Source organism: Poecilia reticulata, chromosome 16, assembly GCF_904066995.2.
Source record: "Poecilia reticulata chromosome 16, P_reticulata-male-v2, whole genome shotgun sequence".
Taxonomy (NCBI): Eukaryota; Metazoa; Chordata; class Actinopteri; order Cyprinodontiformes; family Poeciliidae; genus Poecilia; species Poecilia reticulata.
The window spans coordinates 32,404,387-32,981,102 of NC_088845.1; the positions used below are offsets into that span (position 1 = coordinate 32,404,387).

The 576,716-nt window shown below is 39.4% G+C and overlaps 4 protein-coding genes and 8 long non-coding RNA genes across 33 annotated transcripts; 6 read left to right on the forward strand and 6 right to left on the reverse strand.

Moving 5' to 3' along the window:
* Nucleotides 1–9,656: 9,656 nt before the first annotated feature.
* LOC145547738 (uncharacterized) lies at nt 9,657–12,289 on the reverse strand. Its single transcript, XR_014084041.1, has 2 exons — nt 11,711–12,289; nt 9,657–10,408 (listed from the first exon to the last, which is right to left on the reverse strand). It is a non-coding gene; the product is annotated as an uncharacterized LOC145547738 (long non-coding RNA).
* Nucleotides 12,290–13,093: 804 nt separating this feature from the next.
* Nucleotides 13,094–381,124, forward strand: ascc3 (activating signal cointegrator 1 complex subunit 3). Of its 4 annotated transcripts, XM_008432855.2 has the most exons (42): nt 13,095–13,213; nt 13,822–13,957; nt 25,199–25,349; nt 42,498–43,069; nt 59,022–59,136; nt 75,940–76,141; nt 78,628–78,763; nt 83,321–83,446; nt 121,747–121,950; nt 122,810–122,950; nt 161,191–161,355; nt 214,645–214,821; nt 215,066–215,137; nt 230,346–230,480; nt 254,714–254,905; nt 255,197–255,421; nt 285,476–285,595; nt 286,419–286,583; nt 286,965–287,051; nt 290,776–290,952; nt 292,761–292,986; nt 293,189–293,343; nt 317,748–317,846; nt 317,929–318,097; nt 322,765–322,985; nt 323,274–323,359; nt 323,471–323,637; nt 323,812–323,957; nt 324,981–325,101; nt 325,366–325,508; nt 332,996–333,133; nt 333,542–333,662; nt 335,347–335,479; nt 336,055–336,180; nt 351,747–351,858; nt 351,944–352,078; nt 358,143–358,367; nt 370,243–370,394; nt 371,728–371,878; nt 377,405–377,611; nt 378,113–378,288; nt 380,174–381,124. In XM_008432855.2, the coding sequence occupies exons 2-42, from the start codon at nt 13,868–13,870 to the stop codon at nt 380,304–380,306; spliced, it is 6,594 nt and encodes a 2,197-aa protein (XP_008431077.2). In that variant the 5' UTR covers nt 13,095–13,213; nt 13,822–13,867; the 3' UTR covers nt 380,307–381,124. The 4 variants fall into 4 exon arrangements, with proteins under 4 accessions (XP_008431079.2, XP_008431077.2, XP_081453304.1 ...); XM_081597178.1 differs by lacking the exons at nt 254,714–254,905; nt 255,197–255,421; XM_008432856.3 differs by lacking the exons at nt 13,095–13,213; nt 13,822–13,957; nt 42,498–43,069 and having other exon boundaries at nt 25,215–25,349.
* LOC145547662 (uncharacterized) lies at nt 185,327–186,374 on the reverse strand. The gene is made up of 3 exons (XR_014083959.1): nt 186,173–186,374; nt 186,022–186,074; nt 185,327–185,616 (listed from the first exon to the last, which is right to left on the reverse strand). It is a non-coding gene; the product is annotated as an uncharacterized LOC145547662 (long non-coding RNA).
* LOC145547680 (uncharacterized) lies at nt 186,665–191,107 on the reverse strand. 2 transcript variants are annotated; one of them, XR_014083983.1, is made up of 2 exons: nt 190,154–191,107; nt 186,665–186,970 (listed from the first exon to the last, which is right to left on the reverse strand). It is a non-coding gene; the product is annotated as an uncharacterized LOC145547680 (long non-coding RNA). The 2 variants fall into 2 exon arrangements; XR_014083984.1 differs by lacking the exon at nt 190,154–191,107 and adding an exon at nt 187,614–187,814.
* LOC145547585 (uncharacterized) lies at nt 225,293–227,204 on the reverse strand. Of its 2 annotated transcripts, none has more exons than XR_014083874.1 (6): nt 227,067–227,204; nt 226,793–226,882; nt 226,627–226,703; nt 226,409–226,490; nt 226,257–226,306; nt 225,293–225,851 (listed from the first exon to the last, which is right to left on the reverse strand). It is a non-coding gene; the product is annotated as an uncharacterized LOC145547585 (long non-coding RNA). The 2 variants fall into 2 exon arrangements; XR_014083873.1 differs by having other exon boundaries at nt 226,405–226,490.
* Nucleotides 341,306–343,000, forward strand: LOC145547586 (uncharacterized). Its single transcript, XR_014083875.1, has 3 exons — nt 341,306–341,813; nt 342,309–342,423; nt 342,518–343,000. It is a non-coding gene; the product is annotated as an uncharacterized LOC145547586 (long non-coding RNA).
* Nucleotides 381,125–389,116: 7,992 nt separating the features above from the next.
* sim1a (SIM bHLH transcription factor 1a) lies at nt 389,117–412,775 on the forward strand. 3 transcript variants are annotated; one of them, XM_008432858.3, is made up of 12 exons: nt 389,117–389,643; nt 389,851–390,326; nt 392,659–392,738; nt 394,474–394,563; nt 394,642–394,750; nt 394,844–394,929; nt 397,381–397,580; nt 398,634–398,740; nt 399,124–399,271; nt 407,315–407,483; nt 409,762–410,155; nt 410,328–412,775. In XM_008432858.3, the coding sequence occupies exons 2-12, from the start codon at nt 390,152–390,154 to the stop codon at nt 410,990–410,992; spliced, it is 2,223 nt and encodes a 740-aa protein (XP_008431080.2). In that variant the 5' UTR covers nt 389,117–389,643; nt 389,851–390,151; the 3' UTR covers nt 410,993–412,775. The 3 variants fall into 3 exon arrangements, with proteins under 3 accessions (XP_008431080.2, XP_017164703.1, XP_017164706.1); XM_017309214.2 differs by having other exon boundaries at nt 389,117–390,326; XM_017309217.2 differs by lacking the exons at nt 389,117–389,643; nt 389,851–390,326; nt 392,659–392,738 and having other exon boundaries at nt 394,487–394,563; nt 394,646–394,750.
* A 4,283-nt stretch (nt 412,776–417,058) lies between these two features.
* On the forward strand, nt 417,059–419,627 carry LOC145547653 (uncharacterized). The gene is made up of 2 exons (XR_014083950.1): nt 417,059–418,883; nt 419,000–419,627. It is a non-coding gene; the product is annotated as an uncharacterized LOC145547653 (long non-coding RNA).
* Nucleotides 419,522–423,978, reverse strand: LOC145547652 (uncharacterized). The gene is made up of 3 exons (XR_014083949.1): nt 422,804–423,978; nt 421,895–422,113; nt 419,522–419,843 (listed from the first exon to the last, which is right to left on the reverse strand). It is a non-coding gene; the product is annotated as an uncharacterized LOC145547652 (long non-coding RNA).
* A 53,980-nt stretch (nt 423,979–477,958) lies between these two features.
* Nucleotides 477,959–512,518, forward strand: cyb5r4 (cytochrome b5 reductase 4). 4 transcript variants are annotated; one of them, XM_081597539.1, is made up of 16 exons: nt 477,959–477,977; nt 483,651–483,766; nt 483,966–484,119; nt 487,932–488,032; nt 489,192–489,276; nt 490,423–490,504; nt 490,584–490,641; nt 491,415–491,508; nt 495,159–495,191; nt 495,529–495,651; nt 498,723–498,863; nt 499,099–499,245; nt 499,715–499,865; nt 503,124–503,210; nt 503,482–503,643; nt 512,157–512,518. In XM_081597539.1, exons 2-16 carry the CDS (start codon nt 483,683–483,685, stop codon nt 512,191–512,193), a joined length of 1,539 nt encoding a protein of 512 aa, XP_081453665.1. In that variant the 5' UTR covers nt 477,959–477,977; nt 483,651–483,682; the 3' UTR covers nt 512,194–512,518. The 4 variants fall into 4 exon arrangements, with proteins under 4 accessions (XP_081453665.1, XP_008431081.2, XP_008431082.1 ...); XM_008432859.3 differs by lacking the exon at nt 512,157–512,518 and adding an exon at nt 504,425–505,243; XM_008432860.3 differs by lacking the exons at nt 477,959–477,977; nt 512,157–512,518 and adding exons at nt 483,292–483,586; nt 504,425–505,243.
* On the reverse strand, nt 505,647–563,375 carry cep162 (centrosomal protein 162). Of its 12 annotated transcripts, XM_081597527.1 has the most exons (29): nt 563,244–563,356; nt 547,929–548,032; nt 547,140–547,230; nt 546,012–546,135; nt 536,065–536,310; nt 530,037–530,214; nt 529,657–529,718; nt 529,515–529,585; nt 528,165–528,195; nt 526,729–526,929; nt 525,925–526,000; nt 524,641–524,842; nt 524,366–524,549; nt 524,121–524,281; nt 523,805–523,930; nt 523,265–523,393; nt 520,561–520,673; nt 520,358–520,457; nt 520,145–520,271; nt 519,839–520,005; nt 518,479–518,583; nt 518,153–518,392; nt 517,719–517,928; nt 515,047–515,341; nt 514,123–514,255; nt 508,613–508,754; nt 508,438–508,536; nt 506,741–506,875; nt 505,647–506,519 (listed from the first exon to the last, which is right to left on the reverse strand). In XM_081597527.1, exons 3-29 carry the CDS (start codon nt 547,197–547,199, stop codon nt 506,316–506,318), a joined length of 3,921 nt encoding a protein of 1,306 aa, XP_081453653.1. In that variant the 5' UTR covers nt 547,200–547,230; nt 547,929–548,032; nt 563,244–563,356; the 3' UTR covers nt 505,647–506,315. The 12 variants fall into 12 exon arrangements, with proteins under 12 accessions (XP_081453653.1, XP_081453654.1, XP_081453652.1 ...); XM_081597528.1 differs by lacking the exon at nt 547,929–548,032 and having other exon boundaries at nt 520,145–520,268; nt 563,244–563,374; XM_081597526.1 differs by lacking the exon at nt 547,929–548,032 and having other exon boundaries at nt 563,244–563,374.
* On the forward strand, nt 540,812–541,060 carry LOC145547697 (uncharacterized). Its single transcript, XR_014084000.1, has 2 exons — nt 540,812–540,900; nt 540,969–541,060. It is a non-coding gene; the product is annotated as an uncharacterized LOC145547697 (long non-coding RNA).
* Nucleotides 563,376–576,716: the final 13,341 nt, after the last annotated feature.

The following is a 576,716-nucleotide window of genomic DNA, read 5'->3' on the forward strand; positions in this document are numbered from 1 at the left end:
CCAGCGTACTGTCTGACAGAGAGAATCAGCCAGGTGCAGATAAATAATTACCATAGCAACGGGTCCCAGAGAGAGGCAGTGAGTCTCACAAAAAAGGTGCAGAGAGAGGTCTCACAATGCATTGTGGGAAGAATGCACATTTCCTGTGACTATTCATATTTTGCTTACATAAAATTATTTCTCTGAATTTTTGAGTGTGAATTAAAATCTTTAGTTTGAAGGTTGGAAAATTTCGAGACATAAACAATTACCGACTGTCATTATTTATTTATTTATTTATTTATTTATTTATTTATTTATTGGGGACCGTCAGTAAGAACCACATGTTTGTGGCTTATAGTCGTCAGTCTTAGATTGAACTTCATTGTGCATGGGGTTCAGCAATTGTAGTGATACAGTGAACCAGGTCAGCCATAACATTATAGTGATAGATCTGGCAAGAGCTTGTTTGGCAGAACTTGGCAAGTGCTCATTGCACTTTGTTGAGTACTGCTCTGATGTGCTCCTGGGCAAGTCCAACTGTGCAATAGCACACTTTGGCAGGCCCCGGTTAAATTTCTTCAGGAATTTTCTAGTTTTAATAACTACTTAACTACAGCAAGTGTTCTACCTTCTAAAGCAACAAAATAATCCTAGACCATAACACTACCACCACTATCGCTGAGGGCATGATGTTCTTTTTATGCTTTAGTTTTGTGCCAAATGAAATGGCAGAAAAACTACAGTATTTTTCCAAAAAGTTCTTGGGATTTTAAGTTTTATTTGTTTAAAGAAACCTTTGTATTCCTTTGTGGTCATCAGTTGTTTTGGCCTTAGAACGCTCCCATGGAGGCCATATTTACCCAGTCTTTGATTTATTGTTTCTCTTGCTGAAAATACTAACTTATCTGAATTCTAGTAAGGCATGACATCGTTTCCTGATCTGCTGGATGGGTTTTAGTCTTCTGTGTGACTGTCTAGTCACACAGAAATCATATTTAGGAAGTGTGAGGATGTGGATTTTTATGTGTTTCTAATTAATTTAACTCCTGTGTTGTCTTGTCTACACTCTGAATGTCCCCAGCTGTCTCCTGTTTTCCCTGATTACTCTGTGTGTATTTAACCCCTCCTATGTCACCTGCTCCCCGTTGGATCCTTGTTGTGTCATTTGTCATACATAACATCTTTGTCATCACTATCTCGTTCTGTTTCCAGTGCTACCAGTGTTTGAGTTTTCTTGCTTTATTGCTCACCTGTGCTGCCTGGATTTCTGTGTGATCATTAAACCATCATTTACTCTACAACCTGGGTCTACCGCGACTGTCCTCCACCACCAACAACCACATTTCATGACAGGAGAAAGTTACAAAAATCCCCGATTTAGGAAATAAAATCCTTATTTGAAGATAATATTTTAAATTTCCACTGTCTGTGTTAATTTAACATTAAAATTAACATGTGTATATGTTTGATACTGCTTTTTTCTTAACAATTACCATGTTATAAGCAATATTGTTTTTCATGTTTTCCTATAAAAACACATTTGACATGCAACATGGATTGTGATTGAACCACTGATCTTTTAATTAGTAGATGATCTCTCTGTCACATAGACATAAGAAAGGGGAAGTGCATAGTGATACTTAAAGGGTAATTTTAAAAAGTAATCTTTGAGTGCAAATTTGTCTTGAATTAATAATTTATTTTCAGAGAGACAATCAGGAAATTACTTGAGTTCAATTAATAACTTAATTTACGTAATAAAACTGTTGGAAGAAATGCATTAACTTTCTGACTTTTCTACGAGAAGATTGACAGTTTTTGAGCTGGAGAAAGTGAGTGCCTCTCTGGCTTTAAATCATATTCAAAACACATATGTACTCTCTATTGGACAGACAAAACAAAAATATTTTTTGAAAGCTTTGGATGAATGACGGAGAGTAATCATGAGAATCGCGAGGTTATGAGATCCATTCTTCTCAACCACAGCTGTCAGCATCATGGGTTTTTTGTGTTCTTTAGTTTCCATTTTTACGTCAGTTCCTTCTTAGTAATTCTAGTTATGTTTATTTCTTGTGTCTAGTCCTTTCTTGTTTACTCTAGCTCTATTATGATTATTGTTTAATTATTTTTGTTAGATTAATTTTCTAGGCCCCTAGTGTACTCTCCATTGCTCCCTGTACCACTTTATCTGTCTCTCCTCAGTTTCCCTTTTGCTCTCTCCCCTCACACCTTCAACCCATTAGCTAATCAGCCCAGATCTATTATCCTAGCATTCACTCCCCAGTATCTAGTCACACCTCTCTTGCTCTCGATGAAGGCGGATGCTTTTTTACTCTACTACCTCCCTGCCCATACCTGCCCTGTTTGCTCTTTTTTGTTCTGTCTTTTTCTATATTTTTGGGGCCTTTCTTTGCACATCATCCAAATATACAAATTATGGATCTGGTCAACCAATCTCTCAATGCAATTGATCCAATTTTTGACGAGAAGTCTGGGCACAGGAGAGCCCTCTTGTCCTGCGGGGAAACACACAGCGGGATTCACCCTGGATTTATTCATGAGTTCTGCTGTTTGGAGCTTGTGGATTCCTGGCTTATCGACAAATATGTGACGGACTTGGCCGAACTGGCGAACACTGTCTGTTACTACCCAATAGTAAGTCCCGCCCACTCCTCACAACTCTTTGGACTCACTACGGCCCAGTTCTCTGTCTAACAGGTCCGGAAAACCCCCAGAAACTCGAGTCTTACCCTAGAGATAGTTTGTGGAGAATTATCTGTTTAAACTGGGGTCGGAAAGGACTCGTCTAGCTCTGACTACCTTCGATCCAGAAGTTATGACCCTTTACAGTTGAAGAGCAATCCGCTGAGTAGCCCTGACAGCGGCATAACCCCTACAACCACTCCTGTTAACGGTAGCTCCTCTCCTAAAATAACGGCACTTGTTAACGGCTAGATTAAATTTAGTGACTTAGATTTAAGTCCCAGGGTCATTATTTTAACACTCACCAGAGGAAAACACAAAGCCACCACTTCTCTAGAATCATGTATGTTAACTTTACCACAATTAGGAGAACCAACAATAATTAAGACTGACACAATTAAACTCACTGTTCACACTCATTAGAATTTTAGAATTACAATTTTATTAAGCAAGCTTTAGCAGGGGCATATGACAACAGATTAAACTCCCAAGAATTATAAAAAGCAAAAACCAATATTATAATGAAATCAACTAGGATCAATCACATCCTATCCTTGTTCTCATCCCTAACCTGTTTCACTAAATTCACTGAGCGAGGCTTTTGGGGGAAGCTGGTCAACTCATACCCAGTGGCGCAACTACACATTATTCAGGTGGATGCGAAAACATAGAACGTCAGGGTGAAGGAGCGACGCTCACTTTCTGCGTGTACCTGGACAGATCTCACATACTCATACCAGATTTCTCGACAACACTCAGACTGTTGGTGTGGACAGAGACGAGGACTCTAAAACTCACTAACTGGATGTAATCAATCTTGGAGAAGTTGCTAGTTTCGGCTCAGTGAAACAACCAAACTAATTTGGATGATTGGGAACTGAGATATATCGGAGAGACTTTAGGGAAGACTGAAATGTATAATATTCCCAACCTAAGACATTCTGTTTCTGAATTGGCTTTCCCTGTGTGACCTTGGAAGGGCTGCATATCTCTAATCTCCTTGAAGATATGTAAACATAACGCTCCTTCCCACCTCACCCTCTCCTGTATCCATGGAGTTTCGAAGCTGAACGTTCCCAAGGACATCATGCCTTGATAACAACATCTTATCGGACTCTGCCAGGGCGCTCAGTAACGTTTCTTTGTGGCCCTTTGACGTCACCGCCTTCACTCGTGTCTTTGTTTTTCCCCTTTGTTTTGTCTGAATGTTGCCACCTTCCCTACTGTATCCATTCCTCGTTTTTGTTTTAGAAACAGTGGAGTACTCCCTATTTAACCCAGAAAATGATTATTTTAGGATAATACTAATTTCAAAAATAGTGGAGTACGCACTATTTAGATCAATATCATACAGCCCAGAAATGGAATCAGATTTAGAATTAGAATAACTACAAACTTGGAATCCAGAAATACTTAACAGGAACAGTCACTGCTTAGTTTATATTACTTTTAACCCAGAAAAGGATTTAGAACAAATTTAGAATTGTGGAGTACTCAATTTAACCCAGAAAAGGAATTAGATCAGTCACTCTTTAGCTTATTTTATCAGAAACTGTAGAGTACTCACTATTTAGAAATGGAATTAGATACTTAGCAACCCTGAACAGGAGCACTTAGTTTACATACTTTAGAACAGTGGTGTCAAACTCAATTTCACCGAGGGCCACTTCAACATATTGCAGGGCTTAATGTAAAAAAAAATCCTAAGCCTGAAATTTATAGTGGTGATAGAAATGAACTATACCATTGCTATTACCACAGTTTAATAAAAAGTGTCTTTGAATAGTGCAAAAAATTGCTTCTAACAATACAATTAACAATACAATTATAGCTAAACACTCAAACTTAAATAAGACTTCAGTACATTTCAACTCAAAACAAAATGTAAAATGTTTGCCCTAAAGGTTTGCTTTACAGGCAAAAATCCCTCAACATTAAATAAGAGTCCTTTCAGTCAATGTTTTTGCAAGTAATTTAGAACATGCAACATTACCAACTAAATCAGTTTCTTAACCTTTTTCGGGCCAGCAACCCCATCCCGTATCCAGGTCCCTCAACCCCCCCCCCACCACCCCCCCAGGAATTTGTGGGCTACTTTGCACTGACTATTATTTTTATCATTAATATTACTGTCACTATTGTAAATGTTTTGATTTTTATGCTTGTTTCTGTATTTAACATCAAAATAATTTCCCAGAGACCAAAAAAGCCATGGAAATAGAAATTATTTTCACAGGTGTCTACAAAAAATGCAATGGACATTCAACTTAAAATTGGTAGGCCTAACAGCAGCCAGTCAAAGTGGAAAAAATATTATTATTCTGTGCCATTTTCTAGTTGTTAAATATTCCACAAAATGAGCAGATAAAAAATGTACAACATGACAGTTTAAACTTTGAACTATTTGCAAAACGACTGAGCTCTGCAACATTAAAACATGCATAGAACTGTAACTACATTAATCATAACTCTTCTTCTCTTCAGTGTTTGTCAGTTTGTGGTGGTGCAGCTCTGTGCTGCCTTCAGGAGAATGGGACATCAGAGCATCATCAATACAATTTTACCAACTATTTGTGGCATTTATTGTGCAAACCAGAGCTTTCAGTGGAAAAACAAAAGTTCCAGGTCCTTTTAATGCCATACAAATATGAGACAGAAACATGAAATATATCTTTATATAAACCTGTCTATTGATTTACAGATTAATAGTTTTACTGGACAACAATTACAAAGAACAAATCTGATTCTTAATCAAATCCTAATGAGTCAAATTGAAAGTGTCATGGAGTCATCAGCCTCATGACAATAACACTGACATGAAAAATAATATTGAAGAAATAAATATATCAAATCTAATTAAAAACATAAATAAGTGATAAGTTCTTTACTGTTATGGTCTGTAAGATATATTTATTCTCAGTACTAGATGTGATCTCAACAAACCCATGACACTTCAACAATATTATTTTACCTTTTATCTGGAAATAGTGTGTTTATTCTTGCCTTACAGTCCTCTGTAAAAATTATTGCTCAAAATGTCTTGCCATACAAGTTTATTCCTCTGTATTTAATTTAGTTTCTTAGTTTATTCTTGCATTTTGTTCTCCATTCATTTCCATTTAGTTCTCTTTGATTAGTATTATCCTCTCTTGGTTTATTGCTATGTCCACTTTAGTTTCTTTCCTGTTGCTACATTTATTTTATCGTTTATTGACGCTCAACATCAGTAATCGTCCCTCATCACCTGCTGCGCCACCTAATCGTCATGTGTTGATTTTTCACGGTTCAGCATCGGGTTCTCTGTTTTTATGCCATAATTCACGTCTAGTTCGTCGCTCTGTTTTATGTCCCACTTCTCCTGTTTCAGAGTTTTGCGCAATGTGCGCGTCGTTTTTTTGTTTTGTTTTTTTAACCCCCTATGGTGCGCAGCGGTTGGGAAGCGTATCGATGGGGAAAAGGCAGACTGACATAAACCTTTTAGAACAACAGAAACAATTTCGGTATTCTGATCATTGAAATTTAAAAGTGCTGTGGTACAGTTGTTCTATCACACTCGTTTCATACCGGACCACTTACAGCACCGGTGTTAACACTATAAAATGAACGCTCTCTATCGTGGTAACACCCATGGAGGGATTTCTTTATTTAAATGGGTTCATTTTTCAGAGGGATACAAAGTCAGGGTATCGTGATTTTAGTAATTACATGTTTATAAGAGCGATTTTCTGTTGTGGAAGCGGGCAGCATCCAGACAGAAATAAAACACTTTTTAATATAAGTTGCTGCTTTGACATGATCACAGAACTGCCAAAACTCTGTGGGTAGAGCAGTTGTCTTGTGATCGGAAGGTTGACGGTTCAATTCCAGCTCCCTCCTGCCACATGTCAATATGACCCTTGGGCTCTTAACCCCAACTGATCTGTGCATTAAATAAATGTGTGAATGTGACTCTAGTGTAAAGTGCTTTCAGTGGTCAAAATGACTGGAAAAGTGCTATGTAAGTTTATTTGCCATTTTTGAAGTACACTAAATGATTTGAGTATGACTGACTTAAATCTGTTATCTTAAACATACTTAATACATTTGTTAAAAATAAATTAACAAATTGAGTTGGGTGATTATAATATATTGAATTGGTTCAACTTAATAAATTAATTTGGATAAATTTAATAAATGACTGCCACTTTACGGTGGTGGAGGGGTTTGAGTGTCCCAATGAACCTAGGAGCTATGCTGTCTGGGGCTTTATGCCCCTGGTATACCGAGGTGGTCAAAAAGCTCCTCGGTGGCAGGCCACCGGGGGTGCATGAGATATGCCCGGAGTTTCTTAAGGCTCTGGATGTTGCAGGGTTGTGTTGGCTTACACGACTCTGCAATATCGCATGGACATCGGGGGCAGTTCCCCTGGATTGGCACACTGGGGTGGTGGTCCCCCTGTTTAAAAACGGGGACCGGAGGTTGTAATCCAATTACAGGGGGGGGTCACACTCTTAAGCCACCCTGGTAAGGTCTATTCAGGGGTCCTGGAGATGAGGGTCCGTCGGATAGTCGAACCTCGGATTCAGGAAGAGCAGTGTGGTTTTCGTCCTGGTCGTCCATGGGAGTTCACCCAACCAGTCTACATGTGTTTTGTGGACTTGGAGAAGGCGTTCGACCGTGTCCCTCGGGAGGCCCTGTGGGGGGTACTCCGGGAGTATGGGGTACCAGGCCCTTTGATACGGGCTGTATGACCGGTGTCAGAGTCTGGTCCGCATTACCGGCAGTAAGTCGGGCTCGTTTCCGGTGAGAGTGGGACTCCGCCAAGGCTGCCCTTTGTCACCGATACTGTTCATTACTTTTATGGACAGAATTTCTAGGCGCAGCCGAGGTGTTGAGGGGATCCGTTTTGGTGGCCTTAGGATCGCATTTCTGCTTTTTGCGGTGATGTGGTCCTGTTGGCTTCATCGGAACGTGATCTGCAGCCTCACTGGAGCGGTTTCGCAGCCGAGTGTGAAGCGGCCGGGATGAGGCTCAGTGCCTTCAAATCCGAGGCCATGGTCTTGAGCCGGAAAAGGGTAGAGTGCCTTCTCCGGGTCAGGGGGGTCGTTCTGCCTCAAGTGGAGGAGTTTAAGTATCTGGGGATCTTGTTCACGAATGAGGGAAGAAGGGAGCGGGAGATCGACAGGCGGATTGGGGCAGCATCTACTGTGAAGCGGGCGCTGTACTGGTCCGTCGTGGTGAAGAGAGAGCTGAGCCTAAAAGCGAAGCTCTCGATTTACCGGTCGATCTACATTCCCACCCTCATCTGTGGTCATGAGCTTTGGGTCATGACCGAAAGAACAAGATCACGGGTACAAGCGGCTGAAATGGGTTTCCTCCGCAAGGTGGCTGGGCTCTCCCTTAGAGATAGGGTGAGAAGCTCGGTCATCCGGGAGGGACTCAGAGTAGAGCCGCTGCTCCTCCACGTCGAGAGGAGCCAGTTGAGGCTCAGGCATCTGGTCAGGATGCCTCCTGGACGCCTCCCTGGTGAGGTGTTCCGGGCACGTCCCACCGGGAGGAGGCCTCAGGGAAGACCCAGCACGCTGGAAGGACTGTGTCTCTCGGCTGGCCTGGGAACGCCTTGGAATTCCTCCGGAGGAGCTGGAAGAAGTGGCTGGGGAGAGGGAAGTCTGTGCCTCCCTTCTGAAGCTGCTGCCCCCGCGACCCGACCCCGGATAAGCGGAAGAAAATGGATGGATGGATGGATGGATGGATGGATGGATGGATGGACACTTTAAATGACACAACGTGATTTGGTGCAACGTTTTTAGGCGAGAATGTAAGTGTGAAAGTGTCAAATATCTGCTCAGTTCACCAAAGCATAACCTAATTGCAATATTGCTCTGACATTTTCAGACATGTCTGCTCCCGCTGCGTTAACAGCCAGCTCTCCTCGCCAGCTGTCAGCTGACCGGGCTCTCCAGATTCGGTATACCGAGAGACGACTGTGTCATGTTTGTCCACCTACAGAAACCATATTAAAACAAGAAATATATTTACCACACCCATCTTTTTCAATTTTCAAACACTACAGCAGGTAGGGCAGTGCTAAGTCGCCTGTTGCCGACCCCCGGTCTAAGTGAACCTCCGAACACTTGAGGAGGGAGCTAGAGAACGGCTGGCCGAAATTAGCGTTCATAAATCGGATTAACCTTGAGCTAAACGCTGCTTGCTCCGCGGATATTGTTATATCCAATATCCAACTCGAAACTAACTTCACTGCAGTCGGTTACACAATAAAAACACCGTGATAAAGTTTGTTTTGGTCTGTGGCCTTTAAAGATGGCACCTAGCGACTGCGCGAGACGTAAAAGCCCCACAACGTCTTATGCAGTGACGTTGGTTCCAAGGCTCTATTGGTCAATAGTTGGCCAATAGACTCTGATGAGCAGAGCAGTAAATATGAAGCCTGAAAACCTGATATCTTAACGGACTGAATCTTTTGTGTTTTTAACTAATCTCTGCTGGGTTTGTGGGGCGCAAGCGGTTGCCACGGCAACAGGTTGATTAAATGACATTCAAAAGTTAGGAGACGTTTAGAGTCGATCGCCCTGTTTTACCTTTGTTGTGGGGCATCACAGCTGCTGTAGTTTATGAACGTTCAATAAACGACAAACTTGAACTGACTACCTCGTTCGTCTATGACTATATTTCATCAAGTAACAAACAAATGGCTTCTACCGCGATAATTATGTGAAATTAAATTAATATTTTTTTAAAGAAAAATGTGGCTGTTCTTATACCATTGATATGCATGAACCATCTGTATTTTACCGTTTTGAATAAACAAAATGTTTTATTATGAAATCTGTGTTCCTTCTCATCTGTGAAATTCTAATTTAATCAAATCTCATGTTTTCACGTCCCAGAGACAATAAAATGGATCGTTTGTTTGTGGCTTAAAATAAATGAAACAATCTTAATAGAACAAAGCTACAAAAATAGAATACAGATTGAAAGTTTTGGACCCGTTTTATTTTTTGGTTTCATTAAACTGAAGATTCTTCAACATGAAGCTAAACAGTGAGTGGAGTACCTTGTATGTACGACAACGTAGAAATGAACAAACATGACATTTCTTAATAGTAACCCTAGCAGTTATTTCACACAGCTTGGTTTATTGAATAATGATTGTGTTCATTTACAGACGCTTTCAATTGGAAATCTTCAATCTGAAGTGTCAGTGAAATAGTTTAACCAGTCAGTCCTCAGGTCGTTTGACCTGCATGTTCCAGGTGTTTCCTTCTGTCACACCTGGCCTCAGTAAATGTCTGATGGATGAGGTAATGCTATCGTTTGCATCAGGTGCTCTGGAACAAACACTTTAAAATGTTAATGTCCTGTATAAGAGTGATATAGACAAATGTTTTCATCTCACTGTCATTTCCACTCTATAGCTGAAGTTCATCACATTTCTGGATGTTCTGTGTTTCAGTTAAATTGAAGTTAGCAGGTTTTTAATCAGGGCCACAACACCCTGTGTGTGTTGGGTTTAAGAAAAGAGGCTGCTCTGTTGAGCACCAGCATTCATTTTTCCTCTAATGTTTGGGTGAACTCTTCTCTGTGGAGGTCGGCCGTCTCTCTGGTTCTTTCTGAAGGAGATCCATCAGGAGTTCTGGTGCTGCTCACAGTGCAGACGGTTCTCCTCACTGTCAGCCCTGGTCCCTCTCAGCCAGAATCTCCACAGTCATTCTGTTCCTTCACCCTTGAATAAACATAACAGAAGATGTTCTGGGTGTTATGATTCATTTGTTAATTGAAACAATGTTTAATATCAAGATTAATTTATTTCCTTAACAGTTCCTTCTCCTATTCCCTCAGAAGGGCAGAGTTCAGGAGTGACTAATTACATTTACTCAAACATAGTTGAGTAACTCTTTGAAACTCAAATGAACTTTTAGGAATACTCTTACTATGCTGAACTTTTTACTTTTACTCAAGTCATTTTATTACGAAGCATCAATATTATTTAAATAAATGTTTAATTTTGTCTTTAAAATACCAAAATTTCCACTGAACATAATATTTTGGGCCTTCTAATTGTGTAATTTTTTTAAGATATGAAATAATTGATAATTTGTTACTCAGTACTGATAACTTTTTTACCAAATGCTTCTTTACTCTTGTGTAATTTCTTATTCAGCTACTTTTTACTTTGAGTAAAAACATGTTGAAGTGCTACTGTTATTCCTGGAGTATAAATTGTGGGTCCTCTGTCCACCTCTAAGGAACAGTAACCACATGTTGAGGCACATGTTGACCAAAAACAGGCAAACTAAGGTGGGCAAGTTATACATCCACAAAGAACTACTTAAAATAACAGTCATATTTACTTTATATGCATATGGACCACACTTGGCACACCTCAGGGATGTAACCAAAAGGCAAAGATTGTAGCAGGAGTTCAGCTTTTATCCATTCTGCATTCTATACCCTCACTAAATGTCACTGTATTCAGGTTGTCTGTTTACAAAGGTAAAATAACGGCGATCGACTCTAAACCTCTCCTACCTTATTACTGTCGTTTAATCAACATGTTGCCGTGGCAACCGCTTGCGCCCCACAAACCCAGCATAGATTAACTAAAAACACAACGGATTCAGTCCGTTAAGATATTAGGTTTTCAGGCTTCATATTTATTTCTCGGTTAACAAGCATCTCCTCTCATGAACACAGCGGTGGCTGATTAGCCAATTTAAACTTTGCTCTGCTCATCAGGGTCTTTGAGTCCCTTTTTAATTTTGTAATGGTACCGAAATGCACACAACTTGTTTAAACAATAATTACTGAGGTTATTAATTTTGTTGGGCCATTAATTTGAAGACGTTTTGTTGATTTTATCCTTAATAAGATGTATTGGATCAGAGGACGTGCTGGTCTTAACATCCTGGAGGCGTTCAGTTTGTCACCTACTGCCGAGATCAACTCAAAACCTTCCGCTATCGTAATTGAGCCCTACTGATTAAATATGACTGTAGTTGGAAAACAAACATCAGCGGTAGCTCACCGTGTAACGTCTGGGCAACCAGAGGATCCTGGACGGACAGCAGCGGTGCATGTCTGAAAGATGGCCTCCGACCAGATCTCCAAGGCTTGCCACTCTCATTCTTTCAGCTCGATGCTCCGTAGAGCTGCATCTGGATATTGCAGTTCACTTACGATGTACAGTAAAATCTGCTCCTTATAGTTGGATCACAGCTGGTAGCTACGAAGGTGTCCCGAACCTTCAATCGTAAGCCAACTTCAGCGGCCGCTTAGTTCAAACTATAAAAACTCCCGACGGTGAAGCTCTGAGTCCATGAGAGCCGCCAACTGAAACACGTTCTGTCTGAGCGGCCACACGAAAACTAAAGTCAGGAGTAATAACACTATTTTCTAATGAAGTTAATGAGCTTCAGCTTATTGATAACCCGTTAGTAGGTCGCCATCTTTCTTGAAGCAAAGTATGGGTGTGACGCTAACCAACCAATTGGGGAAGTTGTAGCCTGATGACGTGCCTCTCCTCATTTGCATTTATTTTTTCCAAGTTTTGCGGGGAAATAGAATGTGATAAATAAGAAAATACTAAATGAATAAGGGAAATTGGAAAATGGGAAAATTAATAATTTTTCAAACAATTGTTTGAAAAAAACAATTTTTTCAAATTGTTTCAAATTTATTTATAGTTTAACCAGTTAACCAGTTAATTTACCCATATGGGTAAATAAATTTACCCATAAATAAATACAAATTTATTTATGGGTAAATAAAAAAGGGATATATGAGAAATTGATTAATGAAACTGGGAAATAGAAAATCAGGTTAATGGAAAAAGGAAATTGAAAAATTGTTAAATTAAAAAATAGATTAATGAAAAATGGGTAAATAGATAAAGGGATAAATGAAAAATGGACAAATGAAAAATAGATAAATGAAAAATAGATACATGAAAAAGAGAAATTGAGAAATTGATAATCTGAAAAATAAATAAATGAAAAAATTGGGTTAATGAAAAAGCTAAATTAAAAAATGGTTAAATGAAAAATAGATTAATGAAAAATGGGTAAATGAAAAATAGATGAATGAAAAAAAGGAAATTGAGAAATTGATAATATGAAAAATAAATAAATGAAAAATTGGGTTAATGAAAAAGCTAAATTATTTATTTAACAATTCTTTTATTTATTTCACTCATTTTCTTCATTTTTTGATTTATTTTACTCATTTTTTATTTATTTCACCCATTTATTTATTTATTTAATTTTGGCTGAAATGGATCTCCATACATAACAGGGAGACAGAGGAAAGAAAAAAAAATCCAGTGTAAATATTCAATGCATCCTGGTGAGATGACGCTACAATGTCACTGGTATGGGAAATGTAGTTCTTTAAAGACAATTTCTTATACTTCCGTTACGTTAAACTACAATACCCACCTTTCTGTGCGCACAGCTACTTCTGTTGACTGCAGCCTGTAGGCTACTAATAGACTCGCTGTCTCCGAATTTAGTTTCAAACAGCACTTTAAGAGGTAATGTTACAGAAGTATGTGCTATCACACCCTGTGATCAGAGTTAAAATTCCTTCGACTCCTCGCAGCTTGTTATATGTACGGTGCTTAAGTCAGTTAAAGAAATTGATTAGCCGGAGATGTCGGACAAGGACTAGCTTAGCAGCGGTAACAGCTCACATGCTGCACGATATTCGGGTTGTTACAGAACATACACGGTGACATCTAAACTGAATTATCAGACAATAAAACGCGAAAACAGATGGCTTTAAAGTTGACTGATAAAGTTAGAACGTTTTAGACGTGGAACAAGTAACTTTGACTCCTCATTCTTTAGCAGGATTTTGAATTCAGGAAATTCAGTTTCATCTGGAAGGGTTTTCCTGAACTCTCCTCACTCCACATGTCTGTTTATTTCAACACAGTGTGGGATAGCTGGACATCCTGGTGTCCGGGGAACACTGAGCGAGGACAGTTTCTAATAACCATCCTCACTGTATTAGTTGTCTAATACAACTCTTCCAATGAAGCAGTTATTAGACATTTGTTGCGCTTGTTTAATAGATAAAGTTTGTGCTTTCAAGCATACTACCATGTGAACTTATTTCTGTGTGCATTTTCTGCGTTAGTCTTAGGAAGTACCAGTCCAGCTGCGGTGACGAGACACAGGGACCGATGTCTCCTCCGCGTCTTACAGGTGCTCTTCGTTCTTTCTCTAATGTCAGCAAGAGGGAGGAACCCACGGAGCAGCTGAATGACCTGAAGGTGAGGCCAGAAAAGCAGATTATATCTCTCCCTCATAATAAGTATTCAATCTTGTCTAAAGTACAATTAAATATTACTGAAGAACTTTTAATTCCTCAAACATCGTTTGCTTAGAAAAACCAGATACCCACCTTAACCTTAACTTGACATTTTGTATAATTTCTGGGGAAACCATTTAATAAAATAATTTGGCAAAAGACATGGTATTTGCATTATACTTAAATATCAATTACCATGATTGGACACTAAAATCTATCTTTTATCATTTCTCTTAACTTTTAACCTTTACATAAGTACATCTGTGTCATGTCTCGGGGGGAGGGACCTTGTGAAAATGTTTAATATGAGCTTTCCAACTGATTTTGTAATCTATTACACCAAGAACATTTTTAACCCTTTCTAGAGTTAGACCCGCTGTCTGAACTTGAATTTGAGTTCCCAAAACCCATGATTTTGGTCTTGTCTAAATTTAGTGATGATTTATTATTGTCAAACCATTTCTTTAAATTGCTGATTTTTGAGGTGACTATGGAAAGAAGTTGTAAGTTTTCACCAGAGACTAGAATAAATATCTGTGTTGTCAGCAAATAACGAATTTTTATACACTTTGCTTATGTCGTTTATATACAAATTAAATAAAACTGGTTCCATCACTGACCCTTGAGGTACCCCACATACAATCTCCAGTCAGATTCAAAATCTCCCATTTTCACAAATTGATCACTGCAAAGTAGTGTATGTATTTCTATGAATTTTTCCATTCTCTCAAAAAAGCTTTTCTAGACTTTTAAGAACTTAGAGAGAAGAGAAACAGGCCTATAATTTGTGAAGAGGTGATTATTGCCAGTTTTATACATCGGTATGATCTTTGCTATTTTAATTTTGTTGGGAAATTGTCCTGTTTGTAATGATAAATTAACAAATGTAAGTAAATGGTTTAGAGCAGGGGTTCCCAAACTTTTTCTTGTGAGGGCCACATAACTTTTTCCTTCTCTGGTGGAGGGCCGGAGTCAGTTTGTAACAGAAAAAATGAAACAGAAAAAGACAATTGCAGGAGTGCCTAAATATAAAAAATATATTGTTTTCCAGAAAGCACAATCAAATAATCCTCTCTGGGTTCTTCACAGTAAAAATCCACTATAAGCCACAACCCCAAAGTTTTTTTTTGTTTTTTAAACCAGTAAACATACGCATCTAAGCCTCAGTTATCTCTGCCGCTCCAGGTTTTCCACAACAATGCAGCAGCAGCAGAGGGGGGCGGACACCCAAAATTTGAGTCATAACAGGTCAATTGTATATCACATTTATTAGGGTTGAAAAAGAAAAAGTTGCCAAGATTAGATTTAACAGAACTTATTACGGTAGTTTCCGAACAGTAACTGTAACAATAAAAGTGCTGATCCTTCGTGTTGCTACTAGCATGTGCTGAATCAGTGGTCCCAACCTGTTTATTACCGTGGACCGGTCAAGACTTGGACATTTTGTTGCGGCCCGGGAGAGAAGGAGGGGGAGGTGGGATGAACAGTCAGATAAGGCTTCTGCATGTTGGTGTTCCCACTAAATACTGAATATGCCCCATTTGGGTAATTTTGGCCCTTTTATCGCAGCCTGTGGGGTTTTCCCTGACTGGAAACAAGAATACAACCTGCTGAATGTGACAGGTAGCCAATCAAAAAGCGCAGTGACGGAGGGGAATCCCAAACAGCTGACATATCGCGCAACTGAGAGTCCGGTGGATATCGGAGATCATATGTGGAAATGTTTATTAAATCTAAAAGGTCATTATTATGTTCATTCAGTTAAAAATGTTGACTATGAAAAAACATATTCACCTCCAAATCATAGTGCAGCAAGTAGAGTGGCTGCTCCCGTCGTCTTTCATCCACCGCCTGTTCCGTTTATTACGTCTTTTATCTCTTAAAATGACTCCACAAACTATCACTATTGCTTGTACATCGCCATCCGTGTTTGTTTTTTCTAAATTCCTGCTATGTTGGGGGTTTTACTGAATTATCCTCTGGAATCGGGATGTTCGTGACTGGAATCGGTTCGTGCCGTGTGGCAGAGCACGAACCGATCGAACCTGTACTTTTATCAGCTCTGTGGTCACAGAAGTTTGGAGAATCGGCCGAAGCTCTACTCCTCTCCTCTCGACCACTGCCCAAACGCTCTGACTCTGGTCGCTATGGTAACTTTTATATATCCCATTGAAATAAGATACAGAAGCGCCACAAAAACGAACATTTTACTTTCGTGAAAATTTTAACTCACGATGATGACTAACGGGAGCCCTGAGTTTGTTTCTCTGCAACCAGACGGTCTGATCTGGGGGTGATGAGAGACAATGACACCCGAAGTGTTGCTTATATCCACAGCCTGCTTGGTCTCTACGTGGCGAAGCAGCTTTAAGTTTCATTGCCTCATTAGCAGCCGGTCGCCGCATGTTACGCAGAGCGGCTTGTAATGTGGGACTCACCTACCGGTCCGGGATAAATCCATTCTCCTGTCTCTTCTCTGGGCCTTTTCCCCTTTGCAAAGAAACTTTCCAAAGACATCTGATCTGTTTGTTACTCATTTTGCTGTTTGTGGGCTCAATGTTGGCGTGCAAGTAACCAGACTTCCAATGATTCATTTCCTGCTAAAGAGCCCCCTGGTGGTTGAAGAAAAATCCGCATATAAATGACTTGTAGTCCGGAAAATACGGTATATGAAAAAAAATCTAAATGCTCTCTGGTATTGTTCAGGGGGCTGAACCAAATGTGGAGGCGGGCCGGATCCGGCCCGCGGGCCGTAGTTTGGGGACCACTGGTTTAGAGATACCCTCAATTACCATTTTAATTGTTTTCATGTCTAGATTATCACAGTCAGTGGATGCTTTACTTTTACAGTTATTCAGTGATTTCTTTCTCTTTTATGGGGTTAAGATACATTGAACTTGTAACATAAAGATGAGTTGCTGTTTTTACCACAGGTATTTTTTCTGCTAAGTGAGGTAATATATTCACAAAATAACTATTGAATTTATTTACAACACTCTTCATATTGGTAATATTCTGGTCATTATCTAAACAATACTGTGGATAATTGTTACTGTTAGAAGTTTTCCTGATAACACTATTTAAAATATTCCATGTTGCCTTAGTATTATTTTTATGACTATCCAATAATTTATAATATTCCTTTTTACATGCCTTTATAATGTTAGCTAACTTATTTTTATATTTCTTATATTTGCTTTCTGATTCAGAAGTTCTATGTTTTATAAATTCCCTGAAAAGTTTTTCTTTTTACATGCATTTTGTGTTCCTTTTGTAATCCACTACTCTTTTTTTTTGCCTGCTTTTCATCTTACTTTCCTTAACTGGGCAGTTCTTATTAAATTATTAAATATTTGTAAAAATTCTTCATATTCTGAATTCACATCATTTATTCTATAAATTAATCTCCAATTATATGTCATCAAATCAGCTTTAGTGCCTTCAATGACTTCTGACCTAACCCGTCTGTATTGTGATCTGATGTTTTGATCAGTTTTTTTTGCAGTTACAGTCATAGACTGTGAACACTGGTAAATGATCCATCATGTCATTTATTAATATTCCACTAGTTAAACTATTTTCAAGAAAATTTGTAAAAATATTATCAGTTAATGTTGCACAGTGCGATGTAATGCGACTGGGCCTGGCGATTTTCGGATACAGGCTTAGACTGTTCATGGTATTAATAAATTCTTCTGTCATTTTATGTTTATTTAGATTTAGAAGATCAATGTTGAAATCCCCACAGATAAATGCAACTTTTTGATAAACTTTATAATTTTTTCTTCCACCCAGTTATTGAATATTTCTATATTTGATCCAGGAGCTCTAAATAAAAATCATAGACATTCTTCTTATTAGGGCCTGCTATGCAATGCATGGCAGGAACTTACTGGTCTTCACCCAACAAGCTCTCTCTTTATTATTGGGGCCTGCCCTAGCAATGCATTGGAAGGCAGTGACTGATGCACCTATTGCACCTATTGTTCTACACCCAATAGAATGCCTCTTTATTATTTCTTTCTTTTTTGGGGCATTCCATTAGCATTACATAGGGAAGAGCATGCATTACATGCCTCCCATGTAATGCATGGCAGGCACCTATTGTTCTACACCCAATAGAGCTTTGGAGCTGACATTACAGCGTATGACGTTTACGTCGCTCGGCGCCATCTATGGTGTTCACAGACCAAAACAAACTAGTCAGAACACTGGTGTTTTCTTTGCGTTACTGACCGCAGTGAAGTTGTTTTCAAGTTGGATATTCGCGCTCTGCAGAGTAAGGGGCGCAGAGTTAACTAAAGGTTGATCCGATTTCTGAACGCTAATTTCGGCCAGCTGTTCTCCACCGCTCCCGGCCCGAGCTCCGCGGAGTAACCTGCGTTTAGCTCAAGGTTGAACTGATTTATGAACGCCTAATGTCGGCCAGCCTTTCTTTACACCGCTCCTGGCAAAAGCGCTCGGGGGCGCTGAGAACCACATGTGAGTGTGGTTCTCAACGGTTATAGTCGTTATAGTCGTTAGTCCCGGACAGAATTTCACTGTGTATCAGGTTCAGTCCTTGTACTGTAGCAGTGAAAACATGTCAGCCATAGCATTATGGTGATTGACCTGGCAAATGCTTCAGTCATTGCACTTTGGTGGTGAACCATGTCAAGCATGGCAGTATAACTCCTAATACTGATAGCTAAAATGCTGGGTCTTAAGCAATGGGCACATTTCAGCAGGCCTTATTTAAATTTCTTCAGAATTTTTCTAGTTTTTCCACTAGTATTTCTATAGTCACACTTTCATAAACATTATCCATGACACTTGACATTGTTTTTATCATCTTATAATTAATGTACTTTTACACAAAAAGAGCTACACCACCATCATTTTTGTTTTCTGTTTTTACAAACCATTTCATAACCATCAATTTCAAAGTCCATGCCCTTTTCAATTTTGAGCCATGTTTCTGAAAATGCATTGATACTAAAAGTCAGTGTGAGTTGTTGGAGGTTCTGTTTGATGTTGTAGAAATTTGCGTACCATCTTCTACTGTTAAAGTGAATTATTGAAAGCTTATGTTCAGTTTTAGTGCTGCTGTTGAACTGGTCATCAGTGTAATAGTGAGAACTGTCATTGATACCTGTAAAAAATAAAATCAGGATCAATGTCATTTTCAATATTTTGCTGATGATAGTCGCTGTACCAAAATGTTGTCAGTTCCACATCCTCATAATCAGTGATCTGTAGCAGGTTTTTGCTATGGGGGTAATATTGCCATGTTGCCATGGTAATATTTGTATATTTGGCTAATAATTGGTATCGCTGGGTGCAGAGTACATACCTGGTTGTCCTTTAAACGTCACTGAGTAATTTTGGGGTACTCGAGCAGGGATGGGTGATCAACTTGTCATAATGGTGATAAGCGATGTCCCCTCTTTTACGTGCTGCTTTTAAGTCCTGCATCAATTCCACCCTCCTCTTCCTTACAGCATCTGTGAAGTCTTCGTTAATGTAGATTTTGGATCCCTTAAGTGCACTGCAAATAGTTAATCTGTCCTTGTACCTCAGGAATTTGACGACAATTGGCCTGGGTCTGTCTCCTCTGGGTTTCCCAGTGCGGTGAGCTCTCTCCATCTTGATCTCATGTTGCAGGTTTAATGTTTTAGACAGAACTGTCTTCACTTTCTCCTACGTTTCAGCCCAAGTCAACTGCCAAACGAGTAATTCTGTCAATAACCAGATTGTTTCTCCTAGAGTGACCCTCCAAGTACTCCATCTTATCAGTGATTGCCAACAGGCTATCACAAATTCTAAATATGTCCGACTGCAATGAGTAACCTCGTACGCCAGAAAGCAGGTTTTTACAAAACAGCTTTCTGTTTTGATGTCGTCCACACCTTTCTGTGTAAACTGCAGGCTGGATTTAATGTCCTACACTTCTCGTTTCAACTTGTCCAGTCTGGTGTTTGTAGTATCCATAATGATTTTAGCAAAGCCTTTGAAATTGTCCTATTGCTGTCGAAGCAACTCTATGTACATTTCCTTCTGCTGGCTCAGTAACTCTTTGACTTGCATAAGTGATACAAACTCCTCATCTGGTCTCACCTCGGTCTTGGATCCTTTTGGAGGCATTATTTCACTCAGTTTTTTTTACCTAAAGTTTTCCTCAAAGTGATTATAAAAGTGTTTAATTTTCTCAGCTGAAACGTGATGGTGGGGTTCTTGCTGAGTTGACTCCACTTCCGGTACTGTTTCCTTCCAAAACGTATGTGATAATTAGCTGGTGAATTTACCTATCTCCTCATCTTCCATCTTCTTGTAAAAGACTGTTTTGTCATATAATTGTGACTAGTCAACTAGCTACCTAAAGAGTCATTGCAGAGTAAAAAATCGACGTTTCAACCTATTGGTGTAACCCAGAATTTGTGCATGTAATTCTTCCTGTATTTATAGAACCGTGGGTTTTTTAAAACCAGCTGTCTCTTTCCTAATTTATTTCTCTGAGACTTTGCCTGGCACTTTAAATGGAATTTGGGGCAGTATGCAGACCTTTATTTTACCTGGCTCAGCTCTCATTAAATCTGCTAAGCAGAAAAAGTGCTTCTCCAGGGAAAAGATGGCTGAAGTCACTCAGAGATTATCTCCCAGTTTGTGCTTAGTTTAAAATGCTTAGTTTTAGAAAGTATTCAGATACTGAATGTAGTGGAGTCAGTGTGTTAATGCTTTTCCTGGCCTATGAGCCCTGAACTGTGAGACTTGCTTAGATTTAATACCTTATTACACTAATGACGTACTGTTTAAGAAAACATAAAATGTTAGGCTCATTAACACTGGCTTCTGCAGAACTGCTGTGCATGTGAGTTGTAATTTAAAATGTGAAAATAAAGCCTTTTAGGCTTTTCTTGAATATTTTTAGGTAAACTTTGTTGGAATATTAGCTTTTAAAACAGACTGGTATGAAAAATGATTATTTTTTTTTTACTTTTGTTTTTTCTTCTAAATTTTGTTTTGTTTTTACAGATAAAGACCAGAGACTAACCATTTCCCCACAATTTGATATCAATAGAAATGTGCATACTACATGAGGAAATAGATTCGGGTCTAGAGACCCTCTATAGCGAGCCTTACTCTCTTCTGTAGCTTTGGGTGCATTCACACTGCAGCCTGAAGTGACCCAATTCCGATTTTTTTTTTTTACATAATGCGACCTGTATCTGATCTTTTCATGGCAGTGTGAACAGCACAGGTCGGATTCTATTTCGAATGTGACCCATATCCAATACGTATCCGATTCAAATCCGATCTAACGTCCAGGCCGCATTCATCCGAACTGAACGTCATTGATTCTCAACAAATCTCACTATTCTGCATCCTGATACGCACAAGCGGGAAGAAAAACAACAATCATGACGGAGAATAATGAGGATTAAGTTGTTAATATGCTGCTCTGGCCGGATAGCAACTTCAAATGTGTAAGCTTAGCTCCACCTTTAGCGTCCATGTTTACTTCCGCAAACACTGAGCACTTCTTCTTTTTATGGCGGTTGGCAGAACACTGAGAATGCTGACGCTTTTGCGCCCTCTACTGCGCATGCAGGACACTTTCAGGTCGTTTGCCCGTTCACATTGCAGAACGCATACAGGCATTTACTGGCTGTGAACGGCCCCGGCAAAAAAATCGGAATTGCCAAAAAATCGGAATTGGGTCACTTCAGGCTGCAGTGTGAACGCACCCTTTGATAACTTGAGAGTGATGCTTTATGTCACCATCTACCAGATTTCATCTGGTTTATGCCAAACATGTCCTCTGTTCTGGTGTAAAAAAAAACAACCATTTTTTAGACTAGGGCTGAAACGATGATTCAAGTACCTCGATTATTAAATTCCTTGAGGAAAATTTATCTGCCTCGAAGCAAATTATGTTTTATTATTTAGTGCACAGTATTCTGGCTGGGTCATTATTTGCGTTGCACAGTGCTCTCACTTCCGCCTAAGAGTTTTTGACGAAAGCTAAGCGTTAGCTAAGCGTTAGCTTAGCTTTCGTCAAATTTTAAGGTTTGGTCTGGGAGGATTTTATTTATTGAGGATATCCAGGTTTTTATTGTTTTCGGGGGACCAATAGGCATCCTTAAAATGACTGGTGCGATGCCTGGAGTATGGCAGCTTATCTCCTGCCGAAGCTGGCTGGTGGCCGTGAAGAGTGAACAGCAGGGAAGAGCGCGGCTGGTGTATTTATGCAGGTGAGCGAACAGAGTGAACACTGCGGGAGACTGTGCTTTAGATGCGTAGCTTTATGATCGAACTGGAAAATTTATTTTATATCATCCCGGTCTCAACAAATGGATTGTGGAGCGCATTGTGGTGATACATAGCTGGTAGATAAGCTTCTGTGCGTGAGGAACAAAGGTGTCAAATCTTGTTGCTAAGATGGACACAAAAGCTATAAATGTTTGGGCAAGGGGAGAGTTCATCTATTAAATTGACTGAAGATGAATACATAATCTAAAAGGAGAAAAGCCTGCCTATTCTGACCCTGCCTCTTTATTATTAAAATATATATAACTTAAAATTTTGTATAACTTTTCTTCAGGTTAATTTCAGGTTAGAAAATGAGCTATTATTGTTACAAGTTAGTTTTCTAAAATTCAGAAAAAGTAATTGTTAGGGATGCTCAAATATAAGAAATTGGACTGATGTTGATATCGGATAGTAACACTGCTGTTTTGTTGGATTTACCAATATTTTATTTTCAAATTTTTTTCATACGATTACGTGATCAATTGTAAGAATAATCAATAGAATACTTGAATATTAAAATATGCATTTACAGCAGCCCTGTTTTAAACTTATCTGTCCAAAGAAAATTGGACAGAAAGTACTGGGATTTTCAGAAATCCCCAACCCTCCCAATCTTGGAAAAGTCTAGAAATGTGTCCTCCAAAGAAATCATAGAAGAAACCTTTGCATTTAAACAATATCAACATGAAAAGGTAAAGGAAACATGGAATTCAATAAATCTGCCATTCATCCAAGAAATTTTTTACAATTTTTAGGTTCCCCCTCCAGCTCTTTTTAGAACAATGGTTTGGTTCATTGTGTAGGAGGAGCAACAGCCACTGTAGTGAGAAGTTAGCTGTGGCTCTGCAGCACAAACAAAAACAAAACCCTCCAGTAAGTAAATACTTAAAGCAAAAGACATGTAACACCTTTGATTTACTTTCATTGCTCAAAGTGAAGAAACACATTAACAGTAAAAATCAGTCTGCAGTTTATTATTTCATTACTTTGGCTGAATCATGTTGAACTGCCTCGTTATGCCTTGGAAATCACAACTAGCAAAACTCGCTATATTGCTTTGATAGACTTAAGCTTTTTCTGTCAAAGGTAGCAAATATTTCAGTTATATTTAACTCTAATGAGAAGAGGTTGAAACAGAATGGAGTGCACTGTAGGTAATGGCAGCAACTCCAGTCGCTCCTCAGCAGTATTAACTTTATTTGTCCTTTTTTTTCCGTTCGTTTTAAATATATATGGAAACCGCAAGAGCATACACAAGAGTCAGCTCTCTCTCTTATTCAAGAGAAGAGTTGCTGGCTCTCAAGAAGAGCCCGAATGGATGGAGGCACGCCATTGCAGCGGAGCCGGAATGGCTCTAGGCTGCAAGGCTGGGGCTAAGCTAACTGCTAGGCTTGCCGATAACCAGAGGTGTTTTAACCATCACTTCCCTTCTGTGATCATGGGGAACATCAGCTCACTACCCAATAAGATGGATGAGATGTCCGTATTGGAGAATCAGCAGACTTGTCGTGAGTGCAGCCTGTTCATCCTGATGGAGACATGGCTAACTGACAGCACACCAGACGCTACCATTGCGGATTTGTGCTCTGTGCGGATTTACAGCAGCCAGAACTGATGGGGATCTGAAGGCATGTGGAAAAAGCAGAGGTGGCGGTTTGATCATCTACATTAACAACCACTGGTGTAGTCCTGTCCATGTCACAGTCAAGGCAGAGTTGTGTTGCCCTGATCTGGTTGTTAATGTAGATTAACAACCAGATCAGGTTGTTCTGATCTGGTTGGACAGCCTGTGTCCTGTGTGTAGGGACACAGGCTGTTAGCTTGTGTCCCTACTCTATTCCCCGGGAGTTCAGTCATGTGATCTCCATCTGTTTTTATATCCCTCCGAGGGCAGAGCCACCTGCTGTCTGTCAAAGGATACAACGTGTCACAGCACAACATCAGTTGCAACATCCTGAAGCCCTCTTAATAATATCTGGAGATTTTAATCATGTCACCCTGGATTCCACTCTGGCGGCTTTTCACCATGGTTGTCAATTGTCCCACCAGGACAAATGGGGTAATTGATTTATTGTGCACCAATGTAAAAGAAGCATACTAGACTATATCCCTTCCCCCACTGGGCAAATCAGACCACAACCTGGTGTACATACAGCCAAGTACACCCCAGTAGTCCAAAGGTTCCATCAGAAGATGTACTCCTGAAGCAGAGGAGACCCTGAGAAACTGTTTCAACATCACAAACTGGGGGTGCTCATGATGAAGACCTATAAGGGATGAACCACTTTCACAAATTACCTTAATTTATGTGTAGATGTGGTGGCCCAGAATAACTTTTTCAATAGATTTAGCCGTTATGCTACACCCACCATTATCACTAAGTCTACTCTGCCCCAGTGCTCTCCCCTAGTACATCCTCCTCCTAACCAGCAGATGCAGTCATTCCACTATCATGGCTCCCTCACCTCACCTTTATCCCCGATCAGCCCCCTGACCCAACCTCCTCCTCTAAGGCAGCTTAGTAACCCCACTCCTTTAGTTTTTACACTGCTAGTCTGTAGCTCTTAATTTATTTTTAGCTTAAGTTTATTTATACAACATTGTCATTCTTGTATTTATACTTCTACTTTTTTCCAATATAAAAAAAATCCCCTTAAGTTCAATGATCTGCACTACAACAGTACCATGTCAAATTTTTTGTATGTAAAAATACTAGGCCAATAAATTTGATTCTGATTTTATTTAGATTAGCAAAATACATAGACTTTTGTAGAATATTCATATTTTTGGACTTCATATACTAGACTTTTCCAGCTATATGTTGTAAGTGAAGTGCTGGTTATTTGGGACTCCTGCAGTTCGATGAATTCTGTTCTCTTTATTTGGAGTGTAATTATGTTCTCTTTTGTTCCAGGCCAAGCGTATAAAGAGACAAGAGCTGTTTGCCAGGGAAGGCCTGACATGGCAGAAGATTGTTCATTTTTGTTCTGAGCATCAGGATAAAGCTAAGCAACAAGCTGCCAGTCAGGAACTGAAGATCCTTATTCAGGCAGCCAAAGAGATTGGTAACTAACTTCTTGCTCTCAAATCCATTGTTTGATTTTCTGTTTTTGTTTTTCTCCAGAATTTTGGGTGGTTTCAACTTCTTCTGTTCAACTACTACACTTTTTCACTACCCTGATTATGTGCTAAGTCTGTGCTTACTTACCACCAACCTTTTTTTTGTTGACACTGCTTCAAACAGTCTGGTGAAAGAATTGTGCCATGACAGTAGGGCTGATTGATATAGCGCACATTTGATATTCCAATATCACAATTGCACAGAACTTCCTGAACCATTGTAAGTGTTCACGGCTTCAAGTTTGCGCTGTCTATAATATTCTTGGTGTTATCTGTTTAATGCAGCATAAAAATATTTACAAGGTAAATAGGTGGTGATGTGGCCCAGTTATTAAGCAACTATAGTTAAGTTGTTTTAGTGGCAAAGCAGCTGACGCCAACCAGAGGTGACTGAGACAGTTTACCTCATGCCAACCCATCTGTGATTAATATATTATAACTACATTATAACCAGCTGTCGTTAGTTAAAATAACTAACTACATCACAGTGCCAGTGATGGCATTATTAGCCGCTAATGCTAACGCAGCACTCTTGCAGTTGCCATTACTATGAGTCATTTAGTCATGTCCACAAAACCAGAATGTTCCAATTCGGAATGAGGAGGAATCTGTCACAAAGATGGTTGTAACTCCCTTATTTCTTACCCGATTTCTATAAAATGTGGCTTAAACTAAACCTGAGCAAATTGCTGATATTTTGATATTGACCAATATAAAAGAGAAATTTGCATTGTCCTTTCTTGCATTTTGACAGAAACCAAACTGTTTATAGATTTATATCCAAAGAGAATTCATATTTTTACATATTACATAATTGCTGCTTTTGGTTAAAATTTTGTAAAGCATGACTTCTATACTTTGTGAAATATTTCAACCTAATTGATGATTGTAATGAATATTGTCACGTTCTACAAACAAGGCAATTGGTCAATTTTTGATGTTTATTGAAGATTTAAAAATTACAGCTGCTGTAGTCCACCACAAAACATAGAACGTAAACTGATAAACTGGTGTAAAACAAATTTAAATCACTCATATTGTGCTTTTTCTTGCTTTCTGAGTCAGTTTTACTCTACATGCAGACCCGTTGTCATGGCAACTGGCACATCACCTCCGTTGACCTACAGGCAGAGAGTGACATAGTGACCAGAATGCCCTCCTGCTTTTTTAGCAGTCTCTTCTCCTTTTGCATTCACACTGAATTCACACCGTGTCAGAGTTCACTTCAACGAGTCCCTGGTTTTTAGGTGGATCCAGGGTTTGCTTCTTTGGTCCGCATTAGAGTTTGATTGCGTATCCATACCTCCTTAAAAAAAAACTGACTTTCTAGACAAATGAACAGAGTTCAACTAAAGTGTCTTAAAATACTAACATTTTAAGACACAGATATAGAACTTTAACACGTTTGAGACTGTTAATGGTTTGATTTAATAGTTTCAGCATAAATAAGTTAAAAGATTTCAAATTTAACCCTCCTGTTATGTTGCGGGTCAAATTGACCTGTTTAAAGTTAAAAAATTTTTAAATAATTGAAAGTATTTTTTCTGCATGAAACTTTTTCTATTTGTCCTAATAGGTACATATAAATTGAAAATGGTTCATTTTACACATTTGGACCACCCCGTGCGTCTACAAATAACATACTGTTCAGGCCAATTTGACCTGGCAGTCAAGTTGAAGGGTAAAAAAGGTAAAAACATGTCCAATTCTATTTGTTTCCTTGCAACTGAGACATATTTCACCAAGCACACACACACACACACACACACACACACACACACACACACACACACACACACACACACACACACACACACACACACACACACACACACACACACACACACTTTCTCACTATTCTCTTTACTTCACTAGTAACTTCACTAGAAACTACCAGAAAGCAGGTGTTCATACAACTTTTGACGGGAACTTTTTATGTTCCCATGGGCAAACTCCACCCACACTGAGTGGAAACTCAGCAGAAGTTGGGGGAAAACATAAATACTCTCTGCATGACTCATTTGTCTTGATTTTAATTAGCGAGTGAATTTGTTTTTGACCCAGAACAGTATACAAGTTCAATTATAATGATCATCCCTTAAAAAAAAATAACAATAAAAAAAATTTCAAAATGTAATCTAAATTTTTTTTTACAAAAGATCAATTTCAAGGATAATTATTATTTTTTGTGTCTAGGTTTTTTTCAGTGGACATAAAAAAAGTAAATCCCATTTTTTGTATAAATGTGTTGTCATTACCGTATTTTCCGCACTATAATGCACACACAATAAGGCGCACCTTCAATGAATGGCCTATTTTAAAACTTTTTTCACATATAAAGCGCACCACATTATAAGGCGCATAGAATAGGCGCTTCAGTTTGGGTTGCCAATTTGTTCCGTACTCTATTATTACACATCCACATTTGTAAAGAAATCGTCCCCGAGTACTTTACTAGGCTGCCCCAGTCATTGTTTCACTCACGGTGTTGGTGTTGCGAAATTGTGCCCAACTGCTTTCTGGGTAACACAGACCAACCGACACGCTGTCGCCGCAGTCTCCGTCTATCTTCCCCCACCCCACCCATTTGGCTTTAAATGTGTTATAAAACTTTATTAAGAAACCAGCGTTCTGACAACTATTCCAGCATGCACCGCGCGCTTCTTCTTCTATGGAGAAAATGAAGTTGGCTGCTGCTTACCGTAGTTGCTAGACCTGTTGTGGCTCAATATTGGTCCATATATAAGGTGCACCGGATTATAAGGCGCACTGTCGGCTTTTGAGGAAATTGAAGGTTTTTAGGTGCGCCTTATAGTGTGGAAAATACGATAATCCTTTATTTTATGAGAAATAAAAAAACCGTCATTGCACAAATATTGATTGAAATGGTTATTGGAGTTAATAATCATATACAAAAATGTTTTGGAGGATTTTTTTGGTTTCTGACACTATTGCATGATTAAACACTCCATGGGTCAAATTGACCCAGGAAAAAAAAATCCTGGTACATTATTGCTGTACACCAGAAACGAACATAACAGGAGGGTTACAATTTTAAGGCACTGGCAACCTTATTTAGTGAAAGTGAAGAGAACAATCTTCGTAGTTAGATTGTAGAGATGCTCCGATTCGGTTTTTTGCTTCCGATTCCAATACCAATCGCCCATGAGGCCGATCTCCGCTGATCACAGATCACTGCTGATCTCCTGGAATGGCTGTTAAGTTTTCACTTCAGGAATAAATTATTTAAAACATGTATTTAAGTATTGATGTATTGTTCCCAAAGGGATGAATAAAGTTTTTGTCTGTCTGTCTGTCTGTCTGTCTGTCTGTCTGTCTGTCTGTCTGTCTGTCTGTCTGTCTGTCTGTCTGTCTGTCTGATACTATGTTATCTGACAATAAATTAATCTAATTTAGACATATTTTAATACTCATCTAAAATCTTTTTTTTTTTCTTTTTTTTTAAGTTACATGCTGCAGCTTTAAGCAGACGTTCGGTGTGAGAGTTCACTATATGGTAGAGGTTGAGTGGCGCTCCATCTGTGAAATATTACAACCAGTAGCATGTAGCGGCGGTACAAGAGCGAGAGCAGATCCCAACGTCTTACACTCGGGTTATTTGCTTAGCTTTCTGACCGTGATGCTAATCTGGGTGAGTGTTGGTAGTTGTGCGCTGCTACCTGGCCACTCCGGATGTCCTTTTTTTCCTCCATTGAGCCTTGATATAGCCAAATGCTGTCAAGTGCTTGTTTTTTTTAATGTCATATTAGATACGTTGTGTTGATGCATTTTGATGTGCTTCACCCCCCAAGGTATTTTTCTGCCACAAAACGCTAACTTCCCCATTCACTCAGAGGATTATAGGTCCTCACGACAGGATTTGTTGCTGCGTGCTTGTGCTGTGTGAAGGAAAGAAGAGATCAGCTGCACACGCATGCTGCGAAGTGAGATGAATGTGATTGGTTTTGGTGATCGGCAACAAGAAACAATCACCAGTCATACACTTTTTCACGGAAATCAGCTGATTATGATCGGTGTCCGATCGATCGGCACTCCTCCATTAGATTGTTTTGTTACCATAGCTACGATCTGTTGCCATGTGTTTAATCTGGGAGTTTAAGCTCCGTTTGTTCATAAATATATCTCAGTAAATTACAATTATAACTAATTGCTTTTAAGGTTGGCCAATTAAACTACCTCTCACTCCCTTCCACATTTCACTAAATCCATGTTGAACTTCTGCTAGAGATGCTGATGTTCTTAGCAACAAGAGGGGCCCCTAAACCAAATTCTGCCTCCTACACCATTAGACCGGCCCTGCACAATGAACTAAATCCATTGCACTGCGCATCTCTCTGCTTGGTACAGAGGGTCAAACTGGGAGATTTAACTTATATGGCTTTAGTAGGTTTTCCAGTTCACATTTATTGAGTTTTTAATAAGCACCCTGTGGTACTTGGTTGAATGTGCTTTAAGGAATGAGTTTTTCTGTTCTCTGCGCGGCCGCATGCAGCAATTCTGAATGACTTGAAGCAGACTAAGCATTTGATATGGCTCAGTTTGATGCATTGTGTCACCACAAAAATGGTAAAAAATAAATAAATTAAAGCCACAAGTGGCGTCGAGCAGCCCTCACAGCTCAGCACCGCTCCGGCCTTGTGGCGACGCCGCCTGCCAGCCACAGCAGACGCTCTTGCGCTGTACCCGCACCTGTCCGCCAGATGATGCGCGCAGATGCGTTCGGCAGTGCTCCCTGACGATGCACCAAAAATCTGGTGCAGATCGGCTAATTCAGTGAGGAGATATATTAATGCATTAACCTAGGTGGTGTCGTGGAGTCAAATTACATTGTAATGCTATTGGGCTCTTTAGAGATTCATAAAGGTCATGCATAAAAAGTTAGGTTCAAATCGGATAATGCATGTGTGATGTAGAAACGATCGTATGCGTACATCAAGGGATTGGAATTCACCATTGGGCCACGCTCATATGGTTCAGCCAGCAGGCAGTGTTGACAGACTTCATCATTATGTCATTGTACATGACTTGGCACAGGATGAAACCCATATGAATCATAGAGCTAAAGGTAAGATATTCAGCAGAAAAAACGGGTGACTTTCTGTTGGATGGGGGCGTGGCTAAGGTGATGTCATCAGTTGATCATGTTAATGTGATGAGGACTGCTCTGTAGTGAGACATAGGAAGTCTGATGCAGCTGTGACCTTGTATGTGCACCTTGATGTTTCATGGCGAATAGTAAAAGTTTGACACTTAGCCACGCCCACATGCTTTGGTGTATGAAAAATCCTTCGATATCATTTGACCTTCAATGCCTCAAAAGTGTGCTGAGTGAGTTTGAAGTCTGAATCTCAAAAGCTGTAGGACGAGTTTGATCAGATACAACGTCTATAAAAAAGAGTAAATAGCGGCTTTGATCCAAAATGGCCGACATCCTGTTGGGTTTGGACCATGGTTCCTAGAGACTTTTTTGTAGGTCCTGTCAAGATACACGTGTACCACGTTTCATAATTCTGAGTTAAAGCATGGCTTGGTTAAAGCATTTTAAATGTCATTTAAAATATTCTATAGAAATTAGGCCGTAGAGAAATTAGGCCACACCCACCAAAGATTGTTGTGGGTTCCTGTTGGGGGTGGATAAGGATGCATCCTAGTGACTTTGCTGCAGCTCGGCTCGCAACTGTGGAATTTAGAGCCAAACATATGGCAAAAGCCAAATATTCGCAGACTTGACACGTCCGCCAAGTTTGGTGAGTTTTTCAAAATGATAAAGCCCCCAAAAAGCCAATTCATTTGGGTGGAAGAATCATAAGAAAAAGAAATAGTATGATTACAATAGGCCTTCGCAGCTCTGGCCTAAACTGATACCAACGTGCTGCACGACTAAGAGGCGAGCATGCATGTTGCTCAGCCGCTAATGTGGCTAATCCAAAAAAACAAATATAAACTTTTTCAGCAGACACAGAATCATGCACTGGGCAGTTTGTTGAGATGCAAACACCAGTGATGGCATAGTTACTTTGAAAAAGTAACTTTAATCAGATTACTGATTACTCCTCAAAAAACTAACTTAGTTACGTTTGTTGATTAGTTGAAGTAACTAAGATAGATTACAAGTTACTTTAGTAGCACTACTAAAGTAACTTTAGTAGCACTGCTAAAGTAACTTGTAATAGTCCATTACAAGTTACGTAATGGACTTGTTTACCTGTGTTTACCCATTTACCTTGTTTACCTGTGTTTACCTAATCCGACCACTTTTGTTAGGTAAACACACAGGCCACACATAATTCTTTGTTCACAAAATATAATATTCTCACTGCATGCTCAACGCGGACGTCTGAAAGTGCAACTGTAGGTTTTATTTGCGATTCACATTGAACTGCAAAATCAGTGATAATGTAGTGGCTTTTAAACTCGCACTTTGATGAATAATTCTTCAAAGAAACATGAGTCCTCACATGGGGTTGATGTGAATGCTGAAACAGGTGAGCCTGTGTGCTGTTTGAGATGTGTGTGGTCTCTACTGAGGTAAATTTCAGAGACCCAGATGTGACAAGGTGCTAGGCGGCCAATGCGTAGATGCGCTAGCGGTGCGGTTGATGCATGCTCCCAGACTCGTACCTGTTCAATCCATTATTTATAAACCCATCTTTCAGGAATAGTTCTGCTCTGCCAGTGAAATGCTCAACACAGCAAAGACTCTTTCAGTAGGCTTATGCAAGAAAAACCCCTCAAAGCAAGCAGCTCTTAGCCTGGCAGAGGGCCAGTAAAGCCTGGCGGCCCGCCAGCTAGGACAGCTACAAAGTTCTACAGTACAGCCAACTTTGCCAAAAAAGAAATAATAAAGCATATAATACTCTCCTGTTGTTTATTTCTTTATAGACAATATCCATCCTCCTCTCGTTATGCAGGAAAGCTTCAATGAAATCATAGAGTTGATCTCTTCAATTCAGTTCCATTAACAAGTCATTTTTTATGGCCTATTTTTGATTTATTCTTGGCAAATTCCAGCCATTTAATCTACAATCTGAAGGTAGAGGTTGTATCGCTTGCAACTGAGATGAAATGTCCATGGACCTCATGCATAGAGTATGCGTACGCACAAAAAATGTGCGGCGCCGTATTTTATGCACAAGTCAGCGTGTATAAATATTTTTTTTTCATGGTTTTAATATTTTATTGTTTAAACGTAAACGATGAAACTGAACCGCATTTATCCTAAGACAATAACCTAACACGCACAAAAAATAAAAAAAATACAAGGACGTGAAAACTTCACTTGAATGTAAAAAATAAATTTCCTCAGTTTTTGTCTCATAAAGATACAACGCATTGGTCTGTGCGCTGAAGCACATAAAATATCTATGGCAAATTAACTCCAAACTGGTTTGATTATTTTAAGGTGATCAAGGTGTGTAGACAATCACACGTACATAAGTAGCTGTGCAAAGGGGCACACCTTTGCGCAGCCATAATTGTGGCACACATGTGCTCTGCGCTACAGTTACGGGGCACAATGTAATTGTGGAGAGCTTTGGCTCTGGTGGAGAACATCGCCACTGGAAGGATTCAGAGGGAGCGATTGATCATATTGATCTGCTGGGAAATGTTGATGATGGTTTGCTAGCGTTTAAATTGCCTGGACTGATTATCGTGGAGCTCTGAGCAAAACTTAAAGAAGGAGCTGTGTGGTACCGGTACTGGTGCAATTGCAGTCATCCTTCAGTCGAGCTGCCTGCTTTGTGAATGCGCCTTTATGGAAAGAAAACATCTTTATTCTGTAAATGTACAACTTCTACACATGATTCTACTATTTAGAATAAAGGTCCACATCCCCACTCAAAGGACTCTGACACGCTGTCATTCTTTAAATCCGTGCTGGACACTCTGCTGTTTAAACAGGCATTTGCGCGATCTCTTTATTATAAATTTTTTTTTATTTGGATTTTTTGCCCCTTTTTTTTCTTTAAAATGTATTTTTGTTTTTGTGAGGTGACCTTGTGCCCTGAAAGCAAATTTTACATAAAATCTAAAATTATTATTATTATAAATACTTATACTGCTACGAATAAGGACGTTGCCATGGTTATTGCTTCACGTGGTGGAAGACTTCCGGGTATTCATACTAATTTACATATGTATTTAAGGGAGGCAACAAGGCGGACCAGCAGCTGTGTTCTATTTCCTGCAAATTAAGATTTATAAAGGATAAACACATGCGTGGCTGTGCACCGATTTTTTTTTGTGCGCCAATCTTTTCAAAATTTTTCCGTACGCCAAGTTTTAGTGTGAAAACTGCACTCTTTTATGCGTGAGGCCCCAGATCCTTAAGAAAAACTTTGCCTTGAAAAGAGATTTTTAATTCTTCCTAAGATCAAATCAGTTTCTCAGTCTCTGTCATTTTATGGCAAATAAAAATATCTTCACACATATTAATATGAGCAGCGCAAGCTGCTGAGTTCTGCTTTGCTATCAAAACTTTTAGGTTAGTGATTCGCTCCAACCATCCAATAAGATCACTGTAGGCCTCCAAGCAGGCATTGAGGTGCGAATCTGTGAGCTGATTGTTTAAAGGTATATTTTCATTGGTATACTGTTTTGTTAGCAATTCTTAAAGCCCGGGGAAGAGCTGCCTCTTGTTAAATTAGCGCGGTGGTCCCCAAACTACGACCACCTTTGGTCCGGCCGCCTGAACAATACCAGAGAGCATTAACATTTTTTTTTCATATATTGTATTTTCCGGACCATAAGCCGTTTATATGTGGATTTTTCTTCAACCACCAGGGGGCTTTTTAGGAGGAAGTGAATCATTGGAAGTCAAAATTGGAAATAAAAGAAGAAAGCGCCCATTAAAACGGAATTAGGTTTTAATAGGGAATTGAAATTTGAGAATGTTGTTGATCAGTTAAATGGCATTGAGGGGAAAAGAAGATTTTTCGTGTTTTTTAAATAATACTGGGGTCATTGAGAATTTGAGGTATAGATATTAGGATCCAGTAGAAGGCAGTAGTGCAACAATAATGGATGCAAGCTGCTGTTGAAATCTAAAGAAGAAGAAGAAGAAAGTGCCCATTTTCATTTAGCACATGCTAGTAGCAACACGAAGGACCAGCACTTTTACTGTTACAGTTACAGTTCGGAAACTACCTTAATCAGTTCAGTTAAATCTAATCTTGGCAACTTTTTCCTTTTCAACCGTAATAAATGTGATATTCAACTGACCTGTTATGACTCAAATTTTGGGTGTCCGCCCCCTCTGCTGCTGCTGTATCGTTGTGGAAAACCTAGAGCGGCAGAGATATCTGCGGCTTAAATGTGTATGTTTACTGGTTTCAAAAATAACAAAAAACTTTGGGGCTGTGGTTTACAGTCCGGTGCGGATCATTGTTCAGAAAATACGGACTATAATCTTTCCTGGATTTTTTCTGTGAAGAACCCAGAGAGGGTTATTTGATTGTGCTTTCTGGAAAAAAAAAAAAAAATTTTACATTTAGGCACTCCTACACTCGTACACTCTTTCTGTTACAAACTGACTCCGGCCCCCCCACCAGAGAAGGGAAAAGTTAGGTGGCCCTCACAGGAAAAAGTTTGGAGACCCCTGAATTAGAGGACTAAAATTGTTAAGCTTCTTTGCTAGTTGCTTTCCTCTAGTCTCCCGAATCCAGAGTTCCCCATGTGCACAGTGGAAAACACACAGATAACAACTAGTCGCCATTCAACTTCAGACATATCTAGAGTTTTATTCAGACAATTAAATGCATAGAAAAACAGATCAGCATCACACCCAAATCATCAAGAAGTTCAAACCATAAAACAGACATTAATTACCTGAGAAAAGTTGAAAAATGAACAAAATACAAAAAATAGGAGAAAAAAGCAAAGGTAGGAAAAAAACAAAGGCAGGAGAAAAACAGAAGGTGCCTTTGGGAACTGCTCGTGCGGCCGCAAAACGAAGCAATTCGGCTTGCTGCTGTGAAGTGGAGACTTTTATTTAGAGGTGTATTCCTAATTTTAATATATGCATGGAAGGTGTGTCCTCTCCTTCTAAACCTCTAAGCAGTTTCAAATTACTTGGATAGGATGGGAGACCTATTCAAAATGAAAGAGAGAGCAAAGGTCACTCAAAACAGAATGTTCTCATGCCAGTTACATCTGGAATCTTCTCCCAGTTCCTCCCTTTCTATACATTTGAACAAAGACCCTAGTAGCCAGAAAGAGATTTATTTTTCACCTAGACCTTGCTCGTTTTCCTGCCTGAGCAATTCCATAATATCCCAAATACTAGTTTTGTTTTCTCAAGACTTTAGTGTTTTTCTTACCTCATAGAAAACACCAAAGAATTTGACCTAGTATGTAAACAGACAGAAGTTATCTCTCCCATCCTGTTTTTCCCCATTACTTTTGTTTTTGTGAACTGCCTAGCACAGCACATCTGTTTCCTCTGATAGGAAAAGACATTCTACAGTAAAGGCCCTTTTTCAGAACCGCTTGTGATTTTATGCAAGCTAAGAAAATCAGTCGTTATTTTTAAATTGAACCTACAAATCTACCTACATTAAAATCTTCTCAAAATATTCATGGTCTATCTAATATTTCACATGCACTAAGGTTAACTGTTGCTAAAATTAATATAATTAAACTTATGTCCCCAACTACATATAGTTAAGTTTAAAAACTAGCATATTTTAAATGTATTTTCCTAACAGTCCAGCAACAAATAGATACTGAAATCTGATTGGAAGGAACACAGAATGGGAAACTGGGCAGCCAACAGAGATGTTATAAGAAAGAGAATAGACTAGGGGTAACCAAACTTTTTGAGACCAAGATCTACTTTTTCTGTCACCAGCCACCTAAGATCTACCACATTGACACGAAGATATAAAAATTGTAAATGAAACTCTATTGACTTTGTTCACAGCCCCTCCTTGAAGCATACAAGGCAGCCATATTAGCTTGCTACATTAGCGGTAGCATCTCCTGGAAAATTACGACTTTTACTAAGACTGCTTGTATCAGTCTCACCTAATACGACATACAAACAACCCGGAAAGTCGCCACCCATCAGTTATCTTTAAAGATTCTAGACTTGGCGCAAGTCATATTCCTTTTTTAAATAAAACACAGGAAAACTGGGTGTGGGGCAGCCAAGGGGGACGGGGCTCTAGGAGGTAGCGAGAACTAATATGCCAGCAATACATGGCATAAGATTAACAACGGCCCAAAACCGTGTTTTAAATCAAGCTTTAATATCATGTATCAAAGTTCATGCGCAAAATAAAATATCCTACAGAAATATGAAAGCATAGACTCACCGTTGGGGTTGGGTTCGCCTCCATGGTCGCTAGCCTTGGTGATGCTGGTATTTCTTCAATATGACGCTTGGGTCATGTGATTGGCTGGGTGTTGAAATCTGACAACGATTGCTAATGTCTGTGACCTGAAGTAACCTTGCCATTTTTGTACAGTAAATTTTTAGATGTTGAATTTGAGCAAGTTGAATTTTTAGGACACTGAAAATATTGCATTTGAATTTTTAAAAGTTGAATTTTTTTATATGCTGAATTTTTTTAACACTGAAAAAATATATATTGAAAATGTCATCACTTTGAAATGGGAATGTGAATTTTTTTAACAAATGAAAGTTGCAAAGGTGTACAAATAATGACACTGAATTTTTTTGGGGTCAAAATTGTATTCTGAATTAATTTTGAAATTGAAAAAGTAAGCACAAATATACAACATTCAAGTTCCAGATGCATTTTTTATTCAAATTCTAATGGCACATATTTACTTCCATACTGGTTGCAAACCTGAGGCCAACAGGTATCAGTCAGTTATGGCAGATCTGAAATTTGGTTTGATGACCTCAATATGCCAAATTTCAGATTGATAGAATGAACCACAGAAAGCTGTTAAGATTAAAGCCCATCATCTGAAGTTGGGGTATTTTTCCTCCAACAAGTTCCAGAGGAATCACCTCAAACCAGATGTTGAACTGAAATTTATTTCAATGTCATTTGTGAATGTTAGAGCCTCATTTTCAACAGTGGAGCTATACAGGTTGAAAAAGATTATCACTTTGGAAAAGTATCAACATCAATATTTCCACTAAATAAGGCACAAAAATAAATAGCATGTTTGATAGAGGAAAAGCCTTTCAGACTCTGAGCTCAAAGCAAGTTGCCAGAGAACACCAAACAATTTTTTTTGGTAAATAATAGACAATTAAATTTCACATAGTTATTGTGGTAGAAGTCATTTGATTGCAACTCAGTGAAATATATTTGTCCCCTTTGATGTTTGTCGAGAATCACTATAAACTCACAGACGAACGAGGTAATTAGTCCAAGTTTGTCGTTTATTGAACATTCAGAAACTACAGCGGCTGTAAAGCGCCACAGCAAAGGTAAAATAACCCAAACAGGTGATCAGCTCAAAACCACTCATACCTTTTTGCTCTCTTTCTCTTTGTCGCTTAAGCACATCCGTTGCCGTGGCAACTGCCTGAACTACGCAAGCCAAGCAAAGATTACATTAAAAGCATAACATTCAGTCTGTTGTGATATTAGGTTTTCAGGCTTGATATTTAATTCGTGATTATTAATAAGCGCTCCCCTGAACACAGCGTATTTTGATTAGCTAATTTAAATTCCTGCTCTACTCGTCAGTTGATCTTTGAGTCGCCTTTTTTTTTTTTTTTTGTTAATAAAACCGAAACGCGCTGAATTAAAATGTAACAGAAAAACACCTTGTTGAAACAATAATTACTGAGATCATTAATTTGAACGTGTTTTGTCGATTTTTCTTTCTTTAATAAAGTTACAAACGTTTTGGATCTTTGAATATTTTGATAAGCGCGTCAGAAAAGGACACGCTGGTTTCAGCCTCTTGGCGGTGTTCAGTTTGTCAGCTACTGCCGAGATCGACTCATATTGAGGTCCCCTGGAATAGACTATTGAAAGTAAATCAGCATTTAACTTAACAAAAATTATAAAATAGGTTGTAGATATAGTGAATCTGATAGTGTTTAGGTCTGCTGTGAAGGCCTTAAAGGCCCTGATGATTCACAACTAGGTTCCTTTGCACTTTGTATTGCCTTGTTGCTGAAAATGTGCTACATAAATAAATAATTCCCTTTACCTTTACCTTCAATCTTACACTTTTAGCATGGGTGTAAGTGTGTTTGCAAATATAAAATATATCTGCAAACCACCATCTCTGCCTGCTGACTACCATCTCTGCCTGCGAGCCTCCACTTCTGCCTACTACCTACCACCTTTGCCTGAAAGCCACTACTGTCTCTCCCTGCAAGCTACCATTCTTCTCTGCCTACGAACCACCATCTCAACATGCTAGCTACTACCTCTGCCTGCTAGCCATTGTCTCTGCATGCTAGTTAACATCTCTGCCTGCTAGACAACATCCCAGCTTACTACATTGTCAACACTTTCCTGAATTCCAAGAAAATTGAAGAGAAGGCATGCCTTTTGGTCAGATAAGTAATGAGACTCCTTCTGATATTGTTCTTAGGTGTTTACACCTTTGAAAATGTACCAGTCTTCAGAGGATTTGTATAACAACTTGGCTCACTCCTTCAGGACTTACTGAAGGAGTGAAGTCTGAAGTCTATGACCCTCGAACAAACAATTTTGACTACTTCAGATTTTATTATAAACTGGCACCACTTTAATCAAAAGCCAATAGATAACTTAGTTCATTTAATGTGCTTGTCTGTCTTAAGGAGCTGTTTTGTGTTAAATGAATCTTCTCTTTTACATCTTGCTCAGGCAAGGAAAATTGGATTAGTATCAAATGTAAATGGTCAATTGAAAAAGCCTCATTCTACTTTTACTTTTAGTATCAGGTAATGTGCAACCTAACCCAGGTCCAATTATTAGCAACATTGACACACCGGAAGAATTCAAAACCAGATCAGATCTTGGTATAATACATATCAACACTCGCAGTTTATTGCCTAAGATAGACCTGGTTAAAATCTGGATTGAATCTACTAATACGGACATCTTAGTTTTGACTGAAACATGGTTAAATAATTTCATTACCAATAAAAATATTTCCTTAGAAGGTTATAATATTTTTCGTTGTGATTGCCTTAGGAAAGGTGCCATCTATGTAAAGAACAACTTCCATGTTACACTTATATCTTCTCTATCCATTCCAAAACAATTTGAATTACTAGCTTTGAAAATTGAATTCACTAAGGCTCAGCATATCACAGTTATAAGGTGTTATCGACCACCCTCTGCTGTCTCTGATGCACTCCCTATTTTGTCTAAATATCTAGCCGACCTAAATAAAAATGAATTTGTTTTACTTGGAGATTTAAATCTAGACTGGTTGACAGCATCTCCAGATAGCTTAAAAACTGTGATTCTTTAAATATCACCCAGTTAATTAATTACCCCACTAGACTTAACAACAAATGCCCTCTAAAATCATCACTCCTAGATTTAATTATGATTTAACGCTCCGCATAAGTATACAGGGATAGGAGTTTTTGCAAACAACCTTAGTGACCCTTGTACAGTTAGAAATCTCAAGTTACCAAAACCTAAGCCACGTATCTTGACCAAAAAAGATTTAAAACGCCTAAATGAGCAAGCTTTTGTTCATGACTTGCTACATTTTAACTGGAATAGGGTCTCTCTTTTTGATAATGTTGACCTTGCCTGGCAGTTTTTCCATGAAGAGTTTTTAAGACTAATAAATAAACATGCTCCTGTACGTAAAATTAGGGTAAAGGGGCGAAATAACCCACGGTTTTCCCCAGAAATTGGGGCTCTGCTTAAACAAAGAAATGCAGCTTGGGCTAGGGCAAGGAAAAATAAAACTGAATAGCGCTGGCTTTGTTATAGGAAATTGAGGAATAAGTGTACCTTATTAATTAGGAAAGCAAAGTCAGACTATTTCCTTGCCGAGATGATAAAAAATTTAAATGATCCCAAGAAATGTTGGAAAACAGTGAAATCAGCTACTGAGCAGGCGCCACTGAGTGACTTTCCAAATTTTGTTTGGAATAAAAGTAAAATGGTGTCTGATAAATTAGCAATTTTAAATTATTTTATTGAGCATTTTATTTCTGTTGGCTCTCTATTTGATGATTTAAATTCCTCTGGCCCAAATGTAAATACTGATGAGCAGTTTTTGAATAATGATTGTAACTTCACCATTTTTAATTTTTTCACCTATTTGTACAGCTGAGGTTCTCAGAGAATTGAAAAATATAGACACCAAAAAATCGGCAGGGCCAGATAACCTGGATCCTTTTTTTCTAAAATTAGCTGCAGAGTTTATAGTAGAGCCATTGTCTCATATTTTTAATCTAAGTTTAATCTCTAATAAAATCCCTAGTGTCTGGAAATCAGCATTTGTTTTGCCTCTATTCAAGAGTGGAGAATCGTCACAGGTAAATAATTACAGACCAATTTCTAAACTGTATTCTAGCAAAAAAATTTGAAAAATTAGTTGCAGATCAATTGAAGATTTTTTTAGATTCCAATTGTGTTTTACAAAATGTACAGTCTGGTTTTAGAAAAAAATATAGTACTGTTACTGCCACTTTAAAGGTTATTAATGATCTTATTCAGGTTCTTGATAACAAAAAGCATTGCGTTGCTCTGTTTATTGATTTATCAAAGACATTTGACGCAGTAAATCACACACTTTTAATTGATATTCTACGCAGGATTGGGCTCTCACATCAAGCTACGATGTGGGTAGCTGATTACCTGTCAAACAAAACCCAGAGAGTTCAATTGGCCGGCTTTACTTCCTCTATTCGTACGGTTTTAAATGGTGTCCCACAGGGCTCAGTTCTTGGCCCACTTTTATTCTCTATCTATATAAATAACTTGTGTGAAAATCTGTCATGCTTTTTATCTTTTTTATGCAGATGATTTAGTGATTTACTGCTATTCTTTATCACTTGTACAGGCAATTCAGTATTTGCAGTCTGCTTTTACTGTAGTTTAAACCCTCTTACAAACTCTGAAATTGGTTTTGAATGTGGATAACACAAAAGCAATGTTTTTTTCCCACTCTAGGAAACTATCAGAGATCCCTCCATTGCTTACCACTACTGTAGGGACACAAATTGAGTTTGTCAGTAATTATAAATATCTTGGCTTTATTTTAGATAAAGAGCTTTTAAAAATCACATAGCAAATTTGCTACCAACACTGAAAAGGAAGACTGGGTTTTATTACCGAAATGGTTCTTGTTTTACTCTTAAAGCTAGAAGTAAATTTTTAGCTGCAACATTCCTGCCACTCTTGGATTATGGAGATGTTTTATATATGAATGCTTCAACCAAATGCCTTCAATCATTAAATACTGTTTATCATTGTGCTTTAAGGTTTGTAACTGGTAGCAGACGTCTCGCATATAATTGTGAGTTGTATGCAAAAGCTGAATAGCCTCCTTTAAGCGTACAGAGAAACAATCACCTGATGATCCTGATTTATAAATCTCTACTCGGCTTGGCTCCAGCGTATTTAGACTCTCTTTTACATAGATCTATTAATTCCCATTCTTTACGCTCCAACAACATTTTTCTTTTGCATGTTCCACGTTGCCGAACAGAAAAAGGAAAGCAAGCTTTCAGTGTGATGGCTCCTTCAGCCTGGAATCAGCTCCAGTCTGAACTCAATATGTCAGAATTGGTTTCACTGGACTTATTTCGAGCGATTCTTAAAAACAGGCAACGAGATTCTTTTAAACAGTGTCACTGTTTTTAAATTATTTTATACTGTTTTATACTTATGTGTATGTGTTAATCAATTTTATTTTGTAACCAGGTTGCTCTGTACTACAGACTTATGCCCAGGTCTCTCTTGAAAATGAGATCTGGATCTCAATGGGGTTTACCTGGTTAAATAAAGGAAATAAATAAATATCTAGGAAAATATAAAATGGCAGTGCATGTGTAGGAATGGATAGGAAATTCATAACTTGGTAAAAAGCTAGGTGATCACAAGCTATTTTCAGTGCTGCTGTGACACGAAACTATTATTTTGTAAAAATGTTTTTGTCTTTTTTCTGTTTAACAGTTGGTACTGAACATGGTCAAGATGCCATAGAATGTGCTGCTGTCTTTCTGTTTGAGACCTTCCAAAACAAAGACCATGTTGGAACAGAGGAGACCCGTGCCATTAAGCAAATGTTTGGGCCATTTCCATCGTCTGCAGCTGAAGCTTCTTGTGCTTGTGTGGCTCGGCTGATTACCCCACTTGATGACTCCAAAGTCGAAGATTTCATCAAAACCCAGCGTTCCCGTTACCACTACCAGCGAGGCTCTACCTTTGGGCGCAATGTTAATTTCTCTTATGACTTTTACACGCTTGACCCACTGGAAGACCTCCAAGGTTCTGATCTTGGTGATGAGAAAGTGGACTTTGTCAACTTTCTCAATAATCAGCAAAGTGGATATAAGTCTGCCAGTGAAGATAATGAGCCCCGCAGTGGAACAACTTTAAGCTCTGGAGATGGATCCATCCTTCGAAGAGAAGTGGAAAAATACCTGGAAGGAGGAAATATGATTTCATCTAACCCAGAGGAGCTGTGCACCTCCTTGTTTGAGATGCTAACCTCCCACAGGAGTGATGATGAGCTGCAGAATGAGGTAAGGGATAGAAGTCTAAAAGAATTTCTATGTCTAATAAAGTAGTGTCAGATTTTGACAGAAATATTTTCCTTCATAAAGACTTATAAACTGACTGACAGATGCATATTTCTTTAGCCATGTGCTGGTTTTATTCATATCAGGTATTTTGTTCCCTTAGGTGGCTAGGTCGATCTGTATATGTTTCTTTAGCATTGAGGTGTAGTAAAGATTTTAAGTGGACCATCCCACCACAGTTTAGTCTTCCTATAAACACAGACTGTGGAAGAACCACAGTGCTGGCTCTGTTGGACCTCAATTTAGCATTCAACACTATTGACCATGACATATCGCTGAAATGACCGGAGAATTGGGTAGGACTCTCCAGTCCAGTATTCAACTGGTTCAAATCTTACATAAAGAACATTGATTTCTTTGTTTTAATAGGTAACTTCTCATAAAAGCAGGCAGAAGTCACTTGTGGGGTACCCAAAGGTTCAATCCTGGGATTCCCCTTATAAAATAAGTATAAGCTCCCACGAGCTTGGGTTATAACAAGAAATAAGATTAGCTACCATGACAATGCAGATGATACACAACTCTACATTACGATGTCACCAGATGACTCTAAACCCATCCAAGCACTGAACAGATGAACAGATACAGTTTTAACACAGCCACACAGATAAATGTGTGGCTGTGTTAAAACTTTCTCCAGCTGAGCAGAAACAAAACTGTTGTAATCATCTTTGGACTTGAAGAGGAACGATCTAGACTCAACGCACAGCTTCAGTTACAACAGCTGGAAACTAGCGATCAGCCTCGGAATCTAGGTGTGGTGATGGACTCTGACTTGAACCGTCAGAGCCACATAAAGACGGTTACAAAGTCAGACTTCTATCTCCTGAAGAATATTTCCAGGATTAGAGGACTAATATCTTGGCAAGATCTGGAGCAGCTTTTCTTGATGGGGGCGGTACCGTCCCCCGGGGGACGTTCAGAGGATGGCAGGGGGCGATGGCGGAAATTTTTACAAAAGGGGGACGTTTGCTCGAAGGTAAACTTTACACCTTAAATGCACAACTATACCAGTTTAGACTTTGAGCAGCTTGTTAAAATTGTATTGTGTAACATTAAAACATGCTTCGCTGCAACTGTGTCGATGGTAGCTCTCCTTCTCTTCAGTATTTGAACGGAGCTGCGTCTTGGTGCAGTTCCGTTCTTCTGCTACTGGTAGCTTCACCGCGTCAGTTCAGCGTCATCCTCCACAATTTAATTATTTATTTTTTGTTCAAAGAAATTGAAAAAAAAATCAGGACCCTGTCAATTACAAAATTAATCATATTGTATTTTCAAAGGTTGTTTTTAGCAGTAAAAATGTTATGTTCCCACTCCCAGATCAAAAAACACATCCATATTTGCCCTGAACCTCACTATCTGCGTTAAATGGTTCGTTCCTGCTTGGAGCGCTTCACCATGACGCTGTTCAGCTGCAGACAGTGGAAGACGAGAACAATTGTGGCAGTTACTATGCTTGCTAAGAAAAGTTATAAAATCAGGTTTTCAAAAAAAAATAGAGAGGGAAAAAGGCAAGAGTGTTAATTTATAACCCAGTTTTTCTCCAAGAGAGGTGAGTAGACTGTGTGAGATCAAACATTTAGCATAGTTAGCTTAGCTACAAACTGCTTTTTGCCTCCTTTTCACTAGCATTTAATGAATTAAGGGAAAAAAAATTACCAACATATTCATATATTTAACTTGTCCCTTGTACATGTAACAACAAATGAGTCAAGCAGCAGCAGCTCTAACCCACGTCCCTCCTGACCTGTTCTCTTCTGAGTGAGATTAAAGCTGCAGTATGTCATTTTTTTATAAAAAATGTTTTCACATATGTTTTAAAACTGTCATTATGTTGTGACAGTATGGTATGAGAGGTAATCTGTGAAAAATCTATTTCCTCTGCCTTCTCCCAGTGCTAGAAACAACCAGTCAGTGGCAGGAGAGTTTTAATGCTGTCAATCACAATCTCATGTGGTGCTGCTCATTCGTCCTCCCCCTTGATTTGTGCTGTGCTGCAGTTAGCATAGCACAGAGCTGTGCAGATTCAAACTGAATGCTCAGTTTAGTTAGCATAGCTACTAATGATGACAAATAAACGGTTTCTTGTAATACGTTTTCGCCACCATTATCACATTTAGCAGTGAGTAAATGAGGCTAATTCACAGTGCTAAGAGCGTCCTACTAGTTCTGATTAGTTGTTTTGGTCAGAACGGTGCATTAGTTTAACCAGTAATAGTAATTCAGGAAGGAGATGGAGGAGATTGATTATTTTCACAGATTATCTGTCTCATGACAAACTGCTTTGACATTGTGACAGCTTTAACAAATATGGAGAAAACATGTTTTTTATTAAAGTTATGTAATGCAACTTGAATAAAATGCAAATACAAAGCATTTTTGAGAAGTCTGGATTGCTTTATGTGTAGTTGCACATTGCTTTTGACTGTTGCTCATGGGGAGAGACATTCCAGTAATCTGGAACTAATAGAAAACATTTAAGCAACCTACTTGCATACTGGATGTGGACTGTTGGATGAAGCCTTTAAAATTGTGATGCTTTTTTATGGGTCAAATAGACTCAAAAAAATTGTAACAGCAGCTGCGCAGGGGGGCCCAAGCAATTTTTTGTCAGGGGGCCACAGTTCCTGGCGGCGCCCCTGCAGAGGACGATATGGCAAGAATAAACCAAAACAAAACTATAATCCATATTCCTGTCTCCTATAGAGCTTTGGAGCTGACATCACAGCGTGACGTTTACGTCGCTCGACGCCATGTTTGCAGACCAAAACAAACTAGTCAGAACACCGGTGTTTTCATTGTATTACCGACCGCAGCGAAGTTGTTTTGCGAATTTTATGCTGGATATTGGCCCTTCGTCGAGCAATTGACATTCAGCTCAAGGTTGATCCAATTTATGAACGCTAATTTTGGCCAGCTGTTCTCTACCGATCCCCCCTCAAGTGCTTGGAGGTTCACATAGGGACCGTCAATTTCCGTACACTCCTGTAATTAAATGCTTTGTTTTGTGACCAACTTGTACAAAAAAGTGGTCATTCATGCTATTAAACGAGGCACACTATCTATATAAAAATTTTAAGTCATATTTAATATTTTAAATAATATTAAATGTTTTCTTCAATAGCCTCCAAATGCACACTCATGTTTATTACATTTTAACACTTTTAATATTTTTTTAGCTATTTCTGTAGTCACAATTTTGTATTTTTCTTTAATAGCTTCTAGGTCATGTCACCTATTAACTCAAAATCTGTGTGAAATTATTCTACTAAACTATATAGATTAGGCATATTTTTATTCCGTTTTGACCCCTTTTTTATTTAACCAAATTTACATTTAAAAAAAATATATATTTTTAAAAAGTTCATAAAATTAATTTCCTCAGATGATAATCACATTTGTTGCCTGTAATGTTTAATTTCATAAAATTCTGGGACAGCATCTATTTCATTACATGTTCACTTACCTGAAATATGTTAAATACAAGAAATATTTATTAAAGTGTGATCTATTTCATAAAATTTACTTGTCACCTTTATTGTTTAATTACACGTTAAATATTTAAAGATGGGCTCTTTCATCTGGCTTGTGTCATGATGTGGCGGTGGACACAATGCAGCAGGCAGTAGACGTAATTTATGTGGATATTATTTTAATGAACAAAATAAACTAAATCCAAAATCCAGGGAAAACAAGGAAATCCAAAATACAATGAAAACAGGAGACACAAGGTATAACAAAGGTAACGACTGGCAACGTGGTGAAGATCTAAACAAAGAAATAACCTAACTAGAATTACTAAAGAAAGTCTAACTGAACCTAAAGTGATAAAATAAGAACTAGTAACACTACGAGGGGAGCTAGAACCTAAGAAAAAACCAAACTAGAATTACTAAAGGAAGATATATAATATATATAGACTCGAACATGAAAGAACAACTGAACATAGGGTGATCAAATTAAAAATAAACATTACTAGAAACACTGCAGGGAGGCTGAAATAAGAAATAACTAGAAGGATAAAAGAGAATTAAACTATAGTCATTAAAGAAGGCTTGAGATGGACTCAGACAAACAAGGACAGAACCTAAAGTAACTAAAGAATTAACCTAACTAGAAACACTATAAAGGACTGAAAATAAGGAAAGCAGTAATATAATTCTAATTACACTAAATACCTCAAATAATAGTATCAAAAGGACCATGAAGGGCTAAACTAAAGTGAACTAAAACATGAAGCTAAATAAAATGAAAAACAAAACAAACCCAAAAACCCAGTGTCCTGACGGATGTCTGATTATATAATTGTTTACTTTAATCAAATAAAATGTTTATTTAAAAATATAATCTTCCATTACATGTATGTTTATTACCTGAAATATTTTAAATATCAAATTTTTACTTAAAATGTGGTTAATTTTTTTCACCTGTTTACATGCAACTTGAAGTGCTTGAATCAAACGTTTTATGAATGTTTACCACACAAAATTATTAAATGAGAGAAAACAGCCTCTTCCAACTGCATACATATTTCAACACAAATGGTTTATGTTCCTATTCAGAGTCTGCAGCCTTGCTGAGCTCCTCTCCTGGCGTTTCCTCGTCAGCCTCTCCAACTTACTCCTCTTCTACAGCCTCCACTACTGTGTTTTCATTATTTACCTCTTCTGGGGTAAATATTGAAAACAGTCTCTGTAACTTGATCCCCCACTTGTTGATGGTTTTGCTGTATCGCCTCTTTAATTGACGCGCATGCAGTGGTGGAGAAAGTACTCAAACAATGTACTTAAGTAAAAGTACAAATACACAGACAAAAATTTACTTAAGTAAAAGTCAAAGTACCACATTATTATTTTACTTAAGTAAAAGTAAGAAAGTACAAGCTTTTAAAACTACTTAAGTATTAAAAGTAAAAGTACTTGCCGACTGTATTATCCAACGGCTTATATAATGTCATTAAGTGTAGCTATCATATTTAGTTTTAATAAATTAGTAATGTACCATTTTAATGAGCAATGCTGCAGATAAAGCATGTTTTTATTGTGTTTACCCTGTGACAGTTTAGATTTAGATATGTTATTCTATGCATCAGAATTTCAGGGATGACCTGCAGGGTTAAATATAATTAGGCAAAATGAGAGGAATTATTATACCTTTGAAATGTTTTATTTAATTCAAAATAAACACATTCAAAAGAAACTTGTTTCCCTGAAAAAAGGGACTATAAACTGACCTAACAAACATCAAACGATTTGGAAACATCTAGTCTTCCGTCCTAACAAAACATGAACTTAACTTTTTTGCTATTTTAACAGCTATTTTGAGAGAACTGAAAGGGGCTGAGGACATACAATCAAGGAAGAGGAGTCCAACTTGGAACTGCCACATAAAGTTCTGTAGCCTCTGTATATGGGTGCGCCTGATCTGAATGAAATTGGTCCCCCCACATTCTTCAAATCAGACAATTGGTGTCAAACATTTGTGCCTTTTATGCAGAAATTTTTGTTTGTTTGCATTGCTTTCCTTTGAAGATATTAATGAATGTCTAAAGGTCCAAAGGTCAACCAGTCCCCCGCCCCATTTACGAAGTCAAAATGACCTTTAAATGCCCATTGATATCTTCAAAGACAAAACAGGAGAAACTCAAATTTTGCTGCACAAACATTTGACATTGATTTGAAGAAATTGTGGGGGTCAGTTTCAGTCGGCCTACTCTAACCATAGCACCACATGAACTTATCATTTTAATATCACGGCAAGAATTTCTTGTTCAGCTTAAGCAGAAGTTGGTTCTCAAAGTTTTTAGAGTCCAGCCTGGCTCTTTTGGGTGAGAAAATTTGTCCTGCTATACTGAAGAGTCTTTCGCAGGCTGCTGAGGCGGGCAAAGGTGTGTTTACTTTTAAAGACAAATTAAACACTGCCGGAACTGACTTGAGAATATCCATGGTATCACTTGTGCTGGCCAAATATGCATCTAGCTGTCTGGTAGTCTCTTGAATGTTGCTCTTAATGACTCTGAAGTAGTCCTCCTCATCTGATGAGCTTGAGTTGTTCCGAACGAGCTGCATTGGCTCTTGATCCAGGTTTGTCTTGATGTAGTCCAGTCCTATACAGAACAATCAAAATTAATACCACATAGGAAACATAATTCAGCAAAATTTTATAAATGATACATAAATGTCACCAATGTACTTTTAAAACCACGAAGTAGGTCTTAACAACTACATATATATGACCATAATGGGTAGCACCTACAATTTTGTTCCTCAGTGATATGAGAAACAAATAAGGGAGGTGAAGACTGGATATAATTTATTCAAATCACAAACTGCTATACACTCTGTAATGTATAAAATTTTTGATTTATATGTCATATTTTCTGATGACCAGGAACTGTTCTTTGAATTTGAGAACAATAGAGGATTTTATTTTTATTATTTTTAAATGACCATTTAGGAACAATTTATATGATTTACCCATTTTCAGCATGTCATCATTGGTTGTCCAGGATGTTCGGAACTTTGGAAGAAGAATCGCTGCTGCAATGAGTTCAGGGTCAGCAAGCACGGGTCCAAAGCTCTGCTGTATCCCTCCTTGAAGTGCATCGATCAGTGGCTGGCAGAACTTAGCGGAGATTCGTAGGCGGTCAAGTTTCACACTCAGAAGGCTTATGGTGGGCACCAGCCATCCCATATGGACGTCTGCTTCTGCCTGCATTATATTGAGGGCCTTGGCGAATGGTCTCATGGTTGCAACATATTCAGTCAGGAAAGCAAGCTCAGCAGGATTTAACCTGTTAAACAAAACAATTATACAATTTAATGTAGATTTATATTACATGTTAGTATTAACTATTTCATAAGTTATATATACTAATAACATGATATACTAATAACATGTCTTTTTACAATTCACTAGCAATTGTGCCTGATTAAAAAGAAACAAAAAACATTTGCATAAATCTTAAAAAGTTATATTGCCATCAGACTGTTTCTGTAATTTGACTTTATTCCCAACTAGTTTGTGTAGGGTAAGTTTTCAGCAGTACTGGTATCAGTAATGCTTATTTCAGACTCACTGACAAAAAAGTGCTATTAAGTGTCACTTACAAGGGAACTTTAAGTAAAATGCAAACTGCTCTGATGGCCCCTTCTCCATTGTCTTTGATGATCCTCAGTATACGTTCCACCGCCAGAAACGGGGAGTTCCACCTGGTGTCATTGAGGCAGATGAGTTGGAGCTTACACTCTCTTTCAATTACCTCAGCAGCTATTGTAGATTGAGCACTCTTGTTCCACAGACCCCCACACTTGGCAAATGATGCACGTGAAAGCTTTTTGTAAGTCTCATTTGAGTTTGCTTTGGTGGCATCCACTGCTGAGATCAGATTAAGCACATGACAGGCACAGCGATGATGCTTTGGTAGCTGATATTCTGAACTATCATCTTCTTCATCCAAGAGAGATCCAATCTCAACAGCCTCTACCTCCTACTTCCACTACTTGGTGCCCTTCAGCTAAACTTCCTACACTAGATGTGTCCAGACTGTTGTTTTCAGCAGGGCCATAAACCCTAAAGGCCTTAACAAAATTGGAGCCATTGTCAGTGGTGGTTCTCACAATTTTCTCCCGGATGTTGAACTCAGTATGAATATCGTTGAGACCAGCCAATGCGTCAAATGTGTGGGGACCTTTAAGTCGCCTGCAAGCAAGAGCTACCGATGATCTCTCAAGACTTTCAGGATCTATCCAGTGAGCAGTCACTCCAACAAAGCTTTGCCGGTGTGAAGTCCAGGAATCCGTTGTTGTAGCAATGTATTGATATTTTGCATTGCTTTTCTTACATTTGCCTTCATTTCTGCGGTATTTCTTTCAATCATGGTTCGAACTGTTGAACGAGATATCACAGTAGAATTAGGCTGAAGCTGCAGCACCAGGCTTCTAAATCCTGCCTGTTCTACTATTCCAAAAGGGTGCAAACCCTGGACAATGAAGTTTATCACTGCATGGTCAACACTCTTCTGAGAAACTTTACTGCTTTCCTCAAGTTTTCTCTGCTTGCTGGTTGAAGCACCTTTATTGGAGTCAGATCCTTTCCTTTTGATGACCACTGCAGTCATTGCAAGGTATTGCTGGAGATGACTGCCATGCTTTCTCTGAAAATAAACATATGCTCTTTATAAATCTTAATCCTAATTTATACAAATTAGATAAGAATAATAAAAAACATCAACTGTTAACACACAACACCATCAAACACAAAATCCTGAAAGGATGGGCTCTTTAAAGCAGTGATCTCAAACTGATCCCTCTGAATGTGCTAAGTTCTTTGTGTTTTGTTGCCATGATACTAACACACACGTGAGTAGCTCTACACAGCAGCAGCTGGTCTCCTTCACTGCCCCACATTTGTAAACCCAGCGAGCGTCTTAACACTCGTGCTGCATTTACAGGCGCCTTGAAAAAGCAGGTTACGACATGTTAACAACGGCTTAAACAGTTTCAACTCCTGAAAATAGTGACAAAAAGCACAGATATGGGAAGTGCGGAAGCCTCTACTGTATCAAATTGATATAGCAACAACGGAGAGTTGGCCATTCTAAGGTAAAAACAATAAACGCCTTCCAGGCCAGGGGGGTATGGCTGACTCTGTGGGTGGGAATGTCCGCCAATGTCGCCGGACTTGCGACAATTGAGTCTCATTGGAAACCATATTCCAATTTATTGAATATGACTGTAACTGTTACATGGAGATTATTTTAATGGCGCTAACATTTATTCAATAACCAGGACCTGAAGGAGTTTAGCGTTAACTTAAATGTAACATTCATGGCAGGAGACGTGATCACGACCGCAGTAATCACTGTTACTTGCAAGTTCATGCTAGCTTATAACAATATACAGTAATCATATTTATTTACTGCAGTCGAGTTCAACAAAAAGCTTGCTAAGATTACATAAGACTTCACTAACATAAATTTATTTAACATCAGATAGCGTTTAACAACTTACCTCGATACGTTTTTTCAAATTTGATGGTGAATTTTTGAAAGCTAGAATTTCATGCTTTCGGGGAAGGCAAAGGCGGCATTGGAATCTCCAGGAATCATTTTTTGACCCGGTTATTTCAAAAGAAATCTTTTAAATAAGGCCGTGAGTGGGGCAGGTCTTCTGGAGGATGACTATCCTTGGACTCCATTCTGGGAGTTAATGATTCCGCAGGTCCTGCGTACTGCGTTGCTCTTCTTGAGGGAGGGCCTAATGGTTATTTCCCGCTTTGGATTTGTTTAGTGGATGATTCCGCTCTCGCCATTGGATACTTTCAAACTAACGAACAAATCAAAAAACCGAAATGCGTCTTGGATGTAACGAGTAACGAAACGCTGTATAGGAATGTAGTGAAGTAGAAAGTACAGATATTTACTGTAAAATGTAGTGGAGTAAAAGTAGAAAGTACCCATTATTAAATCTACTTAAGTAAAGTACAGATGCACGAAAATTGTAAATGAAGTACTTGTACTTCGTTACTTCCCACCACTGCGCGCATGTCAGTCCAACATTGTAGCGTTTACCTCGCAGTGACCCATATTCTGCACTGGAGCCCAGTCAGGATTGAGCTAATCCATTTCATACGTCGGTTTGCCTTTAAGAGGACATATCAGAACACACATCACTATTAATACTGTAAATTTAATAACACTTGTAAAATAGTTTACCTCACAATAATGTAATAACCCCGATGTACAGCATGTGGTCACAAAGTAGATGGCATTATGTAGAAAGAACATTTTGTGGAAAGTCATCAGCCAGGAAGTTAAATCTTGGGTGCCACGGGTCCTCCAAATGGACAATGACTTGAAGCATTCTGCCAAACTGCTTACAAAGTCAATGTTTTGGAGTGACCATCACAAAGTCCTGATCAAAGTCCTGAAGCTTGTGGAAGGATATTCAAAATTTTGACCACATGACATGGGTCCAAAATGTTTGACCCACGTCATGTTTGATATATCAGACATGTTCGACATGTTTGAAATCAAAATGTTTGACTTCGCTACTTTTTTTTATGAAGTTTTCATTTTTTTCATTTAATTTTTTATGAAGTGTTTTAAACTTATGCCTTTTATTATCTTCTTTGTTTAAAATAATAAAAATTGCCTTAACATTTTTTTTCCTCACACGTTATACAAGTATTTATCAATCAGAAACAAAATTAGGTAACCCTAATTGACCTAAAACAGAAAAGTTTATTATTTCGCATCATAGAGCGGAAAAGAAAGTGTCTTTTTATATAGTGTATGTAAACGCCTGGTTTCAACTGTGTATGCAGGAGTTGAGTCCTAAGCAATCTAAATAGACTGCTTAGCATTATAACTCTCATAGGAGTTGGAATAAGATACAGCTCATCAAAACAACCTCTTCTCTTATTTGAAATTGGTTTTTATTTAACTGTGAAAGTTTCTTTATCATTAAGCTTTTTTCATCCTGCTTTTCTTTGTATATTCTCCAAGGTATTTATCTTTTCCAACCACGTTGCCAGAATTGTACAACTTAACCTGGTTACTGTTGGTTCCAATGTTCGTCACGTAGTTGACATTTGGGAGTGAACTCTCCCACTGATATCTTTAGATGTAGAATGCAGTGTGTGTGTGAATGTGTGTGTGTGAGAATGAGTGGGAGTACACCTGCAGGCTCTCTGTGCATCTACCTCTGTGTGACTCCAAAGTCAACAGTAAAATTAAAAGGCTTTGCACTTGGTACCATTAAAGATAACAATAAAAGAACTCAGTCCTTATTATTTCTTATTGGTATCCCTGGGAAGCTGACATTTTGTGGTAGTCACAGAGATCAACATGGGAGCAAAAAAGTGGAGAGCCATCAAGCTACATACAACATTTAAAATGAAAATAGCATTTTAAAACGCTGTTTTAAAATAAACTTTAGAATTTAAAATAAATGTTTTTTCCTTCTTCAAAATATTTATTTTTCCTTATTTTGTTTCCACTTAAGAATTATAAGTGGAAACAGCACCTCAGACCTAACTTCTGAGATGGACACATCTGTAGATGTATTTCCACGTAACACCTCTCACTGACTGCTTCTGTGTGTCCAAACTGACCATTTTTTCTAATTTCCTCTTCTACTATTACTCAATTTGTATTATTTGCTGTTATTTCAACTATTTGTCAATTTATTTTCTCTACATGGAAGTTACAACTGATCTGCTCATGCCTTCCTAGAGAGGGGTGTTGACTGAGACAATGCTATCTATGAAATCTGTTTTATTCCCCACATTCCACTTTTTCCATTTTCATTTTTCAGAAGTCCATTGTTCTATTTTAACCATATTTGCTAACCCAAAAAATAACTATGCACGTAATTATGTTGTGAAAAAAAAAAGATTGAACAGATCAACAACTGGAGTCTACAGTTATTCTGGATAAAAAAACCTGGGTTGCTGTGGTTCAACAAAACATTAGTTTTATAGGGTGTTAAAAAGTGCCTCCACCTCATTCTTGGAGAACTCAAACCTTAAGTGAAAAACTAATACCTGTTTTTAATGTAAAAGAAAATCTCTTTTAAAAATGCCTTGAATGTTGAATTTAAAAAAAAAAAAGCACGTTAAAAAAACCTGTAAAAGGTAGTCAGGACCTTTGTTCATTTGTTTTTCTTCAATCTCCACCAAACCAGGCAACAGCAGGTACAGGAGCTGCAGTGGCAAAAACCCACTATTTACTCTATATCCTTCCTTTCTCATCAATGAGTGAATTCTGTGAAATTGAGTGTTTTATTGCGGATTGCATTTTGTTTAATCTGCAATTCCGTTTTCTGCATTTCAGAAATCATAGGGTCCTGGTTAATGGTGCCAACAACTAAGCATTCTTTGTCTCCTATGTTTTACTTTCCATTAACATAGAAAGTACTCCGACATCGGTTCATCTATTATCTTTTTGTGTATCTTCTCTATCTTCCCAAATCTCCAGTCGGTTGATGCAGACGGTTACTTGTCATGAGCCAGGTTCTGCTGGAGGTTTTTTCCTGTTAAGCAGGAGTTTTTCCTCTCCACTATTGCTACATGCATACTCGGTATGATGGGATGCTGTAAAATAAACAAAGTGACTGTCTACTGTCGCTATGTGCTCATTCAGGACTAGTGAATGCTGCAAGTTAATGATCTGATGCCATCTTCTTTTAATAGATAAAATGTTTTAAAACTAATTTAAATGATTAACTGAGCTTAATGCACTGTTTTATAGCTACAATTAATTGGAATGTGTGTGTGTGTGATTGAATCAAAATTATTTTTTTGTAAAGTATCACAAGTTGACATTTAATTGTATAAGTAAACTGAATTGAACTGAACAGAAAAGTAAAAAAAAAGGCTCAGGTCAACAAAGAGGGTTGTTGACCTCCAAAAGTCTAGTTCTTATTTGGGTGCAATTTCCTGATGTCTCAAAGTGTCATTTTTATCTGTTCAAACAATTATATGAAAATGTAAGCAGCGTGGGAATAGGGCTGGACGTTCTGAGGAAAATCGAATATCTCAATATATTTTTGCTGTATCACAATACACGATATACTGTACATCATGATATTTTTAAATGAGCTCCAATGTTATTTTAAACTATCGACCTCGTGCAGCATGATATCACCCATGCAAGTTCCTGCCCCCATTTCCCTGCTGGACTTAAATGTAAGCTCAGTATATGGAAAAAGGGGATGCATGCTTTGCTAAGAATTGTCTACACTATGACTGCAAGGTCAGAAAAAAGTTTTAAGGAAAAATAGCAAGGGAGAGGGAAGTAGGTTAATTCCTTGCTTGACTTTTACAAACTTAACATATAGATGTGCTGTGGACTAAGGTGTGTTTTGGTTCAGCTTAAAAATAAAAAATGGCAACCTACACACAAACTGAGAGATCAGTGAAGCATTAGTTAGCCAAGCTAACTCCAAGCTAACTCAACAACCGCTGAGTTAGCTTGGCTAATAGCAGCGGTGGCTAATATACCACAGAGATCACTTATTAATAATCGCAAAACATCAAGCCTAAAAACATAAAACTGTACCAAACTGAATGTTCTGTTATTTTTTGTGGTAATGTTTGACTGTTTTTGGTGCTGAATCTTGATGCATAAAGTGTGTTGTCAGTTGCTATGGCAATGAGTCTGGATGTAGCTTAAACCCCACAAAGAGCGAGAAAAAAAAGAATCAGTGGTTTTGAGTTATTTTTCCCATTGCATAGCACCAAATGAATCATACCTACATCTCTAGGTTTCACTTTAATGGAATACTTCTGCCGCCACAGTGCAGCTGTGAATGGCATGTAAAAGAATAGTCATATTAGGTGGTGAAATGCATTTGTGGTACAACTTTTTGTAGCAATAGTTTCATAACATGTTTCACAAATTACCTCATTTTGTTCGACATCCTCCATCCTCCTTCAAAAGAAACAGAAAAAGAGATTACCACATGGGCTGACACTGATGTTAGTCATTGTTTGATAAATTGGTATTGGTCCCACTGATAAAACTGTGCTAACCATTTATTTTTATCTGGTTGCCATTTGTGTTTTGTAGGGGAGAGGGCCAGTCATCTTTTAAATGGATTCTAATTGTTCAGTCATTCTAAACCCAATCATGGTACAACACAGAACAATCAGCCTGATTATTATTGGTTATTACTTAGCAAGCAGTGTTATAGTGTGTTGTTTAAGTTAGAGTCCAGCTTGTACCCAGCTCAGATCCAAAGCAGTCGCCCAGGCAGTTAATGGTGGTTCTCAAAGTAATACTTTATGATCCCAGTTATCAAACTTTTCTCTTTCCTTTTAAAGAGATATTGTACATGTAGAAGGTTTAAAATGTATGACTGAACCTGATGAACAAATGATTAATGATGTTCTGATGGTTGCAAATAGCCTGTCTTTCTCAATATTAGCTAACTCAAAATTTTATTTGAAAGTCTAAGCTTTGTATTTGTTGTGGTAATTACTTGGGATGTAAGGTGTATTAAAGTGGATATTGTAGTTTTGAGGTGATCTCAAGGTGCTCCTGCCCTGCCTGTTGGGGATTTTATTCCAATAATGCCTTGGCCTTTTTCATATACCAGCTGAAAAATTGAGAAGGTGAAGCTGAATAGAAATATGGCAGAGGACACTCATATTTCATCTCCTGTTCTGATGGGGAGTTATTGCACAGGTGATGCTTTAGAATTAGACTTGCCTGTAGGATGTCACCTGGCCAGAATCTATCTGAAAGAACTAGTTTGCTTATCTGTCCCTGCGGGATTCTCACCTAATCAGATAACTCCAAGTGGATAATTCATGAGACTTCATAAAGAAGGGAAAAAAATGCCCTGTGAACAGGGGAGGCCACATTACTTATCTCCATGCCACCACAACACGCCTCAGCTTTAAAAATATAGGAAGAGGGCCACATGGATCATGGCAGAAAACATTTGTAGTTGTAAGGAGGTCTGTCTCAGTATCACATTTCTCAATTCTTTTCAATACTGGCACCAATTAATCACAAATTGCGTAAACAGTTTTAAAGCTACTACTTTTATGGTTATAAAAGTCGGGTTAAGTGAACATGGTAGAAAGGGAGTGGAGGGCCACTAGGCCAATCTGAATTAATTCATGCTCAGTAAGTATGCACCAATTTCCTTAATTTTGGGAGATTGGTTGATACATGTATGTGAAGCCCATCTTACCTACATCAGCAAAGGTCTAAAAGTCAACCACTGCCCTATTCTGCTCTGTACTGATAGAGATTTGACTGACAGACCCAACCACCTGGTCACGTCTGCACGTTTGCAGTTAACATTAGTCACCCCCCTGTTGCCAACTCAGCGACTTTGCTATATTTTGCGACATTTCAGACCAAAAATATTGGTATTGGCCAAAATTGGGATTGTTTTCATTACATTTACTCAAACTCAATCTTTTAAATAATCAGCATTTTTATTGATCAAAAATAATTAGGATTATTTATATATATATATATATATATATATATAATAAGACAGTTTAAGTCCAAATAAAAACTAGGATGTGTATCCATATCTAGAATTTTCATATTTAGAATTTTCTGTTGTGCAGATTTAAAAGACTAAAAAACTGTTTTGAAAGTAACCTAAAGAAACATTTCCAGGTATAAACTATACACATTAACTGTCCTTTAAGTAGAATGAACAAAAAGTTTCAGTAACACTTTATTTGAAGGGGTGTGCATAAGACTGACATGACACTGTCAAAAACATGACATAACATCTGTCATGAACATAAAGCCTATATGAATGTTTATGACAGTTGTCATGATGTGTCAGTCGGTAAATAATGACACTTTTAATGCAAAGTTGCTCTAAAAGTTGCATTAAAAGTCCATTAAAAGTGCCAACATTGAATAATTTTGTAAATAATGACACTTTTAATGCAAAGTTGGCACTTTTAATGGACTTTTAATGCAACTTTTAGAGCAACTTTGCATTAAAAGTGTCATTATTTACCAAATGACACTTTATGACAACTGTCATAAACATTCATAAAGACTTCTTTATGTTCATGAGAGGTGTTATGTCATGGTTATTACAGTGTCATGTCAGTCTTATGCACACCCCTTCAAATAAAGTGTTACCAGAGTTTCTTTGCTGAGTATTTAGATTAATGCTGTGGCTCTGTGCAGGATTTGTTGTTGTTTTTCTGTGAGTCTCTAAGTGCCAGGTGGCCATGTTTGTGAGGCTAACCAGCGGAGCAAATTCTGCATCAGATGGATGGTAATCACCAGGTGTTCAGCCTTGGCAGAAGCACTCTGTTGGTTGTTGGTCACCATTGGATGTGTTTACATGTTTTGATGCGTGTGGCTACAGAGTGTAACGCCCCTTCTATCTCTATTTTCCCTCAGCTGTTTGAACTGTTGGGACCAGAGGGCCTAGAGATGATATCCACCCTTCTGCAGAGCAGAACAACTATAGTTGACTCCTTTCTCTCCCCAAATGAAAAGACAGGATATCTACCAGGTGAGACAACATGGCAGTTTTGGGATCTGATCTGTTCTTATGGTTTACAAGAACTTTTTCTCCTATACTGATGCACATGTGGTACTGACACATTTTCTGTCATTTCAGTCATCTTGAGTGAATTTCATTTTTACTTCGAAGCCTGCCTTGTATGGCATTAAATCCACCTACTGCCATCCTAGATATTTATTTTAAGTAGGATAGAGATGATGTTCTATGACCAAATGTGACTGGTTAGACTATAAGTTCAATTTTCATACTCTTCTGTTTTTGCACAATATAGCATGTGTAAGTAATTATTTGTTTTTTATAACAATTAGAGCTGGGCTTGGAGATCTCTTTAAAGTTCACAAAACATTTGGAAAGGGTGTTGCCTTATTTTTTGTTTGTTTTTAAAAAAAAAAAAACTTTTTAAAGTAGTTTCAGTGGAAATTTGGCACAGGCCAGTTGCACTAATTCTCCAAGCTAACTGAATTTTCCCACTAAGGGACAATAAAGGCTATTTCTATTCCGTTCTATTGTGCAACAGGGGTCTAGTTATGTCTGTGAATGACTGTAATTGATTGATTATGGCGTTTAATAATATGCCCTAATATTATAGAATATAGACTAGTATTTTAGACAAAAATGACTAAACTAGGGCACCACTTGAAAATACCCTAATAATAATAGCATAATAGAAATTCATTCTCAGTTACTGAATATAAATTCAGCAACTGAGAATTAATTTATATTATGAATACCTGCCTGATAAGGATTCAGTTTTAAAATAATAGATGAAGTCTAGCACTGACATTATCTGAATGGCATGTATTCCATACATGTGTATGGAATAAATACAGACAACAAGGTTTGGAGGGGATTGAAACTGTAAATAACAGCCTTTTATGTATTTCAGTATAATAAAAAAGCACAGCAGAGCAAAGTTCAAAGTAGCATTAAGTTCCAACTAGCAGGTTACCAATCATTATGCTTCCTCTCTATGCTCTACTTTTGCACTTATGATTAGGCATAGAAAGAGCCATCTGCCACAGGACATTCAGTACCAACCACCAACACGAACCTGTTTCCTAGACAGATTAATCTAGGTTTATAAATGACTCACTGATTACGGTGCAGATTGTATTATCCATCTTAAAAATAACAAACCAGCCAGTGAATCTTAAAACACAATCTAATCCTTGTTACATTTAGAGCCAACCAAAGGCATAAATGAACTAAACAGCTGCCTAAAGCACCCAGGCCTTCAAAGGACCAATATAAATGCTAACATTTTAACACAGCACAGATGTAGAATTTTAACATTTGTTTATTGAGAATGACAATGCTGTTAATTTTTATTTAATTGTTTTAGCATGGAGAAAAGATTTTGAAGCTGGTATTTTTACTTTGTAAAAGTGCAAAGAACAATCTTTATTAGGGATGCTCCGATCAGGTTTTTTGCTGTCGATTCCAATACCGATCACCCATGAGGCCAATCTGTCGATCGCCTGGATTGACTGTTTATTTTTCGCGTTAATTATAAATTATACTATGTGATCTGGCAAAATTAAAAAATTGTAATAAACTCACCTAATTAACATAAACATGCAACATACTTGCAGGCACAATACAGGAGCTACTCAGTCAAAAGAACAACTGTTAAATGTAGCAACCAGTTACACAACATTTAACAGTAAGGTTCTCTGTACCCCAAATTGTACACGAGTCAAATAAGTCTCCATACATCCCCACCTAGTGGTGATTCCACTTCTTGCCTGGAGGAACTCGCTGACGGTTCTCTTTCATCGGCCATTAAGATCGAGCTGCAGATAGCAGCTCGATCTTGTACCCAAAGAAATGAGTGCCATTTCTCTGGGTTGAAATGGCACTCATTTTCAAAACCGAACTCCAATCAGCTCTTATTGAAACCTTGCCGAGTATAAAGGCAGAGCTCCTGGCAGTTAAGTCGGAATTAACTAGCAACATTACAACTGTTCAGCTGGATGTGCGCGCCTTGAAGGACACCGTAGGCGAGTTGAGGACATCATGCTCTACATTCACCGACAATATCACTACCCTACAGGCTAAGGTGGAACAGCTGTCTGCGGATTTGAAAAGATTAGACAATAAATGTGATGACCTGGAGGCCAGATCTTGCTGCAACAATTTGCGGCTGATAGGCATTTCAGAGGATTTTTCCACCTCAACTACAGCCATTTTCACTTTGCTTAAGGAAGCTTTTCAGTTGGAAAAGGAGCCCTTAGTGGACCGTGCCGATCCTACTCTCCAACCGAAGCCAAAACCTGGACAGCGATCTCGTCCTATAGTTGTTCGCCTGCATCATCATTCGGACTGTGTGGACACAGTCGAGCTAGGACCCAGCAGCGGATCATGATTGGAGACACACGCTTTTCTGTTTTTCCTGATCACACGGCGAGGACAACATAGTGTTTTTACAGGAAACCCATATGCGCACCAAAGATCAGGTCAGGCTAAAATGTCCTTGGGTTTCTGATGTATTTCATTCAGATTTCAACTCAAAAGCCAGGGGGTGTGCTATTTTAGTTGGTAAATCAATTCAGTTTTCAGCTTCTAAAATTATATCAGATAAAAATGGCAGATACTTAATTGTCACTGGTACTTTATTTTATGTCCCAATTCTGTTAGTGAATATATATGCCCCCAATTTTGATGACCCAAACTTTATGAATAAGCTATTTGAATGTCTTCCCTCTTTAGATAACAATCTCCTTATAGTAGGCGGTGATATAAATTGTGTCATCGATCCAAATTTAGATTGGTCTGACTCGTGCAGATTGGTACCTTCATTAATGTCTAGATTACTCTCAGATTTCATGTCAAAAAATGGTTGCATTGATCCTTGGATATTTTACAATCCCCAAACCAAGAAATGTTCTTTCTTTTCCCACTTGCATCAGTCTTTCTCTCGTATTGATTACTTTTTTGTCGACACTAAGCTAATTCCTGATGTTCTTGCAGTTAATTATCACCCCATTGTCATTTCTGATCATGCCCCTCCTTCGTTAGATATTAAGTTTGCTTTTCAACATCGATATGTCACACCTTGGAGATTCAACCCTTTACTTCTTTCAGATGAAAGGTTCAACACATTTATTGCAGCTCAAATTGATGATTATTGCACTAAATCAGAATGAGAGCAATCCAATTTTATATTTTTTACTTAGGGAATCACTAAAACCATTCTTACGAGGACAAATTATCTCATATTCCGCCCATTTGAATACGACGTGTAAAGCAAAACTGCTAGAACTTAGTGCTAATATTACTAATCTGGATCAACAAATTATTTCCCCCTCATCAAGTTTACTTAAACAACGGGTTGATTTACAGACTGAATTTGATCTTATCACCAATAATGATGCAGAGCAACTTCTCTTACGATCATGCTCCACTTATTATGAACATGGTGATAAGGCTAGCCGACTTCTAGCTTATCAGCTTCATTGTCGGGCAGCTTCGCTTATGATCACACAGATAATGGACTTGTCAGGCACTTTGCATCAGGAACCCACTACTATTAATTAGAGATGTGCCGATCAGGTTTTTGTTTTTACCGATACCGATCACCCATGAGGGCCAATCACCGATACCGATCACCGATACCGTTCACATAATTTTTTTTGTTTTTTTTATCATAAACATTACCGGTTACATTATGTGGAAAAAGGAACTATGAATTCACCTTAATTTAGACTAAAACTTGTTTTTAATAACTTTTTCCAAGAAGAAAACTAAACAAAACAGGCATTGTGCAAATTATACTGCTATTGATAATACTATCTTTAACAGACTGATAACATATGAAGGCTCTGAAGAAGCTAAATAATGCAACGAGCCAAAATAAAACCTCTCAACATTTCCAAAAAAAATTCAAGTATAAAACTTAACATTCAAAGGCAAATACATGATCCATTAAACAATCCTGAGTTTCTGAATAAAAACTTTCTCATAGCTCGGCGGCTAGCTGATTACTGCTAGTTCTGAGTGGCTCTTTCTGACTGAGCGGAGTAATTATGCAGAACTAGGAGGAGGCCAAGGAGATTGATTTTTTTTTTGTTGAGATTATCTGTCTCATGTTAGGACAGCGAAAGTTTTAATACGTATGTAATATGTATTTTTTTTAAGTTAGATGCTGCAGCTTTAAACAGAGGTTCGGTGTGAGAGTCACTACCAGGTGGAGCAGAAGCGGCGCTCCGTCTGTCAAATATTACTACCTGTAGCGCGTAACAGCGATTCAACAACGAGAACAGAACCACATCGCAGCTCGAAGACTTAAATAATTTTGCAGGTTATTTGTTTAGCTTTCTGACCATCATGCTAATTCGGGTGAGTGTTTGTAGCTGTGCGCTGTTTTACCTGCTATTTGATCCTCCATATGTCTTTTTTACTGCAGTGAGCCTCGATGTAGCCAAACTCCGTCAAGTATGGCATTGTTCTTATGTCGTATTAGCTTCGTTGTGTTGATGCATTTTGACTTGCTTCAATTTTCCACCGCAACACGCAAACTTCCCCATTCACTCAGTGCGTTATAGTTCCACATCGCTTAGGATTTGTTGCTGCGTGTTTGCGCAGTGTGAAGGAAAGAGGAGACCAGCTGCACAGGCAGGCTGCGAAATGAGATGCAGGTGATCAGTTTGTGTGATCGGCAACATGAGACAATGATCGGCGATCACCGATCATACACTTTTTCACGGAAATCGGCCGATTATGATCGGTGGCCGATCGATCGGCACACCTCTAGTATGCACTATTTAGATCAATATTATACAGCCCAGAAATTGAATCAGAATTAGAATTAGAATAATTACGAACTTGGAATCCAGAAATACTTAACAGGAACAGTCACTGCTTAGTTTATATTACTTTTAACGGAGAAAAGGATTTAGAACAAACTTAGAATTGTGGAGTACTCACTTTAACCCAGAAAAGGAATTAGATAAGTCACTCTTTAGCTTATTTTATCAGAAACTGTAGAGTACTCACTATTTAGAAATGGAATTGGATATTTAGCAATCCTGAACAGGAGCACTTAGTTTACATACTTTAGAACAATATTAGATTAGTTTTCTTTCCTCTTTTTTTCTTTCTTTTTCTTTATTTTGTTTGTATTTCCTTTTAACTCATGTAAAGCACTTTAAATTGCCTTGTTGCTGAAAATGTGCTTCATAAATAAAATTACCTTACCATGCATTTATTGTCACTCTTTCCTTAGCTTTTATTAGTGTTGAAACAAAGTGATTAAACACCCCCGCCTCCTCAATATTTGTATCTCAATAGCAAGGACTCATTAAAGACAGTTACTTCTGACTGGTGTCGGCTGTTTGGTAAAATCGTACTTGAACGGCCTGTATTTGTTTTGCACTTTTTGAAGTCCAGAGGACTCCACAGTGCTTCACATTCCACCTAACCGTCTCTTTAACTTGTAAATGTTTTCTGCTGTATTAAATGTGTAAAATGGTTTCTGCAATTGTTAGTCGACAACTTAACTAGCAGAATAATTAGCCTTTTTTTTTTACGTTTCAAACCAAAGAGAACCAGTTGCATTTGTATTTATGCTTTTATGGTACTTTAAAACTCAGCTGATGTTGTTGAAATTTTGAAGAACCCAGATCAGCCTCAGAAATTTCACTTGGCAGACAGCTTTTGAGATTAGTGTTGCCTTGACGACTGAGGGTAAAGTCACGAGGGGTTAAAAATGGCTGATTAAATTTTCTGCTATTTGCATGCCATGAGTAAGAGTGGGATTTAGAAGGAATGCCTGTCTCTTGCTGATTAGCTTTTAAATTGCAGTTCACAGCTTGGCATTCATATGTTTACAAGACAACAGATTCTCTCAGTGGCTCCTTTCCACATTTCACTGGGAGTGGAGACGCATTCTGTCAGAATGGACATTTTAGGAACATCACATCAAGATATCATTTCATTTTCAAATGATCCGATCATTTGAATTTGTATTTGTTATCTGAATAGTTAAGTAGTTAAGTTTCTGAAGCATTTTTGATCATTTCAAGTTGTTGGGGTTTGTTTTTCAGTAGCCTGTTTTAGAGTTAGTTACTCTGAAGAGATGTTAACTCTTGTGAATATTGACTTGTTGGTTACTGGCTTTGTGAATTTAAAGCTGACATTTTACTCAGTAGTCTTGTCACTCCCACTACCTCTACAACTGGAAGTAGATGTTTGTCTTTACAGTTACTTCCAGCAGTCACTTTAGAAGTAAAAATACTTTCTTTCTTCCCCTTCTTCTGTTTCTTTCCTTTTTTATATCCTTTTTTTCTTCCTACTTTCTTTCTTTTCCTTCTTTCTGCCCACCCGGCAATTAACGTGCAGGCTTCTCTAATTTGTGAACATTAAATGTAGTTGGAACGTAATTTCCCTTTGGTTCAGGTGTTTCTCTATGGGGCTAGTCTCCCGTTTTAAAAAAATAATCTCTGAGAACTGCTGCTTAAATGTTAAGCAATTTAAAATCTTTTAATTTATCTATACTGAAACCTTTAAATCAATTTTAACAGCACTGTCAATCTCAATAAACAAATGTTAAATTTCTAGATCTGGGGTCTTTGTTAAAATGTTGACATTTATGGACCCCAATTCAGTGCACTTAACACAAGGATTGTGCAAAGTGCACAATGCTTGTGCTTAGTTGCTTAGTTTATTTTTACTTTGCGTCAGCTCTAAATGTGACCAGCATTACATCATGTTTTAAGACCCACTGGCTGATTACTTAGTTGGGATTTAACAGAAGGGCAAATAAAAATTACATTTATTTTAATTATATATACTTTTTGGTTTGTTGTTTTTATTACTATAGTTATATGTTTAAGCATTGTCAACAATGTCTTTCAGTAACAATGTTTTACATTTCCTGTTAACGTGACAATTTTTAGTACAAAAAATATCCTCTGTTGGTTTTGCATAACACACACATGCTTGTTAGTGGCATGTGTGCAGAAAATGCTTCAGCAGCATCACTCTCCCATATAGCTTCTCCTTGTGCAAAGTGCACTGAATTGTTGAACTATGGAAAGTGACCTAATCTGGAAAGGGACCTGGACATCACACAGACCAGGTCCTTAGAGCTGGTCTGTGTGATGTCTTTGACTGTTCTCTTCATCCTTCTTTGCTGTCTTTCTGATATTTGCTTGGCTTGCCACTTCTGGGCTTAACAACGTACCTGTGATCTTCAATATCCTTGCACTGTTCTTCACAGTGGAAACTGACAGCTGAAATTGTCGAGATAACTTTTTATATAATTCCCCTAACAAAGTTTCAACAATTTTGAACAATTTTTGTTTTCAGGTCATTTGAGAGCTTTTTTAGCCCCCCATGTTGTCAAGTTGTCAGAGAACAGCTTGCAATTGGACACCGCAAATATATTTTCTTATGACGTTCAAGTCTTAATGAGCGTACCAAGCCAATATTTATGTTCCAGTGAATCGGTGTTAAAAAGTTTAAAAAGTCCAAATCTAGGCACCTGTCAAATTTTGTCTTCATTCATATTGCACTTTATATTTTTAATCCAAAAATAACTGTCCATCAGTTATTTGATTATATAAAACTGAAATTGCTGATCCAGACAGCCAAAGATTTGGAAACGAAAGTAATAGAGAATCTTAGGGATGCCCAAACCTTTTCATATGGCTGTAATTACCAAATTGTTGCACAGAGTGGTATAACACTTAAAGGAAATGAGACCTAACAACAACAAAAAAAAATCTTATTGCGAAACAGACTGACAGTGGCCAACACTGTTGGTCCATAAGCTGGAAATGGGGAAAAAACATATTTTCCTGATTAACCAACCTTGACCAGCTGCCCTTCATAAGATTTCTGATAGACAGGTCAAAAGTAGAAAGACTACTCCCAAGGAGTTTCAGGAAGAAAATATCAGGTATAGTTTGTCCCACAAAACCAATAAGTAAGTGGGAGAAAACAGGCTGGTCAGATGAAACCAAACTAATAAATGAACTCTTTGGACATACATAATTGAACTCATAGTTTGGTGTGGAGCTTGGCAGGTGGATTCTTCTTTGCGAAAAGAATTATATAATTTTCAGCACGTCAATGAGAACTGATTTCGGCACTTCGGATGAAATATGTTGGAGTCAATTAAATATGACTCCATTCAGTTATTTAACCCAAGGAGAAGCAGACCCAGTTTTTTTTGTAATTTTAATGTTTTATTGTTTAAACTTAAAAGATGAAACTGAACTACATTTAATCTCATACAGGTTGCACATAATCACACAGAGTTTCTCTTTCTATCTTCACAGAGACTTTACGTTGACTTCCATTCATTTTTCATTTATTTCTGTAGCCTAACCTTGACCTTTACTCAAAACCTAACTTTGATTAGGTTATGCCTAATGCTATACCTAACCTAAACTCAATTCACACCTTAGGCCTAAACCTAATCCAATAGTAGCACATCTTCTTTTGGGATCCAGGCTTTGGGAGCAGCCAATCCTCACAACATAGTATTAGTTGGAAAAATGGTCCTTACTATGTAGGGACCATTACAAGGACAGACACAAAAACAAACACACAAGTATGTAAATAAAATGATAGGAAAACCTCACTCAAATGTAAATATAATTTTTTTGTTACATATTGATGTAATTGCGCATCGGTCTGTGTGCCAAAGTGCCTGAAATGCATTTTATGTGTGGGGCACTTTGATTCTCATTGATGAAGTAAACAGGTTCAGATTAGTAGATTAACTGCAAACAGGTCACAATTGATGATTATTAAGGAGGACAAGGTGCATAGATAATCACACATGTCCATAATTAGCAGCGAAAGGTGTGCATAATGGTGGAACAATGGTGGCTTTGGCACTGCTGGAGGACATGGCCTGTGGAAGGATTTTGGTTTCTGAACTTGATGATGAGTGGTTTATTACAAAGCAAATTCAAAAGTGCTAAATGTTTTGGTGTCAGTAGACTTTGTTCAAAAGCAGAGTTAATTTTATTCCAATATTCACATTCTGTTTATGTAACTGGGGTGTATAATTAGGCCCGAGCAGCTAAGCGTTGCGAAGGCCTCTTGAAATCGTGCTGTTTATTGTTACGATTCTTTCCCCCTCTTTAGGGGGCTTTTTGGGGGCCTTATCATATTCAAAAACTCACCAAACTTGGCAGGCTCATAGAACCCATGTGAAATTGCAGAATTTTAAGATCGTTGGAAAAATCGCAAAAGAAACGGCTCAACGGCGCCACCTAGCGACTTTCAAAAGACCCTTTCCTATTTACTTACTTTATCGTAGAGACATGAAATTTGGTATACTTGTTGAGCTCCCCAGGATGCTCAAAATGTACAGTTAATGTCATAGTGCAAGTATGACAGGAAGTCGGTCATTTTGGATTGAAGTTCCGATTTTGACCCCATTTTGGCCGTTTACAGTCTTCGCATTTGATCGAACTCCCCCTAGAGATTTTGATTAATCGGCTTCAAACTTGGTCAGATTGGGCATGGCCAATTAAAAGTTATCACAGGTTTGCGTTTTCGTGCCTCCTAAAGGGAGTTACCTGGGGTCAAAGTTCACGTATTCGCCATAAAATACAAAACTGTTAACTCCTACACAAAAACTCACAGAGGCACCAAACTTTCAGTGATTGATCATCGGGTGCCCTACAACACTCAATGGTCAAGTGATGATATCACTAAGGCCACGCCCCCTGATATCAGGAAGTGGCATACTTTACTGTGAATGGTCGCTATCTGACCCCTTTGACCTAATCAACATGAAACTGTGTCCAGAGACAGAAGACATGTTCTTGTGTTGTGGATTCAAACCCCGTTTTCGATGGAATAGGTGGGCGTGGCCTCTTGGCGAAGTGACCTGTACCGCCGTCGCCTTACGTTTGGCCGTAAATTCCACAGTTTCAAGCCGAGCTGCACCAAACTCACTAGGATGGATCCTTATTGGCCCCCCTAGAGGAATCCATAAAAATATTTGGAGGGCGTGGCCTAATTTTCTATAGCACCCCCTAGAATATTTTAAATGGTCAGCCCCAAGCCATGCTTTAACCTAGAATTATGAAACTTGATACACATGTGTATCGTGTCAGGACCTACAAAAAAGTCTTGGAGCCATGGTCCAAACCCAACAGAAAGTCAGCCATTTTAGATTGAAGCCACGATTTCCTATTTTTCATAGACGTCGCATCTGATCGAATTCCTCCTTCAGCTCTTGAGATACAGATTTCAAACTCAGTTAGCAGAGTTTTGAGACATTGAAGGTCAAAAGTTATCACAGAAACTTTTGTATGTCAAAGCATGTGGGCATGGCTAAGTGGCAACCTTTGACTATTCGCCATAAAACATAAAAGTGAGAACTTCCACACACAAGGTCACATTCACCTGTTTTTTTATGCTGTATACCTTACCTTTACTCTATTATTAAGAGGAGTTTAATCTTGTGCCAACTGACATAAAATGACATGATGATGAACTCTGTTAATGCTGGCTTAACCGTGTGGGCGTGCCCAAATGGCGAATTGCAGTCCCTCGCCATATGCATACGATTGACTCTAAATCACACATGGAACATGCGATTGGCACCAAACTGGATATTTATGAGCTTTATTCACAGCTAAAGAGCCCAACAGCATTGAATTGTAATTTGACTCCACTGTGCCCCCAAGGTTATCAAATCAGCTATATCTTCTCGCTACATAAGCCGATCGGCACCAGATTTTTGATGCGTCATCAGGGAGCGCTGCCGAACACATCAATGCATACGGCCTGAAGGACGGGTGCTCTAACTGCGCGAGAGTGTCTGCGGTGGCTGACGGGCGGCAGTGCTGGGACCCCCGCGGTGGCAAATAGGCCGGAGCGGCGCTGAGCTGCGAGGGCCGTTCAAGGCTGCTTGCAGCTTTAATATTGGTAGTTAAAATCCAATGTTAAAACAAAGTATTCCTGTATCAAATCTGAAGGTGTTAAAATGGAATCAATAACTCTTGACTTCTTAATTCTGAACTCTTACAGTGGCTATAACACTAAAGGAGTTAATTCACTGACTCCGGATCACAGGTTCCTAGTGAAGCAACAGAAGCCAAGTCATTTCAGAACAATTTGCTTTCTACATGTCTGAGTTGTTCACCACACTTGGTAAGTAATTTTTTTTCTGAGATGGGTGATATTGCTATTATTTTGAGTAGAAACCAACCTGTATGATAGACGTCACGTCACATTCGCCACATTGCTCGGTGTAAGCATATTTAGTTTAGCATGCCAAATGTTTGCGGAGTTTAAGTGTTGGAGAAAAAAATCGAGCAGGTGAACATTCAGTCAAATTCTTGGGTAACTTGAACAAATCTGTATTAATCTGGATCTTTTCATGATGTTGAACTTTTACATGAATATTGGTCAGATTTATCAACCTTTCTGTTCCTGATTTTTGTTTTCTTTAATAAACTGTAAAAGGCTTTTTCATGACAAAAGCATATTCCGCACTAATACCCGGTATAATTTATTCCAGTTTTTGAGCCTTTTTATATGCATTTTACAGCAGTTTAAATCATTTTATTGCCTTTTTTCTAGATATTAAGATAAGTTTGCTTGAGGATGAATCACCAGTTGTCAGCATAAGTCCCTCTCACCCCCTCAGCCCTCCGTCGCTTCTTCCAAGATTTTTGCTCCAAAAATGGTTATGCAAGTGTTAATATCTCTGAAATTCAACATCTCTGTAACTGAGGCTTGTTGTTAGAGTTGTAGTAAGAATGTATTCCTTTGTTCCATTTTTCATTATGTTTTTTGTTTATGATCCAGAGACCAACACTGGCTGTCTTACTTGGAGACTCAAGACTGTCCAATGCAGTACCTAAGAGGAGCACGTTGGTGTCCGCAGCCAAACTTCACGGAAAGCCCAACAACCCGAAGACAATCTGCGTTAGTGAATGGACAGCTCTTTGGAGGAGTGCAGAGAGGCCCTGTCTCTTATTAGATATTCAACAGAAATATGAACTGGGTAAGAAAATAAGGCATTGAATACCAGGTCGGCCTGTTATGTAATATCCAGCAATCTACATGTGTTAAAAGAAAATTTACTATATCATATTACACAAACTTTTATGTATGATATGATGTAGGCTTTACTTTCTCCACCTTGTACTTTGGACAATTTCATGCATATTGTATTGAAGAAAAATGTACTAAGCATACTGTTCTTTGCATTGACCAGCTGAAATATGTTAGACTTTTTGATAAGCAATATGTGAATGAAAGTGAGTTGTATTTCTAATTATGATGCATGTTTTGAAATAAATGCATTTCAGAAAATTGTTGCCGCTTTATTAAATGTTTATTTTTCAAAGAGTTTGAAACAATAAAATACCTATTTAATATTAATTACAAATAACTCTTATGAAGTTAAAAAATACTCTGGGAGAGTTAATATTTAAGATTTAACACTGAGTTAGTGTTGCTTAGTGTTAAATGACTAACCAGCAGATTTGATATTTGACATGTGATTAGAGTCAAGGTCCCAACTCTTCAAAAAGAGTTAAATTAGCACTTCCTGTTGTGGATCCATATGTGCACTTTAAAAATGTTGAAATCAAATCTGACAGAGTTAATTTGGGCCTGCTGGATTTGCTGTGTAGTTGCTTCAGATTATCCTAGCCTGGCCATTGCCTTCCTTCATTTAGAATTGTAATCTAACTGTAGTTTTAGCATAGGCAGCAGAGGAATTGGACAGGACTGTTCAGTCTGTGTTGGCCCCGCTTCCGAATATTAAATTCACATTAACAGTTCAGATCAGCACTTCCCTCTTAGCAGTGGAGGTTGGTTGATTATAGCACAAGCAACTTTAGGTAAGCTTGGTAGTGTCAAACTGGTGCAAATTTCACAGCCAAACTTTTGTAATTATGTAAAATCTAAAGGATGAATACCTCCAGGAAGCATTTGTTTCTCAATAACCGAGAACCCAGACCCTCTTTATGAAGCACATTGTGCAGAACAAAGGACTGCTTTACCTAATTACCAGGGCCATCATTCTGGAGCTCTTTGCAAAAGTTGCCTTCATGTTGCAAATGTAATCAAAGGAACCATGCATTACCAGCTGTAGTTCTCAGAAAGCTGGAATTCCTTGCAAACAGAATTTTTGTGGGAAATTGCTGACGGTTTGGGAATATCAGTCATTATTTAACCAGTCGTATATTGCTCAAATACACATGGTTCCCTCACTCTGCAGCTCCATCCGTCCATCCATTTTCTGTACACCGTGCACTAATATAGCTATCAGGGTACCATCTGGAAACCAATGTGCCTTTATGAATAGAAAGCATTTCCATTCTGTAAATGTGCAACTTATATGTCAATCGGGAATGTCCCTAACACATAGAATAGAATAGTCTTTTAATAATTAAATAAAGCATAGTAACAAAAATAAAACCCATTTAATATAAATGGGTTTTATATTAAACCCATTTATAGTATTGGGTTTAATATAAACCCAGATTGTTGAAGCAATCTGGACTTGCTTCAACATTATTTCTTCATACTGTGGAATAATTGATTTTCTGGCTCAATATAAAGGACTCTCCAGCTGAAAACTCATCAATTGAAATAATAATCTTTGATTTCTAAATTATTTTCTTTGTTTTTTTGTTTATTCTTAGTGTTTTGCTTTTAATTTCATTACTTTTATTTTTTAGTAAAGGTGACCTTTACTAAAAGGCCACCTTTTAGTAAAGGTCACCTAAAAGGTAAAGGTAAACCCTAACCCTTTAATAAGCCAACTTTAAAAAGTTGCCTTATTAAAAGGCAACTTTTCAATAAATGCTGTTGTTATTATCTGTAGTTGGAAACAAACTCAAGCAGAGGCTGTTGCCATGATTATTCAAACAGGTAGTGGGAGCTTACTCGGTATTAATACTAATTTGCCCCCAAGTGCAAATTAGTATTAATAAACATGCATATAAATATGCATTTAGGGGCTGAGAAATATCACACGAGGCTGCATCTAGTTTACCACAAATCCAGATTTCTAAACACAATGTGTGCAGTGACACTTCTACTACAAAACTTCATCATGACAGCTGTACACTCTTTTATATATGAGACCCCAGATGTGCTGTCTTATTGAGACCTGTCCACATATACTCCATGCTGTGACTGCAGCCAAAAAAGTACATTTATTTTATACTAACTTGAATGTGGTGAATATTTATTCAGTCACAAATTTTATGTTACATAGTTTTATTTGCCATTATTTAGTATAAATCAGTTTTCACTTTGACATTAAATGTTTTTCTTGTAATTTTTTTTTATGAAGCAATTTGTTTTTGTTTTATTCGCTTTTCTGCAAAGAAGCTTTACAGTGTATTAGAAAAAAAATGTATAGTTAAGTATATAGTTATGAGAATCTGTCATTTTTTTGTGGTAATTTCTGTCAGAATGATTGATTTGTTAAAGCGTTAAATAGGGTGAAACATCACCGAGTCAAACATTGATATGTTTCACAATCTTAATGTGTTTTTTTTTAAATCAGATGAGGTGTTCAGAGATCTATACACATCATGTCCTATGGGGTTTGCATTGGGCATCAGGTGTTTTGTGTCTGTACAAAGCTTCACTCCATTCCTGTGTAATAATTCATTATTCCCTTGAATTAGTCATGGTACAATATTAGTCATGGTTTTACAATATTTTCCTTTTGTTAATCAACAGCTGCATGCTAACACTGTGAGAAATACACAACATGATAGATGACCAGTGTGCACCACGGCTGTTTTTTTTCTTTCTTTCCAATCATAATCGGTTGTTGCTACATTCTCGTCCAGGAGGTGTGAGTGCTGCAAGTCAATGAGTATGCTGTATTGTTTGATAACTAGGATCAATTGGAATGTATGGATGATTTAACTGAATTGTTTTGTAAAGTTGTCTTTGAGACATTTGTTGTGAATCGGTGCTGTGTAACTTAATGAAATTGGATTGGTCTCTCAGTAAGGACATTCAGAGTTTAGGTCAAAACGAACATTCTCCATTGGTCTACTAAACATAACATTTGCCTTCGATTGACTAGAGTGATTGACAAACTTGAACCATTATACCAGTACAGGGAGGTGGGTTCTGATATGTGGTTTGACAAGCTGCTCAAAACATTTCGTTATGAGAGTTTGCAGTGGGGCTGTAGGCATTCAGGGGGACACAGCAGATGTTTTCCTTCCTGTGTAGGAGTAGAGGTTTTATAGGATTGATACTGTTATGAAAGCAATGTTGATGATCAGTGTCAGTTTTATTTACTTTACAGCAGTTGACAGGAGGTTATATATTGATTTGTAGTGATTTGCAAGTTTTCACTTAGATTCTATTGAGTCTAAAGGCAAGACTTTCCTTTCAGGGAAAATTAATGGTCGGTATTTGACGGTTTATAATTTAATAAGTGAAGTTTATTTATAATGTGCTTTTCGAAGACATAAAATCGCAAGTCGCTTTACTACAAAATATTACAATAAACACAATAAATTCATAGCATAAAATCTTGAGAAAGTAAAACCGTTTTCAGTTGGCTTTTCAAAAACATCCATATAGTCAACAAAACAGAGCTGCAGTCTTAGAACCACTGACTGAAAGGCTCTGTCCCCTTTAGTTTTCAGCCACGTACATGAAACAACCAAGAGATTCATGTGTCTGGAAACGAAGGCCCACCAGCAGCAGAGTATTTAGTTGGAAGATGGAAGCCAGTTTTGGCCAGATTATCGGAGCTGTCATTTGCACTGATGACGTAACATGGTGGTGTTGTCATATTTTAAGAATCAAGATGCTTGGTGAGAAGTTGTCAAGTTGCTTAGCATTCCATATATAGGAGTTTGAAGAAAAGTCTGGTTAAGAGCTTTCTAACCTTCATAGTTTGTAGAACATTTTTATATTCATGATATGATATTTGATCTTGAAAATACCCCATAATTATCTGAAAGACTACAACTTCAAATGTGCTAAAAACACCTTCAAATCAGCTTGTAACCAAACATGAACTGTCCTGGTGGTGCTCTTGACTGCAATTATACCACCATGATCACTTGAGGAAATGAGAATCCTGCACATTTGGAGGCAATCTTTGTGAGAGACACAAAATAAGACACATTAGTACTCAGAGAGAGCAATCGTTTAGGATGGAGAATGGCTTTGACAGAGGAATTGGTGCATAGAGGGTGGCAGAGTTAAAGGGGTTGGGTGTGGAAGAGGTAATGGGAGGGAGGCTAAGAGTGACAGGAAGAGGAGAGCTGTTAGAATGAGTGGAGAGCTGTGCTGTAGGTAGAGCCACTAGACGAGATAAAGAAGAAATCATTCAGTCAATCAGCCCAGGCCCTGGTGCAATCATCAGATCTCATCTGTTTTCAAGAGCAATTCTACCCTTTATTGAGCTGTTGTGTCTAAAACAGGGGAGACTGTAGTGGGGAACATTAACCCATGCATTGCCACCTCCATGTTCACTGGAGCTAGAAATGAGAAATGATAATGAAGAATAGTCAATCTTATTATTTTGGTTTATCTCCTGTGTGATCAGTCGGAATTTTCTTTTGGCTGTTGACGCTTAATTATGCTGAGGTTATTTCTATTGCATGAAGGTCATGTTAAACAGAGTGCCATTTTGTTGTTATATCCAAGCATATAATACAATACTGAAAAACGTGTTTCAGGCTTTGCTGTGTTTTTCTGGCTAATGTTGCAGTCTCTTTTGAACCTTTATTTAAAGTCATACAGCATTAAGTCAAGTGTAGGTAAAGCTTTTTTATAACTTACTATACATTCCACAAATGTCTTTCTGTTTCCCAGATGTCAGCCGAAAGGTCAGTGGTGAAATGGCCAAGCCTGCCTACGGTTGCCAGGTGATCATTCAGTCAGAGAAGGAGAAACAAATGATGAAAATCTACCGGCGAGAAGAAAAGAAGGAGAAAAAGAGAACCAAAGGAAGTGATGATGGTGACTTCTCAGAGGCTGTCTTGACCTTTGACCCAAAAGAGATGAGAGCTCAGCGGTATATCACTTCCAAACTTTCTCTCTCTTGTGTTGTCTTTGTCTTAAATCCGTCCATCTCTGCTTTCGCTCCAAGGACTCGGCAAAAAATAAGACAAGATTATGTATTTTTCATGGCAAAACGTCAGCTTCACAAAAATCCAACTAAGAAAATAAAGCAGTCAAAAAGCAACATTACAGTGACTCTGCAGCTTATCACATATCCTCTCCTGTGGAAGATTATCATGAAAGTTTAATTTCAGTGGATGACAAAAAGGAGCAGTGATCTCTTTAATTACTTAGCCTGGTTAAATTCTGTGCAATGTGAAGGAAGATTAGTGGAGAGGTAAGCCTCAGATGCCTCTCACATGTGTCTTTATATTAATCATCAAATATTGACAGGAGTATTTATTTTTGAATAACGAATGAGGTGGAAGGGTTATATTCAGAAACATAAAGCCATTTTAGCATTTTTTTTGTATCTGTTGAATTAAATATTTTAAAGAGGTTATGTATAATACTTATGAGCTATCAGTATTTTGCAATAAACTTAATTGAGAACTTTCAGACCCCCACAGCTAAATTTTACTCGGATTGGGTGTAAACATTTCCACTAGGATGGGGAGTGATTAAAGTGCTGCAAAGTCTCTGGTTCTGTGGTGTACAAGTACTGTAAAACAAAATTCTATACCAGACACATTTAGTATATCCATCCATTTTCTTCCGCTTCATCTGGGGTCGGGTCGCGGGGGCAGCAGCTTCAGAAGCGAGGCCCAGACTTCCCTCTCCCCAGCCACTTCTTCCAGCTCCTCCAGGGGAACCCTAAGGTGTTCCCAGGCCAACCAAGAGACATAGTCCCTCCAGCGTGTCCTGGGTCTTCCCCGAGGCCTCCTCCCGGTGGGACGTGTCCAGAACATCTCACCAGGGAGGCGTCCAGGAGGCATCCCTACCAGATGCCCGAGCCACCTCAACTGGCTCCTCTCGACGTAGAGGAGCAGCAGCTCTACTCTGAGTCCCTCCCGGATGACCGAGCTTCTCACCCTATCTCTAAGGGAGAGCCCAGACAGCCTGAAGAGGAAACCCATTTCAGATGCTTGTATCCGTGATCTCGTTCTTTTGGTCATGACCCAAAGCTCAGGACCATAGATGAGGGTGGGAACGTAGAGCGACCGGTAAATTGAGAGCTTCGCTTTTTGACTCGGCTCTCTTCACCACGACGGACCGATACAGCGCCCGTTTCACGGCAGACGTTGACCCAAATCCGCCTGTCGTTCTCCCGCCCCCTTCTTCCCTCATTCGTGAACAAGATCCCCACATACTTAAACTCCTCCACTTGAGGCAGGAGGACTGCCCTGACCCGGAGAAGGCACTCTACCCTTTTCCGGCTCAAGACCATGGCCTCGGATTTGGAGGCACTGAGCCTCATCCCGGCTGCTTCACACTCTGCTGCGAACCGCTCCAGTGAGAGCTGCAGATCACGTTCCGATGAAGCCAACAGGACCACATCATCCGCAAAAAGCAGAGATGCGATCCTAAGGCCACCAAAACGGATCCCCTCAACACCTTGGCTGCGCCTAGAAATTCTGTCCATTAAAGTAATGAACAGAATCGGTGACAAAGCGCAGCCTTGGCGGAGTCCAACTCTCACCAGAAACGAGCCCGACTCACGGCCGGCAATGTGGACCAGACTCTGACACTGGTCATACAGGGACCTGACAGCCCGTATCAAAGGGCCCGGTCAAACGCCTTCTCCAAGTCCACAAAACACATGTAGGCTGGTTGGGCGAACTCCCATGCACCCTCCAGGACCCTGCTGAGGGTGTAGAGCTGGTCCAGTGTTCCACGACCAGGACAAAAACCACACTGCTCTTCCTGAATCCGAGGTTCGACTATCCGATGGATTCTCCTCTCCAGGACCCCTGAATAGACCTTACCAGGGTGGCTTAAGAGTGTGAAAGTTGCTTTAAAAGTTCATTGAAAGTGCCAGCTTTGCATGATTTTGTAAATGACAATTTAATGCAATGTTGGCACTTTTAATGGACTTTCAATGCAACTTTTAGAGCAACCTTGCATTAAAAGTGTCATTATTTACCGAATGACACTTCATGAAAACTGTCATAGACATAAAGACTCGTTCATGTTCATGACAGGTGTTATGTCATGTTTATGACAGTGTCATGTCAGTCTTATTCACACCCCGTAAAATAAAGTGTTACCCAGGTTTTTCCCCAAAAACTGTGAAATCTATCGTCCACCTTACATTCTCTCTGCCACCTGCAGACACATCCACACCCTTATGCTGTACCCTATGGACTGAATGAAACTTTATTTACTTATTTATCACTGAAGGTAGTACTCCAATTTCATTATGTTCTAGAAACATAATGACAAATAAAAAATGTCTTATGCCAAGTATCATCAGTCTTAGGTTTTTAGTAGTTCTTTTTGTTGTCCTGTTCCAATGTTTAGTGTAAAATTATAACTTTTTACCCCATCTTTCTCTTACAGAGAGCATGCCCTGCTGAACGCACGTTATGAACCTCTCCTAAACAGGGAAAGAGTTTATGAAAGAATTCGTTATCCAAATGTATATGACAGCTATGCAGAAGCAACAAAAGCACCTGCATTTGTTGGAGGAGCCAGGGTGAGTAATTCATATAACTATTAACTTTTTGAAAAATGAATATATCCTAAAAAAGGCAAATACTAATAAGCTAGTCAGACATCTAGACAATTGTTACGTGACTGTAGCAGTTTAAAACAACATAAAAAAAAATGTTCACAATGCGTTGTTACTTGCACTACTAGGGCATTCCACAAAGGGCCCACTCTGTTTTTGTTTAAAAAAATGTTAGATCAGTAAGACTAGGAAATTACACTCACTGGCCACTTTATTAGGTACACTTTGGGTTGGACCCTCTTTTGCCTTCAGAACTGCCTTAATCCTTCGTGGCATGGATCCAACAAGGTACTGGAAATATTTTTCAGAGAGTCTGGTCCATATTGACATGATAGCGTCAGGAAGTTTCTGCAGATTTGTCGGCTGCACATCCATGATGTGAATCTCCCGTTCCACCACATCCCAAAGGTTCTCTACTGGATTGGGATCTGATGACTGTGGAGGCCATTTGAGTTCAGTGAACTCATTGTCGTGTTCAAGAAACCATCCTGAGATGATTCACGCTTTATGACATGGCATGTTATCCTGCTTAAGGTAGCCATCAGGAGATAAGTACAGTGTGGTCATAAAGACATGGTCAGCAACAATATTCAGGTATAGGGCTGAAATGATTTGAGTACCTCAATTATTAAAATTCTTAAAGGAAAATGTATCTGCCTTGAAGCATATACATTTTCTTTTATTATTTAGCCAGTCGGGTTATTATTTGCGTTGTACAGTGCTCACACATCCGCCTGAGTCGTTGACGAAAGCTAAGTGTTATCAGCATAATGTCCAATTTACTGGGAGGATTTTATTTAACCATCAGACAAGGCTTCTGCATGTTGATGTGCCCAGTAAAGCCTAGTTCATATGGCACGATTTTAAAGGTTTTGCCTCGCTTTTTCCCCATACGACAATCTTCAAACGTTTCTAGTACTAAGATTGTCGCTTGCAATAATCGTAATCGATCAACCTGCCTGTGTAGTGTGTTATGTCCAGACGCTCCAATCGGGCATATTCAACATATTGGTTTGTCTTGGCCTGACTATCGCAGCATGTGGAGTTTTCCCTGACTGGGAGTGAGAATGCAGCCTGTTGAATCAGAAAGCGCAGTGACGGAAGCACGGAGAGGAATCCAAACAGCTGACATCGCGTAACCAAGAGTCCGGTGGACATCGGAAATGATATGTGGAAACAGCATGAATGTTTATTGAGCATTTCGTACAAAGAATTTAAGCAGAAATTATACGGAGAGGAACTGGAGCTAAACTGGTACCGCAGTTGATAAACCGGGTAACTTTTCAGCTATCATTAACCTGACATAACATAGTTATAATGATAAGGCTGTTCATTCAGTCAGGGCTCAACTCTGACATAAGCTCGCTTAAAATGAGTCCACAAACTATCAGTATTGCTTATACATCGTCATCCGTGTTTGTTTACTTTAAATTCACGTATGGTATGTTGAGGTTTTATGGGATTTTCTTCTGGAATCGGGATGTTCATGAGTGAAATCGGTTCACACACGAACAACACAAGAGTGTGTGGTGTGTGGCCCCTGTCATGTGGCTGGACACAAGGCAGCAGCAATACACCACACACGAATCGATCGAACCTGTTGTACTTTTATCAGCTCGTGTGTGGTCACAGAGGTTTGGAAAATCAGCCGACAATTCTTAAATCGTGCCGTGTGAACCAGACTTAAGACTCGAGCTGTATTCCTTTTGTCTCGTCTCGACCACTGCCCTCACAATCTCTTACTCTGGTCGCAATGGTAACGTTTAAACATTCTTTCAAAATAAGATGCAGATGCGCCACAAAAACGAACATTTTACTTTGATGAGAATTTTAACAAATGATAACGACAAATTAATAGGAGCCCTGAGCTTGTTTCTCTGCAACGAGACGGTCCCATCTGGGAGTGATGGGAGACAATGACACCCGAAGTGTGTTGCTTAAGCACAGGGTGCTTGGTCTCTGCGTGGCGAAGCAGTTTGAAGGCTTTATTGCCTCATTATCCAGCTGATCGTTGCATATCATGCAGAGCGAGCTTGGAATGTGGGAGTCACCTACTGGGATAAATCCCTTATGCTGTCTCTTCGCTGGGCCTTTCCCTCTTCGTAAAGAAACTTTCCAAAGACATCTGACCTGTTCCTTACTCATTTTACTGCTTGTGGGCTCAGTGTTGGCATAACCAAGAGAATCTGGTTAAAGGATTTTCAAAATAGAAGATCCTCCAGACTCGGATAATACATAAAACAGAAATATTTAATTATTTCTTGTGTGGCCCGGTACCAATTGGTCTACGGACTGGTACCGGTCCACAGCCCGGGGGTTGGGGACTGACTTAAATCACCTTTCTTCCCCATTTTAATGCTTGGTTTGAACTGCAGCAGATTGTCTTGGCCATCTGCTGAATGCATTGAATTGCTGCCATGTGATTAACTGATTGACATTTGTGTTAATGAGCAGTTGGACAGGTGTACCTAATAAAGTGTATATAGTAATGGAAACCATTCTTTTTTGCTTGCTTTGAAAAAGCAATAAAAAGAGCAACTTCATGTTCAAAAAAGCGCAGCCCATGACTCATTAAATTTGCAAGCGACTTCAGAAAATAAAAAGCCCAAAACTGATTTTAATAATTGGACTGTTCGACAGAAACTCAAAATAGTTCCTGTTTTTCCAGCAACAAAATGTGCATCTCTCTCCTCCCTCCAGTTTACATTTCTTTCATGGTGATCTGCTGCTGCTGTCGTATAGAAACGGTGGTCAATCCCCAAGATGCGTAGAGGAAATAAAATTACATTTAAAAAGAAAATAATAACCCGCAGTAATGCAAAATGATTTGGGTAACTTTAATCCGATTACTGGATTTGAAATTGTAACGCGTTAGATTACTCATTACTGAAAAAAGCAGTCCGACATCAGTAACGCATTACAGAGTAACGTTACTGACATCACTGTTTACAAAGAATACCCTGAATGAAAAAGATCCGTCTTTGATTGATTGGTATGGCTCATTTAGGCCACTAAATTTACTGAGTTGCAAGTGCCAGACACAGAGCCAAGTTTGCCAGAGCATGTATAGAATGTGTGTGAGACGGAAAGACACTTTCCACACATTATTATTTGTTCTCCAAGATACCTATGCTGATATTCTTAAATCATACTTGGGGTTTGCATTTAGCTTGTGCAAGCCAAGCAAGCGGTGTGGCTTTTAAACTAGTTGATACCTAACTTGGTGCAGGATTCTCAGAAAATATGATGAACTGCATATAAATGCAAGCATATGTAGGATAGGAGTGCAGCATTTGCAGTTTTCTTTCACATTGCTGATTACTGATCTCCTTCTGATTCCGATTTTGGCCGATACCAATTTTTCCTGTTTGAAATGTTGGTAAATATAGCAAGAAAGTCACCGAGTTGGCAACAGTGGGGTGAATATTGTTAACTCTAAACATGCAGACATGATCTGGTGGTTGGGTCTATCAATCAAACCAGAAGAAAACAGTGGTGGATTTTTAAAACTTTTACTGAGGTAGGTATCACTGTTACTGGTGTATTAAAACATCTATCTCTCCTTACTACTGCCTTACTTTACTTGTCTCCTCCCTAGCATACACTGAGGAAAACCCTGATTCACAGAATATTTCTTAAAAATTAAATTTTAAGGTTGAATTAAATTTTAAGGTTGGATATGTTAATTTGTGGGAGACCTAAAGTCTACCACACAACACACATGCCTGTTTAAGGCCAAACTGATTTATAGATATTCTTTTATTATTTATTTTCTTTTGTTCTTCAGTTTTTTCGCTCTTAATGCATTCCATAAAAACCAATAGATGTTCTGTGGATCCTGGGCTGTACTCACTTCAGGATATTTTACTTTTCTTCATTCAGACCTTTGGTGAATAAATGTAAACAAAAAAGAAAATTGTCCCTATCTAATATAGCAATATCTTGTATCACAAGATTTTCCACATCCAGAGCTTTGCAAGTGTCAGCTTTAAACCCACTGTAATATTCCCACTATGATCATCTCACTCTGTTGTAATATCTGTGGGTAGTTAAAAATGCAACTGCAGATCAAAACCTCTTTAAGAGGCTAAGAGTAAAATGTCTATTGGAGATGACTTCCACCAAGTCTGAACCTTTTTTCACAACATAACCTAAGATATCACACCTTAGTAATTTGTCATGATGACCATGTATTAAAGTTATAATTTTCTACACAGATGTTTATTTTCAACAAGAACCTGCAGAAAAAAAGCTGCAGATAGCAATGGTCAAGCTCATGTTGGAGTGAAGGAAAACTGATCTATTTTATTTAAAGAAATTGATGTAGCTAGCTGCCTTGACATTAAATTAGAACAAATAAAACACTGATTAAAAATACTTTATCATGAATCACATCATGTTTTGGTCTGAATTATTAGTGAATATGTTGTTGAGTGCTGTTCCAAACTTTTTAAATTATTACTTTGAGTTTCTAGGCCATTCATTGGGTTTTTCACATTTTGTTCTGTCTTTGACATTTAGCTGCTGTTGCCTGAGGGTATCCACAGAGAAAACAACAAGATATATGAAGAGGTGGAGATCCCATACAATGAACCCATGCCTGTTGGCTTTGAGGAGAGACCAGTCTACATCTCTGAGCTGGATGAGGTAAGTTCATCTGTAATGTTAGGGAATCTATTGACATTTTACAAATTTCACAAATCAATTAGAAGGTTTCACAAATGTTTTATTTATTCTGCTGTTAGTACAGAATAATCTAGTTAGGTTTGAAATGTCCAGGTGTTGTAGTTTTTAAAATACAACACATTAAAAAAGCTCAAGATAGTGAAAAATGAAGTGTAATCACCCTTTAGCTATTTTCCGAATTAGATGCTACATTCGGAAGCTAACTTCATCTTCGACTGATAGCTTGGGCACAATATAGACAGATCTATATATGTTTATCTATATCTTTATCTATAAAACATAGATATGTAGATTGCACAATGCACAGATAATCAAAACACTTAACATTTACATAGCACCTTTCTAAGCTTGTCCTTGTTAGCTATGTCAGACATATGAGGCATTATGGTGAATAAAAACGATTTATTAACTTACCTTCAAAGTTATTGTGAAGTTTTGACACATCCATCTTTAATCCTTTGTTGTTGTTGCAGCGTTTAAGGACGTCTGAATAATTCTATAGGCATCATTAATAGTCCTGCAGGACTGAGGAGCCACTTTTAACATACTGTTGCCTGTGCACCGGAAGCATTCTATGTGGCAAAAAAATGCGGAAGTGCTAAAACGGAAGTCCGCATATACCCCATTGGGTATATTCAGGATTTAGCGGGAACACCAACATGCAGAGGCCTTACCTGACGGTTCACGTCCCCTCCCCCCCGGGGCCGCAGCAAAATTTCCAAGTCTTGACCGGTCCGCGGTAATAAAAAGGGGTTGGGGACCACTGCTTTATAGTATTAAAACTTGAACCCTGACTATCTCAGATTCTGTGATAGTGCTATGAAATCAACAAACACAAATAAACCAAGAACAATTACTGTATGTGCCGATAGCTGGTGGGGCAAGAAAGAATCACTGAGCTGATGACCTTACTGGCATATTGTTTTCTTTTAGAGGAGGGAGAATAGACCTTTGAAGGAACAATTTGAAGAGAAATCTGGCTGAGGTTTATAGGAATTTAAGTGACCATTATATTCAATTTTGCAGCATTGGTTTTAAATCTGATATTTTTTAAAACAAGAACGGCTTGGCTGCTGCTTTGCTGCTTCAGCCTATATCTTTTGTTCTGTAAGTCATATTATACTGACCCACTTGGTGCAGTTGACAAAAGAAAGTTTGAGATTGTCACAGGATCATATACTTGAGTTAAAACAGTAGTTTTATCGAGTTGTAGTATTAACATTTTGAAGGGTAAAAGTGTTGAGATAAAATATACCTTTTTGAGCTTTACATCATGTTATAATGGTATTCCCTCATCAAAAACATACATTGATTCTTTAATGCATGCTTCAGAAATTCTTTAATCTCCGTGGCAACCATTCAGTTGTGCAAAACACCTGGGTAGGCAGAGTATTGTCTTCAAGACGCAGCTCTTCCTCAGAACTACAGTTTGTGTAATACAGAGGTGTAAACACAAGTTACTGAGTAAGAGTAAAGTAAAATATTTAGTACTTAGAAAATGCATGTCAAAATCTGAATATTCTTCTGAAAGTATGTAGCTGAAATCAGTTTAAACTACTAGCAGACACAGTACAGGGTATGCCCATTAACGGTACTAAAATTAATACAAAAATGTAGCAAAGAAGAGGTATAGAGGTAATTATAGGAGAACACCATTTTAATTTCATAACATAACACAGCAAAAGGCATATTACATATAATTTGAAATAAAACTAAATACAAGACACATACACAATAATTACCACTAGGGGTGTATGATACAATAATCTCACTATACGATACACGATATTCTGCTCACAATACAATATATACCACGAAATTTGTCGATCGAAATGCTTCAATACACATTTTTGATTTTCTGAAAGGTTTTAGAGGGACAGAGTGAATTTGGTGATGTTTTGAGTTCCATAGACTTGGATTTTATAAGTTTTCAGTTGGAATTAACTGAAAACTGATTAAAAGCATCAACTACACAATACCTGGCTCTGATTGGGATAGGGGGGTAAAATAAAGTCATTTGGACTATGGAGAAAAGACCTTTCTACCTTGGCTCCCGGAGTTAGTCGTAGCTGTAAGCTGTTTACTACTAGCTGTTGGGGGAGTGGCTCTGCCTCACCCCATAGTGATCGAGTCCTGGCAGCTGCGCAGCGCTGCCATTCCCCTGCTTGGATCTCTGAGTAGCTGCCTCTCAGACTGCCAGGATCTCATCGTTCTCTCAGTCTCTGATACTCTTTGTCAGTTACTAATAAGAATGATCGATCTGCCTTCGTCGCCATGGCAATCCTCACTGTGCCCAGTGTGCAGACTGGGCACAGTCTGCACACTGCACACTGGGCAGAAGAGGGGAAACCCGGCTGCGGGTTTGCCCTCTTCGTCTTCCTGCTCAAAACAGAACGTCACTGCCTGCTCCGCGTTGATTCTTCAGGTAATCCTTTATATACAGAACAGAAACCACTAAGCTAAAAACAAATTATGAAGTGGATGCCACCGATTGCTCCAATATCCAAACTTTGGATTAATTTTGCAATCTCACTGCTTTTGCCGCTACTCCGTTCGCGCCGCTACTCCGTTCCGCTTCTCTTTCACCGTAACTTGAGCAACTTTACTACATTTCTTAGCAACAAAATACAGCCCATCATTATTTGTTGAAGATTTGAGATTTCTAAAAACAAAGGAATCTAATATTGCGTTTCATTTTTTACGTTTGGAAGCTCATTCCCTTTCACACCGGAAAATACGGTTTTTGACATTTCTCATGACATTGGAAAAATATGGTTTACTTATTTTAGCATAACTTTTACTTGGCTTATTAACACAATTTAAAAACTGGTGTGTAGTTTATAATCTGCTCTTTAAAGCACAAGTTATTAGTGAGACTGGGGGAGGCGGAGTCTTGCTGCTACGCCAGGTCAGACGTGAAAAAGACGCATATAGCCTATGGACCCTAATGGATCGATACTCGCAGATGAAAAATTTATACCTTCCGAGGGGGAAAAATATCGATTCATATTGTAGAATTGTTTTAATTATACAGCCCTAATTACCACTAAAAAAGACAGAAATTATGTGAATATCCTACTTCGCTCTGTGATCTACCAGGTTATTTTTTCATTTACGTTGCCTGCCCTCATCCACAGCACTGATTATGTGCTTGGTAAATAATCTGTTTGTACAGTCACTTGATGTGTGGTGCAGGTTAACTTGGACCTATGCATTTTAGCTTCAATGCTAGTTAATGCACACACAAAGGCATTACATAACAATTTTTAGCACATTTTCCTCCAGATACATTTGATATTTTCAACTCTTAAAACTTGATAAAAGTGTGTTGGTTAACACATTGTCTTGCATTGTTTGTCTTTAGGCCCTGTCCAGGATGTTCATGTGAGATTTGGAAGCAAAAATTGAGAAGCGCAACCAAAAAAAGATTTTTAAACAATTTCTTTTGTTAAATCATTACAGTTCCAAAAGTTTTGATCACAATTTTATTTTTTTAATTTGAGATTAGGTCTTTTTGATTGAATAATTGTGAAACAACTTTTACTCCATACTAAATGCTGCTTTTCCATGTTTGGTTCTGGTTCTGGGGATGCAAACCTGAACCAGAAGACCTAAAAGGTCTGGAAGGTTGATACAGCAACAGCAGATCTTTAATGTGCTGTGGTGCTAAGCTGTTCAGTCATTTATAAACAAACAACAGTGTTTTAGGGTTAGGGTTAGGGTTAGTCTATTTTCTCCTTGGAAGAACTGTAGAAATGGTGTGATGTCCTCTATCTTCCTGCTTAGTCAAAATGCGAGCAGCAGTGTTCTGTATCAGATGCTGCTGATACAGATGCGTTCTGCAGACCTGTGAAGATACTGTTGCAGTAATCAATGCGACTAAAGATAAACACATTGAGTTTATTTTTGTTCTGATAATGTTATTGTTTTGATTTTTTATATATATGTTTATAGAACAAGCAAAAATTATATAATAGTTCCCAGTTATCCTTTGTCAAGTAACTCAAGCATTCAAATAAAAGGTCTTAAAATTGTTTGAGCAGTGCAACTGAAAGGTTTAGTGGTTTTGAAACTATAACCTTTGAAAACTGTTATGGAATTTTAGAATTTTCAAGATCTGGATAAGGGTAAATAAAATATATGTAGTATGGATAAATATTTGTATCTCTAGGATTTATTCCCTTTTCTTTTATGTAACATTTGTCCTTATTTCCGTTATTTCTTCCTTGTACCTTTCCTGAATGTCTTAGTCCCTTCCTTCTTTTACTTATGTCCTTCCTGACTGTCTGTCTGTATTTTTCTAGGTCTTATTTTTAAAAACAGCCCTCTACAGAAATATCTGTTATAGTTCAACTTCTTAGTGAACTTTATATTTTTAATTGATACAAGTTAAAATATAGCATGTATAAATGACATTTTCCATTAAAAATGTTTGAACTCTTTCATCAGATTAAACATACAACACAATCTGTTTTTCTCTGCGACTGTCAAATCTTACCCCACTATGCCATATTTAAGACTAGATTTTTTTAAAATTCATTATGAGCTTCTGTTTTGTTGTCCTATCAGTCTCAGCCTTGTTTCAGAAACAATGCATAAAAATAGCAGCTATGGAAAAGTTTTAGCAAAATAGAACTTCCTTTATTGATTGTATAGATCAGAAGAAATTTTAACCTCACAGGTTGTTGTAGGGCTGTCCTTTCTAGGCATTTAGTCACAGGCAGTTCAAGCTGTTCCAGCATGTAGTACTGCTTAATCTTTGGAGGAAAAAATCAACAAAAAGGCACACAGAGGTTACATCTGAAATACAAGTAGTTACAGCTTATACCGTTAACAGTTCTCTGGTTTTGTGCAGTTTTAAAAGATATAATAAAAGTACTTCAAGCATTAATACTTAGTTAGCCTTTGTTTCGACTATCATACCACAACCAATTTTCTAATGCAAAACTTCCATTTAAAGATGAAATCAGTGCCATTCACTCCACCTGACACTAATTTTAGTGTTGCAGCTGAATATTGTTAGCTGCTGTTTTCCTTTTTCTCAGTAAAAACCTGGTCTCTCTCAGTAAATGGAGAGACCAGGGATTGCAGTGTCCAGTGAGTGATGTTCTTTCTTAATAGAAGTGTTGTAGCTATCAGCCAGCTGTCAGGTAACACAATGACCTGCCAGTCTGACTGACACCTTGACAGACAAATCCACATGCATAGTGGTACATACATCCTCCCAGCCTACTGGAGAATTACCTGGCATCTCTGTAGATATTATATAGGAGGGGAGAATGCTAAAAAAGCTGCAGCTCAGCTTGCTCTGGTCCTTTGTGGTGGACTCCAGCACAGTCTACACACAACATTGTCTTTTAATGGTTCAGCTCCCACTGTGTCTGCAGAAGTGGGTTTTGTAATCCATCAGTACTACATCACTAGTGAAGATGCAGTTGTACTAAAGGTCAGTCCCTCATCTCTATGTTTGGCCTTTTATTTATGAAGACACTAAAGTACAACGCCTGTGAACCTATAAAAGCATTTTGTTGCACTTCACCCCGTCACTCATCATAATAAGGATTCTGCTTTTTGGTGTGCGTGTGTGTGTATGTGTGTGTGTCTAATAGAGTGTTTTGTGTGTCTGATGCCTTACCAACTTGATAAATGAATGGTTTAATCACATCTGCACCACAGGTAATGAGAGCTACACGCTGACTCAATGCCATAGCAACTGACAACAATGCCACTTCGTTTTAGGATTTAACATAAAAAGACTAGATTAGCTACCGCTTCTACTTTACTGAATTACTTAGACATACAAACTGTAGCCCACAAAACGCATATTTTATTAAAAAACTAAACAAAAACATCTTATTGCTGTCTTACCTTTACTTATCAATGAAATCCATGCACCCCTAATTCTGCACAAAATTACAAAACAATTCTCGAAGCAAAACTTTCAGCTCCGATGTTGGTCTTCCTTTAGTTCAGGGGTGCCCAAACTTTTTGAGACCAAGATCTACTTTTTCTTCACCAGCCGCCTGAGATCGACATCATGACACAAAGACATAAAAATAGCAAATTAAACTCTATTGACTTATTTTATATGCGAATATACATCAGTTATATCAGAAATAATAAAGTGACAGAAAACCTAATCCAGTTTCTTCCTCAGTGAGATTCTGACACTGGGAGCAGCTTACTGGTTTCTCAGTCAGAAGCAGGTTGCAAACTTGATGCCAGCAGGTGTCAATCAGTCATGGTAGATGTGAAATTTGATTTTTCTCAATATGATAAACTACAGACTGATAGGAGGAATCAAAGAGCCCAGTAAGGGTAAAAGCAAATCTTCTGAAGTCGGGATATAATTAATTTAATTTCACATAATTATCGTGGTAGAATTTGTTAAAACTTAGATATATTTGTCCTATTTGATGTTTGTTGTGACGTATAGTCACGAACGAACGAGGTCGTTAGTCCACGTTTGTCATTTATTGAACGTTCAGAAACTACAGCAGGTGTAATGAGCCACAGCAAAGGTAAACAAAGGTAAAACAATCCGAAAAGACGATCAACTCAAAACCTCTTTCTCTCTCTCTCTCTCTCTCTCTCTCTGTCTCTCTCTCTCTCTCTGTCTCTCTTTTTTTTTGTCGTTTAAGCACACCCGTTGCAGTGGCAACCACCTGCGCTTAAGCCGAGCAAAGATTATATTAAAAACACATCATTCAGTCCGTTACATATCAGGTTTCCAGGCTTGATATTTATTTCTCGATTATTAATAAGCCTCTCATGAACACAGCGGTGGTTGAGTAGCTAATTTAAACTCCTGCTTTGCTCGTCAGTCGTCTTTGAGTCGCTTTTTTTTCTTCATTCAGGTTCTTCAAAGTTTTGCGCAATTCAGTGCGTTTCGGAACCGAAACGCACCTTGTTGAAACAATAATTACTGAGATTATTAATTTTAACGTGTTTCGTTGACTTTTTATAATTATTCTTTTTTAATGAAGCTACAAACGTTTAGGATCTTAGTGAATATTTTTGACAAGCCTGCAGAGGAGGAAGTGCTGGACTCAGCGTCCTGGCAGCGTTCAGTTTGTCACCTGCTGCCGAGATCGACTCAAAACCTTTCCGACGTATTGAACACCCCTGCTTTAGTTATTATCTCCTGCTTCAATTGAAAATCCACTTTAGAAAACTGTTTAAGTGTAGAAATGTAGTCTTTCATGTTGACTTCGGAAGAGAGAAGAAAACAAATATATCGCTGTACTTTACTTATTTACTGTGTGGCTAGCTCCAGGGCTAGTTCCCTGTGTCTTACTCTGCAGTTGTGCAGTCACAATATCTGGGATCATGAGCGCCCCCAGCGGTGAGGCAAAAGAGCTGCCTGCCTCACCTCGAGTCTGTTCTCTGCCATTTCTGATTGCTCTTCCGCACACAAAACACGATACACACACACAATTGGTGACAAAAAAAACATTGTACATTATAGACATAAGCTAGATGATGGAAAATCGGTCCATATATTAAATGTTTTTAGCCATTTTATTGGCGGCGTACAGACTGGAGGAACTTGCTCCCATAGAGTGGCAGCCAGCCAGTGCAGTTAGCGAGAGGTTGCGCAATCCCAGGTGAGGCTCAGCTTGCTGCTGCCTCACTGGCTTCGCTTCTGAGCATTTGAATGGGAAAATGCGAAAATCCAGTGATTTTGAAGAAAAAAATAATCAGAATTGGTTCAGCCAAGTAAAAAATAGGTACTTTATAGCAGTGGTCCCCAACCCCCGGTCCGTGGACTAATTGGTACTGGGCCGCGCAAGAAATAGTGAAATATTTCCGTTTTATGTATTATTTGAGTCTGGAGGATCTTTTATTTTGAAAATCCTTTAACCGTATTCTCTCGGTTACTTGCTCGCCAACACTGAGGCCACAAGCAGCAAAATGAGTAAGAAACAGATCAGATGTCTTTGGAAAGTTTCTTTGCTAAGGGGAAAAGGCCCAGAGAAGAGACAGGAGAATGGATTTATCCCAGACCGGTAGGTGAGTTCCACATTACAAACCGCTCTGCGTAACATGCGGCGACCGGCTGCTAATGAGGCAATGAAGCTTCAAGCTGCTTTGCCACATAGAGACCAAGCAGGCTGTGGATATAAGCAACACTTCGGGTGTCATTGTCTCTCATCACCCCCAGATCGGAAGGTCTCGTTGCAGAGAAACAAGCTCAGGGCTCCCGTTAGTCAGTATGAGTTAAAATTTTCACGAAAGTAAAATGTTCGTTTTTGTGGCACATCTGTATCTTATTTCGAAGGAGTATATAAACGTTACCATAGGGACCAGTGTCAGAGCGTTTGGGCTGCGGTCGAGAGGAGATGAGTAGAGCTTGTGAGTCTTAAGTCTGGTTTAGACGGAAAAATTTAAGAATTGTCAGCCGATTCTCCAAACTTCTGTGACCACAGAGCTGATAAAAGCACAACAGGTTCGATCTGTTTGTGTGTCCAGGGCAGGAGCAACACGAACCGATTCCAGTCACGAACATCCTGATTCCAGAGGATAATTCAGTAAAACCCCCAACATAGCGGGAATTTAGAATAACCAAACACAGATGACGATGTAGAAGCAATAGTGATAGTTTGTGGAGTCATTTTAAGAGATAAAAGAAAAGGCGGTGAATAAAAAACGACTGGAGCAGCCGCTATATTTGCTGCACTATGATTTGAAGGTGAATATGTTTTTTCATAGTTAACATTTTTAACTGAATAAACATAATAATAACCTTTAGATTTAATAATAAACATTTCCACACATCTCCGATATCCAGCGGACTCAGTTGCGCGATATGTCAGCTGTTTGGGATTCTCCTCTGTTCTTACGTCACCGCGCTTTTTGATTGGCTACCTGTCACATTCAGCAGGTCGTATTCTCGTTCCCAGACAGGAAAATCCCCACAGGTTGCGATAAAAACTCCAAGACAACCCAAATTGGGTATATTCAGGATTTAGCGGGAACACCAACACCGCCTCCCCCTGCCCCCTGGGCCGCAGCAAAATTTTCCAAGTCTTGACCGGTCCGCGGTAATAAAAAGGTTGGGGACCACTGCTTTATAGTAAAAACCACAGGGTGAAAATAGCAATATAAATGATTTTATTATTATATATTATTTTTCCATGATGACAGGTGGGGCTCTGCCTCACCTGCCTCCCCTGACCGCACGTCACTGATCTAAACTAATGTTAAGGATAAACAAAAAACGATTACCATTTATGTCTGGGTGACATTAGGGTCAGCTGTCACAATCTGTGATACACCTGAGAACTGCAGTCTGAATCTGAAGTGTGAAAAGGAATGGTGCTGCTTTTATTGCTGTGACTCTTCCGTATGTTTTTATTTTTTATTCTGTGCAGTGAGTCTTAATAACTCACTATACCTTATCAATTGCTTGTTTTTTTAAGTATCATTGAAGTTGTTGTGTTGATAACATGTTGGCAAACTTGTCCCCCAAGGACTTTTTCTTGTGTTGCAATATGGAAACTGCAAAGAGTTTTACATGACAGATGTTTGCATAAGATTTTCTGCTGCACGCTCTGCTGCACACCAGGGCAAAAGTGTTAATTTATCTCAATATGGTAAGTAAGTCAGTACAAAAAGTTGAAAGGCTTATCTACAGGTTGAAAGAGCTTGCATGTGAATTAAAGAAAAATCAGCATATGCATCAATGTAAGATTTTTCTGAAATCAGACTAAAGCAAAATCAATGGCTAGTAATGAATTTTTAGTTGTTCCTTTTGTTTCATCTATGAACACACAAATTTACATTTGGATGAATGTTATTTATTCAATGACCAGCAACAATGAGAATTGTGTAAATTCTTTTTCCACAGCATCATTTTTTCAACATAAAGATGAATGCAAACTAGAAGTTCAGATTCACTGAATGAAGATACATTCAGTGAATGTAAAAAATGTCACACTGAACTTATCGGACCACCTCTCTGCTTCACTGCTGATAAAGAAGTCTTGGATGATGTTCTGATTTTTGTTCGTTTAATTCTGCATCATACAACATGTCAATATTTAGGTAAATATAGCTAATAAAGCATTTTCGCTTTCGTTTCTGTGATGTCACCGCGGCAAGTCTATGTTGACTATTATGTTGATGTCGACGTTAAATCAATATGAAGTCACATAACCCCTGCTTTAAACTGCAACAGCTCGGTGACACACGAAAACCAGTTTGATGTGAACACTGTTTCCACTGGGTAGTTTAATGTGCGACACAGAGTAAGTTCCACATAACTCATCAAAACTTGATGCCCCTAAACTGACAACGACATTGGACTGTCAAAATAAGAGCAACACAAACCCTACAAAATAAAAGCCATCACATTTTCTACAGCAGGTAATTGCTATTTCAGGCTTCATATGACTGGATCAACTCAACCACTGTTACACACGGTTAGTGTGGCCTTTTAGAATAGAATAAAATATACAATATTGATCCCCAAGGAGAAATACGGGTAATCCATTAAAAATGACTGAATATAAATAAATAAATAAATATGAAGCATACACATGAAAATATGTTAATCTATAAATTATCTGTAAATGAGTGCAGAGGAATTTAGATTTAAGTTACTCAGACTTGTGCATTGTAAAGTCTAATGACTACAGGCAGAAATGATTTCCTGTGTCGCTCTGTGACACAGTACTTGGCGTGGTGTACTTGGGTAAAATGAGTCTCCAGCTGAAGGTGCTTCTCTATCCAGCTCGCACTTCATGAAGTGGATGAGACTCGTTGTCCAAGATGCATTTCATCTTTGACAGGATCCTTCTCTCCGACACCACTGTTGGATAGTTTAGCTTAGCGTTTCTCAACGTGGGCGGTACCAAAGGGGGGCCTGCGATTCCTTTGGAGGGCATTTGCTCAAAGGTTAACTTTACTTCTTAAATGCACAACAATAAATGTTTAGACTTTGAGCAACTTGCTAAAACTGTATTGTATAAAGTTAAAGCATGCCTGGCTGCAACCTTATCGATGGCAGCTCTTCTTTTCAGTGTTTCTGTAGCTTCTTGGCACAGCTCCGTTCTCCTGCTACTGGTAGCTTCACCACATCAGTTCAGCGTTACACCGGCTGATGACGTTGCTGTGATCCACTTGTCTGGTGATTTTTGTACATATGTTTTGGCAAGAAACTTTTTGATATGTTTCTGTCAAAGCAGAAACTTATATCAACTTTTATCAAAAAGTGTTTTATTGTCCGTCTGGATGCTGCCCGCTTCCATGGAAGGACAACAGAATATCGCTCTTATAAACATGTAATGACTAAAATCACGACACCCTCACTCTGTATCCCTCAGAAAAATGAACTAAATTAAATAAAGAAATCCCTCCATGGGTGATACCACAGAGAGCGTTCATTTTATAGTGTTATAACATTGGTGCTGTAAATGATCCGGTATGAAATGGTATTACCACAGCACTTTTGAATTTTAATCATCAGTGTACTGGAATTGTTTCCGTTGTTTTAAAAGGTTTACATCAGCCTCCTTTTCTCCATCGATACGTTCTCCGACCACTCCGCACCATAAGGGGTAAAAAAAAAAAACAACAGAAAAAGCAATGCGCACGTTGAGAAAAAACTCAGAAACAGGAGAACCAGGACATAGAACGGAGTAACAAACTAGATGTGAATCAGAATCAGAGAATTTGGCACTGAACAGTGGAAAAATCAAGAGCTTATAGGAGCAGATCAAGTGAAACAGAGGAATAAACTGGTATGGCAAGACCTTTTGAGCAGTAATTAATACAGTGGATTATATGGCAAGAACAAACAGACATTGTTTTTAGATAAAAGGTAAGGTAATATTGTTGAACTGTCATGTTGAGACCACATCTAGTACTAAGAAGAAATATATTTTACAGACGATAGCAGTAATAAGGAGCTTATCATTATTTATGTTGATTAGATTTCCAAAAACGTGATTGTCAGGTTGATTGGCCTCTCCAAATTGCCCCTAGCTGTGAATGTGTGTGTGCATGGTTGTTTGTCCTGTGTGTCTTTGTGTTGCCCTGCGACAGACTGACGACCTGTCCAGTGTGAACCCCGCCTCTCGCCCGAAACGTTAGCTAGAGATAGGCACCAGCAACCCTCCTGACCCCACTGAGGGACAAGGGTGTAAAGAAATTGGATGGATGGATGGATGGATGGATGGATATTTATTTCTTCAATATTATTTTTCATGTCAATGTTATTGTCATGAGGCTGATGACTCCATGACACTTTCAATTTGACTCATTAGGATTTGATTAAAAACCAGCTTTGTTCTTTGTAATTTCTGGCCAGTCAAACTATTAATCTATAAATCAGTAGACAGGTCTATATAAAGATATAATCCATGTTCCTGTCTCATATTTGTATGGCATTAAAAAGATCTGGAACTTTTGTTTTTCCACTGAAAGCTCTTATTTACACAGTAAATGCCATGTGGGTGAAATTTTATGAATGACACTCGGATGTCCCATTCTCCTGAAGGCAGCACAGAGCTGCACCACCAGAAACTGACAGAAATGCTGAAGAGTTACGATTAATATACACTGCTCAAAAAAAATAAAGGGAACACTTAAACACTTAAGTGTTTAAGTGTTCACTTAAGTGAACACTTAATAAAGGGAACACTTAAGTGTTCCCTTTATTTTTTGAGCAGTATAGTTGTAGTTCTGTCCATGTTGCAGAGCACAGTGATTTGCACATAGTTCAAAGTTTAAACTGGCATTGTTGTACATCTTTTGTCTGCTCATTTTGTGGAATATTTAACAACTAACATCAGAAAATGTCACAAAACAAGAATATTTTTTTCCACTCTGATTGGCTGTTGTTAGGCCTACCGATTTTAAGTTGAAAGTCCATTTATTGCATTTTTCGTTGACGCCTGTAAAAATGATTTTTATTCCCATGGCTTTTTTGTTCTCTGGGAAATTATTTTTGATGACAAATACAGAAACAACCTTAAAAATCAAAACATCAATAATAGTGATAGTAATATTAATAATAAAATAATGGTCAGTGCAAAGTAGCCTACAAATTCTTTAATGGGGGGGGGGGCGGTGAGGGACCTGGATAATGGATAAGGGGGCGCCGGCCCAAAAAAGGTTGAGAAACTTTGGTCTAGTTCCACTCCAACAATGTTGCTGGCCTTCCGGATCAGTTTGTTCAGTCTGTTGGTGTCCTCTGCCTTCAGCCTGCTGCCCCAGCACACCACAGCATACAGGATGGCACTGGCAACCACAGAGTCATAAAACTTCCTTGAGCAAGGTCTGGCAGATGTTGAAGGACCTCAGCCACCTCAGAAAGTAGAGGTGACTTTGGCCCTTCCTGTACACGGCATCATTGTTCTTGACCCAGTCCAGTTTCTTGTCAATGTGGAGTCCCAGATATTTATAATTAACCATAATCTCCACACTGATCCCCTGAATGGTAATCAGAGGTCACTGGTATTCTGGTCCTGCTCCTCAGATCCACCACCTGTTTCTTGGTCTTTGTCGCATTGAGCTGGTGGTTCAGCCCACACCATGTGACAAAGTTGCCTATAGCAGCCCTGTACTCAGTCTCATTACTCTCTCTGATACGACCAACCACAGCTGAGTCACAGGGGTGAAAGCTCCTGGACCTTTAAGTGAGCAGGATTGCACCAGCGGTTGTTTATTAGAACGGCAAGCCCCCCTCCTTTCCGCTTACTGCTCTCGGTGCAGTCCCTACCAGCCCGAACATTACAATAGCCCTCGATGGAGGCATTGGCATTAGGAATGTTTAGGTGCAGCCATGTCTCCGTAAAGCACATTAAGATGCATTCACTGTACTCCTTCTGGCTCCTGGCCAGCTCAGTTAAATTGTCAGTCTTGCGAGCCATCAAATCTAACATTGCTCATGGTAACAGAGGGAAGAAACGGCTTATAACTACTCAAACAGGACCTGTTTGAGTTTCTTCTCAGTCAGTTGTGTTTGGATGGTCCTGGGAAACTGGTGTAAATTGATATGCAAACTCTTCTGCTGAGCAGTGGAAATTATTTGAAGTCAAGTAGCAACTTCGTTCATTAACTTAAGCCTGCCAACTCTGGGACAAAGTGCTTCACTTCTCTGAAACGGCAGCACACAATGCCTAATAAGTCTTTGGCTTTTATTAGAATGGTTTTGAAGGGCAGTTTGGAAAGTCTGATGTTTTCCCCTCCTTGGTGTTTAGACGGAGTGCTGACTGTCATTTATTGAAAGCTGTAATGGAAAACAGGGTTACACAAGCCTCAGCATACCTTTAATAGGACTGCAAAACATTAAAAGGGGTGAATTTATTAGGGTGCTTTTTAACTAATGAATCATAATGCAGGCATCCTGCTCTTGCCACTGTGGTAAAAGCCTTCCTAATTCATTCAATAGATCTGTTACTGAGTGTGTTGTGAGTGAGAGCAAATGCCATTCTGTAGTGGATCTGATGTATTCTGCATTTGCATCAACTACAAGCTTTACTTACTTTTTGATGACTCAAAAATAGTAACACTGAAAAACAGATGCACACCCTATAGACTGGGCTTCTTATTGAACAGAATCTACTCAGGCTTCTAACTTGCTCTGAGAAATGCCACATGCTCACAGAAATGGTCTGAAGGGGTTGAGGGATTAAGAAATGTAGAAAGCTTTGCTTTTTAGCAGCTACTGGAGAGCCATAATGTGCGTGGGTTAAATGAAAGGCATAAGTAATGAATGACTCTTACCTCCCACTCACACTCAAACGTTTTAGTATTATAGCTCTTTTTGACAGATTTTTATGGATAGTCTATTTTAAACAGAAAATTCATTCATCTGAATTTATTCCCTAAACTGATCTTTGTTCCTGTCTGCCTCTCTCCACCACCAGCAGGCTTGTGTAATTTGTTGAGATCTCTGATCATACTATCAGTCTATCTATTATGCTAAAGAGGTCTTGAAACACAACAGTGTATAAGTAAATTGGTAACACTTTATTTGAAGGGGTGTCAATAAGACTGACTGTCATAAACATGACATAACATCTGTCATGAACTAAAGTCTTCTGAGTATTTATGACTGTTGTCATAAAGTGTCATTCGGTAAATCATGACACGTTTAATACAAAGTTGACATTATTCAAAATGTCTTTGTTATGACAACTTGACAATCTAGACAAAAATGTCTTCGTTATGACAACTTGTCATTAACCTAGACAGAATTGGCTTTATGACAACTTAACATTAACCAAGAAATCATGATCTGACATCTTGCTGATATCTTGCTGTCTATAAGATGCAAGACATCTTGCTAAAGATGCTTCTTCAGCAAGACATCTTGCTGCCTATAAGTGCAGCAAGATGTCTTGCTGCACTTATAGACAGCAAGATATCAGCAAGATGTCAGATCATTATTTCCTTAAACATTATTTAAGGAAATAATGTTTCCTTTAATAATGAAACATTATTTAAGCCTGTTTTAAGTAGTGCAATACACCATCTCTCTACTCTGGGTCCCTCCCAGATGACTGAGCTTCTTACCCTATCTCTAAGGGAGAGCCCAGCCACCCTGCGGAGGAAACCCATTTCGGCCACTTTTATTCGTGATCTTGTTCTTTTGGTCATGACCCAAAGCTCATGACCATAGATGAGGGTGGGAACGTAGATCAACCAGTAAATCGAGAGCTTCGCTTTTTGACTCAGTTCTCTCTTCACCACGACGGACCGGTACAGCGCCCGCTTCACGGCAGACGCTGCCCCAATCCGCCTGTCGATCTCCCGCTCCCTTCTTCCCTCATTCGCAGGGGCGGATCTAGAAAAATATTTATGGGGTGGTAAGAGAGTGGCAGGGACTTTTCCAGGGGTGGCAGTGTATATATATATATATATATAATATTGTTTTTAACTTGCATCGTTTCAAAATGAGCTTCATGTAGCACCAAGGCTTAAATACGATTTCTTAATGTAGTATAGTTAATTATTTTCACATCTTTCGTACTCCTGCTAATTTAAATGCATTACTGATATGCATATCAATTGACATGTATTGTGTCCAGAAAACCATTTTATCCCAATACAGGACAAGGAGAAATCTGTCACAAAAATATTAGTAGTGCCATCATTTGTTATTAGATATACCTATTAAATACGACTTAAAATAAAGATTAGAAAACTGATGTTTGATAAATTCTCCATGATACAAATCTATAAACAGTTTAGTTTCTGTTAGTTCTGTCAAGATACAAGAAAGGACAAATATCTACTTATATTGGTCAATCATTTTATTTTAAATATGCTGTAGGAGCCGTAGTTTGACGACTGTTATAAATATCACCATGTTTTTAGAACACAGGGAATTAGCTCAGTTTTTGTCGCTTGTTTTAGGAATTGCAGTGGCGCCACAATAAAGGTACAATAAAGCTGATAAACAGGTGAAGAACCAAACAGAACCACTTCTGACTGTTCACAAAGCCAAACATCTAATAAAAGTTCCACCAAGTCACTACCAAGGCACTGGGGTCATGATTCTAGACACAGGCAAAACAAGGTTCAATGTCTAAACTTATTGATTGTTCTTGGTGATTTATTTTCCTCTTTCACCAAACAATTACAGACATCAAACCTTCATTTGTTCTCATGCTACCACTCTTAAAAACCATCGGCCCCAAACCCAAATGCCTGCTGGTCCTTCTCCAGGCCCCTGGACTTATAGAAAGTGGACTGACCCACATTACTTCCTGTATAAATTTAGAAAATAAATAAGAAAATAAGAAAACAAAAAAATAAATAAAATCAACTCTGTAAATAATACAAAAAAAAAATTTTAAGAATAAAGTAACAAAATTCAAATGGATAAAGAAATAAAGAAAAGATAGCTCCAACAACTTTTATTCTGCCCTTTCATGCTCTGTGTCGCTTTACGCGGACCCGTTGCCATGGCGACCGACAAACAGCTCACGGAGCAGATAGAGCAGAGATTACCGATCAGGGGAATCAACACCAAAAAACAAACATTTCCCACACAAAAACACTAAAACAGAACATCCAGTCTGTTACATTATGCTGTCAGGCTTAATGTCTATATTATGATTATTAATAAGTTTTCGCCTGAGCACAGCGGTGGTTGATTAGCTGATTTAAACAGCTGCTCTACTGATGACGTGGTGGGTGGGTTGACCTGTTTTAGTGCTAATAGAACCAAAACACACTGAACTGCGCAGCACATGCTAAGGTTATCAAAGTCAGTAGCAGGCTAACAGTTAGGCTAGTATAACTGACCCACTGCTCACTTGTTCAATGTTTTCTCCTAAATTAAAACGTTTTCCTCACCTGTGAAATCTGAAGCCTTATCTATGGTTGAATTAACTGCTAAACATTGTGTCCGTTGTTCTGATTATTTGTGTGATTGTAGTATGTTCCTGACCAACAATATTCCTGACTCAATGGACAGCAATGGCGCATGTGTGACTTACGATAAATCACATAATGTCCAGTCCAGTAACATATACATCTATCAATGCTGCTGCCTCGCGCTCTGTTCTTCTCTCGAACTTCCCGCTACTCAGCAGTGGTTGTCAGCTTACATTGTGTTGCATTCAATGTTGTCGGGGAAAAAAGAGCTTCATGCGCTTAATGTCCAATTTGCCATAACTATTTATTGAATTCATTGTTACTAGCTTGGGTGGCAACAGGAGTGGCGAGGCTCTCGTTTGGGGTGGCAACTGCCACCCCGCTAGAACCGCCTCTGCTCATTCGTGAACAAGATCCCCAGGTACTTAAATTCCTCCACTTGAGGCAGGACGACACCCCTGACCTGGAGAAGGCGCTCTACCCTTTTCCGGCTCAAGACCATGGCCTCGGATTTGGAGGCACTGAGCCTCATCCCGGCCGCGAACCGCTCCAGCGAGAGCTGCAGATCACGATCTGATGAAGCCAACAGGACCACATCATCTGCAAAAAGCAGAGATGCGATCCTAAGGCCACTAAGACGGATCCCTTCAACACCTCGGCTGCGCTTAGAAATTCTGTCCATGAAAGTAATGAACAGAATCGGTGACAAAGGGCAGCCTTGGCGGAGTCCAACTCTCACTGGAAATGAGCCCGACTTACTGCCGGCAATGCGGACCAGACTCTGACACCGGTCTCCCAACATTAAGAAAATCGGCACCGATAAATCAGCTGGCCGATAAGTTGGTGCACCCCAAGTAGATAGTCTAGTTAGACTTTTACTATTTTCCATAGGTATATTTTTCTTTCATATCTGTAGTGAGTTTTGCTGTTTTTATTTTTTATTCCTTTTCATGCTCTTATAATTGCTGCATCTGTAACACAAGAATTTTCCATGGGAATTAATAAAGTGCTGTTATTCTGATTCTAATGTCAAAACAGTTGGATTAAATTATTTTAACTTGTATGAAAAAAACATCTCTCATTTCTGCTGCAGAGTACTGGCTGTATGCTCTCTAGCCACTCCATGTACACACTCACAAAAAAGCAGCAGACATGGATTAGACAATTTGTTTGAATGCTAAAATATTAGGGCTGTTGTAAACAAATATTTTTGTAATCGAGTATTCTTACGATTAATCAAGTAATCGGATACATTTTTAAAAAAAATAAAACATTGGTAAACCCAACAAAACTATCGGATATTTACTATTGGATGTTACTATTGGATATCAATATCAGTCAAATTTTTCATATTTGAGTATCAATAACAATTACTTTTCTGTAGTTTTTCAAATTAACTTGTAACAATAGCAGTTCATTTTCTAGGTTAACCTGAAAAAAAGTTGCACTAAATTCTTAAATTATATTTAACTTAATAATGAATAGGTAGTCTCGCCCGAAACATTCACTGAAGATAGGCACCAGCACCCCTCCTGACCCCACATGGGACAAGTGTCATGATTAGTGCTAGTTGAGTGGTGAGGTAAGACGCAGGGAGGCCAGGATGAAGATGAAGATGATGATTTTAATGACAACAGTATCACAACGAGTATCTGACAAGAGACAAAGACAACAGGTGGGACTAAATACTGTACACTTGGAGGGTAATCAAAGAAACGAGACACAGCTGGGAACAATCAACAGGGAAGACAGACTCACAGGGGAACAGGCTAATAAACACAGAAAAACCTCAAAATAAAAACACAGATCACAACAATACCCCCCCTCAAGGGCAGCTAAAACAAAACAAAACAAAAAAACAGAATCACTGAGTCCAAAAAAAAAAAGCACGGTCAGACTGTCCACCTGCCGTGGACAGTCCGGCGGGCGACGCCGGTGCAGGAAGCGGAGTCTCGAAGGCTCTGGAGGACCGGCAAGACGGCCGGCTGAAGGCTCTGGAGGACCGGCAAGACGGCCGGCTGAAGGCTCGGGTGGCTGCTCACCGGGAGCGCACTCAGGGAGCTTGGGAAGCTGCTCACTGGCAGCAGACTCGGGGAGCTCAGGCGGCTGCTCACCGGCAGCGGACTCGGGGAGCTCGGGCGGCTGAGTCTCAGGTGGCTGAGTCTCAGGTGGAGTTCTGATATTGAGAGAATATCTGGTCTATGCCAGTTATTCAAGTTTAACATCAATTGCTTTTCCATAATTGATAACTATAACTGGCAGAGTGCAGTTATTCTGAGTTTGGCCTCTGTGTTTATTTTGTCTTGTGTCCATAATTCTAATGTTGGTATGATGGAGATAACTGTGCCAGGTAAAGAGCTTCTCACTAGAGCTTTTTAGTGGGAAAAAGCTTTAGTAAGAAGCTCTTTACCCTCAGCTTATGGTTAAAGGTTTGGTTGGCTTCTGCTGTCGTTCAAGTCTGATCTGCCAGCATCCTGTGATTCTCCACACTGTTGACAGCTTGCCCTCTACTGTGATGTGCAAAAGGCAGTGTAATAAGCACTATGCTGCAAAGATGTGGCACAACTTAACATGCCTCTATTTATAATTAATACATCTTGATTGCATTTCCTAATTCAGTTTTGATGTGGCCTCTCCATGGCACACACATGGGGGTGGGTGCTATCTTGGACTTGCTGAACAAAATCACAAATCTGATGTTAAAAGCGTTTGAGATTTTTAGGTCAGTGCGATTTTTAGGTCAATGTGTTGGGTTCTCTCAAATTGTACTAAACATTTTTCTAAGGATTACCACTGTTTCCTCCAGAAAACTTGCTAAACCGGGTGGTCGGGAAGCCAAGGGGGTCTACCGACAGGTCCACCGGTGGTCCACCATGATTTTGTTTAAAAAGATGGTAAGTTGACAGGAAATGTAAAAACATTACTGGGTAATTTATGTTATGGGAAGACATCACCAGTGAAATGCTATTTAAACCCACAACTATAGAGTCTTAAAAACAACAGTCAAACAACATTCAAAAAATAAAATTAAAACATGTGTACCAAATTTCAGATATCTTGAACCTACGGTTTGTCATATCTCACATTAGGGGGCGCTGTAGAGCAGTTTAGCTAAATCCATTTGCGATTCCACTAGAATCCACAAATTTTAGTTGGGAGACATTTTTCGAAAAAATAATAAGAAATTCTGCAATTACAATAGGCCTCCGCAGCGTTTTACTGCTCGGGCCTAATGAATATCAATTATTTGCACTTCTGTTTAATCCAAATTAAGTCAGCAGCTCCAGAAGGCCCTTCAGGGCACCCCATAAATACTAATATTTTAACACAGACCTCGGACATAGAACTTTCACAATTGTTCATTGAGAATATCAGTGCTGCTAAATTTGATTTAATGATTTTAAAGTAAAAGATTTGAAATTGTTTAATATTTAAATTTAAGATTTTAAGGAGCTGGCAAGTTTACTTTGTAAAAGTTCAACGAACAATATTCAAAGTTAGATTGTTTTTTTTTTACCACAGTTAGAATCTGATGATGTGAGTTAAATCTTTGTGTTTGAACTGTGTTTGTTCACAAATATATCTCAGTGAGCTCCAATTATGACTGATTGCTTTTTCAGTTAAACTACCCCTTCTCCCAGAATTTACTAAATACATGTTGAAATGTTGTTAGTGGTGCTGATGTTCTTAGCAGGAAGATGGGCCCCTAAGTCAAATTCTGCTCCAGGCCTCATATAACCTTGAGCTGGCCCTACATGATTCAAATTCAAATTTAAAAATACGTTATTATCCCAAAGGGAAATTAAATGTTGCCGTGACTCATTAATTCTTCAAAGACTTATTGTCTTTGAAGAATAAACATGTAATGAAAGATCTCTTGTAGCCGTCTGTATTACCTTAAAACTGAAGAAGCCTCCGACGCAACATACTTACCAAGACAGTCTCATGAAGAGGATGTTCAGTGTTATCCATAATCATCTTGATCCTATGAAGAATTGTTCTTTGCATAATCATCTCCAGAGGTTCCACAGTCATCCCCAAAACAATATCAGCTTTCTTTATCAGGCTTTTGAGCCTTTTCAAGTCCCTGGCTCAGATGCTGCTGCCCCAGCAGATGACAGAAAAAGAGATGGCGCTCTTAACATCAGACTGATAGAAGATCTGCAGCATCTTGCTGAAAACCTTGAAGGATCTTCGCTTCCTCAAGAAGTACAGTCTGCTCTGTCATTTCTTATAGGTGCTTTACTGTTGCATCTCCAGTCCAGTCTGTTGTCAAGTTGATCTCCGAGGTTTTTAACCACTTCCACTTCTTCTCCCATGATGGGAATAGGATTTGATCTAATCCTGTTCTTCCTGAAATCAACAATCATCTCCTTTTTTTGTTCACATTTAAGATTAGATTATTTTTCCCACACCATGACAAAAAGCAGTTCATTAGATCTCTGTACTCAGCCTCTTGTCCATCTCTGATACAACCGACAACTGCAGAGTCAATCTGAGAATTTCTGCAGATGACAGAAGTCGGACTTATGCTGGAAGTCTGAAGTGTAAAAAGGAACGGTGAGAGTACACAGCCCTGTGGTGCTCCTGTGTTGCTGATCACCTGGTTAGACACAGTCCTTCAGTCTCACAGACTGTGGTCTGTTTCTGAGGTAGTCATAGATCCAGGTGATTGTTGAGAACTTCGCCTGTGTCTTTTGGAATTTCTCACAGAGCAGATCAGGCTGAATTGTGTTAAGTGCGCTGGAGAAATCAAAAAACTTGATCCTCACTGTGCCGCCTGCTGTGATCAGATGATAGTGGGTTTGTTGAAGAAGGTGTATGATGGCATCATCAACTACTGCAGTTTGCTTATTGCTTCACAGTGATAAGCAAACTGCAGGGGGTCCTTAAATGTCATTCTCTGCTAATTCAGGAGGACCAGCATGAGCCTCTCCAGGGCCTTCATGATGTGGGATGTCAGGGCAACAGGTCTATAGTCATTGATGACTGATGGGTGAGTTTTCTTTGGTACCGGAACCAGGCAGGATGTCTTCTGTAACAGTTCGACCTTCTCTTGGGTCAAGCTAATGTTAAAGAGGTGCTGCAGAATCCCACAGAGCTGCTCTGCACAGGACTTCAGTGCTCTGGGGCTGACACCATCCGGACCTGCAGCCTTGTTCCAGTTAAGTCTCTCCAACTAATGTCTAGATACAGAAATATGGGAAGGGGGAGGCAAAGGGAGCAGTAGCATCTCCTGATTTGGTTGAAGACAAACTTGTGGAAGCAGAAGAGTCCATGACTGATGTGAAAGGATGTCTGAGGTGTAACAGGAAAGGAGTGGGTCAGAGGAAGATGGGATGTTTGCATTTTAGAGGACAGGAGAGGATGATGATGAGCTTGTTCCAGAACTGAGCCTGTTGAAAAATGTGTTCAGCTTATTTCCTCTATCTAGGCTTCCATCGATCTGATCCTCCTTTTGCTTGAAGTCTGTGATCTTCTTCACCCCTGACCACATATTTCTGATATTGTTTTTTGTAGTTTATTCTCCTGCTTCTTCCAGTACTTCTCATTAGTCTCTGAGACTAATTCTCATGTACTTCTATGTACTCCTCAATAATACTCTGTCTCGTTCCCTAAAGGCAACGAGCAGCCTTTAGGCTCGTTCCCTAAAGGCTCTTTTTTGCTTGTTTAACAATTCCTTTAGGTCATTGCTGATCTAGGGTTTGTTATTCGGAAAGCATTTCACTGTTCTAGTGGGGATGCTGCAGTCCACATAGAAGTTTGTATAGTCAGTCACACACTCAGTCATGGCACTGATGTTATTTTCATGTGGCTGGCAGAGAGTAGTCCAATCAGTTGCTTCGAACTGAAGCAACTGATTGCCTGGAGGTCCTCTTCTGCTTCTTTTGACCTAACATTCATTTTCCTAACAGGCAGCCTCTTCACCAGGCGTTTGTATTCAGATCAGAGAAAAACAAAATTACGGTCAGATTTCCCCAGAGGAAGTCTTAGTTTGGAGACATATGTATCCTTGACATTAGCATTAAAAAATCCAAAATCTTGTTTTCCCGGATGGAACAGCTGGCAAACTGGTAAAACGTTGGCAGTGTTAAAGAGAGTGAGGCATGATTAAAATCATCAGATATTGCCATAAATGCATTGGGGTGTTGTGTCTATATCTTAGCAACAACAGAACCGATGACATTGCATGCATTATCAGCAACAGCTGAAGGTAGAATGTAAACAGCTGCCAAAATAACATTGGTAAATAATATGGTCTGAAGCTCACTGTCAAGAGTTGAATGTCTGGACTGCAGATACGACACTTCACAGTAACATGTCCTGGATGACATAAACACTGCTAATCCACCTCTCTACTTTTCCTGCTGCTCTTTAAATCTCTGTCTGTCCGTAAAGTTAGGTTGCCGGGCAGACAGATGTTGGAGTAAGGGATACAATCCTGCAGCCATGTCTCCGTAAAAATGATGAGCTAAATCCACTGCATTGTGAATCTCTCTGTTGGGTACAGAGGGATAAATGGAAGATTTAACTTATTTAACTTTAGTAGTTCTTCCATTTAATGGAAGAGCTACTAAACTCTTGGTTATAGAGCCAAGAGCTTTGTAAGGGCCACAGGAACTGTTTTGGTTGTCCAAGCTTTATGGGACCAGATTTTCAGATCTCCACGTGGTTACGCACAGTAACTCTGGCTGACTAAGTGGACAAAGCATTCGATGTTGTTTGATGCATTGTGTAACCAGAACAATAATCATAAAAAATAATATAATAAAATAAAACCAGTGTGATGCAGGCGCGTAAACTCCGTCATAGGTTGATCTGCTTAACCACTAGTGCATCTGCCTACCAGGAACCACATACATAAACTTCATTAGCTCAGACACAGGGTCATGTGCCAGGCAGCACGCCAAATGTAATTCTTTGTTCACAAAGATAAATCATTCTCACTGCTCGCTCAATGCGCACCTCTGAAAGCGTGATTACAGGTCATCATAGAGCTGCACAAGCAGAGTAGTGGGTTTTAAACTTGAATCCTACCTGTATGAAAAGTTCTGCAAATAAACATAGGTTCTCACAGGGGGTTGATGTAAAAAAAGGGTAGAGTGCCTTCTCCGGGTCGGGGGTGTCCTGCCCCAAGTGGAGGAGTTTAAGTATCTGGGGATCTTGTTCACGAATGAGGGAAGAAGGGAGCGGGAGATCGACAGGCGGATTGGTGCAGCATCTGAAGTGAAGCGGGCGCTGTACTTAGTCCATTGTGGTGAAGAGAGAGATGAGCCAGAAAGCGAAGCTCTCAATTTACCGGTCGATCTATGTTCCTACCCTCATCTACGTTCATAAGCTTTGGGTCATGATCGAAAGAACGAGATCACGGATACAAGCGACCAAAATGGGTTTCCTCCGCAGGGTGGCAGGGCTCTCACTTAGAGATAGGATGAGAAGCTCGGTCATCCGGGAGGGACTCAGAGTAGAACTGCTGCTCCTTCACGTCGAGAGGAGCCAATTGAGGTGGCTCGGGCATCTGGTAAGGATGCCTCCTGGACGCCTCCCTGGTGAGGTGTTCCGGGCACGTTCCACCGGGAGGAGGCCCCGGGGAAGACCCAGGACATGCTGGAGGGACTATGTCTCTCGGCTGGCCTGGGAACTCCTTGGGATTCCCCCGGAGGAGCTGGAAGAAGTGGCTGGGAAGAGGGAAGTCTGGGTCTCCCTTCTGAAGCTGCTGCCCCTGCGACCCGACCCCGGATAAGCGGAAGAATTTTAATTAGAATTTAAAGTTCATTGATGTGTGTTCTTCCATTATTGTGCCATTAACATTATATTACTTGAAATGATCTTAAAACAAAAATATTGTTTATTGCAATGGCCTCTGGGGCAAGCAAAATTTGTTATCATGACAGGCCTTACTTTGGGGTAAAATTAAAGTTTAATCTCCTGATTTTCATACAATGATACTTCTACCCATGTTCTTTTCTCATCAAACAGACCCATACAAAGCTCATTGTTCACTTTCATATTTATGCATTTCTCACACTGCACCTATTAGAAGTCATACCTTCACAATAGTATAAGTTCTGCAAATTAGCTGTATCAAAATAATCAATTTCAGCAGGTTACTGTTTTATTGAAAAAACCTGTGCTTTCTAATAGTTGTAAAATTAGTATTCATTAATCTACCAATTTAGAAATAATTTTAAAAGAATTCAAATATGTTATTTCTTTCCAGCCTCCTATCATTCCTTTGCTAAATGCAATGCCTACTTTTTATTATACTTGATTAAAAAAATAAGAATCAAGAGCTAAACTTAAAACACGTATTTGTGAATATATAACTGGCTAAATTGACTTGTTGTCGAGCTGGTTTTTCTTTTACTGCATGTTTTCCTGCATGGCTTTTTTAATACATAAGAAGACAAACCCCCAGTGTTGGCTTTGAAAATCCTAAATTAGCTGGTGAAGTTGATAGCTGTGAGATGGGAGCTTTTTGGTCTGACAAAGCCCTCTGCTATTTCAGCAAGAGCTTGTTGATGAAGTGATAGATTACCTGACTGTTAGCTATCTAACAGCTAACAGTCCCCAACTCTGTGTCTCCCCTTTTTTTGCCCTCTCCTCTTGTTCCTCCTGCTGTTGCTCTGTTGGGAAATGAATGAGCCTTCTGTTTGCTGCATCTGTCAAATTCCACTATGCATCTGCTTCGAATGGTTGTTGTGCTTGCATGTGCACATGGATCTGCAGGCTTGGGATTTTGTTTTGTGTGTGTGCTTGGCAGTGTGTTTGGCCAGGTCATTTAGTACTCTGCATGCAAGCTTGGAACTGGCTGATAAGCTGTCTGCAAAAACTGGCAATTAAAACCTGATCAGGCTGTCAATTCAAATGGAATGAAATGGAACCAGAAAGTAATTAAAAGGATGGCATGAAAAATACAACAATTATATCTCTTAGCTTCCCATTACCAATGTGCAGAGGAATTTAATTAGTTTTGGAGCTAATGGTGATTCTTACTGTAATCACACCACAGCACAAAATAGCTGCCAGTCCACAAGATAAATATCCCTGTTGCCTTCTTTAGGTCCATACTGTACATGCAGTCTGGGCATCTTGGTTACCTGTTTAATTTACACAGAGGAAAGCCAGTAGACCAAACTTGTGTTTAATTATTGCTGTTGAATAATCATTTAAATCTTTGTGGGTCCAATTAGTGTGTTTTAAGTGCCTGGTGGATTGGCAGGATATTCCCAGTACTCCCAGTTTGCCCATATGGCCATAGGCTGTGTATCCACTGTTTAATGAGCATGTTTGTTTTCTTTCAGCATTCACCCAAGTAGGGGTGATGGACACCTTCTTAAGCCAGAGATTTCCTTATTAACTTCATAGTAAAGAAAATTCAATGTCCTCTTTAACTCAGATGAGATTTTGAGACCGCTTCTACCTCAGTATCAAAAATCTGCTCTCATTAAAAAAAAATGTTATTTAATTCTGCTACATAAAGGTAGACCACAGATATCAGTGGTCTAGTTCTAGCCAGCTGGGCTCTGTTTTTTGTAATACAAGTTTTGTCTTCAAATAAGAATTCCTTTCAGCTAGTCTGTAGCATTTATATGCAACAATGTCGTCGACTGAATTTGACAAGGTGATTGCTTTTATATAATTTCTTTGTGAGAATTTTCCTCACTAACACCAGATCCCTTGTTAACAAAATAGACGAACTAAGGCTCCTGACCGTTACGGATCGAACTGTCAGGGACAGCTGCATAGTCATGACTACAGAAACCTGGCTTCATTCAGGAATCCCGGACTCAGCCATTAAGCTAATAGGCTATACAACACGGGGTTTTGATAGGACTGCGGATTCTGGTAAGAGCTGAGGGGGCAGAGTCTGTGTGTGTATCAACAACACCTGGTGTACAGACACTGTGACTGTGGACAGCCAGTGCACCTCTGACTTGGAGTATATGACTCTGAAATGCAGACCTTTCTACCTTCCCAGAGATTTCACTGTAATAATGATCACTGTCGTTTACATTCCACGCTCTGCCAATGCAAATTCGGCCCTCAGAATACTGTATAACAGCGTTAATAACCAACAGAGCCACTATCCAGATGCAATTTTCATTATTGCTGGAGATTTTAATCATGTCATTTAAAAGGTAGTGCTCCCCAAATTCTATCAACATGTAAAGTGCGCTACCAGAGGACTCGACACATTGGATAAGGTCTACTCCAACATCAAATGGGGTTATAGAGCCAAGCAGTTACCTCACCTGATGCAGTCTGACCACATGTCACAGTTTTTGATTCCTGCATATTCCACCCTGAGGAAATCTGAAGGTTCCAGAATGGACCCCCATACCTCTTCATCCATCAACATCAGTACTGGCTCTCCTCAAGGCTGTGTGCTGAGCCCTCTGCTCTTTGCGCTGTACACACACGATTGCTTTTCAGTCCATCAAAATACCACCCTCGTTAAATTTGCAGACGATACAACTGTAGTGGGCCTCATCTCGGGACGATGAGTCTGCCTACAGGAACGAGGTGGAGCGACTGACAGCTTGTTACACTGACAACAACCTCATCCTAAACACAGCCAAGACCAAGGAGATCATTGTGGATTTTAGGAGAAGGAAAAGAGACATTGAATCACTAAACATCTGCGGAGAGCCTGTGGAGAGGGTGTCAAACTTCAGTTTCCTGGGAGTTCACATCATGGATAACCTGGCCTGGGATGTAAATACAGCAGAACTGGTAAAAAAGGCCCAGCAGAGACTCTATTTCCTGAGAGTCCTGAGGAGGAACAATATTTCTCAACAACTGCTGGTGTCCTTCTATCAATGCTCTATTGAAACCATTATCTGCTAATGTCTCTGTGTGTGGTTCCCCAGCTGCACAGCAGCACAGAGGAAGACTCTCTAGAGCAGTGATCCCCAAACTATGCCTCCACATTAGGTCCGGCACCCTGAACAATACCAGAGAGCATTTAGCTTTTTTTTTCATATACCGTATTTTCCGGACTATAAGCCGCTACTTTTTTCCTAAGCTTCAAACCATGCAGCTTATAGCCCGGTGCGGTTTATATGTGGATTTTTCTTCAACCACCAGGGGGCTCTTTAGTAGGAAGTGAATCATTGGAAGTCAAAATTGGAAATAAAAGAAGAAAGCACCCATAAAAACGGAATTAGGTTTTAATAGGGAATTGAAATTTGAGAATGTTGTTGTCATGTTGTGGTTTAATTTTCTAACCCACATGCAGATCCACTCCAGAAACCGAGAATGATTTAAGTGATTTATTGCAACAAGTTGGGAAAGAAACACAGGTAAACGGTCTGAGTGCGTCGGGACTGGAACTTGGGTCAACTGAAGGAGAAAGAGACGGTAAGTTTGAGGTCGTCTGAAATTTGGAGACGGTGCTGGTGGCAAGCTTACCTCCAATCGGGAGGGGAAAGGGCTGGGGGGAAATCCTGGGGAATCCGGAGTTTGTTTGAGGTGCGGAGGACTGCGGGCTGCGGCAGCGTTGGAGGATGGACAGGTAAGTTCGGGAGCTGGAACTGTTGCGCTGGGAGGGAGGCTGCCGATCTGTAGGTCCAGAAGGGTCTTGACAGAATCTGCTTTCTCCAGCACGTCTCAGGACAAACAGCTGTAACAGGTCAGAGACACAAAGGATCAGGATCTAGGAAGGGATCAGAAAGGTTTGACCTGAGGTGAGCCTGTATCATCACTGGCTAACAATCTGGCAGAGAAGTGTCGGCAGCCTCCTCTAGTTATACAGCTCCTGATGGCAGGAGTCCCTGGCTTCATTAATATATTCAAAACCAAAGCAGCACAAACGAAAATTTTAGCTGCACAAACCAGCACAAACATAGCTGAGTTGATTGACACCCATTTTGTCTGATTTGAAGAAGGTGGGGGGGTGGTTGACCTTGGGTGACCTCTAGAAACATTTCTTTATATCTTTAAAATGATAGCGGCACAAACGAAAAATTTTGCTGCACAAACCAGCACAAACGTAGCACAAACGTTTGACACCAATTTTGTCTGATTTGAAGAAGGTGGGGGGGCCAACTTCACTCAGGTTGAGACCAGCACGTCCTCTGGATCACTTAAAGCGATCGTAACTAAAGAACAACAACAACAAAAATCAACAAAACGTGTTCAAATTAATGACCCAACAACAATAATAATCTCAACGATTATTGTTTCAACAAGGTGTTTGTAATTCTGTGCGTTTCGGTTCCATTACCAAAATAACTAGCAGAGCAGGAGTTTAACTAATCAACCACCGCTGTGTTCAGGGAGGCTTATTAATAATCGCAAAATAAATATCAAGCCTGAAAATCTAATATCTTAACGGACTGAATGTTACGTTTTTTAAAGTAATCTCTGCTGGGCTTGAGGTGCGCAGGCGGTTGCCATGGCAACGGGTGTGCTTAAATGACAGAGACGGAAAGTAAAAAGGTGCGAGTGGTTTAGAGTTGATCACCTGTTCAGGTTGTTTTACCTTTGTTTACCTTTCTCATGGCGCTTTTCAGCCGCTGTAATTTCTGAACATTCAATAAACGACAAACTTGGACTAATTACCTCGTTCTTTGTGACTATAAGGCCTTCACAACAAACATGAAACATGGTAAATATGTTTCACGAAGTATTTAACAAACAAATGGCTTCTACCGCGATAATTATGTGAAATTAAATTAATTGTCTAATATTAAAAATAATAGTTTGGTGCTGTCGGGCTTCGAGTCTGAGAGGCTTTTCCTTTATCAAACTATTTTTTGCTTCTTATTTAGTGGAAATATTGATGTTGATTATACATTCTCCAAAATAATAACCTTTTTCAACCTTTATAACTCCACTGTTGAAAATGAGAAGCTAACATTCACAAATGACATTGAAATAAAATCCAGTCCAACATCTGGTTTGAGGTGATTCCTCTGGAACCTTTTGGAGGAAAAATATCCCAACTTCAGAAGATGTGCTTTTAACCTAACAGAGCTCTGTGGTTCCTCCTATCAGTATGAGAGTCGGGGTGAGGAGGCGCCATGTTAGGAAGAGAAGTGGAAGCTGCAGGATCTTCAGAACAAACAGGTCATGATGCTAAGCTACTGATTATCTCTCTGTCTGGACACAGGATCAATAGAACCAGTTTAAAAGCTAAAATGAATGATTATATGCCAGACATGGAAAACTGGGATCCACTCCATGCCATGATGTTCAGGATTTAGGTCTCATAGCATCTCAAGGTGTCAACATTGCAGCCAGTGGGCTGTGAGAAAATACAGCTTTATTTTGTAACAATTCAAGAGCTACCCAGCTTTTATCGCTTCGCAAAAAAAAAACAATCGGCACAGAAACTCCAAAGCACATAAAGAAGCAATGTATATATATATATATAGTTATTGTTGTCATAGTACCTCCAAGAATTCAAAACTACTTTCACCCCTGTGTATAATAGGATACATTTATTGACCAACTGATTTATCGACCAATTGATTTCTGGGTGCCGATTCCCTTAATTTTGGGGGAGAGTTGTTCGGCTGATACTTACATGTGAAGCCCATCTTATCCCCTAATCTTATCTTCGTCAAAGTTTTTATAAATCTGTCCTCTTCTGCTCTACAGTGAGAGGTGTGACTGACAGACCATCCCACCAGGTCAGGTCTGCATGTTTACAGTTAACAATATCATCCCCACTGTTGCAACTCAGTGACTTTCTTGCTATATTTAGTAACATTTCAGACAAAAGAAAAATAATATCAGCCAAAATCAAAATCGGCAGGTCAGGCTTTTTAAAGATCAGGAACCAGGGATCGGCCAGAAAACTGCAGTCGGTGCAGCCCTACACACATATTCATGACATTCTTTGATTAAATTACTTTCTCTTAAGCGTTACTCCAATAGCGAAAAGTGTTATTTATACCAGGTGAGTCTTTCTCCTCTGAGAATGTAGACCAGTACCGGTACTGGACTGATTCTGAGCCTTCAAATGATTTTAACAGAAGTTTCACATAACTTAGAAGTTGATGTAAAAATAATGTTTGTTTTATCCACAAAATGATTATGCTCAGCGGCAAACAACATATCCCCAACTACAACATAGAGCAGTTCATTGATGTAGCAGCTATGTAGCCTGACGTATAAACATTTTGCTAGACAATGTCAAAACATTGAGAAATTATAATTATTGCTATCAAACCTTATCAATCTTTGCGTTTTGAATCCAAAAATATCTCAGAAATATATAGAGCCAACCATGAAAATCAACTCATTTAAAGTTTAAAATCAGTTTCACACAAACATAAAGACCCTAGCATAAATATTTTTCTGTTGAACTGGACAGTTCAAGCTAATTTTCTATTGGCAGCTTTACAAATCTCTTACATTACAAAGACATATTAAGACAGACCTTTATCTTGGCTTTTTTTCTATTCTTCGTCTTTCTTTTCTCCCTCCCTGAAGGATAAGTCCTTTTTTGAGACATTGTTTTGCTTACTTAACTTCTGACCAGAGCTTTGGATGTTTGGATTCTCTGCTCATTGCACTGCAGCTCATGATACCGGCGACGCGTGCGGTACCTACCACGGCCACCAGGGGGCCTCAAGAGCATTTTTTTTTCTTTTCATCCATTTCTACATATATTATCAAATATATATTATTGTAAAAACAAATCACTTTATATTGAAATTGTGTGTTTCTGATATTATAATGACATGGGAATCATTAATAAAAAGAAAAAAAAAAACGTCTCCACTGAGGGGGCTTCTTGGTAGCCCTGGGGCCCTAAGCGGCTGCTTAGTTTGCTTATGCCTTGGGCCATCCCTGGCTCTATGCCATGAACGAGAGGACTCAAGTTTGTCAGTGAGAGCTGTTCTTTGTTTTTTATGACTTTGCTTGCTTACCTTCACATGTAATTTTTTCCACCAAAAATTCCCCTTTGTAAATTGTATGTATTTTTATGATCTTAATTTTATTTTCTTGTATCTTTATCTTCAAATTGTTGTTCCTAAAGAAACATAATAACTTTGGGAAAGTTTATTTGTTTGGGGCAGTATGCCTTTTCATTGAAGGCTTCAAATAGAGGGGACAGTAATTTATCTGGAAATTTCTTGTAAAGTTCAGTTGGTAGACCATTGGGGCTAGGAGCTTTACCAGATTTCATGTGGGTTGCAGCCATTTTAAGTTATTGAATACTCAGCTTTTCATCCAAATTGTTGTTGCTCTTTTCTGACAGGGTTGTAAATTGAAGTTGGTCCAGAAACTGCTTCTGTTTATTTGTGTTGTCTGGAATGCTGGGATGTATGTAAGTTTTCATAATATTTTGGAAAAGCATAATTTATGCTTTTTGTACAATTACTGTCTGCTGCTCAGGACAGTGAGTGGCTGCAGACTACACCACTTCAACCTGCAGTTTTAGTTCAGTGATGTGCAACAGACATAACAATAAATTGTATCTAGCAGGTGTATGATTTTGCTGCAGTAGAGCAAATCAAAAACAAAACCACAACAGTTTCTTACTTCATCTTGGCACAGTGTCAACCTATACAGTCTTAGAGCTAGGAGGAAGGTGAGCCATTTCTTGGGCTGGGTTGACTCTCTAAGGCAATGTTTTTTAACCACTGTTCCGCGGCACACTAGTGTGCCGTGAGTAATCGTCAAGTGTGCCGTGGAAATTATTCAATTTCACCTACGATACAGTATTTTTCTGACTATAAGCTGCTACTTTTTTTCTAAGCTTTTAACCATGCGGATTGTAGCCCGCTGTGGCTTTGCTGTGTATTTTTCTTCAACCACCAGGGGGCTCTCTAGCAGGAAGTGAATCATTAGAAGTCAAAATTGTAAATCAAAAGAAGAACGTGCTAATTTTCAACCTGTTCAGGGGTATTTTTAAGCAGCAGGCACGATGGAGAAATGTTTTCAAACTCATATCATGCAGCTTTTAAGTTGAGGGCTGTCGATCTGGCACTACAGGAGGGAAATAGTGCCGCTGCATTTAAGCTCGGTGTGAACGAAACCATGGTTTGGCTTTGGAGACGGAGTGCTGCGTCCTTAATATATGCAGCAGATTTATTAGGACGCCGCCCTCTGCTGGGTCCTTATGGAAAATTGAGAGCAGCTTCCAGTTTTTTGTTGTTTTTTTTTAATTGAAGGTGCTAGTATGGTTCTCTCTATAGTCCGAAAAATACGGTAATTGATTTTAAAAGATTTTTTGAAAATGAATTATCTGCAAATAATGCCATCTTTGAGTGTCTGCTGTAGCAGTGACTAGCGGTGTAATCATGTTATTTTCTTACCACTAGATGGCAGTAGGTACAGAGCATTTTACATTACAACAAGAGAATTAGTGATGCATGAATGTTACAGGTAGCGGTGAGAGCATTGAATCTAGCAAGACTGACGACAGTGATGGAAAAGACAGTGAAGCTCAGCAGTAGTTGGGTTGGAAAGAACATGGGTCCATTTCCCACAACATGTCTGTGTGAAATGAGCTTCTCAAGCCTGGCTACTATAAAAACTAAAACCAGAAAGAGACTGAGAGCTGTGGAGGAAGAGCTTTGTCTTTCTTCAATTTCTTCAATGTAAAATGTGATAAAAATGCATTTTTTTGTGTTTATTTGATTGCTATTCAAGACACTTTGATAAGGATGACTATATATGTAATATAGGCGGCTACAGAGTATCTTTGTTTCCATTTTTGGTGGGTGGTGTGCCTCGAGATTTTTTCAATTAAAATAACGTACCTTGGGTCAAAAAGGTTGAAAAACACTGCTCTAAGGTATTAAAAAAGCTTCAGTTACACGCACTTTGACATGTCAATTGATGCTAATGCTATGAGCATTTTTTGTTTGCTGTTTTTAAGACTTGTGAACAATATTGCTTTCAATGTTATGGCCGTGTCTGGGTAAACTGCAGTGGTGGACTTTACGTTTAAAATAGGGACAGAACATAATTTCCAGCTATCAGGGGAGCACAATGCTTATCCTCCCTGGGAAATTTGACTCTTGGGCTTTGGACAGGAAGTTCCAACCTTTTGCTGAAACCTTTTGCTGTGCAATGTTATAACATTGTGGCTTCTATATTATGTATGGTTTGGGATGAGCTGCAATGGACTGGCAACCTTTCCAGGGTGTACCCTGCCTCTCGCTTGTTGACAGGTGGAGATAGGCACCAGCAGCCCCCCCGACCCTAACTGGATAAATGTGTAAGAAGATGGACGGACGGACGGACAGTAGGGATGAGGAAGTGCAGCAATTTAGGTTTTGTCTGCACTAATAAAAGTGTTACTGACCTATTCATATATTTAACCTCATGAATGGTCTTAAGATTTCCATCATGACAACAGCACCAGGATTCAGCTAAATGAGCTGCTTCCTGGGTCAGAGCTTAGAGAAAGTATGAAGTACTTTGTCATGTACAGGAAGTGATTTTAGCAGAACTGTTATTTATCTTTATTGAAAGAGGTCACCTGATGTAGAAGCCAGATTCAGAATTTGCTGGAGGGACTGTGCATCTCCTCTAGCTTAAGAATGCCTCGTTATCTCCCATGTAGAGGTAAGGAGTGGCAGTTGGAGAAGAACTTTATTAGAGTGAACTCTAATAAAGTTACTCTTTGATACATTAATAACCTCTTCCTTCCTGCTGGTCTCCAGGACCAACGTCCGAACAGAACACAGCATTTTCTTGCCTGACATAGACTCTTTATTTCTTTCTTTCTGTGAGTGCTGGAATGAAGTGAAGGAAAGAGGAAAGTGATGACATACTTCTAATGAATCCTTGAATAAATAATACTGCTGTCTATGCTTAGGGCATCCTGAATCAGCATTGTTATGGGAAAAGAAGGAACACAGAAGGAAATAACCGTTTTATGAAAAAGGAAAAAAATGTTTAGCAGTTTATTGTCTTTCTGAATCTAGCTGTAATTTGTGTTCAGTCAAAAAAAAGACTAAATATGCTTTTACTTTAATATAAATACATAAACCTTTATTTAACATTTCAAATGAAATATCCATGTTTATTATTACAAAATAAACAATAAGGATATAAACAGTGACGTATAAAATGTTGAGTAATATGCTCAAATTTGCATGAACATTGGCCCATATATTACAGAAATCTAAGGTTTCCAATTTCTGAAGTCTATTTCTTTAAATGCAAAAGCAATCTTCTCAACTAAGAGTAAAATTATTACTCAAGTAAAAGAAAAAAGTACAGTGCAGTAAAATTACTCTTAAGTAAAAAATTTTCACAAAATATTACTCAAGTAAATGCTGGTTACATTATAAAGTGTTCGCTGCAAATCCACAGTTACACCGAGAGCTGCCAGTCAATATGATTGACGAGTGCTATCCATTGCTGCATCTTTCCTCGTTAAAATAAAATGACAAGCTTTGCAAGCACAAACAGACAAGGTTTTGACTCGTCTGTTTGTGCAGCCGACCGGTTACCTTCGTACTGACTAACATATGGTAGTTTGCTATGATAAACACTGCCAATATTGTTGAAGTCAGTTCATCTAGATATGGGATCTGCACTTTCTGACATATTGCGATCACCAATTGGTCAGTCGCTGACAAATGCCCTGGAATGATTGAGGGAGAAATGCTCCACGTCTGCATGGGGGCGGAGCCGGCATCATGTCAATTGTTTCCCAGAAGTGATGATACGCATAGACAAAGTTCAACAATTTTATGGGAAGGAGAAAAAACAGTAATAATAGGGAAAATAATAGAAATATCATCCAGAATGAAAAAAGCCAGAATGAAAGAACAAAAGGATTTGGGAAATAAGATCAAATAATTGGAAAGGGAGCATGCAATTGGAAAGCTCTACCTGCAATGGTAGAGCTTAAAATGGCAAAATATCTTTTGTTTTGTTACCGTAGTAACAATCTGATGCTATGAGTTTAATCTTTGAGTTTGAGCTCTGTTTGTTCACAAATACAAATTACTAAACTGCAAATATAACTGATTGCTTTTTAGGTTGGCCATTTAAACTACTACTCCTCTCCCAGATTTCACTAAATCTACGAAATTATTAGAGGTGCTGATGTTTTGAGCAACAAAAGGGGCCCCAAGTCAAATTCTGCTCAAGGTCTCATATAGCCTTTGACCGGCTCTGCATGACCCGTTGCACTGCGCAACAAACGGGAGATTTAATTAAATGCCACTAATCTGACTTTAGTAGCTCTTCCATTTCGTGTCTGTTGAGTTTTTAATAAGGGCCACAGAAACTGTTGCTCAAGTTTAAGGGACGACTTTCTCAGATCTTCGTGCAGCCGTGCACATTAACTCTGTCTGACTAAATGGACAAAGCATTTGATATGGTTTGATGCATCGTGTAACCGGAAAAATAATATAAAAATATTAATAAAATAATATAAAACCAGTATGAAGCGCGACTACGAGGCGAGCGCGAAAGCTCCTCACCGGACTGAACTTGCATGATGAGGTTAGCGCTGGTTTGTTTGCCACTAAAGCTCCGGCCAACCGGACACGCATACATAAACTTCATCAGCGCAGACAGAGCATGGCGCTGGGTAGCGTGTTGAGACAAATTCTGTCTACAAATATAAATCATTCTCATCGCTCGCTCAACGCACGTCTGACATGCAGAAGTGCCAGCGGTGTAATTGGTCGGGCTTTAAACACATAAACAATAAACCTATCTTCTATAAACATATATTTTAGGACTAAATCTGTTCCGCCAGTGAAACGCTCAGATCAACAGATAAATCCGGCTTAAAAAAAAGAAGCGATTTATTTTTTTTCCCTAAAAACATAAACAAGAAAGGCTTAGCCTTGCGGTGGGGGTAGTAAAGCATGGCGGGCCACCAGGCCTATAACACACTGGAGGAAACCCTTATATCTGTTTGATAGTGCTGAAAGCTTGAACTGTCTCGCATTGGTGAACAACTCCTAAATGGTTTTGTTATCTAAAATTCTATAAAAGTACCAAATATTTATATTGTCATGTGCAACGTGAAGATCTTGTTTTGTTAATCAATGACATCTCATTTGTCTTTATTTATCATATAATATAAAGTATAGTTAGTATTGAAATCTTATAATCTCTTCAGGAAAAGTGTCTGAGTGGTACACGTGTTTTCCATAATGAAATGAAGGAACCTTGTTTGCTTGTGTTTTTACAGTATTGTGTGTGTGTGCGTGTGTGTGTAGGGGTGTGTGTGTGTGTGTGCGTGCGTGTGTGTGTGTGTGTGGCATTCTGTGCTCATCAGAGGCAGGGTAAGATTGAGGGCCATCACCCACACTCTGTTGCCATCGTGAAGCCAAATGGAGGGCAGTTTGAGTGACAGCTGATCCCAACATATACACTTTTCTTCTCTGTGCTTTTTGATGCCCCACTCATTGCACAGTCACCTCAGACACACTTTGGCTCAGACAGTGACACTGTCATAGATCACTTGCCCGCATTTTACTTCAGCAGAATCGCTATGGTAGACTCTACAGGGTGGGTTTATCGCTGAATGGTGGCTGGCTATATGGGCATTTTCACAAAAATGTTGATCCTGGCCCAGATCTAGTTGCCAATGGAAACTAGCTAAACACCACTCAGCTGTGTGAGTGACTACGTCAGTCATTGATCCCTGTATTTTTTTTTTTTTTTTGGGACATTCCCTGCTCATTCCCCGTTTAACATTATATTTGAGATTTAAAAAATTATTTTAGTATTTGAAAGTGGAAGAAATTAATTTACATTTAAATTAAGAAGTTACATTAAACTGATCTGTGGAAACTGCTCAGCAAAGACATGTTTTTCACTTTTAGTGACAGCTGAAGGTTTGATAGGAAAAATAACTATATTGATCTTACTTTTTCCTAATTGAATGTTCCATCATCATGATAGTCGTCATCTTTAAAGTAAATTATTTTTCTTTCTGAGTCACATAACTTCTATTAATCCTTCTGCTAAATTTTCATGCTCAGGTCGGACAGTTGGTGTTCAAGGGAATGGAGCGTCTGAACAGGATCCAGTCTCTAGTATTTGAGACAGCCTACAACACCAATGAAAACCTTTTGATCTGCGCTCCAACTGGTGCTGGCAAGACCAACATCGCCATGCTGACAGTCCTGCATGAGATCCGTCAGCACCTACAGCCTGGTGGCGTTATCAAAAAGGATGAATTTAAGGTCTGACCCTCATATTGCTTACCAAGCAATATCTTGCTTGGTAAAACATCAGCAAGATATTGTTTTAGTTTTTCTCTTAGGATGATTTCTCATTTGGTGTTGTTGTGATTTAGGAGTTGACTGAACTAACTGTTTCAGGTGTAAGATGTCACTACAGTAGGCGGGAATGGTGGGGTCAGAAGTGAACTCTTAATTCCCTAAGTTTCAGAGGAAATTCAGACAAAGTAGAACTAACCCCAAATTTTGGCTAATATCTTTCTATCCAACTAATTTAATACAAACAATCCATTTCAACACAATGGTGAGCATTATGTATTACTTCAGCCCAGCTCAGTCTTATTACATTTAAATCTAATAAAGTACAGCCCAAATAATATTTGATATAGGTGAGGTTTTGTTATTTTCTACAACATAGATTCTTAGTTCAGAAAGCTGCACAATAAATTAACAATTTCCATGTTAGTTGGGTCTGTAACGATAAAGTTAGTGACTATAAAACTTATGTTTTCACAGAAACCCACAGTGTTGGACCTCTAAAATATTTTACCATTTATATTTTTTATTCAAACACATCCAACAGTTTTGTTCTTCATCTTTAGATCTTACACTCTTATTACATAGTCACTTTTCATACATCAATCATTAAACTTTCCTCATGCAAGCAGCTGTTTTAGTATTTCTCCATGAACTGTGATTTGTACCGGTTGCCAGGGAACAAATGATCCTACCTCTCTTTGCTCAATTATCACCACAGTGTCCTTCCAACTTCTACCTCCATTTTCTACCTTGCTCACCTTAGCACTCCTACATGTATCCTATTTATTTCCACACTTCTCTCTCTCCTTTCCTCTCTTTGCAGATAGTATATGTGGCTCCAATGAAGGCCTTGGCAGCTGAGATGACTAATTACTTCAGTAAGCGATTGGAACCCCTGGGCATCATTGTTAAAGAACTCACCGGAGACATGCAGTTAACCAAAGGAGAGATCCTTCGAACACAGGTAAATACACTGTCATAGACCCACATAGGTTCAGACCATGTGTTTGACTTTTTCCTTGGCTGTTATTTAAACAAACCACTACACAGAATAACCAGAAAGAAAAGCCTGCTTCATGAAAGCATGGGCAGCTGAAGTTGCTCTGAAAGCTTGGACACTGTAACACTATATGACTTATCAGGTGGACAATGAATTTATGATTGCTTCTTCGGTAAAGATGTAAAAATATTTTAAAAAATGCATATTAAAATTGTAAAGTGTCAGTGACAATGTTTGAATTATGCATTAATTATAAATTGATCTTATTTCATTCACATAGTTGATTTTTTTAGAAGTCAAATGCTAGTTGAATGCAAATATGTTAATTTTAAGCTTAGCTCTGTGTTGCGCTAACTGGATATCTGGTGGTGTGAACCCTTTACAGGATGTGACGCAATGAACAATATCCAGTCTGCTACCAACTTAAGCAAGCTGTTTGTTTTTCTTCATTATGGCCATTTGCCTCAGTATGCTGTGATAAATGCCAAAACGTCATATAGCTGCTGTAAGGACACTCAGTGGGGACCCAGAAATTCAACCACACACAGGAGTACGCAAAGAAAAAAACAAGTTTAAATTTATTTTCAGATACTGGTTGCTGCTCAGGAAGAGGTTGTCAAACACACACTAAGGAGAGAGGGGAGAAGGCTGGTGATGCACAGCTAAAGGAGGGGCATCATTGAAATGCTCAACTTAGCTGACCTGTAGAGCAGTGGACGGGTGGAGAAGAGGAACTGAGGGTTTGACGACAGGAAACCAATTAGAACAGGCTTCTGTGGAAGCAATGAAGATCTCCACAATGAGATCCAAAACGCAATGCCCAGGGACTTTGTCGATAATCAGGCAGAGGTACACAGGAGGACAGAGAGAGCAAACTTAGCTTGAGGGGCAGGCGATACTCGGTGGTTATGAGGCAGTGCTCGAGTCAGGGTCCAGAAATCCAGAACAGACGGGATCCGTGAAGGGCTTGGCAGGAGGGGTAAATCCGTAGACAGAAAGGGGTCGTAGAAACACTGACGGCTTGGAAGGAAACGCTATATCTCTACTGGCTCATGGCTGTCGATAATCTGGCAAGGAGGCAGCGACTGAGAGGTGTTTAAGTAGGGCAGGGCCCAGGTGGAACACGTAAGCAATCAGGTGTGGCAGGTGAGCTGAATGAGTGCTTAACACAGCATGGACAGGACATGAATCATAACAAGCGGCTGAGTGTCCTAATTACCCAGTAAACACATAAGTCTGTTGTCATTCTCAAAAGATAAAAATCTTCAATAATAATGGACAAAGGAAGTGCAAAGAACAGATGGCCTCCCACTCCACTTCTGTCACACAAAAGTCCTAAAAGTGGTAAGAATATAAAAAAATCATTAACTATGATGATTAAAAATATAGAGGGATTATTTATTTGTAAACACAGCTTATAAATTTGTTAAAACAATGAATTCTTTATGAAGACGCCAAGACATGAAAAGCCATGTAAATCTACATGGTTTTTCTCCCTTTAGTAAAATAAATTTCTCCTCGGGCTGCCACCTGATCATGGTGGAGGGGTTTGAGTGTCCCAATGATCCTAGGAGCTATGCTGTCTGGGGCTTTATGCCCCTGGTAAGGTCACCCAAGGAAGACAGGTCCTAGGTGAGGAACCAGACAAAGTGCAGCCCGAAGACCCCTTATGATGCACAACCTTGGATCTAGCGTTCCCTCGCCCGGACGCGGGTCACTGGGGCCCCACTCTGGAGCCAGGCCTGGCTCCAGAGTGGAGCCAGGCCTCTGGAGCCAGGCCTGGCGAGCGCCTGGTGGCCGGGCTTTTACCGACGGAGCCCGGTCGGGCTCAGCCCGTAGAGGAGACATGTGTCCCCCTTCCAATGGGCTCGCCACCTATCGGAGGGGCCAAAGCAGTCGGGTGCAGTGTGTAACTGGCGGCAGCCGAGGGAGGGGACCCTGGTGGTCTGATCCTCGGCTGCAGAAGCTGGCTCTTGGGACGTGGAATGTCACCTCTCTGGTGGGGAAGGAACCGGTGCTAGTGTGCGAGGCTGAGAGGTTCCGGCTAGAAATAGTCGGCCTCACCTCGACGCATGGCTCTGGTTCTGGAACCAGTCTCCTAGAGAGGGGCTGGACGTACTTCCACTCTGGAGTTGCCCACGGTGAGAGGCGCCGGGCAGGAGTGGGCATTCTTGTTGCCCCCCATCTTGGTGCCTGTACGTTGGGGTTTACCCCGGTGAATGAGAGGGTAGCCTCCCTCTGCCTACAGGTGGAGGGACGGGTTCTGACTGTTGTCTGTGCTTACGGGCCGAACAACAGTTCAGATTACCCACCCTTTTCAGAGTCCTTAGAGGGGCTACTGGAGAGTGCCCCTCCTGTGGACTCCCTTGTTCTACTGGGGGACTTCAACGCTCACGTGGGCAATGACGGTGAGACCTGGAGGGGCGTAGTTGGGAGGAACGGCCCCCCGATCTGAACTCGAGTGGTGTTCTGTTGTTGGACTTCTGTGCTCGTCCCGGATTGTCCATCACCAACACCATGTTCAAGCATAAGGGTGTCCATATGTGCACTTGACACCAGGACACCCTAGGCCGCAATTCGATGATCGATTTTGTCATCATTTCATCGGATCTGCATCCGTATGTCTTGGACACTCGGGTGAAGAGAGGTGCGGAGCTGTCCACTGACCACTACCTGGTGGTGAGTTGGCTCCGGTGGTGGGGGAGGAAGCCGGTCAGACCTGGCAGGCCCAAATGTGTAGTGAGGGTCTGCTGGGAACGTCTGGCGGAGTCCCCTGTGAGAGGGAGCTTTAACTCCCATCTCCGGCAGAACTTCGAACACGTTCCGGGGGAGGTTGGGGATATTGAGTCTGAGTGGACCATGTTCCGTGCCTCCATTGCCGAGGCGGCTTATTGGAGCTGCAGCCGCAAGGTTGTTGATGCCTGTCGCGGCGGCAACCCTCAAACCCGTTGGTGGACACCTTCGGTGAGGGATGCTGTCAAGCTGAAGAAGGAGTCCTATCAGGTTTCTTTAGCCTGTGGGACTCCAGAAGCAGCTGATGGGTACCGGCGGGCGAAGCGGCATGCGGCTCGGGTGGTCGCTGAGGCAAAAACTCGGGTGTTGGAGGAGTTTGGAGAGGCCCTAGAGAAAGACTTCCGCATGGCTTCGAAGCGATTCTGGTCCACCATCTGGCGTCTCAGGAGGAGGAAGCTGTGCATCACCAACACTGTTTATAGTGGGGATGGTGTGCTGCTGACCTCAACTCGGGATGTTGTGGGCCTGTGGGCGGAATACTTCGAAGACCTCCTCAATCCCACCATCATGCCTTCTGTTGAGGAAGCTGAGCCTGGGGACTCTGGGTTGGGCTCGCCAGTCTCTGGGGACGAGGTCACCGAGGTGGTCAAAAAGCTCCTCGGTGGCAGGGCCCCAGGGCTGGATGAGATCCACCCAGAGTTCCTTAAGGCTCAGGATGTTGTAGGGTTGTGTTGGCTCACGTGACTCTGCAATGTTGCATGGACATCGGGGGCAGTTCCCCTGGATTGGCAGACTGGGGTGGTGGTCCCCACCACCCTCTGGTCCCCCTGTTTAAAAAAGGGGACGGGAGGGTGTGCTCCAATTACAGAGGGGTCACACTCGTAAGCCTCCCTGGTAAGGTCTATTCAGGGGTCCTGGAGAGGAGGGTCCATCGGATAGTCGAACCTCGGATTCAGAAAGAGCAGTGTGGTTTTTGTCCTGGTCGTGGAACACTGGACCAGCTCTACACCCTCAGCAGGGTCCTGGAGGGTGAGTGGGAGTTCGCCCAACCAGTCTACATATTTTTTGTGGACTTGGAGAAGGCGTTCGACCGTGTCCCTCGGGGGGCCCTGTGGGGGGTTCTCCGGCAGTATGGGGTACCGGGCCCTTTGATACGGGCTGTCAGGTCCCTGTATGACCGGTGTCAGAGTCTGGTCCACATTGCCGGCAGTAAGTCGGGCTCGTTTTCGGTGAGAGTTGGACTCCGCCAAGGCTGCCCTTTGTTACCGATTCTGTTCATTACTTTCATGAACAGAATTTCTAGGCGCAGCCAAGGTGTTGAGGGCATCCGTTTTGGTAGCTTTAGGATCGCATCTCTGCTTTTTGCGGATGATGTGGTCCTGTTGGCTTCATCAGATCGTGATCTGCAGCTCTCGCTGGAGTGGTTTGCGGCCGAGTGTGAAGCTGCCGGGATGAGGCTCAGTGCCTCCAAATCCAAGGCCATGGTCTTCAGCCGGAAAAGGGTAGAGTGCCTTCTCCGGGTCAGGGGGGTCGTCCTGCCTCAAGTGGAGGAGTTTAAGTATCTGGGGATCTTGTTCACGAATGAGGGAAGAAGGGGGCGGGAGATCGACAGGCGGATTGGGACAGCGTCTTCCGTGAAGCGGGCGCTGTACCGGTCCGTCGTGGTGAAGAGAGAGCTGAGTCAAAAAGCGAAGCTCTCGATCTACATTCCCACCCTCATCTATGGTCATGAGCTTTGGGTCATGACCGAAAGAACGAGATCACGGATACAAGCGGCCAAAATGGGTTTCCTCTGCAGGGTGGCTGGGCTCTCCCTTAGAGATAGGGTGAGAAGCTCGGTCATCCGGGAGGGACTCAGAGTGGAACTGCTGTTCCTCCACGTCGAGAGGAGCCAGTTGAGGTGGCTCGGGCATCTGGTCAGGATGCCACCTGGACACCTCCCTGGTGAGGTGTTCCGGGCACGTCCCACCGGGAGGAGGCCCTGGGGAAGTTTCCTACATTTCATATATTTTCATCTATTGTCATCTGTCTTGCCCTTTTGGTGTTAAACATGTAGCAGGCATCACATTCTAAAATTAACCACTTACACAGTTTAAAAAGGTGATAAAGCTCCAAAAACTCCAACATTATATGTTGGAGGATTGTGCAATAATAAGTTTAATTTGAGAATGGATAACTAAATATATTGCTTAGGGCAATTATTGACACATTTAGTAGTTTAAAACAAAATGACGAAGTTAGGTGCAGGCAGAAATGCCTCTGTGTTGAAATGGTAAAATCTATCACGTTTCAATATTTACTTTATGCTGCTTTGCTCAATTTGTACCCTTCTTTTGTATTACAACCTTCATTTTAGTCCTGAAAAACACCTGAAACTGAAAACTGGATCATTCAACAGCTTCAATGCAGTGATTGGATGGTTTTACAGAATATTATTGCTTATTTTAAACAAAGAATGTGAAAATGGTGAAAATAACTACAAAATACCAAAAAAAAGAAAAAGGAACAATGCAATAAACTGTTGTCATTCAGATATACAATATTGTTTGCTCTCTGCAATCTGTTGTGTGGACAGATCTGCTTCCACACGTGAGAATTTGTAATACTACAGATGACAAAAACGGACATCCATTTTCTTCATTAAACAATAAGTAGTTTAATTCCCATTCAGTGCAAATGAACTACTGAGGCATATCTTTGCACCCACAGTAAGATCTGATTAAAACTCAAGTTTGCATCTGGTCTGCATCAGTGTTGTGGTCAAGACCACCTAACCCGAGACCGAGTCAAGACCAAGACCAGGGGCCCGCGCTACATGATACGATAAAATGTGAAATATGATCAAAATTACTTCTCAAATTGTTCTGAAAGATCCATATTCCCATAAAAACACTTAGATATTAAATATTGAATAAATGTAACCAATATTAAAAGCAGAACAAACTCTTGGTTCTGCTATGCTTCCATCTCTGTGCTACTATCCGCGGTGGTCTTGTTCCATCCTTATAAAGGTAACACCCTGGGTGTTTGTCCATGTTGCTCTGTTCTGTCAGGTAAGCATACGCTGTCAGATCGTCATACGCTTAGCACAAACTCACGGCTGTATATGTCAGACACGTCATTACCATATAATTTTATTTAATTAGCAACATAGAATCATGACGTAGATCATCATATACTTTACAGTTGTATGGCATCCTGACTTAGCGATTAAGTAGGTTAATGAGTTTTACACTGGCGTGTGTTGTAGTTGACTGCAGCTGCAGCCAGACCTTGCTTTAAATACATTTTAAAACCATGACAATGCATTTATATCTATATAGTTATCATTGAAAACAATTTAATTACTTATTTTTGTCATAACTTGTTGCGTATGGTGAACTGACAACTCCTCTGACTGTCGGACTTTTTAATGCGCATGCACAGGTATGCATGCGCATAAAGCATACATACAGCTCACTGTATGTATGCTATTCTGACAGCGTATGGTAATCTCATAGAACGACTCTCAGGACTCCTGTCCTATCTAATAAGTAAAGAAACGAGCAGACGAATCGTACTGTTCCTGAATGTCGCATCACTATATTGCAGACTTTTGGACACAGCGTTGTCCCATACATGCGACAAGTCAGTCAACATCTCCGCACAATAATTCAGCGCAGTGAGTGACTTTTTTCATCACAGATGCTTATGTGTCTCTATACAGCTAGCTTTGCTAACATCACGTCAATGGAGCTTACCTTTCTTTCAGCTACTTTTCTAAGTGATGAAAAAAGTTAGACGTCCCCATCATCTGTGAAAGCGAAGCGCTGCTGAGTTAGCTGTGGCCATCGGATTTCTTATTATTTATGCAGCGCTGTTCTATTACTGACTAGTAGACTTCTGCCGCTCAGAGGAAACCACTGCACATGTCTCAGAGCGCCGCATGCGAGTGAAAGGTGGAGAGCTGAGGGGGGAGAAACAGAAACATGTAATTGGCAAGTCACGTTATTGGTTGGATTTTAATCGGTGCGTTTTGCATCCACTGAAAACAAATATGTTAACAAATAAACTGGTCAGTATGCTGTGCATTTAGTGATATTTTCACAGGTGCGGTCTCAACACGCAACTGAAATAAAATGCCTCAGCGCCCGGGACCCAGACAAGATCGAGACTAAATGCGGTCGAGTCTGAGACGAGACCGAGACCATCAAAAAATGGTCTCGAGACCAAGACCGATCTCGAGTACTACAACACTGGTCTGCATACTGTGGCAGATATCATCATGGAAGTAAAAACGTACTTCAGAGACAGAACGCCAGGAGTGGACTAGATTTCTCCCTGAGATTCTGAAAGCTCTGTTATAGTTGGCATACCTGTGAAGTAGGCCTGTCGCGATAAACGATAAATCAATTAATCGCACGATAAATTAAACCTATCGACCTCATTTTAATTATCGTTTTTATCGTCTCTTCCTGCCTTTTTTTCTTTCTGTTGATGACACTGAATGAAAAAGGGCTCAGCTCCGGTGCTCTCCACTGAACCCCCCCCTTCATATTTCCTTTGTCCAATGTCCAGCGCACACGACATGAGTTGTCGGCCCATTTTCTAAACCTGAGACCACACCTTAGCCGACAGAAATCCCAGGTATAATGGTTCGATCGGGTTCGTCGTGCCTTGTGATGTCCAGCCACATGGGCACAAAATCATGGCTACAAGTCCAGTTAACTAATTTGAAAACCAGGCATTAATCAGTGCTTTACTAGAATCTATCTGTGATGCATGTGGCTAGAGTCAGCATAAAGTCCTGACTGAATGAAAATCATTGTAACCTATTTATGTCACGTTAACTAAGAACAGCTGAAAACTTACCGGGTTTATCGACTGCGGTAGCAATTTGGCTCCAACTCCTCTCCTTGTCATTTCTATATTCTTTGCACAAAATGTTGAATAAACATTAATGTTGTTTCCACATATCTCCAATGTCCACTGGACTTTGTGTTGCACCGTGTCAGCTGTTTGGGATTCCCCTCCGTAATTTCCCCTCGGAAAGCAGGAGGAGATTCCGGCTTTCTGATTGGCTACCTGTCACATTATACCTGTCACATTGGCTACCTGTCACGGTTATAAAATCACCAGCGACAATCTTAGATCGGCCAACGATCTAAGATTGTCATAAGGGGAAAATAGGGGCAAAAATCGTGTAGTATGAACTATTAGGTAGTCTGATGTGCCCATCTTCTCTATTTAAATCTAGTGATTACTGAAGGCCAATAAACAGAATTCATAATCTTTTGGTTGAACTTTTATTTATTTCCACTTTGGCTTTATGTTGTTTAGTTTTTATTCAAGTACGTTTTTTCTTAATACATTACATACATTTGTTAATACTGAGAATCCATTTTATTTTTGTTTTTGGTTGGTTTGTTTGTTTATTTAGTTTATCAGTTCCAGTGTTATGAGTTCTTTTGAAAATAAAGTGCATCTATCTATGGCAGGAAATCACAGGCATTATTACATCATTCCCATTAAATCAGTGTCAAAAGGTCTTAAAACAATATTATCGGTTATCGCAATAATTTTTTAGACAATTAATCGTCCAGCAAAATTTGTTATCGTGACAAGCCTACTGTGAAGTATCACATAGAAACCCATACAACACCTGTGAAGAAGTAGACTGAGGTGGTAGTTCAATTTTTTTTTAAAAGGGTGCTGGAGCACACTCATCATTCTCCCTGTGAAAGCGAAATCTAAGGCTTTCAATTTTGACTCAGTACTGTGACTTTTGTCCTGGCTGTTGAACAGTGGACTAGATCTTTATCTTTCAGAATTGCTGAGGGGGCTATGGGAATTTCATTGTCCAGTCTACATGTGCTATTTGAATTTCAATGAGAACTGCAACCCCACTTTGGGGTCCAGGTACTTATCTTCACATTGCTTAATAATCTTTATATCAGTGTATGAATGCATGCACAGCTGAGACTGCTATTCTGATCAGCTTTATGAAGGATAATACAATCATGTATTTTTAATACATGATTGTATTATCCTTCCCACATTTCAATATTTCACATCATCCACTGAGCAGAAGAAAAGAGCAGTTTGGAGTGCTGTGATATTTTCTCACATTTGTTTAATTGTAAGTGTACTCTCATGGGGATCACACACACAATTCAACAGAACTCATTTAGAAGGGCTCTTATCATGGATGAGTGATTAGTTAACATGCAGCATTCCAGTAACCATCTTTCTCTAACCTTCCCACTCCATCTTTATCCCACATACATTTTCCTCCCACTTTTTCCACTTGCCATGGCTGCTCTAGTTACCATGGAAACAGAAAGGATGCTGGCATATGGATGCAATTATGGATGTGACATCCTGGGATTTCCAAAACCCCTCTTTCCATGCCCATAGAGCAGTCTATGAGCAAACTTTGATCCCTGAACCATTGGTGGTTCGCGGGCGCCCCCTAGTGGTCCGTGAGGTACTGCATGTAAACGATCGTTTATTTGCTCAAAGTGCGACGCTATGGTTAGCTTACCAAAGGATTGTGTTAAAAGTCATAGCTGCTGAGAAGGTTGATGTTTTAGATTTGATGGTGCATAAAATAATTTTTTGTTTCTGCTAAAGGAGCTCAAGTCTATTTTTCTTTAATTGTGCTTCAAAATCACAAATAGACCTAAATGTTATTAATGCATACAACACTTGGTAGTAAAGAACAACTTTTTTTTCCCATGGGTTTGGAATCATTGGAAAACTCACACATTCAGAATCTGTAAATAACTCAAAACAACAATATGTGAGTTAAGAAAACTATGCAGAAGAGCATCTCTGAATGCACAACACGTTGAACCTTGAGGCTTAAGACCACACCGGGTGCTACGTGGCATATATATATATCAGAGGTCGCCCTAAAGTCTAGCGGTCACGCTAGACTTTAGCCCGACGCTAGACAGCATAAAAAAAAATCGGTCATGTTCTATTTTTACCCGTCAGTTATAATCATATTAACATCAGCTATTTAGCCGCATTTTTATGCGGTTTAGTTAATATTCACCCAGTTGAACTGTGAATCCAGATCCCATCACACATAAAGCAGATGAACGCATCTAACTTTTTCTCCGTAGTGACAATAACCCAATAACTTGTAAATAAATGGCTCCACTTAAATTTCGTTCACTTATCTTGCTGGGGTCTGAATGCACAACCTCACAAATTCCTCCTGGTTCGCATCTGCAGAGAAATCTGCACTAGTTTATCAGTCAGTTGGATCTGTCTGATCCAAACCGATCAGTTGAACTCTGCTAGCTTTTTACCCTGTGCCGTCTGGGCGTGCGTTTTTATGAGGATTTTTTGTGCGTGGTTTCGCTTCTCCGAAACGAACTGATGTTACGTCCGCCGCGTTCCTCCTGAGTACCGCTCTCGTTCTGGGCGCGGAAGGTAATGTCTTCCAGCTCCATTTGTTGAAACCGTTGAGTGAGTTAAGTTTAATTCTTTGCAGTGGCAGAGACGCGTTCGCATTGGTTATGCAGCCGCAGCGCACTGCGCATGTTACGGACTCATCAACTTCTGCACCGTCAATTATTTCCTCAAGATAAACTGCCAGCTCCTCTGTTTAGACAATAAATTAATTAACACAACATTGCATTCTGTTGAGTTTTCTCTGGTCTGTAATGGAGACCGGAATTAAAAACCATTTCAACCAAAGGTTTTAAAATGCGCTACCTAACCAGACGCGCTCCAAAGCGTCTGGTCCATAACCCTTCAACACGCTGTTAGCTTCCGTATTTGACCGGTTATTTTTTTTAAACGACGTTAAAATTCAAAGCCCGTCGGTCATTTGACAGGTTATAATTAACACCCTTGACTGGTGACCGTGCACATGGGTGGACATTATAGACTATATGCAAAGATTTCATTCCAGAGGCAACTGAACTCAATCAATAAAAAAATGCTTTCTGAAAATCATCTCCTGGACACTGAACTAAATGCGTCTTTCTGACCGGGAGCTGACAGCGTGTTGAAGCATTATGGTCTGGATGCTTTGGAACGTCTGATTCAAAAGCGCATTCAAAACCTTTGGTAGAAATGGCGCGTTTAATTCAAGTCTCCATTACAGACCAGAGAAAACTAAACAGAATGCAACGTTGTGTTAATCCATCTACAGTCTAAACAGATGAGCCATCTTGAGGAAATAAATAAATGTGCAGAAGTTAATTAGTCTAACATGCGCAGTCCGCTGCACCACCAATGCAGACGCGGCTCTGCCGTTGCGAAAAATTGAACGTGACTCACCCAGCAGTTTTAACAAACAGAACTTTCTGGGCAGGGCCGTGCAGTAGTGATGGGTCCAGCAACACCGACGCGCCGGCGCATGCATCAAGCCCATAGACCAACACCCGTGTCGGTGCGCGTATTGGTTTCAGCAAGTCACATGACCAATACAGGAACTGTTTCGAAATGACACTGGATGCCAAACTGTGTTTATAAGGAAGCGAATCTGTCAAAAGCATTTGCCAAACAAATTCTTGATCTTTTACATTGTCATCTATGGAGCAGCTTCAAAGGAAATGTTTCCGCAGTGTGGGACCATTTTGATCTTATATTGGAAAATAAATTTGTTTCCATTTTTGTCGTTTCATCCAGTTCTTGTCAGTTTCTACTTAATCTATCTGAACCCAAATTCAGCTGAAATTGACTTTTAGTTTACTTTCATATTATGTTCTGCGGGTTAAGTGTTGCATATGTTTAAATAAACTGTCTTATTTAAATAAATCCACTTTTTCAATGCTGAGGCATTATGAGGCCAGGCATGAGAATGAAGTCCCAGATACACCTAGATAAACTCAGATATGCAGCCATTCTACAAATTACTCAGTTGCTTTTTATAAATTATTTCATATACAGTGAACCCTCACTGTAACGCGGTTCACTTTTCACGGTATCGCTGCTTCGCAGATTTTTTTATGCAGTTTTTTTTCCACAGTGTTCTTAGTCCTAATTGACCATATGATTGGTAAAAACAGTCTTCGCGCTTCCTGAGTGCCAATAAAGTTACAGTGTTTAATACAGTTTGGCCACTCAGGAGATGGAAACTGAAACTTTCAATGTCTGCTGGAAAAAAAAAACTGTGGCCAGAGGCAGCAAAACCCGACCGGAGGCTCGTTTGATAAGATCCGTCGCTCTGCCGTAAACACAGCTGTGAATCTCGCGGGGCAGCTTGGAGGAGACGCTTTAATGACATGACTGCGGATCACATTAATAAGGCCCGATTGATGCACACGCACATCCGCTGACCTGAAAACAGGTTTTCTTTGGTTTCAATGTAGAGTATTTATTTATGCTGTGTAATAACTGTAAAACATAAAGGTTACTACTATCACGGGTTATTTTCACATTCTTTATTGACTGTATATCAAATATATTTTAAATGTAACTGAAGATATGACATAATACAACATATAATATTCAATAAAATACAAAGTCTTAAATCTTATTGTATAGACTAGGTCATCAAATCACTACGTTGCCTGTAGGAATTTTTAATGTCCAGCAGGTGTCAGTATTGAGTGACAGTATCAATACAGTATCAATACAGTGTTGCTATGAGTCGAAACGTCTCATGATGCCTCATTTACCCATCACTACTGTGCAGAGACCACTAAAGGGGCAGGTGCTCAAAAAAAAGGGCACATCTAACCGCATTCTAGGACAGAATATTAACAAAGCCACACAGCTTTCAGAGTTTAATAAACAATGATAAATTACAAAATTGTGACATGTACAATTAAAAAGCTAAAGAAAATCTCTATATAAAGCATACAACTATGCATATGTAAGATATTTTATTAGTAATTTATTTCTGCAGGTCTATTTTGTTATAGGAAAGTATTGCAATATTCAAACCAGCAATTTAGCAAGATATGTAAATCAGAGCTAGACCACCAGACATGTTGTTTTCACAGAATTACACTATTAAAAATATAAACAAGGGATGCAATGCAACCTTTTAGTGCACTGTAATCTATAAAAGAAAGAGCTGTCTGTTTGATACACTAGCAGTGGAGATGAAGATGGTCCATTCAGGAAAGCAGAGCTGCATCAAACTTTAACGTGGAACTGCAGAAAAAAAACAAAAAAAACAAAACCAAACATTGAATTGTTAATGCATGTCACCATGAGAAAAGCCTACTGAGTTTTGCTTAAAAAAACTTTTTAAAAAATTAAAATCACAGTTTTGTCTCATGAAGTGATTTTTATTTTTATTTTGTAAAGAGAACTTGTTTGCGCTTGTCATAAATCTTTTTTTGCTATTCTAAGTTTTTGTTTGTGACTCAAAGTTTTGCTTGATATATCCTCATGACGTCGTGGGCAGGGCCCAAAATCGCAGCAAAAGATTTCGGATGTGTGCAAATAAGTTTGTTTGGCAAATAACTTTTTAAGTTCACGAGACAAAAATGAGTTAAGTTAAAAAAAATTTTTTTAACAAAACTTTGTTTAAAAAAAATAAATTACAATTCCAAAAGTTTTGATTACAATTTTTATTTTACTTAAATGAGGTTAGTTTTTTTTTTTCATTGAATAATTGGGGGAAAAATTTAACTGCATACTCTCCGAAACAGACCCTGAACTTAAAGTCTGAGTTGAGTTTTTTCCCCTTCATTAATGACACTTTTGTTACATCGATATCTATTATGGTAAATCAGGGTGAGTTAGTTTTAATTCTAAATTAATATCCTTGTTTAAGTGCTATTCTCCTTCAAGATACATTTACCTAACGCTAGAATAAATGAAACGTACATTATGCAGCAAAGAAAATTAGAACATTGGACATATATCCATTATGGAGATGATCGGTTTTGGACAGGCGATGTTCCCCCTATTGCATAAGCAATACTGAAGAATGACTGCTGTCATTAACGATACAGGGAAGAAGCTTTTTAGTTATCTAGCTTTGCTAGCAAAGTCGTTAGCTAGCAGCTAGCTAATAGCACAACAACAACAGGCTAATGTCTGTATGATAAAAATACTGAATCGACAAGAACAGTTTTTCCTCACCTGGCTGTCTCCTCCAGCTCAGTAGTCCTTTGGAGAAAGGCAGACGCAGAGGCCTGTCAGTGTCTGTTGTATTTCATTACCTCTCTGCTTAAACCGCTACTCTGTGCTGAAGCAGAAACGTTACTTCAACGATTTCCGTCATCTGACAAGTAGCAAGTCTACTCCACTTTATTCACCAAAAACGTTTTTTTTTTATTCACCTAAAGCTGTTCTGTAATCTGGAACGTTCGCTACGTTGAGCATCGCAGTTAGCCGCTTTATCTCACTGTGTGAGAGGCAATTGCGTCATGTGTCAGGGGCAAAAGGTCAAAGGTAACAAGGTGACCGGCTTATTATGTTGTACAACAAAACCCCAACAAAAAAACAAATAATTTTAGTACATGTTATGTGTCAGAAGAGGGCTTAGGAAATAATAACGCCAAAAAAAAACAAATAAATACTTGACCAAAAGGGCACTTGGGAGCAAGGAGCAAAAGGGGCAGGTGCTCAAGCACCATTAGCCCCCCCCCCTCTGCACGTTGCCTGCTTCTGGGTGCACGTTACTCTCCCGCGCCCAGGAGTAGCGTGGCAGACGTAACATCTGTCCGTTTTGGGGAAGCAAATCAACGCAAAAATAAATAAATCATCGTAAAAATGCACGCCCGGACCACGCACAGGGTAATAAAGAAAGTTCAATGTATCGGTTTGGATGAGATCCAACTGACCGATGAACTTGCCCAGATTTCTCTGCAGATACGACCAGGAGGAATTTGTGAGGCTGTGAGTTCAAACCCCAGTGGGTGAAGTGATGTAATTTAAGTGGAGTCGTTTAATTTAATTTATTATAGGTTATTGGGGCTACTGTCAGCAGTTTTTGTCACTAAGAAGAAAAAGTTAGATGCATTTATCTGCTTTATGTGTGATAGGATCTGGATTCACGGTTCAACTAGGTCAGTGTTTCTCAACCTTTTTTGGGCCAGCGTCCCCTTATCCATTACCCAGGTCCCTCATCGCCCCCCATTAAAGAATTTGTGGACTACTTTGCACTGAACATTATTTTATTATTAATATTACTATTGCTATTATTGATGTTTTGATTTTTATGGTTTCTGTATTTGTCATCAAAAATAAGTTCCCAGAGAACATAAAAGCCATGGAATAAAAATAATTTTTACAGGCGTTTACAAAAAATGCAATTAACTGAGCTCTCTCTTCACCACAACAGATTGTTACAGCGCCTGCTTCACTGCAGATGCTGCGCTAATCCGTCTGTCAATCTACCGCTCCATTTTTTCCCCATTCGTGAACAAGATCCTGAGATACTTAAACTCCTCCACTTGGGACAGGATATATCCCCTGACCTGGAGAAGGTACCCTACACTTTTCTGGCTCAAGACCGTAGCCTCGGATTTGGAGGTACTGATCCTCATTTCAGCCGCTTCACACTCTGCTGCGAACCGCTCCAGTGAAACCTGTAGATCACGACCCGATGAAGCCAATAGGACATCATCTACAAAAACCAGAGATGCGATCCTTAGGCCACCAGAGCAGGGGCCAAATGTATAAAAATGCACGGCACCATACTTTACGCACAAGTCGGCATGTATAAAAATTAAGTTTGCGTAAATATATACACAATTTTTCCCTGGCATGAAAATGTGCGGCAGCCACGCAAACTTTTTCTGTGAACAATATCAGACTACAAAGCGTCAAAATTCACCTAAATCCATTGAAACCTGACTACATTTAGTTATTTAGACCAAGAAGCATCAAACCCGATGTTTTTTTTTCAGGATTTTAATATTTTATTGTTTAAACATAAACGATGAAACTGAACCGCATTTATCCTTAGACAATAACATCAAGAAAATAAAAACAAAAGGATGTGAAAACGATTGATCAGAGATCATATTGATCTCCTGGTGAATGTTGATGATTTATTAGTGTTTAGATTATCCAGACTGATCATCCTGGTGCTTGAGTAAAACTTAAAGAAGGAACAGTATGGTACCAGTGCAATTGCCTTCAGTCGAACCAGGCCCGCTTTGTGAATGCGCCTTAATAGACAAAGTATCTTTATTCTGCACTTGATACTATACTTATACTTTTTTCTATACTTTTATTCTATACTTAGAATAAACGTCCATATTCCGACTCAAAGGACACTCTGACATGCTGTCCCGGCTGAACGCGCTATTTTTTTTTTTTTAATTTGGATTTTTTTTCTTCTTTAAAATGTATTATTTTTATTTTTGTGAGGTGATCTTATGTGCCCTAAAAGCACCTTTTAAATAAAATATAATAATAATAATATTATTATTTTATTATAAATACTTGCACTGCTACAAACAAGGACATACCCATGGTTATTGCTTCACGTGGTGGTAGACTTCCGGGTATTTATACTAATTTGCATATGTATTTAAGGGAGGCGACAGGGCGGACCAGCAGCTGCGCTCTATTTCCCGCTAATTGGGATTTATACAGGAAAGGTGTGCAACCACGTGCGTGTGCACGGTTTTATGTATCCGGATTTTTTTGTGCGCAGCACTTTTCTAAATTTTTCCTTACGCCAATTTTTAGTGTGAAAACTGCACACACTTTTATGCATGAGACCATAGATCCCCTCCACAACTTGGCTTGCCTAGAAATTCTTTCCATAAAAGAAATTAACAGAATCCGTGACAAAGCGCAGCCTTGGAGTATTACAAGTCTCACTGGAAACATCTTATATATATAATATATATATACATATACACACACACGGGTGAATGAAAATAGGTGGGTACGGTCGGGTACTGCATACCCCTAAAAGATTTAGTGGGGGTACGCAGTACCTGCAAGAGAGGGGAGCGGCTGTCTACTGGGAAAAATCAGTGGGTTCACTGTGCAGCTGTGAGTGCACCCACTAAACAGCCATGACTGATTAGTTTTTCAAGTACAATCTAAAACACAATCAGTTAATAAATCGCTTTTTCCCATTTCATATTGTTTCTGAACTGTTCGTGCTTTGCTAGAGCAGGGGGGCAATATATCGATCGCGGAAGGTTTTGAGTCGATCTCGGCATTAGGTGACAAACTGAACACAGCCAGGAGGCTGAGACCAGCACGTCCTCCTCTGACTCGCTTATCAAAAAGTTCTTAACTTTATTAAAGAACAACAAAATAAATGAATAAAATCAATAAAATGTGAAATTAAATTAATGACCCAACAAAAAATAATAATCTCAGTAATTATTATTTCAACACAGTGTTGCAAAATTCTGTGTGTTTCGGTTCCATTACCAAAATAACTAGCAGACCAGGAGTTTAAAATTAACTAATCAACCATGGCTGTCTTTGCGGAGCACTTATAATTGCAAAATAAATATAGAACCTGAAAACCTAATATTGTAACGGATTGAATGTTATGTTTTAAAACTAATCTCTGCTCGGCTTGCGGAGTGCAGGCGGTTGCCATGGCAACGGGTGTGCTTAAATGACAAAGAGACAGAGAGAGAGAGAGTAAAAAGGAGCGAGTGGTTTTGAGTTGATCACCTGTTTGGGTTGTTTTTATCTTTGTTTACCTTTGCTGTGGCACTTTACAGCTGCTGAAATTTCTGAACGTTCAATAAACGACAAACTTGGACTTATTATCTCGTTAGTATGTGACTATATGTCATTCACAACAAACATCAAACACAGTAAATATATTTCATTAAGTGTTTAACAGACAAATGGCTTCTACCGTGATAATTATGTGAAATTAAATTGTCTAATATAAAAAAAATAGTTTGGGCATCTCGCTTTGAGCTGAAAGTCAGAGAGGCTTTTCCTCTATCAAACTTTTTTTTTTGCCTCTTGTTTAATGGAAATGTTGATGTTGATGAGACTTTCTCCAAAATAACCTTTTTCAACCTTTATAGCTCCACTGTTGAAAATGAGGCTCTAACATTCACAAGTGACAGTGAAATAAAATCCAGTCCAAGATCTGGTTTGAGGTAATTCCTCTGGAAAATTTTGGAGGAAAAATATCCCAACTTCAGAAGATCTGATTTTAACTTAACAGAGCTCTGTGGTTCCTTCTATCAGTATGAGAGTCAGGGTGAGGAGGCATCATATTAGGAAGACAATGGAAGCTGCAGGATCTTCAGAACAAACAGGTCATGATGCTGGGCTACTGATTATCCCTCTGTGTGGACACAGGATCAATAGAACCAGTTTAAAAGCTAAAATGAATGGTTATATGCCAGATATGGAAAACTAAGTCCATGTCCATGGAGTTACATTAATGTTATTAATGTAACTCCATACCATGATGTTCAGAATTTAGGTCTCGAGGCATCTCAAGGTGTCAACATTGCAGCCAGTGGGTTGTGGGAAATTCAGCTCTATTTTGCAAGAGCTACCCAGCTTTTATCGCTTCGCAAAAATTTAATCAGCACAGAAACTCAAAAGCACAAAAAGTGTGTGTACACACACACTTTTGTCATAGTACCCCCAAGAATTTCAATCTGCTTTCACCCATATATGTATGTATGTATGTATGTGTGTATGTATGTATGTATGTGTGTATGTATGTATGCGTGTGCGTGTGTGTGTGTGTGCGTGTGTGCGTGTGTGTGTGTGTGTGTGTGTGTGTGCGTGTGTGTGTGTGTGTGTGTGTATGTATGTATGTATGTATGTATGTATGTATGTATGTATGTATGTATGTATGTATGTATGTATGTATGTATGAATGTGTGTGCGTGTATATATATATATATATATATATATATATATATATATATATATATATATATAATTTTTATATTCCTTATTTGTACTTAGTAATTAATTAGGAGTACCTAGTCAACAAATACACAACTTATCTCTGGGGATCAATAAAATATATTTTATTCTATTCTAAATAAAATAATGTTATTAATGAGTCTAGATAATCACCAGACCTAAATATCAATATTGTATATGTAACAAAATTCTGAATAAATGCTGCAGGAAATGTCACTGGTGTTTTCCATATGCTGAACATGTCTGGTGTCGAATTAACAATGAGTAAAGATTCATCTATCTACACCTGCCAGAGAATAGCAGTAATGTAAAAAAATGTCTCACATAGCTTGTTCTCCATGTCGGCTACAACAAAATATGGTGATGACAGGCAGTAAATCAAATTCAGCCTGAAGCCAGCAATGTGTTCAAAATACATAAACTTAGAATTAAAAAAAAAAAATCTTTGGAAAATATATTGAGAATGTACTCAGCCGGCTTCTAATTTTTGCTTAAAAAAATTGAGTTCAATAGTACCTGTTTTCTTGATCTATGTTTCTTGTATCTTTCTCTATCAAATTTAAAGTTGCCACAGTAATTTCTCTTGGGATGCTTTACTAACTATGGCCTAATGCAAACATAGCAAAAGGTGTGCCACTATATTTGACATGAAATCAAGCCCGTTTGATAAGCAACTTTGACTCTCCCATTTGACATTCTTCTGCTCTTTCTCCCAAATCACTTGCAAGCTTTCACTATGCTGCTGTGCTTATTTTAGTAATGCCTTAATTTTTTATCAGCTCTTTCAGGTTAACATCGGTATCCCCTCAGGTATGTGAAGCATTTCTGTGATTAAGCTATCACATTTCCTCTGTGCAGCAGTTACTTAAATGTGAATCATGTTCTGCGAAACCTTTAGTATGAGTAGATTTAGTGGATTGATTTCTTTCTTCTTGCCATCAATTGATGAAAGTAAATAACATTAGTCAACTTTGTTCATTCTAGTGTGTATTTAAAAAGCAATTAAAAGAAGCAGTTTGGCTTTAGTGCCTCAAGACAACGAAGATAACCCCTTCGTTTAGATCAACCAATAGCTCCAATTAAGAGCAGGCGCTTCCTTTTCTGTGAGCACGCCAGTCTCTAATGGCTGAATACATTGATTTATATTCAAACTGGAGGGGATTTAATGAACTGTTTTCATAGGGCGATTTTAATAGGATTCACAGATCCACAAACAAGTTGCCAAACAGTTCACACATGATTAATTATGCATTGTAGTATTTTTTTAACAAGAGAATAAAACTGCATCAGAATTATATGCACTTAGCAATTTGCTGAGAGGACGTCAGTTGACTTTTTTTTTATAGGTAAAGTGTTGATCCTGTCGAATATAATTAGTCTGTGAGGTGTGCCAAAACAAAGGAGGCATGCTGACTGTTCATTGCTTCACACAAACACAGAGCATTTTCTGATCACTTTACCATGGGATGAATCATAGGCTGCCACTGTATTGACCTGTTATTGTAAGGTTCTTTGTCTTGTTAGTGTTGTTCTTAATGGTGCTTTGTGTGCTTCTGAGTTGTAGTCATTCTAGCTAAATATGAAGGGTATGAATCCAATTTTTTAGATTGAAGCAATGCTTTTTTCCTACACTGCTACAGTTTCTCACTTTTACTTTGCTTGTATGCATTTTTCCCCCTCCATGGGCTGCCACCTTATCGTGGTGGAGGCGTTTGAGTGTCCCACACTGTAATAAAAACCCCAAAATGTAGATTTTACTGTAAAACGCCGGCAGCTGAGGTTGCCAAAATTCCACAATTGCCAAAATTAGCTGCAGGCAATATTACAATATTTTTCTATGAATTTTACAATTACTTAGATTTTTACAATAGATTTATGGGTTTTCTACATTTCAAAATCACTTGCAATATATGTTTATGGAGTTATTGTAATTCCATGTATATACTTTGGTAATGAAGTGCTTTTCATATTACAGTCAGCATCCGTAACTTTTATCATTTTTTTACTGTAAATTTACAGACTTATTTTGCAGTTTTGACTTACGGTAATTCATGTATTTTCTACGGTAATAAAATGTTTTGGATTTTACTGTCAGAAACTGTTGGTATTTTACAATTTTTTACCGTGAAATTTATGGACTTTTTTTTTTACAGTGCAGTGATACTTATACTGTTAAAAAAGTCACTGTAGAATTTACAGTACTTCCCTGGCAGCAGGGTGTCCAGCCAGTTACTGTAATTTTTTTTAAATAGCACAGTAATTATATAACATGGTTACTGTGATTTCATCACAGTAACCATGGTTTACCATAATAAAATTACAGTAGTCCTGTAGTAGAATTACAAAACGTCATTTTTACCTTTCCGTAGTTCAGTTTTATGAACTACGGAAAGGTAAAAATGACGTTTTGTAAAAAGTTTAAAGATTTTAAAACTTTGCTAGCTTTTAAAAGTTTAAATTGAATTTGCAACTTAATTTACCAAACTACATTTTTTTAAATTTAAAAAAATACATATTTTTAAAAATAGCTTTATTTTATTGTCAATTTAAATCTGACAAACTGAAGCAAAACTAAATATAGAATTTTGCAACAGCAACTTTTGCCTGTTACACAGAAGTCAAAGTATTGCAATCAAAGTGAGAAATACTCTGATCTATAAACATAACTGATACATTTTTTTGGTAATATTACATTGAATACAATGAATTAAATAATCTTTACTAAAACAAATGTGCCCAAACATCAAAGTTTTCAAGCAAACTGCATGTCAAAGTCAAAAACAATGTTTTACCAGCTTTTCATGTAAAACATGCAGTCAAAATTCTAAATGTCTGTTGTTTCCTTCCTTTGAAGGAAGGAAGGGATCCAGCGATGTCAAATATTGAAGTTACATATTTTTCAAAACTTTATTGGAACCCCAACAGTACATCTTAAACATTCGGGCAAGTTTAAGACTTAGTGAACAGCCAAGCAAAACCAACATGGATGAGTTCTGAGTTGGTCTCAGTCCTGAACTTCTCCAGAAATCATCAAGGGTTGCTAAAGATAAAGAAAGAAAAACATGTTTTAATACATGAGTTCATGAGATAAACAGCACATTAAACTGCATTTATGTTTAAAGACTGAAAGAAAGAAAAGAAAAGGAAAGATTTAGTGGACAGACACTTTCTCTGACCTTTTTTCATTATGGCTGTCCTCCTGTCTATTAGAAATGGACAGGACAGATACAGAGAGACGGGCAGAGAAAAAGACAGACAGGGAGAGAGATGGAGTAAGAGAACTGATTGTGTGTAAATGTGTAATTTTACCATTTTAAAAGTTCCACTGGTAGTCCATGAAGGAGGAGAATAGAGATACGGGTTCACTGCTGTCCTAGTGTTTTGCATAAGTCATCCTGTTGGTTCTGATGTCACTTCCGTTTGCAGCTTTTGTTCCGCTTTCTGGGTTGAGTCCTACGAATTGCCTAGAAACAGATGGGAGACTGTTTAAAATTACCATTATGTTTTTTTAAGTACATATTACATTTTTAGATTAGATGCCTGTGAACGACCAAATATGTTTTGTAAAGGCATTACTGAAATAGTTCTCATAGTTCTCACCTATGAAAAAATATTTTAGGTGGCAAAAGGCCCTGGTGAACCCACTTGTGCCCTTGATGCTGTTTCCTGAAAAATAGCAATATTCAGTGATATAAGTTTTAAATTTAGCTTAATACTCAGGTACAGAGAGACACTTCCATAGACAGATACATTCCTCTGTCTCTATCCATATACTGTGTTTGCAGACAGAGACACCTTCTGTCTAGACCAGTGTTTCTCAACCTTTTTTGGGCCAGCGCCCCCCTAGCCTTTATCCAGGTCCCTCACCGCCCCCACCAAAGAATTTGTAGGCTACTTTGCACTATTATTTTATTATTAATATATTTTATTATTAATATTACTATCACTATTGTAGATGTTCTGATTTTTATGCTTGTTTCTCTATTTATCATCAAAAATAATTTCCCAGAGAACAAAAAAGCCATGTGAATAGAAATTATTTTCACAGGTGTCTATGAAAAATGCAATGAATATTCAAGATAAAATTGGTAGGCCTACCAGCAGCCAATCAGAGTGGAAAATATATTCTTGTTCTTTGCCGTTTTCTAGTTAAATATTAAATATTATATTAAATATCTAAATATTCAACAAAATGACCAGATAAAAGATGTACAACAATGGCAGTTTAAACTTTGAACTATTTGCAAAACGACTGAGCTCTGCAACATTAAAACATGGATAGAACTGTAACTACATTAATCATAACTCTTCTTCTCTTCAGTGTTTCTGTGAGTTTGTGGTGGTGCAGCTCTGTGCTGCCTTCAGGAGAATGGGACATCAGAGCATCATCCATAAAATTTCACCCACATGGCATTTATTGTGCAAACTAGAGCTTTCAGGAGGGGCATCACTTATCATTTATTGACGGTCACCATCAGTAATTTTCACTCATCACCTGCTGCGCCGCCTAATTGTCATTTGTTTCACTTCACGTGTTGATTTTCCACAGTTCAGCGTAGGATTCTCTGTTTTTATGCCATAATTCACATCTAGTTTGTCGCTCCGTTTTATGTTCCGCTTCTCCTGTTTCAGAGTTTTGCGCAATGTGCGTGGTTTTTTATTTTTTTTATTTATTTTTTTTTTTAACCCCCTAAGGTGCGCAGCGGTCGGGAAGCGTATCGATGGGGAAAAGGCAGACTGACATAAACCTTTTAAAACAACGGAAACAACTTTGGTATTCTGATTATTGAAATTTAAAAGTGCTGTGGTACCGTTGTTCTATCACACCTGTTTCATACCGGACCACTTACAGCACCGGTGTCAACGTTATAAAATGAACGCTTTCTATCGTGGTATCACCCATGGACGGCTTTCTTTATTTAAATGGGGTCATTTTTCAGAGGGATACAAAGTCAGAGTATCGTGATTTTAGTAATTACATGTTTAAGAGCGATTTTCTGTTGTCCTTCCATGGAAGCGGGCAGCAACCAGATGGACAATAAAACACCATTTAATATAAGTTGCTGCTTTGACATGATCACAGAACTACCAAAACATATGTACAAAAATACCAGACAAAGTGAATCACAGCAACGTCATCAGACGGTGTAACGCTGAACTGCTGCGGAGAAGCTATTAGTAGCAGGAGAATGGAGCTGCGCCAAAAAGTTAACAAATACTGAAGAGAAGGAGAAGAAGGAGAGCTGCCATCCATACAGTTGCAGCCCAGCATGACAGTTTAGACTTTGAGCCAAGTTGCTCAAAGTCTAAACTGGTATTGTGGTGCATTTAAGGTGTAAAGTTTACCTTCGACCAAATGCCCCCCAAAGGCATCCCAGCGCCTTTGGGGGGCGCTGGGCCTGTATCTCACTATGTCTTCCATCCATTAGTCTATGGACAGAAGGATGGAAGTTACAGTGAGACATGACAATTGGAATACAGAGTTTCCCCCAGAAAACTTTCGAAACCCGGTGGTCGGGGCGCTGAGGCGTCCACCGTGTTTTTGTATTAAAAGATGTTAAGTAGACAGGAAATGTAAAAATATTACTGGGTAATTATATGTTACGGGAAAACATCACCAGTGAAACGCTGCTTAAACCCACAGCTAGTCTTAAAAACAAATCAAAAAATACAATTAAAATGAATATCAATTATTTGCACTTCTGTTTAATCCAAATAAAGTCAGCAGCTCCATCAGCCCCCCGCCCCCCAGGGCTTCAGGGGTCTCATAAATGCTAATATTTTATCACAGACCACAGATATATAAATGTAACATTTTTTTATTGAGATGATCAGTGCTGCTAAATTTGATTTAATGGTTTCAGCATACATAAATTAAGATTTTAAATTGTTTAATTATGTAAGATTTTAAGGATCTTGCAAGTTTACTTTGTAAACGTTCAAATAATATTCATTTTGTTTTGTTACCATAGCAACAATCTGATGCTATGAGTTTAATCTTTGGTTTGAGCTCTGTTTGTTCACAAATACAAATTTCTAAACTACAATTATAACTGATTGCTTTTTAGGCTGGCCATTTAAACTACTCCTCCTCTCCCAGATTTCACTCAGCAACATTGTGACAATGGTTAACATATGTAGGTAGGCATACAAGACTCTATGGGGGAGGGTAATTGTCACAATTTGCAAAGAAAGGAGTGTGATATTCGTTTTATTAAAAATAAACAACAAAAAAACGCTAGTTGTATAATAACGTACTAGATTACAAGAAAATTGTAGAGAATAATATTGAGGAGATCTAGTCTTTAGGGCTTTAGACAACTACTAGAAAGTTGTTAATGCACACAGTGCTTGTTCATCAGAGAGAAGGCCACAGGTCTCTGATGCTGGAAGACTTTTGTTCATGTTCCAATCACTGTTTTGGGGTTCTTGTCCCAATAAGTGTGTGTATGTTTCCGTTTTTCATTTTCAGTTGAGGTTTTGTCCTTTGTAGCATCCTTTTCTTTTCAAAGAGGTGTCAGGTACAGAGCAGCTCCAGATATGGTAGTAATATGAGCGGGCTATATATAGTATCTTACAATGTTCATGGTCGGAACCACCCTATTAAACGAAAGAAGATTTTGACTAAACTAAAAAAATCTACAATGCTCAATGGCTTTATTACAGGAGACACACCTAACGGAGAATAAACACAAAAAATTGAAAAGGGAGTGGGTAAGTCGGGCACTTTATGCTTCATTTAGACAAAGGAGGGGGGGTTGTAGCAATTTTAATCAAAAAAGGGATATTGTTTGAAGTTAAAAAAGAGAAAAGATAAAGAAGGAAGATATGTAATGATTGTAGGACGAATTGGAGATATGACAATTTCAGTAATAAATGTATATTTCCCAAATGAGGAAAAGGACAGTTTTCTCAAATAGTCAAAATAATAACTAATGATGCAAATGGAATGATATTGATGAGGGGAGATTTTTATACGGTTCAAAATAATATATTAGATAGATACTCTTCTGATTACGGGCCACAGGCATCAAAATCTTGAATGCTAAATAGTATTACTAAAGACCTTGGTCTTATTGATGCTTGGAGAAATATCAACCCCAAGAAAAGAGATTACACATTTTACTCAAACCCACACAAAAGCTATTCTCGAATAGATTACCTATGCATATCTCAGCCACATATACACAAGGTATTAAAATGTAACATAGAAAATATAACTAAGTGACCATGCACCTATAAGGCTAACTTTAAGTATAAATAAAGAACCATGTTTCAGATATTTTAGAATGAATGTATCAATCATGTCTAATGAAAATATTGTCAAAGAAACCGAGGAGTCACTTGAGGAATACTTTGAAATAAATGATAATGGGGAAGTTTCACCAACAAAAAAAAGCAGTGATAAGAGGGAACAATAATAGAAATATCATCCAGAATGAAAGAACAAAAGGATTTGGAAAATAAGATCAAATAATTGGAAAGGGAGCACAAACTAGGGGATAAAAACATAATGGTAGAGCTTAAAAAGGCAAAAGATAAACTAGAGGAGATACTAACTGTCAAAGCAGAAGGTTCTCTACGCTTTACAAATCAAAGATATGAAATGGGCAACAGGGCGAGTCACCTCTTGGCATTTCAACTTAGGAAAGCCCAAGTGAATAGGCACGTCTCCAAAATAAAACACCCCTCAACTACGCAGACTAAAACACAACCCAAAGAAATAGCTGAAGCATTCGCAGACTATTATAAAAAACTATATGATGACTCGGACAGAAATACTCAGGACGATGAAACATCCTCTTTTCTCAAAAGATTTAACCTCGCAACTTTGTCAGAAGAAGAGTCACTAGAAATGACCTGACCTATAACTTCACAGGATATTCTGAATGTTATTAAAATACTCAAAATCAACAAATTTCCGGGGACAGACGGACTGCCAGGGGAGTTTTACAAAACATTTAGATAAGAACTAACGGCAGTAATATGTAAGTGTTTAACTACGCACTAACAGTGGGGGACCCCCCTAAAGCATTATCTGAAGCCATTATATCTGTAATCTATAAAGAGAGTAAAGACCCAACTATGTGCGAAGGATATAGACCTGTGAGTTTATTATGCAATGACTTAAAAATACTAACAACTATAATGGCAGAAAGAATGCAAAAACATATAGCTATATTGATCAACCCAGACCAAACGGGATTTATTACGGGCAGGCAGGGAGCAAACAACATTAGAAGAACACTAAATGTAATGTCATATACAAAATTTAAATTGCAACCCTCCCTCTTGATTAGTTTGCATGCCCAAAAGGCTTTTAACAGGGTAAAATTTAGTTTTCTATGCCAGACACTACTAAGATTTGGATTTTCACAGCAATTTGTCGAATGGGTGAAAATAATTTATAAAAATCCAAAAAGTTTTTTGATCTCATGAGAGGAGTTAGACAGGGGGACTGTCTAAGTCCTCTACTATTCACGGTTAATATTGAACCAATGAGACAGAGTAAACAAATCCAGTGAATAAAAGATGAAGGAGGGGTGGAACATAAAATATTGTTTGCCGATGATCTATTAGAACTTTTAACAGAACCACTCCGATCAGTGCCACCTCTACTAGAAAGTCTTTAAGAGTACGGGAATATTTCTGGGTATACGACTATTGAAAGTAAGTCGGGGGCAATGATGCTAACAGGTGAATGCCCAACACAACTAAAAGAAAAAGTAAAGTTCAAATGGACCAATAAAGGATTTAGATACTTGGGTATAAATATCACACCTCAAACTTCACAATTATTCAAAGCAAACTATGAGTAGCTGAAGAAGGAAATTATAAAAGACCTAGAAAGATGGGAGATCCTACCACTAACCCTCGGGGGGAGGGTAGAGATAATCAGAATGAATATCTTGCCAATACTATTGTTTGTATTTCAATCACTCCCAGTTTCCATTCAGAACTCATTTTTCAAAGAGATGGATAAAAGAATATCAAGGTCTGTATGGCAAAATAAAAAGGTAAGAATTAAACTTAAAATACTTCAGTCCTCAAAGAGTAATGGAGGGTTAGGTTTACCTGAATTAAAGTACTATTATAGCTCTATGGTTAGCAAAGGATCATGAGACAATATGGCTATATATGGAGCAAAGAGTCTGCCCAAAACTGTCCCTAGATACACTGCCTTTTACCACAAAGGTGGTTCAAAGAAATCTCAAAATTAAAAACTACTCGGTAAAGGAAACAATATTTGGTCAAGAATAAAAAAGAAATGAAATATTCCTGACTCTATAGCAAAAATTGAAATATTAGCTAAAATTCCAGATTTTATCCCAGCTTCTATGGATGCAGGGTTTGAGAGATGGACAAAAGGAGGACTGGTATCTATAGCACAGCTCTTTCAAGGGACAACAATGAAATCTTTTGAACAAATTTGAAGGAAATTGAAACTTCAAAAACAGATTTTTATAGATTTCTGCAACTTTGACATCTCCAGAATCATAGTGATTGGCAGAAAATTTCAGCAGATATGACCAAGACTGAAGAAATTTTATTATCAATAGAATCCAATGTTAACAATAAGGAGAAATGGGAATTGGAGGCTAATATAATAATAGCAGATGAGGATTGGGAAGAAACATTTAGCTCTGGACACAAATTAACTAACAGCCCGACATGGAGGGAGTTTGATTGGAAAGTTAAGATGCGTTTCTATAACTCTCCAATCATCACATCTAAATACGGTAAAACATCACAGCTTTGTTGGAGAAACTGTGGAAAGGTGGGGGATTTTACTCATTTATTTTGGGATTGTCCACAGGTGGTCGAGTTTTGGAAAAATGTCCAAACAAGTATAGAAAGTATTTTGGGCATTCAATTAGGTCTGGATATATCTGTTTATATTCTAGGAATAATACCCTTGGATATGATCGACAAAGACAATAAATACTTGATCAGAATTCTGCTTCTGATTACAAAAAAGTGTATAACGTATGCTTGGTTAAGGCCACAACCTCCCAGTATTATACAGTGCCGAGATAGGATTAAAAAAGTCTATATAATGGGAAAAAACAACATCAAGACTACAACTTAAGATGGAGATCTTTGAAACAAGATGGAGACCTATAACTAAATTCATACTGTAACCTTGACACCTCTATTTATTTATCTCGAATTTATTTTCAAATTTATTCTGTATTATCATTATTACGTACCTTTATTACTTGAGTTTGTATTTTCAGTCTTTCCACTGTATTATATGTTGATATAAAACAGTTATTGAAAATAAAAAGTAAAAAAAAAAAAAGTAAATCTTTCTCACCGCTCCTCAACGCACCTCTGAAAGCTCGACTACAAGTTATTCCTGCTGTTCACGTAGAGCTACGCAACCAGAGCTAATGCACACTTCCTCTCTACTTAACATCTTTTAATTCGAAAACACGGTGGACAGCCTGTGGACTGCTTTGGTGCCCCGACTACCGGGCTTGGCAAGTTTTCTGAGGGAAACCCTGGAAGCCCATATGAAACATGCACATTCTCAAAGAATGTTTTGTAGTCTCAAACAAACCATGTCTGAAGATTCTTAGTTTTCCAGGTTTTATATTCAACTGACTTTATAGAAAGTCCATCCATCCATCCATCCATTTTCTTCCGCTTATCCGGGGTCGGGTCGCAGGGGCAGCAGCTTCAGAAGGGAGGCCCAGACTTCCCTCTCCCCAGCCACTTCTTCCAGCTCCTCTGGAGGAATCCCAAGGCGTTCCCAGGCCAGCCGAGAGACATAGTCCCTCCAGCGTGTCCTGGGTCTTCCCCGAGGCCTCCTCCCGGTGGGACGTGCCCGGAACACCTCACCAGGGAGGTGTCCAGGAGGCATCCTGACCAGATGCCCGAGCCACCTCAACTGGCTCCTCTCGACGTGGAGGAGCAGCGGCTCTACTCTGAGTCCCTCCAGGATGACCGAGCTTCTCACCCTATCTCTAAGGGAGAGCCCAGCCACCTTGCGGAGGAAGCCCATTTCGGCCGCTTGTACCCGTGATCTCGTTCTTTCGGTCATGACCCAAAGCTCATGACCATAGATGAGGGTGGGAACGTAGATCGACCGGTAAATCGAGAGCTTCGCTTTTTGGCTCAGCTCTCTCTTCACCACGACGGACCGGTACAGCGCCCGCTTCACGGCAGACACTGCCCCAATCCCCCTGTCGACCTCCCGCTCACTTCTTCCCCCATTCGTGAACAAGATCCCGAGATACTTAAACTCCTCCACTTGAGGCAGGGCGATCCCCCTGACCCGGAGAAGGCACTCTACCCTTTTCCGGCTGCGCCTAGAAATTCTGTCCATAAAAGTAATGAACAGAATCGGTGACAAAGGGCAGCCTTGGCGGAGTCCAACTCTCAACGGAAACGAGCCCGACTTACTGCCGGCAATGCGGACCAGACTCTGACACCGGTCATACAGGGACCTGACAGCCCGTATCAAAGGGCCCGGTACCCCATACTCCCGGAGTACCCCCCACAAGGCCTCCCGAGGGACACTGTCGAACGCCTTCTCCAAGTCCACAAAACACATGTAGACTGGTTGGGCGAACACCCATGCACCCTCAAGGACCCTGCTGAGGGTGTAGAGCTGGTCCAGTGTTTCACGACCAGGACGAAAACCACACTGCTCTTCCTGAATCCGAGGTTCGACTATCCGACGGACCCTCCTCTCCAGGACTCCTGAATAGACTTTACCAGGGAGGCTTACGAGTGTGACCCCCCTGTAATTGGAGAACACCCTCTGGTCCCCCTTTTTAAACAGGGGGACCACCACCCCAGTCTGCCAATCCAGGGGAACTGCCCCCGATGTCCATGCGATATTGCAGAGTCACGTGAGCCAGCGCAACCCTGCAACATCCAGAGCCTTAAGGAACTCCGGGCGGATCTCATCCACCCCCGGGGCCCTGCCACCGAGGAGCTTTTTGACCACCTCGGCGACCTCGTCCCCAGAGATTGGAGGACCCAACCCAGAGTCCCCATGCTCAGCTTCCTCAACAGAAGGCATGTTGGTGGGATTGAGGAGGTCTTCGAAGTATTCCGCCCACCGGCCCACAACGTCCCGAGTTGAGGTCAGCAGCACACCATCCCCACTATAAACAGTGTTGGTGCTGCACTGCTTCCCCCTCCTGAGACGCCGGATGGTGGACCAGAATCGCCTCGAGGCCGTACGGAAGTCTGTCTCCATGGCCTCTCCAAACTCCTCCCACGCCCGAGTTTTTGCCTCAGCAGCAACCCGAGCCGCATGCTGTTTCGCCCGCCGGTACCCATCAGCTGCTTCTGGAGTCCCAAAAAGGCCCGATAGGACTCCTTCAGCTTGACAGCATCCCTCACCGAAGGTGTCCACCAACGGGTTCGAGGGTTGCCGCACCAACAACCTTGCGGCCGCAGCTCCGATAGGCTGCCTCGGCAATGGAGGTACGGAACATGGTCCACTCAGACTCAATGTCCCCCACCTCCCCCGGGACGTGCTCGAAGTTCTGCCGGAGATGAGAGTTGAAGCTCCGTCTCACAGGGGACTCCGCCAGACGTTCCCAGCAGACCCTCACTACACATTTGGGCCTGCCAGGTCTGACCGGCTTCCTCCCCCACCACCGGAGCCAACTCATCACCAGGTAGTGGTCAGTGGACAGCTCCGCACCTCTCTTCACCCGAGTGTCCAAGACATACGGCCGCAAATCCGATGAGACAATGACAAAGTCAATCATCGAACTGCAGCCTAGGGCGTCCTGGTGCCAAGTGCACATATGGACGCCCTTATGCCTGAACATGGTGTTGGTGATGGACAATCCGTGACGAGCACAGAAGTCCAACAACAGAACTTCTGATTCAAATCGGGGGGGCCGTTCCTCCCAACCACGCCTCTCCAGGTCTTAATGTCATTGCCCACGTGAGCGTTGAAGTCTCCCAGTAGAACAAGGGTGGGGCACTCTCCTGTACTCCCTCTGACTCCAAGAAGGGTGGGTAATCTGAACTGCCGTTTGGCCCGTAAGCACAAACAACAGTCAGAACCCGTCCCCTCACCCGTAGGCAGAGGGAGGTTACCCTCTCGTTCACCGGGGTGAACCCCAACGTAGAGGCGCCCAAATGGGGGGCAACAAGTATGCCCACTCCAGCCCGGCGCCTCTCACCGTGGGCAACTCCAGAGTGGAAGTACGTCCAGCCCCTCTCAAGGAGACTGGTTCCAGAACTAGAGCCATGTGTCAAGGTGAGGCCGACTATTTCTAGCCGGAACCTCTCAGCCTCGCACACTAGCTCCGGTTCCTTCCCCACCAGAGAGGTGACGTTCCACGTCCCAAGAGCCAGCTTCTGCAGCCGAGGATCAGACCGCCAGGGTCCCCTCCCTCGGCTGCCGCCTATAGCACAATGCACCTGACCCCTTTGGCCCCTCGGACAGGTGGTGAGCCCATCGGAAGGGGGACCCACGTCTCCTCTTCGGGCTGAGCCTGGCTGGGCTCCGTGGGTAAAAGCCCGGCCACCAGGCGCTCGCCATCGTGCCCCACTTCCAGGCCTGGCTCCAGAGTAGGGCCCCGGTGACCCGCGTCCGGGCGATGGAAAACCAGGTCCAAAGTTATTCTCCATCATAAGGGGTCTTCAGAAGGGGTCTTTATAGAAAGTCAGTTTGTTTTAAACGTTGGTTTAGAAATGTTCTTCTACCTTCATTTCCTGTGATGACACTCTATTGTCCTCATCCAGCCAGCGAAGACCAGTGTAATTCGTGCACATGAAATTGCGGGCTAGTATACTAGATGTGCACAACGTTGGCAACACCCAATACAAGAAAGTTGAAACTCTTGTTGCCGTCTGGTGTCGCTGAAAATGTATTTCACTGTTCTTAGCTCCCCGGTGTGTAAAATGTTGCTGTGAACTAGATAACCCTCTGCAGGAGAGAGGCTTTGATGTCAAAATAGATGGTTCGATAGGTCTGCTTTATGTAATATTTTAATATTACTGGCGTTAGCCTTAAAATGTTCAGGTTAATCGCCTACGCTAAAGCGTTAACGTTGACAGTCCTATGTGAGAGGAAAAAAAACAGGTGAGGCATCCTACCCTCAAACAACTTCCACAAAAAGACCAGAATATAGCCATCTGCATATTCTAGGTGAACTGAGCTATAGAGCAATTGTGTTGCACATAATGCTAGCTGAGAAATAACTGAAGTTAGCTTAAGCAAACAAGCGAATGTAGCTCAATATAACCACATAAAATATATTTTCTTACACAAACACAAAACTACAATAGTGTTTTTTAAAAAGTACTTACCCGGTGAAAGTCATTTTTGGCCCCGCTCTCTAGCCTGTGAACTTTTGCCTCCAGCCAGTAAATATCCCACAATGCAACTGTACATTAAAAATTTACAGTACAGCTGTAAATTTCCGCACGTGATCCAGCGGTCCAATCACGTCCCATATACTTTCCATCTGCATTTCAGATCACAGAAAAGAGCTGTATTTTCAAAACCCAGCCACCTTACTGGATTTTCATGATGCAGTTGTTACAGTGTAGAAGTTATGCTGTAAGGGTTTCATGTCTCTGGTTGGGTCAATAGACAGGTCCTAGGTGAGGAACCAGACAAAGTCTACCCTAATCTATGGTCATGAGCTCTGGGTCATGTCCGAAAGACTGAGCCATTGACCCAGGTCAATGGCCTCTGGATACAAGCGGCCAAAATGAATTTTCTACGTAGGTTGAATGGGCTCTCCCTTAGAGATGGGGTGAGAAGCTTGGTCATCCGGAAGGTTCAGTGTAGAGCCACTGCTCCTCCATGTCAAGAGGAGCCAGTTGAGGTGGTTTGGGCGTCTGGTCAGGATGCCTCCTGGACGCCTCCCTGGTGAGGTGTTCTGGGCACGTCCCACTGGAAAACCCAGGACACGCTGGAGGGACTATGTTTCTCGGCTGGCCTGGGAACGCCTGGTGATTCTTCCAGAAGAGCTGGAACAAATGGCTGGGAAGAGGGAAGTCTGGGCCTCCATACTTATGCTGCTATCCCTTCGACCCAACTCTTTATAAGCGGAACTGGATGGAGGGAGAGAAGGAGGGCATTTTTATTGACCAACCAACTGCTCCAACTATCCCTGCAAGGACCTCATCTTTACATTTATATTACATGCAATGGTCCAATTTCATTTACTAAGCAGATGTAAATAAGCAGGAATAGCGTCTACAGATTAAGCAAAAGCACATTTATCAGTAAAAACTGCATTCCTGGCTCCTGCTTCATCTTTTAAGATTTATAAAAATACTTCCATTTTTACAACCCCACCAAGATACTGTAATCTTGATAGTGTGGTTTTAGGGCACATTAAAGCTGCTCTACTGAAGCTGCTTACCTATGCTGCTACCTGCAGACTTTGGTGACAATGCAGTGTAGATTTTCCTACCTCATCTCTATTTGATATAGTAGACCATACATTTCTTTAATGTCTGTAAGAATGCTTTATCAGTGGCTTAGCCATTTAGAGGTTGACCTCATCTTCAAATAAGCATTCCAAATAAGTAAGAGGGCCAATCAGTTTTTAACTATATGATCCCACTCCAGGGTTTCCCCCAGAAAACTTGCTAAGCCCGGTGGTCGGGGTGTCGAGGCGGTCCACCATGTTTTTGTATTAAAAGATGTTAAGTTGACAGGAAATGTAAAAGTATTACTGTGTAATTACCGTGTTTCCCCGATAGTAAGACACCCCCGATTGTAAGACGTATCTGGGGTTTCAGGGGGGTAGGCTAATATAAGCCGATGTCTTACTTTCGGGAACACACCTCCCTCTCATCTAGCTGCGCGCCGCCTCCTGCCCGTCCCCCTCTCCATACGTCACCGCGCCATCCCCCTCTCCATACGTCACCGCGCCGTCCCCTGCACTTCCTTTTATAAAACTGTTTTGTGGTGAATACAATACTGTTAAGGTTGTTAATAAATGTTAATTTTGTGGTTAAAACAAAAAATTCGACAATTTTTTTCGAATATAAGACATACCCCGAAAGTAAGACATAGTGGGGCTTTTGGGGATAAAAAGAAAGTAAGACACTGTCTTACTTTCGAGGAAACACGGTATATGTTACAGGAAAACGTCTCCGTGCGGCCGCGCGCATTAACTCTAAGTAGACAACGCATTTTATGCATTGTGTAACCGGAAAAATACTAAAAATAATAATAAAATAATATAAAATCAGCGTGATGCGTGACTCCGAGGAGAGCGCGAAAGCTCCTCACCGGGCTGAACCTGTATGATAAGGTTAGCGCTGCTCGTTATCCACAAACTCTCTGGCCAACCGGGTCCACAGACATAAACTTTACAGGGAAGACGGACACAGAGACACGCTGGGCAGTGTGTTGAGATGTAAACGCCGCATATAATTGTTCGTTTACAAAGATAAATCATTCTCACTACTCCACAATGCGACCTCTGAATTCGATTCCTGCGGTTCACATTGAGCTGCACAACCAGAGGTAACGTGGCAGGTTTTAAACTCTTACCTAGAGTTCTCCAAAGGATCATAATTCCTCACAGTAGGTTTATGTAAATATCCATAAAGGTCAGCCTGTGTCCAATTTGAGTGAAAGGAGACGAGCGCGATCCTGCTGAGGTAAGGCAGCGGCAGCGCGCGAGGCAAAGCGCAGAGGGGCCAGCTGTGTAATTAGTCCGCCCTGTCGTGTTTAAATGTATAAACTATAAACCTATTATAAACCTATCCTTTAGGAATAAATCTGCTCTGCTAGTGAAATGCTAAGAGCAACAGAGATGCTTGCAGTCCGACTTTAAAAAAAAAAAAAAAAAAATATATATATATATATATATATATATATATATATATATGCACTGCTCAAAAAAATAAAGGGAACACTCAAATAACACATCCTAGATCTGAATGAATGAAATATTCTCATTGAATACTTTGTTCTGTACAAAGTTGAATGTGCTGACAACAAAATCACACAAAAATCATCAATGGAAATCAAATTTATTAACCAATGGAGGCCTGGATTTGGAGCCACACACAAAATTAAAGTGAAAAAACATACTACAGGCTGATCCAACTTTAATGGAATGTCCTTAAAACAAGTCAAAATGAGGCTCAGTATTGTGTGTGGCCTCCACGTGCCTGTATGACCTCCCTACAACGCCTGGGCATGCTCCTGATGAGGTGGCGGCTGGTCTCCTGAGGGATCTCCTCACAGACCTGGACTAAAGCATCCGCCAACTCCTGGACAGTCTGTGGTGCAACGTGTTGTTGGTGGATGGAGCGAGACATGATGTCCCAGATGTGCTCAATCGGATTCAGGTCTGGGGAACGGGCGGGCCAGTCCATAGCTTCAATGCCTTCATCTTGCAGGAACTGCTGACACACTCCAGCCACATGAGGTCTAGCATTGTCCTGCATTAGGAGGAACCCAGGGCCAACCGCACCAGCATATGGTCTCACAAGAGGTCTGAGGATCTCATCTCGGTACCTAATGGCAGTCAGGCTACCTCTGGTGAGCACATGGAGGGCTGTGTGGCCCTCCAAAGAAATGCCACCCCACATCATTACTGACCCACTGCTAAACCGGTCATGCTGAAGGATGTTGCAGGCAGCAGACCACTCTCCACGGCGTCTCCAGACTCTGTCACGTCTGTCACATGTACTCAGTGTGAACCTGCTTTCATCTGTGAAGAGCACAAGGCGCCAGTGGCAAATTTGCCAATCCTGGTGTTCTCTGGCAAATGCCTAGCGTCCTGCACGGTGTTGGGCTGTGAGCACAACCCCCATCTGTGGACGTCGGGCCCTCATACCATCCTCATGGAGTCGGTTTCTAACCGTTTGTGCAGACACATGCACATTTGTGGCCTGCTGGAGGTCATTTTGCAGGGCTCTGGCAGTGCTCCTCCTGTTCCTTCTTGCACAAAGGTGGAGGTAGCGGTCCTGCTGCTGGGTTGTTGCCCTCCTACGGCCTCCTCCATGTCTCCTGGTGTACTGGCTTGTCTTCTGGTAGCGCCTCCAGCCTCTGGACACTACGCTGACAGACACAGCAAACCTTCTTGCCACAGCTTGCATTGATGTGCCATCCTGGATGAGCTGCACTACCTGAGCCACTTGTGTGGGTTGTAGAGTCCGTCTCATGCTACCACGAGTGTGAAAGCACCACCAACATTCAAAACTGACCAAAACATCAGCCAGACAGCATAGGTACTGAGAAGTGGTCTGTGGTCCCCACCTGCAGAACCACTCCTTTATTGAGTGTGTCTTGCTAATTGCCAATAATTTCCATCTGTTGTCTATTCCATTTGCACAACAGCAGGGGAAATTGATTGCCAATCAGTGTTGCTTCCTAAGTGGACAGTTTGATTTCACAGAAGTTTGATTTACTTGGAGTTTTATTGTGTTGTTTAAGTGTTCCCTTTATTTTTTTGAGCAGTATATATATATATTTTTAAATTTTTTTTCCCCTAGAAACGTAAACAAGCAACGCTTAGCCTGGTGGCGGGGCTAGTAAAGCATGGCGGCCGCCACTGGGGGAAACCCTGCACTCAGAAGCACCATTAGGATATACAATATTTCATTTCATGTATAAGCCGATGACAACCTATTGTACCTCACTTTAAAATTAACAGATTTCCTTCAACCTCTCCTCTTTTCTTTGATTCACAAAATATCCTGGATGGACAATGCAATTTCTAATCTAAATAGTGGCAATGCTGGGGTTATTATTATTATTATTATTATTTGAAAGCACTTTTCAGGACACTCAAGGATACTGCACAGCTAAAAACCATTGTTATTTTTAAGTCACATCATTGAGCAATACATATAAAGTAGCAAGTGAAATGTGCTGATCTATCCTAATGAATAGATCATATATCATCAAAAGCACGTAAAGGCAATTACTGACCAAATGTATGTTAACTTGTGAATTCATAGAAAACTTCAAAACAATCTCTAAAAAAATTGCTAAGTTTTCTGGCATTCATCCATCCATCCATCCATTTTCATGCTGACTGACCTAAAATAAGAGAAGTTTGATTTAACAGTGGGAAAAAATGTGTCTTTTTATGAAATGTATGCAAATATCTGGTTTCAATTGTATCTGGAATTTGGCAGAACACAAAGGTGACTTAGTCAGGCATTTCTTACTATCTGTCTAAAATTTAGGACGGGATTTAGAAGCCAATACTGGATTTTTTTGGTTGAGTCTATTTGAGTGTGTTTCAAATTATAGTTCCACCATAGACATGAAACCTTGACCCATAGCTTTGTCCTTTGGCAAAGGAAAGCCTAGAAGCCTGTTATGGTAATAGCTATGCCTACCCATTGTCAAAATTCAGTGTTTTAAAGTACTACACTCAGAATATCAATAAAGGCATCAGACTATACTGATCTAACTGGAACACTGGAAAAAAAAGATGATACCTTCACTCTCAGAGCTCCAGCAGCCCTTTACAGCTGGTATCTCTTTACTGTATCGCATTCACTCTGTAACCTTACAGTATTAGGCCTTACAGTTCAAACTGGTTACAGGTTTGTGAATACCTACCATAATATTGGAGACTGAGTTGTACAAAGTTGTCTGAAGTTTACCATCCTCTTGCCTACTGCTATGAATAGATTGCTTTGTTTCCAGTCTTGATTTCTGCCTAAATGTAGTGTTTGAACAGTCACCTATGTGTTCACCCTTGTTTTAGATGCTGGTGACAACTCCAGAGAAGTGGGATGTTGTGACAAGGAAAAGTGTTGGAGACGTCGCTCTCTCTCAAATTGTGCGTCTCCTGATCCTCGATGAAGTTCATCTTCTACATGAAGATCGAGGACCAGTACTAGAGAGCCTGGTGGCAAGAACTATCAGACAGGTCAGTTTCTGCTATGCTGCGTGACTCATGTATCTGATGTATTGCATTCAACGCTGTCACTTTACACATAGGAACTTTCTTTTTGGTTTTTAGAAATACTTGCTATAAGTGCCTTGCGTTTTAATCATAACAATTATTCATGTGTATTTTTTATGAACTATGCTGCCTGCTTTAATTGAAATAAATTTGAAGGAGTTAACATCTACATTTTTTCCCCTTGTTACCTGAAGCCAAAAAACCCAAAAAACATAAGTCGTCATCGTGATGTTCACTCACCGCATTGGACCAGAGCCAAGCAGGTTGAGTTTAGTGTTTTGGTATAACAGTGCATAATTTCTCACAACCAATTGCTCCTCACAACTATCCATCCTACTATGTGGCTGAAAAGTGCCTTCTGGAAGTTGAGTAAATGCGGTTTTCCGCATCAACAAACACTCTCAAAATTTACACAATAGTTTTACATGCAGCATGGGGCAAAACGTTCACCAGGGGGTTGTGACAAGATAGTGTGTGTAGACATAAAGCTGAGAACAAAATTATGTCATTTTCATCAACCAACTTTGAGAATGAGAACCACTTTTGGTACATCGTCCAAATCGTGCTGGACCTTCACATTGTGTGAACAATCTGCTCTTGTGATTATTTATTGCTCTTTTACTAGTATAAACAAAGCTTTACTTTCCACTTCTCAGTGCTATGAATCTGCAGTAATACTGAAGCGCTGCTAATGTTTTGCAGTCGGATTTTTACTGTCTCCCTACTGCTACTAAAAAACCCAGCTCTGCTCGTCTCTCCCACTACAGTTGTCTCACCTGAGTAAAAGCTTACCTGATGAAATGAGAAAAGAGAAGTAATATAGATGCTCTTGAATTGCAATATAACAAATTGCAATTATAGTTGAAAATAGTCAAGGTGATATTTACTTTATTTCTGTCTAGCCCAATCACTTTTACATGGTAATGAGAAACAGAATCATTTGATTGTGTATTTATCAGATTAGTTTTATTATTCGTTTATGTTTTGCTATGAGACTGCCGTGATATATTAGACAGAAAAGTGCCTCAGCGGTCCATGAGACGCTTTTCATCGACAACATTAATCCCAACCTACGCTGGCACCTTGCTTAAAAAAAGTAAAGATTTCTCACAATGATGACTGGCATGTGTTTATGCTGGAGCCAGCCTGGATATTCCACATGTTATAATCATCATGCAAATTTAGCCAGGCTTGTCGGCTGGTGCATGCTGTGAAGTCCAATATCACATCTTGATGAACTGCTGTCACATGTCAGTCTGTGGGTGTAAAGTGATAAATGGAGAAAGGGAAAAGAGCTTGTGATTGATAATTTTGGAATGCATAGACAGTCAAGGATTAAATCATGCATCATGTTCTCAGGGCTTAAAGAGCTCAGACCGGGGGCCCGATTTCCGGCTTTTGACAAAACGGTCCGCCTCAATCAAACTATAGTCTCTCGGACCCTTCTAGACCGGAGGCGACACATCTAAATTTGCAGTACCATAATTCCGCCACACTTAGCGCTATCTGAAAAATTCCAACGGTTTCTGAAAGGGGAGACGTTGCACTTTCCAGCAAATATTGGGTTAATACGACAACTTCACAGCTGCAGCTGCAGAAAGTGTAATTAATCCGGAGGGCACTCGTTTAATAGACAGTAAATTGCGAAAATAACTTGATGGATATTCCGGTTGTTAAGGATACATGGGTAAGTATATCATCTCACAGGACATTTAAAGAACTACTTACAATTAAAATAAGGAAGATTTATTTAGTCAGACGTTTGAAACTTAGGCGTAAAGAGCTCCGTCTGGGGGCCAGACTTTCAAGCAAAGCGAGCATTGGACCAAACGGACCCCCTCTACTAAACTGTAGATAATAGACAAAGATGTCTGCCAATCAGAATTCTAGCTCCCGTGTTCTTGACCAGTGACTGTAAAGCGGTTTGTAGAAAACAAGCGCGTGCGTTCGGTTCGACGATTAAATCAAATGCGATAGGAAAGAAGATGGAGTTTGTCTCATCCGGTAAAGAAACACGTTTACTTGAGAAAGGAATTAAAAACAAGTGGCGCTGGGCATGGCTAGAGGAAGGGGGACAGGACGGAAAGTTGGCGGACATTTTTACAAAAGGGGGGCGCTGGGATGTCTTTGGGGGGCGTTTGGTCGAAGGTAAACTTTACACCTTAAATGCACAACAATACCAGTTTAGACTTTGAGCAACTTGGTAAAACTGTATTGTGTAACATTAAATCATGCCTGGCTGCAACTGTATCGATGGCAGCTCTTATTCTATTCAGTGTTTGTAGCTTTTGGCGCAGCTCCGCTCCTGCTAGTAGCTTCACCATCAGGTCAGCGTTACACCGGCTGATGACGTTGCTGTGATTCACTTTGTCTGGTGTCAGATTTTCTAATATTTTATGTTTTATTGAGGATTTTTGTACATATGTTTTGGCAGTTCTGTGATCATGTCAAAGCAGCAACTTATATTAAAAAGTGTTTTATTGTCCGTCTGGATGCTGCCCACTTCCATGGAAGGACAACAGAAAATCGCTGTCATAAACATGTAATTACTAAAATCACGATACCCTCGCTTTGTATCACTCTGAAAAATGAACCAAGTTAAATAAAGAAATCCCTCCATGGGTGTTACCATGATAGAGAGCGTTCATTTTATAGCATTAACACCGGAGCTGTAAGTGGACCGGTATGAAACGGGAGTGATAGAACAACACAGCACTTTTAAATTTCAATAATCAGAATGCAGAAATTGTTTTCGTTGGTTTAAAAGATTTATGTCAGTCTGCCTTCCCCCTCCCTGCACCTTAGGTTTTGTGGGTAAAAGACGTGCACATTGGCAAAACTCTGAAACAGGAGAAGCGGGACATAAAACGGAGCGACAAACTAGACGTGAATTATGGCATAAAAACAGAGAATCCGACGCTGAACTGTGGAAAATCAACACATGATGTGAATCACATGATGATTAGGAGGCGCAGCAGGTGATGAGTGAAAATTACTGAGTGTCAATAAACGATCAAATAAATTTAGCAACAGGAAAGAAACTAAAGTGGACACAGCAACAAACCAAGAGAGGATAAAACTAATGAAAGGAAACTAAATGGGAAATGAATGAAGAACAAAATGCAAGAATAAACTAAGAAACTAAAGTAAATACAGAGGAATAAACTGGTATGGCAAGACCTTTAGAGCAATAATTAATACAGAGACTGTATGGCAAGAATAAACAGACACTATTTCCAGATAAAAGGTAAAATATTGTTGAAGTGTCATGGGTTTGTTGAGACCACATCTAGTACTGAGAATAAATATATCTTACAGACCATAACAGTAAAGAACTTATCACTTATTTATGTTTTTCATTAGATTTGATATATTTATTTCTTCAATATTATTTTCATGTCAGTGTTAATGTCATGAGGCTGGTGACTCCATGAGACTTTCAATTTGACTCATTAGGATTTGATTAAGAACCAGATTTGTTCTTTGTAATTTCTGTCCAGTAAAACTTAATAGTTTTACTATTAAGTTTTACTATTTTACTAAAGTTATAAATCAATAGACAGGTCTATATAAAGATATAATCCATGTTTCTGTCTCATGTCTGTATGGCATTAAAAGGACCTGGAACTTTTGTTTTTCCACTGAAAGCTCTGGTTTGCACAATAAATGCCATGTGGGTGAAGTTTTATGGATGATACTCTGATGTCCCATTCTCCTGAAGGCAGCACAGAGCTGCACCACCAGAAACCAACAGAAACACTGAAGAGAAGAAGAGTTATGATTAATGTAGTTGCAGAGCTCAGTCGTTTGCAAATAGATCAAAGTTTAAACTGGCATGTTGAACATCTTTTATCTGGTCATTTGTATAAATGACCAGATAAAGAGCAAGAACAAGAATATTTTTTCCACTCTGACTGGCTGCTGTTAGGCCTACCGATTTTAAGTTAAATGTTCATTGCATTTTTCGTAGACGCCTGTGAAAATAATTTCTATTCCCATTACTTTTTTGTTCTCTGGGAAATTATTTTTGATGATAAATACAGAAACAAGCATAAAAATCAAAACATCTACAATAGTGATAGTAATATTAATGATAAAATAATAATCGGTGCAAAGTAACCTACAAATTCTTTGGTGGGGGGCGCTGGGCTGAAATAGGTTGAGAAACACTGATCTAGTTGGTAATGTTGCATGTTCTAAATTACTTGCTAAAACATTGACTGAAAGGACTCTTGTATAATGTTGAGGGACTTTTGCCTGTAAGGCAAACCTTTAGGGCACAGACATTTTACATTTTGTTTTGAGTTGAAATGTACTGAAGTCTTATTTAAGTTTCAGTTTTTAGCTTGTTAATTGTACTGTTAGAAGCAATTGTTGCACTATTCAAAGACACTTCTTATTAAACTGTGGCAATAGCAGTGCTATAGTAAATTGTTATCATAACTATAAGTTTCAGGCTCAGGATTTTTTTTTTCTTTAAGCCCTGTGTTCTTTGAATTACATGTTGACCCTACAATTTCTTCCATGTACAAAGTCCACTATTTCTGTCCCTGACACTGAATGACATGACTCGCCCTGCATCCGGTTTATGAAACCCTTTTGAAAAATTGCACTGAGCACCTGGGAGCTTGTGTAGGTTTGAGATTAGCAAACATATCAAGATGACAGTACAGTCTGTAAGATACATTGTGAAATTTCCAGGGCTATTTCTATAATAAATTTATTAAAATCACAGAAGCTTATAGAACATCATCCAGAGTAAATGACATCACAATGAGAGTTCAAATATGAATATGCATTACTCTCATTTCACTTACTAGTAACTTCAATAAATGATTGTTATTGTCTCCCTCACCTGACCTGTAATCCATGACTGGCAGCTGTATCTCATTACCATAGATTCAGCGGTATTGGTGAAAAACCCTGAAGAGAGGTAAAATCAAGAAGCAAGTAATCATTAATGGAGCTTAAAAGCACAAGGTTGACATGTAGTTCATTAATATAAAGAATTTAACTTTGCTTTGTAGAAGTATAGAACATATTTCTTCCATGTGTCAGGTTTTGAGAAATGTGTGTAGAACAGTTGGACACTGCTGTTAAAGACAGCAGTGTGGAAGAGAATGAAACGGGGGCAGGATGGGCTGAGCAGCTACCAAGACGTTTTTGGTAAGGTTAACGGCAAGGTAATTGAAAACTGGGCTGTACATGTGACCGCTGTTTACTTGGTTCACAGCCCATTTATCAGGTGGTTTAGCTGATATTACTGAAGAAGGGCTGACTGGGCTCTTTATACACCTTAACACCTCTTAAGGCTCTACTGCACTTCAGAAGTTTCAAACATCGGGATTGTTTTTTTGGGGGGCAAGGGGGTGTTTTTTTTTTTTTTTTTTTTTGTGCAAACAGATTGCACATTTTCAGCCTGGATAGTTTTTCATTAAAAAAATAAAAAATCCATACATGTTAACCCTAAACAACAATTTTCAGTCAGCTTGACTGAAGATTTAAAGTCATTTGAAGTCATCTACTGTTTTTATTCTCTCCCACATTATTAAGGGAACCCAAACTAAATAAGTCACTTCATTATCAAGGACAATTGTGTTGCTCTTCCACCAATTTTCACAATGTGACATGTTGAGGATGTGTCCATGCTGAACACAATATTGTGTGTAATCCTTTGCAATGTTATACAGAAGCAAAGTAAAATGTTGTCTGGCCAGACGCCTATCATCGCAGTAGCATGCACATCTTTAAATTATGATGTATTACACATAAATTCAGAATTACAGATTTCTGGTCTTTGTGTACTTTAACAAAACACTGAAACTGCAAAAGAACTTTTTACTGGAATTACAGGGTTTCCCCCAGTAAACTTGCTAAGCCTGGTAGTCGAGCCACCGAGGTGGCCCACCGGGGTTTTGTATTAAAAGATTTTAAGTTGACAAGAAATGTAAAATATCACCTGTTTCTGAAAGACACTGCTGACAATACTTAAACCCACAACTAATTAAAAACAACAAATCAAAAAAATACAATTAAAATAAATATCAATTATTTGCACTTCTGTTGAATCCAAATTAAATTATCAGTTAGTGCAGTGGTTCCCAAACTTTTTCTCCTGGGCCCCCCCGAGTGGTTTCCAAACTATTTCTGGCCCCCCCTCAATGGCTTACAAATAGCTGTCTGGTTGAACGATGTGTGTGACCGAAGGGGGTGGGGAGTGGATTCTTAGAGACTCCCTGTTATACTCAGCCACGACTCCAGACGAGCAATGGGGGGGGGGTCAACTTTTTTGGGGGCAAAATTAATCGTAGCTGAACATAAACAACACCAGTAGCCTACAAGCTACTTGTTAACAAGCTTAAGGTGCTGTATTGATATTAGCTATCTAGTCATCTTTTAGCTATCTTTACCTGCATCCAACAGCTTTACTCAACAGTCTGTTAGTTTGGGGGGAAAACTCTGAAAAGTTCTTTGCGTTTTGCTGGTTTGTTGCCATGATTCTAACACACACCTGTAGCTCTGCACAGCAGCAGCAGGTCTCCTTAACTGCTGTAAGCCCAGCGCGAGTGTCATAGCGCTCATGTTGCGTTTAAAGGCGGCTCGGAAAAACAGGTTACGACATGTTAACAGTGGATTAAACAGTTTTAACTGCTGATAAAAGTGACAGAGGACACAGATATGGGAAGTGCGGGAGTACCTACTGTATCAAATTGACAGTGGAATAACAGAGAGTTGGCCATTTTAAGGTAAAAACCCAGTGCATACAGCGTTCATGTTTAATTTTTTTTATTTTTTAATCCAGAAGCTTCCCGCTCCCCCCCTGCAATGGCTCGGTGCCCCCACTAGGGGGCGCGCCCCACAGTTTGGGAACCTCTGAGTTAGTGGATCGAAAAGCATGACGTAATGCTGATCACATTTAGAACCGGCCCATGGCATAAATAAAATAAGAGAATATCAATGTAGTTAAATTTGATTTAATGGTTTCAGCATCGACAAATTAAACAATTTTAAATAGTTTAACATTTAAATTTACAATTTTAATGAGCTGGCAAGTTTACTTTGTAAAAGTTCAAAGGACAGTCTTCATAGTTAGATTGATTTGTTACCATAGCTACAATCTGAAAGATTCAAAGATTAAACTAAAAGTTTTATCTTTGAGTTTTGGGTGTTTGTTCACAAATACGTCTTAGTAAACTACAATTATAATTGACTGCTCAGCCAATTAAACTAGCCCCCCTCTCTCAGATTTCACTAAATTCATGATTAAATGGATTTAGTAGTGCTCATGTTCTTAGCAGGTAAAGGAGCCCCTAAATCAAATTCTACTCAAGGCCTCCATTATTGGACCTGCCCTGCATGATGAGCTAGATCCGCAGCACTATGGATTTTTGCTGCTGGATGTGGAGGGACAAACTGAAGACTTAATTTATGTGGCTTTAGTGGCTTGTCCATTTCATGTCTATTGAGTTTTTAATAAGCGCCCCCGAGACTGTTTTGGTTGAGGGCGCTTTATGGGACGAGCTGTTCTGATTTCCATGTAGCCACACAGCAACTCCACCTGACTTTAAGAAGACAAAGCATTTCATATGCATTCTGTTGCCGCAAAGAATAAAATAAAAACAAACCAACATGCTACATGACTATGAGGCGAGCGTAAAAGCTCCTCCAAGGGCTGAATCACCGGTCCATAACGCACCGGCTAACCCTTTCACAAGGATGCAGCCCTCTGTCTCTAACACCAAACCATGTATCTGTTCACACTGAGCTTACGTGTAGCAACTCTGTTTCCCTCCTGTACTGCCAGATTGATAGACCTCAACTTAAAAGTGGCATCATATGAACGTCTTCGTGTGGTTTCCATGATGAGGGGGTATGAGTTTGAAGAAATTTCTCCGTTGTGCCTGCTGCTAGCATGTGTTTGTTCTAAATGAAAATTAGCGCTTTCTTCTTTGATTTCCAATTTTGACTTCCAATGATTCACCTCCTACTAAAGAGCCCCGTGGCGGTTGAAGAAAATTCCACAGAAAAACCGCACCGGGCCATTCCCCCCAACCACGCCTTTCCAGGTCTTGCTGTCATTGCCCATGTGAGCATTGAAGTCCCCCAGCAGAACAAGGGAGTCCCCAGGACGGGCACTCTCCAGTACCCCATCATAGAACTCCAGAAAGGGTGGGTAATCTGAACTGCCATTTGGTGCGTAAACACAACAGTCAGTACCCGTCCCACCACCCATAAGCAGAGGGAGGCTACCCTCTCGTTCACCAGGGTAAACCCCAACGTACAGGCACCGAGATGGGGGCAACAAGTATACCCAGTCCTGCCCGGCGCCTCTCACCATGGACAACTCCAGAGCGGAAGTATGTCCAGCTCCTCTCAAGGAGACTGGTTCCAGAACCAGAGCCATGCGTTGAGGTGAGGCCGACTATTTCTGGCTGAAACTTCTCAACCTCACACACTAGCTGCGGCTCCTTCCCCACCAGACAGGTGACATTCCATGTCCCAAGAGCCAGCTTCTGCAACCGAGGGTCGGACCGCCAGGGCCCCCTCCCTCGGCCACCACCCATCCCACACTGCACTCATTTGGCCCCTCTCACAGGTGGTGAGCTCATGAGAAGGAGGACCCATGTCTCCTCTTCAGGCTGAGCCCGGCCGAGCTCCATTGGGAAAAGCCCAGCCACCAGGTGCTCGCCATCGTGCCCCACCTCCAGACCTGACTTTAGGGCGGGGCCCCGGTGACCCGCATCCAGGCGAGGGAACACCAGATCCAAAGGGTCTTCAGGCTGCGCTTTGTCTGGTCCTTCATCTAAAACCTGTCTGCCTTGGGTCACCCTATTAGGGGCACAAAGCCCCAGACAGCATATTGCATATTTCAGTTTTTCTTTGTGTAAAAAAAAAACTTGTCCCTGCTTATCCTCCACTTTCTGAAGAAGAAGCTGAATATGAACAGGACATTTCATAGACCCACCCCCACCTCTTCCATCTTTCTATCCTAACTTTGAAACGCCTCATAGACTCCTATTGATTGTGCTGAGGGAATTACTGAGGCTGCTACCAACCCACAAGTTCACTTCCTCAGACATATTAATATGAAAATCCCTGTAAACTGAATGAAACTTGCTCCCTTGTTATGCAAATGTTTTGGAATGGAGCCAGGTATCACATTGGTGTTCTGCTAAAAGAGCTTTGGTTTGTACCACACTGAAATTGGTGAAATTTAGTCCAACAAATTTTGCTCTGCATTTTAAGATTAATTTCCCTCTATCTCTAACCTTGAATGCTGCTTAGCTGTTGTCTTTCTTTTTCAGTGTCTGATATTTAGCCATTTCTTCATTCTGAAGTTGGTGTGAATTGCAGCAATATTAGCCAGTTAAAACAGACTCCAGCTCACGTCCTGTTTCAACAAGATGTTTAGTCACTGGAACCTTCAAGACGGGTGTGCTTAAATGACAGAGAGAGAAAGTAAAAAGGTAGGAGTGGTTTTGAGTTGATCACCTTTCAGGTAATTTTACCTTTGTTTACCTTTGCTGTGGCGCATTACAGCACTGTAGTTTCTGAATGTTCAATAAACGACAAACTTGGATTATCTCGTTCGTCTGTGACTATACGTCTTTTACAACAAACATCAAACACGGTAAATATGTTTCATTAAGTATTTAACAAACAGATGGCTTCTACCGTGATAATTATGTGAAATTAAATCAATTGTCTAATATTAAAAAAAAATGTTTGGTGCTCTCTGGCATCTTGCTTTGAGCTCAGTGTCTGAGAGGCCTTTCCTCTATCAAACTATTTTTTTGCCTCTTATTTAGTGGAAATATTGATGTTGATGAGATTTTCTCCAAAATGATAACCTTTTTCAATCTTTACAGCTCCACTGTTAAAAATGAGGCTCTAACATTCACAAATGACATTGAAATAAAATCCAGTCCAACATCTGGTTTGAGGTGATTCCTCTGGAAGATTTTGGAGGAAAAATATCCCAACTTCAGAAGATGAGCTTGTAACTTCAGTTATGGTGAGGAGGCGCCATGTTTGGAAGACAAAGTGGAAATAGTTTAACATTTAAATTTACAATTTTAATGAGCCGGCAGGTTTACTTTGTAAAAGTTCAAAGGACAATTAGATTGATTTGTTACCATAGCTACAATCTGAAAGATTCAAAGATTAAACTAAAAGTTTTATCTTTGAGTTTTGGGTGTTTGGGTGCAGGATTTTCAGAACAAGCAGGTCAATATTATGCCTCTGTCTGGACACAGGATCAATATAACCAGTTTAAAAGCTAAAATGAATGGTTATATGCCAGACATGGAAAACTGGGATGCTCTCCATGCCATGACGTTCAGAATTTAGGTCTCATAGCATCTCATGGTGTCAATATTAGAGAAATATAGCTCCATTTTATAGCAATTCAAGAGCTACCCAGCTTTTATTACTTCACAAAAAATTTAATCAGCACAGAAAATCCAAGCACACAAAGAAGCAATTTATGTATACTTTTGTCATAGTTTCCCCAAGAATTTAAAACTGCTTTCACCCCTGCTACAGCATTTACACACCAGAACATTCTCACTTCCTCTCATCAAAAATGTTCGCTTGGTCTGCGTCACATTTTGGGTACCCCCGTCTTGTCATTAATTGACATTCAGGGTTCTCTCATTGAATGCTGTACCACTCCCTAAGCATCAGAAACTGACGATCTATTAATGAAGAGGTTGAGTCCAATATTATATTTTGAAAGGCATAAAAAGTGCTACCATCCATGGACAGTCAATGAAACTGTTTTAAACAATGTTGTTAATTTGACTTCCGCTTTAAAAGATCCTAAAGTCCATTGATGCTGTGATTTTGGCTTCATTTCTGCATATTTTTTAATATGGTAGTACATCATTCTCACTGATGTAATTGTAACATTGCGTTATTCTTGTTTTTACGTAATCCAAAATTAAAACGAATATCATAGGTGTAGGTTACACATGCATGGATAATAGATGACGGTAATAGGCGGAAAATACCAAGGCAGCAAGAATAATGTGCCCACTTGAACCCTGTAATCCAAACACTTCATCCAACTTCTTAATTTAAGTTAATTTTATTTATATTGTGAATCTTCTTTCAAGGCAACAAGTACATAATCAAATATATATGTAAGCATATAGACAGATTCATATTCAGATACATTTCAGGTTGGTCCTTTTGCAATGCAGTCAAATTTGGTTTATAATACCAGTTGGTAAACAGCCAATTGCATTGATGTATTACTAAACACCAAATGAACATCTTCACAGGTCTGCCTTAAAAATCAATCCTCTAGCTGCAGCGGTTCTAGAATACTGCTTCTGGCGTTCTCACTAAAACCAGGAAGATAGAGCACATCACCCAGTTCTAAAGTCTTTCCACTGAGAGAATAGACTTTAAAATACTGTTGTTAGTTTAGAAGTCACTGAACAGCATAGCACCACAATACATTAAAGATCTGTTATTGTATCAACCTTCCAGACATCTCAGGTCTTCTGGTTCTGATCAGCTTTGCATCCACAGAACCATATATGGAGAAGCAGCATTCAGCTTCACCACAAATCTGGAACAAACTTCCAGAATATTGCAAAATAGCTGAACCACTGAGTTTCTTTAAGTGATTGTCCAGCAATGAAGCTGTTTTCTGAGCTTCCTAATTAAAGTAGAATACTTTCTTTAATGAATATGACAATACGGTCAAGAACAATGGACATTTAAATACATGTTGCTGTTCCTTGTTGTTGAATTGTTGAAAATACTATGTAGATATATAGAAAACATTTCAGGAATCCTTTTTTGGAAACAACAAAGGACTTCGAAACATGTTCTGTAAGGTTTTTTTTGTTGGTATTTTTGCTGAAATAAAGATTTCTATAATCATATTAAAAGTATTTCCCAGATTGAGAAGAAATTTGAATGCAAGATAGACCATAAAAGTGAAGGTGTAGAGAAAGCCTAGTCTGCCGGCAGTGATTGGTTAGTTCTTATCTTGATGGGATGCTTTGACAGGTACTGCATCACATTAAAGGCCTTACCAATCTTCCCTGTCACTTCCAGCAGGAGGCTCTTAGATAGGGCAGCCCACCATCTCAACAGACACCCACTCTAGTTCTCATCCACTCACCCATGTTGATACACAATATGCTGAATCTTCCTAATTTTTCTAAGACAAAACTAAGTCAGTGTTGGAGCAAACTTGTTTAGCCTCAGTTGTTAACAAAGGTGAGTAGCAACAGGTTACTCTTTTACATGAACCTAACTACATCATTTGAAGGGTCAAAAAATGTAACTTTGTGCTCAATAGAAAAGAACAGCACCATTGATCAATGGCGAGATAATAAATGATATATTAAATACAGTAATTCTTCTGATCCTTTCACTATATAATTACAAACTGAATACAATCTTATATCAACAAAACAAGCTGAATACCTTATCTCTAAGCTGTGCAGCTATTTGTATGAACTTTGAGAGAAAACTGGCAAGTTGGTACCTCACCAGTTCGGACAGAGTATAGCTAATCAGACTATACTTGAGATCCGAAATAATCTGGGAACAAGATGTAGGGATAACCAAGATATAAATAGCTGGTTTTCAAAATACCATCAGATTTTATACATCACCCCCACAGCTAATTATAGAAAACATCTGAGAGACTTGAGATTCCTTCCTTAGGATAAGATTTAATGACTAGTTTGAAGAAGTCTGTTTCTAATGCTGAAATTGACATGGCCATAAGCATAGGCGTAAATTCCAGGGGGGGCCGCGGGGGTCCGGACACTTCCAATCTTGGAAAAGTCTAGAATTGTCCCCCCACACCAAAGATATCATGAAAGAAAACCTTGTATTTAAACAATATCAATATAAAAAAGGCAATATAAACAAAGAACAAAGTAAATCTGCCATTCATCTAAGAAAAAAAAAATTTAGGTCCCACCCCCCCAATGTTGATAGAACCATGGTTCAGTCCAAAGTGTAGGAGGAGCAACAGCAGCGCTGCTGAATGACACAGGCTCCGTTAGAGCCGGTGTTATGACTATCTGTCGTACCCATAAATCCAGGTTACCTTATGGTAATGTGCATGCGCACATCGATGATACGTCACATACTGCTTACTCAGCAGATTTCTTATAAATCCATCATACCTGTGTTTTATTTCTCAGAAGCAGCTTAATAAAATTTTATTTAATTACCGTATTAACATAAATGACTTTTGCTGTTTCCAATATTGTTACCATACTGTAAACAAGACATTAGTCCCGTTTAACATCACTATTACTACAAATACTGTTTGACTACAAATTTGGTCGCCCACAGGATATTTTGTCCCTATAGCTAATCTACCTTTTTAATATTTTAATACTTCTTTAGAAAACTGCACGGAATATGTCCTAAAAAAAGCAAATGAATAATGCTGACCGAAGCAGAACAACACCTCTTTCTGGACATTGCGTGGAAATAACTAGATTTTTATTTTATTTTTTTTTATTTACCGTAAACTGAGAAATAAAACACACAAAATGAAACTTCTACAGACAGATGACAGATTTATATGACAGATTTAGTATGACAGATTTATAAGAAACGTAACATCGATGTGCGCATGCGCATTACCACAAGGTATGCTGGATTTAAGAGGTATGGCAGATGGTCAGAACACCGGTGAAGTGAGGAGCTATCTGTTGCTGTGGCTTTGCAGCACAAACAAAAAACCCTCCAGTAAGTAAATACTTAAAGCAAAAGACATGTAACACGTTTTATTTACTTTCACTGCTCAATAGGAAGAAACAGATTGACAATAAAAATCAGTCCACAGTTCGTTATTTCATTACTTTGGCTGAATCATGATAAACTGCCACCTTATGCTTTGGAAATCAAAACTAGCTAAACTGCTACATTGCTTTCATAGACTTAGCTCCTTTTTCTGTCGAAGGTAGCCAATATTTCAATTATATTTAGCTCTCTAACTCTTATTTAATAAGAAGAGTTTGAAACGGGATGGAGCGGCTGAGTGTTACCACTAGCCTACTCTGTATGGGAGCTGAGAGCAGAGGAACTATTGCAGCCAACAGGAAAACAAAGTAAAGTATTCCTTTATTTCTTACCATCTTCAATTTAGAGTCTTTAAAACCACAAAATAAAATCTGAATAATTTTCTAGAAAGCTCATAACTTAAACCTTTAAATTTAAGTTATGATACTTCCCAAATATTCAATTCCTACATATTTATAGGTTCTCAGCCAGATGAACCCTCCCCACTCTCCCCGAGCCCCTGCCCCTCCCCCAAAAAAGTTTAAAGCAACTTAAATTTAAATTTAAATAACACATGACTTGCATTGAGAACCACTGCAATAAATCAATATTTATCAGGAATTTTATTAAGTGGAGTTACTTATTTAAACTTTTTTATTTAGAGCCTTAAGTTTTTGTAAAGGTTTAGCAGAGATTAGATCTGTGACACTGAACCAAATTCATATCTAAGCAACATTTGAATCTTAGTTTGACTTCTGTGGGTTTCAACAAGTTTGTTTATTGAGAAAAACATTTTTGTTATTCATTGCTACTTACTAGTCATTTTTGATGGTGCAGCTTGAACACACGCACCCCCCCCCCCCCCCCCCCCCCCCACACACACACACACACACAAAAACAAATTTTACAATACATTTTTTTTTCCATCAATGTTTTTTATTATTAGCATTGTGTTTTTTTTTACAAATATGTCTGCCATAAAACATACAACCAATACAGTCAACAAGACCAACAAAACGCCCTCATAGGTACACACTTGCATAAGTCTTTTAAGCATACCGGAGATAATAGTCCACTGTTGAGGCTCCTTTGTTTACCATTGTGGTCCAACATAAGTCTTGACTTTAGCCGAGTTCTTCTTCTTGAGACAAGTCCACCCCTTCAACAAAATTCAGAAATGGTCTCCAAATGGTTTCAAATAATTCGCTTTTCCCTTTTTGGAGATACGTTTTACGTTCCAGAGGTAAAGTCTTCAGCATGTGTTCGATCCATTGTTTTATACCTGGACCTGTTGTTCTTTTCCAGAATAGTGCTATCAGTCTCTTAGCTTCTAATAGACACATGTCTATCAACAGTTGTTCGCTTTTAGTAAACAAAGAATTTTTTGGATATAGACCTAAAATTAGAAAAACCGGATCTAATTCTACATCTTTTGAGACTAGATGTTCTACAGTTTCTTTTATTGCTCTAAACATTTTGTGCACATGTCTGGTATATTAGAATTGTACCGATTCAATTTGACTGGTGTAATATATATTCGCATTAACCATTTTGGGAGTATATTCATTTGGTAGCTGTTGATCCTGCCAATCAGTAGTAACCTTAATTCTCGCTTAAGGTTACTACCTTAAGCGAGAATTAACTGTTAGTTTCCGAGCCCTTATACAGATAGACTGCCAGTCCTCCTGTGACAAGTTTACTCCCAGGTCTGATTTCCAGGCTTCCAGTTTCAATACTGAGTCTTCTGAAGAATTAAGGACCATAAAGTTGTAGAATTCTGAAATTGCACCTTTTCTTGTGCTGTCTTTGTTAGCAATTTCTTCTAGATGGGACTTTGGTGGTTTGGTTAGTCCTTTGTTTTTTGACCCAATATAGCTCCTAAGCTGAAGGTATTTAAGGAAATACTTTCTATTTATATTCAATTTCTGTCTGAATTCTTCAAAAGACATCATGTAAGCTGAATTTTCTTGGTATAAAGCTTGAATTGTATCTACTCCTTTTGTGACCCATTGTTTAAATACTTGATCTGCTCTTCCTGGAGTAAAGTCTTGGTTTCCCCAAATGGGAGTAAATTGTGATAATAGAACTGGTTCTTTTGCAATTTTTTTACGTCATACCATATTTTGATCATGTTTTTAACTATAGGGTTAATCGTTTTTCCCAACAATTTTGGAACTGAATCAGAAAAAATAAATAAAGGTAAGGGTGGACTTACTGACTCAGATTCCATTTCTGTCCAACGCGGGCCGTCCTTGGCACTAAAATAGTATCTAATAGTCCTAAGTTGGGCTGCCCAGTAAAACCACTTAATGTTCGGACACCCTAGACCTCCCTCATTGTGAGGTAAATGTAAGAGCGACATTCTAATCCTGGGCCGTTTATTTTTCCATAAAAACCCACCAGTCAATTTCCTAAAATTATCAAACCAGTTTGCAGGAGGCGGCAGGGGTACATTCTGAAAAATATACAATACTTTTGGGAGTATATTCATTTGGTAGCTGTTGATCCTGCCAATCAGTGATAGGGGAAGGGACATCCATCTATTGATAGTTTCAGTAATTTAATATCCTGAGTAATTTTGTTAAATGTTCATAGTTCTCTTGGTAATCATATCAAGATTTGGAAATATTTGAATTCCTAAATAAGTGAGTTCACCAACAATCTTAAATTCTGACCTTATTTCTGAGGACATTTCTTTTTCATCCAATAGTAGTAAAGAAGATTTAATTGTATTTATTTTATACCCTGAAATATGCCCAAATTCCTCTATTAACTTAAGTAAACTTGGAATAGATTCTTTTAAGTTTGAAATGAACATAATTATATCATCTGCATATAATGAAAGTTTGTGATTTACTTGTCTAATTGAAATGCCTGTTATGGCTTTATGGGACCTTACAGCTATAGCAAAAGGTTCCAATGCTAAAGTAAATAGTAAAGGGGATAAAGGACATCCTTGCCAACATCCTTGTTTGATGTTGATTGGTTTAGACACATTTTTATTTGTTAAAATTTCCGTAGTAGGATTTAAATATAGTAGATGTATCCATTTTTTAAAATTATTTTCATAACCGAAACGATTTAAAATGTTGAATAGATAGGGCCATTCGACTCGGTCGAACGCTTTCTCAGCATCTAGAGAAAGAAGTGCTTTTCCTGATTTCACCCCTGTATTGTGAATAATGTTTAGAAGCCTCCTCACATTATGCAGACCATGCTGTCCCAGAATAAAGCCATTTTGATCCCTGTGTATCACTGAATGGAGTGACTCTTGTAGACTAATCGCTAATATTTTACAGATTATTTTTAGGTCAGAGTTAAGCAAACTTATTGGCCTCATGTTTTCACATTTATTGCTGGGTTTCCCTGGTTTGGGAAGCATCGAAATTAAAGCACTTGTCAGATTTTGGTAGGCCACCATTACAATATGCCTCTTGAAACATCTCTAACATAGGGCTTATTAAACGCTTTTTAAATTTTTTATAGAAGTCTATAGGGAACCCATCTGGCCCAGCTTTCTTCCCTGCCTTCATGCAGTCTATAGCCTGACCAAGTTCTTCTCCCGTAATTTCAGCTTCCAGCTGTTCTCTATAATTTTCATCTATCGAGGGAATAGTTAACTTGTTTAAAAATGAGTTGTGTTCTTGAATAACAGAGGTGTCTTGAGAATCATACAATTTTTCATAGTATTTCCTAAACTCATTACTTATTTTGATTGGGTCTACTAATGTTTCTCCTTTACTATCAATAATAGAAGTTATATTTTTTTGCACTTCCAACTGTTTTATTTGAAATGGCAAGAGTTTCCCTTGTTTTTCTCCTTGTTCATAGAATGACTGATTTAATCTTAATAAACTGGAGGCCGCTCTGTCTGCAGATTCTTTTTCATATTGTGCCTTTAATAACAGCAATTCCTTCTCAGATTCTGTGTTGCCATTTCTAAAAACCTGTGCTTCTAATGATTTAATTTTAGATTCTAATTGTCTGTTCTTACGCTGCTCTTTAGATTTTGATGCTGTGTAGCTAATTATATAACCCCTTAAGCATGCCTTAAAAGCATCCCATTTTAAACAGGCTGAAGTTTGAGTGGTGTTGATACTGAAATATTCGTCTATCCTTTCTCCAACATAATTAAGAAATTTCTCGTCTTTCAGCCATTTCTGGTGTAAACACCATCTAGGAGGATCTTTCAGGCATTTGCTAGAATATATTAAATTACAGGGAGCGTGGTCTGATAGAAGTATGCTATCATAGGAAGAATCAGTTATATTTGAGAGTAACTGTTGAAATAAAAAAATAATCGATGCGTGAGTATGTTCTAAATGTTCTTGAATGGCATCAGTAGATTGTTTCAGTAGGTTTTAAGTGTCTCCAGATATCTAGCAGATTTAATTCTTTCATACAATTATATATTGTTTCTCTACTTCTCGTGTATGTTTGATCAGTTCCTGAAGTTCTGTCCAGAGTGGGGTCTAGGACACAATTCCAATCAACCCCTATTATATATTTTCCTGGCAACAACGATAAGACAAGAAAGAAATTGGTATAGAAAACATCATCATCAGAGTTGGGACCATACACATTTACTAGATTCAGGGTTTCATGTAAGATAGACCCCTGAATAATCAGATATCTCCCCAATTTATCTTTAATAACATTGGTGACCTGAAAAGGAACAGATTTATGAATTAGTCATTACTCCCCTGGCTCTTGATGTAAACGAAGCTGCATATAAATCCCCCTGCCACCTCCTACATAATTTTATATTTTCTTCCTCCAAGAGATGGGTCTCCTGTAAAAATACTATTTTAGAATTTAGATCTTTCAGTTTGTTCATGACTTGTTTGATTTTTTTTTGTTTTATGTAAGCCTCTACAGTTTCAGGATGTGCATTTAATTTCTGTTCTCTGCATCATGTCACCATAAAAGGTCACTGATGCGGTAACATTGCAACTGTGTCCAAGAGGGTCAAGAAAAATAACTGAACAATTAACGTACTCCCACATACCCTGAACCACTAGAACAAACAAAACCCCATTCCCAACCAAAAAGTTAGGCCCTCCCAATATAATGCTTCCAACAACTGGCATATGTAGATCCTTAAGATCTATTCTCTCGCTTACTATTACTGCCACCAACAAGTAAAAAACAGATGTATATATTGTGCCCGACCGTCTCCTGGGTTTCCAACAGTCTAATTATCCCTATATTTTTAAGGTGGTCCCTAATATATGTACAACAAAGGTAGAATATCCTGAGTACTGAACCTCAAAATATAAGGTAAATACAATAAAGAGTATTGTAAAGAGTGAAACTCCACGCTATACATTGTGAACATAAAGATGGACTAACAGAAATATAAATTGGACAAAGAGACGCACCATTGCTACAATCTAACGGTATTGAATCTTTTCAGTCACTCCGTTACACTTATCTGACTCCTCTGAGTCCGATCAATGAACGCTTGGACCTCAGCTGGTGTGTTGAACCTGAAAGGTTCCCCTTGGTACGTCAGGATCAGTTTAGCCGGAGGGATGATGCCATGTCTCAGCCCGAGCTCGCGGAGGCGTTTGTGGACTCCATCATACTGTTTGGGCTGCTTGTGTATGTCCGCAGAAACATCGTTGTAGAGTCTCACCCGTTGGTTTTTATAGAGGATATCCGTTTTTGCCCTGCTTGCTTTAAGTATTGTGTCCTTTTATTTATAGTTGAGGAACCGCATTATTACGGTTCTTGGAGGTGCCTCTGCGTTTCTATTCGGGCCGACCCGGTGGGCTCTTTCGAGAATCAGCGGGTTTCTCAGGGCACATTGTTCCAACACTTCTGGTAACCAGCTTTCCAAAAATTCACAGGCATCGGAGCCTTCTGCTCCTTCAGGGAGGTTCACCAATCTGAGGTTGTTGAGGCGAGATCTAATTTCCATGTCGACCATTTTTTCCTCCAGTCGCTTCTTCGTTTCTTCCAAGCTCGTAACGTTGTTAATTAGCGGCAATTGCTCGTCCTCCACCGTGGATAAATGTTCCTCTGCCTGTGTCAAACGCTTCGCACATTCTCCCACTGCTTCTATGGCTGTCATAACACCGTCAAATCTTTCAGATAAATCGGACTTTAAGCTTTTAATTGCTCCAAGTATTTCTGCTTTGTCGCAGAGTGAGTTGTTCATTTCGCTGTTGTTAGCCGCTAGCTCTCCATCTACTCCTTTGCTGCTATTTGGCTCCTTGCTAACTTTCTTGCTAGCTTTGTTTGTGCTAGGCTCCGCTTTTAGGGGTCCGTAGTCCGTCAGCTTGAATTGCAAAGTTATTCTTGACTTATCTTTGCTCGGTTTTCTAGGTCCTGGCATAGTTTCATCCAAATCAGTCACAGATACCGTTGCTGTAGCGTTCAGTAGATTTAAAAGGGATTTTTAAGGATTCTTGTCAGGAGCGGTGTCTGACGCGACCTTCTACCTTGCGCTCATACCCTGAAGTCCTTTACAATACGTTTTTACAATATGTAAAAACTTTGCCGACCTCCCTAAAATTGCTCTTAAAAAATGTCCCTTCTTATGGTTCCCCCCAATAATGAGATGATATTTATTTATGCCCTTGGCCATAAGTAGTACACTGTCTGGAATGTCCCCTCACAGCATGCTACCGTCTGGTGACCTTCCGGACAGTAGTATGGAAAGTCACCGGACAGGCTGGAAGTACTCTCAAGGACACCTGTCAGAAATGCTTGCAGTTGTCCTTCTGACTTCTACAACATGTTTCCTACCCAAATAATTCCACTGTTGCAGTCAATATTTGAAAATGTTTTCATTTTTTTCATTCACAGTCTTTGCCTCCAACAATGCATAAAACAATAATTGGACAGTAGCCAGGGGTGAAATTCTTGGAGGTACTATGACAAAAGTGTGTGTGTGTATATATGTGTGCGTGTGCGTGTGTGTGTGTGTGTGTGTGTGTGTGTGTGTGTGTGTGTGCGTGTGCGGTGGTGTGCGTGTGTGTGTGTGTGTATATATATATATATATATATATATATATATATCTGTATATGTATATATAGTGGCTTCTTTTTGTGCTTTGGAGTTTCTGTGCTGATGAAATTTTTGCAAAGCGATAAAAGCTGGGTAGCTCTTGCAAAATAGAGCTGTATTTCCCACAGCCAACTGGCTGCAATGTTGACACCTTGAGATGCCATGAGACCTAAATTCTGAACATCATGGCATGGAGTGGATCCCAGTTTTCCATGTCTGGCATATAACCAGTCATTTTAGCTTTTAAACTGATTCTATTGATCCTGTGTCCACACAGAGGGACAATCAGTAGCCTAGCATCATGACCTGTTTGTACTGAAGATCCTGCAGCTTCCACTTCTCTTCCTAACATGGCGCCTCCTCACCATGACTCTCATACTGATAGGTGGAACCACAGAGCTCTGTTAAGTTAAAAGCACATCTTTTAACTTAACAGTTAAAAGATGTGCTTGAGTAGACACTGTCCCTATCTGGAAACATCCCCCTAGGCTATTACAGATATTCACATGTATTTGATCGTTGATGTTCCCTTTCATTTCATCTTCTGAAGTTGGGATATTTTTCCTTCAAAAGGTTCCAGAGGAATCACCTCAAAGCAGATGTTGGACTAGATTTTATCCAGTCCAACATCACACCATGTCTCTGTGGCCTGATAAGCTTCTGTTTTTCTGAGGAATGGGCCTTAGCATTTAACAGAATAAAAAATCTAACTCTTTACAATGGGCCCTTTGTCTAACAACATGTAACTCTTTCTCGACCTTGGTAAAGCGTCTCAACATTTCCCCTGTTGGGCTCTGAAGAGACCAAAACAAAAGGGGGAGACAAACCCTTGAGTAGACACTGTCCCTATCTGGAAGCATCCCCCTAGGCTATTACAGATATTCACATGTATTTGATCATTGATGTTCTCTTTCATTTCATAATTCATGTTGTCTTTCATTTCATTTCACTTGCATTTGGTGGAGGTAAAAACAGATAGGGCATCCGAGGCGGTGGATCGAAATCACAATGTCCCCCTTACAGTCTAATGAAGAGTATGTAAAGAAATGAAATGTTAATAGATGTTAAAGTGTTAAATAGTTAAATGTTAAAAATAATAAAATATTAAGATAATATGTAAAAGTTAATTAACTATAAAAGAGTAAAATGTTAAAAGAATATTCTAAAGGTTAATACACAATGAAAAGAATAAAATGTTAAGATAATATTTTAAAGTCACTGAAATGTAAAATGAAGAAAATGTCGAAGATATTTAAAAGTTAATAAAATGTAAAATGAATAAAATGTTAAGGTGATATTTTCAAAGTTAATAAAATGTAAAATGAAGAAAATGTCAAGATTGTATTTAAAAGTTAATAAACCAAAAATTAATAAAATGTTAAGATAACTAGAAAATTCCTGCAGAAATTTTACGGGGCCTGCCAAAGTGTGCCCGTCGGCTTTAATATAACATTTTAGCTATAGTTTGCACACTGATATTTAAACCTGAAAATGAATAGGAAGCATAAACATACAACACCAAAAGACTTTACTTTCTTCAACAATGTTCAATGACTGAACACTGGACGAAAAGTGGGATTTTTGACCCTGTATTCTGACGCGAATGCAGCTAGTCAGCAACAGATATCGACAGCAATCAACAGTTGGTGGGGCAGCAGCGCAGTTTCGTCGGCCACAGTCGAATGCTGTCGAATGCGGAATCCTACAAGGGGGGGAGGAGGGGTGGGGAGGTGCGAGGGAAGTACGGGGGGAGGGGGTGTTAACAGCTTAACGACTCTACTTAACATGTGAATAGCAACAGGAGACCCAAGTGAATTTGTCAGTCATTGGATGAAAAAACAATGACATCACAATTCATTACGTACATGTGATTGGTTGGTAGATATCTCCCTATTGGACACACTAGACCAGTGGTCCCCGACCCCCGGTCCGTGGACCAGTACCGGTCCGTGGACCAATTGGTACTGGGCCGCGCAAGAAATAGTGAAATATTTCCGTTTTATGTATTATTTGAGTCTGGAGGATCATTTATTTTGAAAATCCTTTAACCGGATTCTCTCAGTTACTTGCGCGCCAACACTGAGCCCACAAGCAGCAAAATGAGTAAGAAACAGATCAGATGTCTTTGGAAAGTTTCTTTGCAAAGGGGAAAAGGCCCAGAGAAGAGACAGGAGAATGGTGAGTCCCACATTACAAGCCCGCTCTGCGTAACATGCAGCGACCGGCTGCTAATGAGGCAATGAAGCTTCAAGCTGCTTCGCCACGTAGAGACCAAGCAGGCTGTGGATATAAGCAACACTTCGGGTGTCATTGTCTCTCATCACTCCCAGATCAGACCGTCTCGTTGCAGAGAAACAAGCTCAGGGCTCCCGTTAGTCAGTATCGTGAGTTAAAGTTTTCATGAAAGTAAAATGTTCGTTTTTATGGCGCATCTGTATCTTATTTTGAAGAGATATGTAAACGTTATCATAGCGACTAGAGCCAGAGAGGGTTTAGGCAGTGGTCGAGAGGAGATGAGTAGAGCTTGAGTCTTAAGTCTGGTTTAGACGGAAAGATTTAAGAATTGTCGGCCGATTCTCCAAACTTCTGTGACCACAGAGCTGATAAAAGTCCAACAGGGTCGATAGGTTCGCGTGTCCAAGGCAGGAGCAACACGAACCGATTCCAGTCATGAACATCCCGATTCCAGAGGATAATCCTGTAAAACCCCCAACATAGCGGGAATTTAGAATAACCAAACACGGATGACGATGTAGAAGCAATAGTGATAGTTTGTGGAGTCATTTGAAGAGATAAAAGAAAAGGCGGTGAATAAAAGACGACGGGAGCAGCAGCTCTATTTGCTGCACTATGATTTGGAGGTGAATATGTTTTTTCATAGTTAACATTTTTAACTGAATAAACATAATAATGACCTTTAGATTTAATAATAAACATTTCCACATACCATCTCCGATATCCACCGGACTCAGTTGTCAGCTGTCAGCTGTTTGGGATTCCCCTCTGTTCTGACATCACCGCGCTTTTTGATTGGCTACCTGTCACATTCAGCAGGTCGTATTCTCGTTCCCAAACATGGAAAAACCCCACAGGTTGCGATAAAAACTCCAAGACAACCCAAATTGGGTATATTCAGGATTTAACGGGAACACCAAATGCTTGTCTACTTCTGGGCCGTGTGGTGGTGGCTTTCTTTCTGAGCATGATCCAACATACAAACGCTTATGACGCAACATGCTGTATTTAGGGTTCGCTTCAAGTCTCTCTTGTAGTTTGGAGCAGAGGTTGCCGAGCTCCTGGCTGCGGAAACTTGGTGGTCTCACAATCCAGCCCGATACACCCTCAAAGACGCCATCCTCTTCATCAGACATGAGGTCAATGGTGACACCTTCCCAAAAGGAAATCTCCTCTGCTGCCAGGACGCTCTCCCTCGCCTCCAGCAGCTGTTGACACAGAACAGACATTAAGTCATAAAGAATCTTTATGAAAACATATTGTTGAAACTATACTGACATTTAAGTATCTTGGTTTAGAAACAACAAATATGGGGATGTGTAATCCATTTGTCATTGAAAACTATGGTTATGTGGTAAAGTATCAACTCCTGGATATCATGTGAATAAACATGATATTTAACAAAACAAAACATTTGTCATTTGTCATTAACCATTGAGGCTACATTAAAATTATTGCACACCATCTTGTCCCAAAATGTTACAGCTTCTTAAGAAAATTTAATATTATTTTTCTTTTCACTGCTGATTGCATTCATACACACATATATACAAACATGCATGCAAAACTGATGCATTTGATTCAATTGTAACATCTCTAGTAATAAATCTTACCTGCTTCTTTCTTTAGCTACATCTGGATGACTGGCAGTAGGTCCTGGATGCAGCTGGAAAAAATTTTTGCGCATTGTCAATACATAGCACAATTACATTATGTACATAAACAATGTTGAAGCATAAAATAACATTCTAAAATAGTAGATACACACAGTTGCATCTCTGTCCTCATTACGGACATCAGAACGTTCCTTAAGAGTCTGATTGACACAAATGTGACTCATTCTGTGGAGTCTGTGGAAATAAATGTAAAATGAAAAAAATATTGAGGCGAATATATCGCTTTCTCAAAAATACTTAAGTAAATAAGTTAAAATTATTCTCAACCAACCATTATACAGTCGGGAATCGATGCAGTGATTATACATACCGGCTTCATGACTTAAGAGGGTCCATGATAAGAGGGCATAAGAGGGCAAAAAAATACATTCTAAAAGTTATTTTTTCAAAAGTTACGTGATAGTATATTTTATTTTTATTATAATTAATTGCTAAAATGTTTTTAGCAATTAATTATGTTTATTTACTCAATTCTACTTTGCGCTGTCTCCTTTTTAGTTTATACAGAATATGATTCATAATCCGTGTGTAACGAGTATGCAAAATCAGCCAGAACCCAAAACGCAGCCAAGACCAGAGATCAGATCAAAAAGTTTATTACTAAATAAAGGGAAGGGGGTGGGTTCCACAGGGAGTGGTCACACTGGTGAGTGAGGAAGTGGGGGACCAGCGGGGTCGGGGAGCCAGCTTGGAGGGGGTAGGGTGAAAGGGTAGAGGGGGCCGCAGGGAGGAACTAGATGACAGGGACAAAATCCACAAACCAGAGGCTAGTCGTTAACACAGTCCAGGGTCATGCACGGGGGTTTCTCAGGCAAGGTAATCCAATAGACGGCAACCAGGAGGCAGGGTCAGGACCAGGCAGGGTTCAGCAACAGGAGGGCACAATCTTCAGAGCAGAGGGAAAAGGCAAAATCAGTGGTCAAAAACAGGCAGGATCAGAAAACCAGTAGACTACTTGGAACATGGACAAGGCTTGAAAGCTGTGACAGTGGCAACAGACGGTCTCGCACTGAGCTGGTGACGAGCAGCTGTTTAAATAGGGAGCAGCACAGAGCAGGTGAGGGTAATGAGTAATCAGCCCACTGAAGATGGAGCTGAAGGGCTGAAATCATGACATCACCTCCCCCTCAAGGGGCGGCTCTTGACGCCCCTCTGGGCTGGTCCGGATGCTGGCGGTGGAACTTGCGGACAAGGTCCTTGTCCAGGACCAGGCGAGAAGGAACCCAGGACCTCTCCTCAGGACCATAACCTTTCCAGTCCACAAGATATTGGATGCCACGGCCCCAACGTCGGGAACGCAGTAACCGCCTCACAGTAAAGGCAGGGGCCCCATCAATGAGTCGGGGGGGTGGAGGGGGTTTGGCTGGAGGGCACAACCTGGATGACATCAGTGGTTTGATCTTGGAGACATGGAAGGTGGGGTGTACCCGTAATGAAGGCGGTAGCTTGAGACGTACCGCTACTGGGTTAACAATCTTAGTAACAGGAAATGGGCCCACAAAACGGGGTGCCAACTTGCGGTTCTCTACCTTGATGGGCAGATCCTTTGTAGATAACCACACCCTCTGACCGACCAGGTATCTCGGGGCTTGGGATCTGTGGCGATTGGCATTCCTGGCATAAACCGCAGAAGTCTTGCAGAGAGTAGCTCTGGCCCTTCTCCAAACTCTGAGACAGCGACGTGCTGATAAATGGGCAGCAGGGACCTGGGTGGCTCCCTCCTGAACAGAGAGAATGGGTGGCTGATAGCCAAAAACGACATGAAATGGTGACAGACCTGTGGAGCTCGATGGTAATCCATTAATGGCATATTCAACCCAAGGTAAGTTCTGGGACCAGCGACTAGGAGCGTCCATGCAAAGGATGCGCAACTTGGACTCTACTTCCTGATTTATCCTCTCTGTCTGGCCATCCGTCTGAGGGTGAAAACCTGAAGAAAGACTGACCTCAATGCCGAGAAGGGTGCAAAACTCACTCCAAAAACGGGAAATGAATTGTGGTCCTCTATCAGATACAATGTTGCGGGGAATGCCATGAAGTCTGAACACCTCTCGAGCCATCACACTAGCGAGATCAGGTGCTGAAGGTAACTTGTGTAAAGGAATGAGGTGGGTCATCTTGGAGAACCTGTCAACCACAGTGAGGAGTACCGTGTTACCTTGAGAGGGAGGCAGGCCGGTGACAAAATCCATAGAGATGTGGGACCATGGTCGATGAGGAATCGGCAGAGGCCTCAGAAGACCAGCTGGGGGGCGTCTGGAGGGCTTAACTCTGGAACAGGTGACACATGCTAAAACAAACTCTCGTGTGTCCTTTCTCAGAGTGGGCCACCAGAATCCTGACTGGACCACAGCCAGAGTCTTTGTAATACCTGGATGACAGAAAAGTTTAGAGCCATGACAGAATTGAAGGACTTTAGGTACCATCTCTTCAGGAACAAACAGAAGACCCTCAGGACATTGAGCTGGAGGTGGTTGTTTCCGATGACTCCTCCTGAGCAAGGTCTCTATTCTGGTTAGAGCTAACCTGGTCTTGGAGGGAAGGATGTAGTCATGGTCAACAGAATCAGAAGAGCAGACAGAGGACAGATGAAGTCTTGAAAGGGCATCTGGTTTGACGTTCTTGCTGCCAGGTCGGTAGGCCAGAGTGAAGTCAAATCTGCTAAAAAACAGTGCCCATCTAGCCTGTCGTGGGTTCAGTCTCCTGGCTGACTTGAGGTATTCCAAGTTCTTATGGTCTGTCCACACAGTAAAAGGAAGTGCCGACCCCTCCAGCCAGTGCCTCCATTCTTCCAATGCTAGTTTAATAGCTAACAACTCTCTGTCTCCTACGTCGTAGTTTCTCTCGGAGGCAGAGAGCCGGCGAGAAAAGAAGGCACAAGGATGTAGCCTGGCATCATCTGCAAACCGTTGCGACAGGACGGCTCCAACCCCAGTATCTGAAGCATCAACCTCCACAACAAAAGGGTTAGACGGATCAGGAAAACGCAGAATGGGAGCTGAAGTGAAAAGACTTTTCAGCTTACCAAAAACATGTTCTGCCTCTGAAGACCACTGGAACTGAGTCTTGGTGGAAGTGAGTTGATGAAGAGGGGCAGCCACTGAACTATAACCCTTGATAAAACGGCGATAAAAATTGGCAAATCCAAGAAACCGTTGAAGTTCCTTCCGACTGGATGGTTTGGGCCACTCCAAGACGGCTGCCACCTTTGATGGATCCATGGTAATCCTGCCAGGAGCAATGATAAAACCCAAGAAGGATACAGATGGCTGATGAAAAGCACATTTCTCCGCCTTCACGAATAGATTATTCTGGAGGAGCCTAAGAAGAACCTCACGAACATGCTTGATGTGGGTGGGGAGATCCTTGGAAAAAATCAAAATGTCATCGAGGTATACAAAAACAAATCTGTTTAACATATCCCTTAAGACATCGTTAACCAATGCCTGGAAAACGGCTGGGGCATTGGTGAGCCCAAAGGGCATGACCAGATATTCATAGTGCCCTGAAGGGGTGTTAAAAGCCGTCTTCCACTCATCTCCCTCCCTTATACGGACCAGATGGTAGGCATTGCGCAGATCCAGCTTAGTAAATACAGTACTTCCTTGAAGGAGCTCAAAGGCAGAAGTCATGAGAGGTAGAGGGTACCTGTTCTTGACAGTAATTTCGTTAAGACCTCGATAATCGATGCAGGGCCTGAGAGATCCATCCTTCTTGCCCACAAAAAAGAATCCTGCACCTGCTGGAGAGGAAGACTTTCTTATAAGACCTGCTTTGAGGGCATCGGAAAGGTATTTCTCCATAGCCTCTCTTTCAGGACCAGAAATGGAATACAATCTGCCCCTGGGTGGGGTGGTTCCAGGGCGGAGGTCAATGGCACAGTCGTACTCTCTATGGGGAGGCAGAGAAGTGGCCTTTGATTTGTTAAACACCTCACACAGATCATGGTAAACCTTAGGGACTTTAGACAAATCTGGATAGTCATGGTTGACCTCACAGGGGGAAGCCATGATGGGGGCTTCCTTTAAACAAGAAGTGGAGCAAGATGAACCCCAAGACTGAACCTCACCCGTGAGCCAATTGATGACTGGACTGTGCTTGATTAGCCATGGGCGTCCCAGAATCACGGGGATCTCAGGAGACCTGGTCAGCAGAAACGTGATCCTGTCGTGATGATTTCCTGAAATCAGTACAGACACAGGCTTAGTGCAGTGGGTTATTTGATCAATCAGATGCCCATCAATAGCAAAAATCTCACGTGGTTTATCTAGAGGTTCCAACTCCAAGGCGAGCGCATGTGCTAGGCTAACATCAATAAAGTCAGCATCAGCCCCAGAATCAATGAAAACAGGAACCTCCCTGCCTTCAGGAGAGTCAGAAAATCTGATGGTGCACTGGTTGTGTGGAGGGTTCTGAGATCTGAGGATAGGGCTCAGCAAAGACCCCCCGGGCTTTACTGAGCCTGTCCTTTTGACGGACAGCAAAGAGCGCGATGGTTTCTCTCTCCACAGTAGAAACACAGGTGATTTCTGAACCTCCTCTCCCTCTCTTCAGCAGAGAGCCTGGTCCTACCCAACTGCATGGGCTCCTCAGTGCCAGCAGGGGGAGTTGTGGAGACCTGTGGCATGCTGCAGGGACTGACCTGGACAGTTGAAACCCTTCTTTGATAATTAGCTGAAGACCTCTCCCTCTTACGTTCACGAAGACGTTGATCAATCCGTGTGGCAAGCCTTTCTAAGGCCTCAAGGGTCCTCGGAGGGTCACGGGCAGCAATCTCATCCTTAATCTCATCTGACAGGCCCTGGTAAAAAACGTCAAACAGGGCTTCATTATTCCAAAGGCAACTGGACTTCAAGGCATGGAAATTGATTATGTAGTCAGTAACAGGTCGAGAGCCCTGTTTGAGAGAAAACAGTCTCCTGGCAGCCTCCCTCTCAGGACGGACTGGATCAAAAACCCTCTTCATTTCTTCAGAAAAATCAAAAAATGAGTCACAGCTGTCGGCATCATTCTCCCATTCAGAAGTTCCCCACTGCTTTGCCTTACCAGAAAGTAGAGAGATGGTGTAGGCCACCTTGGCCCGCTCAGAAGGGAAGGCAGAGGGCTGGAGTTCAAAAAGCAGAGAACACTGAGTTAAAAAAGGTCGGCACTGTTCGGGATCCCCATCAAAACGCTCTGGGGGGGGGATCTTAGGTTCATTGTTAGCGTTAGCTGAGGGAGTGACAGCTAGAGGACGTGGTGGTGTAATGGAGGGCCTAGCTTGAGTTTGGGAATCTTTTAGAGATGAAAGTCCCTGTAAAAGCTCCTGGACATTTCTTTCTAGGCCAGTAATGGCATTCTCCACACTAGAACACCAAACCGGATTAGGCTGTGGGTTCATACTGGCGAGATCGTACTGTAACGAGTATGCAAAATCAGCCAGAACCCAAAACGCAGCCAAGACCAGAGATCAGATCAAAAAGTTTATTACTAAATAAAGGGAAGGGGGTGGGTTCCACAGGAGTGGTCACACTGGTGAGTGAGGAAGTGGGGGACCAGCGGGGTCGGGGAGCCAGCTTGGAGGGGGTAGGGTGAAAGGGTAGAGGGGGCCGCAGGGAGGAACTAGATGACAGGGACAAAATCCACAAACCAGAGGCTAGTCGTTAACACAGTCCAGGGTCATGCACGGGGGTTTCTCAGGCAAGGTAATCCAATAGACGGCAACCAGGAGGCAGGGTCAGGACCAGGCAGGGTTCAGCAACAGGAGGGCACAATCTTCAGAGCAGAGGGAAAAGGCAAAATCAGTGGTCAAAAACAGGCAGGATCAGAAAACCAGTAGACTACTTGGAACATGGACAAGGCTTGAAAGCTGTGACAGTGGCAACAGACGGTCTCGCACTGAGCTGGTGACGAGCAGCTGTTTAAATAGGGAGCAGCACAGAGCAGGTGAGGGTAATGAGTAATCAGCCCACTGAAGATGGAGCTGAAGGGCTGAAATCATGACACCGTGAGTTATATTTAATGCTTAACTAACAAAACTAAAAAAAGAATACAAATGTTTATACTCTGTCAGAAGGTATCACAAACTTTCAACCATTTTGTTCTTCAATTTAAACTTGAGAGTTAAGCAACTGAATACTGAAAAATCTGTAGTTTCTTAAGTCCTGTATTGTGTTGTGGAATGACCACTACCACTCCAATATAGCATGACTCTGGGTCTTTAAAGCAATCAGTGAACATTAATATTAGTTTGAATATTATTCACAAAAATACTTTATGTACAATGAACCACTCTGGAACATGGTTTTTATTATTATTTTTGATTAAGTTGTGCAATTCCTCCCATCACAAGATAAATCTTTAGATAGGAGGAATGTCAAAGTAAGATCACGTTTCACAAACGTCTATTGTATGTAATCATGCATATTCTTCTTTTATATCATCAATTCAACCAAAACTAAGTTTTTCAGTGCTCCTAAAAGACGTGTAATATATATTTTAATGGATAAGATAGATTGTTTTCTCCAAACATACTTCTTTATGGTGAACAGAAATTAAAAAGGATTAGCTACAAAATGAATAAGAGTCAAAAGGCGGTGCTCAACAGTTGATTTGCATTTGCATGGCACTCAGCAACTTCATTTAAATACGGAAACCTCTGCTAGGCACAAGGGAGGGTGGGGGGGGGGATAGGGGAACACAGACACACAGCGTTTTTGACCATTTTTGGCAATGTTCGACTTTGACCAAGACCTCTTGCCACAAGCCCTCAATCTCCATGCGCACGGCAGAACAAGGTGTCAATAGCTGACGAAAATCCCATTTTTCGTCCTGTGGAAGCTCTTTCCAGATCCATCACCATAGTTCTATGGTTGATCTGGTTCACTGCATCAGTGAACTGGTAGAACCTTAAACTTAATAATCTTCTGTCCGAGTGTGATGGAGACCAGGGGTTCCATCCCATGTTGATTATTGATATTATGTTATTTTCAGTTCAAATGTATTTTGTATCAGTTCTTTATTTCAGTTACTTTGACATTTGGTGAACATTCTTTTTGGGTAGGGAGACTGGCCATCTTTCCTGTTCAGAGAATGTGGGGGGGGGAATGTCAGTTTGTTTTGATTTAGATTAGTCAATTTGAGTTAATTGAGTACTTACCTTTCTGGGTGTGTCTCAGCAAGGTGGAGCAGACAGGGAGACAAATGCTCCTGGAACATACCAGCTTCCATTAAGAGGGGTAACACTCTGAGGATTTATTTTGTTATTGATACTTTTTGATTGACCTTAGAATAGTTTAGTTTTTGTATGCATGTAAATATTTGTTGGAGCATTTATTGTTGGTAGGTTTGTGTAAATAGTGTTTGTTGTTTGTCCTTTTTTTGTGGTCACCCCTTCACCTGGTGTAAGTGGAACTTGCCTCAGGTATAAGTGTAAGCTGCTGTGTTTCACTAAGTGTGGTTGTTGATGAGGATGTTGGTGTAACTTGGAGCTCCGAAATAAAAACACCTCAAAGACATATTGTCGCCTCACTTCCTCCTTACCAAAGCAGAGCCTCCGCCGGTCAAAGTGACAAATGGTGTCAGAAGTGTGGCTTTTGGAGGAACAATGAGACGATGATAAGAGGTGGTAAAAGAAGTAATGAAACTGAGAATCCAGAGAGCACTGCTGCTATGAGTGGAGCTGATGTGGCTACTGGTACTAGCACTGATGACAAACTGGATCAGCTGGCAAGCCTCGTCAAGTCACTGATGCAGTCTCAAACTGCCCGAGACCAGCAGATTGAGAAGGAATCAGCACGCCAAGAAGTAAGATGGAAGAATTTGCAACAACAGTTTCGACAGCTCCAGACTCATGTGGAGGAATTGAAGGAGGAACGACAGCATGAGGGTGACTATTTGGAGGAGGATCCTCACACTCATGATTATGACGGAGACAGCCATGATGATGGACAAAGTCAGATGTCCTACCAGCTACCAGCCACACAGAGGGAGCCGAAGCTGCTTCCACTGGCTTCTGATGATGATGTGGAGCACTTCTTAACAACTTTTGAAAGGATAGCTAAGGTCTGTAATTGGCCTAAAGAAGAGTGGGCGGTCCGACTAGTGCCACTTCTTACTGGGAAAGCACGTAGTGCTTATGTGCTGATGGACATTGCAGATTCTCACATGTATGACAAGGTGAAATATGCCATTCTGACCAAATATGAGATAACTGCCGACACCTACAGAAGGAGGTTTCGATCCCTGGACATTCATGGGTGAGACACCAAAAGAACTTTATGTTCGACTCAAAGACATGTTCTTTAAGTGGGTCAAACCAGAGACTTCTACAGTGAATGACATTTCAGAACTGATGATCATGGAGCAGTTCCTGAGGATGGTGAATCCGGACTTGGAGGTGTGGATCCGGGAACGAGCCCCAAAGTCTGCAGAGGAGGCCGCAAGTTTAGCAGAAGTCTTCTTGTCAGCAAGAACGGGGACCAGAAGAGCCCACTTTGGCCGTGAAAACTTTCCTATGGGAAGAAGTAAGTCTGATGGGGGTGAAAGGGGTGGTGTTATAGGCCAGGCTAGGAGTTATTCAGCTACCAAGTCATTTTCTGTGGCTAAACCTAACCCTGCTAAGAATTACTCTTCCTCAAGACCAGATGTCAGATGTTTTCAGTGCAACAGAATGGGTCATACACAGTACACATGTCCTGCCACTACACGGAGTAAACCCTCCCTTCTTTGTTCGGTACCCAGACCACTCTCCCCATCCCTTGCCCCTGAACCTGCTCACACAGTCCCTGTGTTAGTTAATGGTCAACGTGAAACAGCTTTGCTAGACACAGGAAGTTTCAAGTCTGTGGTTCTGTCTCCGCCAAGGCTGCCCTTTGTCACCGATTCTGTTCATTACTTTTATGGACAGAATTTCTAGGCGCAGCCGAGGTGTTGAGGGGATCCGTTTTGGTGGCCTTAGGATCGCATCTCTGCTTTTTGCGGATGATGTGGTCCTGTTGGCTTCATCGGAACGTGATCTGCAGCTCTCACTGGAGCGGTTCGCAGCCGAGTGTGAAGCGGCCGGGATGAGGCTCAGTGCCTCCAAATCCGAGGCCATGGTCTTGAGCCGGAAAAGGGTAGAGTGCCTTCTCCGGGTCAGGGGGGTCGTCCTGCCTCAAGTGGAGGAGTTTAAGTATCTGGGGATCTTGTTCACGAATGAGGGAAGAAGGGAGCGGGAGATCGACAGGCGGATTGGGGCAGCGTCTACTGTGAAGCGGGCGCTGTACCGGTCCGTCGTGGTGAAGAGAGAGCTGAGCCAAAAAGCGAAGCTCTCGATTTACCGGTCGATCTACGTTCCCACCCTCATTTATGGTCATGAGCTTTGGGTCATGACTGAAAGAACGAGATCACGGGTACAAGCGGCCGAAATGAGTTTCCTCCGCAGGGTGGCTGGGCTCTCCCTTAGAGATAGGGTGAGAAGCTCGGTCATCCGGGAGGGACTCAGAGTAGAGCCGCTGCTCCTCCACGTCGAGAGGAGCCTGTTGAGGTGGCTCGGGCATCTGGTAAGGATGCCTCCTGGACGCCTCCCTGGTGAGGTGTTCCGGGCACGTCCCACCGGGAGGAGGCCTCGGGGAAGACCCAGGACACGCTGGAGGGATTACGTCTCTCGGCTGGCCTGGGAACGCCTTGGGATTCCCCCGGAGGAGCTGGAAGAAGTGGCTGGGGAGAGGGAAGTCTGGGCCTCCCTTCTGAAGCTGCTGCCCCCGCGACCCGACCCCGGATAAGCGGAAGAAAATTAATGGATGGATGGATGGGTTCTGTCTAGCTTAGTGCCAAGAGAACTGTGGAGTGATGCTAAGACAAAAATAAGTTGCATTCACGGTGATGAAATGGAGTATCCTGTAGCTGAGATTTATTTAACTATAGGAGGTCAGACATTTCTATTACCTGTAGCATTAGCATCAAGGCTTCCTTATGCTGTAATTTTGGGCTTAGATGTCCCCACTTTGACTGATTTAGTGTCAAACACAGCAGCTGGACATTTGACTCAAACTGATTGCCATGAGGGAACACAGTTCAAAACTCGGAACACTACACTCTTACAGAAAAATGTCCCCATAGTGACAGGAGCAGAACTTTCTTCTCCAATCTGTAGCTTGGTCACTACTAGAGCCCAGGCAGTACGGAACTCACTTAAAGAATTACCATTCTATGATGTAGAACTGGAGGTGGGCAGTGTAAAACCATCCAAATCCAGAGCTCAAAGAAGGAAGGAGAAGTTTTTAGGTTCAGCCAAAATGGAGGTGGAAGAACAGATGAAACTTTGCCCGTTGTTTGACTTTGATATTCCTGCAAACATTTCTGCCCATCAGAGATCAGACCCAACATTAAAACCATGGTTTGATAAGGTTACAGAAGTTGAGGGAAAGAAGCAGGGTAAAATAAATGCCATGGAAGATGCAACTTATATTGTGAAGAATGATGTCCTTTATCAGGTTAAGGGCAGATCAGAAGCCATTGCTTTACCACAGCAGCTAAGGGGAAAAGTGATGGAACTCGCTCATTCAGTTCCTTGGGCCGGGCACCTGGGATTTCAGAAATCCCTTCATAGAATAGCAAGTCGGTTTGTGTGGCCAGGCATGTACACACAGGTTCAACAGTTCTGCTCTTCCTGTCACACATGTCAGTTGACTACGAACAGAGGTGTTTCTAAAGCTCATCTACAGCCATTACCTATCATAGAAACACCATTTGAAAGGATAGGAATGGATGTGGTAGGTCCCCTGGAGAAAAGCTCCTCTGGTAACCGTTACATTCTGGTTATCTGTGATTACGCTACAAGATACCCTGAAGCTTTTCCTTTGAGATCAGTGAAAGCTAAACAAGTAGCTAACTGTTTGCTTCATCTGTTTTCACGGGTAGGCATTCCTAAAGAGATCCTTATAGACTGCGGGACTAATTTTCTGTCAAACCTTTTGAAGCAGGTCTATCAGTTGTTAGGTATAAAGGGTATAAACACCACCCCATACTACCCCCAGTCAGATGGACTGGTTGAACGATTTAACCAAACACTGAAGAACATGCTGCGCAAGTTTGTTTCAGAGACTGGCAGGGAGTGGGACAAATGGCTGCCCTATATGCTTTTTGCATATCGAGAAGTTCCACAAGCATCAACTGGATTCTCTCCATTCGAGCTGCTGTATGGACGACAAGTGAGGGGGGCCGTTGGATCTTCTTAAAGAACAATGGGAAAGTCCAAGTCCATCGGGTGAGCATGTGGTGTCCTATGTGATAAAAATGAGAGAGAGACTTGAACAAATGGCTGTATTGGCACATCAACACATGAAAACTGCTCAAGCTAAACAAAAAACCTGGTACGATAAAAATGCCAGGGAGAGGAGTTTTCATCCTGGACAGAAAGTGTTGTTGTTGCTCCCCACCAGTGACAATAAGCTTCTCACTAAATGGCAGGGCCCTTATGAGGTCACACGGTGTGTTGGAAAGCTCAATTATGAACTGTATATGCCAGAAAGGAAGAAGAAACATCAGACTTTTCATATTAATCTGTTGAAACAATACCACGACTCACCACAGCAGTTTGCCATGTCGTCTGCTTCTCAGTCTTCTCAGCAGGATCTAGTGCGGAATGAGGAACATGCAGAAACTGTTTTGCCGCAACTCTTTGTGCGTGTGGTGGACGAAGAGGAGGAAAATGAGCTATTTTTTCCAGCCTGTAGCTCTGTACCTGTTTCAATTTCTCTCTCTCATCTTCAGCCATCCCAACAGCAGGACATAAAAGCCCTTTTGGATTCTGAGCTGTTTCAGGAAAAACCTGGGTTCACAAGCCTGATAAAACACAGGGTTCACCTTAGAGACAATGCTGCACCCCGCAGGAAGTTCTACAGGGTTCCAGAACGTCTCGTCCCACAACTCAAGACTGAGATACAGTTCATGTTAGAGCTGGGGATCATTGAGCCCTCTGTAAGTGAATGGTGCAGTCCAGTAGTGCTAGTACCAAAAAAGGATGGCACTTGAAGATTTTGTATTGATTTTAGATACCTCAATAGTGTCTCTAAATTTGACCCTTATCCAATGCCTCGCATTGATGAACTGTTGGAGAGAGTTGGGAGATGCAATTTTATCACCACACTTGACCTCAGCAAGGGCTACTGGCAGCTATCCCACCTTAGAATAGTTTAGTTTTTGTATGCATGTAAATATTTGTTGGAGCATTTATTGTTGGTAGGTTTGTGTAAATAGTGTTTGTTGTTTGTCCTTTTTTTTGTGGTCACCCCTTCACCTGGTGTAAGTGGAACTTGCCTCAGGTATAAGTGTAAGCTGCTGTGTTTCACTAAGTGTGGTTGTTGATGAGGATGCTGGTGTAACTTGGAGCTCCGAAATAAAAACACCTCAAAGACATATTGTCGCCTCACTTCCTCCTTACCAAAGCAGAGCCTCCGCCGGTCAAAGTGACACCGAGACTGATGACTTTAAGCTTCGCACATCTAGTTCTCACTCACGGTACAAAATAATACAAAATTAAGACAGTCGATAATTGTTTATTTCTCTAAATTTTTCAGCCTTCATACTAAGGATTTTAATTCACACTCAAATATTCAGAGAAATAATAATTTCATCTAAATAAAATATGAATAGTCACAGGATATGTGTTTTCTTCCCACAATGCATTGTGAGACCTCTCTCTGCGACTCTTTGTGAGACTACTCACTGCCTCTGTTTGGGACCGGTTGCTATGGTAATTAATTATCTGCACCTGGGCCGGCTCTGGAGACAGAGTTTGTATACTTGGGAGACACCCAGCGTCATTCTCAAGGCCCCTGACAAAAAACCATAAGCCCTTGCAAATTTTTTAAAACATTTTAAGGGAGCAGGCATGTGTATCTATGTCATGACCGACTTTTAGACCAATAGGGCGATATTTGTGCCTGTGAGGGGGAGTTAAAAAGAGTTTTGGAGTCAGAAATCTACAGTCCTGTGTGTGTGTTTCATAGAGAAAGATTACTGATTCTGTGAGACACTCAGCCTCAAATTTTCTCGTTTTTCTTAATTTATGACGTAATTTTAACTCGGAATCCCACTAAAAATAATAGCTCCCTTCTCGGCATCAAACTGAACGTTTTGATACCACTTTTGTGGGGGTGCACGCAGCTGCTCGAGCCGCATTAACGGTAATGGAAGAAAAATAAATAACTAGAAAATTCCTGCAGAAATTTTACAGGGCGTGCCAAAGTGTGCCCGTCGGTTGGAACCCAGCGTTCTGATGCTTAAAATAATCATTAATGATAAGCTCAGCTAAATTGTAGTCAATAACCTGTGGAGAGGCAGAAGTATGTTGACTAAGCTGTACTTGTACCATTCATTATGTTAAAATTAATGCATAAGCTAAAATTAGCCAAAATGCTAATGTTAGCCTAAATGCTGGCAGTAGCATGTGAAGCAACTCGACCATGTTGTTTTAATTTTACTTGCTCCATTCAGTATACTAAACATGTCTAATTAGAAAATTAGTTAATAGCTAACTTTAGGTAAAAGGCTAGTGCTTTTACCTAAAGCACTGCTTTTAAAAGCACTACGCCTTGTGCAGCAAGGCAGTGCACTAGTCAAGGGCAGTGAAATGCTAATGTTTGTGCTAATGTTAATGAACTGCCTTGCACAGCACTAACATTAGCACTATCCTGAGAAAAAAACAACATAAAAAAGGCTAATATTATTGCACCGCCTATGGCGGTGCACTAACGTGAGAGGAATATGCAGAATTTTATTTTGAAACTTTCAGTAAGCTTCATTTTAACTACCTCACTAATTCAATGTGTTACAGTAGTTTGTTTAAACCAGTCACAAAGCCCAAAAGAGCAATTACCATATGTGAAAAATGTGAAGGGTTTTATTTTGAAATTTTCAGTAAGCTTCATTACTGTTACACATTGGATTAATGGCCACATTAGTCCAATGTGTAACAGTCCAGCTATATAATTCCCAAAATAGGAAGTAGTTCTAAATGCCAGCTCAGCCCTAATGTGTGGTATCTAAGAGTTCCGCCATGTTGTAGTTCTGACCTTCAGTCATTGTAGTTCTAAAGAGCAGCTCAACTATCATGTGAGTGAGACACACAGGGACAGATTGAATTCTAACTGTTTGAAGCAGTTAGTTTTTCTGAACAAAGCAGTCCAAACAGCTCCTTTCCTGTTCACGATCCGCAAGAGTGATCCGAAAACCGTTTGAATCATATAAGAGGGCAATTTCTTGTCTCCGATAATACTGCAATTTATATCTGCAGCTCTCTCTGCATTAACCTGAGAGAAAAACATAATAAAGGTCTGAGAAAATATACAGGCTTTTATTTTGAAAATTTCAGTAAGCTTAATTTTAAATGGCTACACTTTAATGTGTAACAGTGGTTGGGTTAAACCAGTCATATAATGCCCAGAAAATTCTGCCTTGTCTGTTGTTATAACATTTTGTTCACCCTCCTTCTGTAGTAATCCAGAGTTCCACCATTATGTAGTTCTTATCTGCCAACTCAGCCCTCCTCTGTAATAATTGAGTGTTCCACCATGTTGTAGTTCTGTCCTTCTTCTAAACATGGTGTTCCGCCATGTTTAGAACTACAGAGACTTTGTAGTCCAAACCAGCAGCTCTGCCTTTCTCCCTATTCTGTTGCTATAGCGATTAAGCCTCTGCCAACTGCTGTGTGTGAGAGAGACTTTATCTAACTTTATGAGACACCCAGTCAGTTTTAATGAAAAAAGCAGTCCGAACGACCCCTTAGCATAAGCTAAAATGTGCTATTATTAGCCTATATGCTGGCAGTAGCATGTGGAGCAACAGGACCATGTTGTTTTAATTTTACTTGCTCCATTCAATATACTAAACATATCTAATTAATGAGAAAATTAGCTAATAGCTAACTTTAGGTAAAAGGCTAGTGCTAATAGTGCACTAGTCAAGAGCAGTGAAATGCTAACATTTGTGCTATGTTAATGAACTGCCTTGCTGTGCAAGGCAGTCCTCTATCCTGAGAAAAAAAAAACATAAAAAAGGCTCATATTATTGCACCGCCTATGGCGGTGCACTAACCTGAGGGGAATATGCAGACTTTTATTTTGAAACTTTAAGTAAGCTTTATTTTAACTACCACACCAATTCAATGTGTAACAGTAGTTTGTTTAAACCAGTCACATAAAGGCCAAAAGAATAATTACCTGATGTGAAAAATGTCAAGGCTTTTATTTTGAAATTTTTAGTATGCTTCATTATTGTTACACATTGGCCACATTACAGTCCAGCTATATAATGCCCAAAACAGCAAGTAGTTCTAAATGCCAGCTCAGCCCTAATGTGTGCTATTTGAGAGTTCCGCCATGTTGTAGTTCTGCTGTAGTAATTAATCCTCAGCCAACTGCTGTGTGTGTGCTGTGCAAGGCAATGCACTAGGGGGCAGTGAAGTGCTACTCTTTGTGCTAATATCCTGAGAAAACAAAGGTAAAAAAGCTACATATTATTGAACCAATAATATGTAGTCTCACTGACGTGAGAGGAATATGCAGGAATATGCATGCTTTTATTATGAAAGTTTCAGTAAGCTTCATTTTAATGACCACACTAATTCAATGCTCTCCCTTTGCATTGCTATGGCATGCCCCAATTAAAAATTAATAAACCATAGAAAGGATGCAATGTTAAGATATTAAATAAAATGTTAAGATAACCTTAGAGCAGGGGTGTCAAACTCCAGTCCTCAAGGGCCACTGTCCTGCAGTTTTTAGATGTGCCACAGGTACAAAACACCTGAATCAAATGGCTTAATTACCTCCTCAGTTCTCCAGAACCTTGCTAATGACCTAATTATTCTATTCAGGTGTGGTGTAGCAGAGGCACTTCTAAAAGTTGCAGGACACCGGCCCTCGAGGACTGGAGTTTGACACCCCTGCCTTAGAGTTTGTAATTTGTAATTTAGTAATTTATTTCAGACAAACCTTTCACCGGCAGTGTAGAACAAACACAAAGTACATAATAAATTTCTTGAAGACACATCACATCGGTGATTATGAGTCTGAAAAGGAGTATGAAGAAGTATAACTTATATCATACCCCTTTTCCAGCTGTAATTTATCATATTATTTTCAGTTTCCAATATCCTTCCTGACAAAATGAAAGAATAATTGTAGTAATATTTCCTCAGCCAAATGAAAGTACTGCATACACACACATACACATTTGTACACATACATATATACATATTCACATATACATACACCTATACACACATACATACATACACCCATATACACACCCATCTGCTTATATACAAAATACACAACTATTTACATACCTTTATACATTTACCCACATCTGCACAGACCTGCACCCACTTGATGAAATCATACTTAGAGTTTTAATTCCCAGCCAGGATTATCCCCCTTGTTCTTCCTTGTACCTTTGAATAATAGCTATTTTGAGACCTTTCTTAAAATATCTCATGCTTGGACTTTGCTTCAGCTCTTTAGAGAGTTTATTCCAGATCTTCACACCAACACCAGAAATGCACATTATTTTCATTGTTGTTCGAGCCTTCAAAAGTTCTGAAATTGAGGTTTTCTCTATAGTCATATCCCCCCACTCTATCAGAAAATAATTTTTGAATATTTTCTGGTAATATTTTGTTTCTGACTTTAAACATAATCTGTGCAGTTTGAAACTCTACCAAGTCAGTGAGTTTCCGTATATAAGAATCTATGAATAGATTGTGGGTATGACAATAAAAATCAGCGTTATGAACTAAACGGATGGCTCTTTTCTGTAATGTACATACTGATTGAAGTGACGTTCTGTAAGTGTTGCCCCAAATTTCCACACAGTAACATAGATATGGTAAGATAAGTGAACAGTACATAATATATAGGGCAGAGGAGTTGAAATATTTTCTAGCATTAGAAAGAACTGCAATACTTCTTACAATTTTAGATTGGACATATTTTATGTGAGGTTTCCAACAGATCTTATTTTGAATCAGTACTCCCAAAAACCGAATTTCAGTCACTCTCTAAACAGTGATATTATCCATTTTTATTTGTAAATCACTCTTCTCTTTACACTTACCGAACAACATAAACTTTGTTTTATCTAAATTTAGCGACAATTTGTTAATTTTAAACCACTCTTTCAGTTTATATAACTCTAGATTCATTTCAAGCAACAACTGTCGTAAATTTTCACCCGTACCAAATATGTTTGTATCATCAGCGAATAGTACAAAGTTAAGTCTCTTGGAGACCTTATATATATTATTTATATACAAAATAAACAATTTTGGCTCCAATACTGATCCCTGGGGAACACCACAAACAATGTCCATGCATGAGGACTGGACATCACCCAACTGCACAAATTGTTGCCTATTGCTGAGATAACTTTTCATCCAATGCAATACTACTCCTCTTAGACCATAACACTCAAGTTTTCTGAGGAGTATGTCATGATCAATTGTATCAAATGCTTTTTTTAAATCAATAAACACCCCAACAGCATGTTTCTTTTTATCTAATGCACTGGTCACCTCTTCTTTAAATGCAGAACTGCCATCGCTGTGGATCTTTGTGGCCTAAATCCATACTGACTTTCAGTCAGTAGATGATGTTTACTAATAAATCTTTCTAATCTAACAACAAATATTTTTTCCACAATTTTGGAAAATTGTGGAAGTAATGAAACAGGCCTGTAATTTGTGAAATCATGTCTATTCCCAGATTTATGTAGTGGGATGACTTTCGCAATTTTCATTTTTTGTGGAAATATTCCTGTTTGAATTGACAGGTTACAGATATATGTTAGTGGTTGAATAATTTCAACAATCACCTTCTTAATTATTAACATATCGATACCGTCATAATCAGTTGACCTTTTATTTTCACATTTATGTACTATATGATCTCATTTTCCTCCACTGCTGTAAGAAACATGGAATCTGGATTTCTAACTAATACATAATTTAGTATTTCATGTCCTGTGGGCTGCGGGATGTCCTCAGCCAATTTAGGGCCCACACTTACAAAGTAGTTATTAAAATTATGAACTATCTCTTCCATGTTATTTAAATGTTTATCTCCATTGTTTGTAAAGTATTGTGGATAACTAACATGTTTGGAGTTTTTTCTAATAACACTGTTTAAAATATTCCAGATACCTTTAATATTTTTTTTATTTCTGTCCAACTGTTTACTATAATAATCTTGTTTTGCTATTCTTAAAACAGCAGTCAATTTGTTCTTATATTTCTTGTATTTATTTTCTGCCCCAGTGGATCTATGCGTTATGAAGTCTCTATATAACTTATTCTTTTTTTACAGGCATTTTGCAATCCCTTTGTGATCCATGGAGTTTCAGAATATTTATTTGCAGAAATAGACTCTACATTCGGACAATTTTTCTCATATAATGATTTAAAAATATTCAGAAAATTATCATATGCTTTATCCATGTCATTTTCTTTTAATACTGACTCCCAGTTTTGTTTAGATAATTCATCTTTAAATACATTTATCGATTAAGAGTTAATGAGTATTTAACGGTATAGAATCCAAAACGAATACAATGATAAAATTTCAAACCAATAGAGTAAATAAGCGTTACATGCAATCCGATAGAAATATAATGAGATTAATAAGATAAAATGACTGAGTATAAAAGGGAGCATAGTTGAAATGTATTGATACTAATAAAATCAAATGAGTAAATAAGCATAAAAATGCAGTAAGATTGACTTCTAATGAGATCATAAAATCAAATCAGATCAGTCTTTGTTATAGCAAGACCAATCAACGTCAAATCAGTTTCTGCGTGTGTCCAGATGTAGAGCCTGCGCAGCCCGATGGGAAACCTCCTCTTAATAATAGTTAAATAAATGCTTAAAGTAAGTAACTGTTATGGTCCGTGTTTCTGTGTATTTATTTTTAGGGTTTTTTGTGTTCAGTTTCCTTCCTGTGTGTCTCTGCGTCTTCCCCGTTGTTTCCCAGGTGTGTCTCGTTTCCTTGATTACCTCCCAGTGTATTTAGTCCCTCCTGTTGTCTGTGTTCCTCATCGGGTCCATGTCTATTGTCTAATGTACGTTTTTGTCAGTGTCAGTCTGTCAGTCCTCACAGTAGAACCGGTTAAGTCCTGTGTCGGCGTCAGATCTCGTGTATGAGTCCTCTATCAGTTGCTACCGGTATTAGCTGTGTGCTAATTCTCTGCCGTGCCACCTGGTTTGACTGTTTGAGCATCTTCATCAATAAATTCACCATTTCATCTACATCCTGGGTCTACCTGCGTCTCTCTTCACCACCAACCACCACACCATTTATGACAGTAGGATCCGACCACACCGGTGAGGATGGCAATTTACATCATGGACCCAGCGGACCGTTGTTACGTCCTGAAGGGAGATCAGGAAATGCGATGACGAAATGGCCAAGCTGTATGCGCGTTCAGCAGGCTCAACGCAGCCACACGTATGGCAATCCTGCTTGACAGGTGGATCCTGCTCCTTCCTCAGCTGGACTTAGTGGATTTTTTCAAAGAGGTTGAGCAGGAGTTGCAGACAGTAAAGGCGGAGCTGGCGGCAAGATCGAAGCCAGCCCCACCGGCTCCAACGTCTGCCACACCTCCACCAGTTCCAGCCCCCATTCCAGTCCCTGTGCTGGGGTTTTGTAGCCCTCGCTGCTACAGTGGAGCAGCCGTCCGAGTTTCCTGCCACTGCAGTGGAGCAGCCCCCCGAGCTTCCAGAGCCCGCTGCCATTGAACAGCCGCCCGAGCTCCCCAAGTCCGCTGCCGGTGAGAAGCCGTCTGAGCTCCCCAGTATTCCGTCCGGTCCTCCAGGGCCTCCAGCCGGCCTCTTAGATCATTTAAATTTATTAAATGATCTAAATGTTCAGGTTAGACCTTTCTGCATGACTTGGTTAAACAATCTATTATTTCGAATTATAGCAAGAGAGATGCAGCAATCAAACAATCCCTTCCATTTTTTAAGAAACTATTTTTTTTTCATCTATTTTACATGTGATATCATTTTAATGTATTCAATTCAGAATGCTCAGTATTATTTTAGAAACTCATCCAAATAGTTAGCCCATGTTAAATGGATACACCTTAAGACATTAGTGAATTTTGATTTCACCTCCTTTTATATTTTGCTGAAAACTAATAGTTAGCTCAAAACTGAACATTTCTTAGTAGATGAGATTAACTCACAATTTGCTTGCTTAGATTAATTCAATGCATCTCCCCCTGTTTCTGTAACAGAGCACTGTATAGTGTTTCGCTACAGAAACTCCCAGTAAACTCCACGCAAATCATTTAGACCAAATTGTCTTTCAGTGCTAACTATAACAGATGGATGTAATTAAAACGGGGTGTTTACAGATGCTGGTACAATCTGCACACCTAAGTGAAAGAACTGAATAGTCATTTGAAAATATGTGCAGTAAACCCAGAATTTTGTGTTATTGGTTCAGTAATGTTCCATAGAATAAATTTTCCTAAGATTTAAAATGGAGTCAAAGTCAACCTAAATCATTACTTGAAATAGAAGTCCTTATACGGTAGCTTTGTGATGTTTATAGCCACAGTAATTTGAGCCAAATGGTATTTAGACTATCCTCCTTTGTAGTTGAAGCGTGGTAGATTGTGCTTGTGTAAATCAGGGAATTACCAATTATTACCATACTTTTATCCTTTTTCAATTCTTGTCTTGCTGGAGGAGAGAAATACATTAGCCAGATGTGGGACAAACGGAGTGATAATCATTCAGGCAAACAAAACATTTCTGTAAACTGCAGAGAGTCCTAACACTCTTCCTGCATCAATCCTTCACTTGTACCATTAACTTATCTTGGGGATCAAAAAGCTTAGGTCAGAATGCAAAGGCAGTAGACTGTGAATGTGCTGTAAATAAACTAAGGTGAGAAAAAGTGGCATCACACAATTTGATAATTAAAGAAAAACCATTAAAAACTACCAAGTTTTGTTGGCGGCCATTTTGTCTCCAACCTGTAGACTGAGGGAAATCCCAGGGGCCCCGGAGCCCAGGCCACATGACCAGAAGCGAAGAACCCATCTCATCACCTCCTCACACGGCCCTGAACCCACAAAACCCCGCGCCCATGGTCCCCGTCAGACCACAGGAAGCAGCACTGCTAGAGTAAAAGAAACACAAAGTAAATTAAGAAAAAAGAAGTGTATGCCACCTTTTGCTCACTTACAGTGGGGAAAATAAGTATTTAGTCAGTCACCAATTGTGCAAGTTCTCCCACTTAAAAAGATGAGAGAGGCCTGTAATTGACATCATAGGTAGACCTCAACTATGAGAGACAAAATGTGAAAAAAAATTTGAGAAAATCATTTTGTCTGAATTTTAAAGAATTTATTTGCAAATAATGGTGGAAAATAAGTATTTGGTCAATAACAAAAGTTCATCTCAATACTTTGTTGTATATCCTTTGTTGGCAATGACAGAGATCAAACGTTTTCTGTAAGTCTTCACAAGGTTGGCACACACTGTTGCTGGTATGTTGGCCCATTCCTCCATGCAGATCTCCTCTAGAGCAGTGATGTTTTGGGGCTGTCGGCGGGCAACACGGACTTTCAACTCCCTCCAAAGGTTTTCGATGGGGTTGAGATCGGGAGACTGGCTAGGCCACTCCAGGACTTTGAAATGTTTCTTACGAAGCCACTCCTTTGTTGCCCTGGCAGTGTGCTTGGGATCATTGTCATGCTGAAAGACCCAGCCACTTTTCATCTTCATTGCCCTTGCTGATGGAAGGAGGTTTGCACCCAAAATCTCACAATACATGGCCCCATTCATTCTTTCATGTACACGGATCAGTCGTCCTGGTCCCTTTGAAGAGAAACAGCCCCAAAGCATGATCTTGCCACCCCCATGCTTCACAGTTGGTATGGTGTTCTTTGGATGCAACTCCGCATTCACTTTCCTCCAAACACGACGAGTTGTGTTTTTACCAAATAGTTCTACTTTGGTTTCATCTGACCATATGACATTCTCCCAATACTCTTCTGGAACATCCAAATGCTCTCTAGCAAACTTCAGACGTGCCTGGATATGGACTGGCATAAGCAGGGGGACACGTCTGGCACTGCAAGATCTGATTCCCTGGCGTCGTAGTGTGTTGCTGATGGTAGCCTTTGTAACATTGGTCCCAGCTCTCTGCAGGTCATTCGCTAGATTCCCCCTTGTGGTTCTGGGATTTTTCCTCACCGTTCTTGTGATCATTCTGACCCCATGGGCTGAGATCTTGCATGGAGCCCCAGATCGAGGGAGATTAGTAGTGGTCTTGTAGGTCTTCCATTTTCTGATTATTGCTCCCACAGTAGATTTCTTCACACCAAGCTGCTTGCCTATTGCAGATTCAGTCTTCCCAGCCTGGTGCAGGTCTACAATTCGGTTTCTGGTGTCCTCCGACTGCTCTTTCGTCTTCACCATAGTGGAGTTTGGAGTGTGACTGTTTGAGGTTGTGGGCAAGTGTCTTTTATACTGTTAACGACTTCAAACTGGTGCCATTAATACAGGTAATGAGTGGGGGAAAGAGGAGCCTCTTAAAAAAGAAGTTACAGGTCTGTGACAGCCAGAAATCTTGCTTGTTTGTAGGTGACCAAATACTTATTTTCCACCATTATTTGCAAATAAATTCTTTAAAATTCAGACAAAATGATTTTCTCATTTTTTTTCACATTTTGTCTCTCATAGTTGAGGTCTACCAATGATGTCAATTACAGGCCTCTCTCATCTTTTTAAGTGGGAGAACTTGCACAATTGGTGACTGACTAAATACTTATTTTCCCCACTGTAATTATAAATTACATTTATTTTCTGTAGCTTGCGATGTATATCAAGAGTTTTCTCTGTTTTTTTTTTTCGTTTCAGCCAGGCTCAGGGTCACTGGAGCGGCTCAGATAAGGTCCACTGCCTCAGTCTCTGAGTTTCAAAGAAAAAGAAAAATAGAAATGCGTTAAGATTCACCCTAAGATGTGTCAGGTTTAACCGATTATGGAATCAACACCTCTAACAAAATTAAACGGTCACCTACAAAAAATCATTCAAAATTTAAACTAAATGTAGTATTTCCAGCTTCAGAAGTTGGTTATTCAAATGCATATGTAAAATATTTAATTGATTTAATAGTGTTCAATTTTACACAAAGCATCCTTGTGATAATGCCATGCTTCAAGACAACCAGTAATATTTTTGTTATAATTTAGCTCAAAAGAAAACAGTAATTAAATATTCTTCATACCATTAATAGTTATTACCATTATCCTGACATTTTTCAAAACTGCTTCTATTGCTTTTATTTATGTTTTTTGTTAAGAATTCAAAAAAAATTTCAAATTTTATCTGAATTTTATAGTACTTTTAACCAAATTTTTCTCAGTGATGACAATTACATCCAACTGTAACTCAGCATAATTTAAAATTTAGAAGTGATGCAGGAAATTTAGAAGTATGCAAATAAACATGGCCTTGATATTGATCTAAGCTATTCAATTTTGAATTATCAATTCTAATTTAGTAAGAGCTTCTATAACACATACACCGTATTTCAGTCATGCAGGAAGGCACTGTAAGAGCTCATTAAATACGTTCACAATACACCAATGTCAAATGAATTAATTCTAAAGTCTTGATTAATGAAAGCATCTCAACAAGTTATAAAGGTTGAAAAAGGTTATTTTGGAGAAAGTCTCTTCAACATCAATATTTCCACTAAATAAGAGGCAAAAACAAGTTTGATAGAGGAAAAGCCTCTCTGACTCTCGGCTCAAAGCAAGATGCCCAAACTTTTTTTTATATATATATTAGACAATTAATTTAATTTCACATAATTATCGCAGAAGCCATTTGTCTGAAACATATTTACCGTGTTTGATGATTGTTGTAAATGATGTATAGTCACAGACAAACGAGATCATTAGTCCAAATTTGTCGTTTATTGAACGTTCTGAAATTTCAGCAGCTGTAAAGTGCCACAGGAAAGGTAAACAAAGGTAAAACAACCCAAACAGGTGATCAACTCAAAACCACTCGCACCTTTTCACTCAGAAATAATATGAAATGGAAAAAAAGTGATTTATTAACTGATTAAGTCGATTTTTTAATTGCTCTTGATAAACTAATCAGGCTGTTTAGTGGGTGCACTCACAGCTGCACAGTGAACCCACTGATTTTTCCCAGTAGACAGCCGCTCGCCTCTCTTGCAGGTACTGCGTACCCCCTCTAAATCTTTTAGGGGTATGCAGTACCCGACCGTACCCGCCTACTTTCACCCCTGGACAGGACAAAGATAATTTGGATGGTTCCTCATACTACCCAATGCCTTCATTAAATACAGAGACTAAAATTATTTCTAATGTATTGACCCATCATTTGGAAAAGCATCTGTCATCCATCAAGGCAATACTTTGGAAACTGTAATCTCCCTCTATGTGGAGAAGGCATTTGATTATGTCAGATGAGTCTTTGTTTTTCATACACTCCAGGTATGTGTTTGATGAGGGAATAACATAACGTTATATAAAGCCTAAAAAAGGTAAGTTGAAACATTCTTAGGTTATTAAGTGCAGTTGACCTGGAAAGATCAACAAAATAAAACACCCCTGATTCAATATAGTTTTACAAGCCAATATGTAGGATAAGACCAGGCCTGTAGCTAGAACAGATGTCTACAAATACTGTATAAGTGCAAGCACTGTCAATGCAAGCACCGACACAGTGCTTGCACTTAGCAATACAGCTGTTAGCACAAATTATGCCTGCATTTTTTTTATTGCATACTGATAATTTTTTTTCAGTAAAAGTTGTATTTCAACAACCCTGCTGAAACATCAATGTTTTTGCAATAGTAACACCAGCATAATTCACACATGGCACATCAAAGGAAGATCATCTTACGCATGACTAAAATAGATGTACTTATCTCAAAAACCATTATAAATCCTGTTTTTGTTCACAATGTTATTCATTGCCTGTCAGTCACTTACTTTTCAGCTCTAGCAGAAACAGAGTCAGTGTTGTGATTTGTAGCTTTGAGGATGCCAGTGTACATGAGCTTAGTAGGCCAGAGTTCCTAAATCGTTTCTAAAATTCTGTTTGGCTAGTCTACATTATGTATCTGAAAAGTTATTCTCATCTCCAGTTTTTTTGTGTCAGATTAAAGCATCAAAAAATGTACATTTATTCCTGTGTTGCTACTGCTTTTCCCAGAGCATGTCTTTCACGACTTTGATGATTTCCCATTATTGATATAAATATGATTTTTTTATTTCTACCAGAAAATCCTAGTAATTTCAGTGTGACAGGAAAGCATAAACAGGGAAAACAGAGTAAACAACAACTGCGTTTTCACAGCAGTAGTGGTAAATGTGCTTGAAGAAATTAAATGAAAACACAATAAAATGTACAATCAATCATTAATATAAACCTACTTTGACAGAAAAAAAGTGGGATTTCTGTAAAAACAGTGTTAAATTTTTTATTGGAGTTATTAAGCCAATTCCGAGGTTTTGTAGCCTTGGAAATGCTTGTAATTTCTAAAGATATAAAGCCCAAACCTCTCTTCAATGAGCCCATGCTTTTGACATAGCTTACACAGAAAGTGCTTTTAGCCTTGTTTTTATTAGCTGTTCATGTCACAGTCATCTGACAGAAGGTAGGCTTCTCTTTTAAACTTCTGAAGCTTTCTACGCGGGCAGGATAATGGCACCCAAAAATGATGTTATTCTGAAGTGTATGGTTAACTCTCAAGTTTATTCTACTGTACATTATTGTGTGTCTGTTTTCTCCAAAACAATAGTGGCTTATTACATGATTGCTTTGGCTGTAGAATTTAAATATTTTACACTTTGTGTTAAACCTTCTTCACTCCTAAGAAGGAGCATGATGTTTTATTTATGTATTTGAATTGAATTCATTGTTCATCATGTGCAGGTGGAGTATACCAAGCTGATTATTTCAGCAGGAAGAAACATGTTAATCAAACGCTCCCTTACTCCAGCTTTTATTCTCACAGGACTGAATGCTGATTGGACCTGTTACAGCTGCAGTTTTTAATGCAGCTTGTGTGTGAAGGAGGTGATGGGGAACTTTCAGAGTGAAGCTTTTGTTCAGTCAGCGATGCACTGCATCACCTTTTTTCACATACATATATGGTTAAGTCCAGAAATGTTAATTCCTCTGTCAGATTTAAATTTAACATGTTTTTTCATTCAATACATTCAATATGCTTGTTGACAGGAAATAAAACGGACATCTCTAAAGACATAGTACAATCATGTGGAACTCCATCCATCCATCCATCCATCCATCCATTTTCTTCCGCTTATCCGGGGTCGGGTCGCAGGGGCAGCAGCTTCAGAAGGGAGGCCCAGACTTCCCTCTCCCCAGCCACTTCTTCCAGCTCCTCCGGGGGAATCCCAAGGCGTTCCCAGGCCAGCCGAGAGACGTAATCCCTCCAGCGTGTCCTGGGTCTTCCCCGAGGCCTCCTCCCGGTGGGACGTGCCCGGAACACCTCACCAGGGAGGCGTCCAGGAGGCATCCTTACCAGATGCCCGAGCCACCTCAACTGGCTCCTCTCGACGTGGAGGAGCAGCGGCTCTACTCTGAGTCCCTCCCGGATGACCGAGCTTCTCACCATATCTCTAAGGGAGAGCCGAGCCACCCTGCGGAGGAAACTCATTTCGGCCACTTGTACCCGTGATCTCGTTCTTTCGGTCATGACCCAAAGCTCATGACCATAGATGAGGGTGGGAACGTAGATCGACCGGTAAATCGAGAGCTTCGCTTTTTGGCTCAGCTCTCTCTTCACCACGACGGACCGGTACAGCGCCCGCTTCACAGTAGACGCTGCCCCAATCCGCCTGTCGATCTCCCGTTCCCTTCTTTCCTCATTCGTGAACAAGATCCCCAGATACTTAAACTCCTCCACTTGAGGCAGGACGACCCCCCTGACCCGGAGAAGGCACTCTACCCTTTTCCGGCTCAAGACCATGGCCTCGGATTTGGAGGCACTGAGCCTCATCCCGGCCGCTTCACACTCGGCTGCGAACCGCTCCAGTGAGAGCTGCAGATCACGTTCCGATGAAGCCAACAGGACCACATCATCCGCAAAAAGCAGAGATGCGATCCTAAGGCCACCAAAACGGATCCCCTCAACACCTCGGCTGCGCCTAGAAATTCTGTCCATAAAAGTAATGAACAGAATCGGTGACAAAGGGCAGCCTTGGCGGAGTCCAACTCTCACCGGAATCGAGCCCGACTTACTGCCGGCAATGCGGACCAGACTCTGACAGCGGTCATACAGGGACCTGACAGCCCGTATCAAAGGGCCCGGTACCCCATACTCCCGGAGAACCTCCCACAGGGCCCCCCGAGGGACACGGTCGAACGCCTTCTCCAAGTCCACAAAACACATGTAGACTGGTTGGGCGAACTCCCATGCACCCTCCAGGACCCTGCTGAGGGTGTAGAGCTGGTCCAGTGTCCCACGACCTGGACGAAAACCACACTGCTCTTCCTGAATCCGAGGTTCGACTATCCGACGGACCCTCCTCTCCAGGACCCCTGAATAGACCTTACCAGGGAGGCTTAAGGGCGTGGGAGGAGTTTGGAGAGGCCATGGAGACAGACTGCTATGTGGAACTCAATTTCTTTAAAATGTTGCCTTTATTTGTAGTTTATTAAAAATGGGCAGTCAAAACTCATATCCTTTTAATATTTATGAAAATCTCAAATATCTACATTGATAAGGCAGCAGTCAAACCCTTTGTATAATTGCTGAACAGCTTTTTTCTAGCTTCTTCTGTCATTTTCTTTATTTATGTTTGGTGATGAGCTCCAACTGTTTGAGGTATGAAGGCCTCTTACCACAGATTCATGTCAGGACTATGGCTGAGCCGCTCAGAAATGTTAATATTTCATCCAGTCTGAAAAGGAAAAACAATTGAACAATTCAAGTTCCACACAAACTTTTAACAGTTGTCCTAAACATGCACACAAAGTCAAGTCACATCATTGCATTGATCTCAAGTCACATCAATGTGAAACACTGTGGATTAAAAATCAATTCTCTCTGGTCAACGCAAAACAGTTCCTTTAGCAACTTTTTATTTGTATGCTATGAGCATATCATCCTCTTGATAAACTCACAATTCACTTAAAGTTATAAAACATGCAAAATTTTCACAACAGTGTGCATGAAATTAAAAGTTAACTTCAAACCTGAATATGCCAAAAATCCTGGGATTAATTGTTTACATACTCATAAAACACAGTGAAAAACATTAGGAACCACAGAATAAAAGTATGTTAGAGGGTTAGCATACTCTAACATATACATAATGCTAGAGGCATTCATAAGAATGCCTCTAGCATTCTTATGAATCCATATTTGTTGTCAGTTTCTACAAGTATACACAAGCACCTTTTTTTTTTTTTTTTTGTCTTTCAAGACTTCCCAGGCCTGATTTAGTTCCGTCCACGTGGATGAATGTAGAGATCTCTGGTCTAGCTTTAACTCTGTACTGTTTGATGGGCAGGTGGAGTCTACCCAGAGTATGATCAGGATCCTGGGACTGTCTGCCACCCTGCCAAACTACCTGGATGTGGCAGCCTTCCTGCACGTCAACCCCTATATCGGCTTGTTCTTCTTTGACAGCCGCTTCAGACCTGTGCCTCTTGGACAAACCTTTGTTGGGATCAAAACCACCAACAAGGTAAATTGTTGGCCATCATGTATGCATGTTTAGAGCCAAGAATACTGGTGTAATGATACAAGGCTTTAGCTGCATTATTATCTCCATGGTCATTATTTTTTTATGTTTGATCATTGGTATTGACAGTAAAGATTAAAAACTGCACAAATGAAACCTCCATGTGCCTAAACTTCACTTTTATGATGAAGATGAAACCTTTTAAAGCAACAGCAGATCAGTCACTATTGTTTTGTGTTCTGCACAGATCCAACAGATTCATGACATGGAAGATGTATGCTACAGCAAGGTTCTGCAGCAGATTAAAGCTGGACATCAGGTGAGTTGTTTTTAATCTAAACTAGCGGTTCTCAACGTGGGCGGTACCGCCCCCCAGGGGGCGTTCAGAGGAAGGCAGCTGGCAGACATTTTTATGAAAGGGGGGCGCTGGGATGCCTTTGGGGGGCGTTTGGTCGAAGGTAAACTTTACACCTTAAATGCACAACAATGCCAGTTTAGACTTTGAGCATCTTGGTAAAACTGTCTTGTATAATATTAAATCATGCTTGGCTGCAACTGTATCGATGGCAGCTCTTCTTCTATTCAGTGTTTGTTAGCTTCTGTTAGCTTCTTGGCGCAGCTCCGTTCTCCTGCTTCTGGTAGCTAAAATCACGACATCCTCACTGTGTATCCCTCTGAAAAATGAACGCTTTTAAATAAAGAACTAAAGAAATCCCTCCATGGTGATTCCACGATAGAGAGCGTTCATTTTATAGCGTTAACACCGGAGCTGTAAGTGATCCAGTATGAAACGAGGGTGATACAACAACACAGCACTTTAAAATTTCAATAATCAGAATGCAGAAATTGTTTCCGTTGTTTTAAAAGTCTGTCTGTCTTTTCCCCTTCGATACGTTTCCCGACCGCCCTGCACCTTAGGGGCTTAAAAAAAAAAACAACGTTCACATTGCGCAAAACTCGAACAGGAGAAGCGGGACATAAAACCAAGCGACGAACTAGATGTGAATTATGGCATAAAACCAGAGAATCCGACACTGAACAGTAAAAAAAATCAACACATGATGTGAAACACATGACGATTAGGCGGCGCAGCAGGTGATGGTGAGGGTCAATAAATGATAAAATAAATGTAGCAACAGGAAAGAAACTAAAGTGGACATAGCAATAAACCAAGAGAAGATAATACTAATCAAATGAAACTAAATGGAAATGAATGAAGAACAAAATGCAAGAACAAACTAAGAAACTAAAGTAAATACAGAGGAATAAACTGGTATGGCAAGACCTTTAGAGCAATAATTAATACATAGGACTGTATGGCAAGAATAAACAGACACTATTTCCACATAAAAGGTAAAATAATATTGTTGAAATGTCATGTGTTTGTTTAGATCACATCTAGTACTGAGAATAAATATATCTTACAGACCATAACAGTAAATAATTTATCACTTATTTATGTTTTTAAATAGATTTGATATATTTATTTCTTCAACATTATTTTTCATGTCAGTGTTATTGTCATGAGGCTGATGACTCCATGACACTTTCAATTTGACTCATTAGGATTTGATTAAGAACCAGATTTGTTCTTTGTAATTTCTGTCCAGTAAAACTATTAATCTATAAATCAATAGACAGGTTTATATAAAGATATAATCCATGTTTCTGTCTCATATTTCTATGGCATTATAAAAGGACCTGGAACTTTAGTTTTTCCACTGAAAGTTCTGGTTTGCACAATAAAATGTAAATGTAAATAATACTTTTCCAAAGTTTTTGACCCATAAAGATGTAACGTATCGGTCTGTGCTCCAAAGCACATGAAATGCATCTATGGGGTAATTTCATTCTCACTAAAAAAGAAAACAGGGTTGGATCAGCAAATTAACTGCAAACAGGTTTGATTATTTTAAGGTCATCAAGGTGTGTAGACAATCACAAATAGCTGCGCAAAGATGAGCCGCATAAATGTGGAGCTTTGGCTCTGATGGAGAACATCGACAGTGAAAGGATTCAGAGGGAGCTTTTAATCAGAGACCATATTGATCTGCTGAAAAAGGATGATGTTACTGTTTATTACTGTTTAGATTAATCCAGACTGATCATCCTGGAGCTCCGAGCAGAACCTAAAGAAGGAGCCATGCGGTACCGGTGCAATTGCAGTCATCCTTCAGTCGAGCCGCCCGCTTTGTGAATGTGCCTTATGGACAGAAAGCATCTTTATTCTGTAAATGTACAACTTATGCACATAATATCTATATTTAGAATAAACATTCACATTCACATTCCCACTCAAAGACTCTCTGTCTTTAAATCCCAGCTGAACGCCATGATGTTCAAACAGGCATTTGCATGATCTCTTCATTTTTATTTATTTATTTTATTTAATTTTTTTAAATGTATTATTTTTGTTAGAAGATGACCTTATGTGTCCTGAAAGCACGTTTTAAATAAAATATATAATTATTATAAATACTTATATTGCTACAAACAAGGATGTTGCCATGGTGACTGAATATTTTGCGTGGCCACCATTATTTACCAAAACTACCTGAACTCTCCTGGGCATGGTGTTTACCAGAGCTTCACAAGTTGACACTGGAATGCTTTTCTACTCCTCCATGATGACATCATAGAGCTGACAGATATTCAAGACTTGGCGCACCTCCACCTCCCACTTGAGGATGTCCCAAAGATATTCTATTGAATTTAGGTCTGGAGACATACTTGGCCAGTCCATCACCTTTACCCTGAGCCTCTTCAATAAAGTAGTGGTCGTCTTAGAGGTGTGTTTTGGGTCATTATCATGCTGGAACACTGTTCTGTGACACAGTTTCCAGAGGGGAGGGGATCATGCTCTGCTTCAGTATTTCACAATACATATTGGAATTTATGAAAGGTAAATCCCCATCACCTGCTGCACTCATGCAGCACCAGACCATGGCATTCCCACCACCATGCTTGACTGTAGGCATCACACACTTATCTTTGTACTCCTCATCTGATTGCTGCCACACATGCTGGAGACCATCGGAACCAAACAAATTAATCTTGGTCTCATCAGACCACAGGACCTGATTCCAGAAATTCATGTCCTTTGTTGACATGACTTCAGCAAACTGTTTGCAGGCTTTCTTGTGTGCAGACTTGAGAAGAGGCTTCCTTCTATGGTGACAGTCATGCAGACTAATTTGATGTAGTGTGCAACTTGTGGTCTGATCATTGACAGGCTGACTTCCCACCTCTTCAATCTCTGCAGCAATGCTGACAGCACTCCTGTGTCTGTCTTTCAAAGACAGCATTTGGATGTGGCGCTGTCGTGGAAAAAAAATTGCTTTAACAAGAGTCTAGATAAGAAGAAATAAGAAATGTATTAAAACCTTGCAAGGTGAGAACAGAAATACAAGGGAGTCAATGGAGTCTGTCGAGTCTGCTCTGACCAACAGTGGATCTGGCTTCCTTTTATAGGTTCTGGTCAGAGAAGAGAGACTTGATTGAACAATAGGTGAACAATAGGTGTTCAATTTCTGATTGTGATGTACCAACAATTCTATGGAACCCAACCCCAATGGCCTGGCCATTTGTCCATTGTTAAGGAAAGGAGGTTGTTACTTAATGTATGAAATGCAGTCTCAATTCTGGGTTGAGGAAGTATCACCCCGATTGCCTCCTGGATCACAGACATTCTCTGCTGTTACGTCACACTGTGGAAGTCTATAGGAAAGCAGCTTGGCCAATCTCATGATAAAATCATGCAGACACAATGATCTCATCAGACACAATCTAAAACACAAGACGGGTGAGGGGCACATGATAAAATTTTCCATTACAGACGCTTTGGACGATCAACACGAGGTCTGGTCTGAGTGGACCCAGCTAAAAATGCTGGATGATCTTGGCCACTGTGCTGCAGATCAGTTCCAAGGTTTTAGCAATCCTTCTGTAACCTTGGCTATCTTCATGTAGCACAACAATTTGTCTTTTAAGATTCTTAGAAAGTTCTTTGCATTGAGGTGCCATGTTGGAACTTTCAGTGACCAATATGAGAGAGTGTGATAGCTATACTACAAAACTGAACGCACCTGCTCCGGCCTAGTAACACTAGTCACATGACATTTTGTGGGGAAAATGACAATGCTCAATTTGGGTGTAGTTACGGGTGTAGTCTTTTAGGGGTGTACTCACTTTTGTTGTAGGTGGTTTAAACCAGTGGTCCCCAACCTTTTTCTTATCGCGGACCGGTCAAGACTTCGAAATTTTGTTGCGGCCTGGTGGGGGGGTATGTTGGTGTTCTCGCTAAAGCCTGAATATGCCCGATTTGGGTTGTCTTGGCCCTTTTATCACAGCCTGTGGGGTTTTCCCTGACTGGGAACTACAATACAACCTGTTGAATGTGACAGGTAGCCAATCAGAAAGCGCGGTGACGTAAGAGAGGGGAATCCCAAACAGCTGACATATGAGCAACTGAGAGTTCAATGGATATCGGAGATGATATGTGGAAATGTTTATTATTATATGTAAAGGTCATTAATATAATGTTTATTCAGTTAAAAATGTTAACTTTGAAAACATATATTTGTCATGATGGGTCTACTGCTGTTTGCCCACATGCAGAAACACTCACAGAGAGATGGATGTAAAAGGATGTTTATTGCAAAAATACAAAATCAAACAAAGAAGCTCGGCTAGAGAGGTCAGCGGGTCAGAGTCCAGGTGCATCTGCATACAATGGAAGAGAGAGGTTAGATGGTTTCACAGGGGGTGAAAAAAGGAGACAACTAATGGCTGGGAGCTCTGTTCTTTCTTGAAAAACGAGTGGTGAATGATGGGTGGAGGTATGTGGTTCCAGGTTGAGGAGAGAGCTGATGTAGGCTGGCTGAAGATGGACCAGACATTGGAGGGTGGGCAGGTCAGATATGTCCCTACAGAGGAGCTGCAGAGCAGACAGCAGAGGCGTCACGGAAAAGGTTTCTTCTGGACTGGTGAACTAGAGGAAACCAATCCCAAGGGCCTCGAAGAATTCCTGAAGGAGATCAAACACACTGAGGAGCTAGAGTACCAAAAACTGGCAAACACTCTGGCAAGGAAGTGTTGGCTGTCTACTGCTCATATATTCCTCCAGACGATGATTCCTCTCAGGTGTGGATAGTTGAGAGCCTGCAGGCACGCCCTCCCCAGCAGAGTGACCCACTGGCTCCACCTGGTGGACTGGTGAAGAACTGAAAAGGAAACACTAATCCCCACCACCTGGAACCCAACAATATTCACCTCCAAATCATAGTGCAGCAAATAGAACGGCTGCTCCCGTTGTCTATTCTAAATTCCCACTATGTTGGGGGTTTTACTGGATTATCCTCTGGAATCGGGATGCTCGTGACTGGAATCGGTTCCTGCCGTGTGGCTGGAGACACAAACCCATCCAACCTGTTGTACTTTTATCAGCTCTGTGGTCACAGAGGTTTGGAGAATCAGCCGACAATTCTTAAATCTTGCCGTCTAAACCAGACTTAAGACTCACAAGCTCTACTCATCTCCTCTCGACCACTGCCCAAACGCTCTGACTCTGGTCGCTATGGTAATGTTTACATATTCCTTCAAAATAAGATAAAGATGCGCAACAAAAACGAACATTTTACTTTCGTGAAAATTTTAACTCACAATAATGACTAACGGGAGCCCGTTAGTCATTATTAATGGGAGCCCTGAGCTTGTTTCTCTGCAACGAGACGGTCCCATCTGGGAGTGATGTGTTGATTGAGCACAGCCTGCTTGGGGGGCGAAGCAGTTTGAAGCTTCATTGCCGTATTAGCAGCCGGTCGCCGCATGTTACTTAGAGCGGGTTTGGTGTGGGACTCGCCTACCGGTCTGGGATAAATCCATTCTCCTGTCTCTTCTCTGGGCCTTTTCCCCTTTGCAAAGAGACTTTCCAAAGACATCTTTTTACTCATTTTGCTACTTGTGGACTCAATGTTGACGCGCAAGTAACCGAGAGAATCCGGTTAAAAGATTTTCGAAATAAAAGATCCTCCAAACTCAAATAATACATAAAACACAAATATTTAATTATTTCTTGCGCGGCCCGGTACCAATTGGTCCACGGACCGGGGGTTGGGGACCACTGGTTTAAACATTAATGGCTTTATATAGGGAAGAAATTTTGAGGGAAGAATAAATTTACACTGTTATATAAGCTGCACACAGACTACTTTTCATTGTGTCAAAGTGTCATTTTGTCAGTGTTGTCCCATGAAAAGATATCATTAAAAATCTGCAGAAATGTGAGGGGTGTGCTCACTTTTGTGATATGTAAGAGGGGTGGGTGTAAAAATAATTTTATACTTCTACCCACTCCTTTGAATGTGGAAATATACTTTAGTACTGTTCTTTTGTTTTGTTTGCTTTTTTTGGCATTTATTTTGTTTGTGTATAACTTTGTTTATTTTTTTATTACACTACATTCAAAATAAAGTCAAACTCAATGGGAAGCCTCTGTAAACATTTCACCACAGATTCTAGTTTGGATTTGATTACAACGTTGGGTCATTCTATGTCGTCAATATGCCTAAATCTAATCCATTCCATTTTTGCTGTGGCAGGTATAGTTGTAGAGTTGTCTTGTATTCTGCTCTGATCTTCCCATCATCTTTGCAGGGTGATGTGTAGTCTTATGCCTCTCCCATGCTACATCCAAAGCTGAACAGTCGAAGCATGCTCTTATGTTAGCAGAACATATATATTTGCATTCCTTTCCTATGCAGAACAGATTCTCTGACGGGACACCATGCCCTTGCTGTATCATCTGTTTTGGTTTAATGAAATGTTCCCAGAGAGAACAGCGCATGGTTCTGCAGACAGCATCCTCCATGAACAAATATGTTGCAGTTTCCATCCTGGAAGGTTTTTTTTTTAGCTATTTGACAGTCTTTGTAGTTATTTAATGAAGAGTTGTACGAATGTACATAATTCCTCACCATGTCTGATAAATGTTCTCAAAAAGTATTCATGTCACCTGCAAGTACAAATACCGGCTAGTGGAAACGGAATAGTTGAAGTGAAATAGCAACATTATTATCTGAGCACAATTCTGCATAAAACACAGCTACAATCTTTTGACCTATCACACAAGACACCGCACACAGCTCTGTGTGACTTAGTTTGACCCAAACTGGTCTTGAGAAGGGGAGGCAGTTGCCAATTTTGGGCCAATTTTGACACTTCATATGAAGTATGAGAGCCTTTACACCACACTGTTCAGTAGGGATGCACCAATTTATATACGCCAATTTCCTTAATTTTGGAAGATCAGTGCTCAGTCGATACTTACATGTGAAGCTGATCTTATCCATCGATCTTATCTACCTCAGCAAAGGTCTAAAAGTCAACCACTGTTCTTTTCCACTCAGCCGTGAGAGAGGTTTCACTGACAGACCAGCCCACTAGTTCCTGCACATTTGCAGTTAACAGTAGACACCCCACTGTTGTCAACTCAACGACTTTCAGCAGATCAAGCTTTCTAAAAATCAGTAGAGATTGGCGATCAGCCAGAAACTGCAATCAGTGCATCTCTACTCTTCAGTTTTGGTCTTATCTAAGCAAAGAAACATTCATGTTTGCAGTGTTCCTAAACGACTCAGAAAACTACAAACAGGATTTTTTTAAAGGCTTTCTTTCTGCTATTACTGCATAAAGGTCAGATTTGTGGAGTTGATGGCTAATAATTGTCCTTTGGAGAGATTCTACCAACTGAGCTGAGAATTTCTTCTCTGAGTTATACTCTCTTATTCCAAACCTATGATTTGGCCAAATAACAGTTGTACTTTCCTCAAAGTAAATGTTCAAACCTTGCATATTGTTTTAGAGCCTAACCCAGCTTTAAACCTCTCCACAACATTCTCCCCAAAACCCCAAATAATTACACTGGACGAAAAGTGGGATTTTTGACCCTGTATTCTGACGCGAATGGAGCTAGTCAGCCACAGATATCGACAGTTGGCAGGGCAGCGCAGTTTCGTCGGCCGAATGCGGAATCCTACGAGGAGGTGAAGGGGAGGGGGGGGGTTGTTAACAGCTTAACGACTCTTCCTAACGTGAATAGCAACAGGAGACCCACGTGAATTGTCAGTCACTGGATGAAAAAACAATGACATCACAATTCATTACTTACATGTGATTGGTTGGTAGATATCTCCTTATTGGACACACTAAACCTTTATAATTACAGGCCTGGTTAAGCTCCTCCCCTAATAAATTATAAAAAATAACCCAGAAATAAAAATACACCAAGCACAAGGCATAAGTTTAAATTTTTTATTTTTGTTGAAAAAGAAATATGTACATACATGCATATAACACATCTACAAATAAAGAAACCACACATATATAAAATGAAACACATCTCCAAGAAACCACATATATATATATATATATATATATATATATATATATAAAACACATCTACAAATAAAGAAACCACACATAAAATAACACATCTATAAATAAAAAAAAAAACTTCAGTTTAAAAAAAATAAATAAATAGATTACAGCACAAAATGCTTGTCTACTTCTGGGCCGTGTGGTGGTGGCTTTCTTTCTGAGCATGATCCAACATACAAACGCTTATGACGCAACATGCTGTATTTAGGGTTCGCTTCAAGTCTCTCTTGTAGTTTGGAGCAGAGGTTGTCGAGCTCCTGGCTGCGGAAACTTGGTGATCTCACAATCCAGCCCGATACACCCTCAAAGACGCCATCCTCTTCATCAGACATGAGGTCAATGGTGACACCTTCCCAAAAGGAAATCTCCTCTGCTGCCAGGATGCTCTCCCTCGCCTCCAGCAGCTGTTGACACAGAACAGACATTAAGTCATAAAGAATCTTTATGAAAACATATTGTTGAAACTATACTGACATTTTAAGTATCTTGGTTTAGAAACAACAAATATGGGGATGTGTAATCCATTTGTCATTGAAAACTATGGCTATGTGGTAAAGTATCAACTCCTGAATATCATGTGAATAAACATGATATTTAACAAAACATTGATAAAAGTACTTAAGTGATTTGTCATTAACCATTGAGGCTACATTAAAATTATTGCACACCATCTTGTCCCAAAATGTTACAGCTTCTTAAGAAAATTACTTTTTTTTTTCACTGCTGATTGCATTCATACACACATATATACAAACATGTGTAGCCGTTGACAAAAGGTTGGAAGAATCACACCGGGGTCAGGAATCAGGATAATTTTATTCCTGTTCAAAACAAGAACATTTTTGTTCCAGCAGCTCCTGGGCTTCAGCTTCCTCACACACACCTCTCCTCAGCGCAGCTTTACGCAAACTGACGCAGAAATACATTAAAAAAAACCAAAATTCTGAGATTCACCAATATTAAAATAAATCTACAGTCATACAAAACAATTAAAATAAAACCTAAACAGAAATAATCTACCCTATAATCACAATAACATAGAAATATACTAAATACATTAATTTAACATCCAAATAAAATTTTAAACAACACACATACCTGTTCAAAACAAGAACATTTTTGTTCCAGCAGCTCCTGGGCTTCAGCTTCCTCACACACACCTTAACCAACCAAAAACCCCCCCACAAAATAATCACTTTGGCAAGGAAAACGTAATGGACGTTACAAACGTGAGAATTAAATGCCCAGTGAGGTGCTGCTCTAAACATAAAACAATTAATAATATATATAAAAACTTATGAGTTTATAACATACTTTTGAACATTTTCAATATTTTAACACGCAACCAGAAAAACGCTTACCTCTCCTCAGCACAGCTTGGCACGAACTGAGGAGGGCAGGGGGAACACACAGGATATAATGCAAAAACAGGAAATAAGAAAATAAAAGCAACACTTCGGGTGTCATTGTCTCTCATCACTCCCAGATCAGACCGTCTCGTTGCAGAGAAACAAGCTCAGGGCTCCCGTTAGTCAGTATCGTGAGTTAAAGTTTTCATGAAAGTAAAATGTTCGTTTTTATGGCACATCTGTATCTTATTTTGAAGAGATATGTAAACGTTATCATAGCGACTAGAGCCAGAGAGGGTTTAGGCAGTGGTCGAGAGGAGATGAGTAGAGCTTGAGTCTTAAGTCTGGTTTAGACGGAAAGATTTAAGAATTGTCGGCCGATTCTCCAAACTTCTGTGACCACAGAGCTGATAAAAGTCCAACAGGGTCGATAGGTTCGCGTGTCCAAGGCAGGAGCAACACGAACCGATTCCAGTCATGAACATCCCGATTCCAGAGGATAATCCTGTAAAACCCCCAACATAGCGGGAATTTAGAATAACCAAACACGGATGACGATGTAGAAGCAATAGTGATAGTTTGTGGAGTCATTTGAAGAGATAAAAGAAAAGGCGGTGAATAAAAGACGACGGAGCAGCAGCTCTATTTGCTGCACTATGATTGGAGTGAATATGTTTTTTCATAGTTAACATTTTTAACTGAATAAACATAATAATGACCTTTAGATTAATAATAAACATTTCCACATACCATCTCCGATATCCACCGGACTCTCAGTTGTCAGCTGTCAGCTGTTTGGGATTCCCCTCTGTTCTGACATCACCGCGCTTTTTGATTGGCTACCTGTCACATTCAGCAGGTCGTATTCTCGTTCCCAAACATGGAAAAACCCCACAGGTTGCGATAAAAACTCCAAGACAACCCAAATTGGGTATATTCAGGATTTAACGGGAACACCAAATGCTTGTCTACTTCTGGGCCGTGTGGTGGTGGCTTTCTTTCTGAGCATGATCCAACATACAAACGCTTATGACGCAACATGCTGTATTTAGGGTTCGCTTCAAGTCTCTCTTGTAGTTTGGAGCAGAGGTTGTCGAGCTCCTGGCTGCGGAAACGTGGTGGTCTCACAATCCAGCCCGATACACCCTCAAAGACGCCATCCTCTTCATCAGACATGAGGTCAATGGTGACACCTTCCCAAAAGGAAATCTCCTCTGCTGCCAGGATGCTCTCCCTCGCCTCCAGCAGCTGTTGACACAGAACAGACATTAAGTCATAAAGACATTTATGAAAACATATTGTTGAAACTATACTGACATTTTAAGTATCTTGGTTTAGAAACAACAAATATGGGGATGTGTAATCCATTTGTCATTGAAAACTATGGCTATGTGGTAAAGTATCAACTCCTGAATATCATGTGAATAAACATGATATTTAACAAAACAAAACATTTGTCATTTGTCATTAACCATTGAGGCTACATTAAAATTATTGCACACCATCTTGTCCCAAAATGTTACAGCTTCTTAAGAAAATTTAATATTATTTTTCTTTTCACTGCTGATTGCATTCATACACACATATATACAAACATGCATGCAAAACTGATGCATTTGATTCAATTGTAACATCTCTAGTAATAAATCTTACCTCCTTTCTTTAGCTACATCTGGATGACTGGCAGTAGGTCCTGGATGCAGCTGGAAAAAATTTTTGCGCATTGTCAATACATAGCATAATTACATTATGTACATAAACAATGTTGAAGCATAAAATAACATTCTAAAATAGTAGATACACACAGTTGCATCTCTGTCCTCATCACGGACATCAGAACGTTCCTGAAGAGTCTGATTGACACAAATGTGACTCATTCTGTGGAGTCTGTGGAAATAAATGTAAAATGAAAAAAATATTGAGGCGAATATATCGCTTTCTCAAAAATACTTAAGTAAATAAGTTAAAATTATTCTCAACCAACCATTATACAGTCGGGAATCAACGCAGTGATTATACATACCGGCTTCATGACTTTGTCCTCAGATCCGTCCGCCATTTTGTAGATCTTTACTGCGTTCCACACTCTGCCTTGCTGTACTGCGTTACAACAAAATAAATAAAATAACGGGAAGATCAGTTTTCCTTACAAGTGTTCACTATTCACTAAATGTGAAATCATAACTTACTGAATTTCTCTTCGTCCTGGTGGACTCCATAAGAGCTCCTCGGCACCGTGGTCTGAGGTCTGGCTGGTTCTGCTTGGCCATTTTTCAGGTCTGAAAAGATCAAAGAAGATGCGAGTATTTTTAAGAGTTCAGAACATCACATGTAATAGAGATTACAATACAACATCTCACCCTACACTTGTTTCGGCATTAAGAAAACAACAAACCGCTTTCTGCAAGAAACAAACAAAGCAACTGGCCTCGCTCCACGTGTTATTTATAAAAGCTTTTTTACAGTGAGTTCGGCCTTGTTGTACCGCCGCGGTGTCATCTGTTGTTTTCCACCGGATCATTGCTTAATATCAAAACCATACTGAAAACGTAACTCCGTGAAATAGGACTTTTTCCACCATTTCACACAACGCACGGGTATTTTCGTTCATGTTGAGTGTAGCAGTTAGCACTCGTTACCACCAGTGCAAATCTTCCTCTGGAGTTTAATGGCGGCTGCTTGACAGACTATGAAAGCTCATTACTGCCACCAACTGGACTGGAGGGTTAAATGAAAGTTGACAGAAAAAAACACATTCTAAAAGTTATTTTTTCAAAAGTTACGTCACAGTATATTTTATTTTTATTATAATTAATTATATGTTTATTTACTCAATTCTACTTTGAGCTGTCTCCTTTTTAGTTTATACAGAATATGATTCATAATCCGTGAGTTATATTTAATGCTTAATTAACAAAACTTTTAAAAAAGAATACAAATGTTTATACTCTGTCAGAAGGTATCACAAACTTTCAACCATTTTGTTCTTCAATTTAAACTTAAGAGTTAAGCAACTGAATACTGAAAAATCTGTAGTTTCTTAAGTCCTGTATTGTGTTGTGGAATGACCACTACCACTCCAATATAGCATGACTCTGGGTCTTTAAAGCAATCAGTGAACATTAGTTTGAATATTATTCACAAAAATACTTTATGTACAATGAACCACTCTGGAACATGTTTTTTTTTATTATTTTTTATTAAGTTGTGCAATTCCTCCCATCACAAGATAAATCTTCAGATAGGAGGAATGTCAAAGTAAGATCACGTTTCACAAAAGTCTATTGTATGTAATCATGCATATTCTTCTTTTATATCATCAATTCAACCAAAACTAAGTTTTTCAGTGCTCCTAACACACATGTAATATATATTTTAATGGATGAGATAGATTGTTTTCTCCAAACATACTTCTTTATGGTGAACAGAAATTAAAAAGGATTAGCTACAAAATGAATAAGAGTCAAAAGGCGGTGCTCAACAGTTGATTTGCATTTCCATGGCACTCAGCAACTTCATTTATAGGGGGATAGGAGAACACAGACACACAGCGTTTTTGACCATTTTTGGCAATGTTCGACTTTGACCAAGACCTCTTGCCACAAGCCCTCAATCTCCATGCGCACGGCAGAACAAGGTGTCAATAGCTGATGAAAATCCCATTTTTTGTCCTGTGTTAGGTTTGTCTAATAGGTCTAATATTTTCTAACAAACTAGGGTATTCACAGAGCAGCTTTGTTGAGGGAAATGGAACTAAAGAGGGAGTATAAAGTATTCTTTTCACATGTTTCAACTTTTTATGAGGGAGGAATTTCTAAAAAGGTAGTTTTTTCATCTTAATACTTATGCATTGCTTTATGTTGATTCATGAAATAACATCCTAATAAGATCTATTGTATTTTGTGGGCGTAATTAGGGGTGCACCGATAATTTTGGAGGATTGGTTGTATCTCAACAGTTCTCTGTTGCTCTGCCATCGAAGAGGTTTGACTGATGGACCCGCCCACCAGGTCATGTTGGCACTTTTGCAGTTAACAATAGTGGCCTACTGCAGCCAAATAAACGACTTTAGTGGCTTTTCAGACAAAAAAAAAAAAAATCATTATCGACCAAAATAGTAATTTTTTAAAGATCGGTGGAGATTTACAATGAGCCAGGAACTGCAATGGTTGAATCACAAAGCAGATGTTTCTGGACTGATAGCAGTCATAGAGGCTCAGTGTTGTAAATTATCTACCACAAACCTTGTTTTTCTTGGAAGCTATCTGAAAATGTCTCAAGGCCTTATTTGCCCCATTGTAGACCTCCTTTTCTTCGTTTCCCCACTCGAGCCCATGCACCACCTTCCTCTCATTCTGCCTCCACTCTGCAGCCGCAGAAGGCCTGTTGGGAACATGAGAACATTGAGACTTTGCCATCTAACTTCCATCTGCTGCTGGAGTTGAACTCCCTACCAAGCACTGTTTTTATCCTGCTGATTTTATCACAAGTACACTCTCACACACACTCACACTTTCCCTTCTCTTAGACAGATCCTTATGATGAAGCATCTTGATCATCCACCACCAGGAAGCTTTTTTTTATTAGCATGTTTAAATACACTGCTCCAGTCCACCTTCCATGTTTTAGCTACTGAGTCCACTGCACAACTGGTAAGACCCCTTCTTCACTCAATATTAAATTGTCAAGAAGTGGCGCTGACATATATTAATTTCATAAGGGTGGATGTGATGGATGGAATTTCCTTTGATTTTCCCAGCATCCTCTTGGTGGGAAGCATGCTCCCAGAACAAAGTTTAATAAGTTGAGAATCTGGCGCTTACGTTTCCACACAGCTCAGTGGTGCTGATAAAACACCTCCAATAAATAACATTTGCTACAGTGTTCCCTCAGGACTGTGTGTGTTGGAACAAGCACATAGCTCACTGCTCCTGCTGCATGTCTCTGCAGTCTGCTACTCTCCTTTGCTCTTCTAGATCTTCATTGGATAAACAAACACAAAAGCTTCTCAAAAGTAAAAAAATTGTAAAAAGTCTTTTCATTTACTGTCATGAAAAATGCAAGTTGTCAGAAGACTTTTGCTTCCTTTTTCTTCTTTCCCATTCTGATATCACTTCATATACTTAGTGAAGGCTAAGCTGTGAGGTTCTAGGGTTGTTTGTCTGGTGGGAGATGGACTGAAGATAAAAACAAATCAGATTTCAAAAAGGGACAAAATTCCAAATTCTAGGAGTACAGTTCACAATGTCTGCACTGAAACTAAAGTATATTTAAACATTAGAATATTTGTTTTCTTTGAGCACCAAAACAAAACTATTTTTGTTTTATACAGTGTCTTTTAAAAAGCATTTACATCCCTTGACCTTTTCCACTTTAGTCCCATTACAGATTAATTGTATTTCCATAGCATTTGTGTGACCAACTATTTTGTACTAAACTGTGAATTAGAAGGAAAATGCTGCATGATTTTTAAAGTTTTGAAAAATAAAAATCTGAAAAATCAGGCGTGCATTTTTATTAGGCCCTCCTTACTCTGATACCCCAAATAAAATCCAGTGCAACCACCTGTAGAAGTTGCCAAATGAATATTGGACACAAAATAAACAAAGTTCACCTGTATGTGACAGCATGTAAGTATGAAAGAACTCTGTTGGGGGCATATATGTTTTCAAACTTTAAATTGTGAATCAGTTGTTTCTTTTTGCATTGCTTTAATTTTTTTTCTGTATGTTTGTTGAACAGGTCATGGTTTTCGTTCATGCTCGAAATGCCACAGTGAGGACAGCTTTTGGGTTGATAGAGATGGCAAAAAACCGAGGAGAAATCCGTTTCTTTCTGCCAGACCAGGGCCCAGTCTATGGCCAGTGTGAGAAACAGGTAAAACAAAAAAAAAAACACATTTTATGAGATTTGAGTCTTTTCCAGGTAAGTTGCGACAGCGTTTATTTTTTTCCCTCCTTGATGTAATATTAACTAATGCTTGAAAATCCTCTTTTGAAAAGTAACTGTAAAAAGTAAAGTACAGGTGCTGGTCTTAAAATCAGAATTTTACGAAAAAGTTGATTAAAATCAGTAATTCCATTCAAAAAGTGAAATGTATTACATTAATTCATTCCATACTGAAATATATATTTCTAATGTTTATTTGATGATTATCACTGACAACTAATGAAAGCTCCAAATTCAATATCTCAGAAAATTGTAATATTATGAAAAAGTTCAATATTCATGACCCTGGTGCCACACACTAATCAGCTAATTAACTTAAAACACCTGCAAAGGTTTTAAATTGTCTCTCGGTCTAGATTAAAGTAAATATTGTACTTGCTTTGGAAATTAAGATCCCAGAATCTGGAGGAAGAAAGGAGTGGCACAGAATCCACTTTCCTTGAGGTTCAAAGTTTCCACAGTCAGTGATGGCTTGGGTGCCATGTCATCTGCTGGTGTTGATCCACTGTTTTTTGAGGTCCAAGGTCAACACAGCCTTGGAAGTTTTTAGAGCACTTCATGCTTCCTGCTGCTCACCAATTGTCTGGAGATGCAGATTTAATTTTCCAACAGGACTTGGCACCTGTACACATTACCAAAGCTGCGAGCACCTGGTTTAAGGACCATGGTATCCCTGTTCTAAATAAGCCAGCAAACTCTCCTGACCTTAACCCCATAGGAAATCTGTGGAGAGGAACATTTGATTTTCCAGACCCAACAATTCAAAAGAACAGAAGGATTCTGAAGGATTCAGAAGAATCTGAACAGAGCAACCTAGGTTCTAGTAACACCTGAGCAGTGCCACAGACTGATCGACTCCATGCCACGACTCCATTGCTGGCTGCAGTAATCTGTGGAAAAGGAACCCCAACTAAGTACTAAGTGTTTAACATGCTCATACTTTTTATGTTCATATTTTTCAGTTGGCCAACATTTCTAAAAGTCCTTTTTAGTATTGGCCTTAAGTAATATTGTAATTTTCTGAGATACTGAATTTGAGGATTGCATTAGTTGTGAGTTATAATCATCAACATTAAAATAAACAATTGAAATATATCAGTCTGTGTGTAACAAATGAATATAATATAAAAGTTTCTCTTTTTGACTGGAATTGATGACATAAATCAACTTTCATGATATTTTAATTTTATGACCAGTAACTGTACTTGTACCTCAAAGTGCTTCACACTACATTTATACACACATTCACACACTGATGGTGGCAAGTTACTGGATAATAACCACAGCTGCATTGGGTAGTCTGATGCACTGATCACCACCAGCAGGCAAGGTGAGTGAAGTGTCTTGTCCAAGTCAGTGTGCATGGTTCTGTTAGCAGACTCTCTGAGTTAATAAGGTAACATTATGATGGGCCTTTATTAGAACTAACCTGTGAAACCTTTTTCAATGTTAAGTTTCTCCATATAGAACAAACTTCAGAGTTGCCTGAGTGAGTACCATGACACAAAGGAATAAAGAAGAAATCTCACACACACCATAGGCCGCGCCTTCAGTCCTACATGGTCCCTTTTTCTAAGTGCAGTGAAAAGAGAAACAACCAGAACTAGCAGTGTGTAGATATAATTATAGTAGCAACGATCCATGCTTTATCACCATGATTTTGGGGGATCAACATGTTAGGTGCTTTTTGTCACAGTTATCTGAAAGTGTCTAGAGTCCCTTTCTTTTTTTTTTTTTTCCTACTCGATTCTTCAGAAGGGCAGAGGTACTTTGATGACATGTTCATCCACTGCTGGTTTTCTAATATGTAAATGTCTCATATTGTGTATAGTAAATGGTAAATTGTCTGTACTTGTATAGTGCTTTATCAAGTCCAGAGGACCCCAAAGTGTTTCACACCGCATGCATTCATGCACGTATTCACATACTCACACACCGATGGTGGCAAGCTACTGGATAGTAGCAATAGCTGCCCTGGGGTAGACTGACAGAGGGCAGCATTTGGCAGGCTAGCAAAATTCAGCTTAGAACCTTCACACACTTAAACTTTCAGCTCTACCTATTCTGGTTTCCAGGTCCTTATTTTTATTTTGTCAGTTGGTTATTCATAGACATATGTAGCAACACAGAACAATATGTGAATATATCTCAAAAACAAACTATTTGTCCGTAAAAGAATGCTTCTGTTTTTATCCTCATTCCACTTGTTTCTAGTATTAAAGACTAACCTACTACAGTTTGGGAGCGCTGGATGTTTTGATGAACAGCCTATAATCACTGTGTGTGAGCCTTTACTCATAGTTTCAGTCGTATATTACATTCTGTGTGGGCATGAAGAGAGTGTGTGTAATTAATGGTCTCTGTGCTGGAAGAGTACACAGAGGTGGAGCTTTATTCTTTCTCAAAGGACAGTCAGTCAGACTCTAACTCCCATCCCCATTTTTAAATCTCCAGCAACAGAAGCCACAGTGATAAATTTAGTAACCTTTTCCCCTACTCCCTGGGGCTGGGCCAAGATTGATGTGCTTCTAATCTCTTCTCTATTTAAATTGGATATGTATACAAATCAGATCACTTTTCATGCTTTGTATAACTGGAAACAGAACAGATTAGTGAACTAAAAATGGTGCATTGTGACCTGGTTAGTCTCTGAAACTGTACTTTTAAAGTACTTCTGCAATACTCTGCAGTTTATGTGCATACATGGTTTTTTTATTTAATAATGTGTATTATCCACTCCATTAGTTTAACTTTGAATGTGATTTTTATTTCTCAGTGCACTGCCAGAGGAAGGGGCATCAGGATGACTCCACTTTAAACCCACACAGAGATAATGCACTGCTTATTTGCTCTCTGGAAATTGCCCTGCATAAATATTTATAGGTGTTTTTTAATCTCCAATATGCATGTGCAGTGAAATAATGCCCCTCTAAGGTCACTCAAATAATTTAGCATTTATTTATCCAGCTTTAGATTATTTATTTTTCTCTCTTCTACCCATGTTATTTAATTGGCTTTATCTCAGGGGTTGGAGAGGCTGTCAGTCAAGCTTAGATATCTGAATATTCCCTCTAGAGCCAGTTATTAAAAGCAGTTTTTCTGTCTGAGCTGTGCAAATAATCCACACTAAGACCAAAATGGCCACATTCAAAAAACATACTGAAATAAAGCTTTTTCCTCATGTTTCTACACTTGATATTTAAATGTTGCACTATGAAAAGAAAAACTGTGGGTGTGTGAAGAAGAAACAGAAAAGTATGATGCCTGTCTTTCCTGCAACATTTACACATTACTTTTCTCTCCACTGATTGCACAGAGCGGCTTTTTAATTTGAATATGCGACATGTGATGTCAGAGTTTGTTTAAAACTGGTCTTGGCATTCTCGCCTTAGTGAATACTTTATACTTACCGTAAATGAATATACAATGACTGCTTTGTTGGTTTGACTCCTGAGAGCTGCTTTGAAAAATTATTATGTTTGTAGTGTACTACAATGAATATAACTAAACTAATTTAAATCTAGATTTAAATCAGATTTGTTTGCAACATTTAAATTACATTTCAGTTTAGTCTTTCACACACTTGTTACAAATCCTTCATCATTAGAATCTCTTTGGCTCTGCAGAAATTGCCCTCTGCTGCTGACTGTTTTTTTTTTTCTTTTTCATCCAGTTTTCATTTCACTTTTGGACAGTGATCTTGTGATCATTGTCACAAAGAAACCACTTCTGTCTCTAAAAACATAAGCAGGCTGAGGTTGTAAAACCAGAACAAGGGTGGACAGAGTAAGACAAAGTTAACCATTTGCTTGAGTATCTACAGTTTGCTTAGTGAAAAGAACTGTTGACTCCAAAGTACATACATGCTTTATGTCACTGCCAAATCTGACCATGAGTGCTTTTTATAATTCAGGATATGCGAAAAACTGAAGAACAGCGTTGCGCTGTAGATGGGCTTTTGTTGGATTTAAATAAAACAATACAATCAAGCCTTCTACTGGTCTTTGGATGTATATTTTTAAATAATATTACAATTGTTAAGGAAGAATTTTTATATTACTGTTAAATTTAGCAAAACTCTGGCTCTGATACTTCCTTTTGATCCCGGCTTCTCTCGCGTGGCCACATACGGGGACAAAAACACAACAATGCGTGTTGACGTCACAGAATTACAGAATTTAATCCAATCAGAAGAAAATATAAAATAGTACAGGAAACTAAAGAAAGACAGATACAAACATTGTTACCTGAGACAAGAAGACAAAGAAATATCAAGGACGTCCTTGGAGAAAGAGCTGGTGCAGAAGTAAAATAAATCAGCTTTTTTCTGAATTGTTTCCCTTGTGCACAAACTTTATACCTGTAGGTGTGTTTTCCTCTTAATGTATTCAAATAAGGCGTATCTCTACTTGACCAATTGGAAGGCATCTCTGGCCCTTTTAAATTTTAGAAAAAGTCCCGCAGTTTGGTCGCAAGATCAAACACCTTTTGTTAAATAAGGTAGAAGCAGACTCTCCGAATTCATGGTGGTTTATGGTTTTCACAGATCAGTGTGAAAGGCTAGAACTTCCTACTGATTGTTTCCCAACAGACAAAGAGCAGATCAGAAGATCTTGGCAAACAATCTGCTTTAACTACAGTAAAATATATCAATAGGTCAGAATATGTTATAAATTTTAAAACTATAATTATGGTATTTCAATCAAGTCATGATAAATTCTAAAACTAACTTATTTTAAATTTATTTTCTTAACAGTATCCGGCCTCCTGTGGCTCTACAGCCATCTGGGCAAAGAGAAACGGATGCAGGAACCTCACAGGTAGCTGTGAAATTCTGGTTTCTCTTCTGCTCTGCCAGGAACAAACCTTTAATACTGTATTTTAATTCAATGAAAAGTTCTCCAAAAACCCAATTTGTTATTCTGCACTCAGCATCTCCAAAGTTTAGTTCTGATATCAAACCAAAAGCAATAGATAATAAACAGAAAATAATGAAGTACAATTCCTGTTTCTAATTAGGAATTAGAAACAAATAAGACTTAAGACATTCATTCACCATAAACCTAAGTATTTTCTAATACTAAACAAAACATTTTCATGTGATTCTAATATAGTCAGAAATAATACAATTTCAAATACATTCATCATTAACTAAATTAATTCTAAAACAAGATAATAGAATTTTTAGTCAAAACATGTTATTAATAACTAAGAAAAATGTCTTACAAATTAAATGTTAGTGATTTAAAACATTTTATGTTATATTCAGTTTTTGCACCATGTCAGATGTTAGTTTGGAAGACTTCTTGTCCTGGTTACGTGAACCGACCAAAGTTCCCTTTCTCACAGTAATTCAAGTGATACTGTCCTCCACCTTCCTGCATATGTTAATTTATGACCTCCTGTCTTTAATGATAAGACCCCAGGGGTCTGAGCTGAAGCTCTCCTGCAGATCCTATAGTTCTTCGGGTTTTAAATCACTAACACAAACCTGTTCAAACTTAAGAAATTCGTTCTAAAAAGGTTTAAACTGTTTTAAACACTCAAAATAATAATTTTTCTCAACACAATCCATTGCTTATAATGTTAGTCTGTCAGTTGCAGAACTTAAGTGCTATGTGTAACAACACATAAGTGCTATGTGTTGTTACACATAGCACTTAAGTTCTGCAACTGACCAGAATGAGGCTTGGTCAGACAGAAATGATTTAAGTAATACCTCACACTTTTTTTTACATGCTGTGAGAGTCTTTCACACACTTGTGTTTCACACCAGCAGGAACAAGGCAGGAACACAAATGTTCCAGCAAACTTCTCTTTCTTTGTCATTTATGTTGCTGGCAACCTACCAACCCACTTTCTGCAGACCCCAGACTGAGGGGATACCTGAAAGGGCTACTGAGGCGAGCTTGTCCGCAACCTGCTTTCCGGCTTGAACATGGCCGTCACGTGTCATCCCAGTGCTACACAAGATGATTATAACCATCACGAGCTCCACTGAACCCACAAAATTTCATGGCACCACAGCCATGGGGGATCAATGAACTTCGGTAGCAATGTCGTTTTGCCTTCCTTGAAGGCCCGGGGAATGATTCCACTGACCAACCACGTTGTGAGTAGCTGCGCCAGTTGCTCACCCTGAGGATCCCAGTTCAGCAAACCCTTTTTGCTGATCCTGTCTGGGGTTGGGGCTGTGCCGTTTTCCATTTTGGTTAGGCTTTCCATCACCTCTGCAGACCGGATGGGTTTGTAGAACTCCCAGTTGTCGGAGACTAACTCCCCGAGCCTGTGGAACTGCCCTCCGACTTCCCATCTCTCATGAAACGCTTCGTAGATCTGGTCCGCCGGCAGGGGGCATTCCTGACTCTCGGCACCATCAAGGATCTGTGTGAATACCAAAACTGGCACTCTCAATACTCACGCCTTTGTTGGGCAAGACGCCTTACCCAACCCTTCACTTGGTTGTGCTCTCAAACGGGAGGACAGGCCCTACCGTTCCGCTCCACTCCCCCACCCACCCTAGAGATGATTTCAGACGCTGAGGATTCGATCAGCAAAGGGTTCTGATCTACGTCCCTAATCAATGCAGCAATTGGTAAGGGACGTAGTGGGGCTGCACAGCTGGAATAACTGCATCACTGTCATCACCACGTCTTCCACTGTAACTTCAGCAGATTGGACAGGCTTCCATTATGTGCAGTAGGGCTCTCATAGCTGCAGTCTCTAGCTCCATGCAGACTAAAAGCTCTCCTTCCACCAATGTTTCCAGAAATATATCTTTGCTTGTGGTTCCTTCTTACTGTTTACCTTGAAGTCGGTACATTATTTGTTTTTACATTCAAAAGAACAGTCCTGCCCCATAATTATTAGTACACTTGTGTCCTTTTATTTACTGATAAAATTGCATTTCCAAAAGTATACTTGGATGTTTAATCATCTTTATTCATTTTATAAATTTATCATGATTTTAAAGAAAATGGCTTTTTTTTCTTCTTTTCTTTTACAAAAGCAATTTAAAAATTGTATCAAAGAGAAAACTGATTTCTTCCAAAAATCATTTAAAATTATATTAAATATGAAATAGGTAAATATTCACCTCCTATAAGTCAATATTTAGTAGATGCACTTCACAGATTGCCATTGGAATGCATTCCACTCCTCCATGATGACATCACAGACCTGGCAGATGCACTTTTGGCTGTTATCACAAAACTTTAGTTACATTATAGCTCTGCTTAAGGAGCAGTGGGAATGCATTAGGATACACCCACTCAAATATATGATGAAATAATAATCAGATGTTATTTATTGAATTAATTTATTTCCTAAGGTGTCCCTCTTGCTTCATCCAAATACTAAAATGATTTTATAGAGTTGTAAGAATAAACTAAATTAACCATGTTGTCTGACTTAAAGGCACTTAAAGTGTGTTTGGAATTGGTTTCAGAATATGACTTGCATTTGGGAAGCATCTGGACAAACTTCTCACAGGCACTCTTTAATTTTGCTTGCTTTGACTTAAACAATCCACCCTCTTCTCCTCAACTATCTCCACACCCTTCAACACAAACTCAAAGAGAGATGGGCAGATTTTCAGTGGATGATAAGAGACACCTTGTGGTCCCATAGGTGTGGTGCACATTGTTTTATAGGTCTGTCTCTGTTTTTAGAGAGCTTTAAAGCTTCACCTCACACCTTCTAAGAGGCTTTAAACAGAGCATGCATGGCATAGCATAGAGTATTTTCTATTAAAAAATCAGTTTTTAGCAGTGATGATATGAAGCTACAGAGATTTAAACTGATGAGAATTTTGCTGTTGTGGACATCATTCTCTTCAATTCTTTGAATCTCTGGTCTTTTTTGAAGAGCAGCTTTCATGTGTTTTTTAAAGATCCACTGATGCCTCTGAGTTGGAAGCCCCCAGGGACTCTGCACATCAACAGACAAGGCTTGTTAATGTCATGGTTTCTTTTCATTTGATGCTATTTTTACAGCTCAAGTCCACTGCCTGTCCTCTTACTGCTTGAGTTTATGACAATATGTCATCTGTCCAAACTCCCTCCTCAAAGCGCTGATCAACCACAAATAAGCCACACCTCAATGGCTGCTTGAAACAGGAGTGACAAACACACCTACTGTACTACAAAACATATTTTCATAATTAGACAAAGGCTTTTTGTAAGATGGTGGGAGAGTGTAAAGAAAATTGTGTGAAGTGTTAAGTACTCCTCCATCCTGCCTGACTGTTCTGGCACGACAGCTCATCTGGAGTCTCATGCCCTCAGGGAGCAGTCTTGCATGTTATCATGTTATTGCAAACAGTTGCACTTCCATTTTCTTCTTTCATTTCCTGCTCATCAGTGTTAAAACATTGAAGTGTGCCACTAACCATGATCTACAACAAAAAACTTGTCTGTCTTCAAGTCAAAAGTAAAAACAGTAGTATTGTCAGTCACAAACACCTCATTTATGTTTGTTGTTAAACTATGAATGCAGAAAGATGCAGACTTTTGCCCCTGATATTCTCAGCTCGACTTTGCCGAATCCTGTTTTCAAGCAGCTCTGGTTTGCATCCTTGCTGCACTTTAATTTGCACAATTGCATTATTTTTTGTTTTCATGTAAGTTGAAGTTAAGCTTATTTCTCCTCTTTTTTAAATTTTGTTTAGCTTTATGTGTAAAACTCAGTTACATCACAGGTCAGTTAGTTTTTTAAAAATGCAATAATTCTACAAAGGAGATTGGAAAATTGCAGACATATTTTTAGGACCCTGCAATGCTAAATCTGGCTGCTAAAACAAAGCAATGCAACATAGCCCAATATATTTGTTTTTATCTTTGATATCAGCAAAATATATTATTTAAAAGCAAAAAAGAACATATTTTTCACAATACCCCCAAGGTAGTTCACAATACTGTGTATCTACATTTATGTTTCCATGTAGAAAAATCTTGTATCTTGTAGGTAATCACTCCAGCATGTTAACACATTTTGATCACCATCTAAGTTAGGATTTTAAGAACAAAACATTTTGTGGAATGATCAGCACAATTCTGATAACCCATTCTAATAACATGGTGGTGGCCTTACCACCACCTCCATGGTCTGCGGTGGTGGGAAGGCCCGGTGGTAGATGAGATTCACCTGAGATTCCTTCAAGTTCTTGATGTCCTGGGGTTGTTTTTTGGCTGACACTACTTTGCAATATTGTGTGGATATTGGAGGTAGTTCCCCTGGATTGGCAGACAGGGCAACTACATGGACATCACACTCCTAGATTTCATCCCAAAAAAGAGAGGATAACTTATTATGCTACCACTGTTGCGTTCCAAAGTGTACAGTTCAATGTGATGCAACTCTACTTGTTTCTTTTCATTCCCTAAAGATGATGAGTTGAGAAAAAAGTGAATTGTCGACATTCAACAGGATCATTTTGTGATTATGAATCACACTGAGGTCTGTAGTTGTCATTTTGTGCCAGCTGAAATAAGGGAGCCATCAAACCCACAAGAATGTTCCTGTTCATTTTGAATGGAGTAATATCCGTCTTCCAATCCCTCGCCCTGGTGTTTAAGAATGGTGACAGAGTCCAGATTCTCCAAAGGATGGACAGGAGGAGGAAATTGAAGTTGTACATCCTGACCTTGACTAGTGCTCGTCCTCTGCAGTGCTAGGTGCATTGGATTTAGCCAGGGGTGAAAGTTGTTTTAAGTTCTTGGAGGTACTATGAGAGTTACACAGCCTTTATTGCTTTGCAAAAATGTAATCATATAAGTGTGTATATATACACACTTGTATGACAAGTGTGTGTGTGTGTGTGTATATACATATATATATATATATATATATATATACACACACACACACTTTTGTCATAGTACCCCCAAGAATTTAAAATTACTTTCACCCTTGTGTGTAGTGCAATCCATTGAATTTCCTTGCCGTATTTCTTTGAGCTTAGCCGAGTTCGTTATTCATTTACATAGCTCCATTCCGTCAGCAGACATAGTGTTATTTGTTGTGGTAGTCACTGTGAAGGCCTCTTTCAACTCACTTTAACTTAAAATTAAGTTGTCTACATAGAGAGATGAGTTGATGGTTTCTACCGCTTCTGGTTCTTTTGACTGGTATTGTCTCAGATGTTTTCTTATAGTAGCTGCTAGTAAGAATGGGCTTGATGAAGCTCCAAACACCACTCTTGTCATTCTGAACATAAGCAAATGTTCATCTGTGTCATCTGAGAACCACGGAAATTTCTCTGATGGCAATATTTGCAGAAATGCCCTTTTAATGTTGGCAATATGATGTAGCCTGAACATTCATCAGGTCTGGGTTTAGATTAGGGCCTGTTATGAGAGAGTCATTCAGGGATGGGCTTCCATCCAGAAGAAGCATCAAACAAAACCCTTAGTGTTGTTGCCTTGTCTTCTCATCACTGCTTGATGTGGCAAATAGTGTGTCACACTGCTTGCAACAATTTCCTCTCTTGGCACCTCCTCAACCATTCCTTCCTTTAAGTAGTTCTCTACTACTTCATGGTATCTGTTGTACAGCACATCTTTCTTTAGTTTTCTTTTCAAACTCATCAGTCTTTTGCAATGTGGTAGTTGTCTTGGAGGGGGGTAGTATGTTTGTTGCCATGGGAACTCCACTTTTTAACGTCCATCCTTAAAAGTGGAAGTTTCCTCAAACCGTTGCAACACTTCCAGATCTTCTGGGCTTTCTGGCTTCTCATTTGTGATTCCCAGGGACTAAAGTTCCCAGGATGCTTGGAGCTGTTTGTCAATCTGGGTGTCTTCATTGAACTGAATGTGCATGCATGTTTTTTCTGCCAAACTGGACATTACTACTAAATCATTACTGATATAAATTTGTTCTAAAAGTATTACCGATTGCACTTTAGGTAACTTTAGTTTAAACAGTAATGATTTCTTAATTAATGTCAAGTTGTCATAACAAAGACATTTTGAATAATGTCAACTTTGTATTAAAAGTGTCATAATTTACCGAATGACACTTTATGACAACAGTCATAAATATTCATGAAGGCTTATTCATGTTCATGACAGGTGTTATGTCATGTTTATGAAAGTGACATGTCAGTCTTATTCACCCCCCTTCAAATAAAATGTTACCAATGTTTCATTCGTAATGTTTCAAAAGAAACTTAAAAACCCAGATTTGTTCCTTTAATCTGGGTTTTTAGTCCAGATTAAAGGAAGTCTGTGTTTTGGCTGTTTTACAATTTTCTGGAAGTTTGTCTCAATCGCTCAACGTGTCAGGGCTGCCCATTGAATCCGTTATATTAACAGTTGAACCCCTCTGCAACAGACTGGCAACCTGTCCAGGGTGTACCCTGCCTCTCGCCCAGAATGTTGGCTCTAGATAGGCACCAGCAACCCTCCCGACCCCACTAAGGGACAAGGGTGTATAGAAAATGGATGGATGGAGTTGAACCCCTCGCAATTGTGCTCAGATCTATTATGGGTATTAACTTTTATGGATTTCTTTTCCTGCTCTTCTTACCACTGTAGATTTGGTCAACTGTCAGGCTATAAGCCAAACTTTAGCAAGAGTGAATTGTTCCTGGTTAATGTTTTAGCTAACAGTTGCCCATTGCACATGTTTTAGGGTCATAAATCAGAGCTTTACCTACTTAGAAATCCAGGTCACACTTGAATACAAGGATCTTTTGGCCAGTCCTCATAATCTTAAAATTAGTGTATTTTTACTTAAAACAAGCCAATTTTACTAATACAAATAGAATATATGAGATTTATTTTCTTAATACATAGAACATTTTTCTTAAAATAAGAAAATTTTACGCTATTTTAAGAAATTCAGTGTCAAGTAACATTTTCTTTACTTGAGATAATTTTTCTTAAAATAAGATAATATATCTTACTCGTATAAGTAAAATTGGCTTGTTTTAAGTAAAAATACACTAATTTTAAGATATTGTAGGTTTATCTTGGTAAGATATTTTTTCTTGTTTTAGAAAATCTTGACAAGATAAATTTTCTTGTTCTGTTGGCAGATAATTTTTCTTATTTTGAGAAAATTATACCCTATTTTTGTACTTTTTTTTCTTGTTTTTGAAAGGGGACTTTTTGCAGTGCAAAGTTTGACATCTCACTGTGAAACTTGGAAATCTTATATCTCCTACATGGAAACTCACTGAGACACAAAACCTTCTGAGATTGATCCCCACCTGATCCCCTATTCATTGGTCAAATTATGAGATCAAAAGCCTTGCCCATTGACAACAGGAAGTATAATGTTTTACTTTGAAAATTCCTTATTTGACCCCTGTGACCTAATCAAAATGACATCATGTTCAGTGACACTTAGCTGCTTCCTGTGACTCAATGGTCAATCAATTTTTCAACAAACTGAAATCAAACCTGGACCATGTAGCTCATTTAGACTCAAAACAGTTTTGGCAACACTATATTTGGAGGGGTGTGAATAAGACTGACATGACACTGTCATAACCATGACATAACACCTCTCATGAACATAAAGAAGTCTTTATGAATGTTTATGACAGTTGTCATAAAGTGTCATTCAGTAAGTAATGGCACTTTTAATGCAAAGTTCCTCTAAAAGTTGCATTGAAAGTCCATTAAAAATGCCAACTTTGCATTAAATTGTCATTATTTACAAAATCATGGTATTTTAGAAAACTACCAATCTTGCTCTGAGCTATAAGGGCCTTTCGATGCTGCTTGCAGCTTTAATTGGTTTTGTCTGACATTTGACTATTTTGAAGAAAAAAAATCTGATTCTGTTAATCTCCTTGTGGATTAATAAAAATATGTAGAATTCAGACTTTCTACAGATACCAATTTTTCTCATGTTCTTTAGCTTATTATATATGTTGAAAATTGACCTGATCATCAGATGAACCATATCACATCTACAGACAGAAGGAACTACATATTGTAAAAACTGATTAAGCAGTTTTGCAGCGCTAATAATGATTTTCTGTGTTTAGCAAATAATTCTCAGTAATGGCACTGCAGTACAATGGCCTATTCAGAGAAAAGGGCTGATTGTAATGAAAATGTAGAGTGGAGTAGGTAGAAGTGGGGACTCATTCTTCCTTCTCACTCCTGCCTTTCCAACTACAACGGCCTACCTTCAGAGCAATAGACATTAGGACCATCAAGAGCCACTAAGTGAGACGAGCAACAAGCTACTGTGGCACAGCTTAACAAGCAGATAGATATTTCTGATGCTCCGAGACTCAGTGTTGATGGCATACAACATTTGCCAGATGTTAGTAGCCTCTGAAAGTTTTTATGCTAGTCATATACTGTTTTTCACAACAATTCTCATTTAGACAGACAGATGGAAACTTTATTAATCCCCTTGGGATTTCGCTCAGGGAAATTGTATTTCCCATCTGACACACAGCCCCCATTCATCAAATACTTAACTTAAATTGTATTTTTTTGTTTTTGTTTTTGTTCTTTTAAATCCATTAACAGCCCTAACCGATAGTTCATCTGTTTCTGTTTCACTCTTGTTCCCATCTTGTTGTTCCAGGCTCCAGCGAGAAATTGAAGAGTTTAATTGCAGAAATTGTTAGAAATGTAAAGCTAGGTGTTATCATAAAGTTTATTTTGCATTAATACTTGAGGAATAATTAATGTAAGCCTAGCTGTTTGTTGATGTTTTATCCAAAGTCAAAGTCATAACAGAATGTGAGTGGAAAGAGCAGCTGGCTTTCTCTGGACCAAGCAAAGTGTGCAGCAGGAGAGACTGCAAGCGGCACCACATAATGAGACCTGATCAGAAGCTTAGGTCGCTGCCATCTCAAATCCAGTCATTGCACTGCAGACATCAGCCTTAACTCACCTCAGATTAGAGGCTGGAAGCATGGCTGTAATTTGCTCTGACACCTCAAAGCAGAACCTCGGTGGTAGCATTTCAATTAGCTATCTTTTCTAGCTCACACATATCTCAGCACTAGTGTGTGCACCCTGGCCCTGAGGGCCCCACCAGGCATGAGTTTGCCCTGCTTTTCAGACATATGCCTTCTGACAGCTTGGCAGGAATATTTTTTGTACTGTTGCATCATTTTTATGGGATTTCCATCCGAATAAGTCAGTGCACCAAGGGATATATAAGAATGCCAACAACATTCACTGCCATCTATATGCATCAGATTTTCAGTTGGTAGAGCTAATATAGGACTTTTGCTAAGAGTAAAGAGTGAAATGACTTATTGCTTTGTTTGTAGCTCACCCTGTGTTGCTCTTTTACCACAACTTTTAAACTCAATCTGTTCTAAATATTCTGATCTGAACCATGCTTAATACAAGTCTTATGCATTCAAAGTGAAGCCATTAATGATGAACTGAATCTGCTTTTAAGCTGTTCTGTCATTATTTGTGCCACAGTGATTCAGCCTCTTATTACTCTGCTTCCATCAGACATGCACCTGCCTTTGCCTTTTTCTGTGAACATGTCAACCAGCCGACCTTGGCTGTTTTGTAACATGAAAGCTGACCCCTGCTTAGCACCAGATTCTTGTGATGAAAATAGAATGCATGGCACCTTATTACACATGGTGTAATAAGGTGCCTAATGGTTTTCAACATATCCATGTTAACTAGCTTAATTATTTTTTTCTCCTGGGACTGTGATCGGTTAATGGGAGCAATATAATCTCTCCTGCTATTTCCTCCTGGACCCATATCTGTTGAAGTTCTAGTCAGCAAAAGGATTTTTTAAAAAAAGCATCTTAATAAGGATTTGCTGTAATCCAATTTAGCGGAGTTGCTGATTTTTTTTTTCCTTCTTCCCTCTTACACATGTCAATATTACTACAGAGGAAACAGGTGTTGGGTCTGAGAAACTGGTTCTGTTAAAATTCTAGGGTTCCATCAATGTAGAAATTTCCATAGGTGACACTATTTCAAATCACTAAATGGTTAGATTGAGTTTCAAATGCTTGTTCAATTGATCAGCCTTCACAGAGAAGCTGTCATCTGAAGATCAATGAAATTGGATGCAGTGATGCATTACACCAGTGTTTTTCAACCCTGGTCCTCAAGGCACACTGTCCTGCATGTTTTAGGTATTTCCCTGCTTTAACACACATGATTTCAATTGATGGTTGATTAACAAGCTTTTTCTTCAGCGATCAGTTTGGTACACTATGTTATGCTCCGGCTTATTCAGGTGAGCTTTTCCACTGCCAGTTGGACTCTAACTGGCAGCCGAGGTAAAACCCTAAACGCCTAATGTGGCGCTATACTAGTGCAATGACAAACGTGAGGCACTATTGTTTCTTTCTGTCCCCTAATCAACAGGGGTTATTTGACACCAGTTGCTCCAACCTAACCCTACTGTACCATTGTTCTATGGACCAACAACCAAAGGGGGCCCAAGGAGGTCAATTGTACAGGCCGCTTTCACAATAGCAACAGACGAAATAGCGATCCACAGTGACCCATGCCATAATGCTCAGTGGAAACAGGGCATAAAAGTTTTATCTGACCTAGGTATATAGTTACAGCTAAAGCCTCAGTAGTGTTGACTAGTGTTGACCTTGTCACATCATATTTATACTCCAGGGGAACAGCAGTGCGTAGAGAGTGACAAATTTCATAAAATAGTTTCAATAAAAATGTTTTGGTTATATGTTTTACAGCTACTGTGAGGGGGGCTAACAACACTTTTGAATTTAAAATTGTTAAAAGCTATTATTTTTATCATGTAATATTTCCTTGCTTTGAGTATATGAACTCTGATTAAAAGTTGGATTTATGAAAATAGCTTTTTTTTGTTTTGTTGAATTGAGATACGTCCTCTTATCAAATGAAGGGGGCTTCATGTGGGTGTTTCAAATTGTTTGTTATGCTCCTTAATCCCTTTGACTTTTAAGTCTGGTTTTGTCAGATAAGCAAGTTAAATATCAATAACGGTTTATCACTCCTTGAAATGAACTTTAAAGGCTTCCTTTCCACCCAATGATATCAGAAAACTGATATCTTGTTTTAAAATTTTATGTCATGGGAAAAAAAACAATTAAGGCAGATTTAATTTCAGTGAAAATATATACATATAATCGGAAGCAGCAATAATGCCAAATAATTAGCAATAATTTTATTAACATATATTATTCTAACTATTTTGTCATATCAAGCAAACCATTCATATTCAAAAAAAGACTTCTTTGTGGGTTACAACTACAGACGTGCTGCACTCTTGGATACTCCTACTTTTGTCCAGGTTTTGCATACAAATGCAGACATTGGCTGCAAGTCAAACACTGCCTCAGTGTGGGTGAGACAGACAGCTGCTGACAATAATGGGCTGTCTGTTTGTAGTGAAGAGGATTGCAGGGCTCCGCACTCCATTTAGGTGCCTGGAGAGAGAGAGTCCTCTGTGATGAGGACTCACCTTAAGCCCAGTGAGGTCACAGGCCTTCTGTCAGTCAAAGCATACATCTCCATCCCCCACACCACATGTGTCTAGTTGTGTGTGGTTTCTGAGTTCTAGGTGCTGTGTGAATCGACAGCTACTCTTCACTGTTGGACTTTTGTTTAAATTATTTTTTATTCTGTTACATTTAACAAAACAGTAACAGCCCAAACATGTCTCTGGCACTAGACCAGTACTTCTCAAATAGTGGTGAAGTTTTCAGGGGGAGTATGACAAGCAGGACTTTATAATTGTCTTTATTCATGCTTAATTGGTAAACAGGCCTTCAGTCACTAGGTGGCAGCAGTGTTCAAACTAATCAACAGGCTGTCTGTTCAAGCCATTAGAAGTATCTACACAGCATTATTGTAAAAGAGCAGAGGGGGAAAAAAACAACAAAAACGTAGCTAAGTATGCAAGCGCGGATGTTTTGAAATATAGCTAAAGTCATAGAGGAGTACGGAGCCCTCTAGAAGACATGGGAAAAAAAATTCTCTTGCGTTACCTCACAATATGCTTACTGCAATATTTGCTGGTCAATTTTTATACAGTCACAAGTGTCAATTTAAAATTTCAAATATATACATATATAAAGAGCCTCAGTGCTTATGCTTAACTCTGGTGCAAAAAACTGATTGAAAATCGATTTATTCACTGCATGTTTATGTCTGTTTGTGTAAGGTTGAGATAGAACTGCACTGTGGGGCGCGCCCCCTACGGGGGGCGTCGTGCCATTGCAGTGGGGGCGCGGAAAGTTTTCTGGATGAAAACAAAAAAACCATGAACGCTGTTTGTGCTGGGTTTTTACCTGAATGGCCAACTCTCTGTTATTCCTATGTCAATTTGATACAGTAGGGGCTTCCACACTTCCCATATCTGTGTCCTCTGTCGCTTTTATCAGCAGTTAAAACTGTGTAATCCGTTAACATATGGTAACCTGTTTTTCCAAGCCGCCTTTAAACGCAACATGAGCGCTACACACTCGTGCTGGGTGTAAACAGGTCTCCTTCACTGACCTGCAGCTGCTGTACAGAGCTACGCAGGTGTGTGTTAGAATCATGGCAGCCAACTAGCAAAACTTATAGAACTTTTCAGTTTCTCCCCCAACCTAACTGACTGAGTTGAGTAATGCAGGTAATGCTAGCTAAAAGATGACTAGTTCATATCAATATATCACCTTAAGCTTAACAAATGGCATGTAGACTACCATGTTCAGCTACGTACAAACACCCCCCACTCCCCAAATGTTATTGAACTGGACAGCTATTTGTAAACTTTAGGGGGGTCCAGAAAAAGTTTGTGAACCACTGCTATAAACCATTCAGACTAACAACACAATAGAAATACAATCAAAACTGTCAGATGACTTATTACCCCGCGATATTAACACAGAAATAGTCCAAATAGTTTGGATGTATTTTTTTTTCTTTCCTACTTATGGAAAGTTTCTGTTTATATCAGGTTTGTGTTGCATTTCTATCCTAAAGAAAAAGATAGAAAACTTCAAATATTTCACAATGAGATATTAACATATATGGAAAACCCTCACAAAAGCCTTCTATTATGGCAGAAAGTACAATTGCCACCATAGGCTTACAGCATTTAATTAATCCGCATTGACTGATCAGTACATCATTGCGATAGAACGCAAAACCTTTTGTGAGGATATGCAAAAGAAAAAAAAAATTCCACATGTCCCCAAGGAGGTTCCATATGAGAGATGGAGAAGTTTGATAGTGAAAAGAAATACGGCAGCAGTGGTCAGTAAAGCAAGTATGACAGATTTTATGGCCAGGCTAAGAGATTTTTATTTTCAAATACAAGAACACAGTCAAAATACTGCGGAGAACAAAGTTGTATTATCAGAATACTTTAAATATGGGCAGAATAAAGACGCAATATTTCCGGAAGAAAGTCATTAAATTAGAAAGCTCTGATAAAATTATTTGTAACGTGACCCGCTCAGCAAATCTGGTTCTTTCTGCTAGATAAAAAGTTGTTTAAACAATCGTTTCAAAGGGCCTGAAAATTTGCCTCTGATGTGCTAAAACTTTTAATATGTACTCATTTGTTAAATCAATACTAACTATAACCTTACAAAACCCTCAGTATTCTAGAATTTAGTGCAGTATGGTGAAAAGTTATCATAAAATTACGACTTTATTCTGATTCACTTAATAAACTGATTTTGGAAATTATTTTGAGACTTAGAACAATAAAACAGCGGTTTTGATAAAAAAGGTCATACAATGCTGGAGCCAGTAGATTGTACAGATGAATTATCAAATATGAACAGATTCGCAATAGTATTTTAATTCTGGGGAGGGAAGGGCACTAGAGAGGCGTGAAAAAAATTATGATCCCTAGAGAGGGCATGACAGAAAATAGTTGAGAAACACTGGACTAGACTCATCCGGGAGGGACTCAGAGTAGAGCCGCTGCTCCTCCACGTTGAGAGGAGCCAGTTGAGGCTCGGGCATCTGGTCTGGACGCCTCCCTGGTGAGGTGTTCCGGGCACGTCCCACTGGGAGTAGGCCTCGGGGAAGACCCAGGACACACTGGAGTGATTATGTCTCTCGGCTGGCCTGGGAACGCCTTGGGATTCCCCCGGAGGAGCTGGAAGAAGTGGCTGGGGAGAGGGAAGTCTGGGCCTCCCTTCTGAAGCTGCTGCCCCCGCGACCCGACCCCGGATAAGCGGAAGAAAATGGATGGATGGATGGATGGATGGATGGATGGATGGATGGATGGACTAGACTCAGAAAACCTCTGCACTTTAGCTTTAGAAAATATCGGTCATGTCAGTTAGGTAAGCAAAGACACAAAATCAGCACGACAAGTAAAGGACTGCTCTTATGTGTTGTTGGCCATGGCTGAGGCCTTGTCTCATGTACATTTTGTTTTCTCTACTTTTAATTTCCTCTGCTTATAAAATACTTGGAGAACATAGTAGGGTCAAATGAGACCAAAATGGAACTATTTGGAGGCCATAATATTCATAACGTTTGGAGGACCAAAAGAACTGCGTATTACCTATATGTGGTTAATTTAACACTATCAGTTATATCATTGGCAGTGGCTCAGGAGGTTTGGGCCAATTCGAACCCTACTCCATCCATCTCAGTCACTTTTTCTTTGGTGTCCTTGATCAAGACACTTTATAAACAGCTTTATCATACAGAAGCACAATAAAATTTGTTTTATACAGCCTATTTGATTTGTAGTGCAAAGTACTTTGGAATCCTCAGACTTGGATCATTGTCATTTCCAAACTATTTCTGCCCCTCTCCCCCCCCATGGCTTACAAATAGCTGTCTGGTTGAACGATGTGTGTGACCGAATGGGGTGGGGAGTGGATTCCTAGAGACTCCCTGTCAAGGGCGTAGGAACGAGTCTGTCATTGGGGGGGACGCATATCGGAAACCTGACAAATCAATAAATATTTTGAGCAGAAATGTCAAACAATTATGCCATCAACACATCAGTAATGCATTACTCTAATCTGACCCTGGTTTCAGTAACAAGTATTCTAACATGTTACTATTTACAATCCAATAATCAAGATTCCAGGATGAACACTTGCCTCATTTGCCTCACAACTAGCAAGCTGTGCTACTATGGTAGCACAGACAGGCTACCAGATTCTGATATATCTTATTGGTCAAAAGACATTTGATTATTGGTCAAAATGCACTAAAATAAATTGACTTGCAATTGAACTGGTTCTACTTCTTTCTAAAACCAAAGTAAAAAACAAATAAAATAGGACTCGGCAGTTTTAAACTCAATGCAGCAGTTTGACCAACAAAAATAAAATCTAAACAGCAAGTTTTGTTCTTGAACAACTCTCTACATCAGTGCAACAATTTGATCTAGAAAATAAATAAAAATGATACTTTTCACATCTAACAGACCTTTAGCTCCTCACTGATAACTCAGTCTCTATTCCAGCTCTGCATTCAGTAACTTACCAAACATGAGCCATAAAAAACACTGAAGCAAAAAGCCTAAATGTTTTTATTCTCCTGTCATTTTTAGCCGCAAACATTTAACTAAAATATCTAGTTATGTGTTTCTGTCTCTGCCTCCTCTGACTCTCTGCAGCCTGATGCTCCTGCAGGGATTCATGGATTTACAACAGACACTACAGTGATGTACAGTAATGTCAGAATGTGAACTAAATATAAAAAGTATGTTTTTATCATACAGAATGAGAATTTAAACGACTTCATTTTCAGATGTATACATTATTATACATCTCAACTCTATTTACTTTGTCGCAAAAATTTTCACCAATTTATTTTTAAACCTCTCCTCAAGCACTTTTCTTATTGTCTCCTGTAATTAATGTAATTTTTTAGATAATTAATATAATTTTTATATCTTCACACTCTGAAACTCCACCTGGCTCTCCTATGCCTGATCTGCTCCTCTCATAATAAAATAATTTAGCTTATTTAAAAATTAAAAGCAGTTCATACATATTTCAATAAACTAAATGAAGACCTCACCAGAGCTTCTTCGCCTTTCTTCAACATCATTCTAGCACTGCTGTTCTCCTAAATAATATAATAGAATAGAATATATAAATACACGTTAAGTGGTCGAGTATGATCAGGTGTTGCGCACTTTAAATAATAAAAAGGCTCATTTCGCTGCTTTTTCAGTCTCATTGTGACTAGACTAGCTAACTTTTAAACAAAGTTAGCAGTAACATTTTGGACATGTGACTATTGCAGAATTAAAACAGCTTAACCAAAAAATTTTAGTTCTATATATGAAAATAAACTGACAAGATGTTATAAACGAGCGATATTCATGGCAAAATTCCTGGCAGATCGTTTACCTCATTCAAACCGAGTTTCTCTGACTCGTCTGCTGCTGCCTTTACTCTGAGCCGTTCAGAGGGGGGAGGGGGAGGAAGCGCTCTGCTGAATGCGCTGTTGTGCGCCTTCAAAATAAAAGCATGCGAGTGGAAGATTTTAAAATTCTTCGCAACTGAGGTGAAATTATTGGGGGGACGAATATGTCCCCCCCAATATTGGGGGGAACATATTATAATATTGTAATATATTACAAAGCCACAGATAAAGCATGTTTTTTATTATGTTTACTCTCTGTAACATAGTTTAGACTTAGATATGTGATTCTATGCATCATAATTTCAGGAATGGAAACATCTTGTCTCCTATCCTAACATGGCATGAACTTCACTTTTTTACCACTAGCGGCATTTACTTTTAAAGAAATCCAACAGAAAGGGATGGAAAGAAGGTGGGTGGGGGAGGACATGGAACTAAGGAGCCACATAGCAGAGTTGTAGTCAAGATCACCTACCCAAGACCTAGTCAAGATCAGCATCCCGCGCTATGGGTCACAAAAAATTAAGTTTTACCTATCAAAATTGCTTCTCAAATTGATCTGAAAGATCCATATTTCCATAAAACACCTAGATATTAAATATTTAGAGCTGAAATAAATTTAATCAGTAAAGATCCGTCCAGAAGAATCGGATCGTTCCTGAATGTCATATTAATGCAAACTTTGGTCACAGCGTTGTCCCATATAACACCTCAGTCAACACCTCCACACAATAAGTCAGCACATGAGTGGCAACTTGTGCAACATGTGTGTCTCGGTCAGTACAGCTAGCTTTGCTAGCATCCCGTCCACAGATCTTACTTTTCTTTAAGCTTTCCTTCTAAGTGACGCTAAAAGTTGGACGAAGTCCCCACCGTCTGAGAAAGCAAAGCGCTGCTGATTTTACATGTCGCCATATGTTATGATTTGTGCAGCTCTACTATATTACTGACGATTAGACAGACATCTTCTCCCGCTCAGAGGAAACCACTGCGCATGTCTAGAACTCAGCATGCAAGTAAAGGTGTAGGCATGGGTGACAACAGACACGTAAGTCACGTTATTGCTTGGATTTTACGGCACCACCTTAAGTCCCTGAACTTCACATTTTAACGGAAAGGAAGCGCAATGCGACTTGGATGTAACGAGTAACGCGACAGTTTTGTAGAAATATAGTGAAGTAGAAAGTACAGATACTTACTGTAAAATGTAGTGGAGTAAAAGTAGAAAGTATCCATTATTAAATCTACTTAAGTAGAGTACAGATACACGAAAATTGTACTTAAGTACAGTAATGAAGTACGTATATTTCGTTACTTCCCACCACTGATAAAAACCGAGCGCATACAGCGTTCATGTTTTTTTTGTTTTTTATTATCCAGACTGCTTCCCGCACCCCCCGTGCAATGGCACGGTGCCCCCCCCCCCCATAGTGCGCCCCACAGTTTGGGAACTTCTGGTTTACACAGTAACGGTACCTACACATCGAAGACGTGCAATGCTCTTGCCACGCCACTAGTTGATGCTAGGTACCTGGAAACGAAGTGCGCATGTGTTTAAAAAAAGTTCTACTTGAAGGCACGTGGATTCGCGTTTCCCCATCAGGTACGGTTCTCCCATAGATTGGGAGAAAACACGCACTGTGTGCGTCTGATTAGGGCGCATGCAGTTGGAAAAAGTGAGAACTTTGCTGAAACATCTTGTTTGAGCTTTCACGGTGTCCTTAGCGGGCCCGGCGGCATGGGCGGGCATGGGGGACATTGCCCGTTCACAGAGTCAGCCGTGCCCCCCCATGGACTGGAAGCTGTTTGTTGTTTTTACCTTAGAATGGCCAACCCTCTGTTATTCCTATATCAATTTGATACAGTAGGGGCTTCCACACTTCCCATATTCGTGTCCTCTGTCACCTTTTTCAGCAGTTAAAACAGTTTAATCCGTTGTTAACATGTGGTAACCTGTTTTTCCGAGCCACCTTCAGACGCAACATGAACGCTGAGACTCTCATCCTGTGCGGGAGCGAAGTAGACCTGCTGCTGCTGCACAGAGCTGCGCAGGTGTGTGTTAGAATCATGGCAGCAAACCAGCAAAACGCAAATGATTTTGCACAGTTTTTTTCCCCCAAACTGACTCATTTGAGTAAAAATGTTGGATAGCTAAGCAATGACTAGCTAATATCAATACAACACCTTAAGCTTGTTAACAAGTAGCCTGTATGCTACTGATGTTGGCTATGTTCAGCTACGTAGACTCATTTTGCCCCCCCCAAAAAAAAAAAAAAGTCAATCCCTCCTCTGCGCTGTTAAACTCGTCTGGAGCTGGTCCTGGTCCATAGTTCTCTAGATAAGAGCGCTGAACAAGCAGCCTGTATTTTGCCACCTGGGCGGTGCGGAGCGGTGAAGAGACGCTGAGGGAACCGTATCTGATGGGGAAACAGTAACACCAGCATTGTGAGTAGTTTCTTCTTCTGTAGGAAGCAGCTATGTTTTGCGTCATAATATGCATGAGCTGGGGATTCTCTGGGGAAAAAAAAAATCAATTTTCTTTGTTTACACAACAACAGACATCGATATGTTTCAGAAACATCGCACTCTGGAACCCGTTTTCAATCTGTGCTGTTGTTAGAGAAAACATTCTCTCGGTGGTTTTGTGTAAATGTACACTACAAACGCAACAAAATTCTTCCGTTTTCACCCAAAATCGTTGTCAGGCCATTTACAGGCCATTTACCAAAACTCTCAGTGTAATAAAGCAGTTTTTCTGCTGTATTTTAAGTTTAGATATAGATTTGTTGACAACCTGATTTCTTTGCGTATTCTCCCTGCTGTTTTTGTTCTGATCTTATTCTGTGATCTTATTATGTGTTCTAGATCCAACACTCCAGAAACAAGCAGATGAAGGAAATGTTCCCAGAAGGCTTTGGGATCCACCATGCTGGCATGCTGCGGTCTGACCGTAGCCTCATGGAGAACTCATTCTCTAAAGGCCACCTGAAAGTTCTGGTCTGCACTGCCACTTTAGCCTGGGGAGTGAACCTGCCAGCCCATGCAGTTATCATTAAGGTTCTTTATTTTTATTTAGTTTTTGTCACTGATCTGTCAAGATAATTATAAGCTGTATACCCTCAGAACTAGCCTGGATGAAACTTTAATTTTAGGCTACCAAATACCCTAAGCTGCTTTTTTTTATTCCTCATGAATTACATTTCTGTACAGAAATAATAAATTTAATTGTACAGTGAGCTAAATAATTAAAGGACTTAAACTAGCTCGATAGATTTAATGTGTAAATCTAGTCTAGTCTCAGATTCATTTATACATTTTAAGACAACTTCACTGCTCCGTGTCCAACAGGGAACTCAAATCTACGATGCAAAGCGCGGTGCCTTTGTGGACCTGGGAATTTTGGACGTCATGCAGATTTTTGGCCGAGCGGGTCGACCTCAATTTGACAAGTACGGAGAGGGCACCATCATCACTACCCACGACAAGCTGAGTCATTACCTCACCCTGCTCACCCAGCAAAATCCCATTGAGAGTCAGTTCCTGGGCAGCCTAGCTGACAACCTGAATGCTGAGGTTAGTCTGCAGACAAATCATCCAGTAAGAGAATCATTGTTAGTATACTTTCAGCAAAGAAAATCAGTAGTTCACAAAACAGACTTTTTCAGAACACCTCTGCTGTTTTCAGCTAAGTTTTAGCAAGGTGTCAGTACGTTTCATCATATTTCTAATGCTGGAGAGACCTCACAGATAAGACACAGATAATACACCTTTATCTGCAATAAAATATCCACTACTCTTTGTCACATTCAGTTCAGATGAAAAGTTTACACACATTCATCAAAAGTATGGATATTTCCTTAATTTTGTGCCTTGAATAATGGGTGAAAAACATTGTGTTTTCAGGGTGGAATTATCATACAACATACATTTTTTTATGAATTTCAAAAACTACTATGTGGTTAATTACCACTTAGCAAGACCAGAGTCAACCAAGATATTTGCTGACTCTTTTAGGTTAAATTGAAAGTTTTCTCAAGTGCTTTCCTGTCAGACTTGCTGTTTCTTCATAGTGAGTAGTCAATTTTTATGGCATTGACATCAAGATAAGTTATTTCAGAAGTCTTATTTGATCAGAAGCAATTTTTGTTGTGTCTGCAATCACTGTTTTGGTGGAGGAACCATCAGTGATAACAAATGCAATGAACTGAAAACTATTGTAACACCAGCATTACTACAAAATGAAGTCAGTTTTACATCAGTGGATTGAGCATATGCCAACCAAGAAGGAAGTGTTTGGGACTTTTGGTGTCATGGCGATTAGTATGGGAGCATAGAAAAGAGGACCTGCATCGCTAGATATAAAAGCACCTTCAAGGTGTTAACACGTTAAAAGTTTATTTTTTTCAAGAAGAATGAGTGGGGATGAAAATAAGAAGGGTCGAGTCCAGTCTCGGAACTCAGAAATGCGACACAAAAGCAAAGCTTGCGGAACACACCCGGTCGAGGAAGGAGAGAAGATGGCGGATGAGACCTTGCCTGCTACAATTAGCTCACTGAGAAAGGTGGTGGGTGAAGTAATGGCAGAGGGCATGTGGGACCTCAAATCAGAAATGAAGAAGGAGTTAGTGGCGTAAGTGAGAATGAGCTTAAAGGAGGAAATTAAAGTCATATTGAGTGAGATGACAAACGAAATAAATCAACAGGTTAGCGCCGCTATCAACAAGACCGAGGAGATGGGTAAGCACCTTGGAGAAATGGAGAAGAGCATGGCAGAGAAAGAGAGATGCTATTGTCCAGCTGTTAAATGACCAGAAATTACTAAGGGAGAAGATTACGGATTTGGAAGGACGCTCACGCCGGAATAATTTGCAGGTATATGGCATCCCTGAAAATGCGGAAGGTACCTTAATGCAGAGGTATGTGGAAAACATGCTTAAAACTGAACTCTGACAGTTTGGACTTGGGCAGTGAGAAGAATCTGGGGATAAAGAAAACCCATAGAGCGCTGGGTGCGCAGCCTCCAGCGGGTGCTCCACCTCGGTCCACAGTGGTACACTTCCTGAAATATAACGTTTAAAGAGCAAATCCTCCGCGGGGTGGAAGAAGCCTATATGCAGGTCCTTCTCAAAAAATGTGCATATTGTGATAAAGTTAATTATTTTCCACATTATAATGATAAAAATTAAACTGTCATATATTTTACATTCATTGCACACCAACTGAAATATTTCAGGTCTTTTATTGTTTTAATACTGATGATTTTGGCAAACAGCTGATGAAAACCCAAAATCCCTGTCTCAAAAAATTAGCATATCATGAAAAGGTTCTCTGAACGAGCAGTGAACCTGATCATCTGAATCAACGAAGTAACTCTAAACACCTGCAAAAGATTCCTGAGGCTTTTAAAAACTTCCAGCCTGGTTCATTACTCAAAACCGCAATCATGGGTAAGACTGCTGACCTGACTGCTGTCCAGAAGGCCATCATTGACACCCTCAAGCAAGAGGGTAAGACACAGAAAGAAACTTTTGAACAAATAGGCTGTTCCCAGAGTGATGTATCAAGGCACCTCTGTGGGAAGGAAAACGTGTGGCATAAAACGTTGCACAACGAGAAGAGGTGACCGGACACTGAGGAAGATTGTGGAGAAGGACCGATTCCAGACCTTGGGGGACCTGCGAAAGCAGTGGACTGAGTCTGGAGTAGAAACATCCAGAGCCACCGTGCACATGCATGTGCAGTAAATGGGCTACAGGTTATGCATTCCCCAGGTCAAAGGTCAAGCCACTTTTGAACCAGAAACAGCAGCAGAAGCGCCTGACCTGGCCTACAGAGAAGCAGCACTGGACTGTTGCTCAGTGGTCCAAAGTACTTTTTTCGGATGAAAGCAAATTTTGCATGTCATTCGGAAATCAAAGTGCCAGAGTCTGGGGAGACAATCAACTATCTTCTGCCAACGGATATAGTGGGATCGTGACGCACTGGGATCGCACCTAGCCTGCGAGAGAGCGCATGGGAAAAGCTAAAGGTGTTCCAGCGCCAGACAGAGAGGACGTCGCTATGGATGAATAATCTTCCTCACTTCCACCGAAGAAACATTTGAGCACCTCACAGAGAGAGCTTCAGGTCAGCTGACTGGTACCATTCAGAGCGTCAAGGGGTGGCCGTCTCTGCACAGGAGTATGGTGAGGACTGTGTCTCCCCTTCATAACGGGAGTGATGAAGCAGGTGACTCTTAAATTAACTTTTTCAGTTTCCTTTCTTTGAGTAGGCAACTAAGCAGGGGCCCACATAGTGGCAGTTTCCCACTACATTAAGAGGAATAAAGGATCCTCTTATTTGGAAGACCTGTTCATTGTTATGTCAAGTTCTGTTATGTATTTCTGTTCTTTGTGTGTTCTGAGGGCTAGGAGTGTTGTTACGCAGGTGAAAAAAAACATCTTTGTGTTTAGAGGATATGCAGTATTATAATATACAGACTTTGAATATGAATGGTATAAAATGTCCCATTAAAAGAAGCAAGATCATTTCAAAGTTTAAACGAGAGCAGGTTGGCATTTGTTTCTTGCAGGAAACACATTTGTCGAATGAAGAACATGAGAAAATAAAAAAATGGGTTATAGAAAAACATATTGTGCTTCTCATAGATCTGGGAAAAAAGAGGGGTAGCCATTCTTATACCAAACAATGTCAGGTTTGATTTTATTGCAGAACATAAAGATAAAGAAGGCAGATATGTGTTGTTAAAGGGGAAGCTGGAACAGGAAGAGGTCACTCTATGTAATATCTATGCCCCCCCCCCCTGGTAGTAGTATAGACTTCTTTATGGAGGTATTTAGTCCTGTGGCCGCAGAAGCAAGTGGCACATGTATATGTGCAGGTGATTTTAATTTACTCCTAAGCCCTAAAATGGATACAACTAGCAGAGAACGAGGAAGAACCCGCTTAGAAAAGCAATTCAAAAAAATCCTGCAAGAATTGGGACTCACAGATATATGGAGATCTTTCCATAAATATGAACATGAATTTACTTTTTACTCAACTAAAAATACATACATACTAGAATTGATTATTTTTTATGTTCAATAAGGACCTTCACAGAGTGAAGGATTGTATAATAGGACAAAAAGACATCGCCGATCACTCTGTTTTAACTATGAAAATTAATTTAGTTAGAAGCCCTAAAAACGCATTATGGAGGCTTAACACAAGCTTATTAAATAGTAAGGCATTCAAAACGGAAGTGGCAGAAGAGCTTAAAAACTTACTTAGAATTTAATGATAATGGAACAAACAGTTAGCCCTACAATTCTGTGGGATGTGGCTAAAGCATATAGGGATAAAATAATTGTAAAATGTGCTAATTTAAAGAAGATCAGAGCGAAAAAACTAATAGACTTGCAGGAAAATGTAAAAGGATTGGAGCAGCTGCATTTGATTAACAAAAGCCCTTCCTTACAGGAACAAATGAGGCCGGTTAAGCAGGAGATTCACAAAATTTTAAATGAGGAAATTGAAAAAAAATCTTAAATATATGAGACAAAGGTATTATGAGGCAGGGCCTAAAGCTTCTAAGGTGCTTTCGTAGGGGCTTAGGAAACAAGTGAAAAACACAATCTATAAAGTTCGGAACCCAAAAACTAACAAGATGACTAATAAACTTGAAGAAATTCAGAGATCATTTGAAGGGTATTATGCAGCTCTGTACACACTGCCGGATGTTGGAAGTAAATGTTAGGTCTAAAACCTTACATTTGTTCACCAATCTGCAATAAAGAGACACAGACAAATATGAGCTGTATACTTGCAAGGAGAGTTGCTCGGAGACTGCTCAGTTTACAATCCTCCAACCCAACTCTGAAGCAGTCTCCGCTCTCCAGGCTTTTTATTTAGTTTAGGAACGCCCTAGTTACATGAGGTTCAGTTACTAAAGGGGGTGGGGGAAACACACCAACTGAAACCTATTCAAGCTTGCTTCATATCGCACAATGAACTCCTAACATAATATTCTATAGGAAACGGTCTGAGGGGTCAGAGGGGAAACGACCCCCTCTGCATTTCTCCTTTTCAGCGCTGTTGCAAATTCACTTGAGGGTGCGATCAATGCTGTCAGTTGTCTCCTCCAGTCACGAGCAGTTTGTTGCTGTCAGTTATCTCCTTAAGTCACGCGCAGTCAGTTTCTGTAAAACAGCATAGTCTACACAAGAAATTCTAAATACACACACACTTATAAAGATGAGATAACATATACATTTATTCCAACATTTCCCTCCTGTTTATCCATCTTTAATGAACAGAATTTTATCAATACCCTATTACTTTTTCCAATTTTCAACAGGGAAATCATATACTGCATCAAAATGTTACACTCAGAGTTTAAAAGCCTGTGTCATTATCATTTGGATCAGGATACTGATTAGGAAAATGGAGCGACAGGTCCTCCTCGTCTCCCTCATCCTCATCGTCTCGGTTGGGGGCCTCATCAGTGGGAAGAAGTGCATAAACCTGTTCCTTCATGGGTGTAATGGCAGTAGTTATCATTCTGTTTAATAGAGCTCGCAGACAAGGAATACAACAACATCCACACAATGTGAGTATAGCTGCGAATACAGCAATAGACAGTAAAACAGAAGTCACCAAGTTTTTTTATTTTCCAAACACATCAGCCCATGCATCCCACATTTCAGTGTTAACTCCAGAATGGTCTTTCATTTTGCCATTTAGGGCCCTTAAGCCGTCCAGCGCTTTAGTGAGACTCCGCCCTTTTCTGCTAGAATCATGTCTATGGCAATTCTGTTCTGGAAAGCCATTAGAGAGGTAGCTGACAGTTGCTCATGCACAGCTCCAAATCCTTCTGCAGTTTTATTACCAAGACTCTGAACATTATAGTGGATGTAGTTGGTTCTGTCTACATTTTTGTTAATTGTACACCACCAGCAAAGTGTTGCTCGAAACCTGCCATTATCTGGTTGACCAGTTTATACTCATCTGGAACTCCCTGTGGTACCCCAATGTTGTCAATATAAGTGGGATCATTAGGATCTTTATTTAAACTGCGTTTCATTTTAGTTTGCCATTTCTCTGGCAAAACACTTTGTGTATTTGCAATTAGTTCTTCAGTAGACATTTTATAAACTGAGACTGGTAAAAGGAGTGTCACTAAGGCACATCTTCCTGTGGTATTAAAACATCTCCCCACTAATTTGTTCTGGTGTTATATGTGGTAGGGTCTAAGCAGTGGTGGAGAAAGTACTCAAAAAATTTACTTAAGTAAAAGTACAAATACACAGTCAAAAATGTACTCAAGTAAAAGTCAAAGTACCACATTAACATTTTACTTAAGTAAAAGTAAAAAAGTACTGGCTTTTAAAAATACTTAAGTATTAAAAGTAAAAGTACTTGCTGAATATACATAACCTAATCGCTAATAGGTTAGCGATTAGTGTGCCGATCGTATTTAATTTTAATACATCAGAAATGTGTCATTGTAATAAACAATGCCACAGATTAAACATGTTCTTATTGTGTTTATTCTCTGTAACAGTTTAGACTTAGATATGCGATTCAATGAATTATAATTTCAGGGATGGAAACATCTCGTCTCCTGTCCTAACATAGCATGAACTTTATTAGTGACATTTATTTAGAAAGAAATCCAACTGAAAGGGGATGTAAAGAAGGTGCAGGCGGGCTGGAGGACATGCAACCAAGGAGCCATGTAGCAGAGTTGTAGTCAAGACCACCGAACCCAAGACCAAGACCAGCGTCCTGCGCTAAATGACACAATAACATTAAGTTTACCAATCAAAATTGGTTCTCAGATTGATCTGAAAGATCCACATTCCCATAAGAACACCAAGATATTAAATAATTAGAGCTGACCAGTATCAATTAAAACTCATTTCATTCCGTTTTGCTTTCATCGCTATGCTACAATCCGCAGAGGTCTCCTGGCATCCCTATAAAAATAACGCCCTGGGCGGTTGCCCATATTGCTCATGCCAGAAACCTCAACTGCCTGTACCATTAAACCATGAAACATAGCAATTAACGGTAAACAACGTTCAACTATGAACACTGTCCAATGGCGCAAGAAGTAACCAAGCAGAAGGAGCACCGTGACTGTTCTCATCCTCCCTCCTGCTGCAACGTTTGCCACCATGACAGGAGACGAAATCAATCAATGAGCATGCTCTGCGTTCATACATTCAACTTTTACTTATTCTGCGAATAAATAAATGTGTGTATGTACACACACACACATACGTGTCGTGTCCTCAGTCTGTTTTCAGTCAACACCTCCACACAATAATTCAGTGCAGAGTGACAACTTTTTTTCATCGCAGATGCAACATGTGTCTCTGTACAGCTAGCTTTGGTAGCATCACGTCCACGGAGCTTACCTTTCTTTAAGCTTTCCTTCCAAGTGACGCTAAAAGTTGGACCAAGTCCCACCGTCTGTGAAAGCGAAGCGCTGCTGATTTTACATGTTGCCATATCTATGATTTATGCAGCGCTATTATATAACTGACGATCAGACAAGACATCTCAGAGGAAACCACTGCGCATGTCTGGAGCTCCGCATGCAAGTAAAGGGGGAGCCGATGGGTGACAACAGACACTAAGTCACGTTATTGCTTGGATTTTACGGCGCCACCTTAAGTTCCTGAACTTCACATTTTAACGGACAAAAAGCTCAACGCGACTTGGATGTAACGAGTAACGCGACAGTTTTGTAGAAATGTAGTGAAGTAGAAAGTACAGATACTTACTGTAAAATGTAGTGGAGTAAAAGTAGAAAGTATCCATTATTAAATCTACTTAAGTAAAGTACAGATACACGAAAACTGTACTTAAGTACAGTAACGAAGTACTTGTACTTCGTTACTTCCCACCACTGGGTCTAAGTAGAAATCTGCATCTTTATAATCGCCTGGATCACGTTTCCAGTATTTATGTCGCAGAGTTGCGAAAGGAATCGTTACTCCTCCCTGGACTCTGGTGGAGTTATAGCACAGATAAATGTCTCTCTCCCAGTCTGCTCGGCTGAATTTGTTTCCACATGGATGGGCTGGTTTTACGTTGTGTGTCACTGTGCCGGTTCCATCTAGACCAGCGTCTTGTGCTAAGCAGGATATTCCTATCCATGCCACTATGATCAGAAATGCTCCTATCACTAGGAGTACTTTATTTAATTTTGTCAACATTTTCAGGATTTGGTTGTTTTCCTAAGGGTCTCTCGGCAGAGTTGTGGACTATCTTCACCGGTTTGAGACAACTGTATACTAAAAATACAGCTCCCTTTGTACCTCGGGCTTCCCTCTGGAGACCAGTGAAAACTTCCAAATTCAACTTGTCAAATAATTTTATCTGTATTCTATTCTGTTTTAACTCGGCTGTCATTAAGAATACAAAAAAGTAAATCACTAACACACAGAGTGCCACTGTAATGCACCAACAAATGATTGCAAAGGTAATTTTACTCATCTTTCATTATTACTAGTTTACAATGTGTTAAATGTATCCAAGTATTCCTTTCAGTTATTTTTAAAGCTGCTCTACAAAAATTTATTTATTTATTTATTTATTTTTTAAATAAGAATTAAATCCATATGTAGTAAAATGGTTATTTACCAATCCTACCATCCCTCCTGTTGAGACATGTGTATTACCATGACTCAGTATTGCTGCCCATTTGTATAAGTTTTTTTGGTAGAATAGGTTTCCCTTCAGGTCAGATATAGGTTCCTTCTTTATTTGTTGCACCTTTTTTCAACCATAAATCTTTTTCTTGTTTTGGAGCTTGCTTTTGCATGTCTCTCAAGGTTTCTGTTGTCAATTGTTCTCCTGTTGCCCATAATATTTCTAGTTCTCCCATTGCTGCTTCTTTTGCTGTTTTATCAGCAAAAGCGTTTCCTAGTGAGATTTTGTCAGTACCTGAAGTGTGTGCAGTACATTTGCATATTGCGAGACGTTTTGGTAATTGTACTGCTTTTATTAATTCTTTTAACAATTCAGCATGTGTTGCTGGTTTTCCTGTTGAGGTAACCATGCCTCTGTTTTTCCAATACTGTGCAAAGGTATGTGGCGTCGCGAATGCATATTGACTGTCAGTGTATGTTGTCACTTCCTGTCCTTTTGTCAGTTTACAGGCTTCAGTTAAAGCCACAAGTTCTGCTGCTTGTGCAGAATAGTTCTGAGGCAATGATGCAGCTTTTAATACTTTTGTGGCTGTTACTACTGCATATCCAGTTCTAGTTTTTCCTAAAGAATCTTTCTTTGATGACCCATCTACATACAACACTATGCCTGTCTCTAGAGGTGTGTCAGTGAGGTCTGGTCTACATTTTGCATTTTCTGTCTTGCTTCTTAGCTTTTCGACGCTGTCGGCATCTCTATTTTTAAATGTGGTTGTGAGAGTAGGGTTGACATGCAGGACAAATGTCTAGCTGGTGACAAAAATGTCATGTTTCTTTGCAATAGCAGAGCGGAAACTGCATGTGGAACTCTCAAAGTTAAATTGTGAAACAACACTATTTCAGCACTGCTTGTTACAGCTAGTGACGCAGCCACCACAGCTCTTATGCAGGGTGGTTGGGCGCACGTTACGGGGTCTAATTTTGTAGAGTAATATGCTATAGGTTTCATTTTATCTCCATGCATCTGTGTCAGCACTGATGTCATAAATTTGTTTTTACAGTCTACCATTTGTATGAAAAGTTTCTTGTAGTCTGGTAGTGCTAACGTTCCACTATTCACTAGTGCTTGTTTCAATGTACAAAAAGCCGCTTCTGCTTCTGGTGTCCATTTTAATTTGTCTGACATTTTTAGTTCCAGAGTGTATATTAATGCACTCAGTGGCGCAGTTATTTCTGCATAATTTGGTACCCAGCTTCTACAGTAATTTCTCAGCCCTAAAAATGACATCATTTGTTTCTTTGTTTGAGGTTTAGGTGCTTGCAGAATAGCTATTTTTCTGTCTTGTACCACTGTTCTTCCTCCCGCGGTAAGTTGATGTCCTAAATATTTTACCGCATCCCTGCAATATTGCAGTTTATTTTTACTGACTTTATGTCCTTCTTGGCATAAGTGTATTAAAAGTGCCTTAGTATCAATTTGACAGCTTTCCTCATCTTTTGCTGCTATTAATATATCGTCCACATACAGCAGTATTTGACTTCCTTTTGGAGGTTCAAAGGTGGACAGACTTGCTGACATCACTTGTGAATATATAGTTGGGCTTTCACAATACCCTTGGGGCAGTCTGGTATATGTGTATCTTTTTCCTTCAAAAGTGAAAGCAAACCAAAACTGACTGTCTTTATGTACAGGTATAGAAAAGAATGCATTACTAATATCCACCACTGTGAAATATTTTGCTTCTGGGTCCATAGAGTTTAGTAAGGTGTGTGGATCCGGTACACAGGGTGCTCTTTGGATCACAGCCTCATTTACAGCTTGTAAATCTTGAACCATTCTCCATCCTATTGAGGGTGGTGCCTTTCTAACTGGAAATATAGGTGTGTTGCAGGGTGAGTCAGGACATTCTATCAATACTCCCGCTTGTAGCAAATCCTGAATTACAGGTCTGATTCCCTCCTGTGCATCTGGTTTCAGGGGGTATTGTCTCATTCTTGGTCTATATTCTGTTTTTGGTCTTATTATGACAGGGTTAGAATTTTTTATTAGTCCCACATCAGATAATCCTTTGGACCATAGTTGTTCAGGTATATTTTGCAGAAGAGTTTCCTCTTCTTCTGTTAACATCAAATGTCAGTCTTGTTCTGGATCTATGTGTGTTCCAGCTTGAACTGTCGTAGTCCAGAACAAGGCTTTCCTTGTTAAATCTGTGGACTGGCTATACCAGGTGTTTACTCCCGTTTCCCTCCAGTCTCTTGCTTTTTCTCCCCTTTCAACCATTTTTCCCAATGATGCCCATGTCTCATCTTTCTTTTTAAATAGGGAGATGTGTGGTGTCCAGATCATTTTATATAATGACTGTAACTCATCTGGCAGAATTACTGCTGCAGCTGATGTGTTTGCCATATTTGAATAGATATATGAGATAGTTATTTTTACTGGGGTTATTTTTCTAAGTTTGTCTGCATAAGATTGATCTGGACCTGGAGCGTTTTTATACCACATGGTTAAATGTAGGTCATCTGAATTTATGCTATCCTGGATTTCTCTGATAGCTTGTTTTCCTTCGTTAAGGAGTGAGGTTCCAACAGAAGTGGGTGGTTTGTTTGGCACATCCAGGGTGTAATAATAATGCACCGGACCTGTGCCCTGTACTACCATTAGATCCTGTAGACTTTCATGTCTTCTCATCACCCTCATTCCCTCGGGCGTTGGAACTAAGGCTAGGCCTAAAGCTACCAAGCCATCTCTGCCCAGTAAATTTACTGGACAGTCAGGTAATACTAACATCCTCATCTGGCATCCTTCTCCCTCAGGATCCATTACCCAGATGGGCTATGTTTCTGGTATATATTTCAGTGCTCCCTGTGCTGCTCTTACTGGCACTAGGTTTGGGCCTGCTTTCATTCCTGGGATTATTTTCTGAATGGTTGTTCTGCATGCTCCTGTGTCACTTAAGAATGTGACTTCTTGTCCTCTGATTATTAAAGTAACTTCTGGTCTATATTTTTCCTGGAAGAATAATTCTTCTAGGTTTAGAATTTCATCTGGTTCTAGTTTTATGTTTGAAGTTTCTTTTTCTAGTCATGCAAAATTTTCTTCTCTAGGTCTCCCTGGCCTGCAATCTTTGGAAATGTGGCCCTCTTTTCCACAGGTCCAACAGACTCTTTGTCCTCCTTGGGACCAGGAATGCCTTCTACAGCTTTCCTTATGTCTTCTTGGGTCCATGTTCTGTAAACCCTGATAATCTGAGGTTGTCTGTTTTGTCCATCACCCTGGCCTGCCAGGGGATTGGATAATTCAATTAGTGGGTATATTTGTACCTCATCACTAGTGCTCTGTAGGACTGGGATAGTGGGTGAACTGGGTGAAAGCAGTCCCCCAACTCCACTCACTAGCCTTTTGGACCAATTTCCTACCGTTCCCTTAGATCGAGTCTGTTTTGGGGTCCCCACTGTGAGACAATACTCTGGTGGCGGCGCAGTGGGCACTCCTCCTCCTACAGCTCCTTCCTCTGGGGCAGGAGGGTTTTGTATTTGTTGCATTAGGGCTGAATAAGGCCCAGAATATTCATTATCTTCCTGTCTGTGAAACATTACTTTTTCTTTTTCCCCTTCCTGTGTCTTTCTTTTTTCTGCTTCCTCTTCTTCCTGCCTTTCTCTCCCTTTCTTTTCTTTTGCTTTCTTTTCACCTTCCTCTCGTTTTCCCGCAATTTGTAGTCAAACTTTTATTTGTTCATAACCTTCTTTTATCATCTTTTTATCATTTCCCTTACATTTTGTCCTTATTTTTTGCTGTAATTCTTTTAAACTCGTGGTACTTAGTTTGTCATTAAAGTCATACTGTTTTATCCAATAACAGAGAGGTTTTAACGCATCCTTATTTATTCTTTCTACTATTTTCCAATCCTTACAAGGGAGATTTTCTAGGATCTTTTGTTTATGTTTGGTTCTCCCCTGTCCCATTTTGAACTAAATTTAGTCCAGTGTGGTTTTAACACCTGGTGTGTTCTAAACACTGGAAAATTTCAACAGGATGGTGATAAATAGATTGTGGTAAAACTCACTTCAACTCAGAGAGCGGAGTTTTCTTGTCTACAAACATCCACAAAATCTCACCATTTGTTTCCCGTTGTTTTGGTATAAAACTGTTTATCTAGTGATAATCAGTTTTCATTTACTCACACACTTTCACACTTTTAAGTAGGACATTCCTGCCCTTCACGGAATTTAACTACCTAGTAGAGGACTCCCGTTGTCCTTTGCGGAATTTAACTAACTATAGAGGACTCCGCCGTCCTTTGCGGAATTTAACTATTTCATAGAGGACTCCGCCGTCCTTTAGCAGGGGACGCCGCCGTCCCACACAGAATTTAACTAACTTAGAGTTAGGGGAGTCTGCCCTCCCGCGGACTTTAACTGCTTTTATTGTACCTGACAGTGCCTAGGATTCTCAGGGTTTAACTTCTTACCAGAGGACGCCGCCGTCCCACACAGAATTTAACTAACTTATAGTTAGAGGAGTCTGCCCTCCCGCGGACTTTAACTGGTTTTATTTTATTTTTATTTTATTTTAATTTTTTATCGTTTTTTATTTTTATTTTTTATTTTCTTTCCCATACATACTGGTTTTTAAATTTGAGTTCTACTCACAGTTTGTCGTGTCTCGGGAATCCGTCAACCCTCGGATCCCAGCCCGCGAGAGACAACCAGTCCCGGAAAGGGTCTTAATGCTGTGGCCACAGACTTATCCTGGATCTCTCTCGCCCGCTGGAATCGTCAGGTATCTTGGACTCCGGCTCGAAGGACCAAGTAAATGTTAGGTCTAAAACCTTACATTTGTTCACCAATCTGCAATAAAGAGACACAGACAAATATGAGCTGTATACTTGCAAGGAGAGTTGCTCGGAGACTGCTCAGTTTACAATCCTCCAACCCAACTCTGAAGCAGTCTCCGCTCTCCAGGCTTTTTATTTAGTTTAGGAACGCCCTAGTTACATGAGGTTCAGTTACTAAAGGGGGTGGGGGAAACACACCAACTGAAACCAATTCAAGCTTGCTTCATATCGCACAATGAACTCCTAACATAATATTCTATAGGAAACGGTCTGAGGGGTCAGAGGGGAAGCGACCCCCTCTGCATTTCTCCTTTTCAGCGCTGTTGCAAATTCACTTGAGGGTGCGATCAATGCTGACAGTTGTCTCCTCCAGTCACGAGCAGTTTGTTGCTGTCAGTTATCTCCTTAAGTCACGCGCAGTCAGTTTCTGTAAAACAGCATAGTCTACACAAGAAATTCTAAATACACACACACTTATAAAGATGAGATAACATATACATTTATTCCAACACCGGACAACATGGATAATCAAACAATTCAGAAATTTCTTAACTCCTTGGATCTTCCATCTATAGGAACAAACCAAAATGACAAGTTAATGGCAGAAATATCAGCTGAGAACGTTGACCTAGGGATATCAAATCTTAAGACCAACAAATCACCAGGCTGTGATGGGGTCCCTCTTGAGTGGTATAAGGCCATGAATGAATCTGTTCTCCCACTACTGAAAGCCTCCTTCAACTACACCCTGGGAGGGGGCGCTCTTCCGCCATCATGGCGAGAGGCGTTTATATCGGTCATACCAAAGGTGGGGAAGGACAAAACGGGTATAGACCAATTAGTGTATTAAATATAGACTACAAACTACATGCTGCAATATTAGCTAAGAGATTAAGTACCCTGATGCCTTTCCTGATAGATGAGGACCAGACAGGTTTCATTGGTAATAGGCAAACGCATGATGGTATAAGAAGGGCCGTTCATGTTATTGATCATATAATTAAAGAAAAATCAAGCACAGTCCTTCTCAGCTTAAATGCCAAGAAGGCAAATGATACTGTAGGGTGGGAGTTTTTGTTTCAAGTAATGAAGAGATTTGGGTTTTGTGATAGATTTATTCAATGTTTAAAAACTATATATTCCTCACCAAAAGTAAGAATTAAAATTAATGGAAACATTACGAGGATGTGGGCAGGGCTGCCCATTAAGCCCACTATTCTTTAATCTTTTTATCGAACCACTGGCTCAGGTTATTAGAGAGGAGGGGGTGACAATAGGGAATGTGACAATAGGGAATGTAGAAAACAATATATGCTTGTGTGCGTATGATGTTTTAGTAGTAATTAAAAACCCTGAATCTGGTATTCCATTGCTTATGAACATCCTGGAAACATATGGCAGACTCTCAGGTTATAAACTCAACATACAAAAAAACCCAAATTTTGACCTTCTATTTTGTTCCGTCAAAACAGTTAATAAATAGTTATCTATTTAATTGGCACCAATTACAAATAGAATATTTGGGTGTTAAACTAACAAAAAATTGGCTCAATTATATGAGGTTAATTACAAACGAATAAATAAGAAAATTTAGCATCTATGATTAAGAACTCAACTGACTATATCAAACAACGATGGGAAAAGGAAGCAAATGTAATAATTTTACTGAGGTCTAGCTGTGGATTTGGAGGAATATTCTATCCACCTCAAATTCTTTAACGTGGCACGATTTCTGCTGGAAGAATCTAATCAGATTTTTTATTACGCCAAACCAGAGATCGAAGCTGGGTGGTTCTCATTTCTCTTGAGGTGTGGTCTCTGCAGACTGCTTTCATATCTTTTGGGACTGTCCACAGTTGAAAACCTTCTCGAAGGATGTTAATCGAGTAATCTATGAAATGCTGGGTATAACTTTAGTCTTTTCATTCCCTGCTATGTACCTTGGAATACTTCCTGAAGGACTCAATAATAAGGACACATACATATGAAGATATTTCTGATTGCAAACAAGAAGGCGATTATTAAATGTTGGCTCCAGCCTAGACCTCCTACTCTGTTGACTTTTACAATACGTCTCCAGAAGGAGAAGGGATAGAGACTTAGGGAAAAATTGGATCATTTTATAACCAAAAGTGTCTAACAGTTGATGTCTGTGATTCTACATCACTCAAACAAACATCTGGGAGTTTTCCTCTGTATTTCTTTTTTGTAACTCCATACAGTGAAATCTCTATAAATTTGTAATGGTCATCAGTATGACTGCCTGCTACCTGCCCTAGCCCTCATGTTCTGATTGTATGTATGTGCACATACATACAATCAGAACTATGTATGTATGTATGTATGTATGTATGTATGTATGTATGTATGTATGTATGTATGTATGTATGTATGTATGTATGTATGTATGTATGTATGTATGTATGTATGTATGTATGTATGTATGTATGTATGTATGTATGTATGTATGTATGTATGTACAGTCATATGAAAAAGTTTGGGCACCCCTATTAATCTTAATCATTTTTATTTGTAAATATTTGGGTGTTTGCAACAGCTGTTTCAGTTTGATACAACACAGTAATATGGACACAGTAATATTTCAGTATTGAAATTAGGTTTATTGGACAAAAAAAAAGTGCAGTACGCATTAACACAAAATTTGACAGGTGCAAAAGTATGGGCACCTCAACAGAAAAGTGACATTAATATTTAGTAGATCCTCGTTTTGCAAAAATAACGGCCTTTAGTCGCTTCCTGTAGCTTTTAATGAGTTCCTGGATCCTGGATGAAGGTATTTTTGAGCATTCCTCTTTACAAAACAATTCCAGTTCAGTTAAGTTTGATGGTCGCCGAGCATGGACAGCCTGCTTCAAATCATCCCAGATGTTCAATGATATTCAGGTCTGGGGACTGGGATGGACATTCCAGAACATTGTAATTGTTCCTCTGCATGAATGCCTGAGTAGATTTGGAGCAGTGTTTTGGATCATTGTCTTGCTAAAATATCCATCCCTGGCTTAACTTCAACTTTGTAACTGATTATTGAACATTATTCTCAGGAATCTGTTGATATTGAGTGGAGTCCATGCGACCTTCAACTTTAACAAGATTCCCAGTGCTGGCACTGCCACACAGCCCCAAAGCATGATGGAACCTCCACCAAATTTTACAGTGGGTAGCAAGTGTTTTTCTTGGAAAGCTGTGTTTTTTTTCCACCATGCATAATGGCATTTTTTTTATGACCAAACAACTCAATCTTTGTTTCATCAGGCCACAGGACCTTATTCCAAAATGAAGCTGGCTTGTCCAAATTTGCTTTTGCATACCTCAAGCGGCTCTGTTTGTGGCGTGCTTGCAGAAACGGCTGCTTTTGCATGACTCTCGCATACAGCTTCTCCTTGTGCAAAGTGCGCTGAATTGTTGAACGATGGACAGTGACACCATCTGCAGCAAGATGATGCTGCAGGTCTTTGGAGGTGGTCTGTGGGTTGTCTTTGACTGTTCACCATTCTTCTTCTCTGCCTCTGATATTTTTCTTGGGCTGCCACTTCTGGGCTTAACAAGAACTGTCCCAGTGGTCTTCCATTTCCTTACTATGTTCCTCACAGTGGAAACTGAGGTTAAATCTCTGAGACAACATTTTGTATCCTTCCCCTAAACAACTATGTTGAACAATCTTTGTTTTCAGATCATTTGAGAGCTGTTTTGAGGGGCCCATGATGCCACTCTTCAGAGGAGATTCAAATAGGAGAACAACTTGGATTTGGCCACATTAAATACCTTTTCTCATGATTGGCTACACCTGGCTATGAAGTTCAAAGCTTAATGAGGTTACCAAACCAATTTTGTGCTTCAGTAAGTCAGTGAAAAGTAGTTAGGAGTATTCAAATCAATAAAATTATAAGGGTACCCAAATTTTGGCACCTGTCAAATTTTGTTTTGATGCATATTGCATATTTTCTGTTAGTACAATAAACCTAATTTCAATACTGAAATATTACTGTGTCCATCAGTTATTAGATATATCAAACTGAAATAGCTGTTGCATCTGGGTTCGATTCCCGGTCCCGGTCTTTCCGCATGGAGTTTGCATGTTCTCCCTGTGCATGCGTGGGTTTTCTCCGGGTACTCCGGTTTCCTCCCACAGTCCAAAATCATGACTGTCAGGTTGATTGGCCTCTCCAAATTGCCCTTGGTGTGAATGTGTGTGTGCATGGTTGTCTGTCCTGTGTGTCTCTGTGTTGCCCTGCAACAGACTGGCGACCTGTCCAGGGTGAACCCCGCCTCTCGCCCGGAACGTTAGCTGGAGATAGGCACTAGCAACCCTCCTGACCCCACTGAGGGACAAGGGTGAAAGAAAATGGATGGATGGATGGATGGATGGATGGATGGATGGATGGATGGATGGATGGATGTTGCAAACACCTAAATATCTAGAAATAAAAATGATTAAAATTAATAGGAGTGCCCAAACTTTTTCATGACTGTACATTGTACATACATACATACAATTGTATGTATGTACAATGTTTGTATGTACAATGTACATACATACAATTGTTAAAATTGTATGTATGTACAATTTTAACAATTGTATGATTTCTTTGAACCTAGTGGTTCCAAGAAATCCATCTTTGTTTGCATGTGTGTTTTTATGCCAAATCTTTATCTAGAAACAATAGGATAATAAATAACACCTTGTATACAGAGAGTGTAAAGAGGTGTGTATGTTTAGCAAAGATGCTTGTGTGAATGGCCTCTGGGGCCAAACGTTTTGAAGCATTTTAAAGGCCTCACTTATCAGTTACAACTGCTGTGTCTCCTCCTTCACTTTGGCAAAGCAAACTCCTGCGTTCTGGCCTATCATTACAAACTTGGATGCAGTTAGGTGTTTTTGCTGGATAATAACAACAAGCATGCGTCCTTCCAGGATTTGAAATGGGCAAATCATGTTAACATCAGGCTTCTAATGGCCCTCACCTGAGCCTCACTGACTCAATCTGTGTTTAAAAATGTAACAGTTTATAAAAGCTCGTATCAATTCTGCCAGGAAAAGTAGAAACATTCACAAAGTGTCTTGGGCTTTATTTTGTTAAGAGACATCTAGTCAAATGTTAGTGCTAGTGTGTTTGAGCTGCTTTTTTCTGGACTGATGTTAACAGCTAGAATGTTTCAAAACAAAAAAACAAACAAAGATATCAAAAATATCAGGCTTCTAAACTTAAGTCCTAAAACCTTTTCTGCCAGATTATATATTTTCTTGACACTTTTTAGTCTATATAAGGAGCAATTGCATTACATTTAAATGCATGAAAGTGTATCATTCGCATTTTTCATTTTCTTTATTTTTTGCAAAAACGGTACTTTCATTATTATTGTTCTTATGAATTTGATGTCAGATATATAGTATCTGTTGTTGTGTGGTGCAATTACAGAGATGCATTTCCTTAAGTTCTTGACAAGGTTTATACACACTGCAGCAGGGATTTTGGACCACTCCTCCATACAGATCTTATCCACATCATTCATGTTTTGGGGCTGTTGCTAGAGTTTTCCCTCTGGAGTTTTCCCTCTCCAAATTCTCTATTGGGTTCAGGTCTGGAGACTGGCTAGGCCATTCCAGGACCTTGAGATGTTTATTACAGAGCCTTTCCTTAGTCGCCCTAGCTGTGTGTTTTGGGTCATTGTTATGCTAGAAGGCTAAGCCAACACCCATCTTCATCTCCTTTACTGGAGAAGGACGGAGGTTGTTTAAGATCACTCGATGCACGGCCCCATCCATCGTTCCCTCAACATGGTGCAGTCATCCTGTTCCTTTTAATAGAAGCATCCCTAAAGAATGATGTGTCCACCTCTATGCTTCATGACTAGGATGGTGTCATTGGAGTTGTACTCATTCTTCTTCCCCTAAAATTGGCAAGTGGAGTTTAAACCAGAAAGCTTTATATTTTTCTTTTCAGACCTTAGGAGACTTCTCTCATTTCTCTTGACCTCATGACCATTGATACCCCATCAGGTGAGATCTTCCAGCTTCTCACCAAGCTGCTTGCCTATTTTTCATCCCTATGGAAGCATATTTCTATCATGGAGGAAAAAGCATTTTCAAGTGCTGTCACGTTATAAAGTGAAAGTTATATTGTACATATGTGATAATTATATTGTATAAACATAACTATATTGTATAAATATGATATAATGTACAAACGTGATAACTATAGTGTCCAAACGTGATACTTACCTCGTATAAATGTGATTATTTCATGTCCAGGAGGTGGCGGTAGTGTGCTTTTCAAGATGGCATAAAGAAGTTTTCCTATGCTTTGTCTAAAACATGGAGAGATACTGATGCTGCTTCGCATTGTGGTAGAAACCATAAATAGAATGCTCACTCTGAGCAGGATCCTAAACAGAATGGGACTGGACAGAAGGAAATGTTAGTCCGATCCTCTAGATGTGGCAGCGTTCCTAACTGACCATCTGGAACGAAGCTGAACTTTGATTCTGATTGCTGCTTCTGATTCGGGAAATGGCTAAAGGGCAATTCCACCTCCTTTTCACTACCTTGAGCGTAGTGAAAATTAACGTAGACACTTCGAACCTGGAATAGATTATGCATATCTGATGTTATTTTGCATGACGGTAATGATCACCTGAAATGTTGTTGGCTGCAGTACCTCAGCTGATCCATTTCTCTAGGAAGCCACAACAGCCAAAAATAATGGCAGACGATCTAGCTACTGTGAAGACAAAAAAAGGAATGACAACGGTTAAAATATTAGCAAATAATGTAAATGTTATAGTTCAGTTCTTATGCGTTCGAGATGCAAAAAGGTTTTTAAACCTCTCATTACTCAAGTTTCATAATTCAAATAAAGGTTTCACAAATCACAAACTAGGTTTGAAATATTCCATGTAGAATAATATAGTGTCCACCTGAAAACAGAATCTGTTCTGTTTTCAACCCTTGTATGTAGAAATGGGGTCCAACCGACCCCACACATGTAAAACTTGTATCATTTGCCACAGTCCTCACACACACAATGTTAAGGCACCAAAGGTAGTGAAAATTAGGTGGGATTTCTGGTGTGACTTCATTGCACTTATTATGTGTTTGGTAATACATTATTCAGTGGTGCTATATCGTGTTCTGAAGAACAAAAAGTGTAGTTTATGAACGCATTGATCTCCCCATGTTTTTTGGCAAAATGTGTAATAAAGTATGTCATGTTCCACTGAGGTTCTGTTGAATCTACACTGAACAAAAATATAAATGCCCCATGTTAAATATTGTTGCCAATGAGCATTTCTTGACATTTTATTGTACAAAAGTAATATTTCTCTTGGTTTGCATATAATTTTTAATCCAAATTGCTTCTCCCCCAAAAAATGAGTAGCTCAGCAAAGCAACCCTGGGAATTTCACCCAAGGAATATTACCTTCTTTTTCAGGCGCACAGGTTCAAATATGCATTTATTTATGACATCTGAGACAGGACTTGGATTCACCAACTAGTTTCGTAAATTCTATTTAAGATACTCTTTTAAAAACACAGTTTTCTATTAAAAAAAGAAAAGAAAAACCACAGTAGCTGAGGTTACATCCCTAAACTTAATAAAATAAAGGAAAATCACTTGTCATGCCCATTGACTAAATTATCACATGAACAATGAGAAGGGCTGCAACATAAAAAAGGGGGTGAAAAACTACTTAAAGGACATAGAAAATACAAGTTTAGGAGGAGACAAAACAGCAGCGATCCAGGGATGGGGGAGATCTATGAAAATTAATTAGTCACCATTTCCATCAAACTGCAATAAACTGGAGCTGACAATGACTTAATTGCTTACCTGCCTATCCACGCAAACGTGCACATACACACTCGCAGGAAGAGGGAGAGGAGAGCAATGCATTAGCATTCACCACCAGATGATCAAAACAACATACACCACACTTTCTGTTGTCAACAATTTTATTGAGGGATCAGACCTGGACAATGAAACATCAGCAATACAAATTTGTCCTTGTTTTTCCTTATGTGAACATAAAACATAAGAAAGACAATACGAAAAACAAAACAGAAATGACATAAGCAAAAACACTCCCGTGACCCACCCCCCTCCCTTTCCCTAGCACTTGTATCTTATCACACCGAGGCTCAGATCAAATCCTCTTCAAATAGAGTTATCAATATATTGCCGAAAGGGTTGCCAAGTTTTATTAAATTGCTTTAAATGATTTGCTAATGAGAACCGTAATCTTTCCAAATGAGAGCCTTGCCAGTTCCTCAAGCCACAACTTAACGGATGGAATCTCTGCTTTTTGTGCCAATATCTTACCCCTCTTCATAGGATTATTTAAACCTTTAACATTCCATGCGACCAAAGTAACTTGTCCCCCCTTCTTTGTGTTACATCAACCTGCATAACTCAGATTAGAATGAGAAAGAGTATAGAATTCCTGACAAGTGTGATAGAAATTATTATGCATGGTATCTAAGTCCCAGCCCACCCTCTCGAACAAAATGCTTACTGTCTTGCCTATACTAAGAAGACCCTGCAAAGTAAGGCGTGACCCCTCTAAGGAAGTTATAAAGAAAAAATAAACGAATTAAATTAAGAGTAACACTCAAACAACCAAGACACATTAACCTACTCAACTAACAACTTCCCTTACTTTTGACTCCTAATTAGAAGTTGAAAAAGGCTCTGCAAAAATATACAGTTCGAGCACCAACCTGACACACGAACAGTTGCAGGGAAACGGTCTGAAAAACATGTCAGGTTATGTAAGCTGCCTATTTGTAGATATCAGACCACCCTAGATTGTCAACAATATTCAAGGCAGCTAATTATTTAAGCAACACGAGAGTTCTAAATATTATATAAACTTAACTGGTTAAACATCACAGAACAGTCTAGGCATCAAGTACCACCAGAACCCAGTCACTCCACGACTGCATCAGGCGTCCGCCGCGGGTCGCCTACATATTTTCCCCGCCGCCAAAGTGGAGCTCTGCGAATCTCTGGACTTCTTTCGCGTGTGAGAACATTGTTTCTGTTCCTCTGAAAGTCACTCTCAGCTTAGCAGGATATAAAAGTCCATACCGAACTCCCGGCTTGTCCCGAAGAAGTGCTCTGACACCGTTAAATTACAATCTGTATATTTTGACGTCGACCTTCCTTCAAGATCTATGTGTTTTTCTGTTAGCTGATTCATTTCTGTGCATAGACGTTTTATCTCTGACTGTAGCGCGGTTCCTTTGTCTGCTAACTGTGTGGCCGCTCGCTCGAGCTCAACAATGGATGCGCCATGTTGGTCGCTGGACGTTTTCAGAACGTGAATGGCATTTTGAGTCTTGGTCTTAAGGTTGAGGAGTTCTCCTCTGAAAGTGGTGGACACTTCTTCGATGCGAGTATCTATTGTCTGGCAAATTTCGAACTTGGTGACTTGTAGTTCTGTGCGAAGAGAGTTCATAGCCTCTAGGATGGTAGCATTAGCCATCAGATAGCTAACTTCAGGCGAGTACGGGGTGGCTGGGCCTGGCTCTCTTGATTTCTTGTCCTTGTTGGCATACCGCCAACAAGGACAAGATTTGCTGTCATCCTGTCCTGATGCAGTTAGTTAAAGTCCGGACTGTTCTCACTCACAGCCTGTTGTAAGACTGCCTAAATGCCAAGCTAGTGATAAATATATTTAGAAATTTGCAGGAGCTCTAGGGAAACGCTGCCTACTTCTCCATCACTCACTAGCCTCTGCACCACACTTTCTGATCTGTCACTGATTTATAGCCAGAACTCATAGGACGTGAGCCACACAGCGGGAGCACGAGGAGGACATGTGTCAGCTTCTCTTACGCCCACTTTGCCCAACCGAAACCTCTTTACCTGGAAACGTTGCATAGAAATGTGTATTTCTATAACACTGCATTCTACACAAAGAAATGTTGGGAGGTGTTAGACAAATGAACATTTTTGATAACGGCACAGAGGACTGGACAACATATGTGGAGCGAGTTGAACAGTACTCTCTGGCTAACAAAGCAGAGGATGAGAGGAAAGTCGCTGTGTTATTGAGCATGATGGGAGTGAAAACTTATAACTTGCTGTGCAGCCTCATCACATTGGCCAAACCAGCAGACAAAAGTTTCAAAGAGACCACAGAGGTTCTCCAAAAACATTTACAACTTTAGAGGGGTCGCGCCTTACTTTGCAGGTTCTTCTTAGTATAGGCAAGACAGTAAGCATTTTGTTCGAGAGGGTGGGCTGGTCATAGCCAAACAATTCAGATTTCATAAGCGAAATCAGTTAAAAACCGAGTCCACATCGGCGTACATCACGGAGCTTCAGTGGCTGTCTGTTCGGGGAGAGGCTGTCAGATGCGCTGAGAGAACGTTTGGTCTGCGGGCTACACAAAGAAAGCATGCAGAAACGACTCCTCACAGAGGATAATCTTACGTTGCATCGTGGGTTAGAAATTGCTATATCTATGGAAACTGGAACAAAAGATGCAGAAGAGCTACAGGGAGAATGTATGGTGCTGTGTTCTGTAAATAAAAGGCGTGCGCAGCTTGATTATAAATTACAAACCTGCTACAGATGCAGCAAAAAGTCACATGATGCTAATTGCTGGTTCAAGAATAAAGAATGTCTCCAAGGCAACAACAAGGGACATATACAGAAAATGTGCAGCTCAAAACAACATAAGAAAAACAAATGTGGAAAAAAGACAGGAAACTACCTGAAGTAAATGAGAAGGACTCAAATTCTTCCCAGGAGAACTTGGCAGGCCTTGAGCTCCACACAATACAAGACAAGGAGAAAGATAAGGATGCAATATTACTCACACCTGAAGTACAAGGGGTTAAGTTAAAGATGGAACTGGATACTGGGTCAGCCCTCTCACTGATTTCGTATGAAGATTATAGAAGTTTCCAAATCTGAAACTACAACACACTTCAGCAAAACTAAAAACATACACAGGTGAAAGAATAACTCCCTTGGGAAAAGTGAAAGTGGAATATGAGAAAAATAATTGCAACCTTGAACTTTGTTCTGAAAAATGGAGGTGTCCCATTATAATGGAGGTGATGTGACTGGTTGAAACTAGGGTTGTTGTAAACGATTATTTTAGTAATCGAGTAATCTATAGATTTTTCTTACGATTAATCGAGTAATCGGATAAAACAATTATGAAATAAAATATTGGTAAATCTTCCATAACACCAGTGTTACTATCGGATATCAACATCAGTCTATTTTTTCAACATTTGAGCTTCCCTACCAGTTACTTTTTTGTAGACCGGGGGAGCAATACGGGATATTTACGGCTCCTCCGTTCAGAAACTGTTCCGCCTCCCGTTTGTTCAGACCGGGATGATATAAGTTTATTGTGCGGTTCGTCCGTAAAGCTGCACTTACCCTGTAAGCATCAACCCTCAGCCGCCCGCCGTGTTCAGTCTCTCCGCTCACCTGTAGAAATCCTCCTCAGCTTCTTCACGCCGTTCAACCAGCAGCTCCGGAGCAGAAAGGCTGCCAAACTCTCGGCATCGCGCCGGTCACTTTAAGGATGTTTATTGGTCCCACAAAAACGATGAAAACCCGGAATTATCAATCAGTAAAATCCCCGCGGGCCGAACTTGAAGGTTGGACGTTATGCCGCTAACACGTAGCTTCCGTCAACAACTCAGAGGTGGAAGTCAGAGCTCCGCTCAATGCAAATAATGTTCCGGCTGAAACACGGTGCGCTAAATGATAAAACATAAATTAACGAAGCTTCGAGGCAGGTCAATTTTCCTCGAGGAATTTTAATAATCGAGGTACTCGAATCACTCGAGGAATCGTTTCAGCCCTAGTTGAAACACATCCGCCTCAACTGGAAAGAAATAAAGTCCATGGGATTGGCACCACACCTGAGTGCAAATTCTGTGAAGGAAAAACTGAAACAGATACTCGAGAAGCATGTCCCGGTGTTCAAAGAAGGAATTGGCACTCTAAAAAATATTAAAGCACAGATCATATTGGAAGACAACGCAAAACCCAGATTTCACAAGGCATTTCCTATACCATGATGTACGGCACAAAGTCGGAAGTAGAGCTACAATGCTTGGAAGAGCAAGGAATACTCACTAAGGTGGAATGGTCAGACTGGGCTACACCAACAGTGTCATTGAGCAAGAAGATAGGTGACAGTGTGAGAGTCGGTGGAGTACTGGGTTCACTGTAAGGTTTCAGTGAACCCAGTACTCCGCATAGGTTAGTATCCACTTCCGCGGGTAGAAGACATATTCACAGCAGTGGCAGGTGGCAAACACGTTTTAAAAATCAACCTTGCCCAAGCTTATCTACAGATGTAAGTAGAAGAGACATCCAAGAAATATCTAGTTATAAATACTCACAAAGGCCTATTCCAGTACAACCGACTGGTATTTGGCATCGCCAGTGCTCCAGCAGTATGGCAACATGCCATGGATCAGATTTTGCAGGGCATTCCAGACACACAATGTTTTCTGGATGACATTATCATCACAGGTGTCGATGAAGAAACCTATTTAGCTAACCTAGCAGCAGTCCTGGCCAGGCTAGAAAAGTATGGTCTGAGAGCAAACAAAAACAAATGTGTTCTTCAAATATGCCATTGAGTATTGTAGACAACAGATTGACAGGCATGGAGTCCGCAAAACCAACGACAAAGTTGATGCAGTCTTGAAGGCACCAGAGCCTAAAAATGTTAGTGAGCTACCCTCCTTCTTGGGCTTAATTAATAACTGTCACAAGTTTCTACCGAACCTGTCAATAATTCTGCACCCACTACACATGCTACTGCAACACAATGTCAAATGGAACTGCACAAAAGTCTGTGAAGACATTTAATAGTGTTAAGCATCTCAATGCATCAGATGAAGTGTTAACACTTTCTCTGCTTTCTCTCTTGCTTAATTCATGTAAAGCACTTTGACTTGCCTTGTTGCTGAAAATGTGCTATATAAATAAAATTACCTTACCATACCATGACCCAAATCTTCCCCTTCGTCTTCCAAGTGTTGCCTCTCCATACGGCATCAGTGCTGTGCTATCTTACAAAATGCCAGATGGAGTGGAATGACCAATCGCTTTTGCCTCAAGGTCCCTAAATGCAGCCATGCATTACCATGTGCAGATAGACAGAAGCACTAAGTCTGGTGTGGGGAGTGAAGAAGTTCAATCAATATTTATATGGAAGACACTTCACCCGGATCACAGACAATGCCGTCCGCTAGTGCCCATCTTTAACCCTCAGAAAGGTGGGTTTAACCTTCCTACCATGGCTGCAGCACAGTTACAGAAATGGGCTTTGTTAAATGGCTCACACACCTACAACATTGAATTTAAAGGGACAAAGCTCAGGGGCACCGTATCCACCTTATTCTTAGCTCCCATGAGGCTTCGCGTGATTTATGGGCGCGACTTCCGGTGCAAACCAGAGCCGCCATTTGTTTACATGTTAGCAACTTGCTAACCGGCTTTCGTCAGATGTTTTAGGCTATAAAATATGTGGGAACACCAGCTGTCTCAGCTTAAATGTGGTAATATTGTTTTACTGCTACCAACAGCTATTGTGGGGAGGAATGGCGACTTGAAGAAATGGCCACAAATAACCCGCACTAGCATTTTTAGCAACTTCACTGACTCAGTTGCTTCAGATGCAGATATGCAGGTATTCTTCCGTTTGCTTTTTGTCCACACAATGAAATGAACACACAAAGCATTTTGGGTTCTCTCTTCAAGTTTAGGATTTTTAGCCAAATTCTTTTTGTTTCCTTATCTGTTGGTAGGTGATGAAAACTACTGCTTTTGTTTTTGGAGCACATTCAAAACACACTTGCTGCAGCCACAAACTAAACTTGGTCTGATTATTATAGTACAGCCACGAACATCACAAAACAGTTACCTGAGCTCTGCAAGGGCATCTTACGACCCTTTCCAGTGGCAAGTTGCTCTCTTTAACAGGTTAATGTGTGATTCGGTTCAGGTTTAGTCCAGTGGGGAGATTATCTGTATTACACTCTAAAGCGCAGCAGCAGAGGTAATTTCTCTGTTGATTTGCAGCAACATTCAGCAATGGAGAAACTTGAGGTTCTGGTTCTGATGGACTATATAAACCCACATATTTTATTTTGTCCTATAAAAAATTATTGCTGGCCCAAACATAATGATCAAGATCATGAACTTTATTATTTCTTAAATTCAAACGAAAAATCAAATTCGCATCCCACCAATATTATGTAGTCCTGTTGTTTTAAACTGTCAGCGCAAAGCTGGTCAGAACTCCGTCGTCTCCTTTTCTCTTCTTTATTACTGTCTGTTCTTCAGTGAAACGAGCTGCTAGCAGCGCTGCTAACTCACGGTCATTCCATTACAAAACTTAACGATCATGTTCCTGTCACTCCCTGTGATTAAACTCGCAATTATGATCCTCTGTACTGAGCAGCTCTCTGATAGCAGTCTGTAAACAAGTTTTACTAAATATTGTATTATAACAAAAAAAAGAGATGTAACTTGTATCATGAATATAGATTAGCAAAAAACCCTATAATTTACAGTAAAATACTGCTACTTCCGGTGAGCGCCGGAAGTAAGACTGATAGGTATTTTTCCACAACCTACGTAAAATGAACCACAGACAACTTGAGTTTTACCAAGCTTTCTTGAAAGGAGAAGACGCAGCAGACCGCTCCAGCGAGCTGCCCACTGCGCATTCTGAAAACCTTCAGTTAGAGCTCGTCTTTTATTTTCAGAGAAGGGAGGGATAGACAGAAGAGACAAGTTATCAACAAGTTCTACACACACAAGGTCATCTCGTCTTTTTCCTCGGGAGCGATTTCTCTCAAGGGCGGGTTATCAGTGTGAGAAAGTCTTCAATACAGCAGTCAAAAGTTTTAACACAGACAGTGAGAGGCCAACACTTCTAAATGAAAATCACAATAATCTATAATAGTCTATAATAATACAAGACTGCTATGGTAAGACCAATAAGCTATACACATGTAAAAATAACAGATATTTCCAACTAAGATCCATAATCGTTTCTACAGTAAACCTCCCAGAAATAAGGTGGATCTGGGTTTCAGATGACATAGCACCAATGTCACCCAATGCAGATGGAGGGCAGGAAGTAAATGCAGCCCATTTATTTCTGTTGACCCAGCATCAAAATGCCTAAAGTCTGTGTCCTGTACGGTTGTTCCAACCGTTCTAATAGAGAGAAAGATTAACTTTATTTTCGTGTATCGAAGGTAGTTGGTCACAAGGGAGTTCATTTTAAAAAAACTTACAGAAAAAAAGAGGAGAAAAGTGGATCAACAATCTACAGCTAAAAACAAGAGGTGCAGAAACTAACAATGCCAGAGTTTGGAGCGCCGACTTTTTAACAGGTAACGATCGCATCGTTTGAACTGTATTTTCAGATATTTTATTGGACAGTTACTTAGAAAGACAGTAACTGTCCAATAAGTTACTGTTAGAGAGTGCTACTAACAACATTAGCACTCTCAGAGTGCTAATGTTGTTAGTAGTTAGCTCAGTGCCGAGTCAGCAACAAAAAATATGTTTATTCAGTGGTACTTTCATGCTAAAAAAAGAAAAAAGCTAAATAAATTTAATATAACCTACGCATCCACAAAGTCACAGTGAGCTGTGACTATTCCTCCACATGGTTCGTGTCTGGACACAAACTATATTTGTGGCCAGACACGAACATGGGGGTTTTTGCAGATTGCTGCCAATGGTTGACCTACATTGGACCTGAATCCAGTGCACTACAACGACTCAACATTAACATACAACTCCAGCATGAATTTGGGTTTACAGAAGCTAAATAAATTATTTACCAGGAGATTCAAGCTCATAAAAATAACATGGGTTAGTTTGTTGTTAGTGATAGCATTGTTATCATAGACTAATTACTTAAAATAGCACAACTCACTACTCACCCGGCAGAAACAAGTCGACAGTCATTTAATGCTTCTTTTGATCCTAAATGCTTGACCCAACCTAAAACTAAATGATTGCATTCTCCAATCCTGATTCCTGGTGGCGCCCCTGATGGCAGTTTAGTAGTCTTATGGGATGAGGGATGAAGCTGTTATGGAATCTGGCTATTCTGGTTTTGAAGCTGCTGAACATTTTCACAGAGGACAGCAGGGAGAACAAACCATGCTGAGGTTGGAAGGGATCTTTTATAATCGCCCGAACCCTGGACAGGCAGCGACTATGAGCGGAGTCAAGGATGGCTGTCCTCACCACTCTCTCCGCACGTTGCCAGTCAGAGGTATTAGATGCTCCAAACCAGACAGAGATACTGCTGGTCAGTATATTCTCTCCTGTCCCTTTATAGAAAGTGGTGAGAATGGGAGCGGGGGTGGGGGGAGGGTGTGCTCTTCTCATCCGACGTAAAAAATGCAAATGTTGCTGAGCTTTCTTCACCAGGCCAGAGGTTTGGAGGTACCAGGTCAAAGTATCCCCAAGAATTTAATGTTCCTGACCTGGTCCATTGCGGCATCGTTGATGAATGAAACGTAAATCAACATTTTGATGTGTAACGACGGCCCTGACAATTGTTGACTGTGTGTTCTACAACTGTGTATTTTTGTGTGTTGTTGAAATGTGCTACACAAATAAACTTGATTGATTAATTTATTGATTGATTCATAAAGAAAAACTTGTAGGGCTGTAAGAGCCGGGATTCTTACTGGTTGATAGCATATTAAATAATAAAATGCAAATTAATTACTAAGGTACTCCCTCAAGATTACCCATAATAATTATTATAGACTTCTAAATACTTTGCAAGTGGAAAAACCTGCAAAATTGTCAGTGTATCAAATACTTGTTCCCCCATGGTGATAAAGTAACAATTTGCCATTTTGTTGTAAAATCTGTTTCTCACACATAGTGCAAATGTTGCATTGTCTGTTGAAACTAACACTGTAACCTCAGATGTTTGCTACTTCTATGGTTGAACTTCAAATGTTCTGTTTAGTTTACATGGAATAAAAATAGAAAGAATTGAATGTTTATGACTGCGTTTTCATTAACCATCCAGATGATGGCGACAGAGACCACTGGTGGGGATGTGAGGCTGTGATTTTCCTTTTTGCTCCTGTCCTGCAGATCGCTCTGGGTACTGTGACCAATGTGGAGGAGGCTGTGAAGTGGCTCAGTTACACATATCTATATGTCCGAATGAGGGCCAACCCACTGGTGTACGGCATCAACCACAAAACCTTTCAGGTTGGTGAAGTCTTTGTTGCTCCTCTTGGCAAAGGCCTCCCAGGATAATTTATTACTTTTAATATATAGAAGATGAAGCTGGCAACAGAAACATGTTTTTGTCAGTTTGAACAGCTCTCTGCTAGAGTTTAGGTCATATCTAAATTATCCAACCCGACCCAACTCAAGCCTGTAGGCATTGTGTCTGAGCCCGATCCAACCCAACTGACTTAAATTTAGGCTTGAGCCTAAAGTAAACTCGACATATGATTGTAATTCCGAATTTACTGATTTTGTTTTTAAGACCACAATTTAACAGTGTAACTCCTGCTGTTTTAAGCTTTTGCTTACCATCTTCCAGCTCCATATTGTCACTTTTTATAACCGCAAGGTGAACCATGTACATATCTTCTGGGATGTGTTATTGATAGGATCCTATCTCCACTGCTGCTTAAGCAGGGCTTCGTATGCATGCAGTGTTATTTCCTCATCCGGTTAAATCCATCTAATTTTTGTTTTTACAAAATAATACATAGATTACAGTAATTTTATATCAAACATTCTCATTTGTTTTTCTCTCTGATATTGCAGGCTTTATTAAACACACCACAGAAGTCCAACCCGGACCTACCATCTAGTTAATTCTGGCTGGGTTGGACTCGGGCCATAAATCAAAACTCTATTCCCTGCTAAGTCAGCTGTAAAGTTGCTCAAAATATAACAGCTGATGAAGATACAATTAATCTCTTAGGATCCCTCTAAATGGTTAAGCATTCACTTAATGTTAGTAATTGAAAATATTTCAGTCCTACATAACCGGACAAGAAATGCATTTGTACCTCAGATGGATCCAGCTTTGGAGCTGCACAGGAAGGAACTTGTGGTGGAGTCTGGCCGGAAGCTGGACAAGGCCAGGATGATCCGTTTTGATGAACGCACCTGCTACTTCGCCTCTACAGACCTGGGCAGGACAGCCAGCCACTTCTATATCAGATATAATACCATTGAGGTAGACCCAGTTTTTAGTAGTTTTTAGTGTCTTTTGGATGTTTAGTCAAGTCAAGTTTATTTGTATAGCACATTTCAGCAGCAAGGCAGTTCAAAGTGCTTTAGATCATAAAAGCATCACATAGTCACCAATTATGAAACAAGCAAAAATCATGGCATTTTGACAAAAAGGGGTAAAAGATCTAAATCATTAAACAACTACACATCAAATATGTTGATTAATGTTCCACTTGCCACTATTCAAAGGTTTAGGTTTACTGTGGAAAGCTGATGCATCAAACTGAAATTACTGCCAGCTTCTTTGACCCTAAATGTAATATACATCCTGAAAGACATGATGTAACTCCTCTAACCTACATTTCCACTTTCTTTATGCATGAAGACATTCAACGAACTTTTTAACTCACAGAAGACTGAAGCAGACATCCTAAGTATTGTGTCCAAGGCAGAGGAGTTTGATCAGTTGAAGGTAGGAGGATTGATGCTGAGCTAACTGTCCATTTTTATGTTATAATTTGGAAATAAGGGGTGTTACTGACTTGACCCAAAAATTGCAAACCAAGATAAGCCAATAATATTTTTATATAACAAGGGTGTAAATCCCATCTCATTATTGGGGGGGACTATTAACAGGAAAATTTCTTAAGAGCAATTTTGGGGGGTCGGCGAAGTTCCATTGAAATGTAACGTAAAATGTGGTTTAAAAAGTTTTTAAACCACATTCAAGCTGCAGGACCAAAGATGAATAGTAATGCACATCAAACATGTTTTATTCTCAGTAAGCAGCCTGCAGAGAAGTAAAACTAAAATTCAAATGTTACTTAGACACGAGTTTTGTTCAGTCTGACTGTTCTAATCTCTGCTCCACCTTTGCAAAAATTTAAGGTTCTAAATGCAAAAGCTTTAATGAGTAACTCCTCTTAATAAAATTCCTCATAAACATTGATTTATTGAAATGGTTCCCAATACAAGTTATGACCTATTTAACTTATAACTTTATTAAGCTGCTTTATTTTTAAGCCTCTTTTAGTTTTGTCATGTCCTGGGTGACTGAGAATAAATAAGTAGATAGAAATGAATATCTGGGGAGTATCATAATTTCAACGTAACACTTAAAGCACGAGAGTTTATGTAGAAAAATATTCTGATTTTATTTTGTGGTTTTAAAGGCCCTGCGTTGAAGACGGTGAGAAATAAAGACAGCTTTCTTTCTGTTTTTCTATCTGTTCTCTCTTCTGTTCTCGGCTCCCACACAGAGCTGGTAAACTTTCTCAGCCCCTCATCCACTTTCAAACTCTTCTAATTAGCTAAAACTTGAAGAGTTGAATATAAATGAGATGTTTGCTACCTTTAACAAAAAAGCTTACGTCTATGAAAGCAGTGTAGCAGTTTTGCTAATACGGCAGCTTATCATGATTCAGTCAAAGTAATGAAATAACAAACTGCAGTCTGATTTTTATTGTTAACGTGTTTCTTCCCACTGAGCAGGGAAAGTAAATAAAATGTTTACATGTCTTTTGCTTTAAGTATTTACTTACTGGAGGAGGTTTTATTTGTGATGCAGAACTACAGCAACAGCAAGCTACTTCAGCGGCTCTGACCAGCCTTTGCCGTTAGCGCCATTGTCATGGATACGTAGACGCCTCATGAAGCATTGAGTTGTACCTAACAGCATCCGCCATCTTCTATGTGGCAGCAGAGCAATCGGAGCTCCTTAAGTCTTGGGCTGTGTGGACTTGTTTCAACCGTTTTACGAAACAAACTGGATTCATTGGCATTACCTTTCACAGGTAAGGATGAAAGATCAGAATTACTTGACTTTGCAGCCAGAAATTCGCTTCTAAACAACTGAAAAATATTTCCTGTGTAGTTAAATTGGCCCGAAGTAACTGCTGATTGTTAGCATAGCAGCTAACGTTTTCATACTGTTTTCTAATGAGAGAGAGCTGATGAAAAACCGCTGTTAGAGGAGAAGTTCATTAAAAACCAGGGGATTTTGTGAGGAAAGATCAGTCAGGATCAGAGCTGGAGCTGCTGGTCTTCAGTCTCTGTTTCACAGCTCAGCTTCACCATGTCGGTATTTAGCTATGTTAAAAAGATGCTACGAGTCAGCCTCAGCATGCTGAAAATGTCTTTTTTCTGAATGTGAAAGAAACATATATGTATTTTCTATTACACTTTTGGATAATTTCTCTTTTATCTTTGGCTTTAGCCTGTGAACCAGGACGTCTCAGAAGTCATTGGAGTTCTCAAAGTGTGACCAGCAGACTGAAGCCCTGCCTGTGGCCAGTGTTCCTAGTATAATAAATAAATGTTTTATTCTTTCACTTTTTGTGTATTTTTAAATATCTCAATCTGAAGTATTAGTGTATTAATACAGCTCATGTAATGAAATAAAAATAATTTACTATGTTAGAATTATTTTTCACTCTTTTTGCTGTCAATAGCAGAGTTGATGTATACTGTAATAAATATTTTTTCTCTGGGAAAAAGTAAAAAAATATGTAGTTTAATGTTTGACAATGACTGATTTATAAATCAAGTCATTTCTCAATAATGTATAAAAAATACAAGAAAATTATTTGTTTGTCTTTAAATGTTAAATGTACATTACATTATGGAATTACGTAAATGTTCTTTAATAAAACACTATAAAAGTGTGTCTGTTCATCAATGTCAATATAAGACTTATCAGAATCATTTCTATCAAATAAAAACATTGTGTTCTTTATTCAGAAATGCCCCAAAACAATTAAATAATCACATCAAAAGTTAGAAACGCTCTCTTTAGTAATTTCTTTGATTTACCAAATATATTAATGTGTGTGAGAAAATGTGTCAATGACAGGTATTAACTTAAAATATTTTGTAGAACGGCAATTTCTGAAGTTTGGTCCATTTACCTGTATTAGCTTACTGGCACATATTCCACATTCAATATGGCAGACACTGTTACATATCGCAGCAACGGCCCGACCCGCTCCATGAGGCTTCTACGTATTCATGTCTATGCTTAGCACTGCTGTTGCTCCTCCTACACTTTGGACTGAACCATTTTTCTAATGATGGTAGGGGGGGACCTAAAAACTTATTCTTATTTTGTTCTGAGATAAATGGCATATTGATTTCATTTTTTGTTTCTTTTGCCTTTTCATATTGATATTATTTAAATGCAAACGTTTTTTCAATTTTTTTTTTTTTTTTGCGCGGGGACAATTCTAGACTTTTCCAAGATTGGGGGGGTCCAGACTCCCCCGTCCAGCCCCGGGATTTATGCCTATGCATGATTACGCTTTATATAAGCCAGTACAAGAGGCAGGGGGAAATCTTGTGCACAGGACATTTACTTATTTATTTTATGGTTTTTGGTGGCTGTTCATGTTCAGGTTTTCTAAAGGTTTAATGTGGTCCAGCAATCCAATATTTAAGTTCAGTTTTGTTTTGTTTTAGTTTGGTTTAATTGCATCAATATTGTGTGGCTACATTAATCTGCCCCAAGCCAACATCTTCTGCCCAGGCAATTTGTGAAGCATGCAGCAGGTAAAATATAATTTGGATCACCTTTTCTGGACTTTATAGATGCTCTCCTGACCCGCAGAGCCTCAAGACATAATGGTGGGCTACCATAAAGTGAAGGTGGTGTGCTGGAATTTTTTGGTAATCCTGCTGCTCAAGATAAAAATGCTGGAGGAAATTTTTTATAATTTTTAATCATATTCTTTAAATGACATGTCATTGCTTATCAAATATTTGATAAGCAATGACATATCATTGTATCTATGCCTCCTGCTCTCCTCAGTGGCCGCAGACATCACTGTGTGACTGCTTACACCTACTTTTCAAAAGCGTTAAATATAAATGCAAAAACAGATCTAGCAGTCTGGTTCAGGTTAAGGAAATCACATTGCAGGTGGTAAGTCTTTCATTTGCATATCCTCTTCCCAGTATTTTGCACTTTCTGATGATCAGCATATGCTTTGCATATCCATGAAAGCAGACACCCTAAGTATAGTGTCCCTTCGATTCCCCCCATGTTGCTATGCAGCCCTGATTGTGCGTTGTTTGTAGATGAAGTTTGCACATACCAAATTTTTACCTGTTTTTATGTATGTAAACCTTTACTATATTAGGCCCTTTGCGACTAACTTCACCCCGTTAGATGTCAGCACCACTAACGCAGTGTCTGTTGGTAGGTCCGTGAAGAGGAGTTGGAGGAGCTGGATCAGTTGCTGCAAAACCATTGCATCCTTTCTGCAGCGGGCGGTGTGGAGAACGGTTATGGCAAAGTTAACATTTTGCTGCAGACTTACATCGGACGGGGAGAAGTTGATAGCTTCTCACTCGTCTCAGACCTGTCATATGTGGCACAGGTAGGGATAAAATCATGACACACTCTGGTTTTTAGTCAACTTGTTCTAATGTGAAATGTTCCAAACAAGTTTTTTTATGTGTTGCCTATGTGTTGCAGGCATATTTGCAAAAAAAAACAAGCCCCATAAAGTTTATCCATTTGAACATTACTTTTTTTTGTAATTCAGTTGAATGTAGGTTGAAAAGGATTTGTAAATCATCATATTTTGTTTCATTTATGTTTTGCACAATGTCCAATTTCATTGGAATTGGGGTTGTACCTCCTTTGATTATTATATTCATATTCTCTCTTCTGTGAAACTTGGTAGATGTGGACTCATGAAGCTTCTCCTGAATCTAATAAATATAAATAAGTTTTGATTATCACATACTTACAGAGCTTTGCTTTGTGTATTGTTCTTGCTGTATTGTTCTACAGCAAGAACAATACAGACTTCAACAGAACCTCCTGTATGAGTGGAGAGTTGAGAGGTTAAGGCAAAGCCTTAGAACAGCAGGAATGTATTTCGTTTGGGGATTTGAATAGATTGTAATCAAACAGACTATAATGTGATTTAAGCAGGATTGATTTAAATGTAAAAGGGTAAACATGGGTGCGGCAGTGGCACAGGGGTGCAAACACTCCTGGCTCCTCTATGCTGCTGTCACAGGTTTGAATCCTGATCTGATGACCATCACTCTCTCACAACATACATTCCTGTCGACTCACTTACAAATAAAGGCCACAAGAGCTAAATAAATCCTTAAAAAAATAATCAAAAATGTTATATGTTTTTATAGCACTTTATCGACTCAGTGGACTTCAAAGTGCTTTACACTTTCATCTATCCATTAATCTACCCATTAATACACACCTTCGCACACTGATATGGTATGCCAAATAATCCACACCACCAGCAGACAAAGACACGATTGATGAATGTATATCAGACTAAAAATATATTCCAATTTTACTGGACTTTTTTTATGTGAGCTGTAACTAAATTAAATCATATAGTGTATTCTGAATTGAACAGCTATTTGTTCTTTGTAAATACCCCAGAGGTATTTTCATGGTGAACAAAACGTACCACAGCTAAACATACTTTCAGCAGCTAAGTTTCAGCTGCTAAAACTTAGCTGAAATGTTTTTTTCCTAATGGATAAGAAACATTTTCATAGAGAAAACATCCAGAATGATCCCAGTAAATCACAGGGACTCAGGATGTGTCTTATGCTGGATTTCACAAAGTCGAAAGTACAGTTCAGTAATATTAGATCTGGGTTTAAAGCTGTAATCTGCAGCATTACTGCTCTGGTTGCCTTGGACACCAGCACATGGCTGAAGATCAGAGTAGTGTAACAAGGATTATCAGGCTGATTTTTAGGACGTGTTAGTTCTGCCTTGACTTCTGGCATCAGCTTTCACTGGTCCTCCTTCACAAGCACATTCACCAGACAATCTGATCACATTGACACCTGACTAGATCAATCATAGCTGACCACAGCTGAGCACTTTATCAGTAAGCTCTACCATCTGACCTCCTCTCTCCAACTTACTCAAGCAATCCATCAGAGTACAGCTGTAGCCACCTGCATATCTGAAACAAGCCAGACCTCCTCCTGATTGCACATGATTACTCATGTGAGTGCAGGATCCTGAACCCTGCAGCAGTTGTCTTTGTCCCACATCAAACATGTAATCCAACTGTTAGCTTTACTGTTAAATCTTTTGCTTCCTTAAAAAAAAAAGAGGAAAAGTGTCCTCAAGTGCATGTAGTTCTGTTGGTTTAGTTTTTTTTACTCCTGATATCATTCCCTTTGTCAGAATGCTGCTCGGATTGTCAGAGCTTTGTTTGAGATCGCTCTGAGGAAGCGCTGGCCTGCCATGACCTACCGACTGCTCAACCTCTGCAAGGTGATCGACAGGCGACTGTGGGGCTTTGCCCACCCTCTTCGCCAGTTCCCCAACCTGAGCCATGTTATACTCAACCGCTTAGAGGAGAAGAGGCTTACAGTGGACAAACTGAAGGAAATGAAGAAGGATGAAATTGGTAAAAACACAACACCATTTTCACAAAATACAACCATCAGACATGGAACTGTTTCTGTAAATGTTTTACTGATAATTGCACTGAAATATTCTTCTGGTAATTTCTAAATGAGCAGTTGTTCACTGAGGCATGGGTATGTTTAAAAACATGTTTTATTGTAAATTGCATGTTAAGTATTGTAAATAAGTTGTGGTTTTCTCAGGTCACATGCTGCACCATGTCAACATTGGATTAACTATCAAGCACTGCGTCCACCAGATTCCTGCCTTCACAATGGAGGCGAGCGTCCAGCCAATAACACGCACAGTTTTACGTGTGCGACTCATCATCACTCCTGATTTCCGCTGGAATGACCAGGTGAATAAATTCAGAAATTTTTATGAAAGCTTTTAGAGGTGACCTACTTGCTTCATTTGATGTGGAAAAACTAGAGCTGCATATAAAGCATCTGCTCAGTAATGTGGTGATGGCTGTATTATGCTGTGGAAATGACTACCTAAGCAGTGAGAGAATAGCAGGTATAATGAAAAGATGGATGGAGTTAAATACTGGGAAGTCCTGAAGGAAAGGCTGCAGAAGACCTTCTGAGGCCAAAGTTCTTTTGGGCTTATTTCATTAGATCACAATTTCTGTCCTGGGCAGCCTATCCCTTTGCAGGGAACTCTAGAGAGATTCTGAGGGTGTGATTGGTTATTGTGGTGGGCCTTAATGTCTTAGTGCCAATTTTTGTTTTTAAAACAATGATTTGCTTGAAAAAGGCTCTGAATATTTTTTGCTGCTAAAACTCCTCCAACTGTGAAAAGCTCAAAGCTTGTTGAGCTTTTCACAGTAATTCTGCCTGATACTACTGTTGTAGTACTCCAGACCAATCTTGGTCTCAAGACCACTTTTTGATGGTCTCGGTCTCGTCTCGGACTCCACCGCATTTGGTCTCGGTCTTGTCTCGGGATTTGGGGACTCTGGATTTTATTTCAAGACTGGTCAAGTCCACAACTGTAAAAATATCACTAAGTTGCCAGCATACTGTCCAGTTTATTTGTTAACATCTTTGTTTTCACTGGATGCAAAACATACCGATTAAAATCAAAGCAATAACATGACCTACAAATTTTGTGTTTCTGTTACCGCTGTCACACGTCGCCTCCCCCTTTCACTTTCACACGGCACTCCAAGACATGCGCAGTGGTTTTCTCTGAGCAGCAGATGTCTACGGTAGAATCCTGCTACATAAATCATGAGATATAGTGACACGTAAATTCAGCAGCAGGGCCTTCCCAAGGCATAAGCAAACCAAGCAGCCGCTTAGGGCCCCTGTTCAGGGGCCCTAAGCGGCTAGGGGCTCCCTAGGTGAAGCTGATTTTTTAATTTTTTAACGTAACGATTTCTATGTCATTATAACAAAAACACACAATTTCATCCATCCATCCATCCATTTTCTGCCGCTTCTCCGGGGTCGGGTCGCGGGGGCAGCAGCTTCAGAAGGGAGGCCCAGACTTCCCTCTCCCCAGCCACTTCTTCCAGCTCCTCCGGGGGAATCCCAAGGCGTTCCCAGGCCAGCCGAGAGACGTAATCCCTCCAGCGTGTCCTGGGTCTTCCCCGAGGCCTCCTCCCGGTGGGACGTGCCCGGAACACCTCACCAGGGAGGCGTCCAGGAGGCATCCTTACCAGATGCCCGAGCCACCTCAACTGGCTCCTCTCGACGTGGAGGATCAGCGGCTCTACTCTGAGTCCCTCCCGGATGACCGAGCTTCTCACCCTATCTCTAAGGGAGAGCCCAGCCACCCTGCGGAGGAAACCCATTTCGGCCGCTTGTACCCGTGATCTCGTTCTTTCGGTCAATTTCATTATGAAGTAATTTGTTTTTACAATAATATATATTTGATAATGTATTTAGAAATCATTATTTTATGGACAAAAAGAAAAAGAAAATTTTTCTTGGGGTCCCCCTGGTGGCTGTGGTAGGTCATGCATGCTTCACCGGTAATATGAGCTGCCGTGCAGTGTGCATCCAAACGTCCAAAGCTCTGGTAGAATCAGTGGCGGCTCCAGAATTTTTTTTTCTGCAAGTGCGGACAATCAGTCATTGTCAAACATTAAACTACATATTTTTTTTACTGAGGGTGCTATGAAGGATCTTTTTTTCAACACACATGCACCCCTCTCTCCTCCCCCTACACACAGGTCAGGTGGACTAAAAAGCTCAGTCACCTATCAAGTGGATAGTGAATAATGTGATCAATAAGATCACTTATTGATCTGGAAATGATTAGATGTTTAGTATTGTTAATTTAATCAGACTGATTTGTGGTAATTTGATGCTTAGACATTAGCATGGAGCCTTGCGCCATTAGCCAGATTACTTCCAGATAATATGTTACATTGTTTATGTTAAAACAGCATTCATAACAAAGGGGATACCTAAGTATTGACCCTTTGCAACTATGTCACTTAATCATTCGAGGCGCCATGATGGACGTCGGAAATGAGGATCGGGAGTGTTGAACTGAGCAACCGAAGTTGTTTTCCCAAGTTGTTTTTGTCAGTTTATTCATGATTTCTTGTTCTAGTAAAGCTAATTTATCTTTGAACGTAACACACCTGATTGGGGCTCATAGACACTGGTATTTATAGAAGCTTGAAACAGCTAGATTACAAACTGACCCGTATCTTCTCCCTCCTGACGTATTGATCTAATTACTGACTTTACCTGAATTCACACCACATGATTTATGTCATTATGTCATAAACAGTGTTTCTCCTTAAACGGGAGCAGCCTTGAAGGAGGCATACAGACGAGACACTGACCAATTTTGTCAGTACATGCTTGGCTAAATGATGGTGTGACATTGTTTCTATGGTTACTGATGGTTAGACGTGAACCTTTGCCATAATGGGATAAAAGATATCTTTCTAATCATACTTACTTATGGAGTATATGAACGTTAATTTTCTTACCTTGTGAAAAGTGTTCGCTGCAAGTTCGCCGTTACACTGAGGGCTAACAGTCATTATGATTGATGGCTGCTATCGATCGCTGCCACATCTTTCCTTGTTACAATTTACAAAATAAATTGACAAGTTTTGTTTTCACCTTGTGCAGCCGACCCATGGTATCCTGTGACCATTTTTGCTGTGAAATCAACTAAATAAAAGCAATATTAGACTGCCACATGTATGTTTTATGACAGGCTTTACAGGAGCACTTAGGTTGTTTTGACGACCATCATGGTGGAGCAGAGGGAGTTTTGAAGAGAGTGACATCACGTGCAAAGGGTCATATTGTCATATTGGTTTTCTTTATTTACTTGTTAGGCCCGAGCAGCTAAGCGCTGCGAAGGCCTATTGTTTTTCAAATGTTTATTATTTTTTTTTTTTTTTTTTTTTTTTTTTTTTTCTCGCCTCAAATGAATTGCCTTTTTGGGGGCTTTAACATATTCAAAAACTCACCAAAATTGGTAGGCCCATAGAGACTGTGAAAAATTTACGTATTTTAAGGTCCGCGCAAAAATCGCAAAAAAAATGGCTCAACGGCGCCCCCTCGAAAATTTCAAAAGACCCTTTCCTATTCAGTTACTTTTTTGTAGAGACCTGAAATTTGGTACACTTGTAGAACTCCCCAAGCCACTCAGAATTTATAATTGTTCTCATAGTGCATGTCCAACAGGAAGTCGGCCATGTTGGATTGAATTTGCAAATTTCACCCCATTTTGGCCGTTCATAGCCTTCGCATTTGATCGAACTCCTCCTAGGGCTTTTGATGGATCGGCTTCAAACTTGGTCAGTTTGTTCATAAGGCATGCCCGATTAAAAGTTATCAAAACGGTGAGTTTTCGTGCATGCTGAAGGGGTGATACTAGGGGTCAAAGTTCACTGACTCACCATAAAATAATTAACAGTTATATCTCCTAAAAAGAAGGTCACAGAGCCACCAAACTTTCTGTGTGTGATCACCTTTGGATGCCCTACAAGACCCAATTGTGAAATTTTGAGATCACATAAGCCACGCCCCCTTAGAACAGGAAGTGTCATGTTTTATTGTGATCGGTCCCTACCTGACCTCTTTAACCTAATCAACATGAAACTGTGTCCACAAACAGAAGACATGTTGGTGTGTTATGGTTTCCAACGCTGTTTGTTTTGGAGGCAGCAGGTGGGCGTGGCGGCGTGGCGAATATACCTGTAACAACTTGTCCATACGTTTGGCTCTGTATTCCACAATTTTGAGTCCAGCTGCACCAAACTCACTGAGATGGATCCTTATCCACCTCCGGACAGTAATCCAGTGCAATATTTGGTGGGCGTGGCCTAATGTCTCAACAGCGCCCCCTAGAAGAGTTTAAATCATCAACCCCAAGCCATGCTTTAACCTAGAATTATGAAACTTGGTACACATGTGTACGTTGTCAGGATGTACAAAAAAGTCTCTTGGAGCCATGGTCCAAACCCAACAGAAAGTCGGCCATTTTGGATCAAAGCCGCCATTTCCGGTTTTTCATAGACGTCGCATCTGATCGAACTCCTCCTACAGCTTTTGAGATACAGACTTCAAACTCGCTCAGCACACACTTAAGACATTGAAGGTGAAAAGTTATCAAAAGAATTCTCGTACATCAAAGCATGTGGGCGTGGCTAAGTGTCAAACTTTGGCTTTGTGCCATGAAATACTAAAATGCAATAACTTCTACAAGAAAAGGGACAACTTCATCAGACTTTCCATTTCTCATTATTGGCCAGCCTTGATCACATTCACAAGGTCATATGATGACATCACCTTAGCCACGCCCCTCTCCAACAGGAAGTCACCTGTTTTTGTCTGCCGGAAGTCCTTCTTTTACTCTGACTCAAATGGGATCAATGCTGTGCAAATTGATATAAAATGACTTGATGATGAACTCTGTGTATGTTGACTGCTAGCTGAAGCATGTGGGCATGCCTTATTAGCAAATAGCAATGCCAGCCATGTCTACGATCATCTCTAAATCAACCAGGCTTCATCCAATTTGCACCAGATTTTCTATGATCGACTGTGGTGATCCTCTAAAGATTGGATTATAACTTGACTTCACATCACTCCCTAGGTTAATCAAACAGCTGTATCTTATCTCTACATTGGCTAATCTGCATGAGATGTTGTGGGCTGCAGCAGGGAGCGCTGCTGTAAACACAATGCAGCTAATGTTAACACAAGTGACTAGATAAAGTATCAATCAAGCTGTTCAGATGCACATACATTCTCCCAAAACTTAAACTGTCATGATTTGTGGTTGTTGGTGATGAGGATGAACACCGAGACCCAGGTGATGATGATGTTTATTATAATTTAATAAAGAGAAGCTCAAACACAATCCAGTACGCGCAACACAGCAGGAAATCTTGCACACATCTAATACAGGTAGCCACTGAAAAAACTGAAGACTGAATGTGACAGCGACATTATAACTTGATTCCACTTAGCCCTGTAGGTTAAGTGGAATCAAACAAAACCAAACCAACTTTATTTACAAAGCCCTTTAAAACAACCACAGCTGATACAAAGTGCTGTACATTAAAACACAACATAGTAAAAAAATTAAAACATACAGCTTAAAAACAAAAACATACAATTTAAAACTAGATCCCGCTGGTGTTGAAAGCCAAGTAAAATTGATGGTGCAGTGGTGTATGCACAGCAGCTATGAGGGTTGCCAGCCTGTTTGGTTCAACCTATCTCTGTGAATCAGTGTTTTCTGACAGGAACTTCATCAAGAACAAACACAGAACATGCCTCACTGATGCACATCTGAAAGATGCACTCACAGTTGCAGTTTCAAGTTACACACCAGATTACAGAGCACTGGTGAACAGCATGCAATTCCAGTCTTCGCACTAATAAGGATTCCAGTCTTCTCACTAATAAGGAAACCAATACCAGATGTCAGTAGCAACATGGCAGTGTCATGGCAAAGTTTAATTAAAATATTGAGGAATTGTGTTCTATTTAAAAGTGTGTTCATGACATATAACAGTTACAATTTTGTTAAAAATGCAGATTTGGTCATGAGTTCAAAATGTGCTAAGATTTATTTAAAAATATGTAAGTTGATTCTTTTTTTGCGGCAACGTTCCATGTCCCCATGTTTTGCTTACAATTATTTTTTGTAAAATGTGCCAAATTTGTACAACAAAGTATTTAATTATACATTTAGATGCTTGCACGCTAGCTGGAGATGTGCACCAGCAAGCTTCCCGACCACACTAAGGGAAAAGGGTGCAGGAAAATGGATGGATGGATTTAGATGTTTACCATTATTCAAATATAAACAAAATGCCTTTTAAATATAATTTTCTTCTTTACACACCTTTTTGTTGATGGATATGTTCAATTTCATGTGTCCCCAGTGCAGCGTAATAGACTTAATCATGACATTTAAACTATAAAATATATTTTTATATTTATGTTTTTCTTCAATAAGTTGATTGACTTGATTTAACCTTATTTTAATATGCAATTTAAACTACTGAAACTATTTTCTCATTTGATATTTTCTTCATATTATACATGTGCCAGTTCTAACTTTCCACCCTGTTAGGATGTTTAAATTCTGCCTTCAAATGTCTAAAATTCCATAAAAACCATTTAATGTAAATGACTTCAATTGGTTCTGATGTGAATTCAACCATGGAAAACAAAGTAAGCTTCAACTGTCACCATCTCTGTACTTTTCTTATTTTAAATATGTTAAACCTGTATATGTAAACTTAAAGTTCCGCCCTGTTAGGAAAGATTTTAAAAAATTTTATTCAGTAGAATTAAAAAAACCTAATATTATAATTAGTCATTAAAGTTTTGTTATTTTGTTGAAGTTTAGCTAGCTAAATGTTGACCACATAAAGAGTTACAGGTAGGTTAGTTAGACATCTACCTATAACTAGAATTCCTGTTTGGAACATACCAGAGTGTTATGTTCCACTCTGTTATGATCCACCCTGATAGGAAAGATTGTGAAAATGTTTAATCAGTAGAAATTAAAAAACATAATGTTAGATTTAGTCACTAAAAGTTTTTTATTCGGTTGAATGTTAGCTAGCTAAATGTTGACCACACAAAGAGAAACAGGTAGATTAGTTAGAAAAGTTCCACCATGTTATTTTCCACCCTGTTATGTTCCACCCTGTTAGGAAAGATTGTGAAAAATAGTTATACAGTAGAATTTAAAAAATATAATGTTAGATTTAGTCACTAAAAGTTTGTTATTCGGTTGAATGTTAGCTAGCTAAATGTTGACCACATAAAGAACTACAGGTAAATTAGTTAGAAAAGTTCCACCCTCTTATGTTCCACCCTGGTATGTTCTTGAACCAAATAAGGTAGAAATTAGGGTGAAAAGAAATAACTTTGTCAATTAAAAAATTTTGAGATGATGGAATAGAGTTGCAGAGTAGTCTGAGGTATTATCAGATGACTTTGCCATTTGTCTGTTTTTATTTAACTAGTTACCCCCATTGACTCTTGTGAGGGGAACAATGAGTACCTGTCATGGAAAAATCCACTACAGGGATATCACATGTTCTTGCCAAATAGAGCCAGGGAAAAATCTCTACATATACTTTGATTTCAAAGAGCAAATCCTGCAACTAATAATGAAAATCATCAGATTTTAGAATCAAAGACTTTGATTTTCCACCCTGTTATTGGAGAATACACCATGTTATATTCCATTCCACAAAAGTTTTTATTAAATATTGTTACAGAAACATTAAGTACTGTGGATTTTTCTGAAGCATGTTGGGAGTTGAAGACCAATAAATGCAAATATTGGTATAAGTTTTTAAAATTACCAATATTTTCAATGCTGTCAGTAATAATGAGTAAAAGAACAGATTTTTCTTTACAATAGTCATAAATGATTCATAACGTCATGATGTGTTAAATTTCAAGAATAAAAGATATTATATAGTAAAAGGGAAAAACTATATTTAAGAAATGTCATTATTTTTCAAAATTTAAATGTTTAACTATGTGTGGTCCATATCTAAATGTTCATAACAGGGTGGAACACATTCAGAGACAATGGTGAAAAAACCCCACATGTAATAATTAATTTATCCAATCCTGAGATTGCCCATTATTAAGTTCTTATTGTTAAACATGTCAGTGTTGTAACAAAATATTCAAAACTTAAAACAATACTTTTTTTTCAAAAATCCTGAGGCTGAAATGTTGCTGCAAAAAAAGAATCACCCAATCACTGAGATTAAAAGAGATAAAGTGCTGAATATTGATATCTGTTTCCCACCTTGTTTTTGTTGCTAATTGTTGTGAGAAATCATTAACGTGAACAGTGCCTTCTCATGGATGAGTATTCTCATGGATCAGTATCATTAATCATTACTGATAATGTATAAGGCAAACTGAGTAAATTTGTTATTTCAGAAGAGCGTGTCAAACTGGTAGCCTTTATATGACTCGGTACCCATGAAGTAGCTCTCAGTTTCAAAAAGGTTGGTGACCCCTGATTTACTCGCTGCAGCAAAACAGCAACATACTTTTGTGCATTGTCTGTGAGCAAAGCCAAACATGACACACTGAGTAAATTCAAGGAGGGTGGGTTCGGCTGCTCCGTCAGAGCATCAGCGGTGGCTGGGGGAAGGCGGTGCTGGGAAGACGCGGTGGCTATAGGCCGAGCGGCGCTTGGCTGCGAGGGCCGCTCGAGGCTCCGCGGAGCTTTAATGTTTATTTGCAGCTTAAGGGTTTGATTTGACCGTCTGAAAAAAAACAAAGCGGGATGTTTACCACAAGTTATCTTCATGCTGACTAGTTCCATGTCCTTCATTCAACTGGATATGAGGTCAACTGTAGGCAATGATCCATTTCTTCCATTATTTCAGACTCCTTTTTGGTTTTGGAAATGTAATAAATTGTACTCCGCCCTCTAAATGTTCTAGGTAACGGCTGTGGGGATTGCACATTCCTCACTGACAGCTTGGAACATAATTAGGCCCGAGCAGCTAAGCGCTGCGAAGGCCTATTGTTTTTCAAATGTTTATTATTTTTTTTTTTTTTTTTTTTTTTTTTTTCTCGCCTCAAATGAATTGCCTTTTTGGGGGCTTTAACATATTCAAAAAGTCACCAAAATTGGTAGGCCCATAGAGACTGTGAAAAATTTACGTATTTTAAGGTCCGCGCAAAAATCCCCAAAAAATTGGCTCAACGGCGCCCCCTAGAAAATTTCAAAAGACCCTTTCCTATTCAGTTACTTTATTGTAGAGACTTGAAATTTGGTACACTTGTAGAACTCCCCACGCCACTCAGAATTTATCATTGTTCTCATAGTGCATCTCAAACAGGAAGTCGGCCATTTTGGATTGAATTTGCAAATTTCACCCCATTTTGGCCGTTTATAGCCTTCGCATTTGATCGAACTCCTCCTAGGGCTTTTGATGGATCGGCTTCAAACTTGGTCAGTTTGTTCAGAAGGCATGCCCGATTAAAAGTTATCAAAACGGTGAGTTTTCGTGCATGCTGAAGGGGTGATACTAGGGGTCAAAGTTCACTGACTCACCATAAAATAATAAACAGTTATATCTCCTACAAAGAAACTCACAGAGCCACCAACCTTTCTGTGTGTGATCACCTTTGGATGCCCTACAAGACCCAATTGTGAAATTTTGAGATCACATAAGCCACGCCCCCTTAGAACAGGAAGTGTCATGTTTTATTGTGATCGGTCCCTATCTGACCTCTTTAACCTAATCAACATGAAACTGTGTCCACAAACAGAAGACATGTTGGTGTGTTATGGTTTCCAACGCTGTTTGTTTTGGATGCAGCAGGTGTGCGTGGCGGCATGGCGAATATACCTGTAACGCCGTGTCCATACGTTTGGCTGTTAATTCCACAATTGTGAGTCCAGCTGCACCAAACTCACTGAGATCGATCCTTATCCGACTCCGGACAGTAATCCAGTGCAATATTTGGTGGGCGTGGCCTAATGTCTCAACAGCGCCCCCTAGAAGAGTTTAAATCATCAGCCCCAAGCCATGCTTTAACCTAGAATTATGAAACTTGGTACACATGTGTATCTTGTAAGGATGTACAAAAAAGTCTCTTGGAGCCATGGTCCAAACCCAACAGGAAGTCGGCCATTTTGGATCAAAGCCGCCATTTCCGGTTTTTCATAGACGTCGCATCTGATCGAACTCCTCCTACAGCTTTTGAGATACAGACTTCAAACTCGCTCAGCACACACTTAAGACATTGAAGATGAAAAGTTATCAAAAGAATTCTCGTACATCAAAGCGTGTGGGCGTGGCTAAGTGTCAAACTTTGGCTTTGTGCCATGAAATACTAAAATGCAATAACTTCTACAGGAAAAGTCACAACTCCATCAGACTTTCCATGTCTCATTATTGGCCAGCCTTGATCACATTCACAAGGTCATATGATGACATCACATTAGCCACGCCCCCCTCCAACAGGAAGTCACCTGTTTTTGTCTGCAGGAAGTCTTTCTTTTACTCTCACTCAAATGGGTTCAGTGCTGTGCAAATTGATATAAAATGACATGATGATGAACTCTGTGTATGTTGACTGCTAGCTGAAGCATGTGGACGTTCCTTATTAGCAAATAGCAATGCTAGCCATGTCTACGATCATCTCTAAATCAACCAGGCTTCATCCAATTTGCACCAGATTTTCTATGATCGACTGTGGTGATCCTCTAAAGATTAGATTATAACTTGACTCCACTTCACTCCATAGGTTAATCAAACAGCTGTATCTTATCTCTACATTGGCTAATCTGCATGAGATGTTGTGGGCTGCAGCAGGGAGCGCTGCTGTAAACACAATGTAGCTAATTTCAACACAAGTGACAAGATAAAGTATCAATCAAGCTGTTCAGATGCACAAACATTCTCCCCAAACTCAAACTGTCATGATTTGTGGTTGATTGTGAGGATGAACACTGAAACCCAGGTGATGATGATGACGATGATGATGTTTATTATAATTTAATAAAGAGAAGCTCAAACACAATCCAGTACGGGCAACACCGGCAGAAATTCTTGCACACAGCTAATACAGGTAGCCACTGAAACAACTGAACAACAAAGTTTTTTAATTATACATTTAGATGTTTGCACGCCAGCTGGAGATGGGCACCAGCAACCCTCCCGACCCCACTAAGGGACAAGGTGCAGGAAAAAGGAAGGATGGATTTAGATGTTTACCATTATTCAAATATAAACAAAATGCCTTGTAAATATTATTTTGATCTTTACACACCTTTTTGTTGCTGGACATGTTCATTTTCATGTGTCCCCAGTGCAGCGTAATAGACTTCCTCATGACATTTAAACTATAAAATATATTTATATTTATTTTTTTCTTCAACAAGCTGATTGACTGGACTACACCTTATTTTAATATGTAATTTAATCTACTGAAACTATTTTCACATTTGATATTTTCTTCATATTATACATATCCCAGTACTAACTTTCCACCCTGTTATGATGTTTCATTTCTGCCTTCAAAAAGTCTAAAATTCCACAAAATCCATTTAATGTATGTGACATCAATTGATTTTGATGTGAATTCAACCATGGAAAGCAAAGTGAGCTTCAACTGTCACCATCTCTGTAGTCTTACATTTACTCTGACTCAAATGGGTTCAATGCTGTGCAAATTGATATAAAATGACATGATGATCAACTCTGTGTAAAACAGTTTTACACAGACTCAGTTTTGAGTCTGTGTTTTACACAAAATTAGTCTGTGTAAAGACTCAGTTTTTTATTGAGTAAAAAACTGAGTAAAAAACTCAGTTTTTTACTCAGTTTTTTACTCAGTAAAAAAAAACCCCATCTCTAATGGTGATGTCACCCCCGTTTCCAACTGCTGATTTCAAGTGTGCTTCAGCTGAAGCGTGCTGAAGCATGTGGCTTCAGCTAGCATTCTTCAGCACATGCTAGCTGAAACATGTGGCTTCAGCTAGCAGCCGAAGCCACATGCTTCGGCTGCTAGCTGAAGCATGTGGGCGTGCCTTATTAGCAAATAGCAATACCAGCCATGTCTACGATCGTCTCTAAATCAACCAGGCTTCATGTGATTTCCACCAGATATTTATGGCTGACTTCAGTGAACCTCTAAAGACCCCAATAGCATTAGATTATAACTTGACTCCACTTCCCCCCTTCGGTTAATCAAATAGCTATATCTCCTCTCTACATTGGCTAATCTGCATGAGATGTTGCAGACTGCAGCAGGGAGCGCTGCTGTAAACAGTGGTGGGAAGTACTGTACTTAAGTAGAGTTTTCGTTTTCTGTACTTTACTTAAGCAGATTTAATAATGGGTTCTTTCTACTTTTACTCCACTACATTTTACAGTAAGTATCTGTACTTTCTACTTCACTACATTTCTACAAAACTGTCTCGTTACTCGTTACATCCAAGTCGCGTTGCTCTTTTCTTCCGTTAAAATGTGAAGTTGAGGGATTTAAGGTGGCGCCGTAAAATCCCAGCAATAACGTGACGTAGTGTCTGTTGTCACCCATCGGCTCCACCTTTACTCGCACGCGGAGCTCCAAGACATGCGCAGTGGTTTCCTCTGAGCGGGTGAAGCTGCCTAATCATCAGTAATATAAAAGCGCTGCATAAATCAAAATAACTGGCGACATGGAAAATCAGCAGCGCTTCGCTTTCACAGACGGTGGGGACTTCGTCCAACTTTTAGCGTCACTTGGAAGGATAGCTTAAAGAAAGGTAAGATCTGTGGACGTGATGCTAGCTAAGCTAGCTGTACAGAGACAAATGTTGCATCTGATTAAAAAAAGTTGTCACTATGCGCTGAATTATACGGTGTTGACTGAGGTGTCGCATATATGGGACAACGCTGTGACCAAAGTCTGCAATATAGTGATATAACATTCAGGAACGATCTGATTCTTCTGGACGGATCTTTACTAAGTCCTAAGGACTGAAGCCTCACTTAGAGCCCTTATTTGTTTATATATATATATCAGATATTAAATAAATGTGTGTGTATATATATATATATATATATATATATATATATATATATATATATATATATATACACACACACATTTTTTTAATCGCTGAATAAGTAAAAGTTGAACGTATGAACACATAGCATACTCATTGCTAATTGATTTCATCTCCTATATAATGGCAAACATTGCAGTGGGAGGGAGGATAAAAACAGTCACGATGCTCCTTCTGCTTGGTTACTTGTTGCGCCGTTGGACAGTGGAAAGATTGTTAGGAAAGATTGTGAAAAATGTTTATTCAGTAAAATTTAAAAAGCATAATGTTAGATTTAGTCATTAAAGGTTTGTTATTTTGTTGAAGGTTAGCTAGCTTGTGTTCAATTTTAAAGTGTGTTCATGACATATAACAGTTACAATTTTATTAAAAATGCAGCAGATTTGGTCATGAGTTCAAAATGTGACAAGATTTTTTTTTAAATATGTAAGTTGATTTTTCTTTAACATTACATAATTGATAACTTTTTGAAGCATGGTGCAACATAGTTCATGATTTGTTGAAAAAATTGTTTGAGTGGCTAGTGAAAATTGGATATTTTTCCTATGAAATGTAGAGATGTAAGTGGTTATCTAAAAATGTTGGGTGATTGTTTTGCGGCAACATTCCATGTCCCCATGTTTTGCTTACTATTAATTTTTGTAAAATGTGCCAAATATTTACAACAAAGTATTTTAATTATACATTTAGATGTTTGTCATTATTCAAATATAAACGAAATGCCTTTCAAATATTTTGTTCTTTACACACCTTTTGTTGACGAACATGTTCAATTTCATGTTTGACCAGTGCAGCGTAATAGACTTCCTCATGACATTTAAACTATAAAATATATTTATATTTATGTTTTTCTTCAATAAGTTGATTGACTGGAGTACACCTTATTTTAATATGCAATTTAATCTACTGAAACCATTTTCTCATTTGATATTTTCTTCATCTTATACATGTGCCAGTACTAACTTTCCACCCTGTTAGGATGTTTCATTTCTGCATTCAAAAAGTCTAAAATTCCTTAAAAACCATTTAATGTAAGTGACATCAATTGGTTTTCATGTGAGTTCAACCATGGAAAACAAAGTGAGCTTCAACAATCACCGTCTCTGTACTTTTTCTTATCTTAAATATGTTAAACCTGTATATGTAAAGCTTAAAGTTCCACCCTGTTAGGAATCCTTCAACTAATAATGAAAATCATCAGATTTTAGAATCAAATACTTTTATTTTCCACCCTGTTATGGGACAATCCACCATGTTATGTTCCATTCCACACATGTTTTTATTAAATATTGTTACAGAAACATTAAGTACTGTGGATTTTTCTGAGCCATGTTGGGAGTTGAAGACCAATAATTGCAAATATTGGTCTAAGTTTTTGAAATTACCAATATATTCTATGATGTCAGTAATAATGAGTAAAAAAAAGTGTTTTCTTTACAATACAGTCATAAATGATTTGTAACTTCATGATGTGTGACAATTTCAATAAAAAAACATATAGTAAAAGGGACACACTCTAAGAAAAATTCATTATTTTTTCAATTTAAATGTTTAACTATTTGTGGTCCATATGTAAATGTTCATAAAAGGGTGGAACACATTCAGAGACAATGGTGGAAAAACCCCACATGTAATAATTAATTTATCCAATCCTGTGCTTGCCCATTATTAATTTCTTATTGTTAAACATGTCAGTGTTGTAACAAAATATTCACAACTTAAAATACTTTTTTTTCAAAAATCCTGAGGCCGAAATTTTGCCGCAAAAAAAGAATCACCCAATTACTGAGATTAAAAGAGATAAAGTGCTGAATATTGATATTTGTTTCCCACCTTGTTTTCATTGCTAATTATTGTGAGATAATTAACGTGATCAGTGCCTTCTCATGGATGAGTATTCTCATGGATAAGTATCATTAATCATTATTGATAATATATAACTAACGGCAAACTGAGTAAATTTGTTATTTCAGAAGAGAGTGGCAAACTGGTTTTTTTTATTTTTATTTTTCTCGCCTCAAATGAATTGCCTTTTTGGGGGCTTTAACATATTCAAAAACTCACCAAAATTGGTGGGCCCATAGAGACTGTGAAGAATTTACGTATTTTAAGGTCTGCGCAAAAATCGCAAAAAAAATGGCTCAACAGCGCCCCCTAGAAAATTTCAAAAGACCCTTTCCTATTCAGTTACTTTATTGTAGAGACTTGAAATTTGGTACACTTGTAGAACTCCCCAAGCCACTCAGAATTTATAATTGTTCTCATAGTGTATGTCAAACAGGAAGTCGGCCATTTTGGATTGAATTTGCAAATTTCACCCCATTTTGGCCGTTTATAGCCTTCGCATTTGATCGAACTCCTCCTAGGGCTTTTGATGGATCGGCTTCAAACTTGGTCAGTTGGTTCAGAAGGCATGCCCAATTAAAAGTTATCAAAACGGTGAGTTTTCGTGCATGCTGAAGGGGTGATACTAGGGGTCAAAGTTCACTGACTCACCATAAAATAATAAACAGTTATATCTCCTACAAAGAAACTCACAGAGCCACCAACCTTTCTGTGTGTGATCACCTTTGGATGCCCTACAAGACCCAATTGTGAAATTTTGAGATCACATAAGCCACGCCCCCTTAGAACAGGAAGTGTCATGTTTTATTGTGATCGGTCCCTATCTGACCTCTTTAACCTAATCAACATGAAACTGTGTCCACAAACAGAAGACATGTTGGTGTGTTATGGTTTCCAACGCTGTTTGTTTTGGATGCAGCAGGTGTGCGTGGTGGCGTGGCGAATATACCTGTAACGCCGTGTCCATACGTTTGGCTGTTAATTCCACAATTGTGAGTCCAGCTGCACCAAACTCACTGAGATCGAACCTTATCCAACTCCGGACAGTAATCCAGTGCAATATTTGGTGGGCGTGGCCTAATGTCTCAACAGCGCCCCCTAGAAGAGTTTAAATCATCAGCCCCAAGCCATGCTTTAACCTAGAATTATGAAACTTGGTACACATGTGTATCGTGTCAGGATGTACAAAAAAGTCTCTTGGAGCCATGGTCCAAACCCAACAGGAAGTCGGCCATTTTGGATCAAAGCCGCCATTTCCGGTTTTTCATAGACGTCGCATCTGATCGAACTGTGTTGTAACAAAATATTCAAAACTTAAAACAATACTTTTTTTTCAAAAATCCTGAGGCCGAAATGTTGCCGAAAAAAAAGAATCACCCAGTCACTGAGATTAAAAGAGATAAAGTGCTGAATATTGATATCTGTTTCCCACCTAGTTTTCATGGGTAATTATTGTTAGAAATCATTAACGTGATCAGTTTCTTCATAGATGAGAATCATTAATCATTAGTGATAATGTATAAGGCAAACTGAGTAAATTTTTTATTTCAGAACAGAGTGTAAAACTGGTAGCCTTTATATGACACAGTACCCATGAAGTAGCTCTCAGTTTCAAAAAGGTTGGTGACCCCTGATCTAATCGCTGCAGCCAAACAGCAACAGATTTTTGTGCATTGTCTGTGAGCAAAGCCAAACATGACACACTGAGTAAATTCAAGGAGGGCGGGTTGGGATGTTCCGTCAGAGCATCGGCGGCGGCTGGGGGAAGGCAGTGCTCAACAGATTTTTGTGCATTGTCTGTGAGCAAAGCCAAACATGACACACTGAGTAAATTCAAGGAGGGCGGGTTCGGCTGTTCCGTCAGAGCATCGGCGGCGGCTGGGGGAAGGCGGTGCTGGGCAAGCGCGGTGGCTATAGGTCGAGCGGCGCTTGGCTGCGAGGGCCGCTCGATGCTCCGCGGAGCTTTAATTATTTATTATTTTCCTCAAATCTCTAACACACAAGAACAGAAGAGCGTGTTTGCTATGATAAATACTGTCAATATTGTGAGTTCATCTTGATAACAGCCATGCACTTTTGGACAAATTGTGACCGCCAATTGGTCAGGAGTTTACAAATGCCCTGGAATGATTGGGGGAGGATTGCGCTATGTGGGCACGGGGGCAGAGCCTTCGTTATGTCAATTGTTTCCTGGAAATGATAATACGCAAAGTTCATATCCTGTTGTATATTTTTTAACTCAATATATAATAATTGTTTTTTTTTATTTTGTGTATTTTAATGAACATGCCACAACAACTACAAATAAGAAATGTTAAATTACATATTAAAAAAATAAATCTAATATTTTCAGAGGGTGCTAAGGGGGTGCTATGACTTTTCCAGGGGGTGCTATAGCACCCCCTAAAGCCCCCCTGGCGCCGCCATTGGGCAGAAGATATGTAACCAAAACGATGTCTCAAGAAACAGCTTATCCTTCAGGGAGAGAGAAAAGAAAGAGGAAGAATAGATAAAAGCCAGGATAAAGGTTTGTTTTAATGTGTCTTGGTAATGTCATGTTTATCAAAAAGATTTAAGCTGCTAATAGAAAGTTAGCTTGATAGTGACCTTCAACGGTCCAGTTCAACAGCCAAACATTTATGCTACAATGCTTGTAGGTTGTGGTTTGTTTCTGAGGTTTTTTTGTTTTCAAAATGGTATTTGATAACATTTGATAACAACAATTAAAACTTCTCAATATTTGACATTGTCTAGCAAAATGTTTTTACATCAGGCTACATGGCTACTACATTAATATATCAATGAGCAGCTGTAGTTGACTATATGCTGATGAGCATGATCATTTATGTGGCTAAAATAAACATTATTTTTACATCAACTTCTAAGTTATGTGAAACTTCTGTTAAAATCATTTGAAGGCTCAGAATCAACTCGGTGTATGTGTGTATGTATTCCATCTTAAGTAGGGCTGCCTCGATTGCAGTTTTCTGGCCAATCCCCTGTTATTGACCTTTAAAAAGCCTGACCTGCCAATTTTGACTTTGGCCGATACCAATTTTTTTTGTCTGAAATGTCGCTAAATATAGCATGAAAGTCACTGAGTTGGCAACAGTGGGGTGAATATTGTTAACTGCAAATGTGCATACATGACCTGCCAGGCCGACCCTGTTCAGCAACGCTTTACTTCCACAGATGGTGGGGACTACGTCTACCTTTTATCACTTAGAAAAGAACCTCAAACAAAGGTAAGCTATGTGGATGTCATGTTAGCAAAGCTATCTGTGCAAGGGCAAATTGCACTTGCTATGAAAAAACGTCACTCACTGCACTGAATTATTGTACGGAGTTTTTAACTGACGTGTCACATGCATGAGACAACTCTGTGACCAAAGTCTGCAATATAGTGATGTGACATTCATGAACGATCCAATTCTTCTGGATTCCTCTTTACTATAAACGATAGGACTGGAGCCTCACTGAGAGACATTCTTTGTTCTTGCAATGCTCTGCGTACACTGCAGTAGCTATTATTATTTTGTTTAATTATATACATTGATATTTATTTAATTAGCAAATAAATAACACACAAGAACAGAAGAGCACACAGAACATGCTTATTGCTCTTTGATTGTTTTCGTCACCTGCAGCACCGTGCTGCCTAGCTTCATGCAGCGGGAGAGAGGGTGAGAACAGTCATGGTGCGCGCCTTGTGCTTGGTTACTTCTTGCTTGTTGCTCCTTGGTCAGTGTTCACAGTTGAGCGTTGTTTACCATTAAAGCATCACCTTAATTGCCATGTTTAATGGGGTAGACAATGGTGATTTCTGACATGGGCAATATGGGCAAATGCCCTGGGCATTATCTTTTTAGGGATGGCATGAGATCTCTGTGAATTGTGGCACAGAAATGGAAGCAAAGCAGAATGAAGAATTTGAATTGATAATTATATTGGTTAAATTTATTTCAGGTCAAAGTTTTAATATCTAGCTGTTTTTATGGGAATGTGGATCTTTCAGATCAAATTAAGAAGCTATTTTGGTCATTTCGCATTTTATTGTGTTATGTAGCTTTGGCACTGGTCTTGGTCTTGTCTCGATCTCGATGCACTGTGGACTTGGTCTTGAATTGGTCATGGGTTAGGTGGTCTTAACTACAACATTACCTGATACATCAGAAACTGACTCAGTCAGTGTGAGAACAGTTCTCCAGTTCAAGAATGCTCAGCAGCACTCTAAAGTGAAGCTATATGCTTTTCCTCATTGCCTCATACAAAAGATTTGAACAAGAAATTAAATAGAGAGCTGTAATTCTTTTTTACCCACTTTGACAACATTTATAAATTTCCCACTGCATGTAACACACCCCTCCTGTTTAAAGCTCTGTCATTTGTGTAGTACTTGGTCATAGAAACTAATTGTTAGCAGATTTCAAAGGATGAATTATGCTGTGAATCCAGGGAGACAACAGCTGCTGCATTTGAGCGTTTCATTTCAGGGTTTTTCCTGAAACACTCCACTCAATATTTACACAACTATTTAATAACCCAAGCAGCACAGCATGGCCACATTCATTCTGCTTCTATCTTTGTTATTTTTTCCGCCCTGGAATCTCCATCTGTGCTTGAGAGCCTGAATGCCTGCAGCCCTCGCCAAGATGTCTCACCTCAGTGGTCAGACTGGCCACTGGTGAATCGGGACAAGCTTGGCGCAAACATTGTAATGAAATCTGAGGGAAACAGGAAGCCTATTGTAGTGGGGCTGAATATGAAGTTGAATGTTTATGTCCGATTAGCAATGCATGCTCTAATCATGGGAGACTGGTAATGGAACACTGTCTGGCTTAGCTGTGATCCAGCTGCAGAGCCAGGACACATGTCCTAACACATGAGCCCTTCTCCCTGAAGGCACCCTGAAAACAGACCACACACAGACACTGTGTGTGACACTGTGTCTCTACACCAGTCTCATTCTTTCTCGTCTGTATCAGTCAAGATGGTAATCATAAGGCCGTCTTGTTTAAAGTGCGTAACACAAATATTCATTCCCATTGATTTGCATTTTGTCACATAAATCTAATATATTTTCTTGTTCCCTTTTTATGTGTTGGATAGTTCAGAAGTAAAAAGAAAATTAAAGTTGCAAGCGGCGTTGGAGGCCCTCGCAGCAAAGCGCCGCTCCGGCCTATAGCCACCGCGTGGTCCCAGCACCACCTCCCACCAGCCACCGCTGACGCTCTGACGGAGCATCCGAACCCGCCCGCCTTGAATAACTGAGTGTGTCATGTTTGGCATTGCTCACAGACGATGCACAAAAATCTGTTGCAGATCGGCTGATGCAGCGAGGATATACAGCTGTTTGATTAACCTAGGGGGCGCAGTGGAGTCATGTTATGGTGCAATGCTATTAGGCTCTTTAGAGGTTCACTATAGTCAAAAAAAGAATGATGGAAATCGCATGAAGCCTGTTTGATTTAGAGACTATCGTAGACTTGGCGGGCATTGCTATTTGTTAATAAGCCACGCCCATAAGCTTTTCAGCTAACAGCCAACATTCACAGAGTTCATCATCATGTAATTTTATATCAATTTGCACAGAATTTAACCCATTTCAATAATAGAGTAAAAGTAAGACATCTAGCAGAAAAAAAAGTGACTTCCCTTTGGAGGGGGATGTGGCTAAGGTGATGTCATCAATTGACCATGTGAATGGGATCAAGGTTGGTTAATAATGAGACATGGAAAGTCTCATGCAGTTGTCACTTTGCCTGTAGAAGTTATTGCATTTTAATATTTCATGGCACAAAGCCAAAGTTTGACACTTAGCCACGCCCACATGCTTTTATGTACGAGAATTCTTTTGATAAGTTTTTATCTTCAATGTCTCAAGAGTGTGCTGAGTGAGTTTGAAGTCCATCTCAAAAACTGTAGTAGGAGTTCGATCAGATGCAACATCTATGAAAATCAGGAAATGGCGGATTTGACCCAACATGCCCGACTTCCTGTTGGGTTTGGACCATGGCTCCAAGAGACTTTTTTGTACATCCTGACAAGCCACACATGTGTACCAAGTTTCATAATTCTAGGTTAAAGCATGGCTTGGGGCTGATTATTTAAAATCTTATAGGGGGCGCTGTTGAGACATTAGGCCACACCCACCAAATATTACACTGGATTCGTGTCTGGAGTTGGATAGGGATCCATTCCAGTGAGTTTGGTGGAGCTGGACTGAAAATTGTGGAATTCAGAGCCAAACGTACGGCACCAGCGTGACAGGTCAATTCGCCACGCCGCCACGCTCACCTGCAGCATCCAAAACAAACGGGGTTGGAAACCATAACACACCAACATGTCTTCTGTGGACACAGTTTCATGTTGATTAGGTCAAAGGGGTCAGATAGCGACCGTTGACAGTAAAACATGACACTTCCTGTTCTCAGGGGGCGTGGCTTTGGTGATCTCAAAATTACACGATTGGGTCTTGTAGGGCACGCAAAGGTGTTCACACACAGAAAGTTTGGCTGTGAGTTTCTTTGTAGGAGATATAACAGTTTCTTATTTCTTGGTGAGTCGGTGAACTTTGACCCCTGGTATCACCCCTTCAGCATGCATGTATTTGGATGGTTTTGATAACTTTGAATCGGGCATGCCTTATGAACCAACTGAACTAGTTTGAAGCCGATCCATTGAAAGCCCCAGGAGGAGTTATCAAATGCGAAGGCTACAAACGGCCAAAATGGGGTTAAATTCGCAACTTCAATCCAAAATAGCCGACTTCCTGTCATTCTTGCGCTATGACAATAATTGTAAATTCTGAGTGTCTTGGGGAGTTCTACAAGTGTACCAAATTTCAAGTCTCTACGATGAAGTAAGTGAATAGGAAAGGGTCTTTTGAAATGTTCTAGGGGGCGCTGTTGAGCTGTTTCTTTAGCGATTTTTGCGTAGACCTTAAAATACGTACATTTTTCACAGTTTCTATGGGCCCACCAATTTTGGTGAGGTTTTTGAATATGTTAAACCCCCAAAAAAGCCAATTCATTTGTCAGGAGAAAAAAAAAAAACATTTGAAAAACAATAGGCCTTTACAGCGCTTAGCTGCTCGGGCCTAATAAACAGTACAATTACAATAGGCCTTCGCAGCGCTTAGCTGCTCGGGCCTAATAAACAGTACAATTACAATAGGTCTTAGCAGCGCTTAGCTGCTCGGGCCTAATAAACATTTGAAAAACAATAGGCCTTCGCCAGCGCTTCGCTGCTCGGGCCTAATTATGTGGACTTTGAATTCCATGACATTTGTCAGTGGCTCCATCATTATGGAGTTGTTTTTACCAGCTTTGTACATCTAGACCAGGCATCTCCAGCCAACCATCAGGGTCTACTGTCTACTTCAGCACATCTGAATCAAATTAATGGCTCGTTATCAGGCCTTTGCCAAATTTTATGGCATGCTGAAGAAGTAACTCAGTGACTCATCTTTGCAATGAAAAATGTTCATCACTTCATATTCCAGGTATTCCTCAAAAAACACTTTACTTGTATCACGCAATTCCAATTTTTAAATTGACCTTTTATACATTTTAAGAAATAGCATGTTTTATATCACTACCTTTTTCTTCCATGAGTGGGTCAAAAATGGCCCGCAGACATTTTCTATTGAATTTAATGGAAATCTTTGTTTCTTACCATCTGTGACTGTCAGGAAAGCATTTTTTGTGAACCGTACACACTGAGTCCTAAGTGTTACCCCTAAGTAATAATAATTACACAGCAAGAATTTTTACAAATAATTATTATCTTTGTTTTTACCTCATAAATGTGTGTGTGCGCGCGTGTGTGCGCGTGGGTGTGTGTGAATACTGACAGTGTTATTGTCACGAATCAACCTTCTTTGAAGGTAGCTAACACTAGTTATCAAACCAGGCTAGCTAACATTACTGCGTGTACTTTATTGCGCATGTGTATTATTTGTGTGTGCGCGTCTGCATGTGTTTCTGTGGAGAAAACCAAAAGAGAGAATGTATTGAATGACATGCAAAACCTGTTGATCAATGTATTCAAAGTTCTTTCTTTTATCTTCTCAATAAATAAACTAAAAATTCATAGCTATATAAATAAATGAATAAATCCAAATGAGCTGGAAAGGAATAGAGTGCCTTCTCCGGGTCAGGAGGGTCGTCCTGCCCCAAGTGGAGGATTTTAAGTATTTCGGGATCTTGTTCACCAATGAGGGAAAAATGGAGTGGGAGGTCGACAGGCGAATTGGTGCAGCGTCTGCAGTGAAGCGGGCGTTGTACCGGTCTGTTGTGGTGAAGAGAGTGCAGAGTCAAAAAGCGAAGCTCTTGATTTACCGGTCGATCTATGTTCCTACCCTCATCTATGGTCATGAGCTTTGGGTCATGTCCGAAAGAACAAGGTCACAGATGCAAGCGGCCGAAATTTATTTTCCCTGAGGGATTTTGGGATTTCCCTTAGAGATAGGGTGAGGTGTTCAGTCATCCGGGAGGGACTCAAAATAAAGCCGCTGCTTCTTCACGTCGAGAGGAGCCAGCTGAGGTGGCTCGGGCAACTGGTTAGAATGCCTCCTGGACGCCTCCCTGGTGAGGTGTTCTGGACCCCCTCTCACCGGGAGGAGGCCCAGAGGCAGACCCAGGACACCCCAGTGTTCCTTCCTGAGCTAGTTAAGCTTGTTAGTGTCATGAAGGCGTCCTCCTGCTCTCTGGACATGTTATCATTGCTTTTTTGAGATCATTGGTTGTAAAGTTCTGAACATAGTAAATGTTTCTTTAAGTTCTGTTTGTTTGAAGAGTGATGTCATCTATCCACTCTTAAAAAAGTTTAATTTAGATTCTTCTTTGTTTAGCCGTTACAGAGCCACCTCTAAACTCAAAGATTCTTGAGAAGGTTGCGGCCAGGCAGTTAACTGCTGCTGTGGATCATCACAGTATTCTGGACCAGTTTTAGTCAGGGCTTCATAAATCACATTCAACTGAAACTGAAACAGCTCTTCTTAGATTCTCCATTGATATGTTGATGCACAGTGATTCAGGAAAATATTCTGTGCTGCTTATGTTAAACCTGACGTCATCTGACCCTAATAGAGAGGCTGAGAGGTTGGGCTGTTATACCAGCTTCTGCTTTAAAATTGTTGTCCTCTTACTTGTCTGATAGATCAACTTTCTTTACATACGTACAGATCCCACTCTCTGTCCTGTTCATTTTGGCAGGACAGAGAGGGCTCTTTTTTGGGACTATTGTTTCTGCTCTATCTGCTCCCTTTTTCGTTCAATGGTTTTATCTTTTTAGCATATTTCCCATCATTTTTATGTTGTATATTTCTTTTCGAGTTCTTTAATGAAGTCTAATAAACTGCACATTTGACTAAACTGTCTGTATTCAATTAAAAAATGGATGACTGAAAGTTTTCTTCTGCTAAATGAAGAGAAAACCAGTGTTTTCCAGCATGGTCCTCAAAGCACACTGCCCTGCATGTTTTAGGTGTTTCCTTGGTGATTTCAATTAACAGGTATTTGCTGAGCTGCAATCAGCTGAATGAGGCACATTGAGAAATCAAAAAACATGCAGGGTAGTTTGCCTTGAGGACCAGGGTTGGGAAACAATACTGTGACCAATACCTGCTGTTTGTCCCTCATACAAAATGAAAAACTAAAGAAGACAGATCCTTCTCTTTGGTGGCACCCAAGACTTTTGAATTCCCTTCCTCTGACTTTCAGATCAGCAGAGTGTAAGTTTAAGGCCAGCAAAAAACGTATCTTTTTTAATCTGCCTTTGCTTCACTTTGGTTTGTGTATTTTGTTTGTTGAAGCATTTTGTGATTCTTATCTTGATAGGTGTTATGTTTTACTTATACTTCAGGTCCACGGGTCTGTGGGTGAGCCATGGTGGTTGTGGGTGGAAGACTCCATCAATGATCACATCTACCACTCTGAGTACTTCCTCCTGCAGAAGAAACAGGTTGGTTTTTGTTTTGGACCTTAGCTAAATTAAGGATGGAGTGTGTAATTTTTAATGACTTGTATGTTGGTTCTTTATGTAGGTGGTAACCAAAGAGCCTCTGCACATAGTATTCACCATTCCCATCTTTGAGCCGTTACCTTCCCAGTACTACATTAAGGCAGTTTCGGACCGCTGGCTTGGAGCCGAGGCTGTGTGCATCATCAACTTCCAGAACCTCATTCTACCTGAGCGACATCCCCCACACACTGGTACACACAAGCAAACACACACACAATGTTCGACCAAATTCAAGAAAGCCACTGGATTTATTATTGCAAGCAGAAAACCTCCCACATGAGAAGTACTCCACTTTTTCTTGTGCCGTAATTTCTGCACTAAGCCATTACTTTATTGACACACTTTGAACACAGTCAGTTAAAGCAGGGGTTTCCTTGCCTTGTCTAGGTCCTTCACCTCTCAGATGCATCCTGGCTCCAAAACAGCTGAATCAAATGACTGAATTGCCTCTTGAATGAGTCATTTATTTGTTCAGCTGTGTTGGAGAAAGGATGCATCTAAAACTAGAGGACAGTAGATCTCGAGGACCAGGGTTGATGATGTAGCTAATATGTGGACTGCCAACGAGTTTCCAAAGGCTGGACTTCTGCATGATGAAGAGGATGGCATAAGCTCAAGAGCGAATTTGCCTCTAGATCAGTGGTTCTTAACCTGGGTTTGATCGAACTCCAGGGGTTCGATGAGTCGGTCTCAGGGGTTCGGCGGAGCCTCTGCCACGGAGGTAAAGACACACTTCTGTAAAGTTGTGATGACGCCCACCACTTTGCCATCACTTGCTGCAGAGGATCACGTTACATTGCTTAGCCAATCAGTGTTGCGGAGGAGCACTGATTGAAGGAGCTCCACTCTCAGCATGGATTTGAACTTGTGTCTTTAATTACTTCAGCAAAGCTCAGTTTTTACCAAATTCTGTAGCTTTCGGTGTACTTCTAAATCTTCTCCTTAGTCGCATCTTTTCTGGGTTGCTACTGCCTCTAGTGGTGTGGAGGTGGTAACACAACTAATATAATTACATTACTAAATCAGAATACCTCAAAGTCTTTATTATTTATTATTAATTTTTCATTCTCTTAAGAATATAGAGCTAATTAAATGATCTAAACAAGACCTTAAAGTGATTCCAGTTTCTCTCGATGGCCAACCTGTTGAAATTGTGGCAAATTTTAAATACCTTGGATTGTTCCGGGACAGTCAGCTCAACTTTGCTGAAAACACTGACTATATTTTGAAGAACTGTTCTCAGAGACTCTACCTTTTAAGAAGACTTAGTGATCTTGGGGTGACCCAACTAGGCTCTAGTTGGGTCACCCCTATGTCTTGAATTTGGGGGGAAAAAAAATATATTTTATTTATCACTACAGAAGGGTTCAGTGAATGTGCATATGAAACTGGTGGTTTCGGTACCCCAAAAAAAGTTAAGAATCACTGTTCTAGACGAAAGTGACATTAAGAGTTACAAGAAACAGACTGAGTAAGTGGGAGACAAAGTAATCTGAGGTTGTTCAGGTCCAACACTGAAGAAGATGATTTTTTTTAGTTTTAGTTCAAGTGGACAGGAAGAAGATGGTTGTCTATAGCTGCGTTTCCATTACAAATGCGCACAAATTGTTGTCTATTTTCTGCCAATGTCGAAAAACACAATTCCAGTGTTCCCACTAAATAAGAAATTAAGTTAAAATAACGTGAATAAGTTAGTTCACACGACACATCATTAAAATATATGGCAGTAAGAAATGTTAACACTTACATGAATATATTCTTAATTCAGCGCCGGCACTTGCGCACATCATCTAGAAGCCATCAGAGGAGACATCAACGTCTTATTCAGGCATTGGCATGACAAGCAGCTATGTATGCAGCACTTTGGGGAAACTGTAGTCACCGATTTTACAGGAGAGTCATGCATTCGGCATGTTGGAATGACGTACAACTTATCAACTGTGTGATGCTGTGAGAGCTTTGGTGGAGCAGCTGCACACTTTCCAAAAAATTTAACAAACTACAAACCATCATCATCCTAACACTTCCTGTTGTCTTCTTCATCATTTTTGCCAGAAGTAACATCCGACTGTTGATGTAAAATGTGAAAAAAGTGTTTTCTTTTTATCAAAAAACATGTTTGTTTTATATATATATATATATATATATATATATATATAAGAGGTGTGCCGATCGATCGGCCACTGATCATAATTGGCCGATTTCCGTGAAAAAGTGTATGATTGGTGATCGCCGATCACGGTCTCTTGTTGCCGATCACACAAACCGATCACCTGCATCTCATTTCGCAGCCTGCCTGTGCAGCTGGTCTCCTCTTTCCTTCACACTGCGCAAACGCGCAGCAACAAATCCTAAGCGATGTGGAACTATAACGCACTGAGTGAATGGGGAAGTTTGCGTGTTGCGGCGGAAAATTGAAGCACGTCAAAATGCATCAACGCAACGAATCTTATATGGCATAAAAACAATGCCATACTTGACGGAGTTTGGCTACATCGAGGCTCACTGCAGTAAAAAAGACATATGGAGGATCAGATAGCAGGCAAAGCAGCGCACAGCTACAAACACTCACCCGGATTAGCATGACGGTCAGAAAGCTAAACAAATAACCCGCAAAATTATTTAAGTCTTCGAGTCTTTGAGCTGCGATCTGTTTCTGTTCTTGCTGTTGAACCGCTGTTACACGCTACAGGTAGTAATATTTGACAGACGGAGCGTCGCTTCTGCTCCACCTGGTAGTGACTCTCACACCGAACCTCTGCTTAAAGCTGCAGCATCTAACTTAAAAAAATACATTTTACATATGTATTAAAACTTTCGCTGTACTAACATGAGACAGATAATCTCTAAAAAAATAATCGATCTCCTCCCAGTTCTGCATAATTACTCCGCTCAGTCAGAAACAGCCAATCAGAACTAGCAGTAATCAGCTAGCCGCCATGCTAACAGGAAGTTTACATTCAGTAACTCAGGATTGTTTATTGTAATGGAACCTGTATTTGCCTTTGAATGTTAAGTTTTATACCGGAATTTTTTTGGCAATGTTGAGAGGTCAGTGATTCTTGAGAATAGGGACAAAACAGGTCCTATGGATAAAGCACACAATTTGAATAAAATATACACAAAATATAATTTTTTTCAAATATCTGACTAAACTAACCTGGGTCATGTGAGCACAACAATGTATATTTTCCTGGTGTTTGCTGAATATTTTTTATTTTAAACATTGTAGTCGGTGGTAAAAGCCCTGGTCCAGGAGCAGAACTCAATATAGTATAATAGCTTAAAACAAATAAAGAAATACTAAAAATATATTTTGTCCCTATTCTCAAGAATCACTGAGTTTTTATTTTTTCTCTTTGCATTATTTAGCCTCTTCGGAGCCTTTATATGTTATCAGTCTGTTAAAGATAGTATTATCAATAGCAGTACAATTTGCACAATGCCTGTTTTGTTTAGTTTTCTTCTTGTAAAAATTTATTTAAAAAAAGTTTTTGTCTAAATTAAGGTGAATTCATGGTTCCTTTTTCCACATAATGTAAACGGTAGTGTTTATGATTTTTAAAAAATTATTATTATGTGATCGGCCCTCATGGGTGATCGGTTTCGGTATCGGCAGGAAAAAACCTGATCGGCACATCTCTAATATATATATATAGGGTAAGGGTTAGGGTTACAAGCAAACAAATAATAATAATTTTTTTTTTTTTTTTTGCTTGTGTCCACAAAGCAAATGTATTCATGTTACACCTGCATTTTATTTACAAGTTTGGTCTATATATGTGCAATTTTGTTTTCTTTTTAAAGTTATTAGGTGTGGCTTTTATTCAGGTGCACTCAATTGTCTAGAAATTAGGGTATTTTCCAAGTAACCAAGTTTTTAAGATAGTGCATTGGAGTTTAAGTGCTTTAAGTAAATAGCAATGCAAGTTTTCTATTGTAAAGTTTTGACATACAGTGCATGCTGTTCTTGGAAAAAATAGATGTTGCTGTGTTTAGAAAGCCCACCTCATTTGCATTGTTTAATAAATGGTTGAAATGTGGCTTAAAATGTGTAACAGTTCATAATAACCTGGATGGTCATATGTGAAGCCTGATGTTTAAAGAATTCATCTAACATTGGACTCTTCTTAGGGGTGGGAGAAGGAAATAGTAGGGTGATTCGGCAAAATATACATTTTATGAGCTGAGAGATTGCTTCCCTGTTTTCACAGGACGTCAACCATCAGCGATCAGTGCTGTGATTATATTAAAGAGACATGTTTGTTTTGAAAGGTTTTGTTGAATGTACTGTGTAATGAATGTGAGCTTTTATATCCTCCACACATCTCTTTAAACCCAGCAGCATTATTGTGGTCAGTTTGTGGTTCCTGTCACAGGTAGACCGTGCAGTTTAGGCTCAGAAGACAGCTGCATTACTGCACATGATGAGGTCAACTTGCTTCTCCCAATGGAAGAGGTCTTGAAGAATCTTGATGTACAGCAGCTCATTTAAAAAAAAAAAAAGGAGTGGATAATTTTGCCACATGAAGTTAAAATTATCTATTGTCCAATTAAATTTCTGTTATTTCCGATTAACTTGATTTGACGATTTGGTTAAGCTAATATAGTTTTAGTTTGTGTACAACTGATGAATTACAAAGTAAATGTAAAGTTGTAGCTGTATTGTTGTATTGTGTGCAGGGTTGATCTCGAATCTTCAGTATAATTCCTGTCTTGGTTAGGATATCTCTACACGCTCTGTTCTGTGACACTCTGTGTCTAGATATATTTGCTGTCATGCATGGCTCTTTGTTGCAACAGTAACCGGGTGGATATGTTGGATTTCATTCTGGTTTTCCTCTTTTATTCTGCTCAGAACTTCTGGACCTGCAGCCATTGCCTGTGACAGCTCTGGGGAACCAAGAGTTTGAGAGTTTATACAAGTTCACTCATTTTAATCCCATCCAGACACAGATCTTCCACACACTGTACCACACTGACACCAATGTGCTGCTGGGGGCACCAACAGGCTCTGGGAAAACCATTGCAGCCGAGCTTGCCATGTTCCGGGTCTTCAGCAAGTATCCCTCCTCTAAGGTTAGACTGACTGAGGCTCTTTTTGCTTTGTGTGTGTTTTTGCATCAGTTCTAATTGAGTTTATTGGATGTCTTCACTGTCACATTGATTCTGGAAACAATGTAGAAGTACTTTGCAAATATTTAGCAATACGGGAAGCTGGGTTTTATTTTCTGTAAACTTTGACTTTCTCACATGTTTTTCTGTATTAATCAAAACAGAAGTTTCGCATACATAAGGTGTAATTTTTTGATGGCTCAGCTTATCAAGTCATTCCTGACCTTTTTTTTCTTAATTGTTGCCATTTAGGTTGTCTACATTGCCCCTTTAAAAGCTTTGGTGAGAGAGAGAATTGAGGACTGGAAGATCAGGATTGAAGAAAAACTGGGGAAAAAGTAAGTGACACTCCTCATAGAAAAGCTCCACCTCTCAGGAGTTGTGATAAGATGGTAAGTTTACCAGTTTTGCAGAGCTGTCATTCTTTTTCCTGTTTCTTGTGTGTGAAGAGTAGTAGAGCTGACTGGTGACGTTACTCCAGATATGAGAGCTATTGCACAAGCTGACCTCATTGTCACCACACCAGAGAAGTGGGATGGAGTGAGCAGAAGTTGGCAGAACAGGAGCTATGTTCAGAAAGTAGCCATTCTCATCATAGATGAGATCCACCTGCTGGGTAGGTGTCACTCTGTGTTATGTGGTTATGAAAAGCAGCATATACATCCAGATGACCTCTCTGAGAGTGTTTATTACCTCTAAAGAGCTATGATGAGGTAGAGATAAATAAACTACATTTTCTGACACATTCTCTGCTGCTGACATGCGTATGTAAATTGAACTGTGTGTCCAGGTGAGGACAGAGGCCCTGTGTTGGAGGTAATTGTGTCCAGGACTAACTTCATCTCCTCTCACACTGCAAAGGCAGTGAGAGTGGTTGGTCTGTCCACAGCTCTGGCCAATGCTCGGGACCTCGCTGACTGGCTGGGAATTCAACAGGTGAACTGTAAAAAACACATGGTCTGTCTGAACTAGTGTTTAAATGAGTAAATATCAGAATGTTGGAGTGCTTGTGAATGCAGCACAATGTCCTATGTGAGTTATTGATTATAACATCATCCCTGACTTGTGGATTTAAGTGGTGCAAGGGGTATCAAACAGCAGCACCATTTAATAATAGTGTTACATGATTAAACAGCTCTGGTTTAACAGATAGGGTGAGAAGCTCGGTCATCCGGGAGGGACTCAGAGTAGAGCAGCTGCTCCTCCACATCGAGAGGAGCCAGTTGAGGTGGCTCGGGCATCTGGTCAGGATGCCTCCTGGACGCCTCCCTGGTGAGGTGTTCCGGGCACGTCCCACCGAGAGGAGGCCTCGGGGAAGACCCAGGACACGCTGGAGGGACTATGTCTCTCGGCTGTCCTGGGAACGCCTTGGGATTCCTCCGGAGGAGCTGGAAGAAGTGGCTGGGGAGAGGGAAGTCTGGGCCTCCCTTCTGAAGCTGCTGCCCCCGCGACCCGACCCCGGATAAGCGGAAAAAAATGGAAAAAATTGATTTTTAATTTGTATCTCAGAAGTATTAGGTTTAGGGCTAAATTAGATTGAAGAACCTAAAGAACTCACTTGTGTTACAGGGCTGGATCCACTATTATTTTTAAAGTCTCTTACTTATTTCTGCAGAGCACAATAAGTGTGTTATCCTCGTGTTTGCTCAGAATCACAGAAAGGTCCAGTTCCAGTAACCCCAGAGGAATGTGTGCCATCCATAAATCTGGCTGCTTCGCTGCTGCTGGGATGGAAGCTGCCCAGCCCACTCCATCGCTCTCATGCATTTCTAGACATTCAGGATAGAACACACCAGAATACCAGATCCAGTTAGTCAGGCACATCACAGGTTAAAGAAAAGGCCACCAGTGTCCTGCTGCTTTCATGCCACAGCCAGAGGGAGCCTCAGTTTTCCAGCTGCTCTCATTCATTTTCTATTTTTTTCCCTTTTGTCCATTTTCCCTGGTGCTGTCTAACAGGTGGGGTTGTTTAACTTCCGTCCATCTGTGCGTCCTGTCCCACTGGAAGTTCACATTCATGGTTTCCCAGGACAACACTACTGTCCCCGAATGGCCAGCATGAACAAACCCACTTTCCAAGGTCCAGCTGCACATTCACATTCATGTCTTCATACAGTCATAAGCAGTCGTCTTCTGTGTCAGATACTGTGAGATCAGGTTCTAAAGGTTTTTAAGCAAAAAGATTTGTCTAACATTTAGCATTACAGAGAAAACAGCTGCTGAGATAGAAAGCATCAACATATGTATGTTTTTATCATAAATTATGTGTTGGATGTGGGACTTGAAAATTCCTATTCAATCCTAAGAAGTATTAGCCAATATATTTCTGAACATTTCTTTGTAGCAATACGCAGTCATTCACCTGCCAAGCCAGTGTTGATTTTTGTGTCATCAAGAAGACAAACCCGTCTGACTGCCCTGGACCTGATTGCCTATCTGGCCACAGAGGACAACCCCAAGCAGTGGCTGCACCAAGATGAGAGAATGGTATGTTGACACCCTGTCCTGTTTCCAAACCGCAGTAATCAGCCTTCATTCAGAGAAAAGATTACAGATTTGTTCCAACTACCAGCATCGTATCTGAAGATCTGATCACACTGGGCCGGCCAGCTAGGCTGATTACTTGAAGGCTTATAACTTTTTTGTAGCTTTAATTTGGCAAACCTTCACAATAAAAACCTTATCAACGTAGTAAAGATAAGTACATGCATCAAAAACACAACAGTCTGACTTCAGGCTGTGGCTTAAACTTGCTGAACAGGGATAACTACAACCTGAGTTTATTGGTGAGTTTGTGATTAAAAATGGCAAATATTATACTGCTGTTGCTAATAAGTATCATTGGTGTTGATATCTAAATGTTCAGAGTAAGCTTTTTTTTAAAGTTGTTTTGTTTGTTTTAAAATGCTCTTTAACAAATTAAATAGTTTTGAATTAGACCAACAGTTTGAAACAGTGTGCTTCGTGTCTTCGGAATGGCATTTGGGACAGTTGGCAAAGGTGTGCCAACTCATGAGAAAATCTTGAGAAATTGTATTTGCCTTTCCTGTTGCATGCTTTTTTTCTGCAAGAGCTACACTTTTATATTTTTATACAATTGGGATTTTTATAATATAGTAGAAATATTTTCTTTATTATCCTTCAGTGGGGAAATTCAGATGTAACAACAGCACTGTGGTAGGTTTACACAGATAAAAAAAATATTAAAATAATAACTAGAATAATGTACTGTACAGTAAGGACAAGATTATGACATAAAAATAATGTGCAGTTATCAGAAATAGTGTACAATTTTCTTTCCTCTAAACTAGCGGTTCTCAACGTGGGCGGTACCGCCCCCCAGGGGGCGTTCAGAGGACTGCAGGGGGCGCTGGCAGACATTTTTACAAAAGGGGGGCGCTGGGATGCCTTTGGGGGGTGTTTGGTCGAAGGTAAACCTTACCCCTTAAATCCACAACAATACCAGTTTAGACTGAGCAACATTGTAAAACTGTATTGTGTAACATTAAACCATGCTTGGCTGCAACTGTATCGATGGCAGCTCTTCTTCTATTCAGTGTTTGTAGCTTCATGGCGCAGCTCCGTATCAGTTCAGCGTTACACCGGCTGATGACGCTGCTGTGATTCACTTTGTCTGGTATTTATGTAGCTACATACGTTTTGGCAGTTCTGTGATCATGTCAAAGCAGCAATTTATATTAAAAAGTGTTTTATTTCCATTTGAAAGCTGCCCCCTTTCATGGAAGGACAACAGAAAATCGCTCTTATAAACATAATTACTAAAATCACGATACCTTCACTTTGTATCCCTCTGAAAAATGAACCCATTTAAATAAATAAATCCCTCCATGGGTGATACCACAGAGAGCGTTCATTTTATAGCGTTAACACCGGAGCTGTAAGTGGTCCGACATGATTGAACAACGGTACCACAGCACTTTTAAATTTCAATAATCAGAATGCAGAAATTGTTTCCGTTGTTTTAAAATGTTTGTGTCAGTCTGCCTTTTCCCCATCGATATGTTTCCCGACCGCCCTGCACCTTAGGGGCTAAAAAAAAAAAAAACGCTGCGCACATTGTGCAAAACTCTGAAACATGAGAAGCGGGCAAAACGGAGCGACGAACTAGACGTGAATTATGGCATAAAAACAGAGAATCCGACGCTGAACAGTGAAAAATAAACACATGATGTGAAACACATTATGATTAGGCGGCGCAGCAGGTGATGAGTGAAAATTACTGATGGTCAATAATCGATAAAATAAATCTAGCAACAGGAAAGAAACTAAAGTGGACACAGCAACAAACCAAGAGAGGATAATACTAATCAAATGAAACTAAATGGAAATGAATGAAGAACTAAATGCAAGAATAAACTAAAACTAAAGTAAATACGGAGGAATAAACTGGTATGGCAAGACCTTTAGAGTAATAATTAATACAGAGACTGTATGGCAAGAATAAACAGACACTATTTCCAGATAAAAGGTAAAATAATATTGTTGAAGTGTCATGGGCAGGGGCGTAACTACACATTATTCAGGTGGATGCGAAAACATAAATCGGCACCCCCCATGAAGGAGCGTAGAAACATACGCTCGCCTCCCCCCAACCCCCCTCCTCCAGACGCCGATAGGTTTTGGGTAAAACTCGCTACATTTACCCCGTTATGTGCGCGAGGTGAAGGAGCGTAAGGCGCGCTGAAGTGTACCGGAAAACATAATCGGTGCGCCGATTCAAAACATCTAAAATAATGATAGTAACATTAATAATAAAATAATTGTCAGTGCAAAGTAGCCTACAATTTTTTGGGGGGCGGTGAGGGACCTGGATAAAGGCTAGGGGGGCGCTGGCCCGAAAAGGGTTGAGAAACACTGAGCTAAAGTAAATATAGAGGAATAAACTGGTATGGCAAGACCTTTCGAGCAATTAATACAGAGGACTGTATGGCAAGAATAAACAGACACTATTTCCAGATAAAAGGTAAAATAATATTGTTGAAGTGTCATGGGTTTGTTGAGACCACATCTAGTACTGAGAATAAATATATCTTACAGACCATAACAGTAAATAACTTATCACTTATTTATGTTTTTAATTAGATTTGATATATTTATTTCAATATTATTTTTCATGTCAGTGTTAATGTCATGAGGCTGATGACTCCATTACACTTTTAATTTGACTCATTAGGATTTGATTAAGAACCAGATTTGTTCTTTGTAATTTCTGTCCAGTAAAACTATTAATCTATAAATCAATAGACAGATCTATATAAAGATTAAAAATATAATCCATGTTTCTGTCTCATATTTGTATGGCATTCAAAGGACCTGAAACCTTAGTTTTTCCACTGAAAGCTCTGGTTTGCACAATAAATGCCATGTGGGTGAAATTTTATGGATGATACTCTGATGTCCCATTCTCCTGAAGGCAGCACAGAGCTGCACCACCAGAAACCGACAGAAACACTGAAGAGAAGAAGAGTTATGATTAATGTAGTTGAAACGTTGAAAGAAATCAACCTGACATCAGTCTGCACCCGTTCTCCTTTCTGGTTTTATTGAAATTAATATAATTTTTATATCTTCACACTCTGAAACTCCACCTGGCTCTCCTATGTCTTCCCTGATCTGCTCCTCTCATAATAAAATAGTTTAGTTTATTTAAAAATTAAAAACAGTTAATACATATTTCAATAAACTAAATGAAGACCTCACCAGAGCTTCTTCACCTTTCTTCAACATCATTCTAGCACTGCTGTTCTCCTATATATCTAAATAATATAATATAATATAATATAATATAATATAATATAATATAATATAATATAAATACATGTTAAGTGGTCGAGTATGATCAGGTGTTGTTGAGTTTAAATAATAAAAAGGCTAATTTTGCTGCTGTTTCTGTCTCATTCAGTCTCATTGTGACTAGACTAGCTAACTTTTAGACAAAGTTAGCAGTACAATTTTGGACATGTGACTATTCCAGAATTAAAACGGCTTAACCAAAAAGATTTAGTTCTATATATGAAAGTAAACTGACAACAAGATGTTATAAACGAGCGATATTCATGGCAACATTCCTGACAGACAGTTTACCTCATTCAAACGGAGTTTCTCTGACTCTTCTGCTGCCTTTACTCTGAGCCGTTCAGAGGGGGGAGGGGGAGGAAGCGCTCTGCTGAATGCGCTGTTATGCGCCTTCAAAATAAAAGCATGCGAGTGGAAGATTTTAAAATTCTTCGCAACTGCGGTGAAATTATTGGGGGGACGAATGTGACTGTCTCTAATATTGGGGTGGACATGTCCCCCCCCATCCACCCCGCTTCCTACGCCTATGAGCACACCCATTGCCGTGGCAACCGCCTGCGCTCCGCAAGCCTACCAGAGATTACTTTAAAAATATAACATTCAGTCCGTTCGATATTAGGTTTTCAGGTTCTATATTTATTTTTCGATTATTAATGAGCGCGGCCGTGGTTGATTAGTTAATTTCAAACTCCTGCTCTGCTAGTTATTTTGGTAATGGAACCGAAACGCATAGAATTGCGCAACACCGTGTTGAAACAATAATTACTGAGATTATTATTTTTTGTTGGGTCAAAATTTTAACACGTTTTATTGATTTTATTCATTTTGTTGTTCTTTAATAAAGTTAATAACTTTTTGATAAGGAGTCAGAGGAGGACGTGCTGGTCTCAGCCTCCTGGCTGTGTTCAGTTTGTCATCTAATGCCGAGATCGACTCAAAACCTTCCGCGATCGATATATTGCGCCCCTGCTCCAACAAAGCACAAACAGTTGAGAAACAATATGAAATGGGGGAAAAGCGATTTATTAACTGATTGTGTTTTAGATTGTACTTGAAAAACTAATCAGTCACGGCTGATTAGTGGGTGCACCCACTGATTTTTTACAGTAGACAGCCGCTCCCCTGTCTGTTACTACCCAATAGTAAGTCCCGCCTACTCCTCCCAACTCATTGGACTCACTACGGCCCAGTTCTCTGTCTAACAGGTCCGGAAAACCCCCAGAAACTTGAGTCTTACCCTAGAGATAGTTTGTGGAGAATTATCTGTTTAAACTGGGGTCGGAAAGGACTCGTCTAGCTCTGACTACCTTCGATCCAGAAGTTATGACCCTTTACAGTTGAAGAGCAATCCGCTGAGTAGCCCTGACAGCGGCATAACCCCTACAACCACTCCTGTTAATGGTAGCTCCTCTCCTAAAATAACGGCACTTGTTAACGGCTAGATTAAGTTTAGTGACTTAGATTCAAGTCCCAGGGTCATTATTTTAACACTCACCAGAGGAAAACACAAAGCCACCCTGTTTCTAGAATCATGCCTGTTAACTTTACCACATTTAGGAGAACCAACAATAATTAAGACTGACACAATTAAACTCACTGTTCACAATTCTCATTAGAATTTTAGAATTACAATTTTATTAAGCAAGCTTTAGCAGGGGCATATGAAAACAGGTTAAATTCCCAAAAGTTATAAAAGAGGCAAAAATATAATGAAATCAACTAGGATCAATCACATCCTATCCTTGTTCTCATCCCTAACCTGTTTCACTAAATTCACTGAGCGAGGCTTTGGGGGAAGCTGGTCAACTCATACCCGATGGTTCTTGGTCTCGGCAGCTGTAATCTTTAGATGTCCTTGGTCAGAGTCTTTGTCCAGCCGGAGCAAAGTCCTCTTTACTGAAGAGAAGCGGAGAGAAGACTCATGCTGTCCTTTAAACGTGCAGACTCTTTGTCTTTAAAAGACCTCCGTCTCTTTTCCAAGTCGGCTGCGGTGATTCTGGAGAGCGTTGGGTAGAGGCAGAGGAGTTGGTCGGATCTGGAACCAGGGTTGGTGGCGGGTGGAGCTCGTCCCTTCCAGGTGGCGTGAAGTCGTGGAGTAAGTTTCCCTCGGTCCCGGGGTGTAGTCCTCTGCTGATCTTTAGCCTGCTTCCTCTGGTGGCTCCTCTTCTGCGCCGCGGACGAAGAACGCTCTTTTTCCCCCGCACATCAGTATTTATGCCTTCCAACCCAGGGCGGTTCGCAAGGCAGGACTGTGTTGTGTTTCCATGGAGCCTGCCCATTGCATTATGTCATTACCTGATGTCATGCAAGGCAAGGTTGCCTGCGGGAAGTACCGAACTCTTCCTCAAGCCTCTGATGACTCATTTCTGCCTCCTTGCTCCATCGAGGCACTTCCCTTATTTTTCGTTGACCATCTGTTTCTAATTCTGCCCCACCCTTGTTTCTCGCTCAGTGAGGAGTGTTTTTCTTTTCAGTCTTCCATAATGTAATAAAATCAACTGATTAAGAGTACAGAGCATACATTATTATAACATTCACTTGATTAAAAGTACAGAATATATGTTCTGATCATACATTACAGACATTTCTTCATTGGTATGTTTGTTATCACTTCATAGTCACTTATCACTTATAATCATTATCAAATCATTATACAGGGTATACTGTTACTCTTCAGGCCTTTATTCCGTTTTCTGCGTGCGCCTGGACAGATATCACATACTCATACCAGATTTCACGACACCCCTCTTTTGCAGGTACTGCGTACCCCCGCTAAATCTTTTAGGGGTACGCAGTACCCGGCCGCAGCCGCCTACTTTCACCCCTGCTCTGGACTGTAGTCATCATAGAAGTAGATCTTATGTCCCTGATAAGACAGTGCGCCCCTCTTGCGGGCTTCGCGGATAATTAGGTCTTTCTCTTTCAATCTATGGAAGCGCAGGATTATAGGGCGAGGACGGGATCCCGGGGCGGGCTTGGCTGCGGTGCGCTCGATCTATCTCAGGATGGGAATGGAGCGTGTCTAATCGAAGACCTCAGTCAAAAGCTGAGAAAAAAATGAGAATGGCCGAGGACCTTCTATATCTTCTAGTAAGCCGACAATGCGAATGCTTTGGCCCCTGCTGCGCCCCCCCAGATCCACCACTTTAGCTCTCAGCGTCTCAGTTTCTTTTTAAAGATTAGCACACACCTTCTCCACCTGCAGCAAGCGCACGTCAGAAGCAGTTGCACTATCTTCCAAAGAGCAAATACGCTGAAGTGATCTGTCATAGTAGAGTTGATGCTGTCCAGTGTGGAGTTCAGAGACTCAAAAGACAACTTGAACTCCGCAGACAGGGCCTCTTTATGACTGCTAAGGAGCGAGCTAATGTCCGCGATTGTTATGCTAGCAGTAGTTGGCGATGCGTCTTTTTCTCGTTCAGAGGATTTTCCTTTGGCCTTGGACATGACAAAGTAAATTTACAAGAAATAATAACTACAAAAAAATAAAATACTTTAATCTTTACAAAAGAGATGGGGTTTCACGGAAGTATATAAAGCACAAATGCAACAGCAGTCCAAGCGTGCGTCTACTCCTCATGCATTCCACCCAGAAGTCCTCGGGCCTCTTTCTCTTTAAGAAGCTCCTGATCTTTGACACTCCGACTTCAGCACCTTATCACAACAACGGTTCTCCATTTAGCCTTCCACTTTGTTCTTAGGAGTGTTGGACTGAGAAGTAGTTCCTAAGATGCTCATTTTCACCAGGTGTTTGCTTGGCTGAGGGATGACGGGGACATTCCCAAACTGTCAGCCAAATCCTGCTAAAATGATCAGCTTGCGATGAATTCCAGGGTAGTGAGAACTTGAACCGTCACTGGTAACTACATCTTCTTAACGTCTGACTACAGATTCCAGGAAAAGACAACGTGTTCATATAGCATTATGGTTAGTGTTAGCATTATTTGCACAAATATATTGCTACAAGCTGTTTATTTCGATGTGTTATCGGAGGGATAATATATAAAATTATTCTGTATAAAAAGTTATACAGAATAACTTTTTTTTTCACACAAGCACTATCATGAAACTAGAGACCAGTCTTAACCCTCGGAAAGTATTCGTCCTCTTTGGTCTGGTGTGTTTCTGACATTTGTTTTGCTCTAATCCGTCTGCAGATAGAGGACGTCATTGCCACGGTGAGAGATTCCAACTTGAAGCTGACCCTAGCCTTTGGGATTGGCATGCACCATGCAGGTCTTCATGAAAGGGACAGAAAGACTGTGGAGGAGCTGTTTGTCAACTGCAAGATCCAGGTATGAGCTGCAACAGCATACTCACTCGTTAATATTTCATTGTTTACAAGTAATCTAAAACTTGGTAAAAAGTATAGAATCATCATTCCTACTAATTTTACTTCATGATTGAAAGAAATTTAGCTAGGTTTGATGTGTTGTCCATTCAGACATGGCATTCATGTCTAAATGACATTTGGGACAAATCATTTCATTCAAATATTTGCAGTCCACTAGTGATTTCCTTTAGCCCTCTGTTGTTTAAAGGATTATTACTGAATGCTGATATTTCTGAGCACCTGTTCTGTTTTGTCTTGTGGATTGTGTCTTGTAGTTGTTATATGAAAGATAGACTTGGTGATGATTTTTATCTTCTAGATTATCATATTTTTTTTGTTACGTTTTCATTTCTGTAAAAAACATTAACAGGTTCTGATCGCCACCAGTACTTTGGCATGGGGAGTAAACTTTCCTGCCCACCTGGTGGTTGTCAAGGGAACAGAATACTACGATGGAAAATCCAGGCGCTATGTGGACTACCCCATTACAGGTACACAGGCTTGGTTATTTTCACTTCTGCATCTGATAAAGTCAGTGTAGTATAGATATGTACCAAATACATTAAATGGCCACTTTGAGCTACACGTGATTAATTGATTGTCAATGCAACTAGCAAAGCAGCCAATCACATGACATGAACTTAATCCCATCAATAAGTGGTGCGGACGAAATACTGAAGTTTAAAACAAACATCAGAACGGACAGATTTGGGATCTAACTTACTTTGAACTTGGACTGGCTGTTTTTGGCAGTCAGGCAAGTCTGAGTATTTCAGAAACTGCTGATTTCAATAGAAACATTTCTCAGCTTTACAGTATTCGAAAAAAGAAAAAGTATTCAGTGGCCGGCAGTAGCATAAACAAAGTGTATGTTGATATCAATGGTCATGGGGGCCGGACTGGTTCGAGGTGGAGGGTTTTTCGAGAAAGAGTGTCATCCATCTATCCATCTATCTATCCATTGTCTTTTGTTTATACAAGATAAGATCACAGGGGCAACAGTTCCAACAAATGCCAACGTCTCTCCTTGTATAAAGTACACAGAACAGTTCCAGTTATAGTTCCAGACATCCCACTCCCTGGCGAAATATTTCAGTGAGCTCTGGGGAATCCCCAGGGTCTACCTCCAGTGATACGGCTCTTAAAAGTAGTTGTGGCATCCAGGAAACATCCTGATCATTTGCCCAACCAATTCAACTTATCCCTTTTAATGAGGAAAGGAAGCGGTTCAGCTTTGAGCTCCTTAACCTGTCATAAAGACCAAGTCTAGCCAGTCTCCAGAGGAAGCTTGTTTTCAGGAGCTGGGTTCTCGTTCTGTCAGTCCTGATCCCTGTCTCAAGACAGTGGGTAATTTTCAGAATGTAAACAGAGAGTTTTGCTTTTTTATTCACCTCTTTCTTCACTATAGTAAACCACAGCAGAACTCAATTTACTGCGTAGCAGTGTCTCCAATAAACGCTTACCACCACCATCATACCAAGGTATGATGAATGCCATTTCTGAATGGACGATACACCAAGCCTTCAAGCAGATTGGCAACAGCAGCAGAAAATCCACCCCAGATGCCACACTTGTCACACAAGAACATAAAAATGAGGCCGCAAGTCTGTCAAAATTAGACGACTACTGACTACGTCCATCCCTGTATGACCTCAGTATAACCATCCCCCCTGATTGCTGCTTCAATATACCATATAACATAGATCAATACTCTCACTTGGTTTCCTGGACATGCCTTCAATGTATTTCATAGTCTCCACAGTCATTAGACTCTAATCCAACAGAGCATAGATGGGATCTGGAACAGAAAATTTACATTATGGATGTTCAGCCAAAACATGTTAATATGGAGTCAAATCTCCAAGGGGTGTTTTCAACAGATTGTTGAGTCTTTCCTACACAGTGTTAAGGCAGTTCTAAATAAAAAAAGTGGCTGGGGAGTGTATTTACACCAAACTGTCCTTTAAAACTCAAAAGTATCTTCTTACTTTGCTTTGTTTTCTGATTCTAACCAGTTTTGTGAACTTGTCTTAGACAAAAAAAAGTTAAAATAATGGAAAAAAAATAACAACAGTTACACTTGAGTAAAATTAGTGTACAGATTGGCCTATTTAAAAGAAGTTGCAACATGGGCTGAAAAAAACAGTCTGTTGTAATATTGCATTATGAATCCAGATGTCCTGCAGATGATGGGGCGAGCTGGTCGTCCACAGTTTGATGACCAGGGCAAAGCAGTTATTCTGGTCCATGACATCAAGAAGGATTTCTACAAGAAGTTTCTCTATGAACCATTCCCTGTTGAGTCCAGGTAACGGGCATCTGTTTGCTGCATTTCCTCTTTTGCGCAACAAATGCCTGCATCTCCTCCTTGTATAAAGTACACAGAGCATTTCCAATTAAAGTTCCAGTAGAGTTTAGTAAACTCCTCTGGCTTCTCTACTTGGTAACTGGCAGAAAAGGTTTTTGCTTGACATAACTCCTAAGATATTTTTGAGTATGTAATTAGCATCCTATGGTTGCTTTGGAGACGTCCGGACCCCAAAATTCCAATTTTTGCTTCCATTGTCTAACAGTGAGCTTTGGAGATTTCTTAGCCTTCTTTACTATTCTGCTTAGTGAGTTTGGGGGTAAGATAAAGTTGGTATTTCTAAACATGAGATTCTTTTCACCTCAGAGTAAATCCATACATATTAAAGATTGAACTTTAAAAAATAAAACTGACAGATTTCAGTGCAAGATAATCTTTCACTTATCCACAACAGTGGCTGGTGCTGTAGGTATTGATTGGGTATAATACAGTGACGTTTTTTTTTTTGTGTGTAGCAGCAAAGGATGTTAGCTCAGCCACTCATCAATATCTCTCTCTGGTCCTTGTGTCCTCAGCCTCCTCAGCGTGCTGTCGGACCATCTGAATGCTGAAATTGCAGCCGGAACCATCTCGTCCAAGCAGGACGCTATGGATTACATCACATGGACATATTTCTTCAGACGGCTGGTGATGAATCCCAGGTTTGTTGTAGAACAGTGTTTCTCAACCTTTTTCGGGCCAGCGCCCCCCTAGCCTTTATCCAGGTCCCTCTCCGCCCTCCACCAAATAATTTGTAGGCTACTTTGCACTGACCATTATTTTATTATTAATACTACTGTCACTATTGTAGATGTTTTGATTTTATGCTTGTTTTATGTATTTTTCATCAAAAATAATTTCCCAGAGAACAAAAAAGCCATGAAAATAGAAATTATTTTCACAGGTGTCTATGAAAAATGCAATGAACATTCAAGTTAAAATCAGTAGGCCTAACAGCAGCCAGAGTGGAAAAAAATTATTATTCTTTGCCATTTTCAAGTTGTTAAACATTCCACAAAATGACCAGATAAAAGATGTGCAACATGCCAGTTTAAACTTTTAACTATTTGCAAAACTTTTAACTATTTGCAAAACGACTGAGCTCTGCAACATTAAAACATAGCTACATTAATGTAGCTATAATTAACTACATTAATCATAACTCTTCGTCTCTTCAGTGTTTCTGTCAGTTTCTGGTGGTGCAGCTCTGTGCTGCCTTCAGGAGAATGGGACATCAGAGCATCATCCATAAAATTTCACCCACATGGCATTTACTGTGCAAACCAGAGCTTTCAGTGGAAAAACAAAAGTTCCAGGTCCTTTTAATGCCATACAAATAGACAGAGACATGGATTACATCTTTATATAGATCTGTCTATTGATTTACAGATTAATAGTTTTACTGGACAGAAATTACAAAGAACAAATCTGGTTCTTAATCAAATCCTAATGAGTCAAATTGAAAGTGTCATGGAGTCATCAGCCTCATGACATTAACACTGACATAAAAAATAATATTGAAGAAATAAATATATACAATCTAATTAAAAACATAAATAAGCGATAAGTTATTTACTGTTATGGTCTGTAATATATATTTATTTTCAGTATTAGATATGGTCTCAACAAACCCATGACATTTCAACAATATTATTTTACCTTTTATCTGGAAATAGTGTCTGTTTATTCTTGCCATACAGTCCTCTGTATTAATTATTGCTAGAAATGTCTTGCCATACCAGTTTATTCCTCTGTATTTACTTTAGTTTCTTAGTTTATTTTTGCATTTTGTTATTCATCCATTTCCATTTAGTTTCCTTTGATTAGTTTTATCCTCTCTTGGTTTATTGCTATGTCCACTTTAGTTTCTTTCCTGTTGCTACATTTATTTGATCGTTTATTGACCATCAGTAATCTTATCACCTGCTGCGCCGCCTAATCGTCATGTTTTTCACATCATGTGTTCATTTTTCACTGTTCAACGTCAGATTCTCTGTTTTTATGCCATAATTCACATCTAGTTCGTTGCTTCGTTTTATGTCCCTCTTCTCCTGTTTCAGAGTTTTTGCGCAATGAGCGCGTCGGTTTTTAAAAAAATTATTATTATTATTATTTTTACCCCCTGTGGTGCGCAGCGGTCGGTAAGCGTATCGATGGGGAAAAGACAGACTGACATAAACCTTTTACAACAACGGAAACAATTTCGGTATTCTGATTATTTAAATATAAAAGTGCTATGGTACCGTTGTTCTATCACGCCCATTTCATACCGGACCACTTACAGCTCCGGTTTTAACGCTATAAAATGAACGCTCTCTATTGTGGTATCACTCATGGAGGGATATCTTTATTTAAATGGGTTCATTTTTCAGAGGGATACAAAGTGAAGGTATCGTGATTCTAATAATTACATGTTTATAAGAGCGATTTTCTGTTGTCCTTCCATGGAAGCGGGAAGCGTTCAAACGGAAATAAAACACTTTTTAATATAAGTTGCTGCTTTGACATGATCAAAGAATTGCCAAAACATATGTACAGAAATACCAGACAAAGTGAATCACAGCACCGTCACTTCTGGAACTGATGCCGTGAGCTACCAGTAGCAGGAGAGGAGCTGCGCCAAGAAGCTAACAGAAGCTAACAAACGCTGAATACAAGAAGAGCTGCCATCGATATCATTGTAGCCAAGCATGATTTAATGTTACACAATACAGTTTTACCAAGTTGCTCAAAGTCTAAACTGGTATTGTTGTGTATTTAAGGTGTAAAGTTTACCTTCGACCAAACGCCCCCCAAAGGAATCCCATCGCCCCCCTTTTGTAAAAATGTCCGCCAGCGCGCCCTGCCGTCCTCTGAACGCCCTCTGGGGGGCGGTACTGCCCACCTTGAGAACCGCTATTGTAGAGGATCACACTGCTCACGATAAGTGGAAGAGGGTTCAGATCAAAACAAACAAAACAAACATATTCCTGAACTACACCTAAAAACAGACCCAGTTAGAGGTGTGCCGTTGTTTTGCAGTTCAACATCTGCTCTTTAGACCTGATATTTCAGAACTTTCCAGCCTGTTGGTATTTCACGGCTGTCAGACCACGTTAAAGGTTGGCTGATGGATTTTAAGGCCTACTGGTCAGGAATCCAAAGCACTGATTATCTTGGAATTCTCGTGGCTCATTATTCATTGTGTATATATTCTAGGAGAACAAAGTAGTAATTGTACATGTTCCCTGTTTTTTCAGAAACTTTCAGGTAGCGTTTCTGTTACTTATCAGGTAAAACCAACATCCAGATTATGAGTTTCTGCAGGAGTTTTCAGATTCATCTTGTTTCTGTTGACTTCACTGTTAGAAATCCTCTAAAATGTGCTGGACTTGTATCTTATTTGTTCCTGTGGCTTGGTGTTGATGAGAATATCAACCCAATATATAGACCCATTCAATAAATTGCAATTTCATTGAAAAGTCCATTTACTTCTGTAAGTTTATCACAAAATTAAACACATTACATACATTAATTACACTCAGGTGGTTGTTTGAAAGACTTTTTTGTTAATTTTGTATCAGCTGTGGTTGTTTTAAAGTGCTTTATAAATTAATTTGGATTGGATTGGATGGGCTCAAACTGGGTCGCCAGGCTCATAAAAAACGTTTATAAAAAAAATGTCAATATTCCAGCGACGGGATTTGACTCTTTCCTTCGTGACATACAGAAAGTCATCTACCAACTACATGCCGCCATGATGAGCACCGCCACCCATTTGTTGCAACCGGAATGATATGAAATCAATTTTCAGTTCCATTCGTAAAGCTACACTTGTGGTAATCATCTAATGCACAGCTGCCCGCAGTGTTCAGTCTATCCGCTCACCTGTATAAATATACCTCCAGCACTCGTGCACGCTGTTCACTCTGAACCGGCCATCAGGCAGCAGCTCCGGGATGAGAAAAGCTCCAGGCATCGCGCCAGTCTTTTTAAGGAGCTTATTGGTCCCTCGAAAACCGACAAAAATCCGGGCATTATCATGAATTAATGAAATCCTTCCAGGCCGAACTTGAAAACTGGACTTTATGCTCAGGGGTGAAAGTAGTTTTAAATTCTTGGGGGTACTATGACAAAAAAGTATATGTGTGTGTGTGTATATATGTATGTATGTATATATATATATATATATATATATAGTTATTACACAGTAATCAGCCACGCCCCTAACACCTCCCAACTCTAACGGACTGACTACTGACCAGCTCTCCAACTAATGGGTCCGAAACGCCTCTAATTCCTGGGTATTACCACGGCTGAATTGTAGAGGACATTTAGTTTAAGCTGGCTGCGAGAGAGACACGTCTAAGCTCTAACTACCTTCAATCCGAACGTTATGACCTGCTTCAGTTCCTGTATCAGACATCGGAGTAGCTCGCCGGTGCCCGTGAACAAAAACCACATTTGTTAATGGTAGCTCTCTCTCTTATTAATAACGTGCACTTGTTACAGCTTAGATAATTTTAGAGACTTGGCGTGAGTCCCAGGGTCATTATTTATCATAACCAAAGAAACGTCTTAAGCCCCCAATTTACTACACTGCAAAAACTGAAATCTTAGTAAGATTAAATATCTTAAATTAAGGAGATTTTTCTTGTTTTCTTTCTGACAAGATAATTTTTCTCACCAAGAGGGATTTATGTAAGAATATTTTTCTTATTTTAAGTGTTTTTGTACTTAATTATCTCAGTAAGATATAAAAGCTTAATGTTAAGAAAATATTACTTATTATGAGTAAATATGTGCTAGAATCTAGAATATCAATATTTACCAATCAAACTTCAAGTCTAGAACTTATTTTATACAAGTAAAAATTTCTTATTTCAAGCACAGAAAGTGAAATCACATACTTAATTAAATGTATTCAGATAATTAAAACAGACTATGTCCAAATGGAATCCTTTGTGTTATTGTCAATGAAAAATTAAAAAAACCCATGAACTTATATTCTTGTATAAGTTGGCAGAGTGTACAGGAAATTGTAATTTAATATTTAAACGATTGACATTTAACACAACAATTTCAGAAACAATATCAGTTTATATATCAAGATAATTCTTGGCATGTTTCCGTCTGCTGTGGACCTTAATCTGATCTTCTTGATGCAAGATGTGGGACCTCTTACTGACATGTCATGAAATTTCTGTTGATGTGTGATTTGAAATGGCTGGTATTCCACACAATGAGATTAGAATCAACAATATTGATTCGCTCAATGTCATGATAAATATTTTAACTTTTGGTTTATATTTCAAATTCTTACTTTATAAGTTACTAATATTAGTTTGAACAATATTTTATTAATCATGTTTGTAACCCCTTTTATGACATCATACAATCCACATGGGAAAGCGCCCAAAATGTCAGTGAGATAGTATTAATGTTCGATACAACAGATTTTCTTTCCGATCCAATACAGAGTAAAATTTAAGGTGGTATTGGCAATACAGATCCCATACTTTGTGCAAAAGACAATTAATTTGTTTCTTAATTAAATAAAAAATAAATGTAATCCATATCTTGGCTTCATAAAAAGAACACAATGTACTCTGATGCACTCATTTTAAACTCAGAAGTACATTGAGAACAATCTCGTTTACTATAAACTATTTTAATTCAGCAGAAATATACAAAACATATGAAAATGGAGTTGCAAACTAAAAAAAAGAAAATTAGTAAAGTAATAACCCTACTAAATACATCCTTGTTTAATTATTAAAACTACTATAAAATGACAGCTGAAATAGCTTCATGTCACTTTTTTTTATAATCTGTCAACATGTTCATTTCTGAGTGAGTGAGCGTCAGCAGCACGCTGCGCTTGGGCATTACGTCCTTACACATTACATACTCACCAGGCGGAAGAAAAAGTAGTTCCCATTAACAACGTTTCATTTCGGCAAGATCTCAATAATTTAGTTACTTTCTAACTTGCTCTTGTTAATCTACATTATCTCAAATTACTAAAGTGTTGAAAGTATTGATCCTTGGATCTGACAATAGATTTTAAAGAATTAAGTTCTGGTATCGGAAGAATCGATATTTCAGTATCAATCCGCACATCACTAACGGCAACGCCAGAGATCATTTAACTGCCCTGATTAACGGTTGATTCAGTTGTAACAGCCTAACTAAGCTTTTATCTACTGTACTTTTATAAGATTTTCTTTTGGCAAATTCTCTAATCTCGGTTGGACATGAATGAAGATGGAGGACTTTTTTACGTGTATAGACCCTACAGCTGCTGTACTGAGAGGTAAGTTTAAAGTTGTCTGTCTTTCTAAGATAAGCTAACTGAAGCTAGTTAGCATGTCGTGATATGCCAATTTTCATCCGCGGTTAAAGAGCCGCTCTTGTGAATATGAGCTTTGAACAGTTATTAACCACAATAGCTGTGGCTTAAAAATAATATCGACACGGGTTCATGGTAGCTTCCGTTTTTTAACATAGCTAAGGTGGCTTCTCATTCGTAGCTTTTGATTCGGGAAATGGTTAAAGAGCAATTCCGCCTAGTATTTCACTAACTGAGGGTGTTTGATGTGCTGTAATTTAAAAACTTAAATGCAATGAGTCTAAAAGCCTAGGTTAGATATTCCACACTGTTACCAGGATATTTTAAACACTATTTTTGATTGGTGAATTTAAGTAGTCCTAGTTTGATTTAATTAAAATAACTTTCTTGCCATCTTGAATTCATGTAATATTGTAATTGAGCACATAAACTAAAATAAGACTTGTTTTATTTTTCAAGTAAACCAAACTGTTGCCATGGTGAAGCCTATGCCAGACACATCTCCAATCACGTATTGCACCATCTACAAGAAACTTTGGGAATTGCAAGTGACGGCATCCTTCACATTCTTGAGGTAAGAAATTCATGATACTGATTCATCATTACACTGATTAGTCCCTAAAACGTGGTTTGTTTTGTGACTGTTTTTCTGTCTGTGCTCCAATTAGCAGATGACCCAACAACTTCAAACAAGACCACTTTTCAGCTCTGTGGTGATCGTGAAACCAACTTTCTACTGGCCATTGGAACCATGCCTGCCCTGATCTTCTGAAAGGAGGACATCATAGCTACTACACCTTTCAGCATCCGTGTGTCTGTGGCCACTCCTCTCTGTGCTGCTGACAGACGTCTTGAGAACGCCGTCCGTAACTGAGGCAAGACTTCCACATATAAAAGGCTATGGCTTACTGGAAGAAGTTCATTGCGGGGGAAGCTCCTATTGTTGACATCTAATCCCAAGATTTTTTTTTGCTTTGGACAATTTGGTTTGCTTGACTCTTAGTGCAGCAGATGTGTCAGATCGTCATTGTTCTGTCATTTTACAGGATTGTTTCAGAATCAGATGCCCATCCAGACTTTAAATTCTGACCAGTAGTCATGTTTTATTGTGTTTATGTGAAACTTAAACGTAATAAAGATGTTAAAAGTAATTGAACTCATGTCTTCATTTCAGCAAGCCAATAACATCTCTTGTTCCAGTATTCACAGGATCAATTTTGGGATTTTTGTCTTAGCATAAGAACCTTGAGTAAAGCTGTGACAAAATATATATTTTAATCCTATGCAACAATAAAAATAAACTAGATTTAGGTATATCACTGCAAAAAGTCCCCTTTCAAAAACAAGAAAAAAAAAGTACAAAAATAGGGTATAATTTTCTTAAAATAAGAAAAATTATCTGCCAACAGAACAAGAAAATTTATCTTGTCAAGATTTTCCAAAACAAGAAAAAATATCTAACCAAGATAAACCTACAAATATCTTAAAATTAGTGTATTTGTACTTAAAACAAGCCAATTTTACTAATACAAATAGAATATATGAGATTTATTTTCTTAATACATAGAACATTTGTCTTAAAATAAGAAAATTTTACGCTATTTTAAGAAATTCAGTGTCAAGTAACATTTTCTTTACTTGAGATAATTTTTCTTAAAATAAGATAATATATCTTACTCGTATAAGTAAAATTGGCTTGTTTTAAGTAAAAATACACTAATTTTAAGATATTGTAGGTTTATCTTGGTAAGATATTTTTTCTTGTTTTAGAAAATCTTGACAAGATAAATTTTCTTGTTCTGTTGGCAGATAATTTTTCTTATTTTAAGAAAATTATACCCTGTTTTTGTACTTTTTTTTCTTGTTTTTGAAAGGGGACTTTTTGCAGTGTAGGACCATGAACATTGATTTTACATTAACCTGAAAAACTAGTTTCTAAGTGACTTAATTAATTTAACTGTCCACAGCATCAATTTAGACTTCAGTATTTTATTAGCAAGCTTTAGCAGGGGAAAATGACATACAACTTCTTAAATCAAAAAGAAAAAAATTAAAAGATTTATATAAGTAAAATTTTTAGAAATCACACTCCCTACCAGTCCCTACTGTGTCACTAACTAAAAATGAGAGGCTTTGGGATGCAGCTCCACTCGACCCCCGATGATGAGGTTAAACTTGGCAGCAGAAAACTTTAACATCCATGGACAAGGTCCTGTCTTGAGAAGGCGGAATCCCATTTAGAATAAATCCAAAGTTGAACTAATGGACAAGGTCCCGTCTTGAGAAAGCAGAATCCCATTTAGAATAAATCCAAAGTTGAACTAATGGACAAGGTCCCGTCTTGAGAAAGCAGAATCCCATTTAGAATAAATCCAAAGTTGAACTAATGGACAAGGTCCCGTCTTGAGAAAGCAGAATCCCATTTAGAATAAATCCAAAGTTGAACTGGTGAGAATCCTCCATGAAATCAGTTCTTTATCCATATGCGATCAGACATCTCAGATCCCAGGAACAACATCAGACATCTCAGTCCAGAAATGTGCAGTTCTAGGCACAGCCAAGTTACTGCGCAGAACCCTCAAGCTCCCAGGCCTCTGGTAGAGGACCCGAGCTCAGAGGATGAAACAGACCACCCGAGGAGGGTGAGAAGGGAATTTTTTATAGAGAGAGAGAAAGAGAGAGAGAGAGAGAGAGCTCTTGCAAAATAAAGCTGTATTTTCCTTCAGCCTACTGGCTGCAATGTTGACACCTTGAGATGCCATGAGACCTAAATCCTGAACATCATGGCATGGAGTGCATCCCAGTTTTCCATGTCTGGCATATAACCATTCATTTTAGCTTTTAAACTGGTTATATTGATGCTGTGTCCAGAAAGAGGGATAATCAGTAGCCTAGCATCATGACCTGTTTGTTCTAAAGATCCTGCAGCTTCCACTTCGTCTTCCTAACATGGCACCTCCTCACCCTGACTCTCATACCGATAGGAATAACCACAGAGCTCTGTTAAGTTAAAAGCACATTTTATGAAGTTGGGATATTTTTTCTCCAAAAGGTTCCAGAGGAATCGCCTCAAACCAGATGTTGGGCTGGATTTTATTTCAATGTCATTTCAATGTCAGTGTTAGAGCCTCATTTTCAACAGTGGCGTTATAAAGGTTGAAAAAGTTTATTTTGGAGAAAGTCTCATCAACATCCATATTTCCACTAAAGAGGCAAAACAAAAAAGTTTGAGAGGAAAAGCCTCTTAGTCTCAGCTCAAAGTGAGATGTCCAAATGATTTTTTTAAATATTAGACAATTTAATTTTGCATAATTATCGCAGAAGAAATTTGTCTGTTAAATACTTAATGAAACATATTTACTGTGTTTGATGTTTGTTGTGAATGAGTATAGTCACAGACGAACAAGATCATTAGTCCAAGTTTGTCGTTTATTGAACGTTCAGAAATTTCAGCGGCTGTAAATGATTTATTAACTGATTAAGTCGTGTTTTAGATTGCTCTTGATAATCTAATCAGTCACGGCTGTTTAGTGGGTGCACTCACAACTGCACAGTGAACCCACTGATTTTTTACAGCAGACAGCCGCTCCCCTCTCTTGCAGGTACTGCGTACCCCCGCTAAATCTTTTAGGGGTATGCAGTACCCGACCGTACCTGCCCACTTTCACCCCTGGTTATGCTGCTATGTAGGGCTGTTGTAAACGATTATTTTAGTAATCGAGTAATCTACAGATTTTTCTTACGATTAATCGAGTAATCGGATAAAAACAATTATGAAATAAAATATTGGTAAATCTTCCATAACACCAGTGTTACTATCAGATATCAACATCAGTCTATTTTTTCCACATTTGAGCTTCCCTACCAGTTACTTTTTTGTAGACCGGGGGAGCAATACGGGATATTTACGGCTCCTCCGTTCAGAAACTGTTCCGCCTCCCGTTTATTTATTTCTAGTAGAATAAGTATTTACAATAGTAATTATATATTTTATTTAAAAGGTGCTTTCAGGACACATAAGGTCAACTCACAAAAATAAAAGTAATACATTTAAAAAAAAAAAGAAGTCCAAACAAAAAATAAACAAATGAAGAGATCATGCAAATGCCTGTTTGAACATCATGGCGTTCAGCTGGGATTTAAAGAATGACAGCGTGTCAGAGAGTCTTTGAGTGGGAATGTGGACATTTATTCTAAATTTAGATATTATGTGTATAAGTTGTACATTTAGAGAATAAAGATGCTTTCTGTCCATAAAGGTGCATCCACAAAGCGGGCATGGCTCGACTGAAGGATGACTGCAGTTGCGCTGGTATCGCACGGCAACTTTTTAGGTTCTGCTCGGAGCTCCAGGATGATCAGTCTGGGCAATCTAAACTCTAATGAACCATCATCAACATTTCCCAGTAGGTCAATATGATCTCTGAACATTATTTACATTCGAGTGAATGTAAATAATACATTCACTCGAATGTATTTTTATTTTCTTTATTTTGTGTGCGTGTTATGTTGTTGTTTGAAGATAAATGCGGTTCAGTTTCATCGTTTACGTTTAAACAATAAATTATTAAAATCACAAAAAAAACATTGGGTTTGATGCTTCTTGGTCTAAATAACTGAATGTAGTGAGGTTTCAGTTTATTTAGGTGAGTTTTGACGCTTTGTATCTTGATATTGTCCACAGAAAAAGTTTGTGTGGCTGCAGCATATTTTCACGCCGGGGAAAAATTGTGCATATACTTTTGACGCAAAATTTATTTTTATACAGGTCAACTTGTGCGTAAAATATGGCGCTGCACATTTTTGGTGCTTACGCACGCTTTATACATGAGGCCCCAGGGGTCTCATTTCTAAAGCTTACATATGCACAAATTGGAGTCTGACACTGACATATGCCATTTTTCACGTTAAGGTTGTGATTTATAAAACACAAATTGACGTTAATTTGTGTTTAATTTATAGGAACCTCTCAAATAAACAAGAAAAGTCTATAAGGCAGCCTCAATCCTAAAGCAAAGTTTGAACAATATTCAATTTAGCAGACAGGTGTTTGAATTAATAAAAAATTAACACTGCCTGGACCCACTTTAAGGAACAACATAATTTTGTGAAGTTGTCCAGAGATCTGTGATGTCAGAGCCAGTGGTGAGTGCAGTAAAGCTTGCCATCCTGGATGCCAATAGCATCCCCCAGACCCCCATACATACACACAAAGTGCACCACAGACAGTGGTGGAGAAAGTACTCAAAAAATTTACTTAAGTAAAAGTACAAATACACAGTCAAAAATGTACTCAAGTAAAAGTCAAAGTACCACATTAACATTTTACTTAAGTAAAAGTAAAAAGTACTGGCTTTTAAAAATACTTAAGTATTAAAAGTAAAAGTACTTGCTGAATGCATTGCCTAATCACTAATATCATTAAGTGTACCGATCATATTTAATTTTAATACATCAGAAATGTGCCATTTTAATGAACACTACCACAGATTAAACGTGTTCTTATTGTGTTTATTCTCTGTAACAGTTTAGACTTAGATATGTGATTCTATGGATCATTATTTCAGGGATGGAAACATCTTGTCTCCTGTCCTAACATAACATGAACTTCATTAGTGACATTTATTTAGAAAGAAATTCATCTGAAAGGGGATGGAAAGAAGGTGAGGGGAGGCAACCAAGGAGCCATGTAGCAGAGTTGTAGTCAAGACCACCGAACCCGAGACCAAGACCAGCGCCCCGCGCTAAATGACACAATAAAATTAAGTTTACCTATCAAAATTGGTTCTCAGATTTATCTGAAAGATCCACATTCCCATAAAAACACCTAGATATTAAATACTTAGAGCTGAAATATATTTAACCAGTATCAATTAAAACTCACTTCATTCTGTTTTGCTTTCATCGCTGTGCTACAATCCGCAGAGGTCTCCTGCCATCCCTAGAAAAATAACGCCCTGGGCGGTTGCCCATATTGCACATGTCAGAAACCACAACTGAAACATTGCAATTAACGATAAATATCGTTCAACTATGAACACTGTCCAACGGTGCAACAAGTAACTAAGCAGAATGAGCACCGTGACTGTTTTCATCCTCCCTCCCACTGCGATGTTTGCCACCATGACAGGAGACGAAATCAATCAATGAGCAATGAGCATGCTCTGTGTTCATACGTTCAACTTTTACTTATTCAGCGATTAAATAAATGTGTGTATGTATATATAGTACATATATCTACTGCAGTAGATTATATATATATATATATATATATATATATACATATATATATAATCTACTGCAGTGTACACAAGAACAAAGAACGGCTGTAAGTGAGGCTTCAGTCCATAGGACTTAGTAAAGATCCGTCCAGAAGAATCGGATCGTTCCTGAATGTTATATCACTATATTGCAGACTTTGGTCACAGCGTTGTCCCATATATGCGACACCTCAGTCAACACACAATAATTCAGCGCATGAGTGACAACTTTTTTTCATCGAAGATGCAACATGTGTCTCTGTGGACGTGATGCTTTGTTAGCATCACATCCACAGACCTTACCTTTCTCTAAGCTTTCCTTCGAAGTGACACTAAAAGTTGGACGAAGTCCCCACCGTCTGTGAAAGCAAAGCGCTGCTGATTTTACATGTCGCCATATCTATGATTTATGCAGCTCTATTAAATTACTGACGATTAGACAGACATCTCCTCCCGCTCAGAGGAAACTACTGCGCATGTCTGGAGCTCCGCGTGCGAGTAAAGGGGGAGCCGATGGGTGACAACAGACACTGAGTCACGTTATTGCTCGGATTTTACGGCGCCACCTTAAGTCCCTGAACTTCACATTTTAACGGAAAAAAAGAGCAACGCGACTTGGATGTAACGAGTAACGAGACAGTTTTGTAAAAATGTAGTGAAGTAGAAAGTACAGATACTTGCTGTAAAATGTAGTGGAGTAAAAGTAGAAAGTACCCATTATTAAATCTACTTAAGTAAAGTACAGATACACGAAAACTGTACTTAAGTACAGTAATGAAGTACTTGTACTTCGTTACTTCCCACCACTGACCACAGAGCCCTGCAGAAAATCATTTCTGCCTGTTGCCATCAGAGGGGAGGCCGGGGGGGCCAGTGCCCCCCCTGTCATCTGATTGGCCCCCCCAGTGGCCCCCCCTGATAATTGACATGTAACAGCACCAGGTTATTCCTGTACATTATTTGGAATCATTCTAAGTCAACCTGATATCTAAAGAAGAAATACAATAATAAATATATGAAAAGAAAATGTATAAAACTTTATATAAGTCCATGTGATGACATAAATAAATAGATTTAGATCAGGCGCAATACCAGCCTACTTTGTCATAACAACAAGCTGAAATTGTTCTCCTGGGTGTTTCAGTTGTGCTGCGCTGTGGTGCAACTCAAATGCTAAAGCACTTCATACCTGGTGGTGATGGTAAAACACCAATAAGTTATGTATTGATCCTCTGCAAAAAAGAGAAAAAACCGAAGAGGGGCCGACAATGTTCGTAGTTTGGATCAGAGGTGGCGCTGGAGTTTTTTCGTTGTCCGTCAAAGAAAAAAATCATTTTATTTCCAATTTGTAGTCATCCAACGAAACATTTATTATTTCTCTGTTAGAACGTTTTTGAAATCAGGTAACATTTCACGTAATGACGTGATTAGAAGACGACAGAACTCTGATCGGTTCCTGATCCCTCAGCGGGAGAAAAACCAGCAGAAGCGGATCAGCTGCTGGACGCTCCAGAGCATCTGGTCTGTTAAAGCATCCAGATCAGAGATGATTCTCTGACAGATATTGTTCTTAGTATGATTAATAATGAGCTCCACGATGTTCTCTGTGCGTAAAGTTGAAACTGTCTGAGCACCAAGTGGTCAGCTGATCACAGTCTGGATAGAAACCAGCGAACTGCTCTCTGTTCTCATCAAGACGAGGTGAGGAGGGAATCTGACATATTAACTCAGTTTTTACTGGTTTGGTTTTTAAAACACCATTAACGTAAGCAGTGTAACTATATATTGTATATTTGGCGTTTGTCATCTCATGTGTGATTAAGTGGAGCATTTATTGCCCAGCGCACTGCGCTTGTTTCTGTCTAACGGATCTGCACTTTAATGTCTTTCCTCTCTCAACAGTCAGCTGTTATTCCTCTATTTAAACTACAATAAGTAGATCATAACATTCTCTAGGTTTTCTCTGTGTGCTCCAAACTCATTAAATGTAAACTCATTAGAAGCCCGAACCACCATCAGGCAAATAATTCTGGTCCGACCCGAAATATTTTTACCTGTCAAATTACCTGTCAAAACAGAGCTTCCTAACCAAGGTGTCCATAACTCTTCAACACGCTGTCAGCTCCCGGTCAGAAAGAGGCATTTAGTTCATTGTCCATGAGATGATATTCAGAAAGGATCTTTTATTTGATTGATTTTAGTTTCCTCTGTGATGAACTCTATGCTAAAGTCTATCATGTCTCCATGTGCGCCAGTCAAAGGTGTTAATTATAACATGTCAAATGACAGAGGGGCTTAAAAACTAACCAAATATTCAGTTTGGTTATTTTTTAAAATAACCAAACTGAATATTTTGTTCAGTTTGCATATATATATATATATATATATATATATATCGATGTGCACACACACATTTTAAATTTTGCCCCCCCAGACATAGTCCTGGCCCCCCCTTGGCCCCCCCAACTTTAAAAGTCTAGCTCCGCCACTGGTTGCCATTAGGCTTTACAATGCACAAGTCTGAACTATTTAATTCTAATTTTCTCTGCACTCATTTATAGATTATTTATTATTTAATGTATTTGCATTTACATGCTTGTTTTTATTTATATTTAGTCATTTTTAACTCTCATCACTCTTAGGTATATATATATATTATTAACTTTGTCTCATATGGTTATATTTATATTATTGATATTTATTACCTCAGATGGAGTAGCTTGTCAATAAATAGCCACTTCCCGTTGGGTATCAATAAAGTATATTCTATTCTATACCCCAAAGGTACTGGCATGTAACTCCGTTTCAAAACACCAAGGGCGCAGAAGAGACGCACTTTAATATCATCACACCTGTTAGCGCTCAACTGTGGATCATAGCTCCTAAAATGCCAGTAGTGGAGTTTAAACTTTTCACTATTTTTTGTTCCTGTGGATATCAAATATGATGTTTTCAGCTTTACGTCTCTTTAACATCACTTTTTCTGCCTGTGTGAAATTGTGTTTTTTCCCCTCTCTTCCCGTTAATCATAAAACAACATGATCTGCTGGCTCATTTAGACAAACACTGAGATTCATGAGGTACTTTGCATCCGGCCGCTTTGGTGAGTCTAGATAACCTCGAGCCGATCGCTGGCCCTCCATAGTGGCGACGTCTCATTTGAATGTCTGCCCTATCAACTTTGGATGGTACTCTACGTATATACTATTATGACCACGGTAAGAGGGAATTGGGATTCGATTCCAGAGAGGGAGCCTGCGAAACGGCTACCACATCAAAGGAAGGCAGCAGGTGCAAATTTGAATGTGGTTGTGCAGAAGGCAAAATCTGAGGCGGGACTTTGTGCGCAAACTTTTAGGTACAACTTAGATTTATAAAAGATAATTGATCTTTTTTTTGGCATGTGCAATTTTTCTTTTATGCATATTTACACTTTTTGTATAAATCCTATGCAATCCTTTATAAACAACCCCAGGACTTTATGAGATATTCTGAGATGACGGCCCATCAGTCTGTGGCATAATTTTTTTTTCTGAAATAAAACATTGTTTGGTTAAATCGCTCTCTTCTGCCAACTTGTCTTGTAGCTCATTCACAGTTAAACTTCTAAAAAGCCAATATTGTCTGTGATGCTCAGCTATTACAGCCTAGAAGGCATCGACCACGAGTCCATCAACAAATACCTGTCCAACTTGGTGGAAAGAAGCTTGCTGGACCTGGAATGCTCTTACTGCATTGACATTAAAGAGGTATGTGGGTGTGTAATGTTGGTATAACTACTTGTATTTGCAACTGTCATGTTATTACCCAGAGATTCTTTGCTTTTTCCTTCAGGATGATCAGACAGTTGAGCCACTGACATATGGTCGCATTGCCTCTTATTACTACCTGAAGCCTCCAACCATCCGGATGTTTAAGGAACGACTGAGAGCCGAGCTGTCTCTGCATGACCTACTCTCTGTTCTCACTGTGAGTCAGAAAACCTACGATCTAGTTTAGTAATGAAGCAGATTAGTGTAAAGCAGGTCTTCTTTTTTTTTCCTAAATTAGTTTGCTGTTAAAGGTACTAATTTGTCAAGAAATATTTTAAACAGCATTAATAGAGTCAGAGTTCCTACACAGTCTGAGAAAATAAGGAATCTGTTTTGAGTGTTTTACAAGTCTGGAAAAGTATGAAATGGAAAAAAATAGTATAGAAATATATTTCCATCCATCCATTATTCATTGCTTGGTTTTAGCAGATTTTGTGTAGAAACCCTATAAAATAAAAACAGCACAGTGATTTAAGTCACTTCACACCTGTGCAATATTATTGTTTGATTACTTGATTGCAATGACTGATTTTGTATAATATTTACTTGCCCTTGCTCAGCTACACACCACTCACTTTCTCCTTGAATGTGAGTGTACAGTGTGGTCACCAGTGGTGGAGAAAGTACTCAAAAAATGTACTTAGGTAAAAGTACAAATACACAGTCAAAAATGTACTCAAGTAAAAGTCAAAGTACCACATTAACATTTTACTTAAGTAAAAGTAAAAAAGTACTGGCTTTTAAAAATACTTAAGTATTAAAAGTAAAAGTACTTGCTGAATGGATTACCTAATCGCTAATATCATTAAGTGTGCCGATCGTATTTAATTTTAATACATTAAATGTGCCATTTTAATGGAACACGTTTAACCACAGATTAAACGTGTTCTTATTGTGTTTATTCTCTGTAACAGTTTAGACCTAGATATGTGATTCTATGGATCATAATTTCAGGGATGGAAACATCTTGTCTCCTCTCCTAACATAGCATGAACTTCATTAGTGACATTTATTTAGAAAGAAATCCAACTGAAAGGGGATGGAAAGAAGGTGAGGGGAGGCAACCAAGGAGCCATGTAGCAAAGTTGTCATCAAGACCACCGAACCCAAGACCAGCACCCCGCGCTAAATGACACAATAAAATTAAGTTTACCTATCAAAATTGGTTCTCAGATTGATCTGAAAGATCCCATTCCCATAAAAACACCTAGATATTAAATACTTAGAGCTGAAATATATTTAACCAGTATCAATTAAAACTCACGTCATTCTGTTTTGCTTTCATCGCTGTGCTACAATCCGCATAGGTCTCCTGCTATCCCTAGAAAAATAACGCCCTGGGCAGTCAGAAACCACAACTGAAACATCGCAGTTAACGGTAAATAACGTTCAACTATGAACACTGTCCAACGGCGCAACAAGTAACTAAGCAGAATGAGCACCGTGACTGTTTTCATCCTCCCTCCCACTGCGATGTTTGCCACCATGACAGGAGACGAAATCAATCAATGAGCAATGAGCATGCTCTTGTGTTCATACGTTCAACTTTTACTTATTCAGCGATTAAATAAATGTGTGTATGTGTGTGTATATATATATATATATATATATATATATATATATATATATATATACACATCTACTGCAGTAGATATCTACTGCAGTGTACACAAGAACAAAGCACGGCTCTCAGTGAGGCTTCAGTCCTTAGGACTTAGTAAAGATCCGTCCAGAAGAATCGGATCGTTCCTGAATGTTATATCACTATATTGCAGACTTTGGTCACAGCGTTGTCCCATATATGCGACACCTCAGTCAACACAATAATTCAGCGCATGAATGACAACTTTTTTTCATCGCAGATGCAACATGTGTCTCTGTGGACGTGATGCTTTGTTAGCATCACATCCACAGACCTTACCTTTCTTTAAGCTTTCCTTCCAAGTGACGCTAAAAGTTGGACAAAGTCCCACCGTCTGTGAAAGTGAAGCGCTGCTGATTTTACATGTCGCCATATCTATGATTTATGCAGCTATTATCGATTAGACAGACATCTCCTCCCACTCAGAGGAAACCACTGCGCATGTCTGGAGCTCCGCGTGCGAGTAAAGGTGGAGCCGATGGGTGACAACAAACACTAAGTCACGTTATTGATTGGATTTTACGGCGCCACCTTAAGTCCCTGAATTTCACATTTTAACGTAAAAAAAGAGCAACGCGACTTGGATGTAACGAGTAACGAGACAGTTTTATAGAAATGTAGTGAAGTAGAAAGTACAGATACTTACTGTAAAATGTAGTGGAGTAAAAGTAGAAAGTATCCATTATTAAATCTACTTAAGTAAAGTACAGATACACGAAAATTGTACTTAAGTACAGTAACGAAGTACTTGTACTTCGTTATAGTATGGAGTACAAAAAAGTACTCCATACTATTTGTGGAAACATGCATGTTTGTCTTCACAAGATTCAAATGGACTAGCCATAAAAAAAGTTCTACAATGACAAACATAGTTTTTTTATGTCAGTTTTGCGAGATAGACCAAGGTTTAAACGGTAATAAAAAAAGAATCCAGTAGGTGCTTACAGCCTTGATAATTTCATTGAGAATTTTCACACATATCTAAGTGGCACGCCTGAGATAAACTCATGTCTTAATATCCTGCATTGCAGTGTGTGGCGGATTTACAATTCAACGATGAGGGATATCACATATTGAATGTTAACATTTTAATCCTGCTGTAAAAACATAAATTTACCAGCACAGATATTGGAGTCGCTGGTATGGGATATGGAAAGTCAATTGTTGGTTCCTTTCTACCACTGAAATTTGAAAGCATTTATAGTCGACTAAGTCGCAATTTCTATAATAAACTCCTCTCGCTTACAAGCTTGCCTCGAGGGCTGATATTCCTCTGTATTCTTTTGAAGTTTTGGAAATGGAATTTAAAAAGAAAAAAAAGAACTTCCTTCATTTGCTCCCAATCACCATATCTTGAATCACTCTGTCAAAGCTGCAGTGTTTTGAATAGGATTTGTCTCATTCACTCACGCTACTTTTTGTCCGAAACCATTGTGGCCAGGGACATGCACAGTGCGCTGTTCTAAATTCAGGATTTTGACTTCATTTGCGATCTGTGCCATTCAGCCAAGCCCACAGGCTCCAGTCATGTTCAGAGGGAGTGGGGCTAAGGTCATGTCACCAGTTGCCAGAGAATGTGATGAGTGTTGATCTGTTATGACCAGAGGTGAAAGTAGGTGTCACATACTGATTTAAAGAGCCCAGGTCAACATGAGGTTTGGAGCTGCTGCTAGGCCCAAACAACACAACCTCTCTCCTTTTGTCATTAAAATGCAAAATATTACCTGTAATATTTTTTACATCTTATAGTTTGATTGTGCCCTGAAAATGGCATTTGTTGGTAATACGGGGTGAAAGTAGTTTTAAATTCTTGGGGGTACTATGACAAAAGTGTGTGTGTGTGTGTGTGTGTGTGTGTGTGTGTGTGTGTGTATATAACTATATATATATATATATATATATATATATATATATATGTATATACTGTATATATAGTTCTTTTTGTGCTTTGGAGTTTCTGTGCTGATAAAAGTTTTGCGAAGCGATAAAAGCTGGGTAGCTCTTGAATTGCTACAAAATAAAGCTGTATTTCCCTCAGCCCGCTGTCTGTAATGTTGACACCTTGAGATGCCATGAGACCTAAATTCTGAACATCATGGCGTCATGGAGTCCATCCCAGTTTTCCATGTCTGGCATATAACCATTTACTTTAGCTTTTAAACTGGTTATATTGATCCTGTATCCAGACGGAGGGATAATCAGTAGCCTAGCATCATGACGTTTTTGTTCTGAAGACCCTGCAGCTTCCAGTTCGTCTTCCTAACATGATGCCTCCTCACCCTGACTCTCTTACCGATAGGAGGAACCACAGAGCTCTGTTAGGTTAAAAGCACATCTTTTGAAGTTGGGATATTTTTCCTCCAAAAGGTTCCAGAGGAATCACCTCAAACCAGATGTTGGACTGGATTTTATTTCAATGTCATTTGTGAATGTTAGAGCCTCATTTTCAACAGTGGAGCTGTAAAGGTTGAAAAAGGTTATTTTGGAGAAATTCTCATCAAAACATGAATATTTCCACTAAATAAGAGTCAAAAAAGTTTGATAGAGGAAAAGACTTTCAGCTCAAAGCGAGATCCCCAAACTATTTTGTTTAATATTAGACAATTAATTTAATTTCACATAATTATCACAGAAGCCATTTGTCTGTCAAATACTTAATGAAACATATTTACAGTGTTTGATGTTTGTTGTGAGTGACATATAGTCACAGACTAACGAGATCATTAGTCCAAGTTTGTCGTTTATTGAACGTTCAGAAATTTCAGCGGCTGTAAATGATTTATTAACTGATTAAGTCGTGTTTTAGATTGCTCTTGATAAACTAATCAGTCACGGCTGTTTAGTGGGTGCACTCACAACTGCAAAGTGAACCCACTGATTTTTTACAGCTGACAGCCGCTCCCCTCTCTTGCAGGTATATGCGTACCCTCGCTAAATCTCTTAGGGGTATGCAGTACCCGACTGTACCCGCCTACTTTCACCCCTGGTTATGACACACAGAAAGTATCGTAGAATTGTCACCTTGTATGTGGAAGTTATTTCACCTCAATGTTTTATGGCGAATGGTCAGATTTCAGATGTGGTCATACCCACGTGCTTTAATGCAGCCAAGAGCTTTTGAGAACTTTTGAGCCTGTATGTCAAAAGCTGCAGGAGTAGTTTGTTCACATGCAACATAAGTAAAACGGATAACATGGCGGCTTTGACCTAAATTAGCTGACTTCCTGCGGACGTTTGGACCATAACTCCAAGAGAAACAGGTGTACCAAGTTTCATGATTGTCGGTCGAAGCATGGCTTGGAGATTAATTTTTAAAAAAAATTTTTAGTGGACGAATAAGGCCACACCCACCAAATATTGGACTGCATTACTGTTAGGTGGTAGATTTGGATTGATCTTATCTAGTTTGGTGCAGCTCAGCTCACATCTGTTGAGTTTAAAGCCAAACTTATGGCAATGGCATGACATCTAAATTTGCCACAACGCCACGCCCACATCCTCCACCAAAAACTATTAGTACTGGAGGCCAAGTTGCACCAACATGTCTTCTGTAACTGGACCCACCATGATGAGGTCACAGGGGTCAGATGTGAACCTTTCAAAGTAAAACCTATTTTCTTCTTATCTCACAGGGTTCTCAAAGTAATGTTATGATTTTGCTACTTAGTATTTTAGGGGACCCGATGAGCATCAGTCCAAGATGCTTTGGTTTCTCATTGTCTTATCATGTATAAGATAAAACATTTTCAAAAAGTCAATTTGGCAGAACCATAATAAGAAAATGTAAAATTACAATATTCCTTTGCAGCTCTATTTTTTTTTTACATTTTTTTTTTTTTGTGCACAAATTCTTAGTTTGTCAAAACTTCCTTTGCCATTTGTCTACTCATGTTTTTATCAAAGGTATCTTATTGGTTGAAATCAACTGTTTGTGCAGAGACAATCTTCCATTCCAAACTTGCTTATCCATGTCCTTGAATATCTTGCTTTATGCACTGGATGCAGTCATGTTGGAACAGAAAGGGCCATTACCTAGTGGCACTTCAGAGTCAGGAGCTTAAAACCCTTTTGGTATGGGGAAGCATTAAGAATAATAATGCATTTTATTTGGAGACACCTTTATTGGCACTCAATGAGACCATAAAAATACACAAAATTCATTCAAAGAAACAATATTAAAATTATAAAATTACATTAAGAACACTGGAAGTAAGGAACCAAGGCTAACTCCTGAAGAAACACGCCCACATCATCATACTTAAAGTCCAAACAAAGGTAGCAACTCTGGCAGGAGTTTGTCCTGTAACCAGTAAATTGCCAATTCAAAGCCCTGACATGTCTGTCTCAGTTGTTGTGTCCTTGGGCAAGACACTTCACCCATCTTGCCTCCTGGTGAGGGCCAGAGGGCCTGGAGGCTCAGGGCAGCTGTGGCTAGGGTGTAGTAGCAACAGCTACTACATTGTAAATGTGTGTGTGAGATTGGGTGAATGACTGAATGTACTGTGAAGCAGTTTGGGATTCACTGCACCAGAGAAAGCACCAGGGCTGACTTGCTTGTTTCACTTTTGATGTTTTTTAGGACGCAGAGGAATACGCTGAGCTACCGGTCAGACACAATGAGGACCAGCTCAACAGCCAGCTAGCTCAGCAGCTCCCTCTGCAGGTCAACCCCCGGTCCTTTGACAGTGCACACACCAAGACTCATCTTTTGCTGCAAGCACACTTCAGCCACACCCAACTCCCATGTAGTGACTACACAACTGATACAAAAACAATTTTGGACAACGCCATTCGAATCTGTCAGGTAACTCATTATAGTGCTTTGACCCCAAGCACTGTTATTTATCTCAGGATTATAAATTTGTTTCCACTTTTTGGACACCACAGCAACTCTATTAAAAACTATTTGTTTGGTCAAGATAAATGTACCAATCTTTACTGGCCAAACAAAATACGTTTTTTGTCTTGATCTGAATCATAGCCAGTCTCCAGTCTGATTGGTCTGGTGAAATGAGAGGCGTTTCTAATTTAAAGGAGCCAGCATGGTCGGAGAAGTAAATGTGTAGAAAAATACAGTGGTATTTAGAATGCTCAAGATCAGTGCATCGAGTTAATTGCGCAGCAGGGGCCTGATTGCTTATATGAACAAAACATCAACTTGAAAACAGCCTAGAATTCGTAGTTTATTTGGCTGTGTTTAAAGTTTTCATACCTCTGGCATATTTTGATTTAAGACAGGGGGCTTGAAATGAAATAAGTGGAGTTTACTTTAAAAGCATATGCAAACTTGCTTTAAAAAATTGCGTTTTCAAAACTGTACTGATTGAGCAACAATAACTTTTGCAATTTTAGTAAGCATAATTTAAGTTAATTTAATTAATATGAGTATTCTCTGCTGAAACTTTGACAGAAAATATAGAAATTAGTCAATTTTGGGAAGTGGCACCTAAGACAGACTAGGGTGGTCATGAAAATAAACATTCAACTCGGTCACTACATTACTACTGTAATGTGCTGTTAAATCTCATAAACTAGCTGATAGAGTTGTTGCTGAACTGACTACATAGATAAAGCTTTAGAGTCTACCTTAAGCATCTAAAAACAATTTTTTGTGACAAATAAAAAAATGGTTTAATTAGTTGCAGCTGGTGGTGGTAAAATGTATTGTGGTGCTGGTAGCACGGTGCATTGTAGTACACCTTGTTGGCCAGTCAAATACTTAACTTTTTTACATGGACTCAAGTTAAAAAAAATAACTTATTAAACATTTCTTATCCAAAGGTTAATTCCACTTATTTAAGATGAGTACAAACAACATGTTGAGGAGAATAATGGTAATAGCAGTAACAGTATGGTCACTTGAAATTTTAATATTTTGTTTACAGCGTGTTCAAACGACCTTTCATTTTAGATACAAAGTCAAACAAAAATGAGTCAGTGGAACAAAATTGCCCCAAAACTTGTGCTGCCCTTAAAGAAGCTGCGTTATTAATTCACAAATTTATTTCTGAGTTTAATTGATCAACAGAAATAAGTGACCATAGCTTTGTTTGTAAATTTAACTTATTTCAACTTCACTGATGTTGAAATAACTGATCTTGTTTTTAGTTAATAAGTACATCAGTACATATTGTTATTAAGATGAATTGATAGGATTCTGCTCTTCTGGTATTGACATCATCTCTGCTGCTCAAATGAAAATCAATTTAAAATTAAAGCCGCAAGCGGCATTGGAGGCCCTCGCAGCAAAGCGCGCCGAAGGCCTACTTGCAACCGCGAGGGTTTCTGCACCACCACTCTCTTCTCGCCCCGCTGATGCTCTGGTGCAGTTCCTCCAGCCTTCATGTTTCATGGAGAATGGCCAGATTTGAGGCTTGGTCACGCCCACATGCTTTGACATAGGAACATTCCTTTGATAACTTTTGACCCTCAATGCCTCAAGACTGTGCTGACTGAGTTTGAAGCCTGGATCTGGAAAGCTCTAGGACGAGTTCACCCAGATACGACATCAATAAAAAAGACAAAATGGTGACTTTGATCCAAAATGGCCAACTTCCTGTTGGGTTTGGACCATGGCTCCAAGAGACTTTTTTGTAGGTCCTGACAAGTTACACATGTGTACCAAGTTTGATAATTGTGGGATAAAGCATGGCTGGGGGCTGATTACTTAAAATATTCTAGGGGTTGCTGTGGAGGAATTAGGCCACGCCCACCAAATTTTCCACTGGAATCCTGTCTGGAATCCAAACTCAGTGAGTTTGGTGCAGCTGGACTGAAACATGTGGAAACTAGAGCCAAACGTATGGCGGCGGCGTTACCTGTGACTTTGCCGCGCCGCCATGGCCACGCCCTCCACTGGAAACTCTTGCCGCTTTAAAGCAAGTGAGACCATCTTATCAGTGATCTGACACCAGATCATCTTGATTAGGTCAAGAGAGCCAGAATTGTATCTTTCCAAGTAAAAAAAAGTCACTTCCTGTTCTGAGGGGGCGGGGCTTAGGTGAGGTCAGACTATGACGACATAGGATTGTCAGGCATCCAACCTGATGACAATCAGGCATCCAACTTGATTGTCATCAGGTTGGATGCCTGATGAAGTTTGGTGGCATTTTGGTGCCACCAAACTTTGGCAAAAAAAAAATTGGCACCAAGTTTGGTGCCAATTGACCTTTCTATGTGAAAGTTGTAGCGGTTGGTTTTCTGTGGTGAGTACGCCAACTTCGGCGCCCTGGAACGCCCCTTCAACATGTACAAAAACTCACCGTTTTGATCACTTTTAATGCCACACCCCTTAACTGCATCCTGACCAAAAATTAAGCCAATAGGTCAAAATCCCTAGGAGGAGTTTGTTAAAGTTCGACGTGAGTAAAATGGAAAAAAATGGCGAAAATTTGACCTTTGACCCAAAATGGCCACCTCCCTGAGCATTTTAGGGGGTACCTCCAAGAGATTTTATTTCTTGATTTGAGGAGATCTACCTACATACCAAATTCAAATTTCAGATCTCTACGACCTACTGTTTCCCCCAACTCACATTTGGGGGGGGCTGTAGAGCCGTTTGGCCACGCCCACTTCGGATTCCACCAGAATCCGAAAATTTTCGTCGGGGGACAATTTTGGGTGAAGTTTGGTGAGTTTTTGAATATGATAAAGCCCCAAAACAGCCCTGCGAAGTGACGGAAAAATAAGAATAAGAAATCCTGCGATTACAATAGGCCTTGGCAGCGCTTAGCTGCTCGAGCCTAATTAAAGAATGTTTGGGAGGTGAGCTTTTGGTCAAGTTCTCAAAATCAGCCACAGATATCCCAAACTGGTTGTTTAACCCTTGCTGTGTGATTCTATGTGATGTAGAGTAACATAGCTTCTCTTTGCTTGAAAATCTGTAAGCTTTTTTCCACAGCTTGGAATGTATGGTTTTAGTGTGTAAATGCAGACATGTGCTTGTGATTTTCCCTCTAGTGCAAGTGGCTGGTATGGGTGAGCTTGCTGCTGCACAGTCCTATTGCTACTGTTTACTGCAGTGGCTCTGCTCATCACTGTGTTATTCTTGGGTAGAACTGAAAGAACAGTAGTGCTGTACATTGAATTGACCAGTCCAACTTGTCTGGATACTCATCACAATACACTACAGAATCCCAGGGGACTGTTATTATTGACATCTTTAACACTTGGTCCAGAAAACTTCTATTTGTTGACTAAAGCTGCTGATGACTGGAACTTGTAGAGAGTGAAGCTGCTGTCAGCTCACACTTGGTACTGATTCCGTCACAGAGGGATGTGGTAATCTTTTTCCAGTTCGCCCCAGTAACTCTTTGCACACTCAGACATGGTGAGTCATCACAGTAGTGCAATATTTTATTATTTAGTTACAGGTGTTTACTGGTTAATCATTTCTGTCTGATTTTATGTTTCCAAAAGCCCCTGCTCTGTATTGCAGATGTCACAGTCCAGCACACAGACACTTTGACTATGCAGACTGTTTTTTTTGTGTGTCTTAATTAAGTCCAGACTTGAATTTTCTTCATGCTTTATCATCAATAACATAAAATCGTCTGGAATATTTTAGTGTATTCTCCAATACAATCAATGCAGTACGGATACTTGACACAAGTATAACATATAAAACCAATAAAACAGATAAACAATTCTTCCTAATCCCTCAGAACAGTAGATAAAAAAAAAATAGAAAGGTATACAAGAGATTAAATGTAAGTAAAATGCTAATACATACAAAAGAGACCTTAAGGTCTACAGAACTTTAAGAGCAGAGTAGCTAATGAAGGTGTTAAAAATCGAGGATCCTCACTGCTAAAGAACAAAACAGATGTAAACACAGAGCCACACTGAATTCTGGGACCTACAATAAAATGGAAGGAATCAGAATTGCATTTCAAAACAGTAATGTCAATGACAGTACTACACACGTGGGCAAAATTTTTGGTACCCCTCGGTTAATGAAAAAATAACCCACAGAAATAACTTTAATCTGACAGAGGTAATAACGAATAAACATTCTATGAAAATGAACAAATGAAAGTCAATCATGGATTTTCAAACATGCTTCTACAGAATTATTTTTAAAAATAAACTCATGAAACAGGCCTGGATACCATTCTTTTTGATGGTACCCTTAACTTTATATTTTGTTGCACAACCTTTTGAGGCAATCACTTCAATCAAACATTCATATAACTGTCCATGAGACTTCTGAACCTCTCAGCAGGTATTTTATCCCACTCATGAGCAAACTGCTCCAAGTTTGTCTCAAGTTTGAAGCCTTTTCCAGATGATGTGTTTCAGCTCCTTCCAAAGATGCACAATAGGATTCCTACCATTCATTTTATCCATCTCTTTGTTTTGCCATGGATTTTCCTCATGTTGCCAAGGAGGTTGGCTACAGTCCCATAGATCTTAATTTTCTGAATAATATGTGCAACTATAGTCACAGGAACATCAAGCTGCTTGGAGATGGTCTTATAACCTTTACCTTTAACATGCTTGTCTCTAGTTTTCTTTCTAATCTCCTGATTTTATTGTTGGTCCCAGAATCCTTTGCTTCCTCTGTATACTTCTCAATGAGTTTAGCAGTTGTATGAATGATCTAATTGTCTGACTGTTGATTGCAGCAATCCACACTATTAGCAGAAATAGAGGGCCCAAAAAACAAATTTTGCTTAGGGCCCCATGGAGGCTTGGGCTAGCTCTGATCATTTTTGTCCAGGCTTGTTTCATGAGTTTGTTTTTTGTTAAACTGTTAAACCATATCTGAAAAGGCATGTCTCACTTTCTTTTGTTCATTTTCATAGAATTTGTATTAATTTATTACCTTTGTCAGATTCAAGTTATTTCTGTGACCATGTGTATATGTCACTTGACCTGATTAGAAAATAACAATAATTCCTTTTAAAGGTACTGTATGTAACTTGTAGAAAAAATGTTGTTTTTTTGTTGTTTTTTTTACATATTTGTTAAAACTGTTGAAATATTGTGAAAGTATAATATGAGAGAAAAAAAATCTATGAACAGATAAATCTCCTCCACCACCTCTCTGAGCTGCTATTCCTGTCTGAAGAAATGCACCACTTCTGAGTCATCCTGCCTAAGAACAACCATTGTCCCCCTGGCTGATGGGCTAAATGTGCACATTGCACATGGTGAGCAGCCACGTGAAGTGTTGATTGACAGCACTAAGATCCTCCTACTGGCTCTCATTGGCTGTTTCTAGATGACACTGTGAAATGGCAGAGGAGCTCGATTTTTTTATTTATTTTTTCCCCCATAGATCTGTTTCATACCATACTGTCGCAACACAGTGACGACTTCAACAAATATATACAAATATTTTTTTATGAAAGTTGCATATTGCAGCTTTAAGAATTTCATCTGAATCCTTACAAATATTTTAAAGCTTTGTTGCATAAAGTTATTAATCTCATATCCATTTGAGTTGCTCTTCACTTCTGCCCAGAGCTCCTCCATAAAATCCTTTTCTTCTTACAGTTTCTCACTTTTTCTGCAATGGGCGAAGCGAGGCAAAATGAGAAGCTCTATAATTAAGCCTGTTGCTGTCAGACCTTACTTTCATTTCATTATGCTTTGCTTTAACAATAATTCATTTGTACTGCATTAGCATTTTGGTTGCCATGAACATCCTTCTCCATGCAGCTTGAGTCATTTTACCCTCAAGAAATGACTTAAATTAATGATGTTTGTTTAAGATCAACTCAACAAAGAACTGGGATCCGATTCAGCTTTAACATATCCTGCTCTGCTCTATTTTAGTGTTTCTTCGACTTCTCCTTGTTCTCTCCTGCTACTTCATGTTGAAAGTGCATTCTGTCAGAGCCCATCTCCAGGAAAATCCATAATGTCTTATCCACAATCTTCCTCATTGTTAATAAATGAACTCTCCGCTGTTAATGTTTTTTCCATGTTTACACTACATCACATATGAAATTAACATAAAAATTATTTTAAAAATCTTATTTGTGAAGTTACTTTGTGCCATACAATTGCAGTAGAAAACCAAAATGTATAAAATTAACATGCTACAATACTACAGTTGAAACCAGATATTAATATACACCAAAAAAAATTACACAAACACATTTCTTTCTCTGTAAGATTTCTCTGAAGATTAAGGACAGCCATTTCAGATAAAATTAAATTAATAAATAACTGGTTTATTTGTTGTATTTATTTACTTGTTTATTATTTTACTCATGTTCCCACATTTATTTATTTATTCTCCCTGTGCTGTTTCCATTTCCTTATTCGTTTCTGCTTCATTGTGATAATGAAGAGGGGCGTTGTCTTCATGCCACTTGGCTTCAAGAAAGATGTCAACCTACCACCAGCTTATCAATGAGCTGAAGCTTAGCAACCTTATTAGAAAATAATGTTGTAACTCTTGACTTTATTTTTCGTGTGGACGATCATTTCTGGACTCTCTCACATCTGAATGAAGAACAAACGTGTGTTAACCAAAAATTCACCAGACATAGACCTGTATTTTTTGTTAAAGCTGGTAAGTGTTTTTATTGAAAGAAACTGATTTTGCCTGAAAAAATTCACCTATGTGAAATGTCTTTTTGCCCTTAAAATACCAACATTTCTACTATGTCATGTTATGTAATTTTTTTAGATATTAAATGATGGATAATTGAATTCATTACTAAGTAGTTGAGTAGACTTTCTATCAAATACTTTATTGGTCTTACTTGAGTAATTTTTTTGGATGGCTACTTTTTACTTTCACTAGAGTAAAAGCATGTTGAAGTAGTGCTACTCTTACTTGAGTACAATTTTGGGTGCTCTGCCCACCTCTGAAGAACAGTAATCAAATGTGGAAGCATATGTGTAGGCCAAAAACATAAGAGTACTAATGTGGACAAGTTTTACGCCCTGTTATTGTGCAACACCTCCCTCCCCTTCTCTCTCACTCTACTTCCCCTTCTCAGAGGAGGGAGATGTGCAGCCAGCTCTCCATCTAACGGGTAATTTGAGTTTTCTAAATCTGATGGGATTTTACCCTGTTCAGAACTGAGTAAACTCTGTTTAAGCTGACATCGAGAAAGACTAGCCTGGTTTCTAACGACCTCCCCCTCCAGATGTCCCACCCTTCTTCACCCTGTGAATTAGCCAGATTGAGCAGCCTGCAATCAACTAGCTTCACAGAGCACTCCTGTTAACGGTCGCTCTTTCTCTTTTTTACAACGTGCACTTGTTACTGAACCAGGTTGGTTTTAGTGACTCGGGCGAGTCCCAAGGGTGTTGTTTTAGTTTTGGCTAAAAGCAACCTATAAAACATTTCTACTTTTTCCTCCCAGAATCAAACTTCATAGCTATTTTATGACCATCAAAGAACTTTAAGGTGACTCATTAATTGAATGTCCACAACATCTTTTAGATTTTCTTAATGCTAATTATTTTATTAGTAAGGCAATTTTGCAAGAGTCAGTACAGCTTAATTCAGTAGCAGAAATAATCAAATAAGTCAAATCAATAATCTAGCCTATCTTTCCCTAATGCTGACACTGAGAACTAAAAAAGGGAAACTTTGAGAGAGTCGGACAGAGTTTGGCATTTTGAACCCCAGAACTGGCCTGATGATGAAGAAGGTGCTGCAGCAGCAGGAGGTTCCCAGTACAGGAAGAGTACTGACTTAGAGCGGCAGGTCTCGGGCCTCAGGGTGACTTCCTCATGTGCGTAGAGGTCCTCAGCTTCTTGTCTTGCAGCTCTGTAGCTCCCTTCTCCTCGTCCCACGATCTTCCCGGTCCCACGGAAGGAACACACCAGTTCTTCCTCTTTGCCTTTGTCTTTATCTTTGTCTTTGCCTTGTTCTTTGTCTTTGGGGGTCTAAACCCAGCTGTTGAGAGAAGTGCGATTTGAAGCCACATGTTGCGGGGCTAACGGGTTGGTCCCCATGTGCAGAACAGTCTCCGGCTCTGTGGCCCCGGCTCTTCTTCAGCTGCAGAGTTCTTTGTCCATCTCCGTCTTGGCTCGAAGCTGCCTGAAGGATCCAACCAAAGATTCCTCTTTTGCACCCACCTTATAAAGGGTTTATCCACTTTTTTGGTGTGTTTACATTGGCTAGCTTTGTTGCTGTGCCTCTCATTGGCTGACTGCTTGGACAGATGATCTCATATCCATCACCTTGGAGACCTCATGACCTGATGTCTGTTCTAATGTCCCCGAGTTGCTCAACAGTCCTCCTTCCTCTGTTGCTTGCCCAACCTTTTCTTAGGAAAGTTGAAGTTTAGCAATAAGGCCTTGGTCACCTCCGCTCTCCTATCAGTTCCTCTTTTCCCCTGACCTTTCACCTACCATCTACCTTCAACACAACATCAGTGACCTTTAATTACAGTTACAACATTTTACACCTTTTCAAGTTTAATGTCAAAATCACATTTGTAACCTTTTAGTTTCTCTGATTTAACATTTATTTATAATGTTATAATAACCATAACTTATTAGTTACTCTTATTATAATCATAATGTGAGTTATTACAGACACTTCTGAAAAGAAACCAAGAATACCCATTATTCTAATTATCTGATACCATGTTACACTTACTTGTTTCACCTTTAAGTACTTCCACAAGTGTAAGAGTAAGTGTAAATATTCTTATAATCAAACCAACATCAACCACTGGTTAAACCAATATTAATTATTGGCCCAATTATAAGTAATTAATTTAAGTATTTTACTCTGGGTTTTATCCAATTACTCAAAATGTTTAGATTGTATTCTTTAAAAACATTTAATGCTTTAAAATAAGGAATGGTCTGAACTATTTTTAGCCTGATGCAAGATAGAAACTTCCCCTTTCTTCAGGAAACCAGCTCTTCCTGTTTCATGACTCTCTTTCTGCCTGACTATGATTTTTTATGATTAAATAGAAAAAAGTAGAATTAAAGCAAAGTTTGCAGGACACAATAACAACAAACACAACCAGATTAATTTTATTACCGTCTGACTCTACTGTTGGGTCTTGATGTCACCTGTGTAATTAATTTTAAGGTAATTTTATTTATTATTACTATTAAACTAAAATCTCCAGCATGGGGAAGTGGGATGAGCTCGACTTTTCTCGACAGCCCACAAAGAACTACTTAAATTAATATAGTCATATTTACTTTATATGCATACAAACATGTTTATCATTGACAGACATACACAATAACTGAAATAACTGTGTAAATTTAAATACAGATACGTACAGTCATTAAAAAAATTATGCCATCCTAGTTTTCTTTAATTTCCTTCTTCATTTTAATGTTTGGTACAACAATTTTCTATGTCTTTATGGGCATACCTGCAGACTGCTCACCTTAACAGCGTCCCTGTCTGCACATCAGTGGTGTTGAATGTGCGTCTGTGGATGTCAGGGTGGTCTCTCATGCAGATCTCTGAGGCTTGCCATTCTCATTCTCTGAGAAACTCATTCGTCGATGCTCCAAAGAGTTGCCTTTGGATATTGCTGTTCTCTTATGATGTACAGAAAAGTCTGCACTTCATAGTTCCACCTCAGCTAGTAGCTTCAGAGGACTCCTGAAGATGCAATTGGAAGCCAACTTCATCTGCCGCTTTGTCCAAACTATGAAAAACCTGACGGTGAACCTCTGAGTCCGTGAGAGCCTCTAACTGAAACATGTTCTGTCTGAGAGTCTACACAAAAAATAATAGTCATTAGTTATAACACTATTTTCTTAAAAAAAAAAAAAAAAAAAAAAGTTGCTAAGTGGTAGGTTGATGGTAGGTTGCCATCTTTCTTGAAGCCGAGATGGCTTTAAGAAGCCTCCTCATTATCATAATGAAAATTGGTAGGGAGATGGGAAAAGGACGAGCAGAAATAAATGTGGGAATGGATAAAAAATAAAATTATACATTTTAGCTGAAATGGCTCCCCATAGAAGTTCAATCAAACCAAACATTTCTTCTTTTAGGTTAGCTAGAATTACCAAAATTATTTTTTTGCTAAATGCCAGAAAAAATAGTGAAAACATGTTTTAGAGATTTTTTTTGTATTCCTTTCTTCATATTCCTAAGTTTACATACTATCACAATCAGGGATAACTATAATTTAAAATGTATGACTTTGTGTTTCCTTCCACAAACGTGTGATAGATTAACCTACACATCTGAGTTAATTGGAAGGACCTGAAACACACTGCCTTCTTGTTTGACACGATGCGAAAGTTAAAAAAAATCAGTAAAGACTTGAGGAAGAGAATTGGGCAGCTGCACAAGTCTGGTTCATTCTTGGGAACAATTTACTGATGTTTGAAGGTTCATCTGTTCTAACATTTATATGCAAGTATGGGAATGTCCAATCATAACATTTCAGAAAGGGATGGGATCTCTGTCTTAAAGATCATGTGTTTTGGTCCAAAATGTGCAGATTGACCCCAAAGCAAAAGCCATAGACCGTAGGATCTTTACATAATGGTCAGGCTGTCATTATCCACAGTCAAACTGTCCTGTACCAACAGGGGCTGAAAGGCCACTTATGCTTCTTTTACTTCAAAAGATACATAAAAAGCCAGACTGCGGTTTGCAGATATACACAAGGACAAAGATTTTACTTTCCAGAGACATCTCCTATGGTCTGATGAAACTAAAGTGGAACTGTTTGGACATAATGACCATTGTTACATTTGGAGGAAACATGGGAATGCTTGTATCACCCTAACTGTGAAGTATGGGGGGTGGAAGTATCATTTTATGGGGTTGTTTTTGCTGCATGAGGAACTGGTATATTTTATAAAATAGATGATATCATGAGGAAAGAATATTATGTTGAAGTATTGAAGCAACATCTAAAGACAACAGCCAGGAAGTTAAATCTTGGACAGAGATGGGTCTTGCGAATAGACTTTAACCCCAAAACTGCAGTCAAAGTGAAGACAAAGTAGGTAGGGACCACAAAGAGAATTTTTTTGTTATAGCCATCACAAAAGTCTTGATCTCAGTTCTATGGAGGAGTTGTGTGAAAATCTGAAATCTGAGGCGATCTACAAAATTAACACATTTCATCCAGTAACTGTACTGGTTCAAGTGGCAGTTCATTCATTCCATAGAAGAGACTCCCTGATCATAAAAGCTCAATAACTCTCAGTATACCATCCTGATCTGGGCACAGAGAGCGACAACTGATTGTAGGAAAGTGTGCAGAGTGAGTGGCTCAGAAAAATAAGATAGGACAAAAACATTATTTCATTTATGTTTGACCTTTTTTTGGTGTTATCAGTCATGACATTGCTGACAACACCATTGTCAGCATTGACAATGGAAAATACTGGGTTTGCCTTTCAACCCAGTATTTTCTTGGTTGCCTTGCACCAAGAAAATACTGGGCTTGAATCCCAATTCTCCCTGGGAACTTCATGCATTCTCTGGCTTCCTCACTCAGTCTCAGATTTACGCTAAAAATGAACACAATTTAAAACCCTCTCCTTAAAAAACTTAAAAATGTATGTAAAGAAAAAAAGTCATGTCAGATGAAACCATGGAAAGGACGCTTCAAGGCTGTTAAACATTGGCGTTTCATTGGGTTTCAAGCAGTTAGTCCTGTGAATGCTTGGATGGAAGTGAACATATCTTCTGCATGCTTAGACATCAGGATGCAGAAGTACAGGTATATTTGATTTTTAATTGTTTTTGTTTCTGACTTCAGGCAATGCTAGATGTAGCTGCCAATGAAGGCTGGCTTGTTACAGTGCTCAGTATCTGCAACCTGATCCAGATGATCATCCAGGGCCGCTGGCTGCACGACTCTTCATTACTGACACTTCCACACGTCCAACACCACCACCTCTACCTGTTCAGGTAAACAGCATCACTGCTCCACTGTTGTTGTTCTCCTGCTCTATGCATTCTCCATTTGTTATTGATGTCACAGAGAGAACCTCTATAGGAAATACTGCCAGACACTCTGAGAGATAGAGCAGATAGTTTTTGAACCATCTAAAAGATGTTTACTGGCTGGATGCTACTCTGTGTCTTCCCATGTAGGATGCCTACGATGTCTTCTCGCTCTCTCACAACCCTGTTTTCCTATAAAATGAAGATACCTGTAAAGTATGGCTTATGTTTCCCAGCAGCAGTCAGAGAAAAGTCATTCATTTGGAACCTCTTTAGAATAAAATACAGAGCAGTAAAATTTGCAAAACTTCCAGGGGAAAGTTGTCTTTAGACATGTGGAGACATGCAGTTAGGGAGGCAAGGTTCTGAAATGTTAAAATCACAACATATGTTTTCATTACCCTCTTGATAAGTCTGGAATAAAATAACTTCTAAAATACAGTTCAGATATCCTTATAGAAACCTTGAGTTTACAATATTTGTGAGTGATCTGAGTTTTTAAAACTGACATTTTAAAGATGGCTGTCTGTTTCTAGTTGTGCGACATGACCAAAACTTTTGTTACACTGGGTTTAGGAAAAACTCTACAGAGAAGGATTCTGACAGTTTACTACATTTTAAAGAAACTTGGTCTAGAACAACAGATTGATTCCTCTGTTGGAATAGGCAGGGTTCCTTCATAGTCTGGAATGGCATGGAATTCAATTCTGTGTTTTCCAGGTCTGGTAAAATATGTCAACGTTTACAAGAGTTTTGTCTCTATCCCATTCTCTAAATGTGTCCTTCCGTCTTCCATGAATAAAGTCCAGGAACCTGGTTAGAGCCCCAGATTAGATGACTTTTTCAGTTATTATATACACCAACAACTTATTAATTCCATTTTGATTACAAATGTTTCAGAATTCTCAATAAGCAACTCCTTAAGAGTGATATTTAAATATGTGTGTATCCCAGAGATTCTTTATATCCACATAAATCTGTTACATGATCTCTGAGGAGCTAAGAGTAATAAATGTATTGTAGTATTTAAACATAATCCTTTCCTCAGAAGCTTGTCTCCTCCCAGGAAAGCAAGTCATGGACAATTTTCAGACCCTCACTACTTTTAGATAAATACTCTTCCTTCTAATAAATATTTGATGTCATTTCTTTTTTGCAGTGTTTAAAGCACTACATCAAAACTAGTTTTGGTACCAACATTACATAATGGAAGTTTCACACCTTAAACTTGCAATTGAAGATTTCTTCGGTTTAATTCAATGATTACATTTTTTCTGTTTGTACAAACATCTTCCAGGAAATGGGCAGGTATCAAAGGAAAGAGTGATGCTGAAGGCTTCTGTGGGCCTGTTGAGGGACTCCCAGAACTTATTGCTGCTTGCGGTGGAAAAGAAAGTGTTTTATCTGCTGTTGTTAACCAGGAGTTTCAGCCAAATCAAATACTGCAGGTAAGCTCACATCAAAAGAAGCTATTTGGTTAAAATTCAATTCAACAGTTTTAAAAACATTATTGTTCTGACATTGTGCACAATAGTGTGCACAATGTCAGAACATTGTGCACGTTCTTACATGTGCACAATGTTCAGAACCCCCGCTTCATGAAGCGGGGTCTTTCATGAAGCCCCCGCTTCATGAGAGCAGGGGCTTTGAGCAGTCCTGCCACTGTGGTCCCTGATGCCTCTCAAACCCCCATTTACAACTCCACTCTGAGAGCTAATGGCTGCTGTAATGAGGAAGCCAGGTACAGCAACAGGCCTTGTGACTTCACCAAATCACCAGGATTCCTCCTCCGTCCCCACCTTCACATCCGTCACCTTGCTGAGTGGCAGGCTCTTTAATTGAATAATTAAATGTGGTGCAGTGTTCCTGTCTGACTTGCTCTTGGAGAGTAATCCTCAAATAAATAGCTTTTCTTGGCTGAATTTCAGAGGTGTCTTCCCACATAGACCTCAACAAACTCCTTTATCCTTTCCATATTTTTTTCTTTGTGGTTGTCTTTATGTAGTTTTTTGTATCACACTGTCTTTTTCTCTTGATGTGTTTTTTAAGATTGCCCTCAGAATCCCTTAAAAAACAGGGAGAAGCATGTGTGATAGATACAGTACACTGGATGTCATTTAGCAGATCTGTCCATCATAACCTGCTCTGATACAGGGATTTACCATCACTAGACTTGACTCCTGTTCTTGTTTCTAACATTAGTGACACACATCAAAGAAAGTTACAGTTGCCCTTTGGCTGCGTGCAAAAAGGCTCCATTCCAGAAATTTGGCCTGGCATGATGTTTGAAGAGGTGCTTCATGTCAACCCCAAACCTGTATACACATGCCATTACCACAGACATCTATGGACAGACATGCTGTGGAAATGTTCCATCTCAACATTGTCTACAGTATAATATTGCACCACCAGGCTTTCTTCATATTGGCGCTGGCTCATCTCACATATTCACATATGAAAACATAAGAAATAAAAGAAAGGAGAAGTGTTGTTAGGCTCTGATCCAGTTTTTTTTTTTTACTGAATATCTCCTTTGTTTGACTTTGGGGCTCACAGTGCATTCCTTCTGATCTTCTGTTCCAGAGTGAGCTAGAGCAGTGTTTTTAAACCACTGTGCCGTGGCACACTAGTGTACCGTGAGTGATCGTCAGGTGTGCCGTGAAAATTATCCAATTTCACCTATCGTATTTTTCGGACTATAACCCGCTACTTTTTTCCTACTTTGAACCATGTGGCTGAACCGGTGAACCGGTGCGGCTTTTCTGTGGATTTTTCTTCAACCACCAGGGGGCTCTTTAGCAGGAAGTGAATCATCGGAAGTCAAAATTGGAAATCAAAAAACGCACTAATTTTCACTTAGAACAAGCACATGCTAGTACGACAGAGAAATGTTTTCAAACTCATATGATGCAGCTTTTAAGTTGAGGGCTATCGATCTGCCACTACAGGAGGGAAATAGAGCCGCTGTACGTAAGCTCAGTGTGAACGAAACCATGGTTTGGCTTTGGAGACGAAGGGCTGCGTCCTTAATATAACCAGCAGATTTATTAGGACGCAGCCCTCAGCTGGGTCCTTATGGAAAACCGAGAGCAGCAGAGATACCAGCGTATTATAGCCCGGTGCGGCTTGTATATGTACGTTTCCAGTTTTTTGCTTTCCAAAAAATTTGAAGGTCCTGCTTATAGTATGGTGCGCTATATAGTCCGGAAAATATGGTAATTGGTCTTAAAAGATTTTTTGAAAATGAATTAATTATCTGCAAATAATGCCATTTTCGAGTGTCTCTGCTGTAGTGGTGACTAGCGGTGTAATCATGTAATTTTCCTACCACTAGATGGCAGTAGGTACAGAGAATTTTACATTAAAATAACGGTTCTGAACGTGGGTTTTCCGCCCCCCAGGGGGCGTTCAGAGGACAGCAAGGGGAGCTGGCAGAAATTTTTACAAAAGGGGGGCGCTGGGAGTCCTTTGGGGGGCGTTTGGTCGAAGGTAAACTTTACACCTTAATCTATAAATCAGTAGACAGGTCTATATAAAGATATAATCCATGTTTCAGTCTTATATTTGTATGGCATTACAAGAATCTGGAACTTTTGTTTTTCCACTGAAAGCTCTGGTTTACACAATAAATGCCATGTGGGTGAAGTTTTATGGATGATTCTCTGATGTCCCATTCTTCTGAAGGCAGCACAGAGCTGCACCACCAGAAACCAACAGAAACACTGAAGAGAAGAAGAGTTATGATTAATGTAGTTACAGTTCTATCCATGTTTTAATGTTGCAGAGCTCAGTCGTTTTGCAAATAGTTCAAAGTTTAAACTGGCATGTTGTACATCTTTTATCTGCTCATTTTGTGGAATATTTAACAATTAGAAAATGGCAAAGAATAAGAATATTTTTTCCACTCTGATTGGCTGCTGTTAGGCCTACCAATTTTAAGTTGAATATTCATTGCATTTTTTGTAGACAACTGTGAAAATAATTTTTATTCACATTACTTTTTTGTTCTCTGGGAAATTATTTTTAATGATAAATACAGAAACAAGCATAAAAATCAAAACATCTACAATAGTGATAGTAATAAATAAATAAAAATAAAATAACAGTCAGTGCAAAGTAGCCTACAAATTCTTTGGTGAGGGGCGCTGGGCTGAAATAGGTTGAGAAACACTGCATTAAAACAAGAGAATTAATGATGCATGAATGTTACAGGTAGCGGTGAGAGCATTGTATCTAGCAAGACTCTGACGACAGTGATGAAAAAGACAGTGAAGCTCAGCAGTAGTTGGAAAGAACATGGGTCCATTTCCCACAACATATCTGTGTGAAATGAGCTTCTCAAGCCTGGTTACTATAAAAACTAAAAACAGAGAGAGACTGAGAGCTGTGGAGGAAGAGCTTTGTCTTTCTTCAATTTCTGCCAGGAACTCAGCTCTGTTTTCATTCAAACATGCACAGGTTTCACACCAGGTGGGTGTATTGACATTTTGTGCATGCAACTTGAAGAGTTGCATGCACTAAAGAAGCAATAATATTTGGGAAATATTTCACTGTTACAATATGAATATTGTAACAGTGAAATATTTCCCAAATATTATTGCTTCTTTCAGAATATGAATTATTTTCTGTATTCCGGCTAAAAGAATGCTTGTGGATTAGTTTGTAAACCACTTTGAAGTGTTTTACAATTCTTTAAATTTAAGACCACAGTGTTGTGGCTGTTCAGGTGTATTTTTGAAGTGAACATGTTAAGTGCAATTTGAAATAAGAAATGTAAAATATGATAAAAATAAATTATTGTGTTAATTTGATTCATATTCAAGACACTTTGATAATAATGACTATATATGTAATATAGGCAGTGGTGGAGAAAGTACTCAAAAAATTTACTTAAGTAAAAGTACAAATACACAGTCAAAAATGTACTTAAGTAAAAGTCAAAGTACCACATTAACATTTTACTTAAGTAAAAGTAAAAAAGTACTGACTTTTAAAAATACTTAAGTATTAAAAGTAAAAGTACTTGCTGAATGCATTACCTAATCACTAATATCATTAAGTGTACCAATCGTATTTAATTTTAATACATCAGTAATGTGCCATTTTAATGATCAATGCCACAGATAAAGCATGTTTTTATTGAGTTTACTCTGTAACATAGTTTAGACTTAGATATGTGATTCTATGCATCATAATTTCAGGGATGGAAACATCTCATCTCCTGTCCTAACATAACATGAGCTTCACTTTTTTTGCTACACATTTATTTTGAAAGAAATCCAACTGGCAGAGGAGGACATGGAACCAAGGAGCCACGTAGCAGAGTTGTAGTCTGGACCACTGAACCCAAGACCAAATCAAAACCAGCACCCCGTGCTACATGACAATAACATTTAGTGCACCTATCAAAACTACTTCTCAAATTGATCTGAAAGATTCACTTTCCCATAAAAACACCTAGATATTAAATACTTAGAGCTGAAATAAATTTAACCAGTATCAATTCAAACTCTTCTTCATTCTGTTTTGCTTTCATCTCTGTGTCACAATCCACAGGTCTCCTGCCATCCCTAAAAAAATAACACCCTGGGCGGTTGCCCATATTGCCAATGTCAGAAATAATAATTGTCTGCACCATTAAACATAGCAATTAACAACGCTCAACTATGAACACTGTCCAAGGCCCAATAAGCAACAAGTAACCAAGCAGTAAGAGCATCGTGACTGTTCTCATCCTCCCTCCTGCTGCAACGTCTGCCACCATGACAGGAGATGAAAACAAAGAGCAATGAGCATGCTCTGTGTTCCTACGTTCTTGTTTTATTTATTCGCCAATTAAATATAAAGATATTTTAATGAAATAAAATAGCTACTGCAGTGTACGCAGAGCATTACAAGAACAAAGAACGGATCTCAGTGAGGCTTCAGTCCTATAGAACTTGGTCAAGATCCGTCCAGAAGAATCGGATTGTCCATGAATGTCATATTACTATATTGCACTTTGGTCACAGCGTTGTCCCATATATGCAACACCTCAGTCAAAACCTCCACACAGTAATTCAGTGCATGAGTGACAACTTTTTTTCATCAGATGCAACATGTGTCTCAGTACAGCTCGCTTTGCTAGCATCACGTCCACGGAGCTTACCTTTCTTTAAGCTTTCCTTCCAAGTGACGTTAAAAATTGGACAAAGTCCCACGTCTGTGAAAGCGAAGCGCTGCTGATTTTACATGTCGCCATATCTTATGATTTATGCAGCTATTATATTACTGACGCTCAGAGGAAACCACTGCGCATGTCTGGAGCTCCGCAGCGAGTAAAGGTGGAGGCGATGGGTGACAACAGACACTAAGTCACGTTATTGCTCGGATTTTACGGCGCCACCTTAAATCCCTGAACTTCACATTTTAACGGACAAAAAGCGCAACGAGACTTGGATGTAACGAGTAACGAGACAGTTTGTAGAAATGTAGTGAAGTAGAAAGTGCAGATACTTACTGTAAAATGTAGTGGAGTAAAAGTAGAAAGTACCCATTATTAAATCTACTTAAGTAAAGTACAGATACACGAAAACTGTACTTAAGTACAGTAACGACGTACTTGTACTTCGTTACTTCCCACCACTGAATATAGGCGACTACAGAGTATCTTTGTTTGCATTTCTGGTTGGTGGTGTGACTCGTGACAATGTAAGTTGGCCCAAAAAAGGTTGAAAAACACTGAGCTAGAGAGTATCCCTGGAGAGAGAACTGATATCAGGATTTCCCTCCTGGGTAACCTTTGTCACCCAATAAGTGGGAGATGATGTACATAGACGGATAAATAAACAGTCACTAAAATCATTTGCCTTTTCTCCATTTTTTTTTTTCATTTTTGCCCCAGCAAGTTATATTTGAACAGTGTAACTTCAGCTTGACTTAACTTGCAGTGTCTACTATCACCCCTGTCTTTCCACCTTTCTGCCCGCTGCCAGGCATGGTCCTTTCTGAGCCACCTGCCAGTGCTGGAGGTCCAGATGAGTGTGAAGGGATGGTGGGAGCAGAGCCAGGAGCAGATGGAGCGCCCTCTCACTGGAAGGGGCACTAGCCTGAGAGAGGAGAGCAGATGGCTGGATGTCCATGCTGACCAGGAGTACGTTCTACAGGTGTCACTGCGTCGACTCAATCTGGGTCAGCACTGGGTAAGTGGGACCAATGTCTGACAGCTGAGTCCTTTGGATGAAAAGTTAATGTTTTATCAGAGAGATGTAATATAGAAATGCAAACATCTACCTTTAAAAAGAGTGACATAGTTCAACATGTTTTGACATTACATTGTTTTTGGTTTAAGTCACATGTGCTTTGATACTCTTTGAGACAACTATAACAGTGCTCAGAAAGTTCAACTTAAAGAAAGCCCACCTTCTGTCAGAATTAAGGTTTTAACTAATAAATGTTCTGTTATTAATCAAGTTCAACCTTGTCTTCACATAATCCACATATTCCTTACTGCCTTTATGTATTTAAAAAATAAAATGTAAAATCTAAAAGTGAAAGTTAGTGAAAAAAAATTTACAAGTCTACAAATTCTCAAATATGAACAAAGAATTTAAAAACCTGAAATTTAAAAGGATATAGTTTCATTTTTTCTAAAACTGCAAGTAAAATCATGAGTAAAGGTGAGACATTTTTGTGTGTTACAGAGGAAGCAGGAAAGTAAGGCCCAGGCTCCCAGGTTCCCTAAAGCAAAGGACGAGGGATGGTTCCTCATCATGGGGGAAGTGGATAGCAAGGAGCTGCTGGCTGTCAAACGGGTCGGATACGTCCGGAACCATACCGCTGTGTCTGTAGCCTTCTATACCCCAGAGAAGACTGGAAAGTAAGATTTTGATCCAAACCGACCTCAGGTGATGAATATGGGACCGACATCATTCACCCTGGTCCACAATACAAGTGGAGGGCTGTGTGCTTAGCCCAGTTCTTTTTACACTGTTCACCCATGACTGTAGCCATCCACACCTTTAACCACTGTGGGTAACTTCCAGTTTTGAAACTTTGAATTTTATGTTTTGTTATGACAACTGGTCTTTTTTTTTTTTTAACTGGTAAAAATTATCTTTACTGTTGAACAAATTAAGCTCCAATATTATTATTTTGTGTTTTAGTTTGTTTAAGCAGATAAGTTTAATAACTCACACCATGGTGGGTGAATTGTTTTCCCACACTACCAGATTCTCTCTTCTCTTTTAGAGAAGGCTCTATGGAATACTCTGAGGAAAAGCTAGTTACTTACTACTATAATCTGTTATCTAATTGCAGGCACATGAAATGTGCCTCAAATCAGCTGTTGTCTGGCTGTTATTCCCACAAGACACACCACAAAATCAACGATGCCACATGTGCTCTGCATGTAGAGTTTAATACATCATAATCAGGGTTTCCCCCAGTGTATTATAAGCCTGGCAGCCCGCCAGAGCGGTTGTTGTTAACGAACCAGCGCTGAACATTCATCATGCAGGTTCAGCCCAGTGAGGAGCTTTCGCGCTTGTAGTTTCGTAGTCACGCATCACTCTGAGTTTATATTGTTTTATTTATTTTTTTTAAGTATTATTTTTCCGGTTACACGATGCAACAAACCATATCAAATGCTTTGTCCACATAGCCAGGGTTAATGCGCGCGGCCGCGCAGAGATCTGAAAAACTTATCCCATAAACTCAAACAACCAAAACAGTTTCTGTAGCCCTTATTAAAAACTCAGACACAAAATGGAAGAGTTACTAAAGCCACATTAGCAGCATTATATTGTTAAGCATCTCTGCTCAGAGCAGTGGATTTAACTCATTATGCAGGGCCGGTCCAACACAGTATGAGGCCTTGAGCAGAATTTGTCTTATGGGCTCCTCTTAGTGCTAAAAACATCAGCACCTCTTACAGCTTCAGTGTTAGATTTAGTGAAATCTGGGAGCGGGAGAGTAGTTTAATTGGTCAACCTTAAAAGCAATAAGTTAATTAATTTGTATTTGTGAACAAACAGAGCTCAAACTCAAAGATTAAACTCACAGCATCAGATTGTTGCTGTGGTAACAAAACAGTCTAACTATGAAGATTGTTCTTTCAACTTCTACAAAATAAACTTGTTAGCTCCTTAAAATCTTACATTTAAATGTTAATTTAAAATATTTTTATTTATGTATGCTGAAACCATTAAATCAAATTTAGCAGCATTGATAACCTCAATAAACAAATGTTACATTTATTTATCTGTGGTCTGTGTTAAAATATTAGCATTTATGGGGCCCTTGAAGCCCAGGGCTGCCTTAATTGTATTTTTTGAATTGTTATTTTTAAGACTAGTCGTGGGTTTAGATAGCATTTCTCTGGCGATGTTTTCCTGTAACATATAGTTATATCTTTACTTTTCCTGTCTACTTAAAATCTTTTAATACAAAAACACGGTGAACCGCCTCGGCGCCCTGACCACCGGGCTTAGCAAGTTTTCTGGGGGAAGCCCTGTCATATTTCATCCTTCTTTTGGTGGTAAATGAACTTACTGCTGAGCTGTTTTCCTCATTGAGATCTTTAACAGTGAAATATGTGGACTCCCATTTTCTAATACCAGTTTCAGTTAATCCCCTTTTTCAGCACAGGGTGAGCATTAGCACATTGTTGGCTCCAAGTAAACTTGGAGCTTGACGTGAGATTAAAAACAGGTTTTTTATGATTTTGTGGAAGCCCTACTCAACACTGAACCTTCTGCTTGTAGGTGCATCTACACGCTGTATGTAATGAGTGACAGCTACCTGGGCCTGGATCAGCAATATGACATCCACCTGAATGTAACCCCCACCAGCATCGCAGCCCAGGTCAACACAGAAGTAGTGGATTCCCTCAACTAAGGAGCAGCAATAGGAAAACCTTTAGTCTACTCTGGCACAGCAGCAGTTCAGCTCTATCATTGATGTGCTGAGTCGCACTCACACTGACATGTCATCATAACATGTTAAGGTTTCCTGGAACTCAACCTTTGGAAGCTCAAAGACCTGTTGCTCACATTGGCATCAGACCAAGTGAGGCTTGCTTCTTGGAATATGGAACATTACAGAATGTTATCAGTTTGTTTATTCCCCTGTCCCCTGTTCAAGTACATATACTCCAACTTTGAAGACTTTCCACTTTAACTAACTGCAGCAAATTGGAAGTTTAGCAAATATTTGATGTATGTAGAATATATACTGGATGACAATGAATAAAAAATCTTGAGTTAAATTTAAAAACAGAAATCCAAACCACAAACAGCTGTACACAGACTGGTTCAAGACGGAGATAAAAATGTAAGGTAAAGAACATTTTCTAAAGATTCTATGTTTTTTGGTGAGGGTGGGGGGCAGGGAAATGTTTAAGATAGAAAGTTAAGTTTACAACCTTTAATTTATATCTGAGTATAAATGAAACATTTGTTGCAGCAGGTCAAACTGAGTTTAAACTGCTGCGGTAGATTTAAAGTACAAATCTGTGAAATAGCAGGTAAGTTCCCCAGCAGCTTATCTACAGATCTGACCTGTCTTCTCCTCATCAACAACTCATTCAAAGTTACACCTGAGTCATCAAACAGAACAAACATGGCAGAAATCCATCTGTATTGAATATAGCATTGTGCAACAAGTTGATTTTATGCCCTGGAATTATTTGAAAATAAAATTTCACTTTGAGATGACATCCTTGTTTTGCATATATGTTCCCCACTGTATACTGAAGCACCATTTACTTCTGGGATTTGGATTGACTGCCTCCGGCCTCAGTAAGCTGGCTTGAGAAGGAGTTTGAATCTCTGATTTGGTGGCAGCAGATTCTCAAAAGTTCCATCTTGCGGCATTAAATCAAATTTATCAGCATTGACCCAGATAGCACACGACATTAAATCAACATTGAATTATAGTTAGAATCGTTGATTTTTGGTTGAAGTCGACAAATGACGTTGGATCAACCATCAAACTGTAAAATTCGGCTTCTATTTAAAGCGGAACTCACAAATACACACAAGGGGGATACTTCACAGGCATCAGGTGAAATATGTTACACCAGTTAAATTGACAAAAAAATAAATCGTTAACCACTCAGAATGAAATTTTGTTTTGACTTTTAGCCACAATGATTTATTACAAAAAAACCACAAACTAAGAAAATAATCTTTATCTTGATAAATCAGTAACCAAAAATGACTCAAAATAAGTTTAGGATAGATTTAATTCACTCAGTTCATGTCAGTAAAGAAACCCAAATAGACAAATGTTCAAAACTCTGGATCCTTATTACTGCGGATATTGTCCACAAAAGAGTTCCATATCCTGGGAGCCTTTCTCCCTTTTAATCCAAAGTCCCAATCCAAAACGAAAACTCCAACACGTCAAAAAACCCCTCCCCAAAAAATTAGAAAAAGGAGTGATACCACCAAAAATCCCCCAAAAAGAAATGTAAAGTCCAGATCTCACCGGGAATGTCTTTCTTTTCCTCCCCGGTGGCGATCTCTCGATCCGTCGGCGTCCTCTAGCCAATTGGCGTCCTCTTGCACCTGGCGGCGTTTCTGGGTGCGAGCTCCAATCCAGCTCCTAAAGCGCTCGATCCGCAGCGCTGGGGCGAACTTTGATTGCTGTTTTATCTCTTTTCTTCGATTTGTTACTTATTCTAAACTAGCGGTTCTCAACGTGGGTGGTACCGCCCCCCAGGGGGCGTTCAGAGGACTGCAGGGGGCGCTGGCGGGCATTTTTACAAAAGGGGGGCGCTGGGATGCCTTTGGGGGGCGTTTGGTCAATGGTAAACTTTACACCTTAAATGCACAACAATGCCAGTTTAGACTGAGCAACTTGGTAAAACTGTATTGTGTAACATTAAACCATGCTTGGCTGCAACTGTATCGATGGCAGCTCTTCTTCTATTCAGTGTTTGTAGCTTCATGGCGCAGCTCCGCATCAGTTCAGCGTTACACCGGCTGATGACGCTGCTGTGATTCACTTTGTCTGGTATTTATGTAGCTACATATGTTTTTGCAGTTCTGTGATCATGTCAAAGTAGCAATTTATATTAAAAAGTGTTTTATTTCCGTTTGAAAGCTGCCCCCTTTCATGGAAGGACAACAGAAAATCGCTCTTATAAACATGTAATTACTAAAATCACGATACCTTCCTTCACTTTGTATCCCTCTGAAAAATGAACCCATTTAAATAAATAAATCCCTCCATGGGTGATACCACAGAGAGCGTTCATTTTATAGCGTTAACACCGGAGCTGTAAGTGGTCCGACATGATTGAACAACGGTACCACAGCACTTTTAAATTTCAATAATCAGAATGCAGAAATTGTTTCCGTTGTTTTAAAATGTTTGTGTCAGTCTGCCTTTTCCCCATCGATATGTTTCCCGACCGCCCTGCACCTTAGGGGCTAAAAAAAAAAAAAAACGCTGCGCACATTGTGCAAAACTCTGTAACATGAGAAGCGGGCAAAACGGAGCGACGAACTAGACGTGAATTATGGCATAAAAACAGAGAATCCGACGCTGAACAGTGAAAAATAAACACATGATGTGAAACACATGATGATTAGGCGGCGCAGCAGGTGATGAGTGAAAATTACTGATGGTCAATAATCGATAAAATAAATCTAGCAACAGGAAAGAAACTAAAGTGGACATAGCAACAAACCAAGAGAGGATAATACTAATCAAATGAAACTAAATGGAAATGAATGAAGAACAAAATGCAAGAATAAACTAAGAAACTAAAGTAAATACAGAGGAATAAACTGGTATGGCAAGACCTTTAGAGTAATAATTAATACAGAGACTGTATGGCAAGAATAAACAGACACTATTTCCAGATAAAAGGTAAAATAATATTGTTGAAGTGCCATGGGCAGGGGCGTAACTACACATTATTCAGGTGGATGCGAAAACATAAATCGGCGCCCCCCATAAAGGAGCTAGAAACATACGCTCGCCTCCCCCCAGCCCCCCTCCTCCAGACGCCAGGTTTTGGGTAAAACTCGCTACATTTACCCCGTTATGTGCGCGAGGTGAAGGAGCGTAAGGCGCGCTGAAGTGTACCGGAAAACATAATCGGTGCGCCGATTCAAAACATCTACGATAATGATAGTAACATTAATAATAACTGTTCTAAACGTTCAGGCAATTCAAGTCTCCCGCTGCACGGACCTGACGGTGAGCGTCTTCCTCTCTGATTGCGCCGCCGCGCGCCGACGCACACGCCCCTTTTTATACATTAATATCAGCCACACCTAAAAAACCAATATGACCTGCCCAAAAATCAGTTTTAGAAGTGGAAATACGGAATATTTTTTCAACGAAATAACAACTGTTATACAAACCATATGATACATTTACCTTTCAATGTATTTATCCAGGAAAAAAAACAACATAGTGGTTATGTTACAAAACAACCATCCAATCAAACCGTTGAAACTGTGTCATTGAATCAATGTTTTGTGGTTGAAATTTGATGACTGAAATGCCGAGGTCTGATTAATGGTTGATTTGTGGTTGAAGTCGACAAATGACGGTGGATCAACCATCAAACAACCATCCACCTCTAGCCAATTAACTAACGTTGAAACTGTCATTGAATCAATGTTGTTTTGAAATCTAATGACTGAAATGCCGATGTCTTCCCCGCAGTCACATTTTCCTGTCTGATGTTTTCCTATCAGAAATAATGACTTATTTAGTCCAGTATGTCCGATTCTAAACCGTGAAAAAATGATCTCTTCTCTCCTTATTCTTTCTGTTCTTCTCATTTGACCAATAGTCTTTTGAATTTTATATAACCACCTTCCTTTCTTCTTTCCCATCACTTGTTTTTTGTTTAATTATACCCTTTATTTCTGCTATACTAAAACTAACATTAATATCTATCCTCACCCTATTAGTACTCTCTTTAGCCATTCTGTCTGCCATTTCATTCCCCTTAATCCCGTGATGTGCTGGAACCCAAACAAAATTTACTGTCAGCCTCATCGTATTGATTCTGTAAAGTGTTTGTTGTATTTCAATTAATATATCTGGTCTACTATCTGATTTATTATTTTGCAAACTGAATAACAAAGAACTAGAATCTGAGCAAATGATTGATTTTAATGGTCTTACCTCTTCCACCCATTGAACTGCTAAAAGCAAAGCAAACATTTTTCCTGTTTACACTGAGACTCCATCACTAATCCTTTTTCCTACTTTAATTTGAAACTGGCACAATAAATGCTATCCCTACCTTATTAGCTGTATTTTTTGATGCATCTGTGTATATTTGTATATAGTTATAATATTAATTTAAATATTCTTGTATTAATATCCATAATGTTAAATTTATTTTTGTTGTTTTTTTCTAAAAAAAATAAAAATCAACCTCAGCATCAGGAAGTATCCAAAGTGGAACTGCAGATAATGGAACTGCCTGAATGGAAGTGATTTAAATTAATTTCATTAACTTTAGAGTTTATTATCCATCGAATAATAAACTCAACCACACATGCAACCTTTGTGATAATAATTCAACATTGAAATAACATCTTTTGCCAACAAGCCAAAAGCGAAGCAGCTGTGTGTTTGGGACATCCCACTCATGTAAATAGCAGGGGTGGACCGCTCCACTGCTTGTAATACATTGTAGATGTTTTTGTGTCAATATATCACACACTGTCAGTAAGAATTCTTATGAACAAGTAAGAAAATGTACAGAAATTTATCATCATCCACTATCCTTTACAGTGGTTAATTTAAAACCTGATAACCCCCACTCACTAATAAAATGCTCTGACCCACAGCTCTGATGAGGAGAGGAGGGGAAGGTGTGTGGCAAAACAGCTGACATTGATTCAACATTGATCAGCCTTTGATCAGACATCAGCATTTCATTCATTAGATTTCAACCACAAAACAACATTGATTCAATGACACAGTTTCAACATTGGTTACTTGGCTAGAGCTGGATGATTGTTTGATGGTTGACCCACCGTCAGTTGTCGACCTCAACCAAAAATTAACCATAAAAATTATAATTCAACGTTGATTTACCATTGTGTGCAATCTGGGCAGTTTGTTGTATCCCTCATCGCCTCCTCATCTCCCCCTACTCCCTCCCAAAACTGCCCACACCCAGCTGCTCCTCCCAACCTTCCCCTCCTTACCCCCTCTCATCCTTCCTTCCCTCCCCCCGTCCTTGAGCTCTGGGTCAGAACATTTTATTACTAGGTGGGGGTTAATCATGTTTCAAATTAAGCACTACATGTTGAGAACAGTGGATTATGATTCCATTCTATACATTTTCTTACTTGTCTGTAAATATTATTACTAACTGTGCATAATGTGTTGACACAAAAACATCTACAAGTCTCTACAAGGAGTTGTACAGTCTGACTCCCCGTTTTTACACTAGTGGTTTGTCCCAACCAAATAGCCACTTTGCTGCTGGCTTGTTTGCAACCGGCTTCTGAATTGAATTCTCCTCTGAGCAGTTTTATGGTAAGTTTTTCAATAATATATATTATTTGGTCAATAATATTGTTTGGTCTGGGAGAGCATGTGGTGGACACGGAAGTGTAAGACTGGCTGCTCCAGGTGGGCTTTAAATGGTTGTGATAGTAATCACTTGTTTTTAACTTTTTATTATGATGTGCTTAGGGACGTTCTTAGATGTGCCTCTGTTCCAGAACAGCTGAGTTAGATGACTGCTCTTCTTGCAGCCATCAAGAAGAGCAGAAGGTCGTTAATCATCCACAGATTCAATCCAGGTGAGGCAGAACGGAAACACTTAAAATATGTAAGGCAGGTGAAACACTGAACTAAACCTGCTAATGACTGATTCAGTCTGTTGATTCTTGGATTGGTAAATGGTTAAACTGAACTGGACTATTCCCAGATAGCACAGAATGATTGAAACAACATTGAATCAATGTTAGCCAGAAACATTGAATCAACGTTGAATGCTGACATTGAAACAACATTGAAAGTGGTCGGTGACTTGTATGTTGAATCAACGATGGGGTTTCAACCATAACCAACATTATATCAATGTTGATTCAACCATGTCAATTTACATGCATATTTGTGTTATTGCATTGAATTAGTTAGGAATCAACATTGATTCAACCTTCATCTGAATGTGGATCTACACATATTTCTGTTTATTTTACATTGAATCAATGTTGATTCAACACTCATTTGACTGTGGATCTGGATGCATATTTCTGTTGATTTTACATTGAATCAGCTACGAGTCAATGTTGATTCAACCTTAATCTGAACGAGGATCTGCACACATTTCTGTTGATTCAACATTGAATTAGTCAATGGTTGAATCAATGTTCATTCAACAATTTGTATGTCAATTTTCATGCATATTTCTGTTGATTTTGCATTGAATCAGTTAGGAATCAACATTGATTCAACCTTCATCTGAATGTGGATCTACACACTTCTGTTTATTTTACATTGAATCAATGTTGATTCAACACTCATTTGACTGGATCTGGATGCATGTTTCTGTTGATTCTACATTGAATTAGTCAATGGTTGAATCAATGTTCATTCGACCATTTTTATGTCAATTTTCATGCATATTTCTGTTGATTTTGCATTGAATCAGTTAGGAATCAACATTGATTCAACCTTCATCTGAATGTGGATCTACATGCAGATTTTGGTTGATTTCATATTGAATGAAAGCTAAGGATTTATGTACATTTTTAGGTCTTATAGGTCTGCATCATAACATGCCACTAAAAGTTTCTTCACTGGTGTTAAACACTGGCAGATCATGGGTAAACTGTGTACAAAAGTTTAAAAATGACAACATAGGTTTGATATAACATTTTATTTAAGAAAAGAGAGACAGATTATTAAACATATTTGACTCCTTTTTGAATGTCAGAATAACAGCCTATTGTCCACAGAAGAACAGAGTCCATGAGGTTAAGCCACCGTGGCTCTGTTGTCTTGTGACAACAGAGCCACGGTGGCAGTTGTCTTGTGATCAGAAGGTTGATGGCTCAATTCCAGCTCCCTCCTGCTACATGCCAATGTGCCCCCTACTGATCTGTGCATTAAATAAATGTGTGAATATGACTCTAGTCTAAAGTGCTTTCATGACTGGAAAAGTGCTTTATTTACTATTTTGAAGTAAACTAAATGATTTGAGTAAGACTGACTTAAATCTGTTATCTTAAACGTACTTAATAAATTTGTAAAAATAAATTAACAAATTGAGTTGGATACATTTAATAAATTCAGTTGGATAAACTTAATTCAATTGCTTGTTACCTACAGAAGCAATTCAATTAAGTTGGTTCAACTCTTTTCTTTTTAGAGTGTGTTTTATAGTTGATCCACTGTCAGTTGTTGACCTCAACCTACATGCAACCTTCGTAATAATAATTCAACATTGAATTAACATCTTTTGCCAACAAGCCAACAGCGAAGCAGCTGTGTGGTTGGGCCATCCCACTCATGTAAATGGTGGGGGTGTACCGCTCCACTAGTAAGTTGTAGATGTTTTTGTGTCAATATATCCCACGCAAACAGTCAGTGAGATTTGTTATGAACAAGTAAGAAAATGTACAGAAAGGAATCAGCACCGACTATCCTCTACAGTGCTTTATTTAAAACATGATAACCCGCTCAGTAATAAAATGCTCTGACCCAGAGCTTGGATGAGGAGGAGAGGAGGGGAAGGGTTGCGGCAAAACAGCTGACATTGATGAGATGTTGATCAGACAAATGCATTTTCAGATTTCAACGACAAACATTGATTCAATGACACAGTTTCAACGTTAGTTGAGCTGGATGGTTGTTTGATGGTTGATCCACCGTCATTTGTCGACTTCAACCAAAAATCAACCATTAATCAGCCCTCGGCATTTCAGTCATCAGATTTCAACCACAAAACAACATTGATTCAATGACACAGTTTCAACGGTTTGATTGGATGGTTGTTTGATGGTTGATCCACCGTCATTTGTCGACTTCAACCAAAAATCAACGATTCTAACTATTTTTCAATGTAGATTTAACATCGTGTGCTATCTGGGATCAACTTTCAGATGCTTCCCTGCTCTAACACACCTGAATCAAATGAATGGCTCATTACCAGGCCTGTTCAGAGCTGATCCCGGCCTGTTGGACTAAGGATACATCTAAAAGTTGCAGGACGGCTCAGTTGAGCACCTCTGCATTAAAGCTTAGCTGAATGATGAAAACAAAGTAAAACTGCTGTAGTCATTTTGTTGTTCCACTTTTTTCTTAAACCTGGTTTCTACAAACCAAATTTCTCTCTCTGTTTTTCATTTTATATTTACACAGATTTAAACATATTTATCCTTATGCTTAATTTAAGTTGAAAATAAATTGTCTGACAATTATATGTTCAGGGCAAGCAGATTAAATTATATAATTTTAATTTAGATCTACTTTTGGAAAATCAACACATTTGACTGATGGGATACAAAATACAAAATTTTATTTTTATTCGGTTAAGGAATTGTCGTTCAGTGGCTGCGTACTTGTCCGTCCTTTGTGCACTGGAGTTTTTTCTCCAGTCATTTATTTCCCAGTGTGCGACATAATTATATATATATATACCTATATATATACACTAACCCTAACCCTTTTTTTTTTTTTGAAGCTGAAATTACTTTTCAAGCTGAACCTCCAGCGATCTGGGTGATTTTTTTTCAAATAGAGCAGAAACCCATTACCAAGATGCAGTTTATAAACAACTAACAAAAATCAACTCTTGAGACAGATATATCAAATGTACTTATTTAACTTCTTTAAGAAGTGTACTAGCGTCAATAATCATACACGAAATAATGGTCAAAATGTTGAAGAAATAAACGTGACTGAAAATAAATTAACTATTTTTTAAAAAGTAAGAGAACCAAGTTGCCAATTTCGGTTCACTTTTTCACCTTGAACCACGAGGTGAATATGTTGCCAACCAATCACCGTCCATTGTGCTCCCATCGTTTTAAAGAATAACCAATAGACAATCGCTGAGCGTAAGCAATTGTCCAATAGCAACTATGTTGTTTTCAGTGGGCGTGTCTCCCACTGTCGTGAAAGAAACTAGCTGCGCTTCTGATCACAGAATCCTACCAGGAGCTTTGTGCTAGATGGAGGTTGTGTGCGGACTCCAACGGCTCCAGCAGGCCCTCCAGTAGAAGCCTGCGTTGAGGTAAGGAAAATATTTTCACCGTAGTCTGGGATTTTATTCAATTCAATCGGCCGTTAGGTTGTAATCTCATGCTTACCAGTTTGCTGCTCTCTTTGTTTGTGTTCTTGTATTAAGATAGCCGGAAAACACATTTAATTTGTTAATGAATTTTATTTTTTTTTCTTTTTTTTTTCTTCCTCCTTTTTCCTAACTCTTTCTTCCTCCGAGGCATTTTCCTCGGCTGTTCATGCAAGTTTCACACCAGGTGTGATGGATCTCAGTGTGCGTTGAGTTCTTCGGTGTCACCAAATTCTAATCAATAATCCCTCAATCGAAGGGAAGTAAGAAGTACTTTGGTCTCATGGGTCGTGATCAGGAACACCTGTAAACGTAAAGAGGGCTCCGCGCGCCGTCTGCTGTGGGGTTTAGGCCGAGAACAGGGGAGATATCGCTTCCAGAGCAGGACATGGGTAAGCGCAAATCGAGTTAGTAGGGAGAGGGCCGCACCGGACCTGAACACACCCTCAACATGAAGGAAAAATCCAAAAATGCGGCCCGGACGCGTCGGGAGAAGGAAAACAGTGAGTTTTACGAACTGGCCAAGCTGCTGCCGCTTCCTTCTGCCATCACCTCCCAACTGGATAAAGCCTCAATCATCCGCCTGACTACCAGCTACCTGAAGATGAGAACCGTATTTCCTGAGGGTAAGAGGCCTGGCTGTGATACTTCTATGCAAAGCACCACAGAGCAAACAAAAGTGGCCATTATCCAAATAAATATTTCTTCCGACTATGCAACTATTGTTACTTTTTTTAGTACACCAGTACAAAACTTTGTAAAATCTACTTTATTGAACAGGACATCTTCAAACCTCAGACTTGGAGCTCATTACCAAAGATAAATCGTTAAAACAGTGGAAGCATGCTAAAAGTTGACCAAGCTTATAAAAGGTGGTCAGTTATTATAAATGTGTGTGTGTGTGTGTGGGGGGGAGTACGGCCCCAATCACTGTGCTGATATCAGAAAAAATAAGAAATGAGGCCCCGTCCTGCGTGACGTTCATGGGGCCATTGATATTGTGTGATCTACACGTGTGATCCATGAACGTATGGTATGGAGCCTTGTAGCAATGAAGTTGTTGATGTGAAATATAAAGATTGGCTTCTTGCAGAAAATGTGCGTTCTATTGATTGGCAAAGTTATTATGATGTTATGATCCTGGAGCATAGGCTTGTAGCCTATCTGGATTATATATAGTTGTTTAAACATGCTGATGAGAGTAATCTTACCCTCCAGTTATTTGGGAAGACTTTCCTCAGCTACCCCATTACAGCATTTTGTTGTGTGGCAGCGCTGGGCTACCTGCACAGCTTTAGCCCTCAGTCCTTCCTTCAATGAGCTCTACTGTTTTAAAGTGGTGCGCAGCTCTCACACCATCTCACTTCCCAGCCTAACCTGCACAACGGTACAGAAAAAAGGCAGAAACATAATTTAAATGCCCTTAATGAACTTTGTTAGCTTGTTTTAAAAGGTGTCGCTGTTAAATTAGTCTACAACCACCCAGGTTTGGTTGACCGAATTCGCCTAAATGCATAATTACTGTTAAAAAATAATGAATGCATTTATTGTTCTTGTTCATTTGTAGTTACATTTTTTTACTTACACAACTGTTTGATTAGGTGAAGGTCAATTAAAAAGTAAAATGATGCATACAAATAAGTGAGTAAATAAATAAATGATCGAGTCATTATTTCAGAAAGAGAAATTATTTCTTCATCGTTGATCTTAATTTTAACAGCATTTGGGCGAGGGTGCATGCTTGAAACTTTTCTAGAAAAGGCTTAAAGTGGAAGAATGTTTTCTCCTCCATTTCGCCATGAAATCGTCCACATCCAAAGTGATTTTCTGCTTCTCTTACTGCTCCTACCATCTGACAGGCTTGGAGCGCTTATTCATCGCATGCGGACCCTGACATTTATTTTGCCATAAGTTCATAATTATGTTATTATTAATATTATTATATGATGTTATTGTGTAGCATGCCATTTCTTATTTTAAAGTCTTTGTGTGTATTTGCGTGTCTCTTGAAACGAAAATATTAAATATAATGTTGATACGCTATATTCTTCCTCCCTCCTTTTTCTGGAGTCTTGTATTTTGTTGGGTTGATCGCTTTTATTTTATAGATTTATGTTAGTAGTTGTGAAGCTACGTCAATTTTATTCAGTCATTTTTAACCTTAATTGTTTTTTTTTGTTTGTTTTTGTTTTACCTGAATCATTGATAGCGTCAAACACCCTCCTTAGAAGAGCTTTAGGGTTAACAGATTATTCTTATGCCTATAATGTGTTGATGAATTCAGGTGAGTCCACAAGTGAGCCTAACTGTTTACCATTTTTTAACTCCTTTGCAGCAAGTCAGAAATTATTTCTAGTCTTGAGTTCTATTATTATTATTATTATTATTATTATTATTATTATTATTATTATTATTATTATTATTATTATCCAAGCCTTCAGTACATTCCAGCTACGCGGAACTGTGATCGCCGCACGCCGCTTGTTTACTCTGCAGATCGGGATTTATATCTCAATGCGACTCGCTGCAGCGCATTCACTTTGCGGGCCTTAGTTCATCTGAGATCTGTTTCGTTTCAGAAAAACTAATTGTTGCGTGTTTCATACATTCATACATATATAAAAACAAAGCTAGTTGAAAGACAATCAGGCTGACTTTAGTCCTGCAGGCTTTCTTGACTTCACTGTAAATTTCACATGGGTTTGCAGTGCTGCAGTTCCGGAAGATTCTACAGTAATTGTAAAGCATTTTCTTTATAACAACACATCAGCGACTCACAGAAGTGTAGGTCCCATTTATCTATTGCCATCATAACAGACAGTTTGATTTCTGATAGTTACTGCAGTGTCAGTATCAGTGTCTTATTTGTTTTCAAAAAGACAAAGAAGACGCCTTCTTTTTGTCCACTCATAGTGTGTTTTAGTAACTGTTCTTGTATGTTAACGTATCTTCCTGCAGGCCTTGGGGAGTCCTGGGGTCATGTGAACCGCAGCTCTCTGGATGGTGTCAGCCTGGAATTAGGCTCCCATCTTTTACAGGTACTGCCTAAAGGCTTGACTTGTAGTACATTGAAAGAATATTATTATTATTATTGTTGTTGCTGTTATTGTTGTTGATGTTGTTAAGCCAAGCTGGATGGACTGTGTGTATGGAGGGGGGCTTGGTAGCTGTCACCATCTGCCTCCTGCTGCCTTCATTCTCCTTGCTTTGAGAGTGAAATGAGTTGAACACATTCCTGGTCACGCACACATCGTGCCTGTCCTGCTCCCCCCCTCACATCAGCAGCAACACAATGGAGTGCATCTGCAGGGCTCCGGGCTAACAAAAAGGAGAATCTAAAAACAAAGATTGCCTGGTATTGATTTGAACGATTTGTCAATAATACATTCTCACCATAAACATTAAAACAAACTTCACTGCTGGAAGGAGAGGACCTCTGAGTAAGGTGAAGTGAATACACTGATAGTTATGCAAACAGGCAGTTTGCTAAACAAATAGTTATTAAGAATGGTGCAATGGATTTTCATGACAAACTATTTTCTTTTCTATTAAATATTTTGGCATGTAACTAACGTGGAATAACTCTGAAAGTTACCAACTGTACAACCTCTGCCATAATACAAAAATAATCACATCAGAAACATGACATAAATTAATCAGTTTGAAATGATATTGCAATAACAAATGTCCAGGTTAAGGAAACAAACTTTGGTCATATAACTTGCATTATTTTAATAAATATCACCATAATTCCAAATAATCTGCAAATAAGACTGACTGAAATACTATGTGCATGGTAATAACACAATGTCAGTACTTCTCACTGACCAATTTTAACTTGCAGCATGCAGTATAAACCTGCATAAAAATCTGCAGACAGGCAGTGAAAATAAAACTTTACTCATCAGGTTGACTCTAGCTCTGAAAAATAGTAAATCGGAGAAGCTGATATTTCTTACAGTTAACTTTATTTTAATAAAATGTATGTTTAACCTTTTTGGACAAAATATTGAAATTAAAAACCTCATTTTCAAGAGACAGTACAGTTTTTCTATTAACAGTTAAACACACGTAACAACAACAAAAAAAGAAATAGAAAAAAATTCATTATGAGTGTTACCAAAATATGTGAAAGAAATTAGATTCTAGGACCTATTGATTTTTACTGGGAAGAACCCAAAAATGATCAGCTAACAGCAGAACTCTCAGTCTGATTAATACTGGACATTTTGGACATGATTTCTTGAACATCTAAAAAAATGTAAATTGATCTAGCCCATGATCTAAAAATGTAGTGTTAATGTCAGACTTAAAAAGCTGAAGTTGCAAGCTGTTACTGAAATGCTTTTCTGTCAGACAGTATTATTTCTTTCTTTATATTTTCTACCAAGTAAAGTTGGTGAGCAATCTATTCTGTTTTGATTATTGGTATACAATTCAATAGCAGTAATAATAATAATAATAATAATAATAATAATAATAATAATAGAAGAAGAAGAAAACTATCTTACAATGCTATGGAAATTAAAACCTCTTTGGTTAAACAAAATCTTCTAAAAATGATTCCATCACTTTTAGTTGAGACCATCTGGCACTGTTTCAGTGTTTGATGTCTTATTCGTTTGACAGCTGTACTCTGTAACAGTGTGACACTTGCTATGAAATTTTAACAATAAATGTGATATTTTATTGAAAAAAAGACACAACTTTTTTTTCAGAAAAAACCCCAAATATTAGTCTTGGTCTGATAATAGTCTTTTTTTTTTCTTCCAGACATTAGATGGATTCATTTTTGTGGTTGCTCCAGATGGAAAAATAATGTATATCTCAGAGACAGCGTCAGTGCACTTGGGTCTATCACAGGTTAGTTTTTAAAAGCCTGTTCTGTTACCCAATGGTCCTTTCACATCCCAGGTCAGAGCTGAATGTTCCCTTCAACAGGTAGAGTTGACAGGAAACAGCATTTATGAATACATTCATCCATCAGACCATGATGAAATGAAAGCGGTCCTCACAGTCCACCAACCTTACCATTCCCATTTTGTACAAGGTAATCTCTCATGCAACCCTACAGTTTTGCAAAATGTGAGTCATGAACTTACTGCACAACATGAATAACTTCACAATTTATACGTCTTTGCAGAGTATGAGATGGAGCGCTCCTTCTTCCTAAGAATGAAATGTGTCCTGGCTAAAAGAAATGCTGGTCTCACCTGTGGAGGCTACAAGGTACAACAGTCACACTGCTGAACCACTCATAACGCTGCTTGGTTCTTTGTTCGTTTATGTACCCTATAACCTAGAGGATAAGGACACCTGGAATAAGACAAAGGGATGTCTATTAGGCTCCCAAGAGAACATGAAAATAAAAAAAGCAATATATTGAAACTTAAAATTTGTCATACCGTCTTCATTTAGATTTTAAATTGTTGTGAGATGAAAATTTATTTCTTGCAGGAAATGAAACACATCTGTCAAGACATGGTGAAACAATACTGAAGCAGTGTCAACTTTAAAAACTAATTTATGTGTTTTAGTAGTTACATTTTATTTAGAAATGTTATGATGGGTGTTATTTATAGCCTTCTCAATAATCAATAGAAAAATCTTTATTGGCATTTCAGCAACCAAACCCTTTTTATAACTCATTTTATTCCACTGGTAGTTTGATTAATCATATTTGGTGATGAGCTTGCAAGGCCTTCCTGCCATTTTCCTACTATGCGCCACAATTATTTAATAGATGCTGGAACACTAATGATAAAAAGTCCACAAACCCTTTACTTGTACAAGCTTATCTTTTTCATTTTCAGTCTGAACATGGTTTAATTTTTTAGCATAAACTTAAAAATAGTCAAATGAACAGTTTCCTAAAAATCCCTTTATAGCACAAGAACAAGAACAATTACACAAGAACTAGTACAATGTCAAGTTTATTGTAGTCAGAAAAAATACTCTAGTGACAATCGCTCTGCCAAGGAAATTAAATTTTGACATACTTCATTATAAAGCATGTCAACACTTTATAATACATTATAAACCTAATTTCGCCGTCATTTTTTTCTTCTTTATTTTTTTTTGCCTCCGAGTCATTTCATTTTGAGTATTGGCCAATCCTGAGGGACGAGGCCCAATATTTCAAAAATACATTTAAAAAATAAAGAGCAAAGAAAAAGACAAAGGATATACTTTATTTATCATTTAACATAACACTGAGGCTGTGTAAGTCAAGTGCAGATATTTTGTTTTGGTGCAGCAGTTTTGGTTAAATTTAACATTTGACAAAATGAAGAACTATATTTAATTTAGAACAGGATCACCAGTACGGTTAGCATGTATGATTCCATTGCAAAGTGGAATGAGTGGGTCTCCTTTCTGCTCTGCTGCATCAAGTTCTCTGTAAGTGTGAGGGGCTCACTGCCGCTCTGAACTCTTGTTGTAAGTGCAGTACTTGATAGGCATTTTCTTAACCTACATACAAAAGAACCACAGACAACATTAGTTTTCAACCAAGCTTTTGCAAAAGAAGACACAGCAAACCGCTTCCCCCCGGTGGGACGTGCCCGGAACACTTCGCCAGGGAGGCGTCCAGGAGGCATCCTGACCAGATGCCCGAGCCTCAACTGGCTCCTCTCGACGTGGAGGAGCAGCGGCTCTACTCTGAGTACATGATGACTGAGCTTCTCACCCTATCTCTAAGGGAGCTAAAACCTTTAAATGAAAAACAAAATAGTAATGTAAGAGTGATAACACATAATAATTCTAACAGTACTATCAAGGCTTTTTTTCCCATTTAGTTGCCAAAGTCTAAAATAAACCAGAGAAAGCAGCTAGGTTTGTCACTCTTTTGAAAAAAGTCGCTAAAAGGGTCTGAGCAGTCTGAACAGTTGTGAAAAACGTTGCTACTGTAAGTTGGCAGCAGTGCTTTTACTTCAAGCTGATGCTATGTTCAGCTTCGCTTTATGGCCGTCACTGCTGCAAATTGCCAGGCACATGTTGTTTCAAGACAGTCTGACTCTGTATCACGTAACTGTATATACTGACTGTTATTCAAGTCAATAGCACTTTTAAAACAGCTGACCAAAGTGCTTCACAACCAACCTTTAGAAAAAATAGAAATAAAATTAAATTTAGTATTCTTCCATGTGTACTTAAAATGAATATGCATCCCTGATTGGGATTAACACCGTATTCTGAAACCACGTGATCAGGCCAATTTTCGATGACGTGATCAGATCGGGATATCGCTAATTAGATTTCAGTTATGTTTAAATATTAGTACAGCACACTTACAATCTACTCTTTATAATGGCACTGTGCCATAAATGAAAGTCAATGTCAATAATTCAATTATCATTAACAACCTAAATGTATTGTTAATACAATTGATTTAGTTATTACGTAGGTGGATTTGGTATAGTTTTGTACTTCCTGCATAAAAGAAACAAGTGCTGTGTCTGAGTCTAACTTCACGTCTAACTATAGATATTGACAAAAGTGTCATCATTGATCTATTGATCAACATCCTTGTTGATTAACTCTGAGATGCCATTTTATTAATGGTCGAAATAAATAAATGAACTGGAAAATTGATAAATACCAACAGCATGCTCTTTTTTCCTTATTCTTCTGAATTAAAGTGCCTGATGTATGATTTTGTGTGTGACTTCTCTGGTCCAGGTTATCCACTGCAGTGGCTACCTGAAGATCCGTCAGTACAGTCTGGACATGTCTCCATTTGACGGCTGCTATCAGAACATCGGTCTGGTGGCCGTTGGTCACTCGTTACCACCCAGCGCTGTAACAGAAATCAAACTGTACTGCAACATGTTCATGTTCAGAGCCAGCCTGGACATGAAACTAATCTTCCTTGACTCACGGTGTGCTCTTCTATGGTGAAGCCAATCTGCCTGTACACACTTGGATACATTAATTAACGTCAATTATTGTGACTAAAGTATAATATTTAAAGCAGAGTAATTGTTATATAACTTGTTGATTATATCACCTCAGACACATGATGACATAAAACTGCACTGTAAAAAGTTTGAAAGTGGTTTAACTAGAAAATGAAGGTCCACCTACTGCCTTGAAAATGCAATTTAAGTCAACGAGAAAATTTTATAGGTTTTAACTCAGAAATTAAAGTTCATTAAGTTTTTTTAACAAGAGGCAAGTTGTGTAAACATTGGTTTTTAAATTCACTAATCTTGAATTGTGAGTTTTAACTTAATGCTGCAAATTAAACCAAGTAATCATTTCACAATATACAAGAAAAAACTTCCCTCACCTAAAAAGCATATATTTCTCTATTATGTTCACTCACAATATCAAGTTAAAATAACTACTTATTTTACTTTAGAATAATTAAAATTCTTGTTTCAAACTGCATGAACAAAATTTTATGAATTTTATTAAACATCACAATGAATTAAGCTCAAAACCATTTAGTGTTAACAGGACATTATCCCTAAGCTTTGGAAACTGTCAGTTGCATTAAAGTAAACATTTGCCTTAATAAGACACAAAAGCCAGATCAATGTAACACACTTCCATCTCAATCACAGAGGCACACAGGATACAAAAACATGCCATTAACATGCCACACTGAGAAATAGTCTTTTTCTTCTTTCATTTTTTTAAGTGCTAACCTAAAAATTCTAGTCTATTCAACACTTGGAGGTTTGACAAAATAAATAAAATATTAACACAACTTTGTTTACCCTTTATTCTTCAGACTCACACATTTAGGTTCAAAATCTAAAACTCGCTACATTTATTTAGAGTAAAGAGTTGAAGACTAAAAGTAGCTCAAATGTTTTACAGTGTGTCATCAGAGCTAAATGGTTTGTGTCTTTTCAGAAGAAGTAACAGCTCCCTTTAATGTGGGTCATTCCATGTAATGAAAAGCATTCTTGTGTTGTCTTCCTCAGAGTTGCAGAGCTAACAGGCTATGAGCCTCAGGATCTCATAGAGAAGACTCTCTATCATCATGTCCACATCTGTGACTCTCTCCACCTGCGCTATGCACATAATTTGCGTTAGTTTGGATTTTATTCAATTTTCTTCTTCTGTAGAAAACAAAATCTGTTACAGCTTTAAAATGCTGTTGGATATTACATTCTTTTTTATTATACGAGGACATTAAGAAATATATACAACTTTTCATTTAATTGCTGTTTGTTACTAGAAGTAACAAACAGCAATTAAACAGCAGTTTGTAGCACTGCACCAAACTGATTATGAGTTGGCATGACTTTGTGTATATATTTGTGTGTTATTTTTAAACAGATGCAGAGAGCAAGTTAATATTGTAATACTAGTTTTACAGCTCATCTATATCATCTTTGATAGTCTTCGCCATAAATACCCATCAGACCTAATTGTTCACCACATAATTGACTCCTTTCCTTCTCCTTGTAGTATTGGTGAAAGGTCAAGTCACAACAAGATATTACCGTTTCTTGGCCAAAGAAGGTGGTTGGGTCTGGGTTCAGAGTTATGCAACTATTGTGCACAACAGCCGCTCATCCCGACCTCACTGCATCGTCAGCGTCAACTATGTCCTTACGTAAGTGTTGTTCCAGCTCCTGGAACCATACTTTCTAATGTCTGTTAGAGTCAATTGTGCTATGTTAAGAAGCTGGTGAGATGTTTCCTCGCAAAAAACTTGGTGAAACACTGAGTTGTTTGAGTTTGATCTTTAAAAAAAGGAGTGTTACTCTTTTTACGTGGAGTGTTGCTTTGAATTCAAACTTGATCTGAAACTTTAGTGCAGAGATGTTTACGTTCAGCTTGCACTCTCTGCCTGAGGTGTCTTGATGATGCACATTTCTTCCTGAATAAGAATGGACCAAAGAAACAGCTGGCAGAGCAAGTTCTAAGAGTGAAATTTAAGACTAGGCTTAAAAAGACCTTAAAGTCTTACTTCAATTTCTAAATTAAATATTGAGTAGAGTTAAATAACTTAGTCAGATTAGAAACAGACATGGTAAGTTAAAGAAGCAGCAGCTTGTATTTTCTTAACTGCTGTTTGTTGGATGCATCACTCAGAATGGTTTGCATTTTGATGCAAACATCTTGACTTCTGATTTTACATGTCGCCATATCTTATTATTTATGCATGGCTATTATATTACATACATTAGAAAGACATCTCCTCCCGCTCAGAGGAAACCACTGCACATGTCTGGAACTCCGCGTGCGAGTAAACGGAGAGGCGATGGGTGATAACAGACAAGTAAATCAGCACTGTATCAGAGTTCTTTCATTGGTATTTTGGTTAGGTGTGGTGAAAGTTTAATTTTATGTCTTTAAAAATCATTTAGTTGATTCTTAAAACGGTTAAGAATCCAAAAGTAAAATGTACTTTTTCTTAGCTTTGCATCATGTCATGATGTTATTCCCTCATCAAAAATATATGTGGAGTGTTGCTTTGATTCTTTCATGCAAGTTTGAGAAATCCTTTAATTTCCTTGGCAACCATTCCACCTCACAGATCAGCCTTCCCCTGCAACTCCCCCACTCTGCCTCTTCAGACTAGCGGCAGCAGCAATTAACAGACACCTGGTGGAAATGTGCATCTACTGAACTCATCATACAAACTACTTCTCAGCAGAACGCTGGTAAAAACATTGTTACATTTTTTATGAAGGAACATTGTAATGGCTTCCTGAAGGTGGAGTGTCGGAAAGAAAAGGAGCCTAACCCTAACTCTGGAAAATATATAATACTGCTCCTTTAAATGACTGTCAATAAGAAAGTATTGATGATAAACAAGGAAATTAAAAGATTTCTTTTTATTGCAGATGTGAAACTGTATGAATAAACTGCACAAGTTTATTCATATAATCTGACATCTTATTCATAAAAGATGTCGGATATATCCACAGAGTAGACAGGAATGACTGAGATCACTGTGTGCTGTCATTCAATGATTGAGAAGATAATGAATAAATGTAATGAATTTATGCAAACCATTGCTGAGAACCAATTAACTATAAGTTAATTTTAAAGAATTACATGCATTCTGCAAGCAAGTACTTAGCAAAAAACATGGCAAAAGTTTTAAACTAATTTCTGTTCATGTTGTTTTCATTGCTCCTGCTGAAGACTAAAGCAAACTGGAAACAGAAAATTGCAGACATAACTGCAGATATTCTTCTGTTACCTCAAAGTGCAGCCTCTGTTACAGAGTTTGCTGTACATGCTTATGTGTTGGCTTTGACATTAGTGAGAGCTCTCCTGTGGCATATTCTCCTGGCAGCTCAGTTGTAAATATGGGGGCAGAAGCTGAAGACTGTCTGCATATGTCATGATACCTCATTTTATCCAAAATGAGGTATCATTATGGAGAGAGAGAGCGAGAGAGAGAGAGAGAGAGAGAGAGAAAGAGAGAGAGAGAGAGAGAGAGAGAGAGAGAGAGAGAGAGAGAGAGAGAGAGAGAGAGAGAGAGAGAGAAAATCCCCCAATGATTTTGAAAGTTTGTTCTCTGACAAATAATTAAACAGTCTATGATTTTTATGGTAGTTTTATTTTAAAAGTGAGAGATGGAATATCAAGATGACACTTTAGAAAATTAAATGATATTTAAATAAAAAATAATTTGCATTTCATTGAGTGAACTAGGTATTTCATCCCCTAACAACAACTAACATTGGTTGGCACAGACCACTAACACACCCTAATCTCAGTGAAGTCGTTACCTGGATTAGAGGCACTTGTTCCTAATTGTCACCTGTATAGAAGGTCACCTGCCAACAGACTCGGTGACACTATAGAAGACATAAAGAAGTCAAGCTGAATCATTATAAACAAAAACTTGAACTAGTGAAAACAGTGAAGTTTTTAGGTGTTATATTTGAAGAAAGCTTAACTTGGAAACATCAAATAGAATCAGTTCAAAATAAATGTAAAAAAGTGAATAATTTGTTAAGATGTCTCTGGACAGGAACGGGGAGCTTCAAGAAGTGCACTGTTGGGAGTCTATCAGGCTCTCATGAGATCTACTCTGGATTATGGGTGTATAGCATATATGGCAGTTTTCTGAACTATCAACTATCAAGTTCAGAAAACTTGATAGTGAGCAAACACAAGGATTGAGAATTTGTTGTGGGGCTTTCAGAACATCATCTTTAGCTGCTCTACAAGTAGAAACTGGTGAACTTCCGTTAAGATTAAGAAGGTTGAAACTAATGTATGTACTGGATGAACCTTCAAGGACATAAGTATAATCATCCAGCTAAGATGGTGCTGAAGGATTGTTGGGAACATCATAAATTAAATTGTAATAGTTTTGAATGGATTGGGGACATAAAGGCAAAACATCTTGGTTTAACTATGTTCAAGTATAGTGTTACAGATCCTCAGTCTGAAATTCCACCATGGTTATTTATATCTCCAGAAGTTGATCTTCAATTAAGGGAAATTCTTAAAAAGGGAAAGACTCCAGAATGGGTTGTAGTTCATAGATATTTTGAAAGTTATAAAGACAGCATAGTCATATACACAGATGGATCTAAAGATCCAAATAGTGGTAGAACTGGGGCAGCAATAAATATCCCGCACCATAAAGTCTTGATTAAGAGGAGAACATCTGATCATTTAGCTGTTTTTACAATTGAATTAGCAGCCATTATTTTTAGCCTTAGAATGGTTGCTTGATAATGACTTTAGAGAAGAAAGTACATTTATTATAGTATCAGATAGTCAAGCAGCATTATTAAGTATTAAATCTGGCAAATCTTGCAGATTAGATGTAATATTAAGAATATTCCAATTATTAGTTCATCTACATAGCAAGAAATGCTTGGTCCGATTTGTCTGGATTCCTGCACATGCAGGTATTGAAGGAAATGAGGAAGTAGATATTCTAGCTAAGCAGGCCTTGAAATCAGAAATTGTTCATTTGAATATTCCTTTAAGAAAAATGAGGGTAAATCTATTATTCAAAAAGAAATGATTAAGATTTGGCAGGAGCAATGGGATAACCATGATAATGGGAGACAACTATATGCAATTCAAAAGAGTGTGGGAGGTAGTAATTGTCTGAGTAGAAGGCGGAGAGAGGAAGTAGTTATGACTCGACTTAGAATTGGACATTCTGGACTTAACAGTTCGCTCTTTAAAATAGGAAAGCATGAGACTGGGGCTTGTAATTATTGCAATCAGATGGAAACAGTGGAGCATGTCTTGTTAGAATGTGATAAATACTCAGAGGAACGTCAGCTTCTAAAATCATTACTAAGCAGAAAGAATATAGGACTGTCTATGATCAATCTATTAGGTAATAAATCAAATTTAGTTAGAAATCTCTTATTTAGGTTCTTAAATAACACTGGGTTAATGAGTCGTATTTAGAATATGTGTAAGTATGTGTGGGTATGCCAGTACATGCTCATGCATTCATACATATATTTAATGAGTGTGTTAAGATGTGAATTTGCACATCATACACATCATTGAGGTGGGTTAAATTCCCTCTGACATCACTGATGACCACACTCCAGTCTGGTAGGTGGCGGTAAATGCACCTTAAGTTGGATGCCAGCCGCCAATAAAAATCAAAAGAAGAAGAAGACGACTCAGTGACACGCCAACATCTCCACCATGGCAAGACTAAAGAGCTGTCTAAAGATGTCAGGGACAAAATTGTTGAGTTACACAAGACTGGAATGGGTTACTAAGCCATAAATAAGTAAGAAGCTGAATGAGAAGCTGACAACTGTTGGTGCAATTATTTGGAAGTGTAAGAAGTGCATTACTGTCAATTAACCTAGGCCTGGAGCTCCATGCAAGATGTCGCCTCATGGAGTCTTATTGATCTTGAGAAAGTTGAAAGATCAGCCATACTGGAGGAACTGGTTAATGATCTCAAGGCAGCTGGGACCACAGCCTCTAAAAAACCACTGGCTGAGACCATAGCCTGCAGAGCATGCAAGGCTCCTCTGCTCAAGAAGGCTTGCATCCAGGCCCGCCTCAAGTTTGCCAATGAACATATTAATGACTTTGTGAGAGACTGGGAGAAGGTGCTCTGTATAACAGTTGTTAAAAGGGTAAACGACGTCACACTGGACTCAGGATCTGCACCAGTTTATTCGTAAAAGATACAGTGTGGGTATGGCATACACACAGTCCCCAGCTTAGGCAGCTTCTTCTTTTATATATATATATCAGTGACGTGCAGTGAGGTGCAAAGCTGGTGAGGCACCTCACTGTATATCTGATTAATCATAATCAGATATACAAATGTAGACCACCTGCATGTTATTTACATAAGGAAATTTCTTATTTCGCGCATGCAGACAATGCTGGAAGTCAAAAAGACAATTCTTTTACATACCATGCATGGCCGCACTGCCGCGGTAGAATAATTCTGTTAACAATGAAACTTGGAAATTTAGGTATAATTAATTTCGTGCTATGCCCCACAGCAAAGGGAAAAACAGTTTAAGTACAACTCAAAACCACGTCTTTCTCGCTCTGCATTGGCACTCGTTGCCATAGCAACTGACAACAACGCCCCTAAAAAACACTGAAATATTTCCCACACAGAGCAAAACATTCATTTTGTTGCAGTGGTATGGTTTTAGGCTTAATGTTTATTTTTGCGATTATTAATAAGTGATTGCTGTGGTAAGAGGAGAAAACTATAAATATATCGCTTTCACTTTACTGTCTGGCTAGCTCGTTGCTGACTCTTACTCTGCAGTTGTGGAGTCAATTTTTGAATCTCTTTGATCCATAAAAAGCATCACAATTTTAAAGGCTTGCATCTGTTTTACTTTCTTCGGTTCAATACTGATAATTAGCACAATATTTACTGCTCATGAATTTAACAGTCCACATCCAGTATGCAAGTAGGTTGCTTAAATTTCTGATATTAGTTTTAGATACTGAAATGTCTCTCACCATGAGCAACAGTCAAAAGCAATGTGCAACTACACATAAAGCAATACAAACTTCTCAAAAATACTATGTAGTTGCATTTTATTCAAGCAGCAGTCGATAACTTTAATAAAAAATATGTTTTCTCCATATTTGTTAAAGCTGTCACCATGTCGTAGCAGTTTGTTATGAGACAGATAATCTGTGAAAACAATCAATCTCCTCCATCTCCTTCCTGAATTACTATTACTGGTTAAACTAATGCACCGTTCTGACCAAAACAACCAATCAGAACTAGTAGGATGCTCTTAGCACTGTCAATTAGCCTCATTCATCACCACTAAATATGCTAATGGTGGTGGAGAAACAATTTATCATTACAAGAAACTAGAGATGTGCCGATCAGGTTTTTTCCTGCCGATTCCGATCACCCATGAGGGCCGATCACCGATACCGATCACCGATACCGATCACATAATTATTATTTTTTTTATAATAAGCACTACCGATTGGATTATGTAGAAAAAGGAACCATGAATTCACCGTAATTTAGACAAAAACTTGTTTTTAATAACTTTTTCCAAGAAAAACAAAACAGGCATTGTGCAAATTGTACTGCTATCAGTAATACTATCTTTAACAGAGTGAAAACATATGAAGGCTCTGAAGAGGCTAAATAATGCAAAAAGTCTAAATAAAACCTCTCAACATTGCCAAAAAATTTAAGTATAAAACTTAACATTCAAAGGCAAATACAGGATCCATTACAATAAACAATCGGAGTTACTGAATGAAAACTTCCTGATCTGCGGCTGATTACTGCTAGTTCTGATTGGCTGTTTCTGACTGAGCGGAGTAATTATGCAGAACAGGGAAGAGATCGATTACTTTTTCAGAGATTATCTGTCTCATGTTAGGACAGCGAAAGTTTTAATACGTATGTAAAATTTATTATTTTTTAAGTTAGATGCTGCAGCTTTAAGCAGAGGTTCGGTGTGAGCAGCGGTTCACTAGCGAGAGCAGAACCAGCGTCTTACATCGCAGCTCGAAGACTTCAATAATTTTCCAGATTATTTGTGACAGTCATGCTTATCCCGAATGAGTGTAGCTGTGTGCTGCTTTACCTGCTATCTGATCCTCCATATGTCTTTTTTACTGCAGTGAGCCTCAATGTAGCCAAACTCGTCAAGTATGGCATTGTTTTTATGTCATATTAGATTCGTCGTGTTGATGCATTTTGACATGCTTCACCCCACGTGCTTCAATTTTCCGCTGCAACAGCAAACTTCCCCATTCACTCAATGCGTCATGGTTCCACAGACATCAATTAGGATTTGTTGCTGCGCGCTTGCGCAGTGTGAAGGAAAGAGGAAACCAGCTGCACAGGCAGGCTGCAAAATGAGATGCAGGTGATCGGTTTGTGTGATCGGCGACAACAGACCGTGATCGGCGATCACCGGCCGATTATGATCGGTGGCCGATCAATCGGCACACCTCTACAAGAAACTGTTTATCTGCCATCATTGGTAGCTATGCTAACTAAACTGAGCATTCACAGTTTGAATCTGCACAGCTCTGTGTTATGCTAGCTGCAGCATGGCACAAATCAAGGGGGAGGAAGGATGAGCAGCACCACATGAGATTGTGATTGACAGCACTAAAACTCTCCTGCCACTGACTGATTGTTTCTAGCACTGGGAGAAAACAGAGAAAATAGATTTTTCACAGATTACCTCTCATACCATGCTGTCACAAACATAATGACAATTTTTTAAAAATATGTGAAAAAAAAACAATTTTTTATAAAAGTTACTGCAGCTTTAATTTCACTTAGGAGAGGACGGGTCAGGAGGGACGTGGGTTATAACTGCTGCTGACTGACTCCTCTGTTGTTAAGTGGTAAAAGGCACAGGGAACAAGTTAAATATATGAATATGTTGGTTATTTGTTTTCTTAATTCATTAAATGCTAGTGAAATGGAGGCAAACAGTAGTCTGTAGCTAAATAGTTGATAATCTCACAGTCTATTCACTTCTCTTGGAGAAAAACTGGGTTATAAATTAACACTCTTGCCTTTTTCTCTCTCCCTCTCTCTATTTTGTTTTTGAAAACCTGATTTTATAACTTTTCTTAGCAGCATAGTAACTGCTTCAGTTGTTAGTGGAAGCTATATGCAGCTGCAGTTTCTACTGAGTGCAGCTGCGTCACCGTGTAAAGGTGACATGCATGTAGAATGAATCACTATTTTTCTCAAGTAATGCTCATCCAGGTTTTTTTGTTGCCTCAAACCATCCTGGATGGTAATAACACTTAGGCAAGAAATCGATTCCCATTTCCCAGTAGTGAGATGCCTGATTATCCAGACACAGATCTTAATCTCCCTATGTATTTGATAGGACAGCTTTTCCACTGTGGATTGTTTGCTAAAGGCCTTGCTGCAATCCTTCTGGTAAAACAAGTTTCCCAACAGCAGCTACAGCCTTCTTAACACATCCCAGTTCTTCCCAGCAGTTATGCTCATACAGACACAAAAACGCGGCACTTCACATGCTGCGTTTTTAAGCTCCATGATTAGGCTTTAATTTCCAACAGATGGTGAGGATTTTCTTCACCTAGAAGAAAACGCACAGGTATACAAGAACTGTTTATGACCTTTAATAAATAGCCATGGTCCTGGGAAACCTCTTTGTGTAGTTACTGACCAAAACTTTTGTGCTTTTTTTGTTAGGGAAGCAGAATATAAAGGTCTTCAGTTTTCTCTGGATCAGGTTACATCCAAGGCCTCCTTCATGTTCAGCACCAATAGTGTCACCAACAGCCTTCCAGAGAACTGCAAAACCCTCAAAAGCAGAGTGATCCGGCTCAAGACCAAATCTAGACTTTCACCATACACTCAGGTGAGATTTCTGTGTTTTGTTGCAATACCATTCAGATTACAGGTTACAGGTTGTGCTGCAAATGAGTGAACTGGGGTCATTGCAATAAAACGGTTTCTGAAAGCAGATAGACCACAAGCAGCATGTTATGTAAATGAAAATGACTTATTCAATCCTAATAATATTTACAGTTCTAGTCAGTGTATTACACACAACCACTGTGGCCATGACATTAATATTGTTTTTAACAATTTAAGGAAATTCATACAATCCATACAAGGTCAATATTGTACATAGAGACTCAGATATATACATATATGAAAATTTTAATTTAAAAAGGAGATGCTGAGAGTTCTAGAACAGGGGTCCTCAAATCCCATCTTTGAGGGTCAGTGTCCTGCAACTTTTAGATGTGTGCCTGGTTCAACACAGTTCAACAGTGATGTGCACAGACATTTTGAGGCGCAGGTTTTCAAGTTTTAAAAAAAGGGCACCTTGTGCAACAAATGAAACCATCGGCAAATTGTTGATTGCACTTCTTGCACAATTTTCTAAATCTTAAATCACATAAACTCATTCCAGAAAATAAATACTTTTGTCTTTGAAGATATCTTCCAATAAAAACTAACTGAACGGAGAGCACAATTTGTTAAATTTGAAACTGAATATCAGAAGCCTATACCACCATTCCTACGCTTCAGGTACAGCCCATGGTCCTCCTTCAACCAAATGTCACAAATTTAGCTACATCCATCCACCAGACCATGAGTGACACCCAGACCATGCTGTCACTCTACTTCACCACAGATCTCCGCAGTCTTAAAAAACACCCGAGTCGGACATCTGCAACATTATGCATTGGCATTACTGTCCTCCACACAGACACTCTTGGTCATATGCATTCCTATAATTTCACATTGCCTAACTCCATCCCTTCTATCTGGTCATGTCACAATCCAACTTCCTTCTTCCGTCATTACAATAAACATTATGTGAATCTTTCCAATGTCCATCTACTCTACTGGTCCTCGTTGTTTATCACAAAACAAGTGTTGAGCAGATGATGAGCAGTGGTGCATGTTGTGGCTCCAACATGCACCACTGCACCCCAACAGCATTCACATTCTCTTCATCTCTTCATCGCTGCCTGCCAGTCTCCATATAAAATCTTCAAAGCTATTCTGAATTACTACTGCTGTAATTCTCCTCCTGATTATCTTTATCACAGGGAAGCCTCCCTGTGATAGCCGTGATAAAGATAATCTGCTGCCGTGTTCCTCTCGCTACAATACCCTCTCTCAGCAACCTTAGGCGAGTGTTCAACTATGTCCATTTATGTGTCATTTTTTATGTTTATTTTTTTTCTAACCAGTTTACGTATTGTTCAAAAGTGTACTAAGGGCACAAAAATAAGCAAAAAGAGTTGAATAGTGGTGAAAAAAAAATCACCACTATTGTTTTATAATTAGGGATCCCTGCTAAATGTACAGCTTACGCAGCTGTACATTACAAAACCTAAAATGATTACATTTAAGACATGATGATTGTATGTAAACTTCTGACCACAACTTCCAAATTTTTAAAAATATTTGGGTATTATGGGTATTTTGTAGAAAAACTATGGTCTCTTCCTCTTTCAAAAGATTCCCTTTTTCTTTTAAAGTTATCAGTTATCTATTCTTGGATTCTAAGATCATAAATGTATCCTTCTTTTGTGTCTGTTACAGAAATGTAAAAAAGTTATTTCTCTTAAACTGCAATTTAAGTTGGTTCCAGCTCACTATTCAGACCTCACCTTCATCTTACCTACAATGGGTGATTGCACATGCAATTTCTTTTATTTGTGCAAAGCTGACTCCTTTGTGAGTTCTAATTGAGCCAGTAGGTTAAGGACTACAAAAGTAGTTCTTGACGAAAAGCCGCTTCAGTTTCTACAGGGAGCAGGACAGAAATCTGACCGTTAACAACCAAGTGTTTAGCATGACAGATAAACCTTTCAGCAGTGGGCTTGCTGTTGTGGATGGGTGCCAAACACTAAAAAAGTTTGGCATGTCCCAGTGGATCTGTTTGGGTTTTCTAACCTATAGCTTATTGATGTATTTGCTAATTGTTTTTACAAAAAACTCAAACAGGATTTTTATTTTTATTTTTTTTTTTTTGCTTATGTTAAAACTTGTTTGTTGTCCACAGTAACATTCAAAGGAATTCCTACATTTTGAAATAAAATCCTGAAACCCAACAGTTTTATTTGCCAAGTTTCTTAACATATTTCTTCTTGCACTCTGTCTCCATGTTGCAGTATCCTAGCTTCAACACAGAGTCTGACCTGGACAGTCCATGGGGAAGCAGTCCTCTGACAGACTCAGCTTCCCCTCAGCTGAGTGAACACATGGAAGCCTCTTACAGCTACAGAAACTTATCTGATCCACGGAGTCTCTGCTGCAGTTTATTTGAAGAGCAGCACCACACCACCAGTGATATCGACACACACATCCACACACATGGTCAAGGGCAGAGTTGTGAGAGGGGTCCATGTGATGCAAGTCGATATTTTCTTGGAGATCCACCAACCAGCAGGGATACATGGTTCAGCACAGCCCAGTCCTTTATACCACTGAGTAAAAGGTATTTGGACAATCATGATGGATACAATCGCAGTTTGGCAAGCATCTCAGCAATCCAGAGCAAGCAAGGTAAGGACTTACAACATGGCTAAATATGCCCTACCTAAATATGTGAGCAAAAGTATAGGACATAGTATGACCAAAACTAGAAAGGAGACTCTTGTGTCAAGTGCGGTAATATTGATTCAAGTTAATTCTTCTGACTGTTGTGTAAAAACACAAATTCTTTCTCTTTCTGCAGGCCGAGCCCACTGGGAGGAAGACAGCATAGTCAGCTCTCCAGGTGGAGGCTCAGTCAGTGACTCAGGAGATCTGTATCAAGCAGATCACCACTCCTGCAGCCCAGAGGAGCCCAGTAAGATTGAGACTCTGTTAAGAGCCACACAGCAGATGATCAAGAAAGAAGAGAATCAAATGCAGCTATGCAAGAGCTTTGAAAATACACCTGCAGGCATTGTCAATGGACTTCACAGGGGTGCTGCTTCAGGTTTTACTTCTGAGTACACTCAACGGTCCTTACAAACTATGGTGTGCCGAAGTTTTAGCCAAGTGATAAGCCCTGCTTCTAGTCCTACCCCTTTATCCAGATTTAGCAGTCCTAGTGCTGAGTGTTCGCACAGGCCCAAAGACTACCACCAGACTGACATGAATCCTCTTCCTTTGCAGTTACACAACCCATTTGGTCGGTTGGGTGCCTGCACAGCTTTACCTACACCAGCACCTGCACTCTACCCCTCTCACAGTCACCCACGATCATATGTGTACAGACATCCTTCATATTCCTTGACAGGCTACACTCTGGAGCACCTGTATGACCCTGAGAACCTGTGGGGCTACTGTACTTCTGCTAGCACTGAGACACTACAATCACTTTCTTGTACCAGGAGAACAAAATTCTGGACATAAAGGGCAGTCATTCATTGTCACCAACAGTAGCATTAGCTCCCACAAAGGGACTACAGTGACATAGCTTGTACAAGCTGGCTATCTGGTTAATATATTTCCCTTTATAGGAAATATATTAATTCCCTATAAAGGGAATATATTAATTCCCTAAGGGAATTAATATATTTCTGAGTGTGTGAAAAATATTCACAAGATGAAATAACGAAATCATAGTAGAATACCAGTGCCTGAACTCTTAACAGATAATTTTATTTCAGTCTGTCGTTGTGTCCTTGGGCAATACACTTCACCCGCATTGCCTGCTGGTGCTGGTCTGAGGTTTCGGTGGCAGCCTCACCTTTGTCAGACTGCCCCAAAGCAGCTGTGGTTACTATCCAGTAGCTTGCCACCTCAGTGTGTGAATGTGTGTGTGAGTGGATGACTGAATGTAGTGTGAAGCTCTTTGGGGTCCTCTGGATTTGACAAGGCACTGTACAAGTACAAGCCATTTACAATTCCATCCAAGTTTATGTATTTTATTTTTCCTGTTTTAAGACCGAAAGGATCATCTGACCTGACTACAACACATTTATTAAACCCACACTAAAATATGAGGAGCCAGTTAGAGAGTATCAAACGGTAGCTTCTCTTGGCATTTAGAGGCCTATTTTCATCCCCATTGTGTTACAGTAATTACTGAGGTGAAAACTTGAAAACTAGCCATGTTCCAATTTCTGAAGTTAAGCCAAGAGTCAAGGAGTTTTTTATTCAGGTCAGCCTGTATCATTATCGGATTGAATGAAGTAGCTGTTGGTGGGAAGTCGTCTAGGAAGTGAAAAACTGCAAGTGAAAGAGCTGTCTTCCTGCGACATTTCTAACATTTGGGAAAATAAAATTATAGGTAGTCTGGTTACTGTCCCTGTTTATCCCGCAAGCAATTCATTTTAGAAAGTGTTCATCTTGTATGTGTGATTTTCTTGTCAGATAATGGTATAAAAAATCTGAGTTCTGTTGATGTGGTCAATTCATTTGCTAGAGCACACAATGAGCTTTCTAAAATTTTGTACTGCAACAATTAGAGATATGTAAAGTTATCAATGTCTGCTTTGGATCAAGTTGATCCCCTCACACACTTGTATGCATAACAATTTTCTGCGCTTTCTCACTCATCTTTGAGGAAGAGGGTAAACAAAGGGACAGATACACTCATGACCGCCATAATACAAATTAAACATGATCTGACATTGAGATCTGCTCATACTGAAAGAATAACTGGATATTTATAGATGTTGATAATCGAAAGAGGCCTAAAGAAGATTGGGTCCATGTGCAACGTGAGGAGATGCCAGGCCAAGCAGCTCAAATGGCATGGTTACAATGATGGATCACAGAAGAAACTGTTGATAAACTTGGCTTCAAGTGTCAAGATTACCTTTTCTGACAGCTTCTAAGTTAACCTATATTATACAAGTGTGTGTTTTTTTTATTTGGATTGCTAAACCTGTTTCATTACTCAGTTATTTATAGTGTTACTATAAATATGCTTTGAAGAGAAAATCCTTTCATGTGTACATGTGCAAAAGCTGTGTTTATTGAATAAATATTTCCACATAAATGTGAAAAATGAGTTTGAAATGAATGCAGTCAGATTCAATTTAACAGAGTGTATTTTGACAGATTTAAAAAAAATATCATTAAGGGATTGCAGGGATGACTTGTGCTTCTATCTGTTGCTTTTATTGGGTTTTTTGGTCCTGCAATGTCTAAAACATTGACATTTGTAATAAAATCTGATGAAAATTTCCATTATAGACTTGAGGCATTTTTTTCCCTCAGTGGAGATTATACTATACTATACTATACTATACTAAAAAGCTCAGCAAGTGCCACGTTTGGTCTGAAAGCGGTGTCCAAGAGGAAATTAACTGCCACCATTTTCATCTATAAAACTGCAACTGAAGTTTTGTGACTTCAGTTCACTGACTCCTTGCAGTTTGTAAAGCCTATCCATACAAACTGCATGGATAGGCTTGGCTGCAATTCAACCTGGGGAGACTCGCATAAGAAAAAACTGTGATTAGAAAGTTTTATTTGACAGGAATTAAATAAGATTTTGATGCTCTGACCCTGGCAGAAGATTCGAAGTTGGAAGCCTGAATGAGCTCCAACAACATGCATACCTGAAGCAGTCCAATAGCATCATTTCAGAAGACCATCGGTCTGAGAGTTGTATTCATTAAAAGTATGCTAACCACAGATTGCATGTCTATTTAAATCTCAGAGCACTCAAAGAGCTGCTGAAAGCTGTTGTAGTTGGCCCAAACTTAAATAAGATGGATTTCTGGAAATACAGTAAAAGTGCAGGATCTTTGTAACGCACAGATAGCGTAACATATTCTTTTCATCATCAAGATTGGAAATAGGAGAGAATGTTTTTAAGGAGGTTGTTTTCCTCATCTCTTCCAGTATGTGCGAAATATAGGGCAAATTATCAATCAAATTTTATTTGTATAACACATTTCAGCAGCAAGGCTGAAATGTGTGCTTTACATCAGGGGTGTCACACTCCAGTCCTCAAGGGCCACTTTCCTGCAGTTTTTAGATGTGACACAGGTACAAAACACTAGAATGAAATGACTTAATTACCTCCTCCTTGTGTAATTAAGGTTCTCCAGACCTCTGCTTATGACCTAATTATTCTATTTAGGTGTGGTGCAGCAGAGGCACATCTAGAAGTTGCAGAGCAGTGGCCCTTGAGGAGGTTGACACCTGTGCTTTACATCCTAAACACAGCCATGCAATATAGAATCAATAATCAAAACATTACATTAAGTCAAGTGCCATCATTAAATTCGTAATTGATTACATTTCAAATACAACTTGTTAAGGAATAATTTTTTATACAATTAAATTTAGCAACAAATCTGGCTCTGATTCTTCCTTTTGATCCCGGATTCTCTCGCGTGGCCACGTGTCCCCACAAAAACACAACAATGCGTGTTGACGTCACAGAATTTAATCCAATCAGAAGAATGTATAAGATAGAACAGGAAACTGAAGAAACACAGATACAAACATGGGTTACCTGAGACAAGAAGACAGAGAAATATCAAGGACATCCTTGGAGAAAGAGCTGGTGCAGAAGTAAAATAAATCAGCTTTTTCTGAATTGTTTTCCTTGTGCACAAACTTTTATACCTGTAGATGTGTTTTCCTCTTTAATGTATTCAAATAAGGCGTATCTCTAGTTGACCAACTGGAAGGCATCTCTGGCCCTTTTTGAATTTAGAAAAGTCCCTGCAATTTGTTCACAAGATCAAACACCTTTTGTTAAATAAGGTAGAAGCAGACTCTCCGAATTCATGGTGGTTTATGGTTTTCACAGATCAGTGTGAAAAGCTAGAACTTCCTACTGATTGTTGTCCAGACAGACAAAGAGCAGATCAGAGATCTTGGCAAACCATCTGCTTTAACTACAGTAAAATAAAGATCAATAGGCCAGAATATGTTATACATTTTAAAACTATAATTATGGTGTTTCAATCAAGTCATGATAAATTCTAAAACTAACTTATTTTAAATTTATTTCCGTAACACTATCCGGCCTCCTGCGGCTCTACAGCCATCTGGTCAAAGAGAAACAGATGAAGGAACCTCAAAGGTAGCTGTGAAATTCTGGTTTCTCTTCTGCTCTGCCAGGAACAAACCTGTAATTCTGTATTTTAATTCAAAAAAAGGCTACATTTATCTTCCAGGAACCCAATTTGTTCTTCTGCACTCAGCATCTCCAAAATTTAGTCCTGATATCAAACCAAAAGCAGTAGACAATATTAACAGAAAATAATGAAGTACAATTCCTGTTTCTAACCCAATATGATACTCAAAATAAGAAGTAAGACATTCATTCACCATAAACCTAAGTATTTTCTAATACTAAACAAAACATTTTCATTTGATTCTAATATAGTCAGAAATAATACAATTTCAAATACATTCTGGTTCTGGTTCATTGACTAAATTAATTCTGAAACAAGATAATACAATTTTCAGTCAAAACCTGTTATTACTAAGAAAAGTATCTTACAAATTAAATGTTAGTGATTTAAAACATTTTATGTTATATTCAATTTTTTTGCACCATGTCAGATGTTAGTTTGGAAAACTTCTCATCCTGGTTATGTGAACCGACCAAAGTTCCCTTTCTCACAGTAATTCAAGTGATACTGTCCTCCACCTTCCTGCATATGTTAATTTATGACCTGCTGTCTTTAATGATAAGACCCCAAGGGTCTGAGCCAAAACTCTCCTGCAGATCTATTTCAATACTTACCCAGCAATAGTATGTTTCAACTCACTAACAGAAACCTGTTCAAAATTAAGAAATTAGTTCTAAAAGGTTTAAACTGTGCTAAACACTAAAAATAGTCATTTTTCCTCAACAAACTCTAAGCAGGTGGGTTTTTAGTTGAGATTTAAAGGACGTAAGTCTTTCTGGAAGTTTGTTCCAGATTTGTGGTGCATAGAAGCTGAATTCTGCTTTTCCTCGTTTGGCTCTGGGGATGCAGAACAGATCAGAACCAGAAGACCTGAGGGGTCTGGAAGGTTGATACAACAGCAGCAGATCTTTAAGTGTTGTGGTGGACGGGGTTAGTCATGCCGTTCAATGATTTATAAACTAACAACAGTATTTTAAAGTCTATTCTTTGAGCTACCGTCCCTACAGCCATTGTAGGGACTTTAAAACTGGTGTTATGTGCTCTATCTTCCTGGTTTTAGTAAGAACGCGAGCAGCAGCGTTCTGGATCAGCTGCAGCTGTTTGATTTGTTGCACAGACCTGTGAAGACGCTCTTGCAGTAATCAATGTGAATAATATAAGGCTGACTCTGTCACTGTCTTAATGTGGCTCTGAAGGTTACTCCCAGGTTTCAGACCTAGTCGCTGGTTTTAGTTGTAATAACTGAAGCTGTGCATTGACTCTTTAGGTCCAAAAATAATAACTTCAATTTATGTTTCAGTTTATATCTGTTATTTACAAATAAATAGTAAAAGTGTTACAATATCACTTTTACTATGTTAAAAGTGTCACTACTTTTAACATAGTAGTGGCACAAGATGACCCGTTGATCTTTGTCAACGGGTCTCACAACTCTGTTTTCTGTCCACCTACAGAAGACAAAAAAATTTTTAAAAACAAAGCAACACATTTAATCTTTAAACAGAAGCTGTCTGCTTCTGCTGAGAATGAGAGGAGACCCTGTGGACAAAAAGTATGCACTCAGCACAGCGAGACAGAAACCAACCCCGTTTCTGTCCTTCATTACCTAAAAATAACAGGACATACTAATGGCAAAAAAGTGAGAAAGTTAAGCATGATCATGTGGCTTTTACATGTTATATTGAGTCAGTAAGTAAAAACTTGAGTTTTTTCTGATCCTCCAGAAAAACAAATGATTCAAAAATACCTTTGCACTGAAAACACTTCTGTGCACATCAGTTATACATGATAAATCATGATATACATGATTTAATCTTTCTTCCACTTCATTTGGTTTTCCTTTTCAAAGGCTAAATAAGTGAAATTATTGATGATGGGATAACCAAACTGACACATTCCATATGAAGCTGGCTGAACTTGAGAGAATTGCCAAAGGGCACTTGAGCAGAAAGTTCGGCACTCATTTGTTTTGGCAGAATTTCTCTGTGGTTCCCCCTTCATCCATGCACCTTTCACTAACAAATCATTTACAGATGCTTTTGAGCCCTGTAAATTAGCTGTATACATAAATAACGACCAACAATGGTTTGTTCTGAGCACAGTTCTGCTGAAGGTTTCTTCCTGTTTAAGGGAAGTTTTTCCTCTCCATCGTTGCTATGGAGGACCAAAACTGACATAACAATAAATAAAAGAATAAATATAAAAATAAAAGTAGAAATATATAAATGAAAGAATCAATATAAAAATAAAAGTAGAAATATATAAATAAAAGAATAAATATATAAATAAAAGAATAAATATATACTTTGTTTTGATTTTATTACTTCTCCCTTTTCCGTTCGCTGTATTTATTTCTGTATTGTATTCTGTCTTTATTTCTGTATTGTTTTCTGTCTTTATTTCTGTATTGTTTTCTCGCTGCAATGAGGTGGGCTGCCTTCTATGTCCAGCAAAGCACTGCAACGAAGCACAATTACAAATACAAAAACACTTCAACATTACGAAAAACACAACGACATTACCGAAAACACAACACATTAAGGAAAACACAACGACATTACCGAAAACACAACATCCATCCATTTTCTTTCACCCTTGTCCCTTGGTGGGGTCGGGAGGGTTGCTGGTGCCCATCTCCAGCTAATGTTCCGGGCGAGAGGCGGGGTCACCCTGGGCAGGTCGCCAGTCTGTCGCAGGGCAACACAGAGACACACAGGACAAACAACCATGCACACACACACTCACACCTAGGGACAATTTAGAGAGGCCAATTAACCTGACAGTCATGTTTATGGACTGTGGGAGGAAACCGGAGTACCCGGAGAAAACCCATGCATGCACAGAGAGAACATGCAAACTCCATGCAGAAAGACCCCAGGCTGGGAATTGAACCCAGAACCTTCTTGCTGCAAGGCAACAGCTCTACCAACTGCGCCACTGTGCAGCCCCAAAAACACAACACATTAAGGAAAACACAACACATTAAGAAAACGGAAAAGGTAGGTCCCAGTGGGAGACATATGAATTCGCTGATTGGACTACAGCTCGTTTTACTTTTGAACCGGAAGTTATTCTGGCGTGCTCAGTTTGAGTGAGAAGCAAAACGGGAATACGGTCGTCATGTATTGCCCAAACTGTGGGAAAAAGCTGATTGAGCCGTCACCAAACTTTTGCAGCAGTTGTGGCAAGAGGCTTCAAGATATGTATATGGAAGATACTCCAGTCCAAAAACAAGCAGTTTTTAACTAATAGACTTAAAAACAAAGTACAACGGTAAACAGTGAGCTATTTATGGTTATAAATATTTTCAAACAATTGTAAAGCTTGATGCTCAAAAATCAATATCGATGACATACTTTCAGTTGTTCATACCTGCCACCGACTTTATGACACTGTAATTTACTATGAAAAAGTAACTGGGTATAAAAAATTTTGATCAAATTAGAGATATGAAATTACTTGATCAGATATCAAATTTAACCAGCTTTTTTCTTTGTTTTTGTGTTTTATCTTTAGTTGGTAATAGATCTTTGCGTGCCCTTCTGAAAAATTATATGAAATACTGGAATATATTGTGCAATACTTGTTAAATTCTGAGTTTCACCACTTGTATCATCCATTCAGAATTTTAGGTACAATAGCCATTGTCTTCTTTGTACTCATAAATAAAAAAAAATATTTCGAATCATTGTTTACCATTACAATATGCATGGCATATGAATATTTTTTCAATGTGATTTATAAAAATTTAATGTTGCATGACATAATATCAATTTGTTGCTGTGAAAACTTTTTTCTAGTTTAAATTTGATATTGTGTTACTTTTATTTTTGAATTTTGGAGCACTGTGCAAGATTCTTTACTTTGTATATGTAGTTTCTTTTTCCCCTGTACATATTGAACTACAATGTTGTTCACGTTTACACAGGACTTAGAATAAATCATATCTATGCCACGAATAAAGTACATTGCTTATGTTTCTGTCCTAACAGATTCAAAGATGGACTGGGAAGTCTAGGATTTTTTGCTGCACTGCAGAAGCATTCCAGTGTCCTTTCCCCAATACTGTGTTTCTCTGCCAAGGCCCTGACTGCTTCAGACTTGGAGACGATGTTTAAACCAGTTCTCAGCCCAGTAGGAAGCGATAGGCGGCAAAAGGAGGGCAAAACAATCGTTTTATTTGCTTGACTGCGAAGGTTAGTAAGGACGGATTGTGTTTTATTCCAAAATTGGGCTTTTTGTTTGTTTAATCAGAAATAAAATCCATTGTGCAATGGATTATCTATTGACTACATTGTTTATCATCTTTCAGAGAAAACAACTGCCGTGTCTCTGGAGGAAGTCCTCATGTTCTCTACAGGTCTCGCAGCGATTCCACCAGCAGGCATGATGCCATCCCCACATCTAGAATTTCTGAGTGATTCACCTTTTCCTCTCGCAAACACCTGCGCAAACACACTCAAACTGCCGCTTTTGGATTCTTACACTGCTTTTAGGGCCAACATGGACTTTGGGATACAGAACGCTCCGGGATTTGGATGCTACTGAAACAAAGATTTCTTCCAGTCTTGTTGAATATAAAACATTAATTAAAAATACATAATTTGATATGATGTTTTCACATAATTTAAAACATAGCAATGTTTTGCTACCTAGACAGACATAAATGTTAAATGTGTTACAAAAACCTAGTTTGTTTTGAAAAACCTTTTTCCTGTTCTTTTTTTTTTCTCGCAGCTGTAAGAAAACCAGTAGGCTACTCATAACTTTGTTAGAATTGTATTAAGAGTGTAATGTGCACATTTTATCTTCATAGTTCACACTGAATGCACAATTTGGTGTATAAAAAAGTTTAATGCACTTGTTGCTGTTCTGAGTAACAATGAGGTTTCATTTTAGCAAAATGAACAGGAGACAAAATATTAAACGATTTGATTCTCGTTTGTGTCTACAGCCTCGCTATGTCCTTGCGCAAGAAATACAGTTCCATAGCTGACTCCCAGTCTTCTGACTGCTGTTGTCCATGTTGTTGCATGGCTTGCTGTAGGTATTCCTCAATGTCTTTATCACCACACAACTCTGTCACCTGACTTGCTTCTGGGAAAACATCCAGATCGCTGTCCTCAACAGGAAATCCACAATCTCTTGAACCATATCTGCAAAGTCAGAATATAATAAGTCATAGAATTGTGACAGATATTTTCTATATTTTCTACAAGTAATTCAAATTGTTTTTTGTTTTTTTTGGGACTATATGACCCAGTTAAGTGAGCACTATCAGTGACAGGTTATACAGTGTATCACAAGAGTAAACTCACATTTCTGCAGATCTTTTTGTGGGACAACACTGACAAAATAACACTTTGACACAATGAAAAATAGTCTGCAGCTTATATAACAGTGAAAAAAGACAAGCAGTCCTCAACTTGGACATTATGGGATGTAGTCTCTTAGGGTTTTACTCACTTTTGTTGCTGATGGTTTAGACACAAAATAGAGTTATTTTGTGGGAAGAATACATTTTCACTGTTATATAAGCTGTACTCGGACTACTTTTCATTGTGTCAAAGTGTAATTTTTGTTGGTGTTATATCATGAAAATATATAACTTGAATACCTGCAGAAATGTGAGGGGTGTGCTCACTTTTGTGATACACTGTACATTAACAGCTATAGGTTAGTTCAGTGTTTTTCAACCACTGTTCCGCGTGAGTGATCGTCAGGTGTGCCGTGGAAATTATTCAATTTCACTACGGTACCGTATTTTACGGACTACAGGCTGCTACTTTATTCCTAAACTTTGAACCATGCGGATTGTAGCCCGCTGTGGCTTTTCTGTGGATTTTTCTTCAACCACCTGGGGGCTCTCTAGCAGGAAGTGAATCATTAGAAGTCAAAATAGTAAATCAAAGAAGAACGGCTAATTTTCATTTAAAACAAGCACATGCTAGCAGCAGGCACGATGGAGAAATGTTTTCAAACTCATATCATGCAGCTTTTAAGTTGAGGGTTGTCGATCTGGCACTACAGGAGGGAAATAGAGCCGCTGCATTTAAGCTCGGTGTGAACGAAACAATGGTTCGGCTTTGGAGACGGAGTGCTGCGTCCAGCAGATTTATTAGAACGCCGCCCTCTGCTGGGTCCTAATGGAAAACCGAGAACAGCTTCCAGTTTTTATTTTATTTTATTTAATTGAAGGTGCTAGTATGGTGCACTCTATAGCCCGAAAAATACGGTAATTGGTTTTAAAAGATTTTTTGAAACTGAATTGTCTGCAAATAATGCCATCTTCAAGTTCTGCTGTAGCAGTGACTAACGGCGTAATCATGTAATGTTCTTACCACTAGATGGCAGTAGGTACAGAGCATTTTACATTAAAACGAGAATTAGTGATGCACGAATGTTACAGGTAGCGGTGAGAGCACTGAATCTAGAAAGACTGTGATGACAGTGATGGAAAAGACAGTGAAGCTCAGCAGTAGTTGGAAAGAGCATGAGTCCATTTCCCACAACATATCTGTGTGAAATTGAGCTTCTCTAGTCTGGTTACTATAAAAACTAAAACCAGAGAGACAGAGATGTTGAGGAAGAGCTTTGTCTTTCTTCAATTTCTGCCAGGAAATCAGATCTGTTTTCATCCAAACATGCACAGGTTTCATTACTAGGTGGGTAAAATATACAGATATTGACATTTTGTACATGCAACTCTTCATATTGTAACAGTGAATATGAAGTGAAATGTTTCCCAAATATTATTGCTTCTTTCAGAATAATAATTATTTTCTGTATTCTGGTTATAAGATGCTTGTGGATTAGTTTGTAAAACACTTTGAAGTTTTCTACAACTTCTTTAAATTTAACACCACAGTGTTGTGGCTGTACAGGTGTATTTTTGAAGTGGATGTGTTAAGTGCAATTTGAAAATGTAAAATGTGATAAAAATGCATTTTTGTGTTTGATTCCTATTCAAGAGACTTTGATAAGAATGACTATATATAGGCGGCTACAGAGTATCTTTATTTCCATTTTTAGTTGGTGGCGTGCCTCGGGATTTTTTCAATTAAAACAGTGTACCTTGACTCAAAAATGGTTGAAAAACACTGGGTTAGTTGTACATAGATAATAGATGCCCTAACTTGTGCTAACAGCAATTCTGCTTTATTATGTCATATCAAGCATTATTTATATTTGTGAAGATGTTAATTACCTGTGAGGCAAGAGATAGAGTTCGTTTGGAATCCCCCCAGGACAAGATGCAAGTCTGCTTGGCCGTATCCCGTGACTATTCCAGAGAGCTTTGCATTCATTCAGGTCTTTCTGCAGAACTCTACTGAAGCAGAATCTGACCAAGCACTGATGCTCATGGGTTCCGTTGAAGTGTCCAGAGTTTCTTAGATCTCCAAACAAGTCCATCCAAAACTGAGACCTGAGGATACATTCAATTAGAAAAGGTTCTGGTGTATTTCATATTAAAATGGTTAAAAGATTGTCTGTGCTTCTCCATGTCCATAACATTGAAAGTAAGCTTTAAATGTATGTCAAACTTAATATTGCGTACTACTTTTCCACGGATACACCAAAACTTTGTATAGCATCTGTAACAAAAAAATAAAAAATTCTTATTTGGGAATTTTACATTTTTTTTACTAAAGCCTTATAAAAATAAATGTTTGAAACAAATTCAATATGGCATGTAAACTGTCAAAACGACAGCGATGTGACTCAACCCCATAGGTACTTCCTCTGGAGTTGTCATGACAACAATAAACAAACCACAAGCTTAGCACTAGCTTTTACCTCATCGCTAATTTATTAGGAGTAAAAGTACGTTACATCTATTACACCATAACAAATTTTGAGTAGTCTACCCACCTCTGTGTAATACTAAAATTAATAACACAGATATGTAATATAGAACTTACTGCCGAACTAGCAACATTTGTTTAACATATAGCTTACGTGTATGTTACTAAAGTCAACAGAACCTTGTTTTTCACACAAACAGTTTGGACGTACTTTACAAATCCGTTTCAACTCAGACTGTATGCTTCCATGGATTTCAGGTAGTGATAAGCTTTCGCTGTACTTCACATCTGAAAAAGAGACATGCACCCACCTTCCTCTTCTGAAAAAAGACCACCATGACTCGATGCGTTGATTCCCTGTGGCTGATCCGTAACTGTGGCTTGATGACCCAGCATAATAATCCATATGCGCATGGCGGAGGGTACACTGTATTGCTGCGACAGTCCCGTTCTCTGTGCCGAGGTCTGTTCGCAGTCTCATTGGTATCACTCCAAGGTTCTTGACACAGTTTATATAATGCTGGGCAATGACAGAAGGATTGTTGTTTGTTGCCCCACAAACAAGCCACATCATCCTTCTCGAAAAACCATCAATGCATCGTCAGATGGCCAAGCTTCAGTTTGTCGTACCCATCTACATGCCATATGTAATTGGGCCCCATAGAGTGATACGTGCGTCTTGTAAATCTCCCGCGAGTCCTCAGAGCGATGCCTTGGGGATTCAGCTGCCTCAGCAGTCTCATTACAGATCACGTTTAACTCGCAGGTTGTGTTTTTGTTTCATGGTCCGATAGCCAAATAATTGCTATCGGACCATAGGCGTCATAATGGCAAGCCTCACTTCAGGAAGTGGAGAGTAGTTGTCTCTTCTATGCAATCCTTCTTCTTTCAAATGAGACTTTAGTGACCGTGTGGCGGATACAATGTATATATTGTGGTGGATACATAGCATGAAATAGCATTTTCAATTAGTTATTTGGTTACAATTCAAGGCATTTATTAACATTTCTTTGACAGGAAGGTTTGGTTCGGTAATTTGTTGACAGTCCCTAAGTAAACCTTCGGGCACTGCGGCTGGGAGTGGTGGAGAACCGCCGGCCGACATTAGCGTTCATAAATCGGATCAATCTTGAGCTAAACGCCGCTACTCCCCGGAGCTCGAATATCGAATATCCAACTTGAAACTAACTTCACTGCGGTGATTTTTTGTGTGCTTTTAGGTTATTGGTGCATGTTGCTAATAGATGCTTAATAGATGCTGTGTCTTTTGATACATACCCCTGTAAACTTGGCGGTCCCAGCCAACGACCTCTCGCCAACATGCTTGCCACAGGTGATGAGTATCAGCGTCTGTTAGCAGAGTTCCCATCTTTAACGGTTCCCACATTTTCTGCTACCGTGGCTAAGCATGGAGTGGAGCATTGTATAACTACAGTCGGTCCACCGGTTTTTGCACGAACGCGCCGCCAAGACACCGCTAAGTTAGCGATAGCAAAGGAGGAGTGATAGGTATTTTCCTAGAACCTACATAAAAGAACCACAGACAACGTATATGAATTTATGACTAAACTTCTGCAAGCAAAAGGAGAAGACTCTGTCAACTGCTTCTCAGAGCTGTTCACAGAGCGTTCTGCTTCTCTTTGGATACAGCTTGTCTTTTATTCTCAAACTTCAAAGAGGGAGGATAGGCAAGATAGACAGCAGAGGAAAAACAGCAAAGGTCGTAAAACATTTTACCTAAACAAAGCAAAGGTCGTAAACCAATTTAACATCTGGCCCCTGATCTGAGCCCGGTTCAAATCTCGGTCAAACTGTTTCACATGAAGATAACAGGCAGCTGTGACTTCCAGGTCAGTTCACACATACAGTTTAAACAAGAGAACACTTTAACCTGAAAGTAACAACAAAATGATAATACCAAAAAATCTCTATCAAGGAGTATGCAAACATGGAGCGTCTTGGCATTGTACGGCGCTCCAAAAGTCCATGGGCCTCTCCATTGCACATGGTTCCCAAAGCAGACGGGGGTTGGCGACCCTGTGGGGATTTTCGGCGCCTTAACAACACAACCAGTAATGACAGGTACCCAATTCCTCACATTCAGGACTTTTCTGCCCGCCTGGCTGGAGCAACCGTGTTCTCTAAGGTGGACTTGGTGCGAGGCTACCATCAGGTTGCTCCTGTGGCTCCATCCCTTAGATGTACCCAAAACCGCAGTTATCACGCCTTTTGGTCTTTTTGAGTTTTTACGGATGCCCTTCGGTCTTAAAGGCGCAGCGCAGACTTTCCAGCGGCTTATGGATTCGGTCCTGCAGGGTATGCCGTTTTTGTTCGTCTATTTGGACGACATATTGGTGGCTAGTCCCTCTGCGGAAGAACACATAGTGCACCTTCGGCAGCTATTTGTTAGGCTCAGTGAACATGGCCTGATCGTGAACCCAGCTAAATGCCAATTTGGACTGCCTGCTGTTGAGTTTCTGGGACACAAAGTGTCTTCTCAAGGGGCGGTTCCCCTGCCTGCAAAGGTTGAAGCAGTTTCCGATTTTCCCCGCCCTCCCTCAGTGAAGCCCCTGCAGGAGTTTTTGGGTATGATTAACTTTTATAACCGTTTCATCCCACGGGCAGCTCACCTCATGCACCCCTTGTATGAAGCACTTAGAGGCAAAAAAGGGGACCAGCAGATTGAGTGGACCCCCGAGAGGGTGCAGGCATTCGATGATGCCAAGAAGGCCTTGGCTAATGCTGCGCTTTTGGCCCATCCATCTCCAGTTGCTCCTGTGGCTCTAACAACTGACACCTCTGATTATGCAGTTGGGGCAGTTTGTGAGCAATGGGTAGATGGTGCCTGGCAACCCCTCGCTTTTTTTAGCAGGAAACTCCGGGATGCTGAAAAAAAATATAGCACCTTTGACAGGGAACTGCTTGCCCTTTTTCTGGCAACACGCCATTTCCGCTTCATGTTGTGGAGGGTAGGGACTTTACTGCTTTTGTTGACCACAAGCCTCTCACTTTTGCTATGGCAAAAGTTTCTGAACCGTGGTCGGCTCGGCAACAGCGGCATTTATCTGCCATTTCAGAGTTCACTACTGACATTCAGCATGTAGCTGGCAAGAATAATCTGGTGGCTGACTGGCTGTCCAGACCAAGGGTTGCTTCTGTGCATTTAGGTGTGGACTACCTCGCCATGGCCACAGACCAACTGACCGACCCAGATATTCTGGCCTTTAAAGCAGCTGAATCCAGTTTGCATTTAGAGGAGGTCTCCTTTCATGAGTGTGGCACACAACCCTTCTTTGCGATGTCTCGACTGGCAAACCTCGGCCTTTGGTCCCTTCTAGTTGGCGGGTTTTTGAGGCAGTTCATTCCCTTTCACACCCGGGCGTCAAAGCTTCTGTTAAACTGGTAGGGGCAAAGTTTGTGTGGCCGGGACTCCGTAAAGATGTACGGACATGGGCGGTTTCCTGTTTGGCTTGCCAGCGTGCCAAGGTCCAATGGCATACTAAGGCTCCACTGGAGCACTTTCCTGTTCCGCAAGTTTCCTGTTCCGGAAGTTTGAACATGTGCATGTGGACTTAGTAGGGCCGCTTCCACCTTCCAGAGGTTTTTCCTATCTCCTGACGATGGTGGACAGAACTACTCGATGGCCGGAAGCAGTTCCGCTGTCATCAACCACTTCGGCTGATGTGGCTCGAGCACTTATCTCCTCCTGGGTGTCCCGGTTTGGTGTGCCATTGGATTTGACCTCTGACAGAGGTCCCCAGTTCACTTCAGAGTTGTGGACTACAGTTGCAGAGAGCCTTGGGGTTAAACTCCACCGTACTGCTGCCTACCATCCGCAGGCCAATGGTCTTTGTGAGAGGTTCCATCGCACAATGAAGGCTGCATTGCGGGCCTCATTGGTAGATAATAGTTGGATAGATCGCATGCCTTGGGTTTTGTTGGGCCTGCGTTCGGTCCCAAAAGAGGACCTGCGGTTTTCTTCAGCTGAGTTGGTCCTGGGCCAGCACTTGCGGGTACCAGGGGAATTTCTTCCGGGTCCGTCGGGTTCGGTTGATTCCCAGGGAAATAAAACGGTTCTAAATGGGGAATCTAGATCTTTTGCCCCGTTAGCAGCACATCACTGCCTTCCACAGGTGTTTGTGCCAAAGGACCTAATATCTGCTGAGTATGTATTTATCCGCCATGACTCACACCGCTCACCACTTCAGCCTCCTTACGATGGTCCATTCCATGTTTTGGAGAGGGGACCTAAAGATTTTTTGGTGGAGTTGGGGGGTAATCAGGAGAGTATTTTGGTGGACCGTCTGAAGCCAGCTCACATGTTACCAGGGGACCCAGTTGAGTTGGCTCAACCACTGCGCCGTGGTCGTCACCCAGTGTCTTTACCCACTCTTCCAGGTCCTTCCCTAACAGCTGATTTGTTCCCCTCAGGTGGACAGTTCAGTAACAGAAGATCTGGAGAGTCTTTTTCACTTTCAACCCCTGTTCCAGTGAAGAGAAGCCGTGGTGACCGACTTATTAAGCTCCCTAGCCGTTACCGTTAGGTAGTTCAATTGTTTTGTTTGTCACTGCTGTTTGGTTTTTCCGTTGTGTGTCTGTTTTCTTTATATACAGACACACAACGGAAAACGGAAAAACATGCATAACATGCATGTTTTGCATGTTATGGGTTTTTGTGTTTGTGACATTCTGTGTGTTCAGGGGGGGCCTGTGTGGCGGATACAATGTATATATTGTGGTGGATACAATGTATATATTTCACACCAGAATGTATGCTTTTATTTTGAAGGAGAGAAGGTGAGGTGTGAAGTGACCAACGGTTGTGGTTCATTCCATTTTTGGTTTTATGTTGGAAGACATTGAGAATTAAACAAGACTCAAATCTTTTTCGTCTTTTTCTGCTGACTTCCACAACCGCATACTAAGTGACACGTCGTGGTTGGTCCGTAGCATGTCTAGTATCACCTCATATGTGTGTCCTGACTCAAAATATTCGCGAATAGTAGTGGTAAGGTGTGGATCACAAAGCACATTCATGTTTTTAAAAAACACGTAAAGTCAGAATAACTTCCGGTTCAAAAGTAAACCGAGCTGTAGTCCAATCAGCGAATTCTTAGGTCTCCCACTGGGACCTACCTTTTCCGTTTTCTTAATGTGTTGTGTTGTCCTTAATGTGTTGTGTTTTTCTTAATGTCGTTGTGTTTTTCGTATGTTGAAGTGTTTTTGTATTTGTAATTGTGCTTCGTTAAAGTTGCAGTGCTTTGCACCTCAGGGCCACCTTACTATTGGTCAATAAACAAGAAAGAGAACGATCCGTGTGCAGATCGATTGTGAATGCCTGCGCTGTGGTCCTCTTCGGAGAGAGCCTTATAGACCCTTTTCAAAAGACCCAAATATATGTCCAGCTTCTCCTGTTTCAGAGTTTTGCGCAATGTTCGCCTCGGTTTTTTTTTTGTTTTTTTTAACCCCCTAAGGTCAATCAATCAATCAATCAAATTTTATTTGTATAGCACATTTCAGCAGCAAGGCATTTCAAAGTGCTTTACATAATTAAAATAAAAACAGAAATAATCAGTGAGAAAGAGAGAAATTAAAAAAAATAAATAAATAAAAATAAATAAATAAAAATAAAAATAAAAAACCAAAAAACATTACATCATTAAAACGTCGAAAAGAAAGAAGAAGAAATTAAAAACATTAAAGACATCAAAACCCGCACTCTAACCCTAATTTAGCCATAAGCGACTCTAAACAGGTGAGTTTTAAGTTGAAACACCCAGTGTTTCAGCTATTTTACAGTTTTCTGGAAGTTTGTTCCAAATCTGTGGTGCATAGAAACTGAATGCTGCTTCTCCTCGTCTGGTTCTGGTTCTGGGGATGCAGAGCAGACCAGAACCAGAAGATCTGAGGGGTCTAGACGGTTGGTACAGTAATAACAGATCTTTAAGGTATTGTGGTGCTAAACTGTTCAGTGATTTATAAACTAACATCAGTATTTTAAAGTCTATTCTCTGAGCTACAGGGAGCCAGTGTAGGGACTTTAAAACTGGTGTTATGTGCTCTATCTTCCTGGTTTTAGTGAGAACCCGAGCAGCAGCGTTCTGGATCAGCTGCAGCTGTTTGATTGATTTATTAGTCAGACTTGTGAAGACGCTGTTGCAGTAATCAATGCGGCTAAAGATAAACGCATGGATGAGTTTCTCTAGATCGCGCTGAGACATAAGTCCTCTAATCCTAGAGATGTTCTTCAGGTGATAGAAGGCCGACTTTGTGACTGTCTTAATGTGGCTCTGAAGGTTCAGGTCAGAGTCCATCACTACTCCCAGGTTTCGGGCTGATCGCTGGTTTTTAGTTGTAATAACTGAAGCTGTGCATTGATTCTAGTTCGCTCATCTTTAGGTCCAAAGATAATAACTTCAGTTTTGTTTCTGTTCAGCCGTTTCATACTGGACCACTTACAGCACCGGTGTTAACGCTATAAAATGAACGCTCTCTATCGTGGTATCACCCATCAAGGGATTTCTTTATTTCTTTATTTAAATGGGTTCATTTTTCAGAGGGATACACAGTGAGGGTATCGTGATTTTAGCAACCAGTAGCAGGAGAACGGAGCTGCGCCAAGAAGCTAACAGAAGCTAACAAGCACTGAATAGAAGAAGAGCTGCCATCGATACAGTTGCAGCTAAGCATGTTTTAATGTTTCACAATACGGTTTTACAAAGTTGCTCAAAGTCTAAACTGGCATTGTTGTGCATTTAAGGTGTAAAGTTTACCTTCGACCAAACGCCCCCCAAAGGCATCCCAGCGCCACCCTTTTGTAAAAATGTCCGCCAGTGCCCCCTGCCGTCCTCTGAATGCCCCCTGGGGGGCGGTACCGTCCACGTTGAGAACCGCTAGTCTAGAACAAAAATGTTCCTCCAGTGTGAACACAAAAACACTAGTTATGCACTTAATTCTGCACAATACTGCTCACAATAAGTTATACATTGCACAGACAAGAGCCAGCACACAGACAAGATCACTGCAGATCAAAGCCCAGTGAAAAATCAATCTGACATTTCTGGCACAGAGCTCTTTATGGAGTGGTTGACATTTCACCTGTGACACAAGAGAGAGCTCTCACATGAATAGAGCCCCTAGAGGTCAGTGACCATAACAACAATTTACATATAAATCCTTTAAAAATCACATGTGATTTCCTGGAATTTTTTTCTCATTTTGTCTCTCGTAGTTGAAGTGTACCAATGATGAAAATTACACACCTCTCTCATCTTTCTAGGTATGAAAACTTGCACAATCAGTGGCTGACTAAATACGTTTTTGCCTCACTGTATAAGTCTTTGGACAATATATAACTCTAACGATCACTATTATTTTAGTCCCAACCACATTAATGGAGAAAGTATTATGTATAAATTAATGGTCAGCTCTTTATGTTCTCTTTATGATAAATTTCGCTCTTGAGTTTTTTGTTCATTCGAGTCATGAAAATTTGTCAACTTTCAGTTCACTTGCAAAATCATTTGCATCATGGCCAAATGTTCTCTTTGTTCTATATAATATTTATTTGCGCAAAAAGAAAGTGTGACATGCATGTCATAGTCATTTTTGTGGAGAACACCAGGCATCTTTACCTTACAAGTTCATCCAAAATATGTCTGTTAAAGAAGACGTGTAAACACAGCTCTGATACAATGACAGATGGTTTAGAGTTTGACAGTGCAGGAGACATGCAATCTCAACAAGTCTAGAATAGACACTGAGTGACACTAAATTAATGCCTCTTTTCTCCACCTGACCATCCACACACCACATGTGCCAATCTCCTCACCATCCGGCATCTCCAGCATTCTGGTAACTTAAGACCTGGAGAAATAAGAAGTCTTGAAGTTGAGATATCAGCTTACACTTCCCAACCCGACAGGACAGAAATGACAACTAGAAATACGTTGACCTCTCGGAATGCTAATTAATCAGAAACTGAAGCTGACGTAGCAGCTTGATTTTGTGTGTGAGGTAACTGAAGATGGAGATTGAGAAATGTTGAAAGAGAAAGTGAGTGCAGCCATAAGAGAGTGATTGATGCAATTGGACCAAGGCCTAAATTCACCTGAGAAAAGAGAGAAGAAGAGTGTGTGATGTTGATTAGCTCTTTGTGCTCTGGAATTAAGGCTGTGAAACAAGCCACTGCTCTGTGTGTAAGTGTCACTAAAATGATTTATGTTATCAAAAAATGTGTGTTTATTTCTAACAGTTAGGATTATGTATTTTAAGTTGTTTGGTTCATGTTTTGAGATTTGTGTAAAATGATTATATTTTATTTCGTGTCGAACCATTTTTTTGTTGGAAGTTATTGCGAGATTTGTGTATATGTGATTTGTGTATTTGTGCTGCGAGACTTGAATAAACAGAGAAGGAGCAGAAGGCTGGAACTGAGCCACGTGCAGCACCCTTGAGTCTCGTGTATCTCCTCATGCAGGTTAAGGTATTTTGTAGTTATGTTTGTAATATCTTGTAAATTTATTGGTTATGGTGTTTTAATTACTTACTATTTTAATTTAGAGTGGACGTCGAAGTATTAATCTGTTGAAGCCCACCGAAGTGGCAGGCGGCTTCGAGGTAACTGTTGAAGCACGTGTCACCTGTCTGTAAATGTGTCTATGTCTAAAGCTTTGTGTTTTATTGCTATAGTTTTCACGACATTTAATAAAAAGAGCCCGTCTAAAGGAAGCCGTGCCAGTGTGTCACTTTGGAGCTACAGTGTGTATTAGGATTACCCTTAATTTAAACTTAATCTTTAACTTTAAATATAAGAATATAGTCGTAAGTCTATTGCCTTTGAAACAAATAAATAAAATTGAGTTTTCTGGGCATGGGTGGATGATAATTCAGAGAGGAACTGCAGAATACTTCTGAAAACAGGCATCTCCAGCAACTATGACGGGCAAAAAAAAAAAATAGATTGTTAAACACGGTGTGAATAATTTTTGGCATGCTAAATGTAAAGAAAAACAATTTTTTTTCAGAATTCATACTTCTTTGTCACATTCGTCAGTTTCCCCCAGTGTATTATAAGCCTGGCGGCCCGCCATGCTTTACTAGCTCTGCCGCCAGGCTAAGCGTTGCTTGTTTACGTTTCTAGGAAAATTAAAAAAATTATTAAAAAAAATTATTTTATTTTTTTTAAAGCCGGGCTGCAAGCGTTTCTTTTGCTCTTAACATTTCACTAGCAGAGCAGATTTATTCCTAAAGGATAGGTTTATAATAGATTGGTTTATAGTTTTTGCTTTTAAACCCGACATCGCGCGGACCAATCACTCAGCTGGCGCCTCTGCGCCACTCAGCTGGAACCATAACTGATTTAATGAGCCATTCGCAGTTTCACTGTACCAGCCGTGTGTACTTAGACTTGCATGGCTTAATCTCTGAGACAAGCATATGCTACTGGCTTGTCATGAGGTAAAACGGGATCGCAGATTACTGGGCCAGTCCAAGGCTGTATGAGGCCTGGAGCAGAATTTGATTTAGGGGCCCCTTTTGTTGCTAAAAACATCAGCACATGTAACAGCTTCTGTGTTAGATTTAGTGAAATATGGGAGAAGGGAGTAGTTAAATTGGTCAGCCTAAAAAGCAATAAGTTTATGTATGCTTAAAAAACTGAATAAAATTTAACAGCATTGATAATCTCAATAAACAAGTGTTGGTCCGTGTTAAAATATGAGTGTTTATGGGGCCCCTAAAGCCCTTGGGGCCTGATGGAGCCGTTGATTTAATTTGGATTAAACTGAAGTGCAAATTTATTGCTTTTAGATCAGTTGTGGGTTTAAATAGCATTTCACTGGAGATCTTTTCCCGTAACATATAATTACACAGTAATACTTTTACATTTACACAAAAACACGGTGGACCACCTCGATGCCCCGGCTTAGCAAGTTTTCTGGGAAAAACCCTGTTCATTGTTTTATTTTCTTTTGAGAAATGCCAGACTCATTTTGAATCCTAAGCTAACTTCTTTGTTGAATGAAATATCTTAATGATACAGAAGCTGCTCATGAATTTAACATCCAAAAGTCCACATCCAGTATGCAGGTAGGTGGCTTAAATTTTTCTATTAGATTACTGAAATGTCTCTCCCCATGAGCAACAGTCAAAAGCAACGTGCAAAATATACATGAAGCAATCCAGACTTGGTATGTAGTTGCATTTTATTCAAGCTGCAGTACATAACTTTAATAAAAAATATGTTTTCTCCATATTTGTTAAAGCTGTCATGATGTCGTAGCAGTTTGTTATGAGACAGATAATCTGTGAAAACAATCAATCTCCTCCATCTCCTCCCTGAAATATTATTACTGGTTAAGCACTGTTCTGACCAAAACAACCAATCAGAAGTAGTAGGAGCGTCCTACTAGGACGCTAAGAGGCTACTAGGACGCTCTTAGCGTCCTAGTAGCCTCATTAGCCTAATTCACTCACTGCTAAATGTGCTAATGGTGGAGAAAGAACTTATTATTACAAGAAACCGTTTATCTGCCGTCATTGGTAGCTATGCTAACTAAACTGAGCATTCACAGTTTTGTGCTATGCTAGCTGCAGCACCGCACAAATCGAGGTGGAGGAAGGATGAGCAGCACCACATGATATTGTGATTGACAGCACTAAAACTCTCCTGCCACGAACTGGTTGTTTCTAGCACTGGGAGAAGGCAGAGGAAATAGATTTTTCACAGATTACCTCTCATACCATACTGTCAAAACATAATGACCGTTTTAACAAATATGTGGGAAAAAAAATATTTTAATAAAATTTACATTTAATTTCACTCAGGAGAGGACGGATCAGGAGGGATGTGGGATAGAGCTGCTGCTGCTGACTGGCTCATCTGTTAAGTGGTAAAAGGTACAAGGGAAGTTAAATATATGAATATGTTGGTAATTTTTTTTGCTTAATTCATCAAATGCTAGTGAAAAGGAGGCAAACAGTAGTTTGTAGCTAAGCTAATTATGCTCACAGTCTACCCACCTCTCTTGGAGAAAAACTGGGTTATAAATGAACACTCTTGCCTTTTTCTTTCTCTCCCTCTCTTTTTTTTGAAAACCGGACTTTATAACTTTTCTTAGCAGCATAGTAACTGCCACAATCGTTCGTGTCTTTCACTGACTGCAGCTGAACAGCGTCACGCTGAAGCGCTCCATGCAACAACGAACCATTTAACGCAGGGAGAGTGGGGAGGTTCAAGGCAAATATAGATGTGTGTTTTTTAAGCTGGGAGTGAGAACATTACATTTTTACTGCTAAAAACAATCTTTGAAAATACAGTGTAATTCATTTTGTAATTGACAGGGCCCCGATTTAAAAAAAAAAAAATTCTATGAACAAAAAATAAATAATTAAATTGTGGAGAGCCCTCTGTTGGTCAGGGCCCCTAGAATTGTCATCACTTTTCCCCCCATTACCGCACCCCTGCGTGGGGTTTGTATTTCAGATTTAGCATGTGCATACTCACACATTCTCCACATAGTCATTTATAAACGGCTGGCAGAAAGGTCAAAGACAAATGAAGTGTGTTACCTCAACTTCTGTATTTTGCTATTTTGCTTGAAGCTGCACTAATAAATTGATTCCACACCAGCTGCATCATTACATGTCTTTCCACAACTCCATGCTTGTCACAAAATGTAGCTGATCTACAAGTATAATATTAAAAATATGTTTGTGTGTAATGTGTGTGTGTGTGTGTGTGTGTGTGGGGGGGGGGGGGTCAGTCTGAGTGACTATCCTCCCAGTAATGTTGACATGCAGTCTAGGCTGTGTCAGAGTCCAGATACTCGTCATGCCCTTTTTAACACCTCTAGGAGCCTAAAAGCACCTGGCCAAAAGTCCCTGCAGAGGCAGGACCTCACTGACAAACTGCTGGAAGTATTCTAAGGTATGGCTAAGTCAATTTATGCTATGTAAAACTAGAAATCCTCATGAAAGGCATACGTTATTTCAAGAGGTTATATGTTACTAGAAAAAAGCTTAATATAGAATTGTGTTTGTAATTTCACATGATTCTATATTAATATACACCCATTCTGCGATAGACTGGGGACCTGTCCAGGGTGTACCCCGCCTCTCGCCCGAAACATTCGCTGGAGAAGGGCACCGGCACCCCTCCCAAACCCAAATCCATTTGGATTTGGGTCCGTCCCTGCCCTTTTCTGTTTGCTGCACAAGGGTGTGCAGAAAATGGATGGATGGATGTGCATATATCCCCACACACACACATGCAGGCACATAAGGCGCTTCTCTACATAAAGTATTCAGACCCCTTTACACTTTTTGTTGCTGCCATTTGCTAAAATCCAAAAGGTTCATATAATTTCTCATGAGTGTAAACTCATCGTCCCATCTTGATCGAAAAAGCAATGTAGAATTTTTTGTAAATTTATTAAAAAAGAAAAACTGAAATATCACATGGTCTGATCATCACTGGTCAGATGAGTGCTGCTCTTTAGGTCACTAGATGAGTCTGGTGTTAGAGATTTTTTGGTATTATTTTGTTATTACTTCAGTTCATATTCAGTCTAATGTTAATCAATAGTTAATCAACATTCAGTCTAAAGATTATTGTGATTTTCAATTTAAAGTGTTCTCTTCCTTCTGTGTGTATAAACTGACCTGGAGGCCACATCTTGTTTGTCTTCATGTGAAACAGTTAAAACTGTGTGTTTCCCAGACCTTAAATTATGTTTCCACAGGTGCCTTCTTATCAACCGGAATACTCCCTACCTTAGAAACTGCCCGTGTGCAGTAATAATTGTCTCTGCTGTCTTCTTTACCTATCCTCCCTCTTTTTGTAAAGATCAGAACTGAGGACCCGAAATTTCAGTCAGACAAGATGTAAAAATCAGAAAATTTTTTATTGAAGACCAGGGTAAGGGGAGGCAAGCACGAGCAAGGAACAGGAACCTCTGAGGACAGAGAAACAGGTTAGGGATGGTTCTAGAGAGGGGAGGCCAAAGGTAAAAAATAGAAAGAGGATCACTAACCTTCCTTGTGTAGTGGGGAAAGAGGGGTCCAGGTAATACAGTGGTAGCGGCCCGTAGCACACCCAGGGATGGACAGACCTTGGAGGGCAAGGGATGGGGGCAGACAGATCAAGGCAACAAACTCTCAGAGGGTCAGACGAGGAGCAGTGGTCAGGGTGTGGAAAAAGGGTCAGACACTTGCAGGTAATATCAGGCAGACTGAATCCGAGGGCGAGGCAGGAGGCAGAAGTCAAAAGACAGAAACGGGGTCGAGACCAGAAGACTGAGGCCAGTGGAGGATCCGATGTGGGCAAGGCAAGGCAGGGAAATCCAAGGGACAAAAAGAGTTCGAGGTCGTGGTCAGGTCAGGAAGGAATGCTGGATGTCTACTCACTCTAAGGCTTTCAAAAATCTGGCACTGTCTGCCTGCCTGAGAGCTGAATATAACAGTTGGTGAGCAGGTGGAGGACATGAGCCTGATTGTGCTCCAGCGCAGCAGCATGCAGGTGAGCCAGACGAGCTTGATGAGAGGAGTAATGAGGAGAAGAGCATAGCAGGCAGACAGGCCAGAAACATGACACTTTTTGCTTGATAATAAAAGACAAGCCGTAACCAAAGGTCTTTAGAACGCTCAGTGAACGGCTTGGAGGAGCAGTTTGCTGAGTCTTCTCCTTTTGCAAAAGTTTGCCATAAAATTCATATACGTTGTCTGTGGTTCTTTTTATGAAGGTTCGAAAGGAAAAACACCTATCATTTTTTGGTGCCAAAACCCGGGATCTCTCATGCCGACGCTGTCAGGCAGAGGAAGATGCGCTGAATCCATGCATGGCCAGAGTCAACAGGACCTGGAAAGAAAGACCCAGGTAGCAAAATTCTTCGCTGGGCCGGCGACGTAGGTCCGACTTTGTATGCCAACGGCGGAGTGACGAGATCCAACTGGACAACAAGAAAACTACAGAAACTTAAGTGAATTTTAAAATTGAAGAAGTTATAAAGGTTTGAGTCCTTGTCAAATGGCGGTTTGACTAAAGAAGGGTTAGAGTCCTAGTTGACAGAGTTTCAACTAAAGGCAAAAGGTAAGGCTTTTAGAGCCCCCTTACTTTCGAGGAAACCCCTTAAGGGCAAGTCCTCATGCCCTTAAGGATGCTTGTTATTACTGTTCTGTTATTACTGTGCTGATATTGCTGGTTTGCTACTGCTGCTTTGTTGGTGTTTGTGCATGAAGGAGTGAATGGTGCTTCTCTCTCTGGGAGTAAAACTCTCTGTCTTCGGAATTAGAATCCAAAGTAAAGAACCGCTTGGAAGCTAGGCTCCAAGTAGAAGCTCCAGAAGGCACTGAGCGCTGACTTACGGCACTTTTTCTGAGAGAGCACATAATACAAAAATTCCAAAGCTAAAATTGCAAGTGTTTTAAATAATGGGAAACACAAATTCTTGTAATTCCTCACTCGCTGAGGGCCCAAAAGGGGATGAAAAATACATGCTGTTCAGGTTTCCTGGTAGCACTGTACACATGAAAAATGGAGAAAAAAATATAAAATAGATGGATAGCTAAAAATTGATCAAAGGCAAACAATTGTGGAAATTTTGGAGCATAGTGTAGCAAGAAAATCGGGGATAAAAAAGGTTAAGAAGGAGGATGAGCTAAGGTGTGCTAAATTATGGTTAAAAGAAGCAACAGACCGGAAAGAACAAATTAAAAAGGTTAAAGACAAAAAATTCATAGAAGCAAAAAACTTATTTGTAGAAACGGAAGATAATAAAGTCATTCCAAGCACACGGAATGCTGTAGCAATGCAGGGAGCTCAAGCCACCCCTCCCCCCGCCGCTGCAGCAGCTGTATCTGCCCCAGTATCAGCCGCTTCAGTCCAGCAGCATGACTGTACCCCTCACTAGAGGAAGGTGCACAAAACTTATATGTTTTTAGACTCTGTACCTTAGAAGAGGTCAGAAAGGCTGTGAAAGGATCAGATGTTTTTCACCTGGATGAATTTGGAGGTTTAGATACCTCTGCCTTTTCCAATGGCCGGACGAAAGGCCGCGGAAGAAGCAGAGGCAGAGGAGGTCACAATAGGCGACAACCCCAAAATAACACCCCACAAAATCCAGTGGCCAGTTTCGCCATGCCCAGTGGCGAAACTGGCCACTGGGCAAGAAACTGCCCTTCAAAGAATTCTGCATGGGGCGACAAGAGGGGTGGTGGAGCAAGGAGACCACAAAAGGAGAAATCCTCAGCATGATCAGACTCTACCACACCCCAAAAAAACAAACCACCAGACCAAATTGATGAAATGGTAGAGACATGTGCATGCAATTTGGGACACGTTAAATAAAACCATAAAAGAAATTGAATTCCTGTACAAAATCAGTGCATGCAAAATAATTTTTAATGTTACTAAAAATTAGGTTTAGACCTCACAAGTGAGAAATAATTCATTTTAAGAAATACTGGTGTTTGGTTTGTTTTGTTTTTCTTTTTTAGCATTCCTACACTTTTAAAGAAAAACCAGTAAAGAGACGTCTCACTGAAATAAAAAACAAACAAACATGGGAACAACCTATTTACATGCTCAAAGTGCAATTATGACTTTCCTGAAGGAGGAGAAGATGAAAGATAAAACTAAATAATAAAATTCTCCTCAGAGAACAATGTTTAATGTATTGTGTCGTAATGAGATTATAACACCAACTTGGTGAAATGATCCTTTGGCTGTCTATCTGGAGGGGTCAGCAGTCAGAGTAAGGTACCGACCTGGACAGGCTGCAGCGACGCCAGCAGCAGGAGGGGGAAGCGAGAAGCGAGGCAGAAAGGAGAAATGCGAGATAAGTTATACACACCACTGTGATAGAGAATGTACTCACTAATCCTGTTTGCATGTAGGAATTATCTATCTAGAAAAGAAGATTTTGAAGGTTTTTAGGTACAATGTTAGAAACTAAATTAAACATCTCTAAGTGTTGAAAATAATTGATATTGCAGTGATGAAATATTATGAAATATTTCTTTGCATTTAACTGAAACATTTAACTTAGAGCTTAATTCTATAAAGAATCTACAAATTGATTGAGATTGTGTTTGTGTATTTTATATTGGGATGAATGAAAATTATTATGAGAGAAATTTTACTACAAAATTGAGTAATGGATGAAATTATTGACCATTTAATATAAAATATAAAAAAACTTACGTTGTTAACTGATTGATAGTCAATAAATTCATTGATTGATAGTCAATAGATTCAATAAAAAAATCTTGAATTAGAGGATTTGAGATTTGGTTTAAATTAAAGATGGTCATTTTTATTTTAGAGAAATAACATAGAAATGTTGAAGCTGCTGAATTTAACAAAAAAATAAATAAATGAAAGGTAAACCTGTAATTAAAAGACTTGTTTGCTAAAGGATCTTCTAAAAGCAATAAACCTGTGAGTTCACCTGAATTAACTATTAATCCTCCCAAAGACTTTATTTCAAGCTCAAGTGATTGTAACACATGGGCCCCCTTTTTACAATAGAAACCATGTGTAAAAAAGGGGGGAAAAGGGAAAATGGTGAGGTAATAGAACCACTAAAATTCTTACATAAAAGTTTTTTTTGTTATGAACTTTTGAATTAACAAATACGGTTAGATGATAATTGATGCTTTTTCTAAATGGGTTGAAATAGTTCCAGCAAAGCCTGCTTTTGAAATAATTCATGGGAGAGCTTATAGATAGACTCTGTTTGCTCCAGACTTACAGAAAGCAGATGAATAACAAACATTAGCAGATTATATGATCAGAACTCTTAAACTGAAGGAAGTGTCCAGTGCAAATTTACTGCCTTCTGATTCTCTTCCTTCCAGGAGGCCGCTCCCATCGAGCCAGGTGACTGGGTCTACATTAAAGTCATCAAACGAAAGAACTGGGCGAGTCTACGGTGGGAAGGACCGTTCCAGGTGCTGAAGACAACACCAACAGCTGTAAAGATTGCTGAAAGACCTAGCTGGACACATCTCAGTCACTGCAAGCTGCAGAGAGTGTTTGACCGCTAATTCTGAGTGGCGGGGAAGTTCTGGCTACACAGGGGTTCCTGACCAATAGGACGGTTCGTCTCAATGCCAGTGAAGAAACTCGACGCATCCTCACTCTTTAGTTTGGGAGTTTTGACATCTCTGCGCGCCGAGCAGCAATGGAAACTCCATATGTCAGATGGATCTTCTACTGCGCTGTGACTGCAGCATGTCTGATGTTTGGAGGAGGAAGTGTGACAGCTCTGTCTTTACCTGTCCGTCCTATTATGCACACTCGGAGGCCGGTTGGTTGGTTTTTAGGTGATTTATTGCAATCTGCAATCAGTGGTTGATAAAACACATATGGTCCAGTGAGCCTCTCTACCGGTCAACGTATGGCTCACAACACAGCGCTGAACCAACAGTGTAATTCACAAACAATTATAGTGAATTCCGACATTATATTTTCTAGGCCATTTGATTGTATAGTTTTAGAATACAAATAAAAGAATATAAATAATAAATACAACAGCAGTCATTAAAAGCTCTCAGGGGATTAGTGGAAAAGAGACATGTCATGTTGCCATAGAAACCAACAAACAAACAGAATGGCAAACACAACTGACAAACTGATAAATATAACAAACTAACTGACAAACTGATACACATATCTGACAAAATAAATTACTGACATTTAAAATAACATAATTACCTGTAATCAGTGGTTGATAAAACACATATGGTGCAGTGAGCCTCTCTACCGGTCAACCTATGGCTCTGTGCAATGTAACAAAGAATCCAATCACCCTCCTGAACAAACCTCCAACACCATTTAGAAGAGAACCGGATTTGTTGACTTACCACAACAGAGCGCTGAACCAACAGTGTGGAATTTTTGGTTTCTCATCCAATTTATAGGTAACCAGTAGGGAGCGCCAAAAACCACCAATTACAGGATAATTGTGAAACATATTTTAGCAGGAATTTCATCTGTATATCTAATACCCGTTACATACACCTCCCTGAAATTCTGCTAAATGTCAAAAGTAATGACTCAGACCAAAATAAAGAAAAAAGAAAAATAAATTGGGTGTACTAAGGAGAAAGCAAAAAAAAAAGTAACACTAGGAACAAAACTGGGTATACTCATCAGTGCAAACACTCTCCCAAAAGGAAGTATGTAAAGAAAGGAGGCGATCAAACTCCTAACTAAAAACAGAATCAAAGGTGCCCATTACACCTCGGAAATGTAAACACTGTTCCTGTTGTTCTAAAAGTACTACTCAAGCACTTCTATGGTTAACACTGTTCTAACTCTGCTACTTAACTGAAAGTGCAATTGAAAAAACTGAATCAGGGAATTAACGGACACAGCAGATAAAGCAGTATCATCTACTGTTTGGTTATTCATCTCACAAATAAGACGTCTGGGGGGCCTAATGGAACTACGGTCCCTAAGAATACCGCGGTCAAGTTGTGAGGAAACAATCTGAGGTAAGTCTGGAATGGCAGTGTCTGAACAGTCACCATCTACAGTAGCTATCACTGGGGTGTCAACATCTCGAGGACTGTCAACTGGGAGGGGGGAGTCCGTGAGGATTTCGTCAGGACAGGGCACATCTGGATGGACAGAGTTGGCCGTGACCATGTCTGGGGATAGAATGTCTGGACAATGTTTTGAATCTTCTACATCATCTGTTGAGTGGCCGATATTGTGGATGGGAATCGGGTGATTGGCTGGGCTGGATGTGACGACTGTGAGAGATTGGGCGGCACAGGATCTCTGGTCAAATGAGTCATCATCTGAATGGGTTCCATCATCGCTGGACTGCATCAGCCAGTTGACCGTGCGGACATCACTTTCCTCCATCACATCAGGTACATCTGGACATAGACCACTTCCATGCGTAGCAGCAGCACTGTCAGATTCATGGACAACTCTCTCTCTCTGCCCATTAGGACATCCTTAACTCTGTAGACATTGATATCAGGCTTGACTGATATGACCTCATAAGGGGTAGATTCCCACTTGTCTGCAACCTTGCGTTTCCCCTGTACTCCTCTGTTGGCGATCAGTACTCTGTCTCCAATGATAAGAGGTGATCCCTTGATCTTGCGGTTGTATGGCTTGGCATGGCGAGTGTTCTTTGAGGATGTTTTTCTGCACAATCTGAGCAGCCTCATGTAGATTTTTCTTTAGGTCAGAGACAAAGTCTGAATAGCTGACAACAGTATTATTGGTGAGGGCATGTTGAAACATCACATCAACAGGTAGATGAGGGATCCTTCCAAACACCAGGTAGAATGGTGCTAACCCTGTTGTCTCATGCTCTGTGCAGTTATAGCAGAAGGTTAGTAGCTGTAGCATTTGTGGCCACTTTGTTTTTGGCTGCGGGGGAAGGGATCTGATCATGTCTCCCAGAGTCCTGTTGAATCTCTCTGCGACACCATTCCCCATGGGGTGATAAGGGGTTGTATGGGATTTCTCTATTCCGGCCATCTCTAGAAGCTCTTTGATTAGCTTGCTCTCAAAGTTGGGCCCTTGGTCAGAATGTATATGGCGAGAAAACCCATAAATGAGAAAGAAGTTTTTCCAAAGATGACGAGCAACTTCCTTGGCAGTCTGATTCTTGCAGGGGAAGGCATGTGCCATCTTGGAGAAATGATCAGTAACAACTAGAACATCTACAGACTTGTTCCCTTGCTCAGCAGTCCAAAAGTCTATGCAGACTAATTCCATAGGCTCTGTAATGACTATGTTTTGGAGTGGTGCACGACTGTGTGGTTCAGGTGTCTTCCCTACAATGCAGCGCTGACAGGACCGAACATAGTTCATGACATAATGGCTCATGCCACTCCAGAAAAACCTTTGCCTCACCAGAGACAAGGCTGGCCTTGGTGACCTGCTGTGTCATGGAGACCATGAAGAACTTTCTGTTTCATTGAGTCAGGTACTATGAACTGGAGGATTTTCTTGTTCATGTTAGGATCTTTCCTTGCCTTGTACAGCATGCAATTCTGTATGGTGAGTCTGGTGCAGTGTTTCAACAACTTAATCACGCTCTGTGATTCATTAGCCCTTTCATGTTTGGGCTAACGTGCCCAAACGTTAGCCCAAATGTACGAAGTTTGCTACCCTTCGTACATGGCTCTGCTGATTGTGTTGTCAGCCTCCTGCCAATTGACAAGCTGACTCTGTGGAAATGCAGATGATTGGTTTTCATCCAGCAGAAAATTGGGGTCAACACCAGTTCCCATCATATGGCTCACACCTCCACTGGACTGAACATTGAGGATGGCAGCAACTTCCTCTGCTGAGACTGAGCCTTTTGTGTTTGGTGGAACTGTGTCTTGAACTGGCTCATTTGGTATCTCACCACCATTGTCTACAATAGCTTGACAGTTGTTGGACACTCTGAAGACATCCTGCACAAGTCTGTCATTCACACTGTTGACCTGATCCAACAACAAGGTATATGGCTCATTTACAAGGCGATGACCCACACATGACTGGACAAATGGCTCACGACTCAAGGCATCTGCAACAATGTTATTTGAGCCAGGGATGTATTTCAGGTCAAAGTCGTTTGCAGCAAGCTTTGCCACCCACCGCTGTTCACATGCATCAAGTCTGGGCTTAGTCAGGATATATGTCAATGGATTATTATCAGTCCATATGGTGAAGCGTCTGCCCTTCAACCAATGGCTGAATTTATTACATACTGCCCATTTTAATGCAAGAAATTCTAGCCGGTGAGCAGGGTAGTTTAGCTGGGAGCGTGAAAGGGTTCTACTTGCAAAGGCAACTGGCCTAGCCACTGTTCCACCAGACAGCAGTTGTGACAGGACTGCTCCAATCCCATCAAAGGATGTGTCGACAGCTAGAATGAGTGGGGCTTTGAAATCTGGATGGGCTAGAGCAGGGGTGTCAAACTCCAGTCCTGAAGGGCCGCTGTCCTGCAGTTTTTAGATGTGCCACAGGTACAAAACACCTGAATCAAATGGCTTAATTACCTCCTCAGTTCTCCAGAGCCTTGCTAATTACTTAATTATTCTATTCAGGTGTGGTGCAGCAGAGGCACTTCTAAAAGTTGCAGGACACCGGCCCTCGATGACTGGAGTTTGACACCCCTGGGCTAGAGTAACACTTGTCATGAGGTCGTGTTTCAGTTTCTCAAAAGCAGTCTGGCATGCATCTGTCCAATCAGCAGGTATCAGCTTCACATGACCTCTCTTTTTGACAGGTTTGCTACCCTTTTTGTGCTTGTTTTGAGCATCCAGTCCAGCTGTGAGCTTAAACAGTGGTTTTGCCTTTGCAGAACATGCCTCAATAAAGCTTTGATAGTACATTATCATGCCTAGATATGATCTGATTTTGCTAGGGCAAGGTGTTTTCCCATCAGACTCCATGAGGTCAGTGACTTGGACATCATTTATGGCTTTCACTTTCGCAGGGTCTGTTTGGACACCATTGTCACTGATGACATGTCCAAGAAACTTCACAGATCGCCTTAGGAAGAAGCACTTCTTGGGTGCAAGTTTAAGGTTTGTTCCTTGAGGCGGGAGAAAACCATGTGAAGGCGATGGAGTGCAGTTTCCTCTGTAGGTGCAAAAACCATCAGATCATCGAGGTAGCACAATAGGCTTGTGGGTAAGCATCCTTCACGGTTCTCGCATTGAGCCATCTGAAGTCAGTGCAGACTCTGAGGTCACCATTTGGTTTCCATACCAGAACAAGTGCAGATGCATATTCACTGTTTGACTTCTGGATAATGCCTCTCTCTTCCATTTCATTCAGAGTCGTTCTCAGTTTCTCGTGCTGGCTTAGTGGTATGCGTCTGCAGGGTAAACGGAACGGTTTGTCATCAACAAGATGAATGCGGTGAACAAACCCCTTAGCGTCTCCACAGTCCATCTTGTGACGGGAGAAGATTGACTCATGCTGCACATTAAGGTCAAGGAGCTTGTCTTTCCACTGCAGTGGCACTTCGCATGATTTCAGGTCAATATCTTGCAGACCCAGAGCTTTCAGTGCATACATCATGTCCTCCTCTGACTTTGGCTGCACAACTTCACTCTGTACACACTGCACATTACACTCAATCTTGTCAGCTTTTGGCAGGTCCTCAACTGCAATACATGGAGACACATCTGCTAATTTGGCATTTCTCCTCAGTACTACAACTCGGTCTGTCGGATTGATGACCCTAACAGGTACCCATCGATCTCCCCAAAGAGGAGTGACAACTCTGCCAACAAGGATATGTTTTGGCCCAGCTTTAGACCGTGTTGGCTCGACAATCACTGTACTGCCTGCTGACATAACTGACATAACTCAGGTAACTTGCTCCAGACAACCACTCTGTGGTTTCAGGGTCACACATCTCTTGACTTTCACTGTCCCTACTTTATCTGGAATGCAATCACCCCTTCAACGTTCTGTGTTGGATAGCAGTGACAGAAATTGGCAGTGGTCCGGTGTCTGGCCATTGTTGGGTGAGGAAACTAGTCTCCAGTAACTGTCAGTGTTCTTTAGTTGGGTTAGGATATGTTTGATGGCATTGCTGCCAAGAATCATCTGTTCTGTCTGGCCTGGAACAACCATTGTTGGAATTATCATCCTGCATCCATAAACCATGACATCAAGGTCATACATGTCTTTGGGGAAAACCTGTTGTCCACCACAGCCTATGATGACATAATCTTCAGCCGTGCTTTTTGCTATGTCAGGACACTGCTGTAAAAGGGACTGAACAGAGGTCTGACTTATTGTGCAAGCCATTGAACCACAGTCTAACAGTGCTTTGAGGGTGGGCCCATTCTGTACAGACACAGGTGTGTAGAACAGGCTGTTAGTTTCTGCTATTCTTTGGGATCCCTGGAATATCAGTTTCTTGGATGGTGTCAATGTACTACTGTACAACTCATAGAGGGATGCATTATCTTGAATTTCTGGTAACTCATTATTGGTGGGAGGTTTATTGAGTTCATCTGCACTGTCCTCCCCTGTGTGCAGACCAGTCAGTTTTCCTGATGCTCTGGAGCAGTTCTTTTAGTTGGACAGTTGTGGCGTGAATGGCCTTGATCATAACACTTGAAACAAAGCCTATTTTCTTGGCAATGTGACAAGGCACTGTGGTCATCAGCTTTGCAAATAATACATGGTTTAATAGCGAAACCATCAATTTTGTCTGTACTGTCTACAGGTCGCCTGGGTGGAGCTCGTCTTCTTATATGTGACTCATCAGAGGCTCCATGCAGCAGAGCCTTCTCTAACATGGTCATTACATCTGTCAGGGACACATACTGAGGGCTGTGTGTCTGCGGGTACTCCTGACTGTTATGTGTAGGGACTGAGCCATGGCTCACCTCTGCTTTGTGCACTTTAATGTCCACTGTCTTCTCATGGTGTACTGGGGAAGTTTCTTTACAGCGCATCGCAGCACGGTACTCATTCAGCACCTCGAGGACTTCACCTGCTGACCACCTATCAATAGTTTTGGACCTGAAAGTGAGAGCCAGGTCTTTACAGGCACAATTCCAAATAAACATACGGGTCACCTACATCTCAGGGTTTTCCAATGATTTGCTCTGCTCTCTCAGGCAGTCAGAGGCGAAGTCAGCTGCTCGGTTTAGTCTCAGCCAGTAGTCATATGGGTCTTCCTGGAATTTGGGCAAAGTCGAGTAAAAGTCAGCTAAGGGGACAGCAGAGTACTTAGTAGAGCCGAAGTGTTTTCTGAGGAGATTATAAATCATGTCAGGGTGAGTAGTAGTATTAATGTTGCTATTTCTAATCCCAAACTTAACTACTTAGCTTTTCCCCTCAGATGCATAAGTATTTCATCAGCCTGTTCAATCTTAACATCACTTTTCCTAACAAATGTTCTCATCTGATCTTCCCAGTCATTGAATGTAATGGAATCTGAGCCATTACCTGCAAAACATGGAGATTCTTTGACCTTTCTCTGCATGACAACTCGAACTTGGGATACATCAGATACACAACCGGACTGACCCACAGTACTCATTACAGTTTGTGTGGTTGTAGAACTGGGAGCAACTGTGTTATGTGGCTGCATGCGTGACATAATGGTGACAGCCAACTCATGTCCTATCTCCTGAAAAACAGATTTCATCTGGGCTGCTACACGCTCAGAACTATCACTATTAGGATTTGGTGTTGGTATAACATTAGGCATACATGTGCTGCCATGATAGTCAACAGGATTATGGACTGTAGCACCAGGAATCTCATCTAATGAGGGCATAAGACCACTTGGAGCAGGACTATCAAGAGATAAAGGAATAGGAGCAAGCACACCTCTTCCCCTACCAATACTAATGGGTGTGCTAAACCAAAAGTGGTTACTTTGATTAGACATTGTTCAGGAGTTTGACAAATGTAAAGATATTCAGAATCCAAAATACAATAGGAAATAAAATCACCAACTTGGAATAAATAAACAAAATAAATCAAAGCAACAAAAGAAAACTAGTAATTTGTGAGTTACTGTAATGGCACATAAAATCAATCAATCAATCAAATTTTATTTGTATAGCACATTTCAGCAGCAAGGCATTTCAAAGTGCTTTACATAATTAAAATAAAAACAGAAATAATCAGTGAGAAAGAGAGATTTAAAAAAATAAAAAAACAAAATACAAATAAAAACAAAAAAACAAAAAACATTACATCATTAAAACGTCGAAAAGAAAGAAGAAGAAATTAAAAACATTAAAGACATAAAAACATGGAAGACATCAAAACCCGCACTCTAACCCTAATTTAGCCTTAAGCAACTCTAAACAGGTGAGTTTTAAGTTGAGATTTAAAGGCACCCAGTGTTTCAGCTGTTTTACAGTTTTCTGGAAGTTTGTTCCAAATCTGTGGTGCATAGAAACTGAATGCTGCTTCTCCTCGTCTGGTTCTGGTTCTGGGGATGCAGAGCAGACCAGAACCAGAAGATCTGAGGGGTCTAGACGGTTGGTACAGTAATAACATACAGTAATAAGGTATTGTGGTGCTAAACCGTTCAGAGATTTATAAACTAACATCAGTATTTTTAAGTCTATTCTCTAAGCTACAGGGAGCCAGTGTAGGGACTTTAAAACTGGTGTTATGTGCTCTATCTTCCTGGTTTTAGTGAAGTGGTTTTAGTGAAGCGACCCGAGCAGAAGCGTTCTGGATCAGCTGCAGCTGTTTGATTGATTTATTAGTCAGACCTGTGAAGACGCTGTTGCAGTAATCAATGCGGCTAAAGATAAATGCATGGATGAGCTTCTCTAGATCGTGCTGAGACATCAGTCCTCTAACCCTGGAGATGTTCTTCAGGTGATAGAAGGCCGACTTTGTGACTGTCTTAATGTGGTTCTGAAGGTTCAGGTCAGAGTCCATCACTACTCCCAGGTTTCGGGCCTGATCGCTGGTTTTTAGTTGTAATAACTGAAGCTGTAATAACTGAAGTTCTCAGTGTACAGTAATATCTTTACACTGCATTGTAATGCTACCGTATCAACTGTGAACATGATCAGATACACAGTGTGAACTGATGTCTTCAAAAACCGATGTGGCAGCTAGGTCGGTCACAGGTTCGATGAGCTTGATTGAAATCCGGGTCACGGCACCAATGTGACAGCTCTGTATTTACCCGTCCGTCCTATTATGCACACTCGGAGGCCAGTTGGTTGGTTTTTAGGTGATTTATTGCAATCTGTAATCAGTGGTTGATAAAACACATATGGCGCAGTGAGCCTCTCTACCGGTCAACCTATGGCTCACAACACAGCGCTGAACCAACTGTGTAATTCACAAACAATTATAGTGAATTCCGACATTATATTTTCTAGGCCATTTGATTGTATAGTTTTAGAATACAAATAAAAGAATATAAATAATAAATACAACAGCAGTCATTAAAAGCTCTCAGGGGATTAGTGGAAAAGAGACATGTCATGTTGCCATAGAAACCAACAAACAAACAGAATGGCAAACACAACTGACAAACTGATAAATATAACAAACTGTATCAGTTTATAGGTAAACTGATACACATATCTGACAAAATAAATTACTGACATTAAATATAACATAATTACCTGTAATCAGTGGTTGACAAAACACATATGGCGCAGTTAGCCTCTCTACCGGTCAACCTATGGCTCTGTGCAATGTAACAAAGATTCCAATCACCCTCCTGAACAAACCTCCAACGCCATTTAGAAGAGAACCGGATTTGTTGACTTACCACAACAGAGCGCTGAACCAACTGTGTGGAATTTTTGGTTTCTCATCCAATTTATAGGTAAACAGTAGGGGGCGCCAAAAACCACCAATTACAGGACAATTGTGAAACATATTTTAGCAGGAATTTCTTCTGTATATCTAATACCCTTACAGAAATGTCCTCACTTTCCACCGACATGACTACATCACCAACCTGTGGTGGCAGCTGATGAACAAGACTGCTCACAAAGAGAACGAGGTGAATTGCTATATGTGTGCGCAGCTGCCAATTGCCACACACAAGTCAGGTCTGCGTCCAGGGAACATCACTGATGACAAACAGATGTGTCTCCATGGCCGGAGCACACAACCACGACTCAGCATCCCAATGTCAAAGGGATGCAACTGGTGAAAAAAGGATTATTCTGTTCTACTTCAGACAGGAGATGACCCGAAGGGACTTTTTGGAGCTATGAACTGTTCATTTGCGACTGACGTACTTCTGTTTCCACCGCTTCCACAAACCGCATGGAAAATACCAGAGACCATTTCTTTAGCAGGAGCTAAACCCGGGTCTCTGAGGAGCTGCGTTTTCAACAACGGACACGTTTCTCTTGGGATGTTACCTTGGAATTTGTGTAACAAAGTTTACACCTACTGCGAAACGACACCGGATTACATCAACTGCATTGCCTGCAGGGGTCAGAGGGCGACCCCCGGCTGCAAAGTTTGGAAGGACAACCCAGACTGTGACAACTTGCTTCAGGAGAGGAGTTTCAACATCACACATTGGACGAGAGGACGACAGGAGACAACACTGTGCAGCGCCATAGTGCTAGGAGACTATGGTTCACGGGTGATGGCAGACTGGTAATTCCTGTGTGGAAATGGAGCTTACGTGGTCTTGCCACGCTATTGGGGAGGACTTTGTGCTTTGGCACCCCTAATGAGCCCGATTATATTCATCAGAAAAGGACAACACGTTTTAGCTGCCCGCTCCAAGCGTGCAGTTATGCCAGAGGTCAAACGCTGGGGAGGCCTCACTACAGACACTTGGAGTTCCTTGGGAATTTAGGATCTGGATAGGTGGAGAAACGTTCAAGGAAGGCCTATTTCCAGGAGTTGGAGTAGGTGAGATTCGAAGTCATGTGGAGGTCAACAGATATGGACTACTGCGTTTCATCAACAGCACACACCAGCTTGCCAACGGCACCATAAGAGAGCTGACTGAACTGAGAAACATGGTTCTGCAAAACCGTGTTGTACTGGACTTCCTCTCAGCCTCTCAGGGAGGTGTTTGTAAAATCATTGGCCCAGCGTGCTGCACTTTTGTGCCTGACAAACAGGAACTGGTGGAACTATTTCTGATGCTTTAAATAACCTGGAGGAACTTAAACATTATGTGGAAAGTGGAACGCAAGGATCATCTTATATTGACTTGCTTTCTTGGCTCACTTCTGGACCATGGTGGAATTTACTGTTGAAGCTTGGAACACCTATTCTGGGTGTTTTGAGTTGCATTATTCCATGCCTTCGAAGCATGATCCTAAAGACATTTAACACTGCTGTGGTCAGCTATCAGCTGGTGAAAATAACCTATGACACAAAAAAGACAACTTGTTTTCTGATGATGAAGTTCTGTAATCAATAAACAGATTAATTCATTTGATGAATGACTCCTACACCGAAAATGTGAAAACAAGTGGTGTTAATGACGAGAAAACTGCATTTGATTTTTTGCTGTTTCTTTTATTTTTCATTTATTTCATTATATTCATTGTGTATTTTAAAAAAAGATTCTTGCATTTATTGGATCTATTCTTTTCTTTTCTATGCTTGACTTTTGAAAAATGTTTACACACATGGTAAAATGATAAAAAGGGGGGAATGTTAGAGATTTTTTGGTATTATCATTTTGTTATTACTTTAGTTCATATTCAGTCTAACGTTAATCTATAGTTAATCAACAATACTTAATCAACATTCAGTCTAAAGTAGTGGTTCTCAACGTGGGCGGTACCGCCCCCCAAGGGCGTTCATAGGACGGCAGGGGACGATACCCTCACTGTGTATCCCTCTGAAAAATGAACCCATTTAAATAAAGAAATAAAGAAATCCCTCCATGGGTGATGCCACGATAGAGAGCGTTCATTTTATAGTGTTAACACCGGTGCTGTAAGTGGTCCGGTATGAAACAGGGGTGATAGAACAACACAGCACTTTTAAATTTCAATAATCAGAATGTAGAAAATGTTTCCGTTGTTTTAAAAGGTTTATGTCAGTCTGCCTTTTCCCCATCGATACGCTTCCCGACCGCCCTGCCCCATATAGGGCTTAAAAAAAAACGGCGCGCACATTGCGCAAAACTCTGAAACAGGAGAAGCGGGACATAAAACGGAGCGACGAACTAGATGTGAATTATGGCATAAAAACAGAGAATCTGACGCTGAACAGTGAAAAATCAACACATGATGTGATACATATGATAATTAGGCGGCGCAGCAGGTGATGAGTGAAAATTACTGATGGTCAATAAATGATAAAACAAATCTAGCAACAGGAAAGAAACTAAAGTGGACATAGCAATAAACCAAGAGAGGATAATACTAATCAAAGGAAACTAAATGGAAATTAATGAAGAACAAAATGCAAGAATAAACTAAGAAACTAAAGTAAATACAGAGGAATAAACTGGTATGGCAAGACTTTTTGATCAATACTTAATACAGAGGATTGTATAGTAAGAATAAACACACTATTTCCAGATAAAAGGTAAAATAATATTGTTGAAGTGCCATGGGTTTATTGAGATCATATCTAGTACTGGGAATAAATATATCTTACAGACCATAACAGTAAATAACCACATAAATGATCACATATTTATGTTTTTAATTAGATTTGATACATTTATTTCTTCAATATTATTTTTCATGTCAGTGTTAATGTCATGAGGCTGATGACTCCATGACACTTTCAATTTGACTCATTAGGATTTGATTAAGAACCAGATTTGCTTTTTCTAATTTCTGTTCAGTAAAACTATTAATCTATAAATCAATAGATATATAAATATATAATCCATGTTTCTGTCTCATATTTGTATGGCATTAAAAGGATCTGGAACTTTTGTTTTTCCACTGAAAGCTCTGGTTTGCACAATAAATGCCATGTGGGTGAAGTTTTATGGATGATACTCTGATGTCCCATTCTCCTGAAGGCAGCACAGAGCTGCACCACCAGAAACTGACAAACACTGAAGAGAAGAAGAGTTATGATTAATGTATTTACAGTTCTATCAATGTTTTAATGTTGCAGAGCTCAGTCGTTTTGCAAATAGTTCAAAGTTTAAACTGGCATGTTGTACAACTTTTATCTGGTCATTTTGTGCAAGATTTAACAACTAGAAAATGGCACAAAATAAGAATATTTTTTCCACTCTGACTGGCTGCTGTTAGGCCTACTGATTTTAACTTGAGTGTTCATCGCATTTTTCACAGCTGTGAAAATAATTTCTATTCCCATGACTTTTTTGTTCTCTGGGAAATTATTTTTTATAATAAATACAGAAGCAAGTATAAAAATCAGAACATCTACAATAGTGATAGTAATATTAATGATAAAATAATGGTCAGTGCAAAGTAGCCTGCAAATTCTTTGGTGGGGGGCGGTGAGGGACCTGGATAAAGGCTAGGCCCAAAAAAGGTTGAGAAACACTGGTCTAAAGATTATTGTGATTTTCAATTTAAAGTGTTCTCTTCCTTCTGTATGTATAAACTGACCTGGAGGCCACATCTCGCTGTTTGTCTTCATGTGAAACAGTTAAAACCCAGACCTTAAATTATGTTTCCACAGGTGCCTTCTTATCAACCGGAATACTCCCTACCTTAGAAACTGCATGTGTGCAGTAATAATTTGTCTCTGCTGTCTTCTTTACCTATCTTCCCTCTTTTTGCTTGATAATAAAAGACAAGCTGTAACCAAAGGTCTTTAAAACGCTCAGTGAACAGCTTGGAGGAGCAGTTTGCTGAGTCTTCTCTTTTTGCAAAAGCTTCGCCATAAAATTCATATACGTTGTCTGTGGTTCTTTTAATGAAGGTTCGAAAGGAAAAACACCTATCATCTGGAAAATCGATAAATACAGCAAGAAAGTGGAAAATACCTGCTGTGTCTCTTGACTGCCCACTTTGCTGGAATTTTTCAAAATTTGCCTGGGTTTAGCTTTCAGAGGGGTTAAAGTTAAAATCCTACTTTTGTACCAAAGCTGCCTGACCTCCTGTTAGTGTACATTTTTATTATGTGTTGAGGGTTTAACAATGACACTTGACAAAATTTAAGTTTGCTACTGATTTTCACAACTGTTGACCATGTATTTATGTTTTTTTCTTTTGTCTTTTCATGATGTAAAGCACTTTGAACTGCTGTGCTATACATTTCTATTGACTGACTGATTGATGTTACTTTATCTGCTGCCATACTCATAATTGATATTATCCAGTATTTCCTACTCAGACACAATGTAAACAGCATGTAGAAAGGGTGCAATCCGAGAAAATATGTTTGTTTGAACAGTGATCCGGTATTTGATTGTATTTTGCCTGGAAATGTTTTTAAAGACAAAGATTCAAAATACATCAGAAATGAAAAGAGGGGAGGTGACTGAAGTTCTAGAGGGGGAGCAGACTCTTCTAAGCCTGTCATCTGAATGCAGACACCATTCCCTCAATTGATCTGATGCTTGAGAAGGGTACCAAAATGTTTGGCTTATTTTAGCCTGTTAAGCTCTGAGAGAGACAATTGTGGAAGTGTTATTGACCGTCTCGTTGATCAAAGTGCTTAATGTGGGACTGCTTGGAGAAGAATCAATTGCAGACTCTGTGATTGGATTAGTCAAGTGATCAATGCCAGTCGCTGATACATCAACAAGGTAATTATACGGGTGTGGAAGAGACATAATAATTATTTTGTATTACAGGCTCAGAAATAAAGCACACACAATCATATAACCCCAGTCACCTGAGGACTGTACTCTCATACAAAGCACTGCCCTCTTCTGCTCCTATGGAGAAGATGTTAATCATGTTACCAATGACAACACTTCACACCCCTGCAATAAAGAAGCAGGGTCCAGATTGTTAAATTTCCCAGCTGCTCACATTAATTATTTTCAACCATAAACAGTGATTGCTTCATATGCCTGGAAATCTTCACTGCGTACACACAAATCAGGTTTTACAACACTGTCACTTCTTACTTTCCCCTTCTGATACTGAGTTTTAATTGCAGGAGATGTGGGACAGAAATCAGAGAAATAAATGTTTTTTCAATTAATAATTACCCAGGTGAAAAAAAGTATACTTTAGTATACTAAATTTTAACATAATTTAGTATACTTTTATAGATGTACTTAAACTGTACTATTTTGGAACAGCTAATTTTGTGCTTAGTACACTTTAGTAGTATTTAAATAGTATTAAATTACAACTAATAATATATTTTAGTATACTATATGTACTTTTTTGGAACAACTTTAAGTGTACTTAAAGTATACTTTTTAAATATATTTCAGAGCTTTATTATTATATTTTGATATAATTATATTTCGAGTGTAATAATTCTGTCTCAGTATTAACAATATATATTTTATGTACTTCAAATATATTTTGAATATACTCTTAATATATTAGTAATGTATTTAAATTACACTTAATTTTTATTTTTTATTTCCTGCTATTGATAATAAACTACAATTTTAATTACTCATGAAAGTCTTTATTCCTACATGTACATGACATGCATAACTACACTGCAGTACTTATGTTGTTTTAGGCTAAAATTACATGGAAAGATTAATTACACAAGATGCCCAAGGTAATTCAAATATTTTGTTTTATTACCGACATTTTAAAATTGTCTAATTTTACTCACAACTTTATGAACTTCACATAAATGATCAGTTTACACATCGAAAGTGAACACATGAACATGAAAATTTAAGTGTGACAATAAAACATGAAAGTGAGGATCAACGACAGAACATTCCTGTTCACTGCACCTTACAGAAACCTACAAAAAAGAACAATAGAGCAATTAAACAGAGAAAACATTTGTATTTAAAGAGCACAGAAAAATGGCAAATACAAAAATAATACTTAATTTTAAGACGTTGTGGACTTGCCATGTATGTGACATCATAAGAACTGATGATGATTGGGACCAGATGCCTGGGGTGGAAAAACATTTCTGGGTGTCTTCTTTGCCTGTTTATGTTAGAAGTAGAAAAAAATAGTCACCAATGTCATAGAATCAGTCATTAACTATGAAGCTGTTTTAAGTGTGGACTTAAAGAGACAAACTACCTTGAAATATTTCCCTCCATGATCCATGATCTGAACACACTGATCCTTGCAGGGTGGTGAGGGGGGCTGGTGGTGCCGATCTCCAGCAGCCATCAGGTGAGAAGCAGGGTTCACCCTGGACAGGTCATCAGTCCATCACAGGGCCCTGAAAGTCAACAACAAATAAAAAAAAGAAAGATTAACAAGGAGAAAAATTCTTTCCAGTTACCTTTAAATCAAATCATGTTTATTAAGCACTACTTGGTAACACAGCAGTTTTTGCTGTTGAAAATGCTGTGTTTTCAGCAACAGCATTTTTTGTTTTTCCTCATGGAAAATACAAACTTACATCATGAAGACGATGTGGAGGTTTATCCTTAGAGCTGGTTGGTGATCTGGTGGAGTCAGATCAACGACTTTCTGAGACAGGAAAGTCTTTAGATTTTCTACACCCAATTTCTTTGGCTTCCTCTTTCATCTTCATTTGCTTAGTTAGACTGCAAACATATGTTGAAGATAAAATCATTGATGAACGAGTTAGAACAACAACCAACTCACAATATCAAAGTCTCTCTGTCTTATGGAGCTTAAACCAGGTTAGTTTATGAACTAGAAAATTCCTGCAGAAATTTTACAGGGCATGCCAAAGTGCCCGTCGGCTTGGACCCAGCGTTCTGATGCTAAAAATTTGCATTAATGCTAAAGAAAGCTGCAATGTAGTCAATAACCTGTGGAGAGTCAGAAACATGTGGACTAAGCTTTACCTGTACCATTTAGTATGTTAAAATCAATGCATAAATTAAATTTGAAAAAATGCTAATATTAGCGTGAAGACTATCAGTAGCATGTGGAGCATCACTCACTTGTTGTCTGTCATTGTCTTACTCCTTTCCGTATACTAAACATCACTAATAAGTAAGAAAATTAGCTAATAACTAACATAAGGTTAGTGGGGGCAGTGAAATGCTAATGTTTGTACTAACAAACAGCATTTCCCAGGACAGTGGGAACACTGTCCTGGGAAAAAATACATTAAAAAGCTAAATATTTTTGCACCGCCATACGTGAGATGAATATGCAGGCTTTTATTTTGAAATTTTCAGTAAGCTTCATTTGAAATGGCAACACTAATCCCATACTTAACAGCGGTTTGTTTAAACCAGGGGTGTCCAAAGTCAGTCCTTGATGGCCGGTATCCTACATGTTTTAGTTCTCTCCCTGGTTTAGCACACCTGCATCAAATGATGGCTCATAAGAAGGCCTAAGGAGAACATTGACTTGCTGAGGAGGTTGTTACAAGGGATAAAATTAAAACATGCAGGATGCCGGCTCTCGAGGACCAACTTTGGACACCCCTGGTTTAAACCATTCACAAAAAGCCCCAAAGAGCAATTACATTATGTAAAAATTGTCAAGGCTTTTATTTTGAAGTTTTCAGTATGCATCATTTTAAATGACCACACTATTAAAATGTGTAACAGTGGTTTGGTTAATCCAACAATATAATGCCTAAAACAGCACGTAGTTCTAAATGGCAGCTCATCCCTAATGTATGGTATCAGAGTTCCGCCATGTTTGTAGTTCTAACCTTTAGTCATTGCAGTTCTAAAGAGCAGCAGATAGCATGTGAGTGAGACACACAGGGACAGATAGATATCTAACTGTTTGAAGCTGTTAGTTTTTCTGAACAAAGCAGTCCGAACAGCTTCTTCCTGTTCAGGATCTGTAAGAACGACCCGAAAACCATTTGAAGCATATAATCAAATGCTAATGTTAATGAAACAAAAAACATAAAAAAGGCTTAATATTATTGCACTGCCTACGGCAGTGCACTAACATGAGAGGAATATGCAGGCTTTTATTTAGAAACTTTCAGTAAGCTTCATTATAATGACCACACTAATTCAAAATGCAACAGTGGTTTGGTTAATCCAGCTATATAATGGCCAAAAGAGCAAGTAGTTCTTAATGCCAGCTCAGCCCTGCTCTTTAATAATTGAGTGTTCCACCATGTTGTAGTTCTGAAGTTCTGCTCTGTCCTCTGTATTCTAGTGTTCTGCCATGTTTAGAACTACAGTGTCTATGTAGTCCAAACCAGCAGCTCTGCCTACCTCTGTAGTCTGTTGCTATATTGATTAAGCCTCAGCCAACTGCTGTGTGTGTGAGATAGAAAGGTGGATGAAGATTTCTATCTTTATGAGACACCCAGTCAGTTTTGATGAAAAAAGCAGTCCGAACAAGTGCTTCCCATTCAGGATCCGTAAGGCCGATCCAAAAACCGCTTGAAGCGTATGACAGGCCTATTTGACGTCTCCAATAGTCCCGCGATTCAGATCTGTAGCTCATTCACAGTAATTGCAGTGATGAGAGAAATATGGTGTGCGCTAAGCGCAGAAATTATTCAGAAATGTATGTAAAACATTGTGGTGGAGCGTCAGTTAGTCCTGTCCTATCACTTTGCTCTGAAGCAACTGGACGGAAAACCGTAATCCCTAGAGAAATTTTGAAAACATTTTATGGGAGCAGGGATGCGTATCAATGTCATGACCGACTTCCACACCAATAGAGCAATTTTTGCGGCCTTGGGGGTGATTTAAAAATTATTTTGGGGTCAAAAATCCACTCCGTTTCTCACTCTAAAAAACCGGCAGTTGGTGTCAGTTACACTCTAAGGATCGGCAGTTGGAAATTTCGGTTGTTTTTTGCTTTTTATGTCGCCATTTTTACATGAAACCCCAATAAAAATAGCCCAGATGCCGAGATCAAGCCACACGTTTTGATACCTTTTTTGTGTTTAAAAAAGTGGGACTGCAGGGTGTGCTCCAATTACAGGGCGGGGTCACACTCTTAAGCCTCCCTGGTAAGGTCTATTCAGGGGTCCTGGAGAGGAGGGTCCGTTGGATATCGGATTATCAATGCTGTTAAATTTTATTCAGTTCTTTAAGCATACATAACTTAAATGATTTTAAATTGTTTACATTTAAATACAAGATTTTAAGGAGCTGGCAAGTTTACTTTGTAAAACTTAAAATAATATTCATAGTTAGATTGTTTTATTACCATAGCAACAATATGATGCTGTGAGTTTAATCTTTGAATTTACTAATACAAATTAGTAAACTGCGATTATAACTTATTGCTTTTTAGGCTGACCAATTTAACTACTCCCTTCTCCCATATTTCACTAAATCTAACGCAGAAGCTGTTAGATGTGCTGATGTTTTTAGCAACAAAAGGGGCCCCTAAATCAAATTCTGCTCCAGGCCTCATACAGCCTTGGACCGGCCCAGTAATCTGCTGCACTCCGCAGAGATTTAATTCGATGCTGCTAATGTAGCTTCAATAGCTCTTTCATTTTGTGTCTGTTGGGTTTTTAATAAGCGTCACAGAAACTATTTTGGTTGGTCGAATTTATGGGACCAGTTTCTAAGATTTCCGTGCAGCCGTGCACGGAGATTGATATGGTTTGATGCATCATGTAACCGGAAAAATAATACTTAAAATAATAATAAAATAATATAAAATACGTGACTCAGAAGAGAGCGCGAATACTCCTCACCGGGCTGAACCTGCATGAGGAGGTTAGCGCTGCTCGTTATCCACAAACTGTCCGGCCAACTGGGACCACAGACATAAACTTTACAGGGAAGACAGACACAGAGCCACACGCTGGGCAACGTGTTTAGATGTAAACAGCGCATATAAGTGTTCGTTCGCAAAGATAAATCATTCTCACCGCTCCACAACGCGACCTCTGAATTTGCTATGAGTTATTCCTGCGGTACACATTGAGCTGCGCAACCAGAGCTAACGCAGTGGGTTTTAAACTCTTACCTAGAGTTCTCCAAAGGATCATAATTCCTCACAGTAAGTTGATGTAAACATCCATACAGGTCAGCCTGTGTCCAGTTTGAGTGAAAGGAGGCGCGCGCGATCCCGCTTTACCTCATGACAAGCATATGCTACTGGCATATCAAAGATTAAGCCATGCAAGTGTAAGTACACACGGCCGGTACAGTGAAACTGCGAATGGCTCATTAAATCAGTTATGGTTCCAACTGAGTGATTGGTCCGCGCGCTGTCGGGTTTAAAAGCATAAACTATAAACCAATCTATTATAAACGGAATTCCTTTAGGAATAAATCTGCTCTGCTAGTGAAATGTTAAGAGCAAAAGAAACGCTTGCAGCCCGGCTTAAAAAAAAAAAAGAAACGATTTTTTTTTTCCTAGAAACCTAAACAACCAACGCTAAACAACCAACGCTTAGCCTGGCGGCGGAGCTAGTAAAGCATGGCGGGCCGCCAGGCTTATAATACACTGGGGGAAACCCTGCACACATTTCATTTTCATTGGTTGTTGTCCCGTTGTGTTGTCGTCTAACTCGGACTAGGACGTCACCAGCTTGAATTTACCAAAATTAGTAACTATTGTCAAGGTCCTCTCTACTTTTAAGGTATTATGCGAGTAAGAATGGCAAATTTGAACAGCGTCTGTTATCTTACCTGCTTCAAATTTGTTCTTCTTTGTAGCGTTTTTAAATAAATGAAAATGTGCAATACCCCCACCAGTGTTGTGTTCAAGACCACCTAACCCGAGACCAAGACAAGACCAAGACCAGAGTGTATAGAGACCGAGACAAGACCAAGACCAAGACTTTTAGGGTCCGAGACCAAGTCAAGACCAAGACCGACAGAAGTCGAGACTGAGTCAAGACGAAGACCAATGCCCCGCGCTACATGACACAATAAAATGTAAAATATCATCAAAATTACTTCTCAAATTGATCTGAAAGATCTATATTCCCATAAAACACATAGATATTAAATACGTAATAAATTTAACCAATATTAAATTTAACAAACTCTTTGTTCTGCTTTGCTTCCATCTCTGTGCTACGATCTGCGGTGGTCTTGTGCCATCCCTAAAAAGATAACGCCCTGGTACCCATGTTGCTCATGTCAGAAACCACCACTTTCTGCACCATAAACATGTCAGAAACCACCACTGTCTGCACCATAAAACATAGCAATTGAGGCAATGCCCTGATGCTCAACTATAAACACTGACCAAGGAGCAACAAGCAAGAAGTAGATACTTGTATGCCAGTAGTTCCCAAACTTTTTGTCCTGCGCCCCCCCCAGTGGTTTCCAAACATTTTCCATCCCCCACCCCCCCTACAAATAGCTGTGTGGTTGAACGATGTGTTTTTGGTTATTATATTTGGTTTCATCAAACTAAACAATTTCTCCCGCAGGGCTTTGGGATTCTTTTTTCTTTTTTTCCATCTCTCTTGAAACCTTGATCTCCTTACTCCTGAATAATGCTGGCTAAATTGATCAAGAACCTATTAATGTTTTTAAACAAAGATGCAATAAAAATGCAGTTTTTTAGCAGTTTTTTATGTTTTTATAGAATATTTGCGTTAATTTCCACAACAGAGTAGAACTGAAAGTACAAATGTTTTTAGATCAATGTTTTTTTATTATTAGGTTGGAAACTTTATGCTTCTTTCACGTCATTTCCCTTACATCAGTGGTTCCCAAACTTTTTCTCCTGGAGACAGGAGAATGGATTTATCCCGGACCGGTAGGTGAGTCCCACATTACAAACCCCTCTGCGTAACATGCGGCGACCGGCTGCTAATGAGGCAATGAAGCTTCTAGCTGCTTTGCCACGTAGAGACCAAGCACGCTTTGGATATAAGCAACACTTCGGGTGTCATTGTCTCTCATCACCCCCAGATCGGACCGTCTCGTTGCAAAGAAACAAGCTCAGGGCTCCCGTTAGTCATTATCATGAGATAAAATTTTCATGAATGTAAAATGTTCGTTTTTGTGGCGCATCTGTATCTTATTTTGACGGAATATGTAAACGTTACCATAGCGACCAGAGTCAGAGAGCGTTTGGGCAGTGGTCGAGAGGAGATGAGTAGAGCTTGTGAGTCTTAAGTCTTGTTTAGATGGCAAGATTTAAGAATTGTTGGCCGATTCTCCAAACCTTTGTGACCACAGAGCTGATAAAATCATAGACATTATAAGAGTATTATATTATGCTCCGGCGCAGGAAATACGGCGGCCATCTTGGAGCGGTACTCCCTCCTACTTTGCTCAATCAAAACAGCAGAAGACTCAGCACTGAGGGATATTGTTGTTCGGATCTATGGATTATTGATGTGAGGGCTCCACAGACAACATTTCACAAGTAAGATGGACATATTATTGTGTATATTTTGTGATTAGAATATTACTTTACTGTATTTATGTCCACCGGCGAGATACCAGAAAAAATTAGCTAGAGTGCTTGTTGTAATACATGTTCAGCCCCGCTATGAAGGCTAACTGAGATTCTGTAAATCTAAAAAAATTAATTATTCTCTAACATTGACTTAGATTACCTGACACAAGAGCCTATATTAGAAATGAAACAATGTAACACATATTATAAAACTTATATTATGTGTTATAACATTCACCAGGAAAGTTTACACAGATGGTAAAGACTATTATTTATATGTAATTATTTCACTAGTAAGATACATCCCAAATCTTCCATTTTTGTTTTGAAAGTTTTGAAAGTTTCATAAAGACACGATGTGAGGAAGAAGAGGGAGATATCTATAAAGAGAGACAGATTCACTGCAGCACGGATGAATCTCACATCGGATTTTGGATGTGAGATTCAGCTGTTGAATCTCTCTGAAGCTAGAACTCGTCGGCTGAAAAACATATATATATATATATATATATCTGTGTGCCTTTCTATACTAAAGAAATAGATACAAAACGTCGGATAAACATGTATCCAATATATATTATTCAGTATTAATCCTTATTTATTTGTGCCATTATTAATCATTATTTAATTGTGTTTGTATAGATATGTATTGATATTACTAAATAATTTATTAAATAAATTATGAACGGCTGTGTGCTTTGTAATATGCTCATCATACATCAATATCAGAATATTATGTGCGCCTTACCTCGCGCACATAACGAGGTAAATGTAGCGAGTTTTACCTTTCACGTATCGTCGCCTCGGGGGGGGGGGGGGGGGGGGTGAGTGAGCGTCGCTCCTTCACCCTGACGTTCCTTCCCTCGGGGGGAAGGGGGGCGCCGATCTATGTTTTCGCATCCACCTGAATAATGTGTAGTTGCGCCACTGCGAGCGCCTGGTGGCCGGGCTTTTACCCACGGAGCCCGGCAGGGCTCAGCCCGAAGAGGAGACGTGGGTCCCCCTTCCGATGGGCTCACCACCTGTCCGAGGGGCCAAAGGGGTCGGGTGCATTGTGCTATGGGCGGCAGCCAAGGGAGGGGACCCTGGTGGTCTGATCCTCGGCTGCAGAAGCTGGCTCTTGGGGAAGGAGCCGGAGCTAGTGTGCGAGGCTGAGAGGTTCCGGCCATGCGTCACCTCGACGCATGGCTCTGGTTCTGGAACCAGTCTCCTTGAGAGGGGCTGGACGTACTTCCACTCTGGAGTTGCCCACGGTGAGAGGCGCCGGGCTGGAGTGGGCATACTTGTTGCCCCCCATTTGCGCGCCTGTACGTTGGGGTTCACCCCGGTGAACGAGAGGGTAGCCTCCCTCCGCCTACGGGTGGGGGGACGGGTTCTGACTGTTGTTTGTGCTTACGGGCCGAACGGCAGTTCAGATTACCCACCCTTCTTGGAGTCCTTAGAGGGGGTACTGGAGAGTGCCCCTCCTGGGGACTCCCTTGTTCTACTGGGAGACTTCAACGCTCACGTGGGCAATGACAGTGAGACCTGGAGAGGCGTGGTTGGGAGGAACGACCCCCCCGATCTGAACCCAAGCGGTGTTCTGTTGTTGGACTTCTGTGCTCGTCACGGATTGTCCATCACGAACACCACGTTCAGGCATAAGGGCGTCCATATGTGCACTTGGCACCAGGACGCCCTAGGCCGCAGTTCGATGATTGACTTTGTTATCGTCTCATCGGATTTGCGGCCGTATGTCTTGGACACTCGGGTGAAGAGAGGTGCGGAGCTGTCCACTGACCACTACCTGGTGACGAGTTGGCTCCGGTGGTGGGGGAGGAAGCCGGTCAGACCTGGCAGGCCCAAACGTGTAGTGAGGGTCTGCTGGGAACGTCTGGCGGAGTCCCCTGTGAGACGGAGCTTCAACTCTCATCTCCGGCAGAACTTCGAACACGTTCCGGGGGAGGTGGGGGACATTGAGTCTGAGTGGACCATGTTCCGTACCTCCATTGCCGAGGCAGCCTATCGGAGCTGCGGCCGCAAGGTTGTTGGTGCCTGTCGCGGCGGCAACCCTCGAACCCGTTGGTGGACACCTTCGGTGAGCGATGCTGTCAAGCTGAAGAAGGAGTCCTACCGGGCCTTTTTGGCCTGTGGGACTCCAGAAGCAGCTGATGGGTACCGGCGGGCGAAACGGCATGCGGCTCGGGTTGTCGCTGAGGCAAAAACTCGGGCGTGGGAGGAGTTTGGAGAGGCCATGGAGACAGACTTCCGTACGGCTTCGAGGCGATTCTGGTCCACCATTTGGCGTCTCAGGAGGGGGAAGCAGTGCAGCACCAACACTGTTTATAGTAGGGATGGTGCGCTGCTGACCTCAACTCGGGACGTTGTGGGCCGGTGGGCGGAATACTTCGAAGACCTCCTCAATCCCACCAACATGCCTTCTGTTGAGGAAGCTGAGCATGGGGACTCTGGGCTGGGCTCTCCAATCTCTGGGGACGAGGTCGCCGAGGTGGTCAAAAAGCTCCTCGGTGGCAGGGCCCCGGGGGTGGATGAGATCCGCCCGGAGTTCCTTAAGGCTCTGGATGTTGCGGGGTTGTGTTGGCTAACGCGACTCTGCAATATCGCATGGACATCGGGGGCAGTTCCCCTGGACTGGCAGACTGGGGTGGTGGTCCCCCTGTTTAAAAAGGGGGACCGGAGGGTGTGCTCCAATTACAGGGGGATCACACTCTTAAGCCTCCCTGGTAAGGTCTATTCAGGGGTCCTGGAGAGGAGGGTCCATCGGATAGTCGAACCTCGGATTCAGAAAGAGCAGTGTGGTTTTTGTCCTGGTTGTGGAACACTGGACCAGCTCTACACCCTCAGCAGGGTCCTGGAGGGTGCATGGGAGTTCGCCCAACCAGTCTACATGTGTTTTGTGGACTTGGAGAAGGCGTTCGACCGTGTCCCTCAGGAGGCCTTGTGGGGGGGTACTCTGGGAATATGGGATACCGGGCCCTTTGATACGGGCTGTCAGGTCCCTGTATGACCGGTGTCAGAGTCTGGTCCGCATTGCCGGCAGTAAGTCGGGCTCGTTTCCGGTGAGAGTTGGACTCCGCCAAGGCTTCCCTTTGTCACCGATTCTGTTCATTACTTTTATGGACAGAATTTCTAGGCGCAGCCGAGGTGTTGAGGGGATCCATTTCGGTGGCCTTAGGATCGCATCTCTGCTTTTTGCGGATGATGTGGTCCTGTTGGCTTCATCGGAACGTGATCTGCAGCTCTCACTGGAGCGGTTCGCAGCCGAGTGTGAAGCGGCCGGTATGAGGCTCAGTGCCTCCAAATCCGAGGCCATGGTCTTGAGCCGGAAAAGGGTAGAGTGCCTTCTCCGGGTCAGGGGGGTCGTCCTGCCTCAAGTGGAGGAGTTTAAGTATCTGGGGATCTTGTTCACGAATGAGGGAAGAAGGGAGCGGGAGATCGACAGGCGGATTGGGGCAGCGTCTACTGTGAAGCGGGCGCTGTACCGGTAGGTCGTGGTGAAGAGAGAGCTGAGCCAAAAAGCGAAGCTCTCGATTTACCGGTCGATCTACGTTCCCACCCTCATCTATGGTCATGCGCTTTGGGTCATGACCGAAAGAACGAGATCACGGGTACAAGCGGCCGAAATGGGTTTCCTCTGCAGGGTGGCTGGGCTCTCCCTTAGAGATAGGGTGAGAAGCTCGGTCATCCGGGAGGGACTCAGAGTAGAGCCGCTGCTCCTCCACGTCGAGAGGAGCCAGTTGAGGTGGCTCGGGCATCTGGTAAGGATGCCTCCTGGACGCCTCCCTGGTGAGGTGTTCCGGGCACGTCCCACCGGGAGGAGGCCTCGGGGAAGACCCAGGACACGCTGGAGGGATTACGTCTCTCGGCTGGCCTGGGAACGCCTTGGGATTCCCCCGGAGGAGCTGGAAGAAGTGGCTGGGGAGAGGGAAGTCTGGGCCTCCCTTCTGAAGCTGCTGCCCCCGCGACCCGACCCCGGATAAGCGGAAGAAAATGGATGGATGGATGGATATTCTATTGTTATAGCCACTAAGCATATTTAAATATGCTGTACTATGTATTAAAACATACTTAAATAATACAATTGTTTATAAATGTAGCTTTGATAGATGTTTGAATAAAGTTTCCAGTAACAAAAAAGCGTGTTATGGATCGATTAAATGCGTTGATACGTCATTGTGCCTGCTAAACACATAACGCTGAGTGGAGCGGTGTACCGCTCCAAGATGGCCGCCCTAAATCTCGTCAGCGACAATAGGCAAGAGCGGTCCATGAGGCGTCTATCCTTATGTCTATGGATAAATCTACAACAGGTTCGATCGGTTCGTGTCTCCACCCACACGGCAGGAGCAACACAAACCGATTCCAGTAACGAACATCACGATTCCAGAAGAAAATCCACAAAACTCCCAACATAGCATACGGGAATTTAGAATAATAACCAAACACGGATGACGATGTAGAAGCAATAGTGATAGTTTGTGGACTCATTTTAAGAGATAAAAGATGTAATAAAAAGAAAAGGCGGTGGATAAAAGACAACGGGAGCAGCCGCTCTATTTGCTGGACTATGATTTGGAGGTGACTGTTTTTTTTACAGTTAACATTGTTAACTGAATAAACATAAACCTATATAATAATGACCTTTACATATAATAATAAACATTTCTACATATCATCTCCGATATCCACCAGACTCACAGTTGCGCGATATGTCAGCTGTTAGGGATTCCCAGCAAAATTTCCAAGTCTTGACCGGTCCGCGGTAATAAAAAGGTTGGGGACCACTGCTTCAGAACATCAAACCAATTTAAATATGTATCAAAGACAACACAAAATGCACTTTTAAAATTTATGTGTTTAAGGGAAAGAAAAAAAAAGACCTACTGTGTGAAAAAGTGATTGGCTCTTAAGCCAATCACTTTGACTTAAGTCATTGTTTTAAGCCATTGTTATTTACAACATTGTTTGCAATGCATTCTGTGTAAATGACATGTGGTCCATTGCACTGCTCTGTCATTTTTTGCAAGTCACCTGCTGCTAGTAGTAGCGCTGGTGCATGGCAGACTGCCCCACGATAGTTTGCCTCCATCATTATGTGAATGACTGAATGACTGAATGTAGTGTGAAGTTCTGGACTTGATAAACTGCTGCACAAATTCATGCAGCAATTTAGTGATGGAGTGATATAAACTGATGGTAGATTTAACTAATTAAGTGCACACTCGGTGAAGGCTTTTTTCCTCTTAGCCCTGTCTTCTCTGTTTTTGTGCTGTCTTTAGCTGTATGTATTTTGGAGCCTTTTTCTGTAGGTCCAAAATCTGCAAATTTTGGATCTGTTCAACCGATCTCTCAATGCAATTGATCAAATTTTCTTGACAAGAAGACTGGGCACAGGAGAGCCTCTTGTCCTGTGGGGACATACTCGGTGGGATAAACCGCAGAGTATGTCCCCAATATTGTTATTATGTTATTCATGATAACAGGATTTCTGCTGTTCGGAGCTTGCGCATTCCTGGCATATTGACAAATTTGTGACTGGTTGAGGCTAACTAGCAAACACTCAGATTGTTTTGGTGTGGGACAGAGATGCAAGTTGGATGTGAGTCTTGCTAAGACTCACAGGACAGTTGAGGATTCCAATACTCACTAATGGATGGAATCGATTTTGTTGCTAGCTTTGGTTCAGTGGAACAGCCACACTAATTTGGATAATTGGGATGAACTGAGTTGTATTGGTGAGACTTATGGTGAGATTGAAATTTAAAATCTACCCGACTTAAAACATTCATCTGAACTGGCTCCCAAGGAGCGCCCAGCTCCTAGATAACAAAATCATATCGGACTATTTGCCAGGAGACATATGCAATACACAAACACAGCAAGCACATATTCTTGATGTCACTGCCTTCCACCCATGTCTTTGTTTTGTCTGAATGTTGCTTTGTGCATACCCTAATGTGTCCTTTCCTCTTTTTATTTCATTACTTGTTAGAAACTGTTAAGCCAGAAAAGGAATTAGAACAAACTTAAGAATCCAGAGACCAATACTATACTTTTCAGATTCACAGATTAAAGCCTGCGCTGCTGTCAACTATTTGAAGGCCCAGCGGAGCTTTGAAGAGTTGTCTCTTTGTCCAGCGGATGGGGAAGGGAGCTTAGAGCTGCTTGGTATTCCCACTGAGGCTTTCTGTCTTTGGCTGCCATATGGGAGAGAGAAAACAGCCGTATAAGTACTTAAGTAAAGTTTATATTTACACATGAATCCTCTCAGCTTTGCCTTAATTCAGTGGAAAAACAATATCCAATAAGGCTACCAGTATAAGCACTTATGCAAAGTTCATATTAGCAATGGAAATTTCAACCTTGGCAGGACTGTGCAGGAGACAGTGCGTAGTGCTCTGCAGCTGCTTAAACTCATTTCTCTAAATTTTGAGTGTGGTGTAGTGTTAACAGTGTAGTGAGTTTCACTTCATCCAAAGCATTTATTGCTTTTTTTTCTCAGCCGTTCCTGTAGAAAGTCAGCAGAACAAGTCATCATCATAATATTTTGCTTAGCAATTCTGGTTGCATCTTTAAATATTTATTAAAATTGAAGGTTTATAGTATTGACAAAGATTAATATGCTTTGTAATCCAACATAAAGAATCATATAAATTTAAGATATGCCTTTGATTTTTCCCATATTCAGTTTTATCTCCAAACAGCTTTGGTCCCCTTGTTAGAGAGTGACTAAAAGACTATAAACTGTTGTTGAGAGGGAATTTGTTGTTGAAGAATTAAGTCTTATCCAGTTTTAAGTTCAGATTTCATCACTGAACACCACCATTATGTCCAAGCGACAAAATCCAGAAAATACAAAGAAAACAAGCCGTGTTGCTTTATTTACAGTACTAACCTCATACAGCACTAGGTGTCTTTGTGCCTACTCTACTCTTTGCTGGTACATTCCAGCCGAGATCTTTGACTAGCTAGTTAAAAATCTTTGACTAGCTAGTTAAAGATAGTCGACTTAAAGATAGTCAAAGATCTCATGGATAGACCATCCGATTAATAGTCTTTTGATGAAATAGACTATTGATACTATCAATACTATATTATCAATAGCATCGAGATAATATCTATGAGAAAATATCTTTGACTATCTCATCAAACTCAACATGTCAGGTTGAGTTAAAGTTGAGGTACAAATGTCACAATTGCAAGACATTTTACAATGTGAGAATAATAAACTTTCATGTGTTTTCTCACATCATAATTATTCTGGTTCTAAGTCATATTTGGATGATCTTTTTTATGGTAATTTTTTTCTGTCGCTGTGGTTCATTTCTCTAAACAGAACTAAAATTCTCAAAACCAATTGTTCAATATTCAAATCATGGTGCCTTTGGAGCACATCTAAAAAAAGGTTTTCATTGCTGTCAGTAACTTCCAAATGCTTTTGTACATCATGTACAATTTTATGCTTTTTCCTAATTTCAGTGACTTTTGTCATATCGACCGAAATGTATTATAGTCTCTGGTGACCTACACAATATTTAACCATAATTTCATTGCATAAGTGTTAATATGTTAATGCTTGAACAGGTTATAATTATATGTAAAACATATTTCTATACATTTTTATTTGACTTTCTTTTAGATCTGGAACATTGCTCTCAGATGAATCATTGCTTTTGCCAACGTAAGTAAAAGTGAAGCACTAGATCAGCCAGCATATTTCAGCTATCTGAGATAGCTCAGTACTAACATCAAAAGGCAGCATAGTCACAATGTCCTATTTGAGGCAATGAAAGAACAAAAATTTGGATGGGGTCGACAGCCACAGAGAACAAGGAGAGTGAGGTTGTGACAGAGGAAGGTGTTACAGGGCAAGACAGAAGAAGAATCAGAAGAAGCTGAGGACATATCCCAGTTTCCATCACTCCAACATCATCAGAATATGATTTGCGACCCACAACAGGATTTTGATGGAGTTGCTCTCATCCTAAATTCCTTAACCTTATTGAGTTTTCATCAATTTGAGGAATTAGTGTGAACTCCAATTCCTCAAATTCCATAAGACAGTTTAAATGTAAAGTTTTGATTGAAACTCTTATGTTCCCATTTCTATTTTTTTTCCTTTAATGCATTTTTCAAATCATTTTTGACATTTGAAAGAAAAAGTAAGTGCATTTCTCAAAACAACATGTACAAATAGCAAAATATTTTTGCAGACATCAATAGAAGTACTGGGTGGAGAAGGAGGAGCTCAATTTGTTTCACTCTGTCTCATGCTATACTGTCACAATAAGAAACCTAGACTGTCAAGTTGAGTCAGCAATTATTTTTAGTGTGGTTTCACATGCATAATTCTTGATACCATATCTTTACAGGGTTTACAGAGATTTAATTTCTTGTTTTACATTTGCTTGTATAAAAAAAGAACTTTATGAACTTTATCCAGGACTGCATAGTAGTACTGTTGCTTTGCAGCAAGAAGCTCCTGCATTCGATTCCCAGTCTTCTGCATGGAGTTTGCGTGCTTTCCCAATGCATTCATGCATTCAATGCATTCATTCTCTGGGTACTCCAACTTCCTCCCACAACCCAAAAACATGACTGTTATGTTAATTGGTGTCTCTAAATTCTCCTTACGTATGCAAGGAGAATTTGTGTGTGTGTGTGTGTGCGCGCGTGCGTGAGCGTTTGTGTGTGTGTGTGTGTGTGTGTGTGCATGGTTGTTTGTCCTGTGTGTCTCAGGACTGGCACTTGTTCAGAGTGTACTCTGCTGGAGATAGGCAGCAGCAAGTCTCACGACTGCACAAAAATCTGCATGTTATTCTTGTGGATGGACAATTCATGGAAACAGAAATTTTCAAGCTTCACTTGCTGGCTGTGATATTTTTTGTATTTGTCTGGATTGTAACATAGCATAACATATGGGAGTTGCTTACCAAATAACTTCCAGCAAAGCTGTCCATCTGGATAAATGAACATCCAACCAGTGCATTCTGGGAGATTAGACTCGGCCTGCTTGGCTAAATTCAATATTTACCAAGGAGGCTGCTGCCACCACTCCTCTTACTGTTATTCTGCGTGTGCACACATGCGTGTGTGGGAGTGTGTGTGCGTGTGTGTACATGTGTGCATGCGTGCGTGTGCGTGTGACAGAGAGAGAGAGAGATTTTTTTTATTTTTAAAAACTAATTTATTCACACAGTAGTGATCCAGAAAAATATTCAACACAATTTTAGATCAACACATCCACAAATGAAAGTTCAGAATTATTTAAATTAAATAAAACACCTTTATAGTCCCAAATATTCTGAAAAATATCTAGCTCATCCATTTTTAGATAATATTTGAATTCTAACATAACTCTTGCTCTAACCATACCCTTAAAGAGCTTTACACAATCAGTATTCTGTCCATTATTGATTTTAAATTTTCTACTCAAATAAATTGCAAAAATTTAAAATTTAACAATCGTCCAATTTTCTTCTTTCCTTTGCCATATAAAAAACCAAAAATAAAGGACTGTTCTGTAAAATTTTCTCCAAATAATTTCCAAATATCTCTTAGTAAAGTAAATAAATCCATTATACTGAAACACTGTACAAAACAATGAAATATAGTTTCTCTTAATAAACAAAAGGGACATTTATCTGAAACACCAGAATTAATAATAGAAACAAAAGCATTAACCGCATTTACACCATGCAAGATTCTCCATTGTAAATCACAAACATTTTTAGTCAATGGTGGCTTATAAAGTAACCCCCGAACAGGTTTCACCTCAAGACCAACTTTAAAAAAAACTCTCCAAGGAGTATCTTTTTTATCTTTTAGCTTTACTTTTTTCAAAGCCTTAACACATTTCATATATATTACCTTTCCACTCACAGAATCAAAGAGTTTCCATTCATTTTTTTCTTTCTCTAAAAAATGTCCAGGACATTCAAAGTCTTTCAATTGTGCTTTAAAACACAGCTTAAAGAAAGGATCTGCTTCATCCGGTGTTAGAAGTCCATCAAACCATCCCTTTATGAGTCTTTTGTCTTCTTCTTAAACATTGTCAGCATCATTCCTATTCCTTTAGTTCTTAAAGAGTGAATCTCCAATCTTCCGGCCAACGAAACATCATCATCCATTTCAGTTCCAACAAGTTCGAGCAGATGTTTCAATGTGACCACCCCTTTTTCATCAACAGTTCAGAGATCATGGCCATGTTGTCCCAAGCTGAACCCAAACGAGATCCCTTGAGGACAGGTTCCAATAATAACCAGTTTAAAGATGTGGACGCTCCAACTCTCTTCATTTCCATGAGGGGTCCAAGATTTTAACACACTAACATAAAAAGATGACAAACACTTTACACTATATTTTGAAATATCGACAATAAACAAAGTTTGACCAAAACCTAAATTACCAACTTTTGAAAAAATTCATTCTGTAACTTGTTTCCACAAAGCATTTTGTTCACCATACAAAAAACTCTGTACAAACTGTAATCTGAAGGTTGCTTTCCTACTTTCTAAATGAATCAAACCTTGCCCTCCTTCTTTCTTTGGTAAAAAACAAAACACTCTGAGGGACCCAATGTAATCTGTCCCAAAAGAAATTTAAAATGATAGTCTGTAGTTTTATCAAAAAATCTGGTGGAGGTTCCAAAACAGATAAACGATGCCACAAAGTTGAACCAGCCAGATTATTAATAATTAGTGTACGGCCCCTGTAAGACAATCGTGGCAAAAGCCAGTGCCATTTCTTTAACCTACCTTCCATCAGTTCAATAAAACCTTCCCAATTTTTAATTACTTCTATTTGATTCCCCAAGTAAACACCCAAATATTTAAAACCATTTTTCAGCCACTTTAATTCACCAGGTAATTTAGGTTCTTGTGTTGTCCACTTACCAACTAACAAAGCTTTACTTTTTTTCCAATTAACTTTGGATGAAGAAATGTTGGCAAAACACTCAATAATTTTAGTTAAAGTAAAAACATCTGACTGTTCTATGATTGCCAAGAAACTTAATTTAACTTTACCCCCTGCAACCTCTTCCTGATTTGACATAACAAAGGTTCCATACTCAACGAATGCAACATTCCTGACATTGCACAACCTTGGCGAATATCTCGCTTTACATTAAAAGGTGCACTTAAACCACCATTGACTTTCAATACACTTTCAATGTCACAATAGAGGGTTTTAATCATGGCAATGATTAAACTATTCCATAAATATTGGTGCTCCACTCGATCAAATGCCTTTTCTTGGTCAATAGAAATCAGACCAAAGTTTAAACCCAATAAATTAGAGATGTCCAAATAGTCTCGAATTAATGTTATATTATCTCTGATTGATCTGCCAGGGATGCAGTAGGACTGATCGACATGTATAACTTGATCGATCACTTTTCTCAGTCTGGACGCCAACACTTTTGAGAAGATCTTGTAATCAGTACACAATAGACTGAGAGGTCTCCAGTTCCTTATTTCATACAGATCACCCTTCTTCGGGAGAAGAGAGAGCACAGCTCTACGACAGCTAAAGGGTAACATTCCCCTTGCCACACTGTTATTAAGGACTTCCAACAGATCTTCAGCCAGCACAGGCCAACATGATTTATAAAACTCCACAGGTAAACCCTCTATTCCTGGAGCTTTTCCATTCTCAGCAGCGCCTCCTGCAGTTCTTCCAATGTCAGAGCATGCTCCAAAATGACTGTCTTGGTCTGACACCTTTGGCAAGTCATTGAGAAACTATTTTGTCATCTCAGAATCTTCTGTAAGCTCACTGGCACACAGCTCTTTTCCGCAGTTCGGTGGGCTCCGTCAACTCTTTTCCGTCTTCAGAACAAATGCAATGAATGAGACAATTTTGTTCGTTTTTCTTCTCCAAACTGAAGAAAAAAAATTTAGAGGGAGCATCCATTTCAGAGATACTTTGAAAACGTGAACGTACCAGAGCTCCCTGCTCTGAGCCCAAGCAGATCAGACAAAGCGGATTTTTTCCTTGTGAGAGCCTGAAAATGACCTCGATTTTCTGTGGACTCACAAAAACTCTGAAGATCCACAATTTCAGTCTCTAATTCCTCAATAGATTTTACCAATTCTCTTGTGACATTGTAAGTGTATTGATTACAAAACTGCTGAATTTTAATTTACCAATATCCCACCACTGCTGTACAGACGTAAACTGACATTTCATAAGTCTCCACTGCTTCCAAAAAAATGAAAATCCTTTTTAAAAACGACCATCATTTAACAAAACAGTATTGAAATGCCAATATGCACTTTTAGGTCTTAAGTTATTAATAAACACATTCCGTATAATCATTGAATGATCAGAAAAACCCACTGGACATAAAGCGCATGATTTAAATATTTGCAAATGGTGCCCAAAACAATAGAACCTATCTAATCTTGCCAAAGTAATACAATTCTCTTTACAGTGAGCCCAGGAATATTGCCTTATCTTTCCATTTTTAGATCGCCTCACGTCAGCTAAATCATATGTTTCAATAATGTGTTTCAATTTCCTCCTTGACTGTATATGTGGCTCCAAACGATTCCTATCTAGATCATCTATTGTACAATTAAAATCACCTCCTAAAATTAAATAATCTGTTGACACACAATTTAATAGTGTATCTGCTAACTTTTCTAAAAACACACAACGTTCACTTGGAGTTGCAGGAGCATATACATTCAGTAAAATAAATGTTATCTTTTCATGCTTAACAGTAACTTTTAACAATCTTCCAGTTACAATATATTCAGTTTCAATAGAGACTTGAAGAAAGTTTCTTGAGAAAAGAATAGCTACTCCAGCACTTAGTGAAGTTTTATGACTCAAAACAAGATTTCCATCCCATTCTTTCTTTCTTCCAATCAACCTCATTTTCAACACTATGAGTTTCTTGAGCAAAAGCTATGTCAATGCATTTAGATTTTAAAAGTTCAAAATACACAGCTCTGTTTTTCACATCCCTTGCACCATTAAGGTTTAAAGATGAGATTTTAAATCTACTCATATTCACACAAAAAAAGATCCAAAGAAAAAAGAAATACCAACTTCCATTTAACTCCCAACATTTGAGCTCTAACTTTTTGCACCAGTTTTCGAAGTCTATAAACTTCAGTGTCCACTAACCCATCAGAAGTCCTTTGTCTCATTAACCATTTAGCTGAGTCAACAAAGTTTTTTATTTGGAAAAAAATCCTCTATGACAACATCCCATTTTCCTTTTGTCACTTCCAAAAACCTTCTAATCTGCTCTAGACTGTAACCATTAGTACTCTGGCCATCAGGAATAGAGGAATCAGATTCTCTATTGCTATCAGAATCAGATAAAGCCTCTGAATCACTTTCTTTCCCACTCTTTTTTTTCAACTGAGGTTTTTTAGATTTTACCCCCTTAGCTTGTCTAGATTTTCTTTTAGTGTTAGGTATTTTAAAAACACTTTCCTCGTCCCTGATCAAATTCCCTCCACTATGAACTAAGTAATCAACATCCATTTCTTCTTGCAATCCTTGTGTGGTCGTTTGACTCCCTATACTCTCTTCAGGAGAAGTAATGACATCTTCAATGTCACGTTCTGAAACATTCGACTGTTTTTGGTCTCCTGTTGAGACTCCCTCCCCAGGGTTAGTTTCTTGAGCTCCTTCCCCAACATCAGCCACCGGTTCTCCTTCCCCAGCATCAGCCACTGGTTCTCCTTCCCCAGCGGCAGCCGCAGAAGTTCCCACCCCAGCTGCGCCCACTGTCACTCCATTCATAGTGTCTGCTGATGTCCCTGGCTCTGGATTTTCATTAACCTGAACTTTTTCAGGGCAATTATGAACCGAATGTCCCTCCTGGTTACACCCAAAACACTTCATTGTTTCAGTTGTTGCAAAGATAGCGTAATCAAAGCCGTCAACTTTAAATTTCATCATGTTAAGGAAGAATTTTTATATTACAATATACAATATATATTATATTTAGCAAAACTCTGGCTCTGATTCTTCCTTTTGATCCCGGGTTCTCTCGCGTGGCCACGTGTGGGGACAAAAACACAACAATGCGTGTTGACATCACAGCATTACAGAATTTAATCCAATCAGAAGAAAATATAAGATAGTACAGGAAACTAAAGAAACACATATACAAACATTGTTACCTGAGACAAGAAGACAAAGAAATATCAAGGACGTCCTTGGAGAAAGAGCTGGTGTAGAAGTAAAATAAATCAGCTTTTTCTAAATTGTTTCCCTTGTGCACAAACTTTTATACCTGTAGGTGTGTTTTCCTCTTTAATGTATTCAAATAAGGCATATCTCTACTTGACCAATTGGAAGGCATCTCTGGCCCTTTTAAATTTAGAAGAAGTCCCGCAATTTGTTCACAAGATCAAACACCTTTTGTTAAATAAGGTAGAAGCAGACTCTCCGAATTCATGGTGGTTTATGGTTTTCACAGATCAGTGTGAAAAGCTAGAACTTCCTACTGATTGTTTCCCAACAGACAAAGAGCAGATCGCAGATCTTGACAAACCATCTGCTTTAACTACAGTAAAATATAGATCAATAGGTCAGACTATGTTATAAATTTTAAAACTATAATTATGGTATTTCAATCAAGTCATGATAAATTCTAAAACAAACTTATTTTAAATGTATTTTCTTAACGCTATCCGGCTCTACAGCCATCTGGGCCAAGAGAAACAAATGCAGGAACCTCACAGGTAGCTGTGAAATTCTGGTTTCTCTTCTGCTCTGCCAGGAACAAACCTTTAATACTGTACTTTTAATTCAATGAAAAGTTCTCCAGAAACCCAATTTGTTCTTCTGCACTCAGCATTTCCAAAGTTTAGTCCTGATATCAAACCAAAAGCAATAGACAATATTAACAGAAAATAATGAAGTACAATTCCTGTTTCTAATTAGGAATTAGAAACAAATAGGAATTAAGACATTCATTCACCATAAACCTAAGTATTTTCTAATACTAAACAAAACATTTTCATGTGATTCTAATATAGTCAGAAATAATACAATTTCAAATACATTCATCATTAACTAAATTAATTCTAAAACAGGATAATAGAATTTTCAGTCAAAACATGTTATTACTAACTAAGAAAAACGTCTTACAAATTAAATGTTAGTGATTTAAAACATTGTATGTTATATTCAGTTTTTTCACCATGTCAGATGTTAGTTTGGAAAACTTCTCATCCTGGTTACGTGAACCGACCAAAAGTCCCTTTCTCAGAGTAATTCAAGTGATACTGTCCTCCACCTTCCTGCATATGTTAATTTATGACCTCCTGTCTTTAATGATAAGACCCCAGGGGTCTGAGCCGAAATTCTCTTGCAGATCCTCTATTCTCCTTTGTACTTTAAATACTTAACCCAGCAATAGTTCTTAGGGTTTTAAATCACTAACACAAACCTGTTCAAACTTAAGGAATTCGTTCTAAAAGGTTTAAACTGTGTTAAACACTAAAAATAGTCATTTTTCCTCAACAATCACTATGCTCAGTTCCTCAATATAATTTTTTAGAATCATAAACACTTGTCTTCTAAATGAAACAACGTGTTTCAGCTTTGCTGACGGGAGCATTTTCATTGCCGACACAATCTGACCGTGACGTGACAATTCCTTCAACAACACTTCATCACTGATGAAAGGTGGCAAATTAGACAGGATGATCTTCTTAGCAGGGTTCATTAAAGCCTATATTAGCCTCATTAAAGTTCATTAAAGTTTGCGTCTCTTAGACCCTTCCCTTTTGTCATGTTGCCCTGTGGGAGGGGTGGCTGTTTTTTTTGTTTTTTTTATCTAAATGCATCCAGTTTATTTATCACAATTGTAATACACCAATCCATTCCCTAATGTGAATATTTAAGTGAACTAACAATGGTAAAGTAGGAGAAATTAACTTTGGTTTTGCTATAAACTTTTGTTTTGTGTAGGTCTTGGCGCGGGCAGTCCATAACATGGTGGTTGTCAGAATAAACCAATAATCTACCAATTACAAAGAACCTGTGTCACGGCCTAATTTTTAAATAAAACCAGCAAAATGCAGAAAGCATCCGTTTACATTCGCATGTTCTCCCTGAGAATCCATGGGCTCTTTCTGGGTACTTTGGTTCTTCCCACAGTCCAAACATATACACTTTAAGTTATTGGTCACTTTAAATTGTCTTCAGGTCTGAGTGTTTCCTTGCAGAGTGTTACTCTGTGATAAACCGGTGAACGTGTCCCGATATATCAAGTCTCAAGGCTGCAGATAATCACTTCTGGGAGAAGAATGAGATTTGAAATAGGGCAATTGCATATATCTAAGGAAGCTATATATTGTTAAATGGCAAAACCTATACACAGTACACTCAACCTATACACAGTACACTCAACCTATACACAGTACACTCAAAGATCTGACCTTTATTTTGAAAAGAATGTCTGTCCAGAAATCCTCTTAGCAGATTACACTTTAGAAAGGAAAATGCCAGTGCAATGGAAGACGAGGTTTGTGTATCAAAGCAATTAAGTGTGAATTAACACAGCATGCTACGTGGGATATTATGATTCCATGATGGGAAAGGCAAACCCAACAGATTCGGAGGAGGATGAGAAAGATGACAGTGAGATTGTATTTTGTGGAGGAAGAAATGGTTCATCCTTCATCTCTTTTTTCAGCACTTTTTTTTCAGGTGAGTTCCTGACTGCATTGAGGCGCTCTAGTGTTCTTATGTAGCGTGAGCACACAGAATAAAAAAACACAAAAATGGGCAGCAATGAAACCAGCTATGGACTGTACATTGCACACCAGGAGCAACGACAGGCAAAATTTTCTGCCACTCCAGGTGAAGCCAACCCATGGGATGCAACAGCAGGCAACTATTATATATATATATATATATATATATATATATATATATATATATATATATATATATATATATATATATATATATATATATATATATGTGTGTGTGTGTGTGTGTGCAGAGGAGCTGTTGTACTAAACAGAAGGTATTACACAATTGTCATAGTTGCATCAGCTATGGCAGGCTGTATTAACATAAAGTCAGTTTCATCTGATTGCAATTAGCTAAAAAAAAAAAAAAAATTATATTACAGAACTCCATTTCAACTATCCTGAATAGTTTAAGATTTCTGCCAAATATTATGGCTAAGAAATCAAGATATTTTCAATTATATTTTGACACATTAAAATATCTCACAACATGTCACTGAATTTGTTGTTTGACACACATCCCTAACTACAACTCAAGGTTTTTTTTCAAAATGAAAATTACATTTGTCCCTTGTGCTGCTGCCAAGTTGTGAGAATTTTGAACTGCATGAATTGTAAGAAAATGCCGCTAGGTAGAAAGAGCTCAGCATAATGAGATATGTGCAATCTTTGTGAACTTGAAGACTGCTTCGAAAATCTAAGAATTTCCTATTTTCTTCTGACATCACACTTAAAACTCATGTTTCTGGAAAGTCCTTTAACCCACCTGCAGACTCAACCACGTAAAAGGGTATTTACAACATAAGGAAGCTTCATGCAGGAAATGTTGGTAAACATTTGTCTTAAGATCCACAGGGAGTGTTAAGAGGGCTGGTCGGGTTCAGCTGGTGGAGAGTGTGGGAGGCTTGGTAGGTGTGAGAATCTGAGGTTTGTCACAGAGAAAGGGCGCATCAGAGGGCAGCCAGGCAGGTCAACACTGGAGACAGAATAGTGTGGAGTACACAGAAAACCAACACAGCCTGTTGCCAGGATATCAACAAGTGGAGAACTCGGCTCAAGCAGAGGGCAGAGCTGAGAACACAGGAGAAAGCTAGTAGTGTAACACTCTAAAAAGTGTTTTTGGGCTGAAGTTCATCTTATGGACTTATTTACATTAATTTAACAATTATTTTGCTTTTGCTATGCCAACTTACTTTTTTGTGTTCATTTAACTCAAAACTTACACTCTAAAAAGAAAATAGTTGAACCAACTTAACTGAATTGCTTTCATAGGTAACAAGCAATCCAATTAAGTTTATCCAACTTAATTTATTAAGTTTAACCAATTCAATCATCCAACTCAATTTGTTAATTTTATTTAACAAATTTATTAAGTATGTTTAAGATAACAGATTTAAGTCACTCTTACTCAAATTATTTATTTTCTTCTAATAAACATTTAAAATCTCTTTGTCTTAATTCTACAGAAAGTCAACTCAAACTTTTAAGTAGTTCCGAACTAAATATTTTGGAAAACTCTTTTTACAGTGTCCTCTAAATATACTCTAATTTAAAAGTTACAAATCTTTTCCTTAAAGGACCTTTTTACTTTGACTTTACTTGAAATAATTAAGTTCAATACCATATTTGTATCCCACATCTGACCATGACTCAAGCTTACCAGGGACAAATTCCCTGGTATGCGACTGTGGCTCTGTGGGTAGAGTGGTCGTCTTGTGATCAGAAGGTTGTAGGTTCAATTCCAGCTTCCTCCTGCCACATATGGATATGGGTGTGTGAATGTGACTCTAATGTGAAGTGCTTTGAGTAGTCAAAGTGACTGGAAAAGTGCTGTGTAAGTTCAGTCCATTTACCATTTTTTGAAGTAAACTAAATGATTTGAGTAAGACTGGCTTAAATCTGTTATCTTAAACTTACTTAATAAATTTGTTTAAAAAATTAACAAATTGAGTTGGATGATTAGAATATATTGAATTGGTTAAACTTAATAAATTAAGTTGGATAAACTTAAGTGTATTGCTTGTTACCCATAGAAGCAATTCAATTAAGTTGGTTCAACTTTTTCTTTTTAGAGAGGCAATACTGAAAGATGAGAGCAGACCACTGGAGCTCAGCAGGCCTGAGACAACTGGTAGAAGGTAATGGTCAGGCAGCAGATAATCCTCCAGCAGCTCCTTAACCCAGGGCCGTGAGGAGACTTTTGGAGTGGCAGGGGCTCAAAGTTAAAAAGGGGCACATTGAACAATATTTTAAAATACCGTACAACAACCCATATTAATCAAGACTCTAATATTAAATTAGATACTGTATCATTGTCATCATGTGGGTATAATGCAAAGCAAATGTAATCTATGTTTTCCCCAAAAGGTATAATGTTGCTGTCAAAGCTGTCAAAGCTGGAGGGTCTGCATCTTGATTGTTGTGGATATGGCACCAATATGGTCTGTGTTGGGGCTGGGTTTGTTCACAAATACATCACAGTAAATAATAACCAATGATCAGTGACTGAGTTTAAGCTGGGTTAATTAACCTGGTGCGCTCATGCCAGCCCCTACAATATGCTGCCCTCGGCAGTTGCCCATCTCACCCATATCAGAAACCGCCACTAGCTGCGTTCTGTGCACTTGAGCTGCGTGGACCTCTGCTTTTGGGACCTATTGATTTATTTATGTGTGGCATATTTGTGGTAACTCCAAATACATAAATTAATTACAGCTTTTGATTCTAAACTAACTTATATTTTAACTGTCCAAAGAAGAAATGTGTGCGTGCACACACACGCACACACACACACACACACACACACACACACACATATATATATATATATATATATATATATATATATATATATATATATATATATATATATATATATATATATATATATATATATACATACGTATGTGTGTGTGTGTATATATATTAGAGGCCACCGATCATAATCGGCCGATTTTCGTGAAAAAGTGTATGATCGGTGATCGCCGATCACGGTCTCTTGTTGCCGATCACACAAACCGATCACCTGCATCTCATTTCGCAGCCTGCCTGTGCAGCTGGTCTCCTCTTTCCTTCACACTGCGCAAACGCGCAGCAACAAATCCTAAGCGATGTAGAACTATAATGCACTGAGTGAATGGGGAAGTTTGCGTGTTGCGGCGGAAAATTGAAGCACGTGGGGTGAAGCACGTCAAAATGCATCAACACGACTAATCTAATATGGCATAAAAACAATGCCATACTTGACGGAGTTTGGCTACATCGAGGCTCACTGCAGTAAAAAAGACATATGGAGGATCAGATAGCAGGTAAAGCAGCGCACAGCTACAAACACTCATCCGGATATAGCATGAAGGTCAGAAAACTAAACAAATAATAAGCAAAATGATTTAAGTCTTCGAGCTGCGATGTAAGACGCTGGTTCTGTCCTCGCTGTTGAACCCCTGCTATGGTACAGGTAGTAATATTTCACAGACCGAGCGCCGCTTCTGCTCCACCTGGTAGTGACTCTCACACCAAACCTCTGTTTAAAGCTGCAGCATCTAACCTAAAAAAATTATTTTATTAAAACTTTAACATGAGAAAGATAATCTCTGAAAAAATAATCGATCTCCTCCCTGTTCTGCATAATACTCCGCTCAGTCAGAAACAGCCACTCAGAACTAGCAGTAATCAGCTAGCCGCCATGCCATCAGGAAGTTTTCATTCAGTAACTCAGGATTGTTTATTGTAATGGAACCTTTTTTTGCCTTTGAATGTTAAGTTTTATTCTTGAATTTTTTGGCAATGTTGAGAGGTTTTATTTTGACTCTTTGCATTATTTAGCCTCTTCAGAGCCTTTATATGTTTTCAGTCTGTTAAAGATAGTATTACTGATAGCAGTACAATTTGCACAATGCCTGTTTTGTTTTCTTGGAAAAAGTTATTAAAAACAAGTTTTTGTCTAAATTAAGGTGAATTCATGGTTCCCTTTTCCACATAATGTAACCGGTAGTGCTTATGATTAAAAAAATAATAATTATGGTATCGGTGATCGGCCCTCAAATTTTTTGTCAGGGGGCCCACGATTCCTGGCAGCGCCCCAGTGTGTCTGTGTGTGTGTGTGTGCGCGCGCGTGTGTGCGTGCGTGCGTGTTGGTGTGTGTGCGTGTGTGTAGATGTGTGTGATGAGAGCGCATTTGCTACAACGTGAAAAAAGGGTGACAACTTCGCCGAAAGACGTTGTTTGAGGTTTCACTGCGCTGAACGCCTGCTTTGCCGCCTGCGGTGCGGAGCGGCATAGGATGAGCGCTACTGATTTTCGATACTTCCGATTTCCTTTGTGATCAAATACTGAGGTTAAAAATTCAAGCTGGTATCTGTAATAGTGATCCCATACAGCAAAACCCTTAAGTGAAAAACACCCAATGTGTCTGGTTAAAAAAAGGTCTAAGTCTCTAAAAAAGAAAAAAAAGTGGAACAATTCAAATCTTTGCTGCATAATTTTTAAGGTTTAATTAGCTCTAGCTGCCTTTATTTGATTATGAATTGACAGAATTGATTGTAATGAGAGAAGGGGTAAGATATGCGGCAAAGGTCGGGAATTGAGCCTGTGACAGCTGCGTCGAGGATTAGGGCCTCCATATGTGGGGTTGTGCTTAACCCCTGCACCACCACAGCACCCCAAAATTTGATTATTATAAAATCTTAAGTAAATGTTGCAAAATAAATCTGTGTGTCCTTCCATCTAATCATTTTATTCCGCTTATCCGGGTCGGGTCAGTAGGGAGGCTTAGCAGTAAGGATAACCATCTTCTTTTTTAATCCCATTCATTCTTCTTTTCACTATCCACACATTATTAGATGGATGGATGGATGGATGGATGGGTGGGTGGGTAGGTAGGTAGGTAGGTAGGTAGATATCCAAAGCGAAGTAATTTGGCGTTTTGTAGACCCCATTAATATAAACAATAAAATTAAAGACCCATCAGATAAAAACAAAGTATAAAAACTAAATAAATGAGACAACACTAAAAGAGGAGGTAATAACAACAACTGTTAGGGGACATAATCATATATTCCAAGATAAATTTCTCCTATGGGAGACTAATAAAATTATCTTATCTTGTATGCCATCTCCGTATTAACCTGTTTCCTTTCTTACTGAGTTACAAAAATAGTTAGATTTTTTTCTCCAGCACTGGTCTACTCAATAAACCAATTTTAGATATCTGAAAACAGTGTGGATGTTATGTTTAAACGGCCTGCCATACAGGATTGTCGCGATTTGTTGACATAACTGTCACGTCAGCATAGGCGCCACATGTTGTCTTCCTAATGGAAACGGAAACTGTGAGGCACAGGACATTAACTCGTAGTTAATTCTCACATACCGAGTGACATATCAGTTTTTACGAGAAAACACTGTATGCCTTTATTGATTAATGTGACAGTGCCGCAGTAGTTCTCGTGAATGAGGCCGATTGAGAGTTACTTCGTTTTAGCCTAGCCTAGCTTAGCCTAGCCTTGATGCTAAGGGGTATTCACAACACGGAAGCTGTCTGGAGTTGTAACAGAATGCTGCGTATGTAACCACATATCATCTCCTGCTCCTCTGTGTTTGTGCTAAACTGCTGCTGTTTGAATAGGTTTTAAACAAAACTGGAGCAGCTTTCATAACATGTTGAACATCCCGAGCCAATCGTTCCCTGCGCCCAGCTCCCAACAGAGGGTCTCCCCGTCCGCACAGTCGGGGAGGAACAAGGTAACACTGGAACCATATACCAAGCAGAGCTGAGAAAGCTTTGTAACCAACATTAATGTCACTGTCGCTACCTACGTATTTCCTTTGTTTTTTTTTTTTCTTTTCTAACACTAACTGGCGCTTTAGCGACCAATCATTAAATATTTAATTTATTTGCAAGCAGCAGCTTCACGCCCTCTTGTTTACCTCTGTGTGATAGGTGTCCCTGAAGCCAGGTCACAGTCTGATGGACTGGATCCGGTTTGCCAAAAGTGGAAAAGACTTGACAGGGCTGAGAGGGCGCCTCATAGAAGTGACCCAGGAAGAGCTGCAGAAGCATAACAAAAGAGAGGACTGCTGGACCTGCATCCGAGGTGAGTCAAAAAGACAAGGGGTCATTATTTATTTTCTAGGCACATAGTGCCATTTATTAATTGTTACTTTAAATAACATAATATAGTATTTTACAGAAATGCTGTATCTATAAAAACAACTTAAGAGAAATTTGAGTTTGTATCATAGTCATACCACGAATCCTTGAAATCAGCTTGTGTGTTTAAAAACCTCCCACCTTTTCTGACACGCCCCCTTCACATCATCATAACAGTGCTTCTCCATGCTGTCTATCATTTGCAACCGTTCTTAGGAGCATTGTAGTTTCTATGATAAGCTCAGCAGGTTTGTAATTCCTCCCAAAATAAAAGTGTGTGAGTGGCCAATAAAGTTCCAATAAAGCATAGAATTTTACTGAATACATGTGTCTTTATGGATTGGGTCCATTGCCACTGATTCCTGATCAAATTTTTTTTCAATATCAGGACCGATATTGATATCGAATCAGTGCATCTCTGCAAATGACAGTATCATGTGAGATAAAGATTTTTTTTTTTAAGTTTAAAGGGGCAGTATTATGAAAAATTTAACTTTTATGTTATTTCCTCATCAAATACATTTTTGGAGTGTTTCCTTGATTGTTTTCATGAGTATTTTAGAAATCCTTTAATCTCCATGGCAACCATTTAACTGCAAAATGGCTGGTTGGACAGAGCGCCTCCAGAAGCAGCTCCTCCTCCAGAGCCTTCGCCTCACAGAGCAGGCTCATAATACACAGTGGGAAACCCTGCTCATCAGAGAGATTGTTCTCTCTCCTTTTGACCAGCTCCAGTTCTTCTGCTATCATGAATGTGGACTTTTCAGTAGTTTTAGGTATATTTTCTGGTGAAAATGCAAGGGAGGAAATTCCATTTCATTATTGCAGGGGACAATAAACACATAGATTTCTTAAGTGCAATTTTGGGGTGAGGCTTGTTAAAGTTACAGTGAAATAGAACTTTGTAAAATGTACAGATGTAGCCATAGCACTGCATAGACCATACTCAATAACTGGTAATTATCGTGGTTGAAATGGCATGGCTAAAATGTATTTTGTAGTCACATACTAATTATTACAACAATGTCCCTTATTATCCCCATATCCCTTAGATAAAAGGTTTTTAATGTGTTCAATCTGCGGACCAGTAGTTACTAGTAACTGGCAATGAACATCAAACATTGAACAAACTGTTGAGACCCATAGAAGTCAAACTAAAAATAAAATATTGTTTAGATCTGAGTTTGGTTTGTATTCACAAATTCTGGTGGTCACTGTCACAGATCAAATCTCTGCTACCCTTTCACAAAAATGTAAAGCTGTATATAAAAATAAGTTTTAATGAATAACCCTACTTAATAAAATTCCTCAGTTATTGATTCATTGTAGTGTCTGTCAACACAAGTTATACATTAGTTAGGGAATCTGTCTCCAGTCAGGAGTGCATTCTCCAACTTCAGCAAAGCCTTTATGTTGTCTCATCAAAATGCTCACCAAACTCCACACTGTCCAAGAGACCTACTCATAATGTACTTTTACTACCCATACTGTTGCTGTTTGACATAACGGCAACAACTGTCCGGATGAAGAGGATTTTGTTCAACAATTAAACAACCAAGTTAATCAAACTAACAAAAAAACAAAACAAGGTTTTTAAAAAGCAACTGTACTTCGGTTCTTGTGATTAAGTTGCCTTATTTTTAAACCTTTTTAGTTTGGTCATGTCCCCGGTGTCTGAGAAACTTCATCAGCATCACACTTACTGTTATCTGTGCCTCTTTGACCCAGCCGGACTGTCCTTCCTTTTCTGTATATTTTCGGTTCCCTTGCTTTACCTAATAACTACATAATGAAACAATTTCATAAAAACCTAAGCCATTTTTCTTAAGAAAATGGCATTAACTTCCCTTTCAAGATACAGCATTTCTTGTTTGGCCTTTTCCTAGCCTGAAAAATGATTGGCTGTTGTTTTGTTGTCTTTTTTGTGTGCCATATTTACTGGCAAAACACTTCATGTTACTTGCAGAGTAGGAGATGAGAAGTACACATTACCTAAATTATAACTAATATCTGTTTAAGATTATTTAATTCAGATTATTATGAAGGCTGCCAGAGACTTGGTTGACAGTGATTTACCGTATGAATTAAGTAAAAACATGTTTAGTAAAAACATTTCAAACAAAATAACATTCTGGAAGCTATTTTACATGTAGTTAGAAATAACAGATAAACCTGGGAAAAACTGTCCTCACTATCGTAGCTTGATTTTATTATGTGATTTTTAAAGGCTCTAAGTCAAGATAACATACCTTTTCTCTACATCTACTGTCAGCTGCTCCGCTCTTGGCTCCCACAGACCTAGCTGTCAGCCACTCACAACGCTTAGCCCCTCCCTCCCATTTCAAACTCTTCTCATTAAAGCTGCAGTATGTAACTTTTTTTAGAAAAAAATATTTATTTCACATTTTTGTTAAATCTGTCACCATGTCATGACATTATTTTATATTATGTGAAAAAATGTATCTCCTCCACCTTCTCCCTGCTAAGACCCTTCATGGTCTTAGCAGGGCCTCAACCAAAAACAACAAATTAGAGCTATGAGGCAGGTCGTAGTACTGTCAGTCAACCTCATGTACTTGCTGTTAAATGTTTTAACAACAGAGAAACAACTTGCTGTTACAGGAAAACCAATTTGTGGTAGCTATGCTAACTAGAGCTGGGGGGATATGAGGAAAATCTAAAATCATGATATATTTTTGCTATATCACGATAGACGATTCTTAACTGAGCTCCAATGTTATTTTAAACTATAGACCCCTTGCAGCATGATGTCACCCACACAAGTTTTTGACCCCATTTCCCTGCTAGACTTAAATGTAAGCTCATATAAAAAGTGATGCAGTATTTTGCTATGAACTGTCTACTAGATAACAAGGTGAGAAATAAGTTTTAACTAAGAAAAAAAGAGTGAGGGAGAGTGAAGTAGGTCAGTTATGCTTGACTTTGCCAAACTTAACATATAGATGTGCTGTGGAATAAGGTGTGTTTTGGTTCAGCTTAAAAATAAAAAAGGCGACCTACACACAAACTGACAAATCATCAATAAAGAAGGTATTTAAATTAGCTAATCAACCACCGCTGTGTATTAGCATGGCTAATAGCAGTGATTCAGTAGTTGCGATATAACCATTTTAACTATCGTAAATTGAGATTATCGTGGTACTTCAAGTATACTCAATATATCGCCCAGCCCTAATGCTAACTAGTCTGTGAATTCACAACAGGCTACGCTGTCAGTCACATTATTGTGATTGACAGCTCTACGACCTGCCTCCTAGATCTGATTGGTTGTATCTAGCTAGCATTGGTAGAAGGCAGAGGAGCTAATTTCTTTTTCAAGATTATCGGCCTCATACCATACTGTCATGACATGGTGACAGTTTCAACAAATATGTAAAAAAAATGCTTTATAGAAATTCCACACTGCAGCTCAACTTTATACAGTCAACTGTTTTTGGTCTTGTTTAGGTTATTGATTATTGATTATTACATTTTTACTCACTAGCCTTTCTTATTTCTTGGTATGTTTTTGGCTATTGGTTATCAGCCATTAGAATGGTGTAGGAGAATTATTTTTTTCACATAATATAAAATAATGTCATGATATGGTGACAGATTTAACTTTTTAAATAAAGTTATTCTGCATTCCTATTTGTTACATAACAGTTTCTAAAAACTGATTCTTTGGTACCCAATACCTGTAGAAGGCATTACAACATAATACAGATTAAGCTAATTTTCTCTATGTATGTTCAGGCATGGTTTACAATGTGACACCTTACATGGACTACCATCCTGGTGGAGAAGAGGAGCTGATGAAGGCAGCAGGAATAGACGGGACTGACCTTTTTGATCAGGTAGCTGTGCTTAAAAAGAAAGTAAAGCTCAGATTGTCTCTGTTTTCCAATATTGTTAAATTCGTTTCATATTCCATTTCTCTGTTAAGATTAAGTTCATTATATTTAAGCTCTATGTCAGGAATGACCCTGATGAAGGCCGCAACCTAATGTGGTTTTTAGTACTTCATATGCTGCTGGAAGGTTTTACCTCACCATATCTGTTCTCTTTCCATGCTCATTGGAAGAGGGTGAAGATGTGCCAGAGACCTTTGGAAAGCTATAGAACTACATCTTTATCCCTTTCCGGATCCAGACATGTACTTTGTAACGCATGAATTAAGATGCCTCTCAGTTTATTAATCCAGTGCTTGAGATACCAAGCACTGGATTCAAACTGTTCTAATACCAGAAATACCAGAACTAGCTTCCACTTCAGGTAAATACTTCTACCCTGGTCCTTAACATAGCATGTTTACTCCTTGATTATTGATGTCATGCTACCATTAGGTATATTCAGCTTTTTCATTGCTGTTCCCCAAACTGTAAGTATCCAAGAGAACTTGACTATCAGGGGATTTACAAAATCAGACCTGTCCAATCTATTTACACATCACCAAATCTCCACAAAAGCCACATTTTGGTAAATGTGCACGCAAACCTACTTTTCGTCTGATGTTTGATCAGGCAAACATCAGACAAAAAGTCTGATGTTTGCCTGTTTCAGAACATTTTGTTGCACATGTGCTCGCATCAGAATATGTTATTAGTGTAAATACAACCATCATAAGCACTTGTTTGTACCATTCTGATCAATGGAGACTAGCAGAGTCTGAACATAGCAATAGGAGGCTCAGATGATTAGGATTTCCTTTGTATGAAAGAGATGAATTGTTTGTGAACAGGTACTGGGTGTTTTTGTGGATATACTGCCCATTCTTTTGCACAAAATTAGATGTATGTGTCTATTTAATAATTAGTGCTAGTTTTATGTATTCATTGTTATTGACTTGAAAGTATTGCTTTATCCTTGTTGTATTGCAGCATTGTCCCATCTTCTAAGACAAAATTCTCCCATGGGAGACAATTGTGTTATCTTATGTTATTCTTTAAGCATACTAATGTGTTGACCTTGACCTTATGAGCTTTCTCACCTGGGTGGTGTTGCTGTGTCTTGCAGGTCCATCGATGGGTCAATTATGAGTCCATGTTAAAAGAGTGCCTGGTTGGACGAATGACTACTAAGGCCGCAACAGCTAGTAAAGGTGAAAGCTGATTATGCTCTCTGTTTTTGATATAGTGCTTCAGCCCTAAACTAAAATGGAATTTAGTCTTGTAATCTCAAAGAAAATGTCGCAGGAAACTGATTCTACTATGACATTAGTCCTTCTAAATCCTCTCTGTAAACATATTCATAGCTGTAAACTTTTTGGAAAGCAGTTTTTAACCAAGTCATTTTTGTTTTTAAAGTAGTGAGAAAAATGTTGTGTTAGAAAATTCAAGAAGGTTTTCTGATGCATTGTCAATACATCAGAGTTTGTGTTTGTACGTATAGGACTGGGATAAAAACTAAACTTTCTAAAATTAATAATGTTTAATAACAATAATGCATTTACATGTTAAATCTTTTCAAGACACATAAGTACACTTAACAAGAAAACAAAACAAGGATACACTCAAAATGAAAACAGATGTAGAAGAAAAAAATTACAAACAAGAAATTACAAAAAAATTTTTGTTTGCATACATTTTGAGCTGTGATGTTAAAGTAGGAAGAAAGTCAATATTGTGAATATGTGAAGGCAAAGAGTTCCAGAGTTGGGGAGCAGATTGAGAAAAAACTCTGATCCCCAAACTGCTGAGCTGTTTTAATCAAAATGTGACATTACATTAGTTTCAGATACAAGTTCATTCTGTTTACATGTTATGGAATGTGATATGATGAATTACTCCTGGCCTTTTTTACCACCATGTATGTCACTGTGACATTTGCTCTGTCTGTATCAATTCAATATTCTCAAAAAACAAAGCAGTAATCACATTCTGCCCTCATCATAAAATAACTTACTTAAATAGTAACTTAAATAAGTTACTATTTCTTATTATGGATTTTTAAGGTAAAATAACCAAAATGTGGTGTTTTCTTGATAATAACTTGATAATAACTTTTAATCAGATCCAATTTTAAATTTTTATGTGAATATTGCATAAAATTGCATATCTGTTATAGAGGTTTTTATACTATGATGTTTGTGGAACCCAACAACAGCTGCATTTAATAATAATAATAATAATAATAATAATAATAATAATGATAAAACATTTCATTCAATGTGTCATTGATGCGGTAGATACACGTATTTGACTTAAAAAGTACTGATTGTAATCTTTTGTTGACATCTCTTCCTCAGCCATCATCCTGCCTTCATCACCAACAGGTCTTGCTCCACCTGCTGCAGGGCCTCCTCCACCAAACAAAGATTCTCAGCCTCGGTATGAAACTGAGTATATTTGCAAGGAGATGTAGTTAAAAACTGATGACTTTAACTGCATGTGGTGTTTGCTGTTAAAGGTACGACTGGTTTCAAACTGATGCAACTGTTCATCTGGCTGTTTATACCAAAAGAAAGGTAACGAAGGTTTAACTAAAATTAATCACTTGTTTAAAAGATGCAGAGAAATTCCAAACATTGCCTGAATTCTTAAGTTTCTGTAGTGAAGCTGTTGAAACCTTGTTGGGTATTAAAAGCCAGCTGCCAGACTAAGGCTGCCAGAAGATTCTGCAGTGACCCTGCAGAATCGGGTCACTGCAGCCTGAAGTGACCTGATTCCGACTTTTTTGATGTAATGCGACCTGAATCTGAACTTTTCATGACAGTCTGAACAACACAGGTCAGATTCTTTTTGAATGTGACCCAGGCCACTTGGTATCTGATATGTATCCAATTTAAATGTGACCTAACGCCATTCATCCGACTTGAACGTCACTGATACTCGACAAATGTCTCTCTTCTGCGACCTGATACGTGCGAGTGAGAAGAAAAACTACAACTATGGCGGATTGTAATGAGGATTAAATTGTTAATATGCTGACAACAACTTCAAATGTGTAAGCTATGCTCCACCGTTAGCATCCATGTTTACTTCGGCAAACACTGAGCACTTACTCGTTTTATGGCGGTTGGCAGAACACTGAGAACGTTTTTGCGCCCTCTACTGCGCATGCGGGACACTTTCCGATTGTTTGCCCGTTCAAACTGCAGAACACATACAGGTCGCATGTCACCGCTGGTAACGGCCATAGAAAAAAAATTTGATTTGACAAAAAATCGGAATTGGGTCACTTCATGCTGCAGTGTGAATGCTGCCTAATATGCTGTGTATGTCATGTTGTTTCTCTCAGATCCCCAGCTCAGGATGTGTGACCGTTGACCTCAAAATGGGAATTCTTCGATTGGAAGTTCTCCTTGGGAAACTGTCCTACATGATACACTTAGGTGAGCAGATTCAGAAAACAAGAAGTAGTTCTTGTTTTCTCTTTTCCCCTTACAGAATTAAAATACATTTACTTCCAATTGCATTAACATAATTTAGTGTAGCTTTAAATAGGTTCTAGGAGTTTGTTATTGATCTGGTGTAATTGAGCTGATACTGCCAACTAAAGAATTGAATCAGTTTTCTTCTTTGCTAGTTTCCACTTTGTAGATTTTAGTTAGAAGGTCCAGAAAAAAAATACTTCATTCAAACAATATATATTCCAGAAATACTTAAGGGAAATGGCAAACTTGCGAAACAAAATACTCAGTCATTAGACGTTTGTTTTGTAGAGGAAATGGTGCAGATTAGAGCTCGCCCGATAGAGGTTTTTAAGGCCCATGCTGATGCCCTTTATTTTGACATCAGTCTAATCAATCACCAATATGTGCTGCCGATACTTTTGGGCTGATTCTTAAAACTGATTTTTTTCTTCTTCCATTTACATAATAAAAAAAATGACATTATAATAACAAATTTCAAAAAAGGAACATTTATTTCCTCCTACAAAGAGTCAGACAGAAATAAACAGATCTCAGAAAAAATAAGAAATCTGAATAGACAAAATATAAGACTAGAGGTGAGAAAAAGGAAAAAAGTACTAGAGAAAATAAATACATGTATGGTTTAAAAAAGTGATAGAAAAAACTACAGAATATGAAAAAAATGAAATGTCACAATAAGTAAAAATATCACCTTAAATAAATCATGAATATTAAAAAAAGAAAAGCATAATTGAAAAAGAAAACTAATAAAGCTTGGTGGAAACAAAGAAAAATGAAAGAATAGTCATAATATCACATTAATAGTTATAGATAGTTATAAACAAGTTACTTTATCATATTGTATGTTTCCAAATAAGCATTTTCAGAAAAGGACTCAAACCATCCAGCTGATTAAGCTACACAATCACCAGCAGCCTCAGCTCTATCAACAAGCTTTGAAAAAGTAGAAATACGAAACATGTTTAAATACGAACATACATAACACCTTGGATGTAAATATCTCTCTGAAAGGAAAATGCATGAATAGCGTTTCCCATGATGGCACAAATGACAGGAACATATACATAGTGGTCTGCACAAGGCAAATCTTTCAGAGGACCTAACGTACGCATATTTCCAAGTGTCGACTCATTTAAGCGCAATGTCATACTGAACTCGTCTTCATCACCACTGATAAAATTTTTAACCAGCTGCGCATATTGCTAAATCCAAATGACAAAAACATTCAGAATAGAGACCTTTTGTAATGGAAACACAGCTTGTCTGTCTGTCCAGAATAGCGGTTCTCAACGTGGGCAGTACCGCCCCCCAGGGGGCGTTCAGAGGACGGCAGGCGCTGGCGGACATTTTTACAAAAGGGGGGCGCTGGGTTGCCTTTGGGGGGCGTTTGGTCGAATGTAAACTTTACACCTTAAATGCACAACAATGCCAGTTTAGACTTTGAGCAACTTGGTAAAACTGTATTGTGTAATATTAAACCATGCTTGGCTGCAACTGTATCGATCAGCTCTTCTTGTCTTCAGTGTTTGTTAGCTTCTGTTAGCTTCTTGGTGCAGCTCAGTTCTCCTGCTACTGGTAGCTAAAATCATGATACCCTCACTGTGTATCCCTCTGAAAAATGAACCCATTTAAATCAAGAAATCAAGAAATCCCTCCATGGGTGAAACCTCGATAGAGAGCGTTCATTTTATAGCGTTAACACCGGAGCTGTAAGTGGACCGGTATGAAACGAGGGTGATAGAACAACACAGCACTTTAAAATTTCAATAACCAGAATGCAGAAATTGTTTCTGTTGTTTTAAAAGGTTTATGTCAGTCAGCCTTTTCCCCATCGATACGTTTCCCGACCGCCCTGCATCTTAGGGGCTTTAAAAAAAAAAACTTTCACGTTGCGCAAAACTCTGAAACAGGAGAAGCGGGACATAAAACGGAGTGACGAACTAGACGTGAATTATGGCATAAAAACAGAGAATCCGACGTTGAACAGTGAAAAAATCAACACATGATGTGAAAAACATGACGATTAGGCGGCGCAGCAGGTGATAAGATTACTGATGGTCAATAAACTATCAAATAAATGTAGCAACAGGAAAGAAACTAAAGTGGACATAGCAATAAACCAAGAGAGGATACTACTAATCAAATACTAATCAAATGAAACTAAATGGAAATGAATGAAGAACAAAATGCAAGAATAAACTAAGAAACTGAAGTTTCTTAGTTTACTGGTATGGCAAGACCTTTCAAGCAATAATTAATACAGAGGACTGTATGGCAAGAATAAACAGACAGTATTTCCACATAAAAGGTAAAATAATATTGTTGAAATGTTATGGGTTTGTTGAGACCATATCTAGTACTGAGAATAAATATATCTTACAGACCATAACAGTAAATAACTTATCACTTATTTATGTTTTTAAATAGATTTGATATATTTATTTCTTCAATATTATTTTTCATGTCAGTGTTAATGTCATGAGGCTGATGACTCCATGACACTTTCAATTTGACTCATTAGGATTTGATTAAGAACCAGATTTGTTCTTTGTAATTTCTGTCCAGTAAAACTATTAATCTATAAATCAATAGACAGGTTTATATAAAGATATAATCCATGTTTCTGTCTCATATTTGTATGGCATTATAAAAGGACCTGGAACTTTAGTTTTTCCACTGAAAGCTCTGGTTTGCACAATAAATGCCATGTGGGTGAAGTTTTATGGATGATACTCTGATGTCCCATTCTCCTGAAGGCAGCACAGAGCTGCACCACCAGAAACTGACAGAAACACTGAAGAGAAGAAGAGTTATGATTAATGTAGTTACAGTTCTATCCATGTTTTAATGTTGCAGAGCTCAGTCGTTTTGCAAATAGTTCAAAGTTTAAACTGGCATGTTGAACATCTTTTATCTGGTCATTTTGTGCCAGATTTAACAACTACAAAATGGCACAAAATAAGAATATTTTTTTCCACTCTGATTGGCTGCTGCAAGGCCTACCGATTTTAACTTGAATGTTCATTGCATTTTTCGTAGACGCCTGTGAAAATAATTTCTATTCCTATTACTTTTTTGTTCTCTGGGAAATTATTTTTGATAATAAATACAGAAACAAGCATAAAAATCAAAACATCTACAATAGTGATAGTAATATTAATGATAAAATAATAGTCAGTGCAAAGTAGCCTGCAAATTCTTTGGTGGGGGGCGGAGAGGGACCTGGATAAAGGCTAGGGAGGCGCTGGCCCAAAAAAGGTTGAGAAACACTGTTCTAGAAGGTTGTGAGGGATGGATGGCTGTAGATCGATCCATCTATTTGTCACACCCTTTTAACCAGGTTGTGTGGGGGCCTATTGGGGCCAAGCTTTCTGCTGATATTTTACATATGAAATAAAAAAGGTAATTTCTTATATGTATTAAAGGGTTTTATTTGTTAAATGAGTTTCGCCTCTGTTAGACTGTCCCAGGGCAGATGTGGCCACAATATAGTAGCTTCCCATCATCAATGTGTGAATGTGAATGGATGTAGTCTACAGTGTTTGGGGGTCTAGACCAGATAAAACACTGTTCAAATAAAGGCCATTTAACCTTTTATTTCCTTTCAGATCTTGCTCATGAAGTTGAGGAAAACGTTTCTGGTAAGAAAAGAGTATTTCAATACATGATGCTGCTGATTTTCCAAATCAGTTGGGTTTTTATTTTTTACACTTTTGGTTGAAGACAAAAATCAAATATTTGAAAAATTCATCAGTTTCAAGTAAAAATGTTTTTAGTTTTTAACTGGTCTCTTTTAACCGCGTTGCTTTGGATTATTCTTCCAAATTAAGTCAGTGTTAGGCCGTTGTCAAGCTCTACATAGCTGAGCTTTATGTAACAAGAAGTGAATAAGCTTGTTTTCTGTGTGTTTTCCATCTCACTTTGGGGATGTGTCTGAATGGCATGTTCCTAATTGTAAACTTTGGTTATCACCAACAGTTCATACTGCTTTCTCTGTGGGAAAGATCCAGGTCACCATAAACAAAAAAACTAGAGGACAATGGACAAGTCTTGGTCAACCGCTGGAATTTCATAACACATTTCTATGCAAAAAAAACAGAGGTGAGAATCTTAATGAGCTCTGTGACATGTCACTTTTTATGGCCCACTGAACAATGAATCCAGAGATGATCCTGATCATAGGTGTAGGAACCGGGGTGGACGGGGGGGACATACAGTATTCCCTCCAATATTGGAGAGAGTCACATTCATCCCCCCCAATAATTTCAACGCAGTTGCAAAGAATTTTAAAATCTTCCACTCGCTTGCTTTTATTTTGTTTCCCTTTGTTTTTTCTGGCTCTAGTGGCCTTTATTTAATAGTTAATTGACAGGAAAGTTAGTAATGAGAGATGGGGAAAGACATGCTGCAAAGGTCGCCAGGCCGGGAATTGTGCTGAACCCCTGCTCCACCACAGCACACCCTTCGTGCTTTTATTTTGAAGGCGCTCCACAGCGCGTTCAGCAGAGCGCCTTCTCCGTCCTCCCCCCTCCCCTCTCTGAACAGCTCAGAGTGCTTAAAGGCAGCAGGAAGTGAGTGAGAAGCTCCGTTTGAATGAGGTAAACGGCCTGTCCGAATGTTGCCTTGACTATCAGTTTACTTTCATAAATAGAACGAAATCTTTTTGATTAAGCCGTTTTATTTCTGGAACAGTCACATTTCCAAAGTTTTACTGCTAACTTTGTTAGCTACTCCAGCCACAATGTTTTATTTAATCAGAATGAGCCTGAAACAGCAGCAAAATGAGCCTTTTTGTTATTTAAAGTGAGCAACACCTGATCATACTCAACCAGGTGTTGCTCACTTGGTTGAGTATACCATGAGTATACCATACTCAACCATATTTTAAATATTATAATAAAATAATATTTTTTTTATTATAAAATAAAAATCATATTATTTTATAATATATTTTATATTTTATAAAATGTATTATTTTATATTAGATATTTAGGAGAATGATGCTGAAGAAAGACAAAGAAGCTCTGGTGAGATCTTTAGTTTATTAAGATATGTATTAACTGGTTTTAATTTTTAAATAAGCTAAACTATTTTAGCGGAGCAGGTCAGGGAGAGCCAGGTGAAGTTTCAAGATGTGAACATATAACAATTATATTAATTATAATAGAACCAGAAAGAAGAACAGGTGAGGATTGATGTTAGGTTGATTTATTTCAACATTTCAATATTGTTTTCATTATTTCTACACTATAAGGGTAATGGTTAGGAGACATGAAAAGAAAAGGACTTGAGGAAAGGTTTAAAAATAAGTAAGTGAAAATGTTTGCTACCCAGTAAATAGTTGAGATGTATAATGTTGTGAGGGTTCTTGCATAAACCAGCCAGAGACGCTGAATGGAATCCAAAAATAATCTTAATTTATTACAAAAAAGTTCAAAAATAATTAAACAATGAAGAACTGGGCCCAAAAACTGAAGTCAACATAACAAACTCCAACGCAGGTAGTAGCACAAAGAACTCAAGCACAAAACTGACCTAACAAACAAGACATGAGGGGAACTTAAATAGTGGCTGATCAGACCACTGCTGACACACAAGGGGCAATTAAACATACAAAAACTTAAACAAATACTAATCAGTACAGTACCAAATCTTTAAATTAAACAAACATTAGAATGAAACTACCAAATAGAAGAAACATTAAAGAAATGATCAAATTAAATTAAAGAAAACCAAATGTCCTTGTCCCCTGGCAAACAAATGGAATGACTCGCTGAGGAAGTTTGCCTGCCATATAAGGATGTCAATTAGCTGGAGCTCTTCTGTGACCCTCCAGCAGCAGCTCCAAAGGAAACTGGCAACTCAAAACAAATTAATTTGTTGCATTTACAAAAATATAAAGAACTGACATCTAAATTTAACTAAATGTGTGCACTGCAAATAGTTAACTAAAAAGTCAGGCTAATGAAAATAATTTTCAAAAATAAAAATCTAAACTATTCACTAATTAATGTCTAAATTAATGTTAAGGACGAACAAAACAAACAGTTACCATTCAGGTCTGTGTGACAGGGTCAGCTGTCACAAATGTATACATCTGAAAATTGTTAAGTTGTTTAAATTCTCATTCTGTATGATAAAAACATACTTTTTATATTTAGTTAATTCACATTCTGGTCCTGTACATTACTGCAGGGTCTGCTGTAAATCCATGAATCCATGCAGGGACATCGGGCTGCAGAGAGTCAGAGTGAGGCAGAGACAGAAACGCATATCAGTAGATATTTTAGTTAAATGTTTGTGACTGAAAATGTCAGGGGAAAAAAAATTAGGCTTTTTGCCTCAGTATTTTTCATGGCTCATGTTTGGTAAGTTACTAAATGTAGGGCTGGAAAGTGAGCCCTAACAGTGAGGAGCTAAGGTGTCTCTTAGATGTGAAAAGTATCATTTTTATTTATTTTGTAGATCAAACTGTTGCACTGATTTAGAGAGTTGTTCAACAGTTTGTTGGTCAAACTGATGCATTGAGTTTAAAACTGCTGAGTCCTATTTTATGAGCAGTTTTTTTACTTTGGTTTTACAAAGAGGCACAAACCATTTCAATTGTCAGTCAACTTATATCATTGCATTTTGACCAATAATCAAATGTCTTTTGACCAATAAAATATATCAGAATCTGGTGACCTGTATGTACTACCAGAGTATTTAGCTTGTTAGCTGTAAGGCAAATGCTAAAGTGAGTGTTCATCCTAGAATGACAGTCATTACACGTGGATGCATAACTTTAATCTGATTATTGGATTGTAAATAGTAACATGTTAGAATACTTGTTACTGAAACAAGGGGCCAGATTAGAGTAACGCGTTACTGACGTGTTGATGGCACAATAGTTTGACATTTCTGCTCAAGCTATTTACTGATCTGTCAGGTTTCCGATATACGTCCCCCCCAATGGCAGACTCCTTCCTACGCCCTTGATCCTGATGATATTTGCCTTTCATTACACCGTTGAGTGTAATGAATTATAGTCAAAATTTAGTCAGCTGAGAACCAGAAGATGGTTTTTGTAGTCAAAACCAGGATTTCATCTTACACATTCAGCATCACTGGTTTCCTAATAAAACTTTATTGATTTCTTTTTTACTCTCTCTCTTTCCAACTATTTCCTCAAGGGCCCTTCTATCGGGACTGTACACTGGTGTCTAAAATGGAGGTGACTCATAATACACATGTTTTCAGACTGCAGCTTCCTGGAGGGACAGTCATGCATGTGGCTGTTGGAAAACATGTCTACCTCAAAGCTATCATTGAAGGTAGTTAACAACAAACCTGAGTGTTGGTCATGTTCACAGATGAAGATGATCTGCTTAGAGAAATCTCCATAAGTGTCACTAAATGTAAATGTTTGTTTTAAGTGAACTAATACATTATTATTTATATAATAAAAAAATCTAAGTCTAAGGTCAGTTAAATTATTCATGGCTTTGGCAAATGTGTTGATTAACAGAAATTGTTAGAATACTCGACGACATGTACTTATATTTCCAGGTACTGAGATAGTGAGGCCATACACTCCAGTGGATCAGAATCTGGTTCCAGTTTCCTCACCTTCCTCACATGAATCAGACCTCTACCTCATGATTAAAATCTATCCCAATGGAGTTTTCACCCCATATCTGAACAGCCTGCAGATGGGTATGTCACAGCCAGGTCAAACAATGAGGCGATGTGTTTGTGTGTCTATCTCATCTTGTCTTTACTGAACCTGCATGTGTCCTCTAATTAGATTTTAGTATATCTGAGGACATCTCAGGCCTTCCTTGAAAGCAAACATTGACTCATTATGATGAACAGTTTCTCCTCAGAGCCATTTAGAAAATCTGCTCCTTGAACCACTTCCTCCTTACAATATTTGAACAGATGAAGAGAGCCTCTTATATTGATCACTGCATGTGAAAAGTAGGTCAACATCAAACGAAACAACAATAACAACTATTAGAAAGTTTTCCTTTCAGTAGTTAGTAATAATAATAATAATAATAATAATTCTAGTTTTAAAAATGTTCTGTAAAGGTTTATACTTTGTTGCTGTTTGATATTTGATCGCTGTTGCCAATCAGTTTTACTTTGGGGTGTATTATGAATGGGTTTTCTGATTTCCAAGGTGAAAATATCTCCGTCAGTGGTCCAGAGGGTACCTTCAGCCTCCGCCTACTTCGTGATGTCACACACCTCTATCTGTTGGCAGGAGGCACAGGATTCACGCCAATGGTTCGCCTCATCAGCCTGGCTCTACGAGAAGTTGACACAATCAGGTGGGAACAAATAAGTTTACTCCTTTATTACGTCAGAAAACATGACTGATGGACGATAATGGCCCCACAGACATGAATACGTAGACGCCTCATAGAACGGGTGGGCCATTGCTGCGTTATGTCACAGCGTCCGCCATATTGAATGTTTCTTATCTGCCAGTAAACCTAATACAAGTAAATGGGCCGAACTTCACAAAGTACCATTCTACAAAGTATTTTAAGTTAATACCTTAAGTTAATACCATTGACACATTCTCTCACACACACTAATATATTTGGTAATCAAAAAAAGCACTAAAGAGAGCATTTCTAACTTTTGATGTGATTATTTAATTATTTTGGGGAATTTCTGAATAAAGAGCACAATGTTTTTATTTGATAGAAATTATTCTGATAAATAGTTTTTATATTGACATAGATGAACAGACAAACACTTTTACAGTGTTTTATTAAAGCACATATTTACATGATTCCATAATTTAATGTACATTTAATGTTTCAAGACAAGGTAAGGTAATTTTATTTATATAGCACATTTTCAGCAGCAAGGCAATTCAAAGTGCTTTGCATGAGTTAAAAGGAAATACAAACAAAATAACAAACCAAAGGAAAGAAAAAAGAGGAAAAAAAACTAATCTAATGTTATTCTAAAACATGTAAACTAAGTGCTCCTGTTCAGGGTTGCTAAGTATCTAATTCCATTTCTAACTAGTGAGTACTCTACAGTTTCTAATAAAATACGCTAAAGTGTGACTGATCTTATTCCTTTTCTGGGTTAAAGTGAGTACTCCACAATTCTAAGTTTGTTCTAAATCCTTTTCTGGGTTAAAAGTAATATAAACTAAGCAGTGACTGTTCCTGTTAAGTATTTCTGGATTCCAAGTTTGTAGTTATTCTAATTTTAATTCTGATTCCATTTCTGGGCTGTATAATATTGATCTAAATAGTGCATACTCCACAATTTCTGATATTACTAATAAACTAAAATAATCCTTTTCTGGGTTAAATAGTGAGTACTCCACCATAAAACAGAAAAGAGGAAAGGACACATTAGGGCAGATGGCAACATTCAGACAAAACAAAGGGCAAAACAAAGACACGAGTGAAGGCGGTGACATCACAGGGCCATGAAGCCACGTTGCTTCGCAACTCCATGGATACAGGAGGGGGTAAGGAGGGAAGAGCGTTGTGTTTACATATCTTCAAGGAGATTAGAAATATGTAGTCCTCCCAAGGTCACACGGGGAAAGCCAATGCAGAAACAGAATGTCTTAGGTCGGGAAGATTATACATTTCAATCTTCCCTAAAGTCTCTCCGATACATCCCAGTTCCCAATCATCCAAATTAGTTTGGTCGTTCCACTGAACCGAAACTAGCAACTTCTCCAAGATCGATTCCATCCCGTTAGTGAGTTTTAGAGTCCTCGTCTCTGTTCACATCAACAGTCTGAGTGTTCGCCAGTTCGGCCAAATCCATCACAAATTTGTTGATAATCCAGGAATCCACAAGCTCCAAACGGCAGAAATCCTGTTATCGTGAATAAATCCAGGGTGAATCCCTGGATTTATTGTCCTGCGGGGACACAGGACAATAAATAAGAGGGCTCGATTGTGCCCAGACTTCTGATTGAAAATTTGATCAATTGCATTGACAGATCGGTTGACCCAGATCCATAATTTGTAGATTTGGATAATGTGCAAAGAAAGGCTCCAAAAATATAGAAAAAGATAGGACAACAACGGAGCAAGCAGGGCAGGCAGGGGCAGGGAGGGAGTAGAGGAAAATAGCGTCCGCTCGAGAGCAAGAGAGAAAAAAGAAAGAATAGGGAAAAAAAGTATTTTCTTGTATTTATTTTTTTATATTTTATTGATAAATGACTTGATTCATTAAAGTCATTGTCAGACGACAATGAATTTGATGATAAATCTGTCATTGTCAAATATTAAACTACATATTTTTCTTACTTTTTTCTGAAAAAAAAATGATTACAGTATATCTCAAGAGTATATGTCACTCTTTGATATAGACAGCAAAGAGTGAAAAAGTTCTAACACAGTAAATTATTTTTATTTCATTATATAAGCTGTATTAATTCTCTAACACTTCAGATTGTAATATTTAAAAATACACACAAAAAATGAAAGAATAAAAGTGTGCAATACAACACAAATTTATTTATACTGGGAACACTGGCCACTGGCCTTCAGTCTGCTGGTCAAACTGGGAGAAGTCCAGTGAGATGTCCTGGTACACAGGCTAAAGGATCAAAGAGAAATTATCCAAAAGTGTAGTAGAAAATACATATCTGATTCCTTAACATTCAGAAAACAGACATTTTCAGCATTTTGGAGCTCTGACTCAAAATGAGTCAATCCCCTGGTCTTTAATGCACTTCCCCTCCAACAGCGGTTTCTTATCAGCTCTCTCTCATTAGAAAACACAGTATGAAAACGTTAGCTATGCTAACATTGGCATTACCTTTCACAGTACCAATGCCAATGAATCCAGTTTGTATTGTAAAACGGTTGACAAGTCCGCGCAGTACATGACTTGGGGAACTCTGATCGCTCTACCGCCACATACAAGATGGCAGCGACATAACGTAGGACTCGGCACTCAATGAGGCGTCTACGTATTCATGTCTATGAATGGCCCTACAAAGCAGCAAAGGTTTGATTTTCAACTAGAACTCTTGTTGCTGTCTGCTGTTGCTGAAACCTTTTATCATTTGCTCCGTGTGTGTCGGGTTAATGACGCGCACCGCTATGAACTAGGTGAATCTGTGGGAGAAAGGCCTGTAGGTCAAAATATGTAATTTGAATAATCTGCGTTATGTAATATTAACATGTTAAAATTTTCAGATTAATGTATGTTAATGCATGCATATTAATATCTGCTTCTTGAAAGCAACACTCCAAGTATGTTTTTGATGAGGGTCTAATATTATAACATGATCTAAAGCTCAAAAAAGTCAATTTTACATAATACTGCCCCCTTAAAACATCTGTTTTTTGGTCTGTGATATTGTAATGTCCCAAGACATTAAATTGTGTTTTTTCTTTACCTAACTATAATCATTAAAATTCTAAAACATAAAACTTTGAAATATTTGCTCTGTAAAGTGACAATTTCACTTTCTGAGATGACTTGCAAAAAATATTGCATTTTACACAACATTCAGACTTTTCCAAATGTACTAGTATTTTGTTTTGCTGTTGACAGATATTACGAAAGATCACTTAAATATGTGTTCACAGGACAACAAAGCTGCTGTTTTTCAACAAACAGGAGGAAGACATACTGTGGCGCTGCCAACTGGATGATCTGGCAGCTAATGATGAACGGTAAAACAGTGGTGATGTTTTTATAAAATGTTCTTTCTGGAGAACGCATTGATAGGTGGTTGTGGGAAATGAGTATAAGAATCTGTAAAAGTTTCAGTTGGTTTTGTTTTGACATGGAGTCAATATACTCTCCAAACTGTAATCTGACACAGTTTTGGAACACTGATTGTCTTTGTTACTAAGCTAGAAAGCAGCTATTTTCCCTTGTTCCCCTGCTTTCTTCAGACAGTCATGGTGTTGTGTTGTGTTGTGACCATGCTACGTTGGTCAGGTTTCAGGTGGAGCACATCCTGTCTGAGCCCTCTGCCAGCTGGACCGGCAGGAAGGGTCGGGTGGATGAGACCCTGCTGAACGACCTTCTTATCAGGCCACATGGATCAAAATGCTACGTTGGTGTGTGTGGGCCATCTGCCTTCACAGAGCAAACATTAGGGTATGGAATATTAACCATTAAGATAAATAATAGTTCCTCAGTATTATCCAAATAACTAATGACTAAAGTCACTGACAAATGCTTTGGCTGTTTCTTCTTGTTTTTTAGTATTAAAATTAAAATATTTCATACGTTTCAATTGTTTTTATATAAAAAATTATTTTATGTACACCAACATTTTTGCATGTGCATGTATGTCAGAGCTGCTTAGTTCTCAACCACACCTCTTTGGTTCTGCTATTCCAGCTGAATGCTCTTAAAACAGTCTTGTGATCTCATCAGACTGATCTGAAAAGAAAGATTTGTTGTTGCATAACTATTTCTGTACTATGATTTGAAAGGAGTCTTTTTAAACACAAAGTGACAGTATCCTTTGAAACCACCAATGTATGCACATTTTGAGTTTATTATCAAATAATAAACTCATTTCTATAAATCTCCATTTATAGAAATGGAGATTTCCTTATAGACACATTCATTCTTATTGAGTAGTGATACACTTGAAGTGTGATACACTTTGTGTAGATCTTTGACATTATGTTCCATAAATATGGAACACATTTGGAATGGAATGGAATATATTGGAATGGAATGGAATGGAGTATATTGAAATATATTCATGTTTGTGGTTGTGACAAAATATGGAAAAGTTCAAGGAGCATGAATACTTTTGCAGGCCACTGTCAGCAAATAATATGTTGAAGAACATAATGTGTGCATCAATATTAAGCTGTGGTGTGTTTGCACTGAGGGGTTTTCGCCTTCTTTGTTGGTTTCTCAGATTGTTGAAGCAGCTTTGCTTCAGTGAGGAGGAATGCCACGCTTTCAAGGGCTGATGAGCCCTTCTACCTGAAGAGACGGAGGACAAAAAGCCTTTTATTTAAAGCTGTGTTAATAAAAAGAAATCATGCATTTCTATGCACCAAAGACACATGTCTGCAACCACCACATGTGGTTGGCCAGTTCCACTATGCCTGGCCAGTGGAACATGGACACTTCTCAGGGATGGAACACACTGACATGATAGGACAGACTGAAGGTTCCTGCAACATATGAAGAAAAACCAATTCCTTCACAGCTGCTGATTTTTCACCAGATCTTCAAGTTACTCTTTGTGTTTACTGACTGGGGTTAGATTTTTTTTGTCAAGTTTATTTTGAGAATTACTATTTTAATAAAAGTGAGTATGCGCCAGTGAGAAGCTGCTCAGTTTGTGCATTATAATAAAGTTATAAAACAGTTTGATCACCATAAAAGTAAAACTTTGTGTCAGCTACATTTGACACAAACTATCAGTCAAATAGAATGGAGCTCTGGGTGACATCCTCTTTGAATAATCAAAGCTTTAGATGACACACCATCAGCTAGAACTTTTAGAACGTTTAGTCTTCAGTGTGAACGCACCTTATAATAAAAGTTTCAGAACCATTTGACAGGTTTTATACTTATTCCAATATGTATCAGCATGAGCTTGGTCGACCATGTCCACCGTCATTTAAAACGGATGGGCAAGGGGAGTTACAGCAAAGTGGGAAAAACTGCTTGATCTCAGCAATGAACGTTCGAATTGTACCGTTTGTAATAAAACTTCTAAACTACACCTCTTTGGTTCTGCTATTCCAGCTGAATGCTCTGGAAACAGTCTTGTGATCTCATCAGATTGATCTGTAAAGGAAGATTTGTGGTTGCATAATTATGTCTAACTATCTTTGTAAGTGTAAAAACAATGTATTTAAAACATGACAGTATGGCATGATTGAATGGAGTTAGATCAAAGGTCTAACTCCTTTGAGTTAGACCTTTGACTGTCACTGAGATAAAGTAACTTTATCTCAGTGACAGAAGAGAAAAATTGAGCAATTATGTTAATTTTCTTTCAACACAGAATACTGAAAAAAGGTTTTCAACTAGAACATGTTGTACATCACATGTTTCAGTGTGAAAAACTGCTTAATTTCAGCAAAAGAAGCAGAAAATGGGGATTTATGAAACTGATACTTCACTGGAGTGTTACAAAGTTTAATTTAGATCTTTTACTTATTAAGCACTTAATAGACAAGCATATGTCTAATTGTATTGAAGACATGGTATTCAACAATTTTCAGCACGGAAAAAACACTTTACCTTGGGTGATAATTCACCAAAAACAGTCTCAACTAACATGGTGATCTGCAGTGCGCACTTCTGCGAGGTTTACAACGAAAGACAAAATGAAGAAATGACTAAATCAGGCTGAAATCTAGCCTTTGGCAGTGCCACGGATTTATGGGTAGCACAGACAAACAGAACACCTGCTTGTTTCAGCGCTATCAGCTGATCCCTGTGGCCAAGTTGTTGCGCTCGGCAGAGTATAAAAAGTATCTCAACAATGAAGAAAAAGATTACTTTTTTAGTCAACATTGTTGAAGATACTCTTCTGGCAAAGTAAAATAAGGTAATGAAATAAAATTATTGAAAATTATTTAAAATATAAAAATAAAACAATGAGAGGAGTAACCGCAACAGGCTGCATACACGTGCGCATTATAATTATTTTTTAAAATAAATATTAAATTGGATACAAAAACCTGAAAATGCCTGTCTGTTAGAAGCACTGAGCTGAGAACAGAACAGATTCTATGTGCTGGCTAACATTACAGTGCAAACTCTGCAAGGTGAAGTTTCCATGGTCTCTATAGGAGACGGGCTGTGTGCCCAGGTTCAAGAGCGGGGAGGACAGCGCCCTGTTTCTGCAGATGTCTCAGGATGTCCAGTATGGAGTCCAGCTCTGAGCGGAAAGCATCCAGTTCTCTGCTCTTGTCCTGAGCCAGGCGCCGCCACCGCTCCACTTCTGACTGCAGGTCAGCTGTTGACATCTGAAATGTTTCGGCAACAACCTGCAAAGACAGGTCACATCCAGACCTTCAGCTAATATCTGCATGTATTGGAACTATGTTTCTGTATCTGTATCCTGACAGATGCTTTTGACTTTAGAAATAACAGGAACAAAGCACGGTCTCAGTGCATTTTTTTCTCTCAGGTGTGTTGCCTGTCCTGGCAGCTTGGAGCGCCAGCAGAGAAACAAGTCAGCATCTACTAGATAAAGTGTGTGTCGTACCTGCTGCAGCTCCTCCTCTCTATGCTCATGTCTGAGCTCCATGCTAATGATCTTCCTCTCCAGACTGCACAGAAGTTTTACCTCAGAGCTCTGAGCTTCTTTAGCTTCCTTCAGCTCCTGCAGCAGCCTGGTTAACTAAGCATGAGCAGAACATTGGAGTAAGCATAGAGTAAGTAAGGAGATGAAGTCCTGATGCTGACACAGCAGACGTTAGAATCATTCCCTCATTACAGATGAACGTATGCCCAGTTCAGGTTTATTACAGCCCTAAAGAAGTAAAAAAAATCTAACACTGATCCAAGCATCTACTGTTGTGTACAGTAGATTCTGGGTACTCTGTAGTACATCTACAAGATGGTCAAGATAGTCTTGAAGTTATTATTTTGTGTATTCCATTTCACTTGATCATAATTTGTTAATTGATTTGATCATTTACTTATAATTACATGGCATAGAAAAAGGGGCTGTTCATGAGATATTTGACTATAAGGTTGAACAATAGTTAAGAATTTCCATAATAAATTATTGATCACAATTATCAAGAATTACACAAGCCAAACACAAAACGATGCAGGTCCTGATTTCCAACAATAATTGGTAATCAATACACATTGGCAATACACATACACATACTGGCAGTATTTTGACAATATAGTGTATTTTCATGTTTGCTGTATTTTTTTTTATATTTACATTGGTTTTCTATTTGCCACTCTTCCACTTTTATTCTCTTCTATTTGCCACATTTTCTCATAAGTCAAGGCTCACATGCTTTGACTCACATACGAGCTTAAGTGACATCTCGTTCCTAATCTACAGGGTTCAATATGGCGTTGGTAAACCCTTTGTAGCTAGAACAGCTTCAGCTGTTCTGGGAAGACTGTCCACAAGGTTTAGGAGAATTTATGGTGATTTTTGACCATTCTTCCAAAAGCACATTTGCGAGGTCACAAACTGATGTTGGACAAGAAGGTCTGGCTCTCAGTCTCCTCTCTAATTCATCACAAAGGTTGAGGTCAGGAATGTGTGCAGGCCAGTCAAGCTCATCCACACCAGACTCTGTGCACCAGAGCACAAAGCAACAAGGTTGCTTTGAACATCTGATTCCGATAAAGACATTCATTCATGACAGTCATGTTGGAAGAGGAACATGACTGTTCCTCTTGGAACTGTTGGAAGAGTCATGGTGTTTCATTGCTTAGGTGCTTGATTTTATACGCCTGTGGCCATAGAAGTGATGGAACATCTGATTCCGATCATTTGGATGTGTGATCAAATACTTTTAAGAATATAGTGTAGGAATATAGTGAACACACAAATCCCTCAATAAAAGAAATAAGCTACTGTGCGGCTACATATTTTGAATATGCGCAAAGTTTTTACCTGCCATGAAAATGTGTGGCAGCCACGCAAACATGTTTTGTGGAGATACTGCAGCGTGTTCCGCAGATGTCCAAAGCTGGTAAAGGAACAAAACTGCAGAGAGAACTGCTGCTAAATGTGGCTTTACAAGGTGCTGACTACAAATGGACAGAAAATACTGAGATCATTAACTGTAGAAAATATTAAAAACCAATGAAAATACATTAAGGTTGGTGAGGATCGTGAAATGGAATAAGTACTATTTTTAAAGCACTATTTTAAAAGTGTATTGAGGAGCATTGGACAGGTAGAACCTGTAGAAACAAGCTGCTCACCTGCTTCTGTAAAACTTCTTCTCTGCGCCTGGAGATGGAGAGAGCCTCTTTACATTTCTGCAGCTCCTTCAGCTGCTGCTGCAGGTGTTTCATTGCTACCTGAGAGAAGACGGAGAGCAGAAGCAATGGAATAGATTTTCACCTTGGAACTAACATTAGGCTGGTGAACCTGTACCTCCTGGCTGTTGAGCTTATTGCTCAGTTCTGCCACCTGGGAGGATGAGTGCTCCAGGGCATGGGTGGCTTGCAGACGCTCCAACACCCTGAGGTATTCAGCCTTCACACAGGAGAGCTGCTCTGCAAATTCTTCTTTCAGCCTGCAAAGTCCCATTCAACTGTGTTTAATCACAGTGGTGATCTGCATGTATTAAGCATGCATATGCACAAAAAAGGTGCGGCGCCATATTTTACAGGTGAAAGTTTGCGAAAATATACGCAAACGTTTGTGGACAATAAACTGCAAAGCACTAAAACTCACCACCACTCACTTTATTAGTATAAACCATTATCAACACTGAATACACTGAAATCTAACTCCATTCAGTTTTTTTTAGACCAAGAAACATCAAACCCATTGTTGTTTATGATTTTAAACATAAATGATGAAATTGAACCACATTTACGCTCAGACAATAACATGGCACACACAAAAAATAAATAAAAGCTCCCGGTGGACGCGGAGCAAGAAGGCAGCATAAGATCGAGCTCCCTTGTCGAAGAAACAACACGATTTGAATCAGACATGAAATAAGTGGAGGGCGTAAGCAGAGAAGCGTAAGGAAGAAAATGCCTGAAGAACACGACTCCGAATTTGAGCAAATGAAATAAGAAAGCGATGACTCGAAGCAGCTCCAGGCCCTGCTAGAGGGGCTAAACTCCATCACGATGGAAATAAGACTTCAAAAAGGAGGTGTTAAGAAAATAAATGTAAAATATGCTAGTTGTAAAAACTTAACCATGTGTTCAAAATTAATAAAATTAGATAAAATTAATTAATAAAATTAAGATAAAATTAATAGTGTTTTAAATAAGAACATTCGCTCCAAATTATATCCATGGTTCAATCAGCGTAATCTCTTATGTAGGACATATCTTTGAAACATATTACACTAAGTTGAATTAAAATAACTTGTAGTTCTTGATCATTTAAAACAGTTTCTCTGTGGACTGAGCAGGCATTCATTGGGGGTCGTGGCTGTGTGTGAGTTTAACTTTTTTAAAAATCTTGATAAGATTTAAACAGCTGATGTAAAACTGAATGCAACATAGAATATCTGTAAAACACAATCTAATTTGTAATCTCTCCAACTTGTTAACATGTCTTGATTGAAATAGCCTAATTATAGTTTTTGGATTAATAACTTATTCTGTCCTATTGACCTTTAAAGCTACAGCAGATCAGAAGATACAGCAGATTGCCTGCTAGATCTTCTGATCTGCCCTTTGTGTGGGAAAGAATCAGGAGAAGTTCCAGCTTTCACACTGATCTGTGAAAGGCCATAAAATGCTGCTTCCACTTTGTTTAGATAAAGGAGACAACTGGTGTTTGATCTTGAAAACAAATTGTAGAGAGTTTCTAACTTTTAAAGAGGGTCCGAGACAGCTCCTGGTAGGATACGCCTTATTTGAATAAATTAATGTGAAGAATACGCCTTTAATATAAAAAAATTGTGCACGTGAGGAACAAACTAGATTTGCTTTTGTAACTCTCCAAACTCTTTGCCTTTCTCTCTTTTTTTCTTTCTCTTCCTTTCTTTTTTTCTATGTGTTTCAGGTAAATGAATGTCTGTTTTAGTTTGTTTGAAGTGGCTGTGTTGTCAATGTGATTTTATACTTTTAAATGTTAGAATAAACTCTGAAAATGTATGACGGGGAGCGTTGACTGTCATCTCTATGTGGCTTTTATTCCCACGCTAGGGCGCTTAAGCACCTGCCCCTTTTGCTCCTTGCTCCCAAATACCCTTTTGGTCAATTTTTATTTTTATTTTTTTTGGTATTATTATTTCCTAAGCCCTCTTCTGACACATAACATGTACTAAAATTATTAGTTTTTTTGTTGGGGTTTTGTTGTACAACATAAGCCGGTCACCTTGTTACCTTTGACCTTTTGCCTGTGACGCAATTGCCTCTCGCAGAGTGAGATAAAGCGGCTAACTGCGATGCTCAACGTAGGGAACGTTCCAGATTACAGAACAGTTTTTGGTAAATAAAAAAAAAAAAAGTTTTTGGTGAATAAAGTGGAGTAGACTTGCTACTTGTCAGTATCGTTTCTGCTTCAGCACAGAGTAGCGGTTTAAGCAGAGAGGCCTCTGCGTCTGCCTTTCTCCAAAAGACACAATCTAATTTGTAATCCCGCTCAGTAGAGCGGGATAGTGATAGGTGCACTTAATTTTATTGTCATGTAGCATGGGGTACTGGTTTTGATTTGGTCTTGGGTTCGGTGGTCTAGACTACAACTCTGCTACGTGGCTCCTTGGTTCCATGTCCTCCTCTGCTAGTTAGATTTCTTTCAAAATAAATGTGTGTCAAAAAAAGTGAAGTTCATGTTATGTTAGGACAGGAGATAAGATGTTTCCATCCCTGAAATTATGATGCATAGAATCACATATCTAAGTCTAAACTATGTTACAGAGTAAACTCAATAAAAACAGGCTTTATCTGTGGCATTGTTCATTAAAATGGCACATTACTGATGTATTAAAATTAAATACGATTGGTACACTTAATGATAGTAGTGATTAGGCAATGCATTCAGCGAGTACTTTTACTTTTAATACTTAAGTATTTTTAAAAGCCAGTACTTTTTTACTTTTACTTAAGTAAAATGTTAATGTGGTACTTTGACTTTTACTTAAGTACATTTTTGTCTGTGTATTTGTACTTTTACTTAAGTAAATTTTTTGAGTACTTTCTCCACCACTGACAGCAGTCATTCTTCAGTATTGCTTATGCAATAGGGGGAACATCGCCTGTCCAAAACCGATCATCTCCATAATGGATATATGTCCAATGTTCTAATTTTCTTTGCTGCATAATGTACATTTCATTTATTCTAGCGTTAGGTAAATGTATCTTGAAGGAGAATAGCACTTTAAAAAAGGACATTAATTTAGAATTAAAACTAACTCACCCTGAATTACCATAATAGATATCGATGTATGTAACAAAAGTGTCATTAATGAAGGGGAAAAAACTCAACTCAGACTTTAAGTTCAGGGTCTGTTTCGGAGAGTATGCAGTTAAATTTTTTCGCCAATTATTCAATGAAAAACTAACCTCAGTTAAGTAAAATAAAATTGTAATCAAAACTTTTGGAATTGTAATGATTTCTTTTTTTAAAACAAAAAGTTTTGTTAAACATTTTTTTATTTTTATTAAATAACTCATTTTTGTCTTGTGAACTTAAAACGTTATTTGCCAAACATAAACTTTTATTTGCACACATCCGAAATCTTTTGTTGCGATTTTGGGCCCTGCCCACGATGACATATCACAAGCAAAACTTTGAGTCATAAACAAAAACATAGAATAGCAAGAAAAGATTTATGACAAGCGCAAACAAGTTTGCTTTGCAAAAAAAAATTTCACTTCAAGAGACAAAACTGTGTGATTTTAATTTTTTAAAATGTTTTTTTTAAGCAAAACTCAGTAGGCTTTTCTCATGGTGACATGCATTAACAATTCAATGTTTGCTTTTGTTTTTTTTCTTCTTTCTGCAGTTCCACGTTAAAGTTTGATGCAGCTCTGCTTTCCTGAATGGACCATCTTCATCTCCACTGCAAGTGTAGCAAACAGGCAGCTCTTTTTTTTTTATAGATAACATTGTGCCCATTTTTATAGTTTTAATAGTGTAATTCTGTAAAGACAAAATATGTCTGGTGGTCTAGCTCTGATTTACATATCTTGCTAAATTGCTGGTTTGAGTATTGCAATACTTTCCTATAACAAAATAGACCTGCAGAAAGAAATTACTAATAAAATATTAGTAATTTGTATGCTTTATATAGAGATTTTCCTTAGCTTTGATTGTACATGCCACAATCTTGTAATTTATCATTGTTTATTAAACTCTGAAAGCTGTGTGGCTTTGTTAATATTCTGTCCTAGAATGCGGTTAGATGTGGCCTTTTTCCTTTTGAGCACCTGCCCCTTTAGTGGTCTCTGCACGGCCCTGATGACTTGGGCAGCTTACTACTGTATATAAAGTACTCGTGGACAATTTTTTTTTATCATTACACATACACATTTGTAGAATACGGAACAAATCGCGTCCCGTAATGTTTATTCATGGCTGTTTTCACATTTATTGCGTTGTTCATATTAGTCTCGATATTTTCAGTTTTCTGGAGCGCAACGCGAAGCTCGTAGTCATCCGCAGGTAATATGAATGACGTCAAGCTTCTTCACAAAGACACAGCGGACGGATCATCCAGGAAATGATGGACAGGGAGAGCCTGACTAAAACTAACTGGATGTCAGACAAATTCTGGGTTTTATGTCTGCTTATTTGCAAGGCCAAAAACCGCAACCCGCACCTCATTAAATCTGCAAGCGACTTTAGAAAAAAAAAAAAAACAACAAACATGCCCAAAGCTGCTTATAATAATGGGACTTGGCGAGTGAAACTCAAAATAGTTCCTGTATTATCAGCAACAAAATGCGCATCTCCCTCCTCCCTCCATTGTTTATGTTTCTGTCGCTGTTGATAACTGTTGCGTAGAAACGGTAGTCACTCCCTAAGATGCGTAGAAGAAATAAAATTAAATGACAAAAGAAAATATACTGCTCAAAAAAATAAAGGGAACACTTCAGTGTTCACTTAAATGTTAAAGTGTTCCCTTTATTTTTTTGAGCAGTGTAGTTACGCACAGTAACGCAAAGAGATTTCGATAAGTAACTGTAGTCTGACTACTGTATTTGAAATAGCAATGCTTTAGATTACTCGTTACTGAAAAAAGTGGTCCGACGTCAGTAACGCGTTACTAAGTACATTACTAAGTAACGCGTTACTGACATCACTGTTTATGACTAGAAAGCATCTCCATTATGTTAGTGGGCAACCAACCTATACACGATTCCTCTGTTTAGAATAAACGTCCACTATTTATTCTAATAAATAGAATATTATTAAAATAGATTTATTATTATTCATTTAATAATAAATAGAATATTATTAAAATATTCTATTTATTCCCCAGCCACTGCAAAGGACTCTCTGGGACGTTGTCTGCCTTTAAATCCTGGCTGAAAGCTTTGCTGTACAAACAAGCATTTACACTTGGATTTCTTTATTTTGGAATTTTTTCTTTAAAATTTATTTAAAATTTTTGTGAGATGACCTTATGTGCCATAAAAACACCTTTTAAATAAAATATATAATAATTATTATTTTAAATACTGATACAAGCAAGGACTGTTGCCTTGCTTCACATGGTGGCAGCCTTCCGCGGATTTATAGTAATTTACATATGTGACAGGGCGGACAAGCAGCTGCACTCCATTTCCCACTAATTGGAATTTATAAAAGAAAAGTGTGTGTGTATGCAACGCTTTATACATCTGAATTTTTTTGTGCGCCACACTTTTCTAAATTTGTCCGCAAGACAATTTTTTTGTTTGAAAACTGCACACTCTTTCATGCATGAGACCCCTGCAGCGTCAGTAAGTTGATTCAGATGTACAGACCTGCACAGTTCCTCCTTTGACTGAACAGCGTTGGCCTTCAGTTCCTCCTTCTCCTGCTTACTCTGCTGCTGAAGTAGTTCCACATGCCGAGTTAGAGCCTCGTTCTCCTGCTGCAGCTCAGAGACATGGCTTCCTGACAGCAGGAGGGACATCCATCAAAAGTCAAAAGCAGACTGACCTCACTGCCTCATTAAAGTAAAAGATCAGTTAGCTTATGTTGCCCTGCGATGGACTGGCGACCTGTCCAGGGTGACCCTGCCTCTCGCCCGTTTCACGACCACACTAGGGATAAGCATGTTGAAAATGGATGAATCAATGAAATAATTAATTTTGTAATCAATTAATAGTTAACCCCTTAACCCACACCGGTACGCCCGGTGCTGTTTTTCCGGGGCTGAGATTTAAGTGTTTAAACTCTGCCGGTGTCCATTATGACACTTTTATTGGGCAGTCTAGAGCCCCCCCTTTTGATTGACACAGCATTCGACCAATAATGTTAGGAAAGGCTTTTTCCGAGCCAAAAACATCCAGAGCGACTTGAGCTCGTTTTGACATGCCAGTATTATTTTTCTGGAATATTTCTGACTGGTCAACTCAGAAACTAAATCTTAAGCCACCAATGTGTAGCCAACACCTGTCCTGTCATAAGGATACAAGGCATTTAGGGGTTTATTTTGACATGAATCCACAAGCTGCATGCGTAACCACGCACAATATATGCCTCTTTGCTGTGTCAAAGTCACAGTCAAAGTCTGTGCACCCTCATGTGCTTACAGGACTAGCGTATCGTTAGAAGGGGACAGCGGGGGAGCAAAGAAGGAGAGGATACGGGGGAGGGGGCACGCGCAAAGGAGAGAAGTTGAGAGGGAGGCTAGTTTGGCTTCTATAGTCTAGTAGGACTATATGAAATGATGCAGAGCAGACCTGTGAACACAGAGGGCTGGTAAGTCTTCTCATACTGAGGTGCAGGAAATCTTCCTGCCTGTGTGCTATCTGCTGCAGCAGCAGATTCCTGGGCTCTGCTCAATGCTGAATGGCTCTCTGATTGCTGGCGAGGCATAGTCAGCATGCTCCTGCGCTCCCTCTGCAGCCTCTCTACGGTCCGGCTCAGCTCCTGAATGCTGCGGCTCTTAGTGGCCAGCTCCTGGTTCAGCCACTCGATCCGGCCTCCAAATGCCGCCTCAGCTTGGTGCTGGTGTCGCCCTGGACTCGGCTGTGCCTGGACGGGGAACAAGTTTATATGCAAAAGTATTCATCCCCATTGCAAACTCCCCACAGATCTGGGAGAAGTTAGTTAGTTTATTAATCACTGAAGGGATTACGATGGATCAATTTAATGCATTACAATACAATCTACATTACAATAATAAAGATCTGCTGCTGTTGTATCAACCTCCCAGACCTTTCAGGTTTTCTGGTTCTGGTCTGAATCCAGAACCAAACATGGAGAAGATCTGTTATATGATTTCATGAAAGACTTCATAATAGTTCAAAGGCACCGAAAGGCTGTTTCACCATAGATCTATATTAATAAAGTAAATATTCTATACAATTCTGACATATTTTTGCTTGATAATTTTGATGATACCATTTGGCAAAATGTAGTGTTTACAGGTCCTTCTCAAAAAATTTGCATATTGTGATAATTATTTTCCATAATGTAATGATAAAAATTAAACGGTCATATATTTTAGATTCATTGCACACCAACTGAAATATTACAGGTCTATTGTTGTTTTAATACTGATGATTTTGGCATACAGCTGATGAAAACCCCAAATCCCTATCTGAAAAAATGTGCATATTTCATCCGACCAATAAAAGAAAAGTGTTTTAATACCAAAAAAGTCAACCTTCAAATAATTATGTTATAATAATTATGCACTCAATATTTGCTCGGGAATCCTTTTGCAGAAATGACTGCTTCAATGCGGCATGGAGGCAATCAGCCTGTGGCTCTGCTGAGATGTTATGGAGGCCCCAGGATGCTTCGATAGCGGCTTTAAGCTCATCCAGAGTGTTGGGTCTTGCGTCTCTCAACTTTCTCTTCACAATATCCCACAGATTCTCTATGGGGTTCAGGTCAGGAGAGTTGGAAGGCCAATTGAGCACAGTAATACCAGTATACCAGTGGTTTTGGCACTGTGAGCAGGTGCCAGGACGTGCTGAAAAATGAAATCTTCATCTCCATAAAGCTTTTCACCAGATGGAAGCATGAAGTGCTCCATCTGGAGCACTTCATGCTTCTCCTGATAGCTCTGCCCTGCCCTTGATAAAACACAGTGGACTAACACCAGCAGCTGACATGGCTCCCCAGACCATCACTGACTGTGGGTACTTGACACTGCATCTGGCATTTTGGCATTTCCTTCTCCCCAGTCTTCCTCCAGACTCTGGCACCTTGATTTCCGAATGACATGCAAAATTTGCTTTCATCCGAAAAAAGTACTTTGGACCACTGACCAACAGTCCAGTGCCGCTTCTCTGTAGCCCAGGTCAGGTGCTTCTGCCGCTGTTTCTGGTTCAAAAGTGGCTTGACCTGGGGAATGCGGCACCTGTAGCCCATTTCCTGCACACGCCTTTGCACGGTGGCTCTGGATGTTTCTACTCCAGACTCAGTCCAATGCTTCCGCAAGTCCCCCAAGGTCTGGAATCGGTCCTTCTCCACAATCCTCCTCAGGGTCTTGTCACCTCTTCTCTTTGTGCAGTGTTTTCTGCCACACTTTTTCCTTCCCACAGACTTCCCACTGTCAGGATGTGTTTTCTTGTTTGGAGCTATAGTATCATCAGACATTCAGTTGAAATTGAATCCAAGTATGTATACACAAATAATACATGCCGATTTCTTTTGGGAAATATGAGTCTCTCTTTGTCTTGGGTATAATAATTAAATAGCATTCGACCTAAAGTCATTTTAATCAACTTTTTACCTTTCTCTAACATAGAAAGTACTCTTGAATCTTTGGTTCTGTTTCTTTTTGTTTCTCTCCTCTATCTTCTCAAACCTCCAGTTGGTCATGGCTGATCACTGGCTTTGATACATCACTCTGGGAACAGCCTATTCGTTCAGAAATTTCTTTCTGTGTCTTACCCTTACTGAGGGTGTCAACGATGGCCTTCTAGACAGCAGTCAGGCCGACAGTCTTACCCATGATTGCGGTTTTGAATAATGAATCAGTCTGGGAGTTTTTAAAAGCCTTCCTGAGGCTTTTAAAAACCTTTTGCAGGTGTTTAGAGTGACTTTGTTGATTCAGATGATTAGGTTAATTGCTCGTTCAGAGAACCTTTTCGGGATATGCTAATTTTTTGAGATAGGAATTTTGGGTTTTCATGAGCTGTATGCCAAAATCATCAGTATTAAAACAATAAAAGACCTAAATATTTCAGTTGATGTACAATGAATCTAAAATATATGACAGCTTAATTTTTATCATTACATTATGGAAAATAATGAACTTTATCACAATATGCACATTTTTTGAGAAGGACCTGTATTGCATAACCAATAACTGCATGATGTCATTGTTGGCCCTGTTGCTGAAGTGTGAAGCAGCATAGCTGACTGCTTTTCTTCAGCTTCAGTCATTCAGGCTGACCTTGTGTTTGAGCTGCTGCTGAAGAGACTCTATCTGGTCCTGCAAACGTTTGCCTTTCTGCTGGTGCCTGTCATGGACCCGCCGCAGCTCCTCTTCCAGAACCTGACATTTACACATCCATGCATCTGACCCCACCTCCGCCACTGCTGCGGGCGGCTGTCTTTGTTCCAGCTGCTGCTCCAGTTCACATATCTGTTGCTCGTAGCGCAGCTACAGAACACAACACACAAATACTCAGCAAGTGCCGGTCCTTTTCCTGACAAATTTCTTGCATCAAACCAATAATTTTCTTTTTATGTTATTTGTTGTGATGAATGTAAATGAGCCAATCAAGAGTGTAATTTTTTTGTATAAATAAAGAATTATATAGAAGCATCTAAACGCGACAGAGGTAGGTGTCATAGATTTTTTCATGTTGCAGCTGCAGCTGTGACCTTGATCTGGTGGAACTGTTGCTCTATGGCTCTCAGGGTTCGCTTGGCCTCTTCATCGTGACTTTCCAGCTCAGATTCCAGCCGCTGAATCCTGCGCTCCAGCAGAACGTTAACTGTGTTGGGGGGGTGCGTCCCGCTGGAGGTGGCCTTCTCCCCACCAGCAGCTGTGGCTGCAGCATAGATGAGGGCTGGTAGCGAGTTTGGGTTCCTGCTTCTCAGGATCTGCTCTAATTCCTTCACCTGGTGAGCACAGGAGCTGTTAGTTGTACTGCAGATGCACAAAGGTGAGTTGGCTAGTCTGATGAATGTGTTTTGTCTGGAGGAACCTGCTGCTGCAGATCCTGCATTCTCTTTGTGTCTGCAGGTCTGTCTCTGGCCTTCCTCTGCACATCGCTGCTTCTTTTGCCTACTTCCCTCTTCAGGTTTTCCACCTGGAACAGAAACAAGCTGCTAGTCACTGCCTGCAATGCTAGACTGGAGTTGACATTCTGTAAATGTGACTTGAGTTGTAGCTAATAGAACAGTTTAGTTTTGTTTAAATGGTTAATTTGAACAGTTCTTTTCAGCTATTGCAGCTATAACAATTCTTGAAGGTCACAATCCAGAGAAATTATCCATTAAACCTAGAGTATTTCCATGAAGGTTCTGCCTTTAAAATAACTCTCTTCACTACTTTTTCTTTGTTAATTTAAGAGATTTTTCAAACTCTTTCCTCCGCAGACGAGTTTAAGACCTCAGTCTGTGCCACCAACCAAACTATTTCAATGACCTCTACCATTCCCGAAAGGTCAAATATCCTCCAGACTTACACCAGAAGTTGACTAATGGTTACAAAAAGAAGAACATCAGTGGGAGAATTAATTCCAATTCAATTTTCAATTCAGTTTATTTACTGATTCACAACAGTCATGTGCCAAGAACTATATAAAAAAGGCCATTCAGTCCAATCACACATACATCCCAAATGAACTTGATGTGTCAAATAACACATCAAGTTCAGCTCATTATTCATAGTTTATAAAAGTTTCTGTTTAAAGAAGCCCAGCAGAAAACTGAGTCACTGAGTGAATGCTTCATGAGGAGCATTCCGTCCTGAAGCATATGGCAACAGTACAATCCCTTCTGTTGTCTCATTGACTTTACAGTAATTCCTCATACTCAGCGATCATGTAGCAACAGAAAAAAAACGTGTCTAGCATGAAGAAACCTCCTGCAGAATCAGAACCTGGCTGATCACTGGTCATGGCCAGGAGAGAAACAAAAAGAAACAGAACCAAAGATTCAAGAGTACTTTCTATGCTAGAGAAAGGTAAAAAGTTAATTAAAATGACTTTAGGTCGAATGCCATCTAATTATTATACCCAAGACAAAGAGAGACTCATATTTCCCAAAAGAAATCGGCATGCAGTCATATGTATTATTTGTGTATACATACTTGGATTCAATTTCAACTGAATGTCTGATGATACTATAACTCCAAACAAGAAAACACATCCTGACAGTTTGAACATAGTCTTTATGAGGAGACACATCTGCAGGGAAGAAGTCCATCCGAGTCTCAGCTCAGACACAAACACCTTTTTATCTCCATGAAACCTTATATTTGCTGCTGCCAAACTAAAGACAAAATCCATCTTCAGTTTGTTCTTCATTCCATAAACATGCAGCATCAGGGAGAATCCCCACCTGTTCTTTGAGTTGGAGTATCTCAGCTGTTGCTGCTTTTAACCGGCCAGCATCTCTGTCCAGCAGCTCCTGGTTCTCTGCAAACCACTGTAGCTTGTTCTTGAGAGCGGCCACCTCCTCCCTGTGCTGCTGCTGCAGGTCCTGCAGCTCAGATATCTCATCTCCCCCTGAAACACATCAAACCAGCAGTCTGTCTGGAAGGACTCTCAGCTCCAGGAGACCCAGGGTGTGAGTCAGGTGATGTAGACGTTCATCATGTAAACAAGTTTAGGACTAATACAAAGTCCAGCCATGAGCTGCTGTGACCTGAGGTAGAGAAGGTCTGCGCTTTGGCCAGCTGCTGCTCTTGTTTCATCAGCTGCAGCTCCACCTGCAGGGACTGATTCTCCTGCTCCAGCCTGCTGTTCTCCTCACACAGCCTGGCCTCGTTCTGCTGCACACACACGCACGCACACATTATAATATGGAAGATGACTGGGACCAGCACCATAGAAACACTTTATCCACAACGTTAGAAACCTGGCAGGTGTTGATTTGAGCCAACAAGTCAGAGATGCGTTTAGTGTGATCCATGGCGCACACGTTGCTCACAGGCCTGGAGCTTCTTCTCAGCTGCTCCCTGATGAAGATGGAAATCACAAACATTTTTGTGAGAAAAAACATTTGACAGAAATAAAAGAGATAAAGCCCTCACAGCTCACTGCTCTGCTGAGCAAAGTTACCTTGTGACAGCCAGCTGGCTGAGCAGCCCCTGGTTCTCGTTAAACATGGCCTCCTGATTGGCTTTACTCCTGCTCTGCTCAGCCTTCATCTCTACATACAGCTTCTCATTCTCCTGTAAGACACATTTAGTTTTACTGCACACTGGATAGGCCACTCCAGAACCTTAATATGGTTCTTATGGAGCCACTCCGAAGGACATCATATCCTGGCTGTGTTGTTCAGGTCATTGTCATGTTGGAAGATCCAGCCACGACCCACCCTCAATGCTCTAACTGTGGGAAGGAGGTTGTTCCCCAAATTCTCGCAATACATGGCACCGGTCATCCCCTCCTTAATACAGTGCAGTCGTCCTGTCACATGTGCAGAAAAACACCCCCAAACTTCCCCAAAGCATGATGCTTCCACCCCGAAGCTTCACAGTGAAAATTTCAGACCCCTCTTCATCCTCTAAACCAGGGGTGTCAAACTCCAGTCCTCAAGGGCCGCTGTCCTGCAGTTTTTATATGTGCCACAGATACAAAACACTGGAATGAAATGGCTTAATTACCTCCTTCTTGTGTAGGTACGTTTTCCAGAGCCTTGCTAATGACCTAATTATTCTATTCAGGTGTGGTGCAGCAGAGGCAGATCTGAAAGTTGCAGGGTAGCGGCCCTCCAGGACTGGAGTTTGACACATGTGCTCTAAACACAGAGTGGAATTAATGGTGCATTCATATCAAAAGTGTTACGTGCATCAAAAATGAGTCTGACACTTCAAGTTCGACGCATGTGCACTTTGAATGCAGACGCTTGAAATTTTGTTCTACACCAAGCATTTTGCGCGCCCTCGACATGCCTCGAGTCTATGTGGAGTAGATTTATTGATTTATTTGAATGTAAGTTCAAAGTCTATGTGGAGTCTATGTGGAGTCTACTGAACGTAAGTTCAAAGTCTATGTGGAGGCATGTCGAGGGCATGTCAGACACGTCAGCTCTAGTCATTGTTTTCTGTTGAACGCTCTTGATGCTTCAAACACTCAAAATGCTCCAAACTGTTCAAATCTCGCCTTGCTAGACGCTCGAAACGCACCACAATGGTCCTCAATGCACCTCCACTTACACTTTGAATTTAAACCAGATGCGCCTGACGCTCCAAACACTTTTGGTGCGCATGCACCTTAAGATCAAAAAGTTCTATTTTGGTCTCATCTGACCAAAATTTCTTCCATGACTCCTTTTGATCATCCAAATGGTCATGGGTAGGTCTGTCACAATAACAAATTTTCCTGGATGATGCATTGTCCCAGAGGTTTTTGCAATAAATGATAATATTGTTGTTTTGAGACCGTTTTCAACTACTAATGGTAATGACAAAAGAATGCAAGAACACAAGAAAACAACAGAAACAACAAATAAAATAAATTATGAAATCATCCCGTTTTTGGTAGAAAGAGGGAAAAAGAGAAAGCAATAAATCATGCCAATGGAAATTATTGAGCTTGTTTTAATTTATCGTATGATTAATTTATTGATTATTGTGACAGGCCTTGTCATGGACAAACTTAAGACGGGCATAGACGTGTGCTAATTTAAGCAGGTGAACCTTCCGTGACATGCATGATTTTAAACCATGAGCTCTTGGTGTATTACCCACAGTAACTTTGGAAACAGTGGTGCCAGCTCTTTTCACGTCATTGACCAGCTCCTCCCATGTAGTCCTGGGCTGATTCCTCACCTTCCTTAGGTGATACACCACGAGGTGACATCTTGCATGGAACCCCAATCCAAGGGAGATTGACAATCATGTTTAGCTTCTTCCATTTTCTAATAATTTCTCCAACAGTTGATCTTTTTTTAGCAAGCTGCTTGTCAATTGCCCCGTAGCCCTTTCTAGCCTTGTGGTGGTCTTCAATTTAGTCTCTTGTGTCTTTGGACAGCTCTTTGGTCTTAGCCTTGTTAGTAGTTGGAGTCTTACTGATTGCATGTAGTGGACAGGAGTCTTTATGCAGCTAACAACCTAAACAGGGGCTTCTAATTTAGAATAATAAGTGAAGAGGAGGTGGACTTTTTAGAGGCAGACTAACAGGTCTTTGAAGGCCAGAATTTTTGCTGATTGGCAAGTGTCCAAATACTTATTTGCAGCAGCAACACATAAATAAATTCTTTAAAAAAGAATCTTACATTGTGATTTCCGAATTCTTTTTTTTTTTTTTAGATTACGTCTCTCACAGTGGACTTAAGATGAAAATGTCAGACCCCTCCATGATTTCTAAGTGGAAGAATTTGCAAAGTCGAAGGGTGTTCAAATACTTATTTTTCTCACTGTAACAGCAAAAACCTCTGAGTATTGACTGCAGCGCCTGTAGAGAGGTCTGCTTGGACTAGGACCATGAGTGGTGGGAATGTGATGTGCTTCAGTGACAGACTTCTTTCATCATTTCATAATTTGAATTGTATATGCCTGGATTTATTATGTCTGCCTCCTTCTGGTGCAGAATTATAATGCATGTCTCATGTCAATAAAAAGTAGATGAAATGTGACCTGTGTTCAGACTGCAGACTAAATGTGTTTTTTATTCCCTTTTTGGTCTACATGACACAGAGATAGAGAAGTGGTTGACTAAACCCGTGTATGAGGAAAGGGAATTAAAAACTAAATGAGAATCAAGCCCAGGTTAAGAACAGACATTAGGACATGTTCAGGAGGAATGGTTAGGAACAGACCTGCTGGTAACCTTTGATGAGCATCTCCTGCTCTTTCATTTCTTTCTCTATTAGCTGGATTTTGTCCTCAGTGGCAGGATCTGCAGTCTCCAGCCATCTCCTCTGATTGGCTTCCTCTGCACTGCGCAGCTGAGTGGAACAAAGCAAACATTCACAATTGCATGGGAATAAATGGGCATTGAATATCACAACAGTCCTGACTATGTTCATTTCCTCACTCTGTGTGTTTGGAAACTGGTTTCCATGAATAAAAACCTAGCTGGATGCTTTTAACTGCAAAGCGTCTGCCAACACTGTCATTATAACCCAGATCCTGTGTGTGTGGGGGTGGGGTGGGGTGTGTGTGTGTGTGTGTGTGTGTGCGTGCGTGCGTGCGTGTGTGAGTGTGTGTTTTGGTTGGCCACTCTGATTGAATGAACAATTATGTCATTATGAATTATGTAAACTGGTATTTATGTGTAAGCTGGTGAGTGCAGGTGAATACATAGAGGAATGTTTCTGTTAGAAACTATGTATTCTAATGCGAAGTGTGTTTTGCACCTTGCTCTGCAGCAGGTAGTTCTGTTGTCTCAGTGAGTTGACGTGCTCAGCATCATCCTTCATCATCTGCAGCTCCTTTTCCTTGTGGGCCAGCTGTGCTCTTAATGCCTCAATCGCAGAACTGTCCTGGATCGTTTGGAAGTCAGAACACTAACTGAACAAACTCAACACAGGCAGCATAAACCTGAGGTAAGCAGCAGATCCAGCCCAGACTGACTGATTTTGTGTCATGTACACACCATGGCCTAACTGTACTGATGAGTTCAGGTGAATACATAGAATACATGATATTCACTGTGGTGAATTGTTGTCTTACTGCGAACTGAGGATGGGCTTGTGTACAGCTACAGTCCTGAGGCACAGCATGACGGAGACTGCTGGTGTGTATCTGCTGCTCGAGAACAGCCACCAGGGACTGAACGGACGCCACCAGCTCACTGCTCACCCTCACACCTGTCTCTGCTGGCCATACACACCCTGTGTCCACAAATACAGCCAACAGTTTCATTAAAAAACAAACATATCGTTGAGATGTTCAGGGACAACAGTGACCTGCAGCACCTCCGCTATCTTGTTCTTGTTTTTTTGTGGATTTGTTTGTTGAGAGGGGGGTTTTGGGTGTGGGAGCAGCTTTGCTCATCTTCCCAGCTGCCTTGCTGTCCCCGAACCTGCCTCTGGACGGAGTGAGAGGAAGCTTCCTTTCAGACAGCATGCAGGAAAGGAACACAGAGGAGCCCTTGGATGTCTGTGAAGAGGGGTGTATAAGCAAACTGAATTTCAATACGTGCAAGCGTTTGTGTATGTGTGTCTGCTTTTCAGAGTTTAGCCTTTCTCACAGTTTTTTTTTTTGTGTTGCCAACCAGTGACAGAGTTTGGGGAAAATGTTTATTCTGTTCCTGCATCAGTCCTTCCACTTCCTTCTTGATACTGGAGGTCAGGTCAAGGTTGGGTGGTTCTGTGGTTCTAGAGTAGCTCTGTCCAGGCTGCTCCAGGTCCAGCTCTGACGGAGTCACACGTGGGAACATCCTCAGTTCCTGACTGTAATCAGTTCATCAGATAGAAATGGCCATCATCGCTGATTAGATAAAAGTACAGTAAATACAGTTCCTAGACAGCTGCTTCATATTTTTCAGTTGGTAATTAGTGTGTTTATATACTGCCACTTCCATCCATCCATCCATTTTCTATACACCCTTGTCCCTTAGTGGGGTTGGGAGGTGCTGGTGCCTATCTCCAGCTAATGTTCCAGGCGAGAGGCGGGGTACACCCTAGACATGTCGCCAGTCTGTCGCAGGGCAACACAGAGACAGACAGGACAACCAACCATGCACTCTCACACCTAGGGAGAATTTAGAGAGACCAATTAACCTGACAGCAGTGGCGCAAAACGCGGGTATGCAGGGTATGCAACGCATAGGGGCACAGCACCAGAGGGGGCGCCAAAACCCCGTCTGGAGGGGGGCGGCGTGCCGATGATGTTTTCCCATACACTTCAGCGCGCCTTACGCTCCTTCACCTCGCGCACGTCACGACGTAAATGTAGCGAGTTTGAGTTTGGGGTGGAGGGGCGCCGATCTCTGTTTTCGCATCCACCTGAATAATGTGTAGTTGCGCCACTGCCTGACAGTCATGTTTTTGGACAGTGAGAGGAAACCGGAGTACCCAGAGAGTATCCACCATGCACAGGGAGAACATGCAAACTCCATGCAGAAAGACCCCAGGCCAGGAATCAAACCCAGAACTTTCTTACTGTAAGGCAACAGCTCTACCAACTGCGCCACTGTGAAGCCTGCTGCCACTTCTATAACTATTAATTGATCGTTTCATGAAATTAAAGCATATAACCTGATGCATGTGTATTAAATCTCCTATATTGTTTGAAAGGGAGATTACAAACTCCTTTAAGATTGTTTAATACTTGTGTATTTACATAGTTACACCTAAAATGGTTTATGCAGTTCAATAATCAAGCAGCATTGCTCGTGAGGCTGACTCTTCTTTCTTTCTTAGTCGACATCAATAATAACGGGACTACATTATGCTTTATAATGCATCATGACTGTAGTTCGTATTGTGTGGTAACTGTTTAATGTTTGAATGCAGAAGTCCATGGATCTAACCTGACAGGCAGAGTAAAGCCTCTGGTGTGGTCTTCTGCTCGTATAGGCCTCATCAGCTCCTCTGCTGTGGGCAAATCTGAAGAATCCAAACAGATACATCACAGAGACATCACAGCCTGGCCATTTCTAACTATCTCCTTAATCAAGAGAATTCTGACGACTGCTGTGGAAAATGCTAATCAAAAATAAGAACATGTGCATTTTTATTTTACTGCAGAAAGTATGAGACGAAAATTTCAGATTAGACAGCTTAATTTTAATTGTAAACTTGCAACTCCAAAGTGGGACAAATTCCAGAAAGTCGACTCAGACACTATTAGGGGGAATGTGGAACAATTATGTCTGGAGGACAATTTCCACTGTTCTCCAGTGGAAATTGTGTGTCCTCCAGACATCTTGTGATGTCTGGAGGACACACAATTCAGGAGATGTCCTCCTGGAGGACATCAGGAGATGTCCTCCAGTCCTTCAAAAAGCCTTGCACCCAAAATGGTCATTTAATAGCTTATAGAATCACATGCATAATGGTGTATTATGGGAAACATCTAACCAAGAACTAAATGTACATTCAAAAAAATGTAAATGTGCAATGAGTTAATTATAATTGTCAAGAGGACATCTGTTAAGAACCCTGACTGAGGCAAAAAAGTACTAGAATACTTTAACATGGGATCTAAGGAGAATCCTTTTGGTACAAAGATGACAGTCCCACATCCTGAGCTACAGATGTGAAATATATTGGCTTAAACTGTGATAAAAAAGAAAAAAATCAGCTGAAAGTTCATGTGAGAAGTGGTGTCTGACCTGAGTCGTTGGTAGAAAAAGGCTGTAGAGACTGCTGAGCATGCTGAGGAAGAGACAGTGGAGAGACTGGCCTGTCGGTCCTCCCTTCATCCTCTAGAGGGAGACAGCGGTGACCATCGCAGCCCTTCACAGAGGGAATCTGTCTGTATGCTTCCTGAAGATCCTCCACCTCTGACCCTCCTCTCTGTGCATATAACTGACCTGCACAGAAAGCACATTTAGATAGACTACACAGCATTACTGATATACCAATCATAATCATAACATAAAGTGTCTGAGAACAAATCAGAAAGAAATTAGAATGTTTCCCCCATTATCTCCATACTATATTACTATTCTCTATAACTATATTTTTGTGCACAAAGCACAAAAATATAGTTACAGGAAATTTTCTTAACTAAGAAAATATGAAAAAGCATTTCCTCCATTTTAAGAGTTGACTTCATGGAGTAGTTAATCATTGGAACTACTTCTCAGTGCACTCCTCCATAGGAACAGCTGTTAACGATGTAATGAGATGCATTGCTGTGATGATGTGCTGAAAGCAGAGTGTCAGAATGAGCAGGGACTTCTTAAAGAGACAGATGCTCAATTTCAGGGCGTCAAATTTATTTAAATCATGTTTGATATATGCAGCATTTTCATAACAACTCAAGGTAACAGTTTATGCTACAAAATGGTACTACATGTCTGGAAAATAAATAATATTGCCCCTTTAAGAAAACTGTTTATGAAAGTGTACAATTAAGTTGAGTTGAGGACTGTCAGGCACTCACTCAGCTGCTCTGGTCTGATGGGATGCTGACTCCTCAGCATCCCATCAGACTTGCTGGTTGTGGCTACAGTGAGCGTGGCTACAGTCAGCTGTTTGCTAGTTAGAAGAAAACATTGCAGTCAAGCGAGGAAACCAGGGCTGGACACCAGTTCTCTCGTCAGTCAGAGTGTGGCTCAATATTCAGAGGTTTTAGAGATTTCTACATTGCTATTATTAATATACTTAAATAAAATAACTTTTTTTTTTTAGATGACATGCCTATGTTACACTACCTCTATGACAACACTGTCTCAGTGGCATCCTTCCCACTCTGGATTACCAGAGTAATCCAGAGAGTTATAGAGAAAAACTGAGAGAAATGTTGGTGAAATAACCAACATTTCTGCAACGTAATGCAACGTTTTGCTGCATTATGTGTTAGGTGGTTTTTAACACAGAAAAGCTTCAGTACCAGGATGGGACCAGTTTGACTCAACTCAACGTTTTCCTGCATTGAACTACATACTCTGGCTCCAAAGATTGACCATACTTGGGAGCATTCTTCCCTAGTATTATCTGACATGTGAATACATGTCAGATATAACTGGTAAAAAGATCCTGGAAATGGGCCAGCTGTTGAACATTTAGTCACACCTAAGCAGTGAAATATTCATTCCCCTACCTCTCGCAAGAGCTGTGGACAATTTAGAGTTCTGTGAAAGAGAAAGAAATGATGATTAACCCAAACAAATGAAAAGAAATGCAGAAGTACTAAACCAAGGACTTATTAGTGTACTATGATTATTCCAGCAAGTCTTGCAGATGCATTTTCATGACAGAATTTTAACAATTCTAGCCAATTGCTGGTCAATAAAACAATGACAATATCTAACCTAGCAAAAACAGAAAAATAGCAATGATCAAGGTAGACTTTTTTTTATTCAATAAGGCAGATGATACACACAGTATACCAGGCAGTATGTTAGGCAAGTATTAGAAGAGATTGCAACAAGTAGTGGAAACTAATTATTCTTCTTTCAGTTTCTGTTCATACAGATACTATTGAGCTCAACTTGATAATATGGAAACTTATAGTGGATAATTGTGGAAAAAGAGAAAAAAAACCCTGAAATGTTTTGGTCTCTATCACCTGGCTCTATTACAGCTTATGTATTCACGTGCATAACTTGCACAACTATTTTAGACAGTACACTTTAATTTGTTGAAATGTTTGCATGATACACGAGATACACAATGACGATAAAAGCAACACTGTATTGGCTGCTGCAGCTCCCTGTCTGTCATTTGACAGATACACCTAAGCAGTGTGCCTGTGAAATGACACACTGCTGAGGTGATATTTCACCACTGATCTGAAATATTAGTACAAAAATACTACAATGATCAAAGCAAAGAAAAAGAGGACACTCTTGGATATTGCTCTCACATGATTAACCAGAACCAAACTAAAACAACTACCGAGCCAAATTTTCAACATTTTACATCAAATCCCTTTTCCCCCCCCAGATTTTCGATGTAAGGACAGTTTGTTTGAGATGTCCAACTAGTTGAGACAAGACAAATGTCACAGTCAAACTGGTGCGTCAGAAAGTGTAGTGGTGATCAAATCTTGGACTCTGAAGCACGTACTCCAGTGCTACCGACCTTTAAGTATTGGACTGTACCTGTGTATCAAAAAATGGCTGCTAGATCATTGGAAAGAAAGCACCCAGATAAGACCATCCCTAGAACATATAGACATGTTCCAAATTATCCAACATCATCATACACTAACAATGATGAAAGCTGTGTGTTGTATGCTTTAGCTTAGCTGCTATTCTATTTTACATGTGCGGATCATTTTGATCTAGTAGGGAAGTAGGGTAGAAAAAGTGATCTCATTAACATTTCATAATAAAAAATCTAAAAGGGGATTTATAGTTACAGCCATGCATAATGCATCTTAGATGAAGACACATAAATGTTAAGGTCTAGATATAAGATAAAATAGGTAGACAGTGAATTTTCAAACCTTCGTTTGCGACTCTTTTATGCCATCCTCATCTTCAAACTCTTCGCTGTTTTGTGGGGAGCCAGAGTAGGCTGAGAAAAAAGAGAGATGAGGAAACCCAGAGAGACTCTAACAGGGTTGTTCCTCAGAACTGCCCTCCTACCTGAAGACTCTCTCACAGCTTCTGCTGTAGCAGAAGGCTCCACTGATGGCCCATCCTCTTTCCTACAAGGAAACAATTTCATTGATTTCATCAACTCACAGTCCAGAGCTTTACCAAGGAACCATTGTTACACAGATGGCTGTGTCATCATGCTCAATGGTGCTGAAAAGTATTGTTAGAACAGTCAAATGACAGGTCTGTCATTTGATTTTTGTCAAATCCCCTGTCAGGAGGTATGTTCCCTCTGTTCCCTGCACAGCAGAACAGCAGAACATACCATCCACACAGGGAAATCTTTTTAAATTTACAATGCATTCTATCTGGAGAATGTTTACAAGAGTTTTTCAAAGTTTAATTAATGCCCTTAGCTGCTTCCATACCTGAGCTCAGTGGCAAAGGTAGAACGGCTTGAATCCAACTCTCTGTTCAGCTTAGAATAATCTATAGCTGATGAAGCTCCTGCCTCTATCTGTGCAAAGAACCTGGCTTTCTCCTCCTCTTCCTCTAGAGTGTCCAAGCCCATAGCGCTCATGTTTCCACCTAGTGTCTTTGATGATTCTGTACAAAAACAAAAATCATCAGAAGGAAATCTGAGCCATTCTAGTCTCATAAACAATGTTCTTCTAACTCCAACAACATTAAATAATTCAATACATCTCTGATTGAATTCAGGGTTCTGATTTAGCAGGTTCTTGTTTACACACCGACACCTAGTGTGATGTCCTAGATACGGAAACATTTACTCGGATTTTCAAGAATAAATCTACAGCAAAAGTGAAAAATACTACATATTTGTGCAAAATGCCACAATAACCTGCTCAGTGTTAAATGGGTATAGAACACATCAACCAAAGACAGGTGAAAATAAAAAGAAGATAAAGGATACAAGGTAAGATTATCTTTAGAGATAGATTATTTCTGAAAACAAGGCAGTTGTTACCGCAGTGAAGTTAGTTTCAAGTTGAATATTTGATATTCGAGCTCCGGGGAGTAGCGGCGTTTAGCCAAAGCTTGATCCGATTTATGAGCGCTAATGTAGGCCGGCGGTTCTACACCACGCCCGGCCGCAGCGCCCGAAGGTTCACTTAGGGACTGTCAACAAATTACCGAACCAAACCAACTAACTAATTGTAAGTGCTATTTCATGCTTTTACATGAAACTCATTATCATCTATTAAATTTTAAAGTCATACGATATTTTCAATAGCTTCCAGGTCATGTGACCTATTTATTCAAAATAACTTTCAAATAATTATACAAGTCTCGATAGATGAGGCACAAACTTTTGTTTTCCATTTTCAGCCATTTTCCATTTTTTAGAATTTTTTTGTCAAAATTTAGGGTTTTCTTCAATAGCTTCCAGGTCATGTGACCTATTGATTCAAAATCTGTGTGAAATTGTTCTACCAGTCTCTATAGATGAGGCACAAACTTTTGTGTTCCATTTTCAGCCATTTTCCATTTTTTAAAATTTTGTTTGGTCAAAATTGAGGGTTTTTCTTCAATAGCTTCCAGGTCATGTGACCTGTTGACTAAAAATCACTTTCAAATAATTATACTAGTCTCAATAGATGAGGCACAAACATTTGTTTTCCATTTTTTATTTTTTAAGATTTTTTTGGTCAGAATTGAGGGTTTTTCTTCAGTAGCTTCCAGGTCATGTGACCTGTTGATTAAAAATCACTTTCAAATAATTATACTAGTCTCTATAGACGAGGAACAAACTTTTTTTTTTCCATTTTTAGCCATTTTTCATTTTTTAAGTTTATTTTTGGTCAACATTGAGGGTTTTTCTTCAATAGCTTCTAGGCCATCTGACCTATTGACTCAAAATCACTTAGAAATTGCTCTACTAGTCTATGAGGCACAAACTTTTGTTTTCCATTTTTTAGGATTTTTTTGGGTCAAAATTTAGTGTTTTTATTCAATAGCTTCCAGGTCATGTGACCTATTGATTCAAAATCTGTGTGAAATTGTTCTACCAGTCTCTATAGATGAGGCACAAACTTTTGTGTTCCATTTTCAGCCATTTTCCATTTTTTAAAATTTTGTTTGGTCAAAATTGAGGGTTTTTCTTCAATAGCTTCCAGGTCATGTGACCTGTTGACTAAAAATCACTTTCAAATAATTATACTAGTCTCAATAGATGAGGCACAAACATTTGTTTTCCATTTTTTATTTTTTAAGATTTTTTTGGTCAGAATTGAGGGTTTTTCTTCAGTAGCTTCCAGGTCATGTGACCTGTTGATTAAAAATCACTTTCAAATAATTATACTAGTCTCTATAGACGAGGAACAAACTTTTTTTTTTCCATTTTTAGCCATTTTTCATTTTTTAAGTTTATTTTTGGTCAACATTGAGGGTTTTTCTTCAATAGCTTCTAGGCCATCTGACCTATTGACTCAAAATCACTTAGAAATTGCTCTACTAGTCTATGAGGCACAAACTTTTGTTTTCCATTTTTTAGGATTTTTTTGGGTCAAAATTTAGTGTTTTTATTCAATAGCTTCCAGGTCATGTGACCTGTTGATTCAAAATCTGTGTGAAATTGTTCTACCAGTCTGAATATATGAGGCACAGTCATTTGTTTTCCATTTTAATGCTTTATTTTTTTAGCAATTGTCTTTGTCAAAATTTAGTATGTTTTTGCATAGCTTCCAAGACATATTGATTCAAAACCACTATGAAATTGCATTACAAATCATTACAGATGAGGCACCCTCATTATTTCCCCAATTTAGATATTTTTTCGTTTTTTTCATAATTTAAAATTAAAAAATATGCTTGGTGTTTAATAGCTTAAATTTCATGTGACCCACTGATAAGGAATTAAAAGGGTTAAATGGAATATAGGGGTGTGCACCACCTAGTCTAGTAGAATAATTTGACATTTATTTTGAGTTAATTGGTCACATGACCCATAAGTTATTAAGAAAATTCAATCAATCATCTTCCCTTTGTCCGCAGTCGGGTTGCGGGGTCAATAGAGGCCCAGACTTCCCTCTCCCCAGGAACTTCTTCCAGCTCCTCCGGGGGAACCCCAAGGCGTTCCTAGGCCAGCCGAGAGACATAGTCCCTCCAGCGTGTCCTGGGTCTTCCTGTGGCCCTCCCCCTGGTAGGATGTGCCCAAAATACCTCACTAGAGAGGCGCCAAAGAGATATTCTAATCTGATGCCTGACCCACCTCAGCTGGCTCCTCTCAAAGTGAAAAATCAGCGGCTCTACTCTGAGTCCCTCCTGGATGACTGAGCTTCTCATCCTATCACTAAGGGAGAGCCCAGACACCTTTTGGAAAAAACAAATTTTTTCCGCTTGTGTTTGTGATTTTGGTCTTTCAGTCAAGACCCTTAAACCTATGCCATAGATGAAGGCAGGGACGTAGATTGACTGGCAAATAGAGACCTTTGCTTTTTGCATGATGAAGCATGATGTTCCATTTGGATGATATGTATGGATTGTGAAATTTGATAATCTTTTGGCATTAAAGCTTGTATGTAACCAAATCTCATTATTTCTCAAGGTCATTTACAATGAGTGGTTCTGGTCGGGTCCTGAAACTGGTTAACGAACATGGGTGGTGAACAGAGACAGAAATGAATGAACTCCACAATGAACAAGATGCTAAGATGCTTAAACTCCTCCACTTGGTTCAGGACAATCTTCCGTGACCCAAATAAGGTACTCTACCCTTTTCGAGCTCAAGACCATGGACTTGGATCTGGAGGTACTGATCCTCCTCCTGGCCGCTTCACACTCGGCTGCCTACTGCTCCAGTAAAGCTGTAGATCACGACCTGATGAAGCCAGTAGGGCCACATCATCTGCCAAAAGCAGAGGCGTGATCCCAAGGCCGCCAAAATAGATCCCTTTAAAATCCTGGTTGTGCAGCATGTGGCCTCGGACAGAAAACTCCCAATCAAAAAATCTAATCAAAATTTATTTATATTTTATCTTTCCACAACAAGGCATTTCAAAGAGCTTTACACCATAAAAATACAAAAATAAAAAGTCATAGAAACAGCCAACAACTGAAACATTACATTTTCTCACTGCATATCAGATTGTTAATTAATGTTCCATTAATTAACGCATGGCTCACATCTCGAGTCATGTGATGAGATGAGACTATTTCTAGTTAGAACCTCTCAACCTCACACACCAGCTCAGGCTCCCACCAGAGAAGTGACTTTCAATGCCCTGTGATAAAACGTCCATCAGATGGCCAAGGTCCCACCCCTCAGCCTTCTTAACATCTCACATTGCACCCAGCCCTTCTGGCGCCTCCCACAGGTGGTGAGCCCATGGGAAGGTGAACCCCCTTTGGGCTGAGCCTGGCCAGACTCCATGTGTTTTGGCAAGCACCAGGTGCTTGTCACGGAGTCCCTACTCAAGGCCCGGCTCCAGGGTGGTGCCCTGGTGACCTGCATCCAGGTGAGGGGACACTGTATCCATAAGTGCTCTTCATAAAGGGTCTTTGGGCTGCTCTTTGTCTGGTTCATCACCTAGGACCTCTAGCATTGGGTGACCCTACAAGGGGTATGAAGCCCCTGGCAGCATAACTCCTAGAGTCACTTCCACACTCAAACCCTTTCATCATGATAAGGTGGCATCCTATGGAGAGGTAAAGAGAAAATAGGAAATATATTTTTAAATATAAAATTGCCTAAAAAATAATAAAATGGGTCAAAATGAATTAAAAACACCTCATCTCTCCAGTCTACTTAAACAATTTTACACTGATTTCAAGTAATTGGGTCACAGTTTGGCGAGAACTCCTGCTCGCGTTCTCACTAAAACCAGGAATATAGAGCACATAACACCAGTTTTAAAGTCTCTACACTGGCTCCCTGTAACTCAGACAATAGACTTTAAAATACTGTTGTTGGTTTATAAATCACTGAACGGTTTAGCACCACAATACATTAAAGATCTGCTGTTGTATCAACCTTCCAGACCCCTCAAGTCTTCTGGTTCTGCTCTGCATCCAGAACAAAACAATGAGAAGCAGCATTCAGTTTCCATGCGCCACAAATTTGGAACAAACTTCCAGAAAATTGTAAAACAGCTGGAAACACTGAGATTCTATAAACCTCAACTAAAAACCCACCTGTTCAGAGTGCATTTGAAACGTAATCAATTACGAATTTAATGATAGCTCTTGACTTAATGTAATGTAATGTAAAAAATTTCTAAAAGATGGAAAATGGCTAAAAATGGAAAACAAAAGTTTGTGCCTCATCTACAGAGACTAGTACAATTTGAAAGTGATTTTTAGTCAACAGGTCACATGACCTGGAAGCTATTGAAGAAAAGCCCTCAATTTTGACCAAAAAATCCTAAAAAATGGAAAATGGCTGAAAATGGAAAACAAAAGTTTGTGCCTCATCTATAGAGTCTGGTAGAACAATTTCTCATAGATTTTGCATTATTAGGTCACATGACCCGGATGCTATTGAATAAAAACCCTCAATTTTGACAAAAAAAATCCTAAAAAATGGAAAATGGAAAACAAAAGTTTGTGCCTCATCTATTGAGACTAGTATAATTATTTGAAAGTGATGTTTAGTCAACAGGTCACGTGACCTGGAAGCTATTGAAGAAAAGCCCTCAATTTTGACCAAAAAAAATCCTAAAAAATGGAAAACAAAAGTTTGTGCCTCATCTATAGAGTCTGGTAGAACAATTTCTCAAAGATTTTGCATTATTAGGTTACATGACCTAATAATGTCATGTGACCTAATAGCTATTGAATAAACACCCTCAATTTTGACAAAAAATCTTCAAAAATGGAAAATGGCTGAAAATGGAAAACAAAAGTTTGTGCCTCATCTATAGGGACTGCTAGAACAATTTCACGCAGATTTTGAATGAATAGGTCACATGACCTGGAAGCTATTGAATAAAAACCCTCAATTTTGACCAGAAAAATCCTAAAAAATGACTAAAAATGGAAAAAAAAGTTGCCTCATCTATGGAGACTAGTATAATTATTTGAAAGTGATTTTGAGTCAATAGGTCACATGACCTGGAAGCTATTGAAGAGAACATCATATTATTTAATATTAAAATAATTGAAAATATTGTATGACTTTAAAATGTAATAGATGATATTGAGTCTCATGAAAAAGCATGAAATAGCACTCACAATTAGTTAGTTGGTTACAATTCAAGGCATTTATTAACATTTCTTTGACAGGAAGGTTTGGTTTGGTAATTTGTTGACAGTCCCAAGTGAACCTTTGGGCGCTGCGGCCGGGAGCGGTGGAGAACCGCCGGCCGACATTAGCGTTTATAAATCGGATCAATCTTTGGCTAAACGCCATTACTCCCCGGAGCTCGAATATCGAATATCCAACTTGAAACTAACTTCACTGCGGTGCAGTTGTTTGAGAATTTGGAGTGAGGTTACCGTCAATGCTTCCCTGGAGGAGTGCACCATCAGTGTTGGCAGCTGGAATGCCTTTGGCTTCATCAGGACACCTCTCTGGAATCTTCTGGTGGGTTTCATGAGTGGGACTGACTTGACTTTCTGGTGAAGCTCTGTCTCTTTCCAGACTTTGGGAAACATCCAAAGTCTTTGCTGTGAGAATCTTGTCAAATTTGTTGTGTGAATCCAGAGCCTTGCTTGGAGGCTTACGATGGGAATCACTTCTGACTGCAATGCACAGCATGAAGAAAGAAAGGGTAGAGAATGTTTGTGCTGCCTGAATGTACTGCATAGTCCTGTCGCGATAAACGATAAATCAATTAATCGCACGATAAATTAAATTAAATTAAATCGACCTCATTTTAATTATCGCCTTTATCGTCTCTTCTGGCCTTTTTTCTTTCTGTTGATGACACTGAATAAAAAAAGGTTCAGCTCCGGTGCTCTCCATTGACCCTCCCTTCCTAATTTCCTTAGTGTAATGTCCAGCGCACACTACACTAGTTGTCGGCCGACTGTCGGCCCATTTCCAAAACCTGAGACCACACATTAGCCGACAGAAATCCTAGGTATAACGGTTCGATCGGGTTCGATTGTGCCGTGTGGCGTCCAACCACATGGGCACAAAATAATGGCTACAAGTCCAGTTAACTAATTTTAAAATCAGGCATTAATCAATACTTTACTAGAATCTACCTGTGACGCATGTGGCTAGAGTCAACGTAAAGTCCTGACTGAATGAAAATCATTGTAACCTACTTATGTCACGTTAACGAAGAACAGCTGAAAACTTACGGGTTTATTAACTGTGGTAGCAATTTGGCTCCAACTCCTCCCCTTGTCATTTCTATATTCTTTGCACGAAATGTTGAATAAACATTAATGTTGATTCCACATATCATCTCCAATGTCCGCTGGACTTAGTGTTGCGCCGTGTCAGCTGTTTGGGATTCCCCTCCGTAATTTCCCCTCAGAAAGCGCAGAGGAGAATCTGCGCCTTCTGATTGGCTACCTGTCACATTCAACAGGTTGCGTTAAGCTCCCAGTCGGGGGAAACGATTTAGATCGGAGCGGCCACAAAGATCTACCATAACACACTCCACACTGTAGTATGATCGGTTACGAAATCACCAGCGACAATCTTAGATCGGCCATCAATCTAAGATTATCTTAAGGGGAAAATAGGGACAAAAAATCGTGTAGTGTGAACTATTGCATTAGGTAGTCGGATGTGCCCATCTTCTCTATTTAAATATAGTGGTTACTGAAGGGCAATATAGTATACAGACTTCATAATCTGCACTCTTTTGGTTGAATGCAGTATTTATTTCCACTTTGACTTTATGTTGTTTAGTTTTTATTCAAGTATGTTTTTTGTTAATGGAGACTAAGAATCCATTTTACTTTTGTTTTTGGTTGTTTTGTTTTAGTTAATCAGTTCCAGTGTTATGTGTTCTTTTGAAAATAAAGTGCATCCATCTATGGCAGGAAATTGCATGCATTATTAGTAATTTCCATTAAATCAGCGTCAAAAGGTCTTGAAACAATATCATCGTTTATCGCAATAATTTTTTAGACAATCGCTCAGCAAAATTTGTTATCGTGACAGGCCTAAATATCTAACAGTCTGAATGTGTAATTTAAGCAGCACAGAGCTTTGTTTTCTGGTCATTGGTCAGTAAAGCTGAATGTACCCCAATACAGGGTCTTGCAAAAGTATTCATATGTTATTAACATTTCTGCATTTTGTGAAATATGTCAGTCTAGTGAAGTTGATCTTACTCTTGCTGTTCTCAGTAACCAGCATAATAAAAATAACCAGCCAGGCAGGAAAGGCCAGAGGGAAACACAGAAACGAGTACAACTTAGCCAGAGGAAATTGCTGGATCCACAGGGTCACTTTATATGGAAGAAGTAAGCAACTTTGAAGAGGTTGAAAATGTCAAGACAAACACTGACACCAAAGATTAAATATTAGTGGTGAATGAGGATATTTTCTCACACGCTAAACAAACTGAACTTGACAACTGGAAAAGGAGGAAGAACGAGAAGAAGAACAAAAAAGGTCATAAATGCATATCAACGAGGTAGGTGTGCACACTCAAGAAAACACAAGCGGGCATAGTACCACATTTTCCGCACTATAAGGCGCACCTAAGAACTTTCAATTTCCTCAAAAGCCGACAGTGCGCCTTATAATCCGGTACGCCTTATATATGGACCTATATAGAGCCACAACAGGTCTAGCAACTACGGTAAGCAGCCGCCGACTTCATTTTCACCCGTAAAAGAAGAAGCTTGCGGTGCATGCTGGGATAGTCGTCAGAACGCTGGTTTGTAATCTATTAATAAAGTTTGACTGACCTATCTACGTACCGACCGTCTAGAATCAGGTCGCCTTCAGGTCATTTAGCACCATGTTCTCCACGAACATGCTGTGCGCGAACAGAGGAGGGTGACCATTGTCCAGCCACGCCTTGGCCCAGTCGCGGAAGGCTCTTCTCGCCAACCGGAGTCGGACTGTTTTGTTGACATTCACTTTAGTGCAGCTCCATCTAGTGGATGCATAACGTAACTCCAGCCTCTACTGTAGCTTCAATTCTATGCACCTTATAATCTGGAGCGCCTTACAGTGCGGAAAATACGGTACCCAAAGCTAGACTGGTTGCAAGAGGCTTTGGAGAAATTAACATTCAAGAATATCCTAAGGATTCACCTATCAATTGATGAACCTAGAGAGCCTTACAGAAAGAGATAACATACGCATTTATGAGATAACATACGCGTGCCTGAGGCAGCAGAACGGGACTCTCCAACAATGAGTGACTTTGTAGTCACTCACCGTTTTTCCGTGAGTGCTCGGCACTGTCCCAGTGCGAGCTGAACATAGCAGGGTTTTCCCCAGTGTATTGTAAGCCTACTTTACTAGCCCCCCAGGCTAGGCGTTTCTTGTTTATGTCTTTAGGAGTATAATAAATTTTTTTTTAAAAGCTTAATTTTTTTCCTTTTTTTTTTAAAGCCGGATTACAAGCGTCTCTGTTGCTCTGAGCATTTCACTAGCAGAGTAGATCTGTTCCTAAAGGATAGGTTTATAATAGATAGGTTTGTTGTTTAGGAATTTCAAGCCGGCAGCACGCAACCAATAACAGCTGGTGCCTCTGCGTGTTGCCTCACGTGCTTCCGCTGCTTTACGTCAGCGTGGACCGCACATGCCTCATTTCACTCAAACTGGACACAGGCTGACCTGTATGGATATCTACATCAACTTCCTCTGACGAATTATGTTTCTTTGGAGAAATCACAGTAAGAGTTTAAAACCCACGGCGTTAGCTCTGGTTGTACAGCTCAATGTTAACCGCAGGAATAACTTGTAGTTGCACTTTCAGAGATGCGCGTTGAGGGAGTAGTGAGAATGATTTATCTTTGTGAACGAACAATTATGTGTGGCATTTACATCTCAACACTCTGCCCAGTGTGTGGCTCTTGTCTGTCTGTAAAGTTTATGTATGTGATCCGAGTTGGCCGGTGCATTAGTGGTTAACAAACCAGTGCTAATGCAGGTTCAACCCAATGAGGAGTTTCGTGCTCGCCTCACATCACACTGCTTTTATAATATTTTATTATTATTAGTAGCATTATTTTTCCGGTTACACGAAACATCAAACCATATCAAATGCTTTGTCCACTTAGTCAGCCAGACCGCGGAGATCTGAAAATCTCGTCCCATAAACTCCAGCAACCAAAACATTTTCTGTGACTCTTATTAAAAACTCAACAGACACGAAATGGAAGAGCAACTAAACCACATTAGGTGCACATCTCTGCATCATGCCTGGCTGGTCAAAGGCTGAATGAGGCCTGGAGCAGAATTTGATTTAGGGGCCCCTCTTGGTGCTAAAAACATCAGCACATCTAACAGCTTCTGTGGGAGAGGGGGAGTAGTTTAACTGGCCAACCTAAAAAGCAATAGTTTAATTTGTATTTGAGCTCAAACTCACAGAATCAGATGGTAGCTATTGTAACAAAACAATCTATGAATATTGTTCTTTGAACTTTTACAAAGTAAACTTGCCAGCTACTTTAAGTACTGCATCTAAATGTTAGACAATTTAAAACCTTTAAATTTATGTATGTTGAAACCATTAAATCAAATTTAGCAGCATTGATAATCTAAATAAATAAATGTTGTGGCGGTTACAATGTATATATTTCACACCAGAACGTATGCTTTTATTGTGAAGGGGTGAAGATGACGTGTGAAGACACCAACGGTTGTTATACATTCTGTCAGGTTGGATTCTGTTTTGTTTTTGTTTTGGTTTGTTTTTCTTTGTTTTGGGAAGCCTGCTGCTTCTGCTGCTTCCACGTTCCCCCACCAGATGCCGCCTGTGAGCAGACCCCCTGGAGCAGCGAGTGGGAGAACCTGGAGACACACCTGTGGCGCATTAAGAGGACTGAAACTGTGGATATTTAAGAAGCAGCAAGCTGACACGTCGTTGCCTCAGTGTTTGTTTTACCTGGTAATCAAGCGTTCCAGTGAGAGGCTCTCTGAGTAGCTCCTGAAGTAACTCTGTCTGTGTTTGTTCTCCTTGTCAGGTTATGCCTGAGGTTTTCCAGCGGTTCTCTGGAACGAAGTTTATGCTAACTCCTGCGAGCCTCCCCGTCTGCTTCTCCACGACGCCCTTGGTATTACCAAGCGGTGCCTTGGTAATACCAAGGGAGGGAGCTCTTACCTGTCCGTACTCCCACGGCCCCCTTGTTCTCTTCGTCACCTCCGGATTACTGTCTGCTCCAACAAGTAACTCACTCTGCTCTAAAGTAAGCCTCCCTCACATAATCTGTGACTCCTTGTTTATCAGCGCCTTACCTCTACCTCTCATCAACAGTGGCTGATCTGGTGGTTCCAAGCCTGATTCCTGCTCCACGCTCACTCCCTTTCCCCTTCCCCTTTACAATAAACTATATTGTTGTTTTGAAATACGGGTCTCCTGATTGTGTTCTTGCATGTGGGTTCAAAGACTGGAACTAAACATGACAGAACACTCAGGCCAACAGTTAACCCCAGCAGACGCCATTAGGAGAGCTTTGTCCGAACAACAAGAACTTATACAATCACATCATGCCGCTCTGCGTGAGCTGGGATCCCGACAAGCCAAAACTAATCATTGTTTAACTGAATTGTCTAACTTTCTTCAAGGTCCGGCTCAACAGGATCCGAATATGCCGCCCCCATCCTCAGAGGTTCAGAGTGCATCCCCCGCTGCTACATTTTCTGAGGTATGCCCCCCAGCACCGGATAAATTTTCCGGAGAGGTGAAGAAATGTAAAGGATTCATTTTACAATGTGGAATAATATTTAATCACTCACCTCAAAGTTTTCGCCATGACGATGCAAAGATAGCATACATGCTGTCCCTGCTAACCGGACGAGCCCTGGATTGGGCTGAAGCTAAATTTTCCTCTCCCATAAACTTTGGGTGTACTTTCTCTGATTTTTTTAAAGATTTCAAGCAGGTATTTTGTAGAGATACCAACAAAACCTCCGTTTCCCGTGATTTGTGGAATCTCAAGCAGGGACAAAAGACAGTAAAAGACAGTAGTATAAGTTTAACCATCAAATTAGACAACCGCATAAGAGCACGGGTCAAGGAACAAACTCGCCACAGTTTTCTCTTACAGAGTCCACCAACTGTCTCATCTGTACAACCAGTTTCAGCAGCTGCCCCCGAACCAGAACCCATGCAGCTGGGACACACTCACCTGACTCCGGAGGAGAGACGTAAAAGGTTAAACTCCCGCCTGTGTCTCTACTGTGGTGAGTCCGGACACCAACATCCACAACTCAATCTTGTCTTCTTCTTCCATCCATCCATTTTCTTCCGTTTATCCGGGGTCTTCCAGCTACCTTGATAAATAACCACCTGTCTCTTCCCGTCAGCTCTAATTGACTCCGGTTGTGAGCAAAACCTAATCGATGCTTCCTTAGTCAAACAGATGGACATCCAGATCGATCCTCTTCTGGTTCCCCTTCGAGTTGCCGCTCTCAATGGAGAGGCCCTACCGCAAATCACGCAAGACCAAGCCTGTCCGTCTCATCATTTCCGGTAACCACTCTGAGAACATTTCATTCTTTGTCTTTAGTGCAACCAATTCACCCATTGTTCTGGGCTACAACTGGTTAATTGCCCACAACCCGCACATAAACTGGGTTAAAGCACATGTTGAATCTTGGTCCCCCAACTGTCATGCTACCTGTCTTTGTTCCGCAGTCCCCTCGAGTTCCAGGCCTGAGAATTCCAAAAGTGAACCCCCTGATCTCTCCGCAGTTCCCATTGAGTATCATGACCTAGCTTCTGTATTCAGTAAAGATAAGGCCTTGTCACTTCCACCTCATCGCCCATATGATTGCGCCATTGATCTTCTGCCTGGCGCTCCTCTGCCAAACAGCCGTCTATATAACATCTTACGTTCTGAACGCCAAACAATGGAAAGATACACTAACGATTAATTAGCTGCAGGCATTATCCGTTCATCCCCCTCACCTCTTGGCGCAGGTTTTTTCTTTGTAGGGAAAAAAGACGGTTCATTACGACCTTGCATAGATTACAGAGGTTTAAACCAAATCACCATAAAGAATAAATATCCTCTTCCACTCCTCTCATCAGCCTTCGAACCGGTTCAGGGTGCAACGGTGTTCACCAAATTGGATCTTAGAAATGCTTATCATCTCCTTTGCATCCGAGAAGGAGATGAGTGGAAAACTGCCTTCAAGACGCCTATGGGGCATTTTGAATACTTAGTCATGCCCTTTGGTCTTTCGAACGCTCCTGCCTTTTTTCAAGCCCTCGTGAACGATGTTTTAAGAGACTTCATAAATGATTTTGTTTTTGTCTACTTGGATGACATTCTGATTTATTCCAGCTCCCTGAGAGAACACAAGTTGCACATCCGACAAGTTCTCCAAGCGTCTTCACTCCCTTTCCTCTTCCCCTTTACGATAAACTATATTGTTGTTTTGAAATACGGGTCTCCTGATTGTGCTCTTGCATGTGGGTTCAAAGACTGGAACTAAATATGACACATTCCATTTTTGGTTTTTGTTTGAAGACATGGAGAATAAAACAAGACTCAAATTACTTTTTTGTCTTTTTCTGCTGACTTCCACAATGGTGGTCTGTGTTAAAATATCAGCATTTCCATTAGGCCTTGGGGTCTGATGACTTAATTTGGATTAAACAGAAGTGCAAATAACTGATCCATCCATCCATTTTCTTACACCCTTGTCCCTCAGTGAGGTCGGGAGGGGTGCTAGTGCATAAATTATCTCTAGCTAGCGTACTGGGCGAGAGGCGGGGTACACCCTGGACAGGTCGCCAGTCTGTCGCAGGGCAACACAGAGACACACAGGACACACAACGATGCACACGCACACACACACACACACACACACACACGCACACACACACACACACACACCTAGGGGCAATTTGGGCAGGCCAATTAACCTGACAGTCATGTTTTTGGACTGTGGAAGGAAACCGGAGTACCCGGAGAGAACCCACGCATGCACAGGGAGAACATGCAAACTCCATGCAGAAAGACCGGGACGGGAATCGAACCCAGAACCTTCTTGCTGCAAGGTCTACCAACTACGCCACTGTGCAGCCGCAAAAAAATGATATTAATTTTAATTGTATTTTTTGATTTGTAGTTTTAAGGTTAGTTGTGGGTATAAATAGCATTTCACTGGCGATGTTTTCCCGTTACATATAATTATCCAATAATATTTTTACATTTCCTGTCTACTTAACATTTTTTAATATAAAAACACGGTGGACCGCCTCGGCCACCGGGCTTAGCAAGTTTTCGGGGGGAAACTCTGTATAGCCATAAAGTCTGATATGCAAGGATGGAATTCCATACATTTTTTTTTTACCTACACTCCAGGATTGAGTCAGTTAGATTAAACATCCTTCCCTGATTGTTGTATTTATTTCAATCCCTGCCAGTTAACCATACCCTCAAAAGAATTTGAAGAATGGGATAAGATATTGTCAAAATACATTTGGAAAGGGAAAAAAGCCAGAGTCAAATACAAAATCTTACAATTAGAGAACAAAAAAGAGGGTTGCGGGCTTCCTTGTTTATGAGAATATTAATGTGCAGGTCAGTTTGATATGTTTATGCTGTCTGGATTTCACCGTGGGATGGAGTGATGTGGAAGGGGCAACAGTTAAAGCCATAATAGCTGACATAAAACTGCAGAGCAAAATTCATTTGGCAGACGTACCAATATTACAAATTATGATAAATGCCCGGAACGAAGCAATTAGAATCTGTGGTTTGGAAATGCCTCAAAAGTTTTAAGATGATGTGCTTATAATTCAGATTTCACCCCAAATCAACAGGATTATAGATCAAGAAGTGGGTTTCGAAAGGCCTTACTACTTACTATTCTTTTCTCCAAAAGGGGGTTTCCAATGTTTTGAGACCTTGAAACGAAAATACAATTTATGTGCAGACGACTTTTTCAAATATCAACAGGTCAAGAAATTATTTTAATCAGGATCTCCCGGTGTGTTTATGTAAGAGTACATTTACATAATCTTAGATTTGTGAAAACATTTATATTATTAACTAAATCAAAAGCAGGGAATAGAATAATTTACAGCTTGTACAACGCCATCCTGCAGTGTAAGAAGGACACATGTTAAAGTGAAGTGGGAAAAAGAAGGCAATCTGACGATTCCAGAGGAAAACTGGGACCACATCTATAAGATAACAAGATTGAAGGTTTGGCGTGAATTTTGCTGGAAAAGCATTGTAATGTTTTTCATAAACCCAGAGCAAAAAAGATATCATGGAAGGGGGAATATCTGTGATGTGGCATGGGCAGTGCCAAACGTTTACATATTTTCTGGGACTGTCAAGCCATTCGGTAATATTTGTCTCAAATCCATGAACATTTACAGAACATTTTCACATTTGATTTTCCTTTAAACTTTGAATGCATACTTTTATGGAACATACCGGTGGACAATCTGAACTATAATGATCAAAAACTTCTGTACACTTTACTGGTTGGGAGCAAAAAGGCCCTCACAAGAAAATGGCTCAAACAGGAACTTCTAACAACTGAAGACCGGGTTAATGTACTGAAAGAGATTTATGTATTGCAGAGACTGTCTTTTTCTGTCAACGTGCAGAGGGACACTTTCTACAAGATATGGTCAAAGTGGACAGGATAGTCTGTTATGGTGGATTTTTTTGTAAACCTTCCTATCATTCAGATTAATGCTTTCCTTCCCCCCGACCACCCGGAGAAGCGCGGGTACTGTCCCCCACTCGTAGAAAACGTGGGTTAGAGTCCCAGTTAAACAATGTTAACTAAAGTTCTACAGGGTGTAGAGTCCCAGTTGACAGCGTTTCAACTAAAAACCTAGAGGTTAGAGTCCTTGTCAAACGGCGTTTTTGACTAAAGTCCCAGAGGGTTAGAATCCCAGTTAAACTATGTTTAACTGAAGTCCTAAAAGGGGTTTTAATGTTTTTATCTTTTTTAATCTTGATTTTTCAAAATCTCTTTCTTTGTCTCACTGTTTATTCAATGCCACATACTGTTTTTTGTTATTATGTAAAGCACTTTGAAATGCCTTGCTGCTGAAATGTGCTATACAAATAAAATGTGATTGATTGATTGATTCGATTTGAAATGTGATGTCAATGATTGGATTGTATTCCGGCTATCCTGCCACCCCAATTTAAGTTCTGGTGTGCTTTTGTTGTTTTGTTATGTTTCGGGGGTTTTTTTTGTTTTTTTTTAGAAAGTGTGAAAATTAGAATGAAATCAATATAATTATAAAAAAGAAAATGTTTGTGGTGTCTTTTCTTAGGATATAGTCACACACAAAGAGTCCTTTAAACAGACTTACCTCCACTGTTGTTTTCATCATCATGCCACCATGAAACTGTCGGTTTCTGACTGGATTTCTGGCTGCTTCTAGTTTTGGGCTGCTTGTCAGGGCTGCCTAAATCCACTGAGTCATCTGAAACAGACTTTTAGACATTGGATCAAACAAAATGCCGAAACAATGACTGCCCACCACCAAGAAAAACAAAATGCAAAAACTCAGAAGTAGAAAATCTACTAGGCTATTTTTCTAAATGAATCAAATTCTTGCATTTAAAAAGGAAAATATTTTTCTTAATATATTTTTCACAGTATTGAAATTAGGCCTGTCACAATAAATTTTGCTGCTGATTAATTGTCCCAGAAATTATTGTAATAAACGAGAATATTGTCATTTTGAGACTATTGTTAACTAATAGCAAAATAATTATCCAACAATGCAAATACACCCTCTCAGGGGTCAATAAACTTTTGTTACTGTTCTTGCTATCATGACCCATGTATTGGGTTCAGCCCAAGTGGAGGAAAACTGAGTTTTAGCTCCCTGTGTGTTTAGCAGTTACCAAGGAAGTAAGATAGGAGGGAGTAAGTCGAAGTGCCAAAGTGAAGCTTTTTGTCATGCAGTCTCTTTGGTAGAAAGAGAGATGCAATGAAAACAAACAAGCCCTCATTTTATTGTCGAACTCATTTTAATTTATTGTGGAATTCATTGATTTATTGTTTATCACAAGAGACCTAATTGACATGTACCCATTTTTCAACCTGATGATATCAAATGGCTGATATCCCTAGCTTCAACAACTCAATACAAAGACATTTCATATTGAAAAATGTCACTAAATTTCAATGGAAAGACAGACAAAGGAGGCTGCACCAACCAATCCAGTCTCTGAACCAATGCTCTTTCAGTATAAACATAGTGGATTCCTCCATCTGTGTCTTCTGTATGGTGGTTGACACAAGCAAGACAAAATGTGGCAAAATAATTTCAACAATGTTTGGTGGGTTTTTTTCCCCCATTTGAGGTGTGTTCATGATGCTTAGCGCCAAAGTCAAATTTCAAACTGTGGATTTATGTGAGACTAGTGTTTAACCCTTAAATGTCAGTTTCTGAAAAGCTTCCCAGCTGCCATTTTTTTAAGTGCATTACCTCTTGCAGGAACTTCTCAAACTCAGCATCCAGCTCTTCCTTAGTCTGTCTGTAAGACATTGTAATAATGCTCCTCAGTTGTGGACTGAACCTGAAAAAAGAATCCCATGAAGTATAAATTAATAAGCAAAGTCATTTCTTGTAAAATGCTCTGGGCTAATGCTAATATTACTTACATAATATTAAAAAAATATTTAAATGCAATACATTTCTATTTGAATTTCCTGTGTTATTACAAGTATGTGATACATATTTATGTGTACTTCCTATGTTATAACATTTACAAGTATATTATTTTCAGGGCATTATCAATAGAAAATAAATAATGAATAACAATGACAAATAACTGAAGTGCTACACTTACAATAAGCAGCATACGGAGACTCTGATTTTAGTGTGTCACATTTGACAAAGGGGTTATGTCACTGACTTTACAAAACCGAGAGAACGCAAAACATTTTGCAAGGGGATGCAGAAAGAAAAAAATTTTCCCAGGTCCCCTGGAGGGCTCCGTAGTGCAGAGACTAGAGGTGTGCCGATCGATCGGCCACCGATCATAATCGGCCGATTTCCGTGAAAAAGTGTATGATCGGTAATCGCCGATCACGGTCTCTTGTTGCCGATCACACAAACTGATCACCTGCATCTCATTTCGCAGCCTGCCTGTGCAGCGGGTCTCCTCTTTCCTTCACACTGCGCAAAGGCGTAGCAATAAATCCTATGGGATGTCGTGTGGAACTATAACGCACTGAGTGAATGGGGAAGTTTGCGTTTGCGGCGGAAAATTACCTCGGAGTCGGGGGTGAAGCAGGTCAAAATGCATCAACACGACGAATCTAATATGGCATTAAAAAAATGCCATACTTGACGGAGTTTGGCTATATCGAGGCTCACTGCAGTAAAAAAAGACATATGGAGGATCAGATAGCAGGTAAAGCAGCGCACAGCTACAAACACTCACCCAGATTAGCATGACGGTCAGAAAGCTAAACAAACAACCCGCAAAATTATTTGAGTCATCGAGCTGGCATGTAAGACGCTGGTTCTGCTCAACAGACGGAGCGCCGCTTCTGCTCCACCTGGTAGTGAACTCTCACGCCGAACCTCTGCTTAAAGTAGCAGCATCTAACTTAAAAAATAATATTAATATTACATACGTATTAAAACTTTCGCTGTCCTAAAATGAGAGGATAATCTCTGAAAATATAATCTCCTCTGCCTCCTCCCTGTTCTGCATAATTATTCCACTGAGTCAGAAACAGCCACTCAGAACTAGCAGTAATCAGCCAGCCATGCTATCAGGAAGTTTTTATTCAGTAACTCAGGATTGTTTGTTGTAATGGAACCTGTTTTTGCCTTTGAATGTTAAGTTTTATACTTGTGGGCGTGCTGTGGTGGCGCAGGGGTTGAGCACGGCCCACGTGTGGAGGCCTCGGTCCTTGACGTGGATGTCCCAGGTTCGATTCCCGGCCTGGCGACCTTTTCTGCATGTCTTTCTCCATCTCTCATTGCCCACTTTCCTGTCAACTAACTATCAAAATAAAGGCCACTAGAGCCAATAAAACCTTTAAAAAAAAGTTTTATACTTAAATTTTTTAGCAATGTTGAGAGGTTTCATTTTGACTTTTTGCATTATTTAGCCTCTTCAGAACCTTCATATGTTTAGTCTGTTAAAGATAGTATTACCGATAGCAGTACAATTTCCACAATGCCTATTTTGTTTAGTTTTTTTCTTGGAAAAAGTAATTAAAAACAAGTTTTTGTCTAAATTAAGGTTCCTTGGTTCCTTTTTCCACATAATGTAACTGGTAGTGCTTATGACTTTAAAAAAAAAAAAATTATGTGATCGGTATCGGTGATCGGCCCTCATGGATGATCGGAATCGGAATGGGCAGGAAAAAACATGATCGGCACATCTCTAGCAGAGACCTTTGAACACATTGAACTAGATCTTATAACACCATACAACAACACAGCAACAACGTAAAACATAGCAACATAGGAACAATCAAGAATCTAATATTTAATCAGATCATATCATTGTCATCATGCAATGCAAAGCAAATTTAATCAATGTTTTCTCCAAAAGGTATATTGTTGCTGTTTCTGCTGCTGATATTGTAGTTTTTAAACAGACCATAGACGAGAAGGTCGCTGGTTATGAAGTGTGTTATGAATAGAGGTATGCCGATTGATCGGCCACCGATCATAATTAACCGATTTCTGTGAAAAAGTGAATGATCGATTCTCACCGATCACTGTCGGTCACTTTGCGGCCTGAGCTTATCTCCTTTTTCCTTCACACTGCGCAAGCGCGTGGCAATAAATCCTAAGCAATGTCATGTGGAACTTCAACACTCAGAGTGAATGGGAAAGTTTGCATGTTGCGACGGAGAAATACCTCAGGGTGAATCATGTCAAAATGCATCAACACAAAGAATTTAATATGGCATTTAAAAAATAAGCACTTGACGGAGTTTGCGTATATCGAGGCTCACACTGCAGAAAAAAAATAATCCAGAGCGATCAGACAGCAGGTAAAACAACACACAATTGCCAACATTCACCCAGATTAGCACGACGATCAGAAAGCTAAGCAAACAACCCGAAATATAATTTAAGACTTTGGGCTAGCAGTGACATTGGACCGCCGCTGCTCGCTATAATATTTCACAGATGTAGTGCTGTTTCTGCTCCACCCGAGTCTCTTCTCTTACACTGAACGTTTACTTAAAGCTACAGCATGCAACTTAAACAAAAAGAAAAAAAGGTTTTACATATGTATTAAAACTTTCACTATGTCCTAAAATAAGACAGATAATCTCTGAAAAAAAACAATCAAGCTCCTCTGCCTCCTCGCATTCCGCAGAATTACTCAGCTCGGTCAGAAACAACCAATCAGATCCAGCTCTCAGAAAGTTTTTATTTAGTAACTCAAGATTGTTTATTGTGATGCAACCTGCATTTGACTTTGAATGAATGTTTCCTTTTTAACTTGACATTATTTGATGTAAGCAGTGTTGTGAGACTTATTAAATGTATAATTTAGGGTATTGAGAACCTCACTGTTAAATATTGTTTACTGATTGCAGGTTTTCCCGTTGTCCTTTTGAATTGTTGGATATTTCCGTTAATGTTTGTTTATGTGATATTTTGTAGCTTCATAGCTTCATATGCTATGGGCTGAATTTTCCTTTAGCAGTTGAGGTTTCTATTCACAGCAGGTCACCTCTTGCACAATTTAGCTTTACACATTTATTTAATTAAATTGTTATCCTTAGCTAAATACTATTGTTGAGGGGCACAAGCAGGCCTCCTGATGCACAGATTAAAAAAAGAATAAAAAAAAGTAATAAAAGGAAAATAAACTCCAAAAGGGCACCATCCCTTTTTTGCACGTGCCTGGTAAACCTAAAAAGAGTGGGTTGAATTTAGTTGACAAAGCTTCTGAAACACTTGTCTGACAAAATACACATTGAAGAACACTATAACTTTCAAAAAACATTAAAAAATTATAAAAAAAAAAAGAACTGATGTGTTCTGAAACCTTACATCAGTGGTCCCCAAACTTTTTCCTGTGAGGGCCACATAACGATTTCCTTCTCTGGTGGGGGGCCGGAGTCAGTTTGTAATAGAAAAAGTGTGACAATTGCAGGAGTACCTAAATGTAAATATATATCGTTTTCCAGAAAGCACAATCAAATAACATTCTCTGGGTTATTCACAGAACAAGTCAAGAAATAAATAATAACCAAATAACCCTCTCTGGGTTCTTCACAGAATAAATCCAAGAAGGATTATAGTCCGTATTTTCCGAACTATGAGCCGCACTGGACTATAAACCACAACCCCAAAGTTGTTGGGGTTTTTTTAACCAGTAAACATACACATCTAAGCCGCAGATATCTCTGCCGCTCCAGGTTTTCCTCAACGATGCAACAGCAGCAGAGGGGGGCGGACACCCAACATTTGAGTCATAACAGGTCAATTGAATATCACATTTATTACGGTTGAAAAAGAAAAAAGTTGCCAAGATTAAATTTAACTGAACTGATTACGGTAGTTTCCGAACTGTAACTGTAACAGTAAAAGTGCTGATCATTCGTGTTGCTACTAGCATGTGCTAAATCAGTGGTCCCCAACCTTTTTATTACCGCGGACCGGTCAAGACTTGGGCATTTTTCTGTGGCCCGGGGGGACGGGGGGGAATAATGCAGAAGTTAACATGCAGATAAGGCTTCTGCATGTTGGTGTTCCCAGTAAATCCTGAATATGCCAAATTTGGGTTGTCTTGGCCCTTTTATCGCAACCTGTGGGGTTTTCCCTGACTGGGAACGAGAATACAACCTGTTGAATGTGACAGGTAGTCAATCAAAAAGCGTAGTGACGTCAGAACAGAGGGGAATCCCAAACAGCTGACATATCACGCAACTGAGTCCGGTAGATATCGGAGATATGTGGGAATGTTTATTATTAAATCTAAAGGTCATTATTATGTTTATTCTGTTAAAAATATTAACTATGAAAAAACATATTCACCTCCAAATCATAGTGCAGCAAATAGAGCGGCTGCTCCCGTCGTCTTTTATCCACCGCCTTTTCTTTTTGTTACGTCTTTTATCTCTTAAAATGACTCCACACTACACTTTTACATCGTCATCCTGTTTGGTTATTCTAAATTCTCGCTATGTTTGGTGTTTTACTGGACTATCCTCTGGAATCGGGATGTTCGTGACTGGAATCGGTTCGTGTTGTTCCTGCCTTGGAGACACGAACCGATCGAACCTGTTGGACTTTTATCAGCTCTGTGGTCACAGAGGTTTGGAGAATCGGCGGACAATTCTTAAATCTTTCTGTCTAAACCAGACTTAAGACTCACAAGCTCAACTCATCTCCTCTCGACCTCAGCCAAACGCTCTGACTCTGGTCGCTATGGTAACGTTTATATATCCCTTCAAAATAACAGAAGCGCCACAAAAACAAACATTTTACTTTCGTGAAAATTGTAACTCACGATAATGACTAACGGGAGCCCTGAGCTCGTTTCTCTGCAATGAGACGGTCCCATCTAGGAGTGATGAGAGACAACGAGACGAGTTGTGTTGCTTGAGCACAGCATGCTTGGTCTCTACGTGGCAAAGCAGCTTGAAGCTTCATTGCCTCATTAGCAGCCGGTCGCTGCATGTTACGCAGAGCGGCTTATGATGTGGGGCTCACCTACCGGTCTGGGATAAATCCATTCTCCTGTCTCTTCTCTGGGCCTTTTCCCCTTTGCAAAGAAACTTTCCAAAGACATCTGATCGGTTTCTTACTCATTTTGCTGCTTGTGGGCTCAATGTTTGCGTGCAAGTAACCAGACTTCCAATGATTCACTTCCTGCTAAAGAGCCCCCTGGTGGTTGAAGAAAAATCCACAAATAAACGGCTTCTAGTCCGGAAAATACGGTAAATGAAAAAAAAATCTGAATATTCTCAGGTATTGTTCAGGGGGCCGGACCAAATGTGGAGGGGGGCCGGATCCGGCACGCGGGCCGCAGTTTGGGGATCCCTGCCTTACTTTCTAAAGAATTGGTGCTGGTGGTGACTATTCTGTGTTTTTACTAACTTGAATAAAAGTCAAGTAATTTCTTGTAATTAGGGCTGTATAAATAAATCGATTCGGCGATATATATTGATTTTTTTTCCGCCCTCGGAAAGTATCGATTTTTCATCCGCGAGTATCGATCCATTAAACCATAGGGGTCCATAGCCTTATAGCTCTTTTTAATGTCTAGTTTGTTATGTCGTAGCAGCAAGGCTCCGCCTCCGTCAGTCTCACTTTCAACTTGAGCTTAAAGTGCACATTATAAACTACACAACAGTTTTTAAATTGTGTTAATAGGCCAAGTATAACAAGAGTTATGCTAAAATTAGTAAACCATATTTTTCTGAATGTCAGAGAAATGTCAAAAGCGCCGCCATTCCCCGGCTTTTCCGATTATGTGAGAGGGAATGAGCTTCCAAACGTACAAAACGAAACGAAACATTAGATTCCTGTGTTTTTGGAAATGTAAAATCTTCAATAAATAAAGATGGGCTGTATTTTGTTGTTGAGAAACAAAGTAAAGTTGCGCAAGTAACCGTGAAAGAGAAGCGGAACCGAGAAGCGGAAAGGAGTAGCGGCGCAAACGGAGCAGCTGCAAAAGCAGTGAGATCGCAAAATTAATGCAAATTTTGACTGGTAGCATTCACTTCGTAATTAGTTTTTAGCTTAGCGGTTTCTGTTCTGTATAAAGGATTACCTGAAGAATGAACATGGGTTGATAATATCCGAAGCGGGCGCGCAGCAGCGCTGTGTTTTGAGCAGGTAGACGAAGAGGAAAAACCCCCAGCCGGAATCCGCGGCGCAGTGAGGATTTCCATGGTAACAATGGCTGATCGATCATTCTTATTAGCAACAAAGACTATCAGAGACTGAGAGAACTATGAGATCCTGGCCAGTGGCGCAACTACACATTATTCAGGTGGATGCGAAAACATAAATCGGCGCCCGATATATATATATATATATATATATATATATATATATAAAAATTCCCTTCTCACCCTCCGCGGGTGGTCTGTTTCATCCTCTGAGCTCGGGTCCTCTACCAGAGGCCTGGGAGCTTGAGGGTTCTGCGCAGTATCTTGGCTGTGCCTAGAACTGCACATTTCTGGACTGAGATGTCTGATGTTGTTCCTGGGATCTGTTTGAGCCACTGCTCCAGTTTGGGGGTGACTGCCGCGAGGGCCCCGATGACCACAGGCACCACTGTGGTCTTCACCTTCCAGGTCTTTTCCAGTTCCCCCCTGAGGCCCTGGTATTTCTCCAATTTCTCATGCTCCTTTTTCCTGACGTTGTAGTCACTTGGTATTGCTACATCCACCACAACGGCTTTCCTCTGTTCTTTATCCACCACCACAATGTCTGGTTGGTTCGCCATTACCATCTTGTCTGTCTGGATCTGGAAGTCCCACAGGATCTTAGCTCGGTCATTCTCCACCACTTTTGGGGGTGTTCCCCACTTTGATCTCGGGGCTTCCAGTCGATATTCTGCACAGATGTTCCTGTACACTATGCCCGCATCTTGGTTATGTCGTTCCATGTACGGTTTCCCTGCCAGCATCTTGCACCCTGCTATTATGTGCTGGACTGTCTCAGGGGCCTCCTTGCACAACCTACACCTTGGGTCTTGTCTGGTGTGGTAGATCTGAGCCTCTATTGCTCTGGTATTTAGGGCCTGTTCCTGGGCGGCCAGGATGAGAGCCTCTGTGCTGTCCTTGAGTCCAGATTTCTCCAGCCATTGGTAGGTTTTCCTGACATCAGCCACTTCAGTTATTTGTCGGTGGTACATCCCATGTAGGGGCTTGTCCTCCCATGATGGTACTTCCAGCACCTTGTCTTCTGTTCCCCATTGCCTGAGACATTCGCTGAGCACATCGTCCGTTGAGGCTTTGTCCTTGATGTATTTATGGATCTTGGATGTTTCATCCTGGACAGTGGCTCTCACACTCACTAGTCATCTGCCTCCTTCCTTACGGCTCGTGTACAGTCTCAGGGTGCTGGATTTGGGGTGGAATCCTCCATGCATGGTTAGTAGCTTCCTAGTCTTAACATCCGTGGCCTTCATCTCTTCCATTGGCCAGCTAATTATTCCGGCAGGGTATCTGATTACTGGTAAGGCATAGCTGTTTATTGCACGGATCTTGTTCTTGCCATTGAGCTGGCTTCTCAGGACTTGCCTTATTTGTTGGAGGTATTTGGCTGTGGCTCCTTTCCTTGTGACCTCATCGAGGTTGCCATTTGCTTGTGGTATTCCCAGGTACTTGTAGCTGTGCTCTATGTCTGCTATTGTTCCTTCTGGGAGTAAGACCCCTTCTGTGTGGGCGACCTTCCCTCTCTTTGTAACCATCCGACCACACTTCTCTAGTCCGAATGACATCCCAATGTCAGTGCTGTAGATCCTGGTGGTGTGGATCAGTGAGTCGATGTCTCGCTCGCTCTTGGCGTACAGCTTGATGTCATCCATGTAGAGGAGGTGACTGATCGTGGCCCCATTCTTGAGTCGGTATCCGTAGCCAGTCTTGTTGATGATTTGGCTGAGAGGGTTCAGGCCTATGCAGAACAGCAGTGGGGACAGAGCATCTCCTTGGTATATGCCACATTTGATGGACACTTGTGCAAGTGGTTTGCAGTTGGCTTCAAGGGTGGTTTTCCACAGCCCCATCGAGTTTGCAATGAAGGCTCTTAGAGTCCTATTGATGTTGTACATCTCTACACAGGTACACAGGTTGGTGTGTCGGGTTTTGCAGTCTCGGGCGACTGTGTGGTCTACAAGGAGTTGGTGTTTGGCTCCTCTGCTATTTATGCCTATGCCCTTCTGTGCCTTGCTCAGGTATTTATCCATGTGCCCGCTTATCTTAGCTGCTATGATGCCTGACATGAGCTTCCATGTTGTAGAGAGACAGGTTATTGGCCGATAGTTGGATGGGACTGAACCCTTCGAGGGTTCCTTCTGTATCAGGACTGTGCGCCCTTCAGTTAACCATTCAGGGTGAGTCCCATTTTAACTTAACTTTGTTTTGTTCTGTCTGATTATTTAATTGTTAAATATTAATTAAAATAATTTGATCAGTTACTCAGTACTTGAGTAGACTTTTCACCAAATACTTTTTTACTCTTACTTGAGTCATTCTTGGACGGCTACTTTCTTTTATGAACTTTTATGCTTCCATTTTCCTCCCTCACTGACTGTCTTCTTGAAATAAAACAATGGTTTACTCTTAACTTCATCAAATTAAATTCCAGTAAAACTGAACTTCACTTAATTGGTACTAATTCAATACTAAGTAAACTTGATAATTTCTCCATTTCAGTTGATAACTCCTCCATTTTTCCCTCCCCTCAGGTTAAGAGTCTGGGTGTCATCCTCAATAGCATCCTCTCTTTTGCCTCCCATGTCAATAATATCACTCGGTCAGCTTATTTTCATCTCCGAAATATTCGCCGTCTCCATCCTTCTCTCACTCCGCACTCCACTGCTGTTCTGGTCCACAGTTTGGTCTCATCTCGTTTAGACTATTGTAATTCTCTACTTTTTGGTCTGCCACAGAAAATTGCATAAATTACAATTGGTTCAAAATTCAGCTGCTCGTATCATTACACAAACCCCTTTAATTCATCACATCACACCTATTTTACAACAGCTCCATTGGCTTCCAATCACATATCGCATCAACTGTAAAATACTTCTAACTTTTAAAGTAATTGTTTTTAGCCTTTTAGAAAACCTGCAAAATGTGAATTTTGTTCTGTGAGGAATGTCGACCATCCATGAAAGACAATGAAGGCGTTTTCATGGTTTAGCTTTGTTTGAAGCCAGGCCTGTTGCTAGGTAACGGCCGGACTTCACTGGGGTTGCTAACCCAGTTCCTGCTGATTTGTGATGTTATATTCTGAAGGTTTTTGAACCTGATAGACTGCGCAATTCTGTGCGTTTCGGTTCCATTACCAAAATAACGAGCAGAGCAGGAGTATAAAATGAACTAATCGACCTCCGCTGTGTTGATCGCAAAATAAATATCAAGCCTGCAAGCTTGATATCGTAACAGACTGAATGTTATATTGTTTAACGTAATCTCTGGAGTTGTTCTGCCGTTGTTATGGCAGGAGGTTGCCATAACAACGGGTATGCTTAAATTACAGAAAGAGACGGAGAGTAAAAATGTGCGAGTGGTTTAGAGTTGATCATCTGTTCAGGTTGTTTATCTTTGCTGTGGCTCATCACAGCCGCTGTATTTTCTGAACGTTCAATAAACAACAAACTTGGACTAATCGTTCTTTGTGGGTATACGTCATTTATAAGAAATATCAAACACGGTAAATATGTTTCATTAAGTATTTAACAAACAAATGGCTTCTTCCGCGATAATTATGTGAAATTAAATTGTCTAATATAAAAAAATAGTTTGGTGCGGTCGGGCTGAGAGTCTGAGAGACTTTTCCTTTATCAAACAATTTTTTTGCCTCTTATTTCGTGGAAATATTGATGTTGATTATACATTCTCCAAAATAATAACCTTTTTCAACCTTTATAGCTCCACTGTTGAAAATGAGAAGCTAACATTCACAAATGACAGTGAAATAAAATCCAGTCCAACATCTGGTTTGAGGTGATTCCTCTGGAACCTCTTGGAGGAAAAATATCCCAACTTCAGAAGATGAGCTTTAACCTAACAGAGCTCTGTGGTTCCTCCTATTAGTATGAGATTCAGGGTGAGGAGGCGCCATGTTAGGAAGAAAAGTGGAAGCTGCAGGATCTTCAGAACAAACAGGTCATGATTGATACTGATTATCAATAGAACCAGTTTAAAAGCTAAATGAATGGTTATATGCCAGACATGGAAAACCGAGATGCACTTCATGCCATGATGTTCAGAATTTAGGTCTCATGGCATCTCAAGGTGTCAACATTGAAGCCAGTGGGCTGAAGAAAATACAGCTTTATTTTGTAGCAATTCAAGAGCTACCAGCTTTTATCGCTTTGCAAAAAAATTAATCAGCACAGAAACTTCAAAGAACACAAAGAAGTTTTTATATATATATATATATATATATATATATATATATATATATATATATAATATACACACACGTACTACTTTAGGCCCTGTGGAAAATCTTTTAGGTGTTATGTTTTAATGAGGGGTAGATACACTTTTGGCTCATGGCCATGTGTTTATATCAGTTTATGTTATACTGTTGTTCCAGGTATCAAATTTCAATGTTTTTGATTTTTGCTGCTGTAGCACTGAACATTTCACAGCAACACTGTTAAAACAAGCACTTGTTTAAATATGTATGTTTTATGTGTATACTATAAAGATTAATTATTTAGATAATTAATCTATAATTATCTAAATTTATTGTTAAATGTTCATTAGTGCTGTTGTACTGTCACTGTTCATTTAAGTTAGGAGGCATTTTCTGGTTACACAAAGACTGTTGAGACACTTTTGAGAGGGAGGGGGTTGTTGATTAAGGACTAAAAGTGTTGACTTTATTATATTATGTGCTGCCCTGGTATTGTTCAACTTTAATAAATCAATGTTCAGAGCAAATAGTTTATCTGGTGCTTAGTTCTCCTAACAGAACATTATAATACATTATAAAAAAAAATATAATAATGAAAAAATATGTATACCACACAGGTAGGCAACAGCTGACTATATATATATATATCCATTTTCTTTACACCCTTGTCCCTTAGTGGGGTCGGAAGGGTTGCTGGTGCCTCTCCAGCTAACATTCCGGGCAAGAGGCGGGGTCACCCTAGACAGATTGCCAGTCTGTCGCAGAGCAACACAGAGACACACAACCATGCACGCACACACAGTCACACCTAGGGACAATTTATACAGACCAATTAACCTGACAGTCATGTTTTTGGACTGTGGGAGGAAACCGGAGTACCCGGAGAAAACCCACGCATGCACAGGGAGAACATGCAAACTCCATGCAGAAAGACCGGGGCTGGTAATTGAACCCAGAACCCAGTTGGTAGGCAACAGCTCTACCAACTGCGCCACTGTGCAGCCCCGCAATCTCTAATCAATTTTAGCAATTCATATATCAAAATCTTCTGCTTCCTTTGATCCTTTATGCTTTTGGTTTTGCTATGTTTCACTTCTTCAACTATTTCGGGCTTTGTACTAATTTCTGTTTCTACTAATTTATGCTTTTTATTATTTCCCTGTTTAATTGTTTCAACTATTTCTGCCGTTGTACTAATTTCTGCTTCTGCTAGTTTTTGCTTTTTACTGTTTCACTGTTTAATTGTTTCAACCATTTCTGGCATTGTACTAATTTCTGCTTCTGCTTATTGATGCATTTCACACCTTCTCCAATTTCTTCAATGTATTTCTCTCTTGTGCTCTGTTTCTATTCATTCTGCTTGTCTACTTTTCTGTATGCCTTCTATTTCTACTGATCTTACTCTCTGCTAAGGTCTTCTGCAATCTTTAATCAATTTTAGCAATTCATATATCAAAATGTTCTGCTTCTTCTGCTCCTTTATGCTTTTAGGTTTGCTATATTTCACTTCAATTATTTCTGGTTTTGTACTAATTTCTCCTTCTGCTAGTTTATGCTTTTTGCTGTTACACTGTTTAATTGTTTCGACCATTTCTGGCGTTGAACTAATTTCTGCTTCTGCTAGTTTATGTATTTTGCTGTTTCACTGTTCAACTGTTTCAATGATTTCTGGTTTTGTACTAATTTCCACTTCCTGTGATAATTATGCATTTTCTTAACCTCTGTTTCACTTTTTGACTTTTTCAAATAATTCAGGTTGCACACAAACTCCTGCTTCTTCTGCTGAATTCTTCTAAATTTCAGTACGTAAACTTTTTCTACAATGTATGACTGTAGCGTTCTGATTTTTCTACATCTTAATCTTTGTTTTTATGTTTCTTGTATTTCTCCATCAATCATTCTGCAAATATGCTTCTTTTGCTCCTTTTTGCTTTGTTTTGCTATGTTTCACTTCTTCAAATATTTCTGGTTGTGTACTAATTTCTCCTACTAAATTTATGCTTTTTTTATTTGTTTCACTGTTCAACTGTTTCAACTATTTCTATTTCTTCTGCTTTCTTCTACTTCTTAAGCTTTACTCCACTTTTTCTGGCATTTCTGCAGTAATCATTCTGCAAATATGTATTCTCACAGCTGTTTCGCTAGGAACAGCTATTTTTCTAGTTTTGTTTGTATTTCCTTTTAACTCATGTAAACCACTTTGAATTGCCTCGTTGCAGAAAATATGCTATATAAATAAAATTATCTGACCTTACTTACTTTACCTTACCTTACATGTTGAGGCCTAGAAGCCTCAACAGCTTCTAGGCCTCCTCACTTCATCAAAATCTGGAAGTCGGAAGAGAGGCATATTACCATATCTAAAAACATTGCGGGGCGTTTGAGTTGAACAGGATTTCATTTCAGTTGGTAAATGCAAAGCTTTTAAAAGTTCAACGCCAGACAATGGCACTCCTGTACAAAATCTTCTTGTTTTTTCAACCAGGTTGTAAGTTGGAATTATTCCCGCTTTTTTGATGGTTGTGTTATATGTAAATGCCTCTGTGTTGTAGTTCTGGGCTGGTTTTCTTGGTCCTAGATTGTTGATCCCCAGTCCAGCTCCAATCCAATTAGAAAATCTCACAAAGTAACTCATTGTAAAATTTCTCGAACGTCCAATAATGATACTATGCGAATGAAGATGAATACAAATAACAGATCTTATGTATTTATAGATATATATATACAACCCCTCTGTGACGTCACAGGACAGTTTACTTATCTAGCCACGTCACTGATGTGTTGCATAGACCCAAGGCAGCTGACGTCAGCAAGGTGACATGACAGACTGAAGCTCGAACGTCATGTCACGTGAGTTGGAGCGGACTGCAGAGAAGGAGGCGGAAATGGGCCCTTCAACTACAGACGTATTTACGTTTTATTCGTGTGTATGCTCCCAACTAACAACATAGAATTGTTTGTGAATAAAATTTAATGTCCCTTTTCCACCGGCTCTACTTCAGCAGCCCGGCTCCGAGCCGGAGCCTGTAGCACGGATCTGTAGCACGGTGCTGCCTGGCGGTGGGGGGGTATAGCGCCCCACAAGTGTCGCAACTACACATTATTCAGGTGGATGCGAAAACATAATTCGCATCCACCTGAATAATGTGGATGCGATTCCCCCCCCCCCCCAGACGACGATACGTGAAGGGTAAAACTCGCTATATTTACCTCGTTATGTGCGCGAGGTGAAGGAGCGTGAGGCGCTCTGAAGTATTTGGGAAAACATCATCGGCGCGTCGCCCCCTCCAGACGGAGTTTTTGGCGCCCCCTCTGGTGCTGCGCCCCTATGCGTTGCATACCCTGCATACCCACTTTTTGCGCCACTGCCCCCAGATGATTGACATGTAACAGCACCAGGTCATTCCTGTACATTATTTGGAATCATTCTAAGCCAACCTAATATCTAAAGAAGAAAAACAATAATAAATATATCAAAAGAAAATGTATAAAACTTTATATAAGTCCATGTGATGACATAAATAAATAGATTTTTATCAGGCGCGATACCAGCCTCCTTTATACTCATAACAACAAGCTGATATTCTTCTCCTGGGTGTTTCAGTTGTGCTGCGCTGTGGTGCAATTCAAAGGCTAAAGCACTTCATACCTGGTGGTTGTAAAACACCAATAAGTTATTTATTGATCCTCCGCAAAAAAGAGAAAAAAACGAAGAGGGGCCGACAATGTTCGTAGTTTGGAGCAGAGGTGGCACTGGAGATTTTTTCGTTGTCCGTCAAAGAAAAAAATTATTTTATTTCCAATTTGTAGTCATCAAACGAAACATTTATTATTTCTCTGCTAGAACGTTTTTGAAATGAGGTAACATTTCACGAAATGACGTGATTAGAAGACGGCAGAACTCTGATCGTTTCCTGATCCCGCATCACTTCCCTCAGCGGGAGAAAATCCCCGCAGAAGCAGATCAGCTGCGCTAGGAGCTCCAAAGTCTCTGGTCCGTTAAAGCGACGAGATCAGAGATGATTCTCTGACTGATATTGTTCTTAGTCTGATTAATAATGAGCTCCACGATGTTCTCTGTGCGTAAAGTTGAAACTGTCAGCTGCGCTTCATCACATTCTTGACAGAAACCAGCGAACTGCTCTCTGTTCTTATCAAGACGAGGGTGAGGAGGGAATCTGACATGTTAACTCAGTTAAGTTTTTACTAGTTTTGTTTTTAAAACACCATTAACGTAAGCAGTGTAACTATATATTGTATATTTGGCGTTTGTCATCTCATGTGTGATTAGTTGGAGTGTAACGGTGGAGCATTTAAGCGCATTTATTGCCCAGCGCACTGCGCTTGTTTCTGCCTAACGGATCTGCACTTTAATTTCTTTCCTCTCTCAACAGTCAGCTGCTATTCCTCTATTTGAACTACAATAAGTAGATCACATTCTCTTTAGGTTTTCTCTGTGTGCTCCAAACTCATTAAATGTAAACTCATTAGAAGCCTGAACCACCATCAGGCAAATAATTCTGGTCCGACCCAAACTATTTTTAGCTGTCAAATTACCTGTCACAACAGAGCTTCCTAACCAAGGTGTCCATAACTCTTCAACACGCTGTCAGCTCCGGGTCAGAAAGACGCATTTAGTTCAGTGTCCATGAGATGATATTCAGAAAGGATCTTTTATTTGATTGATTTTAGTTTCCTCTGCGATGAACTCTGCGTAAAGTCTATCATGTCTCCATGTGTGCCAGTCAAAGGTGTTAATTATAACATGTCAAATGACAGAGGGGCTTAAAAACTAACCAAATATTCAGTTTGGTTATTTTTTAAAATTATATATATGTGCACACACACATTAAAAATTTTGCCCCCCCAGAGGTAGTCCTGGCCCCCCCTTAGCCCCCCCAACTTTAAAAGTCTAGCTCCGCCACTGTGTGAATGTAAGAGACTTTGATAGTGAATGAAAGAGTTTGATAGTACGTGAAAGAGAGTTTGATAGTGAATGAAAGAGAGTTTGATAGTACGTGAAAGAGACTTTGATAGTGAATGAAAGAGAGTTTGATAGTACGTGTAAGAGAGTTTGACTGTGAATGTGAGAGTTTGGTAGTTTGACAGTACATGTAAGAGAGTTTGACAGTACGTGAAAGAGACTTTGATAGTGAATGAAAGAGAGTTTGATAGTACTGTAAGAGAGTTTGACTGTGAATGTGAGAGTTTGGTAGTTTGACAGTACATGTAAGAGAGTTTGACAGTACGTGTAAGAGAGTTTGACAGTACGTGTAAGAGAGTTTGTAGGTTTTGTCCCTTGGGGCCTCTCATAGTTTTCCGCTGTATTCGGATAATTCCAGCTAACACAAGCTCACTAGCAGCAGTTCGGTTCATCTAAGGAGCTAATACTTAGCCAGAGAAGTTAATCAAAGCTTCCAGCATGACTGTTGCTTCAGAAAGCCCACTTCAGTTAGCGACAATATGTCTCACTGCTGGGTCAGAACTACTCACTCAGAACTGAGGTCCTTGATGACAGCTGCTCAGCGCAATAACTTCTGAAACATGTTCAGTGAGTCTTCCCATTCTGTGTTTATGGCGGTTGGCAAACAATCTAAGGTGCTCTTCACTTTGTTGTTTTGAGTGTAACTTCCCGCGATACTAGCCGTCTGACGAAGCCTCTCTGATTGGCTAGCTGTGTCCGAATTCAGCATAGACATAATGTAAGAGTAGACCCCGGATTGGCTGCTCTGGCGCAGGAAATACGGCGGCCATCTTGGAGCGGTACTCCCTCCTACTTTGCTCAATCAAAACAGCAGAAGACTCAGCACTGAGGGATATTGTTGTTCGGATCTATGGATTATTGATGTGAGGGCTCCACAGACACAATTTCACATGTAAGATGAACATATTATTGTGTATACTTTGTGATTAGAATATTACTTTACTGTATTTATGTCCACCGGCGAGATACCAGCGATAATTAGCTACAGTGCTTGGTGTAATACGGGTTCAGCCCCGCTATGAAGGCTAACTGAGATTCTGTAAATCTAAAAAAATTAATTATTCTCTAACATTGACTTAGATTATCTGACACAAGAGCCTATATTAGAAATGAAACAATGTAACACATATTATAAAACTTATATTATGTGTTATAACATTCACCAACAAAGTTTACACAGGTGGTAAAGACTATTATTTATATGTTATTCGCTCACTAGTAAGATCCATCCCAAATCTTCCGTTTTTGTTTTGAAAGTTTCATAAAGACACGATGTAAGGAAGAAGAGGGAGATATCTATAAAGAGAGAAGGATTCACTGCAGCACAGATGAATCTCACACACACACACACACACACACACACACACACACACACACACACACACACATATATATATATATATATATATATATATATATATATATATATATATATATATATATATATATATATATATATATATCTGTGTGCCTTTCTATACTAAAGAAAGAGATATAAAACGTCGGACATGTATCCAATATATATTATTCAGTATTAATCATTATTTATTTGTGCCATTATTAATCATTATTTCATTGTGTTTGTATAGATATGTATTGATATTACTAAATAGTTTATTAAATAAATTATGAACGGCTGTGTGCTTTGTAATATGCTCATCATACACCAATATCAGAATATTCCATTCCTATTCTATTGTTATAGCCACTAAGCATATTTAAATATGCTGAACTATGTATTAAAAACATACTTAAAAAATACAATTGTTTATAAATGTAGCTTTGATAGATGATTGATTATGGTTTCCAGTAACAAAAAAGCGTGTTATGATCGATTAAATGAGCTGATACGTCATTGTGCCTGCTAAACACATAACGCTGAGTGGAGTGGTGGACCGCTCCAAGATGGCCGCCCTAAATCTCGTCAGCGACAATAGGCGAGAGCTTTCCATGAGGCATCTACTCTTATATTATGTCTATGATCCTTCGAAGGACGGATTTGTAGGCCGATTACATCATAGCATGGCGACAGGGCCTGTCCGAATTCAAAGGCTGTTTCTCAAGCTGTGCCCGAATTCAGAGTCTGCATCCTTCGAAGGACTGGTCTACGTAGGACGGGTCCTTCGTAGGCCAGGAATAAACTAAGACCGGAAGAAAAATATCTGTGGATTCGGACAGGTCTAGCCTTCACCAACGGTCCCCGCCCCCACCTCAGCTTAACTCATGTTGCCAAGCAACCGTGACAGCTGAAGCAGTTTGTTTTTCAGTCATGTATTACTGATTTCTATATTATTCTTCACCTTTTATAGTAAAGGACCGCTTTGCTGAGTGTTACTAATGACATCCTCATGGCAGCTGATACCGGTTCTACTTCTCTCCTTGTCCTCCTTGACCTAACTGCAGCCTTTGACACTGTGGACCATAATATCCTCCTACACCGTCTTCATGTGGAGGTCGGTCTCTGTGACACTGTTCTGGACTGGTTTAAATCTTTCCTCTCCAGTCGGCTGGAATGTGTTAGCCTTGGCAAGACCAAGTCCCAGGCTGTCTCTGTCTCCTGTGGTGTCCCACAAGGGTCAGTCCTGGGGCCCCTGCTATTTTCCCTTTACATGCTGCCTTTGGGTCAAATCATTAATCGACACAACATCTCCTTCCACTGCTATGCCGATGATATACAACTTTACATTAGAACTGGAGCTTCATCACCACCATTTTCACTTTCTGCCTTCACCACCTGCCTGGAAGAGATAAGGACGTCAATAAATCAGAACTTTCTTCAGTTAAACTGCTCCAAAACTGAGGCCATGTTGATCGGAACACCTCACCAGGTTCAATCTTTAACTTTGATGACTGTTTTCTTTTCTGGACATGACATCCCCCTTTCCACCACTGTTACAAATCTTGGAGTTAGAATGGAATTCTCATCTTACATTTGAAAATCACATTAAGCATCTGTTTAAAATCTGCTTCTTTCATCTTCGTAACATCTCCAAAATTTGTCCATTTCTTTTTTTCTCTGATGCCGAGACTCTAATCCATGCCTTTGTCTCCTCCAGGCTCGACTACTGCAACTCTCTGTTCATTGGAATCCATATAAACATCTTCAGAAGCTCCAAAACATTCAAAACAGCGCAGCCAGGATTCTATTGAGAGCCCGGAAATCTGACCATATTACCTATTCTGCATGATCTTCACTGGCTTCCTGTCACCTACAGAGTTCAGTACAAAATCGCTCTCATCACCCATCAGTGCTTAAACGGAACCTCACCGGATTATCTGAAGGACCTTCTCATTCCACATTCATCCACCAGATCTCTACGATCACAAGACTGCAACTTCCTCCTCTTTCCTCGATCCAGATTAAGGACCATGGGAGATCGGGCATTCGCTGTTGCTGCTCCCCGTCTCTGGAACTCTCTCCCGGATTATTTGAGAGCTCCACAACCACTGGTTGACTTCTAATGATGCTTAAAGACTTTTCTATTTAAACAAGCCTATTCTACCTCCACATGATTTTTATGACGTTGATTTTATCTATGATTTTAGTTGCACTGTGTAGCACTTTGAGTTTTTTTTCAAATGAAAAGTGCTGTACAAATTAAATTGATTATTATTATTATTATTATTATTATTATTATTATTATTATTATTATTATTATTATTATTATTATTATTAGTTGAAGCCAAAAAGCCTTAACAAGCTTGTTAAGTTTAAGTCGCCTTCCTGTTCCTGTACCTGCCAAGGTGACCCTTTGGAATTTGTGGATTTTAGGATATCATTTACAACTTTAATTGGTTCAAAATCCATCTCTGCCACGGAAAAAATGCTGAATCTGAAAAGTTATCTCTGGAGAAGCCCGGAAGGCTGTAGAAAGTTTCTTTTACGGAAGCTCTGAGGACGCATATGAAGGTGCGTGGTCAGTTCTTCAGGAGCGATATGGAAACCCATTTGTAATTCAGAAAGCATTTAGGGATAAACTTAAGTCGTGGCCAAAGATTGCACCAAATGATCCATTGTCTCTCAGAGATTTTGCTGACTTTTTGAAAAGTTGTGAAGAGGCTATGCCTCAAGTAAGAGGATTGTTCATCTTAAATGATTGTGAAGAAAATCATAAGATGTTGAAGTTACCAGACTAGATTCTACGTAAATGGAGTAGAGTTGTTGTTGAAGTACTTGATGCACGTGGGGAATATCCATCTTTTGAATGTTTTTCTAGATTCATACAAAAGGAAGCACGCATGGCATCTAATCCTATTGCTTCTCCATTTTTGTTAAAGTCTAGAACTTCAAATGATCTTTCCAGAAAAGCAAAGGCTCTTCGTACCAGTATGGAGTTCAAGAAACAAGAAACTGTTCATGTTCTGGTATCTAAACTGCCTTGTTTGGTTTGTACAGACATGTCGCAGTGTTGCTAAATGCCCTAAATTTGAAGTTAAATCAATGGAAGAAATCAGGTCTAATTCTTATGTTTCAATAGGGGTGAAGCCAGAATCGCTTTATCTCAGCGAAAGAAGTAGTAAATTGACTTCTTGGGTTTACGGAACTTCACATTCAGTTTTAAGCCTTATTTGATGTTGGACAGCTCCGAAATACTGAGAAGCAGTATATCTGGCTGTTTTAAACTGTAATCAGGTCTACTTCTTATATTTCAATAGAGTTGAAGCCAAAATCGCTTTATCTCAGCGAAAGAAGAACTAAAAGGACTTCTTGGATTTACGAAGCTCCACAGTTAATTTTCTGTTTAGTTAGATGTTGGACAGCTCTGAAATGCTGAGAAGCAGTATATCTGGCTGTTTTAAACTGGAATCAGGCCTAATTCTTATGTTTCAATAGAGTTGAAGCCAAAATCTCTTTATCACAGCGAAAAAAGTAATAAATGGACTTCTTGGGTTTACGATGCACAAAAGTTAATTTTCAGTTTAGTTAGAAGTTGGACAGCTCCGAAATGCTGCGAAGCAGTATATCTGGCTGTTTTAAACTAGAATCAGGTCTAATTCTTATGTTTCAATAGAGTTGAAGCCAAAATTGCTTTATTTTATTGAAAGAAGTAATAAATGGACTTCTTGGGTTTACGAAGCTCCACAGTTAGTTTTCTGTTTAGTTAGATATTGGACAGCTCTGAAATGCTGAGAAGCAGTATATCTGGCTGTTTTAAACTGGAATCAGGCCAAATTCTTATGTTTCAATAGAGTTGAAGCCAAAATCTCTTTATCACAGCGAAAGAAGTAATAAATGGACTTCTTGGGTTTACGATGCACAAAAGTTAATTTTCAGTTTAGTTAGAAGTTGGACAGCTCCGAAATGCTGCGAAGCAGTATATCTAGCTGTTTTAAACTGGAATCAGGTCTAATTCTTATGTTTCAATAGAGTTGAAGCCAAAATCGCTTTATCTCAGCGAAAGAAGTAATAAATGGACTTCTTGGGTTTACGAAGCTCCACAGTTAATTTTCAGTTTAGTTAGATGTTGGACAGCTCCGAAATGCTGAGAAGCAGTATATCTGCCTGTTTTAAACTGTAATCAGGTCTACTTCTTATATTTCAATACAGTTGAAGCCAAAATCGCTTTATCTCAGCGAAAGAAGTATTAAATGGACTTCTTGGGTTTACAAAGCTCCATAGATAATTTTCAGTTTAGTTAGATGTTGGACAGCTCCGAAATGCTGAGAAGCAGTATATCTGGCTGTTTTAAACTGGAATCAGGTCTAATTCTTATGTTTCAATAGAGTTGAAGCCAAAATCGCTTTATCTCATTGAAAGAACTAATAAATGGACTTCTTGGGTTTACGAAGCTCCACAGTTAATTTTCAGTTTAGTTAGATGTTTGACAGCTCTGAAATGCTGAGAAGCAGTATATCTGGCTGTTTTAAACTGTAATCAGGTCTAATTCTTATGTTTCAATAGGGTTGAAGCCAAACTCGCTCTATCTCAGCGAAAGAAGTAATAAATGGACTTATTGGGTTTACGAAACTCCACAGTTAAGTTTCAGTAAACTTAGAGGTTGGACAGCTCCGAAATGCTGAGAAGCAATATATCTGGCTGTTTTAAACTGGAATTAGGTCTAATTCTTATGTTTCAATAGAGTTGAAGCCAAAATCGCTTTATCTCAGCGAAAAAGTAATAAATGGACTTCTTGAGTTTACGAATTTCCACAGTTAATTTTCAGTTTAGTTAGAGGTTGGAAAGCTCCGAAATGCTGAGAAGCAGTATATCTGCCTGTTTTAGACTGGAATCAGCTCTAATCCTTATGTTTTAATAGAGTTGGAGCCAAAATCGCTTTATCTCAGCGAAAGAAGTATTAAATGGACCTCTTGGGTTTACGAATTTCCATAGTCAATTTTCAGTTTAGTTAAATGTTGGACAGCTCCGAAATGCTGAGAAGCAGTATATCTTGCTCTTTTAAACTGGAATCAGCTCTATTTCTTATGTTTCAATAGAGTTGAAGCCAAAATCGCTTTATCTCAGAGAAAAAAGTAATAAATGGACTTCTTGAGTTTACGAATTTCCATAGTCAATTCTCAGTTTAGTTGGATGTTGGAAAGCTCTGAAATGCTGAGAAGCAGTATATCTGGCTGTTTTAAACTGTAAACAGGTCTACTTGTTATATTTCAATAGAGTTGAAGCCACAATCGCTTTATCTCAGCGTAAGAAGTATTAAATGGACTTCTTGGGTTTACGAAGCTCCACAGCTAATTTTCAGTTTAGTTAGAAGTTGGACAGCTCTGAAATGCTGAGAAGCAGTATTTCTGGCTGTTTTAAACTGTAATCAGGTCTAATTCTTATGTTTCAAAAGAGTTGAAGCCAAAATCGCTTTATCTCAGCGAAAGAAGTTTTAAATGGACTTCTTGGGTTTACAAAGCTCCACAGTTAATTTTCAGTTTAGTTAGATGTTGGACAGCTCCGAAATGCTGAGATGCCGTATATCTGGCTGTTTTAAACTGGAATCAGGTCTAATTCTTATGTTTCAATAGAGTTGAAGCCAAAATCGCTTTATCTCAGCGAAAGAAGTAATAAATGGACTTCTTGGGTATACGAAGCTCCACAGTTAAGTTTCAGTAAAGTTAGAGGTTGGACAGCTCCGAAATGCTGAGAAGCAATATATCTAGCTGTTTTAAACTGGAATCAGGTCTAATTCTTGTTTCAATGGAGTTGAAGCCAAAATTGCTTTATTTTATTGAAAGAAGTAATAACTGGACTTCTTGGATTTACGAAGCACCACAGTTAATTTTCAGCTTAGTTAGATGTTGGACAGCTCTGAAAGTCTTAGATGCCGTATATCTGGCTGTTTTAAACCGGAATAAGGTCTAATTCTTATGTTTTAATAGAGTTGAAGCCAAAATCACATTATCTCAGCGAAATAAGTTATGAATTGACTTATTGGGTTTACGAAGCTCCAAAGTTAATTTTCAGTTTAGTTAGATGTTGGAAAGCTCCGAAATGCTGAGAAGCAGTATATCTGGCTGTTTTAAACTGTAATCAGGTCTACTTCTTATATTTCAATAGAGTTGAAGCCACAATCGCTTTATCTCAGCGAAAGAAGTATTAAATGGACTTCTTGGGTTTACGAATTTCCATAGTTAATTTTCAGTTTAGTTAGATGTTGGAAAGCTCCGAAATTCTGACAAGCAGTATATCTGGCTGTTTTAAACTAGAATCAGGTCTAATTCTTGTTTCAATAGAGTTGAAGCCAAAATTGCTTTATTTCATTGAAAGAAGTAATAACTGGACTTCTTGGATTTACGAAGCACCACAGTTAATTTTCAGCTTAGTTAGATGTTGGACAGCTCCGAAATTCTTAGATGGCGTATATCTGGCTGTTTTAAACCGGAATCAGGTCTAATTCTTATGTTTTAATAGAGTTGAAGCCAAAATCGCATTATCTCAGCGAAATAAGTTATGAATTGACTTATTGGGTTTACGAAGCTCCAAAGTTAATTTTCAGTTTACTTAGTTTGTGGACAGCTCCGAAATGCTGAGAAGCAGTATATCTGGCTGTTTTAAACTGGAATCAGGTCTAATTCTTATGTTTTAATAGTGTTGAAGCCAAAATCGCTTTATCTCAGCGAAAGAAGTAATAAATGGACATCTTGAGTTTACGAAGCTCCACGGTTAAGTTCCAATTTAGTTAGATGTTGGACAGCTTCAAAATGCTGAAAAGCCGTATTTCTGGCTGTTTTAAACTGGAATCAGGTCTAATTCTTATGTTTTAATAGAGTTGAAGCCAAAATCGCTTTATTTCAGCGAAAGATGTAATAAATGGACATCTTGAGTTTACGAAGCTCCACAGTTAAGTTCCAATTATTTAGATGTTGGACAGCTCCGAAAAGCTGAGAAACAGTATATCTGGCTGTTTTAAATTGGAATCAGATCTAATTTTTATGTTTTAATAGAGTTGAAGCCAAAATCGCTTTATCTCAGCGAAAGAAGTAATAAATGGACATCTTGAGTTTACGAAGCTCCACAGTTAAGTTCCAATTTAGTTAGATGTTGGACAGCTTCAAATTGCTGAAAAGCCGGATTTCTGGCAGTTTTAAACTGGAATCAGGTCTAATTCTTATGTTTTAATAGAGTTGAAGCCAAAATCGCTTTATCTCAGCGAAATAAGTATTAAATGGACTGATTGGGTTTGAGAAGCTCCACAGTCAATTTTCAGTTTAGTTAGATGTTGAACAGCTTCAAATTGCTGAAAAGCCGTATTTCTGGCTGTTTTAAACTGGAATCAGGTCTAATTCTTATGTTTTAATAGAGTTGAAGCCAAAATCGCTTTATCTCAACGAAAGAATTAATAAATGGACCTCTTAGGTTTATTACGCTCCAAAGTTATTTTTCAGTTTACTTAGATTGTGGACAGCTCCGAAATGCTGAGAAGCAGTACATCTGGCTGTTTTAAACTGGAATCGAGTCTAATTCTTATGTTCCAATAGAGTTGAAGCCAAAATCGCTTTATCTCAGCGAAAGAAGTAATAAATGGACATCTTGAGTTTACGAAGCTCCACAGTTAAGTTCCCATTATTTAGATGTTGGACAGCTTCGAAATGCTGAAAACCGTATATTTGGGTAGGGATGGGGTTAGGGCTATTAAAACATAAGAATCGGGTCTAATTCTTATGTTTTAATAGAGTTGAAGCCAATATCGCTTTATCTCAACAAAATAAGTAATAAATGGACCTCTTGGGTTTATTACGCTCCAAAGTTATTTTTCAGTTTACTTAGATTGTGGACAGCTTCAAAATGCTGAGAAGCAGTATATCTGGCTGTTTTAAACTAGATTCAGGTCTAATTCTTATGTTTTAATAGAGTTGAAGCAAAAATCGCTTTATCTCAACAAAATAAGTAATAAATGGACTTCTTCAGTTCACGAAGCTCCACAGTTAAGTTCCAATTCAGTTAGATGTTGACCAGCTTCAAAATGCTGAAAAGCAGTACATCTGGCTGTTTTAAACTGGAATCAGGTCTAATTCTTATGTTCCAATAGAGTTGAAGCCAAAATGGCTTTATCTCAGCGAAATAAGTAATAAATGGACTGATTGGGTTTGAGAAGCTCCACAGTTAAGTTCCAATTTAGTTAGATGTTGGACAGCTCCGAAATGCTGAGAAACAGTATATCTGGCTGTTTTAAACTGGAATCTGGTCTAATTCTTATGTTCCAATAGAGTTGAAGCCAAACTCGCTTTATCTCAACGATAGAAGTAATAAATGGACATCTTGAGTTTACGAAGCTCCACAGTTAAGTTCCAATTTAGTTAGATGTTGAACAGCTTCAAATTGCTGAAAAGCTGTATTTCTGGCTGTTATAAACTGGAATCAGGTCTAATTCTTATGTTTTAATAGAGTTGAAGCCAAAATCGTTTTATCTCAGCGAAAGAAGTAATAAATGGACATCTTGAGTTTACGAAGCTCCACAGTTAAGTTCCCATTATTTAGATGTTGGACAGCTTCGAAATGCTGAAAACCGTATATTTGGGTAGGGATGGGGTTAGGGCTATTAAAACATAAGAATCGGGTCTAATTCTTATGTTTTAATAGAGTTGAAGCCAATATCGCTTTATCTCAACAAAATAAGTAATAAATGGACCTCTTGGGTTTATTACGCTCCAAAGTTATTTTTCAGTTTACTTAGATTGTGGACAGCTTCAAAATGCTGAGAAGCAGTATATCTGGCTGTTTTAAACTAGATTCAGGTCTAATTCTTATGTTTTAATAGAGTTGAAGCAAAAATCGCTTTATCTCAACAAAATAAGTAATAAATGGACTTCTTCAGTTCACGAAGCTCCACAGTTAAGTTCCAATTCAGTTAGATGTTGACCAGCTTCAAAATGCTGAAAAGCAGTACATCTGGCTGTTTTAAACTGGAATCAGGTCTAATTCTTATGTTCCAATAGAGTTGAAGCCAAAATGGCTTTATCTCAGCGAAATAAGTAATAAATGGACTGATTGGGTTTGAGAAGCTCCACAGTTAAGTTCCAATTTAGTTAGATGTTGGACAGCTCCGAAATGCTGAGAAACAGTATATCTGGCTGTTTTAAACTGGAATCTGGTCTAATTCTTATGTTCCAATAGAGTTGAAGCCAAACTCGCTTTATCTCAACGATAGAAGTAATAAATGGACATCTTGAGTTTACGAAGCTCCACAGTTAAGTTCCAATTTAGTTAGATGTTGAACAGCTTCAAATTGCTGAAAAGCTGTATTTCTGGCTGTTATAAACTGGAATCAGGTCTAATTCTTATGTTTTAATAGAGTTGAAGCCAAAATCGTTTTATCTCAAGGAAAGAATTAATAAGTGGACCTCTTGGGTTTATTACGCTCCAAAGTTATTTTTCAGTTTACTTAGATTGTGGACAGCTCCGAAATGCTGAGAAGCAGTACATCTGGCTGTTTTAAACTGGAATCAGGTCTAATTCTTATGTTCCAATAGAGTTGAAGCCAAAATCGCTTTATCTCAGCGAAATAAGTAATAAATGGACTGATTGGGTTTGAGAAGCTCCACAGTCAATTTTCAGTTTAGTTAGATGTTGAACAGCTTCAAAATGTTGAAAAGCCTTATTTCTGGCTGTTTTAAACTGGAATCAGGTCTAATTCTTATGTTTTGATAGGGTTGAAGCCAAAATCGCTTTATCTCAGCGAAATAAGTAATAAATGGACATCTTGAGTTTTCGAAGCTCCACAGTTAAGTTCCAATTTAGTTAGATGTTGAACAGCTTCAAATTGCTGAAAAGCCGTATTTCTGGCTGTTTTAAACTGGAATCAGGTCTAATTCTTATGTTTTAATAGAGTTGAAGCCAAAATCGCTTTATCTCAACGAAAGAATTAATAAATGGACCTCTTAGGTTTATTACGCTCCAAAGTTATTTTTCAGTTTACTTAGATTGTGGACAGCTCCGAAATGCTGAGAAGCAGTACATCTGGCTGTTTTAAACTGGAATCAAGTCTAATTCTTATGTTCCAATAGAGTTGAAGCCAACATCGCTTTATCTCAGGGAAAGAAGTAATAAATGGACATCTTGAGTTTACGAAGCTCCACAGTTAAGTTCCAATTATTTAGATGTTGGACAGCTTCAAATTGCTGAAAAGCCGTATTTCTGGCTGTTATAAACTGGAATCAGGTCTAATTCTTATGTTTTAATAGAGTTGAAACCAAAATCGTTTTATCTCAAGGAAAGAATTAATAAATGGACCTCTTGGGTTTATTACGCTCCAAAGTTATTTTTCAGTTTACTTAGATTGTGGACAGCTCCGAAATGCTGAGAAGCAGTACATCTGGCTGTTTTAAACTGGAATCATCTCTAATTCTTATGTTCCAATAGAGTTGAAGCCAAAATCGCTTTATCTCAGCGAAATAAGTAATAAATGGACATGTTGAGTTTACGAAGCTCCACAGTTAAGTTCCAATTTAGTTAGATGTTGAACAGCTTCAAATTGCTGAAAAGCCGTATTTCTGGCTGTTTTAAACTGGAATCAGGTCTAATTCTTATGTTTTGATAGAGTTGAAGCCAAAATCGCGTTATCTCAGCGAAATAAGTATTAAATGGACTGATTGTGTTTGAGAAGCTCCGAAGTCAATTTTCAGTTTAGTTAGATGTTGAACAGCTTCAAAATGCTGAAAACTGTATATCTGGCTGTTTTAAACTATAATCGGGTCTAATTCTTATGTTTTAATAGTGTTGAAGCCAAAATCGCTTTATCTCAGCGAAAGAAGTAATAAATGGACATCTTGAGTTTTCGAAGCTCCAGAGTTAAATTCCAATTTAGTTAGATGTTGAACAGCTTCAAAATGCTGAAAAGCCTTATTTCTGGCTGTTTTAAACTGGAATCAGGTCTAATTCTTATGTTTTAATAGAGTTGAAGCCAAAATCGCTTTATCTCAGCGAAAGAAGTAATAAATGGACATCTTGAGTTTACGAAGCTCCACAGTTAAGTTCCAATTTAGTTGGATGTTTAACAGCTTCAAATTGCTGAAAAGCCGTATTTCTGGCTGTTTTAAACTGGAATCAGGTCTAATTCTTATGTTTTAATAGAGTTGAAGCCAAAATCGCTTTATCTCAACGAAAGAATTAATAAATGGACCTCTTAGGTTTATTACGCTCCAAAGTTATTTTTCAGTTTACTTAGATTGTGGACAGCTCCGAAATGCTGAGAAGCAGTACATCTGGCTGTTTTAAACTGGAATCAAGTCTAATTCTTATGTTCCAATAGAGTTGAAGCCAAAATCGCTTTATCTCAGGAAAGAAGTAATAAATGGGCATGTTGAGTTTACAAAGCTCCACAGTTAAGTTCCAATTATTTAGATGTTGGACAGCTACGAAAAGTTGAGAAACAGTATATCTGGCTGTTTTAAATTGGAATCAGATCTAATTTTTATGTTTTAATAGAGTTGAAGCCAAAATCGCTTTATCTCAGCGAAAGAAGTAATAAATGGACATCTTGAGTTTACGAAGCTCCACAGTTAAGTTCCAATTTAGTTAGATGTTGGACAGCTTCAAAATGCTGAAAAGCCGTATTTCTCTCTGTTTTAAACTGGAATCAGGTCTAATTTTTATGTTTTAATAGAGTTTAAGCCCAAATCGCTTTATCTCAGCGAAAGAAGTAATACATGGCCATCTTGAGTTTACGAACCTCCACAGTTAAGTTCCAATTATTTAGATGTTGGACAGCTTCGAAATTCTGAAAACCGTATATTTGGGTAGGGATGGGGTTAGGGCTATTAAAACATAAGAATCGGGTCTAATTCTTATGTTTTAATAGAGTTGAAGCCAATATCACTTTATCTCAACGAAATAAGTAATAAATGGACCTCTTGGGTTTATTACGCTCCAAAGTTATTTTTCAGTTTACTTAGATTGTGGACAGCTTCAAAATGCTGAGAAGCAGTATATCTGGCTGTTTTAAACTGGATTCAGGTCTAATTCTTATGTTTTAATAGAGTTGAAGCAAAAATCGCTTTATCTCAGCAAAATAAGTAATAAATGGACTTCTTCAGTTTACGAAGCTCCACAGTTAAGTTCCAATTCAGTTAGATGTTGACCAGCTTCAAAATGCTGAAAAGCAGTACATCTGGCTGTTTTAAACTGGAATCATGTCTAATTCTTATGTTCCAATAGAGTTGAAGCCAAAATGGCTTTATCTCAGCGAAATAAGTAATAAATGGACTGATTGGGTTTGAGAAGCTCCACAGTTAAGTTCCAATTTAGTTAGATGTTGGACAGCTCCGAAATGCTGAGAAACAGTATATCTGGCTGTTTTAAACTGGAATCTGGTCTAATTCTTATGTTCCAATAGAGTTGAAGCCAAACTCGCTTTATCTCAACGATAGAAGTAATAAATGGACATCTTGAGTTTACGAAGCTCCACAGTTAAGTTCCAATTTAGTTAGATGTTGAACAGCTTCAAATTGCTGAAAAGCTGTATTTCTGGCTGTTATAAACTGGAATCAGGTCTAATTCTTATGTTTTAATAGAGTTGAAGCCAAAATCGTTTTATCTCAAG

Bases quoted from the DNA above. Each gene is read 5' to 3' on its own strand.
- ascc3 (XM_008432855.2), top strand. From the start codon at position 13,868: ATGTCTCCTCCGCGTCTTACAGGTGCTCTTCGTTCTTTCTCTAATGTC. The intron at 323,958-324,980 runs GTGAACTGTAAA...GCTGTCTAACAG, and splicing joins ACTGGCTGGGAATTCAACAG to GTGGGGTTGTTTAACTTCCG. The intron at 352,079-358,142 runs GTGAGTCAGAAA...GATGTTTTTTAG, and splicing joins ACCTACTCTCTGTTCTCACT to GACGCAGAGGAATACGCTGA.
- sim1a (XM_017309214.2), top strand. From the start codon at position 390,152: ATGAAGGAAAAATCCAAAAATGCGGCCCGGACGCGTCGGGAGAAGGAA. The intron at 394,751-394,843 runs GTAATCTCTCAT...ACGTCTTTGCAG, and splicing joins CCATTCCCATTTTGTACAAG to AGTATGAGATGGAGCGCTCC. The intron at 410,156-410,327 runs GTAAGGACTTAC...CTCTTTCTGCAG, and splicing joins AGCAATCCAGAGCAAGCAAG to GCCGAGCCCACTGGGAGGAA.
- cyb5r4 (XM_008432860.3), top strand. From the start codon at position 483,532: ATGCTAAGGGGTATTCACAACACGGAAGCTGTCTGGAGTTGTAACAGA. The intron at 489,277-490,422 runs GTGAAAGCTGAT...TCTCTTCCTCAG, and splicing joins GGCCGCAACAGCTAGTAAAG to CCATCATCCTGCCTTCATCA. The intron at 495,192-495,528 runs GTAAGAAAAGAG...TATCACCAACAG, and splicing joins AGTTGAGGAAAACGTTTCTG to TTCATACTGCTTTCTCTGTG.
- cep162 (XM_081597526.1), bottom strand. From the start codon at position 547,199: ATGTCTTACAGACAGACTAAGGAAGAGCTGGATGCTGAGTTTGAGAAG. The intron at 523,931-524,120 runs GTAAGACAACAA...CAAACGATCCAG, and splicing joins AAGCCCATCCTCAGTTCGCA to GACAGTTCTGCGATTGAGGC. The intron at 518,393-518,478 runs GTTCCTCCAGAC...TGTGCTCACCAG, and splicing joins TGCAGGATCTGCAGCAGCAG to GTGAAGGAATTAGAGCAGAT.